The sequence below is a fragment of the Lissotriton vulgaris genome, chromosome 8 (assembly GCF_964263255.1).
Source record: "Lissotriton vulgaris chromosome 8, aLisVul1.2, whole genome shotgun sequence".
NCBI classification, from domain to species: Eukaryota; Metazoa; Chordata; class Amphibia; order Caudata; family Salamandridae; genus Lissotriton; species Lissotriton vulgaris.
Window position 1 is genome coordinate 138,359,111 of NC_141696.1, and position 562,246 is coordinate 138,921,356.

A 562,246-nucleotide genomic window follows, 5' to 3' on the forward strand; every position below is an offset into this window, starting at 1 on the left:
TGCTGGAATGTCCCTGTGGTCTACGTTACGTGGGAAGTACTAGACCACAGGTGTACAAGAGAATCCTCCAGTACTTGAGGGCTATTACTAACGGAGATACTGTGTATCCAGTAGCTCATCAATTCGAGGACAGACATAACAAGAACCCTGCATTGCTCAAGATACAGTTCCTCCACAGAGGAGAGGCGGTGACCGAGAGTCTCTATTACGTAAACTAGAAACCAGACATATTATCTTGTTAGATACTAACGGCCAGATTCATCAAGCCGAAAACGGCTCGCAAAGGGCCAGATTCTGAGAATCTGACCCTTTGCGAGCGCTATTTTTGCATTTGGGATTCATCATCCCAAATGCAAAAATCGCATTTTTAGAAATCGCATAATTGCGAATAATTGCATTTAAGGAATCTCAATTAGAGATTCCTTAAATGCAATTCAAGAAGCATTTAAAAATTGCGAAATCGCTATTTTTGGCCGCTATTTACCACGAAGTCTGACTTTGTGGTAAATAGCGAGAACTGAGAAAAATGCACTTTTGTGCATTTTTCTCTGTTGTATGTTACACACACACATGTCCTTTGGACATGTGTGTGCGCAACATCAGTCTACATTTTCATTTCACGGGTGCTACAGGGTGTCCTTTGGACACCCCTGGCACCCTTGAAATCGCATCCTTATTTGTGATTAGCAAATTGTTAATCGCAAATAAGGAATAACTCCCCATTCATTCCTATGGGCCTTTAGGCCCATAGAAATGAATGGGGAGTTATTCCTTATTTGAGATTAGCAATTTGCTAATCGCAAATAAGGAATGTGTAGGAATCGCAATTTATTTAGAGATTCCTACATGAATCCCGTTTTGCAAGTCCTTAATAGCGATTCCTTAATAATCGCTATTAAGGACTCGCAAATCGGGACAATGATGAATCTAGCTGTAAGAGCCCAAATGGTATGAATGCTAGTGAAGATTGTTTTAATTACCTGTAGTATTTCAATCCAACTTTAGAAACTGCCCGTCATACTGTATTTATATCTGTTTTAGTTGCCTCTGCATTTTTTAACCATTATGGTTTAGTTCTATGATGTCAGCACTTAGTCACTTTATATCTTGGGTTTTCACTCATAGCTTGCACTGATTTTAGCCAGTATTTATTTGCGTAATTTTGCACATTTGCGCATTGCACAGTATTATGACAAACCGGTATAGGCCCACTTGGGCTTGACTTCAAAGTGCTTTCCTGGATATTTAGGTGAACACTGAGATTTTGCATTTACCGGCGTAGATTTTGCACATGTATAGGTCCTAGTTACTTGAATATGTTAACGGGATTGCTTTCTTTTAGGATATTTATATTCCTTTGAGACATGTGCTTAACACATTAATTGTGTGTTACAGGGTAATGTCAGTAATGATGAGAAATATTTAAAATTTTAAACATATTTATTATTTATTTATATGTTTTATAAATGAATTTTATATTGCTGACACTTGTACATTTATTTACAAAACCTCATTTTGGCTGATTAACAAAACATACTTTTCAGTCTTTTCTCTGCGCAAATGCTATTGCTTACTATGCACATAATAGTATGTTTTTCATACCAATAATGCTGGCATTTCATCTTTATAAGGAGCACTCCGCCCCTTGAAACGTTGTCATGTGATCAAGGCCTCCTTAGGCTGAAATGTGTCATGGCGCACCAGTTCCTGGGTTTGCCTCGTTTCTTTTGAAAGCTATTCTTCTGAGACGTCTGTTCACCATATATATATATATATATATATATATATATATATATATATATATATATATATATATATATATATATATATATATATATATATATATATATATATATATATATATATATATATATATATATATATATTCAATAAAGCAACAAAGGTTAAACCTAAGTTATAGTTAGGAAAACTTTATTTATTTTTATGAATTCTATTTATACAAACGAAACTTAAAGCACACAAATGTTACAAATTCTAAAGCTATTGGTATGCCTTAAAACTGAACTCAATAGCTACACCACATTAGCTATAACTCGCCACTCTACCATGCACTGTGTTCTGACAAATGATGTGATTTGCGATGTCATAAGAGTTGTTATGATTGCTATTGTTTCAGATGTATAAGTGATGTATTATGAAAGGGTATAAGCAGGGCAAAGAGAAGGCGTGAGTTATAGTTAATGTAGTGTGGCTACTGAGTTCAGTACACTGTGTATGGAGGTGTCCAAGTTATAATATTTTGAAGATGGTGAGTAAATTCTAAATTTAACGTATAACTTTAGAAATTCTAATGTTTGTGTAGTTTAAGTTTGCTTAATATAGAAAGAACAAATAAAGTTAAAGTAATTTAAATGTTAACAGTGGCACATCATTTAGAAATGAAAGGTATAACTATAACTTTAGATTTTCTAATGTTTGGGTACTTTAAGTTTTGGTTTATATAGAAAGAATAAATAAAGTTTACCTAACTATTACTAAGGTACACTCTTTGGTATTTTCATTAAATCTCCATGTCTTTTTTGTTAACAAAAATGTGTTTCAAATCATAGAGTCCAGTATCGCTGACCAGAATGTCATTAATTGTAGCGTTGTACAGTGCAGTAGAGGAGAGTGTCGTACAGTGTAGTGTTGTACAGTGTAGTGTCAGAGTGGGTAGGCATAGAGTAAAGAGGATGTGAAGTGTCATGGAGTGGAGTGGCATGTCATAGAGTAGAGTGGTGTGGGACCGAGTGCAGTAGAATGGAGAGGCGTAGCGTAGAGTTAGGTAAACTGTCAAAATTGGAGTGATATGTCGTACTGTAGAGTACAGTTGTGTGTTTGTTGCAAAGTCTTGTAGAGTGAAGTAGGATATTGTTCCATGGAGTTTACAGCCATAGAGTGCAGTAGAGTATTGTTCAATGGAATGGATGACGGGGCCTAAAGTGGAGTAAAGTGTTGTACAGTGGAATTGCATTGAGTGGAGTACAGTGTCATAGGATCCGAGTCACAGAGGCAATCTGAGACAAAAGCCTAACTTTACTACTTTTGGTATTCACAGAGGTCATTTACAACTCGTTTCTTTCTTTATTTCTGCAGTTGGGGTGGAATCTCCACTCTCGGGACAGTATCTCTGCACCTGAGCCGGAATCTCCGCAGTCAGGCCTGAATCTCCCGCAGTCAGGGCAGATCCTCCACAGTCAGGGCGGAATCTCCAGCTCGGGCTGGATAGACATTGCCTTCAATCCTAAACACCTGTATAAGTGCTTTCTATCCCCCTGCTCCAGCTGAAACACTGCAGCCCAACAGCAAATACCAGCCCTGCAGCAAACATAAAAGCAGAGTTACTATACACAGCCTTTCAGATCTTTCAACATGTCGCTGAATGTGTTTGTTGCTCTACCCCTTGCCATGCGCCAAGAAGATTTGAGTAGGAGGGGGGAGTAGAGAGGATTTTCAGAAAAAGTATAAACCTATTTGGGATGTCCAGCCAAGATGTCTGGGCCAGATACTGTTTCGCCCCAGATGTCATCTTGAAGATGGTTTGTGAGTAGGAGTAGGAATTTGACTCTGCGACTTGTCTATCTCAAGATCCCTGCAGCTCTCCTTTTTTTTCCTACAGGGTCATTCCATAGGGTCTCCAGTGACTTTGTAGGTATCTCACAGGAAGGCCAGTCGTGATGCTTGCATCAGGTACTGAGCTGCATCAAAAGAAGGGTCACCCTCCATGTACAAATGCCCATACACTAGACAAGAGGACGAGGTTAGCTAGGGATTTCTACCTCATTTCCCGCTTCCCACATGTGCTGGGTGCAGTTGATTGTGCCCATGTGGCTCTTCAGCCACCTCATAGCATTGCACACATGTTCTGCAGCAGACACCAATGGCATTCCATCAATATGCAGAGTGTCTGTGATGCCAGAGGTAGATTCATTGATGTGCATGCAATGTTTCCAGGCAGTAACCATGATAGCTACATATTCTGCAGTTCACCTCATGCCCAGAGGATGACAGCTGGAGAATTTGGCAAAATATGGCTACTGGGTAAGTACCAAGCACAAAGCATGTGTGAGATGTTTAAATGTAATGTAAAAATGCTATCTCACATAAACAACCATTTTACAACAATATTCAGCATGTGCTGCTCATTGCCCAGATTAATGTTGTCCTTGTGTAGTGTTTGTCTTTGTCAAACCTTTCTCCAAATCCCCTTTACCCTCAATTCATCAAACCCCTAACCCTCTTCCCCCGGGATGTGTGATTTATTGAGGTGTGTCTTAATTTACATCATCAATGGAACGCACTTGGAGGACAGATGTGATGAAAAAACTCCAACTTACTGCAGGATCTACTAAGCAATAGCTTACACTGGCCCCATTTACCCACCAGCACATGAAAAGTGTCCCATATTTTAGATATTTGAACAGAGAACACCAGTCATCAGCATCATTCAAGCCTTGTGTTGCGTAATCGTAAACGCCTAGCCTCAGCTTTTTCACTTGTCCATTTTTTTATGACTTGAGGATTTTGTTAAGTTACTACTGGCTCCCCATTATTATCCAAATAATTTTTTGATATTTTATCCCTATCAGGAATTCTTGTTGTGCTATCAATGTGTAGTACTCTGGTATCAATTCTTTGTAAAGCTTTGATATAACCCACTAACGCAGTCTTTTTATTTATAAGTTGCCTAATATGGTTAATCATTCAGTTGATTAATCCTACAGTTGTAGCTCGCCTGGGGGAAACAGGAAGTGGGACCTCGCTTGTGAAGTTCTGATGCCTTCCCTGTTTTTGCTTTATATATATTCAGGTAAGACTATCATGGAATGAAGTCAACTTAGTAAATAAGTAACTAACTGCTACTATTGGATATCTAGGTTGTTTTAGACAATATAGTTCATGGCAGCCTTCCCCCTAATGGCCAAGATAGTAAACAGGCTATGTAAAAACTGAAGGGAGCAATGCAAAGTAAAAGTAAAGCAAACTACTTCAGGCACACATTTAGATATACTATAAATTCACCTTTATTTTTTCTACAAAGATACCCACCCTCTCCACCCAGACAACATACCCACCCCTCTCCACAAACAAACAGAACTGACCCGAGATCAATGTCCCAAATGTCCAAAGAAAATTGAACCCGGTCCCAACTCCCTTCTCACCCTTTCCATCCAGCCACAAGAAATCCCTCCTAGCAAAACAAAGACCTTTAAAAAAAGGGCTGGAGGAGAGCATTATGGATGTCCATCCAGAGCTCGTCCAGGCTTTCCTCCATTGTGGTCAGCTGACCCTCGATGGTGTCAAGCTGCTATAGGATGCTACACAGCAATGGCCTGTTGCCAGTGAGGGAGGGGGTGGTGCAGTTGGCTGGAGGAGGAGCCGGCATTGGGATGGCTGAGGGGCTCGAGGTTGAGGCAGACCGGCTGCACTGGGGCTGGCTGAGAGGCATTTGTTTCTTCCAGGACCACCAACCGCCGGTATTCTCTCTGGATACGCCCCAGCCTCTGTCACCACAGACGGCCAGCTATATCCTGCTTGTTTGGTCCTAAGGATGGACCAGCAGGAAAAGCTATATTGAGAAAAACAAAATGAAAAAAGACAAATTGTAAATAATGCTCTGTGCAAACAATTGTTTTAAACTAGAGGGTGACACAGTTGTAGTACATTGCTGGTACCCTAAAGCTGCTAATGGAATTCGATGTGATATGATTAGGATAGTCACAAGGCCAATTTAGGTCATACCCACACATGCCTTGCATAAAAAGCACTGACTGTGTGGCAGAAAAGTATTAAGGCAGAATAAAGAAGGATTAAAAAAACAGTAACACTTTGAGTGGAAAAATAAATTATCACTCATTAATGAGTACGGCATTATGCACTACACAGTACAAGTTGTGTGTGTTGGGCTAAAATAAAGGAGCCATGCTTATTGCTAGCCAGCACATCAGGTATTTTGCTACTGTCTGCAGCTGGGGTAGCTGTAGTTGATAATTATCTTTTTTTAATTCCAATGGCCTCGCTCTTCTCCAAATGCATTTCTCTTTCTACCCTGACTCCAAAGAGGCAGATGAATAATAAATAAGATGCTACGTCACACATCTCACGTATGTAATACGGATATTCATTTTATTCTGTCTGCCATAAGTAAACATTTGGGGATAATGATGGACTGCACTACAGGGAAAGTAACAGGCTATATAGATTGATTTTGGCATGCTCATCACAGTGTATTCCATTAAAAAATCTTGACATCAAATTGTGTGCTTACTCCTACTTTAATTACTAGCCTCGCCCACCACTACATATTATTTACAACAAATTAATTCACTGGGCATTAAGTAAGGAAAGGAAACATGACTTACTCTACTGCAGGGTAGGGTAGAGGGATAAGATGGGTAGGGTATAGGTTTTGATATAGATTCACTACACTAATCATCAATTTGTCATCTTTGACTTATTCAATCACTGTACTAGTCGACAGAAGTCGAAAGGGAAAAATCTGAACAGTTGTAAAATGACTCTGCTATAAGAAACCTAGAAATATATTCTGGAATCAATTCACTTCACATAGTAAGATCAAATTTGGCCCATGCCAAGTATGGATTTTCTACTTTCAGAACAAAATAAAGGAGTGAAGTACTAAGAGGTGACTGAGTGGGTGAAGGGAAACATACCTTTTGTGTTTGGTTTTCGATGCATTAAACAATTTGTAAGTTCTGCTTTAACTGAAGCAGAAGCACATTGCACAGCCAACACGACTGCAGTCATGTGATGTCATCAATTGAACCATACTGCACTGCAGTCATAGGTGGCAAAATGCCATGGGCGAGGTGGAGGGCGTGATGAATGATGGGTGGGATACATCTGGCTCACTCAAAAATACAGTGAGTCAGGGGGCATGGCTTGAACGCCAAGCGAAATGGACGCTCGTCGCTAGGGCTCTGCGATAACCCAGTCTTTTCCTGCCAGGAATCCAACACACAAATCTGCAGTCACCAATAAAAACACACTCGGAACCGTTGCAGGAGCGGAAGAAGGATGGGAGAGAAGGAAGGTGATGAATGTGGCCAGAGAAGAGAAGTTACGTGCTGCAGCCTAACGAGTCCTGAAAGCTGGGGACTCGCGTAATGACTGACGTCGGGTCGAGTCTCCGTTAGCATCCAACGCGTGTGCTGAGAGGCACGGCGGAGTGCAGCACTGGGTGGGGCACACAGCCGAGGGCACCGCCTCCCGTGACATCCGCAGCAGAAAGGGGCGTCAGAGCCAGAAACAGACATAGGGACATCAGCTGGAGGCCGCATATAGAACGGAGCCCGGAGCGGTAAGAGACGGGAGGAGAGCTGAGTCCAAGCACCACGTTGGAGGTGGCAAGAAGCTGTCGTGGCAAACAGTTATTGCACTGTTACATTTCCCAAAACGTCGGACATTGAATTGAAGGGGCTGCAGGCCATAATGAAAAGAAACTAGGTATTTGGCTAATGGCAGATAAATAAGGTGAAAGAAGTACTAGCCCAATAACAGACGGCGACTGCCAAGCACTAAGCAGTGTAAGACCATATAAGTCTCCCCCCACCTCGTAAGGTGGTTTACTCAAAGAGTCTTTAGAAGACGTCATGGATGCCATACCAGGCGTGCGTACATCATTAGAACATAGAATGGACTCCATCACTATTGAAGTGACACTGATGACAGCAGACCTTCAGAAAATGGGCGAGAAAGTCAAAGCCCTGGAGATGACTACTATCAAGCTCGATGGTGAAACCAAGCAAATGAGTCAGGAAATTAGAGAGCTTCAAGCCCAAAGCACAGAAGAAAAAAAAGTTGGAAGACTACGAGGGTCGATCGAGATGCAACAACGTCCGAATAATTGGAGTCCTTGCGAAGGCGGACGGTCCGGCGGCAGACCTCTTCGTCGAAGACCTCATCATAAATCACCTGCGACCGAAGAGCCTGTCCAAATCTTTCACGGTACAAAGAGCGCACAGAGTCCCAGGTGGGAGGCCAAGGCCAGTGGCCAGCCTGCGGCCTCTGTTGGCGCGCCTTTCACATTTAGAGATTGTGACACTATGCTACAAACGGCCTATTCGACTCCTCCTCTGTCAAGTTTGAGAAAAGTGAACTGTCCTACTTTCCGGACTTCACAGTAAATGTGCAACAACAGAGGAGATCATTTTTGAATGTCAAAAAAACAACTAAGGGAGAAAGGCCTCTGCTACTCTATGCTGTTCGAGGCAAACTCTGGGTTGAGGCGGAAGGCAAGACTTTGTTCTTTGAAACACCTGAAGAAGCGCTGGAGTGGGTAGAAGGATGGAGAGTGGCTGGGGATCACAGCCCCAAACGTGACAAAGACTATCCCTTTACAAGACACACATATCCAAGTGGCAGGACGATGAGGTCGACCAGTCAAGACAAATCTGGGGACTGAAATGGATGATCGGAGGTCAACGAAGGGTGGCGTTGTTGCCGAACCGAGTAAATGAAGAAAATTAAGAGACGAAATCAACGATGGCAAATTTTCAGCAACAAAAAAAAGAATTGGTGATGTATTCATATATGCAGGAAGAGGGTACTGGGGGAAGAGGTTTGATGTTTGATTATTATCAGTTTATTTGTAATTGTATGTCAAAACACATTTTCACGTTGTTCATTTTCACTGTGTAAGTACTAATGTGGTATTTCGTTTAGTTGACTATGTGTTCTTTTTGTGATCAAAGATATTAATTAAAAAAAATAATGAAATAAAAGGCAGAAATTACTGCTAAGGTAAACGTATTAGTTTGCGTTCATCTTACTTCATATGAATAAGTGTTGTGAAGTCACTAGAGGCATAGGTAATTTGTTTTCTTATTTACAATGTATTAAAAGGCATTCCCCTGAAGTGGTCCTGCTTGAAGAAACCCATTTAATTGGCAATACCTGTAAGACACTGGCTAGATGGGGTTACAACCTGGAAAACTGCTGATATCCTTAGTAAATGAAAATGACAGCACACAACATTTAGGGGCGGTCCAGGAGACCATGGCCACTCTCTCGTGAACTCAACAAATATACAAGGTCAATATTTTAATACTAGCTTACTTGGGTCTCCACTCTTCACGTTAGACAGTGAAGTACCAAACAAGTGTTATTCTTAGTCTTACTCTTACAGTACCACAAGATATATATAGGAGAGAGGCAAAGATTTCCAACAAAGCAGAAGATAACTTAGTGGACTAGAGACTAGAAACCAGAAAAGGTCTGCTATCAAAAAATAAAATCATATAATATGAGGAAAAAGAGTTAATGCAGGGATAACAGGATTGAAACAAAAAAGTAATCCCTTGTGCTTTGCACGAGTGGGTTCATATCCCGTCCTCGTCGCCATGGAAGGAAGACAGCAGGTAAGGGTGTCAGAGAAACTTTATTTCTCACCAGCAACACCAGCCTCAGGCAGCAACTCTCATCCTGGAACCCAACACTAACATTCCAATATACCCAAAGATTCTACCCTAAGCCCACAACAATCATAACAAAACATTAGGTAAATACTAAATAATATAGGACTTACTGGGGTTAGCAGAGCCCTTGTCAGTGGTGCAGGTGGTCGGTACCTCCTGACCAGCTTCTCCGGGACCTTCAACAATGTCCCTCTTCTTGCCGTTGGGTGCTGATGTAAGAAATGAAAAAGATAAAAAACAGATTAGTGTTTTAGTTCATCTCCACAAAATTATTATGACAGGCAAACGCAGTCACATAATTGTACTTCTTTAAAACAGGTCATCTATCGACTATCGTTGAGTTGCTCATACCAATCCTAAAGTCCCTGTTCCAAATTTCCTTAACAAGAACTACATTTGGAAGTAAGGCATTGCAGTGAATTATCTTTCATTCTATTCTCATTTTTCAATATCAAGTTCAACCCCCTTTATGCACCAACTCAATCTCTTTTTTTTTAGAATGCATAGATGCATACTACACATTGGTGTTAGCTTGAGACTGTACAAGCAACATAAACAAAATCACAGAGAAAATGCTAACTCACTATTATCACTGATTCACAATGGTGACAGGAGGACAGTCTGCAATGGCTTCTTAATTAATCAGCCAAAGCGAGCACCAATGATAGGTACGATAAGGTAGCGCTGCTGAACACCTGCATAGCAGAAACTAGAAACTGGAGGATTACATAATAATATTCCAACGTAAACTAAACATAACTTACCTCTGAGTGTAAGCAGCATGCTATTCAGACAAAAATGTTAGCATTGTATAATGCAAACACATCAAATAACTAATACTTACTGAGCCCCAGAATCTCAACTCATAGCAGGTCGAGCAGGTCCTGATCCCGGTCTAACATAGCTGCTGGACAGTGCGCCGAACTGGCTGGTACACCACACCCACTAGCACACCCTTCCCCAGCACAGTAGGCACTCCCGCACACCGTATCCACTGCTGGGCCTGCCGCCTGCTACTAACATGGAGGGGCTGCACACAAGAAATGAGTGCTGCCACCTCCTCACTAAAAATCGCCAGAAGCTGCACATCTGGGCAGCATCGCAGCCTGCATCGTAGCCGTCCACCCTCTGCCATGGAGCTGGGTGGGTGAGAAAGAAAATGGAAAGGAAAGAAGGAGAAGATAAGGGGAAATAAACAAAATACAGAAAGTCCCGAAAAAGAAGAAAAGGTTTCCCAAAACTGTAAACTGTACAAACATAAAGACTCCCACTAATATAAAAAATAAAAATTAGGGGTAGATATGTTTTAAAGTGTGAGGATTAAAGATATTAAAGAAGGATTAATATTTAGGCCCAGCACCCTAACAGAGAGCAGAAAAACAAGATGGCCGCGCTCACGCAGACTGTGTGGTGCGGTTTGCAAGTGATTTAGGACGCAGCGATGTACATGAGAACTGCATGGTGCCAATGTATGCGCGATTTGGAGCTCGAGAATGCACTCAGCATTCCCATTGTAATGCGAATGGGCACGCTGGCAAACTCTTTCCACAAGCGGAACCCCGCATAGGGTGGCGGAGGTTTTTTTTCACTTTGAGGAGTTCCCCGTAGCGCAACTCCGCAAACTCTGCCCGGGCCTAGTATGGAGTCATTGCTCTGAAAATGAGGTCCATCTTCATGATTTTGAAGGTTCCTCATAATGCTATGATTTCTCTAACTTCAGTCAGATATATTCAAATGCCATCAAGGTAAAAAGGGGCATATTAACAAGGAACAGGCCAAATTAACGCTAAGGGCGCTTAGAGTTAATTTTTTTAACGCCTGGTATCGCCGGATAATATCGCCTGGTTATCGCGTTATTAACAACGCTAACCACCTAGGCGATAAAATATCCAGCGATAGCAGCATTTTGGGTTTTTATCGCTGGTAATGCAGCGATAAAACTACAAGGATGGGGATATCCTTGTTGATAGCCCATGGTGGACTTAGCCATGTAATCCATCCTTCCATTGGATTACATGGTTAAGTCTGAAAATTAGCGGACATAAAAAAGCAGTGTTAACCGTGTTTAGCGCTGCTTTTTTGTCTCTAACAGGGTTAGTGTGAAGCTTGATAATAGGAGAAATGCCTCTTAGCAAAATTTTTCCTATTATTTTGCTCTGGAACGCCCACTTTGCATCTTATTAGAGATGCAAAGGGAAGTGTAGTGAAAAAGAGTGCTAACATGTGATTTTGCATGTTAGCACCCTGTTGTTGATTTATCTCCGCTTCTTTGGCTTTTAAAGCCAAAAAAGCAGAGATAAAGCCCTTGTTAATATGCCCCAAAGTTCTGCCACTGGAAATGTTGTGCAGGCATCAATGGCCACTAAAAGGTACTGTCAGGATCTCATAGATGAATGCCGATCAGGCCCCTCCCCTGGAACCTAAATGCAAGCAGTTAGTATGGAACAAATATGCATAAGACACTGGGGAAACATGGAAGAAAGAATAGGAAAGGAATGGATGCAGAAGTTGAACTCCAGACTTTGGAAGGTTCCAATATCCCCTCTGAGGTAAGGACACCACTAGTTAAGGCTGGTTGAGAGGCGTCACCCACACCATGAGTAAGGACACTCCAGCAGTAGACCCAAAGGAGATGAAACAACATGGAGCAGCAGGGATTCAGAAGCTGAAGATTGAGAAATTGCTGAAGACGTCAGGGAGAAAGTAAAGGGGAACCAAAGAGAGCATTCAAAAACAAAGAAGGAGGGGGGCTTGGCCTGCAGCTGATTGGAATGGCCGCACACTAGCTTGGCTCCGTAGCCCTCACCAGATATCCGGCATATATCCTGCTCTAAACTGAGAAACTACCAAACTGAGAGGTGGAGACCCCGGCCCCCAAGGGCGGGGTGTGTGAAGCGAAGTGATTTCCAGCTTGGAGCAGAATCGGAGCCTGAGAAACATTCAATGCTGGGAAGCGGAGGCAGGGGTAAAATGGCGGCGGCGAGCTGCGATGTCTGAAAATGTTCAGAGGTGAGGAGGGGAGAATCGACTGCCACGGGAGAATCCAAGTACAGCGCAAGAAAGGAAGAATCGGGGCGACACCCAGAATCCGGTGGCCCAGCGGACTATGACCCCTGATGCACAAGTGCGTGGAAGCAACCCAGCGGGCCGGTTCGGACACAGGAGAGCCGTAGCGGAGAATACGGCAGAGTAGGAACACAGGCACCAGAGGGGGAAAAGCGAGGCACTGAATAACGGCCGACTGGTGAGTGCGGGCTTGTACCATCAAGACTCCGGGCGGGGCCAGAGAAGAATTGGCCAGCTGCGGGAGGCCTGGGTGACATCTACAGCCTAGGGAGTGTGGCTGGCCCTAGGACTTAATGGCAGACAAAGGGCACAGAAGGCCTACAGGAAACAGCGGGGTCTAAGAACTCCGAGAGGTGAAGCACTCCCCCTAAGATACAAGAGACAATCAGAGTAATAAAGCCCACCGCCCCATAGCAGATCAATACGAGTCCCACTAGCCAGGCAGCTTATCCTCCTTAGCAAGCACACAGTGGCACGGAGGCAAAGGTGTCAGCCCAACTAAAGTTTAATTCACCCAGGAGTGAGCCGCTGCACTTGCACCCCTGCACGCAGAAGGAGAGCCATTAAGCCAGGCAAGCTGTTTGATCTGTCTGAACGAATTTGCCACACAGTAAACTATCTAAGTTTGCGTGGACTAACACAGGAGATGGCCAAGAAACCACTCACCAGGAAGTTCCAGAAAAGACAGAGTCCCCCCACACGCAACAAGACCTAACGCTTCAGGATATCATGGTGGCAATTACGGGAGTGCGCACCTCTCTCGAGTCCCGTCTTGATACAGTGAAAATATAGGTTTCTCTCACCAGAGGTGGAAGATGCTACAACAGAACTCCATAAAGACACCTCCCTGCTCAAACAACAGGTCCTACAATTGCAAGACAAGCAAACAAAAATGGAACTGCAACTTGACAACTATGAAGGCAGGGCGCGACGGAATAATGTGCGCATTATGGGGGTTCCGGAACACGCAGAAGGCTCTGCAATGGATTTGTTTGTAGAGGAGTCAATATTAAAACATTTGCAACCAAAGAGACTATCAAAATATTTTTCTATTGAACGGGGTCATCAAGTTCCAGGGGGAGGCCTAAGCCGGGAGCTCCTCCTCGACCGATAATAGCCAGAGTCTTCAATTTCAGAGATCGTGACGTTATACTTCAAGTGGTGCGTGCCAACCCGCCAATCAAGCTGTAAGACAGTGTGGTGTCCTTTTTTTCCAGACTTTACTATGAAAGTCCAAAATCAACGATGCAGTTTCCTAGCGGTCAAAAAAGCATTGCGAAACAAAGAGCTGAAATATGCTATTATTTTTCCAGCAAAGCTGTGAGTAGAAGCCAACGGTAAGGCCTGGTTCTTCTCCACACCTGAGGATGCATCGGACTGGATAGAAGGCTGGAGGCGAGTGAAGAAACCCCACAAGGAAAGACACGGGGACCACGGAATAATAAACCAGACCACCTTTATGGGTCGCAAAGTGACTCTGTCAGCAAAGAAACAGACTTGACAACTCGCAGCTGAATGCGGAAAGGCTCTGGACCGAGCAGTGGACTACGCAGACCACAGCTAAGTGACTCTGATGGGGGTTAGGCAATACCAGCAGAACACGGCAGGGTCCTGTCCATGAAGTTGTTGGGCTTTACTGACCCAAGTGGGTATTCCCAGCGTTGGGAGGACTGCTAACATTTGTACAATGGGCTACAACCGGAGGATGGGACGTGGGTCTCCCCACATAATATATGTCCCATATAAAAATAGTTGGATTTAGGTGGGGGGGCTAGGGGCCATAGACTAGGCTCCTTTAACTGGAGAGAGGGGCGACAGTGGGTAGTTCAAAATCCACTGGCAAGGGAGCAGGGTGGGTGGAGTTTGGGGATGGGTGGAGGGGGGTTATGTTTTGTTTATGTAATCCAATCACAAGGTTTGAAATATTTGAACTAGCTACAAGTAGCGTTTCTAACTGTGTCAGATATGTATCTATGCTGTTTTCAAGGAGTCATCGGCCTGAAAATCACTTGAAGGTTAAAGAAGCTATAGAGACAGCGTGTATGGAACTCTATGCACCTTTTCATCAGTCCTTGGGCTCCTTTGCCTCTTTTTTAATGAAACTATGGCAGGAGATTGGTAGAAACATCACTTTCTGTCTTAACCTGGAATGTCCACGGGATGGGGGATAAAATAAGAAGAGGTGTTGTGTTACAATACCTTAAAAGACAAGCCCCATATCTGGTCCTGCTACAGGAAACACATTTAGTGGGAAATAAGTGTAATGCCCTAACGCGTTGGGTTATAAATTCCTGGTCCACACAGGATACACATCGGGGTCTAGGGGAACAGGAATCCTAATAAAAAGTCTTGCACTCGGGGAGGGGCCAAGCTGGCGACCAAGATGGCCGCTTAGGCTCCCGGCTCCGTAGACCTCCTTATCCTGCCACAAGATCCTGCTATTTATCCTGCGCCTATGCAACGCCCCCGCATAGATGAGTCGAAACGACGCCTGATCGTGGGATCCAGAGTGATCCACCAGCTTCAAGGACGGAGAAACGTCGCCTTTAAGATTGAGGCCTACATCAGCTTTGGAGCCGGGGCTTCAAGTAAGGAACAACATCGGCCGTGGGAGTCCGGGAGGGACCGGTCAACCGGAATGGAGGTGGAGTTTTGCCCGATTCTAGCGGTGAACATCCAAACTGATTAACGGCAAAAGTGGAGCAATATAATAGCACGGCGGCTGCAATTGGTGTGCCATAAAGGACAGAGCCCAGAGTGTGAACGGCTCGGACCTTGTCTGAAACTCTGCCCGACGGATGCGGGCGTAACCTGGAAGGCGACCCTGAAGTTTCCCAGCAAATTGATGGGTTAATACGTGGGCCGTAACTATACAACAGAGCGGGGTCTACATTTACAGACATGGGGCACAGATCGCGAACGAGTTGAACGAAATGGCGCCCATTTATTTATTTATTTATTTATTATTTATTTATTTATTTATTAGAAAGTTTTGTATAGCGCGAACAAGACCCGTGGGTATCAGAGCGCTTAACATATAGGCGTATGCGACAGACAGTATATATCACTCAGTTATATAGGCATCGGAACGAATTACATATGAGGCGTGGACAAAGACATATATATCAAACAGTTCTACTGACAACACGTATGAGGTAGAAGATAGGAGGTAGGTAATAAATATAGACAGTGTTGGATATACTTCAATCACGAGAAGATGTGTAAGCAGCTATGAGGTAGATGATAGGAGGTAGATGATAAATAAGGTCGTAGGTGGATATATATCTATCTTAAGTAGAGTGTGTAAACAGGTATGATATTTAGTTCATTGTCATTTCGAGACTGATCACAATGCACAATTCAGACCCCCTCCTCCAAAGTGACCGGAAAAGACCAAATGGATGAATTGGGACGATATATCCTGTCTTAGGGGTGTCCGAAAGAGGAAGAAACTGTCACTATCGAGGGAGAAGAACTGGCGCTGGCCAGGGTTGAACCGGCGCTTGGAGCTGTCATGGCGGCTATCGGTGGTCTACATTCTTCCCTGGGCCGGAGAGCCCAAGCCCTGGAAAATAAACTGGTTGCTATTACGTTTGAACTGGGGCTAATGAGAACGGCCTTCATTTGATTAAATGAAAAAATGAGAGCCATGACACCCACAAAGGCCAAACCAATCAATGACGTAAACCCCACGAAACGGGAAGTGCAGGAGTTTCTGGACTACAAGCTGACCAATGTCCGATCACTGGGTGTCCCGGAAGAGTCAATGTGTCCGACATCAGCTCTGACTGTGGGAAAACTACTCTGTGCTATTCTTTTGACGGCTCAAGCTGGGACTCAAATGTGGTTCGACAATGCAGCCCTTTCTTCCTTCCCGGATTCTATACAACTGGACCGGAAACAATGCCAGGGGTTCCTGTCGGTGCGGAGGGAACTCAGAGACAATGGGATTGAATATGCTCAGTTGTTCCCGGCTCGCTTCAGTGTGCAACTGGACGAAAACCTTTGGTCCTTTGAATCTCTAGAGATGGCGGCAGCTCGGCTAGGAAGCATCCATGTGCCTGATTGGACGGGCCAAGGTTGAAAATGGTTGACTGTTTGATGACATTTGTTGACTTGGTGGCTGTGCGGGACTCACTTTACAATATTGGTAACGGGAGGCGAAGTAGGCGAACAATGATTCCCCTGATTTTAGATCGATTGATAATTTGCTAGTGAATCCGTAAATAAAGGGGAGGCTCAGATCTGGCGGGGGGGGAGAGGCCGGGAGCCTGAACAAAGGTCCTCCTCCACTTACTATTTTTAGTTATGTAGATTAGATGGGGTGACAGGCACACTGTTAGTTGGGGTAAGCTACATGCAGGGGTGCAGGGTGGGGGATGGGGAGTTACGTAGGTTGCGTTGTTTATTTTTCTTTTTTGTTCTCCTTTTTTGGCTTCTTTCAGGTGTAAATATCTGTGATTCATCCTGATTATGTCCCAGTATCAAGGGGCAATACAAGCTTTACTATCCTGATTTGTTCATTTTATGTGTAGATGTCTGACGTTTATCCTGCTTATGGTTTTAGTATCAAGGGGGCAATACAAGCTTCGTTATCCTGACTTTATGGGTGGGACCTGAGAGCTGCACGCTTAGGGTATATTGTGAATTTTATTTGTTTTGTATTGTCAACTGATTATAGGAGTTGGGGTCTCAGCATCTTGTCCTGCATATATATCCTGATCTTTCAATTGTTTGATTTAATGTTCGTAATTGACTGTATTGCACCTGATACGCCTTTATTATTTTTGTTTTTATATTAATAAAAATATTTTTTTTTTTAAGTCTTGCACTCACTCCGATACGTACATGGGCAGACCCCCAAGGTAGATTTGCTGTGTTGGAGGCAAGCTGGGAAAGTAAAGCGCTCAATGTAATTTCAGCATACCTTCCACCAGCGTTGGGTAAGGAGGCACTCACAGTCCTTAGGAAAATCATGGTAGACATGCTGAGTGGAACCCTTATCCTAGGTGGGGATTTTAAAATGACCTTCAATGACCATTTAGATAGACAACCGGTGTACCCCCAGGCGCGCCCCAGCACACACATGTCAGAGTTTGCCAAGGTCATGGGACTCACAGATGTATGGCGATACTTTCACCCAAACCTAACCCACTCTACCTACCATTCAAATGCCCACAAGAGTCTATCACGAATAGACTATTTTTTTGACACACATGGCTGACATTGGTAATCTACGTAACCCACATTGTCTGATAATTCTCTGGTGTGGGTGGAACTTACATCCTATAATCAGAGACAAAACAACACGATAGTAATCAACCCCTGGCTGCTTAAAATCTCAGATATAAAGGAGAGTTTATTAATGCATACAGAAAACTATTTTACTGAAAATGGAGGCTCAGTTGAATCGGCACAAATAGTATGGGAGGCCATTAAGGCGGTCTTGAAGGGGCAGGCATTAGCGCTCAAGGTGGGCTATAAGAACAAACAGCAGGAGCAACTGGTACAACTCGAGATCCAACTCCAGCAGCTCTAAATAAAACACACACAGTCACCTAGTGAAAATATGGCCCATCGCCTAGATGTTAAACAGGTAGAATATAGATCCCTGGCTAGTGAGCGGGTAAGGGCCCGAATGCTTGACGCACGGCACAGGCTTTATGAGCTGGGTGATAGAGCTTACAAAATGCTGGCATGGTTGGAAAAAAAGGAGCAAGCAGAGAGATGGGTGCCTAGACTGACACTCTGCAATAAGCAGCATATGTCAGATCCGCAAGCTGTTGCAGATGCATTTGTGGATCATTTACAAGCGCTCTATACCTCCTCGACTAAAGCCACGGCAGACGACTCCTGACAATTGCTAGCCGATATTCAATTGCCTACCCTGTCCACTGTAGACAGATAGGCATTAGAAGAGCATCTCTCGGATGATGAGATCTGCTTGGCAATAAATAGTATTCTGTCAGGAAAGGCAACTGGACCCAATGGTTTCCCCATTGAATTCCTTAAAACAACGGCTTCATACGTTCCGCCTCACCTGCGAAAAATGTATAATGAGAGTTACATAAAAGGAGTTCTACCGGAGGACCAAAGGCTGACTTCCATTGTGGTCATTTGTAAGGCAGGGAAGCCCGCTGAAAGCTGCGGATCTTACAGGCCGATATTGCTCATAAACATAGAAGCAAAAATCCTAGCGTACTCCGGGCAACTCGCCTGATCTCGAGTATCCCGTCATTGGTCCATGCAGATCGGTCAGGCATCGTGCCTGGCCAAAATACTGCATTAAACATCTGTTGCCTTCACAATGTCCTTGGCCACAAATAATTTATAGAAGAATATGCAGTGGTATTATCACTGGACGCAAAAATAGTGTTTCACTCTATAGAATGGCCGTATCTCTTTGAGGTGCTTTGAGGTGCTACAGGTCAAGTTGCTCTATACCGACTTAAAGGGCCAGGTCAGGGTTAACAACAGTCTGTTCAGAACATTCTCCTTGAAGAGAGGCACCAAACAGAGATGCCCCCTGTCTCCCCTGATTTTCTCTCTAATATTAGAACCACTGGTCTCATGGGTGAAGAGGGATCCACTGGTTAGAGTGTTGAACTGGGCAGAAGGACAAGAAGACAGAATATCTCTTTACGCAGATGATATCCTGCTGTATCTAGCGTCCCCTTATAAATCGGTGCACAGAATCCTAAATATTTTTACAAACTTCGGAAAATACTCCGGCTATTCGATAAACTGGACTAAATCAGTGATTTTTGCAATTCAAGGTTCGATACCAAAACTCCCTACAGGTTGTGAGGTGGAAATAACGACCATAGGATTCCGATACCTGGGAGTTTATATAACTCCAGACCCCCAGACCTTTTACGACAAAAACCTGTCTATCCTGCCGGAGAGACTTCGTAACAATGTCAAACACTGGAGGTCGCTTCCCCTCTCCTTACGGGGCGAGCTGCCCTTTTCAAGATGCTGGCGCTTCCCCGATTTTTATATCTTCTTCAAAACTGTCCACATAAGGACTCCGACTCCTACTTCAGGAACATAGAAGGTGAGGTTAGAATTCTGCTTTAGGATGGGAGAGCGCCCCATATAGCATTGCATAAATTGACCAAGGGTTTGTATGATGGAGGTATCTCACTCCTCGATATGCGACTATACTATTGGGCCTCACAATTAATAGGGGTGAATCCTTGGATATACCGCTCACCGATGGACCCAGCCTGTTGGATAAATATCAAATGGGCAAGGAGAGCTGCCTAGGAGACCTCTACTTGAAAGTCCAGAAAGATCCATACCTGGGCCCAAAAGCCCACCCAGTAGAGATATGTCGCCAAGCTAATAGACGTCTAGGATGGTCGGACCGACTGACTCAAGCCACTCCTCTATGGTCCACCCAAGAGCTAGGATCACTATGTCACCAACCGGGATTTGATAAGTGAGATACCATAGGCATCTCGACAATAGGCCACCTAGTGAAAAAAGGGAAAATAATAACATTCACAGAACTAAGGGATCAGTATGAATTAGCTCAGGGGGAATTGTTTCATTATTTACCGATCCGCCATGCCCTTAAGGCAACTATTTCAGATCTAGCAAGTATACCGGAGTCCTCCCCTCTAGAGGATAGATTGCTCTCGGAACCTATGTCAGAGAAAGGCGTATCGTTGACATATAAGAAATTATGCAATTACTTTCCGGTTCTGTTTCACACTCTTCAAGAGAGGTGGCAAGCAGAAATTGGGCAAATCGAAGATGATGATTGGCAAACAGCACTCATGTCCCTGAGAGAAGCAGCCATTCCTTTATGGCCCTGCTTGATTTAATTAAAAATCCTAAGCAGAACATACCTAACTGGGGTCACGCTAGCAGAAATAGGGAACAGACCAGATACGAGGTGTCTTTGCCACTGCTGTCTAGAGGCAACATTTTACCACATTATTTGGGAATGTCCCTGCATACAAATTCTATGGGAGAAAGCTACAAGACACATGCAGAGGGCACTAAGTAAAGAGATTAGCCTTATGCCACAATCAGGGCTTCTTAATATATGGGAGGCTACGGACCTATCGGAGGTGGAACAACAAATGACCACACTAGGATACACATTAGTAAAAATGGCAATTGCAATGAATTGTTGAGTGGGGGAGGAGCCATCACCGAAAAGCTGGGCGCAGGAATTAGACAAATGTATGAAAGCGGAAAAGGAAGTGTTCAAATCCAGGGGCTGTCCTAAGAAGTGGGATAAAAAATGGGGCAAATGGAGCATGTTTCAGGGAGTGCTGTGTACATCGCCCACTAAGGATATGGAAATGAGTCAAAATAATAGAGATGAGACAGGAGCATTGTTGATTTCTTTAAATGTATGAATGTGGTAAATGTGGTGAAATGCTTGCAATTGACAGATATGAGATGTACATGTTTTTTATTTCAAACCAATAAAAACATCTTTATAAAGAAAAGAACAAATAAAAAAAACAAAGAAGGAGCACATGGAGGAAAGCCAGGTGTGCAACGGTACTGAAAGAATGGAACCTAAGATGCCCAGTTGTCAAGCAAAGAGGGATTGGTGTTTACTTGTTCACATATTGTCTCTACCATTCTTGACGTACTACACCCCTGACATCTTGGATCTGGAAGAGATCATACTCCAAACCAGCAAAGACAGCATAAGGACAACAATCCTCTTACAATGCAATCTCTCAATACATTTTCCAGTGAGCAGTTTGATTCATAGTCTCCGGGTTTTTATTGTGCACTGCGTGGCATGCTAAATTCACATACACAAACAAATGTTACCACCTGAAGGGGAACTGTACATTTAGGCCTATGGAAAAATATCTACCCATACACTTTTTCAAGGCGGTTAGAGCGAAAAAACTTTTGTTGATAATGTTCAGAATCGGGTCGTAGTTGACTTGCAATCATAAACACACAAGCATCCACAGCTATTGTCAATGGTTGTTTCAGCCCCATTCGCAAACTGGGTGTACACTATAGTCACATCAATAACCGTCATATAATAGTTTGTGGTATCAGCGACCCAAGAGAGGGATGATCCAAACACTTCCTTTTAGTGGAGAAAGTAAAGAATTAAAATACCAACGGACACCCGGATAAGATCCACTCTGCAAACCGGTGGGAGTACATCCTCTACCTCGTTCTCCTCGCTGTAGCCTTGAAAAAGTCTATGGGTAGACGAAACATGTGTTGGCACATTGGCAGATTTCATGCTGGGTGTAATGCAAGAACAAAATCGCCAAGTTGAAGAATTGGACTGTTGTGGACCCTGCATATTTTATACAAAACAAATGCTGTTGGATTTCATCGACTGATATCATGTGTTAAGAGACATATATGGGACATTGGATACTTGAAATTCCTTTACTTATCCAGTACTCTGGGTGATCTTTAATACTTAAGGGTGTGCTCATTAGTGTTCTATGTTCTTAAGACGCCATTATAACACTTAATGTACTTATGTGCCATTGACTGTAAAACTGTTCTTTGAAGATTTCATTTGTGAAAGAAATGTACTACATATGCACTGGCACAACAGAAAGCAAGTGGTTGCATGTATTGGTGTTTGCAGCTTCCACTGCCATTTGCTGGCAGGCGGCTTCAGTTGACCTGGCTTCAACTTCCTTGGAGATAAGGCTTTGGCCCAGGCTCAAGTACACCTCCGCCAAGAGTAGGCGGCAGTAGGTCTCAACAGGAAGTTGGTAGCATTATCACATCTCAGGCAATGCTCCCGACTCTCTGTAATCAAAGAGCCATTTGTGATTTAGAGGGGGTGGATCAGGGGCCGTCCCCTGTGTCTCACCCTGCAGCAATTTCTGTTACTGCTAGTCAAAAGTCACCCTTGAAAAAAGCTGTCATGGTAAGTGTGGCACCTCTTACAGATTTCATCCTTGAAAGCCTGAATGTTGTGTTAAAAGTGAAGTGTGCTGCAGCACACAATACGCTACTGCGGCCAGTGGTGTGCAAGATCTTGCAGCTTCTGCAGCGAAGGGTAGCCCCAACCCTTCAGAAAGCCCCCATTCAGCCCAAGGCCAATGAATATCTGTGAGATATGGGAGCCACGAGGACCCAGACCTTCCAACTCACAGGGTGATACAGTGTAGCACGATATTGGCCCCCTTAACACTGTCAGCCAATTAGGAGCCATATCACATGGAGGCAGGGAAACGAGCAGAAAAACCCTGTGAACAGTGGATTTCCAGTTCATTTTCAGAGGCTTTGAAATGCTGACGTCCATTAAGGGCTGTGGAAACACTCCAGGGCATCCGCACCAGCTTCGGCAATCTCTTTTTGTCCTTTTCTGGGGGGAGAGGTGACTTGGGGAGGGCTGTGGGAAAAAGTGCCTCTTATATATTTCTTGGCATGAGGCCCCGCACTTCCAAGGCCACACCATCTCCCCACACAGTGAAAGTTTTGTTTTTGATGGCGGGCTTGGGGACCCTTCATCACAGTCTTTATGGGGACCCCATCATTTTGCATTATGCCATGGCCTCTTGCAAGTGAATGCACGCTAACAAAGGAGCGGGAGGCCTGGCCCCTTCCTGCTGCGGCACACCAGCCACCACCCACTGCCACCATGCTTCCCTCCTCTGTCCACCTTCTAGAATCTAGACAATTCTTCATATACATATTAGGAAGCGCTTTAAGTGCCTTATGCATCCATCATGGGCGCAGTACACCTGTTCCGGCATGGCCTCTTCCATTAATCCTGATAAAGGAAAGGTCACAGTGCAAGGTAGAGGGATGCATCTTCCCACAGCACCCTTTTCAGCACTCCCACAATATCCTGATGAGCCAGGAAAATGCAGCATAGGTGGGGCAGCTTCTTTAAGTGAAGAAATCAAATGTTCAGAGTGGTCTTCTTTTACAGCCTGTTCTCCAACCAGAAAAAAATCCACAGACCGATTAAACAACATGATTGACAGCCTGTTTAGCCAATGCAATCTGGGGCTTATCCAAGCAAATGGCACACAAGGGCTGATCTAAAACCCCTTCCTGTAGGTTATATGCGTAGGGGTTATTTATGAAGGCGTGTGTCAATTTTGCGCCGTCGTTGCGTCACTCTATTAGTGACGCTGTTGTGGCGTAAATAATGCTCCATGTTGCACCATATTTACGAAGTGACGCATCTAGGCAGATGCGTCACTTTGTAAACCCCTGTGCTACATTATACCTGTGCCAGGTATAATGTATGCAGGGTGTGCGTACCACCGCAAGAAAGGTTCATAGGGGTGGCGCAGTAAAATCAATGAGATTTCACTACGCCACTTTTAGGACGCCCACGCAACAAAACCTTATGCCTGCCTCATGCAGGCGTTAGGGTGATGTAGGCCCTTTCACATGGGGCTTGCCCCATGTGAAAGGAACATTGCTGGAGTTGTGTCACGCTTCTGACACAACTCCAGCAATGCACCACTTTTGCGCCAATAGATACGTCAGTAATACTGACGAATATGTCAGTTCTTGCAACATGATGTGTCATACAGAAAATATGACGCATCATTCGTGTCGCAAGGAGGGCGCACAGAGAAGTGTTGCATCGCTGCTTTCACTTAGCGATGCGACACTTCTCATAAATGAGGCACTTTGTGTCTGTTACTGGATATTGCTCCTTTTAATCAAACATAACGAAGGCAGAAATAAGACAGCTGGATGTGCCATATAAAGGTCAAAGTGTTCAACAACAAGATAGTACGCCCATATGGTGCACTTGTGTGAGAAATGAGAACCCTCTGTTACTGGATAAAACATTAAACCCTATACAGCCATCTTGAAAGGGTGTTGGGTCAAGGATCCATGTTTTTAGTTTAAACATTGCTGAAAACATCCACTTATGTCCCTATGACCACACACTTTTCTTCTGCTTTTAGTTATATCACATTTTACGTGTCATTAATATATGGTCATCAGTGATGTTTCATTACAATGTATTTGTATTTTCCTGTCAGCGTGGTTATGTATTTTATCCAACATGTTGATGGCTGAGGTTTGAATTTGCATTAGTCCTAAAAAGATAGTCCCTGCTTGGCAAATAATATGAGTCAAGACATGTGGGTAATTTTCCCCAGGTGTGAATAAAGTATAATTATCGAATGTCCTAATTAACTAGTGCATTTAGAACCCAAAGTGGAACTTAAAAGTTTCTCAAATGAAATGAATGTCAGTAAGTTCATTAACCTCTAATGAGTGGAGAGCACTGAGACCTAATTAGGCCTGCCCGCGCTTTGCTCTCTTTCTTCCCAGCACCTAATTGGAAAGATGATTGTTCACAAAGGCAAAACCACACAAGGCCTTGAACACAGAGGTGATTATTTTAATTGCCAGATGTTGACAATTTCTCAGCTCCTGCACAGCAGATTCCTCGTGTAATCAGGAGGGGCCTGTCGCGGATGGGCACAATAATTGCATCAGATGTGGAAGATGATGCAAACTCCTATCTTTTGAGAACTGCAGAACGTGGCATTAGATGTCAGTGACCAGCCCTTGGACTACTTTAGTGGCCATTATCTAGATAAGTCATGGGCTACCACTTACAAACAGTCCTGAGGATTTGCAAGTGTTCCTGCATATAGGAATCAAGGGGTCGACACACAAAGATTTCATATTCAGAAATCTTCACAAATCGTTGATGCCTTAAGCTTACTTCTGTTAACTATTTGTAGCTGAAAGTACTGCACAGTAAAGTAACACAAAATTACATCCACTTCCCCTATAGAATGATGGTATTTGGGGTGCCCGAATCTCCCATATCTCACAATTATTCATTGGCCATGGGATGATTGGGGGACCCCTGAAGCGTTGCCCCCCAACACACACACAAAATGGTTACAGGAGCATGCATTAAAACCCATGCTATTGTGGATTGCAATCACAGAAGGGGGAGGGGCACAGGGAGCACACAAGCTGGGGTACCATCACGCAAATCCCCCAGATGCATTGTGGTAAATGCAGTGCATGATAACACTCATTTGAGTTGAAAGTCTTTAGTTTTCAGCATTGCTGGTGCAGCCAGTGCTGCGTAGACGTGTTTCATGATATTTGTCCTACTACAGTAGAGGGTAACAAGTTAAAAATGGGATGCTGGCAAGAATGCTTACACTCTTCTCAAGTTTCTCTACCATCCCAGAGAACAGGTGCATCCCAGAGCGCTTCAGCCCAACAATTCAACAAGGAGCCAATCACAGAAGGGGAGGGAGTACACTGCCTGGCATGCACAGATTGTACAGTTTGAGTGTGCCATTGGCCTTCATCAGAGCAGTGAAAATGTAATGATGTAGGGGCCCCTCTACATCCCAATTATTACTGAATTTTACAACCCAATCCGGGGTAAAGTTGCCCATTTTCCCTGCTTGCACCACTGCCCATGGCACCTTTGCTAAGCTATTGATTCCTTTGCTATCCTGTGGTTGGCATGAGAAATGGCAAGGCTGCAGCTCATGGTGATTCCATTTCCGGTTTACATAAACTAAGCGCTATGGACCAGCCTATGGGCAGACAAGCCTCTACTATGAGGCATCTCAATTAGACATGCAAGGAAAAATCCCTGTCACCATAGCATCCAGAAATGGGAAGAAAGCTGCGTGTATCATTGTATCACAGTTTTTTGTTTTGTTTTCCTAAATACATATGAGATGGGGTTTCCTTTCAGGACAATTGTTTGTCGTCAGGCCTTTTCTAAACAAAAAAGGTGGCTGGAAATTCAGGAGATCTATTTACTGCAGCACAATGAAGGACTGATCATCACTAGATGATACAATGAAGGAGCTGACAGAAATGTATACCATCAGCTAACTATTTTAAACACACTATTCCTATAGAAACACAGGTTTAAGTAACACAACTTTTTATCTCTCCAAAACATTTTGAATTAATGGCATCAAGGCAATATATATCACACATAGGCCACCCCAAAGAGGTAGATATTGAATGAAAAGTAAAGCATAGCATGTGAAAACATTGGGGGATATTTACAAGGAAGTGGTGGAGCGCGGCGTTATCCTCCTTGGCATAACGCTGCGCTCCGACACTTCTGAAATGCAAGGCTGCACCATATTTAAAAGAATGTGGTTCAGCTCTGCGTTTCCCCCTGCGATGGCGCTAAGTTTAGCAATTTAGCGCCAAAACAGGCACCCTTGCACCGTAGTGCAAGGGTGTCTGCGTGCAGGGGAGGATTGTTCATGTGTAGGTGTCCCTTCCTGCACAAAAACAATCCTAAAAATGCCATTCTGTCACTTTCATGTGTGCTGCTTCATTTTTTAAAAGGTTTATTTATGTACAGGAATAGACACCTTCCTGTACATAAACATTTTGCTCTTTCCATGTATGCTACACAAAGCCGCACACATGGAAAAAGCAAAAACAAGGAGAAATAATGCATTCCGCCTCGCTTCGCCAACTTAAGAGCAGGATTTACCTGGTCTTAATTTTGGCACTTGCTCCTATGTTCGCCACCCTGGTACATAGAGGGCAGCATCAAAATGAATGGGTGTTGTGGTGAAACGCCCACTCCAACACCCACTGTCTACCCATTTCACGCTAACTATAGTGTGAAAGGGGCGTTTATATACAAGGAAGCCTTAAGCCACACTAGGTGGCTTAATGCTGCCTTGTCCATAAGGCGCAGCCCCTATCGCCACGACAATGTCGGTAAAAGTGATGTTGTGGTGGCGATAGGGGCTTGTACATATGCCCAATTGTTTAACATTCTGAGTATTATTAAATAAGGAAGGTGTCATGCACTATTTACTATAAACATTGAAATTATTACATTTAGTGATACACACTATTAATGAAAGGACAGCAACATAGAGTGATCCCAAGAAAGCCTCTATAAGGAAGGAACCTGAATACTTAGTTGACCTCAAAATTCAAGCACTTCAATTGTTGTAATGCCTTGCCTCTTTTCCTTGATTGAGGTACTACATGAATCATTTCAGCATTATAAGGTTCATGCGCATCACCTGCACATCATGCATTTATCTTTTGTTTGCAGTGGGGTGCACTGTGCAGCATAGAACCAGTAGCACACACACACATCTAAAGACTATTTCACATGTGAAAATCCCACTACGTAGGTGCAAGTAGAGAGAGGTAGGGAGTTCCCTACCTCCACATGCCATACTTGAGGATCGGTAGAAGTCTCCCAGGAAGATCTTAAAGAATGAATGAGTACATAAAGTATATGTTTGTTGAGGTTGAAGCAAGCTGTCCTGCCATACATGTCCTACAGGATCTATGTACAGCACCTTGAAGTGCAACTAATCACATATCAACTTTTAGGGCAGAGTGCTCTACAATTAACAAGCGTGCAGCCACATTTAGAATAATCTAGAGCTGCAACAGAAGGAACGCTAGGCAGCCCCAGTAAAGGGCATAGTCAGAGTCCAGTTTGGAGCTGTGAGAATATGGGTTGTTGATGGTCAAGCAACAGCCTCAATCCCTTGCAGGGTGAACCACAAAGAGTCACTAAATTAACCTGTGCTTAACCCTGAGTAGCTCGGCAGAAAAGCAGGGCTGACCTCTGAGGGTTGAAATCAGGCTACAGGGAGCAAAGCAGTCCTTCCAGGTTCAGCAGTATTCTGGCAGAGTTCACAGCAGGTCACAACGGAAGGCAATCCTCTGAGAGTCCTTCCTCAGGTCCAGTAGTGAACTGAAGAGTGGGTCTGAAGGTCCTATTTTTATAACCTGGTGCCCTTCTTCTGGAAGGTGGGGTAATTTTCTTGAAATTTTCTTTGAAGTCCATGGTATTCTTGTCTGCTCTGCCCTGGTCCAAGCTGGCTGGAGTGACAATAAAAGGTCATTAGGCCCCGTTGTATGAAGGCAGAGCACAGCCTATTCATTTGTAAGGGGGGATGTGCTCAGCTCACCCCCCATCCTTTCAGCAGATGGCCCATTGAGGCACACGTTATCCCTCTACTGTGTGACTATCTGGGAGGAATGCACAAAGTCTAGCAGTCAGCTACACCCAGTCATGTGACTCAAGACTGAGGGCGGGAATTACGAAAATTGAAATGAAAAATCCAACTTTACCACTAAAGAGGGTTTTTCTTGCAATTCCTAGATACCAAACATTACATATCAACCTGCTCCCAATTAGGAATTACAGCTCATTAAATGTAATAAAGATTCCCCAGTGCTATCCTATGGAAGGGGTAGGCCTCACTGTACTGAAAACGAATTTTGGAGTTATTCATAACCAGGACATGTAAAACTTAAAAGTGCATGCCCACCCTTTTAATTACACAGCACCCTGCCATATGGACTACCTAGGACCCACCTTGGGGGTGCTTATATGTAATAAAAGGGTAGTTTAAGGCTTGGCAATCTGGTTTAAAATGCCAAGATGACATGGCAGTAACAATGCATTCAGGTTGCAATGGCAGGCCTGGGATATGTTTTAGAGGGCTACTTAAGTGAGTGGCACAATGAGTGTTCCAGGCCCACTGGTAGCATTTAATTTACAGGCTCTCAGTATACGGTATATCATTCTACAAGGGACTTATACATAAATTAAATATGGCAATTAGGTGTATGTCTATCTAACCATCCTAAGGCCAAGAAAATTAGTTCACCAAAAAGTGAAGGGTTAAGGCAACAGTTTGGTGGTGAGCATGCAGAGAGGACCTTGTCCCGCAGTAGCTAACTGGAACAGTAACTTCTGAGGTTCTAATGTTGATTGACAGACATGTATGGAACAGTAACTATAGGTTGACCGCAAAAGGGTAGGAGAAAGGAAAACAAGGTAGTGGTGTTGGGAAGTGAGAAGGTGAATCAAGGAACCCAATGTCAATGTTGCCGAGAGCAGAAGGTCTGGTGTGCTCAATTTACATCACCAGGGGTCAAAGTTCAATCATTCAAGGATCAGAATAGGTGCCCCTTTCCTGAATCAGGAGGTCATCAAGGGTATGTCTGCTGCTCGCCTCAATGCTGGCAAGAAGGTCTTCGAATGATCAAACTTTGACCCCTGGTGATGTAAATTGAGCCAACCAGACCTTCTGCTCTTGGCGACATTGAGCCCTGCAGAATATATATGGAATTGGACCTGGGCAGCCATTTTTTGCTCCAGGTTGAGGTTGCATCACAGTCCTGATGAAGACTCACAGCAAAGGTTGAAAACTTCCCAGTGCATAGTCGAGTCGAAACGTCGACGCTCTCCCAATGATCAAGATCTGTACCTACATTCTAACCTTCCATACCATTTGAAATTGCATTATGTGCACAACGACATTTACAGAATCTTTGTAAATTGTATTTGGACAGGCTTGCAACAACTAGTCTTTGTTAACAGTATATGAAAAATATCTAATTGATTACCCTTTATTCTTTGATTCACCTTCTCACTTCCCAACACCACTACCTTGTTTTCCTTTCTCCTACCCTTTTGCGCGCAACCTATGGTTACTGTTCAAGTAATTTCTTGATTTGCTCAAAAATAAATATCTTGCTATTTATTACAGATATTTGTGCGCCTGTTTGATGTGTGGTCTATTTACTTGTTTTGATGCGTAAATTAGGGATTTTGTACATTCAGTATTTAGTGTTTTAGGTTATTTGCTAACCAAGTTGTAATGCTGAATGCAACATAAATTGTGAGAGTGACTTTTTCTGGTCAGGGACCAATGTTTTCATTCCCGTATTGTGCCTAGATCCGGCTTGACTGTAGGGGCTACCCCATTATCTATAATGATGGTCTTACAGTGTGTTTAGATCCAACCAATTGCTTACCTTCATAGTCACGCTCATTATTTTGTTTGCCTATATCTTCTTGTGTTTGTACCTCCACTCAAGCATGGCCTCTTAACCATCTTTTTGATTGGCTGACTTGTATCCATCCACTGTTCCCTTTTAGGACACAATTTTGTTTGCTTTGGTTGGACACTCCATGAGAATGTGTTTTCCACCTTTCTACATTGTGTGCTTCTCCCCCTGACAAATCCCCGCCTCCTTCACAATGTTGCTTTATTTTTCTCTTGTGCTGCTGCTCTGTCTCTCTTTTGCGTGCATTTATCCCACCAGCAAGACCCCTGCAGTCAGTGTTGCTTTCTTTCTCATGTACTACTTTTCCGCTTTCCCCAGCCCATTTCTATTTTTTCCAACTTTCCCCAGACTGTTTTCCCACCCACGTAGTCCAATGTTGCATGCACCTGAACACTTTTTTGGTAAATGAATTTGCTTTTGGAGCGCTCAGCAGCTGCCGTTTGCTGATGGGCCATTCGGCGCTGCAGAAAGCGCTTCCATGCTAAAAAACACAATTTTTAATTTTAACCGGTCCAAGTGATGTCCACTACCACAAACCATTGAAAAAGTCATTTAATAGATGAGACCTAATGCACATTTTTATTTATTAATCAACTATTAAAGTACAAGGATCAGATGGCTAAGATCTGCTCTCGAAGTGTACCCCCCTTGGAGAAACTTACTTTTGGAGGCAGCAGAATTTATTGTGGAGGAGTATGGTCACTTTAAGTTGTACACCAGGGAGAAAATTTAGCAACCCTCTGTGGACTACCTTTTGGTAAATCCATTGTGTTCCTCATAACTGGGCTTCTTTACTCCATCCTGTAGAGATATTGTAGATTATGATGTATGACTTGTGTTGTGCATATTGTGATTGTGCCCTACATGCCTGAGGGCCCGATTCAATAAAGTAAATTTAGGTCAAAAGTCTAAGTTTAGACCAAACGTCTATCTTTACTACTTTTCGGTATTCACAAAGGTAAGTTGCGATTAGTACCTTTATGATTGTAGATGTTCTCCACTCGGACGGAGGTTCTGCACTCGAAGTGGAATCTTTGCATTCGCAGTCCAGGTCAGGAAGCCCAATGCAAAACTTATGTATGGTACCCTGTACAGGGTACAGACCATCCTGGGAAACCTTCTAGGTATTTACAAGACTATTGGCCAGATGCATCAAAGTGTTTTGCCCATTCTGTGTCTATGGGAAAATGTGTTGATGCATATGGCCCTGTGTCACTAAGTAAGAGAAAGTCAACAGTTCATCTCAATGTTGTTTCATCTTACCTTAATATCTTATACGTCTCCATCGTATACCTGAGTTCAGTTCTTTCTCTCCTTCCCTAACTGGATTGTAAGTATTATTGTTGCATGCATATACGATATGTATTTACGGACACTTGTTATTTAATCAACCTCAAGATGCTTGTACAGTTTGCTTTAACATGATCCTTGTTCTCATGCACACATTTTGTTCCCCTATTGCCTCTCCCTACGCTCCAAATCTGTTTTAAAAGAAGGGGTGAGTGTGGTATTTTCCTATAAGGTTCCCTCTCCCTTCTCTGTCTAATGGTACACTCTGACTGAGGGTACTTTGGAATGTTGTGATGTGACAGTGGACAGGACGAGGAACTGACCACTGCTACTGACAGGTCCCTCTGGTTGTGGCACGGGTGTTTCCAATAAAGCCTACTTCTCTCCCAAAATGACTGTTGTGGTGTTTTAGGTCCCATCTCAGAAAAGGCTAAGATGAGTAGCAGATGTGTACACTTCTATTCCCATTTCGCTATATTCAAAGAAAGCAACAGCAGAAAGAGCAGCCATGTTTAATTGGGCCCCTGTGTGCTCTCATGTCATTAAACGCTATAGATGTTCATTTTGCTTGACTACCTTCAGCAACTTCCACTTCTAGATGTTTACAAACACCAGCTAATGAACCCCCTGGTGATATATTTTTATCTACACTTGGGTAAGACTGTGCTATGGGTCTTATCTGTTTGTGGCTCCACTTAATTACCAAGTTGGGACTAACACTTCAAGCTCAACCATGCACACAAAAAGATGAAATGTAATATTATTAACGCAACACTGAGGTCACAAGAAAAAGTACAGAGGGCAAAACCACAGAGGGGAGAAACATCACTGTGCGTGTTTAATTAAAAGCATGCAAGAGGGAATAGAGGTGATAGCTGGAAAAAAATCACTGTAACGAGGGACATCAGGGGATAGCTGGAGTAGTGAATTACATACTTTTTGAAAACCTTGAGTCAAGTGGAAGTCAGATGTTCAATGTTTTATTCAGCTGTATCATATATTCTTACCTCAATAATGACACTATCACCCCTTATTTCTTAATGTTTACAGTACTCAGTTTTCTACTGATATAAAATTAATTTCTTAATGTAGGTTTGAGGTGTATCAGAGGTTTGATATTGACAAAAGTTGTCCATAGAAGGGCATTTGTTTTAGAATTCACATTCACTTTTTTGGCTTTCTCTGAATAGTGCAGATTGAACACCGTACTCAATGAGAGTTTCCCATACGTCTGTGGCTGATGTGAACTATGTGTATGCTATGGGGTCAATGCTGTACATAAGGCTGGTTTTCAGCACCTAAGGGAGTTGTTTCTGTGGTAGTAGTAATCATGCCTAATCTTCTCCTGGGTTATCTTGTACTTACTGTCAGACCTCTGAAGCCATAGTAATAGTAATTTATGCAGCAATATGTGGGTAAACGAAGCTTGGATGCTGCCATTTGTGAGGCCATCAGTGATGTCAACAATGATGGCATTTTATATGTCATCAGTAACGTCATAAATGATGTCATAGATAATGGCATGAGTGATGTCATGTGTAAAGTTATAATCAGTGCATGGTCGGGGTGTATGCTATAGTTAGACTGAAAAAAGAGAGAGTTTTCCCTACTTAACCCAGAAAGGACCGGGAAATATCACAACCAAAAAAGAATTCCTTTCTGTGCAATACAGTTTGGAGCACTAATGTAACTCATAAACAATGACATTTATTTAGGTCAATTATATCCCCAGCTCACCATACATTGCATTCAAACCAAAACATAACATTTGATGTATCTGAATAATTTTTATTAAAAAAGTTATTTTCATATACTCAGTATAGACACTTTATCACAAGTAAAAATAAAATCATATCGTTTTTTTCAAAACAACATTATGCATATATTCACTAAACACAATACATGATTCCCAATACATAATAAAAATAACCAATTAAAAACAGTTTGTCGACGCGTTTCGGTGCTTCGTTGTTTGGAACACCTTCCTCAGGACTATTTTAAAACATCTTCTTTCTAAAAATAGATACATAACATCTGTTAGTTTACAGTGTATGGGGAAGTTTATGTTTTTACTCATGAGCTGTCGGGGGCAAAGATCTTAAGTTTATCTTACATTTATGGCAATTTTATTTTGCGGTACCAGTTTTAATCCGGGAGTTGTGGTGATAATAAAGACTCCCCTTCCACTCTGCTATATCGTCAGAGGATCTGTATATAAAATAACATCGTTTTAGAATTCAATAAACAGTAGTTAGAATAGAAAGTTTAGTAAACCGGGACATCTAACATTGTCGCTTACTTATAGTTTGCGCAGGGCCATCCGTGTCAATGAATGGACTCTTTCAAGCTTTATATTTGCTGCTTCCGATTTTTGATTTGGCCAATCCTAATCCTTTGTTCCTTATCGATTGGCACGTGGATCTTTCCTCTTTATTAATTGAGGTGATCAGCAACGTCTGGATAAACAGTATATGGTATCAATGGCGGTATTGTGTACTTTTTAAATACATATGTACATATAAGCCCTCGATCACATTTGTGGATATTATGTCTTACACAAATGCTTGTAATCATCATTGAAGAAATGGATAAATAGATTCCCTGCTCCTTCATAATCTCATATTTCATATTGAATAGAGTCCGTAGATGGATAGGCGGTAAATAGCATAGACCGTTTTTAAAGGTTGCATTTTTAAAAACAGTACTTTTAACGAACTAGTCCATACTAGTATACTACGTTTAAGGACAGTACTGTGCGCTGTCTGAAAGGCACACCCCTCTGGAATGGGTTGCTCAGACTACAAACGTATTGAAAGGCGGCTAAAGAAAAGGTCTAAACCAATAAGTAAACCCCCTTTCCATTATTGCGGTTCCAATACCTCTTGCCTCTCAGACTACAAACGTGTTTAAAACGGCAGCTAAAGAAAAGGGTCTAAACCAATAAATAATCCCCCTATGATTATTGCGGTTCGAGTACCTCTTACCTCTCATGGAAATGAACGCTCCGCCTGCCCGGTCTCCCTGGTTGCCCGTGTCAGAATAAATACTGCACTGAGCTTTCCCTTTTTATACCGAATACGGTTGTAATTAGTGAAAGATTATAGACACCTTTGTTCAATTAAGCCGTGTTAGATGCAGTATGGGCGCCATGGTTGTAGTTTTTTAAGGGATTTTTTCAATGCCATCCACAATGGAAAACAGACTGACCCGGACCCACTACTATAGTCGCAGGATTACTCAGTTTTAGCTTTCAAAATTTACTCTAGTGCCTTGTAGCTCCTATATACATGTGTATTTTAACTACAGTTACAGGTGATTTTTAGCAATCGTTTCGTAGTATGAATCGTGTTGCGATAAATTGTCCGCCATTTTGGTAGTTTTCAAATACACTTGCATGAAACGCTATTGATAAAGTTCTGGCCTCGATGTTAGTGATGTAAATATTTATACAAAACAGTAAAGCCAAAATAGCGGATAACGAACGCTCCCCCTATCATTGGTAGCCTGTTTCCGGTAGACTGTTTCAAATTGCCAAACATGTCGCAACTAGGGCTATATCATTATTATAGTTTTTGGGATGTAAATAATAAGACACCCTAATATTTCCTAGCTAGTAAATACAGGCACCCAAATTAACGGGAACGTTCGTTTATCCCACTAATTTTGATATTCAATCATATGAGACCTATTTACCAGTGATCACATTGAACTAAAAGCGAATTGCATTCTATTTAACAGATACATAAACAAATTGAGTTTTGAATTGAATTAGAGGATATTATCAGGTCTGTAATACATTCACATTTTAAGAACAAACCATAAGATAAAGGATCTCGTTCTCATGTTTTTTACATTTTTTACATATCCATGATTGACATATTTCACAATACCTTTGGTCTGGTTAACAAAATTGTTTTAAATAAACAGTAGTAATTTCAATGTCTCATTTTATAAGATTGGTGCATAGAGTAATCATATTAACCAGAATACATTTATTCTCTCAGTTTAGTATATTTAGTCTCTCAAGGAAACAACTGTAAGTCTATTTCACAGACCCCTTCGTTGCACATATTTATATATACACAGATCTTATTAAATGGTGTGTAAGTGTTGTCTGTACATATTCCAACATGATGTAAAATTAAACAGTACACAGAATAGCATCACTTTCCTCTATTTAACAATTTTCCAATCTAACAATATCAGGGTTATACGTCACATCCCCAAGTTAAGACACATCTATCTAATTATGGTTTCCTAATTTTTTCACTTATTCTAATAATTATTAAGGTATATCTAATGTATATATTTGCAGACAACTAGGTTCACCTGACCAGTCTTTCCCATTCTTTTCTACTGTTCAGGCCATGGGTATACGTTCTGAATTTTTGCATAAAAAATTGTTCTCTCTGTTTACGTCTCTTTTCAGTATCTCCTCCTCTCATGGATGTCTTTATTTTTTCCACTATGAACCATTTAAGTTCATCTTCTTTGTGGTTTTCTATTGCCCAATGTTCGACTAATGGAGCATTTTTCTTTTGATTTTTGAGGGCTGATCTATGTTCTGATAGACGTAATTGCACCTCTCGTCCAGTTTCCCCAATAAAACCCTTTTGACAGGGGCATATTAGTAGGTATATAACATTGGATGTTCTGCAGTTAACATGTTCATTCATCCAATGTGATATACCGTTCAGTTCAATCCTATCGGATTTGATGATAGATTTACAGTGGGAGCAAGTTCCACACGGCAAATTACCACGGATGGGTTTACCCTGATCAATACTGAGTTGACAACCTTTTTTGGGCTCTCTGTATGTTTGAACCAAACAGTTACGGATGGTTCTGTTCCTTCTGTATGAAAAAGTCGGTTTAGGTAAAGGTTTTTGTCCTTCTTTATTTAAAATTGACCAATTTTTGTTAATGAGGTTTTTGAGTTTAAAACTCATGCCATTGTAATCCGGCACCATTACAATATTGGTTTCAGATTGTTGCATTCTATTTTTAGGTTCAAATAGTGTTTCTCTATTCTGATATTTGGCTCTTTTGTAGCTCTCTCTTATTAATCTTTTTGGATAGCCCCTTTGGTGCAATTTAGCTTTCAAATTTTCGGCATGTTTCTCAAAGGTGGTCTTATCCGTACAATTGCGTCGGATTCTTATAAACTGACTGTAGGGGATACCATCCTTTTGGCTTTTTGGATGATAACTAGTGTGGTGGAGTAGTGTGTTTTGGTCTGAGGGCTTTACATACAATTCCACACATAACTTGCCTTCATATGCCATGATTTTAATATCCAAGAAGTCAACTACCACTTGACTCTTGTTGGCTGTGAATTTAAGGTTTAGATCTCCACAATTTAGCCAGTCCAAGAAAGCATTGAGGTCATTCTCGCTTCCTTCCCAGATAAAAAACACATTGTCTATAAATCTAGACCAGTGTTTGATGTTTTCATAGAAAGGGCTGTCCTCATTGTATATATGTTGCTCCTCAAACTTTCCAACATATAAACAGGCTAGGCTCGGAGCACATGTAGCTCCCATGCTTGTGCCTTTTATCTGACAAAAGAAATCCTTATTGAATAGAAAAATATTGTTCATAAAGACAATCTCAATACAATCAACAATGAAAGTATTCTGTGCCGTGAGATAACCTTCTTCATCGCACAGAATATTTCTCATCATATTTATAGTGTCTTGCTGGGGTATGTTAGTGTACAAGGACTCAATGTCCAAGCACACTAACTATTGGGTTTCATTGTTGAAATTAATACCTTCGACTTTAGAGATCATATCTGTAGTATCCTTTATATAAGATGGTAGTGTTTCGACTAGAGGGCGGATAAAGTGATCTACATATTTGCTGAGCGGCTCCGTAATAGAGTCTATTCCGGATACTATTGGCCGCATTGGCGGGTCCCTCATATCCTTATGGACTTTCGGTAGCCCATAACGGGCTGGTATTTTTGGATAATTATTAACCAAGAATTTTAATTCTTCTTCACATATGATGGAGTCCTCCTTTGCTAAGGAAACTATATCTCTTACTTTCTTTTTTAGATTGTTCCACTCTCCTATATTAGATTTCCTATAGTGAGATTTGTTGTCTAGAAGGGAATAAATCTTCTGATTATAGTCTTTAGTATTAAGGATCACAACACTTCCGCCTTTTGTCTCCAGGCTTTATTGTTATTTCCTCACAATCTGAGAGATTTTTAAGTGCTTCCCTTTCATTTATGGATAGATTATTGTTAGTCCAGATTTTTTCTGCTAATAGTTTTTCAAGTCCTATGGATATCACTTTTTCAAATGTATCGACCTCCTGACTAACCATTGTAATATCAGGAGTCCAGGTAGAGGGTGGTTTAAGACCAGATTTGTTCTCTTTTGGCCTATTTTCCCTATTCTCAAAGAATCTCTTTATTCTGATTTTACGAAAAAGGTTACGTACATCCTTTTCAATTGAGTACCTACAGATTACAGTACTAGGGGCAAAACCTAACCCTTTTTCTAAGATGGTCACCTCTTCTTTCGTTAATACTTTATCAGAAAGGTTTATTATTGGTGCTTTTTGAATATGATTATTTATTCCCAGTCCTTGTGACTGCGAGTCCTCATGTAGGGTCTCCTCATTATTCCCTCCTTTTGGCGGAAGCCCTGACGGCCCCTCCCCCACGTCCTGAAACCACGGGTCTGTCTTTTTTGTTGTTGACCTAAAAAAGCCTGGTACTCATGAAAATCTTCTGCGCTTTCTTCTCTAGATTCATTACGTTTAGTGTTTTCTGGTACTCTTTCGGCTTCAGAATCACTAGTGTTATAAGAAGTGTCTGAGAAGGTCACATTTTTCTTATAAAATTTATTTCTATTATATTTGTAGGGACGGTTATTATATTCACTGGGAACAGGTTGGTCATAGTAATCTTTCTGAAGATATGGGTACACCAATTCAAGTTTGAAATTAGCTATATCTTTTCTCAGTTTATTTGTTTTTTTATTTGTCATGTAATCTTGGTAGCCAGTAATATCTTCTTTTATTTCCGCTAGTTTTTTTATAGCATCATCCAAAGCTGTGGATTTGTTTAGTTCTTTCTCTAACTTCTCTATCTCCTCACGTTCGATTATTAGAAGTCCCTGTGCTGTGTCAATGATTAATAACATCCAGTCGCGACTGAGTCGGTTCGCGATTAATGTCCAATTATCTTTAAACTTGTCATCTTTCACAAATAACCCAGGTTCATTACTCCCGGATTAAAACTGGTACCGCAAAATAAAATTGCCATAAATGTAAGATAAACTTAAGATCTTTGCCCCCGACAGCTCATGAGTAAAAACATAAACTTCCCCATACATTGTAAACTAACAGATGTTATGTATCTATTTTTAGAAAGAAGATGTTTTAAAATAGTCCTGAGGAAGGTGTTCCAAACAACAAAGCACCGAAACGCGTCGACAAACTGTTTTTAATTGGTTATTTTTATTATGTATTGAGAATCATGTATTGTGTTTAGTGAATATATGCATAATGTTGTTTTGAAAAAAAACTATATGATATTATTTTTACTTATGATAAAGTGTCTATACTGAGTATATGAAAATAACTTTTTTAATAAAAATTATTGAGATACATCAAATGTTATGTTTTGGTTTGAATGCAATGTATAGTGAGCTGGGGCTATAATTGACCTAAATAAATGTCATTGTTTATGAGTTACATTAGTGCTCCAAACTGTATTACACAGAAAGGAATTCTTTTTTGGGTATGCTATAGTTAGCCCTGCTAACTATAACGGGTGAATTCCTGTGTTTTATTTTTGTACAAATCACTGACATATTCACCCAACTTACTATAATGTTACTTTAACCTTTGTTTTTTCAGTGGTTTTCTAAGTTTAATTTAAAAAAAACAAATTCTTTTATCACATCTAACCACTACGTTACTTTAACCTTTGGTTTATTCACTGAATTTTTGTTTGTTTTTTAAATGTAAAGTAATATTTAATTACAATATGTAAAATGCAACCCCCTTCATGGGTGGTCTTCACTACACTATATTTCACTAATATAGTTTACTACAGTATAGTTTTAATTTTTGATGTTTTTTGAATGGGTCTAAGTACTAGCGCAGTACTTTGTAAACATTTTTTTAAATATATAGAAAAAATAAGTACATTTCCCTACCTATTACCACTTTTTCTTTAAGTTGTAATAAGTAGAGAACAACAATAAAACCTACTACTTAACTATATCTAAGGTTCTAATCCCATAACAAAGCCAAAGTGTGGTAAAAACAAAATGGCTGTCTTTTACTTTTGAAAGGCAGTCTTTACAACCTCTGTATACTATGAAGCTACCGCAATGTACCGTAGCCCGGTATGTATTACTAGGGGCAAGATTTATCATTATATTGTGTTGCACTTGCATCACTCATGGTGTCGCAATGGCAGCACAATACTTATGTCCAATTTACCAACCTCTGCAAGCCCACCAAGCGTGGCCGTGCATGGAGTTTTGCTCATTTCTAGATTTACTAAGAATGGTAAACCTGGGAATTCTGCAAAATGCTACGCCTTCACAGGGGATTTGCAACAAGGGAAAATATCTCTATTTCTCCTCATTGTTTCCTCTTTCTAAGTTTGCTGCCTTCTTCAGCACACTTGCAATGAGGAAAATGCCTCTAAGGATTGTTTTGTGCAGGAAGGTGGTGCAATGGTGCCTGCATTGGTACTAGGCAGTCACAAGTGGGCCAGTGCAAAGGAGAGAACAGGAATGTGCATGTACTGATAGATATGGCAAACACCAGTCTTCTTCCTGTGACACAAAGCACTGGTGTCTTACTTGTATGACAATTTAATAATCTGCCTGTATGTGTTTTGCTACTAATAACTTTAACACTTCGTAACCATGTTTGATCTACTGTAAACAAAATTCCCTTTTCACCTCATATTCTACATTCCTGACAAATTTCATCTACACCCATTCAGCCATTTTCACAATATGTCTATTTAAACTAGACTTTACAACACAGCACGCCACTCCACTGTACGACACAACTCTCCAATCTATGACTCATCACTGTACTCTACGACATGCTACTCCACTCCACCACATTCCGCTCCACTGTATGACACCCCACGCCTCTCCACTCTATGACAAGCCACTCCACTCTAACACATGCCATTCTACTCTACGACATGCCACTCTGGTCTATAATACTCCCACCACTCCACTCTATTACACACCACTCCACTGTATTACACGCTACTCCACTCCACCACACTCCACACCACTGTACAGCATGCTTTCTAGTGAACACAACCCCATTTGCAACATCCCAGTTCACTCTACGCCACTTCACTCAATATGACCCTCCACTCAAAGACACTGTACCACATGCCACTCGCAGATACGCCACTCCACTCAACTGTGCCCTATGGTCCAGATGTACGACAATTCATTTTTGCAAGTCGCAAATTGTGTCAAATTTCAACTTAAAATTTGCAACTCGCAATAATGAATGTACAACAGTGTCTCAGACACTGTTTGCGATTCCCAATGGGGTAGCAAACTGCATGCCTCATTAATATTCATGAGGCTGTCGCAATTTGCAACCCCGTTGGGAATGGCTAGCACTCACAGGGATGGTGGCCTGCTGGGGTCAGCAGACCACCATGTCTGTGACTGCTTTTTGCATATAGCCATGTCTGAACTGGGGTGGCAGAGTGGGCTAAAGAACGGTGATGGATTAAACCCAGATCTTTTGACTGGGTGTGAGTGTTTGATTGATTCAGATGCTCAGTCCATCACCACCCCCTTTTGTACCGCTTTGTCCACCATAAGAGTGGCAGGGTATGCTCAGACGTGAGTCCCTTGCTCACTTTGCCACTGGATTCAAGCAAGCCGGGCTGAAGACGGCTGGAATGCCAGAAACCGGTCCTCGGAAGCTTGTTTCCGGTCCAGGGAAGACATGGCTTGGCAGTTCGGGCTGGACTGTTCCAATGAGGCACAGGGTCAGACTGATTTGCATATAGCCATGTCTGAACTGGGGTGGCAGAGTGGGCTAAAGAACGGTGATGGATTAAACCCAGATCTTTTGACTGGGTGTGACTCTTTGATTGATTCAGATGCTCAGTCCATCACCACCTCCTTTTGTACCGCTTATGGCCGCCATAAGTGTGGCAGGGTATGCTCAGACGTGAGTCCCTTGCTCACTTTGCCACTGGATTCAAGCAAGCCGGGCTGAAGACGGCTGGAATGCCAGAAACCAGTCCTCAGAAGCATGCTTCCGGTCCAGGGAAGACATGGCTTGGCAGTTCGGGCTGGACTGTTCCCATGAGGCACAGGGTCAGACTGATTTGCATATAGCCATGTCTGAACTGGGGTGGCAGAGTGGGCTAAAGAACGTGATGGATTAAACCCAGATCTTTTGACTGGGTGTGAGTGTTTGATTGATTCAGATGCTCAGTCCATCACCATCCCCTTTTGTACCGCTTTTGGCCGCCATAAGTGTGGCAGGGTATGCTCAGACGTGAGTCCCTTGCTCACTTTGCCACTGGATTCAAGCAAGCCGGGCTGAAGACGGCTGGAATGCCAGAAACCGGTCCTCGGAAGCTCTTTTCCGTTCCAGGGAAGACATGGCTTGGCAGTTCGGGCTGGACTGTTCCCATGAGGCACAAGGTCAGACTGATTTGCATATAGCCATGTCTGAACTGGGGTGGCAGAGTGGGCTAAAGAACGGTGATGGATTAAACCCAGATCTTTTGATTGGGTGTGAGTGTTTGATTCATTCAGATGCTCAGTCCATCACCACCCCCTTTTGTACCGCTTTTGGCCGCCATAAGTGTGGCAGGGTATGCTCAGACGTGAGTCCCTTGCTCACTTTGCCACTGGATTCAAGCAGGCCGGGCTGAAGACGGCTGGAATGCCAGAAACCGGTCCTCGGGAGCTTGTTTCCGGTCCAGGGAAGACATGGCTTGGCAGTTCGGGCTGGACTGTTCCCATGAGGCACAGGGTAAGACTGATTTGCATATAGCCATGTCTGAACAGGGGTGGCAGAGTGGGCTAAAGAACGGTGATGGATTAAACCCAGATCTTTTGACTGGGTGTGAGTGTTCGATTGATTCAGATGCTCAGTCCATCACCACCCCCTTTTGTACCGCTTTTGGCTGCCATAAGAGTGGCAGGGTATGCTCAGACGTGAGTCCCTTGCTCACTTTGCCACTGAATTCAAGCAAGCCGGGCTGAAGATGGCTGGAATGCCAACCGGTCCTCAGAAGCTTGTTTCCAGTCCAGGGAAGAGATGGCTTGGCAGTTCGGGCTGGACTGTTCCCATGAGGCACAGGGTCAGACTGATTTGCATATAGCCATGTCTGAACTGGGGTGGCAGAGTGGGCTAAAGAACGGTGATGGATTAAACCCAGATCTTTTGACTGGGTGTGAGTGTTTGATTGATTCAGATGCTCAGTCCATCACCACCCCCTTTTGTACCGCTTTTGACCACCATAAGTGTGGCAGGATATGCTCAGACGTGAGTCCCTTGCTCACTTTGCCACTGGATGCAAGCAAGCCGGGCTGAAGACGGCTGGAATGCCAGAAACATGTCCTCGGAAGCTTGTTTCCGGTCCAGGGAAGACATGGCTTGGCAGTTCAGGCTGTACTGTTCCCATGAGGCACAGGGTCAGACTGATTTGCATATAGCCATGTCTGAACTGGGGTGGCAGAGTGGGCTAAAGAACGGTGATGGATTGAACACAGATCTTTTGGCTGGGTGTGAGTGTTTGATTGATTCAGATGCTCAGTTCATCACCACACCCTTTTTTACCGCTTTTGGCCACCATAAGTGTGGCAGGGTATGCTCAGACGTGAGTCCCTTGCTCACTTTGCCACTGGATTCAAGCAAGCCGGGCTGAAGACGGCTGGAATACCAGAAACCAGTCCTCGGAAGCTTGTTTCCGGTCCAGGGAAGACATGGCTTGGCAGATCGGGCTGGACTGTTCCCATGAGGCACAGGGTCAGACTGATTTGCATATAGCCATGTCTGAACTGGGGTGGCAGAGTGGGCTAAAGAACGGTGATGGATTAAACCCAGATCTTTTGACTGGGTGTGAGTGTTTGATTGATTCAGATGCTCAGTCCATCACCACCCCCTTTTGTACAGCTTTTGACCGCCATAAGTGTGGCAGGGTATGCTCAGACATGAGTCCCTTACTCACTTTGCCACTGGATTCAAGCAAACCGGGCTGAAGACGGCTGGAATGCCAGAAACCGGTCCTCGGAAGCTTTTTTCCGGTTCAGGGAAGACATGGCTTGGCAGTTCGGGCTGGACTGTGCCCATGAGGCACAGGGTCAGACTGATTTGCATGTAGCCATGTCTGAACTGGGGTGGCAGAGTGGGCTAAAGAACGGTGATGGATTAAACCCAGATCTTTTGACTGGGTGTGAGTGTTTGATTGATTCAGATGCTCAGTCCATAACCACCTCCTTTTGTACCGCTTTTGGCCGCCATAAGTGTGGCAGGGTATGCTCAGACGTGAGTCCCTTGCTCACTTTGCCACTGGATTCAAGCAAGCCGGGCTGAAGACGGCTGGAATGCCAGAAACCGGTCCTCAGAAGCATGTTTCCGGTCCAGGGAAGACATGGCTTGGCAGTTCGGGCTGGACTGTTCTCATGAGGCACAGGGTCAGACTGATTTGCATATAGCCATGTCTGAACTGGGGTGGCAGAGTGGGCTAAAGAACGTGATGGATTAAACCCAGATCTTTTGACTGGGTGTGAGTGTTTGATTGATTCAGATGCTCAGTCCATCACCACCCCCTTTTGTACCGCTTTTGGCCGCCATAAGTGTGGCAGGGTATGCTCAGACGTGAGTCCCTTGCTCACTTTGCCACTGGATTCAAGCAAGCCGGGCTGAAGACGGCTGGAATGCCACAAACCGGTCCTCGGAAGCTTGTTTCCGGTCCAGGGAAGACATGGCTTGGCAATTCGGGCTGGACTATTCCCATGAGGCACAGGATCAGACTGATTTGCTTGTAGCCATGTCTAAACTGGGGTGGCAGAGTGGGCTAAAGAACGGTGATGGATTAAACCCAGATCTTTTGACTGGGTGTGAGTGTTTGATAGATTCAGATGCTCAGTCCATCACCACCCCCTTTTGTACTGCTTTTTGAATAAAGCATTAAAAAAATGTTTTAAATGCATCCCTGTTTACCTTAAATGAAAACGGGATGCTTTTAAAAAAAGAAAAATTAAACATTTCAGTTTCATGTTTTAAGGGCAGGCACTTGACCCTGGGACCACTGCCTGCTCTTAAAAATATTTATGCACCCATTTACAAAGGGTATGTGGTCGCAAAACAATCTTACATGGATGATGGACTCCCTATTAGGAAGGGATGCCCTGGGCACGTCCCTTCCTAATAGCGAGTTGCAAACTATATTTTGCAAGCCTTTAATAGGTTAGCGACTCGCAAAATATAGTTTGTACATGGGGCTGACATTTTGCTGTCTCAAACGGAGCAAATTCCTAATTGCGACCACAAAAAACTGTGATACATCTACCCCTAAGCCACTCCACTCTATTCCACTCCACTAGACAACACGCCACTCCACTGTATGCCATTCCACTCTATGCCACTCCACTTTATGCCACTGCTGACTATGCCACTCCACTCTAACGCTACTCCACTCTGCGCTATACTACTGTACACTTGTCCGGTCTACGCCACTCCACTGTAGGCCACTCCACTGTAGACCACTCCACTCTGTGCTTATCCACTGTATGCCACACAACTCTTTCTCACTCCACTCTGCTCCACTCCACTGCACACTATTCCAATCTACGCCACTTCACTCTATGACACTCCACTCTGTGCCCCTCCACTGTCACCCCACCACTGTATGCTATTTCACTGTAAGCAATCCACTCTATGCACTCCACTGTACCCCACTCCACTCTTTGCTAAGGCACTGAACCATTGAATATCAGACATTTGCCATTATAGGGAACATCTGTCCCAGGCTGATGGGTCTTTGCTCACTATTAGTGTGACAGTATTTAGCTTTTGTTTTTTTCTGTTAGGTCCTAATAGAGTAGCCTTTACATTTGCGAAATGAGGTCCTGCGCACAAGTTATTTGCCCCATCTTTCTTATCTTAGTGCATACTGACAGATGTGCACACTCATCATGCAAACATACTTGTCTGACCATGCCAATTTTGGTTGCATTTTGGAAACTTGTACTTTTGTGAAGTTAGGTCTTGCGCACATACTTCTAGTAATATTTTACTTTTATTGATGCACACAGATTTTTGTGCTTCTCAATCATGAGTGTATATTCTTTCATATCTTTGCATTATCATGTCAGTTCTCATTTAACAAATTATCTTTACTAATGTGTTGTTATTTGTAATTAATATTTTTCTTTGAGTGCTTTGCCTAGTTATTTTTGAATGAATATTCACACTTCTGTTCTTATTGTCATATGGATTTTCCTTTTATTGTGACCGTGTCCACATATTGACATAGTTCCTCAACAGGTTTGTCCTATGTCTATTCCAATTTTATTTTAAAATGTGTTGTAGACGCTCTTCATTTCACCAAGTGTTGCTAGATTGAGCTGTTTCCTGCACAAATGGCCGATATGTTTCCCATTTGTGTGAGGATAAAACACCCAGGGTGGGTTGAGTAGAGTTGGTCAACATTTGCCCATGTGTGCACAATATATGTAGAATCGGCGGCGCTGGCAGATGCTCTGCAATATCATGCAGGTGCCTTACGCTCTGCGTAGCCCACCGTTTCAAATCATGGCCATCATTCATTGATAGTGGGAACGCACTGCCTACGACGGCCCTACTTCATGCTGTTGGCCAGCTCCCAGAGAGAATGGAGCAACGATGTTATGAGGGGCAGGCCTATCATCATTTTTTAGGTCGAGCATTCAAGACCTCTTGTATATTCTTTGGTATATACTTATATATTAGTATATACTTATTTGTGTAATTACTTTGTGGGCTCTGGTGTCTGCTTCCGCTTAGGGACTTTTTTTCTGTTCAACTGCCTCTATTTAACTGTCTTAATAAAAAAGGACCCGTAGAGGTCAGTAAAATACCAGAATTGCTTTCTGCTGAGGGACTTTCTTTTTTAAATTTTTCTGGCAACTGCCTCTATTAAACATTCTTGAGAGAAAACGACCAGTAGAAGTCAGTAAAATACCAGAATCACTTTAGCATTCTCTAGATTCCAGTCCTTAAAAATTGTCTTCCACAAGCACCTGTAGACAATAATATTTTTTTCAAATCTTGTATTTTCAGTGATATGACCACCGAACGCCCTAATTTTATATTAAAAAGAGAGCTTTGGACTATACCATTTCCCGCTGAAAGGCAATATTTCTCTCCATGTGTTCCCAAACCTGGCGTGCCACACAGTTTGGTGCTTACTTTCCAACATGTTAAAGAACAGTAGATGCTTCAGCACTCAGGCTAATGTGCTGCATTGCTAAATATATGTAAGGTCCCAAAGGCGAGACTGATTGCATTGCAAATGCTTGTTTTTTTATCAATTGACATGTGCGACCGGAGTTCTGCGGACTTTGAGGGAGGAGGAGTGTCAAGGCAAGGGCTGAAAGGCCTTCCCGCAGCCATGGACATCATTTAGGGCCTTTATCATCAGTTTATGACCCCTGCCATGCTGCTCGCGACCTCTGGATTTATGACTAGCCAAATACGGCTAGTTAAAATTTCTGCAGTCCCAAAACAGCAAGTTGATTCCTTGTTTTTATGGATATATGTTAATTTTTTACATACTGCTAGAGACGTGCTCACGGTGAGGGTGGAGTCTATTGCTCACACTTTGAAGCCTGCTGTACCGCCTCAGAGGTGACTGCTTATCATGATTGGCGGAGGTGCATATTCTTTTCCACACAGCTTTGGGCCTTGCATCCTCCCAGAAAGACAGAAGCTATGAAGCGTACAGGCCTTTCCTGTCCTCATTAGCAAAGTTCTGTTACACAAAGGGAACTTACAATCGTAAAACCGACCTTAGGAGATTTCTTTGTTGTTTAGCCCACCAACCTGCTGCGTGAGTCAGCGGTACATGAGGGACAGTGCCAGTGACTGGAAAAGACCTGAGAGGCTAATTACAAATCATATGATCTATCTGTAAAACAGTTACTGATATTTAAGGTAAAAGGTGGGTTTGGATGCACGGGGACTGCAAGCAATATGCAGAGGGGGGCAAGAATCATTAGGAAAGTTTGACTTTAAAACCTGCGCATAACTTTCACTAATGTGCAATTATGAAAAACATTTACATAAATGTAGGAGTCAAATGAGTTTGCAATAGAAGTGAGGTATTGGGTGAAATTGGTTCAAGAAAATGTGTGTACTATAGGGACATACCTATGATTTTTATATTAAAACAAAAAATATTTTTTTTAAAGTGAGGAAAAAGATTTTTAATTGTTGAAATGTTGATTATTGTACATATGTATTTTTAGGCCCTGATGAAGTCCCTTCATTGGAATGAAACATGTTGGCTGGGACTGTCTAAAACATTGGAAAATTGGTTTGAAAATAAAGAATATTTGAAAAATCCAGCACTTGGAGTATCAATCCTTTGCAACACAAATAAGCTTTGATTATGACCGTCTGATCATAAGGGATTACAGCTTTAACCCCATAGATGTTTCCATAAATTGTGTGATAAGCTGCTGCCCTATCTTATAGTTAGTTTTCTACAAGTTAATTGGGTTTTGTTGGCAGTCAAAATTGTGGGAGTGTGCATAAAGGTAAGAGAATTTGGAATAATGACCAGTGCAGTCTTTGGAATCACTACTGCCATTCATGTGACTAACCCTCAGTTTTTCACACTGTTGCTTCACATTTACGCACTTGTTATGCATAAAAACTTCTTTTCAGGTTTGTCTGCTGCAATGTTTATTATTGCTGTTGTCTCATATTGTCAATGTAAAGGATTTTTGTTTGTTGAATATCTTCATGCAAGTGCATACAATGTAGGCTCTGCCAAGCAAGTTGTGTTGCGATTACTTTTATACAACAAGACCTTTCTTAATATGTGTATTATTGTGTGGTGTTAACCCTGCATCATTTTTTTGTATTCTTTTTTGGAACCACATTGCTGAAATAGCATTGACATTCCCATTCATGGACCTAAGGTGGGTTGTAATCTGCTATTGTAGAGTTAGTTCAAGAATGGCAGGTTTGGATCTGTGGTGACAGAACTACAAGTTGAAAAGTCGAAATGAGGACTGGTCTTGAAAATGAGTAGTTATTAACACAGGTGCCCAGTTACCATTCTCCCACTATCTGTATATTGAATAGAATTTTGAATCAGCCTTAAAATGGTTTTTGAAGACTGTTTTTGCATAATTTGAGAGTTACAACTTTGGGCTGATTTTTGGGCTGGCACTGATCTGCATTGGGCTAAATTTAGGCGTACACTTGAGCCGCTTTGGTCTTGGGAAGGGTCTCAAAATCTGGCAACTGCAGATCATGGAATCAGCGGTACGTGTTAGCTGTTAATGTTCAAGGTGTCGATTACACCAAATTTAGGCTTTTTTGTGTGCTTACTAGAATACTATTAATTTTGATTGCCTTTGCATATTGAAATTGAGCTACTCGGTTGTGGAGTAGTTCAGGTTACCGTCGACTTGTCATATTTAATGAGCATTTTCCCAGTCACACATCTGCTACTACTTGCTATAACTCTGTTTCGACTTTTAAATTGCTGACTTTAGTGTCTGTTTTATCCCTTACGGAGTCCCTGTGGCTTTACTTCATTTAATGTACGTTTCATCAGCTCATAATCTTTATCTGTTCTGGGCTTAAAAGGTTCAATATGGTGCTTGGCAATCCTTATTCGCTTAGTCAGATACTTAATACTGTGCCTTGGTTGCAATATCAATACATCCTGATATAGCAATGCAGTTGATGACTTCATCTTCCTTCTCTAATAAAGTTTCTCCTTTGTAAACAATGGGGTTAAGCAGGCTTTGGCGCATTATTGTATATATTTATTTTGTTTACTATTTCCTTTCCCTTATGTTCTGAGTTTAGACATTTGTGACTGTCATCACTATGACTCACACAATAGAATAAAGAGTATTCAGACTTTGTTTTGTATGAACCTGCATTATTCTCTATGTATTATTTTACTTACTTTTTTGTTATGTTTCTGTACAGACCTCTGTAAACTGCTCCTGACAGAGGGTGCAGTAGCCCCTAAATATATAGGGCTCATCACAAAACCTTTTTCTATGGCCAATGTTATTTGAATACTATGCAACTACATTCATACTTACACTAGCAAGTTGTCATGGCTATTTCCTCTTTTTTAGTTTTACATCATTGACTAAATGTGTTTATGTACTAAAATAGAGCACCTACTATGGTTCTTTTAGATATTTACACTTTTATTGCATCCTGAATAGTTTTCCCCATCTTATGTTATCATGACCAGAAGGTGATATACTGATTAATGTTTGTGTTTGCCTTATATTATCTGTCTGCACCAACTTGATAGGGTCAGACAGCACACAGATAACACTTATATTACTACATAAGGGGTTGTTCTTGGTCTACCCAACACACCTTTTGTTCTATTTATTATTGGTACTTGGTTTCTGCTACGCCAATACTTCGCTCTGCTCTTTTTAGCTCGAGCCAGCGAGACTGCTGTAGTAGAGTACGGGAGATAAACTGCGCCCACTCTCCTCCCATATTTTTAATTGGCATGGGTCATTGTCTTTAGTAAATGCTGCGTTTGGGTTTGTTAATTGGGTTGTTAGTCCCTCCTTAGTACGGCCTTGTCTTCATTTGTAGCCTCCCATGGCGACTGGCCCTTTTACTACAGTTGTTACACGGGACCTGTTATCTAGTCTGTTAGCACTATTCACTTTCTTGAGTTTCTCTTACTGCAGGCAGGACATGCACTGCTTCAGGTGAAACTGCTTGTGTTTGTTTAAGCAGCACTTCCGCCCCCGTAACACGGAGCCTTCTTTCAATCACTTTAACCCAGCATTATCTCATGTATATTTCATCCCCCCAGGTAAAATAGATTTAGAAATGATTAGTGAATTGTCATGTGAATTCCACGTAGGACATAATCCTGTGCTAATGGGCTGAAGCTGACAACTGCACATCTGTGTTACAAGTAAGGGTGGGAGCAAAATCCGTTCCGCTCGTGGATTTTGCGGATTTTCAGCAATTTCGTGATTCGCAAATCTTGCGAAATTGCCGAAAAATCCGCAAATCTGCTCCCGGGCAGATTTTCTTTGTTTTTTTCCAGTAGAGGTATCAACACGGTGGCATCTTCGTGGATAAATATGCAGGCAGGATTCATTCTGGCATGATTAAACCTCAACAAGAAGCACTTCCAGATATAAATAAAGCAGGTGCCCGAGTTGAATCTCAAATTCAGTCACGCATTATAATCAGCCCAAAAAACCAGTGAGCAAGGTCTTGGCTAGGCAGGAGTGCTTCCTCCCCATATCTACCGTCTACAATTAGATGTAATCATTGATGGTGGTCTTTGCATCAACGAGTTTCTCTAGCGCAATCCCTGTGTTCTTGCTGTGAACAGGAGGCTGCTTTCTCCTCATCTGGTGCTCTGATCGGTCTCTGCCCCTTTATGAAACAAGAGGCATGTGAACTCGCATAGAAGCCCCGGCCGTTTGGCCCCACTCCACACACACTAGGGTATGCAACGTCTTCCCGCCCTTTCCTCACTATCATGGACAGCTCACTCGAGTCACCTTGGCGCCTGTCGGCGCGGTGGCAAAGTTACAGACACACATGGTCACTGAAGACAACTCTTCTGGGCCTTTAAGCAGCTGTAGTGTAGCAAAACCACTATACATTTACCCAACGAGGTAGCACTTACTGATTACCCTGCAGAAAGTACTCCAGTTGAGTAGAGGTATGGCACAACACGTGGCATCATCGTGGATAAATATGCAGGCAGGATTCATTCTGGCACGATGCTCCTTTCACAAAAATTAAACCTCAACAGGAAGCACTTACAGATATAAATAAAGCAGGTACCCGAGTTGAAGCTCAAATTCAGTAACGCACTATAATCAGCCCAAACAACTAGTGAGCACGTTCGAGGCTAGGCAGGTGTGCTTACTCTCCATATCTACTGTCTACAATGAGATGTAATTCCTGATGAAGGTCTTTGCATCCATGAGTGTCTCTAGTGCAATCCCCTTGTACTTCCTGTGAACAGGAGGCTGCTTTCTCCTCATCTAGTGCTCTGATCGGTCTCTGACCCTTACAAGAGGCATGATAAGTCGCATGGAAGCCCCACCCATTTGGCCCCGCCCCATACACACTAGGGTATGCAACTTCTTCCCGCCCTTTCCTCACTATGATGAACAGCTCACTCGAGGGACCTCGGCGCCTTTTGGCGCGGTGGCAAAGTTACAAGCACACGTGGTCATGGTCACATTATGCAAATCCGCTAGTTGGTGCAAAAATCCGCGAACTCGCGGATTTGCATAATGTGACAATGCGATTTCGCGCGAATTTGCGGACCGCATATCCGCAAATTTCGCCCATGGTTAGTTACAAGTCATCTGTACTAAAGCCACCTGATGGGCTGTTTTCAAAAGCCTGTTTTATTAACAACACCACCACCACCAATTCCACCACCACCAACAATACCACCACCACCAATACCACCACCACCAATACCACCACTAATACTACTACAGCCCCCACCACCAATACCACCACCACCACCACCACCACCAATACCACTACCACCCATACTACCACCAATACCACCATCACCACCAATACCAACACCTCCACCACTACCAATACCACCACCACCAATACCACCACCACCAATACACCACCATCCATATTACCACCACCACCAATACCACCACCACCAATACCACCACCCCAATACCACCACCCCAATACCACCATCTATACCACCAATACCACCACCACGTCAAATACCACCACCACCACAATATAATCACTATCACCACCACATCACCACCACCAATACCACCACCAATACTATCACCAACCCCACCAATGCCACCACCACCAATGCCACTACCACCAACAACACCACCACCACCAATACCACCTATACCAATACCACCATCATCACTAATTCCACCACCACCATCAATACCATCACATCTACCACCACCAATACCACCACCAACACCACCACCAATACCACCACCACTAATACCACTACCACCAATACTACCACCACCAATCTAATACCACCACCAATACCACCACCACCGCCAATACCACCACCATCATCAATATCACCACCTCTACCACCAACAATACCACTGCCATCAATACCACCACCAATACCACCACCAACACTATCACCAATACGACCACCACCAATACCAACACCACCAATACCACCACCATAAATACCAACACCACCAATACCACCACCGATACCACCACTAATACCACCACCACAACCAATCTAATACCACCACCACCAATACCATCACCACCAGCACCAATACCACTACCACCACCAACACCAATACCACAACACCAATACCACCACCTCCACCAGTACCACCACTACCAATACACCACCAATACCACCACCAATATCACCACCACAACCATCAATACCACCACCTCTACCACCACCAATACCACTGCCACAAATATCACCACCAATACCACCACCAACACTACCACCAATACTATCACCAACACTACCAATACCACCACCACCAATACCCCCACCACCAATACCGCCACCACTAATCCAAAACCACCACCACCAATACCACAGCCAATACCAATGCCAATACTACCACCACCACCAATACCAATACCACGCCAATACCACCACCACCACTAATACCACCACAGCCAATTCCACCACTAATACCACCACCAATACCAGTACCACCACCAACACCAATACCTACACCAATACCACCACCGCCAATACCAATACCGTCACCAATACCAGTACCACCCAACCACCAATACCACCACCACAAATACCAAAACTACAACCAGCAATAACAACACCACCAATACCACCAATTCCACCACCACCACCAATACCACCAATACCAGCACTACCAATACCACCACCACCAATACCACCAATCCCAATACCAATACCACCACCTCAGTGCCTTCGCTCACTGGTATTAGCAGGCCCGGTCTCATCCTCTGATATTTACAATCTAACATGCGGTCGAGAAGGCACTTTATTGCAATGCAATAGGTCTCGCATTTACGAGAGTTTAAACTATTAGTATTGTAAATGACAATACCTTTTATTTATGTTTTAAAACCCAAAACATAAACAAAAGGCATTGCCATTTACAATGCCAATACCTCAAACTCACGTGAATGCGAGACCTATTGCATTGCAAATGTTTGTTTTGACAAACTTACCAAATCGGTTATGTCCCTTTTCTTCCTTTTTTTACTTGATTGCTTTTCTTCCATGGCTGTATTGGTTTTGCACACCTATTTTGTTTTTCCTTCACACTTTGGCAAAATAAAATTGCCCTAAATTTTTGTAAGGAGATTTTTGGTCACCAGATTGCCGAATGTATGTGAGCATTCAGATTCTGTATTTGAAAATGTATATATAATTTCTGAGGAAGTCTTTTTTAGACAAAACACGTGTTGGCTGTGTCATTCATTGAATGTTATACAAGAAAAACAGAATCCCTCCTATTGGCTATTTGTTTGTGTTTAACTGCTTAGTAATTTCCATTCTGCTATTTAATTGCCAGGATTCAGGGCTTGTATTATCACCTGTTTATAGGAATCGTCTGTTTTGTTTCCTGAGATAGAATGTTACAATTGCCATATATACTTAAATATATTTTAAAGCAGTATTTAGTGTATGTACATTTTGATACTCTTGCAAGTTATCAAACTCTTGACTATTTCCATTTGTGTATGTATGTTGAGTTTGCTTTTGTTGGTGTACTCCAGTGTAATATTAGAAATTTGATTATGTAAAGGTCCTCATGGTATTGCTACAACTGTATACCAGAAGCTATATGTCAGATTTCAGTGTATTTGCCTGAGGGCGAATTAGTAAAGTGTGCTACAGCAATGTCTTGCAGGAGGTGGCCAACCACCCTCCATCTATCTATTTGCTACCTGACACTGAGTAAGAAAAGAAAGCAATGTGTGCTGCCTTGTTTAACGGCAGACGAGTCATGCAATGCAGAAGCACTCTACCTAGATCTGCTTACATATGCACCTTTCACGTATGTTTATGAGCAAGTTTCACGCCTCTTGCATATTGCAATGCCAGCACTAAAAGTGTCCATCGTCAACTACACTGACCTCACTTGACTAATTTTCCCTTGCTCAATTAGGAGATGTCTTTGTACTGAAGGTATATTGTCCATGTCTCTATTTCAATTTTTTGTGTTGGTCTGGACGGCCACATATGATTGTATGACAATGTCAGCCTATTTTCTCAAACATCAAGTTGATTTATAACTTAAGCTATTACGTTTTCCTTCAACTCCCTAGATGACAGCTGACAAAGCGAAAGCCTTCGAATGGCGGAAGGCACACTACCACCACTTCGCAAAGGAATACCAGAAGATGAGAGTAGTATATGAAAGGGCCAGGGCATCAGGGACCTGGAAGACTGGAAGGCAGACCGACAACACACAATCCGGTGGGCCAAAACGTCTGCAGGATGTCCAGCAGCAGCTGGTCCAGACATAGGACACAGCAGCACCATCAACTGCCTCACAGCAGCCAACCACACGGACTAGGAGGCCCAGTGGTGCCAGAGGATCTTTGTTCAAATACCAGAATCTCAGAGAGTAACACAAAAAGTACAGGAGGATTTGTGGTATTGAACAGGAGAAGGACACTTTCCTGGAAAGAATGTTAACATTGCAGTAGGCCATGGAGAGAATTTCTGTGAAAATGTAACACTCTCCCTCTAGACAGTCCCTTACCCTGTTATTAATATGATGATCAATTTTGTTATAAGGCATAGTGTTAGGGTTAAGTATATGTGTAGGTTCAGAGTAGATAAGTGTAATGTAAATAGTTTTTTTTAATTAATCATGTTTGAGTGTGTTATTTAAGGTAGTATTTTTAAGTGGGTTGGGGCTGATGTTTAGTGTTTAACAAATAAATTACAAAAATGTAAAAAAAAAAAACAATTTTGTATTGTACATAGCTATGTGTCGTAAGGGAGTCAGAGGTTTATATTTAACTTGTCATGTGTGTATACTACTTAAGATATTTTGTGATGAGTTAAGATAGCTTAGGCTAGTGTTTGGTTAATGTAGCCTAGGTAGATGTAGTTAGTTTTAATATGATGTAGCAATTTACCTGGGGTCTATTAAGGTATATGCAGCTTTGTCAGAGGCCTATGGACAACTGTTAGTCTACCTCACATTTGAGTATTCTACTGGACATTTTATTTGCTTTAGACACTGTAGACGGGGCTCAGTTGGTGATTTTCTACACAACACAACACAGGTAGTCTCCTACAGTTGCATCATGTGTGTAAGTGATAGGGAGGGTATAGTCAGGATCATTTTGTCTCTACAGATTACTGCTCCCTGGCTGCACTGGAACACACACAGGGGCCTTGCACTCCCACACACGCCCTTGCACCATTGTACAAGGGGGTCCTTGTTGTTGACATTTTACTAATTGTGAATGCATTCACACGCTAGCCTGGCACGCCACATGATCCTACTTGCAGAGCCTGCACATGCTCAGCACCTGGATAACTTCTCGGTGAGAAATTAATCCTCTGGCAAACCAGATCACTTTACTTTGCATTACATTACCCTTTTGCATGCCTAGCCCCAAAACAAGCATACTTGCTTCAGGTGCAAGGGGGCCAGTATTGGCACTGACATATCTGCAAACTTTTCAAGGTCCATGCATGATGTGCTGCTCCAATACAGGTGTTGTAGTCCTGGCCAATCATGTTATGGATTACACTACAAGTCCCAGGATTCAGAGGGCATCATGGACTGGGACAACACATCAAATGTAGATCAGAGAAACCTGGCAAGGCTGGACCGAAATAAAGGTGACTGGGCAATAAAATAGAAGTTATGTGATGGAGGAGTTAAAGTGTGACACATTCCTTTCACTTGCACACAGCACAGTGCAGCCAAAGTGTCTTGCTGCGCTGCATGACAGTTTTACCCATATTGTCACTTGTTTTCACTTACCCTGTAGTTCTTCTTGGTCCTTGACCGCAGCACTGTCCTGTCTGGCAACTCCTGCCACCAGCTCTGTAGGGATGAGCGACACCACCTGCTCCTCCAATGGGTCCAACTCCTGAAAATCAGGTCCTCCTCCAGTGTCCCTGGCTTCCCTAAGCTTCCTGACAAGTCTGTATTTGGACTTGTGCTTCTGGTCGTGCCACCTCTTCTTGCACTCCTGCACTGTCCTTTTTTTCCCCCTACACTGTTGATTTTATCCACTATGTATTGCCGAATGGCTTCCTTCTTTCCTAATGGCAATTTTGAGGTGACTAAGAAACGGTGTGCAGTCTGTCATAATAAAATGTGGTTCTCCTCACTGAAATTGCTCTTTTTCTTCCCCTGGGCTGCTTTCTGGTCATCTTGGCTGGGGTTGGTGTTGTTGGTGTTGTTGACCTCCATTTTTCCCTGTTATTTTGGTGTTCAGAAGTACTGTAGATTTGTATGCGTCATTTTTAAAGCATCACCCCCACACAACACAAAGCTGATTTGCGGCACATAATGGTGTTTTACAACATGCAAATCAGCTTTGCGTCACGTGTGGACCAGTTGCGTTACAACACTTTGCATCATTCTTCTCAGCGCTGATTCAGACTTTTTGACACATCTTCGGTATTTGGGTGCGCTGTACCATAAATACGGCACCTCCATGTTGCAAGGAAGTGAAGTAGCACAAGTTTTTCTGATGCAATGCTGCTGCGATGCAGCGTTGCTTCGGTTCTCATAAATATACCCGAAGTTTAAAAGGTTTAATTTAGAAATTATCAAAGAAAATTGCATATTCTTCCAAAAAAGGCTCAGCTGCAGAATACAAAATCATAAAGAAACCCCTAATTAGTTTTAAAGACTAAGCTTCAAACTCATACGAGTACGGACAGCATCCTAAGTAAGTAAGACTCAGAATAATTGGACAATTTCAGGGGAAACATGAAAAGTCTCCCCTGATCCTTGAAAGCCAGAGGTTTGTATATGCAATGTATGCATATTAATTAATGAACAGCAAACTCATCATGGAATGATCATGGTTAGATCTCATTGGCAAATCAAAAATATTTACAAAAAAGGAAAGGCTTTTAACACTAACCCATTTCTTAAGATAAGAGAAATCTTCTGCTTGCTTTTTCAGCAACTGCACTCCAGAGATGTACAACTTAATATCAAACATTTTCTTAACAATAGCTCAGGGAATTGTGTTTTTCTTCACGTCTTCCTTGTATCTAGCAATGGAAATCCATTGAAATTATACTTTGGGTACTTAATGAAGGTTTAATTCACAACACATGCTTTCTAACTCTACAGTACATTGCTGTTACTCCCTGTGTTCGCGGTAACTATAAGGAGAGAAGACTTGCAGCGGGTTACTGAAAGGGAGGGGAGAACGAACAGGATCAACAAAACATCAAAAGCTGCATCCATTTTTAAAATAGTGGCATTTCACACGTATATGTGGCACAATTCTACTATTACGTTATTAATCACATTTCTAGATGAGCTATGTATATTGTTTTAATCACAAAATCATTAATTCATTGGTTACAGTCATCTGCATTTTTACAACTTTAAAACTAATAATTGTCACCCAAAATTGTACATCAGAAAAACCTTTAAAGTAGCATGACTGAAGTCCCTTGAATCAGGATGGAAATGAGCTGTGTAAAGCAGTGGGCCCATGAGCTGCACTAGTGAGCTGTCATGAGCCATCGCAGCTTAGCTCCGCCCCCCCCAAACTGTCAACTTGAGTGCCACCATGCCTCAAAGGGCATTGAAACGCAAAGGTCTGCTTTACGAAAGGCAACAGATCAGTCTGAACATATGTTTGTGTTCATAGCCTGAATAGGAATCAAATTGCCCTGGTGAAAATGTTCAAACCACTGCAAGAGGCTGTGTCTAGATAATGGCCATGGGGCATGATTGAGTCATAGCAGGCTATTCAGCTCTGGAAGCATCACCCCCCTTCTCCCCCCCCCATCCCCCACCCGGCGTACCGGGTGAAGGCCAGACCAATTATGCCAGTGCATCTCTGTTCATAAAGTTTAAATTAAACGGGTGCACTTTTTCTAGAATATGCATTAAATGACAATCTCAATGTAGTATTAAGTGTTATAAAAGTCTAAAACCATAATACTGGTTACAGCATCAGATCATTCTCAGTTAGCCGAGAGAGATTAGTTAAAGACTGAGGGCCATATTACCAAGGTGAAGTATCGCCGCTTTTTCGGCGAATTGAGCCGAGAAAGCGGCGATACTTCTAGCGCCCTATTAACAAGGGCATGATAACGCCTGCCTCCAGCCCAATTTGCATGTCAGTGAGAAACACCGTCAATGACATGCAAAGTTGGCGTTCCCACGCCCAACCACATGTAAAATGTGGTTGGAGGTGGTAACACCCTATTACCAAGGCAGGCGTTGGGAGAAGGAGACCTGCGATAAACTCGTTTATCGCAGGTCTCCCAACGCCTGCTCTGATCAGGTGTTAGGCATTGATAACATGGGGGTGTGTATCATAAAGCTGAATCCACCCCCCATATTATCAAGGCACACATTAGCGCGTGACAACATCGCTTGTTTTCACACGCTAATGTTCCCTATCGCCAGATTTAATATCGCCTACGTGTTGCGCGTTGATAATGACGCGCTAACACAGCGATAAAATCCGGCGATAGCCGGCAATAGGGAAATGTGCGATGTGCGTTTTTTAACGCACATCTTGGTAATATGGCCCACAATTTTTTAGCACAAAATAAGATTTGTGTCAGATAACATTGGAGATAATATAATGTGTGCTAAGGCTCATAAAGAGGCAAGACACCGTATGTCATGAATATACCGGTGGAGAGTGACACCAAGAATCTGCACTATGCTGTGAGTGAATGGGATGTGGGATGAACAGTTTGGACAAACTGAGATTGATCAGCCAGAAAGGACACAAGCCATTAAAGAAGGTTCACATGCTTCTCTGAGACATTTTAAGGGCAAAGTGGGCAGCTGCCCAGGATCTCCACAGTCCCAGAGACTCCCTGGAAACTTGAACTGATAAAGCTGAATTGAAAAGATCTTGAGAAAGTTCAGCTGTAGGAGGGAGAGATCAGGCAGTTTGTCACTTATCATTGCCAACAGTTGAGTGATTTTACTCTTTAGTCCAGGGCAGACATATAACAGTGTGTTTAGAGAACAATCGTGTTACGTAAGTCCATGAGAAAGTTCAGTATTCAAAAAAGTTCGCAGAAGAGTTGTTCTTTGTCCTTTTTCATTTATTTCACGTAGACAGTGATCAGCTTTAAAACAACCAGCTGGTTGTTTTAGAGCTGATACTGAACTTTCTCATGGACTTACGTAACAAGATTGTTCTCTAAACACACTGTTATATGTGTGCCCAGGACTAAAGAGTACAATTTTGTGGAGGTGTTCCTACACTCACTTAGGGATTACAGGGGTCCCCCCCTACCTGGTTAGCACCATATTTATTTGAACTTTTTCACACATACGCAAATATAGCAGAGCGCCACTACTTCCTACCTACTGAAAACCCTCCCTCTTGAGTGATTGTCTTCCTTACTGGTGTCATTCCTAACTCATTATCTCTGGATAAACTTTAAACAGAATAGGGAGCTAAAAAATAGCTGTGTCTAATCTCATGAGAACAGCTGAACAACATTGAGGGCCAGATGTACGTCCCTTACATTTTGCGACTCTCAAATTGAGTCACAAATTGCCTGCCACATTAATATTCATGAGGCAGGTGCTATTTAAGAACCTATTAGGAATGTCTAGCACTCTCAGGGATGGTGGCCTGCTGGGGTCAGCAGACCACCATGTCTGTGACTGTTTTTTAAATAAAGCTGTTTTTTTAATGGAGCTCATTTTCCTTAAAGAAAAATGGAATGTATTTAAAAAAGAAAAATGAAACTTTTCTGTTTCATGTTTTAAGAGTAGGAAATGGTCCCTGAGACCACAGCTGACTCTTAAAAAATATTTTCGCACACTCTCACAAAGAGGAAAGGGATACCCTGGGGGCCCATTCCTGTTTGCGAGTGGCCTACCACCTACTTGAAGCAAACTGGTAAACTGCGAGTTTTTTGCCACCACAAATGAGGTTAAAAATCAATCATACATTGCAGTTAGACTGACTATTAGGAAGGAACACCCTTGGCACACCCCTCACTAATAGTGAGTCGCCAACCATATTTTGCGAGTCTGTAATAGTTTACTGACTCGCAAAATAGGGTTTGTACATTGGGCAGACCAATTTTGCTGTGGAAAAACAGCTGAATTTCTGTTTGCGACCGCAAAAACATGTCGTACATCAGCCCCAAATGTGTTAATGGTTCTTGTATCCTGATAACAGTGTACAAAGCTAAGGAAAAGGTAAATGCTACCTTGTGACCTTGGAATGTTAAAGAGAAAATTGTGCAGTTGAAGCATTTTCTTAAGCACGCAGTTCAACTGACATTTCTGTGAACTGAGCTTCACTCAATTAGATTAGTAAACATGTATACCACAGAAGTAATTTGTGAGAGAGAGCAATCAACAATATGTAAAAAGAAATAAATATATAAATGATCACTCTCAGAACTTTGCAAGTTCCCACTTTCCTCTCTGCAACTCAGACCATCTTCCATCTCATCCACAGGCCTCCCAGGCTAAACAAGGATTTTGTTTTTGATTTGTCTGACCTCCTTGCCACCTCATCCATGCAACCCACCCCGTGTCTTTAGTTAATGCTACCTCCCAGAATACACAAGCTCAAAAAAATTATAGATATCCTCCATAACCTTATTGCCACATTCAATGTGATATAGCATGTCACCCAGCCAACACACTCCAAAGCCCACATCTTCAACCACGTCTTTTCAATATCACCAATAGTCCAATGTAAACTAACCATACTACTGGACTGGACAGACCACCTTGCTCTCCCTATTTCCCTGCTCAGCATTCTACCAACAAACCGAGGTCAACCTAAAAGAGAAGACCAATCCTTCGGATCTTTGAAAGACTTTTCCATTGACAATCTATTAGATTAACTAATCGTGCACCCTGGCACTCCACGTCTGAAGCCAATACCCATTCAAACAACATCAATGCTTCTATGTGAACATTCCGGCTCCAATGAGAATACACAAGATCAAGCCAAACACTTTACCACTGTAGTACTCAAAATGCCTCACTGACAATAAACATTCCATCCGCAGACAGTAAATACAGTGGAAGAAACACAGAACTCCCAATAACCTCATGATATTGAACTCCCTCCACACAACATGTAGACAGCGAATCACTCATCTAATGCAAAGCACTATACCAAATCCATAAATGAAGCCCCCAACAGAGGTAGAAAAATCCAGCACTGCATCAACCCCCGGCATTACCCACCTATGCAACACTCCACATACAAGTGATAAAAAGAAGATCCGACAGCAATGCCAAGCCTGCTTCTACTCCTACACCGACGCTATCCTGCAGAATCCCACAATGGTCATTCAAACCTTGTCTCCCACAAATTTTGCTGACATATTCAACTCCCTCAAAGCCACCTCCTACAAAGAAGATGTCTTACTCTGCTCATCAATTTCTCTCCCAGGAAGCCCTCTACCCCTAGGCACCATTGTCAATGCCCCCCTTACTCAAGGCTTCTTGCCGGAAGCCCTCAAAGCTGTACGGATTATCTCAGTCACAAAAACACCAACATTAGACCCTGATGTCTTCGCCAACTACCGGTCAATTGCTCACCTACCCTTCATTTGCACAATCATTAAAAAAGTAGCTTACGCTTAACTCCAAGGTCATATCAGTGCTAGCTTTCTCCTTCAGGACTACCAATCTGCTTTGAGATCATACACCACAGATGAAGATGACTCCTACCTTCTGATACTGCTTTCCTCTCAACTGTCCTTCAACACTGTGGAGCATCCAACCGTCATCCACACAATGGGTCCCCAATGGGACTCACTGACAATGTCCTTTATTGGTTCCCCTCATACCTTTCCAATCAACAGGACTTTGTTTACATGGGCGCCTCCAGGTTCCAAAGATCCCTTTCACCTTAAAAGTCCTTTACGGTTCCATATTGTCTCCTGTCATCTTCAATCTCAACATGGAGTCCTTTGGAACTCTTCTTACAGTTAACACCATCAAGATTAACCAATTTGCTGATGATACACTACTTAACTTGAATGTCTCCTCTGCTCCGGACATCCAATGCCTCAAACACTGGCTGAACCTCATCCAGGTCTGGATGTCGAATGCCTATGTGAAGCTCAACTCAACTCAGGCAGTATTCTTATTATTTATCAAGAAGAACAAACAAGAATAGTACAAACCTGACCCTGTGAATTAAGCCGTGATGACTTCCAACCCCAACTTTCACCAAATGTGAAGTCACTTGAATTCACCTTGGACAGCAACCTCAGCCTCATGGAACACATTGCCAAAAAACAGACACCTTGCTACTAGCTCTCTTTTCTAAAGTAAGTAAAACTGTTTCTTCCGAAAAGCATCTTCAGAACTTCTGTTCAAGTCCTTGCACCCTCATACCTAGATGGTGGTAACACCTTGCTCTACGAACTCCACCCTAGCATCCCTTAAGGGCATCCTACAAACCCCAGCATATCTCATCCACAACCGGAAAAAATATTACCACATCACCTCCATCCTGATGGAACTGCATTAGCTCCCATTGCCAGCCAACACCATCTTCAAAACCAGCTGCCTTATGTATAAAGCCTTTGTAACCAGCATTCCACTTATTGTAGAGGACTAGCTCACCATCTCTGGTGGCTGTCCTCATAACCGAAGCCAGGCCACTATCAGACTGGAGACTAAGGAGTGTAAAAAAGAATAACAAGTCATCAGGCCTTCTCCATCTATGCACTCAGGATCTGGAACAACATCTTTGTTTCCAAAAGGACTGCCCCAATGCTGCTCCGATTTAGGAAAGAGTTGAAGACATACCTTTGTAAAGAGCACTGCATCACAATGCAGTAACAATGCAATAGCCAGTTACCTCTCCTATCACTCGTTGACTGTATGCTAGCCTTTGACCTTATCAGTTGTGGAAGTGGAACCCCGAGTCCCAAATTTTAAGACACCCCAAAATTCAAAAACATCAAACTTTACCACAGGCTTCAGTGAAAAGGCACACTCCATATCAACAAGCTCAACATAGGTTTAGCACAGTAGCAAATAAGTAACTCAATAACTGCATTCTAGGTCAGGGAAAAGTTAATAGGTTTTATAACAAAATCTCAAAAATAAGTGGTACGGACAAATGGCATGAAGAATCAAATGCAGAGTGCATAGTCAGAAATATTCTAATTCCCAAATGAACAGCAAATTCATAAGAAAACGGGCAGCATCCCTAGCAGAATAGAAAAGTCTTCCAGCTCACCTCAAAAGCAAGAGGTTCTTACACATATATTTTGCACGGAAAATGAGAGAATACTGCAATCTCATTTGTGGCATGACTAAATGTATCTAAGATTCGACAAATCAGAACAGTACTACATCACATTAATGCTTATAACACTATCCCATTTCTAAGGCAGCTTCTAGCAGCTTCAGCATCACGTTGTGATGGGAAGTTCAGCTAAAAGGTAACATTTCTTAACAATGGACTATAGACCAGTAGAAGGGTGCTAAATCAGCAAAGGAACTATATACAGCAGAAGAACCCGTGAGCATTTTGCTACATTAGGAAAACAAGGAGAGTTCATTCACAATACATGCACACAGGAGCGGCAGCTGTGCAGACGTAGTGGCCGGGCGGGGGCTGGGAGGACGAAGGGGAGAGGGAGGGAGGAAAAAGGATATTAAATATTTAGAAATAAAAATAACTTATCTGCCACCCGACACTCTTCTCTGCATCCTCTCCTCGCTGTAGCAGAGGCTCCAAACCTCCCCTGGGGCCAATCCTGATGCTGCTTTCATGTTAGAAAGCAGCATAAGGATTGGCCTGGTCACTGGGACTTTGCACTCCCAGGGCAACTGGGAACCTCTGCCTGCTCTCTCTCCAAACCAGCAATGCAACTGGGTTCGGAAACAGCTTAGTGCGCATGTGGGTTTGGCTGGCCTGAGATGGCCAGCCAAACCCACATTCGCACTGATAGCGGTGCTGCCCACCACTCCCTCTCCTGACTGCATCACAATTGCCCCAACCCTAGGACATAGCAGGGAGAAGTTGAAAAATAAAACGATAATAAAGTTGTTTTATTATTGTTATATTTTTCAACTTTTAAGGGAGGAGGGGGGTGGCGCGGCACCAAAGTTATAGCGGAGTAGCCGCCACTGCATGCACATTAGGAAAGTTACAGCAGTGACGTAGTTCTGTCTTCCTTCTGCAGAGATCTGAAAGGAAAAATACAAACAGAGGAAGAGGCTTATGAGTGGTAGAAAGAGGAGTGAGGAGCAAAAATTATCCATAATATTGAAAATGGAGATTTTAGCAAAATTTGTGATAGCTAATATATGTTAACAAGCATACTTCTACATGATATTTTAAACTCGGTTCAAGTGCATGCATGTTATTTTTATAATACCATATTAGATCCATCATTAAATTTATTATTCAACAACATAATTTTTTTTCCCATTTATTTTTTCTGATTTCAAGGTATTTTTATTAATTTTTTACAAGGCAGGTACATTTGCAGTTTCGTTAAGGGTTCCAGATAAACGTAGCTGATATTGCAGAGACTACATGTTACTGCTTCGTACACGTCCAGCTGGTCCCTCCTGTGTGGACTAGCTGGAAAAATTAGAGACAGGATAGGTAGGGTACAAGAAGTGTTCACTTGCTTTGACCCGAGTCTGGGTTTGGGGGCCGTTCTCCTCCTGGACGATCCCAGGTGGACTCAGGGGGTTCATAGGAGTCCAGGAAAATGTCTAGCGACTTCCACATCCCCCTAGTGGCTGGCCTCCAGGGTGAGTTTTGCAGGGCAGTGCTATCTGCGCCTCTGAGGTATGTCACCCAGTTAAACCAGCATTTGTATGAAGTCTTAGCAGTATCCTTCAAGTTGGACCGGACCAATTTAACTGCTGCAGTTAATAGGAGGTCCAGAAGATCCCTGTCCTGCTGTGTAGGGAGTTGTGCGGTTATGAATGCGGTGGTGACGGAGGAGAATTCTGGGTTTAGGGCCCGATGTAGGTAGGGCTTTACCGATCGGTATCGGCCGAAAATACCGATTTTTGGCCCTTACCGATCGGTAAACAGCCATCGAGATGTAGGGAACCAAAAACAGAACGAATCGGATAGAAAACCGATTCGGAATGAGTACCGAATGGGAAAGAATCCGATACGTACATACCGAAAATCGGATATGTAACGAATCGGAAAAACACCGAATCGGTTACAAAGACCGAATCGGTCCATGTACCGATTCGTTAGTGACACCGAATCGGAAAATCACCGATTCGGTCCAAGAACCGATTCGTTAGTGACACCGAATCGGAAAATCACCGAATCGGTCCAAGTACCGAATCGTTAGTGACACCGAATCGGAAAATCACCGATTCGGTCCAAGAACCGATTCGTTAGTGACACCGATTCGGAAAATCACCGATTCGGTCCATGTACCGAATCGGAAAAAATACCGAATCGGACATGAGCCGAATCGGAAAACATGCCGATTCGTATGAATCTCCGATCGGGAAATTCCCCGATTCCGACAGTTGGGGAGATGTAGGGAGGCACAGAAACACCGAAATCGGCTCAAAATCGGTAGAATTCACTCGGTATTTACCATGGATTGCAATCAGGTGGTAACCAACTCCAACCCATATAAACAGTCCCAAAATGCATTGCAACTTGCAGGATGGCAGCTTTCTATGTCATTGCGAGGCGGCTACGGCTACAGCAGGAAGGACAGAGGGAATGGCTAAGAAATGAACAGGTCTACAGACAGAGGATAACCCTGTTCATGCTCACTGAGGCTGAGATCCTACAGAGATACAGGCTGGACTCTGACACCATACTTGAGCTCATCAGGGACCTTAAGCCATACTTGGACCACCACACCCCAAGGGCACACGCCATCCCTGCGCACGTCCAGGTGCTATGCAGCCTACACCTGGTAGCGTCTGGCAGCTATCAAAGTGGAGTAGCAGCAGCAGGAGGGGTGAGCCAGAGCAGCCTGTCAAGGTTCTTCCACATATTCCTTGACGCCATGATAGACAGGATGGACCAATACATCTCATTCCCTGCAACCCACGCAAAACTGCTACAAACCAAAGCTGACTTCTACCAGATGGCACAATTTCCCCAAATCATCGGTTGCATAGATGGCACGCATATTCCGATTTGCCCACCAGCGGACACCGAATACATATACCGCAATCGGAAATCTACACACACCATCAACGTGCAGGTGATCTGCAATGCCAAGTGCACCATCACAGACCTGGTAGCAAAATTTCCAGGAAGTACCCATGACTCCTATATATTCCAACAGAGCGGCATATATGCACGGCTGATGGCTGGCGATTTTGGAGAAGGATACCTCCTAGGTGAGCCACATCATCAGACCCCCATAACACATAGTAGGTAGGTGTAATACATGTATGCATGTGTCTAATGTGACCCCTTTCTCTTCCAGGCGACAGTGCATATGCCCTCCGCTCATTCATACTCACCCCCTACCTCAACCCCTCCACACCCAGCCAAAGGAGGTATAACCGGGCCCACATACGCACCAGGAATGTTGTTGAACGGACCTTTGGCATCTGGAAAAGTAGATTCAGATGCCTGCACAAGAGTGGAGGTGCAAGGCAGTATACCCCCATCACCTGCTGCAAGATCATAGCTGTATGTGCAATGTTACACAACCTTGCGGTCAAGAAGGGCACTGAGGTGGAGTTGTCTGACTACGAGGACTATGACGACGACGAAGCTGTGCCACTGACACAGCCAGCTGGGGTGTGTACGCCAAGTGATGGCAGATACAGACGTGAGGAGATCACTGAGAACTATTTCTGACTGAGTACAGATGCAAAGACAGCTAAATGTTGCTTGGAAAAAATAATTTTTAATAGTGATGCACCACAGTTACAGCACTGATGTGCATCAAAAAATGGAGATTGTAAACTCAAATAAAGTCCAGGGTTCTGGTTTGCTCATCCCCCCTTGCCAGGCTATTTTTTGGCCCGCTTGCCAGACCCACTGGGGTGTCCCTCGGCCCCCTCCGAATGCCCAGCAGCATCAGCGGATCGCCTGGTGCTCCTCCGTGGCTCTGATGCAGCGCTGGCCGGGCTGCTGCGGCTGCTGCTGTCTCCAGCATCACCCAGGTCCAGGGCAGGATTGGAGGCGGTGTTTGATATTATCATGGCCTCCATGGCCGTGGTAATCCTGGCCATCCCCCTAGTCAGCTCAGCTGTATGCTGACTGAGCTCAGATTCTTGATTGGAGCTGCGATGGCACAGTTGTGCGGTCGCCGCTGCAAGGCGGGCCATGGCCCGGTTGAGCACCCGGGCATCCCTCCTGCGCGCAACCTCATGCTCCTCCTGTCTGGCAGATGAGTGGGTGATGGCAGTGGTCAGCCTGCCTAACCCTGCTGCCACCTCCTTGTTGCTGTCCACAACAGCCTGGAAACCCTTCACCAACTCCCCCATCTGCATGTTGTGCTGCAGGAGCTGGCGTTGGCAGGCCATGGTGGATCTGGCCTGTTGGCGCTGGATTTTAACCATCTGTCCCTCCAGGCCCAGGAACACACTGCCCTCCCGTGCTGGTGCAGCAGTGGTGGTGGTGGTGGCACGGCGTCGGGCACTGCTGCTTCCGGCCTGCTGAGTGGGCTGGGGTGCCACTGGTGGGGGTGTGGTGCTGGCCGGTCCCTGAGCCCCTGCTCCCAGGACTGGTTGGACAGGTGGCAAGGCCACGATTGTGGCAGGAGCTGGTGTAGGCGGAATGGTCTGCCTTGTAGGGGAGTTGTCTGGTGAAAATTGCAAGGGGGGTGTGCTGGCCAGTACTGGGGAGTGCACTGCTTGGAAGTCAATGACTAGGACTCCCTCCATTCCTAGCCCTGGGGTGTCTCCTTCCTCATCCTCCTCCTCCTCCTGGCCAGCCTGGCTGGTGCTCGGCCCTGCGACTGCAGTGTTGGACGTTGCTGCTCCCTCTGCTGTCACAGTTGTGCCGCCTGATGGTGCCCCTAGGTACAAAGAAGCATTTGTAAACTGAGTGCCGATGTATTACAGTCAGTACAATTATGGCATTCCACATGTCCTTGCATCTCCTTACACCGTGTCACACTGTTTCCTGTCTTGTGATTCTGCACTGACATATTTGGCTAACTTCTGCTGACTACATGTACCATGATGCTTGTCTCTTGTATGTTGGTGACAGTACAGTGCTGGTGTTTGCCTATGCATTGTGTCTAATGGGGAGGTGTCTGGTAGGGTGTGTCATGATGCGCATGCTTCTTACCTGTAGCTGTGGCTCTCGCAGAGCTGTCCAGGGTCCCGATTCCTACGATGCTCTCCCTCTCGATGGTGCTGGAGACAATTTCCTCCAGCTCGGTGAGGGGTGGCGCCGGGTTGTTGCCTCCTCCAGTGAGTCCAGCCTGCCTTTGAATGTCAGCCAGCTTCCTCTTCGTGAGGCTGCGGAGGTCGTAAAACCTTTTCTTCAGTTCCTCAATGGACCTGGGGGTGACACCAGCAGCATTGACCTTCTGGGCGATGTCGGCCCACATTCTCCTCTTGGTGCTGTCTGGCACGTTGAGGGACAGCTTGCCAAACAGCTGGCGGTGCACCCTCACCACCTCCTCAACCAGCACCTGAAGTTCGGTGGTGGTGAACTTGGGCTTCCTCTTTTGGGAGGACTTCTGGCTTCCTGCCTGATCTGCCATCTTCTCCTGTTCAGTTTGCAACCTCCTTCTCCCACTGCTGCTAACTGTGTGTGTTGGGCTCAGGCAGGCTTTCCAGATATTTCCAGAAACTTCTTAATTAGCTGCACCTGCCAGGGTTGCCACTCCCTGTTTGGGTGGGGGAGGGGGAGCCACCTCATTGGCTGAATCGCCTATTGCCGATTCGGCTTTTACCGATTCGGCGAATACCGATTCGGTAAAATCCGATTCGGTATTATCCGATTCGGTAAAAGCCGAATCGGTTCTTTCAATGCATTCCTATGGGCTTTTTCGCCATGGGTCTATGATTGCCGAATCGGATTTTACCGAATCGGCTTTTACCGAATCGGTATTCGCCGAATCGGGAATATCCGATTCGGTGGTAGCCGATTCGGTGATTTCCGAATCGTTGTTGGCCGATTCGGTACTTTCCGATTCGGACCGAGCAGAATCGGAACGTACCGAATCTCATTACCGATGCCGACCGAATCGGTATTCATTCGGTTTTTTTCCCCTACATCTCGTTTTCCGATTTCAGAATACCGATTCGGCCCGCCTCGGTATTTTGAAATCGGAAAATCGCGTTTACCTACATCGGGCCCCTAGTGTACACCCCAGCACCCTTTTTATGAAATCAATCCCCAAAAAAATGTACATCTGAAAAACGCTGCTGCACAGAGCTCCACTGTCTTTTAGGCTAGGCTCTCCCTATACTAATATCATATACATACAGACATACATACATTGAATGTCCTTAGAAGGACTGTGTAACATTGTGGCATTACAATATTGTGTTAATGATTGTTAGACCTGACTTTGTCAGCGGGTTTATCCCCAGACTTTTTGATTTTTAGCCTCCTGTTTCTGACTTGTTTTTGTTGACTTTATGACTCAGTGCACTTTATCAGTGCGGATCAGTGTAAAAGTGCATATGCTCTCTATGTAAACTGTATTTATGGATTGACATTCCCATAATTGGCTTATTTGATTTACTACTAAGTCCCTAGAACAGTGCACTGTGTGTGCCCAGGGCCTGTAAATCCAATGCTGCTAGTCGGCCTGTTCGCGGTCTTCTGCAGCACTGTTCGAGCTACTGCACACAGTGAATGACGGTGCTCGGATCTTCCACTGAAAGCACTATTCTTCCTTTTCGAGGGATTGACCTCAGGCTTTCCTCCAGGGTGCGATAATTCCCTCCTGTGATTCCAGACCCCTTGTTCCCCCCCCCCCTTCCCTGTGTTGATAAAGACCCGCCGTGACCACCAACTGGGGCACTTAAGGGTCGAAACGTCGACGCATAACATTGGTCAAGAAACCTCCGGGAACAGGCGCAGTAACCATCTGTGTCCTTGGAGCACTCATTCAGAACTCTGACCGCCAAAATCAAAGACTTTTCATCCAAAACCCCCCCCAAACCCCCACTTACTCTTGTACAATACTGTATAGATTTGTAAATAAGTGTCACCTAATTTGTTTCACTATTCACTGTGTTCACCAACAGTCACTCTTCACATGTTTTTAACTGTTATTGAATTTGGATTGGAACGAAGAAATTCCAGTGCATTACAATGGTGATTTTTTCATACATAAAAACCTTGAACTAAATCTGTTCTCAGAGAGGTGTATTTGAATGTAATTGATTATCATTCTTCTCAATAATTTATGAGCTAAAACAGCCTGTACTTAAAGTAATTCGTTTAGCCACCCGACAGAACCACTTTTTGTTTAATCACACACACCCAGGTTCTGAGGGACACAGGGTTACCGCTTTTTGTTAAGCTAGTCGGCCTGCAGCACTGATTGTGGCACCCACCCAAGCAGACTTTCAAAAGGGGTCTCAGACCTGCCATTGCAGTGTCTGCGCGCAGGCTCTACTGCCATGTCGACTTTCCTCAACCTTTCCTTTTATTACATGTGAGTCACCCCTAAGTTAGGCCCAAGGTACCCCTGTTGGCAGGGTGCAGCTCCCCTGAACTTCCTTGCTGGGAGTTTTGACCTGCCAAGAGGTGCCTGTTCCTGTGTTGGGCCTCTAGATGTACTTCCTGCTGCTGAGAGCTGAGAAAATAGAAACAACCGAAGCAGCATGACACATCCGCACCCGTTTCTGATGCAACACCGCCGTGCCGGAAGAATTCCCACGCATCGCCATCATACAGCTGATGAAACCGACGCAGCGCCTGCCCACGGCTGGAAACATTGCTGCACACTGAGTCTTGTGCATCAATCTCCAAAGTCCTAGCTAGTAGCACCAACTATGATGCATGCCCTGCTGTGGAAATGCAAGAGCCAACCCATCGTGGAACCGTGGCTGTAGAGATCAACGCAGCGCCATTGCTGCTGAAGAATCACACTGGGGCACCAAGTCTACAACAACATCGGGCCGCAGTAAGAAACTGACGCATCACCTCCCCGCATAGTAAGAAACCAATGTATCACCTCCTCTTCATTAAGGAACTAACGCATCACCTCCCCTGCGTGGCAGTAGGGAACGGACTCATCACCTTCCCTGGAGCAAGAAACCGACGCATCACCTTACCTGCACCTGTTTATACTTATGATTTCGACACATCCAAGGTACTGTGTGTTAAAAGTGTCATCTCTATAGTTTGCAATGGACAGAACTGTTTTTGCCTTTTAAAAGTCCTATCTTGATAACTGTATGTTGATTTTTTGTTGTTTTGGTCTTGTTTGATTTAAAGATTACTTATTTTTTCGAAACTGGTGTGGTGTCCATTGGTAGTGTTTTTACTGTATTACTGTATGTGTGCACAAATGCTTTAATCTGCCTCTGAGAAAAGCCTGTCTGCTCATGCCAAGCTACCAAGGGGGTGAGTAGGGGTTGTCTAAGGGTGTAACTCCCTTGCCCTGACAAGAAGCAAGGGTCCATACTTGGACAAAGGCACACACCATCGCCAATGAGAGACCCCCATTTCGAACAAAGATGCTTTAGTAAAACTTCCAAAACAAGAGTTGGGGCAACTCAACTACTGACAGGAAGTTATCCCACTTAAATGGTCACTTTAGAATTTTTTCTCATTTTGAACTACCACCAATCTCACTCAGAATTTGTGTATGCTGTTACAAACAGATTTTTCCTAGTAATAGCTGAGCATTATTCTCTATTATTAGCACTATCAAAAAATCAACCCCAAAACCACTATACCCAACAAGTACAAATGTAATTTAGCTGGCATGATTTTAAGACATTACTTGATTGACATTACCTGATTGGTCAGGTCTAACTGAGTTAGTAAATTATTCCTTTTGGGGAACCTTCATCCAGTTCCTTGTAGTCCACTGAACTCTAGTGTTTTTTTGTCTGATAATTTACAATGGCTCGGATCCTGCATGGAAAAAGCAACGTATTTATGTAACAACCTACATAAATGCCTATCTAGTAACTGGTTTAAACCAGAGGGGTTTCGTCCGTTCTGGGAGCCTGGCAGGACGTCTAATACATTTTTTCAAACAAGGGGTACCAGGCCACCAATTTCAGTACTGCTAATTAATACTGCAGATTCGAAATACAACGAAAAAACCATTGTACTTTACTTTCATGTTTGTATTGATTCAACTTCATTTCATACAACTGTTCATTACTCTTGATGCATAGGAGGAATACACATTTCATTCAGTATATTGTGCGAATCAAAATTGTATGAAAAACATTTTACAAAAACATATTATAATCAAAAACAAAGACAAAACACTGTTGTATTTGCATCAATTAATTACACCAGTTCAAAATTTCAACAATTGCCTGCCAAAATTCAAATTCTATGTGGCACTATGACAGGCAGGCTGCGGGGAAAATTATTTTTTATAAAAGTTCGCTCTCGTGGTATGTTTCAATTATGACACCCTCACTAGAGTCCCATTCAATGTTGGTCCCTCGCAGACGATTAAAGACGTGCCGACGCGTTTCCAATCCCCTTCTGCATTGGGGGATTATCATCAGGGCTGTAGACCATGGTGTAATCCTGGTAATTAACAAAATAATATATAATGAGTAGGGCCCTTCTTTGCCTCTCCTTATCAAACTTTTAAATAAACCAACCCACTAAGTACATACCAAGAGTATCTTATAGCTTTTGATGGGGTTCTTTTAAAGGTCCATCTTCTGTCCCTAAACACAACCAAATTGATTTTATGTAAGTTTGAGTCTGGCGTTATGGGACAATCTTAACTACTATCTTTGTTTTTTATGACTTAGAGATGGAACCACTTACTGGAGTCTTCGTACATCTATTTCGATGACTCCCCACTTGTGTTCGTGTTTCCAGACACGGTCGGTTTAGGACGTTTTGAATTCACCCTGCAAACAAATAAATTGCCATTGTTTATACAGAACGAAGTTGCTTACTGTTTGAGTCTTAGGAAGAACTTTCCACGGCATTTCTCTTACTTGTATGAAAGGTTCCTCTTCTACCAGATGAATTGTATCCTCATCTAAATTTGGGGCAGCATCATTTCCTGTCGCAACCAAACAGAGGAAACTTTTTTTTTTTTAAACGCAGTGTAAATGGAAAGCTATTTGTTTAAATGTGCGCTTTCATCGTCCTTATTAATCTATCTGCTTCAGCCCATTATGTTATTACATTGCACGTTGTCGCGATGGAGTACTTGAACCACTGGGACATTTTTGTTCTGTATGGCAGTTTCACCGCCCGTCTACTTCACATTTCATAACGGTGTTTGCGGCGGGTTTCACTTACTTTGCAGCTGTGCTCTTCTGGCATAGATTCAGTCTTCTCTTACCAAACGTGTATCACTCGATGCTTGTGCTGTCTCTGCATTTATGCGTGTCATCATCATGCTCCTTGTCCCTTTGGATTGTGGGACTTGTGGTTCCAATGTTCAGGTTTGTGCTTGGTTCAACTCGCTTAGCTCATTCAATCCTCTTGTTGTACAATGGAAGTTTAGAATTAGATACGCTTCATTTTTAGCCATCATATTTTCTAAATTGGCTCCGCGTGGGGGCAATTTAATACCGGATGGTACAGTCCATTGAAAGTCTCTTTCTGAATGTTGTTGATCAACAAAATGTTGCACCATTGGGGCGGTCAGTACGTGATTTTTGATGCGCGATCTATGTTGTACGATTCGCTGGTTCACCTGTTGGGTCGTTTTGCCAATGTATATTTGATAACATGGGCATTTGATTGCATAAATGGTATTCCTACTTTTACAGTTAGTGAACTCCTTGTGTGTCCATATAATGCCGTCATGTATAAACTGATGGCCCATAATTGTCGTACCGCAGACAGAGCAGTTCCCACTTTTTCTGTGACCTTGAACGGGGGGTAACTTCCACTGTGTGCGCAAATCACTGACTGGCGTTGGTGTTCGTCCCAAGTCGGCTCTGATTATTTTTTTGCCCTATGTTTTTATTTTTACGCATGGCAAATAGAGGTTTTTCCATCTGGAGGTCCAATCCGGTTAAAAGGTGCCAATTTGATAGGATGATCTTCTTGTATTTATTGGTATGTGGACCAGACGTGGATAAACACACCAGTTTCTCCATAGGAGGTTTCACTCTTTTGATTAGCAGGGTGACTCGTGGTGTATACCAAGCTCTTTTGACAGCGTGTTTCAACAATTTTCGGGGCTAACCTCAAACTCTTAATTGGTCATTAAAGATGGATGCATTAACCATAAAATCTTCTTTGCGCGCACAATTGCGCCTTATTCTTAGTAGCTGTCCGTATGGTAAATTGTTTTTCAGATTTTTGGGATGGGAGCTCCGATAGTGTAAGATGGTATTTCTGTCAGTGGATTTCCGATGTAGTGTTGTAGTTAGTTTCTGATTCTCTTCAAATACTTCCACGTCAAGAAATGTCAATACTGATCGATGGTAAATTTGATATCTGGATGTCTTGCGTTTAACCATTCATGGAATTGTGTTAGTCGCTCTTCAGGGCCACTCCACACGCACCAGACGCACCAATTATGACACCCTCACTAGAGTCCCATTCAATGTTGGTCCCTCGCAGACGTCTGTGAATACCGAAAGTCCTAAAATTTGGATTTTTCTCAGTTTAAGAGTAAGAAAGTTAGGGCTCCTAACTTTAGGACTCCTAAATGCCTTCTGTGAATACCGAAAGTCTTAAAGTTAGGATTTTTCTCAGTTTAGGAATAGGACTCCTAACTTCTGTGAATACTGAAATGAGTAAGTGCCTTCTGTGAATACCAAAAGGAGAAAGTGCTTTCTGTGAATACCAAAATGGTAGTAAGTTTAGGATTTTGTCTTAAGTTAGTTCTGTGAATCGGGCCCCTTGTGTGGTAACATGTTAAGTGTTCTTTACAACTCTGTTTATGTGTATGATTTCTCTGATTTCTCTTTTATTTGATTATGGGACTGTCTTCGGCATGGTTGGGATGCTGAAGTGGGTGAAGGAAGGGATGTTTGTTAATTTTTTAACCAATAACTCTGAAGCTGATTGTATTTGTATTCAGATTGAACATGATACACACTCTACCCCTGCAACTTACTATTAGCCGAAACATTTGCCCAATGGTTTGAACCAGGTGTCAGGTAACCATCTTGAATTGAAATGTCGGGGGCTTAAAAATACGGCAGGTCCTTTCTTACCTAGCCAGACATCATATACACAAGACACGGAGTCAGCTGTTGGGTCCCGATGTGCGACTTATAAATTAGCATCATCCTATCCCTCATACTCCAGGGGGCCATGATCTTGATAAAAGAAGGGCTGCCCTTCACCGAAACACACTCTGTAGTGAATGAACAAGGCTGATATGCAATAGTGCAGGGCACTCTCTGGCTCCCCAGGCCTTTTAGTCAACACATATGTCCCTAATATAGATGACCCTGAATATTACTTGACAATCTGGCATCAAACTCCCCAAGCTGCCTTCCTCCTTTGTAGTACGAGGAGTCTCCCCTCCTGTTTCCTGCCTGCTCTAGCGCAGAGATCACCCTAAGACCCCCTACCGCCACCAGACTTCGCCGGTAGGACCGGATCAGACTACATGGACCAGCAGCCCAGGATGTGGGGCCAGCTGGAAGTCTCACTGTTGTGCCTCCCGGTGTAGGATAAAGGTAGCCTGCGACTCCCGCATCGCAGGACGTGAAATGGAGGCACCTGGGCAAAGCCCGGGCCAAGGGCGGGTTCATCCGCACTCATCAGAGTCCAGAGGAGACTGGGCCGGGCTACCCCTCTTTCACCTGACCCCCAATTGTATGTACTGTAACCCCCTGCCCTTGCCCCTCACTACCTGCTGCTCCCATGCTGCCTGCTGTCCCTGAGTTGCCTGTTGTTTCTGTCCCTGTATTCCTGCTGTCCCTTTGCTGCCTGCTATCCCAGTGCCACTTGTTGCCCCTGCCCCTGCGCTGCCTGTTGTCCCTGCGCTGCCTGATGCTTGTGTGCTGTGCTTCCCCTGCGCTGCAGGCTACCCCTGTACTACCTGCTGTCCATGCCCTTGCATGGCCTCATGCCCCTGCATTGGCTGCTGCTCCTGTACTGTCTCTTCTCCCTGTTTCAGGTATGGTTTTTATTGTTGACCGTTCAATTATTTAAAATCATTACAGTAAAAAAAAAAAAAAAAGCTAAAATTGAAGCCCATCTCCCCCATTTCTTGCCCACCCCTGCCGTCTCCCTCCCCGCCAAACTGCGAGTCTTTAGAGCCCTGTTTCCGACAGTCAGGTCCTCTGTTGCAAAGTCCCTTTTGCCGTCAACTCCGGGAACTTGATTGTACTTCGGTGGTTGTTCAATCGGGCTTTCTCTTCATTGCCCATAAATTGTTACTGAAGCACCTTGTTTGCCTGTTATCAGTCTCTGTGTTTTGCGTGCTTTTGGTAAAGGGCTTGCGTCTAAAGCCAGTCTGATATGGTGGGTAAATTTTGCCGCTCTTGCGAGGAAGTGGGTTATTGTTTCCGAGAAGCACCAATCTGATGCCTCCCTGCATGTTCTGATGCCAAGGTCTCTTAAGATGGGGCGGAGCATCCTTTGTCGCTCACTAGTTAATTTGGGGCAGCAACATAGTAAGTGGAGCCAGGATTCCTTTTGGTAATTGCATAGGTGGCAAGAGGTAGTACCATCTACACGTGCCCATTCTGGATTGAAGTCCGCAGTTCTTAGGGCCACTAATCTCATAAAAAGGATTTTCTTGCGGGCCTGGGCCCCTAGTGCTTCACTTAAGTATGGTTGAGCTTTCCCCATAATGCAAGATTCATTCAATGCCTTGATGAGAGTGTTATGGCGAAGTGTGATTAGATCCAGTTTGTACGATATAGAGCGGACCTGCCGTCTCATGATGTTTGACCAGGTCTTGTGTGGGATGTCTGTTAGGTGCAGGCTTTGTGGTTCAAAGTTGAGGGTCTCTATTGCTGTGCCCAGCTTGATGTACCAGGGGGAGTCCTCTTCTCTAAAGAGTGTTACCAGGTGATGTTTAAGAGAGTCATGGGGTGCTTTCAGGACTCTGATGTAATATTTAATTAGATCCCCCTGGAGTGCCAGTTCGGGTCCAGCCATAGCCTGATATTCCTTGCATACCTGGGTGTTTGCAGCACGATTTTATGGGCTTTGACCTGCGCTGCTGATATGAGTTTATCTAAATCTCCTGGGAATGCCAGATGACCATAGATGATGGCTGGGATTAGTTTTGCCTTGAGGAACTTCAGCATGGGCTCCGCTGTGGGGCTGGTCAAGCGTTGACTTAGGCGTCTCATAGATAGGATTACACTCTTGATTTTGGCAATTAGATGTTTTGCATGAGTTGCCGATTTTGCCCTCTCATGCAGCCAAACCCCAAGATAATTGTAGGCTGTGGTGCTGTCAATTTGGAGATCTCCCAAGTTCCAGTGTGCATGTTTTTTTGTGAGGAAATCTGCTGAATATCATTATCTTTGTTTTGCTCTGATTGACAGTCAAGTGATTTTCCTTATTATACTTCCCCAGCTCTTTTAATGCTCTTTGGAGGCCCACCCTTGTGTGATCCATCACTACAGTGTTGTCTGCGTACTGAAGAATTACCGTACCCAGTTTAGGTGGAACTAGACTTGCCTCTTTCAAAGCTCCCTGTATAGAGATTGAATAATAGGGGGGCCAGGACACAGCCCTGCTTCAGTCGTTGTTAGTTTCCACTCTTGTAGATAACTCTGTGGGGTTTATCTTGACTTGTACCCAGGTCCCCTCATAAAGGGATATAATGGCTTTCAGTAGCTTTGATGGAACTCCCCTGCCTGACACTTTCCCCCAGAGTTTGCCTCTGTCCACTCTATCAAAAGCTGTGCTATAGTGGATAAAGCAGCAAAACAGTGGTCTCCCTGTTGCTGCGCTGCCTGCTGTCCCTGCCCCTTAATTGCCTGCTGCCCCTGCGCTGCCTGTTGTCCCTGCACTGCTTGCTACCCCATATCCTATACTGCCTCCTGTCCCTGCATTGCCTGCTGTCCCTGCTTTGCCTGCTGTCCTTGCCCCTGCGTTTTGTATCTCTGCACTGCCTGCTTTCCCTGTACTGCCTGCTGTCCCTGCCCCTGCACTGCCTGCTGTCCCTGCCGGTACACTGCATGCTGCCCTACCCATGCAGTGCCTGCTGTCCCTGCGCTGCCTGCTATCCGTGTCTCTTCATAGTCTGCTGTCACTGCCCGTGTGCTACCTGCTGCCCCTGACTTGACTGCTGCTCCTGCACTGCCTGCTGCCCCTACGCTGCCTGCTGTCCCTCTCCCTGCACTGCCTGCAGTCCCTGCACTTGTACCATCTAACAGGACCATAATAATGGAGGCCGCTGCATGACCACGCAGCTGATGTGCCCAAAGGGTGCGCTGAAAACACAGCGCCAGTTGGACAATGCCCACCGCCAGGACTCCTGGCCCTCCTGCCACCTGACAATACACTCCCAAGGAACTCTTGGACCTGGACCCCAGACGCTGAAACAACAGCTGCGTCTCCTCCTCCCCAAGATCCACCAAAGGATCCTTCACCTGCTGACACTGCCACTTCTCCTGCAACACAACCTACGAAAGATCCTACTTTACTCCTGCCCACAAGATGAAGAACATCTTCCAACCACTTCACTATATCCTGCTCAACGCCCACTCACACTGCAAACACACCATGGAAATCTGGGACACCATTACTACCTTCTCCACACATGTTGCCTTCATCACAGAAACATAACTCGGACCCTACTTCAACCCCGACATCACCACTGCCACTCCCAAAGTGTACCAGATGAAACACTGTGACCGCGCAACAAACAAGGTGGAGGCATCGCCATCATCTTCAAGGAAACCTCCAGATGTACAATCACCAATGCCCACCCCACACCTCTCAAGGAACACCTCAACTTCCTACTACAAATCGACAAGGAAACCACAATAAAATGCATCCACGCGGCGTTCCACAAGGATCTTCACTCAGCCCCACCCTTTTCAACGTATACATGAGCCCCCTCGCAACCATCGCACGCCAACACAACTTCAACATCATCTCCTACGCGGACGACACTCAACTCATCCTATCACTCACCAATGACCCTCACACCGCCAAAACTAACCTACACGAAGGAATGTAAGAAGTTGCCGAATGGATGAAACATAGCCGTCTGAAACTGAACTCTGATAAAACAGAAGTCCTTATCTTAGGTACCTCCCCCTCTGCATGGGACGATTCTTGGTGGCCAGAAGCCCTTGGAAAAGCACCCATCCCGACAGACCACGCACGGAACCTGGGCGTCATCCTGGATTCCTCACTTTCGATGTACAAACAAGTCAACGCCGTCTCTTCATCCTGCTTCAACATTCTTCGCATGCTCAAAAAAACATTTCGTTGGATCCCCACCGAAACTAGGAAAACGGTCACCCACGCCCTGGTCACGAGCCGGCTGGACTACGGAAACACCCTCTACGCCGGCACTACCGCTAAACTCCAGAAAAAACTCCAACGAATCCAAAACGCCTCAGCCAGGCTCATATTAGACATCCCGCGTAAAGAACATATCTCTGGTCACCTGAAAAACCTCCACTGGCTACCCGTCAATAAGAGGATCACCTTCCGTCTCCTAACCCACGCACACAAAGCACTCTACGAAACCGGACCAGAATGCCTCAACACACGACTGTCCTTCTACTCCCCCTCCCGCCAGCTACGATCATCCAACTAAGCCCTTGCCACTGTACCCCGCATCAACAAAACCACCATGGGAGGTAGATCCTTCTCCTACCTGGCAGCTAAAACCTGGAACTCCCTTCCCACTCACCTTCGCCTTACTCAGAATCACCTAGCATTCAGAAAGCAACTTAAAACATGGATATTTGACAAGTAATTCCCCTCCCCTCCTCAAGCGCCTTGAGACCCTCTGGGTTTGTAGAGCGCTATATAAATTCTTTGACTTGACTTGACTTGACTCCTCTGCTAAGGTGGAGGAGCATCGCCCCACTGCTCTCAGGGCAGTGGAAAAGGAAAAAATACAATTATAACAATGTTGTTATTATTTTATTTTTGTTGCTGTGGGGCTGGGTTAGGGCGGGCGGGGGTGGTGGCACAGGGAGGAGGAGTGGTGGGCACACTCAAAGTGTGCATGAGTGTTTGGTTGGCCGTCTTGGCCCATACAAACAGTCATGTGCACTTTGCATGTGCCTCACCAAGCTGCATTACACAGCCTGGTGAGGAACATGCCCAGGCTCCTATTACTCGCCTGAGCGCTGAACCACTCAGACCATTGCAGCATTGTGATGGTCTTAGTGGAGCCTGCTTCTTCTGACACGGAGTCAGGAAGGTAAGAGAAGCGGAGACGGAGGAGACACAGTGAAAAAAGTAAGTGGTTTATTTTTTTTTGTTCAAGCTCACCTTTGCCCCTTTGCCCCGCCACCCATTCCCTACCAGCTGCCACTGATGAGCAACATTCTGCAACACAATCCCTAACCTCATCACACCCCTAGCAATCAACTCTGAGCACTACGTCCTACTCGGCGACCTCAACTTTAACCTTAACGACCCCAACTTCCTCACCCTCCTGGGGAACCTGACCAACATCGGCCTCACCCAAATGGTCACCGAACCCATGCACAAAGCCAGACACACACTCAACTCCATTTTCACCTCCACCAACAGAATCAAATTCAGCCATACCACAGAACTCACCTGGACAGACCACACCATCGTACACTTCTCCATCACCGACGCACAGCACACCATCATCAGGAGTCAGATATCCTCCCACTGTTGCTGGAGCAAGGTCACCAAAATTCAGTGGTCACAGGTCCTCACCACCCCAAGGCCTCAACAGACCTCAACCAGTAGGTGCAGAACTTTGTTGCCTGGATCACCAACAGAACCGCCCCACTGAAACCCACGAAATCCAACAAGATCCAAAAACATTCAATTATACACAAACTGGCGGTGAGGGTGGCAAACAAAGTGCGCACAGGTGTCTGTTCTGGGATACTTATTCTAAATGTTATGATCACGCTCTTATGTGGACCCACCACCCCTGGGCCAAAAACAATAATTACAATCTATACAAAAGGAGCGTGTGATTCATCCAAATAATGATAGTGTAGTGAAGGCAGGGCCCTGCTTGCACACATTGCTTATGTTAGCATAGGCTTATTAGAAGTTTAAACGCCATTTTACCTTTTTGTGGCTTTTACACACGACACTGCATGTAACTGTTGTTGTAAGTGAGACTGCTTGAAATTTCATCACATCAGAACAACTTGTTTTCAACATCCCTAGACTTACATCGCTTCCTTAGTCTGTACAGTGAGTGCAGAAGCCTCCAAGGTTATCTTGACAATGTTAGCTGTTATTCAGGCTGATCGGCCCACGCTCTAGACACAACATGCACACAGCTGCAGCTAATTGAAATTCTAGCGCCTTTAATATTGCACTGCATGCATGCTTAGAACACTTGGAAAAACTCTGTTTCCAGAGAGAGAGAACTTTTGCTGATCCTGATGAAATTCATCTCCACTGATCTTGGAGGTATGGGATTCCCCATTCAAGCCTAAGAGACCTTCTATTATTATATAAAACCTAGTTCCTAGCTAGGGAGGGTAGTACACAAGGCTTTATAGGACCTGTTTCCATTATCATTATAATATGATTTCTCCCTTTGTGTTTTATGGAATCGTAACAATGCTGATCGTATTATTTCTAATCATATGCCTGCTTATGTTAGCAAAAATAATGCATTTTAGAGCATGTCATTAAAATAAACATTCAAACTTTTCTGTGTCTCTATTTACTCACGTTGGGGACAGGTATGAAAATAATACGAAACAGTGTTCTTGATTCCCACAGTTCCTGATTGTATCCTAAGTCGCATGTTCTGGGTTGTCTGATCATTGGTGCCTTTGCTATAGGACGAAGAGTTAAAGAGACACTGATGCTAGTCGGTTAGGGGTTCTAGGTACTGAGATGAGTTTTTTGGTCCACCACAATTCACTGAGGTCCTGGGTCTCTGTGCACAGTTCTGTGTATGAGCAGTATCCCGCAACATGGCGCACCTAACAATGTGTTCTTATATTTGAGACAATCGAGTAGTGCTTGTAACAGTCCATGACACCCTCACTACTGTTTCCGGTTGACGGTGGTGATGGATTAACCTACCTATATGGTTTATGTATAGGTTTATTCAAGCTTGATTTTCAAAAAGGTTCTTAATTTGAGTTACAACCCATTTTGTGCTACGCTTCGTTTGCATTGTTTTTTCCCTTCTGTGTCCTCATGATTGGCGTTGATATCCCACCGCATAGTACGGTGGCTGTCCGCAATCATTTTCAGGCTTTTGCCGTCACCTTGAAAGGCTTGGCGGTTGTTTTTGTGGTGAGTGCTGAAGCGGCGTAACCGTTTGAATTTCTACTCATGGGTTACCGTTCCTGCGGCTAATGCGGGTACTGGTACTTTTCACGTTTATACTCCCACAGCCATGCCTCTAAACCACACCCCATATAGGACACTGGAGATTCCTATTACTGCCTGGCAGCATTGAGTTTGGTTTGATGGCGCCCTTACCCAATCGGTAACGGTGGTACGGTTAGGCCCTTTGTCAATTCCCGGGGCCACGTGGCCGGTTTTAGCCAGTTACACGCCGCACCCGCGTTACCTACAAGTTACTATAGATGAGTTGGGTATACTCTATGCTTCCCTCATGGGAGTGCATCCGGCTCAAGTGCAATACGTATCCAACAACGTCCAGGTGGGGTCACCTGGTGCTGCGGTGCAACCAGCTGGACCAGCCAGGATGAAAATTAATCCCATCATGGGTAATTCGGTTATGGGCAATCTGCCACAAGAAAAGGATGATATGCCTTTTTGGCTTGCGGAGAAATTTGACCAGCTGGAAGCAGTATTTTCTAATACGACTCCTGTTGAGAAACACAGAATTCTAATGATAAGTTTGCAGAAACACTTAATACTAGAGGTACCTGATTGTGAGACCTGGGGTAAGATATTTGCGACAGTCTATACTAAGTGCTTCAGCACTCCGTACATGGCTGTCCTACCCTCCGTCATCAATCATGTACAAGATGAACACCTTGCAGAGGTGGCTCTTGAATTGGGAATGAGACTCGTTGGAGTGTTTGAGGTGGTTTCCGATTTCGTCCTTGCTAATGTTAAGGGAGATGCGGTGAACTTCCAGGTGTCTAATGCTTTACGCTATGTCCCCGATGCCGATTAATCCCAGCAGTTACCGAAAATCATTGCGGAGGCTTATAAGACCTTTGGCCGCAATAGTCTGGGTGTTAAGCCTTTTGCTAAGACACCAGCAGAGAAGCAAACATAGGCGGCAAATTGTAATGAAGTTGAATACCCCAATTTTCCAAAGCAGAATTGGAATAAGAATAAGAAACAGGGGAAAAAAGCAACAGAAACAAGGGTCACGTCCTGCTTCGCCAATACCTGTGTCTACTGAGAGCACCTATGATTTGCGCGACCACGCTAATATTAAGTCACCTGATTTGTTTTCAGGTTCCTGATCAATGTTCTCGTCGCTCTTTGCAGGATACATCGGTCTCACCATCCAATGGGGGAGTCAGCAGCAGAGGTTGCTCAACAAAGCTGTGAGCAGCCCAGCAAGACGGAAGGTAAAGGCAAGCAAGACGACTTTCCACGTCAACGACCCCAGTTTCAGAAGAACAAGGTTGCCGCTTTAACAGCAGGGTTTGCCACGGATAATGAGAACACAGCTTCGGAGCCTGACGTGGGTGCTGACGCTGCTAGACAGCGCAGCGGAAATTACAGTAGTGTGGGAGCATTGTGTCCATTTCTGAAGGCGACAGCAACTAACACGTTCGTTGCTGTTGAGACAGCTAACACTAGAGTGGCCCCCCTGACAGACTTTATGACATAGTCATTTTAATTAAGGGTGACACACAGCGAACTACAAAAGTGATTTTTTAGGAAAATGTGACCTCTACCTATGACATTTTGTTGGCAGAGGACGACTAGCCCCCACCCTTTGTTCTGGCCGCTCCGAGAAGGTAGGAAGAAGAATTCCCCAGGCATGAGATACCATTGTGGTCTATGCCACAGCCTCAACCCCAATATCCCATGCGACGTGACGCAAAAGCTCCTGTGGTTGATCCTTGACCAATTGGAATATTAAGGTATGATTGAAACCTGTGTGTCTCTGATGAATAATCCTATTTTTACTGTGACTAAACTTGATGATTCGTACCGTTTGGTATTGGATTACCGGCACTTGAACTCTCATTGTCGGACCTGCGTGGTACAGAATTCTCACAGTTCAGCCCATGTGGATAGTCTCGTTCATAAACGGTTTACGACCACACTTGACATATCCAATGTTTTTCTTAGCCATAACCAGTCCTCTATTAGTAGTCAATGGACAGCTTTTACCTGTGGCGGTAAACAAAAACAGTTCAGAAGATTAGCCATGGGCTACAAAAACAGCCCAGGTGTCTTTGCCGCTTACATAGTCTCTCTTTTAGAGGGACTCGACCCTGATGCGTGCTCGTATGTGGATGATATTTATCTCACAGAGGACGAATTATGGCCGCATCTGTGTCGCGTCGACCGCATCATTTGTATGTTTGCGGACTTCGGTTACAAATTTAACTTTTCTAAATCACACATTGCTGAGTATACAGTGTTGTTCTTGGGCTATGACCTCAACAATGAAGGTAGAGGTTTGGCATCTCACTTCCTGGAGAAATGCGCACAATTGCGCGCTCCTACAACTCTGAAAAAGCTACAATCTTTACCAGGTTTTTTTAAATTTCAGGCGTACTTACATTCCCGATTATGCCCAGCATATCAAGCCTCTTTCTGCCTTGGCACAACCTACTTTCACCAAATCGTGCTTAGCTGCCTGAACATTCTGCAATATTGCAATCTTTTCAGTCTGATCTTCTTGAATCTAAATACTTACTGACTTGTGACAACCACACCAACCTGGTAATACCTTGTACACTTCAGCTGAAATGCGATTTTCTTCCATGGAAACAGTTTTGACTGCGGTGCAGATGTCGGTTCTAAAGGAACAAGCGCTGTTTCAGGGGAAACGCATGTTGGTTGTTACACCGTATCCTGCCCTGGAGGCAGTGACAAAGGCCAGTGTACCAAATTTAAGAGCTTTGCATCCCCGTTGGATACAGTGGGCCACATCCTTGACATCTCCGGATGTCACGTTCATTTTTTATTCCTCTTTGCAAACTCAGGAGAACTTGCAGCATGAATTTGTTCATCCGGCTCCTTTGTCCTTGCACCCGCTGGAGGATTTCCATTGTATCATTTACACTGGTACTACGGTGAATGGAGTCCAATGTTGTGCATACACAGACATTAGGGAACTGTACCGCCCAATTGGCAGAGCTACGCTGACCCTTGTGTGACTACTCTTATTGTAAGTGACTCTTAATACTGTGTTCAGTCCTACAATGAAAATGTATTTTTTTGGACTCAAAATGAATATCGTGATTCCAATGGTAGCACAATCAAACACAAAAGGCTATGGGTTCGAGTGGCAGAACTTAAAGAACAGCTGCTTCTCATCTTTGTAATTCATACTCTTGGTCACCAATGCCTGGGGGTGCACGCTGTTGGTAACAGTCTTGCTGATGAAGCAGCCAAGACCGCAGTTGCGACATATGTAGTAGCAGCAGTTACATGTTCCAAAAGTAAGATTGATGATGACATATTGGCAGCCATTGCTGCAACTGAGAAGGGAGGTAATTACCCTAGTGGTTTCCCTTCTAAATACTCTTATCATTTAAGCCCTGATAAAGTTCCCTATGTGAGAATTAACGAAGTTGGTGACAGGTTGATTCCCAACGCTTACCGCAGGCAGACTTTGATACCAGCGGCTCACGAGGGCATGGCCTCGGCACATGCTGGCGTGTCAGCTATTGTATCTCTCTTACAGCAGCGTTACTGGTGGCGTGGATTGTACAAACAGATGCTGGATTATGTACTTCATGGTGACATTTGCCAGCAGATTAAGCCTTCAAATGCTGCGCGCCCGCCCCAGACACAGTTGCAAATATCTAATAAACCACTTGGGTGTTTTTATTTAGATCACTGCGGTCCTTTCTCCTCAGATACTGCGTATAAGTACATCTTAGTTGCAGTGGATTCATGCACACGCTTTGTTTGGCTTTGGCCGCACAGGGGTATTGATGCCCGAACTGTCATAAGGGAATCGTGTGTCTTTGTGGAAATGTTTGCATGTGGTACCTTTCATTCGGACCAGGGTGCTATGATGTCTATGGGGGTGCAGGTCAAATTTTCCTCTCCATACAGGCCTGAGGGCAATAGTGTTGTGGAGTGGATGAACCGTGACCTAAAGCAATCCTTGACAGCTAGGGTTTTAGGTACTGGCAGGAACCGGCTGGCCCATCTCTATAGCGTTCAGCGTGCACCTAATAATCTCCCTAAAAGGTCTCTGGGTGGGCGGACCCCATACGAAAAGCTCTTTGGCATAAAAATGTTTGTTCTGGACCTTGAGGGTCTAGACCTGGCGGGGTGTGCCGCACCCTTTGACGTAGATGATCATTCTGCTGTATTACAGAATCTACAAAAGACCAGAAACAGTCTTGCAAAGGAACATTTGCTCTCCGTTTTTTGATGCTGCTCTTCAGATCTTGGTAGTTGGCTGGCTACCCTGAGTCGGTGACCTGGTCCGTTAGAAGTTGGAGAACAAGAAGGAGTTTGGCCCCTCATATTGTGCACCAGTTCCTGTGCTTGGAGTGCAGGATACAAGAACAGTCATTTTACCTCCACTTCCTGGTCGCAAGGAAAACAGGTACATATCTATTGACAATGTCAAACTACAACGAGTGGCCTATTCTTCTTAGTATGCCTCAAGCCGTCTCTTGTCCAGCAATGCTGGGAAATTCTGTTTTGGCTCCGGCGATTACCAACAGGCCTGACGTTGCCATCGAGCTGTCTGCAGTTACTAATCATTTATTGATTCTACCGGCTGGTGAGACCCTTGATGATACTGAGTATACTTACCCCACAGATATGTCGTTGCCTGGTGTACTCACAGATACTGTTATCAGTCACGTTTTTTATTTGACACTGACTTTACAACATCTAAGTCCCCATCAAATGTTTTTATTTTTGCTGTTTGGTTTAAAAGACATTTTTTGACCCCCCCCCTTTGGAATTATATTTGGCTGGTGCTTTTTTCAATTTTTCTATTCATGTCAGTTGGATTTGTAGTCATGTTTTTCCGTCTTATTAAAGAACATTATGTAAATGAAAGATCTACAATTCGGTTAATTGATGGACCTTTGGCACCTCACTCCTCATCACACAGAATGAAGAGGGACCAGACTTTGATTAACACCACAGCTTGGAATTTATTAGATGGGATTGTGTGGGATGCTGTTAAATTTCGGATACATGGCCCTACAGAGGTTATAAATGTCCCCAATGTACTTCGTGTTTCAATGGGGGGTGTTGTAAAACAAAACATACGCTCTGATGATTGGGATGTCCAAGCCATTGAGGCTCTGTTTTCTGATTTGAAATATTATGCTGCCTTTGATGCTGAGGATTTGTACTTAGACTCAGCTAATTATGCAGACTTATTTTGCTACCAACCCTATGGCAATAATGTTTTGCATAGAGCCAACACATTTAGAAATGTGGTAAATTACAAACAATGGGAACACTGTCCTGCTCCGGATGTATGTCAGTACAACGCGATCTTTTAGATCGCGGTACTTGACATCGCAGGTTTTACAACGCAAGTCGTTACAACGACTTGCGTTGGAGGGCGCGGATTTCGGAAATTTTTAATTTTATATTCCAACACCAGTCCCTGTAACAGTAGGGAAGGTGTTGGACTATAAAATTAAAACATTCCTTATCCCACAGCGCCATCCAGCGCAAGTCGTAGTAACGACTTGCGTTGTAACAGCTTCGGGGAAAAGGTTGTGCGGTGTAAACACCGCGTTGTAAACAACGTTCTCCTCCTGCTCCCGTTGAAGGCAGCTCGAAAACTCTTTTGAAAAAGTTTACTTATTTTACTGATTTTAATCAAACAAATCCTGATTCATTTTATTTCAAGATAACTGCTAAGTCCTCTTCCAAAGTTAGACTCTCACACACTAAATTATTGTATTCGAAGTCCTTTATCTGGACCAATCCAATCTGGCCAACTATCACCAGATCTCATTTCACCCTTGGCTGAATACGCTGATTGAGAAACAAATTAGTACCGCACTTGTTGATTATCTGGAATCCAACAACCTGCTACATGATTCTCAAACAGGCTTTCGTCCACAGCTTGGGACTAGCAGTAACGGAGGAGGCAAGGAGGTTATTGGACCAGGGAGGGACAGTGGCAATCATCCTCCTGGATCTCAGTGCCACTTTTGACACTGTTATCCATAACATCCGGTCTCACCGACTCAAAAACATGGGAGTGACAGGCACAGCAGTAATCTGGTTTCAGTCTTTCCTCAGTGACCGCTTCTTCCAAGTCTTTAAAGGAGATGTGGTGTCCTCCCTGTTGCCTCTTAGCTGTGGGGTTCCTTAGGGCTCCGCCCTGAGCCCTACCCTATTTAATATCTACCTGAGTCCTCTGGCGGAGATTGTCCATCCATTTGGCATTAAGATCATCACCTATGCAGACAACACTCAGCTCGTAGTAGCATTAAATCACTCCGAGGGGTCGTCTAGTACCCTAGGCCCTTGCCTAGAGGCGGTGGCTGAATGGATGGAAATCTCATGACTTAAGCTCAACAGGGACGATACGGAGATTATGTTCCTGGGCAACCCTCCTCCATCCATCTCTGCTCTCCTGTGGCCGGTATGTCTTGGCCCTGCCCCACCTCCAAAGGCACAGATCAAGAGCCTTGGCATGTGGCTTGACAGTTCCCTTCATTTTAACCACCAGGCCACCAAGCTCTCAGCCACCTGTTATGGCCTGATGAGAATGCTGCGGAAAATCATCTCCCTCTTTCCCTTCCAGGCAAGGAGGATTTTGGTACATGCCCTCATACTCTCCTGCCTTGATTATGGGAATGCCCTATACCTGGGAGCTCCCCAATTTACTGTTCATAACATGCAAATGATTCAGAACTGTACAGCCAGTCAACTTCTACAGATTACCCGGTGGAAATCTGCAAAACAAGCACTGAGGAGCCTTCACTGGCTCCCAATTTCAGCCCGGATACAGTTTAAAGCCATGAGCCTGGCTCACAGAGCCATTCGGAAGACTGGCCCGGTCATCACCCACTCCCTTGTTAGTCCCCATTTTCCCTCCAGAACCCTTCGCTCCAGCTCCTCATTTCTGGCCACTCCAAAGAAAATACGAAAAGCTAGATGGGGCGGATGCTCCTTTTTGTTTAACGCTGCAAAACTCTGGAATACTCTGCCTGTCACTTTACGGAAGGGAAAAAACCTGCTGGCCTTCCGTAAACTCTTAAAAACCCACCTCCTCAAGACATCGCTTTAACGTCATTGCTCTTTTGCTTGTTCTGTCTACAGCGCTGGGAGACCTCAGGGTAGCCATGCGCTATACAAGTACAATTTCATTCATTCATCCCCATTTTGAAAGTGCTCATTCTGTTACTACCTATTCAGTAGGCAAATTATGTCAGAACTGGCTAAAACATTCCACTTTAGCGTCAGTTAAGCTCCATTTCCCCAAATTTACCGACAATGTTGATTTGAATGATTTTGTTAAAGGCCCTTCAAAAGGCAATGTCAAAAACATGGGTATACGCTGTTTACAACAAAGTTTGGAAACTGTCTCAAATCGAAGCTACTTCTAGGTTAAGGGCTATTGATGAAGCTAATTTCGAAAAAAAGTGCTTGCAGTTGTTGACAATAGCATTAATACAATTTCTTTCCGAATTTATACATTGGATAATATTGTTTTATCTGTTGCTGAAATTGTGCTGGATGAAGTGTATGTTTTGTACCATGGTCAAAATCAATTACGTTCCATTATGCAGTTTGCGTGGACTTTGCAAACTTTAACAGCTAGTAAAGTTCCATGGGACTACATGAACACGTCATCTCTATTTTTAATGTTTAATTTTACTGAAAAACAACAATTTATGTCTATGAATGATGCTGCATATGGAGTAGTTTCTTTTCTGTAACTCCGGTTCTGTGGTAGGGGTATCTCTGTTATAGTCATAATCTAGTGAATAGTCCCGCCCATGTGCGTGGACCCCAGAGCAATCAAAAATAATCTCTTAAAGTGTCGAGAAAATGCAGAACTGCACAGACACTTAAGAGAGAATTTAAAGACATATAATGCAGCCTATAACAGGCTACACTGTCCAGTACTTCAGCTAGAAATTCCACCAAAAATCCACAAAACAGCAAAGCCTGTCCAGATTTCCCTTGCCTTCAGCAAAAAACCCTCTGGATGATAGAGAGGAAGACATGGACAGACAAGCCCCATAGGCTGCCATTATGTGGCTCAGAATAGGATACTGTGCCTTTAAGAGAACTTTCCAGAACTTCACAGTATCCCAGAATGCCCTGCAGGTCTCTCATACTTTCAGTTCTTTTTGAAGGCGTAACACGCCAGACCTGTAGCATTTCTCACATGAATATCACTCTCTCTCTCTCCACCGGGGAGGAGGGCGGGCGCTTATGACTATAACAGAGATACCCCTACTACAGAACTGGAGTTACAGAAAAGAAACTACTCCTTCTGTAGTAGGGGATGTTATGTTATGTTATGTTAAATTAAATGTATTAAGCGCACGTACGCCCGTAGGCTTCATGGCGCTGTGGAAGACTGGCAAAACATAACATGTAACAGAAAGAAACGGAGTTAACTAAGGGTAAGCTTGCTTAAAGAGCCAAGTTTTAAAAGCCTGTCTAAAGGCTAACAGATCTTCATGAAGCCTTAGCGTCAGTGGCAGAGAGTTCCACAGGGAGGAGGCCAAGAAGTGGAAAGATCCGCCTCCTTGGCGTTGTTTCCTGATCTGAGGCACCACTAACAAGTTCTTTTGACCAGAGCGGAGAGCACGAGAGGGGGTGTAACTAACAAGCAGGCTGCTAATAAATCCAGGGCCCTTGCCTTGTAGAGCCCTGAAGATAATGCATCCCGCTTTAAAAGCTGCTCTCTGCGCTACTGGCAGCCAGTGGAGACTGGCCAGTCCCGGTCTGATGGACTGCCACTTAGGAATCTTACAAATCAACCTGGCCGCTTGGTTCTGAACCAGTTGAAGTCTCTTGAGCTGCCCCACCGGAAGACCCACATACAAGCTATTGGAGTAGTCCAGACGGGACAGCACAAGAGCAATGATGACCTGAATCAGAGCAGGGTGGGTTAAAAGGTGGGCGATCTTCTTAATCTTACGAAGTTGGAAGAAACTTGCAGATACCACAGTCCCTACCTGACTTTTGAGCGAAAGATCTTGGTTGAAAGTGATTCCTAGGCTTTTAACTGTTTGGGACTTAGCTGGGGGGTTTCCCATTTCTGGAGGCCAAAAGTGTGGCCCCCAGTACAGTTCACTCTTCCCAGGCAGAATCAATTCAGTTTTGCCTGGGTTGAGTTTCAGATGATTTAGGCTCATCCATCTCTGAATGTGGACCATGGCCTCCCGAAATTCGGTGGCCGCGCCAGGGGAGTCCAAACAGAAGATCAGTTGCAGATCATCTGCATAATTGAAAATTAAGGCTCTAAACTTTTTTAATGAAAATAGCAGGGGTCGTAAGTACAAATTAAATAAAAGTGGGGACAGGGACGAGCCCTGAGGGACTCCGCATTCGTTTTTGATTTTGGGGGCTGTAAAGGTTCCTAATCTCACTGCCTGGGTGCGTTCCGAGATAAATGACTTCAGCCATCTAAGTGCCGAGCCTCTCAGGCCTGCCTGTTCGACACGGTCGACCAAGATGGTATGGTCGACCGTGTCGAATGCGGCCGACAGGTCAAGAAGTACCAGTGCTTGGTGAATGTCCTTGTCTGCATTGCATCTTAGTACATTCTGGACCGCCAGTGTCACCATCTCAGTAGAATGCCCCGGTCAAAACCCTGCTTGATTGGGCTCCAGGTATCCAGTGGTTTCAACGAAGCTAGAGAGACAGCTAGCGACGTGTGCCTCCAGAATTTTTGAAAGGAATGGCAACAGGGATATCGGGCGATAGTTAGATGGATCGTGAGGATCAAGACCGGGTTTTTTGATCAAGGGAATCAGTAGAGCATGTTTAAACCCTGCAGGTACCTTTCCCTGATCAAGTGAGTCATTAAGCAGAGAAAGGATCCCATGAGGGATGGAGTGCCCTATCTCTGGGAAAATGTGGGGTGGGCAGATGTCGTCGGGTGAGCCAGACTTGACCCGTGCCAGGAGAGTGGAAAAGGTTTTAGGGTCTATAGCAGGAAGGGTATCTAATGTAGTAGGGTTATTAAAAATATCATCCAAAGGAGACGATTTAGGAGAACTAGCAATGTTGCGTTTTATGGTTACAATTTTCTCTCTGAAGAATTCATTCAGAGAGTTACACAACTTCTGGGTGGGGGCTATTGAGGGAGCTGTCCTATCATCGTCACAGAGCTCATTGACTATGTTAAAAACATCTTTAGTTTTGTTGGAAGAGGTTAAAAAATTTTAGGAAAAGTAGTTGGTTTTGTGTTGGAGCAAGATTTTTTGGAACTCCTTTCTTGCGGTACAATACACTTTCCTGGCTTGAGGGGAGTAACTTTGTCTCCATTTCCGTTCCTTTTGTCGAACCCCCAGTTTAAGTTCTTTCAGTTCTTGGGAAAACCATTTGTGGGCTTCATTCCCTCTAATATTAGGGACCAGTACCAGGGGGGCTGAGAGGTCAGCTGCGTTGCATAGCCAATTAGACAGCGCTCTCTCGCCAGTGTCCAGGTCATTGTGCGGTGGTGGTACGGTTTTACTTAAAACATCAATGAATCCCGGAAGGTCCATAGATTTCCATTTGCGGAATTCTTTGCTCTTGCATGGTCTGGACTTGACATTTCCTCGTATTTCTAGTGTGAAGTAAATGATAAAATGATCCGACCATATACATGGATTGATTACAGGGTTGGGTAGAGATAAGTTATGCGTCCAGATCTGGTCCAGGCTGTGGCCTTTCTGGTGGGTAGGTGCATGAATGTGCTGGTTTAAATTGAGATCTGTAAGCAGGTCTTTTAGTTCAGCAGCTTGAGTCTCTGTGTATAGTCATAATCTAGTGAATAGAATGGCAAGCCCATCCCCACACCAAAGCGGCGGTGGAGAAAAGAAACCAACACCACTATTGTGCGAACAAATTCCGCAGCAAAGCCTGTCCAACCTGAACATCTGCTCTGGCATCAGCGTCCAGACAGTAGTGCTTAGCAAAGGTATGAACTGACTTCCAAGTGGCGGCCTTGCAAATTTCTGCAATCGGCACATTACGGAGCAATGCTGTCGTGGCAGCTTTGCCCCTGGTGGAATGAGCCTTAGGCTTACCCCCTAAGGTCTTATTAGCTTTCTGGTAACATAGTTGTATGCAGGACACAATCCACCTAGAAATGGACTGCTTAGAGGTCGCAAGACCCATCCTGACTGATCCGTAATTGATAAACAATTGGTCTCACCTACGAATATCTTTAGTCTTATCCAGATAAAATTTCAACACCCTCCGCACATCCAGGGAATGTAAGGACCTTTCCGCTGGAGATGAAGGGTTCTGAAAAAACGTAGGCAAAGTTATGGTTTGGTTGACATGAAAGTCAGAAATAACCTTGGGAAGAAATTTAGGGTGAGTACGCATAACAACCTTAGTAGCATGAAATACAGTATAAGGTTCATTACAACACAACGCCTGAATTTCACTCACCCTGCGGGCCGATGTAATGGCCACGAGGAACGCCGCCTTCCAGGACAGGTGCTGCAACGAAGCCTTATGAATGGGTTCAAAAGGCTCCTTCATCAAACTGGACAGCACCACATTAAATTCCCATGAAGGCGAAGGGAGCCTGACAGGAGGGAACACTTTCTTCAAGCCTTCCAAAAAGTCTTTGATCACAGGGATCTGAAAGAAGGAAGTCTGTGAAGGGCTTTTCCTGTAGGCAGTCAATGCAGCGAGATGAACCCTAATAGAGTGAACATTAAGGCCAGATCGCGCCAAATGTAGGAGGTAGGGAAGGATGACATCTTCCTTGCACGTCGTAGGAACACAGTTCCTGGATCCACACCAGATACAAAACCTCTTCCACTTGTAGGCGTAGGATGTCCGAGTGGAGGGCCTCTTAAACTCCTTCAGTATGTCCATGCAATCTTCTGGTAGATTCAAATGGCCATATTGCACTACCTCAGGAGCCATGCCTCCAAACTCAAGGATGAGAGGTTGGGGTGCACCATCTGCCCCCCGAACTTCGTGAGAAGGTCCGGCCTGCACGGCAACCGTATGTGTGGAAGGAGGGACCGGTGTAGGAGATCCGTGAACCACCACTGTCTGGGCCATTCCGGGGCAATCAGGATCATTCGTGCCCTGGACCTAGACAGCTTGATGAGCACCGCCGGAATCAGGGGGATGGGCGGAAAAGCGTAAACAAAGCTGTTCGACCAGTTGATCCAGAGTGCATTCCCCAGCGTCCCTTGCTGGTAGTACCTGGAGGCGAAGTCTCAGCATTTGCTGTTTTCGGCGGTGGCGAACAGATCTACGTCTGGAGTCCCCCACCTTGCGAAGACTTCTCCTAGTACGTCGTCGTTTATGACCCACTCGTGGTTTTCCTGAATCAGTCTGCTCAGTGCGTCCGCCTGAACATTCTGCACACCTGGTAGATGGGTAGCCGTTATCGTCAATCCTCTTGCCAGAAGCCAGTGCCAGATCGTCTGCGCCTCCTGAGACAGGGTGCGCGATCTCGACCCCCCCTGCTTGTTGAGGTAATACATCGTGGTCGTATTGTCCGTCTGTACAAGCAGAGAGTTGGTCCGGAAGGCCGAATGAAAGGCCTTCAGCGCCAAGTGAACAGCTCTGAGTTCCAGGAAATTGATGTGATACGTGGACTCCGTCGGAGACCACGTGCCTTGGATCTGTAAGTCTCCCGAATGCGCTCCCCAGCCCTGGAGAGAAGCATCCGTCACGATCGTCTGAGTAGGAATGTCCTTGTGGAAGGGAACCCCTCTGAGGAGATTTTCCGCTGAACACCACCACTTCAGAGACTGAAGAGCATGCAGAGACAGTTGTATCTTGTCGTCCCAAGATCCTCTCCTCTGGTCCCATTGATCCTCCAAGCACTCCTGCAGAGGTCTCATGTGTAGTCGTGCATGAGGAGTGAGGAAGATACAAGAGGCCATCGACCCCAGTAGAGAAGACACCGTCCTCACTGTTGTAGATGGAGCCGTCATAAGAGCCTGAGCCTTCCGAAGGATCGATCTCCGTCGCTCCTCCTAAGGAGACACGCTTGCTGACAGCGTATTGATGGTGGCCCCCAAGTATTGAATACATTGGACCGGGATCGGGACCGACTTGGACATGTTGATGTGCAACCCCAGCTTGTTCAAGAGAACGCACGTCTTCTGGAAGTCTGCTTGAGCTTCTGAGAAGGAGGAGGCCTTGATCAACCAATCGTCCAGGTATGGGTAGACAAACACCCTGTCTTTCCTCAGGTGTGCCGCTACCACTGCCATGCACTTCGAGAATGTCCTGGGTGCAGATTTCAGTCCGAAAGGCAGCACCGTGTATTGGTAATGATTGGAGCCGACTTGAAATCGCAGAAACTTCCTGTGTTTGTGTGCGATGGGCACGTGGAAGTACGCATCTTGTAGGTCTATGGCACAAAGCCAGTCCCCCTGTTGCAACTGAGGATAAATCTGATGCAACGACAGCATGCGAAACCTTTCTCTGCGAATCCACTTGTTTGCCTGTCGCAAGTCCAGAATGGGCCTGAACTTGTTCTTGTCCTTCTTGCGAACCAGAAAGAACCGGGAGTACAGACCTCTTCCTCTTTGAGACAGAGGTACGTCTTCTATCGCCCTTTTTCTCAACAGGATATCGGCCTCCGCCTGGAGCTCGCGCAGTTGATACTGCGAGCTGACCGGAGGGATCGCTGGAGGAGGGCTGATGAATCGAAGACTGTATCCATTGCAAACAATATTCAGCACCCACTTGTCCTGAGTAATTTTTCTCCACTCTGCCAGAAAAAATTGAACGCTTCCCCCCACCGGAGCGGGTAACGGATGACGGGGAAGTAACCGCTCAGGGTCGAGACCCGGCCGGGCCCTTGGTCACGGTAGAGGACTGCTGTCCACATCTACCCCTCTGACGTTTTTGGAAAGGTCTTCGGAACTGCTGCTGTTGTTGTTGCTGCTGTTGTCCCGAAGACTGTCCTCTTCCTTTCCCCTGTGAGCCGAACCGCCGTTGGAACTGGCGGTAGGGCTTCTTGTCTTTGAGCTTCTCCAAGCCCACCGCCGTCAGGGTTTCAGCCTCGGCCTTCATCCGGGCCATCTCGTCATCTGCGTGTTTACCGAAGAGCGTGTCCCCGGAAAACGGCAGGTTGGCCACTCGCTGTTGCGCCTCAGGCTTGAGAGACGTAAGCCTGAGCCAAGCATGGCGGCGCTGGTTGATATCGTGGCAGTAGCCATGTGCAGCTAACAAGGATATATCCGCTGCGGCACTGATGGCCTGGTTCGAGACCAGCATCCCATCCTTGACGATTTCCATGAAGTCCTCCCTCCTGTCACGCGGTACAAGGTCCGCGAACTGCTCCATGGAATCCCAAAGCGCACGGTCATACCGTCCTAGTAATGCCGAGTCACTGGAAGCCTTCATTGTCGTGGAAGAAGTCCCACATGCCTTCCTTCCCGCCGAATCAATCCAGCGGCTCTCCTTGTCCGGAGGCACGGTGGAGGACGGGGAGGTAGAATGTTGTTTTCTGGCAGCCGTCACTATCACTGAGTCGGGGACTGGGTCCATCCTCAGGAAGGCGGGGTCCGAGTCCGGTGCCCTGTATTTTTTCAAAAGTCTGGACGGGGCAGCCTTCACCACCGCCGGTGTAAGAAACAGTTCTTGTGCCGGTTCAACCAGTCCCGGGACCAAGGGCAACAGAGGGCGAGACAGGTGCTTCTTGTGCAAAGTCTCGAATATCACGGACGTCGTAGGTGTAGGAGCCGTCACCGTGATACCCAACTTCGCAGCCCCCCTCAGGAGAACCTCCTGGAATGTACCGATGTCATCGATAGGAGACACCCTAGTCTCTGGGGAATCGGGCAAAGTAGGGGAATAGGAGCGGGTCCTAGAAGACGTATCGGTCCTGGATCTATGTCTCCTATGGTGCCGTCTGGAACGGGTGGAGGACCTGTGCCTGCTCCTCGATCGTTCTCTCCATCTGGAGCGAGACTTCGATCTCTTGGGCCTCGGCCGGTACACCGGCTTCTCCGGGGTGGCCGACTTGGGCTTACGTGGTTCCTTAGATTTAGGAGTCTTCTTGGGAGGGGTCGGGAGCTCGGGCAACGAGACCGACCTCGGCGGAACCGGTGGAGGCTTGTCAGGCAGAGGAGGCAACGGAGGAGGGGTAGGAGTCCTCGGACGCGGGCCTCTAGGTAACGGAGGAGGAGGTGGAACAGACTTCTTTGGAGTATACACCTCCGAGTACACCGATCCCGGTGACCCACCATCCTTCCCGGGCTGAGGGGAGCCCCCCACAGCCCTAGGCCGCGTAGTACGATCCCTCGACGCCGCTGACCGGTGTTCAGGCGTCGACCGTCGGCCCCTCGACGTCGAGTGTCCCTTCGGCGTCGACCATCGCCTCCTCTTCGGCGTCGAACGGCTGCCGTGTCTCGAGGTCGACCCGGACCATCTTGACGACGATCCCCTGCGTCTTGACGGTGATCTCTTGCGCCTCGACGGCGACCGCCTCAACGTCGCCTTGGAGTGTCTCGACGTCCACCTCGAAGGCGACCTTCTTCGCCTCGACGGTGAACGCTTCCGTCTCGCCGGCGACTGCTTCCGCGTCGACGGCGGGCTCGACGACGAGGATCCCCTCGACGACGATGAAGCCTTGCGTCTTGACGGCGATCAACGGTATCACCTCGGCGGCGAGTGTCGTCGCCGGGCCTGTCGACGCCGAGAGCTCGACGTCGACGCCGAAGACAGCGACAATGACACTGTCTCTGTGTTCGACGGCGGCCTATGCAGGTCCCTCGACGTCGACGGGCGACGTTTCCTCGACCCAGAGCCCTGGGGAGACGGGGAGCCGGCCTTGGACTTCCCCCTCGACGTCTTGGTAGGTGCCACCGACCCAGACGGAGAATGGGGACGTGTGCTGGGCTTCCTGCCCCCGGGGAGCCCCCCAGGGGCCTCAGCATGGGCAGATGAAGCCCCTCCAGACCCACCTTGCGTCTTCTGTCTTCTTTCTTCTAGTCCCTGAAGCCTGATCTTCAGTCTGTCCTTCAGGGTCCTGCCAGTGAAACCTTGGCAGATCTCACACTCCTCAGGGATGTGGGAAGAGGGAAGGCAGAGGATACAGACCTCATGGGGGTCTGACTTGGCCTTCTTCCTGGAGCACTCCGGGCATTTGTCGAATAATGCAGGCATTATGGACGACCAAGGGGTGCAAGAAACCAAGAAGAAAGCTTGAAAGTACTTAAAAAGTACACAAAATCGAGTTTAGTGCAAAAAACACCAACAAAACCCTTGAAAAGGGAGAGCTCAATGCTCCAGGGTCCTGCTTGCAGGAGCCGGAAAAAAGAACTGAAAGTATGAGAGACCTGCAGGGCATTCTGGGATACTGTGAAGTTCTGGAAAGTTCTCTTAAAGGCACAGTATCCTATTCTGAGCCACATAATGGCAGCCTATGGGGCTTGTCTGCCCATGTCTTCCTCTCTATCATCCAGAGGGGTTTTTGCTGAAGGCAAGGGAAATCTGGACAGGCTTTGTTGTTTTGTGGATTTTTGGTGGAATTTCTAGCTGAAGTACTGGACAGTGTAGTCTGTTATAGGCTGCATTATATGTCTTTAAATTCTCTCTTAAGTGTCTGTGCAGTTCTGCATTTTCTCGACACTTTAAGAGATTATTTTTGATTGCTCCGGGGTCCACGCACATGGGCGGGACTATTCACTAGATTATGACTATACACAGAGATCCCCTACTACAGAATCACTTTTACATATTGAAAAATTGGAGCCTTTACCTTTTTCTGTTGCCGGGTCCAATTCAACAGTTTGGCTCATTCATGGGTTAATAACGCTGCCTTTTCCCCTGTTCAAATTCAGTTCATGCATGAAACACTATGCCATAGGCAGATATGAACCATTGGGTAGTGCATATCTCCATGATGTGTGGTCTCTGCCATTTACCTATAGGTGCCTGAGGGAGGGTAAAGAGGTTTACTTAAAAGGAGAAAAGTGCAATTCTGCACCTGACCATTCACTGGTTTGCAAGAACATACAATTGCATGGCTCGTGCAATTCGAACACCCTGAATTTAGCAAGCATTTTAAACGGAAATCCTGTCACGGCTATAACACCAACTTTCACGTTACTGGCTAACGGTAACTATTTGCTTTTAAATAATGAAGATTGCTGTGGTATGCTGGTAGGAATTCCGTATATTGTGACCGTCTCCCAATGTGTAGTCTGTTGTAAAAATGTGCTGTTCCCGCCTCCGCATGGGAAGCTTGATGTGTCCATCTGGCCTTCCATTCGGACCTTGAAAGCAGAGTTCAACAAGATGAGTCGAATAAGGGCTCTGTTGTCTCAAAAAGAAGTTGCCCTTACTTCTTCGCATGAAACATTTGTCCTTCACAAGGCTAACACTCGCGCCGAGGCAGAATCCCCGCAACAATAGCGTTCTAAGCAGTGCACTCATATATCGTCCATTCTCTGTATATCCAACCAAGTAAATCCCAAGGGAGTCTTGTTTAATTGGAAAGCCAATTCCGAATGTATTATTCATTTCAATTTTTCAACACAAAGGTACATTATCCAGCCAAAGTTTTTCGTCCTAAGCAGACGTCATCAGAGCTTCTAATATCTTGATAATCATATGACTTATATTACATGTTGTGCGCCCATCCTTCTTCTAGTATCAATCTTTGTTTATTGCAAATGTCAATTACATCCCATGCTTCCTTCTAGCGCATCTCCAAAACTGTCCTTCTTTCTAAACAAAGAAATATGAGCGCACTGCTTGGAACACTATCATTATTTGGATGAATCACACACTCCCTTTGAATAGATTGTAAGATCCCCAAACATGCCAGCTGGCACACCCCAGAACTCAGGACCACCAAGCACAATTGATACCAACTGGAGAAACAATGGCATGTCACCAAGAACCCTGCAGACAGAGGAGCTCAACAAAGAGCCCTCAGCATCTATTACCGGCACATTAAAAAAGCCAGAAAGCAGCCATCACTACCTGCATCGACTCCGAAGCCAACCACACAAAGGAACTCTTCAAAAATGTGAAAACATTCTCCAATGCAACAGCCATAGAAAACACCATCCACCCCTGCCAAGAACTCTGCGACACCCTCTCAGATTACTTCCACAGCAAACTCCAACCCGCCACCCTCGACCGGACGACCTCAATCAACCAGCGAATACTAGCCAAACCACCACCACCTGGTCATCGCTCACCGCCCTGACCACCTCAGCCATCATGTCTTTCCTCCACTCCAGGGCACCCACTGACTCCTGCCACCACCACCTCTACAACCTTACCACAAGCCCAATCAGCGTGCAACTCACCAGCATTCTCAACACCGCGATCTCCACAGCAACTTTCCAGAACAGATGGAAACATGTAGACTTCAGACCTCTCCTAAAGAAAGAATCCACTGACCTCAATGATCTAAAATATTACTGTCCAATCAACCTGCCCCCCTTCCCGGCTAAAGTTCTCAAGAAAGTTATCATCAGCAGCTCACTGAATTCCTGGAACAAAACCACCTACAGTACGCCTCTCAATCAGGATTCAATGCTGACCACAGCACTGAGATCGCACTGATTGCCACCCCAAATGACATCAGAACACTACTGGACTGTGGAGACACCATTGTCTTGATCCTCCTTGACCTCTCTGTTGTGTTCGACACAGTCTCCCACAACACCCTCATAAACAGACTCCACAACACAGGTATACAGCAAGACTCCCTCAAGTAGATCGCCTCCTTCCTCACAGGACGCACACAGAGCATCAGACTGCCTGCCTTCACCTCTGCACCCAAGGACATCATATGTGGGGTACCACAAAGATCATCCCTCAGCCCCACCCTGTTCAACATCTATATGACCCCTCTCACAGATGTCATCAGATCACATGGACCATACATAATCTCCTACGCAGATGACATTCAACTGATATCTCGCTCACTGAGCCTCAACTAATATAAAACAAGATTGCTCTGGGGTGGTTGGATATTGGTTACGACAAAACTAACTTCTGCAATGCTATGATGAATGTAGCCAAATTGATGGGAGACAACAGCCTTCAACTCAACTCACACAAAACTGAAGTACTGATCTTCAGGAAGAACACCTCTGCATAGGGTCACAGCTGGTAGGCTGCAGAACTCGGTCCCACACCGACCGACCACACATGCAACCTCAGCATCATCCTCAAAAACAAACTGACCATGAAACAACAAGTTAGCACAGTCACTCGACTCCATCCTCGACCCTTCCCAATCCGGATTCTGCAGCAACCACAGACCCGAGACTACCCTCCTTACCATCATAGATGACATCCGCACTCTCTTCGACCAGCACCACACTGTGGCCCTCATACGACTAGACCGCTCCACATCCTTTGACACTGTATCCCACCATACTCTCACCACCAGACTCTACAACACCGGCATATAGGGAACCGCCCTCAACTTGATCCGCTCCTTACTTGCCAGCTGATCACAAATAATCAGACTCTAGCCTTTCCTTTCCAAACCCACAGAAATCACATGCAGAGTACCCCAAGGATCATCACTCAGCCCCACGCTCTTCAACATCTACATAGTCCTCCTTGCTGTCACCATCAGACAGCATGGACTCAGCATAGTATCCTACGCCGATGACACCCAGCTCATCCTCTCCCTCACGAAGGAACCCCACACCACAAAAATCAGCTTCCAGGAAGGAATGAAGGATGTCGCATTCTGGATGAGCAGCAGCTGTCTGAGGCTCAACTCGGAGAAGACAGAAGTCCTCATCCTTGGATCCACCCCCTCAGCATGGGGGATCACCTGGTGGCCCACCACCCCGGCAACCTCCACACTCCCACGGACCATGCCCGGAACCTCTGCATCATACTCAACTCTTCCCTCACCATGATCCGACAGATCAACGTTGTCTTCTCCACTTGCTTCAACACCCTCCGCATCCTTCGCAAAACCTTCAAGTGGATCCCCCGAATCCAGAAAGACCATCACCCACGCACTCATAACAAGCAGACTCGACTACGGAAATGTCCTCTATGCTGGAATCAACAAATCCCTTCTCCACAAACTCCAGACCATTCAGAACACCACAGCCAGACGCCCCCTTGGTATCCCACGACAAGAACATATCACCCAGCATCTTGGAGACCTCAAATGGCACCCCATCAAGACGAGAGTAACCTTCAAGCTCCTCACTCACACCTACAAATCGCTCCACAACACTAGACCCCAATACCTCAACAAAAGAGTGTCCTTGCACGTGCCCAAGAGAGACCTCTGCTCCTCCATCTTTGCACTCGCCGAAACCCTGCGCATCCACAGAGCCAGAGTGGGTAGAAGAGCTTTCTCCTATCTCGCTGCAAACAAGAACTCTCTCTAGAACTCTCTCTAGAACAAGCTCCCACTCAACATCATACATTCCCCCACTCTGCAAACCTTCAGGAAGAGCCTCAAGCCCTGGTTATTCAATGGAGACACAGCAAGCAGATACCCCTAGGGGTGACAATGCTGCACTCGCCAACTGCTGCTTGATTGATTGATTGATTTAATTCACGCCCTCCCTCCGGCAAGAGTGACATAGGAGGACATCTCAACACATATTTAGACACTGCACTGGACTAGTCAGCTGTGGCGGACTGGATTGGCAAGCAGTCTGCTAAGATCGTCAGGGACGGTATGGCATAGTATGGTACGGTAGACATTTGGAGGCTCTGTCACCCGACATGCCGAGAAGGCACATACGACTCGTCTGTCCATGGCTCATGGTCCCACCTGGACTATTGGTTAGTCACTCGCGAGGTTAGCACCTGGGCAACAGATGTTTTACACCACCCCCAAGATCTTATCTGATCATGCACCTGTGAAGCTCCTGCTCTCGATGCCCACTCATACCCTTCCTCCAATTTATGTGGTGTTTTCAGGTAACATCTTGTAGGTAACAAGGACCCCCTGATGTGGATAAGACTCCTGGGTCAGGGACAACAATTTCTTGTGAGAGTAAATACCCAGGCAGGCTAGAAATACAAGAGCTGGCTGACTGTAGAAACAATATCAAAATAGCACAATTTATGTAATAAAATGATTTGAGCAATGGACTGAAATGATATCAAAAGGATATACTTTAATATAAATATATAAGATAGACGTATACATAAAAATAAATAAGTTACACAATAGACATATTATATCATGAAGTTCATTTGTTTGTTCTCAGAAAGACTTCACAGAATATAAAAACAGGAGTTCTTTTTCTTTCACAATATTCTCTGATTGTAGAGAATATGGCTGTGTATCGTGTCAACGCGTTTCGACAAACTCAGTTGTCTTCGTCAGGACAAAAACGGATGTTCAGCCAATTTTTCTAAAATGATTAAAAACCAGAACGATACAAAGTGGTTGTAGGGAGTAAGGCACCTTTCCTTCATAGAGTACGGAATCGGTATGTGATAGCTGTTTAGTCAGTGTTCACTGCCTCCATCTTACTACTACCTATCGCTACTCTTCGTCATTTCTTTTTAAAAAGACATGAGAGGGAGATCTCAAACGTTCAGATCCATTTCAGTCGTCGTCTAGCGATTTGCACAAAAAGATATTTATAGATGTGTCATTTGTCAAAACAGGCGCGATCCTAGACAGCTACTGATGGTGGTTTAAACGTGACTCATGAATGAAAGCCGTTGCGTGTTTTAAAAACGCTCGTGTTCCTTAGGCAGCGCGCTTCTGTTGTTTGTTTTGGTCGGAGAACGGCCCCTGGGTTATGGTTCTGTAGCGCTTCGATCTCCCTCAACTCCTCGATTCGGCAGGAATCATTCCTGCCGAAAAAGAACTCCTGTTTTTATATTCTGTGAAGTCTTTCTGAGAACAAACAAATGAACTTCATGATATAATATGTCTATTGTGTAACTTATTTATTTTTATGTATACGTCTATCTTATATATTTATATTAAAGTATATCCTTTTGATATCATTTCAGTCCATTGCTCAAATCATTTTATTACATAAATTGTGCTATTTTGATATTGTTTCTACAGTCAGCCAGCTCTTGTATTTCTAGCCTGCCTGGGTATTTACTCTCACAAAAAAAAGTGTTTTCAGGTAACAGCACTTCTGGGCCCTGTGTTCCAAGAAGGGATCGGATCTGCTATAACTGAGTACTTTGATAAAAATGTCAGCTCGTGAAGGATGTTGATATGTTATTGGGAAGCTTCTAAGGCCACAATTGGGAGGGGGGGTTGTGAATAAGCATGCAGGCTGGAGTGTTGCAAGCAATTTACGCCCAAATACTAAAACCTGAGAGTCAACTGCTGTCCCTAAAGAGCGAATACAAGGGGAACCTTTGTCCTGTCACTCTGGCTGCTATTCGTAATCACAAAACCACTTTTCATGAACTGGTCACCCAAGAATTGAACTTCTTAACCAAACGCCATAAAAGCTCGAACATATAGCGAGGGTGGTCGCAGGGTCAGAGTTTACCTACAAAATTGTGATCGCCAAAGAGACAAGTACATGTAGTAGAGATTACCACCCATGAAGGCGCTGGTCATTATGATACTCCCCCCATATTCACTGAGCTCATGAATTTTTATGCTCAACTGTACGGAACTCGCCCTTCCATTGCTGAACAAGGGAGCTAGCTCGATGATATATCACTGGCATGGCTGTCCTTAGGACAGCAGGAATTTTTGACACTACCTATTAACCCAAAAAAATTAAAGATTCCATATGTTAACTTCCAAATGGTAAGGCTCCAGGCCTGGATGGCCTAACTGTAGAATTCTAAAAGGAATTTTCAGATTTGCTGGTGAAACATGTACATGCCCTATATGAAGAGACATACCCTAAGCAGATACTACCCCCTCCCTAAGGGAAGCCCTAATTGTTACATTATTGAACCCGGACAAAGCCCTGGAACACTGTGAATCATACCAACTGCTGTCATTAATAAACATCCACACTCAGGTACTGCCGACTAGGCTGCAGCTATGGTTTCCTCGCTTGCTGTTGCCGCATCAATCGGGCTTCCTACTGGCCAGTTTCACCACACATATCTTGCGGACTATATTTGTGCTGTTTCATCGGCTAAATCTATCATTGAAGGTGGCAGCATTCCTACTGGATTTAGCCAAAGCTACATCGCATGTGACTATATGCTCCTGATTGTGGCCCGAATGGGGATACCTGTGAAATTCATACAATGAACACAATTACTGTATACTAAGCCAGTGGCTCGGGTCAAACTGTAACACATCTGAGGGGTTTCCAGTATATAGTGGCATTTCTCAATGATGCCCCTCAATCAATCAATCAATCAAAACATTTGTAAAGCGCGCTACTCACCAGTGAGGGTCTCAAGGCGCTAAGGGGTGTGGGGGGAGGCAGCTACTGGTCAAACAGCCATGTCTTCAGGCTTCTCCTGAAGATCAGCAAGTCCTGGGTCTTACGTAGATGGGCGGGGAGGGTATCCTTGTCACCATTATTATTTTCTATTGCTCTGGAGACCCTGGCTTGTGTGATCCAACTGCAGAATGCTGCTTGCCGTCATGGCCTACTGCTGTGAGGACCAGGTGAGGAGGCTCCCTCTTTTGATTCTGTCAGTCAAGACCATGTCTTCAAGGCCTGTGGGGGTGGGGGTATTTCCTGGGCCTCTCAGCTCTAGTTCATGGTTTAGAGGTGCATGGGAGAAGAGGCCAGTGGTGTAGTAATGGTACCCTGGGCTCTGATGTTAACAAATGATACCGGACAGTAAAACACAGATGTAATTTTTTAAAAGGCTTACCTACACGGAAGTTGTGTGCCCGCACTGATTTTAATGACCTTGTACCAGCACGAGGTGCTGATTTTTAGGAGGTGCCTGGCTCCTTAGGGGGGGCACCATATTTGAATGAGCTTGTCCCACCTTTTACTTAGTGCATGATTTCCTTACTCACTCTTTACGTTGTTTAAATGTAAGTTTCTAGTAGACTTGGTCACAGGGGAGCTTGTGACTAAGGTTAGGGGTTGCTGGATCCCAGTTTAACTTTTTATTCTCCATACTGATTTTTAACAATAGCGTTGTGATTCATCACAGCTGGGCTACGCCCGCGGACACGCCTATCTCATGAGGGGCTATTACAACAACAGGTCTATTAAGCACACCTTTGAATTTGCTGAAATCTGATAGGGACACCAGATAGACATGGTTTTTATTACTGAAACATGGACAGATGCCTCATCGGGTCTGGGTATGGTCAAAAGGAGGTGGACTGGCCATTATTTAGAAAAATAAATTTACAGTCTTATGTTCGCCAACAACCTCCCAGAGCTGTGAAGTACTATTCTTCAATATTGAACTCACAAAGAATCAATCTTTTAATGGGATACTGGTGTATTGTCCACTAGAAACATTCTCCCACGACATTAACATCCTATTAGAAACATGCAGCCATAAAAAAAGATGTTTCTTGCTTAGTTGACTTGAACTATCATTTGGAAAAAATCTCTGACAAAGATACAGAAGAATTGTTGGATACTATGTCCTGTTTTGGCCTACAGCAGATTGTGGCTGGACCACCTCACGAAGCTGGCCACACTCTCTATGGTATCTTTACCAATAACTCAAATTTAAAATGTATTGAGCTGCTCGATCTTACCTGGTCAGACCATAAAGCTGTAGTGTTTTCCATTTCTATACCCTCCAAAGGTTTTTTAATTAACACATGTATTGAAACTAAAACTACGCATCCCTGGCATAAACTAAACGAATCAGATCTTAGAGAGCAACCATTTGTATCACACTTACCAGTGACAGCTGACATCAATATGGCATCACCAGATTATGAACGACGGTTGCAAACTGCATTTAACTCCCTAGTACCGATTCTAATCGGTATCCATTCCCAGATACAAGAGGAAGAAACACGGTGGGCTTAAGTTCTCCTATCTGGCCCCCACTCTTTGGAATTCTCTCCCTCTGCCCCTCAGACTGTCCACTTTGTATCCCAAATTTAGATCTTCTCTCAAAACTTTTCTTTTCACCGAATCCTACCAATAAAACGTCCTCTGTTGCTTCTTCATCTGCTCTCTTCTTTCTGGCGCCAAGAAACCTAATGGTGTTAGCTGCGCCCTACAAATTTCTTTAACATAACATAACATAACATAAATGCAGAGAATCCAAGAGATCTACTCCATCAGCCCCTTGTTGTACCGAAAGTCTTCGAGCTGGCAAGCAGCTTTGTCAAAGACAAGAAAGGGTATGGAGGAAATACTATAGTATATTAGAAAATGAGAAATATAAAGAATGTCTAACAAAATACAAAACACTCATTACGAAGGCCAAATCAGACTATTTCACAAAACAAAATTGAATCAGCAAAGAGCTCTGCAAAAGAGCTTTTTCATACAGTTTTACCTGCAAAACAATGTTGGGAATATAATCAGGATTTTTGTAATTCGTTAGCCACTTTTTTTCAGAAAAAGGTTCAGGATATTTCAAATGGCTATACTGCTCATAATCCAAATAACCAGCAAAGCTCGATTTCTGAGGTCTCAATTGAGAAAGTCTCCCCAGAGTTTAGGGAATTCCAGACTCTAACAGTGGATCAAGTAGAACAGCGTGTTCGTACCATAAAATCTGGCTCTCCTGCTAATCGATGCCCACCATCTATAGTTAAGCCAATCCCAGACATTGCCGCTGAACAGCTCACTAAAATCATCAACAGTTTTTTGTATTTTTTTTTTAGAGTTTTCTATAGCGTGAACCAGACCCAAAGTAGGGTATCAGAGCGCTTTACATAAAGACCATGGTGTAAAACATATTAGTGAAAAATATTGTATACGAAAACATAGTATAAAAGTAGCAGCATATAGGAAAAGGGTCAGGGTGAATAGCAGCAGTGGGAATTGTTCTGAAACAATAAAAACAAGATCGAGTTCGTGTTGGTCTTCGTTTTGCGGTGTCAGTGACTCGAGCTTAGAGGAATTTAGGAGGTTGTATAGCTGGGGTCGTAATTGTGCAGATTTAAGGTAGGAATTTGCTCATCAGGAATAATTTTGCTTCCTTTTTGAAGAGAGGCGTAGAGGAGATTTTTGTGATGTATATGTTCCTAACGGGGGTGTTTCCAACCCTCTGGAAAAAGGCCTCAATCCTCCCAATCATAAAAATCTTTACACACACAAGATACCGCTAACTAACGCCCAGTATCTAGGTTTCCCTTTCTGGCCAAATTGGCCGAAAAAGCTATGAACAGTCAATTGACAATGTCTCTTCAGTCAAATATTCTCTTGGATGCGACACAATTTGGGTTTTGAAGTGGTCACAGTATGGAAACAGCTCTTATAGTGGCCACCGAAGAACTCAGATCCATACTGGACAAGCGTGGCAGAGCGGCCCTAGTCTTATTGGACCTATCTGCTGCCTTCGACACGGTTGATCATAACTGTTTGATCAATCAGTCAAGGCAACTAGAGATTAAGGATATAGCACTGGCCTTGTTTCATTCCAGCCGTCTTCAGCCCGGCTTGCTTGAATCCAGTGGTGTGGAGAGCATGGGACTCACGTCTGAGCATACACATCCCACTCGGGGTGACAAATGCAAAAACCACAGTTGATGGACAGAATGCAGAACAATATCATACATTCACCCCAGTACGGAGATCTGGGCATAAATTCATCGTTTTTTTGCACTCCACACCACCCCAGTTCAGACATGGCCATATGCAAATCAGTCTGACCCTGTGCCTCATGGGAACAGTCCAGCCCGAACTGCCAAGCCATGCCTTCCCTGGACCGGAAAAAAGCTTCCGAGGACCGGTTTCTGGCATTCCAGCCGTCTTCAGACCGGCTTGCTTGAATCCAGTGGTTTGGAGAGCATGGGACTCACGTCTGAGCATACCCATCCCACTCGGGGTGGCAAATGCAAAAACCACAGTTGATGGACAGAATGCAGAACAATGTCATACATTCACCCCAGTACAGATTTTTAACAATAGCGTTGTGATTCATCACAGCTGGGCTATGCCCCCGGACAGGCCTATCTCATGAGGGGCTATTACAACAACAGTTCTCTGTTAAGCACACCTTTGAATTTGCTAAAATCTGATATGGACACCAGATAGACATGGTGTTATTACTGAAACATTGACAGATGCCTCATCGGGTCTGGGTATGGTCAAAACCACTCCCCCTGGCTATATAAATACAGATCAGATAGTCTGCGTAGAAAAGGAGGTGGACTGGCCATTATTTAGAAAAATAAATTTACAGTCTTATGTTCGCCAACAACCTCACAGGGCTGTGAAGTTCTATTCTTCAATATTGAACTCACAAAGAATCAATATTTTAATGGGATACTGGTGTATTGTCCACTAGAAACAAAATTAACATTCTCCCACAACATTAACATCCTATTAGAAGCATGCAGCCATAAAAAAGTTTTTTCTTGCTTAGTTGACTTGAACTATCATTTGGAAAAAATCTCTGACAAAGATACAGAAGAATTGTTGGATACTATGTCCTGTTTTGGCCTACAGCAGATTTTGGTGGGACCACCTCACGAAGCTGACCACACTCTCTATGGTATCTTTACCAATAACTCAAATTTAACATTTATTGAGCTGCTCGATCTTACCTGGTCAGACCATAAAGCTGTAGTGTTTTCCATTTCTATACCCTCCAAAGGTTTTTTAATTAACACACATATTGAAACTAAAACTACGCATCCCTGGAATAAACTAAACGAATCAGATCTTAGAGAGCAACTATCTGTATCACACTTACCAGTGACAGCTTACACCAATATGACATCAACAGATTATGAACGATGGTTGCAAACTGCATTTAATTCCCCTAGTACTAATTAGGCCCAGAGAATCCAAGAGATCTACTCCATCAGCCCCTTGGTATACCGAAAGTCTTCGAGCTGGCAAGCGGCTTTGTCGAAGACAAGAAAGGGTATGGAGGAAATACTATAGTATATTAGAAAATGAGAAATATAAAGAATGTCTAACAAAATACAAAACACTCATTACGAAGGCCAAATCAGACTATTTCACAAAACAAAATTGAATCAGCAAAGAGCTCTGCAAAAGAGCTTTTTCATACAGTTTTACCTGCAAAACAATTTTGGGAATATAATCAGGATTTTTGTAATTCGTTAGCCACTTTTTTTCAGAAAAAGGTTCAGGATATTTCAAATGGCTATACTGCTCATAATCCAAATAACCAGCAAAGCTCGATTTCTGAGGTCTTAATTGAGAAAGTTTCCCCAGAGTTTAGGGAATTCCAGACTCTAACAGTGGATCAAGTAGAACAGCGTGTTCGTACCATAAAATCTGGCTCTCCTGCTAATCGATGCCCACCATCTATAGTTAAGCCAATCCCAGACATTGCCGCTGAATAGCTCACTAAAATCATCAACAGTTTTTTGTTTTTTTTTAGAGTTTTCTATAGCGTGAACCAGACCCAAAGTAGGGTATCAGAACGCTTTACATAAAGACCAAGGTGTAAAACATATTAGTGAAAAATAGTATATACGAAAACATAGTATAAAAGTAGCAGCATATAGGAAAAGGGTCAGGGTGAATAGCAGCAGTGGGAATTGTTCTGAAACAATAAAAACAAGATCGAGTTTGTGTTGGTCTTTGTTTCGCGGTGTCAGTGACTCGAGCGTAGAGGAATTTAGGAGGTTGTATAGCTGGGATCGTAATTGTGCAGATTTAAGGTAGGAATTTGCTCATCAGGAATAATTTTGCTTCCTTTTTGAAGAGAGGCGTAGAGGAGATTTTTGTGATGTATACGTTCCTAACGGGGGTGTTTCCAACCCTCTGGAAAAAGGCCTCAATCCTCCCAATCATAAAAAACTTTACACACACAAGATACCGCTAACTAACACCCAGTATCTAGGTTTCCCTTTATGGCCAAATTGGCCGAAAAAGCTATGAACAGTCAATTGACAATGTCTCTTCAGTCAAATATTCTCTTGGATGCGACACAATTTGGGTTTTGAAGTGGTCACAGTATGGAAACAGCTCTTATAGTGGCCACCGAAGAACTCAGATCCATACTGGACAAGGGTGGCAGAGCGGCCCTAGTCTTATTGGACCTATCTGCTGCCTTCGACACGGTTGATCATAACTGTTTGATCAATCAGTCAAGGCAACTAGGGATTAAGGATATAGCACTGGCCTTGTTTCATTCTTTTTTAACCACTAGATCATAATCTGTAGCTCTTGGTAATTTTCAATCTGAGCCATATGCATTGCCCTGTGGTGTGACTGAGGGCTTGTCCTTTCGTCCCACTCTTTTCAATGTATATATTACACTGTTGGCCATTTTAATCACATCCTTTGGGGTTTCATTGTTGTCTTACGTCGACAATACCCAAACAGTTGGATAATTTTCTAATACTGACTGCAAAATGAGTGATACCTTTCAAGACTGTATGCTTGCAGTTAGCAACTGGATGGACAACCACGGCCTCAAGTTAAATTCCTCCAAAGCAGAGGTGACGATATTTGGGCATGATACCTCCTTCTGGTCTCCATTGTGTTGGCCTCAAGAACTGGGTACTTTGCCAGCTCTCAAAAAAAAATTAAAAACCTACGAGTCATCTTGGATAATAGATTGACCTATAAGAATCAGGTCTCTGCAGTTATTTCTTCCTCCTACTTTGCTTTAAAAGTCATAAAAAAGATTTCCCATCTAATCCCCTTTCAGCTCCCGAAGACAGTAGTCATTGCATTGGTCCTCTCCCGTATTGACTACTGCAATGGCCTGTATCTAAACTAACCCTGGGTGAAGCACTACGCTACGCTCGCGGAGTTTGCGAAGTTTGCGTAACTTCGCACTACGCGAGCTGCACGTAGCACAGTGCGAACACGCGTAGTGCAGCATAGCGTAATGCAGCGCTCATTTTTTGCTTGTTCGCGGTCCTGAACGGCATGTTCGCGACCGCGAGCAAGCAAAATGACATCCCGGCGAGATTCTTAACGTGGGGAGGTCAGGTTTCTCATTGTGAGTGGTTGAGCATGCTCGCGACCGCTCTCAATGAGAAACTACCAGTTTGCGTTGAGAAAGCTGCCGCTCGAGTAATAATCTACTCGAGCAGCAGAAAACTACAGCTCGCACTGTGCAAGATGCGGTTTTCAATTATTGCACAGTGCCGGATGCTTGTCCGCACTGTGCAATCATTGAAAACACATCTTGCACAGTGCGAACATGCTACTACGCAGCTCGTGTAGTACTACGTGAAGTTCGCGTAGCGCGAAGTGCACTTCGCGTAGCTTGGCGTAGCGCTACTTCGCGAACTACGCCCACCCTTAATCTAAACCTACAAAAGGGCCGGTTTACCAAACAGTAAATATTGCAAAATTCAGCTGCCAAGATGCTGCTGGGTCTTCCTACATTTCATTCTGCTGCCCAGGCTCCTAAGGAACTTCACTAGCTTCCTGTTGAAAAACTTACCATCTTACAAGCACAATGTATAGCATTTAAGTCCTTGCACGCGTCAGGTCCTGACCTGCTAAAGAATCATTTTAAGTAGTACTCCCCTAGTGGAGAGCTTCACTCTAGCACCACTAGAAATCTGATGGTTCCCTCCCACAAGCTTGTTTCTTGGGGTCGGGGTAGCTTCATTAGAGGCACAGCCTTACATTGGAACACTCTTCCCTTTATTATTAAATCCACATCAACTCTTATGAAATTCAAGAAATCCTTAAAGACTTGGCTTTACAGAAGCTACTTAGGGCCCTCAGTGTTAAAAAAAAAGCTAGCGCCAAGACACCTCCGAGCATGTGAGCGCTTTACAAAACTTCAAATCAAATAATTTGGGTGCATTGGGTCGCTAACACCACTGAGCCCTGGCTCCACTGCACATGATGCTCTATTGATAGCTACACCCCTGAGAGAGGCACTGTGTCAATGGCTGTAGCTGCCAAGTTTCAGCATTGCAAATCCAGTGGACGGGCACCTCCTTCCCTGAGCACCCAACCATGTCACAGAAGGCCTTCTCTGACAGCACTGGAACATGGCTGCGAAGCCCATTGAAGAGAAGGGAGTATCATTGCAATGGTATCATGGGCCCTGGTGAAAGTTCCCTCCTCCACTGACTACCCAGTAAAAAACAGCCATCATTTGGGTAGATTGAGCACCTAATGATCCCAGGGCCTGGTACCACTGTACCTGTTGCAGTACAGATGGCTGTTTCAATGCCATGGACCCATGCACGCAGCAATGGTGCAGCAATGAGAGATAATAGTTATTGGGTCCACAGGAAGGGTCCCCTATCCTGGGCCTCACAGTCATGGTTTAGTGATGCACGTAATAAGGGGCAGGAGGCTTTCCTTGATCTGTGCAGCTCTGGAAGACTGTGGCTGGGAGGGACCTCAACCCATACGTTCGGCAGTCCTATACCAAAGCTATAGGCTAAGGGTAGGGGGCCCTACTCGGTTAGGCCTCCCAACTCTGGCCTAGCACTGTGAGGCATAGGGAAAGGGAGTCCTGCGTAGGGAATGCCACTTCCCTGTGCTTTGAAGCAATGGTATAGCACTACAAGCTCAGGTGAGGGGGTTTTCTCCCCTTGTCCCCACCATCACGATCCAGAGCTGCGAGGCCCGGTGTGGTGGAACAGGTGAGTTCCCCTGAGCTTCACATCTAAGGTCTATCAATTTGGTACCCAAAGGAGAGGGCCTTGCTGCGTTCTATATCCAAAAGACACACCATTGATGGAAGAATGATGGATTTAACCCAGATCTCTTGACTGGGGGTGAATGTTTTGATTTGTTCTGCATTCCGTCCATCAATTGTGTGCCTTTTGCTTCCTTGCTCTAAGTGAGCCGGGTATGCCCAGATGTGGGTCCTGGGCTCACTGTGCCACTGGATTCAAGCTATCCTGGCTGAAGAGGGGTGAAACCCCGAAACCGGTCCTAGGATGCTTGTTTCTGGTCCAGGGAGAACCTAGCTTAGCAGTTCAGGCTGGACTGCTCCCATGAGGCACAGGGTCAAGACTAATTTGCAAATGGCCAGGTCTAAACTGGGGTGGCATGGTGAGCAAAAGAATGATGGTTGTAACCCAGATCTCTTGACTGGGGTGAATGTTTTGATTTGCTCTGCATTCCGTCCATCAATTATGTGTCTTTTTGCTTCCTCGCCCTAAGTGCGCCGGGTATGCCCAGACTTGGGCCCGGCCTCACTGTGCCACTGGATTCAAGCTATCCTGTCTGAAGAGGGGTGAAACCCCTAAACCGGTCCTAGGATGCTTGTTTCCGGTCCAGGGAGGACCTGGCTTAGCAGTTCGGGCTGGACTGTTCCCATGAGGCACAGGGTCAAGACTGATTTGCATATGGCCAGGTCTAAACTGGGGTGGCATGGTGAGCAAAAGAATGATGGATTTCACCCAGATCTCTTGACTGGGGGTGAATGTTTTGATTTGTTCTGCATTCCGTTCATCAATTGTGTGTCTTTTGCTTCCTCACCCTCTATATCCAGCCATGGTATACTGCTACATGCCCCATGCTAGCAGGTCTACCAGCCCTAGGCCTTGGAGATATGACTCAGTACTGTGAGTACCAGGGAAGGCAACACCACTCCCCCCACTAACCCGGGTCTCACCACAGTGGTCTAGTAATGTCAGCCCCAAGTAGGGTGGCAACTGTCTATTATCATTTCAAAGGATGCTTTGTGCCTGTAGAGACCCATTGTGGGTGTGGAGACATCAGATGATGTTTGCTGGGGAGCAGGTGAACTATGAGGTGCATTCTAAAATATAAATCTCCCTCCTAGTAGTGGCAAATATCGGTATCTACCATGCATACTGTCCAATAACTATCCACTTCCACAGGTTATAATCTAGAGGGTACATTTTAGGCATGGAAATAGGATATTTCACATGTAATCTTAGCTCTACTACTTCTGCTAAATATGATGGAAATAAACACTGTATTGAAAAGATGGCCACGGCACACAACACAGTGACATTTCTCTGGCGGGGCAGCCCCTTGGTCTTGCTAATATAATCATTGCCTCCCCAGTTCTGGACTAGTTGAAGATGTGGAACAGGAAAGCACAGGGTCTCATTTACAAAATGTTGCCACAGGGAAGCACCACAAGCCTTCTTGTTGCACTGCCCTACGGCAATAGAAAAGGGCAGGAATGCACCATATCTGTCAGATATCGCGCATTCCTGTCCTTTTCCCCTGAGCTGGCAGACAATGGGCTGCCATACGCCAATGCAGGAACCCTTGTCCATGGTGTAAGGGTGCCTGCATTGCAGGGATGATTGATTTTGTGGGGGAAGCGACACCTTCCTACAGAAAAGCAATCACAAGAGGCTTTTTCCTTTTTCTATGTGTGGTACAGAATGCAGCACACATAGAAAAAGGAAAAACGTGCCTCCTTGTGCTTCCCCTACTTTTGTCACATTCCCAGGTTTACGAAATCTCATAAATCTGGTCATGTGTCAAAAGACTCGTTACAGTGATGTCCATGGCACGCCTCCCTATCGCAGGCTGAGATAATGCAGCGTCATTCGCTGAGTTGCCATCAGTCCATATCTACATGGCGAAGTAAAGCCATGCAGGGTGGCTTTACGTGGCTTTGTAGATACGGCCCTGCAGTGTGCGCCGCCGGGCCGTCACTAAAAGAGACATTCTGCCGGCACACAAGCACACAGGGCCTTGTAAATGAGGCCCACAGTTTTTATTTCATATTCCCATTTGGCCAGGTGAATGTATTCTTCTGCTCCCTTTTTGGTAAGAATGGGAGTATTTAGAATTAATGTAAAAGCAGCTAGGAAGTGTGTAGGTAGAAAGTGGACTTGCTATTACTTGGGGGATGGGAGAAGGTTCCAGTAGCATTTTATATTCATCTAAATGCAATAGAGTGGTAAAAGTGTAGCCTTTGCAACAAGTATTGCTTTTGCAGTCTTGGCTCTACTAATTTAGCAAACTGTTTGATCTTGGACAAATCATACTCTCTCTCTTTCCCTCTATCGACTGACTGATCTGCTATATGTCAGCACTTTGAAACAAACTAAATGGAAGAAGTAAGGGGCATATTAGCAAGGGTGTTATCGCCGCTTTAGCAGCACTTTTTGCTGATAAAGCAGTGATTTTTTTATCGCCCAATTACCAAGCTGTTGCTAACAGCAGTTAGCGACAGCTTTCAGGTGATATCGACTGGTTTGGGGCCCGCTTTGCATGTCAGCGATATTTATCGCGAATTAAATGTGAAGTGGGCGTACCCAAACTGGTAGCGACTGAAAGCAGTCGCTAACACAGCTATCGCCTATTAGCAATAACCGAGACGCGACAAAAAAACCAGCGATTAGCGCCAGGATTTTACACCTGGTAAAAACTTGACTTAGCCATAATAGTCAATGGGAGGTGGATTCTAGGGCTAAGTCCCCACGTGCCTATTAGCGAGATTTTCCTTAGCAATAGGATTTTTATCGCTGGAAATCTCACGTTATAGATGGGATTCACCGCTATCGCTGGATTTTTAATTACCGTGGAGATAAATGTTGGTAATTCTGCGTTATCTCCGTGATAAAATCCAGCGACAGGAGGAGATAAAAAAAATTGCGCTAAGCGTGGTTTGTGATAATTTTCGCAAGTTGTTGCTAATATGCTCCTAAATGCCATGCTGCCAAGATATGTCCCAGGCATGATTTAGATCACATTTTCAAGGATGTTTGCATCGCTTCGGCTGATCTCTGAAGCTGCATATTGCCGGAGCCCTCCTGAGCTGTAAAGTGTTCCAGGAAAAAAAAATCAAATGTAGGCAACTATGTTGTAGTGGAACCAAAATGCGGTGCAAAATGGCACCCCGTGGTAACCTTTTTGAGGGGCATCGGTACAGAGGCCTGGATTGCAAGGTAAACCTGCAAAATGGCGAGGGTTGGCCACAGCAGCAGGCCCTCGGGAGCGGTAACCATGTTGGTGGGCTGAGCGCGGAGAATGGGGAGCAGTAATTTTAACGATGGCTTGTTCCATTTCAACACGTTCAATCGCTTTGTTTACTTGCTGTTACTGGCCTAGATTAAGGCTGCTGTGGAAATCCTTATAATGTTACATGACAAATACGTGTTTAATTACGAGTTGACATTCAGAAGAATAACTTCCATATATTTTAAGTCGCTAGAGGGCACCAGAGCGATGGTGCACTTGGAAATTGTTCGATACGTGAGCAGTACAGAAGCTGTAATTGTGTACGGAGTCAAATGGACACAGATTCAGGTCACGAATCACAGCAATCGTAGTTACCGTGTTGCATAATGGGAACAACGCGGTGCAGAGCTTGTGCACCTTTTGGTTTTCAAATAGTCTGCCTAGCATTAAGGGTGCAAACTTTTGTGTCGTGTGCATTGTGCAACCTAGGTTTTGTACTGGAAGGGTGCCCTTTCAGCACAAAATACTATGCTAAGACAAACTTCAAAAGTAACTCTGAATGTTGTATGTATACCTGTTCTATAGCGTAGCACACATGCACAGTTTGAAAAGTCTGGAAACATTCAAACATTTCTCCAAATTGTGTCTGCCTCTAGGAGAATGCATTTTTAAAAGTATGTGCAAACGTTAGTAGATAGGGCTTTGCGTAAAAAACAATGGATGGCAGCAAGGAGACGGCCATAACCAGGCCATGGTACTCCCCCTTGACATAAAGTAGTACATAATAGCATCAAGGGCTACTTTGCTTTACTTGTAGACAACTTTTCAGCACAAAACATTTTGCGCTCGAAAGTAAATAATAAAGGGGTTATGAAGATGACGAACGGAGTGCCACTGCCAGCCGTGCGGTGGCGATCGGTCCATTACCAACCGCGGAGTGACCACCCGCCCGGTCATGATGGCGGGCGGATCCACACTGCGACCGTGGAGGACTGTCCGTCACGGCCCTGCCACAGGCAATCGGATCGGACCTAGCAGGCACCGTCCACCATATCATGATGCAGCCTTTGAGCCACATTTCCATGACGGTGATGCCGTCATGAAAAGGCTGGTAGAGGCTCTGTTTGGGGGTCCGCTGCAGGCCCCCCAAGTGTTGGAGGGTGTAGGTGCACGGGGGCGTACCCATGGTACCCCCCTACATTTCAGTGCACCAAGTGGCAGGCACCGTGTGGTGCCTGCCACGTAGTGCACTGAAATACAGAGGGGCAGATTTACAATAACTGGCGCATCCCCTGGGATGCACCAGTTATTGTGCGCCGCAGCTCCGCCACCCATGGTGCGCCGCATTTACAATGTGGCGCACCATGGGGCAAAAACGGCACAGATGCGTGACGCATCTGTGACGTAAAGGTGGTGCATTGCTGGAGTTGCGTCGCAAGCGCTTCGCAGCTCCAGCAAGGCTCGGGGGTGCCCTATCTGACCAATGCTGCGTCAAGCCTTACGCCTACTTCAAGCAGGCGCAGGGTTTTGACGCAGCATTGGCCTAAAAGTGACTGAGTGAAATCTTGTAGATTTCACTCAGCCACTTTTGCGAGGCGCACCTGCCCCGGAACGCCCACCCTGCGCCGGGACGCCCACATGTGGTGCAGGGCTTTACAACCTGACGCATCTGCCTAGATGCGTCTCGTTGTAAATGGGTCGCAGGGATGCGCCACTTTTACGCCGCCGTTGCGTGACGCAAACGTGGCGCAAGTCCAACATAAATCTGCCCCAGAGCCTGCATTTTTGACGTCGCAGCGGGCCGCAATGTTAAATATGCAGGATGCGACCATCATTGTGACAGTCGCATCCTGATTTGTGGTGCGGGACCGCCGCAAGTATGGCGGACGGTCCTGGTTTACATCCTAATGAGCCCCTAAATCAACATTTTACGCCTGTTTGTGTTACATATGGTGACTTTGCACCAGCACAAAGTATTGACAAATCTGCCCCTTGGACTCTTGGAAGGCAATGCAGAATTGTAAAACTGTCCAGCAGGAACTGTCAGCACCTTTTGCATCGTTTTGATGGCCCTGAGAGGGAGAGAAGGAGCAGTTGTAATGACCTTCATCCAAAATTTCCTATCTGATATAATGAAGAAATATCTAGTAAATTAGCTTAGAGTTTTAACTGTTCATGGCTGAGATGTGTGTGTAATCAACAGTCAAGTTTGAATCCTGGATAGGCCGACCCAGCGTTCATGCTTCCCAGGTCGATAACATGAGTAACAGTTTTGATTGAGTATTAATAACTGTATTTAAGAATATTTAATGTAAAGAGCTTTGCCAAATGGGCTATCTAAATAGCAGATTACTATCATGGTAGTTCCGTAAGAACCAGCCTGGCCTCTGTCCTCCCCGACTTCTATTCATGCTTTCAGTAGTTGGTGGCAGTGGTCTACAACATAAACCCCACGCTTGCGTAAAATACACTTTATCCACAACAACTCCAACCGGCGCTTGTTTTCTAAACAACATTTTTTAAAAGTTCAGTGAACTGCCATCAAAATCGACATCGCTGTCACTAAACGTTTTGTACTTTGAAGGGAACCGCTGTGAAGGTGCTTTCCTTCAGCGTACAGGCATGACCCCTGGGCCAGCAGCCCTCTCTCAGTATGGTTGATGGGAGTTCGTCAGGGTGGTCAAAATAATGTCTCCTGCCACCTTGGCACACTGTACTCCGTCAATCTCTAAATCGGTCCCAGACCATCTATGGGGGGCAGTATTAAATGTCACACAACTACTCATTACCTCCTCGTCCTGTCTTCCTCGCCACAGTAATAAACATACGAGCCTCCGGCTCCACACAGAACTCCAAGTAAAATAAAAGAGCAGCGCTCTAGTCTCCCCTCCCTCCTCCAATATGGCCCCAGAGGCTTCATCCAATCCTATAAAAGGATACATACCAACCAGCCCAGCCTGTTCTTTTTTTCTGCACTTCTCCGAGTGCTGTGTTTTTCCCTGCTGGTCAGGTGAGTGGGGCGGGGTTCCTGCGTTAGCAGTTCCCTGTGTCCTGTGGTATCTGGTTGGGGGAAGTTAGTTTTGCAGTGTGTGCTGACTACTGTTCGTGTTTATTGTGGTAATTTCATGTGCTTCGTTTTTAAAATGTTTTTGTCTCCCCCTTCTATTGCCTAGCTGCCTCGTGTCCTGCTTCAGCGGACTGGAGTGGCTTTCTATTCACGGCTGGTTTGTTTTTCGGGACGCCTTGTGTCCTGTTTGCCGTTTTTTTCTTGCCTTTCCCGACCGCGCGTCCTGCTGAGCGGACGTTGCGCGGCCGGGTGCGGGATCTCTTGGAGCCGGAGGCTTCTTTGTGTTTCCCTTACCTTCTGCCTCGCACCGGCGTGGTTTCCTGCCTCATGGTGTATCTGCGCGGCTGGAGACGCCTTAGCGGGTTGCCGCGCGGCGGTCTGTGCCTCAATTTTTTTCTCCCTCTCACATTTGGGGGCGCGCGGATCTTCCGGCTGCATTTCTAGCCTTCGGCTGGGTTCGAGGTGGGATTGGTTTGGTTGCTTAGCAACCTCGGGTCCTACTTTAACGGGCTGTTCAGTGGTTTGCCTGGGTTTGTGTTTTCTTCACTTACATGGCTGGCTGTCATGGATCTTTCGTCTGGTATTGGGGCTCCTGATTCTTTGGACGTGGCTTCCAGTTCTCGGGTGCAAGTTCCTTCCATGGAGGTTTTGCAGCAGATGATAAATTCTGCTGTTTCTGCTGCTTTGCGGGGTCATGTTCCTGTCCCTCCTCCTAATAAGGCGAGGGTTGATGGCGCTGCTGCTGATGCTGATTCAGTGTATGAGGAGGAGGTTGATGTCAGGGGTCGCTTTGTGCAAGGTGCCGACCTGAAGGAGGTGCTGGGTCACATTCGCGAAAACTTGGTGTTCCCTGCTTCTGTGGTGCCTCTGGAGGACGATCTGTTTTCGCAATAATCATCGTCCTGAGCCGGATTCTTTGCCTCTCCATTCCTCTGTCTTGAAGGTCCTGGAGTATGAATCGAAGGATGTGGACGAAGGTTCTTTTCCTCGTTTCTTGAGTCAGAGGTACCCTCTTCTGGATTTTGCGGTGAAGTTCCCTGCCTCCGTGTAGGTTGTCTCTTTGTTGGCGAGCATGTCTTCGCATGGGTCCGTTGTCTCGGAGGACTCTTCTCCTGCTGGCCCGGTTGCCCGCACGGTGGATGGTGCTGTGAAGCGCACTTTTGCGGCTGCAAATTTTTCTATCAGGGCTGCGGCCTATTCCTCTTACACTCTCCAGTCCTTGCTTAAGGATTTTCAGTCTCTGTCGGAGTTGTTGGACCAGGGGGAGGATGTTTCTTCTACCCTGGGGATGATGGAGCAGCAGGTTCGTCTGCTGTCGGATGTCTCCTTTGATTCGCTGGGGGCTGCTGCTTCAGCGGCCGGCTCCTCTGTGGCTGCGAGGCGTCAGTTGTGGCTCCGTTCCTGGAAGGCTGTTGCTGCACAGAAAAACTTGCTTATGAAGATCCGTTTTTCTGGGGTTATGCTTTTTGGTTCGTCTCTTGACGACATGGTGAAGAAGGCGGCGGAGGACCGTAAACTGCTTGCTCCTGACCTTCCTTGCCGGTTCCGTGCCTTTGGTTCTCAGCGGTCTTTTGGTGCCTCGAAGAGGGCTCGGGCTGGTCAGCCCTTTCGTGGACGGGGGCGTGGCCGGGGTGCTCCCTCCTTTGATTAGTCCCGGTTCTCCGGCGCTTCTGCCTCCGCCGCTCCTGCTTCCAAATCCTGACTGGGTCGCTCCTGGTGTAGGGCTGGTTGGGGGTCGACTCAGACTGTTTCGGGCCACTCCTTGTCCCAGAGATCCTGTGAAACGTTTGGCGCTTTTGGACGGCATTGCTTCCCTGGTGGTCAAGAAGGCGATCGTTCCTGTGCCCAGCGATCAGTTGGGAAAAGGGGTGTATTCGATACTTTTCCTGGTGTCCAAGCGCACAGGGATTCTTCGTCCGGTGATGGACCTGAGGTGGGTGAATACTTTCATCCCTCACCTACGGTTCTAGTTGGTTTCCCTTCCCTTGATCCTTCCTCTGTTCTCTCAGGGGGATTTCCTTGCATCGATCGACCTGAGGGATGCTTACCTTCATGTTCCTCTTCATCCGGTCTTTCAGAAGTTTTTCCGGTTTTGTGTGCAGGGTCGTCATTACCGTTTCCAGGTATTGCCTTTTGGGCTCTGCTCTGCTCCCCGGATTTTTACTATGATTCTGGCTCCTCTTATTGGACATTGGCATGGAGAGGGAGTTAGTGTTTTTCCTCATCTGGACGACATTCTAATTTCTGCTTCTTCTCTTCCTAAGGCGGAGTTGCATGTCCGGAAGTTGTGCCATGTCCTGACGCATCATGGGTTCCTCGTAAATGTGCCGAAGTCCTCCCTGGTTCCTGCACATGTATTGACTTTCATTGGGGCTCTGTTCGAGACTCGGTTGGGGATGGTGTTCCTGCCCCCTCCCCGTGTTTTGTCCCTGATGTCTACTGTTCGTTCCCTGTTGGTGGGGGTTTCTCATCCTGTGGGCCTGTGGTTCCGAGTTCAGGGTCTGCTGTCGGCTTCATTGTTGACGGTGCCGTGGGCGCACCTCCATATGTACCCGGTGGTGTCCCTCCTTTTGTCGCTTTGGGACCCCTGTTCCCTCGATATGGATGTTCTGGTTCCTATGTCGGAGGGGGTTCGGGTGGTCCGGAGTCAGTGGTTGGACGTAGGTCATCTGTCCATGGGCCGCCCTTTTCTGATTGTTCCCACCCGCGTGGTCACTACCGTTGACAGCCTGCTGGGATGGAGTGCTACTCTGGGGGTTTCGGCGACTCAAGGGATTTGGCCTGAGTCAGTTTTTGTCGTGTTCCTCCAACTACAAGGAGCTTCTGGGTCTGTTGGACTTCTCAGATCTTGTTCGGGGTCACCACGTGAAAATCCGGACGGACAATCTGGTGGTGATGTCTTATGTGCACCATCGAGGGGGGTGCAGGGTTCGCTCCCTCAGTTGCCTGGCTCGTCGGATTGGTTCTTGGGCGGAGGTGCATCTGATGTCCCTGTCTGCCGTCTACCTACCTGGTGCGGTGAACACTGTGGCGGATTGTCTGCGCCGGGTGTTTCCTTCCATGGGATCCTTGTCTCTCACGAGGTGGATGTTCAGGTGGTTGCGGAGGATGTTTGGTTGTCCGATTGTTGACCTGTTTGCCTCCCAGGACAATGCCCAGACACGTTGTTTTTGCACGATTGTGCCTTGCCGGGACGCCTGGAGGGTGGACGCCCTTTCGTTCCCTTGGCCGGTGGGTCTGCTGTATGCATTTCCCCCTGTTCCCCTTCTTCCGGCTGTGCTACAGACGATCAAGAGGGAGGGGTCGTTGGTGCTTCTGCTTGCACCTTGTTGGAAGCGTCACCCTTGGTTTCCCCTTCTGAGGGTATTGGCTGTGTCTCCGGGGTGGCCCTTGCCGTTCGTGCCGTATCCTCTGATGGGTCCTCTCCTTCCCCTGCCTGTGTTCCGTTCCCTGGGTCTGCGGGCCTGGCTCTTGAGAGGGAGTCTCTGATACGTGGCGGTTGTTCGGTGACTGTGGCTGGTGTCATTCAGCAGTCACGGAGGCCTTCTACGCTTAAGTCTTACGCCAAGCATTGGGATCATTTTGCTTCTTGGTGTGTTGATCGTGGGCTGACGTTGGATTCTTTGGATCCAGCTCGCATTCTGGACTTTCTGAACGATGGGTTTGTGTTGGGTTTGGCCATCTCGACCCTTCGGGCTCAGTGGGCCGCCATTCGGGCATTTCATGTCCTGCCTTTGGTTTCCATTTCTCCGTTGGTTGCTCGACTTTTTAAGTCTCTTTCTTTCCAGCGGCCACGTCCTATCATGTGTCCTCCTCCTTGGGACCTTCCTTTGGTTTGGCGTTCCTTGCAGTTGGCTCCGTTCAAGCCTTTGGAGTCTGTGGACCTGAAGTTTTTGACTCTCAAGGTGGTGTTTCTGGTGGTGTTTGCCTCTGCCAGGCGTGTGGGGGTGTTGGGTGCTTTCCTTCGTTCTGCCCCGTTTTTGTTGGTTTTGGCGGACCGTGTGGTCTTGCGCCCTCATACCACTTTTGTTCCTAAAGTGGATTCTTTTTTTCACCGGTCTGCCGAGGTGGTTCTTCCGGTTCTGTGTCCTGATGCCTCCTCGGCTGAGGAGTCCCTTTTGCACCTCTTAGATGTTCGGCGTGCCTTACTGATTTACATTTCTCGCACTTCTCCCTTTTGTAAGGTTGACTGCTTGTTTGTATATTATGGTTTGTCGCGTCTGGGTATGAAGCCCTCCCTGTCCACGATCAGTCGGTGGATTAAGGAAGCCGTTCTTTTGGCCTATGCTTCGGTGTCTGTGGTTCCATCTCTTCCTGTTCAGGGTCGTTCCACCAGGTCTGTTGCTGTATCCTGGGCTTCTTTCGAAGGGGTGGCTATGGAGGATGTTTGCAGGGCTGCTACGTGGTCTTCTCCGCATACCTTCATGTCCCATTACCGCCTCCAGATTGGGGGTGGGGGTTCTGTTTCGTTTGCCTCTTCTGTTTTGACTGCTGGGGTACCTTAAGAGGTTGTCCATTTTTTGGGTTGTTGTGCCTCTGTATATTTACTTATGTTTCACTGCACTGATGTGGTGGTCTGTTTTCCTTACATGAAGCTGATTGCTTTGGTATCGGCTCGTATGTTTATTACTGTGGCGAGGAAGACAGGACGAGGAGGTAATGCCCCGGTTACTTACCGGTAATCTTCATTACTCCGAGTCCATGTCTTCCTCGCCACAGTATAGTTTCCCTTCCCTCCCGGCCCTGGTGGTGGCTTCATGTGTGCGGCTTGGTTTTTCAGGCTGGGCTGGTTGGTATGTATCCTTTTATAGGATTGGATGAAGCCTCTGGGGCCATATTGGAGGAGGGAGGGGAGACTAGAGCGCTGCTCTTTTATTTTACTTGGAGTTCTGTGTGGAGCCGGAGGCTCGTATGTTTATTACTGTGGCGAGGAAGACATGGACTCGGAGTAATGAAGATTACCGGTAAGTAACCGGGGCATGCCTGAACAGGGACAAGGCTAGAGTTCAACTCGGCTCAGCCTCTCCGCTGTGCCAACCTCGCCATCTTTCTATTCAAAAAGCCCCCTCAACTCCCTGCAGCTCTAGCTGCTCTCGGGAAGTGGTGTAGCCTTTTCCTGTCCTAGTGCAAGTATTTCTTTTGAGAAGTAAAGGTTGTACAGATGCTATCCCTGCGTGGGCTTCAGAGTGGAAAGCGGGGCTACCATGATGCTTTCTATCGTGCGATCCTCAAACGCAGATTATGTACTCTCATCCAATAGGGGAAACATCTTTTGCCATGCAGTTACACCACGATCTGCCTTTACAACGCAGTCACTACCCCAACTGCCACGTTACCACTCGTTCCTTTACCACGCAGGTTGTTACTACAACTTGCTTTAGGGGCGCGTTGTTGGACTGGTGCTGGAGTTTAGTCCAACACCATCCCTACAGTTGTATGGATTGGACTTGGAATAGTAAATTATACTATTCCAAAGTACAGCGGACCCCTAACGCAAGTCGTTGTAACGACTTACATGGTAAAGGAACGCGTGGTAACATCGCAGTCCGGGTAGTGAAGGCATACTTGGTAAATGCATCCGAGGTTCCGTCATAGAACCATCCAATAGGCTTGTAAGTAAGATACCTACGTCAAGGTTTCCGTAATTTGCACGGTGAATGTCACTAGTTGAGGCAGCTGGGGCATATGTTGCGTTTCACAGTTTCCACAAGACATTTCTGCTTGAAACAAAGCGGATGCGAGGAAAGAGTACAGGGAAAAGAAATATACTCAGCAAGTTTGAATCTGTGCAAAGAGGAGTATGAGGTGATCCCAGATGGCCTTCAGGGATATGATTGCATGACCAGGGCATATAAATGGGTTAGTCAAGCATGGCTTACCAACACCAATTAGGGGCCATGTTCAAGATGTAGGTGCTTTATAGAGATATCTCTCCAGCCGCTCCAGCTAGTTTTGTTTCCTTACATGCCCCAACCTTCCCAGCTCTCCCCCTAAACTAAACAAGCATTGGCATAGCCAATAGGTCTCGCTTTTTGGACCGTATAAGTATTTAGTTATGCAGCAGAATATCCTTACTGCAACAACACCAACTGTTGCATGGCTAAACACTTATAAGGTCCCAAATGCGAGACCTATTGGCTATGCCAATGCTTGTTATTGGTTGAAAAGAGACTGACAATACTGCTAAAGTGATCTCTATGCCGGACCTAAAAAAACGTAACACAATAACGCGTTTTGTGCGCCCAAGTCCAAATTGAAACTTTTCAATACATAAGGAGAAAAGCGCGTGTGCTAGAGTTACCTACAAGAAGAAACAGAATGAAACTGGCTCTTCTAACCACTCTTTCAGTTTGAATTAATCAATTTTTATTCTTCAAACTAAGAATTACATCATATCATTTTATCAAACTTGTATAAATTATTTATCCTAACTAACACCAAAGAACCCTAACTAGAATCTATACCTATACAAAAAAAGGGGGGGAGAAAAATTTAAATTTCAATTGTTTCTTTCATTCAGCATACCTTTCAAAACATTCAAACTCTCACATACCTTTTCTTTCATACTCATGTAGCAACATGTGCCAGAAAAACTTTCACACGAAAAAGGACAAAAGAAACAGAAAATGACTAAGGAAACAACTAACAACCCTAAATGGGTACAGACAATGAATAAAGCGTAAATCAATATGCTCTCTCAGAGCCAACTTTATCCAAACAGTTAATAGTTTGAGCAATCGGCCATCTGAAAATACATTACAATTAGAGCATTTTTTAACCAAGTTTGTTTGATTGGCCTAGCAAAAGAAGGTGGTCAACGCGTTTCGAGTCCCTATAGAAAGGAACTCTCTTCAGGACCTCAACAGTTCTGCAGAAAAACAAGAAAAACTTTGTCTTACTATATTACATAGAAATCGAAACAACCACTCTCAAGCTAGTACGGCAGTTAAAGCCCTCTTACCTCACCAAGGGCCATATGTATCATAGTTCCGTTTTGCGAATTCCAAATAGAGAATTATAAGGAATCGCTATTTGGAATTCGCAAAACGGTATGTATGTACAAAATCGCTTTTTTATAGCGATTCCTTACCATTCCTAATTTGCGATTAGTAAATTGCTAATCACAAATTACCCATTCATTTCTATGGGCCAGGAGGCCCATAGGAATGAAGGGGCAATTTGCGATTAGCAATTTGCTAATCGCAAATTAGGAATTTTTTCAAGGGTGCAGGGGTGTCTCAAGAACACCCTGCTGCACCCCTGAAAAAGACATTTGGGGGCATATGGCGCACATACATGCCCTAAGGGCATGTATGGGCGTCATATGGCACCTTTGGTTTTTGGGAAAAAAGCATTATTAAAAGAATTTGCAATTTACCACCAACTAGAAGTTGGTGGTAATTTGCGATTCCTTAATGGCATTTTTTGCATTTTTTTTCTTTGATACATTGCATTTAAGGAATCGCAAAATTTGCGATTCCTTAAGTGCAATCGCAAAATAAGGAATAGCAAATTTTGCGATTCCTTATTTTGATGCAAAAATGTTTGATACATACCATTTAGGTAATTAGCATTCGCAAAGGCCGAAATTCGCAGAATTTCGGCCTTTGCGAATGCTAATTAGCTTGATACATATGGCCCTTAGCATTCAATTTGTTCCATCATGAAAGTTGGCACATACACTCTGGAATATAGAAATTTAAAATTATAAAAAACCTCACTGAAAGGCGTTAAGTGTGGACAACGGTGATTTTGTACATGTCAACATTCATTTTGCTTACTTGGGTTTCTCTTTCGTTTGATGGAGCCGCCCGAGGGGGCTCTGGGTAGTTGATTAGCCAATGTACAATCCAATGTAGTTCTTAAATGAGAGGCATGGCGTATATATGAAATTAGGGCGCTGGTGAGGTACACGCAGTTGCATATATTGGTGGTACCTGATCTTAACAATATATCATACCTGGGTGGTATCGTTCAAGAAAAACTCCTTATGTCGAGTCTTTGTGTAAATGGAGTTCTGCAAAACAAGAAGGGTACATTGGACATAGTATCCCTCTATACACAGATTCCAATACCAATATATGCAACTGCGTGTACCTCACCAGCGCCCCAATTTCATATATATGCCATGCCTCTCATTTCAGAACTACATTTCTAATCGACTGGGTAATAAACTACCCAGAGCCCCCTCGGGCGGCTCCATCAAACGAAAGAGAAACCCAAGTAAGCAAAACGAATGTTGACATGTACAAAATCACCGTTGTCCAAACTTAATGCCTTTCAGTGAGGTTTTTTATCATTTTAAATTTCCATCTTCCAGAGTGTATGTGCCAGCTTTCATGATGGAACAAATTGAATGCTAAGTGAGGTAAGAGAGCTTTAACTGCCGTACTAGCTTGAGAGTGGTTGTTTCGATTTCTATGTAATATAGTAAGACAAAGTTTTTCGTGTTTTTCTGAAGAACTGTTGAGGTCCTGAAGAGAGTTCCTTTCTATAGGGACTCGAAACGCGTTGACCACCTTCTTTTGCTAGGCCAATCAAACAAACTTGGTTAAAAAATGCTCTAATTGTAATGTATTTTCAGATGGCCTATTGCTCAAACTAGTAACTGTTCGGATAAAGTGGGCTCTGAGAGAGCATATTGATTTACGCTTTATTCATTGTCTGTACCCATTTAGGGTTGTTAGTTGTCTTTAGTCTTTTTCTGTTTCTTTTGTCCTTTTTTGTGTGAAAGATTTTCTGGCACATGTTGCTGCATGAGTATGAAAGAAAAGGTATGTGAGAGTTCGAATGTATGGAAAGGTATTCTGAATGAAAGAAACAATTGACATTCTAATTTTTCTCCCTCCCTTTTTTTGTATAGGTATAAATTCTAGTTAGGGTTCTTTGGTGTTAGTTAGGATAAATAATGTATACAAGTTTGATAAAATGATATGATGTAATTTTTTGTTTGAAGAATAAACATTGATTAATTCAAACTGAAAGAGTGGTTCGAAGAGCCAGTTTTATTCTGTTTCTTCTTGGATGAAATTGTTTCCAAAAAATTGCAGTACTGGCAATTGGTAGTTGTTTCATGATATATATGGCTTGGCGTAGCCAAACCTTGATTTTGTTCACTCTAGAGTTACCTACAAAGCAAGCATTGTTACGGGGAAATTCCGGATTACAACAAAACAGCCTCCTGTTTATCTTTCAAAAACTGCTTGAGCCACCCGCAGCATCTGCGAAGCAGCTTTTTAGAAACAAGCAGCTCAGGATTCTTTGACTTCTAATAAAACAGGTTTGTCAGACTTTCCTTTCCTTAAAGGTACTAACCATTCACACTGCCCTGCACCGTATAACTGGCCTAACTAGTTCTAATCGCAGGCAGGATTTAAGACTGCTCGAATCACAAAAAATCGTTCTCAGATTTTAAAAGTATATCTGCTCGGTTTCTTTTGTTTCTGGAAATGATTGCTATTTTCTTGTAATCCAGCCCCATGAGCTCATACTTCCTGGACAATCCGACACATTAGGAGTATCATTCTTTGAAGGGCACATGTCTGAGTAACTAAAATGGTCTATGGCCCCCAAAATAAAATTTCTTAGATCTGAGAAGATTGGTCAACAATCCTTGCATACAATGTAGCACTTTTTCATAAACATAATTCTAACTCGCCCCAAGAGCCGCATCTTTCAGGCGGAGAACGGCAAAGTAAACAAGCACAAGCACGGCAGGCTGCCGGCAGCAGGGGGAGGCGCGCCTCACGCGGCAGCAGGGGGGAGGAGGGGACTGCGCGATTCCCTTGCGAGAGCGATAATTGTTACCATATGGCGGCGCTCGCTCCCGCAAGTGAATCTACAGACGTGCACGCTTTACCATTGAAGGCAATGGCACGCATGCACGTTTTTGGCTGAAAAGCCACAGCGATAGCTAAAGGTCTATTTGCCTCTACAGCGCATGCGCGCTGCGTAGGCGAGACGTAAAAATAAGAAAATTACCTCATTCAAATGGGAACGCGTTTTAAATAAATCAAAAGGATAAAGAAATAATGCAGTTTGTATGTATAAAAGACGTGAAGGCCTTAAGCAAAAAGTCGTAATTCAGAGTAAGTGAAAAGCACTAGGCTGTCACTTTAGCGGAAGATTAGCTTGAAGAGCTGAAGCTGCACATTTCCAATCACTGACCTAGGTTAGAAATGTGGAAAGTTATACATTTAAGCTAACATGACTTGGAAGATATGAAAGATGTTAGATAGCACACTCCAAATTTAAAATACTAGAACAATTCTAGCCTGTGAAAATCACTTATTACGTCTGCCCCTATAATCTACGCTGGTCTGATCACAAGACTATTCCTTTCAAAATCATAAAAGCAGGAGAACCTAAAGCCAGTCTCAAGTCACACTCAAAAATGAAAAGACAAAAAAGAATCATACACCCCCTAAATTCCATTAATAAGAATGATCTCACAAAGCTCTTCGAAAATCACAATATTACAGCCAAAAACATATAAAACAGACAAAATGGCATCTTCTTAGAGCAAAAGCCTTGTGGATGAGAGTATACCAAACATAATGGGAGCAAACAAAATTGAAGCTGGCAAAACTTGGGTACTGACACGGAACAGGTGGAAAAAGGAGCTGGAAAATACATGATCAGGATAAAGAAGATCTAATAGTAGGTTAGCTTTATTTAAATAAAAATACAAAAACAAAAATCTCAAAAGCAAATTATACATTAATTGATAATGCACAAACCAAATCAAAGGTGCATCTAACCAATCAAAGTCCCCTTGTCTGGTTGCTCTAACCATGTTCACAGGATCCAACAGAAGTGATGCTCTTTTCTGCCTCTCACCAACGCCACTTGTGGCTACAAATACGGCTAGTGTTGGATGCAGGAATATAGGCATGAATATATGTGGTGTAGGAGTACTGGTGGTAGAAGCGGGGAAAAGGTGAACAAAATAAGATTGGAAACTAAGACACAGGCTTCACTGTTTCTGTCTTGTCACTTAAGCTGGTCAATGAGATCTGCTGAATGTCAAGGATCTGCACAAGACAAAGAGGAATCTTAGGTCTCTTGTCATCTGGAATGGAACGTGTAACTGTGATTATGTGTTGTGATTCTTTATTAGCAATTTTAAAAGATAACATTGTGGGAACATCATTATCGGCCAGACAGGTACAATGGCCACATTAGATATTACAGCAAAAAATTGAGTAGCGCGTGCCTCTTGGGAACTGAAGAAAGTATTCAAAAAGAAGGTGGTGGGGCGGGAGGAAGAGATAGAGGAGGGGGGAGATGTGCCTATTGCAGCGTATATGTATCGGCGGTAACATAGTATAGGGGGCCACTTCGTGTCTGGTCTCGTTGGGGCTGTGCCGGTTCCCAGGCACAGGGGGGATTATGCACAGAGTGTACAAATCAGTAGGGGGGGTAGCAGGTGATGTAAGAAAACGCCTCTGCCAGTTGTCGGCTGTGGTGCGTGGTACGTGGGAGGGAAGGTGCCCTACTTTAAAAAGTTACATTGCCAAGCCGAGGGTGAAGTAGAGGCATGGGGAGGGGAGGATGTTGTACTTTGTCTTGCCTGGGTTTACCTGTGGGGCAACAGTGCTGGGGGATTTGGGTGTAGAGGGGGAGAGGTGGGGGTGATGAGGATTATGGGGAAGGGCTCGCAAGGAAGGGCAGGAGTGGGGGGGGGTGAGCGGTACAGGGTGGGGGGGAGGTGGATAGGTAGAGGAGTGGGGGGCGGGAGGGGGCACATGTGTGGGGGAGTGGAGTAGAGTGGAGTAAGGCACTGCGTCGCATTGATGTTGTCATGTGGATGTCCGAGGCGGGCTGTCTGTCGTGGGACATCCATTGCTGATGCTCTCTGTGAGTAGGAAAGGCACCCACTCTTGGAGGAATAGGTCAGCTTGGTCCCCGAGGTTGTAGATGACTCATTTGTGGGAGGCCGTGTGGATCATGGCCACTAACCAAGCCTCCTGGGATGGTGAGGTCAGCAATCTCCATTGGCGCATGATGTTATGTTATGTTATTCATTTCTTGTAAAGCGCACGTTCACCGGGAGGTTTCATGGCGCTAGCTCTACCGTGTGCCGGGACCTTGCATAACTTACCTGTGGCAAGTGCTGTGTGGTAGAGTCGGCGTTGCGGCTTCAAATACTCTGGCGAGCGCCACAGGTCATGTAGAAGCATAGCAGCGGAAGTAAGCACCAGGCTCAAGGGCATAGTGATGCTCAGGGTCTTGCCCACGTAGGACCAAAAGGGCTGTACTGAGGGACATTCGCATATGATATGGGTCGTATCGCAAGCTGTGTTAGCACATCTCCAAGAGTTTGCATGCTGAAGAAGGCCTGCTCTGTGAAATTTCATCAGTGACCAGTGCCACTCGTGTAGGGTTTTAAACAGACAAAATTTCAGCCTTACCTCCCGGGCACCCCTATCCAGGTCATCCAAGAGCTCCGCTCACTCTTCCTCCTCATAGGAGACCGAGAGCCGGGCTTGCCATCTGGTGCAAAGGGCTTGTGATAGGGTTTGTGAGAAAAGATGGGAGGTGAGTACTCCGTATAGACCGCATGTAACTCCTTTGTGTGTTCCCCACGTGTGGAGGTACGGTATGACCAAGGGAGTGGCCCCAGACATTTCTGCAGACAGTGTTGGAGCTACATGTGTTTCCAGGACTGTGAGGTGGGAAGGCCAAATTTCTCTTGGAGTTGCGCAAATGTCATGAGGTCCCCTTCGTGGAGGAGCGAGCGTGGATACTCGCCGTCTCCCGTAAGGGGCACAACAGCGGCTGCCCAATGATGCACATGCCTGCATTCCCCCATGGGGGGCTTTCTCGTGGAATCCTAGGTGTGAGCCCAGCAGCTGATGCACCGTTGCCAGGCCTTGTGCATGGCCGATAGTACCGGGTTTTAGGAGTATTGGGGGCTTGCCCCATCCCATATAGAGCGGAGAGGCCTAACCCTGTAGATAGCAGGTGTCTCTCTATTTGCACCCATTGCTGTACATCAGGTGTATCTGCCAGCATGTATGCCATTTGAGAGAGCTGCAGTGCGAGGGCAAAGTGTTCTATTGATGGGAGGCTTAGTCCCCTGCAAGAACGGCAAACCTTCAGTTTTAGCCCGACAGGAAGGATATTATCCTTGAGACGATTAAGCGCAGTGTGACCAGAGGTACCTGTAGGGGAAGCATGCCCATGTAGGCATGCTTCCCCTACCGTACCCTGCCCCACATAGAGAGCCCCAGCGCCTCCCATTTTTCCAAGTCACATTAAATCTTAGTGAGAATGGGGTTTAGATTGTCCCCAACCATCCCCTTGTTCACCAAGACACCCAAGTATTTGAGGAGCAAGGCTTGCCAGTAGAAGGGGAATCTGTATATGGCCGCCTTTGTGGTTCCTTCTGAGATGGGCAGTGATTCACTTTTGTCCCAATTTATTTTGTAGCCGGATAATGATGAAAAGTCATTTATATTTGGAGCAGGGACGGTAGGGAGCGTGGTAGGTCCGTGAGAGTGAGCAGGATATCGTCCGCATAAACATAGAGTTTGGATTCTCCCAACGGAAGGGATATACCCACGACTTTGGCCAATTGACGTATGGTAGCTGCCAGGGGTTCCATAGCCAGGTGGAAAAGGAGTGAAGCAAGGGGACAACCCTGGCATGTCCCCCGACGAATTGGAAACAGGTCAGAGACAAAAGCCCTGCAGTTTACCTGGACGGTGGGGTTGTCATATAGCAGTTGTACTTTGGCTATTAATTGATCTCCCAGTCCCAATCGCGCCATTACTTTAAAAAGATAGTCCCACTCGATGCGGTCAAACACTTTCTCTGCATCGAGTGACAAAGCTAGTGCATTGGTGTGGAGGCTTTTGGAGTACTATAAAGTAAGTGTGAGGGTTTGCAGGGAGTTTCTGGAGAAACGGGCAGTTGCAAATCCTACTTGTGTGTGGTAGACCAGGGAGGGGAGGACTTTGTGGAGGCGGGTGGCCAGAATAAGGGCCAGAATACTTATATCACAGTTCAACAGGGATATGGGGCGATAGCTGCTGCACAGTGTGGGATCTTTCCCAGGCTTAGGTAGGACGACTATCACTGCTTTATTAGAGAGGGGACCTAAAGAGGACTTGTGCTCCACCTCTTGGAATGCCGCATGGAGAGTGTCGACCACCCCCATACCGGCCCATCTATTGAATTCAGCTGGGAAACTGTCCTCACTGTGGGCCTTGTGGTAGGGAAGGTTCACTATTGCTTGGGCTATCGCCTCCTTGCTGATCTTTCCCTCAAGAAGTTGTCTGCCCTTGTACGATAAGTGGGGGAGAGTCGCCTCGCGCTTTAGAAATGTAAAAAATAAATAAATAAATAAATAAAAGTGTTCAGTTTAGCTTCATTGACCTGCGCCCCAGGGGCGTAAAGAGTCTGGGAGAACTGAGCAAATTTGTTAACAATATCTTGGGGATGGGTGAGTGTTGTCCCACTGGCTGACTGTATTGCAGGTGTGGCCATGGAAGCTTCCCTTTGACGTAGCTGTGCCGCCAGTAGCCTTCCTGCCCTTACCCCATGCTTGTAGTGCCTTCCTTTCATCCTTTGTAAGGCATATTCTGCCTTTGAAGTGAAAAGGCTATTTATAGCCATGTAGCCCTGTTCTAAGGATTTACGGTGCTGCAGGGTCAGTTTATCTGTGTATAAGCGGGTATGGGATGCAATGTAATTTTCTAGTTCCTTCTGCCGAGACACTGTTTGCCTATTGGCATGTGCCACATCCTGCATGAGCTGGCCCCGGATTGTTGCTTTTGCTGCAGCCCAGAGGATCCTGCCTAGTCTACGGATCCCTGGTTAGTGGCGAGATACCCCTGGAGGTGCGCTCGCAGTTGAGATTTGCCATGTGGAGTGCGATGGCGCTGTATATTCATGCTCCATGGTTTGCGCCCTGGTCTGGCCAGCTCCGCCGACTGTGAGAGAAGAACCGGTGAGTGGTCGGAGAGTGCAGCTTCTAAAATGTGGGGTTCCCGGACTAGTTGCACCGTCTTCTGGGAGACCAGGCAATAGTCCAAACCGGAGAGCGTGCCGTGGGTCGGGGAGGTGAATGTATATTCTGCATCAGCCGGGTGGCAGAGTTGCCAGTGGTCCACTAGACCATTATCTGACAGTATGTCACCCATTAGAACTCTGTCTGTGGGATTGCCTCTGTCGAGGGGGCCCGTTCTGTCCAGAACTAGGTCCCTCTCCAGCTTCGAGTCCCCACCAATGAGGTAATGCAAGGTGTCTATTTCCACCAGGAGGCCGTTCAGTTGAAGAAGGAATGATTTTTTCGCTCCAGTTGGGGCATAGACTGATCCAACGCAGACAGAGACCTCCCTATGCGCAGTCTGCAAACGTGTATTGCCCATCTGGGTCTGTCCACGTCTTGGACACCATGGCTGGGAGAAATCTGCATACGAGGACAGCCACCCCACATTTCCTAGTGGGCATCGCGTCCTAGGTATCTCCCTTCCCTATGCTACTGTGAATCACCTTACCCAACCAGTCTCTGCGTAACTTCCCAGACTCCGGGGCATCAAGGTGTGTTTCCTGTAATAGCGGTATGTCCACCTTTTTTGATTGAAGGTAAGAGAGCACTTTTTCCTCTTTATGTAATCTGTAAGTCTGTGTACATTCCATGTTACCGCGCATAGGGGGTGGGCAGCGTCCATGGTGTGGAGACAAGGAGGAGTTGGTGGTGATGGGTGACCCTGAAGTTTGTGTTAAGTGCCCTCAGTGGTGTATAAGGTTCGTTGGAGGGCTACAGGGGTAGGTCCCACCTTTAGCATGTGCATGGGTGGTGGGGCACCCGGAGTGATGTGCAAGGGGGTGTGGGTTACAGGTAGAGAGGCTTGGATGCAGGAGTAAATAGAGGAGGGGAGATGGGGGGGTTGGGACAGGGGAATGAGAGGGGGAAGGGAGGAAGAAGGGGGGGAGGGAGCTTGAGGGAGAAGGAGTGGGCAAAGGAAAGGTAAGGGGGAAGGGTCATGGCACAAGGAGGAGGAGTTACAGTCCAGTGGTGCAGCCGGGGGGTGCCGGCAGTTGAAGTGTAGGCCTTGATGTATAGCCAGGAGGAATAGTGCGGCTTGTCGAGGAGTAGGGTATAGGGGGTATGGAGGGGTGAGGATGGGGATAGGGCCAGAAGTGAAAGACTAGTGGATGCTGGGTAGCAGCACTGGGGGTTCTAATCCTTCGACTGCGGGTCTAAGCTCACTAGGACACCTACAATCCATGATGACCTCCAGGTTTTCTTTCTCTGAAAGGAACCTAATGTGAGAGGATTTGTAGCACCTCCTCCAAAGACTTAAGCCACACTAAGCGGTAAGCATCCCTCCAACCATACTTCCTGAAACCCTGTCACTATACTGAAACAGTGCACAAACCTACTACCTACAAGAAATCCTCCACTCTCAGAAGCCAATGTAGTTATCAAAGTCTTAAATTGCTTCTCTCAGAATATCCAGAAAATAAGCACAGAAATGTAAACTGTACTGCCATCCTCTAGATATAACATCAGCAGAGGAAAGCTCTCACAAGCATGCCCAATTGAAGAGGCAGGTGTGGGTATGATATTGAACCCTAGGGCCTTTAAATATCATGTTCCACAGATGACCCACTGCCAGCAAAACGTCAAGAAATTGAACCTTCTCTGCAGTGCAATTCTTTATGAGATTAGTCAATGCTTTTTTGGACCAAGGAGGTTTACTCTCAACTCTAAAAACAGGCCACATCTCTCATTTTCAAAATGGTCTAGTCATGAATCTTGACAGCTTGATCAATTTTAGAGCAGTATCTAAAGTATTGGTACTAGAAAAAGAGGCAAATCCAAGTGCAGCCTTGTGCTTTCCTTCCAATCGGATTTTAGGTCTAAGAGTGGCAGTGAGATAGCCACCTGGTTGATGGGTTGAGCAATAGTGAAACCTAGATCTTTCAGTGGCATTTCTTACCATTGATAAACTGGACTGAATCGCTGCAAAAACTGTCCACCTTTCTTATCATTGACATACTTATCCCGCAATAAGTGCTTCTTAGTCAGCGCTGCAGAACAATATCCCCACAGCATTAGGTTTCTATTGGGAATTCATATAGCCCTATAGGAACAATCGGAGGCGTATGCAGTAATGTTTTTGATCTGGCCTAAACAGCTTTAGCTGTCTTATCAGTTTACAATTTGAAATTAGTCTCCCTCATTTATTGCTGTTTCAGAGTGTCATTCGCAATTTAATGGAATCCACAGAACAGCATACATAGAGTGGAAAACTGAGCCAGCCCCTTCACTCATTATCTTGTAGGCAATGTCAGCTACATTTTGTTAGAGACATTGTCCAGAAGTCGTGGCATGTCTCGCACTGTGAGGGATGGCTACTTGTCACCACTGATAGCCAAATACTTTGAGTATATATGTGAATTCACCACTAACACCTTACCTTCACCATCGCTATCATATCACTGCACCAAAATCAACACCATTTCTATCATCGACACCATTACTGGCATTACCATAACCATCATTACCAACAAACATCACCGTTACTACCATTACAATTATTGCTAACATTACTATGACTATAATTACCACCCCCATAGATACCTAAACCCCCTTTACTACCACAATTAGCACTGTAATTACCATCTATACCATGATCACATCATTATTATCACTACCACATTAACATCACCACAGTTACCCCCACCACTATTGTCCCCACTCCACATTTCCACCTTCATTACCACCACCATCAATACTAACAACCCAACAATTACCAACACCATTATAATCATCAACAACGCCACCACCATCATTACCAGCAAAACAGCAGTTGCCAACACATTACCAACCTCACCACCACATTACCACCACTACCATTGCACTGCTATTACCACCACCACAATTATTACCACATCACCATTACGTCACCATTGTCACCGTTACAAAACAACCACTACCGACTCAACATCAACATAGCCACCACCATCCTTACTGCAACTATTACAGTCATTAGCACGCCCATTATTACCACACCACTATTACTATGACAACAACCATTTGCACTACAAATTACCACTGTTAACACCACCACCATTAACATGATGACCTCCATTACAGCGGCATTACCTTCACCATCACCATCACCATTTCTACAACCACAACAATTAACACCACCATTACCACTAACACGCCATAATTAATTCCACCAGCAAAGCACCATCACCTATTACCACTAAAATTGACAGCACCACTATTACAAACACCACAAATATCACCTCCTCATAACCATTATCACCATATTTGCTACCTCAACCATTACTACACCACCTGCATTCTTACCACAGACATTATCACCACCACCATTACCTCACCAACACTATCACTACCACCACCACTGCATTGTCACCACCTTAATCACCACTGTTACCATCATCATTATCCCTATCACCATGGCTACTATCACCACCAGCACCTTAACTACACTTGCACCACCACTACTACCACTGGCACTACTTCTTCTGCCTCCATCAACAGCACTAGCTCCACTATCACCAACATCAACATCAACACCACTATAATGAATACTGCAATCACCCCCATCATCTCCACTACTATGACCACCACTATCACCAACATCACCATTGCTACCATCAGCCTCACCAAGATCGCCACCATGATCATCACTACTATCATTAGAGCTATCACCATCATCACCACTAACACTGCTACTGCTGTTATTATCTCAACTTCAACCACCACCAATATCAACACTACTACATTGCAATAATCGATCCGACCATTGCAACCATCACCACTTCTAACAGCTCTATAGCCACAATCCATTTTGTGTGTGAAAGAGTATGTTTGACAGTGTTGAGAGCATGTATTGAATGTGTGTTAACACTGATAAAGAAGGCCCAACCTATTGCCTTTGCCACTGTTTTTATTTTTTGCATATTGGTAGTAATATTTTGCCATTCCCATTAGGAATGTGAGCTATAACTACCCGAAGGTGAAGACAAAAACTTACACTTGACAAGGAACAGTTCGAATTCTGGTTACAGTTTAATAAACATGTTCAAATAGCAATATTTAACCTGGGTACTGGACAATGTAGAATGCTGACCATGTTTCTTTCTACTTGTATCATAGGACTGTGTGTGTGAACAGGAGCTGCGGTGCTCTAATTCATTCATATGTTCAGTGTTTGATCCACCTGTGTTTGGTAAGGACTGAACCTTTCAAGCCCAGTTCATTGCCCCACAAACAATACTCAGCTGCAAGTCTATGTGAGGAAGAGTTGAACTATCTTGAGAATACAAAGGTATAGGAACTGTGTGTGATCTATAGGTGTCCTTAATTCATCACAACCACCACCGAATGTACAGCCTGATTTGGGCTTTAGCGGATGCGAACTCTGTCACAAACATGACAGTTATCCGCCCAACTTGTTGGAAATACATTATATCCTAATGCACTTGCAATAAGGCAGACAGGATATCCATCAAGTTTGTGATGGAGTATGCATCCACCAAACTTTAAAGCAGGCCCTTAGAATCATATCTTGACATGGGTTTCCAACTGCCTGCCTGTATGAGTGCATGCACATAAGACAAAATGTAAGGGTTGTTGGCCTACTTTGCTTAGCTTCTTCTGGACTCTATTGATCTGAACCAGGTCTCCTGTACACTGGGTACAGAATTTGCATGAGGGTGGTGGGTATATCTGCCCACTCGAAACAAGGATGTATGATAGGTATCTATTGTTGTTATATTTAGGTCTGCATATATTATATCTTTCCAGGGTAGGGCACTTTGTAGCAGAGAATGGATTCTGGTCCCAATGTGAGGGACAGACAGTTCTGGGCAACTCCTGTGTGAATTCCAAGTCCATCCCATTTCTGAGTCAGACAAATCAAGAGAATGGACCTCAGATATTGATTCTTTGCAGTTAAGGTGTGACACTAGGGGGTACTCCTGAAGATTTCCAAAAACTCTGGAGATCGTCAGAATGGATAGACTGAGGGAGTAAGGGTTGAATCCTACTGAACCAAGCTCTTTGTTTGTTTAGTGGAGAAGTGTGGCTCACTGGTTAGAGCGGCAAACCCTGATGCAGAGATCTGACCCGGGACCAGGGTTCAATTCCCGTCGCGGCAGGGTCTTGGGCTCAATGTCTGCGGATCCGATAATTCTCGCCAGGGAGCCTACTCTAATCATGGGTCCCACTCTGCAACTCTGGGCAATAGCTTGCTTAATCTCCACACCGGCCCTAATCGCTAAGGAATATATGGCTTCACCTTGGGGTGCCCAGGAGTGGGCGCCTCACAGCAACAGGCCAGGATGGGTTCCTCAGCGGTACAGCCCGGGGACACACTGGATAGTGTAACCAGGTGCTTTATAAGCTCAGTTACTTACTTACTACTACTTACTAGAGAATTATCTGGAGATGTCATTGAGTGTCACATTCTTGGGTTCTGCCACAAAGCTACAGGATCGCATTTCTAACACCCTGTTGCAAGGACTTATTTCACTGCACCAACACATGTTAGAGATCCAGTTCGACTGCGACCCATAAACAACCCACTAAACATTACTAGCGGGGGGTGTTTCCTCGTCATGATTAGACTCTCCAGGTGAGTTCAGAGACGCTCTTTTGTAAATGAATAAAACACTCGAAATAGCACTAAGAAACACAGGATAAACTTTAAAATGTTTGTTTCTAAAACCCAAATCTAGAGCATAAAATATGAACAGTAACCTTACTGAATGAGGACATAAATGTAGTAATGCATGTCATGGCCAGCAAAAACAATATGAACATTCATAACATGGTTAGTAAGTTCCTAGCGTCCTAATGCCACTATGTGCTCTGCTAATATTTAGGAGAAGCATGAAAATAGCAAGCCTACAAATCGAGTTTCTTAAGATGGATCGCACAGCATACTTTTTTAGGTCGAGTATTCAAGACCTCTTGTATATACTTTAGTATATACTTATACGTGTATGTACTTTGTGGGCTCTGGATATCAGCCCTAGGACTTGTCTGCTTCCGCTTAGGGACTTTTTTTCTGTTCAACTGCCTCTATTTAACTGTCTTGATAGAAAACGGCTAGTAGAGGTCAGTAAAATACCGGAGTTGCTTTCTGTTGAGGGACTTTCTTTTTTTATTTTCTGGCAACTGCCTCTATTTAACTTTCTTGATAGAAAACGACCAGCAGAGGTCAGTAAAATAACAGAATCACTTTAGCATTCTCTAGATTCCTCTCCATAGGAATTGTCTTCCACGAGCACCCGTAGATAATAATGGGCCAGATGTAGGTAAGTATATTTTAACCGATTCATAAATACCGAATTTTACCGATTCAGTATTTATGAATCGGTAAAATAGGAGGGGGGAGATTTAGGAAGAATTGGTAATTGAATTACCGATTCTGTAAGAATCGGTATTTACCGAATCGGTAAATACCGATTCGGTAATGCCCATTGATTCCTATGGGCATTGAAGCCCATAGGAATCAATGGGCATTACCGATTCGGTAAATACCGAATGTTGCAAGGGTGCAGGGGGTGTCACTTTGACACCCTCTAGCACCCCGATTTCAGGCATGTGTGACTTGTGGCACACAGACATGCCCTAAGGGCATGTCTGTCTGTCACATGCCATAGGTGTGCATGCACACCTGGAATCGGTATTTTACCACCCAATTGGATTGGGTGGTAAAATACCGATTCGGTAAGGCCTGTGGGACTCAGAAGAGTCCCACCTACATCTCAACATTACCGAATCAGTATTTTTACTGATTCGGTATTTTACTGATTCGGTAAATTTACCGATTCGGTAAATTTACCGAATCGGTAAAATAGGGCCCCTACATGCCAAATACTGAATACCGGTCGGTAACAGCCAAAATCGGCCGTTACCGACCGGTATTTTGGCTCCTACATCTGGCCCATTATTTTTTTTAAATGTATTTTCAGTGAAATGACCACTGAACAGAGCTTTGGACTATACCATTTCCAGCTGAAAGTGTCAGACGAAGTCTTCCTCGGAATCTGATGCGATGATATAAGGGCCCACCTCTCGATACCTCCAGAATATTGAAGTGATCAAGCGGGGGGAAATGGGGAGTTGGGAAGGGAACAGCTGGGAGGGAGATCTGAAAAGGAAAAAGTTAGACACACACTAATACCTATTTACTTATATTTCAGTAAATTTTCCTTAATGCAAGCAGCAATCTAAGCATGGAGTTTTCATGTAAAACTAGATTCACTTCACAAAATTCTGTGGAATAATATCGCAATTAAACCTCTTGCAATTTGACCTTTTATACTAATTATTCTCCAAATGCTTGATATTTCTTTGCACATAAAACATCTGTACTTTTCTGATAATAACTCTCTCAGAAAAAATAGCACGATTTACATTATCTTCTGTAAATTGTTCACTGTTAGATAGTATCAAAACCTTTAAACTTGTTCACATAGCACGAAACTGTGTATTGCAAAACACTCTAATTTTGTCTTGTTATAGCTTCATAATCAAGTTACATGTAGAAAACATAAGCAAGAGATTTATCTTGTTTCTGTGCTAAAACAATAACTTTCTATTCGAAATATTATGTTGGGTTTACTTCATACCAAAAACATTGAAGATTTCTAATTCCTTAAATAACATGATATAAAAAACTGAAACAGCGTTTAAATCTTTCTTGCTCTTTAGATTCTGTAAATACAAAAAATAAAAACCTTTTTGTGCATTAAATCGCCTTCATACCTAAAGAGTACGACCTACTCTTAATTATAGGTTCATCTGCAAATTCTGGACCCCAAAGGAAGAAATTCCTCGAAGAAATCCGGTCCAAAACCACCTTCTCAAAGACTGCCGGAGAAGTTACCAACTCAAGAAGCTCCTCCGGAAAGGTCTGCTCCAGCGCGGCACACAGGAATCTGCATCAAAGGGTTAAACAGCATACCAAAACACAGAGCCTGCCTGGAATCAACCTCCTTCTCAGAAATCTCCAGAATAGTGAGCACAGATCCTTGGGTGTGGTCACGTACATCAACGTAACCACACCCACGTAATTTCCCCTGCTTGCGGCGTTGAAATGCGACAGCATGCCAAATTGCATGCATCTCGCGGTACGCGGTTGCCAAAGTGCACGAATCTCGCGTACCCTGCCAAACCTCACTCATCTCGCGTACCCTGCCAAACCTCACTCATCTCGCGGACCATAGGGAATCAATGGAATTTTTAGGGCAAAATACATTTCCAAAGTTTAGCCTGCCCTAGCCCTATAACAAAGCAACCACCAATGTCCAGCAGGGGAAGACCCATGAGTCTTTCCACATAAACGTTTGGGACATGGCCGTAGGCCAAATGGGGCGGGCCCTAGACCGCAAGCGCCCCTGAGCCTGACAGTATTCCCCCCTCCCTGGAGCGGTCTAGGGCCCGGCTTCGAGGGATGAAGGAGGTGGAAACGTCGCACCAAGCGAGAGGCATGAATGTTCTCTGCCGGTTCCCAAGAATCGTTCTCAGCTCCGTAACCTTTCCAGGAGACAAGATACCACAATCTGCTTCTCCTTAGTTTAGAATCCAGTATCTCCTTTACCTCGTATTCCCAGTTACCCTGAACCAAAACTGGCGCTGGCCTAGTTGCAACATTTTGTCTAGCTGGTTTCAAAAGGGATGTATGGAAAGCTGGATGGATTCTCAAAGTTTTTGGAAGTAACAATTTGTACGTTACTGGATTGACTTGACGAAGTACTGAATATGGTCCAATAAACTTAGGATGAAACATACTTTTTCTTTTGAAGGTTAAGTTCTTGGTAGACAACCAAACTTTATCCCCAGCAACATATCTTGGACCAGGTCTATGATGTTTATCATACTGCTGTTTGTACTTTTCCTTACTTTGTAGTAAACGTTGGTGAGTTTGTTGGTGAACAGTTTGCATATGTTGTATAGCATCCTGTACTGCAGGTGTATCACTTACATGTTTGGGCAATACTAAAGGAATTGTGTTTGGTAAATAGCCATAGAGAGCCTCAAATGGAGATGACCCAGTTGAAGAATGCGGTGATGTGTTATAAGCCATTTCTGCAATCCAAAGCAAATCATACCAAGATCTCTTGGAGTCTTCTACGTAACATCTTAAGTATTGCTTTAATGTCTGATTTAATCGTTCAGTTTGACCATCAGTTTGGGGATGGTAACTAGTAGACATATTAGATGTGATTTGTAGACTTTGACACCATTGCTGCCAGAATTTAGATGAAAACTGAGACCCTCGATCAGACAGTAACACTGAAGGCAAACCATGTAATCGCACAATGTTTGTTAGTAGTATTTGCGCTAATTGTGCTGCTGTTGGCAATTTTTTACAAGCAATGAAATGGGCATATTTTGTTAAACTGTCCACTACTACCAAAATTACTGAATGAAGATTCACTAGTGGTAAATTTGTGATGAAATCTAAAGAAACATGTTCCCATGGTTTGATTGGTGTTGGTAAGACTTGTAACAAACCTTTTGGTTTGCTATGATCAGTTTTAAATCTAGCGCATGTTTCACAGTTTTGAGCCATCAAAGAAACATCCTTTTTGAGAGTTGGCCACCAAAACAAGTTTTGAATCTTTTCTACAGTCTTTTTTGGACCTGGATGTCCTGCCATAGGATGGGAATGTAGCCAATTAAAGACCGTCTCATGTAATTCCTTGGTTGGAAGGTAGACTTGTTTTCCATGAAATGGTATTCCTTCTTTGATTGTTTGGTTTTTCTTCTTGTTATTCCATTTCTCCCATTGTGATGGAGGAAAATTCTCATGTATACTGTCTAAGAACTGATCAGCATTCAACAAACAGATCACTTTGTCCGGTTCTATTATTTCTTGTGGAGTTCCTTCACACTTATGTAATGTTGAGTCTTTCCTGGATAAAGCATCCGCCTTTTTGTTGTCCTGTCCAGGTCGATAGGTTACTATGAAATCATATTCTGCAAAGAACATCATCCATCTCATTTGTCGTGGAGTTAACATTCTGGCTGAACTCATGAATTGTAAGTTTCTGTGATCTGTATACACTGTTACTGTGAATTTTGCTCCCATAATATAATGTCTCCATTCCTTGAATGCTTCAAGTATTGCAAGCAACTCTTTCTCTGCAATTATGTAATTCTGTTCAGCTGCATTCAATTTACGAGACATATTAGCGACAGGATGCATTTGACCAGTTTCGTGATGTCTCTGAGATAAAATGGCTGCAATTGCAACATCTGAGGCATCCGCTTCGATTATAAAAGGTTCATTCACATCAGGATGCATCAAAATTGGGGCTTCAGTAAAAGCTTTTTTCAAACTTTGGAATGCTTCATTTGCTTCTGTAGTCCATTCGAACTTCACCTTTTTTCGTAACAGACGAGTTATGGGAGCTACGACTGCTGAAAAGTGATCGATAAATCGTCGATAGAAGTTTGCGAAGCCCAAAAAACATTGCACATCTCAAACAGATTTTGGGATTGGCCATTCTGCTACTGCCTTTATTTTTCTATCAGTCATTTTCATGCCCGTTGGTGTGAGCAGTACTCCAAGAAATTCGACCTCAAAGACATGAAAATCGCATTTGGATAACTTGCAATACAGATTGTGTGATTGTAATGCCTTTAAAACTTGTTTGACAAGACCTTCGTGCTTTTCTTCTGAATCGGAATAAATTAAGATATCATCTATATAGACAATAACAAATTAATCTAGAAATTTCTGTAGAACATCATTGAGGAAAAACTGGAAGGCTGCTGGCGCATTACAAAGACCAAACGGCATTACCAAATATTCGAACAGTCCATATCTAGTTTTAAATGCAGTTTTCCATTCGTCTCCTTGTCTGATTCTCACCAGATGGTATGCTCCCCTTAGATCAAGCTTGGTGTAAATTACTGCTGTTTTTACTTGATCTAAAAGAACTGGGATTAATGGTAAGAGATATTTGTTTTTTATGGTGATTTTGTTCAAAGCCCTATAGTCAATGCACGTTCTTAATTCACCGTTTGCTTTTGGAATAAAAAACAAAGGGGAGGCGGCTGGTGACTTTGAAGGACAAATGAACCCATTTTCAAGATATTGATCCAAGTATTCTCTCAAGTGTTGATTTTCTGTTTCAGAGAGTGCATAAATCCTACAGTTCGGTACACATGAACCCGGCATGAGATCGATTTGGCAATCATAGCTGCGATGAGGAGGAAGGACTGCTGCTTTCTCTTCACTGAATACCTCCTGAAACATTTTGTAACATTTGGGTAGAATTGTCTCTTTTTCTTCTGCAGTAGCAATTTGACTGATTGTTTTTGTGAGAGTTCCCATACAAGATGATTGACAAAAATCAGATTGGAATACAAGTTCTCTCTTTTGCCAGTCAATAATTGGATTATGTAGACAAAGCCATGGCATTCCTAAAATAAAGCCGTATTGAGGTGCTTGGATTACATCAAATTGAACCTCCTCTCTATGATATCTCTTTTTTGAGTCTTCACAACACATTATTACCTTTGAGGTTTGCATGGTGACTGGACCTCCGGACAAAACTTTTCCATCTACGGCTTGGACTATTTCAGGAGTGTCTTTTTTCTCACAGATGATACTCAATCGCTGGGCGTTTTTTAAATCGACAAAGTTTCCTGTGGCCCCAGAGTCAATTAAAACTTCCATTTGCCAGATTTTGTGAATCAGTTGTATTTGAACTGCTAATCGAAAATGTGCTTTGTAATTACTTACACAAGAGTTTATTGAAGGGTAAGCAATGGTTCCCAAGATATCCCCTTCTACCAATCCTGGGCATGTTAGTTTCCCGACTCAAAGTCTTTTGTTTCCAAAACTGACACTTTACCTGTGGTTGGAGTTTTATTCTTAGGTTTCAACATACAATCTTTCACAAAGTGTCCTTTGCGTCCACAATAGAGACACTGTCCATTTTTGCGTCTATTCTCTTTCTCGTCTTTTGACAATGGTTGTCTAAGGGTTCCGATTTCCATTGGTTCAGAGCTAGATTCAGAATGTGTGAACTGAGTTCTGGGTTTAGTTTCACTTTTCCAATTAGGTTTCTCTCCTCTTTTTTTATCACCCCTTCGTTCTGATAGTCTGTGATCCAATCTCAAAGTTAGATTAATTAAATCTGAACAAGTTGTTGGTTGTGGGTCAATTTGAGCTAACACATTTTTCAGATCGTCCTTCAACCCTTGATAGAAAAGTGCTGCTCTTTTTTCTTCAGGCCAAGCGGTTTCTGCGACCAATCTATTAAAATGTGACAAGTAGGCAATGAGATCTCGATTTCCTTGTCTTAATTTTAACAGTTCTCGATCTGCAGACAAAGTTACTGTTCGTCTGTCGAATACTTTCTCAAATTCTTCTACAAAGCGCCGCCAGTTATACAATAGAGCGCTATCTTGACGTACTAGCGGAACTGCCCAATTTGCAGCATCTCCAGACAGATAAGAAATTAGAAAAGCTATTCTGGATTGAGGGGTGGGAAATGCTGCAGGTCTACAAGAGAAATGCAATTCTATTTGTGTTAAAAAATATTTGAACCTTAGAAGGGTCTCCTGAAAAACGTTCTGGCGCAGACAGAGGAATTTGTGGTGGAACAGTTACTGATATATTTGTGGAAGCTCTAGTGTCTTGCGCCTCCTCAGGAAGGGGAGTGTTCAAAATCTGAATATTATCTACTTTATCAGACAACAATGCTGTAGCAGCCATAGTTTCATTTAAATCTGCCTGCATTTTAACTATTGCCGCAAGTAAATCATCCATGGTGGCCATTATGTCAACACAGTCAGATCGGGAGGAAAATAATTTGTGGGCTCACTATTCTGTCAGACGAAGTCTTCCTCGGAATCTGATGCGATGATATAAGGGCCCACCTCTCGATACCTCCAATTCTGATTGTAATTATTACACAGAATATTGAAGTGATCAAGCGGGGGGAAAAGGGGAGTTGGGAAGGGAACAGCTGGGAGGGAGATCTGAAAAGGAAAAAGTTAGACACACACTAATACCTATTTACTTATATTTCAGTAAATTTTCCTTAATGCAAGCAGCAATCTAAGCATGGATTTTTCATGTAAAACTAGATTCACTTCACAAAATTCTGTGGAATAATATCGCAATTAAACCTCTTGCAATTTGACCTTTTATACTAATTATTCTCCAAATGCTTGATATTTCTTTGCACATAAAACATCTGTACTTTTCTGATAATAACTCTCTCAGAAAAAATAGCACGATTTACATTATCTTCTGTAAATTGTTCACTGTTAGATAGTATCAAAACCTTTAAACTTGTTCACATAGCACAAAACTGTGTATTGCAAAACACTCTAATTTTGTCTTGTTATAGCTTCATAATCAAGTTACATGTAGAAAACATAAGCAAGAGATTTATCTTGTTTCTGTGCTAAAACAATAACTTTCTATTCGAAATATTATGTTGGGTTTACTTCATACCAAAAACATTGAAGATTTCTAATTCCTTAAATAACATGATATAAAAAACTGAAACAGCGTTTAAATCTTTCTTGCTCTTTAGATTCTGTAAATACAAAAAATAAAAACCTTTTTGTGCATTAAATCGCCTTCATACCTAAAGAGTACGGCCTACTCTTAATTATAGGTTCATCTGCAAACTCTGGACCCCAAAGGAAGAAATTCCTCGAAGAAATCCGGTCGAAAACCACCTTCTCAAAGACTGCCGGAGAAGTTACCAACTCAAGAAGCTCCTCCGGAAAGGTCTGCTCCAGCGCGGCACACACAAATCTGCATCAAAGGGTTAAACAGCATGCCAAAACACAGAGCCTGCCTGGAATCAACCTCCTTCTCAGAAATCTCCAGATCCTTGGGTGTGGTCACGTACATCAACGTAACCACACCCGCGTAATTTCCCCTGCTTGCGGCGTTGAAATGCAACAGCATGCCAAATTGCACGCATCTCGCGGTACGCGGTTGCCAAAGTGCACGCATCTCGCGTACCCTGCCAAACCTCACTCATCTCGCGTACCCTGCCAAACCTCACTCATCTCGCGGACCATAGGGAATCAATGGAATTTTTAGGGCAAAATACATTTCCAAAGTTTAGCCTGCCCTAGCCCTATAACAAAGCAACCACCAATGTTCAGCAGGGGAAGACCCATGAGTCTTTCCACATAAACGTTTGGGACATGGCCGTAGGCCAAATGGGGCGGGCCCTAGACCGCTAGCGCCCCTGGGCCTGACAGAAAGGCAATATTTCTCTCCATGTGTTTCCATACCTGGTGGTATTTAACACCTTGGCTGCTAGGTGTTTTCCCCTCCTGTGCTGGAAATTGCTATTTTACTTTTTTTATGACGAGCTCAGCTCGTCATCAGCACAGCTCAACTGTGCATCATGACGAGCTGAGCTCGTCATGAGCATCGAAAGGGTTAACAAAAGGGGTGACCCTGTGTCCCTCAGAACCTGGATAAGCTTATAGTTAAACAAGAATGTTTCTGTCGGGTAGAGCAAGCGTAGGTTAAAGATGCTATTAATGCAATCTGTAAAATATTTTAATTATCTTTTTAAGAAGTTTTCTGTAGCGCTGTCAAGACCCAGAGGTATCAAAGCGCTTTACAGTAGGAGAATGGCTTATAATCAACAGAAGCATGGCATAAGAACGTTATAACAACCAACGAGTGTCAACGTAAGAGCTGCGTAATTGTAATGCATAACTTCTTTGGCTTCAAGATTCTTTGGGGTCACATAGCTCTGTGGATGCTGACTGTTCCGTGTTATCCACAATGAAGGGAGCGGTTGAGGAACAGGGATTTGAGTTGAGTTTTGAATTCCACAAAGGACGGTATGGTTCTGATGTGCGGGGGGATGGAGTTCCAGATTTTGAGGGCGTTTCCCGTGAAAGAGCAGTCCGCTGTTCTTTTCTTTCTAGTTTTAGGTGGGATGAGTAGGAGGGAGTTAGAGCTTCTCAGATTCCTGGATTGGCCTGCTTTTTTGAGTTTTTTTGCCAGGTATTCAGGTTTGCCAGTATGGAGGGCTTTGTGGGTTAGGCAGGCCAATCTGAAGTTACTTCGCATTTCTACTGGGAGCCATTTGAGTTCTTTGAGTGCAGGGAGTGGGAGATATGATCAGATTTTTTGATGCTAGTGATCATTCTGGCTGCCGCATGTAATGTTGTTTTGACCGGTGCCAGGTGTGATTTAGGAATACCTATTAGGACTGCGTTCCCATAGCCCAGTCTTGACAGTAGCAGAGATTGTGTGGCCAGTTTGAGATCCTTGGTTGGAATGTAGGGTTTGATTTTGTTCAGAAGTCTAAGGTTAAGGAATGCACTTTTGGCCGAGTTCTTAATGTGTTTCCTCATATTAAGTTTTGAGTCTAAGGTGACGCCTAGGGATCACCTAGTCTGCTAGAGTAAGATTCCCTTTGAGCACATCAATAGCCTTTAGCCATTCGGTGATTTGTGGGTTGTCCTTTTTGTTTGAGATAAGGAGTGTCTCGGTCTTGTCTGGATTTAGTTTCAGGTGGTTGTTTGTCAGCCATTCTTGAACATCTTTAAGGACAACATTTAGTCTTTGGATGTCATTGAGAGAGGAAGTTTCCAGATAGATATGTGTATTATCCGCGTAGAGGTGGAAGCGGATGTTGGTATTTTTGAGTAATTTGGAGAGCGGTTCCATATAGATGTTAAAGAGTTGTGGAGAGAGCACCGATCCTTGGGGGACACCCTTGTTGACTTGCTGGGTTTCGGAGGTGAAGTTCTTGATTTTTATTTTTTGTGTGCGATTATGTATAAAGGAGGAAAACCACTTGAGATCTACCTCACCGAGACCAGCTCTTTCTTGAAGAGCCCTGATGAGGAGTTTGTGGTCCACCGTATCAAATGCTGCTGAGAGGTCAAGGAGAATGAGGAGGCAGCATTTGTCAGAGTCTAGTGATCCATGGATATCATCTATGATGTTCAGAATCGCGGTTTCTGTGCTGCAGCCTTTTCTGAAGCTAGACTGGTTGGGGTCTAAGAGGTTGATGTTGTCTAGATGTTGTGTTAGTTGATGAAGTACGCATCGTTCAAGTGTTTTTGAGAGCAAGGGGAGGTTAGATATAGGTTGGAAATTGTTCAGATCTGTCGAATCTAGACCGGGTTTTTTCAGCAAGGAGGTGACTTGCCCCATTTTGAGGCAATCAGGGACCACTCCATTTTTTAAGGAGCTATTTATGATTTTGCCCCATAGCAGTGCAAAGGCGTGTTTCATTTTCTTGATTAGTAGGGAAGGGATGGGGTCTGAGATATGTGCTGATGGTTTGGAGGTGGAGATCAACGAGATTATCTCTGTTTCTTGAACGGGGCGAAAGCTGAGCCAGGGGGTGAGAGGAGAGCCAAGAGAGAGGGCATGCGGTACAGCCATGATGCTCTTCTTGGGCTGTGATTTGTTGATGTCTAATGATAGTTCAATTCTTGCGATCTTGTCGTTGAAGAAGTGGGCGAAGTTATCGCACAATTTTTTGGACGCCTTTACAGATGAGGACACTGGCTTGGAGGTTTGTTGTCTAATGATGCTATTGAGCTCCTTTGGTCTGTTTTTGGCACTGTCCAGTGCCTTGCGGAAGAAGCTGGATTTCTTGTTTTTGATGTGGTAGTTGTACGTCCTATGGGCTGATTTCAGTTGATCGCGAAGGATGGCAGTCGGGTTGTTTCTCCACTTTCTTTCTTTGGCTCTTAAGTTTCTCCTTTCTGAGTTGAGGTCAGAGTTGAACCATGTTCTGTATGGAATGGCTCTGCTTCTTTTAAGCTTTAGTGGAGCTAGTTTGTCGAGTAGGGCCACTAGCTCGGAATTGTACCGGTCAGTGAGGTCATTGGTAGAGAGGTGGGCTTTGTTGTCCGGGAGAAGTGAGCTTATCTGATCTGCCAGGATATCCAGGGGTACTTGAGAGAGGTTTCTCATCCATTTGGGGGGGTCTTGTGGAGGTTGATGGGAGATAGTGGGGTGAATGATATGAAATAGGATCACATGGTGGTCTGACCAGTCGACGGGAAGTATGTGGTTGACCGTGATTGAGTTATTTTGCGCAATGATGGCATCCAATGTGGCTCCTTTGTAGTGTGTCTCCTCTGTACAGTATTGTATAAGGTTGTTGTCGCAGAGGAGACTGGCTAGCGATTGGATTAGCGGATTGTTTGTCTCATTCCATCGTAGGTTCAGATCACCAAGAATTAGATTACGAGTGCACCTTGCGCTATCAGGTCGGATAGATGTTCTCCAAATGTTCCGTTTCTACCTGGGGGGTGATAGAGCAGGTGACACGGTAAAGAATTGCTATCTTTGGTCTTAATGATGGAGGATAGACATTCAAATGAATCGTAGTCAAAAGAGGTGGTTTCCGAGATGACCAAACTATCCTTGTGCATGATAGCAACCCCTCCTCCTCGCTGATCTATCCTGTTTTTGGTGATAAGGGAGAAACCAGGTGGTACCAGCATGTCTAGGCAAGGCGGAGATATCTTATTCAGCCAGGTCTCCGTGAGGAACGCAATGTCAATGTCATGAGTGAGGATAGCCTCAGCTAGTTCCATTGCGTGAAGTGAGGCAGATCTGCAGTTGATTAGTAAGCAGTTGGTGAAAGCTCCTAATTGCTGGCAGTTCTTTCTTTGGTTGCCCTAGGTATGGCGGTAAGGACAGGGCGTCTCAGTGGTTTAGAGCAGGGAAGGCCTTTCCGGTGGCCTGTGATCACTTGGATTTTGGATTTAGGAGAGTCTGAGGAGGGAGTGTCGTATTGGGCGGCTAGCAAGGCTGCTTCATTGTCTGACATAGGTGCTTCTGTTCTGATGGGCCTTGAGGTCAGGTGTTTAGTATCCGATAGTGTAGGGGTATTGGTCCTAGGGGAGGATACTCCGGTTTTTGAGGCTTTTTGTGAATAAGATCCCAGGACCCTGGAGGGGGGACCGTGATGCTGTGTACCAAGGGTTTCTGCGTGCCCAGGGGGGCTGTTTGCGTTGACGGTGTGGAGAGTCCAAGCAGGGGATTTCAGGGGTCTGCGGGCTTTACCTAGGTTAGAAAGGATTTCGGTCAAACCCTGGGAGATTACGTCTATCTGGCTTTCAAGAGCCGCGATACGCTCTCTGACACACAGCAATAACAAAAGTTCTTTATCACTTAATGAATAAGACATAGAAAACGGAAAGACTTTGATGAGGTTGTTTATATCAGAATTACTTAATTCATTGATATATACATGTGGACTGTCAAGATCAGTGCATATAAGTGACAAGTGTGCATGGTGCTTAGGTGGTGAACATTATATACAGTGTAAGCATTTACATATATACAAGTGGTAGCGAAGGTAGACCAGATGATGATTTCAATCTAAAGATTCCTCTCTATCCTAGTATAGAATCCTGGTGATGCTGGACCTAGAAAAAGCGTCGACGTTTCGACACTATGGTGCCCCAATGAGTGGTTACAGCGGGTCTTCCTCAAGACAGGTGAGTGAGGGGGGGAGGGCGAGGTTTGTTGGATGACTGTCCTACTGGGGGCCGGGTGTCTCAGCCTGGAATAATGAGGCACAATGGCCAAGTATCTCAAAATGCTGGATGAATCATCAGTATATGTGAAGTAAGGGCCGAGGTCCCATCCTACTCCTGCTTACAGTCAGTTCTAGGTCCAGCATCACCAAGATTCTATACTAGGATAGAGAGGAATCTTTGGATTGAAATCATCATCTGGTCTACCTTCGCTACCACTTGTATATATGTAAATGCTTACACTGTATATAATGTTCACCACCTAAGCACCATGCACACTTGTCACTTATATGCACTGATCTTGACAGTCCACATGTATATATCAATGAATGAAGTAATTCTGATATAAACAACCTCATCAAAGTCTTTCAGTTTTCCATGTCTTACTCATTAAGTGCTAAAGACTTTGTGTTATTGCTGTGTGCCAGAGAGCTTATTTTACAGATTGCATTAATAGCATCTTTAACCTCCATACCTGGCGTGTGACGCAGTTTGGTGCTTACTTTCCCTCCATGTTAAAGAACAGTAGATGTTTCAGCACTCAGTCAATGTGCTGCATAGCTAAATACATGCAAGGTCCCAAAGGCGAGACCGATTGCGTTGCAAATGCTTGTTTCAGTAAGAATTCACTGTTTAACTGTTTTCTATCACAGACTTGCCATGCCAGGCCTATGGTCACTTCTCCTCACAGCTTTGGGGCCCTAAAGTAACCCAAGCTGGGTCTCATTTATAGCAGCTAACCAGTGTGACCTCCGGCCTGATAGTTCCATTGCGAAATCTCTCCAAACTATGGTCAAATACAGGGGCTTTTATAGCACCTTATTGCTGATTATTATCTCATGTTTATAAGTTTAGCTAGGCTAAAGTCCAATGTGACAAAATAAGTATGGCGATAAGTGTATCATCTCAATTCACTTGTAGACATTATAGCCTCTACTGTAAGCATCCATATTAACATGGCAGCAACCATAACATAAACAACACAATATGTCGGCCTAGATAGACTGTGGGCATGATGCTAATACTTCTGCTCATGTCGACACTTTACACTTTCTAATAGATAGAGATTAAAGAGTCAGCAGGCAAGCACATGATAACAATTGAACAGATCTAAACAGGCCTTGTCACAGTGGACAAGAAAGAGTCGATAAAAAGGGCTGCAATTGAGGGGGGGCTCAGGGGATCTTTCCTCTTTCCTGCAACTGAAACAATCTTAAGAGTGCTTGCATGGCAAGGAATCCATGGTGGCAACTTACTTTTTGTGTCTGTACTTAGATTTGGGTCTTGCAGAAGCCCAAGTTGAAACTGCATGGCTAGTGTCATCTAGAGTTTGGAATTGACTTGGTAAGTGGAATTTGGTTACACCCCTCTCCGAGGCCCCATGAGCCTTCCAGCTACAGGTTCCCCACTCCCTGAAAAGTGCAACAGCTCTCTAACCCCTGCAATGATTTCCAAGTGCTTCACTGAAATGCTGCAGGCTCCCTCTGAAGAGGGATAGTACAGCTTAAGAGAAATAAGGACCCTGTGGGCACAGCTGCCTCCCTGTGAGCTTCGGCCTTGATTACAATTTTAGTGGTAAAAACTGCCAAACCTGCATGTTCTGTAAATATTGATTCCATGGGGTGTGGTAAATAGAATGGGGCTTATTTATGAGCTTCTTGAGCCAGTTTTGCGCCACCATTGCGGCACTTTTAGTGACGCAGCGGTGGGGTAAATGATGCGCTATGTTGCACCATAGTTATGAAGTGGCGCATCTAGGCAGATGCGTCACGTCGTAAGCCCCTGTGCTACATTATACCTGCGTCAGGTATAATGTATGCAGGGTGGTCGTACCCCCACAAGAAAGGGTCGTAGGAGTGGCGCAGCGAAATCTATGAGATTTTTCTGCACCACTTCTAGGACGCCAATGCGTCACAGCCTTACGCCTGCCTCACGGCAGACGCAAGGGTGATGCAGGGCCTTTCACATGGAACATTGCTGTAGTTGCGTCTGGCTTCTGACACAACTCCAGCAATGTGCCGCTTTTTTGGGATGACAGATACGTCAGTTACACTGACGTATCTGTCCTTCCTTACGACATGATGCGTCATATTGTAAATATGACCCATCATTGGTGTCGCAAGGAGGGCGCACTGAGAAGTGGCGCATCTCTGCTTTCATGCAGCGATGCGCCACTTCTCGTAAATGAGGCCCATTGTACGTTAAATAACACCCATTAAATGGCACATTCATGAAACATCAGGAAGGGGGTGTTTTCGGACAATTAATTTTCCCGGGATGGGAAAATTAATCCCTAGAGAGCGGAAACAACCAGAGCAGCACATGGATGGGTATCACAACACCCCAAAGCACACCAACACTGCCTTTCTGTGTGGGAGTGTGCAAGCAATCATTTTGTGTGGCCAAAGTACCTTAAAACAAGACAAACTGAATCAATTCCCACCTTCTTATATCACTCAGTCATCACAAGCAGAAACCTGCCATACTCTTCCATGAGGGACTCCAGCTGAATAAGGAAGTACACGTTTACGGATCCTGAACTGGAGGTCCTGGCCAATGAGGTGGTAAGACACCATGACTGTCTAATGCCCCATCTCATGCCGAGGATCCCACTGGACACAAGAACATCTCTGTGGAAAGAGATAGTGTACAAGATCAATGTTGTATAAACATATCCATAAGATGTTGATAATGTTAAAAAAAAGATTCCAAACATTGAAATGCTAGTCAGATAAGCAGGTAGTGAAGCACAAACACTGCAGCAGTGCAAATGGTTCTCCACTGCAGCTCTACCTCAAGCTGCGGGAAGAAAACATTATGATCATGATCATACCTAGAATGTCTGGAGTGGAGGGCATTAATGCAAGTCCTGAGATCGAAGGAATCCAAGGTAAGAGAAATGAGAGTTGCAATGGCTGCACTTGAGTTTGTTAAAAAGTTGACTTAACTGAGATTCATCATTGTCTAGAGAGACTGGTGTCATTTGTTACACATACTCACATTGATCCATGTATGTGCTTCCAAAGGGGCTAACAACTTTCCAATGGTACTGCAGCATGTATTGAGATTGGATTACAATATCCATAATGAGGGTCGAACAAGGAACGCAAACCGGCCCTGGCAATTGAGTCGGAGCGGCCGCAGGAGGAGAGGTGGGCCAGGGTGTACGTGTGGAAAACACTGCAGCTGCGTTTGTTACAGCGGGCCGATATTGCAGCTATGCTTTAAAACCGGCCCCTACCCTGGCGACCTACTGGGGAACGGTGCCCGCTACGGCCAGTCCGGCCCTATCAATAATGCATTGTAATTTGAAGGGTTAAATTATCTTGTACTCTCTGTGCAACCAGGTACGTTGAGATTGATGTGTTAAGAAAGTATGAATAATGTTGGTGCGCCACTGGATCATGGCATTGTGGTTTGATACACTCAGGACAGCAGTTCAGTATACACTGGTCCGTATAATAAAACATTTGCACATTAATGGTGTGCTTCATTTTACATTTGCAGCACACTTGTTCCTGTCTACATGATGCCACTACTTGAACATGAGTGGAGTCAATTGACTCATCATATCTGGAAGTCAGATGTCATGGGGAACTGTATAAGCTGCCCAGTCACTCTCATAACAGCATACGTCACTTGTCACTTAAATAAGTATTTTGCTGAAAGGTGACAGAGAAATGCCATGCACAAATCCCACTGTCCATCGTTTGGTGCCCTTTGCAAAGAATTCTAGTGCAACTAGAATGTTCAGGAAGGGGGAATAGCAGTGGATTACTGTGTTGGGTTTCCAAGTATCCCTAATGATGCAAGCATGTTTTGTATGGTGCCCCAATCAAGCCTGTAGGACCTCTGGAGCTAAAGCTGACTCATGGTTTGGTGTTTCATCTTTCTTCTGTCAATCCTGGCTCTCATCCTGCGTTGCTGTGTCCTTTGAGGTCATGGCATGGGGTTTTGTTTCCACTTTTATACTGTATGGTTTATTGTAGCAGAATATCGATCTGGCATAGCATGAAATTCCTCACTGAGTGCAGGTGTGGGAGTAATTTTATTTTTACATCTTAAGCCGTTCATTTGCTGGGTTTTGTTCATTATTGTGTTCTTAGTTTTTTTATGTTGTTTTCGAACTTATCTTCCATTCCCAGTACTTTCAGAAACTTTTACCACCTGCTTTTGGGTGGACTTAGCTGTAATGCGTGTGTGCTTCCTGGTTCTTTCGGCAACCCTAAGTGAACCCAAAGAATTTATCAAGGGCTACCTCAAAAAGAGGAGATTTCAGCTGGCCTCTACAGAAGATAATGTGGTGTCCTGCAACTAGATATTACCACCTGGGTTCATTGCAGGTACTCACTTATCTATGATTCTTGTGGGCCTCATAGCACCTAGAGGCCATTTCTGGATATTCTAAGCACTAGTGCAATCCGTTTGTACCAGGAAGACTCTGAACCTGGTCTGTCTCTTGAGAAATAGGCTCTGCTCGCAATCTGAAGCATCAACCCTGGTAGATTGCCTTACCTTCAGGGACATTTTATTTTCCCTTTTGTCCTCTCACAGAGAGAGACTTCTCCACCTACGCAAAATGGTGAGGATAGAGCACCCCTAGTGACCTGTGAGGGAAGTGCATTGAAGGGTTATTTTCAATACAGTTTGCATAATGTTTGTATTGAAAGGATGTGTGTAGTAACATTGACTCTGGACTCTGTAGCAGAGGTGTAATGATATTTGCCTAGGGGGATTCTGCACTCTTAACATTTTCTTTAAAAGATTCAAGGTTATATTTACAAACACATTCTCGCTCCATAATTACAATCACAAGGTTATTTCCACATGTGCTACTGTACTACTTTTCTGTAATGTGGTAAACTATGCAGTGTCTGTCTCACTGCATTGTGAGGTTACTACATTGAGGCCTGCACCTTTCTTTCCAAGCCAGCGTGTGCCTCTCAAATAACTTTCTTTAACAATCACTTGGCCGGTAACTCTTGGCCAACTCTGTGGCAGCCTGGAGTTTATCTGTCCTAGAGGACGTAAACAATCCCCGCCATATCCAAATCATCATTTTACCACACAACAGTCAATGTACTTGTGAGTCTGGAGAGTATGTGTCTCTTTTATCAGTAGGTGTAATAATAAAATCATTTTAGAATGTTGACAAACTTGACGGGGTTCTCATCTGTTGGTCTTTTGATGAAATCGTGAAACGTGTGTTCCCCAAAGGGCCCCAACGGTTTTATGACCCATGGTTGATGTTCCCCGGCGGCGAGCCCATATTTGGAAACTAAAATAATTTTCTAACAGTCACCATTATCTTTTTGCACATGCAGGTGTTTTCTTTAAATGTGCAGGAAACTGAACAGTAAGGCGAGAAAATACCAATTTCCTTGGAAAGAGAAAATATTTGGCTTTAACACGTTTAACTTTTAACATTCTTTATGCCACATCTGTTATAATGTTGCAAAATGTTGCCCCCTCTGTATCATAAATATTTTATAGACCTGAGCTTTATGTCTGCTTGTAAAAGTCTTGCATATGTTATCTGCAAATCTTTAAGCAACAAGACACGTGGCTGAGCACGGTCACAGACCTTCTTTATTCTACGGTTCTGGGAGTTCCAGGGCAGTATGGAGTCGCTGGGCTCAAACTGTAACAACTGGAGTTGTTTACTTCTGGGGTCTAGAGGCCACCTTAATATTGACCCTCAAGCGGACATCAAGTAGCCACGTAGATCTAGATTGACAGGATAGCCTGGCTTGGACAGCTGCCCAAGGCTTACTCAGGAAGGTGGTGAAGGTTAAACACTAATGGGCACATGCATCATTGTAAGGTTTTGCGATTCCTTATTTGCGATTTTTAGGGAGTCGCAAATAAGGAATCGCAAAATGGGATGCATGATTTTATTCGCATAATATTTGCGATTCGGAAAAATCGCAATTTTTACCGAATCGCAAATATTATGCGAATTCCTAATTGCGATTTCGTAAATCCCATTGATTCCTATGAGTCAATGGGAAGGCATTTACGAATTGCGAATTTGAAAATGCGATTCGCAATTTGTTAATGCATTCAAAGGGTGCAGAGGGGGTCCGAAGGACCCCCCCTGCACCCCTGAAATTTATTTTAAAGTGCATGTTTCACACACACATGTCCTAAGGACATGTGTGTCTGTAACATGAAAGTTTAAAAATTGCATTTTTGAGCATTTTCATAACTTTTCGCAAATTACCACGAGGTTCAACCTCGTGGTAATTTGCACCCCCTAATTGCTAATTCGCAATTTGAAAAACAATCATGCATTGCTTTTAAGGAATCGCAAATTTGCGATTCCTTAAAAACAATCGCATTTTTGGAAATCGCTAAAAATAGCGAATTTCACAAAAATGTATGATGCATCCCAAAAACTTATTTAGGAATCGCAAACGGCCGAATTTACCGATTCGCACCGTTTGCACTTCCTAAATAGGTTGATGCATGTGGCCGTAAGAACTCAGAAAAGCATGTCATTAACTCTTAATAATATATGTCCTGTCAGTGATGCACATTTGGAAAAAGAAAAGCTCAAAGGCTAACAAGCATTTGCAAGAGTTTAAGCTATTGGCATTGTAAATGACAGTGCCTTTAATTTTTGACTGCGAATTCCGCCGGTGCGGGAGATTTATGGAGTGGGCGTCCGATGCACCCAACGGCTTAAAAATGTACAAATAAAAGGCATTCCTATTTACAATGCCAATAGCTCAAACTCTTACAAATGCGAGGCCTTTTGCATTCCAAATGCTTGCTCTAAAGGTGCCAGGACGCTAAGTGACAGCACATTAACAACAGGCAGTTGCCCCCGTGTTTACAGTGTCCACAGAAGCGACTGGGATGAAACAAACTGGGGGGTTCAAAGGGGCATGGCCGATATAATTAAGGGCGTGGCTTAAATCCTTTATGCTAAAAATCTATACACAGCATAATGTGCCACCCGACTGGTATTTCGCTGCTTCTGTTATTGCCTCCACATATATAATAAATCATGTAATATTACACCTTAAACAAGCCAGGACGATCGGCCTTGTCAAATGTTATCAGTTGCATAATATAAATATACTACATGCATACATACAACTGTGGCTTCATTGTTTATAATATTGAAAATGTTTTAATTCTTGCACGAGAGATTGTGGCGTAATGGCTAGAGCTGCCAACTTTGGAGCTGAGGAATCCAGGTTTGAGTCTCAGCGTTGGCTCAACATCCTATGCTTATGGGCAAATCACTTAATCACCTGTGCTTACCAATAAATAAAGGAATATGTCCTTGTTGGTGCTCATGTAAAGAACTTTGGGTTTTGCAATATAGACCTGCCAAAAAAAATAATGTACATAAAAAACAGTGAACAGCCTGGTTAGACAAGAGGGAACAGGCGAATGAATGGATAGCGCAGATTAGAAACAAAGTAGGAGAAGTCACATCAGACCCGCAACACATAGTGACCGCACTAGAGCAACATTACGAACGAGTTTATACATCCACGAATACTACCACGGTTCAGGAATCATTTGCGATCCTTAAAGACATCCGTATGCCAAGGCTCACGCCTCAAGAAGCAGAGAGTCTAGAAGCAGACATCCCGATAGACAAACTCAAGGCTGCTATCTCAAGATACAATCGGTTTAGGCCACTGGTCCTAATGGCATCCCAATAGAATTATATAAACTCACGGCAGACAAAATAGCCCCATATGTGCTAAAAATGTTTGAAACGAGTCACGACGTAGGACACTCTCAAGAGATCAACACTTGGCGACTATTGTGGCCATTCCTAAACCGGGCAAACCAACAGAGGAATGTGCATCGTATCGACCGATCTCTTTAATCAATGCAGAAGGAAAAATCTTAGCAAAAACGTTGGCGCTTAGGCTAACACCCCATCTCGTAAAACTGGTCCACCCGGAACAATCGGCATTCATGCCTGGCAGGAAAACAGCCCTGAATCTCAGGCGCTTGCATGGAGTACTGGGCCGAAAACACACAATACAGAAGGACGCTGCAGTCCTCTTTTTGTTTAGGTCATTTTGTGTGAATGTGTTTTGTATGACTGAATGGCCAAGTATGTATGAAGTGTGCAAATGTTTTTGTGTTATTTGCGTTATTAATGTATATATTGTATATAAAATTGTTTGTATTTCCATGCACTAAAAAATAGTGTCATAAAAAGTGAAGAAAACCAAAAAAGATTAAATTTTGTATGTTGCTATACTTTAAGCAAGTTGTTTGTGCTTGATTCAAAACAGCTACTTATGTGAATCGTTTAGTGGCAAAGTGAATTTCTCAGCATTGGTATTTGTTTTGTTATATTGTTCTGGTTTGACTCAGCCGTGCTGGTCAAGGCCCTTTTGTGTTTTTTGAAGCGTGACATCAAGCACTGGAAAGCACTGCCACTCACCCTACTGGGTAGAGCGTCTCTTTTTAAAATGATGGCCCGTCCCAGATTCCTATATGCCCTGCACAACACTATACAGTACCTACTATACACGGGTACTACTACACAAGATGGGGAGAATTCCTGACCCATGCTGCCTGCGCCTCTGCGGCGCCACAGGTACCTTTTATCACACCTTGTGGGAATGCACAAATCTCACAACATATTGGGAGGCGGTGATGGGAACCATCACAGAGGTCACAGAGAAACATGTCCCTCCTGAGCCTAAATGCTGCCTCCTCAATGTCTGGGGACCAACAGACCTTAAACGCGGAACGCCAAATGCCAACGACAGGCATGATGATAGCCAAGCTAAATATAGCGCAAAAATGGGGAGTAGGGAGTATACCGACTTTAACGACCTGGTGTAGATATATGGATGTTGTCATGGTAGCGGAGAAGGCCACATTTATCAACAGGAAATGCCCGAAGAAATGGGGAAGGGTGTGGGGCAAGTGGAACGCTATAGGGGAAACACCTGTACACCTCCGGAGTCAGATCGTGAATCAGACGAGGACATGTAATATAGCTAAAGTCATAAATGTGGAAAATCGATTGACTGTAGATGATTGACATCATGATTGTAAAATTGTACATGCAGATCACTGTTGTTTTAATAAAAAGTTTATAATAAAAAAAACTGTAAACTGCTGTAGAGGTAAGATTTTTTTCCCATTCTGAGTGTGAAGGCAAAAATGGAAAGCCCGATAGGGACCCGCCTCGGCACCTGCTTTTAAGAACTGTCGGCGCTGAGCAAGGCAGGACCCGGCCCACCTAAAGCCCTCGCTGATCTTCTGACGCATCTCCCAACCTTTAACAACTTCAGAATTAATGTGCAATCCTGAAAAGAAAAAAACCCAACAGAAAACAGAAACAAATTAAAACAATATTGAATGACCTGATGTGATGTGAACTTTATCTAAACTGAATATTATGCCTGGGGTTGGAGATCCTGCAGTCTGTATTTAGGGTGTTTCTGCGTGAACCTCTCTTTAGTAAGTGAAACTGTAGTCTTTGGATATTGAAAACTATGACTGACAAAGCCAACAGACTTAGCTTTAATGCACTTTCCCTTGTACGCACCATTGTCTGCTGGTGTTTTACAATATTTTTAAACAACAGAAGAGTGAAAAATAAGTAAAGGACAACCTCGAGATAGTGCACGGGGTATACAGAAAAGAAAGAAATAAACTAGTAAAAGTGGGACAATACAAAGTAATTTTAAGAACCCTCACTAACCAACCTAGTGGTGACATGCTTCATCACTGGGTTCCCACTGGAAAGACCTAATGTCTTTCCAGTGTGCTTCAACGCCTGTTTACAGCGGAGCTGGTTCTTGTGTGTGTTGAGGGTGTTTTATGAAGCCAAATTAAGCTAAGTGAGTGCAAAGAAATAGGGAAAAAAATTAAAAAGTGCAGATTCGTGACTTTCAACTATTTTATTAATAGTCCGATTTGCACTGGTTAAAAATAAGTGTGAATGGACCCATAGGTGTGGTCTCAGTTATGATAGACCCCTAGTCCATAGTGGTGAATTTGGTCAACATGTTTCTGCTTTTTGGGAGCCCGAGTCGCTCAGCTTTCATCAGGACCTTAAAATGTGATCCTCCGGTGGTGTACACGCCCTAAGGTGCACCCTGCCGTGAGGAGTTTGTGTGAAAAAAGAGAATTTTTTTATTTTTTTATAGAAAAAGTATGTTATACTTACGGCTGTAAAGCCGTTTTAGACCCAGGCAGCAATTTTGCTGGAGTCGTGTACCTGTAGGGAAAGAAAGTTTCAGTAATTAGGATGAAACCGTCCCCAGTAAATATGGTGCTGCACCAAACATTACTAGTATGTCCCATCACCCGAACAAAGAAAACACCTGTATGGTGAACTAATCATGGTAAATGTTTTCTAGCCGTGGTCACATTGTCTTAACAGGCACAAGGTACCAGTACAGCCTGTTAGAAATTCTATGGGCCACTGAGTCTCAAATTTCATGTGACGTCAGTATCATACCCAACTGGTAACAAAGTGGCATCAATGGGTCACTGTATTGTATGTGGCCTCAAAACTCATGGGACAGCAACATTCAGCCCAACCGTTTACAAAATGACAGAGTGGGAATGTTAAAACTGATAAAAAACAAGCTATCAGGTGCACTAGGATACTCTTTCACAAAAAACGGAGTATTTGAGGGCTCCGTAGTTTAAGAAGAGGTAAAATTAACAATAACAGAACAAATGGGAGACAAACAAGTCCCTCTTAGAACTCACAGGAGGCGCATCAATGAATGTCCTCATGGGCAAAAACGTGGCGTGGGGTGATCTTCACGCTGCAAACTGTGCAAACGGGATGCCAGACATAGGGGAGAAACAGATCAAAACGCTCCGATTATGAAATGCCCATTGCTCACGTGGTGTCTTAGTGGCATTAGGGCGTGAGCGTACAAGACTTCGTTTATTACTTACATTTCTGCAGGCGACTCCCCTCTAAGTACCTGTTCGTGCACCACCGCGGCCCGGACTGAACGCCGAGACGTCGGCGCTGTCGGTACTAGTTCTTCCTGGTAGTACCACGTGACCTCCCGGGATCACGTGGTCTATCACAACAGCGTCCTGGGTGTTTAAAGGGGACGTGTGTGTTATTATTCCTACGATGTTTATCTTGCGAGTCAGGACAGAATCGTGTAGCGAGACTTGTAAATTATTCCGAACATATTTAGAAGCTAGTTGGAAGTCAATCATAATCGGTGATCCTAATTAACAGGTGGATGCTACAGCGCGGGCAGGATGAATTATTCCTATACATAGAAAAGCGCTGCTTGTAACACCCATATGTCCGGATATGTATACCGTGCAATTCCATCTTCTGAGAGGAGAGGTTTGCATGGGTCAGGTTCTAGACCCCCCGTAAGTAAATCAAAAACACTAAGCTGGTCATGACCAAAATCTCAGACAGAACCATACAACCTAGTCTTGTGAATGGCAATTTCAATGTTGTTATAGGAATTTTGCAAGCATTGGTTTTATTCCTCATTCAGAGTGCATTTTCTCAAAATTCTAAAGGTTGCAAAAGGCTCCCAAAGGACATTATCACCAAGTATAACTGTAATGTGGCCTTGGAGTCCATCTATGTGGTGTGAAATATTAGGCTATTGAGATTATTAAAGAAGATCAGCAAAGATGAGACCCTTATACTACATATAGGTGTCACCTAAGGAGCCCATATATTGACTTTAAGAAGGGGTATATCAGCGTCGTAGTACAAGTCCCCAAGGAATGTCATCGTTGAGGCCTGAGCGGTGGCTGGACAGGCGATGAATCCACCGCTGTTCCTTCTCAAAAAGCATCTTCTCATCACCAGAAACTTGTTCCACGACAGTCCACCGCATGTCGTTAGGTGTATGATTTTTTTCTATGAAGTGAGCAGTCAACTTGGTAGTACTCCGTTTGTATGTGATTGCTTTCAATTAAAGCAATCTTTTTTAAAATGCAGCTTGTATTCCTTAAAGAAAAATGCGATGCATTTAAAAAATAAAATGAAAAGTTTTCCTATCATTTTTAAAGAGTACTGCCTGCTCTTAAAACATATTTGTTTCCCATTCTCAATTGGGAAATGGCCCTATTTGTGAATGGGTTACCACCAACTATGAGTTGGTGGTAAAGTGCAAACATTTTGCGACTGTAGTTTGATCGCACAACATTCATACATCCTATTCAGATTCGGAAGGGAAGCCCTAAACATGCCCCTTCCAAATACCGAACCGCAAACACAAATTGCGATTCAGTAACCTGTTACCGAATCGCAATTTGTACTTTATACATATTTAAAAGCATTTTTTGCAGTCAGAAAGTGCCAGATAAGGGCTGTTTCCAACCACAAAAATGCTTCTTGCATTTGGCCCATGATGCCTAATTTTCCCGGATCCAATAACCCATAAATGCCTTGAATATTTCCATTAAATTTAGAACATGCTTGAATGTTGCCCACTAAGCATGGGCGGAAAATCCGTTCCGCTCGCGGATTTTGCGGATTTTCGGTAAATTCGCAATCCGCGAGATTCGCGAATTTCCCGCAAAATCCGCAAATTCGCACGCAGCGGATGTTTTTTTCTTGGTGATACAATTTTGCGGCGTGCGGCGTTCACTTACCGTCATTCAGCGTTTGCCGAGTTGTTTTTCTCGATATTTTGCGAGTGCTGAGCCATTTTGGATCTTGCTGCGGAGTCCCGCGGGAGTTTGGCGACCGCGATTACGTCATCGCGGCTTGCCACCTTACACAGCGAGAGTTTGTCAACGCGAGTACGCCGTGATCACGTATCACGTGAGTTCGCAATTGCGAACACGTAGATGCGGCGGGCAGCAACAATCTCGCACTCGCGAAAATACAAAATTAGCAATTCTGCACAAGAAATCCACCAGCAAGCAGCATAAACCTTCTGAAAATGATGATTTTTATCAGAATAACTCCTCAGGTTGACATTTGCCTGCACTTTTTTTGCAAGGAGTCCATTTTGGGGAGGGGAGGGTGGGAGGAAGGAAGTGCCCCACAGTCTCCAACTTCCTGTTCCGGTCCAGCAGGCTCCTCCCAGTGCTTTGTCCATCTCCTGGTCACTTTTCATTTGGATCTGGAGCTGGAAGGATTACTTTTTGTGGATGCTGCTGGATATTTGGATTTGAGGCCTTTTTGACTTTCTTTGGATCACTTTTGGATTAGAAATTTCACAAGTGAGTTTGTTTGGGGCATTACAGTTGCTGCAACTACAATTTTGGAATTTTCGATTTTTGGGCTGTTGTTGGGGCCTTTTGCCCAGGGGTACTCAGTGGTGGGTGGACTGAGTCTTTCTGTGGGGTCTCTTTAATAAAAACATCATGGAGGGCCTGGATGGCTTGGGATTGTGCTGATTTTTCTGTGATTTTCGTTTTTTTGGGCTGTTGTTGTGGCCTTTTCACCAGGGGTAGTGAGTGGTGCATGGGTCTAGTCTTTCTGGGAGGTGTCTTGAATTTAAACATCATGGAGGGCCTGGATGGCATGGAATTGTGCTTATTTTTCTGTGATTTTCGTTTTTTTGGGCTGTTGTTGTGGCCTTTTCACCAGGGGTAGTGAGTGGTGCATGGGCCTAGTCTTTCTGTGGGGTGTCTTGAATTTAATCATGGAGGGCCTGGATGGCATGGGATTGTGCTGATTTTTCTGTGTTTTTCGATTTTTTGGCGTGTTCATGGGGACAGGCCATGTGGGTGGGGGCCATTTTGAGTGCTGCTACAGGCAGGCCCTGGCCATGTGCTGGGAGGCAGGGGGCCATTTTGAATACAGGCAGTGTTCTTAGGTCTGCAACCATTTTGCCTAGCTTTCAACCTTTATGCCCAGGGGTAGTGAGTGGTGCATGGGCCTAGTCTTTCTGTGGGGTGTCTTGAATTTAAACATCATGGAAGGCTTGGGATTGTGCTGATTTTTCTGTGATTTTCGATTTTTTGGGCTGTTGTGGCCTTTTCACCAGGGTTAGTGAGTGGTGCATGGGCCTAGTCTTTCTGTGGGGTGTCTTGAATATAAACATCATGGAGGGCCTAGATGGCATGGGATTGTGCTGATTTTTCTGTGTTTTTCGATTTTTTGGGGTGTTCATGGGGACAGGCCATGTGGGTGGGGGCCATTTTGAGTGCTGCTACAGGCAGGCCCTGGCCATGTGCTGGGAGGCAGGGGGCCATTTTGAATGCAGGCAGTGTTCTTAGGTCTGCAACCATTTTGCCTAGCTTTCAACCTTTATGCCCAGGTGTAGTGAGCGGTGCATGGGCCTAGTCTTTCTGTGGGGTGTCTTGAATTTAAACATCATGGAGGGCTTGGGATTGTGCAGATTTTTCTGTGATTTTCATTTTTTTGGGCTGTTGTTGTGGCCTTTTCACCAGGGGTAGGGAGTGGTGCATGGGCCTAGTCTTTCTGTGGGGTGTCTTGAATTTAAACATCATGGAGGGCCTTGATGGCATGGGATTGTGCTGATTTTTCTGTGTTTTTCGATTTTGTGGGGTGTTCATGGGGACAGGCCATGTGGGTGGGGGCCATTTTGAGTGCTGCTACAGGCAGGCCCTGGCCATGTGCTGGGAGGCAAGAAGCCATTTTGAATGCAGGCAGTGTTCTTAGGTCTGCAACCATTTTGCCTAGCTTTCAACCTTTATGCCCAGGGGTAGTGAGTGGTGCATTGGCCTAGTCTTTCTGTGGGGTGTCTTGAATTTAAACATCATGGAGGGCCTGGATGGCATGGGATTGTGCTGATTTTTCTGTTTTTCGATTTTTTGGGGTGTTCATGGGGACAGGCCATGTGGGTGGGGGCCATTTTGAGTGCTGCTACAGGCAGGCCCTGGCCATGTGCTGGGAGGCAGGGGGCCATTTTGAATGCAGGCAGTGTTCTTCGGTCTGCAACCATTTTGCCTAGCTTTCAACCTTTATGCCCAGGGGTAGTGAGTGGTGCATGGGCCTAGTCTTTCTGTGGGATATATTGAATTTAAACATCACGGAGGGCTTGGGATTGTGCTGATTTTTCTGTGATTTTCAATTTTTTGGGCTGTTGTTGTGGCCTTTTCACTAGGGGTAGTGAGTGGTGCATGGGCCTAGTCTTTCTGTGGGGTGTCTTGAATTTAAACATCATGGAGGGTTTGGATGGCATGGGATTGTGCTGATTTATCGATTTTTTGGGGTGTTCATGGGGACAGGCCATGTGGGTGGGGGCCATTTTGAGTGCTGCTACAGGCAGGCCCACGGCCATGTGCTGGGAGGCAGGGGGCCATTTTGAATGGAGGCAGTGTTCTTAGGTCTGCAACCATTTTGCCTAGCTTTCAACCTTTATGCCCAGGGGTAGTGAGTGGTGCATGGGTCTAGTCTTTCTGTGGGGTGTCTTGAATTTAAACATCATGGAGGGCTTGGGATTGTGCTGATTTTTCTGTGATTTTTGATTTTTTGGGCTGTTGTTGTGGCCTTTTCACCAGGGGTAGTGAATGGTGCATGGGCCTAGTCTTTCTGTGGGGTGTCTTGAATTTAAACATCATGGAGGGCTTGGGATTGTGCTGATTTTTCTGTGATTTTCGTTTTTTTGGGCTGTTGTTGTGGCCTTTTCACCAGGGGTAGTGAGTGGTGCATGGGCCTAGTCTTTCTGTGGGGTGTCTTGAATTTAAACATCATGGAGGGCATGGGATTGTGCTGATTTTTCTGTGTTTTTCGATTTTTTGTGGTGTATAACTGACCTGATGTTCCTCTGTCTTCCATTGCTTTTAGGTGCCCAAGGCTCAAGAGAACCACCAGTGCCAGGAAGAAGTCCTGCAGCGGTGTGTGTGTGCAGCATAACGTCACGCGACGTCACGTCTGGCCACAGACAACTCTGCAACTCGTGCAACTGCGGCCTGCTGTTCTGACCTCTGAAGAAGATGGCCCCCAAAAACGTTCCCCGTAGCTCCTCTAGCAAGAAAGTTGCCAGTAAGGAGCAGAAGAAGCAAGTTACCAAGGAGACTGGTGTGCCGCCCGCCACATTTTTTGGGAGTAAAAAAAAAGTACGCCTGCAGCAGCAGCGGGATCTGCTGGGGACCAAGCTGGGAGCAGCACCCCCGCTCCATTGGGCTCAGTGCCACCACCACCACCACGCCAACTTAAGTCCAAGCCCTTGAGTTCTGCAGAGGCACTTAATCTAGTTGTTCAATCACCATCGACCAGTGATGTTGGCTCATCGCAAGAAAGTAGCAGCAATGTCCCTCAATCAACACAGGTTGTTGTAACTCATCTGACGAGTGTTGAACAACCACAGCCGCAACAACAACCACATGTGCAAGTACAAGCCCAAGTACAAGTGGAAGGAGAGGCAGCGCAAGGAGATGCGCAAGCAGAGGTGCATGGAGGGTCACAAGTGCCCACAATAGTTGTTCCTCCCGAAGTAGGGGCACATCAGGAAATCGACAATCAAGGCGAGGTATCATTTGACGAAGCCACTCCTCCTGATGATCATTCATTATCTTCCACACCCCTAGCAAGGAAGAGATCAAGGGTGGTGTCTACATCTTCTTCAAGCACACCTCCTTCTGATGATATGGATCAAAATTGGGAACCAGCACCACTGCCGTCTGCGAGTGAGGCACACCATGATCTGACAAAGGTAGTTAAGCGTAAAAGGATGCGCGTCCAAAGTCTCATAGTTATGGAGTGTGATGAGGCTCACGACAACGACCCAGTCATCATAAATGTCACTGCAGCCCCAGCGGGCATGCCGCAAACAGACATTTTGACCCTAGCCCGAGAAGCTGCTGAGCGTGATGATGATGTTGTCGACGAGGAGGCAATGGAAACACCACAATCATTGGAGTTAACTAGTACACCAACACGTACCGCTTCCATATTTCTTCCTCACCAGAAGGGACCTCCATCCACCTCAACCTCAATTAGTGGTGGTGAAAGTGCACAACGTACTAAAGTTCGGCAATCCACATCCTCCACTTCATCTGGCATTAGCAGCATGACCACCACCACCAGTATCGCCGCCTCCTCCGGCCCCCACAGACATTTCAAGTCCCCAGTTTGGGACTTCTTTAGTGTTTGCCCAAAAAAGGAAAACTTCGCCATTTGTAGCATTTGTAAGCTTGCAGTTAGTCGTGGTAAGTTTGGTACCAACTATGGTACCGGAGGCCAGAGAGGTCATCTTAGGAGACAGCACGCTGTCCAATGGTTTGCGCACCTAAAGGAGATCAAGGAAGCCCGAATTGCAAGTCAAGAAAACGTTGATGTTTCATCTGATGATGACGAGGAGGAAGAAGACGTGTCAAACACTTCACTTACACCCAGTACCCCTGTCAGCAGCACACCCCATGTGAGCCACACTAAGAGTGTGGGAGAGAGTGAGACACCAATGCGAAAAAGTTCATCAGCGAGCGTAACTGGGTCAAAGAAGTCATCATCATCCCGTAAATGCTTGGTCCAGGGCAACATTAGAACCATGTTGTTTTCAGAAGCGCCATATGAACGCAACCACCCACTGACGCGTCTGTATAACACTAAGCTGGCTAAAATGCTAGCTCTGGACCTTCTCCCTTTTTCTTTTGTAGAAGGGATTAGCCTCAGAATTAGTGGCAGCGCTCTGCCCTAAATTAAAGGTTCCTAGCCGGTTCTATTTTGCCAGAGTTGCGGTTCCAGCACTACATGAAGATGTGCTGGAGGTGATTGGGGCAGCTTTGCAGAAGAGTGCTGTTCACACTATACATCTGACAACAGACATGTGGACCAGTGGCGCAGGCGCTGATTACATGTGCATCACTGCACACTGGGTCTCTTTTTCAGGGGTTAAAGCAAAGCTAAACGCAGGTGTTGACCCGGACCAAGTTTTTAAAGCTGCTCGGAAACATGCAACACTAGCCATGTGTTGGACAGGCCTCGTGAAGGGCTCGCTCCCTCCCCGCATGACAGAGCCTGGACACCGGTTCTCCCGGTGTCACCAGAAGAACAACCCAGACGACCCACAGAAGCAACCCGCAACCCGTCCCCTACGGGACGCCTGCTCCCGGACATCTCTGTGTCACTGGCCCGGGCCACCACCAGCACCATTGCCCGGCCCAGCCGCCATCTTGGACCCTGCACCACGAGGCCGCGTGGCCTCAGCTCGACCCCAACCCTGGGCCTGGCCAGGCCCCGACATCCCGGCACCACCATCCACCCAGGAGGTGAACGGACCACTTGGCAGGACAATGGGAGAGAGGAGTGTCGATGGCTCTCCCCCGCCAGGTGCCGATCGCCCCCAGCCTCCCCGGGCGCTGGCTCCACCCCCCTGCTGGGTGTCTGGACTCCCTCATCCCGGACCTCCCGACCTCCAGGAGCGAGGGTCCGGACATCAAAGGAGGCCAGACCTATAACTGGGGCAGCTCCAGAGCAGGAAGGCAGTTGTATCCTGGAGTCGAGAGACACCTTGAAGAACTCATCCTTGACGGACTGCTGGCGCTGCCGCAGCCCTGCCTTGTGAACCATCGTCCTGCCTGCCGGCGCTACCGCGGCCTTCTGCAACCTTCCTCCTTGTCCAAGGGACCTGCTGGCGCTGCCGCGGCCCTCTGCAACCTACATCGTCCCAGGGACCTGCCGGCGCTGCCGCGGCCCTCTGCAACCTACATCGTCCCAGGGACCTGCTGGCGCTGCCGCGGCCCTCTGCAACCTACATCGTCCCAGGGACCTGCTGGCGCTGCCGCGGCCCTCTGCAACCTACATCGTCCCAGGGACCTGCTGGCGCTGCCGCGGCCCTCTGCAACCTACATCGTCCAAGGGACCTGCTGGCGCTGCCGCGGCCCTCTACAAACTCCATCATCGTAGGGACCTGCTGGCGCTGCCGCGGCCCGACCTTCCAGAACTCCGAGCTCGAGGATTGTGAGCTATCCACCATTTCACCTCAATACCAGATCGGTATCAAGACTGTCCCGCTACCCCCTTTTCCTCCCAGAGACTAGAATTGAGAGGACCCTTGTGTCCCGATCTCACTGTACTGTGATACTTTGCTTTAAGAACTGCATATAAAGAGCGTTAACCTTATCCTTGTGTGGTGTTCATCTGTGGGGGGGAAGTTACTTGTCTGTACGATCGCTGGAGACGGCCCTCACTGGAGGCCTCTCCCCTTGTCCTCGGCCGACCCTCCGGGTCCCTGTCTAACATTGGTGGCCAGCGGCGCGATCCGAACCAACGCGTAATCGTACAGAAAGTAACTCACCCCACGACTCAACCACAATGACAACAAAAGAGAGCGGATCCGCAGAGAAATTCCAGATGGAGAAACTAGAAGATTACAACCATCGAGAGCTAAAGCAATTTTGCATGGAACTAGGCATTGCTACCACCGGGCTGAGCACGAAAGAGGACTTCAAACACGCCCTAGAATCTTGGGCAGAAACGGGTGCGGCTGCACCCCGGAACCAAAACCGCGAGGCACCAGAAACAAACACCACTCCGACGGAAGAAAGGAGAGCGGGTCTCTCCCTGGAAGAGATCCAAGAACGAGAGAAAAGCAGACTCCATGAATTGGAGTTGGCACGGCTCCGGTTGGACGGAGAGCTGAAACTGGCGGAACAAAAGATAAACTTAGAACACTTACGGCTCCGAGAGGAATGGGAAGAGAAACAAAGGCAGAGAGAACTCGAAGAGAAAAAACTGGCATACGAACACGAGCGCAAGCTAGCAGAGATAGAAATGCGGAAACAGAATAAAGATCTAGGGGTGCCCGAGCGCCCACACACCCCGGGCCCTACCGAACCAAAGGTCCACATCCCCAAGGATGTAGTCAGAGAGTATTTTCGGAACGACGACATACAGCAGTGGTTCAGGGCCTACGAGATCGCCATGACCTCCCACCGGATTGATCGAAGTGACTGGGGAGCCGGGCTATGGGGGAGGTTCGTCAATGAAGGCCGCGATGCCCTGCTACAGCTCCCGGACCATCAGATGACCTCCTATGACCACATGAAGGCCGCCCTCCTCACTCGATACGGACTCACGCCCGAGATGTACCGCCAGAGGTTCCGCGACTGCAAACGGATCCCGGGTACAACTTGGGTAGAGTATGTGAACTATTTCAGCCGAGCCTTCGAGGGGTGGATCAAGGGCAGCCACGTAACCACCTACGAACAACTCTTTAACCTCATGGTGTGGGAGCACCTCTCCAACAATTGCTTCATCGAGCTCAGGCAGCACCTTCTTGACAGTAAATTGACTGAACCTCGGCAGCTCGCCGCCGAAGCTGACCGATGGGAAAGCACTCGAGTGGCCCGGAGTGGGCCAAGTGAACAAAACAGAAACAACCAAGGTCTCCATCGCCCCCGAGGAGGAGGAGGAGGCCAGGGCCGGGGCTGAGATGCCGTCCCGGCAGCTCCCGCCAGCAACACCCCGCCCCCGGCCGGTCGGGGAAACCCCCCGATGCGCCCAGAGTTCCGAGCCAACGTTACTTGCCACCGGTGCCAGCGAATCGGACACTATGCCAGCGACCCGAGCTGCCCGAAGAACCAGACTCCAGTGCCCCGCCAGGTCGCTGCCGCCGCGCTAGGAGAAGAGCAACACTCCGAAGAGTATGAAGAGTACGAGCAGGAACAGCCCGAGTGGGAACCTGCCGCCATGACCCTGGCCTGCCTGGGGGAAAGAGACATGATTCCGCGGGCTCCCCTACCCGCCAACACCAGAAAATACAGCCAGTGGGAGAACATAAATGGGCGCAAGGCCGAAGCCCTGCGCGACACCGGGGCCAGTGTGACGGCAGTCCGCTGTCACCTGGTGACCCCAGAACAAATCCTGCCAAACGTTCTTTGCCCCGTCCGATCAGCCGACAATTCAGAGAGCCTGTGTCGGATGGCCTGCGTCCCCTTCGAATGGGGAGGAGTGTCCGGTATGCTAAAAGTGACTGTCCGCGATGATGCCCCAGTGGACTGCCTCCTGGGAAACGACCTCGAGAGTTCCCCGTGGGCGGCCGTTGAGAGAAGAGAGCACCTGGGGATGTTGGGCCTCCCGGACTGGGCGTGCGTAACCACCCGGTCCATGGCCGCCCGTGCCATCCCCAGACCCGAAGAACCCGAATGGCCAGCACCTCCTCCCCTGATCACCCCAGAGGAAGCCACCCTCAGCACTGATCCCCCAGAGCAAACCCAAGAAGGGCCCACTCCGCTCCAAGATCTTCGAGAACTGGCTCAGTGGCGTCAAGAGGGTGGACCCACCCAGGAACAATTCCGGTAGGAGCAGAAGACCTGTCCCTCCCTCGAGGGACTCCGACAGCAAGCACTCGCCCAGAGCGCGGGAGACACCGCCGGGGCCCACTGGATCTATTGGGACAATGACCTACTATACAGCGAGCAAAGAATTGCAGATTTGGGGGCCAGTCGGGTACTGGTAGTGCCCCTCCGCTTCAGAGACTTCCTCTTGAACTTGGCACACGACGTCCCCCTTGCTGGGCACTTGGGGCAAGACAAAACGTACAACCGCCTGGTAACCCACTTTTACTGGCCCAAAATGCGAAATGACGTCTCCAACCACTGCCGAGCATGCCCCACCTGCCAGGCCAGCGGGAAGAGCGGCCGAAAAATCAAAGCCCCCTTGCAACCATTCCCCGTCGTAACCACCCCGTTCGAACGGGTGGGAATAGACATTGTGGGGCCCCTGGACCCCCGAACAGCACAAGGGCATCGATTCATCCTGGTCCAGGTGGACCACGCCACCCGCTATCCTGAGGCCATCCCTCTTCGGACTGTAACAGCACCAGTGGTAGGCCGAGCCCTAATGGGGATCTTCTCCCGAGTAGGATTCCCCCGGGAAGTCGTCAGCGACAGAGGCACGAACTTTATCTCCAAATATATGAAATCTCTCTGGCAGCAGTGCGGGGTCACGTACCGGTTCACGACCCCCTATCACCCGCAAGGAAACGGACTGGTCGAACGGTTTAACCGCACACTCAAGGGGATGATCATGGGGCTGGAGGAACCCCTACGTCGCCAGTGGGATGTGCTACTCCCGTGCCTCCTCTTCGCCTACCGAGAAGTCCCCCAGAAATCCCTCGGTTTCAGCCCCTTCGAGCTCCTGTACGGACACCCTGTCCGGGGGCCCCTCAGCCTGGTCAAAGAAGAATGGGAAATGGCCCCCCAGAAGACCCCTCCGGACGTGTATAAGTACCTCCTGACCCTCCGCAACCAGACCCGGCGATTCAGGGAACTCGCTAAAGCAAATCTCGAGGCCAGTCAGGAGGACATGAAGAAATGGTACGATCAACATGCCTCCTCCATCGAGTTCGAGCCTGGTCAGCAAGTATGGGTAATGTCTCCCATCGAGCCTTGTGCCTTGCAGGACAAATGGACAGGACCCTTCAAGGTGGTCGAGCGTAAGGGCCCTGTCACCTATCTAATCGACATGGAGTCCCCCCGGAACCCCTTCCGGGTCCTTCACGCCAACAGACTCAAACCACACTTCGTCCGCTCGGAGCTCAGCCTACTGATGGCCACAGATAGTGGGGCAGAAGAAGATTCCGAGCCCCTCCCTGACCTACTGAGGACCCGGGAGAAAGATGGCTCGGTGGACGGGGTCCGACTCTCCGATGCCCTGACCCCGGAGCAGCGCCAAGACTGTCGGGCCCTCCTGCTGCAATTTGCAAGCCTGTTCTCCCTCACCCCCGGGGTCACCCCCTGGTGCCTTCACGATGTGGACACTGGGGACAGTCCCCCTATCCGACACCGGGCGTACCGAGTGCCAGATCGGGTGCGCGCCTGCATCCAAGATGAAGTCTCCAAAATGCTCACACTCGGAGTCATCGAGCCATCCGACAGCCCCTGGGCCAGCCCAGTCGTACTGGTCCCCAAAGCTGCTGCCCCGGGCACCACCCCCGAGCTCCGATTCTGCGTCGACTATCGGGGCCTGAACACTGTCACCCGAACCGACGCTCACCCCATTCCCCGAGCAGATGAACTGGTTGACCGCATGGGGGCTGCCCGCTACCTGAGCATCTTCGATCTGACAGCGGGCTACTGGCAGATCGGCCTCACCCCCAGAGCCCAAGAACGATCCGCCTTCTCTACCCCGGATGGTCACTACCATTTCAAAGTAATGCCATTCAGCATGAAAAACGCCCCCGCCACTTTTCAACGACTGGTGAACCAGGTATTGGCGGGCCTCGAAGAATTCAGCGCCGCCTACCTGGACGATATCGCTGTGTACAGCAGGCACTGGATAGACCACCTTCACCACCTCCGAGAAGTCCTGCACGCCCTCCGACAGGCCGGCCTCACCATCAAGGCCAGCAAGTGCCAAATTGGCCAGGGGTCCGTGACCTACCTCGGGCACCAAGTGGGGAGCGGTCTGGTGGCCCCTCTCCAGTTCAAGATCGCTGCCATCCAGTCCTGGCAACCACCCGTCACCCAAACCGAGGTCCGAGCCTTCTTGGGGCTCACCGGATACTACAGGCGGTTTGTGAAAGACTATGGCAGCATTGTGGGGCCCCTCACGGAACTCACATCCAAGAACCACCCCAAAACTGTCAACTGGACCCCGGACTGTCAAGCGGCCTTCGAGAAACTGAAGGCCGCCATGTGCACCGCCCCTGTGCTCCAGGCCCCCGACTACAGCCGTGAGTTCATCGTCCAGACGGATGCCTCAGACCATGGCATTGGGGCAGTCCTCTCCCAACTAAACCCCGAGGGGGTCGACCAGCCAGTGGCCTTCATCAGCCGACGCCTGCTGGCCCGAGAACAGCGCTGGAGCACCATCGAACGGGAGGCCTTTGCAGTAGTGTGGGCCCTCAAAAAGCTCCGGCCCTACCTCTTCGGTACCCACTTCCGGGTACAAACAGATCATCGACCCCTGCAATGGTTGATGCAGATGCGGGGGGAGAATCCCAAACTGTTGCGATGGTCCATCTCCCTGCAGGGGATGGACTTCACTGTGGAGCACCGTCCTGGCCAAGACCACGCCAACGCAGACGGCCTGTCACGCTTTTTCCGCCTCGACGAGGAAAGTCCCCAAGAGGATGGGTGACTCTCCCTGCCTTCAGCTGGGGGGGACGCATGTTGGACAGGCCTCGTGAAGGGCTCGCTCCCTCCCCGCATGACAGAGCCTGGACACCGGTTCTCCCGGTGTCACCAGAAGAACAACCCAGACGACCCACAGAAGCAACCCGCAACCCGTCCCCTACGGGACGCCTGCTCCCGGACATCTCTGTGTCACTGGCCCGGGCCACCACCAGCACCATTGCCCGGCCCAGCCGCCATCGTGGACCCTGCACTACGAGGCCGCGTGGCCTCAGCTCGACCCCAACCCTGGGCCTGGCCAGGCCTCGACATCCCGGCACCACCATCCACCCAGGAGGTGAACGGACCACTTGACAGTACAATGGGAGAGAGGAGTGTCGATGGCTCTCCCCCGCCAGGTGCCGATCGCCCCCAGCCTCCCCGGGCGCTGGCTCCACCCCCCTGCTGGGTGTCTGGACTCCCTCATCCCGGACCTCCCGACCTCCAGGAGCGAGGGTCCGGACATCAAAGGAGGCCAGACCTATAACTGGGGCAGCTCCAGAGCAGGAAGGCAGTTGTATCCTGGAGTCGAGAGACACCTTGAAGAACTCATCCTTGACGGACTGCTGGCGCTGCCGCAGCCCTGCCTTGTGAACCATCGTCCTGCCTGCCGGCGCTGCCGCGGCCTTCTGCAACCTTCCTCCTCGTCCAAGGGACCTGCTGGCGCTGCCGCGGCCCTCTGCAACCTACATCGTCCCAGGGACCTGCCGGCGCTGCTGCGGCCCTCTGCAACCTACATCGTCCCAGGGACCTGCTGGCGCTGCCGCGGCCCTCTGCAACCTACATCGTCCCAGGGACCTGCTGGCGCTGCCGCGGCCCTCTGCAACCTACATCGTCCCAGGGACCTGCTGGCGCTGCCGCGGCCCTCTGCAACCTACATCGTCCAAGGGACCTGCTGGCGCTGCCGCCGCCCTCTACAAACTCCATCATCGTAGGGACCTGCTGGCGCTGCCGCGGCCCGACCTTCCAGAACTCCGAGCTCGAGGATTGTGAGCTATCCACCATTTCACCTCAATACCAGATCGGTATCAAGACTGTCCCGCTACCCCCTTTTCCTCCCAGAGACTAGAATTGAGAGGACCCTCGTGTCCCGATCTCACTGTACCGTGATACTTTGCTTTAAGAACTGCATATAAAGAGCGTTAACCTTATCCTTGTGTGGTGTTCATCTGTGGGGGGGAAGTTACTTGTCTGTACGATCGCTGGAGACGGCCCTCACTGGAGGCCTCTCCCCTTGTCCTCGGCCGACCCTCCGGGTCCCTGTCTAACACCATGTTTGGCTTGGAGAAACGTCACACAGCAGAAAACATTTTGAATGAGTTTAACACAAAGGTCTTTCACTGGCTGTCCCCAAAAAAACGCCAGATTGGTTATGTTTCCACGGATAATGGCGCCAATGTAGTTAAGGCCATGGAGCTGGGTCCCTATTTCAGAGTGCCGTGTTTGGCGCACTGTATAAACCTGGTTGTTAAAAAATTCTTGAGTGATGAAGACAGTCCAGCGTGCAAGTTAGTGGCCACCTGCCGAAGAATGTGCAACCATTTCAGCCATTCTTTTAAGGCCCAGAAGCATCTGAGGAGCCTGCTACATGAACGTCGAATGCCAGTGAAAGCACTCATCCAGGAGGTGCCAACACGTTGGAACTCAACCTTCTACATGCTTGAGAGTCTGTATGAGCAGTATACGGTACTCGATCACTATTTCTTAACACTGGGTACAGCTCAGAAGGACCTGAGGATAGGTGCGGCGCAATGGGACCTAGTTAAAAGCCTGACAGACATGCTTCGTCCTTTTAAGGTCTTCACGCGTGCAGTCAGCAAGGAGGACTGTAATTTGGGAAAAGCTATCCCATTGTTGTGCATGCTGGAGCACCAACTGAAGGCGGTGTCTTCTGTGTTTCAAAAAGATGAAAAAAACCAAGACCCTTTTGTTTTGGCGGAGAAATTATTAGAGCGCCTACGTGGTGATGAACGTCTTAAAATGATCCACTCAGAACAGCATTACATTTGTGCTACTTTTCTGGATCCACGCTACAAAAAGGCACTGGCAGGCCGAGCATTCTTTCCTTTTGATGATGAAGATGTTACAAAGTACAAACGTTGGCTAGCCTTGTCAGCCAAGAGGTTTGAAAGAGAACGGCAGCACATTGAAGGAAAAGGCAGTACATCAGCATCAGCAGGCCATCCCCAGTCAAAACAATCCACTTCTGCACCTGTGGCTGTGGCACAAGTGACCTCTCAGCCGTTAAAGACACCGGCAACCGGATCATCTGCACCAGACACAACAGTAACATTGGATGCAGAAGAGGATTGGCTAACTCGGCTTGGGTTTGGTTCTCAAAAGGTCACAGCAAAAAGTAAGCAAAGTGGAGGAACCTTGGAGGACCTCGAGTTGATGGTGCAGGACTATCTGAATGACTCAACAGAGGTCTATGTTAATGCTGACCCATTGGCGTATTGGCATGGGAAAAAAGAATTGTGGCCACAGCTCTCCAACCTGGCTATAAACTACTTGTCTTGCCCACTCACAAGCGTGTCTTCTGAACGTGTTTTCAGTGCTGCTGGTGGCATTGTAACTTCCAAACGGAGCCGCCTCTCGCCCAAAAATGTGGAGAGGTTAACAATGATCAAGATGAATCAGCACCTCATACCACCAGATTACAAAGTACGAGAAAGCACGCCGCATGAAGACGAGGAGGAGGACAGCAACGTAGATGAGGGAATTTGTTCTCTGTTAGGTGACACTGACCTCACCCTGCCTGAATTCGCAGAGTATGATGACGAACTCTTATTCTTATTCCCTGACACCGAGCCCTGAAAATGAGACAATGAATCAATAACTTTCTTTTTCGTCCTTATTCACTTTTATTCCTGTGTGTCTGTCTTTCTTTGTTTTGCACAGTTAATTTAATTCAAACTTTAATCACCTAATCACAAAAACAAGCCCATCAGCAGAACTGTCTTCACTTGTTTGCTTATTGATTTGAAGGTGCCACAGTCTGCATTCCTCAGGTTCACAAGAACATGCTCCTCTATCCTCCTCCTCCAGACTCCTATTTCCCTCAAAGCAGAGGGCTGGATTACGCCCAATGAAGAAAGACTCAGCACTTGTGGGGGTGTTCTACTTCTTTGCGGGTGAGTTGACGGCTCTGGGGCCATTGCTGGGAAGCTCTAATACCGGATAAAAGTGGTTTGGACCAAATCGGAGGCGGAATTTTTTTTGCGTTTTTGCTGACCTGCTTGCCTTTGAGGTGCTCTTTGGGGGGGTTCCGGGTGTTTGTGGGTGAGTTTTGGGGTCTGGGAGCACTGCTGGCACAGTCTAATCTTGATTGCATTTGCTTTTCAGGAAATCCGTGATGGAAAACGGGAGTTATGACCTAGCTGCACAGCGCGTTTGGACCGAAGGCCGAGAAATATTGTAAGTATGAGATTTTCCTTTTTGGCTGTTTGGGGGTGTTGTGCTTTTTTGCGGGTGGGTTGGTGGGTCTTGGGGCATTCCTGGGAAGGTCTAATACCGGATAGAAGTGGTTTGGACAAAATCCATGCAGAATTTTTTTTTGCTATTTCTGACATTTTGCTCAATGTAGCGTTTTCGGGGGCCTGTTTGGGGGGCTTCCTGGTGTTTGTGGGTGGGTTTCGGGGTCTGAGAGCACTGCTGGCTATGGATACTTTAGATTGCAAGAGGTTTGGAGCAAATCCATGGTGGCAGAGGGGAGTTAGGGCCTAGCTGCAGAGCGCGCGCGGAGTGATTTTGGAAATTGCCAAGAAAATGACTGTCCCCATTTTTGTACTTTTGCTTTTTGGCTGTTTGGGGGTCTTCTACTAGTTTTCGCCTGGGTTGACGGCTCTGGGGCCATTGCTGGGAAGCTCTAATACCGGATAAAAGTGGTTTGGACCAAATCGGAGGCGGAATTTTTTTTGCGTTTTTGCTGACTTGCTTGCCTTTGAGGTGCTCTTTGGGGGAGTTACTGGTGTTTGTGGGTGAGTTTTGGGGTCTGGGAGCACTGCTGGGACAGTCTAATCCTGATTGCATTTGCTTTTCAGGAAATCCGTGGTGGAAAACGGGAGTTATTACCTAGCTGCACAGCGCGTTTGGATCGAAGGCCGAGAAATATTGTAAGTATGAGATTTTCCTTTTTGGCTGTTTGGGGGTGTTGTGCTTTTTTGCGGGTGGGTTGGCGGGTCTTGGGGCATTCCTGGGAAGGTCTAATACCGGATAGAAGTGGTTTGGACAAAATCCATAAGGAAAAGCCTTTTGGCACTTTTTGTAACTTAGGGTTCGTTAGGGTTAGACCTAGCAGCAGGATTGCATGTGTTTCGGGGTGTTCTAGATTTTTGCAACTGAGTTCTGGGGTCTTAGAGCACTCGTGGGAATGTGTAATTTTGGTTGCAAGTCATTTGAAGAAAATCCATGGTGGGAAAGGGGGGATTTGGCATAGTTAAAGAAAGCCTTTGCCACTATTCTTAACTTAGGGCTCCTTAGGGTTAGCAGTATTTCTATTGCATGTGTTTGGGTGGGGGGGTTTTCGAGTCTTGGAGCGATGCTGGCTATGGATACTTTTGCTTGCTTGCAAGTGGTTTGAATACAATCCATGGTGGGTAAGGGGGTATTTGGGCCTACTTTTACTTTCAAAGTACGTTTTGTCACCAGTTTTCTGCTAGGCCTCGTTTTTTGAGATCTGATTGGGGGTCTTCTACATTTTTGCGACTGGCTTTAGTAAGGGTCTGGGTGGGAGCACTGCTGGGAAGGTCTAATTTTGTTCTAAAACACAGTTTACAGTACACCTAGCTTGAGGGGCAAGATCCGCTAAATTAATTTGCCCATACTTATTTATCCTTCAAAAGGTGACTCAGACAGAGTACGCACTTTCAAAAATATTGTACTGTCTATTAGGAAACTCAAAGTGTGACTTTTTGCACTACACAGCGTACATACCTTATATTTAAAATATGATAGAGTCAGGCTTCACATTAGCGAGCCGCAATTCAGCATCCGCCAGGCAGGCAGTGGACAGGGTGTCTTCTGGTCACCAACATTGATGGACGAAGCGTCAGCTGGAATGGAGGAGTGCCGCTAATAAGAGGAATTGTTTGCTGCATGCAACTTACTTACCAAATTCAACAGGACAACTACAACAACATACAGATACAGTATCCATTGTTTTCTTCTATGAGTGTGACTGCGTTTCTTGGATCTCTCTCTGCTTCTAAATTGATCCCTACAGCCATTCTATAGGTTTTACTTCGGCTATTTTTTAAACCTAATTTAATGTAAGAAGTGTTTCTCTGAGTGCAGAGATAGGCAAGTGAAAACGCTGCAGCCCTGTACTGTCGCATTCTAGTACTACTTACTTTTCAGTAACAATGCATGCAGTAGTGCATGCATTTCCTTTATGCCACTTAAAAGATTTATGGTTAGCTTTGTACCCAAAGATTTCTTTATCTTCAATTATTGTTTGTCCATGCTGTGCTTTTTTTTTCTTCTCTCAACAAAACCTACCCAAAAAGAAACCCCCATTCCCATCCATTTTCCAAACCCTAACCCTCTTCCCCCGGGCTGTGTGGTTTTGATTGATGTGTGACTAAATGACATCAATAATTCCACACACTTGCTGGGGAGGATAAGGTCATAGCAACAGGCTGGTGAAGGAATCCGAGGATATATTCTAGACTTACTCAGCTTCAGTACTATTTCTTGTAGTAGTAGCCAATGTCAAAGAAATTCAACGCAAGTACTAGTTATACTTTCAATACTTTACCATTTGTTAGGCTACATTGTGGCACTGTTCTAGTGTACTGTCACCTGCTATATTCTCTATCGTACCTTTGTAATGCTACAGTAAGGACAAACCAGGTTTCATTTTCTTTTTTTCCATAGGCATGCAACTGCCACTGTGTCACACCACTAGTACCACCGCAATGAGGAGGACATTTCATCCGCCCAGGATTGCCAACCTTATTCGCCATTTCCCGTGGAGCCAGCCCTGGGCCTAGCCCTACTTTCAAACACAAATTACAGGTAAGATAAGCGTTTGGTGGGAGGTAGTATAATGGAGTATTAGGAGAGACGAGAGATTGACGGTAGTACTACTAAAGTCCTAGGACTCTTGAATTCACTTACTCTGTGAGAGGCACTTAGTGTTGAAAACATTTAGCCATTTACACTTAAAGGAAGAAAATGACACAGACTTAAGTTTCAGGAACACAAACTTTCTGTTAAACCCCCACCCACCAGACTCAAAAGCAGTAAAAAACAGGTATGCTCAGATAAAGTTTCAAAAAGTATATTTTTGTAGCCCTAACAAAATAATCTCCCACAAGACCCTCCCTAACCCCAACGATTGTCCTTCAAAAGTCCCAAAAACCACCCAACTCCCAATTCCCACCCCCCAAAAGTCTCTAAAAAAGGGGCAAGAAACACTACGGCAGGCTGCTGTTCACTTTTGCGGTCAGGGCATCATACTCCTTGCGGAGGGTGGCATGGTCGGAGCGGAGGCCCTCCACCAAGGTCTTGTACGTTAGGACCTCCTGCTCCAGGTAGGACACTCTGAGGGATAGGCGGTGCTGGCGTGCCTTGAAACGCCTGTGGGGGGCAGCTGCTGTCTTTGCTGCTCGGCGGTGGCGGTTGGCTTTGGTAGCCCGGCTCCGTACCACTGGAGCACTGCGCTGGCTGGCAGCCCGTGGGGGCACAGAGGAGGATGCAGCTGTCCCAGTGGATGTTGTACCGGTAGACTGCGTGTCCTCCTCCTCCAGGTCCACCAGCCTCCGATATTCGGCGACAGTGGCATCCAGCCTCCGTTGCCGGGCCATTCGAGCCAGCTCCTTCCTTGATGGTCTGTTTGATTTGGAAGGAGCTTCTTATGAAGAAAGAAAGACATAGTCTGTAACCAATGCTCCTTAAGATTAACACAAAATGATTGAGCAGAAAGTTGTGTCACAGTACAAGTAGCAAATTGAAAGCACAGTACATAACTATTAAGGACAGTATCTATCTAACCTCCCACTTCTTCATCCTTGCTCTAGCATTAGTGGGAGTTTAAGGAACAAATTCTACGAGCACTATGGACTTCCATTACAGTCGACTATGACAGTACACCAGTCTTATTCTTATTCTTCTCTCTTGTTTAGGAAAATTGGTACGTTATCTTATGCAAGCCGGCATAATGCCAGCGCAGTGAACTTGCACCTGAGAAAAACAGACGAACACCATGATGAGTGAGACAGACTTGCGTTACTGTACCGGTCCAGTACATGCAGGTGGTGAAGCTCTTACTTTTCTATTACGGGTGGCACTGAGAATACTCTGTTAAAAGGGCTACAGCTTACTTAATTTAGCTTTCACCCTACAGTACAAATGAGTACTAGAAAAGGAAAATGAAGAAGCTAAATAATCTGATTATCTATCACTTCACATGGGATGTATTTGATTACATATGGGATGACTTTAGGTGCTTTGCTTATTATTGAGTGAACAGTGATACGCCCACACATGAATGACTTACTACTACTAAACTAAAGTTATTAAGAGAGGTAGGGAGTGTCCACCGTAAGAACTGGATATATGCTGTGCTTGCAGTTGCAATACAAAATAGTGCTACTATTCATGGTAGTATTTGGACAAAATTACAACTTCTTTTCCTTGCCTTTCATACACTGGAACAGACGTGCGGGTGCGGTGTTACATGCTCTTCAAAGTAACACTTAGTTCATCCAGTGACCGTCTACTCTCTCTAGATACACATATGCTATCTAAGAGTATATACTATCTAAGAGTCAGATAGTACCATGATCCAGGCATTCATCCATTCAAAGTATATGCACACATACAGTTTCTGTTTCACCCACCCAGGCTGTTCTCCTTCCACCCATCCTTGCTTCATCATTCACCCAGCCATGCACCATACCATATTCTTTCCTTCCCAGCCACCTCGGGGACCAAGCAAACACATATCATTCTTCTTTGCCAGTCATCATTAAATTTCTCGTCCTTCCACACTTACTTACACCCTTCTTTCGCTTTTCGTTCATCCCATCCATCAAGTTCATCTCAGATCTGATTGGGATTCTTCTCGCCAAAAACTACTCAGCTAAGTCGAAGTACATTTAGAGGAGGCTACTACCTGGTTGATTTATAATACACCCGTGCAGATAGCGGGCGCAGGCTCCTTGCACTTGCTGGTGCGCCCCCTCCCCCTCCCAGAGCCCCAGATTGCACATCTGCAGTCTTCAATCTCAATAAGTAAGGAATATATAGCTTACCTCTGCCTGCCACCACCGTGTGAACTCTCACAGGCACACTGGTGTCGTCCGGCACTTGCACCGCATCCCCCCCAGAACTGTTCCCCTCATCCACCACCACACCTCCGCGCTGGCCCCGCCACCAGATGTTCCAACTACAAAGAACCTTTAAGAATGTTAGAATACACCACTCACTACTATATAATATTTGGTCTAGGAATAAAGAAATGTTAAAAAAAACAGCAAACAATGTAATAATTTGTGGCTGTCTACTCTAAAGTAAAAATGTCCCTTTTTCCAGGGAAGGCTGTTGTCTTGCTGCACTTTTTGGCACAACTGATGAATGCTTGCTTTTTATTTTTAACACGCACCACTTTTTCTCCTAACAGACAGAAGCTTGACTTCTAAGAACACGAGCAAGATCAAGTTCAAACCAGGTGAGAGCTCGGCTCGACCACAAGAAATGTGTCAAATTAATCGTCAGCACTAAGCACTTTTCCATTTTCAGTTAAACGTTTACTTTTATGACAAACTTGATTTAAAAAAAAACAGCAAACAATGTAATAATTTGTGGCTGTCTACTCTAAAGTAAAAATGTCCATTTTTCCAGGGAAGGCTGTTGTCTTGCTGCACTTTTTGGCACAACTGATGAATGCTTGCTTTTTATTTTTAACACGCACCACTTTTTCTCCTAACAGACAGAAGCTTGACTTCTAAGAACACGAGCAAGATCAAGTTCAAACCAGGTGAGAGCTCGGCTCGAACACAAGAAATGTGTCCAATTAATTGTCAGCACTAAGCACTTTTCCATTTTCAGTTAAACGTTTACTTTTATGACAAACTTGATTTTAATAAATGTGTTTACTTTTAATAAAGCTTTTAAACTTAAATAGACTCTGTGGTTTTTGGTCCTCCAGAATAGAGTGGCTGAGCTAAAGGTTTTGGAATTTTTGCAAGCATGAGTCCGTGCCTCTGACACTTCTTGACTCTGACTCCGTACTCTTGTCCTGCGTTGGATAATCTAATCATCATTGGGGATCAATCATCGGTGACTTTGGGAGCTAAATGACTCTGCCACACTATCTAGTCAGTAAGGAGATTGGGGGTTCAACTACAAAGTCTGTTATCACTGAGGTATGTGGAAAGTCTAACAGCGCCTATTATAATTGATAAGCTAAGCAATGCATTATTTAGTGTCCATAGTTCTGTTTCTGCAGATTTGTCCCTGCAACAGTAGTAGAATGGATTGTCCTCCTATCCAAACCAAAAGTAAAGTAGTATCTTATTCTTTCTTGGTGGTCATTCACCTTTTTATTGTTGGCAATTGTCAAAGCATAAACATTTAGAAGACTTGAAAAGACAGTATGGACAATCCCAGAGAACTGCACTCAGTGCATAGAGCTATTGCTGTCTAGAATGGGAGTACAATGGAATTGCCAAATGTGCAATCTTAGTTAGTTACACAGACAGACTAATAAGAATAATCTAGTAATACCACAGGGAGTCATAGTCGAGGCAGGATACGAATTTAGATCCAGTCTACAAGAAGATCAAACACGATTTAGAAAAAATCGAATGAGGAACGCTAGGAAAAAATAGGTACTCTATATTAAAATTAAAACTTACCAGGGCCAGCAAAGGAGCCCTCGCCTGCCCGATCCTGGCCTGCATCCTGGCGAACAGCAGCCTCCTCCTCCTGTGTCCTCTTGCCCCTGGGGGGAGCTGATGTACAACATGAAAGAAAGAAAGACCAGAAAACATGGATGAGATTTGTCAACCAAATCAAACATTTCAAAAGAACAATAACAAAATATTTTGGCGAAATACCAAATAGACAACTATTCCACGGGATATATTGACCGATCTCATGTGGTCTACTACGTTATTAGTATTGCTTGATTTGCGGACCGTCGACTTGGAAAGTTTTTATGTAACTCACTAAACAAAGTACTAAAAAGGTTTGCCTAGGACTGGCAGGCAGCAGTCCGCAGCACACGAAGTGACAGACAAAGTCCATCGTGATTGCAGATCAGCACAAACACTATAGTTTCCTACTACATTAACCAGTCATTAAAATACTCAAACTATCAATCCACCACCACTATTTCTTCTTATCGCCATGTGTATAAAGGAAGGACTGGACTTGAGTCTGTAGGGGCTGATTTAGAAGCCCCTTGCTGCTCTTTTGCTCCATTGTTGCCTGACTTTTGTGACGCAGCGGCAGAACAAAAGAGGCGCCATGGTGCGGCGTATATTAACAACGTGACGCATATGGGAGATGCAACACGTTGTAAAGCCCTGCGCCATCAGGGGGGCGTTCCGGCGCAAGGGAGGGCATTCCGGCGCAGGAACGCATCCTAAAAGTGGCTGAGGGAAATCTACAAGATTTCAATCAGTCACTTTGAGGACAATGATGCGTGACTTAAACCCTGCGCCTGCTTGAAGCAGATGTACGGCTTGACGCAGCATTGGGGAGATAGGGCACCCCAGAGCATTGCTGGAGCTGCGCCATCGTTGCGACGCAACTCCAGCAATGCGCCGCCTTTACGGCACAGATGCGTAACGCTTTGGTGACGTTTTGGGCCCATGGTGCGCCGCATTGTAAATACGGCGCACCATGGGTGGTGGGGGCGTGGCGCACAATTACTGGCGCATCCCTGCTACTTTGCAGGGATGCACCGGTAATTAAAAATCTAACCCTTAGTGTCTAGCATTACGCAGTTCTTTAAACTACACTCATGCATAATTTCACAGGCCAAGGAAATGAGCACAAAATCGAAAACAAATAAGCATAGTAGCAGCGCTACTGAGAAGGAGAGCAGTGCACCTGAAATGCACAGAAGATTTTGAAATATAATTTACCTACAATGTAATCAGCAGCATTATTGCTCTTGGTAAAAAACAAAAATTAGCAAGATAATAACACACAGAGCAGGAGAAAACATAGTAAAGAAATAGCTACTACTACTCACCAAGCCCGGGGATCTCAAGGCCGAGCAGGTCGAGCAGATCGCGTTCCCGGTCCAGGACATCCGTCCAGCGGTGGGTGGCCTGGTTGTAGGTGCGCCGGACCCGAGAGTGGTGGTACATGGCCCGGCACACCTTCTCCCACCGCTTCCGGCGCTCCTGGATCCCGTACCCACTAGCGATCTTGCCGCCTGCCATGATGGTCCTGGGGAGGCGGCGCTGAACATAAAAAATTAGTGCGGCCACCTCCTCTGGGCTGAAGATCTCCCGGGGTGCGACCTGCTCCCCCCTCAAACGCCCGCACGGGAGCCGGGCACGGGGTGCGGGACCCTTCCCCTTCTCGGGATGCTTCCCGGCTCCCTTCACCATGGTCTGGGCAGAAAGGAAGCTAAATAATAAAGAAAATGGAATAGGGAAGAGAAGAAAAGAAAAGAGTTTAAAAAAGTAGTTTAAAATTAACCAAAAGAAGCAGAAAACACAAAAATATAGAGCTAGAAAAATAGAGGGATAGATAATAAGTAAAATAGATTTAAAAAAAACTTCAAACAAGCAAAGGATGGCAGAGATACAGAGAGGATACAAAAAGCATGCCCAGAACCATAGCAATGAATGAGAAACAAGATGGCCGCGCCCGTTCACGACCGCGCGGGTAAGTTCACGCAAGATTTTCCTCGCCAACACACGCGAAATTGTACTAGCGAGCCGCACACTTTGCGAGATTACTCATCGCGCCCGGAAACGGAAATACGTCATGCAAACAAGATGGCCGCGCCCTTGAATGACAGCAAGGGTAACTTCGCGCCGTTGCGCTACAAGCGGCTCGCTAAAACGCACAAAACCTTGCGAACTAACACGCCGCAAAAAAACAAATCGCATATTCGCACGAATTTGCGGCTTCCGAATTCGATCTCGCGCAAGTTCGCGCCCCGCGAATCCCGCGAAATTGCAGAAAAACGAGTTTTGCAAAACTGAAAGCACTCAGCAGGTGCAAGAGTTCCAACTCATCATTAGTAACCATTCCCTGTAGTGCTTCCTGACTGGGGCCCCTCCAGAGTTCAGTTGCTAGTTGCAACAATTGTATGACCCTGCTCTGACCCTCACAGCAGGCTCATAGAATAGCTACAAGTAGGCCTCAAAGGTCCTGGAAAAAAAAATTGCACTGCAACAGAAAGCAAATTACTGATAAAGAAGCAGGTGCCAGACCAGGAATTTTAAAACAGTGACACATTAATAAACCAACCCCAAATTAATTCATGTCAGTTGAAGCAGGGCAGGTGTGCTTGCTTTTCCCCCCCATAATCTACAGTGATGATGAACCAGAGGGTGGCATTGATGTACCAGAGGGTGGCATGGGTAAAACAGAGGGTGGCAGTGGTGAAACAGAGGGTGCTGGGAACCTGTGATGATGAACCAGACGTAGAAACAACATTGTCGCGACCGTTGCGAGCCGACAAGTAAGTTCGCAATTGCGAACTGGTACCAAACCCTCGCGAACTTGCAGAAACCCTTGCGAACACAAAAAAAAAATCCGCTAATTCGCGAGAATTCGCGGATTTTGCGGATTGGGAGTTCGCAAATTTGCAAAATTCGCGAACGCCAGATTTGCAAAATTCGCCCATGCTTATTGCCCACTACTCCTATGGTAGAGTTTTATAACTCTAACACTATCTCAGCATACTAAGTTTGGCAGAAACTGTGTCTTCTTCTAAGTCCGGAAGAGCAGAGAGGACAGATTTACAGATCACTATGTTGCCTTGCTATGCACACTTTGGGGTCTTTTTTTACAATGGCGGGCAGATTGCTACCGCCGGACGTAGCGATCCGCCCGCCAAAAGTCCCCCGACATCGCGGCGGACGGAAAGACCGTCTGCCGCTTTTCTGCCAGTCGGATTGCTGGCCAGGCGGAAAAGGGACACAATATTGTGGCGCTGCTTTGCAGGCACCGCCATCAATATTATGATGCCTGCCTTTCCATGGCGGAGACTCCGCCATGGAAAGGCATGCGGAGATGGGCATTGGGGGCCCGTTGTGGGCCGCCGTTGTGGGCCCCCGGGGGCGTTGCTGGATGCACTGGGGGGCACCTATGGTACACTCCTTCTTTGACAGACACAAGGTGGCAGATCAGGATCTCTTACATCACTCTTAAATCATGGAACGTCCTCCCTCTGCACATCCTCCCTAATTAAATTACGCAAGAAGTTGAAGGCCTTGCTTTTCAATTGTTCTTCACAAATACATGTAACAAAACATACACATAACAAAACATGTGGGCAGAGATAAGAGATTACATTTACGTAACAGCTCTTAAAATTAAAAACACATCATAAGTACTTTGGGCTAGTGTCAATCTCCCAGAAATAGTTTACTCCTCTCTACAGTGAAGCCAGCTGTCCTCTGTTGCTTAATTAGTAGGCTGTTAGGCTTATTAGAAGTTCCAGTATGTGACTACTGTAGAACATAATGTATTCTGGTGCCACATTTTCTGGTGCATTGTCGGTGATAACTGACTTTGCAGTTGCATTAACCTTCATGGTTGAAAACATTAGTTGAGGGGCTTATTCATTTTTTTCTGCACAAGATCACCAGTTGCTTTAACAAGGAAGCTGAGATTCTGGTTTTTGGTTTGATTTTTAGAGTCATGTGAGGTGTATAGGAAATGGCATTGAACTCAGGAATATGATAGGCATGTTTATTATTAATTATATGGTGTTAGTAAGCCTAGACTACCCCAAAGGAGTATTCTATTTATAGGTAAACATTCATCCAATAATGCTCAAGAGAGACATATGAACTTACCAGTATATTCACAATAGTTGGTTCTTCTATACATTGATGCATTAACCCTCCTTTCTAATTGTAGGGCTCATACCAACTCCTGATGCTACTATAATAACCTTCATCAGTGCATTTTACTATGTGCACACTTCCATGCATTGCCACAAACAGCGAATCATCACTCTAGTACTTTGTGAAAGGAGGGATAGAACTGCTGTTCTGAGGAGAGAGAAATTAAACGACCCACCATTGAATACACGCGGCAGGTGTCTTTCCACTCTTTAGCAGGACAGAGAAAACAATGATGTAACACAAGTCTGTAACTATGCACTTAGGGTTCACCATGCAGAGCTCGCTGCTAGCTGACATGCAGGTATGTGGGAGAAGGAGTGTACTGTACCAAGTGCACAGTGTTTCTTTGGTCCTTCTTTTCATGCAAATATAATTCAATACAGGTATGTTTTTATCTGGCCTCTGCACTCCTATGGCAAGAAGAACATAGCTTGGGCCATGCCCTGTCCACAGTACATGCTTGTACTGTGACGATACGTGGCTTGGACCATGCCCTGTCCACACTGCATGCATGTCCTGTGACAATACATTTCATGGACCATGCACTGTCCACAGTGTATGCTTATCCTGTGACAATGCATGGCGTGAACCATGCCTTGGCCACAGTGCATGCTTATCCTTTGACAATAACTGGCTTTGACCATGTCCTGCTCACATAAATGCTTGTGCTGTGACAATGCATGGCTTGCCTCACCTTCCTACTTAAGGTCATCGAGAAGGCCATCAATGCCCAGCTCTCAGGGTTCATTGAGGAAAACCAAGTCATGGGTACATCTCAATCCAGCTTCCGAAGTAAACACAGCACAGAAAACCGCTCTCCTCACTGTCACCGATGACATCCGCTCCCTTCTCGACCATGGCGAAACCGCAGCCCTCATCCTACTGGACCTCTTGTTTGCCTTCGGTAGCGTCTCCCACCACACCCTAATCACGAGACTACATGACGCCGGCATCTGTAACAAGGCCCTGGACTGGATCCACTAATTTCTTACCAGCCGAACAGAGCGAGTCAGACTACCTCCATTCCTCTCAGAACCTACTGGGTAAACAGTCATAATATCTATTCCAAAATATAGAATGGACATAATATCGAAGTAAAAATATAGAATGGACAAAATATCGAATGGACACAATATAGTGGTTAAAAATATCGAATTTAAGGTAAGTAATATCGATTTTCAAAATATAGAAGTCAAAATATCGAAGTATATAATATAGGCATTAAATATATCGATTTTGTATGTTAGTATATGTGTGAAAAGTGTATATTAATTATTGTAATGTATGTTTAATGTATTTTAAGTAATGAATTTTATGTTATTTAATTTTTGCGTAATTTGATTCTGTAGCGGGTTGTGGGTTTATAGGGGAATAGGGTGGGAAGTAATTTAATTGTAATTAATTAAATATTTTTATTTATTTATTGGTATTCATTTTGAATGTATTGTTATTTTTTAATTGGTAATTAATTGTTATTCGTGCCAATTAATTTGTATTAATTGATTGATTGTTAATTATGTTAATTTTCTAAATTTATTTTCTGTAGCGGGTTGTGGGTTTATAGGGGAATAGGGTGGGAAGTAATTTAATTGTAATTAAGTAAATAATTGTTTTCATTTATTGGTATTGATTTTCAATTTATTGTTAATTAATTTTTAATTGGTAATCAATTTCTATTAATTGGCAATTAATTTTTAATAATTGGTAATTATTTTGTTTTAATTAAATATTTGATAATTATGATAATTGTATTAATGTATTAATGTATTAATGTATTTTCTGTAGTGGGATGTGGGTTTATAGGGGAATAGGGTGGGAAGTAATGTAATTGTAATTAATTACATATTAAAAATACTTTTTGTGTATTGATAATTAATTTACTGTTCATTTTTAATTGGTATTAATTTTTATTATTAATTAGTTTTTGTTATTGAAAATTAATTAGTTGTTCAATATTTATGAATAGGTTATTAATTTGTAATAACTAATATGTAGTTGTATTTCTAATTAATTATTACATAATATTACATTGGTTATTAATTTCAATTAATGTTTTATTGGTATTGATATTTAATTTATTTTTAATAATATATTAAATCATTACTTTCCCTACTGTTAAACTCACTGGAGTGGGAATAGTAATTTTCACCCTCCCGCTATCCAACGCTTTCCCTACTGTTGCACTATCTGGAGTGGGAATAGTAATTTTCACACTCCCGCTATCCAACGCTTTCCCTACTGTTGCACTCTCTGGAGTGGGAATAGTATTTTTTACCCCTACGCTATCCAACGCTTTCCCTACTGTTGCACTCTCTGGAGTGGGAATAGTAATTTTGACCCCTACGCTATCCAATGCTTTCCCTACTGTTGTACTCTCTGGAGTGGAAATAGTAATTTTTACCCTTCCAATATCCAACGCTTTCCCTACGGTTGCACTCTCTGGAGTGGGAATAGTAATTCTTACCCCTACGCTATCCAACGCTTTCCCTACTGTTGCACGCTCTGGAGTTGGAATAGTAATCTTTACCCTCCCGCTATCCAACGCTTTCCCTACTGTTGCACTCTCTGGAGTGGGAATAGTAATTTTTACCCTTATGCTATCCAACGCTTTCCCTACTGTTGCACTCTCTGGAGTGGGAATAGTAATTTTTACCCCTACGCTATCCAACGCTTTCCTACTGTTGCACTCTCTGGAGTGGGAATAGTATTTTTTACCCCTACACTATCCAACGCTTTCCCTACTGTTGCACTCACTGGAGTGGGAATAGTATTTTTTTACCCTCCCGCTATCCAACGCTTTCCCTACTGTTGCACTCTCTGGAGTGGGAATAGTCATTTTTACCCTTACGCTATCCAACGCTTTCCCTACTGTTGCACTCACTGGAGTGGGAATAGTATTTTTTACCCCTACGCTATCCAACGCTTTCCCTACTGTTGCACTCTCTGGAGTGGGAATAGTAATTTTTACCCCTACGCTATCCAACGCTTTCCCTACTGTTGCATTCTGGAGTGGGAATAGTATTTTTTACCCCTACGCTATCCAACGCTTTCCCTACTATTGCACTCACTGGAGTGGGAATAGTATTTTTTACCCCTACGCTATCCAACGCTTTCCCTACTGTTGCACTCACTGGAGTGGTAATATTAAATGTTACCCTCCTGCTATCCTACGGTAAAATATGGTACATTTTTTATTAATAACTTAAATTAATTATATCTTCATTTTAAGGTTATTTGAGTATTTTTAAGTATGTTTTAGTTAATTATATTTATTATTTCATTAATTTTAAATTACTTTTAAGACATTTAAAAAAATTCGATATTTTGACTGACTATATTTTTTACAGACTATATTTTGGATTCAATATTTTTGTACTTACCTGTTTGTAGATAGGAATTCGATATTTTGGCATTCTATATTTTGGTGACTATATTTTGGTAAGTCTATATTTTGTCATTCTATATTATGTCAGTGATCCAACCTACTGAGATCAGCTGCGGAGTTCCTCAAGGATCCTTTCTAAGCCCCAACATCTGCATGGCCCCTCTCGCTGCCATCCTCAGATATCACAGAAACACTATTAACTCCTAAGCAGACAACACGCTGCTGATCCTTTCCCTCACCAACTAACTTACAGCCGCCAGAACCGACTTCCAACAGTGGGATGAAGGCCATGGCCACCTTGATGAAAGATAGCTGCCTCAAGCTCAACTCATACAAGATGGAAGTACTCATCCTATGACCCGCCCCTTCCGTCCTGGGACAACTCTTGGTGGCCTGCCTCTATGGGAACGCCTCCCACCCCCATAAACCACGTACGCAAACTCAGCATCATACTGTACCCCTCATTCTCAATACACCGTCAGATCAATGCTGTATCCTCATCCTGTTTGCATTCGCTTCGCCTGCTCCAAAAGACATTCAGATGGATCCCACAGAATCCAGAAAGACGGTCACCCACACACTCATCCCCAGTAGACTAGACTACAGCAATGCTGCAGCTAGACTGGTCTTTGACATCCCCTGCCGCAGCCACATCACTCAACACCTCCGTCATCTCCACTGGCCAGTGGCAGCTCGCAGAGGTAACACTGTGGGTGGTGAGGTGGGGCGGGGTGAGGAAGGGGCTGGGTGGGGGGGTAGTGAAGTCCGACATACGACAGCAGATATTTATTTATTTACATTCACCTTTACCGTCGTATGTCAGACTCCACTACCCCTCGCCCAGCCCCACCCTTGCCCCGCCTCACCACCCCACAGCATAACCTCTGCGAGCCACCACTGCCATTGCCTCTTAGTCAATAAGATAATCACCTTCAAGCTCCTCACACATGTCTACAATGCTCTCCATGACACAGGCCCACAATATCTGAACCACAGCCTCTCTTTCCAGGCACCGGCCAGACAGCTTCGCTCTGCCCAACTTGCCCTGGCCACCATCCCATGGATCCACAAGACCAGACCAGAAGAAAATCCTTCTCCTACCTCGCTGGAACACCCTGCCCCTCCACTATAGGCAATCCCTGTCGCTGACCCAATTCAGGCAGGATCCCAAGACCTGGCTCTTCGACTGAACCGCCATGCCCAGACGGACCAGCAGCCTCACCTTCAGCACCTTTAGACCCTTACGGGTGAGTAGCCGTGCTCTATAAATTCCTGTTTGATTGATTGGGCCAAGCCCTGCCCATAGTGTATACTTATCCTGTGACAATGCATGGCTTAGACCACGTCCTGCCCACAGTACGATTGTACTGTGACGATCCATGACTTGGACAATGCCCTGCCCATGGTGCATGCTTATGTTGTGGCAATGCATGGCTCGGACCATGTCCTGTCCACAGTACCTGCTTACACTGTGATGATGCATGGCTTGGGCCATGCCCTGCCCACAGTGCATGCTTATCCTGTGACAATGCATGACTTGCACCATGCCCTGCCCATGGTGCATGCTTATGTTGTGACAATGCATGGCTCGGACCATGTCCTGCCCACAGTGCATGCTTGTACTGTGTTGATGCAGGGTTGGTGCTCATGCCCTGTCCACAGTGCATGCTTATCCTGTGACAATGCCTGGCTTAGACCATTCCCTGCCCACAGTACATGCTTGTACTGTGACCAGGCGCGCAACAACCATTGGGCTGAAAGGGCTTCAGCCCCCCCCGTCAGGTTCCGTGGGCTGGGCTGAGGCTGCCAGGCAGAAGTCAAGGTTCATCGAGGGTATTACTCGATCCGTCCTAAAGCCCTGGCGGTCACAGCTTTCCTCTGCGTTGATCCTATTTACCTCTTTCTTTCTTTTAGTAGACTCCCCCCCATGACCCTTTCATTCCTTAATGGCTGTATCTGCATGATAACAGCGGCGAGCCTGGCACAGTGAAAGGGTTTAAAGGTGTGAAGTAAAGTCAACCCACCCCCTCCCACACCCCCGTCCTGGAATGAACAGAGTATCCTGCAAACAACAAGGGATACACCCGCGTCACAACAGACTTTTGCAAAGATTGTAGGGGAGAGATGATTCTAAAGTGGGCATATGATATACATAGGGTTGCCACATTTTCAGATACAAATGGGGACGAGGCTGCTTAGTGAATAGCAATTTATGAACAAATCTGCAGTTAGTCTTTTTAGAAAAAGAAAAATTCACTCAGTTCTTAACTTTTTTGCTCAGGCAATTTCATTTTATTTTATAATGTCACCAAACTAAAATGACAGTGGGGCTTAAAATGATCACAGTATAGTGAGTGTTATAGAAAGTATAGTAGTCTTGAGGAGTTCGCAATGCACAATCGGATATTATAGACAAAAATAAGACATCACCTGGAGCACAGTAAATGTGAAGCTGCAATTATTGCATTGAACAACTGAATATCGAAGTCATAAAGTCAGGTCATCAAAAATGTTTGGAGACAAATATTGAACAGCGAAGAGGAAGACTGTTAGCGTTAATAATAATTTAGGAATTGTGTATGTTGCTTGGTAATAATTTTGATGTAATATATGCGGGGCAACTGAAATTCTGCAGCAGGGGAGAGCCAAATTATGCAGTAAGGTTAAGTACATTATGTGCATAATACTGCACATTTTGTGATGGCATTACTATATTAATTTGTAATTTTGACTCTTTTCAACACTGTCTAAACATTGGTTGCATCTCATTAATACCAGTTTAAAACCGAAATACAGAAATAAGCAACAGTTAGGTGACCAGTCACCATTTGCAAAGGTCCTTACACTGCGTTTTTAGTAACTTTTGAACGTTTAAGCGAAAACATTTTTTTTCTGTAAACATCTGCAGATTGTGAGGCAGATGATAGTTTATGTGGCAAATGTAGCTATTTTTCAACTATGCAAAAAACACCCCAGCCATACAGTTGCATACCTCTAGTGGCCCTGTATATGTACTTGTATTAACTGCTTGGACCTCGTAATTTAAACACTAATAACTATGGAGCATATTACCAACAACTAGCGATAATTTTTGTCTCTAACTTGTTTAGAGACAAAAATTATCGCCGCACATCGGCGATTTTTATCGCAGATAAACCTTGCTATTAACAAGGTTTATCGCAAATGCGATAAAAAATGGCCGAAATGCATGAATATCGCTGAATAGTCAGCGATATTCATGCATTATCGAGCAAATGCTCTTAGCCATGTTATCCACCTCCCATTGGATAACATGGCTAAGAACTGCTCAGGGCAGGTGTTAGCTTTTGGAGATATTCGCGCTTAGCGCGAATATCTCCAAAAGTTGGCAATAGGAGATAGCGATGTTAGGGACTGTTTCCAGTCGCTAACATCTTGGCACGCCCACTTTGCATGTCATTAGTGATAAATATCACTGACATGCAAAGCAAGGCCCAAGATGGTCGCTATCTCCTATTAGATGTCACTAACTGGTGTTAGCGACAGCTTGGTAATAGGGAGATAATTTTATCTCCGCTTTCTTGGCTTTTAAAGCCAAAAAAGCGGAGATAAACCCCCTTGATAATATGCCCCTATGAGCTTTTGTTGAGTTCCAAGGTTTTTTTTACCGGGCGTTACTTAAAAATACCTGCTGTTTGGTTAACAGACTGGCCAGGTGGCAATCCGAAGGGAAATTACAGCATTGAGGGAAACATGGATGAAAGTGGGGCAGAGCCACTGATCGAAAGTAACAGGCTATAGGAGTGAGGGAGGGAGCAGAGGGAAAAGTGAGTGTATGAGGGAAATAATCAGTGAGAAAAAGTAACGCTCAGCAAGAAAGAGGAAGGGTAGACATGCATGGAAGAAGGTAAGAGACAGGGGAGAGCTGACAGTTGAAGATTAAGGCATGGAGGTAAGGGGTGAACTGCAACTGCGGACACTGCTGACATATTAAACCTATAGTCTCACTATAAAGCATACTCATGCAGCCCTGGTCGAAAAGATTGACACTAGTGCTTGATGTAGGATTAACTCTGATCAGAACTGGCAGTTTTGGTATCAGAAGCCAAAGCAAAACTGACACGAGATCAGAGTGCTCGGGGAGCACGTTGACAACGTGCAAGACAGAATCTCATTCCTTGAATACTGGGCCAAAGATGCTGAAGGAAAAGTTACGGGACCAACATTCAGATAGGGGGTCTCACCGAACGAAAAAAGAGCTTTAGCACTGAATGTTTTTTGGAAGGGTTACAAAGTACAACACTTACAACCTATCACCTGACAATTCTTCTAAGTTGAGCAGGCACAGGCCCATATTATAACAACTGCCATCCAAAGGACCAGCCAGGGCTATAATGATGTCATCTGCTGCTACTACAGATTTTGATCGACTTTGTTCCACTTGCCACAACAGAGCTAAGTGTTGTACTACAGACAAAGCAGCATCATCTTGCAGTGTTCAAGGAGAGATGACCCCAGCACTGCCCAAAAGTGGGCAGCCATGGCAATTTTCTTCAAGTTCTGCTCCTTGAAGAGGACATGCAATGCGCTATAAGTGAGGCTGTCGGCATGATGTGCAGCATTTTTCACAGGGTGAAGGGTTAACTGTAATCATAGTCATGCTATGAAACAGACCATGCACATGATTTGAAAAAAGCCTGGCTTCCAGTTGACAGGTTGCGGTAGGCAAGCATGCCTAGGTAGGTGTATTGAGCCTCCTATATGAGACCTTTATTGTTATAGAATGAGCAACATTATGGTACATTAAACAATATGCAAGAGAGGTTTCTGCACTGTTTGCATCCTGAACAATTATTTCAAGGTGCCTTAAAATATAAGGATCTTGAAACAGGAGCCACAGTGAAGGAAAGCAATTGCCCAGGGTCACACAGTTTAGGCATTATAGATAGCCAGGTTCTTTGGGTCAGGGCCCCACACAAGCTCCAGGCTGGCCGGGATGGCCCATATACAATTGATGATACACAAGTACTGATTTTTGCAGATTACACTCCAATGGTGCAACAACAGAGGAGGACATATCTGGAAGTTAAGAAACAACTTCCTGAATTACACCTCAAGTACATGTTTTCATTCCAAACAGACCAGAAAGTCTTGTACAATGGGAAATTCGCATCTATACTGATACATCCGCAGTATGGAAATGGGCTGAAGCTCTGACAAACTCGGGAAGCCCTATTTATTGGTCATCCCAAAACTGATTGAAATCCCAACCGCAACGTAGGAGAAAAACACAAAAGGTTGACAGACCATCCGCTACTCTACACAAGCTGAGAGGGCTGCTGCAGCAGTGGAGGCACTCCATGAATCGCTGGGCTTGATTATCACCAGTGGCTTAGGAGACGGCACGTTGGTGTTTAGTGGCAACACAGATGACCCGGAAACGTTCCTGAATATGGGACTCGTGGCTGAGGCTCAGTACATATGCGCAATAATAAGGCCCACTGACTGCTCTTAGTTAACCTGGGCTGGGGTATATTGCCTGTTAGCATTTACTCATGGAAACTTTAGGTGGCAGCGCTGTGAGATGCAACTTTTTGGGGGGCTGTGAGGGATGCAAATGTGGACTATTGTAGGGAAAGTGGAGGTACATTAGGGAGCGTGCTGATGAATTATAAGTGTTAAAGCTAATGATTCGGGTAGTGTGTATCAGCATAGTAATTGGGGCACGAGTGCTGCTAGAGAGGAAAGTATGCAAGAGAGAGACTGCCATGCATACTCCTCTGAGGGATACTGGGGTTGATATTAAGAGCAATGATAGATTACTAGCATGTAGGGAAAGGTACAAGATGATCAAACATAGATTGAACCCCATTTGCTTTTAAGGAATTCACAGCCAAGCAACTCGGAGAGGGTGATAGATCAGGCTGGTTGTTAGCAAGCTTTCTTACCTCGGAGGTGCTTCAAAGTCCAGTGGCGATGCTGTGAGGAGATATCCCGGGGTGTGTACTATGCACCGACCAACTTCAATAAATTTTTTGTTAATTACTACATCTCCTTGGATGCGCTACCATGTGAGATATAGGGCACATTTACTGAAGATTTAAGGACATCAGGCTCTTCCCATTTCATCACAAGATCAAAGACTTGCTTTGGAGGCAGCGCTGGCTGAAACTACTCAAGCTATAGAAGTGATAACTAATGGCCAGAACCCATGGTCGGTTGGCCTGCCAAACAAATTTTACTTAACATACAAAAGACTGATGGCTCCTCAGCTCTTGGATGTCTATAACCAGGCTCAAACTTTACTCATGCTTTCGCAAATGACAGAGATTCTATTCATGATTCTGCAATTTGGCTGTGATAGTTTTGATAGGACTTTGAAGCAACCACTCTCTATGATGACTATACAGTATACAATCCTGGGGGAGGTGCGAGCGAATAGATTGTTGCCCTGTCTCTGTCTCATGATCAAAATGGCTTCATTTTGGACAGTTAAACTTGAACTCTAAGAGAGTGGTCTACTAGATGGCAGCCCTCCTAGATGTTTTCCACTTACCAGCAGTGGCATCCTTGCCCTTTTCAAATTAATACAATTACATTGCCTTCATCAAAACTATCTCACCCCAAGGAAGCTCAGAAAGATATGGAGATTAAAGATGAATCTTTCAGACATGAGGGTCTAAAGAGAGATTTGACCATCTGGCTTTAGGAGTGCTGGAACCTACAAGACTACTGGAAACATGACTCAAACAACAGCAAAAGTAGTGGGTGAAAGAATAGACAGTACTCGGAGGGTGAGCATGATGGTTTTGTTGCCTAGAGCCAAAAAAAGGAAGACTATACAGGTGTGCAGATTAGACCATAGTGGCAGCAACATGTAGCGTAGCTATGTCATGAAGAGCAACAATAGCACTTAATAAAAAAAACAATTTGAGGAAGACAAAGAAATGGGTGGAGGCAGAATGTACAACAGAGAGAAACTCAGTTATACACATACATGGAACAGATCGGGGGAAGCAATAATGTTGTAAACTGAAAGGCTTTCAGATTATAGGCCACCCTCAATGACCAGCACTCCCAACTGCATAACACACTATACCGATGTGTGGTTAACAATTAAATATAGACTGTATAAGAGGCAGAAGATAATTAAGGGATGGACACACACTACTCACTGGAAGAGCAGATACACCGTTGAGTTTGATAGACTTATGACCAGTGAGAGATCCAGTTTACTTGGGGTCCAAATCAGTATCCTATGGTATTGCATAGTTCTGATCACACATTAAAAACAGGTTAAAGCTGACCCCCAACACAGTTTTTTGTATTGTTTACTGAGGTATACATCTTATTGTCTGCACTTATAGAAGGATTGGCTATGCTACATAAAGAGTACATTTTAAAATAACAATGTATGTGCTTTAAGGTGATATTCATATGCACTGTAATAACATGATTGTTTTAAACTTCATAAAATGTTTATCAAAATACCAATTATTTGGAGCAATATAGCATTGAAGACACGCCCTGTAGTGTCTTACCTTTTTTCTATCTGAGAGGGCATAAAGAGTCCATATCCCCCTATTTTAGTCATGTTCAAGACCTCTCACTTGCAGAATCTCACAGGGCTTTTCTCTGAGCCCTACATTGTTTACTCTTTATCTTATTAAGTTCACTTTATTCATACAACCCTTTAGTTTCTCTGTGATGTCCTACACAGATGATATCATAGGATCATTTTCTTCGGCAATGACCTGGGATCTTCCAAAGAGAAATTATGATCTTGCTTTTTCGCAGTTGCCTCCTGGATCAAGTCAAATCAAAACTCAATAGTGTCAACACAGAGGGTTTCATCTTTAGGGAACCTTCACTGAATAGATATGGTCTTCACTTTGGTGGTGGTGATGGTGGAGCTGGATCCATCGCTCACTCGAGGTTGACTCAGTAAAAAATTCCATACCGCATCCTCATGTTATGCAAAACCATCTCTTCTTGCAATCATATGACTGCTTTAAATTCAACTATTTTCTCACAACTAGATAATGGAAGTCTATCTTGGGCTTCTTGCTTTCAAATCATTCAAAACCCTCCTGCATGCCTCATCTGAGGGCTGCCCCATTTCTTCACAATCTCTTCTCATTCACTGTTATACTGTCTATTGCCTTTGAACTTGAAACAATCCGCCTGATTCATCATGCTCCCGTTTTGCGAGGCCCTAATAGCGATTCATAGCGAATCGCTATTAAGGACTCGCAAAACGGGATTCATGTAGGAATATGCAAAAAAAATGTGATTCCTTACAATTCCTTATTTGCGATTAGCTAATTGCTAATCGCAAATAAGGAATAACTCCCCATTCATTCCTATGGGCCAAAAGGCCCATAGGAATGAATGGGGAGTATTCCTTATTTGCGATTAGCAATTAGCTAATCGCAAATAAGATTGCGATTTGAAGGGTGCCAGGGGTGTCCACAGGACACCCTGTAGCACCCCTCAAATGAAATTTCACACAGGTGTTGCACACACACATGACCAAAGGACATGTGTGTGCGCAATATGCAACTTAGAAAAATGCTTTTAAAAGCATTTTTCTAAGTTTTTGCTATTTACCGAGAGGTCTGACCTCTCGGTAAATAGCGGCCCGAAATTGCGAATTAGCAATTTAAAAATGGTTGATGAATTGCATTTAAGGAATCTCAAATAGAGATTCCTTAAATGTAATTCCTCGCAATTTAGCGAATTAGCAATTACCGATTTTTGCATTTGGGATGATGAATCCCAAATGCAAAAATAGCGCTCGCAAAAGGACCAGATTCTCAGAATCTGACCCTTTGCGAGCCGATTTCAGCTTGATGAATCAGGCTGAATGTGACTTCACAGTGTTGTTCCTAGATCTTGACGCTCTCCATAAAACAGGTTCTCTGCTTCTTAACCATTGTATTACTCTTTATATTCTTTCCAAAATCCTATGCTTTGCAGTTGCAGTAGTCAACTGCCTGCATTCCTAACATTAGGCAAGTACCTATTGGATGCTGATGCTGATCCTGTCTGGCATCAACTCATTGGAACTCTCTGGCTCCCAAGCTCCAGAGACTCCAGTCCTCTATAAAAAGTAAAATGTGCCTTTTCCATATTAGTGCAGTCTCCACCTCTCGTTCATTTACTGCTCAGCACCAGTTTGATTGGTTAGGGAAAAAGTGCACTTTACATATTATTTTCAATCATTCATTTCATTCAGTAGAACAATAACTATAGAAGTGTGCTTAAACTGCACTATTTGCCTCCGGGAGGCGGGACGATGGAGGAACCCAAATATCTTCTAAAAGTAATTTGAACTGCTAATGGGTTGAAGCCAATTCAATTGACCTCAGGTGTTTTACAGCGCATCATATGTCACTAATTGTTGGCAAAACAGTAATTATAAAAATAAATGTCATGTGAGAGTAGGCAAACTCATTAAATGTGTACTAAAATACAACATTTAATATTTATTCTACTAGAATTCCTTGAAGGAAAGTCCTAAACTTACTGCAAAACTTGTTAAATACTATTATTAATACATTAATGTTAGAGCCCAGCGTGCTTTGAATTGAGCTGTGCTGTATCGGCAAAAAAAACCCTATGCATTGAATTTGGCTCCGCCTCCAGCATTTGAAGTGTTAGCCCCCCCCGAAATTTGTGTCTAGTTGCGCCCCTGACTGTGACGATGCCCATTCCATGCACTCCCTATAAAATCAACTTGCATGTTGGTTCTGCAAGGCGGACATGGCATTAGTCTATCTCTTTCCCACATGCCCTTGTCATGTTTGGCCACTAATGCCATTATTGCCCATCATCAAATATGTACTTTGTGATATGAACTGTAAAGTTATTAGTGAAGATTTGAACTGTGCTTTAGGGGAGTTACAGTGGCTCAGCTAACCATAACTGGTCAGCCTGAGTTGTTTTAAGATCTATTTTGCAGCCATTACATGGAATTGGATTATTTTATGATCAACGTAACTGGCACCGTCTATGATCCCCTCGCGTCACTGGCGCACTGCACCGTCTCTACAAGGTCCTGGGATGAATTGATTTGGAACCCAGTATTGGCAAACTCCATAGCACAAGCTACTGAACCAGCTGCAACATATTCTGGTGTCCAACCTAAACCATGTGTACAATGGATGTCTCATCACAAAGTGCACAAAAGTCCTATCTGAGTGCACTGCGCGATCAAGGACTGGATGCTGAGGACATTGCTACTCTAGCCTCCCATGCGCAATATAAATGACCTTGAATCCCAGGGCATGGCCTGCAGCCTTGACTGACCCTTCTGCACAAAGAGCATCTCAAGCTGTAACCATTCTAAGATGAAGACCTGACACCACCACCACATGTAGAGTTAGACAACAAGAGACAATCCCACTGCCTGCCCAAAGACTGAGAAGAGCACAATAGATATATACTGTTTCAAGACAATGAATTAGTGGTTTTCACAGTGCCCCATAGCAGAGGGGAGAAAGGGAGGGGGGTGTGTGATAACGTGAGGAAATAGTGAACAAGAGAGGAAAATTCTTAGGTGACGATATAATCAACAGTTATAACTTATATGTCTATGTCACAATTTATGTACACAGAACAGGACCATTAAGTTCATACAATTACTTTCAAATAAAATCATACTCCGCAAAGTTCAATAGATGAAAGCAATGGGGTGTGGAGTCGATTAAATGGGCAATTGGTTGTCGACGTTTCGACCCTCATATGTGCAGATAGTGGTGATCTTGCTGCGGGGTCTTCTTCAGGACTGGAAGATGGGGACACATAACCTGTACGGTGTAGATATATATATTTTAATTAAAGAAGTTAATCCCTAGTTTAATCAATGACAGAAAGGCACATCAATCCATAGTAGGATCTATGGGGGTCAATTAAGATTAATAATTGCCAGAGTCATTCCCAAATTACTTGGAAAGCTACCATGCGCTAGAGCAGTCACAGCTATTCAATACATGATTCAAAGCCAGAGGGGTTAACGAGCTGTTGAAGTTTCAAAACCAGACGGGTCAACGAGCAGTTGAGGATAGGCCGGCCGGCATGGGTGGACAAGGTCATAAGTTTCTGAATTTGCAAGCGGATTACATATTAAATCCAGGAGGTGGAGACTGAAGTACCATTCTAATTCCAAATCGGACAAATCAAGGTTAACCAGTGCTATTAATAAAATCATCAACTGTTGAACTTACCACATGAGTGGTATAGACAGGACCCGATGTGGTGTTTAATTAGAGGTCGATATTGATGATCTAAGGGATTAAAATTTACAATTATGCGCGATAATATCGGGGTGGCTTGTTTCCTTCCCAGTATAAGAATTGGCTTGGTAGTTTGGTCTGCCCTGTTCCCATGATGCACTGGGCCAGGGTCATACTAATTTGCATATAGCCAAGTTCTGAGCTGGGATGGTGCAGTGAGCTAAAAAACGGTGATGGATCAGGCCCTGATCCTTGGACTGGGTAAGAGTGGTCTGCTTAATTCAGACACTCTGTTCATCACCACCCCCTTTTCAGAATCATTTTTGTCCACCATAAGCGTGGAAGGGTATACTCAGATGTGAGTCCCTAGCTCATTGCACCATCAGGATTCAAGCAAGCCGGGCCGAAGACGGCTGAAATGCCAGAAACCGTTCCCCGGTAGCTTGTTTCCTTCCTCCGAATCGCTATGGCGAGCTCGGGTTCCGGGTTTGGTGAAATCACCAAGGGAACAGGGTCACGTGATACAGACCCGTGTTAAACACAGTGGACGGACTGGTTGCATTGCTAGGTTACCGCATGTAAACAATGAACCCAGTAAAAAGACTATTTGAGCTGCCGTGTGGCGCTAGGCTCAGTAATATGACCTGAAACAACCGCTACATAGAATTGATTGCCTAATAAAGCCAGACAGTTGCGTCCATCAGTGGACTGCATGAATATTTAATTTAATTGTGTGGTCTGGTTGTAAATGCAACGTGACAAGCAAATCATTCGATTCGGAGCAGCGCTTGAGACGAGACGCACTCCGTGTGAAGGTAAGCGTCTTTCCGACTGCATGAACACTCGTCCACGAGCTGAAGCCGATTGAATTCTCGTGCTGGCTCTGTTCCTTAAGTTAACTCGATCCCCTTTCTCTAGATCCGGTAATGAGGACCCTCTCAATTAGACTGCAGTCCTAACGCGCATACCCGTCGGACGTGGTTCACGGCGACTGGGTGAGTGCTCTCTCTCAACTGCATCTTCAATTCCGATGTTTTTAAGTCCTTTTGCATTTCTTTGAACGCAACCCCTATTTATTATTATTTTCTCGATAGATTCCATATTATCGGGGGTATCTAGGACCACGATCTGCCCTCAAACTACTACACTCAACGTATATTTCACGTTACGGTGAGTCAGCTACTACTACATACATCTAAGACGCGCCTCCACCCCGATATTATCGCGCATAATTGTAAATTTTAATCCCTTAGATCATCAATATCGACCTCTAATTAAACACCACATCGGGCCCTGTCTATACCACTCATGTGGTAAGTTCAACAGTTGATGATTTTATTAATAGCACTGGTTAACCTTGATTTGTCCGATTTGGAATTAGAATGGTACTTCAGTCTCCACCTCCTGGATTTAATATGTAATCCGCTTGCAAATTCAGAAACTTATGACCTTGTCCACCCATGCCGGCCGGCCTATCCTCAACTGCTCGTTGACCCGTCTGGTTTTGAAACTTCAACAGCTCGATAACCCCTCTGGCTTTGAATCATGTATTGAATAGCTGTGACTGCTCTAGCGCATGGTAGCTTTCCAAGTAATTTGGGAATGACTCTGGCAATTATTAATCTTAATTGACCCCCATAGATCCTACTATGGATTGATGTGCCTTTCTGTCATTGATTAAACTAGGGATTAACTTCTTTAATTAAAATATATATATCTACACCGTACAGGTTATGTGTCCCCATCTTCCAGTCCTGAAGAAGACCCCGCAGCAAGATCACCACTATCTGCACATATGAGGGTCGAAACGTCGACAACCAATTGCCCATTTAATCGACTCCACACCCCATTGCTTTCATCTATTGAACTTTGCGGAGTATGATTTTATTTGAAAGTAATTGTATGAACTTAACGGTCCTGTTCTGTGTACATAAATTGTGACATAGACATATAAGTTATAACTGTTGATTATATCGTCACCTAAGAATTTTCCTCTCTTGTTCACTATTTCCTCACGTTATCACACACCCCCCTCCCTTTCTCCCCTCTGCTATGGGGCACTGTGAAAACCACTAATTCATTGTCTTGAAACAGTATATATCTATTGTGCTCTCCCATTGTGAATAAAACAATGTGGATCTAATTAATTTTTGTTTCATTGATTTGAGTGTACCACTGTGGTTATTTGTTCCTATGCTATTGGGACCCCTTCCTCTTACTCATTAGCTAACCCAGGTCCCCGTAACTTCAACTGGGTACAACCCCCCTATTAATACTCAAAGACTGAGAAGAGCAGCGCTCCCATAACAAACCACTCACAACCTGTCTCGAGCGGATGTGGCCTACTCAGAATCCCCTTCACACAACAGTAAGGAAGGTCAAGCTTTATATGCAAATACGAAGTGACACCCTTTTCCTAAAAGCATATTACCACAATAGTTAACATCACTCACCACCTGTAGGCAGGAGTGGCTCCTCCATTGGACCAGAGGAGCATCACCCCACTTAAGTGCCCCCCAAAACCCCAGAGATGAAAAATAAAATGGTAATGCATCACCAATTATTTTTCAGTAGCCCGTCCTGAACCGGGCGTGTTGGTGGGTGGGGCCTGCTGAGTGACAGCAGGGAGGAGTGATGGGCAGAGGGCTGCCTGTGCACTGTTTAAATGCGCACGTCTCTTTGGCCGGCCGACTTGCGACGACCAGCCAGACATGCACACTTTAAAATCTCTCAACCAAGCTGTCTTAAGACAGCTAGATTGAGGGCAAATGCAGTGCTCTAGTGGGCTGGGAGCACCGAGAGAGGCTGCTCCCACCAATCAGGGCGCTGCTGGTCAGCATGTGAGCAGACCAGGATTGTTCGAGGGAGTTTGATGGGACCTGAACTGCAGTCCCAGCAGAATAGGTCCGGCGAGAGAAGGACTTCGTCTGTCAAGGTCAAGTAAGTGTTTACTTTTTTAAATTGTGTTTGTCCTTGCACGCACCCACCCATTTAGCCGCCCCTCTCTAAGTCAATGCCAACCGTCACTGCAAGTAGGCCTGATTCACTTTCAAATAACTCAAGGGTTTCCAGGTTATAGGAGCTCAAAATAAAATAAAAACAATACAGCTTCAAAACCATAAGAAACTAAATGACAGATGACTAAGAGGAAAATATCCAAAGGGCATAATAAAACAACAACAAAATGGCACTGCAGCAGAAGCCCAGGTGTGAACTTATCAGAAGTGAAAAACCCACCAACAAGCATATAGTGGCCAGGCACAAAGTCACAGCATAAAGCCAATCTTATATTATCTCTGATTCGGAACACCATATTGGATAGTTAATTGAATTGAAATGAATTACTCTTTGATGTCTCAGTCTACTTAAGCACTTTGTACAATGATAACAATAAGACAGTAGAACTAGTTTATCCTCAATCAACCTGAAATATTGGTATAAAACAGATTTCTCATCAAAGGGCAAAGTACATTTAAAGCATACATTAAAATAGAAAAAAATAGCTACCAATTTTTAACATACTTGAAGTTACGCTCTGGGAGTTTTAGGGATTTCGTCCTATAACCAATGACTTTACCCGTGTGGACTTAAAACACAACAATGCTGTTGCATCTTTAATAGTTGTTGTCCCATTAACAATAAAAACTAGTTTCAAATATTCATTCCGCAGTTGAAGTATTTTGGACATATGCAAAGTGCATGTTCCATTGTATCCACACATGTTCATAGAGCCAGCATAGTATTTGGGTTATGTCTATTTCACTCCATGCTCCCTCAAATTGCAAGAGTGGACTACAAACAAACCAAAACCTCAAAAATTATTTTTTTATGTTAGAATTGATTTTGGAATCTAAGTAGCATTCTCTTTTCACAGTATAAGTGATTGGCACATGTTTTGTGTTTCTGTATTTAGATGATTGCTCCAGGTCAACCAAGAAATGATTCGCTTTAATTGTCTTCTTTATTAATAACTTGTCGTTTTGATTTCCCATCCTGGAAAGTGTAGTGATAGCTGATGACTCGTGAAATGTCAATATTCCTTTTAGTTCTCTGTTTACCAGAGAGAGGGCATTTCCACTACCATTACCCAATTTCTCCCAGACCAGTGTTTTTAAAGTAATCTTAATAACCGAAAAACAATCACCAGCCAAATTAGTAGTCAAAGCTGTTATTTGCCATAAGTAAAGAGATACCTAATTCTAGTCATATTAAATGATGAGATTTTGATGATTTTGAATTAAAGATATTCCAAATACTTCTTATAAATACCTTATCTGGCTTGGTATTGTTTGCTAGTTCAGAGCAAAAGCGCCATAAAACATTTTGGGCCATATGTAGGTCGGTCAGTAACGGCCGAAAATCGGTATTTTCGGCCGTTACTGACCGGTTTACAATATTTGGCATGTAGGGGGCAATATTTTACCGAATCTGTAAAATTACCGATTTGGTAATTTTACCGATTCGGTAAAAAAAACATCGGTAAATTTACCGATTTGAAGCCACCCATATGTAGGTGGGACTCTTCAGAGTCCCAGGAGCCTTAACAAATCGGTATTTTACCATCAAAACCAATTTGATGGTAAAATACCGATTCCGGTGTGCATGCATGTGTGCATGCACACCTATGTCATGTGACAGGCAGACCTGCCCTTAGGGCAGGTATGCCTGCCACATGGCACCTGTGCCTGTTTTGGGGGTGACAGAGGGTGTCAAAGTGACACCCCCTGCACCCTTGTGAATTCTTTAATTACCGATTCGGTAAATACCGAATCGGTAATGCCTAATCATTCCTATGGGCTTCAAAGCCCATAGGAATGAATGGGCATTACCGATCCGGTATTTACCGAATCGGTAATTAAAGAAGTGTTAAGGATTCGGTAACGAATCCAGATGTTGGGACCTACATACCATTTACCGATTTTGAAATACCGAATCGGTACAATTCGGTATTTTAAAATCGGTAAATGTTTTTTACCTACATCTGGCCCAAGATGAGTTGTTTTTGTTGTGATGGTGGTTATGGTTGCACCCAGTGCCACACCCGCTGTCTGTTTCTGTTAGAGAACTGTTTTATGGCTCTAATAATACTTTAAAATTTGACAGTGAAATGCTTTAGATGAGTGCTCTAATTCAGCCTATTATCTGTTTTAATGCCCAAATATGGGTAATGAAAAAAAGCTAGTGCAAAGATACAACCGTGTTTGCGTCTGTTACCGTCTTACGTTTTGGGGGTTAGACCTTTCCCATTCGATAATTTCACTTGAACCCAAGTGCCGGCGTGTAATTAAATTATGTGAGAGCTGCTACACAGCGAAGCACTCGGGCTCCCCCGTACAGCCGTGGTGACGCCGCGATTAACTCCAGGCGTATGCTAACAATTCACTCATCCCCGTAACGACAAAAGCGCTACTCGGACCCCTAAAAAAAGACCCAGCTGGAATTAATATTGAGTTCCGGTAGGACCCTCCCCTAACTGAATAAAATTGAGCGCTACTCGGAACACTTCGACCACTGCAGTTAAATAACACCCTCAGCTCAAATAGGACCTTTTCAAAGCAGTTTCTAATCAAGCACAATCTGGACCCCTTGAGAAATTATTAGTTAATAGAACGAAACCCTTTCTCTGGCAAATTAGTGAAATACCATTTAGCCTGTTCCAAAAATTATTTTCTGTCGGATACAACGACCCTGAGTTTCAGGAGGCTCATCAGTCCTGATGATGATCTAAACTTACATAGATCGAAACGTCGTCGACCTACCCAAGGAAATACACCCACTTCATTGTATATATCTCTGTGGTTTTAAGCCTTGTTGTTGTGTGACATTTCGTTTTTCACTTTGTTCACTTATGTCACGTTCTGCACCTTGTCACTCACTTGAGCACCTGAAAAGTACTATAATAATTGTAAAGAAAAAAAAAAAAGAAAGTAAATAAAAGATTCTATAAGAACCTACCTTTCTAGCTCCCTAGCGTTAATTAATTTGTTTAGGGTTTAGGGTTCCTGAGGCCGAGATTCAATTCGGCGCCTCAGTGCTGGTCGCGCTGGTCGCGCGCTCGTCTGCTCTTGGACTACTTTTAAAAATCCCCGTTTTTTGGATTTCTGTTATTTTTAATTCCTGCCTTCTCCCCTACTCTTATTTTGTTCTGGCCCTTACCTGCACAGTAATTTGTGGAAACACCACCGCTGTTTGGCGGGTCCGGGTTACCGGGAGGTTGTGGGTGTCAGCGCCATCATTGATTGGGGAAGAAGCGCGAGCGCCATCTTGGAGCGTCCAGGTCACCTGGGACGCCGAGACGACGCTATTTAGGGCGAGCTGGCCCTGAGGTGAGCCTGTTTAGGGTTCCTGAGGCCGAGATTCAATTCCGCGCCTCACTGCTGGTTGCGCTGGTCGCGCGCTCGTCTGCTCTTGGACTACTTTTAAAAATCCCCGTATTTTGGATTTCTGTTATTTTTAATTCCTGCCTTCTCCCCTACTCTTATTTTGTTCTGGCCCTTACCTGCACAGTAATTTGTGGAAACACCACCGCTGTTTGGCGGGTCCGGGTTACCGGGAGGTTGTGGGTGTCAGCGCCATCTTTGATTGGGGAAGAAGCGCGAGCGCCATCTTGGAGCGTCCAGGTCACCTGGGACGCCGAGACGACGCTATTTAGGGCGAGCTGGCCCTGAGGTGAGCCTGTATAGGGTTCCTGAGGCCGAGATTCAATTCGGCGCCTCACTGCTGGTCGCGCTGGTCGCGCGCTCGTCTGCTCTTGGACTACTTTTAAAAATCCCCGTTTTTTGGATTTCTGTTATTTTTAATTCCTGCCTTCTCCCCTACTCTTATTTTGTTCTGGCCCTTACCTGCACAGTAATTTGTGGAAACACCACCGCTGTTTGGCGGGTCCGGGTTACCGGGAGGTTGTGGGTGTCAGCGCCATCTTTGATTGGGGAAGAAGAGCAAGTGCCATCTTGGAGCGTCCAGGTCACCTGGGACGCCAAGACGACGTTATTTAATGCTCGCCTGTAAAGCGCAGCGGTGACGCGCAGCGGTCGCGCCCTCCCTGCGCCTGAGTCGTGCCAGAGTCCTGCCCGTCTGCGCTCGTCAGCGTCTCGGAGGCGTGCGAGGCGGGACTCTGGCCCTCGGCTCATCCATCAAGCAGGGGGGCTTCTTTGTCCCTGTGGCTGCTTTTTGCCATCGGTCGCCCCAGGATGATCACCTACAGCGCTGCAGCTCTGTCTGCTCTGCGTCCTCACCGGCTGGGCTGTAAATACCTTTTCCCCAGAGGCCGTCTTCTGGGTAAAGGCTGTCCCGCATGTGGCTGGCGTTCTTCGCCTTCGCCATCCCTGGCTCCATCAGCCCCCCCCTCGGCACTGTCAGTGCGCCCTATTGAACACCAGGTCCTTGCCCTGTCACTCCTCTGACATCTGGGATCTCCTTGCACACTCCAAATTATCATGTCTATTCTTAACTGAGACTTGGTTGGGGGCGGGTTCGGAACCGGACATTGCCTGCGCCCTTCTCTCCAACTATACCATCCTCAGGAAAGATAGAATTGGGGGCAGAGGAGGAGGCGTTGCCCTAATAGTGGACAAGGCCTTGGAGTGTTCTTCTTTCCCTGTGGATAATATCGCAGGATGTGAAGCCCTTGGCTTCACTCTTCATCTATCGGCCTCGCAGACTTGTACAGGGATTCTCATTTATAGACCACCTGGGCCCATTGGCTCTTTTTTTGAGGACCTGCAGTCGGCTTTGTCCGTACCCTGCATGCGTTCAGCGCACTGTATGCTGCTGGGAGACTTAAACCTGCACATGGACTCTACAACTGATGCCGAAGCGTCCAAACTGCGGGATATCACTGCACTGCTACGGCTTGCCCCTTTTATTGACAGTCCCACCCATGCTAAAGGCCACACGTTAGACTTAATTTTCTCTACGGTGCCTATCGAGGTGTCCCCGCCGCTCCCAGTCCTTTGGTCAGACCATTTTTTAATAAACTTTGTTATTTCACTCGAGTTCAGGACTAGTCAAAGAGCACAGAAGGATGTGTCTCGACAGTCCAGAGCGTTTCACTTAGTGACTGAAGACATGCTTTCTGACGCTCTAGGACGACATCCGGGTACTCTAACAGGGAACCTGGATACTGACCTAACTTTGGTTCAGAACTGGTTGCAAGCAAGATTTGAGGAGCTAGCCCCACTGAAGTCAGCTAGAACTGCCCCCTGCCATGACTCCGCTCCTTGGTTTACCTCCACACTACGAAAAAAGCGCCAAGAGTGTAAAAAGGCGGAAAGACTTTGGCGTCGTAAGTACGATCCTGTGGAGAAAATCAAGTACCGAGGTGTCATAAAACTGTACCATAAACAGATTGCTGAAGCCAAAAAGGAATATCTCGAGCATAGAATAGACCAAGCTGACAACATGAGTAGGGAACTGTTCAGAATTGTGAAAGAGTTTTTCGATCCAGCTGCAGGTGCCCTCCCACACTCTCATACTGAAAAGTGGATTAGGCAGCTTGCCGACTTTTTTGTCACTAAAATTATTAAGATTCAAGACTCCTTCCCTCCTGTAGACCCCCCCCACAGTTGCCGATGCCTCAGGTTGCAAATGGAGGTCGACACCATCTTTAGAGGTAGAGTCCGGGCACACGCTATCTGTCTTCCCCCAGCTGTCCTGTGAAACTTCCCTTGAGCTGCTATCCCGGCTTCAATCCGTATCACCTTTGGATGCCTGTCCAGCTAAGTGTCTGGCCAGGGTGGCTTCGGCTGTAAACAGCTTGCTGAATCCCTTGCTCAATTTGTCATTGAGCTCCGGGGTGGTACCTCGGGAATGGAAACACGCACTCATTCTGCCGCTGATCAAAAAACCTCTGCTAGATCCCTTGCAGCTGGCTAACTATAGACCGATCTCCCTCCTCCCTGCTCTGGCAAAGGTGGTTGAGAAACATGTTCAGCATACTCTTACCACCTTTATAGAGAATAACAACTTACTCCATGATTCTCAATCTGGTTTCCGTGCTAATTATAGCACGGAGAGGGCCCTCGTTGAGGTGTCCGACGCCATCAGGGAGACGCTCGATCAGGGGGGAAAGGCTATGTTAGTCATGCTGGACCTGTCGGCGGCTTTCGACACCGTCCCACACGCAGGTCTCCTTTCAAGACTCAGGGAGATAGGACTGTGGGGGACGGTGTTGGAATGGTTTCAATCCTTTCTAGCCGACCGTCGACAGGTGATCTGGGCTCCTCCCTTCTCCGCTGTAATGCCATCGCTAGAGGTAGGGGTGCCTCAAGGGTCCATTCTGAGCCCCACCATTTTTAACATCTATATGGCACCTCTAGCGAGGGTAGCGGAGGAGTTCGGGGCCCGGGTCATCTCATACGCTGATGACACCCAGCTCCTGTTTACCTGCAGGAAGGGAGAGGTCTTCGACGGCGACAGAATCAAAGGCTGTCTGAGTGCAGTCTTTGCGTGGTTTCAGCGGCACAGCCTGAAATGCAACTCGGATAAGTCTGAGCTGCTGTTTTTCGGCTGTGCCCCCGATCAGGGCTGGAAGTCGTGGTGGCCCCAGGACATGCTCCCTCCTGAGGAATCATCCTCCCAAGTGAAAAACCTTGGAGTGGTGTTTGATGACGCCCTCTCTTTTCGACCCCATGTTCTGGAGCTTTCTGGGAAATGCTTTGGCATCCTCAAGATGCTCAGGAAATTCCTCCCACTGCTCTCCCTGCAATATCGCAAGACCGTGGTCTAGGCGCTTGTGGGGTCTCGTTTAGACTACGCAAATGCGCTCTTCGCAGGCCTGCCAAAGTACCTTTTGTCCAAATTGCAAATTGTCCAGAATTCGGCGGCCAGAGCCATATTTGGCCTGTCAAGGAGAGCTAGTGCCTCATCGCTGCTAAATAGGTTGCACTGGCTACCTATTTCCAGCAGAATCAGGTTTAAAATCCTTACGCTGGCTTTCAAAGCCCTTCACTCTGTTGGCCCCAACTACCTTAGGAAGCGCACTGCTTTCTATGTTCCGCGGAGGATGCTGCGGTCAGCCGATTTGGCCACAATGGTTGTACCTGCTGTTAGAGGCGGCAGACCTGGAGCTTGAGTTCGGCCCTGGCCCAGGGTTCAATTCCCCGCCTCGGCGGGTCTTGGGCTCAAAATTCCACGGACTCGTTAATTCTCGCTCCGGTGCCTTCTCGACTCACGGGTTCACACTCTGCGACTCTGGGCAATAGCTTGCTTAATCTCCACAACGGCCCCTCGCGGTGGGATGCCTGGCTTTCACCTTGTGGATACCCTGCCAGGGTTATCTCACAGGGGAATACCAGGACGGGTTCCCTAAGCAAGCGCGGAGATGCCCCAGGGTAAGTCGTGCGCTATATAAGTTTCATTCATTTCATTCATTAAACGAGTCCGGATGGGAGGTCGGTCCTTCCAATATGTGGCAGCTCGTTTTTGGAATGAGCTCCCTCTCTCCCTCCGTAAAGCTAATAACCTCCTAGCTTTTAGGAAGGAGTTGAAGACCGTGCTTTTCTCCGCGTAATCAGTGTGACCGCTATGTTTCTGCCTTTCTGTTTCTGGGTTATCAGGCCTCTTTGCTAAAGCGCCGGGACACCCCTTGGGGTAGCCGTGCGCTCAAAAAGTACGGCTATAACATAACATAACATAATTATTCGCTTCACTTCTTTCAGGACCTTATCAGGGCACTCTTGAACCATTGTTCCTTTAAAAAGTAGACACTGTATGCTGGACATGGCATTGGAACATGCAACATACTCTGTCCACGGTTCATACTTATGTCACGACACACTATTACCTGTGGCAATACATCGCCTTGAACACGCCCTGCGCATTCTACATATCAGTGCATACTTGTTCTGTGAGTGGGCGTGGCATTTGGAAATGTTCTTTCCCATATAGCCTGATCCCACCAGGCACGAACACCCTGCCCCTATTTGGCTACAGATTGTTTTGTTTTTATTGGGGTGATTCATGACCTGACCCCTCCTTATGAATTAAAGAAGGTAGACCAGAGCAAAAATATCCCAACTCTCCAAAGGCAGGCTCAGATTCCAATTGTGACTCCCGAATCGGGTTCAAGATTAACATTTATTAATACATGTTTGACCCTAGACTTTTGAAGTAGTCTAAAAAACACTAAATACATCATGTTGTTGTATTACTTTTTTTTTATTTGTTTGTGGCTTTGTATTGTAGTTGTGTGCGGTTGTTTCAGTGAGTTGATCAGTCATATTGCTGTGTTGTACGATGGTGCTGTGTTGTTATATAGTACATTATTATGTTGTTGAATTGCTTTCTGTTCTTGTTATGTCTTTTGTGTTGTTATGTGTTGTATTGTAATGTGCAGTTGTTATACAGTAGTGTTCTTTAGCAATTGGCTTGTATAGTTAAATTGAAGTGTTATTTTGTTTTTGCTGCTTTATTGTGTTGTTTTGTGCTTTGTTGGTTTATGCTGTATTGGTGTGCTGCATCTAAGTTTTTTTGTTAGCTTGTGCTGTGTTTTTCAGTTACTTTTGAGTGCTGTCGTTTTATGCTCTTATTCGGTTGTAATTCAGTTCTGCTACATTTGGTATGTTATAATGGTAGAGTGACTAGCATTGCCATGTTGATTTTGTGTTGCTTCAGTGTATTGAATTCTTGTAATTTGCTGGTGTGTTCTTATTGTGTACTGCTCTGTTCCAAGTCCTCCCTAAAAAATCTCAGGACAGATTTGTACAATTCTCATGCAACACAGCGCAGCAGCCACAAATGTTGCGCTGAGTTGGGTGACAAGGAGAGAGCAGGAGAGCACAATATCGGCAGAGATAAAGCACTCCCTTCCCCTCTTCCTAGCGCATGTGCAGAATGTTTCTGCTGAGCGCCACTCGCACACCTCTGCACCATAGTGCAAGGGTGTGTGCATGAATCTAGCATAGGTGTTGTACTTCCAGTACGAAACACAAAGCCTACGCAGCTTTTAAAATGTTTCCTACTTGGAATGTCTGCCGTGCAGTGCAGCACACGTGCAAAGTCAGGAAAGGAACTAGAAATGAAAACGTTTCTCCTTTTAACGCCTGCTTCAAATGTCATTGATTTGTATGCAGAAACCGGTCTTAAATGTTTGTAAGATGAGGTTTTCCATCAAAAAGCACGGGTGGTTACATGGGAAGCCCCTTGTAACGCGCCTTGATGCCAAGTAACGGAAAGTAGCGCTTTGCAGTACTTTGCGTTACTGATAAACAATTTCCAGAGCAAATTTGGTTTTTCACTGGTAAGTAAATATAAAGACAATATTGTGTGCTAGTTTGCCTTACTTTTGTGACGCAAACACCGCGCAGAATGTTGGTTAATCTGGCCCCTCACACTTTAAGCTGTAATGCAATTTTTAAATACATCGTGACGGTTGTTTCAAGCCCAAAACTGAATAGATGAGCATAATTGAATGATGATAACGCTTCTTTTATCATTCAAGCGCCGACAGACGGCTCTATGTGGCGTGTGCTATGTATATAATCGTCAATAGAAGGAACACGGCATCTGGGGCAATGTGAGTGGTACCTGCTGGCGACGGCGCCTCTTTTCAGGGACTTCACTGTGTGCACTTTGTGCCAACGCTGGGCAGTTCTCCGGTTGCCAGCTCCCTGCTTGTGATATGTGTGAGCTGCGTGTGAACAACAAATATTTATCAGGCACACACGAGGCTGCTCTCGAGGCGGTGCTTGGGGGCTGAAAGCGCGCACAATGACTGACCAAAAAAAATGCTGGGTGGCCGGGAATGAATGACTCCTCTTTACTCGGACTGTCTTCCACCCACGGCAGCTCCCGCCTCCCCTGCCCCGGGACAGGCTGCAGCCTGAATCCGGGACTCCCTGACTGCCTGCCGGGGCGAGCCGCCTCCGGAGCCTCGGAGCCGGGAGCGGCTGGGCGAGGGGCCAGGAAGCGGCTGGGGGCACATCTGGTTCGCGTTGCAGCCAGAGGTTCCCCTGCCTCCCGTGCGCCGGTGGCGCGCGCTCCCTCCTCCACCGCGTGGCATCCCTCAGAGCAGCCAAACCCGGGACATTGGAAACCTGTCAGCTTTTGTTTTCATAGAATTAAAACTGCAGTGCAGCGGCGAGGAGGGAAGCGGAACACCGCACAGCATCCTGCGGCGAAGAGGTGATGAGTGGGACTTGTGCACATGCCCCCACATGCACAGGGAGTAGGGCTCTGGGCTAGGACGGTGGCGAGCTGGGGAGAAGCTGCTGGCTGTGGTGTGGGGTGTCTGTTACGGGCAGAGCTCCACGTGCAGGTGGTGGTGCTGGTTACGGTGCAGCTGCTTATTTTGGTTTTGCTGCTGTTTGTGCTTTTGCTGTTCCTGCTGCTAGGTGCTGGGTGAGGTTCTGCTTATCAGAGTGGCAGTGCTCCTGCCGGAAGAAGGGCTGTTTGTTTCTGGTGGTGAAACTGATTCATCTGGTGTTCTTGCAGGTGGTGCTGCTGGTTTTTGTGGTGAGTCTGCTGCTGGTGGTGGTGCTGGATACTAGTGGTGCTGCTGAGCAGGCTGGGAGTGCTGCTGTTTCTAGCGCTGCTTCTGCTGGTTGCAGGGTGTTCTTATTGTGCTGTTAATCTAGCTTCTGGTGCTGCTGGTTGTGGTGGTTGGTTCTTGCTGCTGGTGGTGCTGTTGATCAGGCTTGTAGTGCCGCTGGTGCTAACACTGCTGGTTTTGTCTGGGTTTTAATGTGCTGTTAATCTAGCTTGTAGTGCCGCTGGTGCTAGCGCTGCTGGTTGTGGCTGGGTTTTAATGGGCTGTTAATCTAGCTTCGGGTGATGCTGATTGTGGTGGTGGGTTCTTGCTGGTGGTGGTGCTGTTGATCAGGCTTGTAGTGCCGCTGCTGCTAGCGCTGCTGGTTGTGGCTGGGTTTTAATGTGCTGTTCATCTAGCTTGTGGTGCTGCTGGATGTGGTTTGGTGATCAGATTGGGAGTGCTGTTTATGGTGGAGCTTGTGGTGTTGTTGCTATTGCTGGTGCTGCTGCTGTAGTATTTTGACTGGTGGTGCTGGTAACGCTTGGTATTGATTACAATAGTATTGCAGCTGCTAGACCTTCTGGTGGTGCTACTGGTAGTGCTTGTTTTACTGATTGTGCTGCAGAGACTTTTTCTGCTGCTGGTAGTGGTGGTCCCCCTGCTGTCAGTGGTGGTACTTCTAGTGGAGCTGCAGCAGTGCTGAGGCTTGTGGTGGTGTCCCTGCTGGTTGTGTTGGTGGGTCTGGTACTGCTGCCTATGGTGGAGTTTTAGTGCTGCAGCAACCCCTTGCTGGTAGTGCTGCTGATAGTGGTTGTTTTACTGATTGTGCTGCTGGGGTTGGTTCTCCTGCTGTTGGTGCTGGTGCTTCTGGTGGAACTGCCCTGGTGCTGCTACTTGTGGTGGTGTCCCTGCTGGTTGTGTTGCTGGTGCTGCTGCTTCTGGTGTCGCTCCACTGGTGCTGCTGCTTGTGGTGGAGCTGCAGCAGTGCTGCTGCTTGTGGTGGTGCCCCTGCTGGTTGTGTTGCTGGTGCTGCTGCTTGTGGTGGAGCTGCACTGGTGCTGCTGCTTGTGGTGGAGCTGCAGCAGTGCTGCTGCTTGTGGTGGTGCCCCTGCTGGTTGTGCTTCTGGTGGAGCTGCAGTGCTGCTGCAATCCCTTGCTGGCAGTGCTGCTGGCATTGGGAGGCTGCTGCTGAGATGCTGCCACCACTGAGGACGCTCTGCTGGTGCCTGCTGTGCTTGGGTGGCCTGGCGGGGGTCTGGGGTGAGATGTACACCTCCATGGTGAACGTGCAGCAGGCCCTGGCGACGGAGGCCACACTCCTGCGGCATCTGCAGACCTACATCCGAGACGAGACCTCCAGACTCAACGACCTGAAGAGGTAATGGAACGAGCGACCCCACATGTGTGGGTAATGCCAGCTGCCTGGGGGCGCCCTATGCCTGGGGAAGAAGTGGGTGTTGTTACAGTGGAACAGGAGCTCAGTCGACTGATGGAAGTAGCTGGCATATGTTATCATAATTAGTAAAAAAAAAAAAAAAAGTAGGTGTCAGGAGGAGAGGGGGAAGGTACAAGACACTGTTTTGAACTCATGTTAGTTGAGGGCAGGCACATTATTGAATGATAATAGAAGATGAACCTGAGTGTCTGAAAATCAGGGTGATTATAGCAAATCTGGAAGATCAGAAGGGTTGTGCCCATTTGTTGATACATGTGCTCATTGTGTGAACAGAGAAGAAGTTGGCGTAACAAGAGAGCTAAACTAATCAGTCATTGAATGTGCTTTTTCATGACTTGTGCAGCTGCATTTCTATTTTTTAAACTGTATTTGTTGTATTGGACTAAGATCTTTGATGTCTTTCCACCTTTTTGTTTAGTTTTAATGGTGTATGATGAACGTGGTAAATTGTGTGGCTCTCCTACATGGGTTTTATAAATTGAATATAAACAGTAAATACATTTGAAAAAGACTGAAGTTCCTGTTGGAGACACGTATGTGTAATCCCTTCAAGCCGACGCAGCCTTTCATCCTTATAAGATCGATAACGCGAGTGCCACTGTTACCTGTGCCTCTACAGATTTCTGCTTCAAGTTTAATACAGTTCTGCGTGAAAATATCAACCTCGAAAGTGAAAATGGCAATTTTCTCACGTTTTATTTTAGTTTTTCTCTTTCGGGCGTGGGTGTGAGGGTGCTGTTTTTATCCCCATTCCGAGAGTGGGTAACTGCCCCTCACTTACAGTGGGCTCTTAGATGCAAATGCACTAAGGCTGTTTTTCTTGATTTGTGTTTGTAGTTCTGTCTACCCCATCTTCTCTTGCTTGCTTTTCTTTGTGCACACATCTTTTGATCCACAAGTTGATATAATCACAGGTTTTATTGGACACTTGACACCAAATTCCTGAACATTGCACAAGCACAGTGAAGTTTTGCTCCAACACTCAACACATCAACAGGCCAGAGTAAAAATATATGCACCTGACCACTGACCGGTGCAAAAATGAAAATTTTCGTGACCAATTACTAAAAAACAAATATTTGATGCGGCGACTGTGCATAAAAATAATTTTCACACCGGTGACTCATTGCAAATATTGCTTAGTGCAAACAGTACGAAAGTGCACTGCCCTAGTGCAAAGACAATGTAATCTGGTTCATTCAAGTTAGTTTATCAAGAAACTATTTATAGTAGCTCCAGTCAGTAGGATATATGTATAGAAATGCATGCAGGCAACGCCAACGGACAGATTCATTTCTGGCTCAACAGCAATCAAAACTACACGTCCACCCCCCTCCCCCCATACTACCTTGTGCTTGGAACACGTCCTCTACTGAATGAGGGAAAGACTCCTCTGCCTGAACTGAACCAAGACTGAGACGATAGTTTGAGAAATGGACCCCTAGCACCTCCCTCCCAACCTCCCTGTCTGTGTGCTCCTTACACCCACCCTCCCTTTTCTGTGTGCCCCACGGCCCCTCCTTCCCTCCCTTGTCTGTGTGCTCCTTACACACCCCTCCCTTTTCTGTGTGCCCCAATGCCCCTCTTTCCCTCCCTTGTCTGTGTGCTCCTTACACCCTCCCTCCCTTTTCTGTGTGCCCCACGGCCCCTCCTTCCCTCCCTTGTTTGTGTGCTCCTTACACCCTCCCTCCCTTTTCTGTGTGCCCAACGGCCCCTCCTTCCCTCCCTTGTCTGTGTGCTCCTTACACCCTCCCTCCCTTTTCTGTGTGCCCCAATGCCCCTCTTTCCCTCCCTTGTCTGTGTGCTCCTTACACCCTCCCTCCCTTTTCTGTGTGCCCCACGGCCCCTCCTTCCCTCCCTTGATGGTGTGCTCCTTACACCCTCCCTCCCTTTTCTGTGTGCCCCACGGCCCCTCCTTCCCTCCCTTGTCGGTGTGCTCCTTACACCCTCCCTCCCTTTTCTGTGTGCCCCACGGCCCCTCCTTCCCTCCCTTGTCTGTGTGCCCCTTACACCCTCCCTCCCTTTTCTGTGTGCCCCACGGCCCCTCCTTCCCTCCCTTGTCTGAGTGCTCCTTGCACCCTCCCTCCCTTTTCTGTGTGCCCCACGGCCCCTCCTTCCCTCCCTTGTCTGTGTGCCCCTTGCACCCTCCCTCCCTTTTCTGTGTGCCCCACGGCCCCTCCTTCCCTCCCTTGTCTGTGTGCCCCTTGCACCCTCCCTCCCTTTTCTGTGTGCCCCATGGCCCCTCCTTCCCTCCCTTGTCTGAGTGCTCCTTACACCCTCCCTCCCTTTTCTGTGTGCCCCACGGCCCCTCCTTCCCTCCCTTGTCTGTGTGCTCCTTACACCCTCCCTCCCTTTTCTGTGTGCTCCATACCCCCTCCCTCCCACCCTCCGTTGTCTCTGTGCCCCACAACCCTACCCCCCTCATCCAACCCTGTCTGGTTGTCTTTCTGCTTGTCCAGCCCCTCATGACTGCTCTCCATAGTACGAGTTGTAGCCTCCATTGCTCATGTTGCCGCCATCTGCCTGCCCTCTATTGCCTGTGTTGCCCCCACTCACCCTCCCTCCATTGTCCGTGTTGCCCCCTCCCCCAATAACTGATTAAAGTGACATGACACAGACCTTTTTGGCCTCATCATATCTCCTTTTCCCCAAAATCTCTGTTGTCCATGTTGTACCCCAAATGGCGATGCAGGGCGCGCAATGTAATTTGTTTTATTTATTTATTTATTTAACTCCTTTCAGCCGTATGCCAGAGTTTACTACCCCCCACCATGCCCCTCCCCCGCCACACCACCCCACAGCACTCCTTTGAGGAGCCACCACTCTTGAACAGTTTAATATAGTGCTGGCTAGACCCGGAGGTATCAGAGCACTTTACATGAGGTAAAACAGTGTTACATAATTACATCAGTTACTGGAGCGTAGCATAACATAGAAAAGAAATCATTGTTACATAATTACATGAGTTACTATAGCATAGCATAACATAGAAAAAAAGTCCTATGGGGCATAGACAATAGTGGGAGAATAGTAAAGGGGTAGGCATGCAGATCGGGTCAGGCAGACCGGCAAGAGGAAAAGTACTTCAGGGGACACCAAAAAGCCAGAGTGAACGAGTCAACAAACTGGTTGGGGGCCAGTAATCACAGCATCCAGTGCCGGACTCACTCCCTGTGTCAGATCACCTTGGCTATGGAACAGGTCCGAGGGAGGGGGTGAAAAGGGTGCCTCGCAGTGACCATACAAGATGAGAGGTGTGTAGGTGTCCCAATTGGGGGTCGACTTTAAGGCAATGGTCTGTCAGGCGGCACAAGGCGCAGACCAGGGATACGCATCGATCAGAATACTGGTACTCATTGTACGGCCCGCGGGCCGCCAGCGGCCCGGCAAGCCTTCCTTGGCGGCCCGCGGACCTTGCAGACATCCAACCTGTGTTTTTAAAGAAAACATTTTAATAGTGTTAGCAAACACTGACTCTGAGAGACTCTGCTCTGTGGGGGCGGGGATTCCAGTGATTGTCAGAGTGGAGATGCAGGGGTGCTAAGAGGTGAAATACATCAAAGCCTCATTAACATGTAAATGGTCTTTTAAAGACCTGTGAAGTACTGGGGTGCAGCCGTGTCCCCCGGGAAGCCCGCTGAGAGCTGGCACAGGGTGAGATAACAGAGGGTGACAAAGGGAGGGAGAGGGAGGGAGGAAGGGAGACAGAGGTTGACAGAGGGAGGGAGACAGAGGGTGACAGAGAGAGGGAGACAGAGAGAGGCAGTCAGGGGGAGATAGAGGGAGGGAGACAGTAGGAGAGGGAGGGAGACAGGGGGTGACAGAGGGAGGTAGACAGAGGGTGACAGAGGGAGGGAGGGAGACATAGGGTGACAGAGGGAGGGAGAGGAAGGGAGACACAGAGAGGAAAGCAGAGAGGGAGGGAGAGGGAGGAAGAGAGAGACAGGGAGGTAGACAGAGGGAGGGAGACAGAGAGAGGGAGACAGAGGGAGAGAGACAGAGGGAGGGAGAGACAGGGAGGGAGACAGAGGGAGGGAGACAGAATGATGGAGGGAAACATAGTGAGGGAGACAGACAGAGGGAGGGAGAGAGAGGGAGGGAGACAGAGAGAGAGAGAAAGGGAGGGAGACAAAGGGAGAGAGAGAGAGAGGGAGGAGACAGATGAAGAGAGAGAGAGTGTGGGAGATAGAGAGCGAGGGAGACAGGGAGGGAGGGAGGGAGAGGGAGGGAGACAGAAGGAGACGGAGGGAGGGAGAGAGACAGGGAGAGAGACAGGGAGGGAGACAGGGAGGGAGGCAGGGAGGGAGACAGAGGGAGAGAGACGGAGGGAGAGGGAGAGAGACAGGGAGGGAGACAGAGGAAGACACAGGGAGGGAGAGAGAGTGGGACACAGAGAGAGTGGGAGACAGAGAGAGTGGGAGACAGAGAGGGAGGGAGACATAGAGGGAGGGAGACAGAGGGAGGGAGACAGAGGAAGGGAGACAGAGACAGAGAGACATAGAGAGGGAGACAGAGAGAGGGAGACAGAGGAAGGGAGACAGAGAGAGGGAGGGACACAGAGAGATGGAGGGAGACAGAGGGAGGGCGACAGGGAGGGAGGCAGAGGCAGGGAGACAGGGAGGGAGACAGAGGGAGGGAGAGAGGGAGAGAGACAGGGAGGGAGACGGAGGGAGAGAGAGAGAGAGACAGCGACAGAGGGAGGGAGACAGGGAGAGAGAAGGAGGGAGAGAGAGAGACAGAGGGAAGGAGACAGAGGGAGGGAGACAGGGAGAGAGACGGAGGGAGAGAGAGAGAGAGACAGAGACAGAGGTAGGGAGACAGAGGGAGGGAGGCAGGGAGAGAGACAGAGACAGAGAGACAGAGAGAGAGAAAGAGAGAGATGTGTGTATGCCTGGTCTGGTGGCTCAGTGGATGAATGCGTCCGCTGCAGGGACCTGTGTTCAACCTTATGGTCACATTTGTTTTTTTAGCCCCGCCCCTCCCCCTCTGACCCAGCCCCCACCGGTGCGCCCCTCGGCCACAAACCACATTGTAAATTTGGGCCCCGAGAGAAAGTTTGTGAGTACCCATGGATCAGAAAATCTATCGAAGCCACCAAGATGGAGAACCCAGATCATGGACCCCAATAACTTTGTTACAAAATGGCGGTATTGTGGATAAACAAAAATACAATCAAAAAGCCACAAGGAAACCGACCCCATGGAGCAGGGCTTGATGGGGGAGGCTGCCACAGGATCCTTTGGGAGGAAGGATGGAGATCGTCTATCTCTCTCGGGTCATAGCCAACTAAACACTCTGGGCTATATTGGCAGCAGTGTCTACATTAAACATGGTGAGTTGTCAGGGGAAGTCAGTTTGGGTGCCCAGGCAGCAGCCCCAGAAGAGGGAGGCAGCTGCGGGATCAGGAGGGCGCGTTCACTCAGAAACACAAAGGAAAAATAAGTTTGGTGGCACAGGGTAGCAGCGTTGAGAAATTTTAATTGCTGCTTTGTTGGGGGAGCAAGACTTGTGCATCCCAGCTGCAGTTCCAGAAGGCATCGCGAAATGCCAAGCAACCGTGGTCGAAACCCGGAAGGCAGGTGACGGCCGGAAGGTAGGGTGACCAACTGGCATTGGTGCAAATTCAGGATGGTGAGTGTAAAAATTCAGGACAAAGGGCCAAAATTCAGCACACAAATTCAGGACAGGAGGTCAAAATTCAGGACAAAACTTCAGGACAAATGGATACGTTTTAAAGACCCATCAGAGGTCGCGCAATAGTATATAAGTAAGCCCAGCCACATCCAAACATATTCAACCATGTGCAAACCTATCCATCATGTATCTTTCCATCTATCATTTCACTCATTCATCCCTTCATCCATCCTTTCACTCATCCATCTATTATCCATCCATCCACCCTTTCACCCTATCCATCTGTACACTCATCCAACCACTCTTCTACCCATCCATCCATTCACTCATCCATCCAGCCTTTTACCCTTTCACCCATCTAGCCATCCTTTCACTTACTCATCCATCCACCTAGTCACTCATCCTTCCACCCATCCACCCTTTCAGTCATCCATCCATCCTCCCTTTCTCTCTCCATCGACCCTTTCACTTAGTAATCCTTCCTTCCTTCCATCCATCTATTTATCCACTCATGAATCCATCCATTGACCCTATCACTCATCCATCCTTTCTCTCATCCATTTATCCTTTCACTCCTTCACTCATCTATTCATCCTTTTGTCCATCTACCCACCCTTTCACACCACTCATCCATCCTTAAATCCACCCTTTCACTCATCCGTCCATCCATTCACCCTTGCACTTATCAATTCATCAATCCATCCATCATTTCACTCATCCATCCACCCACTCACTCACTCATCATCCACCTTTTCACTCATCCATCCTTTCACTCATCCATCCTCCCTTTTACCCATCCAGCTACCCTTCCACCAATACATCCAGCTATTTACCTTTTCTCTCTTCCCTCCGTCCACTCACTCATCAATCCATCCATCCTCTCTCATTATCCATCTATTCAATCTTTCATTCATCCATTCACCCTTTCACTAATTCATCCAGTCATCCACCCATCCCTTCACTTACTCACTCTCCCACCTTTTCATATTAATTTTGAGCTGAGACTTTCTGAGCAGAGGCCCATCAAGAACTTTACCCTCACTGCAGGAGCCATTCCAGGACTGGGACAGAAGCCACCCAGGGCAGAGACAGGATCCACCACACGGGGGGACAGGAGCTATCACAGGCGGGGGGGGGGGGCAGGAGCCACCACGGGGGGGACCGGAGCCATCACTGGGGGGGGTGCAGAAGCCATCAGAGGAGGAGGAACACGATCCATCAGGGTGGGCACAGGGGTGGGCATGCAGTATTCTAGTATCATCTTGGTCTCTTCCAGGGTGGGGTAGGGCTCCTCACCCCCTCCTGGACAAGACAACGAGAAGACAGGCTTTCCAAAATGTAAGTTTTGCCATCCCCCACTGTGATGTATAGTACATAAAGGAGGTACTCCAAGAGAACTGATTTAACTGATTGTCCTCCATACTTTGTTAATCAGTGTGGGTGAGATTGTGCCATTTCTTTATTTTATTACATTATAGACTGCATGTTTGAAGAACCGAGGTTTGCTTACAATTTAGTGACAGTAATTAAGCTCTGTGAAGAGAACCACGTGCTGCCTCGATGTGATCAGGGTTCTAGGATGTTTGGGGCCCTGGGCAGAAAGGGAATGTGTGAAGCCCCTCTAAATTGCAGAGACATGACGCATTCAGGGCAGTTTGCATCTGAATAGATGCCCCTGCTCCTGAAGCTGCAGCCCCCCTCTCAGTCACCTTCAAGCACCTCTTAATGGGTCATCAAGGGCTGAAGGTGTGAGGGTTGCCATCCCCCTGTGCCTCTCCATGCTGATGGGTATCTGAGCTTTGGTACAGCATCGGAGTCCAGAAGGGAGGTGGGTGGAAGCTGTGCCAGCTTTAGGGTGGTGCGACCGCGGCCTGGTTAAAATTACGGACAAATAGCGTCCGTTAAAGAGCGTCCGTTAAAGAATCCTTCACGGAAAACGGACAGACGGCCGAAATTACGGACTGTCTTTGAAATTTACGGACGGTTGGTCATCCTACCGGAGGGGCGGTCCCCAGCCCATCTCCTCAACAGCTACTTAGGCAGCTCAACCGGGCATCTGCTGTGTTGAAAGGGATCCGCAATCAGCATATTTTCGTTTTTCATTGTAGGCGCGGGAAGAAAGAGATGTAACGGGGAGGTGCCCGGGGGTAGGCGACGGCCAAGGGGGTGGTCCACAGCCAATCTCCTCTACAGCTACCTAGGCAGCTCCACTGGGCAACGGCCATGTTGCTAGGGCTCCGCTGTCGGAAGATTATCAAGGTTCCTCAGAAGTTACTGAAGTCGGCATTCCGATTCGATCGATGGAATTGGAGAATCAGTGGACCACAGTGCATAGATTCGAGGGGGTGTAGAAGGTCGAGGGGGGAGGTAGATTCCATGGGTTAGAGACAAAAAGGCAATCCCTAGCCAGGGAGCGACTGGCATGAGCTTCTCACCTGTCGGCCATCTTGGCAGGATCCAGCCCACTTAAAGCCCTGCTGTCCCCCAATGCCCTCTCTACTTTGGCGTTGCCTCCTGCCCTGCCCCCTCCCGCCAGCAAAAACAATAACAGTTTATTTTCTACTTTTAGCCATGCTGCACATACAGCATGGCTAAAAAGCATGATAAAACCAACAACTCTAGGGGGTGAGACCTATTAGCTTTGACAATGCCTATCGACAAAATGTCACTTCATTAATTTTCACTGTATCACGGCAGAGCAACCCTTGCAAAGCAGTTATGCAAGTTGGGGTCTGACTTGCAAAGGGGGAGTACAAGGTCCCAGGCTCACAGGGCTGCTGAAAAGAACATCAATTACTTGCCATCTGGCTGGGTAGGTAACTTGAGGCGGAGGTCATCTGGGTCAAAGGGCAAAGGTCCGTGTGTTGATAGTCCGCTTGTGGGCAGAATCAGGATAGAGAAACTGGCTAAGTTATCATCTTCAGGCAGCAAAAAACCGAGCAGCAAATTCGGTCTTCGACACTTGGCCAATCTGTTTGATCCTGGGCTAACAATGTTATCACCTGGTTTTCTTGCTTATACAAACGTGGGAGTGTCTAGAAACGGACTAACCCAGCTCCATAATTACACATAAAATCTGAACTGCAGAGAGGGGTCTGATAGTCTGGATATAGGATAACATGATGCCGATTTTCTATCTGTGCTTTTAAGGTAGAACGTGCTCATATAGCGATTCTTGCTAAATTATCCAAATGTACCTTTTAAAGGGGAATCTATTTATTTATTTATTTATTTATTATTTATTTATTTAATGTTTTGTATAGCGCGAACATGACCCGTAGGTATCAGAGCGCTTTACATTCCGAGGTAGGTAAACAATTAACATAGATAACCAGGAAACAATTGACACCACTAGTACGCAGTTTGAAAATGAGGAGATATGAGGTAGGTTCTAAACGGCTATAAGGAGGTGACATCACTATATCTAAATATCTTAACATGGGCGCTATATGAGGTAGGTCAAGGATTAATGTATATATTATATAATTTAAAGGTAACACACATGAAGTAGATACATTCTATGGCATTGCAAAGTTGCGTAAATATATATAAAAATTCTCCTTAATAAGAGGTAACACACGTGAGGTAGATAATTCTATGGCATTACATAATTGCGTAAATATATATATAAATTCCCGTTACTAAGAGGTAACAGTAAGGATACAGTTTGGACTCGGTAGTCACGTTTGTCCCGTATCATCGTTCATCCTATATCTTTGTTCATGTCGGCTGTTTTTCCTTATAATGATCTTGTTGCTCTACATCCGGGCAGCACATAGGTCAGATCTGTGCTCAGGCAACTGCACTATGCAAAGTATTTACTCATCATGAGGCTCTTCACTTCTCTCTTAAATGTTACTGAATTTTTAATCTTTCTGATGTTTGGAGGGAGTGAGTTCCATATTCTGGGGGCTGTTCCTGAGAACGCTCGGTCATAGGTTTAGGGAATCATTTGCGGGCACACTGGTACGGCATTTGCAAGCGCAGAGTCTGCACAATTTGTGCTGGTGCTCATGGGCACTGCCATCCCATATTGTAATGTAGCATAGCATTTACCACATTCAAAATGCGGTAACACCAGATCACTTTTAAATGGTAAATTGCGTTAAAAGTGTAATTATTCCATTAAAGCACATTTACTACCACTTTCTCTTATATATATCCAGCAATTTCTAAACGAGGACCTGTACATGTCGCAAACTATGCGGCTAAATATGAGGTGTGTTTCATTGTAGGGAGAGACGGGGAGGAAAAAGACACAAGTAAGGGCCAGAGACTGGAATACAGATGAGAGGACGAGAGAGAGGCTAGGGCTCGAGACAGAGAAAGAGCGCGAGAGAAGGTGAGAGAAGTATAGGTTCTTTTTTTTGTATTTCAATAAGTTTTATTGTTTTTACATACACATAATCGTACCCATAAAACATAAAACATACACTTCTAATGGAAAACTCGTTTGAGAGACAGCAAGAGAGGCCGATAGGAAATGAGAGAGAGTGAAAGAACAATAGAGAAAGAAAGAAACAAACAGGGAGGCAGAGAGCAATAAAGAGAAAGAGAGGGAGATATAGAGAAAAAAGAGAAAATGGATAATTATTGAGCTATAGGTAAAGAGTATGTGGTTGATGGGTGAGGTCAGGGACCACCTGCACAAAGCGCTAGTGTGTTAAGGATGAGATATGTGTAGCCGTGAGTTGTGACTGTAACTCCACCCTGCCCCCTGGCTCTTACCTCCTCCTATTGGCTGATTGTCCAAGAGGCATGTGAGATCATGAGATCACCCTATCCTTCGGGATCGCTGTCCTGTCTACTGCCAGAGACTATTATACATGGATAACCTTACATTTACGTAACCTGAAGGCCCTCTGGAATAAATTATGCGGTAGGGTTGACTCAATTATGCGGCAAGAAATGCTAAATTATGCGGTACAATGCAACACATTTTTTGATAGCAATACTTCATTATTTTATATTTTTTAGAATGGTAATATTGTCAGGGCAAATATTTCACCACATATTAGCGCCAGCTTTACAAACAAATACAGGCGTATTCGATTGAAAGAAGACCAGTTAATCTTTGGCAAGTTCCTCTCACTAAGAGCAAACACATGTTGATCGATTTGAGCTGGAAACATTTTTGTTGATATTAAAATCCACAGATTATGTAGCAGATCATGGATTATGTGGCACATGTGGAAAATCCATAACTCTGTGAAAACAGCTGCAGAATCGCACAATTTCGATGGCCCTGACAACCTGCCTCTTAAAGTAGGTTCTCAGGCACAGTACATGACTATGAACCACCTGGGCTCAGGATGAAAGGTAGAAATGAAGAAAGATGACATTTACATCTTTAGTAACATTATTGCACACACATTTATTTAAAATGTATGGCATTTACTCAATTTTTTGGCAAGTTGTGATAAAGTACACCGGTTTGCGGCATCGTTTCAAACATATTCACTGGTATGAACCTCCCAATACCCCTGTGGATGGTTAGGCTTTATTTGGGGTGCCAAAATAGCCCTCGAATATTTTCGCAGTGCATCTTCAGAACTGTAAAACCGATGGCCTTTCAGCCAAGTTAAAAAGTGGTGCCTATATTGAGCTTTTTTGTCTTTTGTAATCCCCGCAAGAGTATTTTGCAAAACCAGTCCCTCTTCCCCTCAAACTAGTTTGAGAGAGTAGAGTTTATACATTTCGCTCACGTGGTGTGATTTGGGTAGCTGCTTACACTGCTCTAGGATTTCATCAGCTGCCCCTGTCCACAAGTAGTAAAGTTCCAGGAGACCTTGGTTTCAATCCCGGCTCTCCCCGTCACTTCAAATTGTGTGCTTCAAGGCAAATCATTTGTTTGCATAGAACTTTTCACCCTAAGCGGGATGGGCATGCCCAGACGTGGGTCCCTTACTCACTGTGCCACTAGATTCAAGGTAGCCTGGCTGATGAAGGGTAATACCCAGAAACCGGTCCCAGGATGCTTGCTTCCGGTCCAGGGAGGACCAGGCTTGGAGGTTCGGTTTGCGTAAACTGATACAAGACAAGGCTCTTTCAGTTTCTGGCAGATAAGAGAAGTGAGGCATAGGGTAAAAAAAGACTCCCGAAAGAAGAGGCCCAACTACAACGAACCCAGTCCTGGGTTGCTTGTGCCCTGGTTCAGGGTCGACCTGGACTAAAACCTCTGGCTGGACTGTTCCTATCAGAGCAGGGTCAAGACTGATTTGCATGTGGCTGGGTCCAAACTGAGGTGGTATAGTGTGCAAAATACTGTTGGATTGGGACGCAGTCCATAGTAATTACCAGTGACTTACATGAATTCAAGCATTCCACATGTCACTTTTTTGTAAACTTCATTGCAAAGCCCTAAGCATGACGGGTATGCCCAGATGTGGGTCTTATACTCACTGTTCTACTGGAACTAAGCTACACCCAACGGAAGAGACCAAATTAGGGTGAAACTGATCTTGGGTCTTGTGTTCCAGTTCAGGGAGGACCTGACCCGTCAGTTCAGTCTGGGCTGTTCCTATTGGAGCAGGGTCAAGACTGATTTGCATACGGATATGTCCAAACTGAGGTGGAAAAATAACGATGGGCTGGGATGTGGTCCCCGAGTACTTACCAGTGGCTGAGATTAAATTAAGCATTCCAACCATCACTTTTTTGTACATCAGATAAGAGGATTGAACTATAGGGCAATAAAAGGAAGTGCCTAGGATTGCACAGGGAGGCCTAGATTCAATTAACTCCTGCATTCAGGGTTATAGCATCATTTGTAAGGCAGGCCCCTTTTACCTGGCCTAAGGCACTCTTAAGGTTGGGAAATGTCTTAGTAAATATTTGTGCCCACAGTAAATATAAACATTATTTCCTGTGAAGGATTAAGCTCACTGAGCAAGAAGCGATGCTAGTGCTGTTTGCTCTGCATGGAGAACGTTTGCACCAGTGCGAAAAACTGGGCAAACCTGCGTGCATCGTTTTTGCTGTAAGTGCAATGTGGAGCACTGGAGACAGATTTAGCTCCAGTCCATGATACACTAGTTTTTTTTTATCAGTGCAAAAATTGAGGATATGGACTTCGAAACCATATGTAAAACTGGAATTGCTTGTAAATAATTTTATAGGTTATGGAGATATTATCAAAGAAATACAAATGCATACATAAAACTTTTTTTGCAAAATAAGTATGCTTTATTTTTTACTTTTATGTTAGTAAGTGGAGCAAACTTGTTTTGCCTCCAAAAATCCTTTATATTTAAAACAAACATAAATTCAGTTCTCATTTCTGAGGTCCTCATTCTGAATTTAGCGCCAATCCTAAATGGGGTTTCCAAATAGAGTACATACTGCGCAACTTGCACTATTTCTTGACACGATTTTGAGAAGGTCATCCTTGGCGCACAAAATATAGGTAAATATTAAATTTTTTAGTTAATGCACCCCAGAACAGGGAAACATGTACGATTAATTTATTAACCCCAATTTCAAGGCTGAAAACACAGGGGGGGGCAATTACGATGTCAGTCGGAAAGCCTCCGACCGCTATTCAGAAGCTTTCTGACCGCAGTCGGAGGTTTTCCGACCGACATGATCGGTTTGAGGTCCGACCACCTAATTATGATGTCAGCGGTCAGAGAGTAAACCGGCAGGTCATTCCAACGCAGTTCCTACCGGCTCTCTGAGTCTTCCGGACTGTAAGACAGTATCCCATAATCCCCTATGGATGGCGTTTCCACCGTCGGTATTACGGCGCCAGTTTCCAACAGCTTTTCCATGCCGGCCTTTCTGACATGAAAAGGTTTTCGGAAAGCAACTTTGGGGGCCCCAAGCAGTACCCCCTTGCCTTTGCAGCACTTGGTTGGTGGACAGGGGGTACCTAGGGCACCACCCTGCAAATCCCTGCACTTTGTGGCAGGCACCATGGGGTGCCTGCCACAGGGTGCAGGGTTTTACACACACTTCCATTTCTTTATGGGAGCCTGTATTACGGCAGTTTTAAGGCTGTAGCACAAGCTCCCATAGAGAAATGGGAATATACGATCAAACAGTGTTCGGTTGCATTGAAGAGCCTTCTCCTACATCGTGGCCAAGACCTGGAACGAGCTCCCTATCAACATCAGACGCTCCCCTCCCTGAACACCTTCACCAGAGGTCGGTCAGTCCTGAGACCGCCACAGTGTCGGTCGGGGCAAACTCCTACCTACATCGTAATCGGCCCCAGAATGTCGTGAGAATTGCATTTCTGCTAAATACCTCAAACGGAGAAACTGCTATTTGGAGGTGCACAATTTGTGTCCAGGATAAAGTAATTCTCTGAATGAGGACCTTGCTATATAAACAAATAAATAACGCATTAAATCAACCTGCTCTAGAGCAAATACTGTTTGTTCCCTTTCCGTATCAGTCCAACAGCGCAAATGCTACAAATTACTTGGCATTTTTTGCACCACTGCAAAGTTTCTGGTTGGCGGCGGAGAAGGATGTAGGCATCATTATCAGCAAACACCTTGACTAATGTGTGACTACAGGAGTTGTCCTTTTCCAACCAGACCATAAAGTTAAAATGAACCCATACCAGGGTTCCCAGAGTGAAGACCAGTGGAGGTAAGAATAGCCTTTTTCCATGTATGAATTAACACAATAGTTTGTAGCAAGGGACCGTCTAAAAGTCCTGAAAAATATCCCTGCTCTGCTTTCAAGCACTGCTGTGGGTAGAAGCATGTTGGCTCTGTAGCGGATGAAATGGACTGTTTACCCATTATCATTCTACCTATTGTTTTTAACCATACATGAGGTATCTACTAACAAATATATTCCCTTTAGGTGGACCCCAAAATATTTTGGGAATTATCTTGATCCCACCTTTATCCAGCAAATATCTTTATCACTAACTCCCTCTCAAATGAGGTTGAGTCCGTCATGGTAGTATCATTTTACCAAGGTGGGATGAAATGGCCAATGAAAAGGCATGCTACAATACGTGGGCGAAGCATCCTTAACCAATAAGAATGTCTTAGTAGCAGGTCCCGGTGTTCAAACGTCATGAGCAAATAGATCATTTCCTAATTTTACAATGTACTTTTAGTGTTTGTATATTTTTTAGCACCACTGCAAACTGTCTGGGATGTGGCCCACAGAGGTCTTAATCTGACATCTTTTATCAGTAATAAACAATGTACAAGAAAGAAAGAGTACAATCTAAAAGAAGCAGAAAGTGAGGTTTAGAAGTTTTCTGCCAGCAATTATAGACACCTATTGGAATTGTATTTGCATTTATATAGCTCTTAGTATCCCTGGCGAAGAGTTGAAGCGTTTGTACAATGAGTAAGATACTACTCGGAACCGAAAGTTTGTGATTGATCTGGGGGTTATTGGTTATTGTTGATTATTGGGATCACTTGTGTGATCTCAAAGAAACCATTCCATACATTCAGTTTTTTGTGGTAGATTAAATAAATCTGAGTTAGGTGTGATCATTAGTAGGGGCTATGCAAGTTCATAAAATTGGTGGTCATGGGAGACAGGCTAGATAATATAAGATATTGTTAGGTTGCAGGGAAATGGTCTCAAAGAAGGAGATGTTGTGATCTATGAAATTTGCTGCTGACAATTTGCAGAAATGCAAAATAAAGAATAATGTAAACCGGCATTCGACTTAGAGTAGGCTATACTCAGAAAAGGGAGGCACGAAAAATATGGAAGAAAGGAGAGAGTCATTCAAATGAAATTAAGGAGAAGAAACAAGTGAATGTTTTAAGTCACAGCATATTTTCCAAGCAAGGTAGTAAGAGTATAGTGGGAGACAGCTAGGTTAGGATTTATTAAGCGCACAACTCACCCTGGGGCATCTCGGAGCCAAAACTAGCAATTATATCTGGAAGTGAGAGGAGTCGGGGAGTCTATTTACTGAAGAGAAAGGCTTTCAGCTGTTTCCTGAAGGAGCCATAATTTGAATTAGCACGTAGGGTCATCGGGAGTTGGCTCCAATATTTGGGAGCTAGAACGCTCGCCCGCCCGACCTCATCAGGCGAATTCTGGGGACTCTTAGTAGTTCGTGAGTAGAGGATCTCAGTCTCCTGCAGGGGCAGTATTTAGCAATTTTATTTTGCAGATACCGAGGGCCTATTTTCCTGAGAGCATTATGGGTAAGGCAACAGATTTTGAAAAAGGCTCTCTTTTTAACTGTGAGCCAGTGCAATTCTGTGAGTAATGGGGTAGAGTGAGTACCCGGCGGACGATTAAGAATCATTTGCGCTGCTGTGTTATGGACAGTTTGTAATTTTGATAAGAGGGTTGATCCCACTTCCGCCAGCAAGGCATTGCTGTAGTCTAAACGGCTCGTCACCATCACATGTACCAAGGTTCTGCGGTGGGCGGTGAGAATGAAAGGGAATATTTTCCGGAGAAGCCGAAGACTGTAGAAACATATGCCAGTAGTAGTAGTGATGTGCTCTTTCATAGACAGGGAGCAGTCAATTTTTATTCCCAGGTTCCTAACAGATGATTTGGGAATGGGGGCTGCCCCAGTGCAGGCCACCAGTCATCTGACCAGATAGCCTGTGCTTTTCCCATAAGCATGATCTCAGTCTTGCGTGGATTTAACTAGAAATAGTTCGTCGTCATCCAGACTGAGATCTGCTTTATGCCATTGGAAAAGTGAGTTTTTTCTAATTCTGGACAGTCCCCCATAGTGAACAAGAGCTGCGTGTCATCCGCGTATGAGATCTTTGATAAAGCATGCAATCTGAGGATTTAATTTGATTTTGATTTATAAAGCACACAAATACCCCAAGACGGGATGTCCTGACACTGAAGAACTGAGCTACAGCAGAATTATGAGGAGAATAAATGAGTTTTGACGGGTTTGTGGAATAAGGGAGCTTTTCTGCACAGATGGCCTGCAGAAGAGCATTCCATGCTTGCAAGGTGACCACGGAGAAAGAGTGGCCGTAAGTGTGAGCTTTCTTGAATTTGAGAATGTTGAGAAGAAGCTGATAACTGGAGCAGGGGAGGGGTGCCACATTTAAATCAGCTGCAACTTGTAACTAAGATATCTGGGCAGCCTTGGGGGTGAAATAGTGCAATAATCCAACTTAGGGATGATCAGTGCTTGAACCATATCTTTCCAAGAAGAGCTGTGGAGCAGTGAGGGCATTTTTCTGATAAAATTAAACATGATGAAGCAAGTTAAGAAGTGTTTATTAATATAAGCCTTAAAAGGAAGCTTATTGTCAAATGTTACCTCAAGGTGGTTCCAAGAGGTGGAAGAGGGGATTTGAGCAGTACAAAGGACCTTGGGTCACCAACTAAAGGACCAGATGGAGGAGATGCACCAATACAAGAACCTCCATATTGTCCACATTTCAACTAAGAGACATCAAAGACATCCAGTTGGGAACCATGCAAAGACGTTCCATGAATTGTTTTCAGAAGATTGAATCTCTGTCAAGGTGGAGAAATCTGCTGAGTGTCGTCGGCATGCACGTAAAAGCGTAGGCCAAAACAAAAGATAAAGGTAGCCAAGGCTGAAGTCACATAGATATTAAACAGTGTGGGGCTCAACATGGAGCGCAGAGGGACAACTCAGGGGATGGGTTTAAAGTCAAAATGGAAATGAGCCAGTGACACAGCTTGAGGGCATCTTTATAGAAAGAACAAGAGCCAGTTGATTCCAAAAGTGTCCATTTTGTTTAGTATGATATGAAATGCTGCAGAAAGATCTAACAGAATGAAAGTACCCAATTCACAGGAGTCTAAGATTAACTTGATGTCATTGGTTGCTTCAACCAGTGCAGTCTCAGAACTGAAATTAGGGTGGAAGCCAGACTGAAAGTTATTTAGCAGGTCATGGGTATTAATATACTCAGACAGATGTTGGATTACCCAGTTTACAGAAAGTTTAGCAGTCAGTCTGATACTTAGACAGAACCGAGGTGTCGAGCGAAGGCTTTTTTAGAAGGGGGGTGATAAGCCCTTCTTTCCAGTCAGCAGGTACTTTCTTGCAGCTCTCTTGGCCGCAGAGAGTTCTTATAAAGACCAAGGGGCAGTGGAATGTGTTCTGAAAGAGGTTCTAATTTTACAAGGAATGATAGAAGCAAATGATATTGTGACTCATGTGTTGTAGTGGTCAGAGAGGGAGTTTATATTCTAGGGAGAAATAGGAACTGTGCATTTGAGGGTTGAGGCAAGTTTGGATATATTGGGGCATAATTATAAAAAAAACATGCAGTGCAGCACAGCAAGCCGCCTTGCTGTGCTCCGCAGTGCTGCATGATAGGGAAAGGGTAGGAATATGCCATATTTAATATTATACAGTGCATTCCTGTCTTTTGCCTGTGCTGGCGCACAATGTGCTGCCTAGCGCCAATGCAGGCAATCTTGAACCATGGTGCAAGGGTGCTCGCGTTGTAAGCAAGATTGTTTTTGAGCAGGAAGGGACACCTTCCCGCACAAAAACAATTCCTTGAGGCATTTCTTCTTTCAATGGGTGCTGCAGAATGCAGTATGCTGTACACATAGAAAGAGGGAAAAACAAGGAGAAATAAGGATATTTATCCTTGTTACACCTTCCCTCGAAACACTTAGCATTTTCATTTATTTACACCTCTACCAATACTGGTTAATCTGGGAATGCACCAAAGTCCATGGGTGGATGCGTGGGGCACAACTATTAGCCAGTCAGTATCAAAGCTATTTGTTGAAAAGTTTCAAGCAATGAGATTGCAAAGCATTTGACAGATCTGAGAGATCTGCAGATCAATTCAAGCTTTAAAGTGAGTTTGTGATCGATAGTTAGGATCACAGCTAAAGACTCCAAGTCTTTCAAAGAATTGGATGTGAAACTAGACACCGTGAGTTGAGCCTTAAAAATGACTGTATCCTCTCGTCCAGGGTGGGAGCGTCGATTAAGTTGTTTTATATCATAGCAAGAGGGAACTTTGAGGGCAATGTCAAGAGTACAGTCCTCTTTTAACCATGTTTCAGTGATAAAAGTGGTCAAGATCATAGTCATGATGGCGGTTCCCCAACTCCAAGTTGTGCTTGGACAAAGAATGGGTGTTTAGTAGAATGTAATTAAAGTTAAGTGACCAGTCACTAGATGTAGGAATCTCTGCTCACTTTTTCTGACTTATTCTTTTTAATGTTAATGCATTAAGTATTTCTGACTTCTAAGTTTGAACTTTAGGCACCTGAAACGCAAAAAAAAAGACGTTCAGCTCTGCACAGAGTCATCATGATATAGCTCCAGGTAGATATTGAAACACACACTCATGAGGCAGCACAATTTGAAGCATTCTTCTGATCAAGTCTCACAGATGTCACCTTATTTTACTGTATGCAACTCTCTGTCCTAGTGAGTGGACTTTCTCTCTAAGTTAAGATGGTGTCAGTGTGTGTGTGTGTGTGTGTGTGTGTGTGTGTGTGTGTGTGTGTGTGTGTGTGTGTGTGTGTGTGTGTGTGTGTTTGGGACTTTGCGTGTGTGTGTCTGTCGTGCCATCCTAGTGCCCATGTCCCAGCTGTTGTACAGTGGGTGTGTCCCAGTGTTGGTGCTTTCCTCATCTGTGTGTATAGATTTTATATTGCAAGCTATAAACATCTCAACACAAACTGCATCACAATCAGTTCATTAATTTATCGTTATTGGTAATGACTTGCTGTGACTTTAAATGTCAGCCACGGACAGCGGTGCCTGGCTCTGTCCCTGATGACCAGGCATCAACATGAACTCGCTTTCACCCAATAGATGTGGTATGCCACAGCTTTGGAAACACACAGGTCTACTCCACCCTGGCTCATGCTACAGTTAGTCATCAAGTGCGATCTGCACATGCAAAATGAACAGAACTCCATATTCTAAACTGTAAATGGACTATTGAAAATTGCTCTTTTTGTATATTTAAGTAGCTCTTATGTGAACAAGGGCAAGTCAGACTAGAGAGCATCAACTGATACAAGTAAATTGTAAATTTGCTAACAATTTACACTGATAGTGAGGTTAACCAATGGATAACAAATTCCAGAGTCAATAACTTAAATTTCACCCCTTCAGCCATGTCATTTGGGAGTAAGTCAAAGACCACCAATCCTGCCCTGATATTACATCAACAACATTAAAGCCATCAAACAAAAATCTTACAGCAGAAGCCAAAAGGGTCATATTCAAATACTGGGCCATTGCCCACTATGGGCGAGGGCCTGCGGCCAGACTCCAGCTGCACATGGCCAAAGACCGTGTGCAGTAATGGATTAGCGACCCCTGCAGCATTTAAAAAAACATAAACATTTACTGAAAAAAACAAAGGTTACAGGCTTGTTATAGTTAGGAATTAGCATGTAAAAAAACCTTAGAAATTCATTAAAAAAACAAAGGTGACAGGGATTTTATAGTTAGGGTCAGAGTTTTCATACACAAAATCATAGAAATTCAGCTGTTATAGTGAGAGTTTTTTCAAGAACTATAACTCGTGCCCTAAGGTAACTATAACTCGTAGGGTAATAACAGTGACTTACCCTATATATTACATCCTTGATCTTCTATAACATCATTAATATAATCCCTGCAACATTTACAATAAAATTATTGATGCAAAAACTGTGTATGGCGGGAGCGCGAGTCATAGTTACCCTAGGGAATGAGTTATAGTTACTTGAAATAACTATAACTATAACAGCTATATTTCTATTGTTTTTGCATGAAAATTCAGAACCTAACTATAATGTTCCTGTAACCTTTAGTATTTTTGTGAATTTCTAAGGTTTTTTAAATGCTAATTCCTAACTACAATGTCCATGTATCTTTGTTTTTTCAGTGAATATATATATATAAATATATATCTGTATATAAATGTGTGTGTGTATATTCACTGAAAAAACCCAAAGGTTACACGGACGTTATAGTTAGGCTCAGATTTCACTAGCACAAAACCAGTGAAATTTAGCACTTATAGTTACTTGAGATAACTATAACTTACGCCCGCGCAATGCACTGTTTATGACTTCATATAATGCATCACTCATGATGTGGTCAGTGACATCACTGATGACATCTCAAATGATATCACTGATGACAACTTTTCTAATGGATGTTTATATTGTACTACGTTGATTTTGCCATTTGAGGTTATATTTTAAAAGTCCACATTCGCGAGATTTTCAGTCAGAATTGTGACTTTATTTGAGCAAGCAGTTTCAAAAGAACTCTTAGGACCAGATATACGACCCTTTAATTTAGCGCCTCACAATTTGCGACTCATTGCGAGTCGCAAACTACGAGGTGTTAAATGAAATGTACAACAGTGTTATTACACTGTTTTGTGATTCCCAATGGGGTTGCAAATTGCAACGCTCATTAATATTATTGAGCCTCTCGCAATTTGCGAGCCCATAGGGAATGCCGGCCCTCCCAGAGAGTCTGTTACCACACATTGGAGAGAGGACATATCATCGGGATCTCCCGCCATTTATCATCAAGAGCCAGCATCACCTGAGCTGACAATTATTAAAGAATACGGAGAACCGACTCTTCCAGTCCTCCGACGAAACCCATGCCAGAAGCGCCCTCGTGTGGTTCCTGCCTCGAGTCTCTCCATAGCTACATCGGCTTTGTTACAATTTTTGGATCTACAGACCAATTCCCATTCGTATTTTCCAGCTTACTTCACACTCTCAGCAGGGGTCCCGGACGGGAACCCTGTAAGTTCTTTTTTCACTTTAATTTTCACGGTGCCACACCTGCACGATCCTCAAGCCAGGCAAACGTCGTTACAGGTGCCCCCCATTGAACAGTCCTGATGAGACCTGATGCCTTAGCAAGGTCGAAACGTCGTCGACAAAGATAAAGAGACAGACCCTTTTGCAACAGTGATTTATCCATTTCAACTGCGGCACTTCAATCGTGTATACTTGTTACGTGGTCGTCTCTTTCTTTACAGCCAATGTACAAATGATACCTTATGTTGTCTAAAAATTATTCTTGTTTCACTTCAGAAGGTTTTTTTTTTTGTTTGTTTGTTTTTTGGTTTAATTCACTTGGGACAAGCCATCACGTTTTTTGATTACATATGTGTTTATAATGCATTCGAAACTGTGTATAAATTGTTTAGATATGATTATATAAATGTATTATACATTCTGACCGGGTATGTGCAATTTCTTTGCCTTGACATCCACCTCAATCACCATAATCTGAAGGACCGGGTTTTAGAACCCAGCGGCGTCAGGGAGAACGCCTGATACCTTCGAGCTCCCCTGTCTTGGCAAACAGAGACACGGGATACTTCTTGATGACGTCAAAGACCAAAGTTTATTGGCTGCAACCAGGAACAGAGATCTACGAAGCACACACGGGTGGTTCACGAGAGACTGCACAAATTCAATGAGCGGAGCATGGTCTTTTATGCCAAAAATCAAGCCTCAGGCAACATTTCAAATTAGCATTAGGTGCATACAAACTGACCAATGACAGTGTAACATTTTTAAAGTAGCGTATGACGACAATCTCAGACAATCCCATCTTCCGTTGTCCAGCCCACCAGAAATGACCAAGCAAATTCCAGGTTTCCTGTTCGATCAGGCCGGACAAACCCATCATAAAACCTTCAACCCAAATCAATGATTATGTCGTAAAGGAAAGGCAGAAACAGATTGGAAGTGAGATAGAAAGGTGGGAGCAGTGTACCATAAACTCGGGCACGTCCTGCTCTTTGATCTTTATCAGACCAGCTGCTGAACAAGGAACTGGCTCAGCGAGGTCGGCCTCGGGCAAGGAGTCAGTTCGGCCAGGTCACTCAAAAGTCAGCTAAGGCATACGTGTCTCAAGGACTCGTTCGGCCACAGTCATCGGGCCTATGTGAGGGCAACCATACAAAATGGCTGCCGTACACAAAATGGAACCCGGAGGTTCAAACTAAATCCTTGAATACGGAGTGTTCTCCTATATCGATTCATACAAAAACACTCAGACACGCTACACTCGCCATTTGCGGTCTGCTGACATCAAAATCGTCCGTGTCCGACGACCTTTATTGAACGGGTTCGGAACCGTCGAACCTCAATCGCAAACCACGGAACTACAAATCCCTATCGCCATTGTGCATTATCCATATCAGGAATTAGTTATAACTATCCCACAGGAGCCATTGTTTTTTGTTAAAAAACTCCCAGGGATGGTGGCCTGCTGGTGTCAGCTGACCACCATGTCTTTGACTGCTTTTTTAATAAAGCAGTTTTTTTAAATGCAGCCTGTTTCCTCAAACGAAAAGGGGATGAATTTAAAAAAGAAAAATGACTTTTCAGTTAAATTTTTTTAAGGGCAGGCAGTGGTCTCTGGGACTCCTGTGTGAGTAAGACTGCTGTGGGAGCGAACGTTCTGATTGGCTGCCAGCAACATGAGAAAAATTTTGCTTTTAGCCATTACAGGACTTGGGGACTTAGTCACTTGTCCTGAAGTAAAAATAAATATTTAATATAGGTGGCAGGGTAGGCCCCCAATACCGCGAGACTCTAGCAGGATTGGGGAAAAATGATGGCCAGGTGGCATTTATTAACTTTAAACCCCTGGGTGCCCAACCCTGGGGCTATACTCTTACAGAGGAGGAGGGCTGCATGCCCCCTCCCCGATTCATCAGTGGCCCTGATAAGCCCACCTACCGGTCAGGACATATTTTGTATGGAAATGGGGGATGCGAGGCCCCCTTCCCTGAGCCATCAGATGCCCCAATGAGCTTACCCGCCAGGGCTGTACATATTGTCCTTGGGGAGGGGGATATGCGGACCTCTCCCTGAATCAGCAGAGTCCCTGAGGAGCCCACTCGGGGTTGAAAACATTGTTTAACATTATAGCTAGTTTACTGTCAGTGGCAACATTAAAGTTTTGACCTGAAAGAACACAGAAATTCTACTTATGTCCCCGCCATACACTTCTTCTGACCTCACATATTGCATAACTCATGATATGGTCTATGACATCATTTATGGCATCACACATGGCATCACAAATCACATCATTGATGACATCACTGATGATTTCATCTGATGAGTGTGTTAGTTTGTTTTATAGTTTTCATAGTGATGGGTAACTACCATATTACTTTTCTACCTAATTCTTTTTAATGCTATGGACTGTTTTATGCCGAGAATGTATATAATGTTTACATTTAAGAACTCGCACTGACATTGTTTTATTGAACTACGAGTCTGTTTGCACTTTTTATTAAATGGTAGTCTGCACGAGACATGCAATTTCACAATGTTAAAAATGGTGGCAAAACTTTATCAAACTGTTAGTGAGCAAACCTGCAGGGCAGGCGAAACGTGTCTAGCATTTTCAGCTGACAAATGAAAGAACTTTTGCGCAAAGGCACGGCATCGGCCCTCCTGGCGTTAAGGGGAGTGTTTTGAATATTATCGGACCGCGCTTGGGAGGTCCACTTCGCCGACACGCTCTCTGTTTTGGAGGTGGCGGGTAAACCTAAGCAAACAGAGGAACAATATATATATATATATATATATATATATATATATATATATATATATATATATATATATATATAAATATCGACAATCTTTCTTGTCCATACAATCCAGAGGCAAGAACGCAGACCCAATGGTAGTGCAAATTTTGGGTTTATTCAAGGAACGCCTGCACCACCACCATAACACGTTTCAACCTCCTCTGAGGCCTTGATCACATGACACGAGGAACAATATATTTATATATATATATATATATATATATATATATATAATTGGGAGTCTCTAGTTGGCACAGGTAGGTAGGTACTTGTGACAAATAGGGACCCTTTCCTCTAGTCAGGGTAAAGGGGGTACACTCCTAAAGTAACCCCTGCGCACCCCCTTAGTAGCTTGGCACGAGCAGAACACCTACAGTAATCAAGTGACAACACTCCAAATGGACACCACACAGGTTGTATATTTATAAAAATAAGTATCTTTTATGTAGAGTTACCACAAGACCATAAACAACAAAAATAATCCACAATACTAATAGAAATCAAGAGTTCTTGTTAAAAAGGCTTAAATCGAAGTTCTGTGCGAGTTGGTAGCCCGGTCCGGCTACAGCGTTGCTGAAATAAAGTCTAACAAATCCAGCGGACCACGTCAGTCCGGGCCCACTCAAATGTCGACAGACTCAGTTACAGTACCTTTTAATTGAGGCATTTGTCGCGGTGCAGAAAAGAAAGCGTTGCAGGACGCGTTGTCCCTCGATGCGGTGAAGGCAGCGGCCCGATGACAGAGTCGGTGGGTCCAGGGCGTATGTTGCAGGGCGAGACAGTGCTTCGTTGCGGTGCTTGCAGCTTGCGGTGTGGCGACCGAGCTGGAGTACGGGATCTGGCATCGATCAGTCCGGACAGCGGTACGAGTCGGACGGTGCATCGCCAAGCATGCGAGGTGGTGCCCAACTCCGATGTGTTCACAGGACTCGAAGTCAGCAACAGTGACCGCGTTGGTCAGACCAGTACGAGTCGGTGTAGCGTGGCGTTGCATGTCGCGGTGTCCACAAGTCGTGGTGCAGGCAACGGCTTGGTGATGGCGTCAGGACGGAGTTGGTGAGCTAAGAGCTTGCGTTGTTCGATACGGACGTTGTTCGATGTGGTACCTACAGGACACCGTGCCGGTCGTCATAGTCGGTCACAGCTCCCTGCCTCTGTAGCCACTGAAACAGCCTTTCCAGCAGCAATCCACAAAGGCTGGTGAAGTCTACTGGTCCTGAGTCTTCGGTCAGGGGGCAAGCTCTCTTCCAAGCCCTTGGAGATCCTTCACAAGTTGAAAATAAAGTACACAAAATTCTTTCTCCTTTCTTTGGCAGTCAGGCAACCACTGCAGGCCAATCCTCCAAGCAGCACTTCAGCTTAGGGATAGTCACTCCTCAGTTTCTTCCTGTTCCTCTCCTCAGTAAAGGTTTCTTCTTGAAGTCCAAAAGTGATCTAATTTCTTGGGATCAGGGTTCTAATATTTATACCCCAAAATCCTTTGTCCTCTGAGCGCAGAGGGTCCTTTGCCCAGTCCAAACCAGTTCTGGAGCACTCTGTTTACACGACTCCTTCTTTCCTTTCACAGGTCAGGGCAGAAACATCAGACACCCCACAGGAGGTGGAGCTAGCATTGTGGAGGAAAGGCACAGCCCTGGAGCACTTTGTTGACATGATTCCTTCTCTTCTTTCACAGTGCAGGGCAGAGACATCAGACGCACCACAGGGGGTGGAGCCAGCAGTGTCGAAGGCAGGCACAGCCCTATTCAGGTCCCAGGTGCAACTCCTCTCACCTATCTAGATGCAGATCTCTCTATTCACCACTGGGCTGACTCATTCTGTCTCCTGGAATCCCCCAGCCCTGTCACTCACAAACTCCAGACAAGGAATACACAACTTAGCAGAGGCAGGCTTGGAAAGTTAGACAAGAAAATACCTACTTTCTAAAAGTGGTATTTTCAAACACAGAATGTTAAAACCAACTTCACTTAAAGGTGTATTTTATCATTCTGAGTTCAGGCATACAAAACTCGAATTTCTATCATGTTCCCTGAGTCAGTTAGGATTATAAAATGTAATAATCTAACTGCCCATTCTGGCCTATGGGGAACAGGTAGCCTTGCAATAGTGAAAAACGAAAATGGCTGTAATTCACTATTAGGACATGCCACACACACCAGGGCATGTACTACCTTATACTTACAATGCACCCTGCCCTTGGGCCTACCATAGGGGTGTCTGTTATTCTGAAAAGGGAAGGTTTAGGGACTGGCAAGTGGGTGCCCTTGTCCAGTCAGCATGGCAGTACCAGACTGCATGCAGGCTCTGCAATGGCAGGCCTTAGACACATTGCAAGGCTGCTTCTGTGGGTGGCACAGCCAGTGCTGCACGCCCACTAGCATAATTTGGTTCACAAGCCCTGGGCACTCCTGGTGAACTGTACTAGGGTCTGACAAGTAAACCAAATCAGCCAATCATGGAATCATGAATAATACATTAATTCACAATAGGGAGCACTTGCACTGTGGCACTCGACAGCAGCGACATAGTGCCCAAAGCATCTAACACCAGCAAAAAGACATGAGGCAACAGCAAAAATGGAAGGGAGACCCACGCCAATGGTGCCAGGTCTAAAATATATATATATTCACTGAAAAAACCATAGGTTTGACACCAGTTATAGTTAGCTGGAAATTTTACTGACATAAAACCATTGAAATTCCCACGTTATAGTTGGTTGGACTCACTATAACATGCGCGCCTGCAATGCACTGCTGATGACGTCACATATTACATCACTCATGACATGGCCAGTGACATCACTCATGACATCACTGATGACACCATCCAGTGAATGTGTGTCTTTCTGAAAAATAAATATGTTTTATATATGTATATGTAAAGGTCGATGGAAGAATAAATGTTTAAATAAGTGTCTAAAAGGATGTTTTTAAAAAAAAAAAATTGATTGGTTAACTGGCTTATTAAGTGTATCTTAGTGAATACATATATTAGCGAGTAATGTTTAAATATTTAAATATATGTATCAGTGTTTCTCTTTGTGTATAAGTGGCTGCATGGGTTGGTGAGTAGCTACATGTGTGTGTATATGGGTTATTAGATGTTTTTTTAGTATCAGTATGAGTGTCTGTATGGTTTGGTGGGGGTATTACTTAGCACATAGATGCATCAATGACTGACTCACTGTTTGTATGTGTTTTGAAGACAGCATATGTGCAGGACTGTATGGGTGGATGAGTGTGTATATGTGTGTGTTAGTAAGTGAATGACTGTCTCACTAGTGTCTTTATCAGTAACGACATATGTTTTAGTCTAGTATATGTGAGTATTGATGTATATAAGTGAGTATATGTTAGAGTGAGAGATTGTAAGAGTTCCTGTTTAAATAAGTATGTATTTCTATAAGTGATTGTTTAAGAGAGTAAGTATGTGTAAGTTTCCTTAGAAGTAAGGTGGTAGTGTGTGTATAGTTGTATATGCAAATAAATGGATGTTCAATAGTTTATTTGCATGTGTGAGTATGTGTGTGAGTAACTTTTGGATGACTGTCGGTGTGTAACAGGATGTATAGGTGTATCACTACATATGATGAGTGAGTATATGTATGAGTGACTATATAGAACTGTTGGTGAATGAGTGGATGTGTATATAGATGGTGGAATTACTGAATTGGTTGTTGTATATGGTATGGGTAACTCCATTTTTTTGTAAATGTTAGTTTCTATTTTTGAATATGTGTTTCAAGGGTTACATTACACTGAAAGGAGGTCTGTCACTCTGTCACAAGGATGGTGTCATCAGTGATGTCATGAGTGATGTCACTGACCATGTCATGAGTGATGTAATATGTGACGTCATCAGCAGTGCAGTGCAGGCGCGCAAGTTATAGTGAGTCCAACTAACTATAACGTGGGAATTTCAATGGTTTTATGTCAGTAAAATTTCCAGCTAACTATAACTGGTGTCAAACCTATGTTTTTTTCAGTGAATTTAATAGGTTTTTTAAATGCTAATTCCTAACTATAACTGGTGGGAAACCTATGGTTTTTTCAGTGAATTTCAAAGGTTTTTAAATGCTAATTCCTAACTATAACTGGTGTGAAACCTATGGTTTTTTCAGTGAATTTCATAGGTTTTTTAAATGCTAATTCCTAACTATATATAGGGCCTCAAGCCTATGTCTTTTTTCAGTGAATTTCAAAGGTTTTTTAATAGCAAATTTCTATAGCTATGAAATGTAATATTTTTTATGATGAATCCTATATTGTATATTTATGTAATACTATTTTTTTTATGTATATTGTTCATGTTTTTTTTTTACCTGGAGCGCTCCCGGTGCGCGTACTGGTGAGCGTCCCGTTAGCGCTATTGCCGCGAACGAAAACATCTTCGTGACGTATCGCGTAGCCGCGTCCGCGTGATACGCACGGCGTAAGCGCACCCGGAAGCACTCGAGCGCATACGATCGCGCTACGTAAGCGCCCCCCGGGCGCGCCCCGGAGCGCGTAGCGTAAGCGCGTCGGGTCATGTGACCTGAAAATAACACTTTTCATTGGTTCAGGACAGTTTTGGTTTCCAAATGATAAAGCCAGTGTCATGTGACCTGAAAATAACACTTTTCATTGGTTCAGGGCAGTTTTGTTTTCCAAAGATTAAAGCCCCCAACTTTTTTCCTCATTCTCACTTTTTACTTTGACTGAGGAAGACCTGTTTGCAGACCTATTTGTACCTATTTGTACTGAGAAATGGCTACAGTAGCAGCAGCAGCAGGAGCATCTCAACCACCACCACCACCACCACCACCACAAGGACCATCACAACACCACAGTGGTGGAGAAGAAGAAGAGGAGGAGGAAGAGGAGGAGGAGGAGAGGCGGTACCTGCCTGAAGATACTACCACCTATAAGCCAAAGGAGCACATTGTCTGGGAGTTTTTTTAAATCCCAAGGGGCCTCAAGAAAGTTAATGCGCCAAAGGTTACTTGTCTGATCTGTGGCACTGTACTTTCCAGGGGGAACCCTGCCAAAAAGTATTCTTTTGGCAACAACACCATGATTCGCCACATGCAACGCCGGCACCCAAACAACTATGCTGCGGCAGAGGTCAGAGAACTGACCAGAAACCCTCCCCAATCTTCACCCAGCACCTCCCAAAGTAAGCAACCCACTCCATCGGGTCCAGAGACAAGTGAGATGGTCCCAAACATCCAAACCCAGTTTGGAGATTTCAAAATTGTTTGCAAATTTTGTGGAAGGACAATTTGCTATGGAGAGCAAAGTATTAAACTGATTAACCACGCCCCTTTTTACACCTCTCTGTAACGCAGCCCCCGTGCCAACTAGCCCACCTGGAACCTCCAGTATGCGCCAGGGGGCTGCATTGCACAAAGGTGTAATGAGGCTATGCCCCTTTATACACCTCTCTGCAACACAGGCCACTGGCACGTTTGCAGAGGTGGACTAATTCCCCTTGCATACTGGGGGTCCCTGGGTCATATCTGCCCAAACACCGATATTCCGAACGATTGAAAATGACTTTTCTTGAGAAACATTCGGATTTGGATTATCAAGTCCTATACTTTGGAATTTTTGAAAGACTGACTTTGAGGATGCTATAAATTACTCAAATCTGCCCGAATTGTGTGGGTAAAATTGATACCTAGTCACTTTGAATAAGAATGTACTTACGTCTCGTCTAACATTTGGAAGAAATATCTAGTTATATGACAACATGATACCGACATAACTTGAAGGAAATAAGAACTCCCTGAAGAAGTTCTGTTGTACAGAACGAAACGTTTCGGCTGGCTGTGATACATAAACTTAAGGAAAATAAAAGCATTTGAATATACATCAAGATTCAACGCTTCAATAAGGACTCTAAGTGATATGATTTGATCGGACTTATTGTGCAAGTGGTGCTGTGCCAAACTTTGGAATATTCTCCACTACTCTCTACTACTTACTCTCTTCCTACTCCACTACTCTCAAATACTCACTCTCTACTATTCATTCTCTACTACTCTACTACTCTCTGCTACTCTCTCTACTACTCACTCCCTACTACTCACTATCTACTACTCTCTACTACTCACTCTCTACTACTCACTCTCTACTACTCTCTCTCTACCACTCACTCTTTACTACTCACTCTCTACTACTCTCTACTACTCACTCTCTACTTCTCACTCTCTACTACTCTCTACTACTCACTCTCTACTACTCTCTCTCTACTACTCACTCTCTGCTACTCACTCTACTACTCACTCTCTACTACTCTCTACTACTCACTCTCTACTACTCTCTCTCTACTAGTCTCTACTACTCACTCTACTACTCACTCGCTACTACTCTCTATTATTCTCTCTCTCTGCTACTCACTCTCTACTACTCTCTACTACTCACTCTCTACTACTCTTTACTACTCACTCTTTACTACTCTCTACTACTCACTCTCTACTGCTCTCTACTACTCTCTACTACTCACTCTCTACTACTCACTCTCTACTACTCTCTACTTCTCACTCTACTATTCACTCTACTACTCTCTACTACTCACTCTCTGCTACTCTATCTACTGCTCTCTACTACTCTCTACTACTCACTCTCTACTCTCTATTACTCACTCTCTACACTCTACCTCTCTCTACTTCTCTCTCTACTAGTCTCTACCTCTCTACTGCTACCTCTCTACCTCTACCTCTCTACCTCTACACCTCTACCTCTCTACCTCTCTCTACACGCACACATATACACATATATATATGCATATATATGCATATGCATTTATATATATGTATGTGTATGTATACATATATATATATACATACATATATAAACATATATAATCTGTATATCTATATAAATACAAATATAAATGCTTGCATACATATACATATATGCATACAGATGCATGTTATTTACATGAAAGTTCAAAAAACACTAATAAAAGCAAAGCTAAAAAGCCACCTCATTACAAACAGAATGGCTTTAACTTAAACGAGGGCGAGATCTATTGCATTTTCAATGCTTGTTTACTTTGGTTCCATCAAGAAGGCATTCAGATGTGTCACACATTTGCCATAAATTCTGAATGTTAGCACTCTAGTTGCTCATTAGATCACTGTAGTAAAGCTACTGCTCACCAGGGAAGTCTGCTGCTGGTATTCAAAGTGCATGTTTCAGTCTGCATGTCAGAATTTTTTTAATGAAATAGAAGAGGATTTGAGAAGTCACTCAAAATGTGCCCTAATTTTTCTTTCTGCAGCACTGTTAGCGCTCTAGTTGTTCTTTAGAACACTCTGGGACATTCTGTCATTGGGCTATACTTGGGCTACACCTGGGTGATATTTGGGCTACATTTGGGCTCTTTTGTCTCTGGTGGCCATCTTGGGAGACTGCATGTCAGAATGTTTTAATGAAATTGAAGAGGATTTGAGAAGTCACTCAAAATGTGCCCTAATTTTTCTTTCTGCAGCACTGTTAGCGCTCTAGTTGTTCTTTAGAACACTCTGGGACATTCTGTCATTGGGCTATAGTTGGGCTACACCTGGGTGATATTTGGGCTACATTTGGGCTCTATTGTCTCTGGTGGCCATCTTGGGAGACTGCATGTCAGAATGTTTTAATGAAATTGAAGAGGATTTGAGAAGTCACTCAAAATGTGCCCTAATTTTTCTTTCTGCAGCACTAATCATACTTTCTATGGCAAAATACACCCCCTCATTTTGTTCCTTTTTAAATTAAATGTTTTAAGAGTTACCACTTTATTCCCATCATGATGGCTTCAGGTGTGCTATACCTTTGTAATAAGTAGGACTGTTAGCGCTCTAGTTGTTCTTTAGAACACTCTAGGAGGCTGCAGTAGAACACAAAGGAATCAACTGACAGTCTCTGTCCTTGTTGGATGTACATGTTTTACTGAGAATATCAGACTTCATTCTCACATGACTGAGAAAGATAATGTGAATTTACAGAAAATATGCTTTCAGTTTAGCTTATAGATCCCCTTCCAAACCACTGTGGGAAAATCATGAGATATTAGTTTTCTTTCAAACATGATTCATGATATCACAGCAGAAGGCTTTTTCACATGGTAAAATCACCTTAGAACACACCACAATTCTTAAAATGACTTTTGGTACCATCAACAAATGATTTATAATGTAACTAAAGTCCTAAAACCCTCTATTAACTACAATGCTTTTTAATGAGGTGCTATCATGTATATTGGTCCCAAGATGGCTGCCAACACTTCTTGGATGAATTGCTGACAGCCAATCAGATCAGATGTGTTGTTTGGCTCCGCCCAGATATATATATTTTTTTGGAACCTAAATTACTCAAAATCCACTGGAGCACATATCTTAAGACATAGCAAAGGCACATCAGGCTACCAGTCCCTACAATTTTGCCAAGTTTTGTGGAAATCCATTCAGCCGTTCGGGCTAAAAGTGAGTCCAACCGCCCTATGGAAATTAACTTGGGGAAAACATGTTTTGGGACCCCCCTTTTATCTCGGCCCCGCTTGACGAATCCCCCCCCCCAAACTTTCAGGGAAGGAGCGGAGTGCAGCGAGGTAAATTTAAGGAAAATTACAGGCAGATTCCTCAACCGGCGCTAAAGTTATTCCCAATAGAATGTTGCGGATTTCCTATAGAAAACAATCCTAACTATAACTACCTACTGGCGACCGCCAGTAGGTAATATATATATATACTCCAACCTTGCCTTCACTTCTCTCTGCCACGCGAACAGATGAGCGTGGACCCAGTAATTTTGTGCAAGTATTTTATATTTAGCCAATGCCACCATTACGTGTTTTGGGCGATCCTGCCTTTCATCACATGACCATATATACATATAAAAGTCTTGCTCTTGTTGAACCCCAATTAAGTGGGGATGGCAGACTGAGATTTGCAACATAATAGGCACTGTCTGGCCTGCTCAGAGGTCTCGTTGTGAAAGATATGTTTTGGTTTAGTGATGGCTACCAAGATTTGTTGGGAACGCTTTTTCTGTTGTTTGTTGTCTGTGAAAGTAGATGTTGGCAGCCGAGGGATCCCCCGGCCTCGTTTTAAAATCACTGATCTCAGGTACAGTAAAAAAAGACATTATTCGATTCACAGTGCGCCGGATGCCAGGAGGTCCGCTTTCCACTGAACCTTAACAAAAAGATTGTTGATTTATCCGGCTGCACTGCTCCCAAGTGTGGAAAGCTCATCCCCGCCCTCTGACAGAGGAATGAGCCGGGGGCCTAGGCAGGCCGGTGGGGGGAGGGGCGCCCCAAATCATGTCCATAACCCAAAACGCAGACATTCAGCAAATTCTTGAAATTATGAGAAAAGGTGTCCAGTTTGGCAGAAACGTGGAAAAGACTGCTTGACAGACAGGTTGTTATTTCTTTCATGTTCAATTTTACTGACAAGGGACGTAAATGAGAAGGTATCGTTTGACGTCAAGGAACCTCAGTTACAAAAAAATAACAAAGTGCGCTGAGAACCGGGCAAATATTTGAAAACGAAGGAGTGACATGAATATTAGTTTGTGTTTCACGATGGATCTGTTTATAGTCACAGTTGAATTCACGCCCAGGTTGATTCTTAAATCGTGCCTGTGCAAATGATAAGTTGTAAGAATGAAACCAACGTTTTGGGTCTAGATGGGGATGCAGTGGGGAAAGCTACGTTCAACATGGAGAAAATAACCTAAACATTTAATGTTCAATTGCACAATCATATGGTATCTATGTATGCGTAATTATACACAATGTGTATTTAAATCTGTGAAATTGCCTCCATCATTAGGAATTCACAATAAAATGTCACTACTGCTGGCAAACTGCGGCTATCACACATTCCCAAGACTAGCCCTGGAATCATATGTACATTTTAAAGAGAAGTTGGAAGTTGTTCCAAATGCAAGAGTAACCTACGGGAGTATATTTATAACTTTCTCTGAGAATCAGGCAACAAAGTTTTCTGTGGTCCAAAAACATCTTTGCAGTGGGACAACTCACAACAAGGAGGCCAGATTCTTAACATGCTTGTTGTAGATTCTAGTTGATTCAACAGATTCATAGGCAGGGGCGTAGCTAGAGCTTGTGGCGCCCGGGGCTATCCCTCAGATTGCCGCCCCTGGGGGTTAGGGGGGGGCAAGGGCAAAAAGGCGAGCACTTAAAAGAGGTCCGAGAGACACGTAGTATTGCCGCTAATAGTTACCTCGATCATGCAAGTTACATGCACATACATGACACGGTACAGGGCTACACAGTTGAATATACTAGTGACCTGCAGTACAAAGGAGAAAACACAGAACGCATGATCTGTCTGGGGACTCAGAAAAAACGCATGTGACATCCATCTGAGAGCTGCGTGAACAAATACCTGGTAATCCCCTCAGAACAATAGAAACATGCATATACATGACACTGTTTGGGGATCCATCATCTACAGCTGACATTAAATGACCAAATATCATGGTCTCCCCAAGTAACGGTCTTCGTTTTAGCTTCTGTATCTATTAGTTAATAGAAAGCTTTTCAATTGCATGAAAAAAAACGAGTAAACACACTATATCTATGTATCTAACTATTGATCTGTCTATAGGCAAAGTGTAATCTATTATTTGTCAGCAATGTTCTGGATGGGAGGGGGAGTGATTTACATGAAGCAAAGCCTCAAGTGTGTCATGAGGACTATTCCCTAACTCAAAATTGGTAGTACATAACACGTTACCCTTTGCATACTTTATATATGGCTTGTTTAGTAGTTATAAACAAATACATTTATATATAATAACAAATTTAAGAGGAGATAATGGATTAAATCCATACAGCGAGATGCAAGCATGCTGAATATGCCTTGTGAGCATCAACAGAGATAGTATATTCTAAAGGCATAGTAGCATAGTAGCAAATAATCTCTGAAGAAGAAGAATGTTTTTTCCACATTAGATGGGTTGCTCTACGGCAATAACATAAAACCTGACATTTGTTCTGTGGTATAAAATGGGAGTGGGGGGGCATACATGTATTAGTATACATTCTAACCAGTAGCATATTTAATTTAGCCAATTTTCACTGTCAGAGCATAGATCTATATATTATTCCACTAACATAGATGCCCATAGATATGTAGCCAAATTCACTTTCTCTTTACTTATACACATACATATGTACACATCACAAGCGCAAATGCACATTAATATACTGCTATTGATTAGTATTTATATGAAATCTGTTGCCTATTGTGAATACGCTGTTAGGCAACCGTTCCTCGAAACTGTGTAACTCTTTGGTCCACACCAATCAGACACCCATGGACTATCTCAAGATCAGGAGATAGAATAAAACCTGGAGTCAAGAGGCCAATATCTGGAAGACAAACCCTATATAAACACCATTGGATATGTGCTGTATATAATACAACTCATTATATAACATAACGTTTATCTTATAGGACCAGCACTTTTCAGCAAACCCGCCTAAGCTCAACACAGGGAGTGACAGCACTGCTCAGAAGAGAAGTTCTTAGGGTGCAATGCCAGTCGGTTCATAAAACATAGCATGTTTATTTGTAAAGCACACGTTCACCCACATGGGCATATTGGCGCTGAATAACAGAGGTTTGTTGTTACCCAACTCAATAATACTCATTTTATCAACCTCAGAAGGATGAAAGGCTGAGTGCACCCGCCAAGATTTGAACCTGTGACTATGAAGTCAAACACAGGCCCCTAGAGTGGATGCATTAGTCCACTCAGTCACCAGACCCGGTTTATGAGCCATGTCCATGCAGGGCTGTGTGGTTGAAATGAAATGAGGTCTATGAAGAGGTGAGGAAAGTGTGCTTTATACTGGTGAACTTTATCAAAGTTGTTGCTCTGTGAAGTTTCCCTATTCGCTTTTGCCTGTGCAAAGTTTTTTGTAAATTCCAAAATAATTTGAAACGCAATTTGTGTTATAACTGTCTAACTAAACCCAGCCAAGCTAGGAAAGGCACGCAGCATTCCTCTCTGCAAGTTCACCCTTTGCTGAGGATTTCTTTCTATGGACAATAATGTATTATTCGGGGAAAGAACACAACTTTGTAAAGAGTACGTCTGACACAGAACTTTTTTGACTCGTCCTGAAAATGGTTTAAATCGTGACAGACAGTTGCAAAGTTTTCTATACGCCTTTGGGAAAGTTAAAACAAAAAGCAAGCTTTGCAACCCTGCACACCTCTTCTGGTTAAATGAAGGCCGGTAAACACACAGGCACTAAGAGCTGACACCACCGATTCTGCTCCATTTTCGAGTCTTGCAAAGAAGAAAGCCCCTTCCTGTCCCTGGGTAGGTCACCTGAATGAGTAAGTCCCTGCCTCCCAGCCTGGCGAGGTTGCAATTTAAACAGTAAATGGTTTTGGTCACAATCATGAAAGACTGCCATTTCAGGCCTGTTGTGCTGACTAGGAACTGACTCCCCACCTGTCACTTTCACCATCCTTCAACGCTCTCCTTCACCAAATGCCCACCTTTCTATGCGCTCTCACACGTCTCTCATACTCTTGTTATAGACAGCCACTTCAAGGGACAGCCCCTTTCTTGCACTTAGTTTACACTTGTTTTATTTGCGCATGCACAGGAGCTCAGGCCTCAGCACTAAAAGTAGCAGTCTAGCACGAAAATAGATGACTACCAGCTCTGTTGATCGGTACTCACCTTAGAGGGCCCGTCAACTCACGCAGATCCCTGAAACATTTCCGCCGCGATTGGAGGTAATTGAGCAGAATTAATAAGTTCGGCCAGGCCGGGGGCACCACCGCACGGTGCTGGTCTCTTCCTCAGACAGTAGTCACTCTTGGTGGGATGCCTCACCTCACTCGTCCCGTCGCGGCTTTGGCACGTTCACGCGCACTTTTAATTGCGCTTCTGCGCACCAATGCGCATGACAATGTGGGAACATGCCCCACCCTGAAGACACGCAGTTACGGAGTCACTTGCCCATGCGGCGCGCACCATATTTAATAAAGAGCCTTGCTCAGAGAGGCCCGCCGGGGGTCCAGCGGACATGTTCAACTTTTAATTATTTCAAACGCCGGGTGTGCAGCTGCCCCCGTCCCTCCATCCCCGGCACGTGCACAGTCTGGGCTGCTTTGCTGGTGCGGTGCCCACGGCCAGAGGCGCCAGCCCGCCAGCGCCTCGTTACATTGTTGAGCCACACTGCACAGGAGAATCCGAGTGCTTCTCACAGCCCTCGATTGCAGACACTGGAATGTAACAATATGTGTGATGTCAACGTGCTGGGAGAAAATGCCACATTGAACTTGTGGTCCTGTTTTAATTGCGCTGCAGGTTTATTTGGTTGTGCATGGTAAATTCTACGGTGCGCACTATTTAATTTATTAGAGGCTTGCTTGCTCAGCCTGTAGTGCCGCGCGGCCGCCGCCTCCTAAATGGTGCCGCCTGGGGCGGTCCGCCCCCCTCGCCCCCCCCTAGCTACGCGGGTGTTCATAGGGTCTGATTGCAAAAGCATTTAAGAGTGGGAGTGGTATTACAAGAGTACTCTTGGTGAATTATCCCGAAATGTCCAACTCCCTGTTAGTAAAAGATCAAAGAGGACACGCCTATTTCTGTTAGCACACTTACCTATCAATATTTTTTAATTGTACTCCCTTTTTAGATGTTTTGGGGTCAATTCAGGAGCATGAGTACTTCTTAACACGTTCTACAAGGCATTTGGGAATAAGCTCCTTGGTGCCCAAAGCTTGACTCGCCTTCTCCTTCATATCCCACTGTGAGCATGGTCAAACTGGTGAAGTAAATGGGAAACTCTTAAGAGAATGGCAGCCTTTTCACTAATTAGACTCAAAAAAGAAAAGCTCTGCCTTGCTCCTACAGCAGATCCATCAGGCAGTTCTACAACTACCATGTCCACCAGATTAGGCTTTGGGTCTGTCCATATGAATTATTGTCTCTCTTCGAGCAGCCTCTCTCAGCCACTGGCTTGGGAGTTTGTCAATCACATCTTGGCTCTGCCCGGTAGAGTATTTATCTCTCACATAATGCTATTGGTTATTTGAATGTATCCTTCTGCCTCTACTCAAGCGCTTGCACTGGACTGCAAAGCACTCAGGCCTCATTTAAGAGAGGCTTGCATCACGTTTGCACCACACAACAGGGTATATGCGTGACTCAAACCTCTAAGTCAGATTTTTAAGCCACGCAAAGCCACTTTGCGTTGCTTTGAGTGGCTTCAGATGTCTGGAGAATCGCAACACCGAACAAAACACTGCGTTGAGTTACTCTGCCCTGGGTAGGCCTTCCATGGGCATTGAGTGGGTGTTCCCACAAAACTTACACCCTCCCAAGGGGGGCGTAATGAGAAGAAATATCTAAATTTCTTTTTGTTTCTTCCTCTTTCTATGTGTGCTGCATTCTTAAGCACACATAGAAAGAGTATTATGTCTCTCAGGATTGGGTTTGTGCAGGAAGGTGCCCCTTCCTGCACAAAAACAATCCTGCGTACGACACAGGCACCCTTGCACCATTGCCCAAGGGTGCCTGCATTGGCATTAGACCGCCAAAAGAGCACCAACGCAAGGAAAAGAACAGGAATGCGCTGTATTGCCTTAAATACAGTGCATTTCCGTCCTTTCCTTGTCACGCAGCGCAGCAGGGTGGCGTGCTGCACTTTGTGACTTCCTCATTAATGAAGCACTGACTTTACAACAATAGCCCTCTCTGTCCCCTTCTGCGGGCTGCCTTCCTTGTGCCATGCTTTAATGTGTCACCACAGCATTTATTAACACATAAAGGGCCAAATGTAAGACAGATTTTTGCATGTGCAAATGGGTTTTAGACCCGTTTGCGCATGCAAAAAGCCTATGGCCTGTGTACAAAACCTATTTTGCGAGTTGGAAATTGATTTGCGACTCACAAAATAGGTTTTGCGACTCGCTATTAGGAATGGGCGTTCCAAGGGCATCCCTTCCTATTAGCGACTCGTGTCATGAACCTATGTATGACTGTTCTGCAACCGCAATTGCGGTTGCAAAACTTTCGCAGTTTACCACCCTTCACATAAGGGTGGTACACCATTCGCAAACGGTAATTGGTCACCAGGGGACCCCTTCCCTTTTGTGAATGCATGCAAAAATATTTTTTAGGGGAAGGCAGTGGACCCAGGGTTCACTGCCTGCTCTTAAAAAATTAAGCAAAAACGTTTCATTTTTCTTTTTTTAAATGCATCCCGTTTTCTTTTAAAGAAAATGGGCTGCATTTAAAACTTGCAATGCAATAGGTCTCGCATTAGTGAAACTTTGAGCTATTGGCATTGCAAATGCTAATGCTAATGTTTGTTTTTTGGTTAAAAAATATCCCAGCAGTAGCATAAGTAATAAAAAAAAATCCACTTAGCAAGGAAAGGGTGCAGTACTTCAGGCTGTTAACTAGTCTGTAGAGTTGTGAGTGAAGTCTCGTCATACAAATATTTACATTATTTGTTGAAGCATTTTAATAGAAATAACTTTCCATCTTGCATACTAAAGAACAAATACAATGTAAGGGACATATAACATAAAGTGACCACTGGGCCTGTTCTAAGGTAGACACAGGTTTCTGTCACAGATTAGGACTGACTGATATCTTAAATGGTTAAAGAGATGGAGCTGTGCTATTTTACCACCTTACACTGTGGTAAATGATTAAATGTTACAGGTCCTTTCATTGCATGTGCAGTTTTTGACTGGAAATGCAGCAGCATAGCACAATAGCATTAACAAAGCAGTATAACCACAGAATAAAAAAATTGCATGGCACATCACAACTGAACAAACGAAACATAACACAACAACCACAGTACAACACAACAAAGTCACATTGCAAAATGTAGCAAAAAAACACAGTAGCACAAAACAACAGAACACATCTCCACCACAACAAAATACTAGATAACAAATGTGCCTTAAATTTCCTGTTACACCTTGACCTTTCCACAATCCTGCTTTCTTAATACCATGATAAAAGGTGTTTAGAGAAAGCACTGGCAACGACATGAAATACTGCCAGTCAAAAATGTCTTGAGATCTGGACTGGCATTGTTCGAAACTGTGGGCGTGCATGTTACCAAAGGCGCCGTGTAACAATGGCACGATCAACGGGCCCCACTTATACGTTCTGTTCGTCTGTCTGTGCAATTTCCTGCATCTCTCTCTACAAAGACTTCGATGACGTGAACCCAAAGAAGAACTGAAACAATGCGACCCTGCTACGGTTCATTCAGTCCTGGGCTTGTAAGACCTCTTCTACTTTTACTTTCTCAGAGGCGCTGGCAGTTCGTTCATTTTGAGGTCTGTGTTTATACCACATATAACGGTTAGATCTCAAGGCACGCAATTATACGGAACTAGAAGCGGTCCTAAATAGAAACGGAGAGTAAAGTAGACCTAGGATTCTGTACTGTGTACCCTGAAAATGCTGTTTTACTTTATAATTTCATTTTATTGCATATCTACGTGGCATAATGAATTTAGGGGTGTGTGTGACGTCGCTAAGATGTTTTCCGTGTAATTAATTTTTATGGCAAAAGGTTGTGAAGTTCTGCGCAATTGGGCTTTCAAGTGAAATAGGGGAATTTTTCAAATCCCTTCTGCATTGCATGCTCTCCATTTTTATCGCACTTGTAACCTGCCCGACATTTCCCTAGCAAGTGTCAAGCCACCAGTGAGAACCAGTGGTGCGCGTGCACCACAGAGGAGCGGGGGGAGGGAGCGCGGCAGCGAGGCGAACGTGCGCTGCTGCGCGTGCTGGCCACCATCGGGAATGGGCGGAGCAAAGGCAGGACATGCGCCCGCCTTTGCCCAATTGCGTGCTGTTTTTTTTTTTAAAAGCACGTGTAAGCCATTGGCATCCGCGGAAAGCTGCTCACACGCACGAGCATGTGAGCAGCTTTCACAACCCCATACAAAAGGGCTCTTGCTGCGCGAATAGTGCTGCGCAGCGCAACGCAGGCACGAGCCCTAAAAAAACTGCTTTATTTAAAAGCAGTCCCAGACATGGAGGTCTGCTGAGCCCAGCAGGCCACCATCCCTGGAAGGGCCAGCCATTCCCAATGGGGTCAAACATTGCGACTGTCTCAATATTTATGTGGCATGCAATTTGCGCCCCCATTGGGAATCGCAAACAGTGCATCAGACGCTGTTGTACATTGGAAATTGCGACTCGCAAATTGCGACTCGCAATTTTGCGCAAATTAGGAGTCGCAATTTTCTATGGTTGTAGATCTGGACCTAAATTCAGACCTATTGGTTTTGCCAATGTTTGTTATTTTTGGTAGTTTATTAGCTTCCTTGCATGAGCTTAATATTTTACTTGTGTAATGTATGGTTTGAGGTCCAAGTATTTATCCCACCCAGGTCACAGTCCATTATTCTTGTCCACTCTACATCATGCTTCTGAAAAAGTGAGGTACACTCACACACTCAGCTAGGGAGACCCTTAACATAAACCCCATCAGAAGCACTATTTATATATCTTTCCCGGCCCGTAGAATCGGGCCAGTTAATTATCATTAGGACCAGTCACAAGATAGGGACTTTAAATAGGTTGTCCTGCTTACCACCTAGAAGCTGGATAATAGTATATCAACCCGCTATATCCTGTGCTTTAAACATACCAATAAGGATATAAGAGCAGGAAATATTAATGCTGAGGGCCTCATTTATTGTTTTTTGCCATAGGGCAGCGCTGCTGGCCTTGCTGCTGTGCTGCCCTACAGCAAAAGAAAAGGGCAGGAATGCACTGTATCTATTAAATACGGCGCATTCCTGTCCTTTTCCCCTGCACCGACGCACAATGGGCTGCCGTGCGCCAACCCAGGCACCTTTGCACCATGGTGCAAGGATGCCTGCGTTGCTTGATTATCATTTTTGTGCGGGAAGGAAAACCTTCCTGCTCAAAAGCAATCACAAGAGGCTTTTTCTCTTTCTATGTGTGCAGCAGAAGGTAGCGCACATAGAAAGAGGAAAAACAAGGAGAAATAAAGACATTTCTCCTCGTTGTGTCTCCCTTATGCCACCGCTGTGGAGGCGTACGTCTTTGGCGCTGCCTCAAACTTACGATTTGTCGTAAATCTGGGGCAGTGTCAAAAAGCCATGGATATTGCTGGGAACACCCCCAGCAACACCCATGGAATACCCCTTTTATGGAGTTTTGTGCGTAAAAGGGGCACATATATATAAGGCCATGAAAAGCCATGTAATGTGGCTTTACATGGCCTTAATAAATATGCCAGTGGCACATTGCTCCACTGGAACATCAAAAAAGTAATGTTCCGGTGGCGCAAAAGTGCCCGTAGGGCCTATTTAGAGAAATCAGGGAAACCAAGAAGAAATACCCCACAGAGGAAATGCTGTTATAGTTGGGCATCTCCTCCTGGTTTTGTATTTAGTCAAATAGATTTAAAGCAACATGTGGTAAAATTTATACTGTTATTGCCTTTGCATTTTTTCCCCTGAAGTTACCATTTGCTTTTTGCTGGTGGTATCAGAGCATGGATTTTCTGGTCTGTAATCCTATTTGCCTGTGTATATGTTTTTTTAAAACTTGCCAGAGGGCGCCCAAACATGGTGACCTTACCAGGTAATTTACTCCCTGCCTCTTTAGGGCCTACATAACAAAATATCAAATTCTCTTTTTACGCCACCTTTTCGCCAGAAAAAGTTTCTAAGTCCGAATTTAACTCAACTAGGACCTGCCTTGGCCTTGTATCCAACTCCATTGAGAACAACCTCAAACCTTACCCTAGGGCAGGGGTCTTGAAACTGTGGGGCGCGACCCCCAGGTGGGCCGTGGAGCGATGGAAAGGGTGTCACGCCCAGGGCCAGACTGGGAACCAAAACCGGCCCTGGCAAAGTGCTCGGCCGGCCCCCCCTTCCCACTCAGGGGGTTGGAGGTGCCGCCGAGCGCTTTGTTAGGGCCGGTTTTCAGCCGATTTTGTTGCAGGGCCGATTTTGCAGCTATTACAGCTGTAACAAAATCGCCCCCAGGGGCTCAAAACCGGCCCCACCCTTGCGGCGCACCGGGGGATTGCCCGGTGCCCGCTATGGCCAGTCCGGGCCTGGTCACGCCTTCCAGTCACTCTGCCCAGGGGCTTCAGCCCCCCTGCTCCCCGTCTGTGTCTCAGCCCAGGTCGCTGCAGTGCAGCTCGAGCTGCTGTGGGCTCGGCTGGGCAGTGTCTGGAGTCTTATCTCTAGCACACCTGAGTTTTTGACAGGTCGTTAAAGACCATTTGCATATTTACATGCCTTTATAAACAGGTTACCAAGACTTCGGTTTTTTTTCTGGTTCCTGTACCCCATGGGTCCCCGCTCTGCCTATTCCTTACATTTAAACAGTTCTATCAAGCGCAGCTATGAATGAAACTCCAGGAAGGGAAGAATGTCACAGTTCAACAACAAATGAAACTAGCTAAGAACAGAAAAAACATTCATACATCTTAAAAGGTTGTTTTTCTCTACACCAAGGGGCGGATTTACAAGCCACTTGCGCCACTTTTGCGTCACTTTTCCCATGTTTAAAGTGACTTAAAGTGGCGCACTGGGCTTGTAAATCTGCCCCAAAACGTTTTTCACTTTTGCCAATTTCTATTAAAAGAATAATTTATCTTATAAAAACATTATATAGAAGTCCCATTGCATCTCAGCACTCCAACTCGTGAGAATTTGGTCCTGTGGATGTGCTGGAGATGTAAAAAAATTAAAGCACTGAGGGGCAGATTTACAAGCACCTTACGCCACTTTTGCGCAGCCATTGCGTCACTTCTGTGACGCAGCGGCAGCGTAAAGCAAGCGCCATGCTGCGGGGGATTTACAAAGTGACACATCTAGGGAGCTATGTCACGTTGTAAAGCCCTGCACCACATGTAACCTGCGTCACGTTTCATGTGGGAATACCGCAGCTGGGTGGGCGTTTCGGTGCAGGAAGGCCTCGGAAAAGTGCCTGAGTGAAATCTACAAGATTTCACTCAGTCACATTTTCGACCCCACTGCGTCAAAACCTTGCACCTGCTTGAAGCAGGCGTAAGGTGTGACGCACTATGTGGAAGATAGGCCAGGTTGGCACAGTGCTGGAGTTGCGTCGCGCCCACAACACAACTCAGGCACTGCTCCAACCTGAAGCCGCCAGATGCGACACGCATCTGCCTATCCTTGCGCCATGGCATGCCGATTGTAAATGCGGCGCATCCGTTGTGGCGCAACAATGGCATTGCATGTCGCACGTTTCTTGACGCATTCCTGCTGATTTCCAGGGATGCGCCAGGTAACGTAAATCTGCCCTTAAATATGTAAGCTTAGGAAACCGTTTGTTAACCTGCGGCACTGGCAAAGCCTTGAATCCAGGCGTTTTGCCCACTCCTGCTCTGGGACCAAAACTTGTTGTGCTGCCTGGACCAGAGCTGGCATTTGATAAATATGTGTATTCTGCCAGCAGGTTTGGAATTTTTTGACATGAGGGGGTCCTTACACCTGAAAATGTTGACAGGGGGGTCTCGGCATCCAAAAGTTTGAAGACCTCTGCCCTAGGGTGACCAGGTGGGCGCAGTTGGCGCTTTGTGGTGCTAAAATGTCATTTAAATTTTAAAAATTCATACATCTGATTCTCCTTATTGGATTGTTTTCGTTTTGGTCTTGTCTTGTTCATTCAAATATTCTCCATTTTTATAAATTGGATTGGGATTTTTATTGTGTTGTGTTTTCAACTTTTTAACTGTTTGGTTCTTTTAAATGTTTTACACATCTTCCTAAATTAAGCCGGTGTTGTCTTTTCCATAGCTAGCATAGCTTTAAAGTACAGACACCTTTCCTGGACCTAACAAGAATTGTGACATTATAACCTGTGGTGGACAACCATCCACCACAATGAATCCCCTTCTGCATAGGCATTCACTCAAATGCTATAGCATAAAGGACCCAAAAAAGTCTGCAGCCCACTCTGTGAATTGGGAGGCGCTCAATGGGTGCAATAAATGCCTGTTGCATCTGCAGGTACTGAGAGGGAGGGGTCCCAGCGTAAGTGTAACAATGAACATATAATTTGTAAAAGAATTTAGAGAAACAATGAATGAATCTGCATTGTTTTTATTCACAATGGGGATAGGTATATTAAATATAATGTCAAATGATTACAGATTATAATCGGTTGTACAGTGGCCCAAGGGGAGGAGGAGGTGATTAGGTGAGGATAGTGCGGTAAGGGGAATTGTGACAGTAAAATCAACCAAGTATCAGAGATGCATTTGTATATGAGTTTCAATATACAAAACAAAAGACCATCGGTTCAAAGCATCAATCAACATACATCATACTTCACAAATTACATTTAATGAAAAAATATTGGCGTGAAGCTGACAAACAAGGAGCTATTGTCGACGTTTCGACCCTCAGTAGTTCGCAGGGATTAGTGGTACCCTTGCTGTGGGGTCTTCATCAGGACAGGGTGCGGGGCAGCCAACCTAATCAATATATATTAAAGAGAAATGTTTTAATGGTTGCTCAACTGGTCGTGAGACACAACACGGTTTAATTAAAGATCATACGCACACAGAAGAGCATACCATTCTAGTTAATGCTCATCTTGTAAATAACGGACAGGACTCAGACTCGGACAGCCCGTAACTGTAATTCATTGCTGTATCTAAGTCTATGACACGCTCTCCGTGTTCCTCTACAGATGCCACGGAGCGATCCTTTGTGCAACTTAAATACCATTCATTGTTTCTCTAAATTCTTTTACAAATTATATGTTCATTGTTACACTTACGCTGGGACCCCTCCCTCTCAGTACTTATAGAACCCAGGTCCCAGTGGCTATGTTTGGGTAAACCCCCCTACATATACACTGTTGCATCTGCAGGGCACCTTTGCAATAGGGATCCAGGAGCTTTAGCACTTCCTTCATTCTGACTTTTTATGTCCCCTTACACCAGCATAATGAGGAGGAGCTGCTGTGCGTGCACAACACATAGAGGTGGGGTGAGAAGTGATGAGCAACAAGTGAGACAACAAGACATACATTACACAGGTTCCAAATGAACACATTTACAAGTGAATACAAAGAGATCATAAGCAAAATGTGAGATTTCAGGGCTATTTTGAATGCTAGTAGAGCGCTGATAGGTCTTCGGGAGTTTCAAAATAGGGGTCCCAGCATGTCGGGGGAGCTGGAATTTCGACGAGACCCACAGTGGCTGAGGGGCTGTAAGAAGGGTAAGACTGGGGGATCTCAACCTACAAAGGGAGTGTATTGGGGCCAGTGTTAGTGATAGGACTGAAGGCTTTAAACAGGAAAATCTCTACTTAGTAGGGTTCTGATGGCTCTTGGTCACCCAGACAGAGTGGATGTGAAAGGTGGAGGGGGGGGGGCAGCGGTGTAGCATGGGTTGCCAGCACCCGGGGCAAGGCAAGTATTGTGCCCCCTAACCCGTGGACCGTTAGCACTTCCCGGTGCAAATTTTTAAAAGAAAAACAATTAGTGGACAATTTTTTGACTCTTTTAAAATGTTGTGGCCCCTATGAATTTTACACCCGGGGCACCCCCCCCCCCCCCCCCGTGCACTCCCCACGCTATGCCACTGGGTGAGAATAAGCAGGGCTGTCTGTCCAAATGAGAAACCTTTCAGCTGCTGACTAGAGGCGGATGACAGTAGATGCAGTGTCCAGATTACAGAAATGTGGGAGGAAACCCCCTGTGGGTCATAAATATTAGGACGGGATTGCTGGATGTCTTGCTGTGGGATATCGCAGCAGCACTTCCGTTGCTCAGGATGTGACTAGCAGCTGTTGCTGATTTCCTCAGCTCCAAGGACGCAGAGCAGGGGTGGATTGAATACTATAGAGAGGACCCTCTCCTGCCTGAACCTCTATGTCCTCTGACCCCTTTCCTTTCACCCCTCCTTGTCCTGACATGGATAGACAGCAGTGCAAGTGAGGGGCTGGGATGAGAGAGAAACACAAGGATCCCAAAACACGAAGCCCTGTATTTAAGCACTTTTCCAACTTTTTTTTATACTTTTTGCTGCTTTATAATAAAACCTAGGAACCCTCCTGGAAAATCTACCACAGTGTTCCCTTTGCTTTACCTGCGTTAGGTTTCATGTGGGCAACTGGCGCAGGGTGGGTGTTCCGTCGCAGGAACGCCTTGTAAAAGTGACATAGTGAAATCTACAAGATTTCACTGAGTCACTTTTATGACCATGCTACGTCAAAACCCTGCGCCTGCTTGAAGCAGGCGTTAGCGAGTGATGCAGCATGTCAGGAAAAGGGTACCCATGAGCATTGCTGGAGTCGTGTCGCGACTCCAGCAAAGCGCTGCCCTTACGCCACAGGATGCGACATGCATCACCCTATCCTTGCGCCACGGTGCGCCGCATTGTAAATGCAATGCATTCGTGGTGGCGCAGGGAGGGAATTGCTAGTCGCATCTTTCTGGCGCATCCCTGCTGATTTGAAGAGATGTGCCAGAACTCGTAAATCTGCCCCTGCAAGTTTGTGGGTGTTCACAGCATTTTCCATACAGCTCTCCATTAGCACCCCCTTCTCAGTCCCGGCCAGTAGATTACGACAGTGGCGTGGGCGCCTCGCAGGCAGATTGTCCACCGTTGTAAGTGCACCCTGTGCGTCGGAAGGATGAGGAGTTTCTAACTGCAAATGGCTGTTGTACACACAATGTATGCTTTAGTGTGCAAAGACCCTTGTCCACAGAGTCCAGTGTTCTGAAGCCTTCCCACTGACTTTTCTTGTGCAGGAATGCCTCGATGGCGTCACTGCAGCTCTTTGCTATGCCGAGAGGTCCATGCGCTTTGTTTACGTCATGAAAGAGCCCCACTCCGATTTATGCACGCACATACAAAAGGCGGTAAAAACAGAACGACATCAGGAAAATGACATTACTAAGCTGTTTATTCTGAAAAGGATGCATTATTAAAATGTTGTTCACATTATTTGCTTTATTAATGGCTGCCTGCAAGCGCTCCTTTCAAATACTTCAATTCTCCTTTCAACCACTTTAAGGAAAACGCAAATTCATGATGGCTGGATGTACCTCTGTGAAAACGGAACTGGATTAGCATATCAAGAAACTACAACAGGAATTCATTACATATTGAACTGGATTAAGGGCTTAAAGGAAAGCCGCAAATAAAATATACAACGCAAGGACTACGTCTACCATAATGCTACGGGGCCTGAAGGCACACACTTGCGATGTCGAATGTCGATGCTGCTGGGCCTGAGTAGGGCCCAAACCGTTTTGACGACTGTTTAAAAGGCAGCTGTTGATTTAACATATGTCTCCTTTAGAATTCTCAACCTCCCTACATCCAGGGCAGTCTTACCCGATTATGACCATTCTATTTTGTCGCTGATTTTAAGCCTAATTAGCCGACCTGCAGTAGGCTATTGAAACGATTATAGAAGATTGGTTTTTATTTTGAATAATATTCGTTAAAATGTGATTGTTTCCTGGTAAGTTACAGGTCTTTATTTTACCATGCAATATCAAGAATCTTTTTTTCCTCGGTACATAACCTGTACCAACCTTCCTACTCGTTGCACACTCATTTTTATCCCCATGTAAAAGGCACAAAACATTCCTGTACTGCCCTCCTGCAATCTATTCCAGAACTGGCTGTATTCCCTTTACAGTGATCACATATTTCTTGGCTACATTGCAGTTATTTTTTAATTTTATTTGACCACTTCCTGGCTAGCACGACTAAAATTAACATACATAAAACCGTCCGATGTATGCATACCATATGCATTTAATTATATACATACAGTTCATCTACTCAATATCATTTTAACACATTCGACGGGGCGTTTATTCTTATTGAAAAACAATTGTTGCATTTGTTGTTTAAATACAGAATTTTTCTCATTATCCACAGCCATTAAATGGTATAGAAAATCGAGTTCTCCTGACTATCTATCTCCCGCAAGACAGAACCACGGAGTTAGGTGTTGCTGTTCCATGGTCTGTCAATGAATCGTAATGTGCGAGAGTGAGTTTTTATTTATATTACCTCCCATGTTGGTATCAGAATACCATGTCCTGCACCAACCTCGTTCAGAAAGGCACGGATCGGACTTCAGAAAAGACTCCAGCGTGTCCAGAACGCCTCCGCACGACTCGTCCTAGACGTCCCCCGTCACAGCCACATCTCCGGCCACCTGAGAGACCTGAACTGGCTACCCGTCAGCAAGAGGATCAGGTTCAGGCTCCTCATCCACGCACACAAGGCCCTCCACGACCTGGGCCCCAAGTACCTCAACAACCGCCTGACCTTCTACGCACCCACCCGCCAACTACGATCGTCCAGCCTCGCCCTCGCCGCCGTACCTTGCATCCGCAAAGCCACCGCCGGGGGAAGATCCTTCTCCTACCTGGCAGCCAAGACATGGAACTCCCTCCCGACCCACCTCATACTGACCCAGGATCACCTCTCCTTCAGGAAGCTCCTCAAAACCTGGCTCTTCGAGCAGTAGCGCACTCCTCCCCCCCAGCGCCTTGAGACCCCTCCGGGTGAGTAGCGCGCTCTACAAATGCCCATGATTGATTGATTGATTAATTGATCTCAACGTTAATAGCATATGCAGATAGGAGGTGTCAATGCCTCCACACAATATGGCTGAAATCTTCTATATCTGTTGCTAAAAATGTAAGTAGCAACTACACACAAGCCGAACATGGTATGAAAATCAACTTCCCTAGGGCATCACAACCATCTTTCTAAATTGTGGTTTGGTGGAAGCAGGAGTAAGTAATTGTTTGCAGTTTTTCGGTCGCAAAGCCTGTGATTCACAGAATCACAGGGTTTGCAATTGCACAACACCTTTGTGTTTGAGATAGAACGTGTTCCCACCTCGCAGAAGGACTTGGTGACCAATTGAATATGTGTAAACTTTGGAAAGGAGGCTAGAAAATATTTTGCCATCTTTGGCGCTTTGGGCACCTCTCGATTGTTGAACCTTCCACTCCTCTAAGACCCCAGCGAGAGTGTTAGTAAAGTTCAAACTATGCAATGCACTCACTTTGTATTTAGACTGAGGTAAACATAGAGCTGCACAACAACAGAATGAGCATTGGTCTGCAAGAAATTGTTCTCTGAGCTCAGCTGAATTACAATTCTCCCTTGAGTATCTTTCAGTAAGCAACTAATACTGTAGGAAACCAGCACTTCAAATTGACTCATTCCTTGCATGTTCTGTTCTGCCATCACCCCCTGGGGGCGCTGTTGCATCTGTCACACCCCTTGTTCCAGGGCCACCACTGAAGGCTCCTTAAGTAAGATGGGAAGGACCCTTTAATCAAAGGAACTTAAAAAGCAGTGAGCATCAAGAACATTATGCAGGGATGACGTGATCGATACAGAATATTTACTAATGAGTTCTTTAAATGCAGTGGCTGGTCCTTGGACACAGGAAGAATTAAAAGTTCACTTTGAAGGAAAGTCATTGATGCCTTGGTCTCCTAGACATAGGGACGTCTTAACAGCATTATAGGCCCCGGGCAAAAAAGTGCATGGGTCCTGCCTATAAACCACTCACAGGAATATCAAGCATTTGCAATGCAATAGGTCTCGCATTAGGAAAGTTTGAGCTATTGGTATTGTAAATGACAATTTTTTTATTTATGTGTTGTTTTTGAAAATAGAAAAATTAATAGCTTTGTCATTTACAATGCCAATAGTTATAACTTTCGCAAATGTGATACCTATAGCATTTGTAATGCAATATGTGTTGTATTTACGTGACTTACATGTATTGATATTACAAATAACAATGGCTTTTATTTTTTTTAATAATTAATACTTAAATAAAAGTTATTGTAATTTATAATGACAATAGCTTAAACTTTTGTAAATAACATTTGTGAAGATTATGTTCAGTGTATTTTATTGTGACGAAAATCCAAGAACAGAAGTGAAATATTAACATCTTTTTGTTACATTTGCAATAAAGCTTGAAACATTGAGAGAACATATGTGAACCAGTTGTTGTTGAATGGTTTCACAGATTGATGCTGTGGTGGCACTGAGTAATGTTGTGATGGCGAACGAGTGATGCTGTGGCGTTCAGTGATGCTGTAGTAGTGCATAGTGATGTTGTGGTGCCCCTGAGTGATGCTGTGGTGGTGGTGAGTGATGCTGTATGCTGTGCTATGTTTTGATTTGCTATCCTATGTTTTGTTTTGCTATGCTATGTTTTGCTATCCTATGCTTTGATTTGTTATGCTATGCTATGCTGTGTTTTGTTATGCTATGCTATGTTATGTTTTGCTGTGCTATGCTATGTTTTGTGATGCTATGCTTTGTTATGCTATGTTTTGTTATGCTATGCTATGCTATGTTTTGTTGTGTTTTATTATGCTATGCTTTGTTTTGCTATGCTATGTTTTGTTATGCTATGCTATGCTATGTTGTGTTTGGTATGCTATGCTATGTTTTTCTATGCTATTATATGTTTTGTTTTGCTATGCTGTTTTGTTGTGTTTTGTTAAGCTATGCTATGTTTTGTTGTGTTTTGCTATGTTTTTTATGCTATGTGTTTTTGTGTTTTGTTATGCTATGCTTTGTTATGCTATGTTTTGTTATGCTATGTTTTGTTTTGCTATCCTATGCTTTGTTTTGTTATGCTATGCTATGTTTCGTTTTGCTGTCCTATGCTTTGTTTTGTTATGCTATGCTATGTTTTGTTGTGTTTTGCTATGCTGTGCTTTGTTATGCTATCCAATGTTTTGTTATGCTATGCTATGTTGTGTTGTGTTTTATTATGCTATGCTTTGTTTTGTTTTGCTATGTTTTGTTATGCTATGCTATGCTTTGTTATGCTATGTTTTGTTATGCTAAGCTTTGTTTTGTTATGCTATGCTATGTTGTGTTTTGTTATGCTATGCTATGTTTTGTTGTGTTTTGTTATGCTATGCTATGTTTTGCTATGCTTTGCTATGCTATGTTTTGTTATGTATGCTATGTTTTGTTGTGTTTTGTTATGCTATGCTTTGTTTTGTTGTATTTTGCTATGTTGTGGTATGCTATGTTTTGTTATGCTATGCTTTGTTTTGTTAAGTTATGCTATGTTTTGTTATGCTATGCTTTGTTTTGTTATGTTATGCTATGTTTTGTTATGTTATGCTATGTTTTGTGCTGCTATGTTTTGTTATGCTATGCTATGTTTTGTAATACTATGCTATGTTTTGTTAGGCTATGCTTTGTTATGTTATGCTATGCTTTGTTTTGTTATGCTATGTTTTGTTATGCTATGCTATGTTTTGTTCTGTTTTTTTATGCTATGCTATGCTTTGTTGTGTTTTGCTATGCTAGGTTTTGTTTTGTTATGCTATGTTTTGTTTTGCTATCCTATGCTTTGTTTTGTTATGCTATGCTATGTTTTGCTATCCTATGTTTTGTTATGCTATGCTATGGTTTGCTATCCTATGCTTTTTTTGTTATGTTATGCTATGCTGTGTTTTGTTATGCTATGTTTTGTTAAGCTATGCTGGTGAGGGTGTGTGAGGGTGTGTGAGGGTGAGTGAGGGTGAGTGAGGGTGAGTGAGGCTGAGGGTGTGTGAGGGTGAGGGTGTTTGAGGGTGAGGGTGTGTGAGGGTGAGAGGGTTGTGAGGGTGAGGGGTGTGAGGGTGTGTGAGGGTGTGTGAGGGTGGGGGTGAGGGGGTGTGAGGATGACGGTTTGAGGGTGAGGGGGTGTGAGGGTGAGGGTGTGAGGGTGAGGGGTGTGAGGGTGAGGGGGTGTGAGGGTGGGTGAGGGGGTGTGAGGGTGAGTGAGGGTGTGTGAGGGTGAGAGGGTTGTGAGGGTGAGGGGGTTTGAGGGTGAGGGTGTGTGAGGGTGAGGGGTGAGGAGAGTAAAGAGACGTGGAGAGGTTTTGGTGGGAAGCATGAGAACAGTAGTGACATGTGTATCATATTAGTACATATTTGATCAGGTCAATTTAGATAGGAAACGGAAGGTACAGGAGAGTGCTAACGTTATTGGATGGAATATTGGGTGTCAGGGTGAGGGTAAGGGTGAGGATGTGAGGGTGAGTGAGGGTGAGGGTGAGGGTGAGGGTGAGTGAGGGTGAGGGTGTGTGAGGGTGAGAGGGTTGTGAGGGTGAGTGAGGGTGAGGGTGTGTGAGGGTGAGTGAGGGTGAGTGAGGGTGAGTGTGAGTGAGGGTGAGGGTGAGGGTGTGTGAGGATGTGAGGGTTGTGAGGGTGAGGGGGTGTGAGGGTGAGGGTGTGAGGGTAAGTGAGGGTGAGTGAGGGTGAGTGAGGGTGTGATAGAGTGAGGGTAAGGGGGTGAGGGTGAGGGTGTGTGAGGGTGTGATGGTGAGTGAGGGTGTGTGAGGGTGAGAGAGTTTGTGGGTGAGGGTGTGTGAGGGTGTGTGGGGGTGAGGGGGGTGAGGAGAGTAAGACGTGGAGAGGTTTTTTTGGGAAGCATGAGAACAGTAGTGACATGTGTATCATATTAGTACATATTTGATCAGGTCAATTTAGATAGGAAACGGAAGGTACAGGAGAGTGCAAACGTTATTGGATGGAATATTGGGTGTGAAGATAGAGTGACATAGGCATTCATTCAACCATGTAGAAGTTATGTAGACAACATCAGAAGGAGGTATATGGACAGCAACAAAGTACATGACGGAAAAACCATATTGACATTACATTAAGGTTATAGTTCAAGTTCAAGTTCAAAAGACCTTTATTCGAATTTCATAAAATTCATAAAAGTACCACATTAAAAACAATTCAATTACATGACAAATACAAATTACAGAATTCATAACTATTAAAAATCTAATACAGTTCTCATAAGACTATTTTCAGGGGTTTTCCATCATTTTATGTACACGTGTTATAATTCTCAAAAAAGTGCTAGTGCGATAGATTAGTTCATCTGTGTCCAGGAAAAGTAACATTGAATAAGACTCCCTTAGCGAAAGAGGTCTTTGTTTTCTAAAATAAGGAGTTAAAAACCAATTGATATATTTTAAGTAAAATTTACAGAAGAATAGAAAGTGCAAATCATTCTGTTTACTGATACCATCAAACGGACATGGATTGTAATCTGTTGTGTGCTGATAGCCCAGGGGAAAGCCCAGCAGGAATTTTACTGAACCCGCCCTTAGCCGAAACAACAATGATCTCTCCCAGTTAGTCATGGGTAGGGTGAGGTATGCTACAAGTGTTCTCCTACTTAAATCATTCCTCATGTAACTCACAACAGTTGATTTAAGGAATTTCCCTTTCCATTCGTTCAGAGTTATAAAGTGCATACAGTGCTTGTTTGACCTCAATTTTATCTTTAGGTTCAATCCTACTTGGGTCGGAGAAAAGATCTTCCCTGTTCACGGTACTCAGTGTTTTTAGGACTCCCGCAAGCCAGGGGATCGACATGCCATGGTCACATTTAAGACAGTCTTTTATAATGTTTTGCGTTAAAATGGCTGAGTTATTCCTCCAGACCCTAATCCAGAAAAGAACTGGTCTAGATCTAATAAAATCACATACATAGGAGAGGTTTAGTTCCTCATGACAAATAAATTCGGAAGATGAGATTAGGGCACCCAGTATTTTCCTACAAAATCGACCTTCTACTCGCTGGATACTTGGATTTTTTCTCAATCCCCAGACCTCAGCCCCGTATATGGCTACTGGTAGGCACTGTAACCTAAAAAAAATTAAAATGGCTCTAGTGGCACCTATTTTCTTTGGGCGGGACAAACTCAAAATAGAATTGGTGGCTTTCGAGAACTTGCCCATGGCGTGGGCTGTATGCCCACTCCATGAGCCGTTGGCAGCGAAAACCAAACCTAAGTACGGGAATGTAGTTACAGATTCTAATTTGTCTGTCCCTATAAGTATAGTGTTTAGCTTTCGTTTCCCGGGTCCACATGGCATAATAAAAGGTTTTTTTAAATTGACGCGCAGGTCTAAGCCCTCCATGTATTGGACAAAACCTTTAACAAGTAGGCGAAGGGCATTTGGTGTTCTGCCCATAAGGACCGCATCGTCTGCGTATAATAAAACTGGCAATGGTTGCCTCTGGATTATTGGTACATTACTAGTCACTTGTTTTAGGGTTTTAGCTAAACCATTAATGTAGATAATAAACAACAAGGGTGCTAAAACGCACCCCTGTCTTACCCCTCTACCAATGTTGATGGGTCCAGAAACCTCTCCACCCATCCCAATCCTAACTTGTGCTTTGAGATCGGTGTGGAGGTACGCCAGGAAATTAACAAGAGCCTCGTCCAGTCCATAATTCAAGAGAATTGCCCATAGTTTAGATCTATTCACTAGATCAAAGGCGGATGAAAGATCCATGAACGCAAGGTAAATAGGGGACGATCGGGCAACGCTATACTTATCAATTATCAGTTTTAAGTTCAAGCATTGCTCAACCGTCCCCACCTTGCTCCTGAATCCCATCTGACAGGGGTCCAATAGACCCGTATCTTCAGTCCACTCTACCACCCTATTATAAATTACTCGCCCCAACATTTTTAAGGTGTTATCCAAGAGGGAAATCGGGCGGTAATTCACTGGATCCAACCTCTCGCCCTTTTTAAAAATTGGAACTATAGTACTAGTAGCCCAGGTAGTGGGCATGGGCACTGTTGGCAGACTATTAAAAACATTGAGAAGAATTGGTGCCCATAGATCTGGACTATGCTTAATTATATCTATGGGCAATCCATCGGGACCTGGAGCCTTGTTTCCAAGGCTCTCTTTGATAGCTACCTCCAGCTCATGGAGATCTATCTCTAAGCCGCAGAGCTGACCAGGGGTAAAGCTAGTTAATTCCTCAAAAGGAGCGGCATAAAGTTTGGAAAAAAGGGCCTCCCAAGAGCTGCTGGTTATGTTGAAGCTAATTGGGGTTAATTGTTTGCCCATTTCTCGCATTTTTATGACAGCTGACCAAAAGGGGCCGCTGCTTTTCAAATTTGCGCTCCCAACCAGCGACTTCCACTGTTCTGTCAATAATGCAGCCTTCCTTTCAGCTATTTTAAGTTTATAAAATTTCCTGGCTGCCTGTACCTCTATTAAGCGCCTTGGTTTGGTGGTTAATGCCCTGCGCAATTCCCTGTTTGCTAATGAACAGGCGGAATCAAACCACCTTGCTTCTTTCCCTTCTTTTGGTAGTGGAACTGACAAGGAGGTTTTTATGGCTAGACACAGTTTACCAAAATCATCGATTATCCTGTGACAGTTCCCATCCATTGTTAAACAAGAATTAATTAACTGGGGATATTCCCTATTTACACTTTCTAATATTGCCCCGCTGTCAACTCCCCTCCATTTTAGACGCAAGCCGTCACCCGTGGGTGTAATGTCTCTTGCGCCATTTAAGTTGGCGTATACCTGGCTAGGGCCTAATTTTAAAGTCACTGAGAGGGGGTTGTGATCACCAAACGATGTTTCTACCACTGTAGATTTTATTACGCGGTCTAATAAGTGGGGAGACATAAAGATAAAATCAATAGTGGAGGAGCAATCCCTGCCTCTGAACGTAGGGGCGTGAGGTATGCTAGGAGTGTGGCTTGTATCCATAGCATTGCTGAGAGTATACTCAGTTAGTATATTAGCTAATTCAATGCCCCTTCGTTCAGCTTGATCTAAGTGATTTCTATCCTCAGTCCTGCAGTTCTTTGGGATTTTCGCATTAAAGTACCCCCCAATTAAAATCCCTGTTTCCTCCCCAGTTTCTAAGCTGGTTTCAAGATTCCGTAAAGTCTAAGAGAGTGCTTCAAAGTTTTTGTTGGGTACAGAATAAAAGTCATTATTATAAAAATTGATTAAATAAATCCGGGTCTTTCGCTTGAACTCCAAAATCTGTATATTCGGGTTTCCTCTTGAGAAGTCTCTAATTGTGCCACCGGCCAGTATCTTGATGCCAATGAACAGGCCTCCCACTGCACGTCCTGAATCTGGCTTGGGTGCTGTCACGCTAAAGCAATGATAGCCCTCTATATATAAATTCTCAACAGCCCATGTCTCCTGAAACATGATAATGTCTTTACCATCCAATACCTGAACCCATTGCAGATTTGACAATCTTGGTTCTAACCCTGCTACATTCCAGCTAAGAATGGACAAGTCACAGTGGATTGTATGACTAATTGACTTGCTTCTAGCACTCATAACTGTACTCCGCTTAAGGTTAGTTGATATGGGAGATGCAACCTCTTGTGTAGTTACAGGTGTGGTAGTGTGGTGTTGCACTACTATTTCCTGGGTTGTGTTGATTAATGTTGGGGGTAGGTGTTCCTCACTATCATTGCTTTCATCTTGACATCCGATGTTACCTCCCCTTTTCCCCAGTCAGTCCTGATCTTCTAAATTTGAGAAGGCGTGTTCAAACCGGTTATAGGTTGGAATCTTATATAGGGGCCTCAACTCATTCTGAGTCAAATTCCGGTTTGAGTTCAAGCTTAAATAAGGCCTCTCACTATGGTTGTGCGGAGGCATAATGGGGAAGTTTTCTCTACCATTGCCCCGAAACTATGGAATAGTCTTCCTCCTGAACTGTCTAGCCAACCCTCTCTGTTGATTTTCCGGAAGCACTTGAAGACTTGGCTCTTTTGTCAGGCTTACTAAACCTACCTCCTGCCTTATCTGTCCTCTATTTATCTGCCTATATTTCTGTGTAGCTATGCGCCTTGATGCCCACCCGGGCTAAGTTTGCGCAATATAAGTCTTATTCCATCCATCCATCCAAGTATGGATGTGGCATTGGGTGCCCTGGGAATGGGGCCTGGTAGCTCTGAGCTGGGCCATTCATAGAGCTAAAATCTTGATTCAGTTGGTGAGATGGGAATAAATCCCTGATACCGAGATTTGGATCCTGATAACGCACAGCCGGGTTATTCATGGGGTTAGAGTTTGGGGCTAGGTGTCTATAAAAGTAACCCAGGGGAAGCAAGGTTGTATTAAATTCCCACGGTGAGGGCAATGGCGCATTGTCAAAGGTTTTTTGAGCCCATTGAGGGGACCTAAAGTTTATAACTATACAGTCCCCATCAAACTTTTTTCTCAGCGGGCCCACCCACCCGACTCTTTGTGTTTGAATAATCTCCCTTGCTCCTTCCATTGGGAAATTACAATTTATAGATAACCAATGGAGGATCCTATTTTTAAGAGTGATATGATTTTCCTCTTGGTCATTCTTTAATTTGGGCACATTGACTAAAACCAGCACGTACGCCCCACATACAGGCGGTAGGCTGATGCGTGTGGGAATCTTCCTCGTGTTGGTTGCCATGTTTAGTTCAGGTTGAACTGTGGGGCGGTTTTGGACATCGTTCTTAGTTTGTCGGGTTGGGACCCTTTTGCTTTTATCAGCATTATGATCCGTCCCTTCCAAACTAGCTATCTTAGTCGTGTTTGAATTAGGGGCATGTTTGGCTAGAGGTTGGCTTTTGCTTGTGTTCAAGTTCAAGTTCAGTAATTTGTATAGTGCACTACTCACCCAGAGGGTCTCAAGGCGCTTGAGTGAGGGTGGGTGCATCATTTATCGAATAGCCAGGTTTTTAGCTGCTTTCTGAAGGAGAGGTGGTTCTGTGTGAGGCGGAGGTGAGTGGGGCGAGAATTCCAGGTTTTGGCCGCTAAATAGGAGAAAGATCTTCCTCCCATAGTGGATCTATTGATGCGCGGGTTTGTGGCGAGGGCTTGATTGGATGAACGTAGTTGGCGGGTGGGTGTGTAGAAGGATAGTCATTTGTTGAGGCATTCGGGTCCTAGGACATAGAGGGCCTTGTGTGCGTGGGTGAGGAGACGGAACGTTATTCTTTTTTTTTTTTTTTTTTTTTTTTAGAGTTTTCTATAGCGCGAACTTGAACCGATTAGGTTATCAGAGCGCTTTACATAGCACCAGTTCCGTTACAAGTTATCACAGCAGTTTACATAGAATCAGTTACGTTGCACATTTCAGGATCTTGAACCGATTAGGTTATCAAAGCGCTTTACATAGGACAGCCTTCGATGTCCAGTGCCCTCCTCCGCCGTGTAGCGGGGGACCTCTTCCAGCCCTCCGAAGTCGTCGAGCTGTCGGGACTAGGCTCCTGGAATTTCAGCTGCCCCTTTACAACTAATTTGTTTGAGGTCATGCAAACACTAGTGATAAGGGTCAATTACGTACACATAGGAAGGGATATGACTGGCCAAACTCTAGAAGACGCATAGGGGTGGTATATGGTGTAAGGACTTCAGCGAATACCAAAGCTTAACATTATTGCAATCGGTCAAAGGTCTACTGCATACACTAATGATTAGAGTCATCTCTACACACATAGGGAGGGGATATGACTGGATAAACTCCAAGAGTCACATAGGCATGGTATATGGTGCTAGGTCTAAAGCAGATACCATTAACTAGAGTCACTACACAAGACAAAGCAGAGTTCCATAAGTGTGGATGCAGCCACAGCACAAAGGGAGGGTGGGAGGGATGCAAGGGCATGGAGAGAAGGGGAAGCACAACAGGGAGGAAACATTTGAGGGTCATCCACAGTGAGAAGGGCTGAGGCCAGGGGCATGGTAGGGGGCAAGAGCCCAGAGAAACTGTCCGAGAACAGCAGCAAAGTGTCGGTCAGAACAGAGCAAAAGTCAAGAAGTCCAGCGGAGAAGGTGGGAGCCCAGGTGAGGGATGACGCCGGAGGCCAGCCGCAGGCACGTCGCCATCCTGGAGAGCCTGCAGCCATCCGTCTCGGTGGGCGTGAGAGAGCGCAAGGTGGCGAAGGTGCAGGTGCGATCACGCGTTGTCCGTGAGGCGCTGCCACGGCAGCTGGTGGGCCGTGCGTGGATACAACCGCCCTGGAAGATGTGTGGCCTCCGGGAGACCCGAGCAGCCCATTCAGCACCGGAGCCATTGGTGCCATGCTGCAGGGGGGGAGGGGTGAGCGATCCAGGAGATCCAGCTCCTGCTGCAGGACCACGGGGCAAAACGGAAGTGGCAGAGGCCCCCAAAGCAACAGCGGGACGGGTGGCAGGCCCGACAGCCAGGAAGAGGGCCGCAGGAGAGGCAAGAGGCTGGGGGGAAGTTGGGGCGAGCCAGAAGAAGCGGCGATCGCCATCCGAGGGTCGCCGCCGGCCGCCATCTTGAAGTCAGGCAGGCGCTGGGAGGATTCCCTCGCTGGGGGACACCGCCGAGTTGGGGCTAGACGGAGCCAGGACCTGTTTTGTTGACGGGAAGCCAGTGGAGATCTTTCAGATGACCGGAAATGTGAGCTTGACGGGGGATGTCCAGTATGAGTCTGGCTGAGGCGTTTTGGATGCGTTGGAGTTTTTTCTGTAGTTTGGCTGTGGTTCCAGCGTAGAGGGTGTTTCCATAATCTAGTCGGCTAGTGACTAAGCGTGAGTGACGGTCTTTCTTGTTTCGGTGGGGATCCAGCGGAAGATTTTTTTGAGCATGCGTAGGATGTTGAAGCATGATGATGAGACGGCGTTGACTTGTCTGCTCATCGATAGGGAGGAGTCTAGGATGAAGCCCAGGTTACGTGCGTGATCTGTAGGTATGGGTGCTGTGCCCAGAGCCGGTGGACACCACAAGTCGTCCCCTGCTGAGGGGGATGATCCTAAGATGAGGACTTCTGTTTTGTCCGAGTTTAGTTTTAAACGACTGTTCTTCATCCATTCGGCTACTTCTTTCATTCCATCGTGTAGATTGGTTTTGGCGGTGTTAGGATCTTTGGTGAGGGAGAGGATCAGCTGGGTGTCGTCAGCGTAGGAAATGATGTTGAGGTTGTGTTGTCGCGCGATGGATGCGAGAGGACTCATGTACACATTGAAGAGGGTGGGACTGAGTGATGATCCTTGTGGTACGCCGCAGATGACTTCGGTTGCCTCTGATTTGAATGGGGGGAGGCGAACTCTCTGGGTTCTTCCGGCGAGGAACGAGATGATCCAGTCCAACGCTTTTCCTTGTATTCCGATGTTGCTGAGGCGTTGTATGAGGGATGCATTCATCCAGGTTTCTGTAAGGAAGGCGACGTCCGGTGATGTGGTGTCGAGTAGGTCTCAGAGTTCAGTGGCGTGTTTGTGGACCGAGCGGGTGTTCAGCAGGATGCACTTCAGGTGGTTAGGGTCGGAGCTGTGTTTGGAGGAGGAGGATTTGGTGTGGGTCCTGATGCAGGCGAACTTGCATGAGTGGCATGCGAATGGTCCGTGGGTGTGTCCTGGGGTAGCTACGCAGCATTGTGGGGTGCGTTCGGGGTTAAGGGCGAGCAGAGTAGCGGCGTCATACGTTAAGCGAGTGGGGTGGGTGCTAGGTGCGGGCATCGGTGGAGTAATTTTATTATGACCAACTGTGTTTGTGTTAGCTCCGTTATTTTTGACCTTGGTTCCACCTAATGGCCCCACATTGGGTTTGTTTATTATAGTCTGCCCTATGCCTAATTTTGTTACATGGTCATCCAGCACTCTCAACCTCTTATCCATGTTTAGGATTTGTTGATTAATTGGGCCTAAAAGGGTAGACAATAAGGTTTCCATCCTCCCCCAAAATCCTTCGTTCCCCATTGCTACACTGGCTTCTATGGCATGGGTATCTGTTCCGATAGATTGATCTTCCCCCTTATCCCTTTTCCGCTCTCCGGAGGCAGGAATCCTCCGACGTTACTTGCGCCCACCCTTGTTTCTCTATATTTTTGGTGAAAACTCAGTGTCTAGGTGCTTCAGTTTTCTTTTAGCTTTTTGTCCCCTGGTTCGCACAGGAATGCTGTCACTTTTGTCCCCCTCAGTGTTTGATATGTCAAGATCCGCACATGGATCATTGCCATCTAAATGTGCCTGATCGTTTGCCAGTGGTGATCAAGAATCTTGACTAATGTTCATATCAGGCCTGAGCATAGTGGGAGTTGATGATAACCTGCTACCTGGGGTAAATTGTGCTAGGGAGGCCGTGTCCACAATTATGCAGTTCTCATTAGAGTCTGTGCCTGGAAGCCCTGCATAGGATGCGGCAAGTAAAGAGTCCAGTGAGTTATCTTGGTTCAGAAGAGGGGGCAGTGTTAATGGGAGCGAGAAGCGCCTTTCAGTATTCTGAATCGCAGTTGCAACAACGTTGATGGTCTTCTGGAGCATTTTGTCAATGGCGGTCAAACTTGGCCGCGGTGTGGTGGAGTTTGGTACAGACAGTTTGTGCATGTCTTTTGGCCTAGGCACTGCCGGTGTCCTTTTCCCCATGATTGCGTTTATTCTTAATCAGTTATGTGACAAATGTTAAGCAGTAGAGAATGCTTTTATCACTGACCTGATGGCAATGCCGGAAGAAGATGGAAAAGATGGAAAAGGGCTGCCAAGGGGGGTGGCCCAGCCCGGCCTCTTCTGGCCTCTGAGGGCCTAAGAGGGCCCGCCCTTTGCCCAGGCTTAGCTGGCGCCGCCCGCGCGCGTCCGCGACGCGGAGGGAGCATCCGCTGTTTAAGCGCCTCCGGGCGCGTTGCAGGGCGGAAGTGGGCGGTGCGGTGGAGATTCTTGGGAGCTGTAGTGGCCGTTCTGCGATGAAGGAGATGGCGGCAGGGGAGACCAACCGCGTGTGCAGCCCAGAAAGCAGATGCGGCAGGTAAGGCTTGTGCTCCGTACTGTGCCCCCTTGAGTTCTGGCCCCCGCACCGCCGAGGGAGCGTCCACTGTTTAAGAGCCTCCGGGCGCGTTGCAGGGCGGTAGTGGGCGTTGCGGTGGAGATACCTGGGAGCTGTAGTCTCCCCCTGCAGCGGCCGTTCTGCGATGAAGGAGACGGCGGCAGGGGAGACCAACAGCGTGTGCAGCCCAGAAAGCAGATGCGGCAGGTAAGGCTTGTGCTCCGTACTGTGCCCCCTTGAGTTCTGGCCCCCCATTAAGGTTATACATTCATAGGTTGCATTTTGATAATATATATCCCCGAGATTTGTGTTGCGAGTGGTCACAAAGAAATTATTTAGGAGTGCGGCAGATTTCATGTAAGGTTCAAGAGGTTTTCCAAGCGAATGGGGTGGAAGGGGCGCGATGAAACATTTGTGCCCGAGCATGAGGAAAAAAGAGAGGGAAGCAATATGCGGAAGTAAGCACATTCAACAGTTGGTTACAATGAATCAATAAAAAAGTTGGTGACAAGAGATAGAAGTGTTGCAGAGAAAGAGCATCTCAGAAAAGATGCAGCATGTGGCATAACAAGCAGAAATTTAAACGGACGTAGCCATATATTTACAGTTTGATGTTTTACCGATGTAGGATCCAAAGGTGGGCGGGGTGGGCATCGAGGTGGGAGAAGGGGAAGAAGAGCGAGACTGATTTAGACGGGGATACGTGAAGACTATGCAAAGGAGGAAAGTGAGCACTAATCAAGCGTCCACGGTGCACTTGCGGGCAGAGAGATAGAGTCAATAAACTATCACAAAGGTTTATAACAACACATAAGTGCAGGTGTCATGCACGAGCCGGGATACGTAAACAATATGCCGTTTACGAAGAAGGAAAGGGAGCACTACTCAAGCATCCACAATGCACTTGCGGGCAGAGAGACAGTGTAATAAAACTATCACAAAGCTGAGTGGTAAATTGTTCGGGTAAGTGTTATGGGTGCATTTTTGTGAGCAACGGTTGTTATGTGGTATCTTAACGAGGAATTCCAAAAGGGTGCTGCTATAATAGGGTCGTGAGAAGGCAAGTCAAATATTGGGCTGGTAGGATTTTGTGCCGGGATGGTGGGCCCATTTGTGCAAGAATAACGGCTAGGTATGGGCATTGTATAATCAGCTTACTAAAAGGGATCGTGTGGAAGGTGAGGTTATTCTAAGAGGGAGTAATAGTTTAGTGCGGGCAGGGAGGATGTTACAGCTAGGTGTGCGCAGTAATCATGCAAACGGTGAGTTTGGTAATGTAAGCAATTAAAAACAAGCTCTCGGCATTGCTGTAGGGGCGGCGGGGGAGCAGTAGCGGGAGCGCATTCCTTTCAAGTCTGGATGCGGGGGGCGGGGGTGTGACGTGGCTTGCCTCGTGCACGCAGCTGTGTCTCACATGAGCTGTGTCTAATCCGCTGCTTTGGCAGACTTTTCGGACCTCTTACTAGAATCTCACCAGAGCAATGCGCAAGCACATTGGCTCAGCGAGACCTAAAAATGTTGAACAGAAAATTTGTGTTAAATTCTGATCTGCATGGGGCCCGTATGCTCGGTGTACCCGGGCAACTGCCCAGCGTGCCAAGCGTTAGGATGGCACTGCCTAGACCATTGGTTTGGCCCTCACCGAAACCCTGGGCACAATGCCCAAGCAAGACAGCTTCCTCTTTGCGAATCAGCTACATAACGAACTCAGTTGTCAGTCAGTGGCGGCCAGCATGGCTTGTAGGTGGCAGGACAGGGGAAGGTGTTGTGGGGGAATGGGAGTCGTGTGGAGGGAGTTGTGCGAGGGGGGGTTGGGGTGTGCAATTTAAAAAAAATATAAACTTACCTTGCCGCCGGTTCCCTCGTCTCTGCTCCTGCTCTCCTGATCTTGGAACAGGAAGCACAGCCAGACCCCATTGACCAATCACAATGCTGCAATGCAGCATTGTGATTGGTAAGCACCAGGATTCCCTGGCCAATGACAACACTGCAATGCAGCGTTGTGATAGGTGTGAGCGTCGTGACACGGCACTCAGCCAGGGCTGGAGGGTTGGGCATGTTCTCCATGCAGGCTATAATGCAGTCTGCATGTAGAAGAGCGAAAGTGTGCCTGACTGCTTTGGGCGGCCCGAGAGGGCCGATCAAACAGTCAATGGGCACTTAGGAGTGGGCAAACCACTCCCCCTCTGCCCTGTTTTGCTTTGGCGCTACTGTTGCTGACATTCATCTCTAGTATTGGTCTTTTCCTCAATCTGAGGTATTTTTGGGATCTGTGCAGTAGTTACTCCTATCCATTGAACTAGCATGAAATTAATTGCCATCCAACGTGATGATTAGAAGGCCAATACAGGACCTTCATCCTTGAAAACTAACATTTTTTTCATTGCACATTCAGTACTGTTTAGGTGACCTCTGCTGGATATAGTGCTTAGAAAACACCACACTTTTAGAAGCACCAAAATAAGACGAAATTGAGAGTTATGAGAGTAAAATCTTTTAAAAAACACAATTCTTCAGTATAAACCTCGGTCAAATAAGATGGCATACATTTTTTATGTTATTATGAATAATATAATAACAGGGGTGAAATCATTATTTCATTTCAGCTAAAAAAACACAGTGCTTAATTTGAGCCGGTGGTTGCAGGTGGGGCCCCCCAACACTCATTTTTGGAGACCAGCACTTATTTGTCCTCATCAGTCTTTGAGCATAGGAGAGGGCAAGACCCACAAGGGGGAAAGAAAGGCAAAGAAGTAGACATAAAAACCATGACAAAGGAAGAAAGCAGGAACCTGGAAGAGCATGATAAAGGGGCAGGGAGTGTCTGGTGGTGGATTAAAGAGGTATGATGAAGAATCACGACAATGCAGCCTTGGTATTCAGCACAGCAACTTTCAGTAGAGCCAGCCCTGTAAGCTTCTGAGCAAAACTTTGGGTGCTGGCACTTATTCTTTTAAAAATGAAGCAATGTGAATAACTAATGCATTGCTACTTACTTTTAAACTTTTCTTAACAAATGTTTTTTTTTGCTGTTGACCTGCCTCATTTAAAACGTTGTGAAGCCACATCAGTTTTAGGGTCCACCATTTTTTCATCTCACTTACAGCCCTGAGCTTGAATATGTAACACTGCAAATCAATATCTTCCTTTCTTTAATATTAACATATGACAGAAATAGATGTACGTGTTTGCTCCATCTACATCAAACATTGTTCAGCCAGTCCTGGATTGTTCCTTTATTTACAAATCATTATAAAAATGTTGATTAATTGAAGCAAATGAAAAACTAAAACTCCCAAAATGCACTGATTTGTTAAGCATGAGCCCAGAACCAACAACATAGTGCCCAGCAAACATGCAGCAAGGAAGCTAATAAATACATTATTTTGAGATTGGTCATTTGTAGTGCTTAACTTGTAAAAAACATAAGTGCTAGGGTCCTTCTCAGGAGGCCACTGCAACTTGCACCACCCAAGCCCGGTCTTGTGGTTTAGTGGACTAATGTGCTCACTGTAGGGGCCTGTGTTTGACCTCATGGCCACAGGTCCAAAACTTGCTGGGTCCTCTCATCCTTTCATCCTTCTGAGTTCGATAAAATGAGTACTGTTGGGTAACAATAAACATCTGTTATTCAGTGCCAAGATACCCTTTGTGGTGGATCTGCACTTTATAAATACACATGGTATATGTTAGTGCTTCTACCAGAGACAAAGACTACAAACACAACAACTATCACAATCCTGCAAGTGTGACAGTTAAGACTATCCCAGACCCCAAAGCTACAAGAATGGCTTTGGTGGAAGATATTAGTCATTTTTCATATATATTGAATTCATAAACAACTGATGTGTTGTGCTCATCTCTAAATTAGACAAACAGTGCCACCACTTCACAGACTGTCATAGGTGGCTGTGTTGACAATGAAGTGCCAGTGTCCAGCACCAGAAACCACAGTCTCAAATTAAGACCTGGTGATGTGAAATTAAATTCTGATTAACATGCAAGAAACTCAGACAACATCACATGAGCTCTTATACTAACAAAAACATACAATTGAAGTTTTGATATCTTATTTTCCTGTTTTCACACACATTGAATCATTTTTGCAGTTCTTTGTAATTCTATGTGTATGTGTTTTATATACTTCCTGATAATCCATTGTATGTCACTGTCACCATCACTGTAACTAGCAGAGGTTTAAAGCTAATGTTACTTTTAGCTAGTCACGCATATCTATGGACCACATAGTTACTCCAAGAAATCCCTGAATGAATGCGCTCTCTTTACAAACACAAATTGGGCCTTATTCACAAAGGTAATCTTAGACCTGCGGTCTAAGTTTAGACCTGAAATTTAAGGGCCTGATTGAAGAAGGTAAACTTAGACCTGAAGTCTAAGGACGTGATTCACAAAGGTAAACTAAGACCTGAAGTCTAAGGATGTGTTTCACAAAGGTAAACTTAGACCTGAAGTCTAAGGACATGATTCACAAAGGTAAACTTAGACCTGAAGTCTAAGGGCCTGATTTACAAAGGTAAACTTAGACCTGAAGTCTAAGGGCCTGATTTACAAAGGTAAACTTAGACCTGAAGTCTAAGGGCCTGATTTACAAAGGTAAACTTAGACCTGAAGTCTAAGGGCCTGATTTACAAAGGCAAACTTAGACCTGAAGTCTAAGGACATGATTCACAAAGGTAAACTTAGACCTGAAGTCTAAGGACCTGATTTACAAAGGTAAACTTAGACCTGAAGTCTAAGGGCCTGATTTACAAAGGTAAACTTAGACCTGAAGTCTAAGGGCCTGATTTACAAAGGTAAACTTAGATCTGAAGTCTAAGGACATGATTCACAAAGGTAAACTTAGACCTGAAGTCTAAGGACCTGATTTACAAAGGTAAACTTAGACCTGAAGTCTAAGGGCCTGATTTACAAAGGTAAACTTAGACCTGAAGTCTAAGGGCCTGATTTACAAAGGTAAACTTAGACCTGAAGTCTGAGTTTATACCTGAAGTCTAAAGGCCCGATTTACAAAGGTAAACTTAGACCTGAAGTCTGAGTTTAGGCCTGAAGTTTTAGGGCTCGATTCACAAATGTAAACTTAGACCTGAAGTCTAAGTATAGTCTTGAAGTCTAAGGGCCCGATTCACAAAGGTAAGCTTAGACATGAAGCCTAAGTTTACACCTGAAGTCTAAGTTTATACTTTTTTTAGACTTAAAGTCTAAACGCCCAATTCTCAAAGGTAAACCTAGATTTCAGGTCTAAGTTTACCTTTGTGAATTGGTCTCTTAGATTTCAGGTCATAAATTAGATTTCTGGTCTAAACTTAAACTTCAGGTCTAAGTTTACCTTTGTGAATCGGGCCCTTTGTGCCAGTGCCAGTGAGCCACTAATGAAAAAAGCACAATATTAGTCAGCATGTAAATGATGTAAAGGCAGTTCCTTAACACCTTCACTGCGGCAGCTCTTCCGCCGCAGTGCTAAGTGGGCGGGGTCACCGCGCGGCGGCCGCATGCTGGTGACGGAACCACTCCGTCAACAGCCGCGGTTGGGCTGTGCTCCTGACGGAGCGGTTCCGTCATGGCCCCGCCCGCTCAATAGAACGCCCAGCGCAGGCGCGGAATTCGCGCCGCGCAGGTGCGGCGGCAGGGCCATGACGGAACCGCTCCGTCATCAGCACAGCGCCACCGCAGCTGATGACAGAGCGGTTCCGTCATCAGCATCGAAAGAGTTAACCATAACAATAGCATACCTGTCACCCTTCACCAATTCTACAGACGAGCCAGCCCGTCACTTCTTGATAGACACTGCGTGCAATATTTTACCATGAATGGCAAAAATGTCGATAGCTTCAACTCTAAAAACAAGTAACTATGATTATTTTATTTCCTGTTGGTTTGGTAGGACAACACAGCTGTAATTGGGGACAACTAGCCCTTCACGTCTCTAGGCCCACGTGCCACTTCACCCCTTGTACTAATGACAGCTAAACATCTATATTTGCAGAAGTCCACCTCTTTCTATAGATAATTACATTATTTAGTAAAGGATTACCATGGCTCTTGTGTGATGCAAAGCTATGCATTGAGTACAGGCGATCAATTTTCATTCACAAAAGCTATTTTGCCCTAAAAGTTGACCCCCGTGCAGCGCCAAAAACACTATGTGCTAATCCTCTATTAGTTTTAGCAAAGTAGGTGTGTTTAGGGTGGAAAAGTACAATAACCATAGGCTAAAATAGCACAATCTGGTTTTATGCCAAATCCTAATACCCAGTGAAGTCAGGTGCAAACAAGGGGTCAAGAGATTTACCTATGTTTAATATGTTTGCTATGTGCTGAAGCACACTTCCTACTCGACTGACCCTGTGTGGTTGCCTACAAATAGGAATTTGTATTTAACAGTATACCTCCAGTACAAATACTAAACAAGACACCGCTGGCTCGCCTTTGTGCCAAGCTGCTAGATTAAGCATCACACAGATTAGCCATTATTTCTAAGTTAGTACAATTTTTATTGAAAGTGATACATAGGTTGATTTGACACATAATTTGTGTCTGTTTTTCATGCAGCATCTACACCTCATTTTGGGTATAGAAATAGTGGCTGGAAAAAATCTGTTAATTGAGAACTTAACCACAGTCAGAATAGGTAGAAACAGTAGACAGTAATTACCATTTCCACTTCAGCATACAATGTGACTCATGATCTCTCATCAAACCACAGAATGCCTGGTGGTGAAGGTCGCCATCTTGAATTGACTATCTGGCTTTCATCGTCCTCCAGAATGCCCGGTGAAATGTGATTCACTGAAATTGGACTATGAAAGCTGGAAGAGAAGGTGTTTATTGGTCATCATTAGTCATTCTCCGTATAACTCTTGTGCAGAGCATGCATGTCGTCTCAAGAATATAGAATTAGTCAATTCCATCCTCCTCATCAGAGTTCCATCCTGTGGAGGGAGATGGTTGCTCTGTGAGCTACAGCATACTATCTAGAGAGATAAGGCTGTATTCGTAATTGTAATTTGTCTTTTTCTGATCCTTATTCCCTCTTATATGAAAAAGACCTCCACAAATGCAGATTTTTTATGCTACTTCTTGTAAGTGTAGTTATCCTCTGCACACCAGACTCTAGTCACAGTGTGTGGTTGCAGGTCCACAAGACTTAAGTGGTTTTGTTGTAATTGGGATGGCTGCTGGTTCCACAGTTGGCTGGATACACAGAATCGTGTTTACAGTTTGGTGGATAGGATACTCTGTCAAAAACATGGCTGATTGCCTATCAACCTTATTATAAACACATTAAAGTCACTGGCACACTAAATACAGTGGGCAGAATATATACAATGTTTGACGTAGAACCCGTTCCGCCAACTCCAAATAAGGCCCACAGTTCTTTCCTAAGTTTTATCCTGGAGCATGAGATTGTCTAGTAGCACAGTTGTGGCTGGTATTAAGGGGCAAAGTGGGCATTGCCCCACTAACAGCACATAAAAGAAAAACCCACTGAGTTGCTTTAATGGAAGGCTCCATGGCTCTTAGTTTCAGGCTGGGCAAGACTTTACTCGCCCTGGAGGCACAAGGCAGTGTTGTGTCGTCAGGGTGGTGGGCGCAGCATTGTGCTATGCCAATGTATTTGCATCTTAATGGGCGTTAAGTCCTGTGGCCCAGGGCGGGTTGACGGGGTCCACACAGCGCCAGAGACAAGAGAGGCAGGCTTGATTAGGTGTAACCATAGGAACCCCATGCCACCCAATGCTGAATCCTTTTGTTTCAAGGAGGACGCGGACGGGATGGAGGAGGGGCCCACAGGGTATTAGGCAGATGGTACACGTGAGGGAAGGAGTAAGGGGTGCTGATCATATCATTCGTAACTCAGCAGGCTGCGCCTAGCTCCTGGCACCATCATTGCCTCGAGCAGCAGGATGGCAGACCTCTCAGGGCTGCCAAATGCCCACCCTTTTGGAGCTGCACCACGTCTCTGTGGATTGGACCCCGGCTGCAGCCCCAGCCCGCACGGCTCAATTGACCTGCATACTGTCTCATGGGAGAGCGGGACATCTGCATTAGGTAGGTAAACACACCCGCTTACGCATCACAGCATTAATGCTGTACATGGCATGTTGCCGCTGGTGAGGTTGAGATGGAGTTGCCATCCAAAGAGAGTCCAACAATGCTCCTGGCCTCCTTGCAGCCATGCCAAGACATTTCCCACTGCAATGAAGAGAGGCTGGTCAGATTATTCTAAACAGTTTGCACATTAATCGAATTTGATTAAAAAAAAAGTGTATTTACTGTTGTTTCCTCAAGCTTGTTAGAAATTGTGTTCAATATTCCACAAGCTACCCTTTCTTGCCTGCTATGTTCCTGGCCTAAAGTGTACTTGTCATGTGTTTACGGAGGATGCAGGATTGTGTCCCACTGTATTGATGTGTTTATACTTTTGGTTTTGACATTTTTGAATGATTAAATTAACTGTCCAGCTGGACACTCTTAATATAGCATTGTTTGGAGCCTACATTTATCCTGATGCCCTACTGTTCTTTTTAAGGACCATTGGTCTAATACTAAACTGTTACCCAAGGTCCTTATCTACCTTTCAGGTTCCCTTGTGTTTTTGAAAATATGGTCAGATTAGTCACAGCTGCTGGGAAGAGGAACACTGATGGTTCCTTGTTAGCCTCTCAGTGCATTCATTGATTGAAACCTTCACATTTCTGGTCTCAATGGACTTAATATGTGATTAAGTATATATACGGTTCTATGGATTCCTGTGTGTGCTTTATGTCTGTTTCTTTATGTATGAGTGCAGGGTGTGAACTCTGCCTGTTTGACTGTAGGGTGAGCACTGTGCCTATATGAGTGCAGGGTGAATGGTATGCTCTATTAGTGTAGGGTAAAGGATGTGCCTGTATGACTGCAGGGTGAGCACTCTGCCTCTATGACTGTAGGGTGAGGAGTGTGCTTATATGAGTGCACTGTGAGTGGTGTGCTGTATTAGTGCAGGGTGAAGGATGTGCCTGTATGAGTGCACAGTGAGTCGTATAAGTGCAGGGTGAGCACTCTACCCGTATGACTGCATGGTGACATGAGTGCCTCTATGAGTGCAGGGTAAGCACTGTGCCTGTATGAGTGCAGGGTGAGTGGTGTGCCTGTAAGAGTGCAGGGTGAGCGGTGTGCCTGTATGATTGCAGGGTGAGTTATAAGAGTTCATTCACTTGGTGACTGGGGTGCCTGTATGAGTGCAGGGTAAGCGCAGTGCCTGTATGACTTTAGGATGAGTTCTGTGCCTGTATGAGTGCAGGGTGAGCAAGTGCGCCTGTATGAGTGCAGGGTGAGCAAGTGCGCCTTTATGCCTTCAGGGTGAGTTGTGTGCCTGTAAGAGTGCAGGGTGAGCAGTGTGCCCATATGATTGCAGGGTGAGTTATGAGAGTTCATTCACTTGGTGACTGGTGTGCCTGTATGAGTGCAGGGTGAGCGGTGTGCCTGAATAAGTGCAATGTGAGTGTTGTGAATGTAAGAGTGCAGGGTGAGCGCTCTACCTGTATGACTGCAGGGTGACCGGTGTGCCTGTATGAGTGCAGGGTGAGAGGTGTGCCTGTATGAGTTCAGGGTGAGTGGTGTGCCTGTAAGAGTGCAGAGTGAGCGGTGTGCCTGTCTGAGTGCAGGGTGAGTGGTGTGCCTGTAAGAGTGCAGGGTGAGCGGCGTGCCCGTATGAGGGCAGGGTCAGGGGTGTACCTGTATGAGTGCAGGGTGAGTGGTGTGCCTGTAAGAGTGCAAGGTGAGCGGTGTGCCTGTAGGAGTGCAGGGTGAGAAGCGTGCCTGTAAGAGTGCAGGGTGAGTAACAAGAGTCCACTGTGTTAGTGGGGGTGTTGTTTAAGTTCAAGGTGAAGGGTGTGCCCATATGAGTGCACAATGAGCAGTGTGCCTGTATGAGTGCAGGGTGAGTGGTGTACCTGTATGAGTGCACAGTGAGCAGAATGCCTGTATCAGTGCAGGGTGGCAGGTGTGCCTGTTTGAGTGAAGGATAAGCACTTTCCCTGTATGAGTTCAGCCTGAGTAGTGTGGAGGCAAGAGTGCAGAATAAGCAGTGTGCCTGTATGAGTGCAGGGTGAGTTATGAGAGTTCATTCACCTGGTGACTGGTATGCCTGTATGAGTGCAGGGTGAGTGGTGCGCCTGTATCCGTGCAGAGTGAGTGGTGTGCCTGTTCGATTGCAGGGTGAGTGGTGTGCCTGTAAGAGTGTAGGGTGAGTAACAAGAATCCAATGTGTTAGTGGGGATGCTGTTTGAGTGCAGGGTGAAGGCTTTGCCTGTGTGACCAGTATGCATGCTTGAGTGTAGAAAAATCGAAACAATGTGTCTGTAACTGCAGGGTGAACGGGTTGATGTGTCTGTGACTGTAGGCAGAGTAATGTGTCTGCATGAGCGCAGGGAGTGCGACACGTTTTTGTTTGTGCATACTTTTGCATTAACACCTTTGGTGCTCATGAGAGCTCCCGGCCGTCATGAGTCATGGTAGGCGTGTGCTCATGGCGGCCGGGAGCCGTCAGAACGTTGCCGCTCCTCCCACGCGCTATTAATTCCCAGCCTGTGTGGGGGAATTAATCAGTGGTCGGAGTTCTGTCGGCTCCCGGCCGTCATGAGCACACGCCCACCGTGATTTATGACGACCAGTAGCCGTTATGAGCACTGCAGCGCCACACCCCCCATATCCCCCCTGCCCCCACCTCGGCGAAATTTACGCCGCGGCGAATGGGTTTAAAGAAAGTAGCAGACTTTCTTGAAAGATATACTGGAAATGCATAATTCATACCTATAATTTCTCACATTTCTTGCAAAGGGATAGCCCCGTCCCACACCCCTTGACCAATTTTTGATTCAAGCTCGCTCACACTTTAGATTTAACTCACAGCTTTCTGCTCACCACTTTCTAAATTCACCAGCCGCCACTGGTAGTAGTCATCTTGTGATAGAGCCCTAAGTTGCAAAATAGGTTCAGTGTCTTGAGAGAGAGGCACCAATGTCCCATTTCCTCTACCATCACCACCAGACCACATCAACTCCTAGCCCTCCAGTGCAAATTTCCATGCTGGATATAGTTTAACACTTTTTCCACTTGGGAGTGTGTGCTATACAGTGCAGCACACCTGCAAATTCAGAAAAATGTGGAGAAATAAAACATTTCTCTTTTTTAACACCAGCCTCATAGAAGCATTATTTTTTGCGTCAAAAACCATGAGTGGTTGCAGAAAACACCCATGTACCACCCATGGCATGTACCCTTGCCACAAAGCAATATAACCATTAAGTGTAATGGGGTACCCTATAAACCTCAGAACCTGGGTGGGCAATTAAACAAACAACACCGGTTCTGTCGGATCACAGTTCAATTGAACATAGTACTTAATACATGAATATAGCCATCTAACTCATGGAGGATATATGCAATAATGAACACACTGACCACAAACAAAAATTACTTCTTTAGTGTTCCATCTTAACAAACATTTGGTTTCTGCAATAAATCAGATATGCTGTCCAATATACATAGAATACATACACTGTGAATAAATAAAGGGTCTAGGTCATGACAAGTGACTCAGTGTTACAGAAGACAAAACATGAATACATAAAACAAAAAGCTTTTTCAAAAATATCCACTGTCAAGTACAATAGTCACAAGAAATTTGAATTGTTCCTTTTGTTCAATGGGACTTTGTGAAGATGGATATATGACATCGAACGTCGAAGTTTGTACCCTGGGGACGATGTATTGATTTATGCGCATCTAGAGCGGGTCTTCATCAGGACTGAAAAATGGATGGACACTAGCCTTGTTACTCGGTGTGTGATTTGTCTGGTCTTCTAATGCAGATGGTGCATGTCAGCCGACACACACCAGGGTAAATCACTGGCTCTTAATTTTCATTGATGGTTGTTCTGCACCGACTGGTGCAATGTGTTTAGGGGTCTGCGCCACTTAGGCGATTGCTCGAACGTGCAGCGAAGACGTGTGAATCCTTCGTTTCGTTTCTTTAGAATGGCATTCTAAAGAAACGAACTGAAGGATTCACACGTAATGACATTCTAAAGCAGGTGTCTCCAACCTTTTCTGTACTGAGAGCTACTTATGTTCAATAAAACACATTAACAGCTACTAATATTATTAGTGCAGTATAATTTCAATGTCTTTATATGTATATTAATTCTAGCAAGCAAAATCATTCTAATTAAATAAGCTGGGCTGCACAAAGGTGAGCTACTGAGAGTTAGCTCAAGAGCTACAGTAGCTCACGAGCTACTGTTGGAGACCCCTGTTCTAAAGAAACGAGCCGAAGGATTCATATGTCTTCGCTGCACGCTTGAGCAATGTAAAGCAGCCCCAGTGCTTCTTTGTGTTACTTTAGGCCTACTTTGCAGTGCAAATACAGTTTTGTGCTGAAAAGTAAAGAATGTTTTTGCCAACGTGCATCACCTTTTGATACAGAAAACCAGTTTAAAATGTTAGCAAATCTGCCCCGAGTCATAACTTAGATCTCCCAGTGCCCCCTTTATATGTTTGACCCAGGATCTTTAAGATGGAATGAGTGGTATAAATGTGATCTGCTTTCTCATACGTTTCCAAAGACCAAGCACCATCGAAGCCAATAAGGCTGGCGTAAATATACTTATGCAAGCAACCATGCATAAATGCGCACTTGTGCATGCTTGTTTTAGCAAGTGTTATAGAATTAAATCTTGTTTTACTTGGGGAAGAATTAATAAATGGAATGTATGTTCTTAGCCTTGCTGAAGCCTGTATATATCATAGTAAAGCAAATCTCCATACATGTCAACATTTTAGAAGAGGAATGTGGGGCATGTTTGTTTTCACCCCATTGACTTCTATTGAAACATATGCAATTTCAGGGGGAGACAGCTAAAATGAATGCATTTTGGCCTCCAAAATCGCGAGTCTTCTGTCTGTTTGTGTCTGAATCAGGTCTATTGGCATGTATGGTACTCCGATCACCAGAGCCAAAAACTGTTGCAGAAATAAATGTGGTCAGAGGTCACATGTTGGCAGAGCTGTCCCCCAGGGCCAGACTGGGAAACCAAATCAGCCAGGTAAATTGGTTGCACCAGCCCCCCCCCCCTTCTCCCCGGGGGGACGAGGGAAGCACTGCTGCTTTTGCTGATGGGGGCTGATATTGCAGTACCCCTGCAAAACCGGCCCTCAGTAACAAAACTGGACACCACCACTGCAAAACTGGCCTCCACCCTTCCAGCCTCCCGGGGAAATGCCATGTGCCCGCTACGCCCAGTCCGGCCCTGGATCAGCCCCCACTGTTTAGGATCTCTTCCCTTCAGAAGAGGCGTAACTCCCGGGACGCATATGCTGGCAGCGAGACAGATATGAAAAACAGGCTGATGGAACTGTAAAACCAATATTACAAAGCGCCGCCCCTGTAAAGCTTCCTGCAAGAAACTGATCTCTTGCAGAATTTAACTGCTAAAACAGGTCACATGCGAAGGAAAGTGTAATGTGAACATGTTGTGGATACGTACATGCCAGCCTACTAGAACAAGAAAGTGGGAGGTTTTGAGAAAAATTATGGGAATGGATTTTCCCCACTCATTTCTTTTGAAACTGAGGCGATTCCAGGCTTGAGGCAGCTAAAATAAACCTATTTTTGGCTTATTAAATCAGGAGTCTCCCAACTGAAAGGAGAGGACATTATTGACATTAGTGGGCGAGGTACGGTGTTGGGGGAGCATTACTGCAGCCGAGGTCCGTGCAGGTAACAGCGGTGGGGTGGTGAGGCCGCGTTGGGGGGGATTTCAAGGGACAATGCAGAAGGAAAATTAAATAAATAATTAATTTTCCCTTTACATCGTTCCTCGAAATTCTCCCCAACTCAGCCCCACCGCTGTTACCTGCACGGACCGCAGCTGCATTACTGACAAGCACAGTTATCGAATTTTCGAATATTACTATTTTTACATAATTTGGTTAAACCATCCGTCACAATGTTTTCAAGTTTTCCAGCTATGCAGATACCAGGTTTTGTCACTTGGCCTTGATTTCAGGGCATGTTGTATAATTGGGACTGGCTCAGCGGAGAGAAGCGCACGTTAGGGCGCTTGCCATACAGGCGCAGTATACAGCACCAGGTGAGTAGGCTCCGGGATTATATGGGCTCGGAGATTTCCAGAAGGGTCCCAAAGAGCGCTGTGAATGGGGTCCTGGAACAACTGTTGCCTGATGCCAGAGTCGACTCAGCTGTGTGAGACACGTGGCTGAGAAATGTAACGTCACGTGGCAGCCACGGTGCAGAGATAGTAATGCGTAAGTAACATTTAAGCATATGCTTCTGACTTTTGCGTATATCTGTACGTTTGTTCTTCACTGTACATAAAGTAGGGGTGGACGAGTGGAGCAACTCCGCTCGCTCACGGAACTCTGTAGAATTCCACAGAGTTTTTATGCAACTCCACGTAATTCCGCGTAGTGCAACTCCACAAGCTCCGCCCCCCATAATCAGTACCCACGGCCCATGATTACATTCCAATGGACAGCTGCACTACACCACAGCAGCAGCACTGCTGTGCCATGAAGAATCCAAAGATAGCTACCTGTTCTTCACTTTGATGGCTTTGCAAAGCTGCCTTGTTTATGAATATCCACCAGGACTCCTGCAGCGGTTCCAGAGGTGATTGCAGCAGACAGGTTTACTGTGAGTAGGGGTGTCACAACTATTAAGGGGGATAACTGGTTAGGAGGATCCACCATTGGCATGTTAGTACTAATGGGATACTTAATCAGGCACATGAGCAATACTTACTGTACAAAAACAATCACAAATTTTATCTGAAAAAATAAGCACCCTGACATAAATCAAAAATATCCTTGGTTTTACATTTTTTATGAGCATCAAAAAGCATGTGTACAACAAAAAAGGGTCAAGGCTGATTTGCATATGACTGGGTCCAAACTGGGGGTGACATGATGAGCAAAAGAACGATGGTTTATCCCAGATCTGTGACTGGGGGTGTGTTTGCTAAGTTCTCCCTAGGTTACCAGGGTATGCCCAGACGTGGGACCCTTGCTCACTTTGCCACTGGATTCAAGCAAGGCGGGCTGAAGACGACTGAAATGCCAGAAACCGATCCTCGGAAGCTTGTTTCCGGTCCAGGGAAGACATGGCTTGGCAGTTCGGGCTGGACTGTTCCCATGAGGCACAGGGTCAGACTGATTTGCATATAGCCATGTCTGAACTGGGGTGGCATAGTGGGCTAAAGAACGGTGATGGATTAAACCCAGATCTTTTGACTGGGTGTGAGTGTTTGATTGATTCAGATGCTCTGTCCATCACCACCCCCTTTTGTACCGCTTTTGGCTGCCATAAATGTGGCAGGGTATGCTCAGACGTGAGTCCCTTGCTCACTTTGCCACTGGATTCAAGCAAGCCGGGCTGGAGGCGGCTGGAATGCCAGAAACCGGTCCTCGGAAGCTTGTTTCCGGTCCAGGGAAGTCATGGCTTGGCAGTTTGGGCTGGACTGTTCCCATGAGGCACAGGGTCAGACTGATTTGCATATAGCCATGTCTGAACTGGGGTGGCATAGTGGGCTAAAGAACGGTGATGGATTAAACCCAGATCTTTTGACTGGGTGTGAGTGTTTGATTGATTCAGATGCTCTGTCCATCACCACCCCCTTTTGTACCGCTTTTGGCTGCCATAAATGTGGCAGGGTATGCTCAGACGTGAGTCCCTTGCTCACTTTGCCACTGGATTCAAGCAAGCAGGGCTGAAGACGACTGGAATGCCAGAAACCGGTCCTCGGAAGCTTGTTTCCGGTCCAGGGAAGACATGGCTTGGCAGTTCGAGCTGGACTGTTCCCATGAGGCACAGGGTCAGACTGATTTGCATATAGCCATGTCTGAACTGGGGTGGTAGAGTGGGCAAAGAACGGTGATGGATTAAACCCAGATCTTTTGACTGGGTGTGAGTGTTTGATTGATTCAGATGCTCTGTCCATCACCACCCCCTTTTGTACCGCTTTTGGCCACCATAAATGTGGCAGGGTATGCTCAGACGTGAGTCCCTTGCTCACTTTGCCACTGGATTCAAGCAAGCAGGGCTGAAGACGACTGGGATGCCAGAAACCGGTCCTCGGAAGCTTGTTTCCGGTCCAGGGAAGACATGGCTTGGCAGTTCGAGCTGGACTGTTCCCATGAGGCACAGGGTCAGACTGATTTGCATATAGCCATGTCTGAACTGGGGTGGTAGAGTGGGCAAAGAACGGTGATGGATTAAACCCAGATCTTTTGACTGGGTGTGAGTGTTTGATTGATTCAGATGCTCTGTCCATCACCACCCCCTTTTGTACCGCTTTTGGCCACCATAAATGTGGCAGGGTATGCTCAGACGTGAGTCCCTTGCTCACTTTGCCACTGGATTCAAGCAAGCTGGGCTGAAGACGGCTGGAATGCCAGAAACCGGTCTTTGGAAGCTTGTTTCCGGTCCAGGGAAGACATGGCTTGGCAGTTCGGGCTGGACTGTTCCCATGAGGCACAGGGTCAGACTGATTTGCATATAGCCATGTCTGAACTGGGGTGGCAGAGTGGGCTAAAGAACGGTGATGGATTAAACCCAGATCTTTTGACTGGGTGTGAGTGTTTGATTGATTCAGATGCTCCGTCCATCACCACCCCCTTTTGTACCGCTTTTGGCCGCCATAAGTGTGGCAGGGTATGCTCAGCCGTGAGTCCATTGCTCACTTTGCCACTGGATTCAAGCAAGCCGGGCTGAAGACGGCTGGAATGGCAGAAACCGGTCTTTGGAAGCTTGTGTCCGGTCCAGGAAGACATGGCTTGGCAGTTCGGGCTGGACTGTTCCCATGAGGCACAGGGTCAGACTGATTTGCATATAGCCATGTCTGAACTGGGGTGGCAGAGTCGGCTAAAGAACGGTGATGGATTCAGCCCAGATCTTTTGACTGGGTGTGAGTGTTTGATTGATTCAGATGCTCTGTCCATCACCACCCCCTTTTGTACCGCTTTTGGCCACCATAAGTGTGGCAGGGTATGCTCAGACGTAAGTCCCTTGCTCACTTTGCCACTGGATTCAAGCAAGCCAGGCTGAAGATGGATGGAATGCCAGAAACCGGTCCTCGGAAGCTTGTTTCCGGTCCAGGGAAGACATGGCTTGGCAGTTCGGGCTTGACTGTTCCCATGAGGCACAGGGTCAGACTGATTTGCATATAGCCATGTCTGAACTGGGGTGGCAGAGTGGGCTAAAGAACGGTGATGGATTAAACCCAGATCTTTTGACTGGGTGTGAGTGCTTGATTGATTCAAATGCTCCGTACATCACCACCCCCTTTCGCACCGCATTTTTAAAAGGTGCACCCGGCACAAAAGGAAAATGCGCCTCAGGTGTAATGCGGCCCCTAGTGTTTTTTTCGTTTACTTTCATTGCACACTTCATATATTTGCTCCTGCACTGTCCCATCACGCTTCCTTTACGTGCGCTCAGCTCCATTATTCTTCACTGTCACCATCTTCATCATACATGCAAATGTTCACTCATTTATGCATTCAGACATCGCTAATAAAATTTACATACACTCAGAAATAATAAATGAAGAGAGCATTTCAGTTATGAGCCAGACCAATTGGCTTTGCCAATACTTCTTCTAAGCTGGTTTGAAAATTCTTTTCTGTTTTTCGGCTTTAAAATTGTTGGTGATTAGATTTCTTTTCTCTTGACTATTGCCAGCTGCTTGTGCCATTGCTACCAGGGATTGATCAGAGATTCCCTGAGATCAGAGCTCTCCAGGGTGTGTTTATTAAGTTAGTAAGGGTTCCCCCTTCCTGCATTATTAATCCACCTTCTGACCCACAGCATATTCCTGCAGCTTATTTAAAGCTCCTGCGAGATGAAGAGTAGGGCTCAGCGGGGACCTTTGCCTGATATGAGTCTGCACACCTTATCCTATGAACTGTCTCATTGAACTGTATCATCTGAATGAATGGTGTACTGTGGCCACCCAAAGCAAAGCAAAAACAACGCGCTGTGTTGGATGGCTCCCTGCCAAGCTTAGCCTGGGCTTGGAGACCGGTGTTCCAAGCACAAGGTGATCTGTGAAGGTGAGCTTCCAAACTTCTGTGCTGCATCCTGGCTGGGAGGGGTGGGTGGGGGGGGGGGGGCATGTAATGATTCATTGAGGGTCCAAATAAGTCGAAAGGTTCAGAACCACTGGCATAGTGTGCAGTGGTCTAGGGTAGAATGGTGTGGTGTAGATTGCTTTGCCATACTAGAGTTCAGTGGCATAGAGTGGTGCACTGTAGAGGGGTGTCGTGTTAAGTGTAGTGGCATAGGGTGAAGTAGTATAGAGTACAGTAATGTAATGCATTGAAATAAAAAAAGTATACACATGTAAAGTTGGCATATTGAAAAAATGTTTTTCTATATTTGATTGTAGATTAAACACATATTTTAATATGTGAGCATTTGTTTGGTGTATACTGGTTTTTGTATGTTTGTGCATTATTTCGAAGATCAAATCATAGAAATTGCTTAGATCAGGTGTCCCTAGCTTCCAATAAGGACTCAGTGGGGGTCCCTGAATTCCTGTAATGATTAATTGAGGTCCCACATAAGTAACAAGGTTTAGAATCGCTGATGTAGAGTGCAGTGGCGTACAGTGCAGTGATCTAGATTAGAATGATGTGGCATAAATTGCAGTGTTGCAGTGGCATACATTGAGTGCAGTGGCATAGAGTGGTGCAGAGTAGAGTGGGCTAATGTTGAGTGCAGTGGCATAGAGGGAAGTGGCATAGAGTGCAGTGCCATAGAGTAGATTGTTGCAGAGTAGAGTAGAGTGGTGTAGAGCGTAGTGGCATAGAGTCTAGTGGTGAAGAGTAGATAACAGTGGCATAGTGTGCAGTGGGGAGAGTGCAGTTCTGTATAGTGCAGTGTTGCAGAGTAGAGTAGAGTGCAGTGGTGTAGACTGCAGTGGTGCACAGTAGAGTGGTGTAGAGTGCAGTGACATAAAGGGCAGTGGTGTAGAGTGCAGTAGCACAGAGTGCAGTGGCGTAGAGCAGAGGGCAGTGGTGAGAGGGCAGTGGAATAGAGTACAGTGGTGCAGAGTAGAGTAGAGTGCGGTGACATACAGTGCAATGGAGTAGAGTAGAGTGCTGTAGAGTAGAGTAAAGTGCAATGGCATTTAGTGCAGTAGAGTAAAGTGCAATGGAGTAGAGTGGTGCTGAGTGGCGTAGAGTAGTGTAGAGAAGAGTAGAGTGGTGTAGAGCAGTGGTTCTTATCTTGTGGTCCGTGGAACCCAAGACCTGCGTAAGGGGTCGGTGACTGTTTTATAAAAGCAAGTAATATTACATTTAATACATTGAAATTTTAAAAAGTAATACACGTAAAGAAGCATTTTTAAAATATTGAACACTTTTTTTTCTATATTGGATTGTACATGACACAAAGATTTCAATATTTGATCAATTTTTGGCGTATGCTTTGTTTTGTATGTTTGTGCATTATTTTGAAGTTCAAATATAAATTGCTTAGGACTTGGGGGTCTTCTGCTTCCAATATTGACTCAGTGGAGCAACCCGGATTCCAGTAATGATTCACTGGGGGTACACAGAAGTCCAAAGCTTAAGAACCACTGGCGTAGAGTGCAGTAGGTAGAGTGGAGTAGAGTGTTGTAGAGTGCAGTGATGTACAGTAGACTGGTGCAGAGTAGAGTGGAGTGGCATAGAGTACAGTGCTGAAGAGTACAAGGTAGGGGTGGGAGGGAAAAGAAGCAACATGGAAGGGGAACGGTTGGGGGGGAATATAAGCTCCATGGACAGGTATATTGGAGACAAACTGAAAACACAAGCACTCAAAGAAAAAAAGTAACTCCATACATGGGAGCAGTGGATGGACACAAGTAATTGGTCCATGCTCCAGGGGAGGATATGATGCCTGTATGCCAGGAAATGTGAGTGACCCTGAAGCTAACAAATGGTAAGCTTTGGGGGGCTGTAAGTAAACCACAAGTCTTGCAGAGACAGTACCAGTGCTGTTTAGGCAAAACCTAAAAAGGGATTTTCCACCTGCATATCAGTTTCCTGCACACACAAAACAGATTCAAACAACTTTTTCTACGAGTAGTTGTGCTTTACTCTGGTCTTAGGTGTGAATGACTCCTGTATTTCCAGGCCTCTTACATAAAGCATTTTCTGTGTGGAGGTGTACCCTGCTCCAAACGTACCCCCCAACCCCCTGCATTAAGTCAGAGTAAATCTCCAAAGTAGTCCAGAAAGGGGAGTTGCTGGACTATTCAAGATCTCGAGTTTTGCAGGAGCACACTTATGAGATTATTTTTCCTCATTCACATTTCATAAGCAAAACCCTGGTGAAGTGTTTGTGAGGAAAAGTGCCCAGTACGGCTGAAACTATGTACTGAAATTGGTGCGTAAACACTAGTTCCTATGGGTATTTTATATTTTGGAAGACTGTGGTAATACTGCATCCTTTAACTACCATACGCTGCGGTACTGGTAATTCTATGCGCAGTATGTGGATCCGGTTTAACCGCATTCATTGTAATGATGCCATTAGATTTGATTTACTCCTTCTTTTGCAGGACATGCTTACACAGGCTCCGGTTCACAAAATGTCTTTTTGCTGAAAGTAACTTGTGTAATTCCTGGAAGTTCCTGAATAGCTAACATCTAAATCTGAAGTCAGACCTATAATGTACTTCCTTACGCCCCCACACAGTACTCAGAGCCTCTGTATATTTGGAAGGAGGTTTATTCCATAAAGAATAAATGCTGCGTATACATAGAGCGCCGAGCGTCTGTCTCAGTAAGGCTCCGGTCGCTAACTGCCCACCGAGCGTTTCGCGCTCTTCTTTTCTCTCTCGTGCGCATGCGCGCCGGTTCCGCTCTCGTCTACAGCGTGGCGCGTCATCGCGTTCACGCTCGTAGACTAGAGCGCAACACCACATATCTCCCCCTTTTTATATATAAGAGGAATACACTCCCAGTCCATTCTCTAATGTCCACTCATATCAAAGTCTCTATATCTTGAAGGCAAAGTGACTGTTCGGCCCATGCGGGTGCACCTTACCGGCATGCTCTCTTCGGCTTCTCTCTCTCCACGAAACCTCTCTCTGTCTCTCTGGTCCTCTCTCTGCTCCTCACTGGCAGGGGTGTAGTCTCTGCTTGTTTACTCTGTGGTTTGTGTTTCTCCTTCTCCATCTTCTCCTCCGTCTTCAGAGAGTTCACTCATGCTTTCCCTTTTGGGGGGCATGTCTTCTTCGGCCCCAATGGGTATCTCCTCCTCCTCTGACTTGGGCCACGCTACAATCTTGTTGACTCGTGCCATGCGGTCTTGGGACCACACCTTGCCGTCGCTGAGGAGAGCAGCTCTGCCCCGCACTTCTTTGACTTGTAAGGGTTGGCTATACTTGCTCTCTCCTTTCTTTTGCAGTGTGGGAAGCTTGACCCTGACCCATTCTCCTTCTTCTAGCTCTGTTTCCTTAGTGTTGCGTCGTCTGTCGTAATGGGCTGCATATATCCTTTGGGCCTTCTCTAGGTTGTGCTGGACCACCGCCGGTGACCACTTGCTGGTTATGGTCTTTTCTCTCCACACCACGTTGTCCCTGGTGAACGGGAGTCGGCCTCTTAACACTTGTAAGGGGCTGTACCCCACCACCGTGGGGGTGATCCTGTGCGCCCAAAGCATGCTCTGTACTTCGGTTTCCCAGTCTTTTCCCTGCGAGATGGCCGCCTGTATGGAGCCCATTAGCACGCGGTTGAACCGCTCCACTTGGCCGTTACACGCCGGGTGGTAGATGGCCGTGTGTTTCGACTCAATCCCATTTCTCTTCATGAATCGTGCCCATTTGTCTGAGATAAATTGTGGTCCGTTGTCACTAAGTATTGTTTTGGGTATTCCTTCCCTTAAGAACAAAGACGTCAAGAACTTCAGCACCGTTTCAGTGTCCATAGATTCTTGTATATCGACTTCCGGCCATTTCGAATATTTGTCCACGACTACGCACAGGAATTTGTTTACTCCTCTATTGTCAAGCACGGGTCCAAGTAGGTCAATAGCTAGGTTTTCCCAAGGGTTTTGCGGGTTCTCGAACTTTCCTAACGCTGGTCTGAGAGGTCGGAGAATTTTGTCCGCTCCTTGGCATTGTTCACACTCTCTGACTTGCCTTTCTATTTGGACATCCATTCCGGGCCACCAATACATTAGCTTTACTCGCGCTTTGGTCTTTACAATGCCAAAATGTCCTTCATGCAGTTGTTTCAATAACTTAGGTATCAGGGATTCAGGTGGGACTACTCTTTCTCCTCTGTATAGAAAGATCCCTGAATCACTCAGGGACAGCTCTTCTCTCATTTCGTAGAACTTCCGTACTCCCACTGTGAGCCTCCTTTTGTCCGGCCATCCTGAAGTGAGGTGTTGTTTAACTTCCGATTTCTCCGCAACTTGTTCGTAGGCTGCTGCCCATTCTTGTGCGCTAATAGTCATTTCATTGTCTTCCATGCTTGCTACCATCTCCTCTTTGTCCGGAGCACTCTCCGGAGCCTCCTCCATGGCCGATGCCCTGCTGAGGTAATCAGCTACCCTGTTCTGAGTTCCTGGTAGGTATTCGACATCATACGTGTAGTCCAATAGCTTGAGTGTCATTTTTGCTATGCGTGGGGTCGCGGTGGCGTGACCAGAAGACGTCAGGACTTTGACCAGGGGTTTGTGATCCGTTTGGAGCTTGAACCTGGTGCCCCAGATGAACTGTCGGAACTTGCCCATTGCCCAGGTGACCGCCAACATCTCTTTTTCAATGATGCTGTATCTTTGTTCCGTCGGGGAGAGAGCTCGTGAAGCGAAACTGATGGTTTCTATAGATCCATTCTCCCTCTCCTGTGCTAACACTGCCCCTAAGCCTTTGTCGCTTGCATCTGTCGTCAAGATGGTGTTGCCTGAGGGGACGTAACCTTGCAAGGGGACCGCTTCACTGATGCAGTTCTTTACTGTTTCAAACTCGCTTTGTGCTTCCTTGTCCCACTCAAACTTCGCCTTGTCTCTGATGAGCTGTCGCATCCTGTATGTTTTGGTGGCAAAGTGTCTCACAAATTTACTATAGTACTCGGCCATTCCAAGGAATGACCGTACCTCTTCCTTGGTACTCGGGGCCTTGGCTTCTTTGATAGCGCTCACGTTCTGTTCCTTTGGAGATATACCATGTGTACCGATCTCGTGTCCCAGGTACGTGACTGAGGGCATCCCTATTTTGCATTTGCTCCATTCTGCCGTTAGGCCTTTGTCTTGTAACACTTCCAGGACTCTGGTTAGCTTGCTGTCATGATCTCCCTTGGTGGAACCCATTACCAGTATGTCATCCTGGAAATACTGTAGTCCTGGGATGTCCTTGAACAACCGATGCATCAACTTTTGAAAGACCGCCGCTGCTGATGCTAGACCAAAGGGCATGCGGCGGAATTGATAACACCCGAAGGGTGTGATGAAGGAGGTGTACTTTCTACTTGTCGGATGCAGGTCGATTTGGTGGTACGCTGACGTGAGATCAATGGTGGAGAAATGGTTGATACCTTTGGTTCTCGCAAGCATCTCCTCGATTCTAGGCAGGGGAAACTTCTCAACGATGAGGCATTTGTTGAGTTCGCGGAGGTCCACGCAGAGACGAACCTTCCCATTGGGTTTCTTGGCTACAACTAGGGGGGACAACCACTCCGAACTGTCCACAGGTTCTATGATGCCTTGTTTTTCCAGTCTCTGAAGTTCCTGTTGCACTGCTTCGCTGGTGGATATCAGGATGTTCCTGACTTTGTGAGTCACTGGTATTGCCCCCTCCTTGAGTACTATCTTGTGAACAAATTTGTCCAGTTTCCCTACTGTTCCTCCGAACATTTTGGGGTAGGCTGATTTCCATTCTTCTCCGTTGGTGATGGGCCATTCGTCCGTCAATAGGATTTGTTCTTTTCCCCCAGGATTCAGTACAATTCCTAGGTCTCCTGCATCTCTCCATCCGAGTACCGAAGGACCCTTCTCTGCTACGTACAATGTGCAGGTGGCTGATCTCCCTCTGAACTCGAACTTGAAGTCTTGACAGCCCACCATGGGAATGGCGTTCTCGGTGTATGAGATTGCACGGATGTCCGGTGGCCGCAGATCAGGCCCTACCACGGGTGCGAAATCTTCATCCCATATGGATCTTTGCACAATCGTCCAAGGGGAACCTGAGTCAACTGCTACATGTACTTTCACTCCTCCGATAAGCATGTCCGTGCGAGGCTTATCCCTGCGTTTACCTGCCACATCCAGTACTTGATCCTCTATACACAGTACCATTTCGCCTTCCTCCTGATCGTCTTCCTCGCTGATTTCAGACGTCGCTGATTCCACGCACTTGACCGTGGACTTCTTTCCCTTCTTGCGGCATACTTTTTCAAAATGGCCGACCAGGCCGCAGAACGCGCATCTGGCGCGAAACGCTGGACAACGTTTGTCCTGAGCTGAGTGCGCTGCGCTGCCGCATCTATAACATGAGAATTTGCTTTCTGCAGCAGGGCGCCCCGTTTGTTTCCCAGTCCATTTTGTTTCCCGCCTCTGTTCTCCATATGAACCTTTTTGTTTGTTGGCGGTTGAGGCCTCGTCGATCTTGTTAACCATTTGCTTCTGAGTGCTTTCTCGTTTGGCCGCATCTGCACAGCGTTTCGACATCTCCGCCTTTTTCACCATGGCTATGACCTCCTTGAGTGATGTTTCATTCTGTGCCCATAGTTTGTCCTGGACCGATCTGTTGGTGGTGTGCATAACTATCTGGTCTTTTATGTACTCGTCCTGCAGTGCTCCATATTGGCACGTGATGGCTAGGCGTCGCAGTGCGGCCACGTAGTCATCTATGGATTCACCAGCTTCTTGCTTCCTTTGCTGGAAATTGTAACGGTCTATGAAAACACACACTGCCGGGCGGTAGTGGCTGTCCAGGTCTTCTAGTGCATTTTTGAAGACATCTGTCTCTGTTGCACCCCGTTCCTTGGGCACGATGTTTGCGAACACCCTTACCCCTTCAGGGCCTAGGTTGTGGAGCAATAATCTCTTTTTCCTTGCTGGGGTGTATGCTTCTCCATTTTCATCCTCTAGTGCTTCTATGTAGTTCCTGAAGTACTCCCTCCAATCCTCCCATTTCATCTGGGGTTCCCCTGGTCTGGGTAGGAATGGGATGGGGGCCATCAGGGCTGAGGACTGGTTTGCCATCTTGGCTTCGCCCCTGGGAGCTTCTGCTTGGGCTCTGGGGTTGTTGGGCACACTGGACGCTCCTGCTCTCTCTGCAGTGTCTCCTTGACTTCTGGGACTGCCTGGAGTGTTATCCCCTATACCTTGCGTGGGGTTGGTGGCTTGTACCCCCTCCTCTGGCTTTAGGATGGTGCCTTTGGTTGCCAGCGTGCTGGGTTATAAGCTCCTTGTCCCTGGGACAGCACTGACCTGAGCCTTGCTTGTGGTGTGTCTCCTGCCGAGTGGTGAGGTTGCGCTGCTGCCACGCTCTATGCTTCTGCTTCTTGCTGCTTTGCTGCTCTGTACTCAGGGCCTGTAGATGTGCTGGTTCTTAGATCAGTGCCCGGTAGACTGTGCCTGGACGATGGGTGTATCCCACCCTCGTCGCCAATATAATGTACTTCCTTACGCCCCCACACAGTACTCAGAGCCTCTGTATATTTGGAAGGAGGTTTATTCCATAAAGAATAAATGCTGCGTATACATAGAGCGCCGAGCGTCTGTCTCAGTAAGGCTCCGGTCGCTAACTGCCCACCGAGCGTTTCGCGCTCTTCTTTTCTCTCTCGTGCGCATGCGCGCCGGTTCCGCTCTCGTCTACAGCGTGACGCGTCATCGCGTTCACGCTCGTAGACTAGAGCGCAACACCACAAGACCTACTTACAGAAAATACTTTGTGTATCAGACTTTGAAATTCAGGAGTAATTACAGGAGTAAGTCACAAAGAATGTGCGTAAAAACTTGGTGAGCCTAGAGTTGGGCTCCAGGTGTTTACACACACTTGAACGTGAACTAATGCAGCCCCAGACCCTGCGGGTGAAGCCGGAAGAGGAAGGCATCCTCGCGAGAATTTATGGGGACAGCTCTGGGGTCACGTGGCATTGATAGGCAACAGTGCGGGATTCTTTCCATGAGCAGCTGCTGTCAAAAAGCCTGAGGGCTTGTACTTGAAACCGGGAGTTTCCCAGGACAGGGAGGAGACATATTGGGACAGTTAAGAAAAGGTGCTCAGGGCCAGACCTGAACCTTTCATGGAGGTGCTGGAGGCAAGCATGGCCGCCGGCTTGGAAATCTAAAACCTGCAATTTCCCAAAAAAGGGGGGAGAGAAGCAGCTGGAGAAGCAGCAAAGGACTTATGTTCATTCATGGCGACAAGCGCCTCCTTTATTTCCTTGCAACCCCCCAATTACACCTGCAACACCGCGATTAAAGGGGACTTAGGGAGCCGGGTTTAATGTTTTAGGAGGATAAAGGTGTAAAGAGCGCGCGGCCGTTTCCAGCTGCACATGAGAGTGAAAAGGCACGTGTTAGGACAAGATACTGAAGTTAAAGGAAGTTTTAGTACCTGTGCCAAGTCGAAGAAGAGCATTCACTCTGAGTTATAGTTTAAAAAGTTCTAGAAAAAAGCAGAAACTCGTGTTTATTAAATAGCTTCACATACAGACAGGAGTGGTGTGCAGCTGCTGTAGGAGTGCTTCTTTAGGACTATCAGAAAACAAGCACTGGTGGAGACCACATGCCTGGCTTTAATGTCGCAAAACACGCAAACACAGCAATGCAATAAGGATGCTTGCGAACAATAGCACCTTAAAGACAGGCCTATACAGCCTGATTCATCAAAGACCCGTTTTGCGAGTCTTTAATAGCGATTCATAAGGAATCGCTATTACAGACTCGCAAAACGGGATTCATGTAGGAATCGCAAAATTAAATGCGATTCCTACACATTCCTTATTTGCGATTAGCAAATATCTAATCGCAAATAAGGAATAACTCTCCATTCATTCCTATGGGCCCAAAAGGCCCATAGGAATGAATGGGGAGCATTCCTTATTTGCGATTAGCAATTTGCTAATCGCAAATAAGATAGCGATTTGAAGGGTGCCTGGGGTGTCCAAAGGACACCCTGTAGCACCCCTTAAATGCACATTTCAACAGGTGTTGCGCACACACATGTCCAAAGGACATGTGTGTGTGTAACATGCAACTTAGAAAAATGCTTTTAAAAGCATTTTTCTACGTTTTCGCTATTTACCACGAGGTTTGACCTCCCGGTAAATAACGGCCCAAAATTGCGAATTCGCAATTTTTAAATGTTTCAAGAATAGCATTTAAGGAATCTCTAATAGAGAAGTGGCAAGGTCAAACTAAATTATCCTGCTGAGTCACAAAGTGTCAGAAAAACACCCATAGAGCCAGTACACAACCTTAAATTTAGTCGTAAATGTAACCTTTTTTGCACTTGCCATGAAATCACAAAGGGAGTTCTGGCAGCCGTAAATACTGTTATGAGTGCAAATCTCTACACCACAGGTAAGGAGAAATCTGCATTCATAAATATCACTCAAAGGATGAGAAGTGGGTGTTCCCTGGGGTGGATACCCTTGAAAGTTTGGGGTTGCACACTGTATGTACCTTTAGCACTTTGGAAAGGTATTGCGTAACTCCTCAAACCTGCCAAAATGCGAATGGGGAAAATTGTACGGTATTTACCATACCATGAGGATTTTGGTATGCAAAATCTGCATGTTATTCCCCACAAACTCACAATAGGTGGTATTTACTGCACACAATAAATAACGTACCTTGTTGTTTTGTTATTTATCATGTGCGATAAATAATTGTATTGTAATTGCATTTATATAGCGCTTACTACCCCTGACGAGGCGTCAAAGTGCTTTTTCGGCAGATAGAACGCTACTCCGGGACCCATAGAGGATTAGTGTTGAATTAGTATAGTGAAACATGCAAGTACATTTTATGTGGTGGATAGGTTAGTCATTTATTTGGATATGAAATGATAGCAGAAGGATCAAGGAGGACAAAGGTTTGTATTTATTTATCGCTTGTTGACGCACGCTATTCCGGAATGCTATAAAGGATTAGTGGTGAATTAATATGGTGAAATATGAGGTAATTTCAGTGGTAATCATAATCAGGGACATAGGGAATAGGACCCTTTTAACAAAAGTCACCTGACATTCCCAAAAGTACGCCTGGCGCTGCTTTTCAGATGTGGTTCTGGGAATATTTGTGAATAGCAACAAGACAAAAAGCTGAAAAGTGCACTTCAGCGGAGGTGTAAATCTCCAACAGTAGTTTTATTGTTTTTTGGGAATAGGTCTTCATGTTGTGGTAAATTTAAATTACCTATACTTAATTTATGCGGTAAAGTTCAATAAGAATAACTCAGTCAAAAATAAGAGGCAGAGTCCGTGGCATCTGAGTTTTATGAAGGTTTTATTCCTTAAAAAGGAATTGGTTCGAACCAGGTATCATGTTCCATCACCACAAGGGTTCAGGAAGGGAATGGACATGGACATGTACAATGATTTATTAACAGAACATCATATATATAGTCAATGCATTACAGTAGAGATTGATGCAGAAGGCGTAACAGCTGAGAGAAACGAGATAAGAACACATGTACGTAACAGAAGGCGTGCATGAGGGCGTGCACGGAGGTGTGTGCTAGATAACGTCACTTGAAACGTGTCACAGGTGGGTGGATCCATAGACGAATCCTGCAGTGTCAGCAGAAATACATGGCAGAGATGCGCGCGCAGCAGCATGACGTGTGATTGACGTGGAACTGGAGGGTGAAGGGGACTTGACATTTAGCCCTACATGAGGAGACAGAAGTCTGGGGTGTCAGAACAACCTAATCCCAAATCATATCTAATATCTTGTGTTTAAGGAACTGTACTATCTAGAAGGAAAGGTCTCTCGGGCAGAGGCTATTCTATACTGACTGCTAGTGCGTGCATATGCGACTACGTGTCTACGTGTAAAGCAAGGGGGCCATGGGCCTACCATGGTAACAGGAGCTATGAATTACTTGCATGGAAACAGAAAGGCCGGGCCCTTTGCTCTGCAGCTGGGAAGGATGTTTTCCTAAACTACTAGACAGGAATGTATTTTCGAGGAGCGGAGCAGATAACTTGAAGGCTGAATACAGTCTTGGCAGGCAGGCAGGCCGAGCCAGGCACCGCTCGCCGCACAGGGAGTAAGGCAGAGGTCAGGAAGCAGCAGACTGTAGTTTTCAGAAACAGAAGGCAGAAAGGGCTCGATGGCAGGAATCAGGGCCTAGCTCACCAGAGCTAGTAAAACATGAAAGTGCACCATGTAAAGACGTTGGCAAGGCACACTTAGGAACCGAATATCCGACCCATTCATGGTGGATCTGAAAGAGGACATGTTAACGTTGGACGCAAATGTATTTGCGTCTTCATAGCTGGTTGTGGAGGGAACATACATGTACTAGAAGCACGTACATGGAGCCGTTGGGGTCTACGATAGGGGACACAATTGACCATAAAATTCATATTACCTCATTCCCTCCTTGTCCCCTACGGACCCTTCATGATATATCAATCCTCATTAATCTATCAATCTGTTCATGTAACATCATTTGCTCTTCTTTCTTCTTACGGTGTTTTGAATGTGGACTTGAATGAGGAATACATGATGTGGCGCACAAGCCGCAAATCGCTCGCCCACATTGCAGACATAGGCAACAACTGAATACTATGAGAAGGGCAATACCTAGGAAGGATAGGACCTTCCATCCCCAGGCTGACAACACGCTCCAGAACCAACCGGACCAAGTCCAGGTGCCTGGATTCTGGTGTATCTGACTTGCAATCTTGTGAAGACGAGTTATGGCTCTATATACTGATGGCGCGTTTTCTGGAATGAAAACACAGCAGCTCGATCCGATGACTCTACAAGCTCCGCCCCTATCGGCCAGGATGACGTCAAGGACAAGACGATTTTGAAGAACAACAATCCGCATAGCAGACTGCTCCTCCGTTAAGTTACCTAGGGCGGAAGTAGTTTCATTCACTACTGCTTCGAGGGTTCTGGTTAATTTTCGTATCAGTTTACTATTAAAGACAGCACCTAAGTAGGGAAAGAAACCTTTATTGTAGTCTGTGTATTGTTCCCATGCCGTTTCAGTGTAGTCGACAATCGAGAGATCTCTCTGTGGTCTATTGTGTACTAGATGGGTGTCCCTATGATAATCAGGAGGGGCTAGGAAAACGGGTGGCAGAAGGAATGCAATGTAACAGGTGCCATCCCAATCTAGAGGTAAGCGTATATATGCGGTATGACCACAAATGAAGTAGGAATGACGGGAAGCTTTAAACGTAGACTTGCCCTTATCACTGAATTCGATCACAGTAGTACATTTACTATGACCCAGGTGTACTGAACCATTCTTTCTGACACATAATTCACCCTTGACTGGTAGTACGGACATAGCAGGCAAGACTGGTTCGGTTTCGGATTCAACACTCAGAATCATGAGGTTAAGTGTAAAGTTACCTAATCCATATACTTCATTTTCTAGATCAGTCCCTGTCCTTTTGGGAAGACCCTCCTTGTCAGGGAAACATACTTTATGCAGAACTGTGTTCAGATTTCCCCATACCCAGTTGCCCTGGTAAACTACGGAATCAGAATCTAAGGAATTAATTAAACTAAACCATGCACCACAGGAACCATTGTGTGTGAACGGGTACGGGAAGAGGGGCAGAACTCCCTTGTATTTCTTATAGGGAGGGAGTCGGCCACATATCCAACAATTGGTAGCATTGCTGGTCTGATGGGAATGATGTAACATACTAATGAATGTGTTGTTGCGCAGCGCAAGTTGGTAAGATAACTCATGCGGGGGCAGTTCACTGAAAGAGTGCTCGGCAGTGACATTGAAGGAAGAATGTGCACGCTTGAAAATAGGGTAATATATATGTAACAGTACACTTGCAGCAATAATCAGAAGACTCAGAAAAAACATAATCAATAGTGTCACAATACAGTGACTGCGCAGTGATTTACAATATTCACGTTTCTTGAGCTGTTTCTGTCTATCTCTCTGTTGGGGTCTAGGGGATACATGTCAGAAACTCGTCTAACCGATTCACCTAGGGGAGGACTTAAACAATTAAACTGTCTGACTTACTAGACCTCAATTTTAATTTATATTCTTGAGAAGAAGTTTTCTCGACCAGGGGGAGTTTTGAGTCAGTCTGTGGAGGAGGGCAGGGCTGGGAGTTTAGATCTGGCGGTAGTCCATGGTATTTTTTGATATGACTCGAGTGAAGCCAGCCCTTGCGGCCCTCGACTTTAATCGCTGTCCTTGTGGTTAAAAGTACTAGCTTCGGTGCTTGCCAACGGGGCTCCAGCGGACTTCTCCTGTCAAAGTTCCTTACGAAGACGAGGTCCCCCGGAACAACTTCATGCGGCTTCACCTCGGTGTTGTCGGGAAAGGCTGCAGCAACCTGTGAACGACATGATTGTAGTGCAGACATCAAAGAAGCAAGGTAATCTGTCAGCATGTTACAGTCAACATCAGTGATTTTGCGAGGCAGAGGCGTCCCCCACATATTCGGTGGCCTACCAAAGACCACCTCGTACGGGGATAGCCCTGTTCTGGAGTGTGCGACCATTCTCATGTAAAAGAGTGCAACTGGTAAAGCTACTATCCAGTCGACACCTTTCTCTCTACAGATTTTGGCAAGACGAATTTTCAGAGTCTGATTATGACGTTCCACGAGGCCTGCTGCCTCGGGATGTCGGACACAGTGGAACTTCCATTGATAGCCGAGCAGGAGAGATACCTGCTTCATAAGCTCGGACGAGAATGGCTGACCGTTATCGGAGTATACGATGCGGGGCAAACCATATCTGGGGAAGAATTCACGAACCAGATGCTTGGCAGTGGTCGGAGCAGTGTAATCTGGGACTGGATATGCTTCTGTCCAACGGGAGAGTGCACATACAACTACGAGGACATATTTGAATACTCGACAACGTTCCATCTGGATATAATCCATCTGGAGGACTTCAAAAGGGTGATCGGGAGGATGAAATCCACCTTGCTCTACGGGAATGCTTTTACCTGGGTTGAACTGACAACAGATCATGCAAGTACGCACTTTCTGTTTGGCTGCTGCTCGTAAATGTTTATTGAACCAGAGGTTTTGAATACTGTCTAACATGGCTTTTTCTCCTAAATGTGCAGGACTGTGTACTGTATTAATGATTACTTGGACCATAGAGTCAGGGAGAAACCATGTAGATTTTCCCTTCGTCATCCATCCCTGTTCTGTCTGGACCCCTCCTAGTTCAATCCATTTCTTGATTTCGTCTGGTGTAGCATGTGTCTGTATATCAATTACATCTAGGGCGGGATCCTTAACTGTCATGCAATGTGTCGGTGTCTGGACTATTGTCTTTGTCAGATCAGTTGCGTGAGTCTGAGTCTGGGCTGTATGCTTTGCTGTTCGGTCTGCCAGGTCGTTACCCTGGGAAATTGTATCTGTGACTTTTGTATGTGCTTTGCACTTCATGATGGATATCGCTGTAGGCAGATGTATGGCATCTAACAAAGTTTGAATGAGGGGACCGTGTTGAATTCTTGCTCCGTGAGAGGTCAAAAAACCTCTCTCTCGCCACAGGACACCGAAGTCGTGTACGACTCCGAATGCGTAACCTGAATCTGTGTATATGTTAACTCTCTTGTTCTTTGCTTGAATACAGGCTTGAGTCAGAGCGATGAGCTCTGCTGCTTGAGCTGACAAGGTGTCTATACAATTTGTTTCTATGACTTCAGTTTCTGTCGTGACTGCGTAGGCGGCCACTAATTCTCCTGTACTTGTTCTCATGCATGAACCATCCACATAAAGTGTCAGGTCTGGGTCTGGTAATGCGGTGTCTGTCAAGTCTTGTCTGGGTTTCGTCGTAATGGTAATGACTTCAATACAATCATGTGCCAATGGGTCTGTCTCACTTAATGGCAGAAGTGTAGCAGGGTTCAATGTGTTGCAACGTCTGATTTCTATGTGTGGCTGAAACAATGTCAATTCATAACCTGTCAGTCTTGCTATAGTCAAGTGCTGGGTCTGTGTTTGGTTTTAAAAGAACTTCCACGGAGTGTGGAACTTGTACTGTCAATTGATGTCCTAACACTATGGAATCACTTTGTCTGATTGCTAGAGCTGTTGCTGCTACAGATTTCAAGCACGCAGGCAGAGCCTGGGCTACTGGATCCAATGTACTAGAAAAATAAGCACACGGTTTGTGTGAACCTGCTTGATCCTGAGTGAGTACTGACAATGCGGTACCTTCACGTTGTGTGACAAAAAGTGTAAAAGGCTTGCTGTAACATGGTGTCGCTAAAACTGGTGCTTGACATAAGGCTTTCTTTAAGTCGTCAAAAGCTTGTGTATGTTCCTGAGTCCAAGGGAGGGCAGTCGATGTCGCTGCCTCCTGGGTTGTCAACTGTATGAGTGGTTTGGCTAGAAATGCATACTGAGGGATCCATTGTCTACAGTAAGAAGTGAGGCCTATAAAGGCTCGTACCTCCTTTTGTGTCTTGGGCTGTGACATGTTTACAATTAACTGAATGCGGTCAGGTGTTAGCTGTCTCCCCCCTTTGTACAGCAAGTGCCCAAGGTACACCACTTGCTGAACACAGAATTGCAGCTTCGAAGGGGACACCTTGTGTCCCTTGTCAGCCAGGAAATGCAAAACCGTCAGTGACGCTTGCTCACATTCAGATTCGCTGCGGGCGGTGATCAGTAGATCATCGACATACTGTAACAGGGCAGTGTTGTCAGGCATGTGTATACTGTCTAGTTGTCTTTTCAGTGCTTGGCTATAGATGCTGGGGCTTTCTGTGAATCCTTGAGGTGCGCGTGCAAATTTGAAGCTTCGACCATTTAAACAGAATCCGAAAAGATATTGGCTTTCTGGATCAATTGGGACACTAAAGAAGGCGTTCTTCAGATCAATTACAGTAAAGAACGTTGCCTCGGAATCAATGGCAGTCAATAGAGACGAGATATCTGGGACCACAGGGTACTGTGGTACGATGCATTTATTCAATTCGCGCAAATCGATAACTAATCGATAAACTGGGGGTGCATTTGGATCAGTACGTTTAAGAATTGGAATGATGGGGGTGTTACATAGATTCGAGTCGGTTTCTACAACCACTCCTTGTGCAATGAGCTCGTCAATGATTTTCAGTAAAGCCGCTACAGCATCTGGAGGTAACTTGTATTGTCGGATTCGTGGTAAGACTACTCCTGGCCTGAGTGTGACTCGATATGGTGTAATGTGCATACAACCTACATCAGTGGGGCCTTGTGCCCATAAATGTGCAGGAACATTCTGTAATCTGGGATCAATATCTCTCAACACATAGTGACCCTTAAAGTCACGTAAGAACAATCTTACTCCTTCCGGAGAACAGCAAATCACAGCTCCTAGAGCTTTCAGTGTCTTGATACCTAACAAGTTTTCTGGACATGATTTCGTTAATAACAAATCTGTAGTGCGAGACAACGGACCAACTAAAAGAGGTACTGGTTTTGATACTTCATTAACAATAGGTTTGCCTGAAAATCCAAGGGAAACATTCTGGGAGCCTGAGAGGGGTGCCCCTGGAACCTCTTCATGACTTATCGTTGTTCTGCTTGCCCCTGTATCAATCAAAAACTTTCTATCTTTCCCTAATACTTGGCTATGTACATAAGGACCCTCTTGATCTACAGGAACCTCAATAAGAGGCAAGCCAACTTCCCTCTCTAGGCTGTTTCATGTGTATCGCTGATAATCGGGATAATCTGTTTGTGCATACTGGTACATCTGTTGCGTTGCATGTTGTGTTGCGGCAATGGGTTGTGGCTGTGGTACTGCTACGGTCTGTACTGTCTGTTGTAAAGCTTGCATAGGCTGGATATTCGGTGATACTTGTTGTTGGGCCTGGTCCTGTCTAGGAGGACGCGGTCTTTCTTTAGTTTTACCTGTAGCTATATTGTGTTTCAAAACTGCACAATCGTTTATATAGTGACCTGGCTGTTTACAATAGTTGCATATCCCTTTAACAGGAACTGCTGAATTGTTGGACTGTGTCATGCCCTTTTTCTGACCGTCAGCTGGAACTGACTGAGCAACTAACATTTTCATTTTCGTGTCTTTCATACGTCTTTGTTCGTGATCATGTTCTTCTCTAATTCTGTTCTGGTGGTACTGTAACATTTGTAACATTTGTGAAGGCGTGTTTGCTTGCCATGTGCTCTCGACTTTCAGAACATGATTCTTAACTTGGGGCAGAGAATTTTGGACCAATTTGGATACAAAAAGATGTGGATATGACTCACTACTTGCTTTCAGGCCACTATTAATAACAAAACATTTCTCAAATCGGGAATAAAAATCACTAGTGTCTTCATCGGGTTTCTGTTTGCAGGCTGAGATTGCATCCCAGTCCTCCTTTTTCGTTGCTAACAAACGTGGCAAAACCTGTACTAACAATCCTGGTAATGCTTTAGTTTTGTCCCCAAGCCCTAGGCCTGGGGTTCTAGTATTTTCTTCGTCCTCTAATGCAGCCCAATCAATCTTTTGCTCTCCCACCTCCCATTCTTTTTCTTTGAGTTTCTCGTAAATACCGGCAGGCAATAATACTTTCAATATTTTCATGATGTCGGGATAGGTATAATCACCCATGAGTAACATGTCTTTTATTTCACTGTGGAAACCTGCAGGGTCTTTATCGTGACTAGGCACTAGTTTCTTCATTTCTAATAGTTCCATTTTAGTTATGGGCGTGTACACAAACACACGTCTAAAGGTATTATCATCATTCCTGACTGGATGCACTTCTCGCAAGGGATTCTGTCTGTCTATGTAATACATTGTTCTTTCTACGGGTGGAGCTGGAACAAACTGTGTATTCAGAAAAGCACTATACCTGTGTCGATGTTCTAGAATTACTTTAATTAAGTCGGTACCTAGACCTCTCCATCTATTCGAGAGTAGCTCTATTAAAATATCAGGTAGGGGACCTGGATCAGAATGTTGGCCTTTGAACAACGTAAGGAGATGCTGAATCATGTATATTCCAGCTAATTTCTGTTCATCAGGGGAAAGGTTCAAAAAGGTCTGCGCTAAGGCGTCATCACTATATTTATCAGAATTGTCAGCCCATTGTACTGCTGACCTGGCCAATTCTTGTTCATCCATGGAATCGAGTACATGGTACCCCATTCGTTCTTGAAGTATTTTATCGGTAGCCTGAAACATATGTTCAGGAGATTTCGGATTCGATATAGCAGAGAGAAAAAGTCTTTTGCTTTCTGGACGTATTCTTTTCTTAAGGTATTTTCCCTTACCTACATATGCTATTGTCCCTTTGTCTGACTGTTGCGAAAGTTCTGCTAGATCGTCTGTTTCCTCCTCCTCTTGCGAGGAAGTTGGATCGTCTAATTCAAGATCTTCGTCGGGTGCTCGCTGGGCATGTATTTCTATTATTTCTTTACGGACTTGTCTAACCATATGGTGTACTTGGTTTTCCTTATCATGTTTACCCTCCGACATATTCTGGCTCCATCTAATCAGTCTATCCATCTCACTTTGCGGAAAACCTGCCTGATCGTGTTCTCTTATTAAGCAATTAACCAAAAATCGCATTAACAAACCTTTAGTCTCAACTTTCTGACGTGACATGGCTTCAGCAACAGAATCCGGCCCTTCTCCTGTTCTAATAAAATCGTACAATTTGTCTAGATGTTCTGGCATTCCTGGTAGTAACATTAAATAGTCTGTAACGCGTCTCAAACGTAGGGACGCTAGTAACATGGGGCCTGACGTACCAGGCACTGGGTCATATCTGCAGTCTGTGAGCTCTCTTCTAAGTAGTTCGGCCGGAACGCCTTTCGGTGTCCGTGCCTTTGCTAAATCTCTCATCGTAATTCGGTGTATCTGTGGGGGTGTTTGATAACCTCCCGTAGCACCTCCTGAACCGGAGGCTTGAGCATAACCTGACTGTACTTGCAGTAGCTGGGTTGGGTCCTGGGCCGCGCCAGTCCCAAAAGGATTTGATGGATGCAGTTGTTGAATACCGGGGGGAACAACGGGAGCAGGTGCGGGCAACGGACCTGGAGGAATCTGCAGTTGCGGACCTGGGAGCTGAAGCTGTAGGGGTAGGGAGATGTCAGCAGGAGCAGGTGGTACGGGTACATGAGCAGGTGCAGAAGTATATGAGGGAGCTACATCGTCTAGATAGGAAGAAAGGAAAAGGTCTTTTGTGGTCTTGTGACGTACTTTAGTCGGAACCAATGGAGGGGGCAGATCCTTCGGTATTTCCGGAGTGGCCTTAGGTAAACCCTCGGCCAGAAGAGGATACATACCATTCATAAGAGTGTTTTGTTGTCGGTCTACTTGTTCTGCTTTTACTCGTATCCCCTCTTCAACTAATACGTTTTCTCGGGCTTTGTCTGAATCCTCTCTATGTTTTTCTGCTTTTCTGAGTGCTTTCTCTGTACGTCTGTGTGATTCTTTACTCCATAGTTCAATGGCATCTTTCTGTGACTGTCTGGCTTTCTTTTTCCATAATGCTTCTTCTACTCTCATGATGCACTCGGCATCCCATGTCCCAGTAGCGGGCCATCTCTGATTCTCTGCTAAATCTTTGGTGTAATCCACCCATAAGTCGAGATATAATACAGCATCTAAGCCGTGTTTGTGGTACATAAAATACCCTGGAGTGTCCCTGGGTGGAATGGGAACAGCTTCCTCGAGTATCCCTTTTCTAGTTCCTATCTGTCTTAGTTTAGAGAACAGCGGCATGTTTCAGCCGTGCTACTTGGTACTTGATACTTACTCGGACTTGGGCACAACTAATACAATAAACACGATAATGCAGATCGAACATTCACTCATACCACGACATTAAAACACATTTAAACATTTTGAAAACGAACAACAATAACTAGAATAAAACTAGCTACCTGCATACTCGATATACTGCTAAACAGTACAGATACACCGCTAAACAGTGCAGACCGGGTCTGTGTACCCAAACCCGTCTTGACCGGGCACAAACTAATGCACCCGTCTAGATGCGTCCCCAGCAACGGTACTCACCGGGAAGCACGGAACAGAAGGCCTCGGAAACTCGACACTGGACTGGACCGGACTGGACTCGACTCGACTCGTGACGTAGGTACTTCGGAACTTCGGAACTGGTGGGCCTCTGAATACCTCGGACTTTGCTCTCTCAGCTAGGCTCTGGTCGGGATCCTCCGCACTCCTCACCGCCTCGTCTGGGTGTCGATCGCAGCCTTAGTCACCTCCATTGGCCTGAGGGAGATACAGGAAATCCTGCGGGTACGCGTAGTTGTCCGTCCGGCTGTGGCAGGGGACCGGGCCTGCAACGCACCGCCGGCGCGTAAGGTGGGGGAGGGGTCCCTGTTCGGGCGCCAATTATGTGGTAAATTTAAATTACCTATACTTAATTTATGCGGTAAAGTTCAATAAGAATAACTCAGTCAAAAATAAGAGGCAGAGTCCGTGGCATCTGAGTTTTATGAAGGTTTTATTCCTTAAAAAGGAATTGGTTCGAACCAGGTATCATGTTCCATCACCACAAGGGTTCAGGAAGGGAATGGACATGGACATGTACAATGATTTATTAACAGAACATCATATATATAGTCAATGCATTACAGTAGAGATTGATGCAGAAGGCGTAACAGCTGAGAGAAACGAGATAAGAACACATGTACGTAACAGAAGGCGTGCATGAGGGCGTGCACGGAGGTGTGTGCTAGACAACGTCACTTGAAACGTGTCACAGGTGGGTGGATCCATAGACGAATCCTGCAGTGTCAGCAGAAATACATGGCAGAGATGCGCGCGCAGCAGCATGACGTGTGATTGACGTGGAACTGGAGGGTGAAGGGGACTTGACATTTAGCCCTACATGAGGAGACAGAAGTCTGGGGTGTCAGAACAACCTAATCCCAAATCATATCTAATATCTTGTGTTTAAGGAACTGTACTATCTAGAAGGAAAGGTCTCTCGGGCAGAGGCTATTCTATACTGACTGCTAGTGCGTGCATATGCGACTACGTGTCTACGTGTAAAGCAAGGGGGCCATGGGCCTACCATGGTAACAGGAGCTATGAATTACTTGCATGGAAACAGAAAGGCCGGGCCCTTTGCTCTGAAGCTGGGAAGGATGTTTTCCTAAACTACTAGACAGGAATGTATTTTCGAGGAGCGGAGCAGATAACTTGAAGGCTGAATACAGTCTTGGCAGGCAGGCAGGCCGAGCCAGGCACCGCTCGCCGCACAGGGAGTAAGGCAGAGGTCAGGAAGCAGCAGACTGTAGTTTTCAGAAACAGAAGGCAGAAAGGGCTCGATGGCAGGAATCAGGGCCTAACTCACCAGAGCTAGTAAAACATGAAAGTGCACCATGTAAAGACGTTGGCAAGGCACACTTAGGAACCGAATATCCGACCCATTCATGGTGGATCTGAAAGAGGACATGTTAACGTTGGACGCAAATGTATTTGCGTCTTCGTAGCTGGTTGTGGAGGGAACATACATCTACTAGAAGCACGTACATGGAGCCGTTGGGGTCTACGATAGAGGACACAATTGACCATAAAATTCATATTACCTCAATGTAAGAACACCAAACACGCCTGATTCGTTTAAAAGTTGGAAGTTGTCACCATTTATGCAGTGATGTTTAATGGAAGACCATACTCTATAGGATGGTAAAATAACATTAACAACAACAGCAACGTTTAGTCAATAAACCAAAGAGGTGTGATTTATGAAGGATCAGGAATAACTTGTGGTAGAGGATGTTTCACTTGTCTTGCCTGGTTTGTGTGTTGTTTCACATCCCAGTGACGGTGGCAATGGTCCCAGACACCCCTGAGCTCTCACATGATGAGTCTTGCAGACACTGTAAGTCCCTGAGGGAACTAACACCAAAGTTCAATCCCCATCAGCACTTGTACAATTGTTAGTACGTTCCTCCCACTCAAGGTGTTGTATCCCGGTACCCTCCAGCTTTCACGTGTTGGGTCACCCGGGCTATCTCAGAGTCTTAAAGGGCATTGTCTGACAGGTTTGTAACACTCAGCGGGGCAACATGTTGGTTCAGGAGTAAAAGTATCCGAACAGCATTCCTCACACCCCTCTCAGTACTGAGCCAAAATGTGAGAAGTAACAAGCCAGATGCTCTCGCCTTCGCTTCTCTTACATATGGCTTGTTGCTTTGATCTTTGGTGGTCAATGGTACTCATTTTTGGTGATCTGGACTTATTTTTGTATCATCGGACTTTGTCTCAGAGCAAGAGAGAGAAAGGCAGAAAAGGGAGAAAGACAAGAGAAGAGAAGGAAAACAGTGACAAATGGAGGAAGCAGGGATGCTTTAGAGTGCAAGAATGAGGTAAAGAGGCAAGGAGTGTGTGGTAATGGAAGAAAGAGTCATGAGGTGGAATCAAGACTAGGAAGCCTTGATATTCAGCAACCTCAGCATTCAGCAGCAGCTGTAGGGGGCTCATAAGAACCAAACATTGGCAAAGCCAATACATCTCGCCTAAGAGCCTTATTGGCAATAATTTTTAGCGATGCTGTGCAGCAGCCCGGCTGCTGTGCAGCATTGCTGAAAATAATGTAAAATGAGGCGATTTGTTTTCCTTCATTTTATTTACCAATCCAAGATGGGTTAGTAAAAGAAAAGTTGCTTGAAATGGGCCTTTTGATTTACCATTAATGCACTTTTCTGATATACGTCTCATGCACTTAAAAAAAATCCAAACAAACAGGGTAGTGGTGGAATAAGGCAACACAGAGGTAGGGAGGGTGGGAGAGAAGGATGTTGGCGATGAAGAGACAGACAAGCAAATGATAACAGAAGGAAGCACATAGGCAAAAAAGAGAAACACAAACCACATGAGGGAGACAGGTGGAAACCACATGCACTCTCAGAGTGCTTAACCAAAAATAAAAAAGTAGTCCCTGAAGAAAAGTCCACAGAAGCAGATGTATAAGAAGCAAGGAGATGATATTGACATTAAAGCCAACCATTGGTAAGCAATGGCGTGCTGTACGCCCACTGTAAGCTAACTCTATATTTTGCAACAAACAGTGTATATAATATACACATATATCAAATTAAGTGCTACTTAATTTGTGCCAGTCATCAGAGACTGGACCAGAAGCAAGAGATTGGACGAAACATACACATTTTATCTGTAAAGAAAACGCAGTGAGAGTCGCCTAGCGGACCCGACTGTTAAAGCATTATTAGGACCTAATTTAACCCCTTGTATGCTGATGACGGAACCGCTCCGTCATCAGCTGCGGTGGCGCTGTGCTGATGACGGATCGGTTCCGTCATGGCCCGCCTGCCGCTCATGCGCGGCGCGAATTTCGCGCCTGCGCTGAGCGTTCTATTGAGCGGACGGGGCCATGACGGAACCACTCCGTCATAAGCACAGCGCAACCGACGCTGGTGACGGAGCGGTTCCATCACCAGCATGCGCCTGCAGCTCTTCCGCCCCGCCCCCTTAGCACTGCGGTGGTATAGCCGCCGCAGTGAAGGGGTTAAACCTAGCAGTGCAATATTTCCACTTTACGCATGGAAATTGACATTTCTGATTCAAGGATTCTGGACCTGCAGAATTTCGATGGTCAAAACATATCTGCAAATGTAAATATACCGGTATGGCACAATGTTTATATTTTCCTATTTAGCTACAGGGCTTGATGTGAGGTCATTCCTGGGTAGGTTTACATTTGACAGTTGTGCAGTCCTCCAAAAATGTCACTGTGTTACATTTCCATATGCAGACATTTCCACTAAAGAACCATTCAGCATTTTGGACAGTTACATACTTAAGGTCTCCAGCAAAACTATTAGTCAATAAGAATTTTTTTTTTAATCTTCAATTTGCTTCAGACACAGGAATTGTCCCCTAAGAGATACTTTCCTAGTTTTTCCACCTTCCATTTTGTGCATCCACCACAGAGATATTAACGAGGCTTGACCGTGGAAAAGTACTTGCAAGTCCACCTACAATTCTTTAAAGCTCTATTTAAATACCAAATGACATCCTAGTCTCCAGCTCTACATATGTACTCACAGTGCAGTTGTTCACATGCAATATTCCAAGTTAAATCCAAGCTTGAAAGAGGAGATTGTCCAAAGAATCGCAATACTTACACCCTCATTATGAGTTGGCTGGGGTTGGGTGTGGGATTCTGGCCAGTACTCCCCCACCTAAATCTAAGCATCATGAGTTTAGTCCCCAAAAAGGAGAATAACTATACAAAACCAAAAATACTGCTTGGAAATGTGTATATATTTCCCTTAATTCCAAGGACTATTCTGCTAATATTTACCACCTGCTCTGAACTTCCAGTCACCATATTCATATGGAAGTGTGGAATGTGGAATATCCCCTATGGAAAGCAGAGAAGCATAGAATGGTCCTACATGTCTCTATGGATCGTAGCCAGGCCATGAATGTGTAACAGCCTCTAGCCAGAAGCCAACTGCCTGAATCAGTTTCCCTGGTTACACAGTAAACAAGCATTATTAATGCCAGTGGTTTTGGCTTTTGTATATGGAAAATACCTTTGTAAACTTGAGTAATGCATAGAAGAGGAAGCACATGAGAAAGCTGTGGATAGCTATTTCACACGCGCCCGAGGGCATCTTGCACTGAGACACAGATTGAATTTATTCTGCATCTGTGAGGAAACATGTACTGCTGTCAGCTCTCTCACAACTGTCCTATATGCAGGGCCACTGGAACTATGCAGCAAGGGAGAACATCATTTTGTTGCAGGGTTGACTAAATTATGCAGTGAGAAAAGGCAATTATGTGGCATAATGTGGCACATTTTGTAACAGTATTACTTTGTTCTTTCGTCATTTTTCCATATGTCAAGTCAAGTCAAGTCAAACCACTTTATTCGATTACTTAAAATCATAAAAGTATGCTATATGTTAACAGGACAAAGGTTTCCCTTCGTTACTACCTGTTTAACACCTAACTGCAACGAAAAGCAACAGAAAGGTGACTAGTTAACCTTTGCAAAGGGCCTTCCACTGTGCAGCAATATATATCATTGCATATTTTGTTCTTTTTGATCCATTTGAGCCAGCGACACCATTTTGTTTTGTTAAAATCAGTAGATTACACAGCAGATGATGGATTATGTGGCAAATGCAACAAAGCTATAGCAGAAAATGCTGCAGCTGCAAAATCGCATGATTCCAGTAGCGCTGTCTATGTATAATGAATGCTTGCACTGCTGCTGCTCATACTGTACCTGTGCTGTGTGTTAGTGAAGTTTGGTAACAACATTTTCACTACAGACATGGCAAAAAAAAGTATTGTACTATCAGGTGGAGCAGGGCAGGTTGCAAGATGGAGGGTATGATGATGAGGAAGCACAATATCAGAGTGCACGAGTAAGAACAGTATATCAGTGCTTGGTTTGTAAACAAAAACGAAGCCCTACGGAGGCTGAGCTTGAGGGAAGCAGGACTCATCTTCCTTAGTTTTTGATCAGCTGGAGCATCACATTGACGGGGCCCCCTTCCTACTTGACATAGCTGGCCATCTGTCGGCTCTACAATCAGCCTAGCCATGGAGCAGCATGCAGACTGTTCGGTAGTGTGAGCCACAGTTATTTTCTTTTTATTGTAGCTGGTGGAAATAGAATAAGAGCTGCCAATAATCTGAATGATAAAACATTACAATATTGGAACACCTTCCTGCACATAAACAATCATTCCCCTCAATACAGGCACGCTTGCGCTACGGTGCAAGGGTGACTGTGTTGGTGCTAGGCAGCTAAATTAGTGTCAGCACAGGAGGAAATACAACGCTGCACAGTATTCTAATAAATACGGTGCAGCCCTGCGTTTCGGAAGTGGCGGAGCGTGGCGTTAAGCCAAGGAGGCTAACGCCACACTACCCCACTTCATTGTAAATATGCCCCATTGTTGTTTAGAGTAATTTTCCTGATTCATGCCCTTATATAGGTATAAATCACCATATCCTTATAGAGGCATAGAAATCATAACCATATTTAGATATAGCTCATGCAGTCCAAATACGGCATGGCTACTTCCACTAGTTCCGAAAATCCACAACGATTTCTTGGAAAACTCACCTTCAGCAGTCAGGGACTTCCCCTTGTTTGAATATTGATTTGCCCAAGAACTCATGGAGTTTTCAAAGAACTGAGACTCTTTGATGACGTTATTATGTCCAACCTTACGTCAATCTCGGCACCTTCAAGGTATAAATATGCCCACACTTGCCCTAGCAAACACACGGTGGTTTGGAGCAGTTCGACTATCTACTTGCCCGACACAGCTCGCTACAGCAAGTGTCAAAGGAAGCCGACCCTCCAGTTAACGCACTGAGAGAGACGCTGTCTTTTCTCTTGCCGAGAAATCCAGCTCCAGTGTTTCCAAGCTCCCCTTGCGGGTGTTGGGAAATCGAGTCCTGAGAGAGAGATACCAGACCTCCTTCATTCTAAACCAAGGTAGAAAGCTGATTAGACCCTTAGAGAAATCTTGGATAGATTCTTGGCAAAGAATACTAAAACTAAGCTACACTTCACTTACTTCTTCCCTCGTACTAGGCTTAGGTTAGGTACACTGGGGTAGGCGTATTTTAGAAGCACCAATTGCGTACTTTTTAGTCATTGTTATTTATGTATGTTATTTTATACGGCTTAGAAACCATAACATGCTTTTACAGTATTATTTTATAATACTCTTCGTACTGTACGCATTATACTTTGCAGCCAGTATTACGATTGTAGCAGTTCATTTCTTCTGCATGAGAAAGAAAAATGTTCAATAAATACCTTTTTATTGAAAACTCTGTCTCTCTATTTTCTCTGCACCTCTGGTGAAATGAAGCATGCACGATTGACTGAGTGAAATATCTATTGTTTCCACAACTCTAGATATACGTTTTATCTTGGGAAACAAAGATGTCATGTTTATGCAGTTGTCAGAAACTAATCCCTTCTTGTTTATTCGAGAACATTTCTAGTGACCTCTGAGCTAGCTGGCACTCACAATTAAGTCTAATATATTCGATAGAGATCTAGTAGACCTAAGTCCTACGTCAATTCTATAGGATATATTATTCCAATGCGCAGAGCCTATTGGGAATATAGGAACTACACTACACCATGGTGTCATTGAAATGCAGTTTTGACATGCCACTTTTAGAAATTTGGCAGTTTCTTACTTAAACCATTTGGTGCCTTCTGCTTGGCTCTGGAATACACATCTGGGGTGGGTGACAGGTGGCTTCCGGCATTCCCTCTAGATAGACACACACAAAGGAACAGTAGGTGTGACTGAGAAGCCAATTGCATGTTGATGGGTAATCCTGAGGCAGGATGAGAGGGAGGAGCTGACACTCTGCACCTGAAAGGGCTAGGTCCTATCCACACACAAAAGGTTGCATACCCCTCTATAGTGAGTCTGGGACCAGGGCAGGAAAGGCAGGGCCGAGTGCACTTCAAAGCATTTCTTTGAAGTCTCACTACTTTAAAGGCTCAAATGAGTATAAGTACTGGACCTCTGACACCATGACTTCGGTACACTTCTGGATCTGAGGACATTCTACCAAAAAGAAGGAGTGTTGTGGTGCCAGGAGGGACTGCCACTTTTATGACTTGCTTTGCTATGGTGACCTGCTGCCTCCTGCCTGGGAGTGAGAAGAACTGGACCTGGCTCTCTACAATCTCCAAGAACTTAAGTGACTCCAAGGGCTTGCTGGCTTGCCTCCTGTTTTGAAGTCTCAGGGCCATCAAAGACTTCCTCCAACTTTGCTTCAGCTGCTCGATTCTGCCAACTGTGAGTCCTGCCCTGTCGAAACATGTCAATCCAGTACTTGGCCTTAAACCTGAGTTCTGCAGTTGTTTTTCATCAAAATCCCATGCATCGTCGACTTTGGCCAATGGGAACAGACATATTTCAGTCATCGCAGTGCTGCTTCAAGGACATGCCTGCACGGCTCGACAATGACGCGGGATCCGACTGCAAGGTTCGACGATGACGTATTGCCTTTATCATAAGGGGTTAGACAATGACACAAGACCCGACTACGAGGCTAATCAACAACGCCTCACATTCACCACATGGGGGCCCGACGACGATGCATCTACCCGATTGTGTGGCTTGGAACCAAAGCATCTTCTTGAAAGGTGTAGTCTTCAGTAGGACCTGTGTGGCTCCTGTACCTGGCCCGCGCTCCATCGCGGTTGACCAAAACATTTGGGCTTACCCTAGTCCAGTGCGACCTCAAGTAGCCCTTATGTGCTATTTGCTTCTAAGCACTATATTGCAGTTTAATCTTTAAAAAATCATATCTCAAGTTCTTCTAATTGGATCTTTGTTGTTTTGGTCTTGTTTTACTCATAGAAATATTCTTTTTTTCTAAACTGGTGTGGAGTCTTTCTGTGGTGTTTTCACTGTGTTATGTAATTAAAGTGTTGCACAAATACTTTACACATTGCCTCTTAAGCTAAGCCTGTGTGCTCTGTGCCAAGGTACCAGTGGTTGAGCACAGGTTAATTTTTGCTGTGTATCTGACCTAACCTGACTAGGTTTGTGGTTTCTGCTTGAACAGGGTGAATACTCTGCCAACCAGAAACCCAATTTCTAACAGAATGGTTTTGTTGTAGTTGGTGCTTGCTTGTTTGTAGTTAGTTGTAATTGTGGGTTTGGGGTTTCAGCACCAAATGGTCTCCAATTTCTGGTACTATATTGGTCCTGACATCCTCCAGCCTCTGGTGGCATTAGCCAAGCTGTTTTAATTGTACTGAAATTATATGTGGAATATACTTACTTATAGGTGTTTTCAGCCAGGCCTTTTCCTCCATTAGTCTGTTTGTTTATCATTTGCATTTTTCATCCACCTAATACAGCATGGAGCAATGAGTTAGCAAACATTTGCAATAGGCTAACTTCACAGTGAGTGACAGCATTCTGTCCTTCACATTGATCACATCCACACACAAAATTGCTCTCTCCTGTGCCATGAACTACTGTGGCAATGGTTGATTTATGAGACCCAAAAATATTTGTGTTTGTAAACAATTAATTTTTTTCCTTTTCATAAATTGAGGAGTGTGCAGCAGCTTCCCCAGCAATAAAGTTTTGCAAAAAATGGCAAGAAATCAATTATTGACACAGTCAAAAAGCTGTCAGCCAACGCCAAACCTATTGGCTTTGCCAGTGTTATCCCGACAGATTCAGCTGACAATAGAATCTTGTTTAATATTGCTCCAGAAAACTTTATTGTTTCGCAACCAATCAGCTCAATATGCACACCTATCACTGTATACGGATATACAAAATTCTCTGTAAAGAGTGCATTAAATTAATCTGGTGAACTAACTCGCACTAAGTAGCAGAAATGCATCCAAATTAATATTTGTTAGTCATTGATTTAGCTCCTGACTTTCTTTGCGATCTGTTTCAGACTGTTTCTTTGTTATAAAATGACAAGTTTAAAAAGCTGATTTGATTTTAAGAGTTGCTGTGGTGTACCACTATTGGGGAGTGCCGGAGCCCACTTTCATGTTTGACCTCAGTGTTTCTTCTCTTTTCATGAAGGTTTTATGAGAAAACCAACAGATTGCACCTAGGAGCAGAGACTCCTATCACCAACCCTGTGTTGGCCTACACCCTGATAAAGCGACTGCAGTCGGAGTGGATGAACGTGGTGCACAGTCGCGAGGCCAGCGAGAACACCGAAGGTACTGTGAAATGACTGGATGATCATGAAACTGCTTCGGTTGCAGACATGGCTTTCTTCCTGTAGATCTGAGTTCTCCAAAGTCAGTGCATCCCACATATTTGAAATAACTACATTTACCTAAATGGTTATATGCTACAAATCTGGCATGGATCCGGCCCACCAGGCCGTACTTTGGAGAACCCTGCCGTAGATCCTCAGAGCATCTTCTCAAAGCCCACGTGTCCCATCGCGTGATACCGTGAAGATCCATGGTTGGGATGGTGGTTATGGTATCAGAATGTCCCAATCTCAAAGTTTTGTTCCACCTTTGAGGAGATTTGTCAAAGGCTGTGTACCTTGATGTGCAGCAATGTGTGAAGTACATCTTTATCATTGCCCGCGGCACGTGAATGGCAAGATGTGGACCTGCGGATGCCTGTCCTTGGCATAGGATCTCCACGAAGTGGCAAGCACAAGGAGCCATATTTTGTAGTGCGGCCAGTAGCCTGTTATACAGAGGCTCCTGTGGCAATATCAGCAGTGTCTGTTCCTTTTTGGTACACCCTCAATATCTGTAGAAAATGATGATGAAGATGGTTGTTATGGCAACGCCCAAATTGCTCATGGGGGATATGGATCTTATTGAGTCTAACAGTTTCTCGCCAAGGTCCCTATTCTCTGGAGCTCACCTGGGACAACTATTAGATTTCGGTTTGCATTTCTGATGGGGTAAAAATTACAGGACATTTTGGAATGGGGTTAGTTTATTTAAGTCTCATATGTAGTTAATTCTCACGACTTAATAATTAATTGGGGTATAATGTACATAAGAATCTGTTTTAAATAATTTTAAAATAATGTCAGATGTGAATATATTTGTATCTATTAAGTCATGATAAATAGATACAGAAAAAAATACATCTCCTTTTTTGGAAATCAGAGGGTTTAATGGACTGATTATGAAATGTTTAGAATAAGCAGTCTTTCTTTAATATTGTACACCTACCTACATTATTACATACACAGCGCCTAACACCTTCATGTCTCTAGGCACTGGCTCTTCAATAATGTTTTACGAATTGATTGTAATCATTTATATATGTCTTTTGAGTGTGGGTTTGCTCTTTAGCTTGCAGTATAACAAAAATACATATTTAACAGTATTCCACAAACTATATTGCCCAGTAGAGTATTAGAAATCAATAACATTTGCAGCAAACTCAACAGATTCATCCTTGAGGCTTCTTCTTTCCATTGTCTTTCCCTGTTCAATAAAAGTTTGGAGTATTTTAAGGTCACGCTTAATCACTTGAAATAATTTCCATGATCTGTAAACGACCTACTGCAGTCCACACTCATGAGTACTTAGGTTGCACTAAAAATGTGAAAATAAATTGTCTCTTAATTTTTAAAAATGCACAGAAATGTTACAATTACATTATGAATAAGGGTGTGCAAAGACCTTTAAATCAAGCATATAAACGATGCACACAAATGAATTCATAAAAAAGTAAAAAACATAGATTACATTTCCACACATTACGAAGTGTTGATAATTGTGGGGGTTTATTTTGCAGCATTAGTGAAGGACTACAAGGATGTGGAAAAAGACCTACCCCAGTTTGAGGACCTTACAGGCGCCGCTAAGGCGCTGATGAGGCTGCAGGATGTCTACGCTTTGAATGTAAAGGGGCTGGTGAATGGACGGTTCCAACGAGACTCAAGCCCCACCCTGACCAACATCTACCGACCCACCCAGCCTTTCAACATGTCTGCCGATGATTGCTTCCATATTGGAAAGGTACGGCTAATCAAATGAGCTAAGTCATCTGTAGTTTGCATACAGGAATACACATGTGCATGCTTCCTAAATACATAGTCCTTACTTCTATATGAGGGGGAAGTTGAGTTGTGACGTCTCTAGACACCTGTAAGAACTTATTATTAATTAATTAATTAATTGTGGGTTTATATAGCGCTAGGATAGACTCCCGGAGGAGTATCTCCGCGCTTCGACCGCTGCGAAACCCTTCCTGGCTTCCCTGAGAGATGGTCCCTTAATGGGTATCTCCAGGGTGAGACCAGGCATCCCCGGCGGTCTGGTGGGGCCGTTAGTGCAGATGAGGCAAGCTTATGCCCAGAGTTGCCGAGTGTGATCGCTGATCAGAGTGGGCACCGAGGCGAGAGAATTATCGAGTCCGCTGACCCTGGTCCAGAAACCTGCCGCGTCGGGAATCGAACCCTGGTCCCGGGCCGTCCTCTGCTCTCGGGTCTGCCGCCTCTAACCAGTGAGCCACACTACTGCACATAGTAGTTGAGTTGTGGCCTCATAATGCCTTCTGCTTGAGCCAGCAGTCAAAGTAGAAGGCGGGTCACAGAACATAATTAAAGCTACGATTTAGACAATGACAGAAACCCGTTTTTTGCATGTTATTGGTCATTACAGGAGAGACAGAGTCTCTGCATTATTTCTACAGTCTGAGCTACAGCATTTTTAAATCTGACTTACATTAAACTGCTACTAATTTAGTCTTGCAAAGGCTTTTTGGTGTGTTAAATTTGACACTACAGCTTCTGTTTTTATTCTTCATCAGTGCCACCAAAAATCTCTTTCATTTGAAAGAGCAAGACGCCAAGGATTTTAGAGGTTTTTGGGAAGGGTGATGGCGTTACCACCATGTATTATAATGAATAAAATACCCTCTGCCACTCGTTCAAAGGACATTGCAAGTCACCGTGAGTTCCATGACCTCATGAAGGAACTCAGCTGTCAGCATTGTCCCTCTAGGGGCCAGATGTAGGTAAATGAGATTTACCGATTTTTAATTACCGAATTTTACCGATTCGGTAATTAAAAATCGGTAAATCTGAGGGGTGGATATGTAGGAACATCCAGATGTTCCTTTTACCGAATCGGTAAATATCTGTATTTACCGATTCGGTAAATACCGACCGGTAATGCCCCATTCATTCCTATGGGCTTTGAAGCCCATAAGAATGAATGGGGCATTACCGGTCGGTATTTACCGAATCGGTAAATACCGATTCTGACAAGGGTGCAGGGGGTGTCACTTTGACACCCTCTAGCACCCCCAAAAAAGGTTCGGGGGCCATGTGGCAGGCATACCTGCCCTAAGGGCAGGTCTGCCTGTCATATGGCACAGGTGTGCATGCACACATGTGCATGCACACCAGAATCGGTATTTTACCATCAAATAGTATTTGATGGTAAAATACCGATTCTGTAATGCTTGTGGGACTCTGAAGAGTCCCACCTACATATCAATTTTACCGAATCGGAAAAAATACCGATTCAGTATTTTACAGAATCGGTAAATTTACCGATCGGTAAATTTACCGATTCTGTAAAATACAGGGCCCTACATCTCAAATAGCATTTACCGGTCGGTAACGGCCGAATTCGGCCGTTACCGACCGGTAAATGCCTACCTACATCTGGCCCTAAGTGGTCACGAAATTCCTTGGTGTCTTGCATTATCCTTTTAATGTATGCCAGTGTACTTTATGCCATATACATAAAGATATAGCTTGGTAATTCTTAGTGCTACCTGTTTCACTATCTCCTGTCTTACTCTCTATAATATTTATGACAGAGGAACAAACAGTAAGATCGATTTTGAATGTATAATTTTATTATAAGATGGCTGTGTGGTATTTGTCATACACAAAGTAAATGATTTAGGGCCAGATGTAGGTGGCCGATAATAGCCATTTACCGATCGGTAACGGCCGAATTCGGCCGTTGCCGACCGGTAAATGGCCATTGACATGTAGGGGCCCTTAAATGTTGCATTTTCGGTAATTTTACCGAATCGGTAATTTTACCGATTCGGTAATATTACTGATTCGGTAATTTTACCGAAAATGCAAGATTGAAATGTGGGTAGCCAATTTTCCATTGGCACATGGCTTTCAGAATCGGTATTTTACCATGGAATACAAATCCATGGTAAAATACCGATTCCTGTGTACATGCACATCTGTGCATGTACACAAGTGCCATGTGACAGACAGACGTGCCCTTAGGGCATGTCTGTGTGCCACATTGCACACATGCCCGTTTTGGGGGTGCTAGAGGGTGTCAAAGTGACACCCCCTGAACCCTTGACAAATTCGGTATTTACCGATTCGGTAAATACCGAATCGGTATTTGAATTGAATCCTATGGACTTCAAGGCCCATAGGATTCAATAGCAAATACCGAATCGGTATTTACCGAATCGGTAAATACCGAATTTTTAAGGAATCAGTAAAATATCCAGATGTTGGTACCTACATCCCATTTACCGATTTTGAAATACCGAATCGGTAAAATTCGGAAATATTCGGTATTTCAAAATCGGTAAATGTGATTTACCTACATCTGGCCCATATTCCCATACCCATGCATAATGTTTCCACAACAATAGTTCCTGTATATTTGGCAATGTTAACTATGTCTATAGCAGAGGGTAAATAGCTTGAATTATATTGTGCATGTTATAAATCTTTTATTACTGCTCTTCGTAGCCCAAAAACTTACTGCAACAAGGATTTGACTCTTGATAGCACAGATCTGGATGCCGTAAGAAGTTCACAGGAAAAGTCAGTCTGGAAGAAAAAGGTTTGAGCATGTTCCGAACCAAAGAAGGGCTTATTAACGAGCCCCTTGTGCCACCAGTACGTTACTTTTTCCCATATTAAAAGTGATGGACCGTCAGCGCAAGGGGCTTTTACATAAGCCCCAGAATGTTCGGAAGTAGCAGGGATGGAATTACCGTGCCTGCATTACATGGAGGGTTCATGCCCCCTAGCTGCACCATGGCACACCATTAACTGAGTACATCTGGTACAAGTCAGGGCAGTGCTCTCTATTATGGTGAATTCCCAGTAAAAGCAGGAACTTGCACCTGCACTGGGAACAGTACATTAGTGAAAGGTCGAACGGCTATTTACATCTGCCACCCACTTTTTACTGAGAGGGCAGACTCACATTTACAGGGAGGCAAGAATCCAGCTGCAGGCAAGTGCAGTGAGTGAGTGACTGCACCCGCCTGTGTGGGGATGCCGGGGGCGTTCTGTGACCCTCATGCACCCCTCCCAGTGGTTGCCCACGTGAGGCATACGTGTGTGCCATTTTATGTGGCACTGAAAGCCTCCAAACAGCTGGTTTGCCTCTGTGTCCATGTCTGTAATATAGCACAGAGACAAAGTGGTTCCTCATTTACATTCAGCCACATGCACATACAAGTGAGAAATCACCCCTCGTGTTTGCCACACAATCTATATTATAAAAGGGCACAAACATCAGCATCCCCTTCTATAATACGAAAGTGGCCTGACGGTGCAATTAGCAGATGCAAATGCCTATTGTGGCCCCAGGGCACTTTTTGTAACATGGCTCTGGGTAGCTGGACTGAAAAACAGTGAAAATAAGACCTCAGGCTTTCTTCTTCTAAAATGTATGCTTGTACGGGAATCATTGACTACCTTGCTACCTCTGGGATAACCCCCCTACATAGGGACTCGGCGGAGAGATTGGATTCGGAGATATGAATTGAAGACATCATCTCGGCGATCACAAAACTAAAACGAAAAGTTGCGAAGTCTCAGGGGCCCGATGGCTTCTTGGCCATTTTTTATAAGACCTTCTGTAGGGAGCTGGCTCCTCTCCTGACCCGTCTTTTTAATTCTTTTCTAGATTCGGGGACGGTGACTCCGTCCAAAGCCTGGGAAGGACCCTGTGGTGTGCGGATCGTATTGGCCTATCTCGTTACTGAACATCGATGCTAAAGTCTTTGCGGGCGTGCTCGCGACAAGGCTAAGTCCTTTAATGGACAGGATTTTTGAACCCGACCAGGCAGGATTTGTCCCCACAAGGCAAGGGGGAGACAATACGAAGCGACTGCTACATCTCATGGACGTGGTTCACCGCTCGCGGACACAGGCCTTCCTGCTCTCAATAGACGCGGAGAAGGCCTTTGACCGTGTAGATTGGGAATACCTGTTTGCGGTACTAAGGACCTTCGGCGTGGGGGACAACTTCCTGAGGTGGATTCAATGTATTTATGCGGCTCCTCGGGCAGCGGTTCGGGTGAATGGCTGTCTGTCAGCACTGTTTCCTATTGAGAGGGGGGCACGACAGGGGTGCCCCCTCTCCCCGTTGCTTTTTGCGCTCTATATGGAGCCGTTTGCTCAGCGAGTCCGCTCGAATATGGACGTAAAATTTTAGGCTGACCTGCATAAGATCAGCCTTTATGCAGACGATGTTATCTTGGTGCTCGCCAACCCCTAATCCTCTCTGCGCAGCCTTTCGAAGGAACTGTCTGAGTTCCAAAAAGTAGCCGGCTTCAAAGTTAATTACTGCAAGTCACAAATTCTTAACCTATCCATTCAGAGACGGATGTCCGGGACTTGAAGCGGGACTTCGAGTTCCAATGGGCTTCATCTGATATCCCGTACTTGGGTATACGGTTGGCCCCTTCTATTGCCAAAACACTATTCCTGAACTATGCGCTGCTCGTGGAGCAGGTTAAGAAAGCTCTTGCGGATTGGTCCCGTCTCAACCTGGCCTGGTATGGACGGCTGGCGGCTCTAAAAATGACGGTGCTTCCCTACATACTGTACCTTTTTCAAATGTTGCCATTAAGTCGTATGCACGGTGTACTTCGGAAGCTGCAGGGGCTGCTCAACAGGTTCTTATGGAACAACAAATGGCCGCGGCAGGCCCTATCCGTGGCAATCACGCCAAAGGCGGCAGGTGTGCTGGGCTTTTCTTTGTTGACAGCCTACTTCCAGGCGACCGTTCTGCGATATATAGTCGAATGGAACAGGCCCATGTCCAGCAAACATTGGAACTTTATGGACCAGACGGTGGCAGGTTGTAATATCTGGAGAGAGCTTTGGCTGCTGCGCAAACATAGAGCCTGGGGCCTCTACTCCTCCCCGGTGACGTCTCCCACCCTTAAGACATGGGATCAATTGGCTCAACGCAAAGGGTGGACTTCGTTCCCCTCCCCGATGACCCCTATCGTGGAAAATCCGGACTTTCCACTGGGTCGCACGTCTGCGGTCTTCCATCGCTGGCGAGAGAAGGGCTGCAAGATGGTTGGTTCCCTTTTTAACTTAGATGGTCTGATCCTGTTCGCCAATCTGCGGAAAGAGTTCTTTCCACTGCCGGTCACTGACGCTTTTCATTATTCACAGGTGGCGCACTGGGTTACCCACCCAACTAATGTGGCCTCCATGTCCTGCCCTCTGACAGCGCTCGAAAAATGGTTGGTCTGCAAGAAATACGATCGGAAACTTATCTCAGAATTATATGCGATGATAGTACATCAGCCTAGGAGGCAGCATACGGCGCGCAAGTCAGATGGGAAACGGAACTGGGACGCCCTCTGACAAAAAAGGAGTGGGAGCACGTCTTCTATCGCGCACAGCACACAGCTGCTAGCATCGCGGGTGCCTAGTCAGCCTACAAAGTAGCGACGTATTGGTATTATACCCCAGCTCGCATTAAGGTGTGGGATCCTTCCAAGTCGGGCCTCTGCTGGCGGTGGTGCGGCCTAACGGGGACGCTAGCGCACTTGTTATGGCATTGCCCAAAATTGAAGAGGTACTGGGCCACAGTCTTAGACGAGTTAGATGCTGCGTTTCAGATTACATTCCCCCGGTCTCCCAAGTACACGCTGCTAGGGCTTCCTTACCCTAAAGTCATTCCCCTGTGCTCCCTGAGAGGTAGACAGATTGCGCTGGTGTTGTTGGCTGCGCAGCAGGTGCTCCTGGCGCGATGGAACTCTCCGGCTGAACCCGACCCCCAGGATTGGTTCCAACGGCTTTGGCACATTTTAGCGATGGAGCGGCTTTCAATGGGAATGGATGGGAAGGGGTCGGAATATGCTCAACTGTGGGGCCCATTCTTGCAGCTCTGATCGAAGGACCTCCGGGAAGTAACCTGCCCGAAATACCTGCATATTCTGCAACTCATTCCCTTGGAGTCACCAGTGTCCAAGACAGGGGGCTGACTGTTCTTTGGCTCCCCTGGTGATGGTAGAGGTGCCCTGAGATGAAGGAAGCTGATGCGGAGCGGAGGTGGGAGTGGGAGTGGGAGGGGAGATGTTTTACGGAAGGGGGAGGGGGAGGGGGGAGAGGGATTTGGCTTGTTTTGTTTCTTTGATAAATAGCAGACACTGCAGCACAGGTGGGGTGAAGACCCGGCTACGAAAACGTGGGGTCGCCCTCCTGGATGTAGACCCATACGCTGTGTAATTGCACTGAGTTTTCGCCCTGCCGGCAAGTTGATGTAGGCAGCTGGGCTGTGTATCATACCATGTTCCCGCTCAATAAAAATGATTGACTCTAAAATTTATGCTTGAGAAGTTTCTTTAATAGTAGCTGATTTGTCAGGTTCTGAAGGGCTGCATCATTCAGTGCTGTCATGAAGTGAATGGGGAGGGGTCCTGTCTGAGGGAGGTAATGTGCACCATGGGCCAAGGCTTAAATTTAATGTCATTCGGTTGGCAGGTGAGCTTCAGTCGCAGGATGAATCTTGTCACTTTAGTAAACACCACCAGTACTTTCCTATGTATACTTTCACTGACCCAGACGAATAGCGGTATGTTATGTAATATTGATTTTTTATGTTGATTTGTAGAGAGCGCTAATCGCCCATAAGGGTATCCAGGCACTATACCAGGAGAGAGGCGAGATGTATCTGCATGGTTTTTCAAACAGCCAGATCTTTGTTTCTTGCAGAACTCTAGAAGGGAGGAGGAGGAGGCGGAGGCTTGGATGTGCTGAGGGAGTACGTTCAAAGGTTTAAGTGAGAGGTAGGAGAGATTGTGCCCTCCTGCTGGGCTATTGCAAATGTGGTGGGGGGGGGGCGTGGGCAGTGGGAGTGGGCTGATTGTAAGTGTGTAGCTGGCTGGTGGCAGTGTATTTGGCTGTTCATGAATGCTTGTCCGGAGTTGTGCAAGGTTTTGTATGTGTATGTGTGTGAGGTTTAAGTGGCTGGGATTGGGATTGGGAAGCCAATGAAGCTCTCTGAAGTGAAGTGAGATGGGAAACATCCATTACTACATGGGCATTACAAGGCAGTGTCATTACCACGCAGTTACTTTGCTGTGCACACACATTTGCCACTTATGTATTTACAATGCAAGGTAAGTATATTTAAAGTAAGTGTGTGCATATATATATGGTCATGTGATCAAGGGTCGTGGAAGACCCGAAACGCATCATGGCTATGGTGCGGGGGCACTTTTGCACGAAATAAAATTTGCACCAGAAATTTCCTGGGTCCGCTGTCGTCCTTCTTCATGCTGTGAGGCTGACTTCCTGAGTAATATATATATATATATTACTTTTTGATGTATACCCCTTTAACAACAACAGGATATACTATCAGTCATGTGACCAACCTTGCTATTTAAAAATTACCTCCTTCCTCCTTCTCATGACATGTGATCAAGCCTCGGCTGAGGCGAAACGCGTCATGGCGACTAGTGGGCTGTTTATTCTCCACGAATAAATGCACTGACAACAAGAGCACGGAGTTTGTGGCTTTACTCGATCTTTCCGACTTTGCTGTGTGGCGTGGCGTGGCTGCGCTTTGCTGCGTTGCATCGGACTCAACGAAATATTGTGTGCCTTACAACTTCCGAGGCACTGAGTAAAGCCCCTCCTCGGCGAGTGGCAAGAAGCGGCAGGAAGTGATTGGTTTCGTGACCCGGAACCGGACTCAGCACTCTGGTTGGAGGAAGCCGCGAGAAGCCCCTGCGTAGGAAGCACACGCCGAATTTTGACCGAAGGAGTCCAGTGTCTGAACGTTACGGGGACACCTCGACATCCAGGTTAAGGTACGGCGGCGAAAATAACGCAGTGAGGAGTGTGCACGTTTTCAGTCGTAGGGAAGTTTCTCGTGTTGACTGAATCCGTTTGTTGTCAGTAGTTACCTTACGAGCCTAATTCACCATGTCAGCCGCCGTGTTAAGGAGTAGGGAGCAGGCTGCTGAACTTGTGTTTGTCACCCCGGCTGGGGGGGAAACAGCATCCACATCCATGGGGAATTCTGCGAGCGCTATGAATCCAACGGCGCGCGATTTGTTTCGCAAACTGGAGAAGCTAATGAAGAAAGAGACTTCCAAATGGTGGGAGAACAAGTCCCTATTGATGTATTTGGAAGTCGGTCGTGTACCTCGCGGCCTCCGCATCACCCTGGCCCCCAGCTATGAAGCTCCGGACCCTCGCATGCTCGAGGAATGGGCAGCGACAAACTTGGAATCCTCGGCAAAACTAATGAAAATCCTAATTAAGTATGCCGAAAGTGACCGGATGAAAATCCAAGACGAAATTGTAATGGTGGAGGCGGAACTGGAAAAATTGGGTGATGACGTGGCTAACACAAAAAGGATGAGAGAAGAAATGGAATCCCGGTTACAAAAGGAGGAGGAAATTATTAAAAAACGCAAAGCGTTTAAGTTTGAGAGGGACAGGTTGGACTACCTAAATGGGCGTATCTTCACCTTTGCACGAAGATTTGAAAAAGATGGCAACAATAAAAGTGCACTGGGGAATAATAAACGTGCCAACAACACTAAGGGCAATGTGAGCTCAGCTTCCTCAGTAAGTTTAAGTTTAACTGAAGGCAGTGAACTAGAAGGTGAAACACACAATGCGTAGCTGGGGTTTACAGCACTAACACCCGCACAGGAGGTGAGTCGCCTGTGCGGGGCCAGACGGGAAACCCTAAGACCAAGAGTTGCCTTTGCTTAACCAGGAAAAGCGCAAACAGAAAAAGAGCAGAGCGACGCAAACGCCACAAAGAAAAGTGGAACAACCAAGAAGAGAACACAACGGAAGTGGTCCAACAAGAAACGGGGGAACCAACAGGGAGCCCCTCAATAATCAATTTGACAAACATAACTTTAAGCCCTAAGGAAACGAAGATACTTAGCCTGGGGCTGTCATATTGTGCACCACAGACCTTTGACTACGCTGGCACACGTATGGCTATGTATAGGTTTGTGAGAAAACTCAAATTGACCAAATTCCATCGCTTGCGACCAAAACCTAACAAAGATGAGATCACCGTAACTTTGAGCCCTGATCTACTTACAGCCGGGGATGCTTCCTCCTTTGAGGAAATTTGGGAACTACAAGCTGAACAGAATGTATTGAATTCAGATACACCGCCCATGGCTGTCATCACCAGTACTAGTAGGGAGAAAGTGACAACACCTTTCAGCCCGAAGTCCACTTTTAACCCCATTTCGGCACACGATAATCTGGATACCTACCAGGATCTGATGGTGGAAGATCTCAAAAAACTCTATACAAACACAAATAAAAAGAGCCAAGCCATTGCACGACAAAACCAAAACTACAATTTATTGGTGAAAAAACTGAAATCTGAGGAAAATCTAATTGTGAAGCAAGCAGACAAGGTGGCAATATTGTCCTGTGGACAAGAGACAACTATGTAGCTGAGGCTGAAAAACAACTCAGCGACACTGCCTGCTACCGCAAAACCAATATTACAATTGTTAAAATGGCTTGGAATGATCTTAATGCCAAGCTGATGGGATGGCGTAGCTGCGGCTTGATTTCCATGGAGGAATTTAAGTTTCTCAAGAAAGAATTTCCGGTGATTCCGACGTTCTACCTTTTGCCCAAGATCCACAAGGACCCTCTTATGCCTCCAGGGAGACAGATTATATCGGCAATCGATAGTGCGACGGAAAACCTATCCAGGTACATTGATTTCTTTCTACAAGAATGGGTTAAGGGGCTGAACTCTTACATCAGAGACACGAGTGACTTCTTGAGTAAGCTATCTCAGCAGAGTTGGAATGAGAACTATTTACTGATGACACTGGACATTTGTTCGCTTTATACATCTATCAGGCATGTTGATGGCTTAAAAGCAACCCAAATCTTTTTGGATAAACGCCCCATACATAATGCACAGCACAACAAAATTTCTTTATGTTTGGGGGCCAAACCTATCAGCAATTAAGGGGGGTGGCCATGGGATCTTGCTTCTCCCCCAGTTTCGCATGCCTACACATGGGACTGTGGGAGGAGCAAATCCTGATGGGACAGCACAGACAATTAATGGAACAACATGCGATTCTGTACCTCAGATATATCGATGATTTGTTTTTTATCTGGAGGGGTTCCATGGACAGTGCTACTGATTTTGTTAACAAGCTGAATGTAAATGATTTAAATCTTCAGTTTACTTCGACAATCAGTAATGTCTCAGTTAATTTCCTGGATGTAGAGGTATATGTTGCGAACAACAAAATAGAAACTAAGCCGCACAGGAAAAGTACCGCTGGCAATACGGTACTGCATGCCTCTAGTAGTCACCCGCGCCATCTTATTCATAGCATCCCCTATGGGGAGATGTTAAGAATAAAACGTATCTGTAGCAATGAAGAAGAGTGCAGAACAGCTCAACTACAGTGTAAAATGTGTTTCTTAGAAAGAGGGTACAGCGCCAAAATGATAGATGATGCTATTTTGAAGACTGCAAAACTTGTAAGGGAACATCTATTAGAGAAATGTCCAGACTCTAACAATATAACTGAAATTCCACCAACAGAAAAGATTCAGTGTAGGGCTATAGTCACCTATAGTCAACAACATGCTGAGATTCGCAAAATATTCTCAAGGAATTGGAATCTTGTACAAGGAGATCAAGTAATTGGTGATCTAGTAAAGAGTCAACCAGAGATCACGTTCAGAAAATCTCCTTCCCTAGGCAGTGCCATTGTTAATAACACCCTAGACGTTCCGAAGAAATGGTGGGAACGCATTACAGGCTTTAAAAAGTGTCAGGTTTGCAAAGCCTGTAAGCACGCCATAAATAAAACCCATTACACAAGTCCCTTCCATGACAAGCCCATTAAGATCCGACAAAAGCTGGGATGCAAAACGGAGTTTGTGGTATATGTATTAGTCTGCCCTTGTGACCTACAATACGTGGGCAGTACCCGCCTCCCGGCACATAAACGCATCCTTCAGCATTTGAGGGCAATCTCTGGAAAGGACCAAGCTTATCCAGTAGCTCGGCATTTCGAGAAATGGCATAACAGCAACCCCGAAAAGCTGCAATATTATCTGGTGGACTCAGTCCTACCTTTGAGGAGGGGGAGAGACAGAGACAGCAAGTTGCGTCTACTGGAAACCCGCTATATCCTCGAATTAAACAGCAAACAGCCTGGGGGGCTGAATAGTACAGAGGATCTTTATACCTGTTTATAATAGGTTCCCTGTTTTTCCCACTGGATTTGATAAGAAATTGATGAAACAACTTAAACGTGTATGTTATGTTTAGCAGCCTGCATTTTTTAACTTATGAAACTTTATTGAGTAGTTTTTCGTTATAATTTTTGCACAATCACTTTATTCTAAGTTCATATTTAGCAACCCATAGGGAGGTATTTAGCGATTTATACATTTCCAATATTGGACTGATAATTAATAATCTGTGCATTTTTCACCCACTTGGGTATGATTTAACACACTATGTCGAACAATTGAGACTTTTTCTAACAATACTGTCTACCAGTCGGTAGTCCTAATACATTAATAAAGTGTCGATATGAATTGATAGAGTAGACACGGGACATATGAGGCAATTTTTGAAATGAATGTTTACAAGAATAATTGATGTAAATAGTTGCACATTTATTGTACATTATGTAAATATATGAAATTAGATGTATATATTTGTATACATAGATTTATATATTTTTCTATAAACTGGATTCGTTTTAGAAATTTTTGTTTAAAATGATGAAATTCGTCATCTATTTTGCCTCACGTTACATACTAAATTTTGTTACGTTGACTGACTGGTTTCATATTAATGTACAGTAGTGTTATGCACTTTAAATGTATGTATAGTTTTTGGGGTGTAAATAAGGGCACTGCGCCCGGCATTACTTTTTGATGTATACCCCTTTAACAACAACAGGATATACTATCAGTCATGTGACCAACCTTGCTATTTAAAAATTACCTCCTTCCTCCTTCTCATGACATGTGATCAAGCCTCGGCTGAGGCGAAACGTGTCATGGCGACTGGTGGGCTGTTTATTCTCCACGAATAAATGCACTGACAACAAGAGCACGGAGTTTGTGGCTTTACTCGATCTTTCCGACTTTGCTGTGTGGCGTGGCGTGGCTGCGCTTTGCTGCGTTGCATCGGACTCAACGAAATATATACATATATATATATATATATATATATATATATATATATATATTTTTTTTTTTTTTTATACATATATATATTTTCGCTCCAAGGTTGTCCACCCTCGAGCAGCACACAAGCAGCAGCTTGATTTATGTGTAGGTAAGGACAGGGATCTGCTTGTGGATGCCGCTCCACAATGGATCTGCCCGACGCGTTTCGAAGCTCCATATGCTTCTCTTCGCACCACACCACACTTTCCATAATACACGTTCTCATTTGAGCCTCCCATTGGTGGGTGTGTCAAATGGAAAATGGAGAAGTGGGTTAGCGGTTGCGCACGCCGCTTCCGTTAAAGTCCCTGAAGAGAAGCATATGGAGCTTCGAAACGCGTCGGGCAGATCCATTGTGAAGCAGCATCTACAAGCGGATCACCGTCCTCACCTACATATAAATCAAGCTGCTGCTCGTGTGCTGCTCGAGGGTGGACAACCTTGGAGGGACAATTTATATGCGGCCGTCCAGCCGCAGAGTATGCACCACCACGTTATTCTTGGGGGTCACGGCAGTGAAGCAGCAGCCGTACACGGGATCAACGATGGGCCCACTTGCGGGGTCCATACAGGACTTGATTGTGTGCTTTCCGCACCACACTTCCCAGAATATACAGTCTCATTTGAGCCTCCCATTGGTGGGTGTGTCATATGGAAAATGGAGAAGTGGGTTAGCAGTTGCGCACACCGCTTATGTTAAAGCCCCTGAAGAGAAGCATATGGAGCTTCGAAATGCGTCAGGCAGATCCATTACGGAGCGGCATCTACAAGCGGATCCCCGTCCTCACCTACACATAAATCAAGCTGCTGCTCGTGTGCTACTCAAAGGTGGACAACCTTGGAGCGACTATTTATACGCAGCCGTCCAGCCGCAGCGTATGCAACACCCCGTCATCCTTGGGGGTCACTGAAGTGAAACAGCAGCCGTACACGGGATCGAGGACGGGCCCACTTGCGGGGTCCATACAGGACTTGATTGTGTGTTTTCCGCACCACACTTCCCAGAATACACAGTCTCATTTGAGCCTCCCATTGGTGGGTGTGTCATATGGAAAATGGAGAAGTGGGTTAGCGGTTGCGCACCCCGCTTCCGTTACAGCCCCTGAAGAGAAGCATATGGAGCTTCGAAACGCGTTGGGCAGATCCATTACGGAGCGGCATCTACAAGCGGATCCCCGTCCTCACCTACACATAAATCAAGCTGCTGCTAGTGTGCTACTCAACGGTGGACAACCTTGGAGCGACAATATATATATATTAGTTTAGTTATAATTAAATAAATAGATATATATTATCCAGTGGTGGCCGACACTGGGTATTTACAGTTAGGTCAGCGTTTCCATCGGAAATGCATTTTTGTGTTGATAATAATTTTGGCACAGTTTGACGAATGTCCACAAAACTTTCCCAAAAAGTGCTCTTGTCTGCCTAGTTCATGTATGGAAAGTTTCGGGGTGATTCTTCAAGTGGGGGCCAAGAAAAAAGGGGGTCTCAAAACGTAAAAGGCGGGAGCCATGAAGCAAGAAGCCAAGTCCAAGAGGGCCTTGCCTGTTCAGAGCGCCAGTCACAGGTAAATGGGGGCCGGAACTAGGCGCCTTCCGATTACCAGGAATATATTTTTGCACGGAAAGATGCAGCAAGATCACTGAGACTCTGGGGTACAATACAATACAATAAGCAATAAAAATTCTAGTCAAGACTCAGACAATAGTATCATTGGATAACCCGCTAAGATTTGCCTTTTGTTCTTAAGTGAGGTTGGTATCATACACAACCCCTACATTACAGGTGTTTTTTGGCGATGTACCTGTGTACATTCTGAATGTGTTTGACCAGTCCATAGGTGCACCCCAGCACCTTGGTTTTAGAGCCATTGAGTGTGAACCAGTTCTCCTTTATCGAAGGTTGTATATTGAATCTCTAGTTGAGAGTCATCTTTGGCCACTTGAAGAAGCAGCCATTAAATTTGGTGACGTCATCCAGTAGCAGCATTCTGTACACAAGTTTAAAAGTACCAGACAAAGGGCAGAGCACAGAGGTACACCACACCGCAGCAGGGGAGGTTGCAGACACGTGACTCACCTTTATAATCCGGGGGCTGCTTCACAGAGTGTTTCTGAGCCATTTGCAGTCAATCCTGATAAGCCACATCATAAACATTCAGCACAAGCAAAATGCTCCATCCTGCCTCTTTAGTAAAGAGCACAAGCACCAGACAAACTGTTTTGAGGTCTTTTGAACTGTAATAGGCATAAACTTCTTCAATGAGTATTGGTCTAAAGTAGATTTTATTCTCAAATCACTGAATATTATTAAGGCCAACACGTGTTTTGCGACAACATGTCACTTCATCAGGGCCAAAAGCTAAATCCTCTATACTGATGTTAATAGGGATAATTAACCTAAAAGTTAAAGCGATGCAATAATAAATAAAATAATCTTCTTAAATTTCACGAATACTGTGGGTCCAGTGTGTGCTGATATTATATTTCCTTTATTCTACCCAAGTGTAATATTCATCCATTTCATTGGTGTGATAGCTGATGGCTATGTAAAGTCTGCGGGTCGGTGAACCTAATATTCCATGATTTGAGAATAAAATCTACTTTAGACCAATACTCATTGAAGAAGTTAATGCTTATTATAGTTCAAAAGACCTCAAAAGCAGGTCAGAGTTTTTTGTAATGCTTACAGGACAGGAGGGTTCAGTCCTGTCATTTCTTTTGGGGGTCAAGTGTCAAACCCATTAGAGAGCCTCTGTTGCTCCCCCTCTTACTTTGTACCAAGCACCAGACTGTTTATTGGCACTTGAGATCCCTAACAACATGGCATGGCGCCTGCAGAACAAGGTCAGAAACTAATCTGTAAGTGCTCTGCAGAAAAGTGCTCTAATAATTAATCTGAATGATGACGTCAGTGGCTGAGCACTGTGCCACCATCAATCCCTGTGTGGATAAGCATTAGGCATAACTTACTATTACATATCGCCCCCTGCTTGTTCCAAGTTTGCACAGAATTCTTATAGATAAGATAGCATTTCTCACTGCAGAGGATTTTTGTGAACCTAAAATATTTTTTTAATAACTCAATGACACCTCCCAATTTTTCCCTTCACCAGATGTTCCCTTAATGTATTGTATTTTCCCAATGTGATATGGCAACAAAATATTGTGGTCCGGAAAATGAAGCATAAATGCTGAATTGGGACGTCATTTACAAAAGGGCCTGCACCCCAGTGTGTCATTCTTTGACCTCATAACGGCTATGGAATGTCCAGCTCCGGTGCTGGACGTTCCATTGCAGCTATGAGGTTCGAACGTTCAATGGCCGACGGCAGCACTCCTGAGGTAGTGGTGCCGTCGGCCGCCGAACGTTCGAAGCACTTAAGAGGTTATTATGAAGCTCCGGTGGCCCAGGTCTCTTAGTCATATCTATGAGGCAACTCAAAGCCATCCTGTGCGGCTTTGCATGGCCTCTTAGATAAGAAGTAAGGCAACGCAGCGCAATGCGCTGCCCTGCTGTACTCTACATCAAGGAGGTGTTCCATGGGCATTGCAGTGGGGTTCACACGCAACACCCATGGATTTTGATGCTGCCCCAGATTTACAAAATCATGTAAACCTGGTACAGCATCAAAACCTGATGCTTCCCCAAAGCAGGCAAAACAAGGAGAACTGTTTTCATTTCTCGTCGTTTTACCTCTTTCCATGTGGGCTGTATTCTACAGCACACACAGAACGAAAGAAACGCCTCCCCTGATTATTTTTCTGCAGAAAGGTGTCCCTTTCTGCACAAAAACAATCATTCTGACAACCATGAAAGTACAGGAATGCACCATATCTTGTAAATAATGTGCATTCCCACCCTTTCGAATTGGAGACTTGCAGCGCTGCCCTACGCCAATTCTTTGTAAAACAGGCCCTTGGTTTTCGACACATCTAAATCTTTCCCTTCATGGGTGAGTAGTGCGCTCTACAAATGCTTGATTGATTGATTGATGAGAAGAAACATTAAATCCACTGCATTGACCTTACCACTACATGCATCAGAAGCTAAGACCAGCAGAGCATAACAGTGGAAAATATTTGCTAGACAACTTAGAGGTAAATATAATAATAAAATACTTACCATGACGAGCTGGTGGATGGCGCGGTGTGCTGGGAGAAATATTATTGCAGGTCGATATTATTGTCGAAAAGCCATGCCCTATGTACCCATAGTAAGGGAAGGGAGTAAGTAACATTATCAGTGGTAACGAAAGTGAGTAACAAATGTTTAGTGGCTAGTTATCCGTTTGTTTTTATAAGTGATGGCTCTTTGTGCAACTTTCCGTGTTTCCGTGTGGGTGGTACTGGCAGCAAATGGACTATGTCTTCATTTGTTGTGAATGATTTTGAGGAGTCTGTTTGCTTAATGAAGGTAGGGTAGCCTGAGATCGAGTTTGAGGTTATAATGCATATGTGAGATGGGGCAGCCCTAACATCGTTGTGCAGGTTCTCCCTGTGTCAGGGTGTAATGTGTCACTAGGTTTTGTTAGTCCTTGTGGAGGACGGTTGTTGGTAGTGGGGTCACTAAAAGTAATTATATGCTTATCTTCCAATGTGACGATATTGCAAGTCTCAGTGTAGCGACATACAACTAGGAAATTCAATTTTCTGTGTTTAATTTGTTGTATGTGCAAGGTACTTGGGGGCAGATTTACAAGCTCTTGCGACATTTTTACAACACCATTGCGTCACTTCTGTGACGCAGCGTCGTCGTAAACAATGCGCCACCATGCAACAGATTTACAATGTGACGCATCTAGTGAGATGCGTCACGTTGTAAAGCCCTGTGCTACATTATAACTGTGTCAGGTATAATGTATGGAGGGTGGGCTTTCCGTCTCAAGGAAACCCCGTAAAAGTGACGCAGTGAAATGTACAAAATTTCACGTAGTCACTTTTACTCCCCAGCAGCGTCAAAACCTTACGCCTGCTTGTAGCAGGCGTAAGGAGTGGCGCAGCACTATGGGTATGGGCCGCCACTGAGCAGTGCTGGAGTTGTGTCGCGCTTGCGACACAACTCCAGCACTGCATCACCTTTACGCTGAACATCTGTCTCTCCTTGGGCCACGGTGCGCTGCATTGTAAATGTGGCGAACAAGGAAACCAAAGGAAATGATGGACGGAGCGTTGACAATACAAGCACTGTATTGTGGCACATCCATGGTGGCGCAAGGGGTTCCTAACGTCACGCAAATTAACTGGCACATCCCTGCTGATCTGCAGGAATGCACCAGTTATTGTAAATCTGACCCTTGGTATATAACGATGTGTACATACTTGTGTGAGAGAGAAGTAGTGAGAGAGAGGGGGGAGAGAAGGAACGGACAATTACTCCAAGTCGTGTTATGGCAAGAGTAACTACAAGTAACGACGCATACATTGAAATGGCTCTTTTTGCCGTCATTGGCGACGAGAGCTCTTCGGCTGCTACACGTTCCTTCTGGAATGCAGTCTTGCAATTCATCAACAGAAGAATAAACGGTAATTGTAAGACTCCCTACTCTTGTCTCCCCTTCTTCCTTGTGTACTCGCCCTTGCCACATCATACGTACACTTTGGCAGTTTCTGATCTCCTCTCTGGGATCTTGGCTCTGGAAAGAGAGTTTCAACCAATTCTCTGCTTATTAAACCGACAAATTAAAATAAATGGGTCCTGGTCGCTCGCCAAAGGTTGACTGGGCCGCTGCTAAGAGTTCCTTTCTTATTACATCAGACTGAGTGAGGACAGTCCTCCCTCTGATGGGCTCAGCTTTCATTCCTTACAAAGGCTTTTGGCAGAATCATCCCTGCTAGCGGCACATCTTTCATCGCTTGTTCTTGTCTGTGTTGAAAGAACATACAATCGATGATAGCACTCTGAAACAGCGTAAAGTTCTCAGAAGCAGAGCCTGTGATCACGGAATCTCACTCTCCCTCCAAAGCAGCAGTGTAAGAGGACATACTGCACTGCGTAAACTTTGTACTGGTGCAAAACCCTAGCAAATTCATTTTGCACTATGTTTGCTGCTCGCTAAATAGGGAATGTCCTATTACTTACCAATAATATTCAATACTATTAGTCCTTGTCTTACTCATCCTATTACTAACCACATGAGGTTGCCTCAACCCACAGACAGGATTTAACTATCATAACCCAGCGAGAACAGTAAACAACAACATAAAGTAATACAAATAACTCAGGTTCTGGTGTATTTTTTTTTTTAAGTGTACGTTTATTGAAGAGAAGGAATTAAATATACAGAAGAAAAATTTCATATATATAAGAAGATATAACCTAATAAGATATATAATTTCCATCAATAACAATTTATGGGAAGGGAAAAAGGAGATGATAGACAGGGAGGGGGGAGGATTAGGGGGGGGGGGGAACAAGGGAAGCAAAAAACGGTAAGTATTACATCATCAAAAATCGGACATAATCCCTGAACTCTGAATTTATAAGCGTAGAAAAAACAGGATTAAGAAAAATGTATAAACTAACTGCGTTTGAAACAATACAGCAAAGTAGCAATCATGAGTATAAATATGAGAAAAGTAAAGAGACACAATTATATCAAGGAGGTTTCCGAACTTCATCGGAAATGTTAACTGGTGTAATGTTGGTGGATGCAACACAGGTAAGATATGAGGATGATGGGAGCCATAGAATATCACTTTTGATGGAAAGAGAAATAGGTGTGACATAATTAGTGTCCAGTCTATGGTGAAAGCAAACAGCATTCCACCATGCGTTGAAAATGACTTTATTTGCTTCCTTCCAGTTTAACGCCAAGAAACCGCTGGTGCATGTGCGCTGTATAAATAATTTTAAATAGAAATAGAAATAGAAATAGAAGTAATCAAATGTAAAGCTATTGCTAATAATAGATCAACTAAATTGGAGATGGAAGGTGAAGTAGGCCAGGCCGATGATTAAGAACCTAAGAAAATGTTAGTATGTGAGATAGGAATTTGGGTTTTAAAGATTTTGTTAATTTGAGACTAGACCAAGCCCCAGAAGTGAGAAATGGGAGGACATTCAAACAACATGTGCTTTAGGTCAGCTTCTACACAAGGACAAGACTAGCATACGGAAGATGAGTCAGAAGAAATAGATGCCAACTTTACAGGGGTAAATGAAATACGTTTATAAATGAAGTATAGGGTTTGAGAAGTGTTAGCAGCTCTGGATGTTTTGTGAATTTGTAGCCACATTTTATCCCAATAGGAGATAGGCAACATTCTACCAAGTCTTTTTCAAGCCAATTCAGCTTTCCCCTTGTCCCTAGTCGAATTAAGACATATATATTTATATAGAGAAGAACCTGATGGGGAGGTTCCGGTGTATTAATCCTCCTCTTCCTGTGTCCCGTAATGAGGGACTGGGAGCAGCACACATCCTGAAACACCAGCAACTCCAACCACTGATGTTGTCGGCCCAAAGAAGAGCAGGAAGGGAAGCCAACCAGGAATGTATTTATTTATTTGTTAAGTTTGTAATGCGCTCAGCTACCCAAAAAGGGTTTCCCGGCATAAGGAATGGCTTAAGGAAGGCTAGGGCTTAGAGTAAGGAAGATAGCTATTATGCCCTCATCTGCCTTCTTCATCCCAGTCCTGGCCACGGGAGGATGAACCACAGTCAATGACGACTTGACTACAGGAAAACACAGAAGGTAACAGGTTCAGCAGCCAGCCACTTTTAAAATGAAGTGAATGAATTAGCTTGATACAGATGCGAACATATTCAATCAAACACTGCCTAAAGAGCACCTCCCACAGTCAACCTCTAATGCCTCATAGAGGTGAGTGAAGATGTCCAAGTGCCTGCAGTGCAAATCTCCCACAGGGAACCCCCACTAACCCCCGCCCTTCAGAGTGAACCAACTCTGAACCAGGCGTGAAAGAGGCAAGAGACATTGGCAATGGGATCCAGTGCCAAGAAGGGCTTCGTCCCATTGCCAGCGAGTCCAAAAAAACAAACAGAGAATCAGCCTGCAATAAAGAGATGGTCGGGCAAGATAAAGGAAAAGAACCATGCCAACATCCAAAGAATGCTATCAGTCTAACTTAACCGAGGAAGAAGCAAAACAGGAAGGGTCAAGTTTGTGACCAATGGATAAACATTTTTGAAAGGAACTTCCGATCAAAAATGCAGTCCACTCTGTTAGAAAAATAGAAAGACAAGGATCTTCCCATTGCAAGGCCCCTAGTTTGCAAATCCAGCGACCAAGAGAAATTGCCACCTCAACTAACACCATGTCAGAAAGAAACTTGACATCAACCACCTCCAGTGGCTCTAATGTGTCTCTGCAAACCGTGAAGGTCCAGAGGCATTTTTTCTTAAAGCCCTGTCTACAGGTGGTTTGATTTGCTTCCTTTATTGTTATTCTTGCCCGACTGCTTTCGCTCTGTAAAAAGTTGCACTGTTTTTTCCTTTTGGTTCATGGTTACACATGGGGTTCCACCTGTCTCTTCTATGTCTCTTCTATGTTTAACATGTACATCCATCTGTGGAATGGCAGACTTATACAAATTACTCTGACAAGTGAACCCCACCTACTAGTGTATGTTGTTGGTTTGCAATCCTGGATGAAGTCCAGTGGCTTAGCCAGAATTGTGTTAAAAACTGAGCGGCTTCTATGTGCCAGGGCGGAGGGGTCTAGAGGGCACATAGTTAACAAATTTAATATTTAGGTGGCTGGGGCCAGATCTGTTTACAGCTTTGTGTGCCATACAGCATACTTCAAATGTAATCCTTTTCCTTATGGGTAACCAGTGTAATTTATGAAGCAAAGGGAGGGAGGCTGTTCTTGGGGGGGCGTTGGTTACCAACTGGGCCGCAGTGTTCTGGACAACCTGGAGTCTGTTTATGGCACTTTCATTTGCTGAGATCAACAGCGCGTTACAGTAATCCAAGCGGTTAAAGATCAGTGTCTGGATCAAAGTTTTTCTGGAAGAAATTGGCAGGAAAGGGAAGACTCTTCTGAGCATGCTGAGGCTATGGAAGCACACTCCAACTGTAGAAGAGACTTGGTCTCCCAGCGTAAGTTTATGGTCCAAACGGACTCCAAGGTTTTTTACAACCTGTTTTGGACATGGGGTGGGACCCAATTGCTCTGGCCACCAGCTAGGGGACCATTTCAGCGTGGCATCGCCAAATAACATTATCTCTGGCTTAGCAGTGTTGAGTTGGAGAAAATTGATTTTCATCCATTCCGCTATGGTCGTCATTCCTTCACCGAAGGTGCTTTGAATATTGGGGTTGGATTTGTCAAGTGAGAGGAGTAATTGGGTGTCATCCACGTATGATATGGGGATAAATCCCAGTCTCGCCAGGGGAGTGACGTAAATATTGAACAGTGTTGAGCTCAGGCATGATATCTGTAATACTCCCTTGGTCACCTTGGTGGTCTTAGAATTATATGGACCTAGGTTAACGGTTTGTGTTCTGTCAGACAAAAAGTTGGACAGCTATTTCAGTGCCATTCCTGAAATGCCTATGTCGCCCAATCTTCTGAGTAGACTCTGGTGGGAGTTGGTGTTGAATGCTGCGGAAAGGTCAAGCAGCACCAAATGCACCGCCTGACCTTTATCCAACAGCATCCTGATGTTATCCGTGACTGCTACCAGAGTGGATTCTGTGCTGAATCTAGGACAGAATCCGGATTGAGAGGACTCTAGGCAGTTAGTGGATTCGATAAAATTGGAAATGTATATTGATACGTTTTTCTAAGATTTTAGTGTGGAGGGGAAGGAGAGAGATGGGTCGGTAATTAGTTACGTCTTCTGTCGACATTTTGGGATTCTTTTTAGTCGGAAGTATCTGCACTGCTTTTCAATCTAGAGGGAGAACTCTTTCCCTCAGGGAGCTGTTTAGAATGGCGCATATGGGGTTGGCTAGTTGTTTGGACAGGGTGGCGACTATTTTCGCAGGTATGAGGTCAAATGAGGAACCTGATTTTGTGCACTTTAGAAGGGCTTCTGTACCTTCTGTTGTGAGTAGTGGGAGGTTCTCTAGCAAACGAGATATGGGTGAAATAGGCGGAAGTTCAAATACAAGATTAGTTTGAGGATTTATCATGGAGGTGATTTTATTATAGATCGTATCAATTATCTGAGTTAGATGGCTAGCAATGTTGTCGCACAACAATAGAGAGGGGGCTAGTGCCGTGTCGCAGGCCTTAGGATTTGTGAATGATTTTAGGATCTGATAGAGGCTTTTCTGAGAGCTCCCTGCTTGTTCGAGAGTGGTTGTGATGTGAATTTTTCTTGCATTTATAAAATTGCGGTGGTATTGAGTTGGAGCCTCCTTAAATATTTCTTTGTCTGATTGGTCATGTGAGCGTCGCCACCGGAGTTCGAGTTTCTTGCGTTAACCTTTTTCTAGCTGCGGGGACGCCGAGTACCACGGTACCTGGCATCTTTTTGTATACGTAGAGCATTGTTTCAGAGGAGCTAAGCTGTCTAGGGTAGCTAGAAGGCTGGCATTAAAGGAGGCTAGATGTTTTTCAACATTATATGATTCTGAGTGTTGAGGTGGGCAAAATGTAACTTCAAAGTGTGCAGGTGTAATTTTGTGCCATTGTATGTAGCTTTTGTTTAGAAAGTTTTTGGGCGCAGGCTGTTCTTTGGGGCTGTTAATGCGGAACTCGACCATAGAATGGTCCGACCATGTCAGGGGAAGAGAAGAAACGTAGGATATATCGGGAGAGTTAGTTAATATAATGTCCAAAGTATGTTCATCTTGGTGTGTTGGGGCTTGATTTATTATGGTAAGATTGAGTGCAGACAGTTCAGTCAAAGAGATGAAGCCTGTGGGTTATCTTGGATTTCACTATGTATATTGAAATGTCCAAGAAGTAGAAAACTGTGAGTTAGTCCCTGGACCGGAAACAAGAATCCTGGGACCGGTTTCTGGCTAATCAGCCGTCATCAGCCAGGCTAGCTTGAATCCAGTGGCAAAGTGAGCAAGGGACCCACGTCTGGGCATACCCTGCCAACTTAGGGTGAACAAAGCAATACCAAAGGGGATGATGGACGGAGTGTTTGAGAAAATCAAACACTCACCCCCAGTCAACTGATCTGGGTTTAATCCATCATCATTCTTTAGCTCACTCCACCACCCCAGTTCAGACATGGCCATATGCAAATCAGTCTGACCCTGTGCCTCATGGGAACAGTCCATCCCGAACTGCCAAGCCATGTTTGGTATCGCTTTGTTCGCCCTAAGTTGGCAGGATATGCCCAGAAGTGGGTCCCTTGCTCACTTTGCCACTGGATTCAAGTTAGCCTGGCTGATGACGGCTGATTAGCCAGAAACCGGCCCCAAGATGCTTGTTTCCGGTCCAGGGAAGACATGGCTTGGCAGTTCGGGCCTTCCTCACCAGAATAGTATTTTTTGCAATAATGTATTTGATTGCATTTTTAAAATGGTGGCAGAACTTAACTGCAATGTCTAAATAAGTTTAAACATATTTAAAAATTGCCAATTTAATAGAATAATTGTGCAAAATTCTGAAATGGGGCCCAGATTTGTTTTTCCACTGGAGGGGGTGCGGCACTAGAACATTTGAAAACCACTGCATTAGAGTAACTTGCTTCAGCCTACACGTATATTAGTAATTCAATAAAGTCCTCCTGAACGAGCCGTAAGTTTCCAAAAGAGCGTTACTACTTTATTTCAACAAACGTCATTCTTGTAGTCATCACTGTTACAGTAAAGGACAAGGTGTGGTCAATGGTCCTTTTTTCGCAAGCTTGTGCTGCTACAGCGCGGCTCCAGAAATGATTTCTAATCATTACTCACCATTTCCCTGAAACCTTTAAACACAAAAAACATGCACCAGTGGGGCCCATAACACTGCGCATTTACTCTGTTCACTTACACTTGGCTTCAAGGCTTCTGATGAATCGCAATGGAGAAATGCTGTAACATTTGGTGGAGCGTCTAAACCTAATTAACTATTTCTTATTTACACTTGCAATTTTTGTAAACATTCACCATGGTTTTCATTAAAACATTTTATTCAGACACACCACCATAATGGCAATGGATCTGCTAGAAAGAAAATTAGGCGTAGGAGGAAACAAAGACCAGCTTTTAATTCTTAATTTCTCTAATTTTATTCAAAAGCAAAACCTTTAGTATGTCCGACATTTAAGCATTTATTAATTCTTTATTCAGTAAATCTTAAATTTTATTTCAAAATGATCATTTTATTAAGAGCTCAGAAAAATCGCCTGTTATAGAATTCAGTTAAAGTTTAGCAAAGAACAGATAGTTCCAAATTCACTCTCACCTAACATCCCTAACTAACACCCTCATCTTATCCTTCAGTCCTGCAAAGCAAAAAATAGAGAAAAAATGACAAAGTCTTACACCCAGGAATCGGTCAGCAAACGGGCAGCATCTCTGATAGAAATTGGAAAGGCGACCCCAACCTTACAAAACCAGGGGTTTTTATACCTTACTTCTCAAGTTTAATCTACCTAAAATGTAACTTACACTACTTATTCAAACTCTTATTGGACAAATTCGGGATGGGTGAGCATCATCTCACCATTACAACATCATTTTCACAACGTGTCAGCGAAAAAAATGAAGGGTCTTTGTTTAGGACAGTCTTTGGCCTAGCTGTTTCCTCTAGTAGATACATCAGTGAGTTTTCACACGATCACAGCGTTTAAACATCCATGTTTGGCACCCATCCTAGGTTCCGGGCCACAGCAGCCTTGAACTTTCTCGAGCACAAGCAGTTCACTCTGACTTGCAGGTTTTTGACGCGCCTACGCTGTCCAGCTCTTGCTTACAGTTTACCCACGCAGCCATTTTCGTTTAGACCTCAGAGGCCACTTTTTGAAACTATCATAGAAACAAACACAAATTCATGTTAATTATAGAATTTTAAGCCCATTCTGTTTACCTCCCACCATACTAATGTTCCCATTAGTTATTACCTAGCAAATAAGCCACATATAAACGTTTTATACTTACATATTCGACCGTCTCTTTACACAAACGTGTACAAAAAGCACATTTAAATAGCATTTTACTAATATCTAAGCGGCACATTAGTTCACAACACAATAACATTACATATTAGCTAGTATTATTGCAACATGCAAGCAAAATTAGTATTCCCCGTGTATAATAATAAAAATAATGTATGCATCTTATTCTATGGTTGGTTAATTTCACAAAACATGCAATCAATAAATATTATCGTTATGGGACATTGACTTCAAGAGGGGTACACAAAATTTTGTGTTTGCCACCTCGCTCCATCAGTGCCACCTTTGGGTGTCTGTCCCATTGGTTGCCTTTAGCTGGTGCGAGATGCCAGATGTCCCACTTTTTGCTTCTCAGAGCTGCATCTCACTAATTCAGCCACATGTGAAGTGTCTGTGCTTGGAAGGGGGAAGCTGCAGCACCAGAGGCGTCCTGCACTAGGCAGCTTCAGTGACAAGGTCACCTTTGGAGATTCTGATAAGGAATGTGGATACCAGCAGTTAAACAACCTTGAATGCATGAATGAAACCAGGCTGCCTGCCAGCCTTGACGCCTTTCTCCGCCGCCGACGCCCCCCTAGCCCCCTGAGCGGCCCAGCCACAGCAGAGCCACCCGCTCACCAGTTTCCCGCCGCAGCTCGCCACAGGCCCCGCCCACCACCGGCCCATTGGCCGAGCCGCTCCCGCCGCCCAGCTGACCCGCCCTCCCGTCCCCCTTCTTAAGGGGACAGCAAGGAGTGCTCGGGAGTGACCGCTGCGCCTCTCATCAGGCCGGGTCACCCCCTTGCTCCTCCTGCCGCCTCCTGCTCCTGCCTGCCAGCCTTGACGCCTTTCTCCGCCGCCGACGCCCCCCTGGCCCCCTGAGCGGCCCAGCCACAGCAGAGCCGTCCGCTCGCCGGTTTCCCGCCGCAGCTCGCCACAGGCCCCGCCCACCATCGGCCCATTGGTCGAGCCGCTCCCGCCGCCCAGCTGACCCGCCCTCCCGTCCCCCTTCCTATGACGCCCACAGAGCGACCGCGCAGTGGACGCGCGCAGCGGGAGCGCCGACTGAGCGCCGAAGGTGCGCCAAAGGTAAGCCCGTCTGCACCCGTCCGCGCCTGGACCGTGCCCAGCGCCAGGACCCCTGGCCCCCGCAGACCCCAGCCCACCCGCCGGACGTACGACGCCGCCACCCTGATCGCACTCAACGCCGGCCGAATCCCAGGATGCTACCGAGCCACCCCGAGACGCACCCACGGACCCTTCTGCTGCAACTCCTGCAAGTTCACCTGCATCCGGACCTGCACTACTCCAGCACCAACCAAGACCAAGACGAGCAACAGCAGCAGCCACCTGAGATGCATCCTGCTCAACACCCGCTCCGTCCACAGACACGCCGTCGAGCTCTGGAACCTACTCGACACTACTTCACCAGACGTCGCCTTCCTCACGGAAACCTGGATGAAAGCCTCTTCAGCGCCCGACATCGCCATCGCCATCCCAGACGGCTGCAAGATCATCCGAAGGGACCGCATCAACCAGACCGGAGAAGGCATCGCCATCATCCACAGGAACACCATCCGCATCACGACCAACAACGACGACACCCTCGCACCCGCCGAGCACCTGCACTTCCAGGTCCACATCAACCCCAAGACCACCCTCAGAGGCACCCTCATCTACAGACCCCCGGGACAATGCACACAGTTCAGCGAAGACTTCGCCGACTTCATCAGCGCGCACGCCCTCCTCTCCGCTGACTACATCCTCCTCGGGGACCTCAACTTCCACCTGGAGAACAACAACGACCGCAACACCACCACCCTGCTGGACAACCTCGCAAACCTGGGACTCAAGCAGCTGGTCACCACCCCCACCCTCTACGCCAGACACACACTCGACCCCGTCTTCTCATCCAGCAAGGACATCGCCTTCAGCCACGCCACCGGACTCCACTGGACAGACCACAGCTGCGTCCACTTCAGCTTCAGAAGGACCACGTTCCACCACCACCAACAACAGGTTGCACGCAGAAGCTGGAACAAGATCACAGCCGACCAGCTCGCGACCTCCCTGAGCATGAACCCTCCCACCAGCGCAACGAACCCAAGCCAGGCGGTCACCAACCTCGCGAAGTGGATCAGCAACTGCGCAGACGACCTCGCCCCTCTGAAGACCCCACCTAGCAGACCCGGTAGCAAGAAAGCCCCATGGTTCACCGACTAACTCAAGAGCTCCAAGAAGAACTGCCGAGCCCTCAAGAGAACCTGGCGCAGAGACCCAACACCGGACAACATGACTGCCCTCAAGCTCGCCACCCGAAAACACCACCAACTCATCCACACCACCAAGAAAACTGCATTCAAGGAACGACCGGACAACAACGCACACAACAGCAAGGAACTCTTCAACATCGTTAAAGAGCTCTCCAACCCCAACGCCGGAAACAACGACATCACCCCTTCGCAAGACCTCTGCAACTCCCTCACCTCCTACTTCCACAACAAGATCGCGGACATACACAACAGCTTCAGCACTCAACCGACGCATGCCACGACCGAACCACCGCCCCCCACCACCACCCTCCGCACCTGGACCCCGATCAGCACCGAAGACACCGTCCGCACAATGAACTCCATCCACTCCGGATCTCCTACCGACCCCTGCCCTCACCACATCTTCAACAAAGCCGACGCTGTCATCGCACCCCACCTGCGGGACATCATCAACACCTCCTTCGACACCGCTACCTTCCCGGAGAGCTGGAAGCACGCCGAACTCAGCGCTCTACTAAAGAAGCCATCGGCCGACCCCACCGACCTCAAGAACTACCGCCCCATCTCGCTGCTCCCGTTTCCTGCAAAAGTCATCGAGAAGACCGTCAACAAGCAGCTGGCCGCCTTCCTCGAGACAAACGGATCCCTCGACCTCTCGCAGTCTGGCTTCCGGACCAACCACAGCACCGAGACCGCCCTGATCGCAGCCACCGATGACATCCGAGCACTGCTTGACAACGGAGAAACAGCAGCCCTCATCCTCCTAGACCTCTCCGCGGCCTTCGACACTGTCTGCCACCGTACACTAGTGCAGCGACTCAGCAACGTCGGAATCCAGGAGAAGGCACTGGAGTGGATCATCTCCTTCCTCGCCGGAAGGACACAGAGAGTCCGCCTCCCCCCGGTCAGATCTGAAGCCACCGAAGTCATCTGCGGCGTTCCTCAAGGCTCCTCGCTCAGTCCAACCCTCTTCAACGTCTACATGAGCCCCCTCGCAGACATCGCACGCCAGCATAACCTCAACATCATCTCCTACGCCGACGACACCCAGCTGATTCTCTCCCTCACCAACGACCCCGCCACCGCCAGAGCCAACCTTCACGAAGGGATGAAAGAGGTAGCCGAATGGATGAAGAACAGCCGCCTGAAACTGAACTCGGACAAGACGGAAGTCCTCATCCTGGGATCCTCACCCTCCGCCTGGGACGACTCCTGGTGGCCCCCCGCCCTAGGCAGCGCACCCAAACCAACAGACCACGCACGCAACCTGGGCTTCATCCTGGACTCCTCCCTCTCCATGACCAGACAAGTCAACGCCGTCTCCTCGTCGTGCTTCAACATCCTGCGCATGCTACGTAAGATATTCCGGTGGATCCCCACCGAGACCAGGAAGACGGTCACCCAGGCCCTCGTCACCAGCCGTCTGGACTACGGCAACTCCCTCTACGCCGGAACCACCGCTAAAAAACAACAAGAAGAGACTCCAGCGGATCCAGAATGCCTCAGCACGACTCATCCTGGACATCCCCCGTCGCAGCCACATCTCCGGACACCTGAGAGACTTGCACTGGCTCCTGGTCAACAAGAGAATCACCTTCCGACTCCTCACCCACGCACACAAAGCCCTACACAACCAAGGCCCAGGATACCTCAACAGCCGCCTCAACTTCTACGCTCCCAAACGCCAGCTTCGATTGACCGGCCACACCCTCGCCGCCGTCCCCCGCATCCGAAGAGCCACCACAGGGGGACGGTCCTTCTCCTACCTCGCCGCCAAGACATGGAACTCCCTCCCGACCGACCTCCGCCTGACCCAGGACCACCTCGCCTTCAGGAAGCAACTCAAGACCTGGCTGTTCGAGCAGTAGTGGACCCCCCTCCCCTAGCGCCTTGTGACCCTCTGGGTGAGTAGTGCGCTATATAAATGCTTTGATTGATTGATTGATTGATTGAGGCTGCATGCTGAGAATAGGTCCCTGGTGTTTACATCCTTCATTAAGCATCCTTAAAAGTACACACATTATGTCAGAGCAGGGAACATAGATACAGGGGGAGTATAAGCTGCCCAAGATCAAACAGTTTAATAAAGTGAGATAACCGAGATTGGAACACAGTCCTGCTTGTTTCACAGGCCGTTACTTCAACAACACATTACATTTGGGTGGATAAATTGTGCAATTTATGCATCCTTCCACGAAAAATATCAGTCCAGGCTTATTGCTAAGTCCTCACCCAACACATTTCCATATAATGGGGAAAAAGCAGAAATACATTGTGAGATGTTATCTTCAGTTCCTGGGGCAGTGTGTGCTAACTGGGCGGTGTCCGTCGTGAGTTCTGCTGTTTACCATTTGGGGTTCAGGTCTTAAGAGGATGGTTGGCAGAGTTATTCATTTTCTAAAACTGTCTCTCCAAAGGAACCAATATTGAGCAGCCAAGGCTTACTCCAGGAAGCTGGAACGGAAATATAGCAGGGCACAGTCATCAGACTAGATAAGGTCTACTGAAGTGATATATTTTTGAAGGGCCTGATTTAGAAGAGGGGATTATTGAATTAAACCCTAAAAATGTGTTCCATGACTTAGAATCGACCCTGCTTCCCAGCAAACATCTTCTGGTTTGTCCATCCACGCAAAGCGTCTTTCCCCCACACAAGGTGGGAACATGCACGTAAAGAGATAATAGAAAGTTGGCCACCCTTCGGCAAATTACCTCTTTTATCCTTTCTTTTGAGTACGATAAATGGAACAAATTTGAAGTAGTAGTTGTTGTAGTAATAGCAGTTACAGCAGCAGACACTGATTGTAATTCACATTTTCCTTAAGCTCTTTTTAATGTTTCTATCAAAATTTATGTAAACAAAGAAAATCCAAAGCACTTGTAAATGTGCACTCCTGGCATCCTGACCCACACCTCCTTTAGTTACTTATGTGCAAAAGCAAATTTTGATCGCCTTGTGGTAGCTACCGTTAAAAGTCAGAGAGGTCTTTGTTGCTGAAGCTAGCCTTGTTAGTGCTTACTATTAAATTGGCCTTTCCCTCATCACAAAATTGCAACCCAGCAGCCTCCCAGGCTCTGACATTCTCATATGTTTGCCATTATTTTCTGTTTGGTTCGCTTCATATTGAGTTTCCCAGCTGTGATTTTATTGTCGGCTCTATATTAAGTTATGTGGTTGTCTGACACAAAGCACACAGAATTGTAAAAAGATGTCAAGTCTCTACTAGTGTTTTCATAGACTAACAGTTTCAATGTACTGGAGGGATCTGCTTTCCCACTTTCTTCTCTATGACCCACTGCTGTTCATTTTTAATTAAATCTTGTTCTAATGCATCCTGTTTTTTTCCCCAAACAATGATGTTTCCGAATAAGTGACTGGGTGGCATGTATCATGTCTTAAACCATCTCATGTTGTATGTTTGATGAAGACAGGCTGTTGAGCAGCCTTCTGTTAAAACACAAACTTCTGCACAAAATGAAAAAGACAGACCATTTTTTGTGTGTGCTCTTTTTAGGGCTGGTGTTAGCCAACTCCTTTTGATTTCACTCAAATCAAACGTATATTATATTTACTGATATAGGCTTTCTGACAGCCCTCTTCATCCATTGGTCTGTTATTTTATCATTGATATTTTACTTCCACACACTACAGTATACAGCAAGGAGCAATGGATCAGCCCACCTAAGCCATTGGCTACCTTCACTGTGAGCAGCAGCATTCTTCCCTTTCACAAGGAGCACATCCGCACACAAAGTAGTTCCTTCTGTGAAAGTGATTACTGCAGCAATGTGTGCCTTTTTGAGATCAAAAAATAGTTTTACTTTTAGACAACATTTTTTAAATTATGAAGGCTGGGCAGCATCCCCAACAATACAGTTTTTCAAAAACCATTACAAAACAAAACAAGCATTGACAAAGCCAAAAGGCAGGCAGCCTGCATGAGGGTATTCACCTGTTACAACGCATTTTTTACAACGCACTACCACTACAACGCAGGCATTACAACGCATACCATTACAACGCATAGCGCTGGGGGGCGCTCTAGGATAAGAGGTAAGTTTAATTTACTATCCAACACCTTCCCTAGGATCCACGGGGACTGGAGTTAGAATAGTAAATTATACTTACCACTATCCAGCACCCCAAAGCGCTATGCGTTGTAGTGGTATGCGTTGTGAATACCGCGTTGTAATGGTATGCGGAGTAAAAGTATGCGTTGTAACGTCATACATCCCTGCATGAGACCTCCTGGATTTGCCAGTGCTTATGATGCTTGAATTGAGTGCACAATGAGTGTGGCAATGGCCTCAGAAATAAGCAAGAAATCTGATATCGTTTGTGTTCTTAAACTATTTAAAGATAATTTATACATTTATATATTCAATGCTATTATGCACAAACTAGGGAATGCATTGGTGCAAGCACTGCAGTCTTGTCGCCACTAACTGCTAAAGTGTCATCGCCTTCTAATCTACAGGGACAATTCGCACATGGGCACACAATTCAGTCATGTATAGATTTTGGTCACTGAAGTCAGGTTTCCAACACAAGCCCAAACATTGGCTAACTGTGATGAGTCTGTGTGTGGTTGTAGGTGTGTTCCCAAGGCATGGTGATTGTTGTCCTCCAAAGAGATGAAGAACTGCAAACATGAAGGCGCATGACCAGAGTAGCCAAGATGGCACATGCTCATTTCTAGAACACCAATCCAAAGCTAAGTCATCCTGTGTCTTTCTTTGTTTTAAAACGGATCTGGCACACCCTAGGGCTGGCACCTGCCTTTATTCACCCATACTGTCTGTGACCTCCCCAGTGTGCCCTTCCTTGCCCCATGGCACTGGAGGGAGCAGGCCAATATGAGCTGGAGGTTCACTGTTGCGGACTGTGACCACATGGATTGGTGGGACCCACAGTGACTGCTCCTCGTTTATCTGTGATATCCCCCCTTGTTTGAAGAGCACTGTCTGATCAGACTGAGACCGCACTGCTCAGCTTTGGGGAAAGGTTGCTGCCTCTGCAAGATGCGGTACAAAAGGGGGTGGTGATGGACGGAGCATCTGAATCAATCAAACACTCACACCCAGTCAAAAGATCTGGGTTTAATCCATCACCGTTCTTTAGCCCACTCTGCCACCCCAGTTCAGACATGGCCATATGCAAATCAGTCTGACCCTGTGCCTCATGGGAACAGTCCAGCCCGAACTGCCAAGCCATGTCTTCCCTGGACCTGAAACAAGCTTCCGAGGACCGGTTTCTGGCATTCCAGCCGTCTTCAGCCCGGCTTGCTTGAATCCAGTGGCAAAGTGAGCAAGGGACTCTCGTCTGAGCATACCCTGCCACACTTATGGCGGCCAAAAGCGGTACAAAAGGGGGCAGCAGTCATGGTGAGGACTGAGGGAGGTGCCTCTTCACTAGATATGGAGCTCTGCCACTGCCCCTCGCTGTACTGATCACATTCAACGCACATCCTGGATGTGGCAGCTTCTACCATCCCGAGGGGTTGTACATGTGGTAAGACTCCAAGAGCAAACCCAGCACCAACCATGGAGCCTCTCTGCTCCCTCATCATCACAGCTCACTTTTGGGTTGCAAGCTAGTGCCCCAACTGGACTACATCACCAATGATAACCTACCTAGTGGGGCATCAAACAGCAGCTAGTTGAGAGCCAAGAGGAAGGAGGTGGATAATGAGGGGTGGAGTTTAGACATTCAAGAATGCAATGGGAAATAAATCACGAGACAGGGCAACATGTGGACATATGAGAAAAAGAGCAACCCAGTAAAGTAAATAGCTCTGTGCCTAATGGTAGAAAATAAAGAAAAAAAATATAAAACTTGCAACGTGAAACTCATAAGCACTCTTAACCCTACACTCATTTCCTGAGTATCTGTTGGCCTTTCCAAGAGCACAGCGTAAACCCTTGAAGAAAAGGTGCACCACAAACTTAATCCCACTCAAACAAGTGAAGATTTGAAAGTGGAACGCCACCCATACCAATAACGCAACAAAAAGATAGGAAATTAACTCATGAATAGAAACAAGCATGGTAAGTGGAGGCCAAACAGGGCAAAAGTCTTATAACAACTAAAGCCTAGCATAGATAGGATACTACAAGGGAAGAAGATTAGCAGAAGAAGCAGAATGATAACTGTGATGAGGATCTCACCATTCACCACATAAACAAGCATTTGCAATGCAATAGGTCTCGCATTAGGAAAGTTTGAGCTATTGGTATTGTAAATCACAATTTTTTTATTTATGTGTTGGTTTTGAAAATAGCGAAATTAATACCTGTGTCATTTACAATGCCAATAGTTATAACTTTCGCAAATGTGACACCTATAGCATTTGTAATGCAATATATGTTGTATTTACGTGACTTACATATATTGATATTACAAATAACAATGGCTTTTAATTTGTTTTAATAATTAATACTTAAATAAAAGTTATTGTAATTTATAATGGCAATAGCTTAAACTTTTGTAAATAACTTTTGTGAAGATTATGTTCAGTGTACTTTATTGTGATGAAAATCAAAGAACAGAAGTTAAATATTAACATCTTTTTGTGACATTGTAATAAAGCTTGAAACATTGAGAGAACATATTTGAACCAGTTGTTAAATGGTTGAACAGATTGATGCTGTGGTGGGGCTGAGTGATGTTGTGGTGGCGGACGAGTTATGCTGTGGTGTTCAGTGATGCTGTGGTAGCGCATAGTGATGTTCTGGTGCCCCTGAGTGAATCTGTGGTGGTGCTGAGTGATGCTGTATGCTATGCTATGTTTTGTTTTGCTAACTTGTGTTTTGTTTTGTTATGCTATGCTATGTTTTGCTATCCTATGCTTTGATTTGTTATTCTATGCTATGCTGTGTTTTGTTATGCTATGCTATGTTTTGTTATGCTATGCTGTTTTGTTATGCTATGCTATGCTATGTTTTGCTATGCTATGCTTTGTTATGCTATGCTATGTTTTGTTATGCTATGCTATGTTTTGTTGTGTTTTTTATATTATGCTATGCTTTGTTTTGCTATACTATGTTTTGTTATGTTATGCTATGTTTTGTTGTGTTTAGTATTCTATGCTATGTTTTGCTATGCTATGATATGTTTTGTTTTGTTTTGCTCTGCTATTTTTTGTTGTGTGTTGTTAAGCTATGCTATGTTTTGTTGTGTTTTGCTATGTTTTTTATTCCACAACTCGGTTGTGGAATAGATCTATGATGACTTGGTTTGTGGTGGTGGTCACCTATTCCTATTACTGAAAAGTAAGATATGAAATGCTGACCCGCTCCCCCCTCCCACCCCCAATATGGCTAGACAGTCCGATCCTTCTTGTTGTTTATGTCTTCATAACGCCAACTGTATTTTATATAAGAGCAACTTGTTGAAACCGTGATGCATTATGGCACAAAGAAGTTAGGCTTTTTTTTAGCCAACAATGCAAGCTTCCTGTCTCTTCTAAAAAATTTAATAACAGTGTTTTGCTGATATTACAAAAACGTAAGTGGAGATTTAACTGGTACAAAGTTTAGTTTACACAGGTAAACTGCGCATTAACAGTCTTTGCAAGGAAACTGTCCTCGGCGGGAACCCTGCATCCTTTCTCCAGAAACCAAGATATGTATGCGTTAGTCTAATAAAGTTATCATCCATGTGTGTGAGCGAGGCGCGTGGGAATCCGTGCTGTATTACGGTTATCTTGCGAGACACAATGCAGTAAACGCCAGCATCAGAAACGTCAGTCACAGTTGTCAGTCAGTCACTCTGACCGTGATATCTGCCTGAAATTCAATCCTCTCCTCAGTGGGCTATCCCACGGCGGGGGGGACACAGAACCAGGCGCCCTCACCACAGTTCCGTCGAGTAAAACAACATCCCGTCACCGTGAACGGGCTGCACACTGCAGGCTGTTAGATAAGAGGAAATGCCGAGGTACAAAAAATGCTTTCTTTATGGCAAAGCTGCTGAGGAAATTGTGTGAAAAGGTAAAGCCCAGGCGCAGGGGCTGGTTTAAGGTGAACTCTGGTAATAAAGACCGTTAGCTTTGAAGTGAAAGCGTGATTCAGAAAATGAGTCATGTTGGCAATTAGATAGTGGTTGTCGAAGGCGCTGCTTTCATTTTGGGGCGGTGGGAAGTGGCCTCCGGAGGGGGCTCGCTAGTGTGGGTGTCGCTAAACTGCGCACGCTGAGGGGGAAATAATAGGGCACCCTACGAGGGAAGGAAGAGGGGGGTTGAGATTTTGGGCAGGAATGAGCTGGCTGTCCGTGCTGGTGGGTAGGGACATGGAGAAGCGAGCGCCTAGAAGCTAATATCAGAGAGGCTGGGGTGTTCAGCTCTATGAGCTAGGGAGCTGTAGGCCAGCTCTCGCGCTCACACTGCTCCTCCTGGTCTGCACAGCAGAGACCCTCCGCCCTAAACTTAGGGTCTGCTAGTCTGCAGGGGAAAAAGCAATACTGAAACAACATGGAAGGGGCTGGTATTAGTTCATGGGCTGAGAGTGTCAATAATATGTCTCCTGTGCTAAAGAGGCGGACACTGTACTTCTGCTTACTGTAATATGGAGAGGTCGCGGTCACAAAAACAAAGATTGCAATCCCGGGCGGAAGTCAGGCTGGCCGGGGGCGGGACGTCAAGACACACGGTGAGAGCCTCGCACGCACAGAAGGATGAGACCGCCGCCGCCTGCAACGAGCCCTCGCCTGGAGACGAGTACCGGTGAGTGGGGGCCTTTGCTGAGCTGCGAGGGCGGGGGGCATGTGTGTGTGCGTGGGGCGGCGGGGGGGCTCTGTATGTGTGTGAGCGTGCGTGCGTGCGTGTGTGTATGTGTCTTGGAGTCTGTGTGTATGCGTGCGTGTGTGTATGCGTGTGTGATGACTGCGGGGGGGGGAGAGAGTGTGTGCGAGCGAGTGTCTGTGTGTGTGTATGCGCATGCATGTGTGCATGTGTGGGAATGTGCACGGCGCGGGAATTGCTGTGAATGTGGACGGAGCCCACGTGCGCGTGCACGAGGTCAAATCCACAAGTTAAAGCGCGTGGCACCCTCTTGTCCTAATCCCCCCGAAGTCGATGACTGTAGTTGTCGAACTTGGACAGCATCCTACGGATGCTAGTCCAGCTCGACCTAAAAACAGGGGTCTGTGAAAGGCAGCACAGAGTGCCACAAAATAATGGGGATAGGAAGGTATGCTGTGGGTGTAGCAAGAATATCTCAATTGATATTTCCCCTAGCAATTGAATCATCCAGATGGCACAAGGAGTCATCTTTGAAAGGTAATGACTCAGTTTAAGGGAGCTTAAGCAGTTCCTCCAGAAGGAAGGTGGAGTCAGAGCCAAAGGATGTTGAGGGTGAGGATCAACTGGATTCATCTCCCCTGGGAAGGTACTACCTCTGTTTGGGAGACCTCAGAATGCACTTACCCCCCACAATTTCATGGTTCAGGACTATAACATTTCATCATATGATGGGAGTCCAAAGAGAATTCTTTGTGGGTCTTATACTCTGCCTTTCATCTAACAATTCTTTTGCAGCCTTAAGAATTTTTTTATAAAAAAAGAATTTTTACTCAAATATAATTTTAAGTTTTACTGGCTATAAAAAGTTCATAGCAAAGATTCATTGCTTGCAGTTTGTGTCCTTCCTCAAAGGACTTCCTTTGTATTTGCACTTGCTTAGTGTAATCAGAAAACACAATGATGTACTGGGATTCAGTGTGTACATAATCTAAGCCCTTGCATAACCTTCAGGATTTTGTGACAGCACTTGAACTTGAGAACACTGTCGGTCACTGGTATAGGCAGAGCTCTGGGAAAAGGCTTTTGTGTGAGGGACCGGTACATATGCTTCTTCACAAAGGACGAGGAGAGTTTCACAGTGAGGAAGACGTTCCGGGGTTAATGCCTAATGAAAAGGTTTGTCTTGGTCCTCCCAGCTTCCTTCAAGAATCCTATGAACCATAAATTGATGTGTCATGCCTGACTCTTTGCATCCTCCAGGTGATTTTCAAAGGACTTGGATGAGGCCTTCAGGTGGACCACAGTAGCCTGAGGGTACTTGGGCGTGTATTTAAGTTCAGAGAATCAGTCCTTGGCCTCTGTGACCCTTTCCAAGGTATTCCTGAAAACTTGATTGAAGAGAGGCACATTCATGCTCACTTCGCCAGTCTTGCCTCAAGTACAATCTGGGAAGCCTGGATCTCTTGAAGGATGATGTCAGTGTAGCAGGCAGAGCTAATCACAATGTCACTCTAAGCCTTCGCAAGGAGTCAGGGTGTGAGCCGGATATTGTCACACTAGCAGCACCATTCTTGGTGAACATATCAAGTTTCCCTTGGTGAAATGTTATCCAACTTGTGCTTGGCATGCTAGATTCTCCTAATGATGAAGATGGACACTGTCCAGATGAGGACTATTCGGGCAGAGATACTCTGGTTTCAACAAGGCTAGCAACAGACAGGCTTCACATTGCAGAGCAGGTGGGAGGCCAGCAGATAAGGACCCCTAATGTCATGGTTGTGGGGACTATCACTTAGTGCTGTTGTATGCCAGCTGGCTGTATGGCCATCGAGGGGGAAGGTAGAGTACAGGGAGTATCCACTAGCTCAGAGGATGTGAAGATGGAAGCAACAAGGCAGCTGAATTAGATGCCGCTAAACCTATTTACTTCTGGGGCTATCTACCTTCCAGTGCTGAGGGGATGCATTGTGGACTACTCAAATCGCAAGTGGTGGAAGAGATGATACATTGAGTTCAGGCACCTATCATTCACAAGGCAAATGGAGTTAATAGGGCAATGGTCCCCATAGGTAAAGCAATGGCAGGTTGGGATCAACTCCTGGTGCAGAAGTCTGCAGTACTGATCTATCCCAAAATCACTGAATCTCAACACAAGTTTCTCGCTTGGAGTGGCCTCTAGCAGGAAGAACATTAGTGAAATATGCATGGTAAGTAACACTCCAGGGAGGGACCAGGTCACCTCCTGGCCAACTGTCGCCAGAAGAAGAAAGTGTGCAGTGGCGGATGATCACCAAGAGTTGGGAGTGCCGACACAGTAACCACCAGGGTTTACAGTGGGGCACTTCAGATCTTCACAAGCCCTGCAACAGAGCTTAGAGCAGGGGCGACTGAGCCCTCTGATCCCAGTTGCCTGCTGCCGACAAGTTCATAGTAATGCAGCCCAGTTGGTTCATGAGGTTACACCCCAAAGGACAGAGCTGTGGGCTTCAAATCCAAGCTTAAAAAGAGTACGGGAGAAGTAATGCCTCTCCTACAGACATGTCTCTTCAAACCTGAATGTAATCAAAGACAGTCTAGTGCTCATGAACCATTGTTTGCTTTGGATGTATAATAAATCTTTCTGAGATGACATTTGACTGGCCATGCAGGCAATCAATGGTTTGGATCTCTGAACCATATCTACAACTGAGGGGATAAAGCAGATACATTTCTGTGAAGGTTATGTATTTGTGAAGATCCACCCTGCCATGTTGGAGAAAGAAACTTCAATAATGAAACTTCTCACTGACCACCATGTTGTGGCAAAGACATTTGCCACTTTTTCCTCAAGATTTTTGTAACTAACCAGCTGTCTCAAATTCAATTTACTTAGATTATCGTTTGGGTAATCTCCCTTTCTCTAAATTATCCCCGGTGAATTTAACTAGCTCAAATTGTGCTCTCTTCAAACATAATCAATGAAGCCACCCCCAAACCATTTCCTGGCAAAACATGTGGTCCCAATGACCTACAGCTAGAACTTTTCAGGTGGCTCTTTTTTGAGGTGGTACATTTACGCAATTTATATATAATCACCACCGAGGATCAGGTCCTGCATCCAGACTTCACAGAGGTGGTCATCATGGTCCTCCTGAAGCTGCGCAAACCTTATGAGTCTATGTCCCCCCCTACAAACCCATAACCCTATCCAACATGAAGGTTAAGATCCTTGACAATGTTCTCCCCAATCTCTTACTTCCATGTATTCAGTCTCAAGTCCACACCAATCAATGTGGATTCTCGGCTCAGGATAAAATTGGTGCTCCTACTTGTTAAATTTAAGAATGACTTTGACTCAGTGGCCTGGAACTATGTCTTTGCCATCCTCATGGGAATAGGTTGTGGGCCTTGGTTCTTATCTCATGTCCCTCCTCTATACACCTGGCCAATCACCAGCATATGTGTTAATGACATCCCGTACTCCCCATTTCCTATTAGAGAGGCACTTTTTGCCTGTGCTGTTGACCTCCTCACGTGACTATTGAGGACTGATAATGTAATTCAGGGGTGGCCAAGATTGAGGGTCATGTCTCGCCCAATGCTGGTAACCTGCTGGTATATGCATATGGCCCTCAAGCGTGGCATCTTCTGGGCTGCTTGGACCCGAATCGACTGGACCAAATCAGTTTTCTTCCTAGTCCATGGATCTATGAAGGCAGTGCTCTGGTGATCCCCTTATCAGAATTGAAACTAATAGTTTCACATACTTGGACATCCATATGTTAGCTCCGCCGCTCTCTGCTGGGCTGGGAATATCAACCTCTCATTGACTCATTCTGCTGAGGAACATATTCTCAATGCTGTGTTTAAGGTTTCTTGTGGGACGGAGATCTCCCAAGAGCCGCCGTGGCAAATGTTATTGGTGATAATCAAAAAGAGCTAGCTATACTAGTAATGCTCATGTAGTGCATGTCAGAAAAACATATTTGTTTTTATGAACGCCCTCACCCACCAACCTAGTTGGTGGCATGCTTCATGATCTGGCCCCACCCAAGGCGCTGAGTGTGCCTCGGGTGTGCTGTGATGTCTGTTTACAGCAGAGTGGATAGTGTCAAGTGAGTGTGCAGTGATGGTGTTGAGAGTGTATGTAAAAACTGTCCTAAGGGTCCCAGTATCCACAGGATAATATATTTGTGGGCCCTTGGCAGTATCAAAAGCAAGGCTAGTGGATGTGGTTGGAGTGACTTATGGTCTCCCACATCCAGTGTGGTCTACTAGTTTCAGCCAGGCCTCATGTTAAATCTGGCTTTCGTCAGTACCTATGCGTGAAAAATGAGTTAAAAAGGAGCTCTATACATTATACATGCGTTCCTAAATGACGCATTCGCTAACTTGTGATAGCTATAAGAGGAGGCTTTCCTCTAAGTTTGTACCTGTAAGAAAAAGTGGACAAAACAACATAAAGACACACACATATAAATGAGCACCATCTCAGACACGGTTATTTTAGTGACTTCATTACTTTGTGCCTAAGTGGTAGTCAATGAGCTAAGCTCAGGATCTAATGGAAAATGAACTAGGGTTTAGCAAAACCTTCATGTATGGAAATCTTCTTTCACACCCATATCTCCATACCTCATTCCCTTTTGCGGAGAATTCTGCAATTAAAGAAGGCAACGCTCACTGTAGATAGCTCTCTTCTTCTTCCCAAATCATGCAATTCACTTCCATTGAGGCTGCAAATGTCCTATCTCCTACTAAGCTTTTGAAAACAACTGTACACTTGCTTTTACTTTAACCATTGGCCCTTTTAGGGACATATGGTCTGTCTTTTTTGCTTTGCTCCTTTTTAGCACAAAGAGACCCTATTGGTGAATGAACTCTTTATAAAGACTCTTTAATTTTTGTTTATTGTAATTGTATTCACATAGCACTTACTACCCAGTATTAAACATTGAAGCGCTTCACTGCAAACAGCTGTCTGCTCTGGACCCCAAGGTCAGTGGTTAGTCCAGTATTAACATTTTTTGTTGTTTATTGGGATTCGTCTTGGGCGCTAAAGCAAAGCATTCCATGCATTCACTCCAGTTTTTTCTTTGGGGGAACAAGGGGCATATGAGTTCATGCAGCTGTTTGGTGGGGTTAGTAGATGAGCTAGAGGAGATTAGGTATTTCTATGTTGCAAGGGTATCATTTTCAAAAAAGGAGAGGCTGCAAAGGCAATTTGAAGAAATACATTAAAAGAGATTAAGCCATGTGATTTCGAGAAGGATGTGGGCAGAGAAAGGAGGCATGCAGATGATGTAAGCGAATATAAAGGAAGATTTTTGAGACAGCATGCAATTTTAGAGTGCGAGACTGTAGAAAGAAACAACATTATTTGCTTGTGAAGATAGTGCTGTGATCAGTAAATCTGATATGCAACTGCCTATCAACTACTGGGATACTACTTGAACAAGGAGGGGAGTAACAATTCCTTTGTTCAATGTATGTAATACATCCTGAATTTTTAAATTTCAAAAGTATAAATCACAAATTTTCTGTTAGAAATTGGTTCAACAATACTTTTTGGGAACCAAATGGGGATAGAAGAAACACACCACAAAGACAAAATAATTTTGTCAGAAAGGACGATTATCTATACTAATATAATAAAGAGAGAGCCCAAACCTTTGAGGCAGGTAATGTCAAGAACCACAGCACCAATCACAACACCCAATACAGCGTTGGAAAGGGCAGTTGCAGCAGAAGGACATTGGCTATGCAGACGCCCACCATATACATTTAAAAGGTAAACGAACCGTGCCAGCAAAGTAGTCCCAGGTGGGCGTGTCTGCGTTGTGCTGTGGGCGTGTGCTGGGGGCATGACATACGCTGGCGGCATGTGGTACCTTCCGCCCTTCATGCCATGTCTCATATCGTATGCTGTGGGCGTGTGCTGGGGGCGAGGGCTTGTGCGGGGCACGGGATTAAGGAAAAAAAAGAGAGCTTTGTGCCCAATATTTCATTGTTTTTTCTTCCCAGGTTCTGTACATTCCAGCTCCGGGTGTGCTTGCCCCGCGCTCCCAGTAACGTGCACCTGCTTTACTGTATGGAGGTCAGGGCCGGAATGAGCGCACACAGGGGCCATTGTGCAGAAAATGTAATTTCGCCTTAACTTCCGGTGACGCCTGAAGCGCACACTGGAGATTTTCCACTTCGGTTGCGCACAGGCCTCACGCCACACACATCCGGACACAAGGCCCGCCTCCACGGAAATAGCAAGAAAGGGACTACCCTTCCCCCGGGAATATGTGATGATATTCCGCAAACCAATATCCCGCATACCATCACTCCGCAATTTTTATAACGCAGGACTATTACTCCACAAAGACATCATTTCTAAACCTTTTACAACGCGTATGATTTTATCACGCAAGCCATTATAACGCAAATGCATGTGTGGTAGAGTCATATACATTGTAAAAGTACATTATTAAAACATCAAATATATGTTTGTATATATGTGTATTTATATATATATATATTGCCACCAATCCCGTCTTTTTGGAAAAAACGAGTCTGACACATGCTTGAGCTGCATTCAGGTCAGTTTTAATGTCACCATTTAGCACTTTTCAAAATTCACGAGGTCCTGTCTCCCAGCTACTGGCAGGCGCGTTTCAGCGGTATGCTTTCTTCAGTGCCGGTTGTTTGCTGGAAGGGTGAGTTGTGCTAAGACTCTCGTAGGCAGTTTAAATCGCCAGGTGAGTGACCCCATTGGACAGCAGATATTCACACAGAGAAAGGACTGGGACAGTTCCACACATAGTACTTTTCCCCTCTCTGGTTCCAAGGTCTCTCCAGTGCACGGATCGCGCTTTTACAGGGACAATACGCTTTAGAAACGTGAGCAAGATGCAATGTTCCTCTCAGGCATACGATTGTGCCCTGACTTCGTCAGCCCTCCAAGCGCCCTATTCCTTCATACAAAGCACAATCCATGGCGGAATTCTTCACCTGTGTGCAGCTCATCAACAGACAGACTGTTGCTCTTTCCCCAATACCTACACTTCCATCCAGGTTGGCGGGGCGCCGCATTTGTGCAGTCCGTGCACGAAAACCACAGAGTTGCCGGTCATATGCGGAGCTGCAGATCAAGAGGCTTGCCAGTATGCAGAGCCGACCTCCGTCATTAAACATTGCCACCAATATATATATATATATATACACACATTTTTTTAATTTATTTAAAACATTTATTCTTTTAAATTGTATTATTTATATTATTTTTATTTATTTTATTTTATTACCCTTTACACCCTAAAAACGAATCCCACCCTGCTCCCTTTAAATACCCCTGCATCCCATAATCATAACCCACCCTTACTCCTTAAAATACTCCAACACCCTTAAACACTAAACCATCTTAACCCTTTAAATATACCCTGTACACCAAAACCCAAACCTATCCCTAAACCCTAAAAATACCCATGTACCCCAAACCTAGCCCTGAACCCTATAAATACCCCTGTACCTCAAAACCCAAACCTACCCTGAACCCTAAAAATACCCCTGTACCCCAAAACCCAAACCTAGCCCTGAACCCTAAAAATACCCCTGTACGCCAAAACCCAAACCTACCCCTGAAGCGTAAAATACCCCTGTACCCCAAAACCCAAACCTAGCCCTGAACCCAAACCTACCCCTGAACCCTAAAAACACCCCTGTACCCCAAAACCCAAACCTAGCCCTGAACCCTAAAAATACCCCTGTACGCCAAAACCCAAACCTACCCCTGAAGCCTAAAATACCCCTGTACCCCAAAACCCAAACCTAGCCCTGAACCCTTAAAATACCCCTGTACCCCAAAACCCAAACCTACCCCTGAACCCTAAAAACACCCCTGTACCCCAAAACCCAAACCTAGCCCTGAACCCTAAAAATAACCCTGTACCCTAAAACCCAAACCTACCCCTGAACCCTAAAATACCCCTGTACCCCAAAACCCAAACCTAGCCATGAACCCTTAAAATACCCCTGTACCCCAAACTCCAAACCTAGCCCTGTACCCTTAAAATACCCCTGTGCCCCAAAACCCAAACCTACCCCTGAACCCTAAAAATACCCCTATACCCCAAAACCCAAACCTAGCCCTGAACCCTAAAAATACCCCTGTACCCCAAAACCCATACCTATCCCTAAACCCTATAACTACCCCTGTACCCCATAACCCAAAACTATATCTGAACACTTAAAATACCCAAACACTCCAAAACATATACCTCAGTACCCCAAAACATATACCCCTATACTTACCTTATCCAAACATTTTTTAAAAACATGCTTTTACCATTCATGCATTTACAATGAATTTCGTTGTAAATGTATGCTTGTTAAAAGCATATAAAATGTAATGCCATGCGTTATAATGGCATTGCAGAGTCATGGTACTTTCGTAATGAAAGTATGCGGAGTGATGGGATGCGGAAAGAAAGTTGCGGAATAATGGGTGTTTACCCTCCCCCCGGTAAGTACATTGATGGCACGGCGGCCCACATCTCCAGCAACATACTCATATTTTTTCACCACCCATTTGAAAAATGCGCAGGTGTCTCTCATTGATGGCCAACACCGACATACACTTTTAGACACACCTCTCGCCACAAGTTCTAGAATTGCGAACTTTAGAGCTGGGGAGCTACGTTCGAATCTCGGGATCAGCTCAACATCCTGTGATTCCAGGCAAACCGCTTTGTCTCCCCGTGCCTACCACAAATGAATGTGTTCTTCTCTAATGTAAATTGTGCTCATGCCATGTTGTCGAGTTCGCCCTATATAGGAAAAATAAAGTAGGGAAACTCGAGTTCACACACTACTGAACGCGCACTCTTAAGTGCATCAGCAGTGCACTGTGAATCGAAGCGTTTCACAGGCCTGTCACAGATAAGAAATGCTATCAAAACGAAATCCTACAAAACAATATACTACTGGCCGGCAGCAATTCATACCCGGACAATGTCGGGCGGGCTGCTAGTAATACATAAACGGCGATAAAGTGATTGAAGTGCAGGATAAGTGACTTGTGCTGATAAGTGAAAATAAAAAACAAGGATTCATTATTCAACAGGCTGTCAACATTTATTTCCATACCCCCCACACCTGATGAAGACCCGCTTCTCATGCATATTAAGACACGCTTCCACCCAGGGTTGAAACGTCGACGTTGCAGTCATAGTAGTCCATGTCATTTCCCTGACCTCAATATAAAGTTACACCTGGGTAGTGTAATCATGCATTAAGGAATGAACAGAACAAAACAACCGGTATTTTGATTGTTTTATGCTACCCATCTGTATAATATGTGTATAACACTTTTTGACTTCACTTATCACCACAAGTGATAAGTGAAGTGCCCAGGATTGTGTCTGTTGCGTCAATACGTTCACCCCCCCAACCAACAACCCAATTTCTCACATGGTTCTTGGCCATGGGCTGATTCATTACAGAGATTCTGGGAGACTTCCAGAGTCTGTAAAAGGCAAGGAGGACCGGGACAGAGTCACCCACTACTCAAACTGTGCTTCTGCATTAACTTGGGGTGGTAGGTCTACATGGCGTTTCTGGGGTAATAGTAAAAAAGAACCCTGCTCAGACTTCACTGGTCGTCTTTGCTTAGGGTACACTAAGGGTACACGTCTTCACTTAGGGTACACTACTGTGAGGTCCTTTGGTAGCTTCCATGCCTTCTATGACCCTCTGCATCTACTGTCAGTACGGATAGCAAAGACCTGTATTGAGCGCCCCAAACATTCTGTGAATCCTGATGGTGCTGATGGGAGCGGGTGTAATAGTGCAGCTGGTGCAGTAGCACCGGGGCCTATGGTGCAAGAGGCCCACTGCCCTCCAGTTAGGGATACCATTACCTCCCCAGTCATGGGGCAGTTTCCCAGATTGCACTAGGCCTCCGGGCATCCTTGCAACTTTACAGTTTTCCTCTACCTGAGGGTTTAGCAGAGGTGCACTTCTCTTTGGAGCCACGTTGGAAGAAGACTCCAGCAGTCAGGTCCGGCTCTGCCTAATGGTCTGCGCCCTGGGCGCGCGCCCAGCTCACATGTGCCAAAGTCCAGCCCTGGATCCAAGATATCTGCTCTTGGCTGAATCTTCCCAAACTATTTTTCAATCACTGTGAGGTTATTAATCGGCGTCTTGGATGGTTCTATGAACTGCAACAACCAGGTTTAAAAAAAAACACAAAAAAAACTTTTAAACTTTTTGATGCAACTTAACAAGGCATCTTAAGAAAGGGAAAATAAAGCTGTCTCATTTGTTGACAGTCCTAGAGGCAACAAGATCTTGTAGGTTGAGCGAAACAGTACGATCAATGCACGTTATGCAGAGCTGTATTGCTAAAGAACATTCTTAAGTCCCAAAGCCATTTATCAAACTATTTTCTTAGGGTCGTGCTGGGTTCAGATGGATGGGGCTTTTTAATGGACATCACATGGGAGACAGGAATGTCGAAAACAGATCCAAGAGAAATGTACTGACAGACGCCTCTGTTCGCCCAAATCAGGAAGCGATGCCCCACTGGAGACTCTCTGCTGCTTTAACTTTGCTGCCCAGGGTGCAAATAAACCCTCTAATCCCGGTATTCGTGTCACAACCTTCCTTTCATTCCACAGTCTCTCAAATATTGGAGATCGTTCCATATGTTATGGAGAGCAGCTCCGGACTTTTTTACGCAGCAGCACACATTGCAAAAGTTGTGCGAAAGTTTGAATCAGAGTTGAAGGGTGTATCACGACCACTTCCAGGTTGGTGACGAATCTGCATTTATGGAAGACAAAGTAAACTTCATCGACGAGCTCAGCTATGCCTTGAAACATCCCCTACTCTATTCTGCTTCCATCTCCCCTTCTGTCCAACCTTCAGCAGCCCAATAAAGCTGCTCATTGCTCTTCAACTCAGGCCAAAGCGGAAAGTGCTGCGTAAGTTGTCAGTGGTGCAGTGTTTCCCCTAAAAACACTTCCGTTTAGCATCCACAGCACCCAGGTGTATAGGGGCACGCCCCTTTATTTATTTATTTATTTGCATAGTTTTATATGGCGCTAGCTAGATCCGTAGGTATCAGAGCGCTTCATATACACAAAGGAAAAGAAAGATTGCATAACATCGCAGGACATGAGGATGCATACTGCTTTGTTGCTTTTGGTTGTCCTCTCGGTCACAAACTGATCGCTGAGCCCCGCCTCACTGATGCATGGGTTACCACCCTGGGGCAGCTCCCCAGAAATTGTCTCATCCCTTCCTGCACCCCATTAGGTATAACACCCCAGCTACGGTCAGAAGGAACAGGTCCATCCCTACCTCTCACACATGAATCACATACTGTAAATATTTACCCAGGAAGTTCAGGTCAATCATCCTGTGGACAGTCGCCCTGAAACCTTTGCTTCTACCAGACCTTGCCATCGCCATGTTGAGTTTCTTCCTTGACCTATCTACGGCCCAGTGCAACAAGACAACTGTATGCACTATCTGGGTAAGAGCTATCGACATAGAATATCTCAACACTAAGCTTGGCCAACGTGGTTAATGCCTTCGTCATACTCAATGGCAAACACTCCCTCACCAGCTCGGTATAGTAATTGCTGCGCAGGTGAATCACTTGAACATGCCCCTGTGAACCACCAGCCACAACACCATTGGGCTGACTTGTGCCAAGATCCGCCCTGGAATCCCCAATCTTGGCCTTGTTGTGTATGGTAGCCCCAGTCGCTTCTTCACTTGATAAAGAGAACTCTGCATTTTTCACTTGTAAGGTAAAAGTGCATAATGACACCCCCACAGACATTACCTTGGAGGTCTCTGGGCCTGAAAAGGTTAATTACCACAAATCCTTCCTGCCATATGTTCTGTAAATTTTCGATCGCCATTGCCCAATCTGCACAATTTTTTTCCCCGCCCCTCTTCCCGGGCTAATGTCAAAACAGTCATGATTCAGGATGTGAGTCCAATGAGCCTCTATCTTCCCCAACATCATCCAAAGGCTTCCTGATGATGGAACTGTTACTGTCACATGAGGGGCAGGACCATGGCCCCTCCAGACCTGGCTGATAGATAGGCCCCGCGAGCCACATTAGGCATCAAAATCCTTTCCTCCGACAGGCTAATGTAAAAAAAATGACTTTGTCAACTTTAAACTCGCCACCCTATAACCCATGGTAAAGGCAGCCTAATGCAGCCACAACTCGCCATCCAACCATGTAGAAGGGGAAACTAGCTGGCCAACACAAAAAGCAACAGAAAATAACAGTGCAAATGTTGCACGAAAAATTGTTTTCAAAGTGAAAGTGTACACGGTTGGAAGTACTCCAGTATTGAGACACTGTCAGTCTTCCTCAATCCTCACAGCTGGTTTCTGTGCTTGGCCCTTGATTCTCTATTGATTAACTATTGTGATAAGCCCAGCATACAAACTTCACTTCCCCAAGTAAATAACCCTGAACTTCCAAACCCCTTATTTCTTAATTTTACAATTGGCTAGCATATGCCCTGCCAACTCATTAAATGTGTCTGACCAACCCCCCTTATCTCCTGGTTGACATCTACAGAAAGTTCCATCCATTCAGTATGTCTCCCTTAGACCTCAGTGTTAGTTGTTTTTCGCCTGATTTTCTAATGACCTCAACAGTAATACCACCATTGAGCAGCAGCGCCAATGCACGGTTACCTGGCCACAATCTGGCTTCTATGCTAACCAATCTCCTGGCCCAGTTGTGAAAAGCCATGATAAAGTAGAAGTGTTCTAGCCGTATAACCTTTTATGGAATGATATTCCATTATTCGGGCCACTTGCAGGCATACAATGCATCGCTCAGTAGGGCGCCAAAACCCCTGCTCCCTGAGACAGTTATGAATAATATAAAAAAAGAAAAACCCAGATATTTAATAGATCTGCGGAGCATTGAGAGACGTTAATAGCCTATATAGCACTTACTCCTGATTTGAAACTATCAGCATAAAGGTATCCTAAAGCTGTTTTTTTCAGTCAAATTTCTGACGGATTGGTGATTCTTTTACCAAAGCCCTCTTCTGTTTTTCTTTGACCCTCTCACAGCATATTTGTGTCCTGATTCATTATCTGGTCTCATCTTGGTCCTAATAAACTATGAGCCCTTTTGATATTTATTCTAATGAGGTCTGTAAAGGCAGAGATAACAATATCTATAGGTAACCAGGGTATCCCATTATTGGCCCGCGTAAGTTATAAGTAGAAACACAAAATATGTGGGTGTTGAAGCACAGAGCAACATACTGTCACACCCTAATCACAAGTCAACATGTTTCAGGCGTTCGTGGTTATGACACTATGGGTCCGGGGCTTTTGTCAGGACTTCTGTGTAGATACCCTGTATTGTTGGTCTCTAGGTGTCGAGTCTGTGTCAGTCAATGTCATGGTAAATACAAACCACATTAATAAATTCACTAGGCCTACTTCCCTGTATTTCTTAATGGGGCACTTGTTAATGCCTGGTGTGTATAGAACATAGGTTTGTTATTCAGTGTAGCTACTATTGTACTTCTGTAAGAAAATGGGTCACTGGTTGGGGGGAGTGGAACCCTACTCAAGTAGCAACCAACCCTCTGGTAGCTAGGCACAAAAGTAGTCAGACTTAACTTTGAGGCAATCAGTAAAGTATTTATGCAGCACTTAAAACTATAATAAAGTGAAAACACAACACAACAAAAATCTCACAATAATTTAGGAAAACAGAGTAGAAATTAATAAATAATTTAAGACCCTAACGACAAAGATTCAATCCGAAAAACCAGAATTATGCAATTTTAAATATTTAAGTGAAAATAGCACCAAAAAGTACCAACTGTGGTTATCTGGACGCGCTAGACTGAGACAAAGTCGCAAGTTCAGGCTAACCACAATGGAGTATGGGTTGGGTACTAGGAGCGAGCCAGGCCTGCTGAACATAGTACTTAAATTCTGGTTGTGGAGTGATGCAAAGTCCTGCGTTGAGGATGCGCCACACAGCAGCATTTTCAAGGAGCTGCAAGACTTCAATGTAAGGTTCTGCATCCTTGTCGAGGATTCCATCGATGAGAGGCTGTGATGCGAAGTCCTGCATCAAAGATGGATTGCGCACCAGCTGGCTCCAAAGAAGTTATTGGGCATGCGATTCAGAGTCCTGCGTCATCGTCTAAGACACCGTCGACGAGGGGCTTGCGGTGCAAATTCCTTTGTCATGGATTCCTCGCAGAGAAACGGTTTCTAGGAGACTGCGGGCTACGATCTCCTACATTTGGGATGCATTGCACAGCAGTTCCAATGCATCGAGCTGTGTTAGTCCTGCTGGGACCACAGATGGACTGGCAGAGCACCTTCAAACCCACTTCAAAGCGTCCCGGAATGGGGAGGTACCACTTGGAAGGTCAGGACTCACAACTGGCAGAGTCTAGGTGCTGGTTTCAAGTCTGTTGGAGTCTGTTATACCCCTGAGGCTCTGATCAGGAGGTCAGCCAACTAGACCTTGGAGTCACTCTGGTGGTCCTGGGTTCAAGATGCAGGTCCAGCCCTTCTCATTCAGGCAGGAGGGCAGCACAGCAAGGCAGCAGAGTGGCAGTCCTTCTTTTAACAAGCCGCACAGCAATCCTAATTCTGAGTCTTTCACAGGTCCAGATGTGTACTGAAGAGGGTCCAATATTTATACCCTATGCCCACTTTGAAGTAGGAGAAGGTTCTAGTGGTTCCACCCCTAGAGGTGTTTGTAATTTCCTACCTCATGCCATGTTCCCAGATTGTATGGGGGCACAATAGACTAGAGTCAAAACCCTTGTGACTGTGCTTAGGCAGAAGCCTTTGTGATGTGCAAGCGTGGTAGGTGACAACTCCTCCCCCACATCAACTCAGAGATGGCCTATCCTGCCAACACCTATGGTCATTTGTCTGGCACTCTGGGAGCAATACATAAAGACCAGCTGCACCTAGTCATGCGATCCAGAGACAGGCTGTAGGCACCAAATGGTTAGGACAAACAAATGCCAACTTTCTAAAAGTGGTACAAAAGGGGGTGGTGATGGACGGAGCATCTGAATCAATCAAACACTTACACCCAGTCGAAAGATCTGGGTTTGATCCATCACCGTTCTTCAGCCCAGTCTGCCACCCCAGTTCAGACATGGCTATATGCAAATCAGTCTGACCCTGTGCCTCATGGGAACAGTCCAGCCTGAACTGCCAAGCCATGTCTTCCCTGGACCGGAAACAAGCTTCCGAGGACCGGTTTCGGGCATTCCAGCCGTCTTCAGCCCGGCTTGCTTGACTCCAGTGGCAAAGTGAGCAAGGGACTCACGTCTGAGCATACCCTGCCACACTTATGGCGGGCAAAAGCGATACAAAAGGGGGTGGTGATGGACGGAGCATCTGAATCAATCAAAGACTCACACCCAGTCAAAAGATCTGGGTTTGATCCATCACCGTTCTTTAGCCCACTCTGCCACCCCAGTTCAGACATGGCTATATGCAAATCAGTCTGACCCTGTGCCTCATGGGAACAGTCCAGCCCGAACTGCCAAGCCATGTCTTCCCTGGACCAGAAACATGCTTCCGAGGAACGGTTTCTGGCATTCCAGCCGTCTTCAGCCCGGCTTGCTTGAATCCAGTGGCAAAGTGAGCAAGGGACTCACGTCTGAGCATACCCTGCCACACTTATGGCGGGCAAAAGCGGTACAAAAGGGGGTGGTGATGGACGGAGCATCTGAACCAATCAGACACTCACACCCAGTCAAAAGATCTGGGTTTAATCCATCACCGTTCTTCAGCCCACTCTGCCACCCCAGTTCAGACATGGCTATATGCAAATCAGTCTGACCCTGTGCCTCATGGGAACAGTCCAGCCCGAACTGCCAAGCCATGTCTTCCCTGGACCGGAAACAAGCTTCCGAGGACCGGTTTCGGGCATTCCAGCCGTCTTCAGCCCGGCTTGCTTGACTCCAGTGGCAAAGTGAGCAAGGGACTCACGTCTGAGCATACCCTGCCACACTTATGGCGGGCAAAAGCGATACAAAAGGGGGTGGTGATGGACGGAGCATCTGAATCAATCAAAGACTCACACCCAGTCAAAAGATCTGGGTTTGATCCATCACCGTTCTTTAGCCCACTCTGCCACCCCAGTTCAGACATGGCTATATGCAAATCAGTCTGACCCTGTGCCTCATGGGAACAGTCCAGCCCGAACTGCCAAGCCATGTCTTCCCTGGACCAGAAACATGCTTCCGAGGAACGGTTTCTGGCATTCCAGCCGTCTTCAGCCCGGCTTGCTTGAATCCAGTGGCAAAGTGAGCAAGGGACTCACGTCTGAGCATACCCTGCCACACTTATGGCGGGCAAAAGCGGTACAAAAGGGGGTGGTGATGGACGGAGCATCTGAACCAATCAGACACTCACACCCAGTCAAAAGATCTGGGTTTAATCCATCACCGTTCTTTAGCCCACTCTGCCACCCCAGTTCAGACATGGCTATATGCAAATCAGTCTGACCCTGTGCCTCATGGGAACAGTCCAGCCCGACTGTTCCCATGAGGCACAGGGTCAGACTGATTTGCATATAGCCATGTCTGAACTGGGGTGGCAGAGTGGGCTAAAGAATGGTGATGGATTAAACCCAGATCTTTTGACTGGGTGTGAGTGTTTGATTGATTCAGATGCTCCGTCCATCACCACCCCCTTTTGTACAACTTTCTAAAAGTGGCATTTTCAGAATTGTGACTTAAAATCTGACTTTTAATTACAAGTCTTTGGACATCAAACTCTACCTATCTACCTGCTCCCAATTGAAAGTTATCACTTATTAAATGTAATAAGGAAACCTAATGTGAACCTATGGGAGCTGTAGACCTTACATTAGTAAGAAAAACGGATTTAAAATGTTTTCACTACCAGGAAATGTAAAACTTAAAAGTAAATGTCCAACTTGTTAAATATACTGCACCCTGCCCCATGGGCTATTTAGGGCATGCCCAAAAAGTGACTTCTGTGAATAAAAAGAAAGGTTTAGACCTGGCAAGAGGTTTATTTTTCCATGTTGATATGGCAGTTTAAAACTGCATACAGTGGCAGGCCTGAGACATGTTGTACGGGGCTACTTAGATGGGTGACACAATCAGTGCTGCAGGCCCACTAGCAGCATTTCATTTACAGTCTCTAGGTACATGAGCTACTACTTTACTAGGAACTTACAAGTAAAATACATGTGCTAATTTTGTAAAAGCCAATGATACCATGTTTAGGGGACAGAAAGCACAAGAACTGTAGCACTTTTAGCAGTGGTAAAGTGCACAGAGTCCCAAGGTCAACAAAAATCAAATCATCAAAAAATAGGAGGGGTGAAAGCAAATAAAAGTTGGGAGAAGACCACCCAAAGCCTGATAGGTCTCATAATGACTCTACCATTTCTGATGATTCGGAGTACTGTGGTAATGCAATCAAATATTTTGCCTCATGCAGGAGATTGGTTGTCAGGAAGCTTCTGGCACACGTCAATGATGCATGGTTTAATATAGGCCTTATAGTGCATTCCCTGCTTCTTCTCAGGGTCTATCTGTTTCAGACACCTGGGTGATGTTATCCATTTACCAAGTAGTGCAGAGGAGTTACCATATAGCATAGCGTGTTAAGAGTCTGGCATGCACACAGAAAAGAAATGTAATCAAGCTGAGCGCATCTGAAAGCTTTGCGCACAAACTCAATACACAGAAACCCCTAGGTTTCCACTTTCTGTGATGTCTGATTAGTATCTGCACCAGTTGGTTTGCAACTGATGGGGTGAATGAACAAAGTATTGTGGAAAAAATATTGTGATACAAAGATATTGTTTCAAAAATATTGTCAGCAGTGTGTAAGGTTAGAATGTTTTTTACTTATGTAATACCATATTTCGAAATATAGTTGTATATGATATTGTTTTCTTTAATAGAATTAATTAATATTAAAAATTGTTTTTAATTAATGTAACATATATTATTCATCATTTTATTTGTAGGTATTATTATTATGATAATAATCGTTTTTTTATTTTTCCAACATAGACTGTAATTTGCAATGTGTAATTTTGATTTGTTTAAATTTAATTAGTACTTTTTTATTGAGTAGAGTGTTGTTGGATTTGTAGGGGACTAGGGTGGGATGTTCGACACATTCTCTACTTTTGCCTATATTGGCGTTAGAATGGAAATCAGAATCATTCAAAGTCCAACACTTTACCTAGTGTGGTTGTTATGACTGTTATGAGTTTGCAATAGCTTTTTATTAATTTCATGTGTACATTATTTTAAATTGTTGCTTCTGTATTAATTTTGTTTTTAATTTAATTTGATATATGTTTTGTTATGTATACTTTTGTTTGTTAGTTAATTTTTTTAAATTATTGTTAATATTCTAAAGTATTTTACATATTTAATTATTGTTTACATAACTTTTAAAGTAAACATTTCAATTTACATTATTTATTTAAAATGATGTACTTGTAACTATATTATTATTTTGTACTTTTAATATTTTACATGAATTACATATACTGCAATATTTATATATATAAATGTATATATCCATATTCAAATATATGTATATCACATATAAACATATATATTTTGCTCTCCCTATCTTTTTGAATGAAATTACATTCCACAATACTTTTGAACCATTTTAGTAGTTCATATACCAAGTATTGACCTGGAATTCACAAGAAAACTAATTCTGGATTAGTGCTATTTTCTTAGAACAAAAATGCCCCTCATATTCAAGAAATAGCGTTAAATGCAACAGTCCATGAACACGGTCGCTAAATGTGTATTTGGGGTAGGATTTTCCCCCAACTTACTCCTGGTATTAAGCGCTTGTTCCAGTGCACCCTGACTTCCATAATGGACGCAAAGACACAAAGATACACTCTGTACTAGGAAAAGGGTGCTAAATGTAACTGAACATAAACAGCAGTGCGAGCAGCCGCTCATGCTTGCTAAATGTGCTCTTGGGGTATAATTTTCCCCCCAAAATTACTCTTAACTACACGTGGGGGTGTAATTGTGTTATTATCAGTAAATCTGTGTCAGAGAGTAACAGAATTACCAAAATTACTATGGCATGATTGAAATTCCACCCAGGCCTAGTCACAATATTTTTGTTCCCAATATTTTGTCGTGTAAGCCCTGCCAGAGGCTGCTGCAGTGGGGAGCAAACAACACAGCTGTGATGATCTAATATACAGTTTGATGTGTTTTTGCTACATTCAAAAAGAGCCCTTGTCCTCAAAATCCATATAGGACACTCGTTATCCATGATTAAGCTAGCCCTGCAAATTTAAGTTCAAGTTGTGAGTACGTCATTCCTACCCACTGAAGAATCTTGGTGAATCAGGCGCATTGAGGAGCATATGAATAGATAAATATCCCTGATGCTAAGGCTGATATTCCAATGAATGGATTGAAAGGATAAACATCCATGATATGCAAGGGGACTGTATGGGCAGAAGAAGGCTAAATAGTCAACAAAACCGGGCAAGGTAACAATTCCTGAAAGATCAGCTCACCGGCATGAGTAAAATATTATCTATTGGTGTGACATATAGGACTACGGTTCTCTTCAGAAATTGGAGCCCACGCTTTAATCAATCAATCAATCAAAGTATTTATATAGCGCACTACTCACCCAGAGGGTCTCAAGGCGCTAGGGGAGGGGGGTCCGCTACTGCTCGAACAGCCAGGTATTGAGTTGCTTCCTGAAGGCGAGGTGGTCCTGGGTCAGGCGGAGGTGGGTCGGGAGGGAGTTCCATGTCTTGGCGGCGAGGTAGGAGAAGGACCGTCCCCCTGTGGTGGCTCTTCGGATGCGGGGGACGGCGGCGAGGGCGTGGCCGGTCGATCGAAGCTGGCGTTTGGGAGCGTAGAAGTTGAGGCAGCTGTTGAGGTATCCTGGGCCTTGGTTGTGTAGGGCTTTGTGTGCGTGGGTGAGGAGTCGGAAGGTGATTCTCTTGTTGACCGGGAGCCAGTGCAGGTCTCTCAGGTGTCCGGAGATGTGGCTGCGACGGGGGATGTCCAGGATGAGTCGTGCTGAGGCGTTCTGGATCCGCTGGAGTCTCTTCTGGAGTTTGGCGGTGGTTCCGGCGTAGAGGGAGTTGCCGTAGTCCAGACGGCTGGTGACGAGGGCCTGGGTGACTGTCTTCCTGGTCTCGGTGGGGATCCACCGGAAGATCTTACGTAGCATGCGCAGGATGTTGAAGCACGACGAGGAGACGGCATTGACTTGTCTGGTCATGGAGAGGGAGGAGTCCAGGATGAAGCCCAGGTTGCGTGCGTGGTCTGTTGGTTTGGGTGCGCTGCCTAGGGCGGGGGACCACCAGGAGTCATCCCAGGCGGAGGGTGAGGATCCCAGGATGAGGAAGGCGAGGTGGTCCTGGGTCAGGCGGAGGTGGGTCGGGAGGGAGTTCCATGTCTTGGCGGAGAGGTAGGAGAAGGACCGTCCCCCTGTGGTGGCTCTTCGGATGCGGGGGACGGCGGCGAGGGCATGGCCGGTCGATCGAAGCTGGCGTTTGGGAGCGTAGAAGTTGAGGCGGCTGTTGAGGTATCCTGGGCCTTGGTTGTGTAGGGCTTTGTGTGCGTGGGTGAGGAGTCGGAAGGTGATTCTCTTGTTGACCGGGAGCCAGTGCAGGTCTCTCAGGTGTCGGAGATGTGGCTGCGACGGGGGATGTCCAGGATGAGTCGTGCTGAGGCGTTCTGGATCCGCTGGAGTCTCTTCTGGAGTTTGGCAGTGGTTCCGGCGTAGAGGGAGTTGCCGTAGTCCAGACGGCTGGTGACGAGGGCCTGGGTGACCGTCTTCCTGGTCTCGGTGGGGATCCACCGGAAGATCTTACGTAGCATGCACAGGATGTTGAAGCACAACGAGGAGACGGCGTTGACTTGTCTGGTCATGGAGAGGGAGGAGTCCAGGATGAAGCCCAGGTTGCGTGCGTGGTCTGTTGGTTTGGGTGCACTGCCTAGGGCGGGGGACCACCAGGAGTCGTCCCAGGCGGAGGGTGAGGATCCCAGGATGAGGACTTCCGTCTTGTCCGAGTTCAGTTTCAGGCGGCTGTTCTTCATCCATTCGGCTACCTCTTTCATCCCTTCGTGAAGGTTGGCTCTGGCGGTGGGGGGGTCGTTGGTGAGGGAGAGAATCAGCTGGGTGTCGTCGGCGTAGGAGATGATGTTGAGGTTGTGCTGGCGTGCGATGTCTGCGAGGGGGCTCATGTAGACGTTGAAGAGGGTTGGACTGAGCGAGGAGCCTTGAGGAACGCCGCAGATGACTTCGGTGACTTCAGATCTGAACGGGGAGTGGATAATCTCCTTCCTGTGTCCTTCCGGCGAGGAAGGAGATTATCCACTCCAGTGCCTTCTCATGGATTCCAACGTTGCTGAGTCGCTGCACTAGTGTACGGAGGTAGACAGTGTCGAAGGCCGCGGAGAGGTCTAGGAGGATGAGGGCTGCTGTTTCTCCGTTGTCAAGCAGTGCTCGGATGTCATCGGTGGCTGCGATCAGGGCGGTCTCGGTGCTGTGGTTGGCCCGGAAGCCAGACTGCGAGAGGTCGAGGGATCCGTTCGTCTCGAGGAAGGCGGCCAGATGCTTGTTGACGGTCTTCTCGATGACTTTTGCAGGAAACGGGAGCAGCGAGATGGGGCGGGAGTTCTTGAGGTCGGTGGGGTCGGCTGATGGCTTCTTTAGTAGAGCGCTGAGTTTGGTGTGCTTCCAGCTCTCCGGAAAGGTAGCGGTGTCGAAGGAGGTGTTGATGATGTCCCGCAGGTGGAGTGCAATGACGGCGTCGGCCTTGTTGAAGACGTGGTGAGGGCAGGGGTCGGTAGGAGATCCGGAGTGGATGGAGTTCATCGTGCGGACGGTGTCTTCGGTGCTGATCGGGGTCCAGGCACAGAGGGTGGTGGTGGGGGCGGTGGTTCGGTCGTGGCGTGCGTCGGTTGAGTGCTGAAGCTGTTGTGTATGTCCGCAATCTTGTTGTGGAAGTAGGAGGCGAGGGAGTTGCAGAGGTCTTGTGAAGGGGTGATGTTGTTGTTTCCGGCGTTGGGGTTGGAGAGCTCTTTAACGATGTTGAAGAGTTCCTTGCTGTTGTGTGCATTGTTGTCCAGTCATTCCTTGAATGCGGTTTTCTTGGTGGCGTGGATGAGTTGGTGGTGTTTTCGGGTGGCGAGCTTGAGGGCAGTCATGTTGTCCGGTGTTGGGTCTCTGCGCCAGGTTCTCTCGAGGGCTCGGCAGGTCTTCTTGGTGCTCTTGAGTTCGTCGGTGAACCATGGGGCTTTCTTGCTACCGGGTCTGCTAGGCGGGGTCTTCAGAGGGGCGAGGTCATCTGCGCAGTTGCTGATCCACTTCGCGAGGTTGGTGGCCGCCTGGCTTGGGTTCGTTGCGCTGGTGGGAGGGTTCATGCTCAGGGATGTCGCGAGCTGGTCGGCTGTGATCTTGTTCCAGCTTCTGCGTGCAACCTTTTGCTGGTGGTGGTGGATCGTGGTCCTTCTGAAGCTGAAGTGGACCCAGCTGTGGTCCGTCCAGTGGAGTCCGGTGGCGTGGCTGAAGGCGATGTCCTTGTTGGATGAGAAGACGGGGTCGAGTGTGTGTCCGGCGTAGTGGGTGGGGGTGGTGACCAGCTGCTTGAGTCCCAGGTTTGCGAGGCTGACCAGCAGGGTGGTGGTGTTGCGGTCGTTGTTGACTATAGCTCACACAGCACAAAGAAGCAGGTAGTTCGGATACAACATATTCATAACTATTTATTAGCGAAAGAGGACGATAGAGTTTACAGTCACACATGCATTAAGATGTTGCTGAGCACAGAGCTCACTGCAACACTTTCTCTCTCCATACCATTCCACGCTTTTTGTTAAGCACTACTTCAACACAGTAGACACTCTGTGCTCCACAATGCCTCCATGGTGACTGACAATTAACAGGACACCCATAACTCTTACAAGAGAGTAAGAATCCAGCTCAAAAACAGAGCCAACAGTGTGAATTGTACTTTATGTATTATAATGGCATGGACAGGGAACTCAACTGCAAATAGTAGCATAATATTCTCAAGGGAACTTTTAACCCAGTCATAGTTTAAATCACCTCTCTCGAAAAGCAGCTAGTAGGAATTGAGCTGTACAGTGCAAGCTATGCAAACACAATATATGAAAAAATAAAATGTATAGCATGCTTATTAGCTAATTATGTCCAGGTCTATGAGTGCCTATGGTAGTTCAAGAGGGTTCTGCCCCAGTGCACATATCTGCACGAAGATGTCCATGGTTACTGGTTCAAATATAGTCAGGCTCAAAGTCCATTCAATCAGTGCTGTGGAGTTGGATAATAATACCAATCCTTTTTAGGCGCCACAAAACAAATCAGTTTGCTGTACATCCTAAATAAATAGTTAAGATTGTTCTCTCTGGGAATTTGCAGATGCCTTGACAATGGATGGCGCTCTCCATTAGGGCAGGATTAACAGGTGATCTTGTGCCAGAGATGAGTTTTGTTAATGCAACTGTGATAGGATTTAATTTTCTTTTAACCAGTCTCATGGAAGGTGGTCTATATTTTGATGTCTTTCAGGTTGCATATGATATGGAGGATTTCTACCACTCAATAGCGTGGCTTGAGGAATCTGTGAGACTTTTCCGGGGGTCTTACGGCAGCTGGTTCACAGAAGATGAAGGGAGCTTGGAAGAAGCCTTGGACTATCTGGCATTCTCATACTTCCGGGTAAGACCCAGTGATGTTATTCTTTGGATTCCCCAAGGGGACACTTTGCTGGTGGGCACATTATTGATGCAATGGGTGTTTGCACTGCTCCGAGCCATTGTGACCTCTCTGTATGTGTCGCTTCTGCTAAGGAGTAAGATGCACATCAAATGTCCTTATATTATGCTTTCTTCCATACTCATGCAGGGAATACATGATGCATCATGGAGTGTGGTGGTCTCATGGAAACTATGTTCTACCATGCCAGTTATCTTAGGAACGCTATGCAGCTCTGGGGACTACATATTCAAACACATGCTAATCAATTGTGTTGCAGCAGTGTGTCAACGAACAAGCTTTAGAAACATTTAGAAGGAGTCTAGCAACGTATATGTTAGAATGCATGCATTAGTGTGATACTAAATATAATAACTACATACCAGTTATTTATTCTGCCGAAAAGGTAGAATCAAAAATATATATGACTTTTCGGCTTAAAGCAAGATAAACACTATTTAAAACAGATTATAGACAAACACAGTGAATATTTCCGAAAATATATATCATGCATCATTGTAAAGAATCACCCAGTAGTAAAAATTGTACCGATTGTGACGAATACTCAAAGGCCACGAATCAAGAAAAATATATCATAATTTGTTTTGGTTCAAAATGCATTCAGTTGAGCCTTCATCAGGACTATAAATAACATTATTTAGAGGGGGAGGGTTGTATACATAATTTGAATCTTGGGTCTAACAAGGAAGAAATTATTTTGTACTTGACTAGATCCAGGATGTTTCTTCCAAACATCTTTTTTCTATTTCTGCACAGTGCTACACAAAACAGTTTTAATATACCTCAGCATAACAATACACAACATACAACATAACATAATATCACCTGCTCAGGAAGCCAATCATATTGGGATTGGCAATACAGTAATCTGTCTAGAGAAATGCAGAGAATGACTCATGGTAAAAAACTGAACAAACTTAAATATAACCCAGCCATGCTCACAAATTGTACTACTCTCTGATTAGTAGACAACATGTAGCTGCCTACCTCATACAAAAAACACTTGTCAGCACCAGCTGGTCTTCTGCTCATGCTGCTTAAACAAAATGGATTCCCTTCAAAGTGTTGAGAACACACGTAGCATATTTGATCATTGGATGCCATGCCTTCCAGATCTACTAGATCTTGATGTAGCGTTTGGTACAATCGGCCACAAACCGACTGTCTAAATGTGTATGCTCCTAGGAATGATGCTAGTAATGTTCTACTTTATAGACCACAAAACTACAAGGGGGGAAGAGAGGGGGCAGGTATCTCTACCTCCCTGAATCTATGAGTATCACAGAGGGGTGTAGCTGAAGAAACGATTCTTAAATGCTTGCTGATCCATCTGTTTGCAAAAAAGAAAAACCCACTTAGGATTTTGGACTGGAACCCTCACCCATAATTAGTGGCATGCTTCATCATTGGGTACAAATGTAAGTCAAGTTCATGTTTGGATGGACTCTTACTCACTTTAGGAGGGGGATCCTAAATAAGAGTAAAATTATCTAGTGGGTCACCAAGAATCGAATTTATTAATGGTGGGTTTTTTTTTTGAGAACAAGCGATTAGCAAACATTTAAGAATCACTTCTTCACCTATACCCCTCTGTGGTACCTACTATCTCACCCATCAAAGAGAGCCCTGTGTCGGCCACTCTAAATGTACGATGAGCCCTGTCAAGGGCCCTTGAACGTCATTCATATTCACCCCATGATGATTTCACCACACTTCTCCCAATGAAAGACTGGGTTATAGTAGTAGTAGACTACTGTTGTATCCAAAAAGTACTATTGTCCTAAATGTTTTATGCACCATTTTTAAAGTGCTGAGGTGTCTGTTTGGGCCTGGGTTAAACATCAGGTGTAAGACCAAGACGACCAGAACGGTTTTATACCGACTCGAAATACCACGATCAATGTTAGATGACTTGTTCGCCTCATGGACGAGCTGGAGGGGGGGGTCGGGAACGAGTTGGTCCTCTCGGTAGACATAGAAAAGGCTTTCGACAGCCTAGAGTGGGACTACCTCTATGCAGTTATGGAACGATTCGGTCTGGGAGCAGGCTATATCCAATGGACGAAGCGATAGCCAGGGTGCGTGTTGGGTCGACGGTGTCCCTCCGCTATCCGGTAGAAAGGGGCACCCGGCAGGGTTGCTCCCTATCGCCGCTCCTATTTGCACTGGCTATCGAGCCACTAGCGGCTGAGGCCCGGACGGGGCGGCACTTCCTCGGGGTGCGAGCCCGAGACGGGCAGCAGTTCATCTCGCTTTATGCTGATGATTTACTGCTTTTTCTACATGACGGAGCTGCGGACCTGGAGGGCGCGGAGGCACTACTAGAGCGCTTCGGCGCGCTGTCGGGCCTGAGGGTTAATTGGCCCAAGACAAGTTTGTTCCCGCTGCTAGAGGGGGCTGCTCGGCCGCAACACCGGTCGGCATTGGCCTGGGAGCCTGCCTGTATTAAGTACTTAGGGGTCCATATTTACCATAAGGCGGAGGATTTGCTCGAGGGCAACCTAGGGCGGTGCATACGAGGACTGAAGGGCTGTATGGCCTTCTGGGCCACGTTGCCGCTCTCGGTAGCAGGCCGGATCTCCTTGTTGAAGATGGTCGCCCTGCCGAGATTATTATATTACTTTCGAACGCTCCCAGTCTGGATTCCTGGCTCCTTCTTTCGGCAGCTCCGATCTATGATTACGACGTTCCTTTGGGGAGCGGGACGGTGCAGGGTAGCGCTGGCAACGCTTTCCCGCCCGAAGGATGAAGGGGGACTGGCGGTGCCGGACTTTGAGCTTTATTATTTGGCGGCCCAACTGCAGGTCTTCACGCAGGAGGTGGCACGAGTATTCCGGGGCCCGGAAGACGAAAGGCTGCAGGGGACGCCCCGACATGTTTTGGCGTACATTACCCTCCAACAGCGGATAGATAGTCGGGACTTATCGTTGGAACAACGCACGTACCGTCAATGCTGGAATCGAGCGCAGAAGAGGGCAGGAATACGGCGGCCATATGCACCGGAGATCCCTCTGGGCATGCTGACAGCGCTGCCGCATGGCGGTGACTGGTCGCATCTACAGAGGTGGGAGGAGGCAGGGGTGCAGGTTATTGGGGACCTGTATGAAAATGGCATGCTACTCCCGTTCCAAGCACTGCTGGAGCGCTTTGACCTCCCGAGAGGGGGATTCTTGCTTCATACGGCAGTGAGCAGAGTAGTGCAGGACCATTGGGGCACGGGGCTAGAGGAACCCGCGACAGCAGCTGCATGGCAATATACTATGATGTCGGCGGGTACAATTAAGGCGGTGACGTGCCTCTACAGTAGAATGGTGAGAGAGAATTTCCCTCCTCTTACATCGCTGAAGGCCAAATGGGAGGTGGACCTGGGTAAAGACATACCTGACACGACGTGGGCGCAGCTAGTCCGTAGGGCTCGCAACAGCACGAGGAATGCTAGATTTCAACTTATCCACAATTATGTACTACATAGAGCGTACATGACCCCGGGGAGGATCAAGAGGTACTTCGGTGCGATAACGGCGGCCTGCCCCCGGTGCCCGGAAGAGGGGGTCGAGTTAGTGCATATGCTATGGGCGTGCCCGGCCCTGCAGGATTTTTGGCAGACCATAGGCGACGTGTTGAACGACATAACTGAAAGGTCCATAGACTTTGGTCCGGCGGAGTGTCTTTTACATTGGTTCCCTCATACCCCCAGAACCAAACTCACGAGCAAGTTTATTGACATGGGATTGATGGTGGCTAAAAGGGAGATCACTAGGAACTGGAAAGCGAGGGTGGGCCCGACTCCCAGGAGGTGGAGGCAGGAATTTCTGAAATGGGCTACCGCTGACAGCACGCACAGGTACCAGCTTGCACGCAGGACCCCTAGCCAGAGAGCTACTGAAACAGCGACCGCATGGGAAGTGATGGTACAGGCCCTTAGAGATAGCGAGGAGGACGAGGTGGAGGTGGAGGAGGCCCCCGGGGCGGGAAGGGTGGTAGGGGCTAACTGAAGTCCCAGAGGCTGCAGGTATACAGGGTCGGCAAAATAAGCACTTTATTAGAGGAGGAATGGTCGTTGCAAGGGCCTTAGACTGGTGGTGGGGGGAGGGGAGGAACAGAGGGGGGTTTAGGTTTTAGCGCAGGGGGTGGGAGTTGGGGTTTAGTGTGTTGGTTAGATGAGGCATAAAAGTAGTCATGCACATAATCCTGTAACTAGCTACTCCTATTTTTTTAATGGCAGGCATGGGGGAGCCACGAACTGATTGCCGCCCAACCCCCGGGTTGTGGGCACGAAGGCTGTGTATGGGACAACAGATCATAATGCGTAACTGCTCAAACTTACGGTGATGTATAATTGTGCATTGGCCTGCTCTTGCATGACTACAATAAAAATTAGGTGTAAGACCAAAAAATTTTAAATCTGCAGATGGTCCTCTGACTTACTTAACATTGTGAAGTATGTATTGAGGGGAAGGGTCCTCCATTGACAGTCTGCAGACAAGGTGCCACTTGTTGGTACATGAGGGAGAAATTCATGCCAGATTTTGAGGATAAACCCGGAGCATGTGTATGAATACCATTTACATTAATTGCAAGGAATTTATTGCATAGGGTTATCCCGCAAGTGAGGTTTGGATCTTGCCATTGTGGAACAAGAGTGAACACCTTGCTCTCAAGATGCTTTACACCTTTGTCCTTTCCTAATCCGAAACAGCCTGATGGTTGTGTAGACTTGGATGTAAAAGTCTAATATTTGACCTGAACAGCAAAGCTTCTCAGTTCGTGATCTTCACAGTCTGACTTTCAACCGCACATCTATAGCTTCATGCACTCAACACTTTTGAGTACATTAGCTGAGCCCATGTATTTGTTGGTGATGTTGAACCAGCAAAAACACAAGGATTCCCAGACCAAAGCAGCACCCATTGTATATCCTGATACATAGTCAAGAGTAGCTACTGCCCCTTTATACCATTTTAAGGGGTGGCTGACTATTGTGAGCAGCTGACTGCTGCTGTCCTTGGCCCGGTGACTCCTTAACCCCTTCACTGCGGCGGCTATTCTGCCGCAGTGCTAAGGGGGCGGGCGGAAGAGCGGCGGGCGCATGCTGGTGACGGAACCACTCCGTCACCAGCGTCGGTTGCGCTGTGCTTATGACGGAGCGGTTTCGTCATGGCCCCGCCCGCTCAATAGAACGCTCAGCGGAGGTGCGGAATTCGCGCCGCGTATGAGCGGCGGGCGGGCCATGACGGAACCGCTCCGTCATCAGCACAGCGCCACCGCAGCTGATGACGGAGCGGTTCCGTCATCAGCACACAAGGGGTTAAATGTACGGTTGGTTGTGGGAATACACCTTCACATTCCACCAGCCAGATGCATACCTTGCTGCAGTACTTGCACTCACAGGCCACTTTGTTAAGTGCAGGACATTATTAGCAATTTAGAAGCTTTGACCAGGAGAATTCCGTTCGCTCAGTCCAATGCACATGGTTTCTTTCTTTATTTTGTTAATTGTCACAAGATATTTCAACATTACATGAATCAGAGCTGTCGGAATTATGCAGTAATGGCGGTCCAAATTATGTGGCTAGGTTCACTGAATTATGTGTGCTGAAAATACAAATTATGCATCAATATGAATTTCTTTTCGAGCCATTTTAACAGACATTAAATGAGAACCCAACTGCATAGAAAATACAATGGTTAATAAAATATCGAAGTTATATGAATAAGTGATAGGGCCAGATGTACAAAGGTTTTTTGAAGTCTTAAAAGGTCCAATTCACAGAATTGTGCCGATTGCAAATTCAAAAAAGCATGTTTTAATATACAAAAGACAGATTGCGATTCAGTAACTTGTTACCAAATCGCAATATGGGTTTGCAATTCAGTATTTGGAACTGGTGTGTTTAGGGTTACCCTTCCAAATACCGATTCGCAGTGGTATGTATTATTGTTTTGTGACCAAATTACAGTTGCAAAACATTACATTTTTACTGCCACCTCAAAGAAGGTGGCAACTATTTGCGTATGGGAGGGGGTCCCCAAATGACCCCTTACCCTTTGATAATGTTCCCCAATTTTTTTTTCAGCAAGCAGTGGTCCCACCAACCACTGTCTACTCTTAAAAACTTTGCATCCAAGGGTGGCAGAGCCTTTTCTAGCACTGTCCCCCTGGCATGGAACCTTCTCCCAGCTGAACTCAGGAAAGAAACCAATCTCCTATTCTTTAAGAAAAATCTGAAAACCGTGCTATTCTTGGAGGCATGGGGGCCCCTGTGATCGGGTGGTCTGGTGTCCCACTGATGTTGTGTGTCAGCTGATAGTGCTTAGATACCCCTGGGTGATAAAGCGCTCTACAAGCTCATAATAGCATAACCTAACATAACATTTTAAAGTTTCACTTATTTTTTCAAACACTTCCCATTTTGATTTGAGAAAAATGGGCTGCATTTAAAAGAAAAAAGTTTGCTTTATTAAAAAGCAATTACAGACATGGTGGACAACAATCCCTGTGATTGGTGTGATTCCGATTGGGCCACAAATTGTAACCTACCTCATTAATATTTATTAGGTAGGTCAATTTCCGACCCCACTAGGAATTACTAATTAAAAAAATAACAGTTTAATACATTAAGAATAGCGATTACCAAATAGCTACTCGAAAAAAAATTGCGATTCGAAAATGACAATTTTTAATATTCGTGCATCTGGCCCTTAGCTCTTGTGAATAAAACGCGCAATTTCCTTTCATAATGTTCTTGGGTTGTCTAACAAAAAATTGAAAAGAAAAATATTGTGTGGACAGAATATTGTGTCAAAAATATCAAGGACCAATAAATCAATAAGGTAAGTGAAAATACACTAGCAAGACTGGCAAAATTCATCCATCAAATCAGGATTGCCATAAAAGCTGCTAACGAAAGCAACAAAACTCTGGAAAAGGGTACCTCAAATTTAGTGGAAGCAAGCTCAGTGGCCCTAAACATTCCCAGCCCGCCAGTTCATCAATGACAACGCTAACATCAGCGAGGGCCAAAAGGAATGAAAGAGGCGACGTCCATAATCCTGTATTGCTGTTCACCCAGCGAGGCTCAAAGGGGACTTCATGAACGCGCGTAAGGCCACACAGCACAGACTGTAGCTCCCGGGGAGGGACGATCATGTTGGCACAGGGGCGGGGCGCACAATTTTACGTATGATAAACAGATGTTTTTAGATCATGGTTTTAGCTTTATAGGCTGATTGTTTTACTGTAATGATTTTAATTAATGGAACAGTTAATAAATACAAATACAAAGTGAAAATATGTCAGTAAAGATAATTATTCTTAACTCAACTCCACATCTACATACCATGAAGATATACATATATATCGCCAAGGTAATTTTTTGTGGAGTTAAGTATAATAAAACTTTGCTTTCCCCTAAAAACTTACCTTCACAATATTTTGAAGGATATTTTGAAGGGCCTTCTCTGTTGAAAACAATACTAAAAGGATGAAAAAAGGCAGTAAAAAAGACAACAAAAAACACATATTGAAAAAAGAAATGCTTAGTTCAGTTTGACATACACAGTGCTTAATAAAGAACACATTGCTCTTTTATATACACCATTTCTGAAGTCAACGAAGGTACAACCACTTATTCCGTCTTCCAGGTGTTTCTAGTCAGTAGAGAAACATCTTCTGCACAGTCCTGAATTAAACTCTGTGGAGGCCTCGAGGCAGTCGAAATATCGGACCCCCTCCAACCCCTTTGTAAATTATCTCCTAATACTTCAGCCGCTAGATGGAGACGACCATCACATTACATTACTACGATGTTTGCACTGGATTTTTTTACAAACTGACAGCTGCCAGAACATGAGCTTTTAAGAGACATGCTGTTATGTGAATCTGATGCAGTGTTTCTGGTCTATGTACTTTAAGTTGTTAAAGGGTACATTACATTAATACAGCATTTTCTCTATACAGTCTTTAATGTGAAGTTTTCATTTTTTGAGTAGATTAATTTTTTGCTCTGTCTTTTGGAAACAATTTAAGAAAGCTTGATTGTAATTTTCTTTCAAGATCAAATCAATATTATTTTGATCCGTTGGCCCATAGGCTGGTGCCTGCTTTGCCTATTTGGTAACCCGGAACTGCTTCTGCACCAGGTGTTTCTACTTGTATGCTGTTGTTTGCTGGGCTGTGTCTCAACAGCACACTTTGGCCGTGTGCATATCCACGTTACCTGCCTGCCACCGGGTTTGGTGGCATGATTTCGAAGTTCTGCTTGGGGCACTCTGCCATCTTTCCATAATAAATCTACATGTAGTTAGAAAAGCCCCCCGTCGTCTTTTACGCCAACTTTACTGAAAACGTTGCACAAAAGAAATTGTTCTAATGCTACATCCTTGCCAATACTTTCTCATAGTCCTGCAGTCTTCCCTGGAGGATTGGGTAGGGAGCTGCAATGCCTCCCGCATCCCCCTTGGCAGGACTGAGCAGTATGGCTGCCAAGGGGCCGTCTGTAGTGGTGTTTTTCTGGCACTGCGGATGACAAGCACATGGGTTGCTCAGCATCATCCCTCAGACATGCCAAGTACAGACGTTCACACCAGTGTCCCCAGGGCTTTAAGTGGGATGAAAAAACTGGGGGGGGGGGTCTCTCAAAGGGGTGTGGCCTATGTAATTAAGAGCATGGATTAAAAACATGAACCTGTACTTAGCAGTGTGCCGGTATTTTGCTGTTTCTGTCATTGCATCCAGACTGGGAACAAAAACCGGCCCTGGCAAAGTGCTCGGCCGGCCCCCCCTCCCCACTGGAGGCTTAGCTAGGGCCGGTTTTCGGCCGATTTTGTTGCAGGGCCGATTTTGCCCTGTAACAAAATCGCCCCCCAGGGGCACAAAACCGTCCCCCACCCTTGCGGCGCACCGGGGGATTGCCCGGTGCCCGCTATGGCCAGTCCGGGCCTGATCCAGATATGTACTACGGAAAGTAACATTATACCTACAACAAGCCAACACTTTGGCTTTGCCAATGGTTGTCAGATAATTAAGAAACAACTAGGGCTTAGTGGTGTATACTATTGAGAATGCTTCCGTTCTGAAATGATGGGACTATGAAAGACCTACAACTAGTCTCATCGAGGTTACATCAAAGGCAGTGAAGGGTGGCACTGTTGCAGAGTTAGGATTTGTTTTTCATCTTCAGGGTGAGGGCAAAAATGGAGAGCCTGATAGGGACCCGTCTCAGCACCTGCTTTTAAGAGTTACTGATGCTGAGCACCGGCAGGACCCGGCCCACTAAAAGCCCTGAGGGTCCCAATACAGAGATCTACCCATTAGCCTCAAAATCACATTTATTGACCCCCTGATCTGAGCTCCAAACTTGGCAAGTGGTACCTTACCTCAGAAGTCACAGGACTCCAGGACAGATAGTACATTACTATAACATAGCTGGCAAGATTTCAGACCACTTGGGTGTTATGTTTCCATGTCTTAGGGTTGCTTAAGGGTGATATGTCGCTCTTTTATGAGCTATACTTTCAGTTACACTTTATCACGTGTACAACAAAACATGTATGTCCACGTAATGAGATACACTTCAGAATTTAATTCCAGTTGTCTTACAACAGCTGTACTGCGCTTGAAATGCTTATGCTCCTGTTGGGGGACATACGACCCAGTTTACACTGAATTTTTACAATGTTTATCATCAAGACCATGTGGTGCTCACAAGACCACGTGGTGCTCACAAGACCACGTGGTGCGCTAGTCTAAACTCTGATGCATTGTTGATAGAAATGCTTGTTACTCCATCACACAGAGAAGAATGAGAAAGAGGAGGGTGATGGGGAGAAGGAATAGGAGGATGAGGATGGACATAAGATGAGCCTTAAGGTATTGCCCCATATTATTGAGAAGGGAATGTTGATGGTGAGAAATATTGTGAGCAAAATATTTGAGGCCCAAATGGTGAGAATAACAAAGCAGAGATTTCCTATACATAACTCTACATCTATGTATTTTGTTGATATGTGTGTGTGTGTGTGTGCGCGCATGCATGCGTGGATGTGTGTGTGCGTGTGTGCGTGCACGTGCGCGCAGATGCGGAGTTAAGAATAGTAAACTATACTTCCTCTATATGCTCTTACCCCTCGATATTATGTCCTTCGGTATTCTTTTCATGATATTTTGATATCACTATATTACTATGCTCGGTAATCCTTAGTACAATCGAGCTTTAAGAAGGTTAGAACATAATTCAAGGCTCCTTGAAGGAAAAATAAGATATCTCCTAAAACAGATGCAACCTCTGAGACAGGAGGTAGAAACTAAAGGTGTTTTTTAGAAGCAGAGGGATAGCTAGGAGCCTCCTAAATGGAGTATTTAGGCTAGAGCGATAGGCTGAGGACCTCTAGGCCTATATTGATGTGATAGAAAACCCTGCTGCGCCTTGGAGACTATGAAGCATAGTTAATATCTGCCCTTTCCTGATATTTGATCTCCTTTTCTTTCCTAGACAGGAAATGTGTCTCATGCCTTACATCTTTCCAGGGAGTGCCTCCTTTATGGTAAGTGCTCAGAATGATTCACAACCTTACATTTCTGTATTAACACATCATTGTTTTATTTTAATACGTTTCCTTTACATAGAGGGTGTTTTCCATCAACCCCTGTGCTGCTACAATAAACACACCAGTCTATCTGCTTGTGGCTTCTTCAGGCTTTTCACAAAATTCTAAACCTGCCTGGCCTTAGATGATGCCTGATGTCCCAGCATCTTGATTCATAAGTGTTCTGCTAACATTTCTTACTTTTTCTCACTGTTCATGCCAATTATCACAAGCTGTAGGAAACATATTGGAAGACGTGTTATGTAAAAAGTTGGCTTAAGCAGCTTATGATTGGGCAGAGGTGAGACCAACTTCCATCTGCAAGGGAGAAGGTAGTGGCGAGAGAACAGGCCCTATCCAGAATAGGATAGCTCAGGGTATGAATGATGGGAGACAAGCTGGTGCCAGTACAAAAAGATAACAGTATCAGACAAGTACCCATAGCACCGAGTAGTCTAGTAGAAGAATGAACATATGCGTGCCATCCTTACCTGTTGAGTATGGACAACGTTTAGTCAAATAATTGACCTTAAACTCTCTGAAACCTCCTCTGCATGTGAATATTTTTCACTGACTACTTACACAGTGAATGCAACAACTCTCCTGGTCCTGATGATGGCCGGTGAAATTTAAAAAGTGTCAAAACGTCGCCTACATTAATATGGCTTCAAAGACATTTTACATTTTGGTGCAGAATATTACCTTATGAATCATATGAACTTTAACTGCATAGTGTCATAGGGTGTACTTATAGTCTTAGCACAGCGTGGTCACTTTTGTACACTTGGCACATGTCTATGTGTTATACAATATGTCTATGTCTTGAAAAATACTTTTTTCCATAAATAGATAATTCTCTTAATTCATTTGTGTACATGGTCCTGTTTTGCTACCTTTACATTTGCCGCTGAGACTGATATATTAATCGTATCACCTAATTAGCTTAATTTACTTCCACAGTGATACCTTGATGGGCTTTGCTGTGTCATAGTTACCCACGTCCAGCCTGGCATGGGGGTTGCTCCAGTGGTTTTTTACTATTACAATATTCATTGTGACATCACACGCAACATCTCAGATTACAAGTACACAATTGATGATGTCAGTGATAACATCAGCTATGACATCATTATGGAGGACATATGCAGCCTTTAAAGCTGCAGATCACTGTAACACCTGCAGACTTTAAAGCACATATTACCAAAGGAACTACCAATGTAATAGTGTGCATACATTTGGTTCCATGTTTTATTAATCTTTAAAAAGTGTGCAGGGGGCGTGGCCAAGATGGCGGGGTGAGCGGACGCTTCCGCTCCGGAGAAGTGTGGCTCAGGGGTTAGAGGCGGCAGACCCGGAACCTGAGATCGGCCCTGGACCAGGGTTCAATTCCCCGCCTCGACAGGGGCTTGGGCTCAATAATTCCACGGACTCGATAATTCTCGCTCCGGTGCCTACTCGACTCACGGGTCCACACTCTGCGACTCTGGGCAATAGCTTGCTTAATCTCCACAACGGCCCCTCGCGGCGGGATGCCTGGCTTTCACCTTGTGGATTCCCTGCCGGTGTTATCTCACAGGGGAATACCAGGACGGGTTCCCTAAGCAAGCGCTTAGATGCCTGCGATGTGGGTGGTTTGCGCTATATAAATACCTGTACATTTACATTTACCTCCCGTAGCTCCTCCGGCCCGACTAAGCTCGAGCCCCTTTCTTACGCTTTTCTCCCCCCGCTGATGCTCAGCGTGTGAGAGGAGTGAAGCGGAGCACCTGACGCGCACGTTGATGTCGCTTTGGCCCTAATCACCTCGGGGAAAGCACCCCAAAAGACCGATCATAGATCGAGGAACGACGGAGAGCCTGGGAGGCGGAGCGAATCGGAGTGCTGTCCAGGCGCCTCGGCTGGGCCTGGTGCTGAAACCTGAAGATCCGGAGGGAGTCTGACCCGTCACTCGACGGAGGATACAGGAGCCCTGCGGGCTGGGACCCGGCGGCACGGAGGACTTTGGACGTGTGCTTCGGCGCCTAGACTTGTGTCGGCGACACATCGCACTGTGTGGGCCCCGGTCCCGTGAACGAGGTACAGCGGACTCAATGCTGGGGTCGGACCATTTGGGCCCCTTTGTGTGACAGTATGAACCTGGCTGTGGACCTTCTCAGATTGCTGTGTTTCTAAGGGGCCCCGGTGGTGTCGCCGGGCTTGAAGTGCTGCCCTGCCCCGCCCCGCCGCCATTTTGTCCCCGAGGGATCGGTGTTGTCGGCCTCCACTGGAGTCCTTTGCTGGCGGTTGTCTGTGCCCACCACCACTGCCGAGCTAACTCTCTGTGGGACGTGCTGAAGGGAAGGCCCCCTACTATAGCTCTCAAGTGCCGTCCCGGCTGGGCGCCCACGGCTGGCGGTGCCCGGACTGATCCGCCATTTTGTCGCCTGTGACGCGGCGCCTCTGCTCATGGGGAGACCCCCCCATCGGGCGCTTACTAGAGACTGGGCATTCCTGAAGCGGCTGGACCTGTGCCCACTCATCGATTGCAGCGATTGCGATGACTGGAAGAGGCGGCTCGAAGAAGGGGGACCGCACCCTGCCGGACATGCTTGGCAGGGCCCAGCAACTGCGGGACAGAACACAGCCATCGCCGGGGTCTTCCCGGGCCTCGGCGGATGCGACTGGGGGAGAGCCACCGGTCACGAGGTCCTTTATGGAGGAACTGTTTAGCTCTCTCAAAGAGGACTTTCAGACGCTGAAGCGGGAAGTGGCCAGTGAGGTCCGTGAAGTGCGTAGTGAAGTGGAAGGCCTCGGCGAGCGAGTGGAGACGGTGGAGACGGCGGCCCAGCGCCGGGACGAAGAGATAGTCCATCTTCAGCAGGACGTTCTCCGCCTCCGGGAGCAGTGTGTTGAGCTCCAAGCCTACTCTGAGGACCTTGAGAACAGGTCACGGAGGAACAACATCCGGGTGCGGGGTGTGCCGTCCGCGGACGAAGGGACCGACTTGGTGGGCTATCTGCAAGGCCTGTTCCTGGAGATCCTGGGGGAAGCTGCGGACTTCCCTATTCGCATTGATAGGGCACACAGAGTTGGCCGACAGCGCCAGTCATCGGCTCCTCCACTGGACATTTTGGCTTTCCTGCCCGACTTCCCGATGAAGGAACGCATCATGACTGAGGCCCGCAGGAAACAACCCCTGACTTTCCGGGAGCGGCCTGTAGCGCTTTATCAAGACCTGTCCCCCATCACGCTGCAGAAGCGCAGGTCCTTCAGGATTGCCACTGACTTTCTGCGCGAACAAGAGACGCCGTACTCCTGGGGGCATCCCTTCCGCCTGATCTTCCGGTGGAATGGGGTGCTGCATCAGCTACGCTCCTTGCAAGACATTTGTGGGGTCCTGGGGCTTACGGCGGCGGAGGAGGATGGAGCTACACCGTCATGGAAGCGCTCAGAGAGACGGAGCCGACGGAGGTCGACTAGGAGACAGTCAGCGGCTAGTGCAGGGCGTCCTGATTCCCCTACTATCAGGGCGGACATGGCCGACGCTTTGAGGGCGGCAGCCAGGGACTCGGCCGGCTCCATCGGCGTGGCCATGACGGCCTAACACTCACTCCGGGGGGAGATGCTCTCAGCTTCTTCGATGCTGGGTTTGGGACGGGGGGGTCGGGAGGGAGCGGATGGAGGTGAGTGGCTGAACGTCCACTTTGCTTTTTTCTACGGACTTTCCCGTTTTGGGGCTTGACTGAGACAATGGGGTGTTTAAGTTTGTATTTGGCTAGTTGCCATGGGTGTGTTTTGGGAGGGTGTGAGGGTTGTTCTGGTGTTGGGGAAGTCCCGTCCGATGTTGTCCGTGCCCACGCTTGGCCTGTTTTGGCTTTTCCCGCGCAGCTGCCCCGCGCGCCCCGCCCGCGGATCCCTTGCCCACTGCACAGCGTTCCTGATCCCCGGGAGGAATGTCATCCCTAAAGGTAGTGACCCTTAATGTCAAGGGTCTGAATAACCCTGTGAAGCGCAGGGCGATCCCGTCTTTGCTGGAGGGGACGGAGGCGGACATATGCCTTTTGCAGGAGACCCACTTATTGTCCCGGGATTGCCATAGGCTGCGCTCTGCTAAGTTCCCTACCCAGTTCTTCTCTTCGGCAGCGAACAAGACCGCGGGGGTAGCCATTCTTCTAGCGCGCTCCTTCAGGGGGGAGGTTTTGTATAAGTATGCTGAACAGAAGGGGAGGCTTCTTGCATATCGCATGCGCTTAGGGGGAATAGCGTTCACGGTTGGCTCCGTTTATAGCCCAAATGACCACCAAGAACGCTTCTTGGATTCCGTGTTGGTGGACGTCACTGCCTCTCCCGACCGTCATGTCATCTTGGGGGGAGACCTTAATATTGTCTTCGATTCTGTGATGGACAGGTCGGCGCAGCGCTCTCCACAGACGGGGGAACTTTCCCAGGCTGTGAAGGCCCGGATTGCGGAAATGGACTTACATGACCTTTGGCGCTCCATGCACCCCACTGATAGGGACTACTCTTACTTTTCACACGCACACCGAACTTACTCACGGCTGGACTATCTCCTGGTGAGTGGACCGATGCGCGCTGCCGCCACAGCGGTGGACATCGGGGTCCTGACCCTGTCTGACCATGCACCAGTCGCTGGCGTTTTCAAGTGGCCGGCGGCCTCTCCCTCTCGGGGGGTATGGCGCCTTTGAGATACTCTTTTACACCAAAAGTCTGTAGTGAAACACATTGGGGAGGTCATACAGGATTATTTGTCTCACAATAGCAACACTGACACTTCCCAAGCGACACAGTGGGCGGCTTTGAAGGCGGTCCTTCGGGGGGAATTTATTTCCATCTCCTCAGCCGAAAATAGGGAGCGGCAACGGAAAAGGGACGAGCTGACCGTTCAGGTCCGGGAGCTTGAGCAGGTCCACCGCCGCACGGGGGCTCCAAGGGTGTGGAGGCAGTTGAAGGCCGCGAGGAAACTCCTGTCGGCACTGGATCTTGATAGGGCGGAGTATGCCGCCTTGCGCTTGAAGCATGCCTTCTACACAGGGGGGGACAAATGTGGTAAGCTCCTGGCACACCGGCTCCGGGTCGCGCAGCAGCGTAGCGTCATGAGGGAACTGGTGGGTCCGGACGGGGTAGTCGTTTCTGGTGACGCAGAGGTAGCGGAATCCTTTCGCAGCTTCTACGAGGCGCTGTATGCTGAGGAGCCCTCCCCGCCGCGAGACGCCGAAGACTATTTGGAGTCAGTGGCCCTTCCGGTGCTGGATCCTGCTCAGGCGAACCATCTGGAGCGGGATATCCATGTCGAGGAGGTAATTTCTGCCATAGCGCGGCTGAAGCATGGTAAGGCCCCGGGCCCAGATGGGTACACGTCTCTGTTTTATAAGACTTTTTGCACGGCGGTGGCCCCTGTCCTTGCTAGGCTATTTAATTCCTTCTCCGAACCGGGAGCCATCCCACCGGATCTCCTGAATGCGACGGTCTCGGTAATCCCCAAACCTGGGAAAGACCGGGCCTTATGCGGTTCGTATAGACCCATTTCGCTTTTAAATGTCGACCTCAAGCTGTATACGGGGATTTTAGCGTCCAGACTGGGCCCGCACCTCCCCGGACTGGTGGAGGCGGACCAGGCTGGCTTCGTACCCGGCAGACAGACGGTCGACAATACCAAGCGGGTGACGCATGTTCTGGAGAAGGCCTCGCGGATTCCGGGGGAGCGGATGCTGCTGTCAGTTGATGCGGAGAAGGCCTTCGACAGAGTTCATTGGCCGTATCTTGAGCTGGTTCTCAGGAAACTGGGAATCGGTGATAAGTTCCGCACCATGGTATTCAACTGTTATAAACATCCTTCAGCGTTGGTGCGGGTCAATGGGTGTAGCTCCAGTGGCTTTGCCATCGAACGCGGTACGAGGCAGGGCTGCCCCCTCTCGCCGCTTCTGTTTGCCCTCTACATGGAGCCGTTTGCTCAGAGGATTCGCAACAACCCGGATGCTATTGGGGTCAAGATGGGCCAGTATGTCCACACGGTTAGCCTTTATGCGGACGATGTCCTGCTGACCCTGGACGACCCTAGGAGGTCGTTACCTGCTTGCATCCAGGAGCTGGACACCTTTGCACATGTGGCCGGCTTCAAAATGAATATGAGCAAGTCGGTGGCATTGGATGTGTCCCTGGCGGCGGATACCAGGAGGGACCTTCAGCGACTCTTCCCCATGCAGTGGTCCTCGTCTACGGTGCCATACCTGGGGATTCTGCTGGCGCCCACATTGCCGGAGAGGGTTGCGGCCAATTACACTTCCCTCAGCAGGAAGATCAAGGAGGAGCTTGGCCGTTGGAGCAAGGGCCTACTGTCCTGGCTGGGACGAATTGCGGCGGTTAAGATGACGGTGCTGCCCCAGATACTGTATCTTTTTCGCGCCCTGCCCCTCCAGCCCCCGGTGGGCTGGATAAGACAGACGCAGGCTGACATCTCCCGCTTTGTCTGGCAAGGCCGCAAGCCGCGGATGAAGAGGGTCCTCTCCACGCTTGCCCCGGAGGCAGGGGGTCTTGGCATCCCGGATCTCCGTAAGTACTTTCAGGCGGCGCAGCTGTGATACCTAGTGGAGTGGAGCAGGTGGGAGTCCGACAAAGACTGGCTTTTTCAAGACCAGGCGGTGGCGGGCCGCACCCTACAAGAGGTTCCATTCTTGCGCCGCGCGCATCGCCCCTCTAACCTTTACGCTTCTTTTGTTACGCGGGTCCCCCTGAGGGTGTGGGATGCAGTTTGCGAGGTTCGAGACCTTACCACCTTCCCCTCGCCGTTCACACCCATAGTCGGTAACCCGGACTTACCCCAGGGATGGAGCCGGGAGCTTTTTCCCATTGGGTGAGTGCGGGCTGTAGAGTGCTCTTCCAAATCTACGGACCGGAAGGCGTGGTTCCTTTTCAGCAACTTTGGCAGGAATTCGGCCTGATGGAGCTGGATAGATTGCGCTATATGCAGGTTCGGCATTGGGCCCTCCAACCCCAGGTGCGTGACACCGCTGCTCGTCAAATTACACCGTATGAGAGGTGGTTGGTGACCCGGACCTCCGATGCTAAGCTGATTACCGATTTGTACAAGTACCTACAACCCCCGCCGTTTCACTATTATAACCCAGGGAGGGAGCGCTGGCACAGGGAATTGGGTAGGACACTCAGCCACAAGGAATGGGACAAAATTGCATATCGGGCGCGGCACTCTGCATATCATACGGGTCTTACGGAAACCTTCACTAAGGTGTCCACTTACTGGTACTACACCCCGGAGAGACTGTATGAAATGCATCGACACACTGACAAGGGGTGCTGGCGGGGCTGCGGGCAGGAGGGTACCCTCTCTCACATTCTTTGGGATTGCCCCGTGTTGACCGCTTACTGGAAGGAGGTTTTGGACGAGGTGGATAAACACTTTGAGATCGAGCTGCCGCGCTTCCCGGCGTATGTCTTGCTGGGCCTTCCCAATGACCTAATGTACCCACTGAAGTCCCGCAGGGGTAGACAGATCGCAATTGCGCTGGGGTCTGCGGTCCAGAACATCCTTATCCACTGGCGCACCTCCACTGTCCCCTCCATTACGGGTTGGTTGCATAGGCTCTGGCATGTGTTGGCCATGGAGAAGTTGTCGCTTACGGTGGCTGGGGAGACAGACCAATTTGAAGAGCTGTGGCAACCCTTCCTGGCGCTGCTGTCCACCGAGTTCCGGGAGCTCACCTGCCCGAGGTACCTTAGACTTCTTAGGCTGACGCCACCAGTGACCCCGGCGGACTAGATTGCATGGGGGGCGGGATCCTGGGGGTGGGGTGGGGGCTTTTTGGGCGGATAATCCTAGTACAGGGCCATCGGACGGGGGAGTTGGGGTATTGTTTCCTTTCTTTTTTCTTTTATATGGGGGACGGGGGGATTGGGTTGTGCCTTGTTGAGTTGCTAATAGTTCTCATTGCTCAGAATTGGGGTGTTGATATGCGCACAGGGGTTACGCAGATTGCATTTTTCGCCTTTCATTTGCTGTGCCTTTCCTCTTGACCAACGAACTGCTCCTTGCCAACGCTCCGGAGTTGCGCCTTTTTCTTCTACTGTGCTGTATGTAACCTTGACCTCCTATCCCTTTTCCCCATGTTTTTTGTCTCAATAAAAATGCTTTAAACCTAAAAAGTGTGCAGATTGCACCATTGTGCGTCAAAGTAGCTACTATTGAGCGGCAGTTAAAATATTAATGTTTAATAGGGCCAAAATCGAATAAGAGTAGCTGTGTATACACTTTTGTAGCTCCATGCATATTCTATGCTGTAGCAGTATACTCACATCTGGGGGATTTTAGTGAAAGGAATATTGTTAATATCTTTTGATAGAACCTTTTTCTTTATTTTATTTTACTGAAAATGAGCCTTTTTGTATTACTAGCTACTTTGGTTAAATGTGTTTTGTAACCCTTAATTGGAAATAAAGATAATGGTTTACTGTTCTAAAGTAATTTAAAAAATATTTGAGGCAAGGTACTCATCACAAAGTCTAGGCACTCTTCAGTAAACTCCACGTGTAATATAAAATCATGCTAAGTTTAGTACAAAAGTTGGTAACATATACCACAAAAATGTCTAACTTCAAACAACACCCACAAAACCTACATTAGAGTAGGACATGTAGTGAAATTGAAACTTCAGATACATTTATGGTTATATAACAAAAGGTCGCCCTGGAAATGATCGAAGTAATATGATGCCACATCATTCATTATTTTGAATGAAGGAACCCTGAAAGATAATACAGTTGACCATTTGCAAATGGTTTCTATTACATTGAATTATGACAAGACCTCCCGCACAGTACCCACTCCCCCTCACCCCCTCTCAAAAAAGAAAATACATTCTATTGGTTACTTTCAAATACCATTTGAAACCAAAATACATAATTAGACACTAAGCTATTTTCAGCAGCAATTCAGAAGATGTCCAAAAGCTCACATGCAAGTAACTGAATCCAGTAGAAACTAGTTGTAAGTGATCAAAAGTATTTTGCACTTGGGGATGTGAATTATACCTTAATTAAACTTGCAGAAAATGTCACTCATAATTTTGGAATGGTTACTGGCTAGGGAATTTAAATTGACCGCTTTATGATATTTCAGATAAAAATGTTCTTTTCTCTTTTGCATAAGATCCAGACAACAAAAGAATAGCTCGTAATGTCTTGAAGTATGAGAAGCTTCTTGCTGGGAGATCTCCAGAGGCTGAGAAGGAAGTGCTGCTGCAAAGGCCGAATGTGACCCATCTAAGGACAAGAGACGCCTATGAAGGGTTGTGCCAGACCTTAGGGTCCCAGGTACTGTTGCCTTCCCTTGGAGGGATGGGTTGCCTTCACTCAATGAGAATGCCGCTCTTCTTTGGGAATCAATATTTAGAAATAAATGTAAATGTACCTGCTCCTGGCAAATATACTAAGCAGATATTTATGCAGCGATAATCTCATCAAAGCGGCAAAGGCAGAGTGCAGGGCAGCGTCTAATCAGTTTGTCTCGATGAGATTATCGCTGCATAAATATCTGTCCTGAAATTCACTTTCTACATGTGGCAAGACTAACTCTGACTTCGTTCTGTATGCACATTATATCCTAAGGAAAGTGCACTGTATTCTGCCATTACTGCTCTGAGTAGATTACCGCCCTTTGGCTGTGTGAATATCTGTCCTGAAACGAATCTTTTGCATGTGGCAAGACCAAATACGACCTTATTCTATATCCACAGTATATTGGTTTCTGACTTGGAGTCAAGATTTTATTCACTACATTAATGACTAACAGATTACAATATCTCTATACAGATCATAATTGACAGCAGTCCTGAGGATGGTTTCTACAATTAACTCTTAGGAAACCGAAACGTCGACCGTACATCTTATCCCTGTCTTGTTTTATTCAATGTGATTTGGGATAGGTGTTGTTTTAGGTTCTGTAGCGTCACGTATTAATTCACTTATGTGTGTACCCACAGGCCTCATTTCTGTTTGTGTTCTTATCTGTATATGAAGCTGTTCATTCAAACAATCCTTTGATAAAACTATATTTTTCTAATACACCTTGTGTTTTTGTCTGTATGTTGTGTTTTGATAAAATTGAGTTTCTATATTGAATTGGAATCTTATGGTATCTGATTGGTTCCTAATAAGGATTATTAATTCATCCTTTTAAGTCAATTTAAGTTACCAAATACGTACAAAATAAATCCCCTTGAAGGCATCTTTACCTTTTTACTTTAATCACCCAAGCCCTCAAGGGTATTTTTGGGTCGCTCACCTCCTGTAAATCATTCTTGTGTATTACAGCAGCTGCAGTTTTATTTCATTTCCTAGGTAACCACCACATCGTACAACAAAAAGTTTATTCTAGAAAGTTGTGACCCCATTACATTGAGTCTTCTGGTAGGCTACTGTTACCAATATGATTTTGTTGAAAATACACCACTTGTGGAAACATTTAAAAACACTGATTTAGGCTTGGTGAAGTGACACATTGTTTCCTTCTTTGCTCCTTCCTTTGGCCTCCTAGATCTGGCTTTAATAAATAGACACTTAGTAGTTGTATCTGCTTAGATGTCAGTTGGCATTATAAATGTGTGACAACTTTAGCCAGTTCTACTTCATTTTCTCTCGAACACCACACAGCCTTCTGGATCTTGTAGTTTCACCTTTAAAATTGTAAGTATGGGTTTAAATACCCCAGCAGGCAATGTAGCACACTTAGCATGAGGCAATGAGGTGTGCATACCAAAGGATTGCACTTCATTTGGCATCATAATTTACATTTCACCTTTCTGAATGCTAAAATTGCTTGTTTGCTTTATTGTTTTCAGCCAAGACACCTTCAAAACGCAGGCCTGTGGTGTTCTCTAGAGACAAACAACAGCCCTTACCTGATGCTTCAGCCAGTGAAAAAGGAGATTGTCAGCCTGCAGCCTTATGTGGTTCTGTACCATGACTTCATCACCAACCAGGAAGCTGTGACGATTAAAGGCATTGCTGCTCCATGGGTAAGTTATGTATCTATTCTGTTCTCCAGATTGACAGACCCCTCAGGGGCACTGGAGAAGCCAATACTCCTGGTGGAGATTCATGTTGATGAGTTGCAAATACGTTCTATTAAGTCCAGTTGCAACATACGGGTTTTGTGAATATCAGACTGTAAATGCACAGTACAGAAACAAAAAATAACATCTTAGAAAAGGCTATAAGAAGTGAAACAATTAACAAAATGAAGATAACTTACTCAAAGGCAAAACACAGTAAGGTAGGAATAATCGGACGCCACAACACAGGTACAAAACCCCATCAAGTGTGAACACATAAAACAAAGATCAAGACCATTAGGGGTCCGCAAACAGGCTTGACCTATAAAACAAAAATATGAGTCATTGAAAAAGCTCTGTATAACAATATTAGAACACAATTCGATCAGAAAGACAAACAGAAAATACAACACATAAATGAATGTATATATTAAAAGATCCTCAGCCTTTCCTACTTTCACAATCTCTGCTCTCTGTCACTGAGTAAAATATTTTAATTTGACAGGATCTTCAGATGTAATTGTTTTATCTTAACAAGTACCTTTGAAATACAATGGATCTAGCAGTTATATATTTCAACTCCAGATTCAAGACAAGCTATACCTGTATGGTTAGACATACTCCTTGATGCATCCTGTGGAAAGTAAACCCTGTGCCCTGACCACAGTAATTTGCTTTTTAAACTCACCTGCAGACAGATCAGCCATGACATCAGTACATATTCAAATTATGATACCACTGGGGTTTGAACTGGCGGTGGAAGAGGGGGGATTTGGATCAATTCTTTATGCTCTCTGAATATTTGGTGGAGTAGTTCACTCACGTTGATCAATTTTAGGAAATCTTTTTTTCGGGAAGGAGATTAATTCTTCCCCTTCAAAATTCCCCAATATTCTGTACAGTTATAAATTGTTTTCTCTAATCCTATTTACAATCTATCCTTTTTAATGAGTCTAACTCCCTGGGCATATGTGTAACCTTTGCAGTGAAATCTTCAGTATTGCTGACTCGTTCATTATAGAAACTCTCTTTCCTCAATGAGAATGTCTTTCTTTGAGCCAATGTAAATTATTGTTCACTTTACCCCAAAAGATTTGAGGGTTTCATTTTATCCAGATCTCCACGCGGCAAAGAAGAAAGGCAATTTTGAAGGAGAAATGACATCAGTTTTCACTCACACACTATCCATTTTAGGAATTATACCTGGAGCATGCAAAGAGATATAGAGCCTGATTTAGAGATTGGGGGATGCGTTATTCCATCACAACGTGGGTGGATATCCCGTTCCCCGAAATATAAATCCTATTGTCTATAATAGGATTTATATTTCGTCGGACGGGGCATACATCACCGTTGTGATGGGGTAACTTGTCTGCCAAGATCTAAATCGGGCCTTTAAATCAGTAGCCGTATCAGCAATGTCCTCCATTTTGTCAGCAATAGAAGAGTCAATATTAATATCCCAAGAACCTTGAAGATCCTGTTTGAAAGACATTTTGCCAGGTGTTTTGTAGAAATATAACAAGAGTTTAGTAATGTTTTTATCGTTTTACGACCTGCCCATCACTCACTGCAGGAAGGCTTAGTAAAATGATGAGAAAGATGAAAATTGTCTTAGCTTGTTAGAATGTAGATCACCAAAAAGCTGTTTGTTAACCCCTTAAGTGCTGCTGACGGCCAATGGTCGTCAGCAGCGCTACCTCCCCAGTGCTGCGCACGACCATTGAACGTCCATTCAGCACTAGTTCTAATGGACAGCGCAGCACTGGGGAGGAATGTGTAATAGCAGCTATGAGGTTAATAAGTTACTTCATGTTAGACTTCACAGGTTATTAGAAAAGCTCAGCATAAATTGATATACCCTCTCTACATACAGTATTTATTCACAGAAAAAGCTAAAGGGTGAAGTGCTGTTATCGTTAAGCGACAACGTCAGTCATAACAATACAAAATTTAAACCCCAAAATGACACTGAAATTCACCAGGTAGACTTTGTTGACCTTACTATAGCCCGGCCAGGTGTTAGATGTCCACAAAGTCATGCCATTATTTGTGACTGAGTTGAAGATTAAAATGCTGAGGGTCGCCACAGTATTCAAATTGGAGTCCGCTAGTCCAAAGGCACTGAAGGAAGCCATCTTCAGAATTTTATAACAAAACTCTTTGCCAGAGATGTGGTATAAAGACCTCTTCCTCTTTCACACAAGTTCCGGTGCCAACCACCGCCATCCCAGCCATTGCACTCCTGAGGCAGAAAATCGACAAGATAACCAGACCCGCCAAAGAGGTCTAAAGCACGGAGGCCATTTTTGTTGGTATCCAGCCGTACCCTCCACAACTGCACACTTTTAGTAGGAGAATTTCCTTTCCACATTTTTTGTGCATGAACAATTTTTATCCGAATTTTGCAGCTTCAGACAAAGTTTTGCAAAGGTGAAAAACTTTGAAACTTCAAGTTAGATTGTTTACAACTTTCTCAAAACGTCACCAGAAAATTACAATGTCGCACATCCCTAAAAAGGAGGGTGGCTCCAGCAGTGAAGTAACAATTCCAGCCAAAAAACTGTGAAAACTATTGACCCAATCAACAGTTATTTGATGAAACTGAATATTTCTCCATAGCGATGTATTGCTTTTCCAAATAACTGAAAGGCCAGCACTTAGGTTCAATTGAAACCAGAAGAAACTGGTCACTTGAAATTTTGAAACGGTATGCTGCTGCTACTTTAAAAAGGCATTCTGGTGTGTGTTTGTGTTCACATTCTTATCTGTGCCAAGTTTGCCTGTTAATGTGTGAACAGGGGTAATATATTGGTGTATCTGGTCTTTGTAGTGAATTGATTTGTTTTTTCAGTGATGTGTTGTTTAATGATGACTGATATTTGATGATGGGAATGATCCCTCTCGGTTGGAATGTTGAAGGTATCTCTCTGTGTGTCACGGTCAGCCCATTCCAAAGGACTCAGTGGACAACTTGCCTTAGACTGTTTAAGTTCACATAAGTGTCCTTGCTCTCAAGTTTTAAGTAACAATATAGGTCCATGGGCACAAACAGCTGCATAGCAGTATTTTTGTTTTGCACTCAGAATTCCCTGGACTAGATACAGAAAGGTTTGTTGGTGAATTTTTTTCACTTATCTACATTTCATTGTCGCTTGTCACTTCCCTCTTCTGTTTTTGTTTGTTTGTGTGTCATCAGTTGCAAAGGTCGGTGGTCGCCACGGGGAAGCAGCAGTCGGAAGTGGAGTACCGGATCAGCAAGAGGTGAGTGCTATGTACTTGTATATGATAGTGGGATTAGACCTCTGATTGGTGTACTATAGGCAGGGTCACTAAAATTGTGCAATTCTGTAGCCACTGTGTTTTTTGCATAGTTATGGATTTGCCACACATGTCCATTGTCTGCTACATAATTACAGATGTTAATAGGTGTTAAACTGATATCCATGGGGTGAAATTTTGCCCAGACACTGTTAACAGATAAAAATTACAAAATAATTTAGCAATACTATCAATCAATCAATCAATCAATGCGCGCTACATACCCGTGAGGGTATCAAGGCGCTGGGAGGAGGGGGGCTGCTACTGATCGAAGAGCCAGGTCTTGAGAAGTCTTCTGAAGGCCAGCAGGTCCTGGGTCTGTCGTAGGCTGGTAGGGAGAGCGTTCCAGGTCTTGGCAGCGAGGTAGGAGAAGGATCTGCCGCCGGCGGTGGTTTTCCGGGTACGAGGAACTGTGGCGAGGGCGAGGGTGGCAGAGCGGAGGTTGCGGGTGGGGTTGTGGAAGCTGAGTCGGTTGTTGAGGTATGTTAGTCCGGTGTTGTGCAGCACTTTGTTTGCGTGGGTGAGGAGTTTGAAGGTGATTCTCTTGTTGACGGGGAGCCAGTGTAGGCCTCTCAGGTGGGGTGTGATGTGGCTGCATCAGGGACGTCTAGGATCAGTCGTGCTGAGGCATTCTGGATTCGTTGTTGTCGTTGGTTGTTGTTCCTGAGTAGAGGGCGTTCCAGTAGTCGAGTCTGCTGGTGATGAGGGCCTGGGTGACGGTTTTTCTCGTGTCAGGAGGGATCCATTTGAAGATCCTGCGGGGCATTCGGAGGGTGTTGAAGCAGGACGCAGAGACGGCGTTGACTTGCTTGGTCATGGAGAGGGTGGAGTCGAGGATGAACCCCAGGTTGCGTGCGTGGTCGGTGGGTTCCGGGGCTGTGCCTAGCGATGTGGGCCACCAGGAGTCATCCTAGGCTGATGGGGTGGGTCCGAAGATGAGGACCTCCATCTTGTCTGAATTCAGCTTGCTGTCCTTCAGCCAGTCGGCGACTGCCTTCATTCCTCTGTGGAGGTTGGCTTTGGCGGTGTAGGGGTCTTTGTGAGGGATATGATCAGCTAGGTGTCGTCGGCGTAGGAGATGATGTTGAGGTTGTGCTGTTGTGCGACGTGGGAGAGAGGTGCCATGTAGATGTTGAACAGCGTCGGGCTAAGGGAGGATCCCTGTGGGACGCCGCAGATGATCTCTGTGGTTTTTGAGCGGAAGGGTGGGAGGCGGATGCTCTAGGTTCTGCCGTAGAGGAAGGATGTGGTCCAGGCCAGGGCCTTCTCTTGAATTCCGGCGTCATGGAGGCGCGCTGATAGGGTGTGGTGGCAGACCGTGTCGAAGGCAGCTGACAGGTCCAGGAGGATGAGGGCGGCTGTTTCTCCTTTGTCCATCAGGATCCTGATGTTGTCGGTGGCGGCGATGAGGGCGGTCTTGGTGCATTGGTTGCTGCGGAAGCCGGATTGGGAAGGGTCCAAGATGTTGTTGTCTTCGAGGTAGCAGGTTAGCTGTTTGTTGACAATCTTCTCTGTCACTTTTGCCGGGAGCAGGGAGATGGGCCGGAAGTTCTTGAGGTCCTTGGGGTCCGCCTTGGGTTTCTTCAGGAGGGCGTTGATCTTGGCGTGCTTCCAGCTTTCCGGGAAGGATGCTGTCTCGAAGGAGATGTTGATTGTTTTCCGGAGGTGGGATGCGATGGTTGTGCTGGCTATGTTGAAAACGTGGTCAGGGCACGGGTCGGATGGGGATTCGGAGTGGATGGAGTTCATGGTTTTGATGGTGTCTTCGTTGCTGACGTTGGACCAGGCGGTCAGGTGACTGGTGTGGGTGGAGGTCGCGGGGATGGTGGTCTTGGTGGTGGGTGCGAGGTTGTCGCAGTTGAAGCAGACGTGGATGTCGGTCATCTTGTGGTGAAAGAAGGTGGCCAGGGAGTCACACAGGTCTTGTGATGGTGGAATGTCGTTGGTGTTGGAGCTGGGGTTGGAGAGTTCTTTGATGATGCTGAAGAGCTCTTTGGTGTTGTGTGCGTTGTTGTCTAGACAGTCCTTGAAGGCGGTCCTGATGAGTTGGTGGTGTCTGCGGGTGGCGTTCTTGTGGGCTGTGAGGATGTCTGGTGATCGGTCGCGGAGTCATTTCTTCTCCAGCTTCCGACAGGTGTGCTTAGAGGTCCGGAGGTCTTCGGTGAACCAGGCGGCTTTCTTGTTGGTGTGGTTGGTTGTGGAGATTTTGAGAGGGGCGAAGGTTTTGGCGCAGTCGTTGATCCGCTGTTTGAGGTTGGTAGCGGCGGAGTCGGGGTCGATGGGGTCAGTGAGTGGTCTCATGGCGAGGGTGGTGGTCAGTTGGTCCTTGGTGACCTTGCCCCAGCAGCGGCGTGGCAACTGTTGGGTGCGGTGGTGTGTGGTGGGTTTCCTGAAGGTGAAGTGGATGCATCTGTGGTCGGTCCAGTGGGGTACGGTGGTGTGGTTTAAGGAGACGTGGTGGCTTGCGGAGAAGATGGGGTCCAGCGTGTGTCCAGCGGCGTGGGTGGGTGTTGTCACGAGTCCAAGGTTGGCGAGATTGTTTATCTGGGCGGTGGGGTTGGCGTTGTTGTTGTTCTCGAGGCGGAAGTTCAGGTCCCTGAGGAGGATGTAGTCCATGGAGGCGAGGGCGTGGGTGCTGACGAGGTCGGCGATGGTGTCGCTGAACTGTGGTCGTGGTCCGGGTGGTCTGTAGATGAGTGTTCCTCTGAGGGTCGTGTTGGGGTCGGTGTGGATCTAGAAGTGCATGTGCTCGGCAGTGGTGGGGGTTTCGTCGGTGTTGGTCGAAACTCTGAGGGTGTCTTTGTGGACGATGGTGATTCCCCCTCCAACTCCGTTGGCACGGTCTCTGCCGGAGATCTTGTAGCCTTGTGGGATGGCTATAGCGATGTCTGGTGCTGAGGTGGCGTTCATCCAGATCTCCGTCAGGAAGGTGACGTCGGGGGCGATAGAGTCTAGGAGGTCCCAAAGTTCGATGGAGTGCTTGCGAGAGGAGCGGGTGTTGAGGAGGATGCATCTGAGGTGGTTGGGTTCTCTGGTTGGTGGTTTGACGGGCTGGATGCTGGTGAAGCTGCAGTTCCGGCAGGTGAAGGGCCCTTGGGTGTGCTTCAGGATGGCCTGGTAGCAGGGGTGGTCTCGTCCGGTGTTGAGTGCGTGGAGGGTGCTTGAGTCGTAGTGCAGTCTGGCGTTGCGGCGGGCGCGGGGTCCAGGGGTTCTGGCGCTGGGCGCGGTCCAGGCATGGACGGGCGCAGACGGGCTTGCCTTCGGCACGCCAGCGGCACCCACTGCGCGCGTCCGCTGCGCTTCCGCGCGTCGTCCTCCATGAGAGGCGAAGTCGGAGGGAGGGGCAGCTGGGAGGCGGGAGTGGGGTGGCCAATGGGCGAGGGGGACGGTACGGGATACAGAAGGCAAAGGGGGCGGGGCCTAAGGGGTGCAGCGGCGGGAAGCCGGGAGTGGTGGGGGTGCAGCCGGCAAGGGCGCTAAGGGCACCTATAATACCAACAGTGCTACCAAAAGAGGGAAATGACAAAGCAATGGAAGAAAAATACAGGAAATAAAATACAGTGAGGGCACAAGCAGTCACCCGGTCGCAGCCACAGGGGGACACCAGTGGCGAACTCTCGGCAGCGGCAGCAGGAGTCACGGGCGGCCAGGGGGAGCCGTGCGGCGAGGGGAGTGACCTGACCAGCGAGCAGGGTCAAGGGTCACCATAAACTGCCATAAACTACCATAAAATGTTCCCAGTTACACCATATTGTTTGCCTTTTCTTGACACACAGGCCGAAATGTATTTATTTTCGACCCAGATTTGATACAATGCTGCAATTGTTGTGCTGCTTCAAAGGTAGAAAGCAGAACAGTCACCACATCTACTAAGATATGGCACTGTTTCTCACACCCACTGCCGTTGGTGACTTTCAGCTGCCTTGAGCCACACACATATCCATGCACCAAAGTGCAAAGGTGTTTGTGTGAATTCTAGTATGCATTTTGCACTGTAAGAGTACCCTTACATTACAAAATACTATACTCAGATATAGATAAAAAGTTTTACGATTTAGGGCCTGATTCCGATGCGGTTAGGAAATCCTTCGGACCGAATCGGTTTGGAAATGGTTTCCGACCGACTCGGATCGGGAGAGTCCAACCAACCGAGTACGATGCATACGGATGCTTTCAGATATGATTTGGTTGGACTCCCATTGACTTCAATAGGAGCCTATGTTCTGACCGAATGCATAGGCTCCCATTGAAGAAAGGGGTGTCTGGGGAAAATCGGGCACCCCACTGTGCATGGCTGGTAAGGGGGGACCCATGAGTACCCCCACGGGCCCGAATGGGAAGGCTCTAGGTGCAGAGGTGCCCACTACGGGCCCCCAAAGTCTGACTTCGACAACCAGTTTGAGTTGGACGGCATGATTCGGAAAGACACTCTGAATCCAGCATCGTAATTGGTCGTTCGGAAACGCAGCCCATAAAGACGTACAATTCTGTTCCACGCGGCTCAGTCATTCCAAAATTCCGTTGGGTTCGGATAGGGATATTCCTAACGCCTAACTTGCATCGTACTTAGTCGGTCAGAAACCTTTCCGATTTGGTCGGAAAGACACATTCACGATCTGATTTGGACAGAGCAAATGACATTAGAAGGCCTTCTTAACCGCATCGGAATCGGGCCCAAAGTAGGCCAGCTCTGAAATACAGCACACATGCAAACTTAGAAAAGTTTTGAGAAAATTATTTTTGGGTAATGTCTACCTTTTTTATTAGATAGATATTTGCATCACCACCCATGGTACGACCCATTGGTACAAAGTAGTGCAAATTTGCGCCTAAAGCTGTTTTGCTTTACTTTTAAGCCATCTAGATCATGTGGATGCAGCAAATTAGTGCCCAAACTCCCTCCTCTTAGGTTTAGGGAAACCTCTGGAGACATTTTTGGCCAAACAATTGACTTCCTGCTTGAAGGAGTAACTCTCTCGATCAGTGGCAATTTGGATTCCATCTTCGGAGAGCTAAGGACACCGCTTGAATTATGAGCTCTTTGGGGATTTGGGCAATAGTGAGTCACGATGATGTCCTGGCAGGAGTGGTCTTGCTGCCTTTGGCACTGGAGAGCACACAACTCTTACCCGGAATCTCGTGAAAGTGTGACTGGATGTCACTGTCCTCCCTTGGTTTAACTTTTCTTGAGGACAGCTCGCAATCAGTCAATTAGCTGGGTCTGGTGTCCGTGGGCTGATGCATTCACTCCAAAAACCTGTTTGTCTTCACAACTACAGGTTTAAATCCCCAGTGGTCCACTCAGACTTTCATCCTTCCAAGGTCGATAAAATGAATACAAATGACCTGGGTAACCATAAAGAACTGTTGTTCAGTGCCAAGAGGTGAGCTTTAGAAATACTTGTGCTATGTCAAGTTGGCTCATTATACATTTACTAGCATGGTCACTAAATTAAGTGTCCGAGGAGGCCCCAACATAACCCTCCCTTCCTTTAGCCTCACCCTTTCACATTCTGTTGTACCCCAGCCTCATCTTACCCCTCGCCCTACCAGGATATTCTTCTTACCTGTCCTCTCCGCAGTGTTTTTTAGTCTCTGATATTTTTGTTCTCAGTTTTGGTAACGTGCAGTTAAAATACTGAGGAAAACGATGTCACCCTCAGGGCGGGGCGACCACAGAAGGGCTTCCCGTGAACACAAAATGAAGAGAGTGCACAGTGTGGTTAATTCAGTGCATTTAGAACACCGCCAGGCATGTTTAACCCCATTGATGCTGTCGTCGGCCGCTGAACGTTCGGAGCCCTACCTGGCTGGTGCTGCGAACGTTCAACGGCCGACGCAGCCCCACCCACTCTTCAGAACGCCTGCACTGCGCCGAAATAACGGATGTAGTTAAGGCGTTAAGCAGTACCCGCCTGGAAGAAATATCCTGGTCGTGTCCAAGCCCACTCAGGGAAGAAGTTCGAACAACTGTGTGGTATTTTCTCTTACACAAAGTTTCCTCCAGTCTGTCAAATTTAGGAAATTAAGGACTGATTTAAATGCTGGGGGAGAGAAAACTCTGTTGCAATGGCAAGAACGTTCTCTCCCTGCCAACATTATGGCCGTCCGCCTGATTTAGAATCCGGCGGACCATAGGTTTGACAACGGTGGAGACTACCCCGTCTCTGTCGTAGTCAAACCAACTGATGGCCCGACAAGGTAAGGGCTGTTGGAGGTCTGGCTATTTGTCTGCCCCCAAATTTATATGGGCGGACATACAGCAGATTTTCAATGCCTCTCAGGAAAAACCTGGCAGTAAGGGCCGTTAAAAAGGGCTCAATGTCATGAGAGGAAACTCCCATGGGGAGGGTTGCATTGCTCTTTTTTATTTTCCAAAAGAAAATACAGCTTTGTAAGTTTGCTGTATGATCTGTGATGCTTAGCCGTCCTCCAAACTTACAATGCATCGACAAGAACCGCTGCAACAGCAGTTGCTGCCAATGTCAGAAATGTCCACTGGGACAGCGGACATTTCAAAATTTGGCATATAGCACATTCTACAGGGCAACGATATAATCTAATCCATCGCCCTGGCGAGAAACGGGCCGCCCGACAGTATTAAAATCGGGCCTGTACTCTTAAAATTAAAAAAGAAATACTCCTCCAGTCCCAAAAGCCTTTTCAGAGTATTGCAACCTATTTAACCCTATTTACTGTGATGCTGGTTTCCTTTGCACCTCTGTTTAACTGGCTTTTCATTTCCAGCTCCTCGAAGTCTCATTAAGGCATGCAGTGGAATGTAAATCCTACACATTGTCCGACCCACATTGACCTACACTCACTTCTGCCCTGCCTTGGCCATTCTTTGCTCACCAACTCACCCATTCACTCACTCAGGGACACACACACCCACTCACAAGCATACTAATTGTACTTGCCCATCATCTACCCACTTACTATGACACTCAGTTGCTCACTCATTCATTCATTCACTCACCCCCTCATGCACCTAACGAACACACACACTCACTGACACCTATCCCCACACACGCCGGCTCACACACATACTAATTCTGCTCACCCATTCATTCATTCATCTTTCCATTCACTATAACAGTCCCTCACCCATCCACTCATGCATTCACCCACTCATGCACCTGACCAACACACTCACTCACTCAGCCACCCACACATGCCCACTCATTCACATACTAATTCTGCTTGCCCATTCCTTCTAATCATTCCCTCACCTGTCCATTCATGCACTCACCCACTCACTCACCTGACCAAAACACCCACTCACCCAGGCACGTACACACACTAACTCGCACAGTAATTCAGCATCGCTATTTATGTACCCACTCACTCTATGACCCAGACATTCACCCATCCACTCATGCACTTGACTAGCACACTCACCCAGCACCGCACATACCCACTAACTCACATACTAACTCTGCTTGCCCTTGCACTCATCTACTCACTCACTCACCCACCACTCATGCATTCACCTACTCACGCACCTGGCCAACACATCCACTCATTCTTCCACTCACTTAAAATCCCCCAAAACAGTGCCAGGAATCCTAAGTAATGTATTGATGAGGCTAAGTTTCATCGTTTTGGAGGAACAGAGATACAACGTTTCGTCAATGGTTTCATATTTTCTCTGGACAGTAGCGATGATTCAATATTATTAATAAACCACATTTTGCCTAAATCGATTGTCTGCAGTATTAGAACCCAACGTTTCACGTCTGAAACTAGAGTACAAACACACTCCCACCCGGACGCAGAAGCCTCAGTGCGTGGTGGTGACAGGGTTAAATGGCACGCAGCTGCATTATGACGGCACTCTCAGCTTTAAACCCGGCTTAACTCTGTCCAGACAGTTACTGGAGTGTGATATAAATTATTGTGTTTTTCCATGAATGTCTTCTCGGCCCACTCACCCAGAAGGAATACATTATGCATAAAAGCAGAGCGCGTGGCGTCTCTGCGAGGGCGCGCGCTGCTCGCCGCCCACAGCCTCTTACAGCCCCTCCTGCTGCTGGGCGCGAGACATTTTTGGGCAAAACTATCATCCGAGAGTGTCCACTGAAGAGCTGTTGACAGATGATTCCAAAGCACTTCTCACGACATAGCGGAAAAACAATTAATGTTTCGTGTTAAACTTCTGTATCTGGCATCGAAAATTATGAGCAAGTATTGAAAATCGTTTTTTACAATTTATAAAATATCAAGGTATTCACAGCAAATTGTGCAATTTACAAATAATATTTTGGGGATGAAGTTGTATTGGTTTGCCTATTTTTACATTTTTTGTCTTTCTTCGTTGTTTTTGAAGTTCTCTTACGGGGTCTGGCTTTTCAGTAGAACAGAGTACATGTTTTGATTGGGCAAAGGTTGGGTGCTTCCACGAAAGTAAGTGCTTACCCTCCACACAACAGTGAATATTTTGTTTGTTAAACAGCTGCCTAAGCTTGCAGCATTATTGCTTCCTTGAAATGTCAAGGCAGGTGGGCACACACACGGCACTGTAATGCTGTTAAAGTTTCTTAGATAAGTATGTATTTTACAGTGTTTATTTTTGTCTAGCAGCAGCAGAAATGTGAGGAGGGCAGTCATCTATTGCTAATTTCTAGACCCGGCACCACCCCTTCCATCATCAACTTTAGACTTGTTATGAGAGCAGTAGGGGATGCTCAGGTCTACAAATGAGGTTCACTCGTTTTTTCAAAGTTATTGCATATGTTCACCTTGTTTCTTGTTAGAAAAAAGTATTATTGCAAAAATATACGTGTGTCAGGAACCAGTAACTCTAAAGAGATCAGAATGAAGGTCACATCTAAGGGGTAGCACAGATCTGCACAGAGCAATTCTATTTGCACAGACTTGCGTTGCTTGTGCATAATGCATTGGTCACCTAAACACCATCGGCCACATGCATCAACCTATTTAGGAAGTGCAAACGGTGCGAATCGGTAAATTCGGCCGTTTGCGATTCCTAAATAGGTTTTTGGGATGCATCAAACATTTTTTGGCAAAATCGCTATTTTTAGTGAATTCCAAAAATGCGATTGCTTTTAAGGAATCGCAAATTTGCGATTCCTTAAAAGCAATGCATGATTACTTTTAAAATTGCGAATTCGCAATTAGGGGGTGCAAATTACCACGAGGGTGAACCTCGTGGTAATTTGCGAAAATGTATTAAAATGCTCAAAATTGCATTTTAAAACACTGTCATGTTACAGACACACATGTCCTTAGGACATGTGTGTGTGAAACATGCACTTCAAAATACATTTCAGGGGTGCAGGGGGGGGTCCTTTGGACCCCCCCCCTGGACCCATGGAATGCATTAACATTTTGCGAATCGCTAATTGAAATTCGCAAAATGTCAATGCCTTCCCATTGATTCCTATGGGCCAAATGGGAAATCGCAAATTAGAATTCGCATAATATTTGCGATTCGGTAAAAATTGCGAATTTTACCGAATCGTAAATATTATGCGATTTAAATCATGCATCCCATTTTGCGATTCCTTATTTGCGATTCCCTAAAAATCCCAAATAAGGAATCGCAAAACCGTACTTTGATGCATGTGGCCGCATATGGGTATACACCTGTTACAACGCATTTGTTACAACGCACTACCGTTACAACGCGACTTTTACAACGCATACCATTACAACGCATTGCGCTGGGGGGCGCTCTAGGATAGGGAATAAGTATAATTTACTATCCAACACCTTCCCTAGGGTCCACGGGGACTGGAGTTAGAATAGTAAATTATACTTACCACTATCCAGCACCTCAAAGCGCTATGCGTTGTAATGGTATGCGTTGTAATGGTCGCGTTGTAACGGTAGGTAGTTGTAATAGTATGCGTTGTAACATGGTACATCCCGCATATGTGGTAGCCGAGACCAATTGGTCAGAGTATAAATGGAAGCACACTCACCCACCACACCTCATTTAATTATATATTAGTGCATAGTGTGTTTGAGTGGATTATTCTGATTAATTTAATTAAACAATTCAAATGACCAATGTTTTAGTCCATCTAGAAAACTCCCCAGCAGCTGCAACCCTGGTGCATTGGGTTGCGAAAATCTCCTCTGAGAGTCCCATGTGTTTGCACTGCTTCACCTGCCCTATGCATCCGATCATAATGTTCTTGAGATAGCTCGTGACACATTAGGGAGGGGGTGTTAAAGGTAGGTCCAGGTGGGCAGGATTAGGGTCAGAGTTTCAGGTTGTAAATGAGTTCAGATTATAATCAGTGTATGTAAATGTATCTTACATTGATATCCTGATATATATGTCCTGGATACGGCCCACCTGGACCTATGTTGAATGCACCTGCACTACAGTAAAGCTGTCAGGATTGTCACTGAATGTCATTGCTCATGTTGAACCTACTTTTCACCTTGCTCCTTGCATGTTGTGTTTTTCAGTGCCTGGCTGAAAGACACTGTCCATCCAGTGATTGGCCAACTGGACCTGCGCATCACATCTGTGACGGGGTTGAACATCCGTCCACCATACGCCGAGTATCTACAAGTGGTGAATTATGGGATCGGCGGGCACTATGAGCCCCATTTTGACCATGCGACGGTAAGTAGCTGCCTGCGAACGAGCAAAACACTAAATGGTATCTTAAGATGCACTAAAACAATGGACAGAAAGACAGGGATTTTGTCCCTTCAAGGTTTCTTTATCTCAGTTTGCACAAGCTTTTTCCTGTGCTTGGCACCGGCACTTAATTCTCAATACCGAATGAATGACAGTCTACCACATGGTGACGCTGTCTGTCTAATTTTGAGATGAGCACAACAACAGTGTTTAATAATTTAATATCCTTTAAGAAGGAATAATTCCTTCCGTCCACACCATTCTTATAGATTTGGGGCCTGGAATAGTCTTAATTGTCACACTTGTAGGAGTGTGACGTTAGTAGTTCTGCTGGTACTGTCATTGGCGGTGTTGGTAAGGGCAGTGGGTGGTGCAAGCTGCAATGACCCTCTTGAGAAGGGCCCTAGCACCTAGGTTTTTTACAAATTAAAATGCTGCTTCATCTGCATTCCCCTCTGGACACAAGCCAATCAGGGATGGAGTTGGAGAAAGTCAGCAGATTCAGAGCTGGATGTTCCCTGGAATCCTCAGTCCATCAAGCGCTGCACGAAGCCTCGATGAAGTAGAGCACAAAGTTCTTATAGGCACATATATGATTTCAGCTACGGAACAATGGCATTGGGAACTGTGTCAGACACTGAAGGATTGGAAGATTTTATGAATGTATTTCCTCCTGTAAAACCTATGGCATTTGAGTCAATTTATTAAAACGTTGCACTGTATACCACGGTACCACTAAAAAGAATTCTCATAGAGGATTTTTTTTATTTACATAGTTTTATATAGCGCTGGCTAGACCGGGAGGTATCAGAGCGCTTTACATGAGGATCAGCGTGTTACAGGTTGCAAAGTTACATCAGTTACACGGAGCCAAGTATAAACAAAGAGAATAACAGTGATAACACAATAACAAGAGTTATTAGCGCATAGTATGCATAGCCAGGACACACGGGCTAATGGGGAATGGAAGGTAAAGAGGGAATGGTAAAAAGGGAAAAGGAATACAGAAAGTGTCAGACAGACCGGCAAGGCGAAAGTACGTCAGGGGGACAAAGCAGTTAAGTGAGAGACAGACAAACCGGCTGGGGACCAACAATCCAAAACAACCTGAGTAAAGGTGAAAGTATATGAAGAGCGGGGTGTGGGAGGCCAAAAGGGAGGGGGGGTAGACTAGAGGAAAGGTCAATTCAAGCAACACGGAGTAGTCCAGCAGGAATGAGGATCGGACGAAACCGCCAAGATGGAGGACTCACAGGAGCCAATAGCATTATCACAAAATGGCGGGAAATACAAAAGTCAATCCAAAAACCATAAAGGTAGCTGACTCAACGGTTCAACGCAGGGCTAGAAAAGGGAGGCAGCCATGGGATGATGGAGGGAGGAGGCTGGGCAGGGAAGGAAAAACACAACAGGGAGACGAAGAAATATGTCCAATGTCCTGCTGATATCCCTCCACAACTCCCTGAAAGTGAAGCAGTCACTCATTCAGTGGGATAGGTGCCTGATATTGAGGTCACTTCCAGTTCTGCCTCTAGCGCCCAGTCCAGCCCTACTAGACCTTGTAAAAAGATGAGAGGCGATGTGTTGGATGGAAGTCTGACTTGTAATATTCGATGCGCCACATTTATTCCTTCTTGTTTATTTGTTGCAGTCTGAACATGTTCATCTATTGTCCTTGCTAATAATGAACAATTTCTATCTCAATACAGTCATTGACAAGCCCGGTCTACAGAACAAATGCTGGGAACAGAGTCGCAACCTTTATGATTTACGTAAGTATGGTACATGGGCATTACTCCTTAGAGCAACGTAACATTGTTTGTTTTCGAGTTAGTGTTTCCAAATTAAATTATGTTCCTTCACTCACATTCATTCTGTTTAACCTGGTAACCCCTATTCTGCAAAATTATTACCCTTACCTTCTCTGTAGGAACTTCACCAGCTAATACTTAGAGGAATTTGTGCAAAGAAATACAGAATATTCTGAGTTTAACAGCTTCGGACAGAGTAAAATGTGCTGTACTACGGTGTTATCACCAGTGCATAATTTGAGCTGGTGGTTTCTGGTGCTTGGTACTGGTACTTAATTGTCAACACCTGCGCTTGTGACTGTCTGCCACAAGGGCGCGATGCCTGGCTAATTTAGAGGTGAGCACAAAAGTTAATTATTAATTCAGCATAAATTAAAAATGGCCATAACCTGCAGCCCAAGCCAATATTATAGCTTTGTGTCTTGACTAGTCCAAATTGTCACACTTGTAGGAGTGTGATGGTTATTAGTTGTATTTTTGCTATCATTTGTAGCAAGGCAGGTGCAATGTGTGTTGCAAGCTTCAGTGGCCTCCTGACGAGAGCCCTGGCACTTCTTCTTTAGCAAATTAAGCACTAGTTATCACTCATTGTGAGGTGTGAAACTCAGAATGGTGAGGTGATACCGCCCCTGAAAAATACCTCACCATGAGATATCAGTATTTACCTGTGGCAGAATTTTTTTTGAAAAACTTTATTGTGCAAAAAATAGCATTACAAGTATGGGCCTACAACCACAAGGGCCGGCCGCTAGAACATGTGAAGCAATTGTATAAACTCACAAAGCAGCGACCGCTCTCTAGTGGTCCAGCATAGTACAGGATACCTTTTTGGCAACACAGGATGTAGGCAGGATATAGATGGTTTTAATTTTTAGAAACAGAACAGAAAGGAAAACAAAAGAACAAAACTCAAGGCGAAAGGCATTCTAGACAATGTCGAGCTCCGATGGGGGGGACCTACAATACCGAATAACGAATCAGGAGGGCATGAAAGATAATCGGGGGGGAGGCAGTGGGGAAGTCAGACAATAGGAAAAAGGAGTAAATCGTTTCAGGAACCTCAGGATCAGGGGGAAAGTGGAATGTCCGGAGTGTCTTCAAAGGGGGGGGTGCAGATGTTCCCTCGGTAGGCGTTCCATTGACCCCAAATTTTACTCCACGCCCTAGGCTTGCCCTTAGCCAAATATACCGTCTTCTCTCTAAACATGCACCAGTCCATATTCTCCTTCCATACCGACACGGTGGGAGGCCAATATCTCTTTTTGCGATCATGTTCCCCAGTGCCGCCCACCGGGCCTGAGCAACGTTGTAATCATTCGGCTCCCACACATTCAACAAACATCTAGGAGCCTCAGGCAGCAGAGCGACCCCGGTAACACATTCCATGACCGCATGCACCCGCTGCCAATACGCCCCCACCTCCCGACACTCCCAGAGGATGTGGAGAAAGGTGGCACTCAGTCCACATCCGCGCTTACACAACCCATCCAAGGAAAAACCCATCGCAACCAAACGAGGACCCGTAACATACACACGATGAAGAATTTTGAGCTGGACGAGACGGAGACGTGCAGGAATGGCGACCTCTTTCGGGGAGGATAAGGCGGACTGCCAGTCCTCGTCATCTAACTCCAACCCGTCTCCAGTCCAGACCTCTCTGAGACGCACAAGGAGATCTGCCCGATTGTTAATTAGTTTCTTATAGATCAAGGAGATCGTACTATCGGGCAGATGACCGTCAAGTATACGGTCCTCGAGTGGGGAAGATTCAGGAACCGTAACACCAGCTGTGAAGACAGACAGCAAGGCGTGGTGAACCTGCACATATCTGAAGAATTCCCGATCCCCCAACTCGTACTCACTTTGAAGCATCGCGAAGGTCTTCACCGTGCCTTTCACCCAGAGATCACCCACTCTGCTAATACCAATCATATCCCAGTTCTCAAAACCCTTCGTTGTCCAGAGGCATCCCAATTGTTCAGAAGCATACAAAGGGGTCGCTCGCGTCAATCGATCATTCCATCCCATGGCCGCATTGGCATCTTTCCACACACGCACCGCAATCTTAGTGGGTCCCGTTAGGTTCCTCCCCGCCGTCCGAGAGTAGAGGGCTCTATTGAAGTTGCCACCGGGCAACTAATATTTGTCCATCTCGAAAGCAGGAGTCGGACCGGGTGCATACGTAGCATGGTTGATGGCGGACAACTGGGAGGCCCAGTAATACCTCCTGATGTCCGGGAGCACGATGCCCCCGTCATACCAGGGGAGAGTTAGTTTCGCAAGAGCGATGCGTGCACGACCGTCCCAAACGAGCCTCCTCTGCAATTCTTCCACTTCCCGAAAGTAGGCCACCGGAATAACGTCAAAAGAATTTTGAAGTGCGTAGAGAAATTGAGGCAGAGACATCATTTTAAAAAGTGCCGCTCGACCGAGTGGCGACAACGGCAATCTACGCCACTGAGCCACGTCCAACTTTAATCGTCGGAGAGGAGGAAGGAGATTATGCTCGTAGCGGGCAACTGGATCTAACGATATGTAGACTCCCAAGTACTTGAAGCCTGCTTGCGAGATTTGAAAGGGAAACCTATTCGGCAAGGGGGGAGGGCCGCCCGAGATGACATACACACACGATTTGGACCAATTAATAATCAAGCCGGAGTTCTTACCGAAAGAAGTGAGAACGCCGAACAGGACGTTAAGGGATTTACGAGGGGAGGTAAGGTACAGGAGGATATCGTCGGCGTACAACGAGACACGATCTTCAAAATCGGGGGTCCACTGAATGCCCTTTATCGACGGCTCCCCTCGAAGCCAGGCTGCGAGCGGTTCTAGAGCAAGAGCAAAGAGCAAGGGGGACAACGGGCATCCCTGCCTAGTACCCCTCCCGAGAGCAAAGGACTGAGACACTCTGCCATTAACGACGACCTGAGCCAACGGATCCGAGTATAAAAGTCTAACCCAACTGATAAATTCCGCGCTGAAACCAAACTTCGCCAGAGTGGCCCAAAGATATGGCCATTCAATCGTGTCAAAGGCCATCGTGGCGTCCAAGGAAGCCAAGATGGCCGGCTCCGGATGAGACTCCGCACTAGCGAGAACGCCGTGTAGGCGACGCAAATTAAGAGCACTGTTCCGGTGCGGAATGAAACCGGATTGATCCGGGTGGATCAGGTCACAAATTACAGTGAGTAAACGATTAGCGAGAACCTTGGCAAGAATCTTCGGCTCGGCATTCAATAGGGAAATAGGCCTATACGACGCACAGCGATCACGAGGCTTGCCCTCCTTAGGAATTACAACTATAGTAGCCAGACGCTGGTCACAAGGGAGGGTGCCAAGCTCACGTGACTCCCAGAACATTGCGCGAAAATAAGGCGCGACTTTGTCCGGGCGCAGTTTGTACAGTTCGATAGGCAAGCCATCAGGGCCCATAGCCTTGCCAGAACGGACGGAACGGATTGCGGTAGCAATCTCATCGACCGACAACGGGGCCTCCATGCGCTCTCGATCCTCCTCAGACAGACAGGGCAGTGCAATGTCCCTCAGCAGCAAACGAGAGTCATCTTCGTCTCTGTCGGACACCGGGGAGTAGACCACATGAAAATAATCGGCAAAACACTCTACAATCTCGCCAGGGTCAGTCACGCACACACCATCCGAAGTCTGAAACACAGGGACCACACGATTCGCTCTTTCCTTTTTATCAAGCCAGGCGATCAATTTACCCGCCTTATCCCCAACATCATACAATCTACCCTGCTGTACCCTGTACATTGTCTTGGCAGCATCTGTAACAAGGGATTTATAATCAAACTGCTTCAAACTAAGGGCGTGGAGTCTCTCCCGGGTGACGCCTAAGTCTAGATCAGCCTCCAACTCCAGTATTTCAGCCTCCAGACTCACAACCTCCTCAAATCTAGCCTTCTTGGTCTCAGCTATTAAAGATAGGGCCTGTCCACGAATGACAGTTTTGAAGGCTTCCCACAGGGACACAGAGGACAAAACGGACCCCTCATTTTCCAGGAAGTAGTGATCTAGGGACTTTATCAGGCTGCTATGGGTCTTGGGGTTGCGCAAGTACCATGGATTGATAGGGGCGATCCGCCCCGCAGCGTGTATCCCCATATCAAAACTAAGCCACAAAGGAGAATGATCTGAAATGCCTCGGGCCAAGTGTCTGATCTCCCTAACGTAGGAAGACTGGACAGCAGGCATAAGGATGTAATCAAGCCTGGATAGACTCCCATGAGCCCCGGAGTGAAAGGTGTATTGACATTGCGTCGGGTGCATTAACCTCCAGCAGTCCACCAGACCAAAGGTGTCTATGAACCCACCGAGCCAAGATTGGGAAGTGGGAAGATCCCTGGGAGGGTGGCGATCCAAACTGCCTGAAAGCACAGAATTAAAATCCCCGCCCATGAGGAGAAGACTGTCAGGGAGCTCCAGCATCATCCAGCCAACATCCGAGAAAGTGGAGGTCTGGAGACCTGGGGGAACGTATACAGTAACCAATGAAAGAGTCTTACCCTCCCACCTACCAGTGAGGGCGGCGTAGCGCCCTCTATCATCAAGGACAACATTATCAATCTCTATAGGGAGAGAAGACCGGATCAAAATACCAACCCCTCTGGAGCCAGTGGTGAACCCCGAGTGAGCAACCAATCGGAAACCCCACCTATTCATAGCTTGACACATATTTCCCACCAAAGGCGTCTCCTGCAAGAGTACCACATCAGGAGACAAACGACGCAAATATTGCAGTACAACACCCCGTTTTATACGATCCCCCAATCCATTGACGTTCCAAGATACCAACCTCAACCCACTACCCCCCATCCCCACAAGTGATGGATAAGTCACCCCACGAAGAGCAGGACACCTGAAGCAAAGAAAAAAACAATATGCCGCATTGAGAAGGAAAAGCACACATACAAACACCCCATCCCACCCCCCAACCAACACCCGTTACAACTCCCCCCTCCCTGCACCCCTGCAGTAGACTTAGAAGCCACCCCAAAATGCAGTGTGCCTGTCGCCCTAACAACCCCATGCTACAAAAAGACCCCGGAGGAGGAAAGAGGCCCGTCACTACCTGCCACCCAGATGTGGACAACAATGAAACATACTATAAAATGATAGAGCCCAGCTGAGAAATGTCCAATGTTCGGAGGTCAGGGACCGAAAAGTCACCTCTGTGTAGGCTCACCACCCTCGGCACCGCCAGGGTGCTCCGTCCGATCGCCTCGGTCAGGCAGGGAATCCAACCAGTCACTCACATTGTCCGGTCGATCGAAAAAGAAGGTCCGCTCCTCATACTCCACTCGAAGCCTAGTAGGGAAAAGCATCGCGTACTTTAGTCCCAGGTCCCGAAGACGTCGTTTTACCCCCTGAAAACCCATCCTTTGTCTCTGGACAAGTTGAGTGAAGTCCGGGAAAAAATTGACAGAGGAGTTCTCAAATTTTACCGGGCCGTGCACTCTCGATGCCTGCAGGATCGATTCCCGGTCTCTGAAGTGGAAAAGTTTTGCGATGATAGGCCGCGGAGGGGCGCCCGGCTTGGGCTTACCACCCGGAACACGATGTGCACGCTCCACTGCAAAAAACTTGCTGAGTCCAAAGAGGGAAAGATGGTTCAGGACGAGATCTTCGACCAGGAGATCCACTGAGTGAGTCTCGGGATTTTCTGGGACACCTATGACGCGAATGTTGTTGCGTGGCACCCTGTTCTCAAAATCCTCCAGCCGGTGGGACATCAAGTCATTGGCCGATTTCAGATTGCCAAGTTCTGTTTGGAGTTCCGACACATCGGCCGTGAGGCTGGAAGTCTTCAGGTCCAATGACTTCACTTTCTCATTGGTCTTGGACAGGTCGGCCCTGATCAAGGTGACATCAATGGCGACTGTGTCGATTTTACGAGCCAGAGCCTCATATTGCTGGCCTATGGTCTCCTTCATGTTGGAGATGGCGCCCATAATGTCCTGAAGGGACAGATCAACAAGGGCGGACGGGTGCTCTTTGGCGTCCTCTGGGGTACGACTGGGGAGTCCGGGGGATCCTTTGGACTGAGTGTATCGGTCCATAACGTTTGTCTGGACCGGTCTCCCACGAAGAGGTGTCTTTGTCTTCCGCTTATCAGCATCACCCCTGCCAGCCATGTTGGAAGATGCGCCCCGGAGGGGCCCGCGAGACCTGGTGAAAATGGCCGCCGGCAGGCCGGGCACCAACAGACCACAAAAGCTGGCTCGTACGGCCAAGACAAAGTCACAAAGTGATCCAAAAGGCTGTGATGTTAAAGCATTGCTTGCATTAAATGGAGGCTGGACTGGCCCCCAGCCGAGCGAAACGGACTCTCAATCAGACCGTGCCGGGATCCAGAAACGAAACCGAAAGTTGTGATAGGGCTACCAAGGAGACCCCACTGCCGTTGTTGTTCAACGTCGTCCCGGATCCACAAGTCGCCCAGCTCCCGGCTCGCCTCCAGGTGGGCCCAAAAAGGTCAGATCGATGTAGTTTCGATTGCCCAAGTCCGATTTAAATTCTGAAAAGAGTTATGGACTCAGTCGAGGTTCATCTCAAAGAATCCGTCCAAGAATTCAGGATATCATCAGGATAGATTGCGAAGGGTGGCGAGGGTCCGGGGAGCCCTGTGCTCACGCGACCATCTTGGATGCGCGCTAAGCTCCTCCTCGTCACCTGTGGCAGAATTAAAGCACTTAATTACAGGCATGAGAGACAGGATCTTCAAATGCAGGAATGAACCCCATTGAGGTTTGTGGTCTTGTGTGTGATGTTCCCCACTGCAAGCAGCAGTGGAGGAGTTAATTTCACCAGCGCAATCAAAGGAGCAGAACCATTGTGACCTAATGTTTAAAAGTCAAAACACACTATCATCATTTACCCAGTTATGGCTAAGATGCTGTCATAATATGCCTGATTTGTGTTCCCCTTCTCCCTCCTCACCTATCTAATGGGGCTTCACTTTCATGTCTAAAGGAAGGCAGTTGTCAGAGCCCTAGGTTCTGGTTCCACTGGTCAAAGGACAGTATTTAATAGAACAGAGGATGCTAGGCTACCTCCTACTTGATATGCTGATCACCTATTGTAGTTTGGATCTCATTTTGCAAAACAGGAACGTGTGGACAGTTTGGCCTCCAGGTATGAAATGTGCTTAATTTTTATGACTTTTCATTTTGTATTTTTCTTTGATGTTTCAGCTTAGTTCAGTAGAAGTCGGAGGATCCACAGCCTTCGTCTATGCTAACTTCAGCGTTCCGGTCATAAAGGTACGTTGCTGTTGTTCTTTGAGAAGGTCTCAATGTCCTGTATGAATTATCCCTGCAACATACATTCAACATGTTGAAAAAATGTCAGTGTATTGTTTTTTTGCAAAAACAATTGTTGTTGATGTTATATCATCAACAACAAAACAGGTTTTATAAACACAAGAGAGAACAATTAAGTTGGATGATAAGACAGGAAAGATAATTGTTTGTCTCAATTTAGCCTCACTTTTTGCCAAAACTGTTTCAATCAATCAATCAAGGATTTATAAAGTGCAGCAAATCACCTGTGAGGGTCTGAGAGCCCTGGAGCTGGTAACTGCTTCGTGAGATCTGTTCAATCAATGTAAATGTGGGGAAAACAAGGAGAAGGCACTAAAAAATTGGGGAAACAACAATGAGAAAACAGTGAAAATGAGGGGAAAGCAAGTAGAAGGCACTCAAAAACGGGGAAAAACAAGGAGAAAGCAGTGAGAACAATGGAAAAGCAAGTAGAAGGCACTCAAAAATAGGGGGAAAGCAGGGAGAAAGCAGTCAAAAAACAGGGCAAAAGCAAGGAGAAGAGAGGAGCAAGAGTGAGGCAGCAGGACCTGTGAAGTAGACGTATGATGGAAACTCTTGCTTTGTGACTTCAATGACGTGGAGAACACTGGTTCTAGTGTCTCCTATTGGCATACATTGCTTTTTTCAGTAGCATTCAAATGTTCAAACATGTTTTTTTATTTCTACTTAGATACCCGTTCCCAGACCAAGTATCTGAGCAAATAGTTTTGGCTTCAAATCCGACTTTTAGTTCTACTCTGATTGACTTCCTGTTTGCCATCATAAATCTAAAAGCTTTGGAGGTCTTAGTTAAAATACGGTCCCACAATCCTTGTCATGGGGGTTGTGTTGCCAGCTGCTCTAAGATATGAATGACAACCTGTGTTTTTATCATAGTAGAATTTGCTGAGGCTTAGAGGAGTATAATATAGCCAACCATTATAAAAGTATTCAATATAAAAAAGGTGTGAGGCCCATAGCACATTTTTTGCTCATACTTTAATTTAATCCCATTCGGGTACATCGACCTCTTCACCTAACTTTTCCTGCCATTTATATAAAATATTAAGATCACTTACAACGTTTGAGGAATGCAGTCATTTTGTGAAATGCGCTTCTGTGCAATTATTGAAGTATTTATAAACTACCATTTCAACTGAAATGTTAGTGATTGTCAATACCAAAGTCATTCATTATATCTACTGGGAGAGTTCACCGTTGACTCATTAATTAATTACCTGTCATTAACCCTGATTTCATACTTTTTCTTTGATACATCCCATCATACAAAGTTTCCAGAAAAGGCAGATTTTTGATTATTTTTTAAAAATTGGCAAATAATGCTATATCCACTTTGTTTTTAATGCATATACGAAACAGACTAATCTTTATTTAATGTTGTTATAGATTTACAAGGAAGGATTTCTATAAAATAAATATATATATATATATATATATATATATATATATATATATATATATATATATATATATATATATATATATATATATATATATATATATATATATATAAATAAATGGAATATCCCTACATTAGAGTGCAGATATCTCTGTGTATTTTGAGAAGTCAGTGTTGAATTAATGGCGTCAGCGGTGACGTCCCCATCTGCACCACCAGCGATCAGGAGCAAATAGGCAAAAACGCATCTCAGTGAGGTCACGACGAGTAAAGCCAGTCAACCTCAGAAGCCCAAATGAACATCGAAGGTGGATGGAGCAAAGGTTGAGAGAGTCATTGTATCGTATGTTAGCACCTCGTACTTGAGACCGGCCCGACTTTGTGTACATCAGAGTGCTTTGGAGCTGGGCTCTACAACGCAATGAGCTAAGTGGTGGAATGTGGGGGTATGCAACATTAGTTGGCTGTTTATTTTACCAAAGAGGCACGGACTGAAATTAAAACTGTCAGCAGTTAAAAAACAGAAGGGTGCCGATTTTGTTTTTAAAAGTGTAATTTTTTTGCACAATACGTACTCAACATTGCCTGGCTTCTCGTTGGGAATATTAAAAGGACATTAGTCAACTTACTGCCACATTGAAACGGGGAGCTAGCCCTTTAACATTACCACATGGTTAAAATTGATTGAACGCATGTGGACGTATAAAAAGCAATTTACAGTGCGCTTTTGCAGTTGTATTCACTGAAAAAAACAAAGGTTACAGGGACGTTATAGTTAGGCTCACATTATACAGGCAAAAAACCATAGAAATTCAACAGTTATAGTTACCTCAGCTAACTATAACTTACACCCCCGCAATGCACTGATTATGACCTCACATAATATATCACCCTTGACATAGTCAGTGACACCACTCAGGACATCACTGATTACATCTCAAATGACATCACTGATGACATCATCCATTGAGTGTGAGTGTTTCGTTTCATAAAGATTTTTTCATTTAAAGATTTATACTAAGCTACTACATTAGTATACATTCTGTACTACTAATGAGTGAAACTATTTCTAACATATGTTATCTGACTGGCTGTGTGACTCTGTATCAGTGTATGAGTGGGGGTGGGAGTGAGTGGGTGTATGAGTGGCTGCATGAGTCTGTGAGTGGGTGTCTGGGTGTCTGGACTGTGAGTGGGTGTGTGAGTGGAACTGTTGGTCTGTGAATGGGTGTGTGAGTGGTTTTCTAGGTGTATGAGTGGGTGTTTGAGTGGCTGTATTTGTGTGTGAGTGTGTGTGTGTGTATGAGTGGCTGTATGTGGGTGGAATGGGTGTCTCAGTGGCTGTATGAGTCTGTTAGTGGGTGTGTGAGTGGGTTCTGTGTCTCTGACTATGTGTGTGTTTGTCTATATGGTTCTGTGAGTGTGTATTAGTGGCTGTATGGGTGTGTGTGAGTGGATGTGTGAGTAGCTGTTTGGGTGATTGAATAGCTGTGTGACTAGCTATATGGATGAGTGAATGAGTTTGTGAGTGGTCGTATGGGTCAGTAAACTGGTGTGTGAATGGCTGTATTGGGTGAGTGTGAGCTGTGTGAGTAGCTATATGGGGCAGGGAGTGGCTGTGTGAGTGGGTATATTGGTGAGTGAATGACTGTGAGAGTGGCTAAATGGGTGAGGGACTGGATGTTTCAGTGGCTGTATGGATGAGTAAGCAGGTGTGCCTGTGGCTATATGGGTGAGTGCGTAAGTGTGTGAGTGGTTGTATGGGTAAGTGAGTGGATGTGTGAGTAACTATATGAGTTAATGAGAGTTGGTGTGTGAGTGGCTGTAAGGATGAGTGACTGGGTTTGTGAGTGGCTGTATGGGTGAGTGAGTGAATGTGTGGGTAGCTTTATGGTTTAATGAGAGTTGGTGTGTGAGTGGCTGTATGGGTGAGTGAGTGGGTATATGAGTGTCTGTATGGGTGAGTGAGTATGTGAGTGGTTTGCAGGTCTGTGAGTGGTCCTGTTGATGATGTCATCCGGGAGGTGATATAATTTGAGATGTCATGAGTGATGTCATGAGTGATGTCACTGATGATGTCATTAGTGATGTAATATGTGAGCTCATAAGCAGTGCACTGCAGGGCCGTAAGTTATAGTTAGCTCAGTGTGGGCTAATAATAAGCAGGAGTATGATGACTGATGGCTCAAATGGTATTTATTGATCAAGGCTGCACATATAACTTAAACAGCTAGTCACTGTTTATAATAGAACTCTCCTTCTTGTAGGTGGTTCACTATTTGTACAGTCTTATGAAGAATAAGGTACTGATTTCTGCTTCCGACAGAGATTAATTCAGATTGTCTGTTGTCTTGTCGTTCCGCTCAATGTCACCGGAAGCGTAGCAGAGGGACCCATGCAGCATTCAAAAAATAAATAAATAAATAAAAAAGAGCTTTGTTAGGAAAATATCCAGAACAGACCTGATGAGAGCTGGGAAGGGTAATGAGGGAGCAAAGCACACCACCGTCCGTCACCTGTGTGAAAAAGAAGGGCACTAGAGAGTCTTATGCTGTTTTAGAAACCTCCCTCCACCCGTTTTGCCGACTTTCCGCCCGGGGGACCTCTGCTGAACACACTCCCGAGGCGGGCACGTACCTGCCGCAGCCAGGCTCCTCCGGGAGCGTGGCTCACTTCTTCGCAGTGCCGGGTTAGGTCCGGCGCCTTCTTGAGCAGACCTGGTTCCCTCTCGCGGGTCGCTTCCTCAGCTCTGCCGTCGACGTGCGTTGCAGCTCCAAGGGCTGTAGCGGGAAAGCTGGCTGGCGGGTGCAGGTTCCTTTCCTGCCGGTCGGCTTCCTCTGCGTCTTCCTCCTCTGGCCTCATTTTCAATCTAGAGGCTTGGACGTCAGGGCCAATAGGGTGTAGAGTTCCGGGAGGGGGGTTGGGGTCAGGATCCTGCACATTCAGATCTTTAAAGACCCAGAGGACCTTGGAGGGCGGTTCAGACTGCAAAGAAAGGAGGGGTGAGATATAGCGTGGAAAATCATCACCTTCTTCCTCCCTCGTAGTGTTGGTAGCTGGCACCTCGTGACACATCCCCACCCCAGAATGTTCCCGCTCGGGGAACATAGGCACACGTGAAAGAAAGTCAGCGATACCCTTCTCAAGCCCCCTCCAATGGTGCACCTCAAACGAGAAAGGTTGTAGGGAGAGAAACCACTAGAGGACTGTGTCCTTTGTTGCGGCTCATCCATAGTAGGGGCGCATGGTCAGTGAATGGAATGAAATGGGAGCCTTCCAGGTAATATCGGAGTTTATCTACTGCCCACTTGATGGCTAAACACTCTTTTTCTATGATAAAGTATCTTTGTTCTCGGGGGAATAGCTTGCGGCTGATGAACAGCACGGGGTGATCAACGCCTTCTATGGAGGTTTGGGCAAGGACGGCTCCAATCCCCTGATTGGAGGCATCCATCTGGAGGAGAAAAGGTTTGGAGAAGTCTGGGGACCTAAGGACTGGGGTGGTGGTGATGGCTTTCTTCAAATCTTGAAACGCACGTAGGGCTACAGGGGAAGGGTGCGAGAGATCTTTGTTTTTCACCTGTTGTTTGAGAAGATCGGTCAGGGGAGTGTCTATGTCTGAGAAGCGGGGAATAAATCTCCTGTAATAACCCAATAGGGAGAGAAAGGCTCGGATCTCTTTCTTTGTGGAGGGAAAGGGGGTATCAATTATCGCCCTGATTTTATCACTCTGTGGCTCGATAACTCCATTTCCCAGGAGGTATCCAAGATATTTGACTCGTTGGTAACCAACACGGGATTTGTTTGCATTAACATGGAGGCCTGCTTGTTGAAGGGCCAAGAAAACCTTGCAACCGTCTTGTAGGTGTTTCTCCCAATTGGAGCTATATATAACTATGTCGTCAAGGTAGGCTGCTGAGTACTCTTGATTTTTTGAGAGGACTTTATTCATGAGCCTCTGAAAGGTAGCAGGTGCCCCATGGAGACCGAAGGGGAGGACCGCAAACTCGTAGTGACCGGTAGGGGTTGAAAATGCGGTCTTCTCCCGGTCTTCTCTCTTTAGTGGCATCTGCCAATCCCCCTTTGTGGGGTCCAAGGTGGGGATATATTCTGCATCTCCAAGCCTTTCGATAAGCTAGTCCACTCTCGGTAAAGGATATGCGTCAAATTTAGATATAGTATTGACAGCTCGGAAATCTATGCAAAAGCGCACAGAGCCGTCAGGCTTTGGCACGAGAACTATGAGGGGGACGACCACTCACTTTGGGAGGGTTGTATCACTCCCATTGTTATCATGTTGTCTACCTCTATATTAATAGTAGGCCTTCTTGCCGCTGGTATGCGGTAGGGACTTTGCCTGATGGTTTTACCCGGTGGAGTGGATATGGTATGTTCAACGAGACTGGTTTTTCTGGGATAATCGGAAAAGAGGGAGAAAAATGGTAGAAGAATCCCATGTAAGGCGTTTTTCTGATGGTCTGATAATGCTTTGTCTATATCCACCTGTCCCAGGGTGGTTTCCTGCTCTTTTGAGGTGTGTGTGACATGCATGTTTTGGGGTATTGGACCAAGCCACTTCTTTAGAAGATTATTATGATACATTTGGGATTTCTTAGGTGTTAACTGCACAAGGTAGGTAGGGAGTCCTATCTTTCTTATAATGCGAAAAGGTCCCTTGCATTTCGAGCTGACCTACATTATATTGGAGGGTAGCAGGCCCAGAACCCAGTCATCTACATTCAGTTGTCTCCACTTCTTCCCCTTATCATAGAAGAACTGTTGTTTTGTTTGAGCTTTTTGTTGGCGTCAGCAAACTCCCTTAGTTTATGGATTCGGGCGCGTAAGGCCGAGTTTTTCTTGTTCCCAAGCTTTTTTAGTGATCTCGAGGTGGTCTCGCGGATGCCTCCCGAAAAGAAGCTCAAACGCTAAGCAACCTAAACTGCGGTTGGCTACGAATAACAAAGAGGGCTAGGGGGAGAAGCATATCCCATTCTCGACCCTCAGTTGTAAGCATTTTTTTAGAGAGAGTTTCAGAGTGGCATTATACCTCTCACAAAGACCATTGGTCTGCGGATGGTATACTGAGGTCTTTATGTGTAAGATATCGTGGGTTTTAGAGACTTGGGACATTAAACATGAAACGAAGGGGGTCCCCTGGTCAGTAAGTACCTTTTTAGGAAACCCAACTCGTGAGTACAGCTTAAATAATTTGACACTTATGTTCGAATTTGTGGGTGATCTTAGGGGAAAAGCTTCAGGGTATCGGGTTGCATAGTCTACAATGACTAATGCATATGAATTGCCTTTTTTGTGCGAGGAAGGGGGCCTATGAGGTATGTATGTATGTATGTATGTATTTATTTCTTATATAGCGCAACCTTTCACCCTACAGGTATCTTGGCGCTCAGATTATTGCACAAGGCCCCCCTTGCAGTAGCATGGTCAGAGAGAAAGGGAAGGAGCTGGAACTTAACTGCCTCTAGGAAACAGCCAAGTTTTTAAGCTTTTCCTGAACGAGGTCAACGTGTTGGACTGTCTAATTCGAAGTGGTAGCTCATTCCAGAGTCGGGCTGCTGACGCACTGAAAGCCCAGCCTCCCATCCTAGATCGCTTAAATCTGAATGTCACCGCTAGGTTTAACGAGGAGGAGCGAAGCATCCTTTTCGGCTGGTACATTCCAACACGCTTAAAGGGTTTTCCCACGATCGGGAGGGGTTATAATGCGACAGCAGGTGCTTTATATGGGTTCTTATGCTGACATACCTCACACTCCTGACAATATTTGTTGACCTGTGAGTATATTCCTGGCCAGTAAAAGTTCTGTAGAACGATCTAAGTTGTTTTTTGTGTACAACCGTGTCCGGCTAATAGGTGTGTGTGCGCAAAGAATGAGATTTGTTCTCTAAAGTGTTGTGGTACTAATAACTGGGGGGAAGGTTTTTCGCTCTCTGTTCTATATAGAAGGCCATTAGAAATATGGAAGAGAGGATAGACTGGTGTTTGTCCTGCAGAGGTCGGTTTTGGCTGGGTCCATGCATGTTGTAGAGTGGGATAATTTTCTTGACTGTATCGGAAGCTATGATCAGTTAACCAGGGAGCTTTGGGTGAGGAGAGTGGTCTGGTTGGGAAGAAGGAAACTGGGATCTTGTAGATATTTTTTTAGCAGCTGTAAGAAACATGGGATTATCTAGACCCAGGATCAGATAGATCTTCAGGGAGTTTTGGTAATACGCCTAGCCTGGCCTGGAGTGTTTTCCCACCGGTAGAAGAACAGGGAGGTATACGACTGGGTAGTGTGGACGTCTCCATGAGCACACCCTATTGGGACATGCTCTTTGGCAGAAAGAGTAGAAGAGGGTATCAGGGATTCCCGGATGGAGGTGTGGCTAAGCACGCAATGGAAGCAGACGTGCCTGGGTAGAGCTCCGTGCTGAGCTCCCCTTACACAGACAATTTCCCCGTTAAATTTCCCTGCACACGGTCCCCGTCGACATCGAGGCTGTTGGCGACTGTTTCCCACACTTTGGCGAAGTTTGGAGCCGGGAGGCGGTCCCTGGTCGCTTCTGCGGGGGCGGGAAGCACGAACCCCTCCTGTGGACCCTCGGTGCCGGCATCTGCATCTACACGAGCCCGAGGCCGGGCACTGTGAGATGGGCCGGGCGTAATAGCCAGGCGGACACCGGACCCAGCGGACGCCAGAATTCTGCCCGTACTCCTCCTGCTGTCGGCGGAGATTGGCCGGGTGGAGATCCAGACTCCCTACTCGCCGTGACTCGATCGGGGAGCGACTGACCGCCTTGGGGGCGACTGACGGGAGCGGCCATCTTGGCAGGCTGGTCCCAACCGGGCCTGGGAGGGATTGGATCCGGGCACAGCGGGACAGCCCCGGCTGCGGCCGGGAACGACAAGACCCCCGAGGACCGCATCTGTGTCCCCTCCCTCCCCCTGGTGATGGCGAGCGGTTGCTATGAGGGGGGCCGAACCCCCTGGTCCCTGATTTCCAGTTGAACAACCGGTGCGGCCGTCTTAGTGGGACTTCCCTGCTCGGCGCGCGGATCGGCGCGGATTCAGGAACCTGCAACCCTGCCCGAGGCGGCCGCTGGAGGTGGCACTGTATGGACATTGCCCTCGCCGGCGCTGGTGGGCAGCGGAGTGCCCTGAGCCTCACGAACACAGTGATGAATTTTGTGGTATTGTGGACCTGACCCGGGGAGCCTAGTCCATCTGGCCCCCCTCCCTGTCGACGGAGCGCCCTGGCCGGAGGTCGAGTCCGGCTGGTACACGGAGGCATCTTCCTGCAGGTAACGGCGCTCGGACTTCCCTGTGCAGAGAGGCGGGCACGACCGGGGGGCAGCGTCCATGTAGAGAGAAGGCGCCTGTGGCTCTTTTTCAAGACATTTCTCCACCTCCTGGCCCTGGCTACATGTGCTGCTGCTTGTAGGCTGTGGTCCGCTTTTACTGGTGAGACACGCGGCGCGCTGACCAGTCCGGACCTATCTTTTGCCCTGCGTCTAAGGAGTGAGGGAGGTGTCACTGTTGACTAGACTGGAAACCTGAGCCAGCCCGCCCTACAACTGGAAACATTGCTCACCTTGGGGGGCCGGTGGTGGTCACCGAGACCGTTAAATGACTGCACGGCTGTCCAGTGCCCATTGCTGACATACGTCGGAAAGGCCGGGCCCGGCTGGGTGTCCGAACAATCGGGTGGGCTGTCCTGGTGCAAGCTAAGAGTGGTATCCATTATCTGTGCCAGGCCTACCCTTGTGGTGGATCGCCTGTCGCTCAGAGGACTTGAACTAAGGAAGGTGAAGTGATCTGAACATCTCATTGCGCCCACCTGGTGGCAGACTTCTCCCCTGCCGTGCAATACAGTTGCCGGTGTGCCTAGAGGGCGCTGTTGCTCTGTTGCTCCTTTTGGACAGTACTCACCTGTTGCTACTGGCACCGAAACATTCTCTACGTCACTGAGAGCCTTCTTTAAGAGCGGTTACACATAGACCTACACCGCATTGCTCATGTCTGGAGGGCCTAAGACGAGGGCCGGTACTGGTGGCGCACTGGTAAAGGGAAGGATGGCGAAACTGGCAGACCAGGATCAGACCGCCTCCAAGCTGGACACTATACTGGCGGCTATGAAGATCAATAGGGTAGCCATTGACCTCACGCACCTCCGAGCGGATCATAAGAAACTATCTGAGCGCACGGCTGCCCTTGAAGCTACCGTAGCCGATGTCACGCCCAAAGTAACACAAACGGACAAACATGTCCAGGATCTCCTCAACCGTGTAGAGTTCTTCGAAGACCGCGCTGAGGATGCGGAAGGGAGGGCGCGGAGGAACAACGTCCGTATCGTAGGACTGCCGGAAAGAATGGAGGGTAGAGAACCGGAAATACGAGTGGAGAAGTGGCTCATGGGCCTCCTTCCTGAGGGACCCCTTTCCCCACACTTTGTGGTGGAGCGAGCTCATACCAGCGAGACCCCCCCTGAGAGCTCCAACCCGAGGCCCCTGCTCATCCGAATATTGAATTACCGGGATCGTGATGCTGTGTTGCGAGAGACGAGGAAGCTGTCTGAGGTTAGGGTTGAGAACACAAAGATAATGCTCTTTCCTGATTATACGATACAGGTACAGCGCCAGCGACACTCCTTTCTGACAGTGAAACAGCGTCTCCGCAGCCTGGCACTGAAATATTCTTTGCTTTTCCCGGCGCGGCTGCGTGTGGTAGCCCACGAAAAAACTCATTTCTTTGATACCCCGGAAGCGGTGGAAGCCTGGCTAGACTCGGGCACAGATGTGGAGCCCGGCGCCATGCCTACCGGGTCAACTGTGCGATGCAACCGAGGTCCCCGATGTCGCCGTAAGCGGAGGCTTTCGCCTTTGGGAAGAACACGGTTGGAAATGGATATGGGCCCTCCGACCGAACTCATGCACAGCGAACAACAGGAGGCTCTGCAGAGATCAGCGGCTCGCAGGAAGAAGACCCGCTCCTGGTGACTATCCCCGTGACCTTCCCAGAGATGATGAGCGCATATATGGCCTGCCGGACTCGCAGGTTTCAGCGGACCTACCCGATGTCCAGCCTCAAACAGCAGACTTTATTCATTAAAGACCACCTGACCTGTTTGCCCCTTCTTGCTAAGAATTGAGCTCCTTTGTGCCACACAATGGTTTTTTTTTTCCTTGTCTCGGTCTTGCCCCACTGGAACCCTGCTGGGACTGCCCTGCCCCTGTGGGGGGTGCCGGGCTAGCCTGATGAGTGCTCCAGAGACATAGTGAGTACCAGCCAGAACTAGTCCGAGGGGCCATAATGGCCTGTGGGGGAAGACACCCTCTACCTGCATATGTGCTGGGTTCTTAACTTCGGAGCCGAGTGCTAAGCGACCTCCCCCTGAACTCACGTTTTTTAAGCTCTCTAGAGCGTTTGGACGATAACATGTTCTGCTGTCGACCTTTTGGTATTGTATTGTTGTTCTCAATGTTTTCAGGATTATTCGCTTTTATGTATTCTGTTTCTCTACTATTACTGCGTAATGGGTGCGTGTGGAGATTCGCTGCAGATTTCTATGCCTGTTTGGGTGGCTGTGCGATGCTGTGGGACGATGGAGGCGGGTGCGTAATGGTGATACTGAGATTGAGTGACAATTATGACTATGGTTAAATTCTGCACCTGGAACGTGCGGGGAATGCATACGCCATCACGCCGTTACCAGGTCTATTCCTATCTTAAGAGACAACACATCCAAATAGTGCTGTTACAGGAGACCCATCTGACCGCTGCGGAGGCACTGGCGATCCGCCGTAAATGGAGGGGGCAAATTTACACTACTGGCTATTCAGCTTATGCGCGGGGAGCACTGGTTTGGGTACGGCCAGGGGTTGCCTTTTTGCGCTTTCCCATTGCATGTTAGACACCGACGGCAGATATGTAGTACTACAGGGTTCCCTGGATGGGCAGCCCGTAGTACTGGCCTCCCTTTATGCCCCTAATACTGAACATTCCCATTTTTTTGAGCAACTGTTGACAGTACTCGCGCCATGGCACGGAATACCATTTCTGTTAGAGGGAGACTATAACTGTGTACTGGATGTTGCTCTGGATCGTTCGTTTCCCCCCTTGGCCAGTGCACCGGTGAGCGGGGCTATGAGAGCGCTCAAGGATTGGGCCGCACAGTGGGATCTACATGATGCTTGGAGAGTACGCAACCCTCTCATATTATTATTGTGAACACACTCTCCACGTTAGATTAGACAGATACATGCTGACCAGTGATCTGCTCCCCCAAGTGGTAGATTCCTGTTATCTAGGCTGCACCCACTCTGACCATAATCCCCACACTTTAGATTTCGCCTGGGAACGTCCACATCCACCGGTGCCAACTTGGCGCCTACAACCGGATCTTCTCCTAGACGCCCCGTTCAAAGGAGCACTTGAAACCTGTCTCCTGCAATATTTTGAGGAGAACTCTGACACCGCCTCCTCTCCGCAGCTGGAGTAGGACGCTTTCAAAGTGGTGGTCAGGGGCCACTGTCTGGGAACGCAGGCAGGGATGCGTAGGAAGATTGAGGGCGAGCTTGCTCGAGTTGAGTCTGTACTGCTAGATGGGGAGCGTGAGTCGATTGAAGGTGACGACACAGACTTGCTGGCAAACAGAGAACGACATAAGAAGTTATTAGACAGGCTGAAGCATCTGAACTACGTGGCACATTCAGCGCGCACACATGCTTCTGGGGACAAACCAGGCAAGCTGCTGTCTTGGCTAATCAGGCCGGAAACCCATACCACCCCGGTGATGTCCATAACTACGGCCCAGAATACCACAGTATACACACAACAAGCCATACACAATGCCTTCACAGCACACTATGAGGACCTCTACCGTTCTCGCATGCAGGTTACTGTCGAACAGATCTCAACATATTTATCTACCCTGCCCTTGCCGGTTGTTACCAATATGCAACGGGATGACTTTGTAGCTCCCCTGACATCGGAAGAGCTTAGAACGGCCATATTTTCTCTTTCAAATGGCAAATCCCTGGGTCCCGACGGACTACCCGCAGAGTTCTATAAGGCCTATTCCATTATATTGATTCTGGAACTATTGCGCATGTTTGCGGCGGCTGTTCATGATTCTGCCCTTCCTCCCACACTAAATGAAGCGAATCTCATATCGCTTTTGAAGCCAGGTAGGGACGGGACCAATCTGGGATCGTACCGCCCCCTAGCACTCCTCAACACGGACAATAAGCTCCTGGATTCTACACTGGCACAGAGGCTGGCACCGTTGGTGCCCACCCTTGTCCACATTGATCAAAACGGTTTTGTACCTGCGCGCAGCACATCCTATAATATCAGACGACTATTTTGTGTGCAAAGCCTGGCCCTGCACCGATGGTCTAACTCGGGATGCTTGTTGCTTGATCTGGAAAAAACATTCGACTCTGTAGAGTGGCCATACCTACTGTCGGTGCTGCGTAAATATGACTTGGGAGAGGGCTTCCTGCAATTGGTGGAGCTCCTATATCAAAGAACAGTAGTACGCGTCCGGACGGGCAGGCTCATCTCTGACCAGATCAGGGTACGCAGAGGCACTAGACAGGGGTGTCCCCTCTCCCCTCTCATATTCACCCTTATGATGGAACCATTGGCGGCTCGACCGCGTGCTTTAGGCGAAGATTGGGGAATACAGCTGGCAGAAGGGATACATGTAGTGTCACTATATGCGGACGATCTGCTGCTTTATATCCATGACTTGACTAACTTCCCGCAGGCACTCACTGACATTTTTCGTGAATTTGGCACTATGTCGGGACTTCAGGTCAACTGGACTAAATCGGGCGTCTATCCCTCTAATGCTGCCACACAAGAGCGTGATATTGTTGTTATGGGAGAACGGCTTGTGTGGTATCCCACCACATTTCGATATCTAGGGTTGTTTATCTATCGAGACCCGGCTGACGTGTTGGAGGGGAACCTAGTACGAGCGATCTCTTCACTCACTGCACAGGTGGCATTCTGGAGCTCTCTCCCACTAAATGTCCCGGCTCGTATCACCCTGACAAAAATGGTGGTATTGCCAAAATTACTGAACTTTTATGCCAATATGCTATGTTATGTTATGTTAGCAGGCATTTATTGAGCGCTCGTACACCCGTGGGTTTCATGGCGCTGAGTGAGGAAGGCCGGTGAAACAGAAGCGCTTAGCCAGCCGCTTGCACGAATAGCCAGGTTTTCAAGGATTTTCTGAAGCTGATAAGATCTTTACAGCTTCGGAGTGCCAGAGGCAGAGAGTTCCAGAATTTTGGGGCAAGATGAGAGAAGCTGCAACCACCCAGCCGTTTACGTCTAAAGGACGAGGTGGCGAGCAGAAGGTGGTGGGCAGAGCCAAGACAGTAGCTGGGGTTGTATTTAGTGAGCCGACTGCTGATAAATTTAGGGCAGTTGCCGTGCACGGCTTTAAAGGCCATGCAGCCAGTTTTGAAAGACACCCTATGGGTCAGCGGGAGCCAATGGAGTTGAGCAAGGCAAGGGCTGGCCGAGGACCACTTAGGGAGTTTAAATATCAGTCTGGCTGCTTGATTTTGGACCATTTGAAGCCTTTTTAGTAGACCAGCAGGAAGACCAAGGTAGATGGAGTTAGAAAAGTCCAGCCGTGAGAGTATCAGTGCTATTATCACCTGGATCAGGGCAGAGTGAGTAAGCAGATGAGCGATCTTCCTAATTTTTCGTAGCTGGTAGACACTGGAAGAGATCACAGCGCCCACCTGCCCGCGAAGCGAGAGGTCGGCCTCAATGATAATCCCCAAGCTTTTCACAGAGGAGGGCACTGGGGGAGCCCGAGTTCAGGTGGCCAAAATTGCAGGCCCCAGCTGATTAAACTATTTCCAGGCTGGACCAACTCGGTCTTGCCTGGGTTAAGTTTCAAATGATTGATGTCCATCCAACGCTGGATATGGAGTAAGGTGGCCTGAAACTCACTGTAAAATGTAAATGTAAATGTACATGTATTTATATAGCGCAAATCGCCCACACTGACAGCATTGGGGGAGCTAAGGGAAAAGATGATCTGAAGATCATCAGCATAGTTGAATAATGTGATGTTTCTAGTTTTGAGAGAGTGAATGAGAGGTCTGAGGTAGATATTGAAAAGCAATGGGGACAAAGGGGACCCCACAGGTAGAAGGAAGTTTGGGAGCAGTGAATTCTCCAAGCCTGACTGCCTGGGTGCGGCCTGTAAGGAAAGATTTGATCCATTCTAAAGCAGCTCCTCGCAAGCCGGCCTGCTCGACACGGTTGAGAAGGATGGTGTGGTCAACCGTGTCGAACGCGGCCGACAAGTCCAGGAGCACCAGCGCTTGATGTTCACCTCTGTCAGCATTAACCCTCATGGTATCTATGACCGCTAAGATCACAGCCTCCGTGGAGTGTGCTGGGCGAAAGCCCGCTTGATTTGGTTCTAAGAACTCTGACCGTTCAATGAAGTTGGACACACAGCTGGTCACATGAGCTTCCAAGACTTTAGCAAGCAAGGGTAAAAGAGAAATAGGACGGTAGTTAATAGGGTTACTGGGGTCCGCCTCAGGCTTCTTAAGGAGGGGTACAACTGTGGCGTTTTTGAAAGCGCTTGGGACCATACCTTGGGACTGAGACTCATTAAGAAAAGAAAGCACACTCTGGGGCAAGGTGGTAAATATATCTTTGGCGACAGACGGGGGCACCAGTCGTCGGGGGAGCCTGATTTGACACGGGTCAAGAGTGCTACTAAGGTTTTGAGACAGATCGGTTGGAGCGTATCTAGGGTAAATTAGTTCCTGGCAATGTCTTGTGGAGGTTCCCAATTAGAGGTGTTAGGAAGAGTGGCTTTAATGGCAGAGATTTTATTGCAAAATAAACGATTTAAAGAGTTACAAAGTTCTTGAGTGGGAGTCTGAGTCAACGAGGTTCTGGTATTGTTGCACAAATCGTTGACAATTTTAAAAATGATTTTAGAGTTGTTGGGGGCATTGAGTAATTTGGAGGAAAAGTAAGCTGCTTTAGTTGAAAGGATAGCAGTTTTGTACTCTCTACGAGAACTAACCAAAACTTCCCTGTCTTTAGTAGAGTAGGTGGATCTCCATTTCCTCTCAGTGTGGCGCAGTTCGAGTTTTTGTTGCTTAAGGTCCTGAGAAAACCACCTGTGTGCCTCCGAGCGGCGGGCACGAGCAAATTTCACTATGGGGGCATGAGTGTCACTTGCAGATAAAAGCCAGTTGGCAATTTTTCCCTCCATAGAGTTGACATCGCCACAGAAAGAGGGAACAGAGTTCTCCAAAGTTTCAATAAAGTCAGATCTATTTAAAGATTTCCACTTCCTAGATTCTCCACCCGCTAGCGTCGCAGCTTCTTTGCGGATAGAAGATGCGATGGTAAATTGAATCAGGTGATGATCTGACCAGATGCAGGGCTGGATGACTAGGGTGGGTATTGATATGTTATGGGTCCATATATGGTCCAAGATGTGACCCCCTTCGTGAGTGGGGGCGAGGACGTGTTGGGCAAGATTGAGGTTAGATAAGAGTTCAGACAACTCAACCGACTGCGGACCTCCAGAAGCATCATTGAACCAGTAGTTCATGTCCCCAACCAAGAGCACCTTATCGTGGTTAATCACCAACGTAGCCATTTGCTCACTAAGGCTCGTGGGAAAAGTGGGCGCTGCCTTGGGAGGGCAGTAAATCCCAGCACCAAGGATCCCGACTCCATGTTGAGTTGTAAAACCAGATTCTCAGTTTCGGCGAGTGCCAGAGGGGGTAAGGTTGTGAATTTGAGGGTTTTATTGATAATAGCAGCCACTTCTCCACCCGCCTTCCCAGGTGCCCGATTGGTCGTCAGTATGTAATAATCAGCCGGGAGGGCGGCTAAGATGTCGGGCAGAGAATCATGTGTGAGCCAAGTCTCGGTAAGAAGGAGGACATCTGGTTTCTCTGACATAAGTAGCAAAAAGATGTCTAACTGGTGTTTTACCAGAGATCGCGTGTTGAGGTAGTTGAGACGAATAAAAGTATCGGTACATTCAGTGCTAGGTATGGGAGCAAGAGAAGGAAAACGGGTGGCAGTAGAAGTATCGTGCTCCGTGTAAGGGATAGAAATACCAATAATTTTTATACGATCTGAAGTGGTGGGCGCTAAAAGAGGGCAAAGTTCCAGTATAGGCCTCAGTAATTTTAATGCCTCAGAGGAATAAGTAACAACTTGACCAGAGTCTATGGCCCCAGGGCCCGGTCGGGCGTGGACGGGCGAAGATGGGCTTGCCTTTGGCGTGCCTTTGGCGCGCCGCCGGCGCGTCCGCTGCGCGATCTGCCAGTATATGTCCCTGTTCGTATATTTCGCGAACTGGAGACTCTAAGCAGACGATTGATTTGGAACAAGAAGCGGCCCAGGATAGCGCTACACACCCTATATGCATCGTCAGAGGCTGGCGGGCTAGCTGTACCGAACCATGAATTATATTATTTAGCTGCACAATTGCAGTGGGTGGCCTACTGGCTGAGCAGGAAAAATTTGTCTGATACCGCCACAGATACAACGGTTTTGTCTGCTACTCAGGTACATGAGCTTTTTCATCCGCTCTCCAAGTCCCGTTGCCCTGCACAGATACACCTGGCGGTGGCGCGAAAATGTTATGTACACAGCTTAAAACTCACAAACAGCGCCAAGCCGTATGCACCTAATCTGCCATTGTTGGGGACGCCCTGGGGTGCCGGGACACTCACGGAAGCGGCGTTGAGCAGCTGGCTGCAGGCGGACCTAGACACACTGGGCGCCCTATACGAGGACGGCTCGTTACTCCCATTCGAGTCACTGGTTGCTGACGCAGGGATTCCAGCAGGCCAATTCCTTACACATGCAACGCTCACACGCATACTCACAGAAGCTTGGGGTGACCTTGTGGTGGAACCACCACCTCATTTGCTGATACAATACCTGCACGTGATGGGAAATGGGTCTCACTTGGTACACTGGCTAGCGCAGGCCTTACACATGCATACACAATACTCCTCCCAGCGCTTGCGAGATAAGTGGACTAGAGACAGGGGACGGGTCTGGACCGACAAAGAATAGGGTAAGGCACTAGCCGTAACGATGGACATCCCGCGCAACTCCCGATTTAAAATTATCCAATATTATATTATACATCGGGCATACCTTTCCCCAGATAAGATAACCCGCTATTTCGGGCTGACAACGGCGTCCTGTCCTCGGTGCGGATGAATAGATGCAGACTTTTTGCATATGCTATGGGCCTGCCCTTCTTTGCATGGCTACTGGACAGAGGTCTCAACTGCACTGGCGACAGGGGCGGGAGGTGGATTGCCACACATATGGGAAGCTTGTCTATTGGGCCTATACAAGAGGACAAAGCTGTCGAAAGTCCCAGCTAGATTCTGGGACCTTGGTCTCATAACATGCTTAAAGGCTCATTACCAAGCGCTGGAAAAATGGAGAACCCCCACAGGCCATACACTAGCGTAACTCATTTGATAACTGGGCGAGAGCAGAGAGCGTTGCTTTACATAGGGAGGAGACTGCAGGTCTTCGTAAATATCCTGTAGCCCAGGCCTGCGATGATATCCTGGCCGCCTTTCACCAGGTGTGTTTGCAGAGAGGCATTACTTAGGCGCACTTCCCCTTTACTCCCCAGACCCGGGGACAGCATTGAAACAAGAGACCCACTTAGACGGCACCCCCACACCTGCGCCCTTTCGAAGGCAACAGATAACCCTTCCGCACAGTCGCATGGTCACAGACACGCAATCTTGGATGTCACTGCATTAACAGCGTTTTCTCCTTTCCCCTCCCTTCCCTTCCCCCCCCCCCCCCCCCCACTCGCCCCTGCGGCAGCGGCCCGCGCTCACACTGAACTATTTACGCTGCGATCGGCAGAACACGCACCCTACACACACACGCATTTGCTTCCTGACCTGTTTTGATTTGCATCTTGTTCGGTTCCTGTTTTATTGAGTTTGGTTTGGATCTATCGTTCCCAGATTGGGATATTGAAAGTTGCATCAGTTATGACTCCCCCTGGGCTACATGTAGAGACCGCTAGCGCGGATTGCATTACGCCGCCGACACTTCAGGGTTCCCAGAGGCGGGAGTGCACTATTTGGTTGAGAAGCGGATGGCGCGATTTCATGAGCAGAGATATTTCACTGGGATAGCTGCGCCCTGGCACTGGGAAACACACTCATTGTCCGAACTGCATATGCCCTGGTGTATCTTTTACCCGAAACAGTACCTGTTAATAGTGACAAAAGCCAACACCACCTGGCTGGAGGCGTACCTACTGCTAGTATAGGCCTTGCCCAGAGCCTGTACTATATGGTTTCGGTGTGGTATGTCTCACTTAGCTTATTTATCTCATAGGGCGTGTGCGGTGCTACTGGCTGGGGTGCTGGACTGTTGTTGTGTATGGATACCCTAGCGAAAATTACTGGATGCATATGTCTTATTTCATTCTCCTTTTGTTTGGACCTGAGCAATATGTATAACAAATGGTACATGCACTAGACCGATTGCTGTTGTATTTTATCCTACTTGTCGCATCCATGCAACCTTATATCAAAAATGCAATAATAATAATAAAAATATTCAAACAAAAAAAATAAAAAAATCAGGGATTCCCGGATAACGGACTGTCGGCACCCTGAGTCAAGTAGGGCTCTTACGGATTTTCCATGTATTCGGACACTCACGTAAAAACAGGGGCCCATCTCTTCAGTATACAGGACAGAGCGGAATACAGCTCACAGCCATTGGTTCTTCAGCTGGCTTTTTGAGGGGACAAAACCGAGCAATATGGCCCCACTCCCCACACTCATAACATTGTGGTTCCTTGGATATTGCTGTTTCGGGTCGAGAGCGGGGTTGAGGTAATTCAGAGACAGATCTCTGGGGTCTTTTTTCGGTTTTCTGGGAGCACATACTTGTACGCTGTTTATCAGTGTCCATTAGAGGTCTGGACTAAGCCTGTGCAAAAGATGTAGCCATGTCTACTGCTTGGGTGGTCATCAGGTGGGAATGCTGTTTCAACCAGCGCTGTGTGGGGTATGGAAGTGACTCTAGGAATTGCTCCAGGTATATTGATTCCATGATTTCCTCCTTGGAGCGCTCCTGTGGTTTGAGCCACTTATCCGCAGCGGTTTTTAGTTTAAAGTGTAATGTCTTGGGGTTGTCCCCAGGCACCCCTTTTTCTTTCCTAAACCGGACCCGATATGCTTCGGGATCAACACCAAGATGGTCCAGGATTATCTCTTTCACCTCGGCGTATGGGGTGTTCCCTGTAGGGTTGGCCACGTGGTAGGCGGCTTGGGCCTCACCAGTTAACAAAGGAGCCAGGAAGAAAGGCCACTTAGCAGCGTGCCATTCGCAAGCACGTGCGGCGCGTTCGAAGTTAGTAAGGAACATGTCCGGATCCTCTCCTGGGAGGTACTTCTGCAGGGCGATATGGGGACTGTTTGTCTGCCCTCCGGTGCGATTCTGCATCTGGGTCGTGAGTTGTAGCTGGTCAACGGCGACCTACTGTATGCACACAACTTGGTGAGACATAGTTTCCTCGAACATTTCGCAGTCGGCCTGGGCCACTGTCATCTGCTTCTTGACAGCCCATTCCAACTTCTGCTGTCCTGATATCAGTTGCTGTAAGAGGTTTTCCATACTGCCTATGGAGCTATTTTGCCAGCATTCTCCACCATGTGTGGGCTAATAAGAAGCAGGAGTACGATGACTGATGGCTCAAATGGTCTTTATTGATCAATGCTGCACATATGACTTAAACAGCCAGTCACTGTTTATAATAGAACTCTCCTTCTTGTAGGTGGTTCACTATTTGTAGAGTCTTATGAAGAATAAGGTACTGATTTCCGCTTCCGACAGAGATTAATTCAGCTTGTCTTTTGTCTTGTTGTTCTGCTCAATATCACCGGGAGAGCAGTGGAGGGACCCATGCAGCATTCAAAAGAAAAATAAAGAAGAAAAAAAAAGATCTTTGTTAGGAAAATAGCCCGAACTGAACTGCGGGAGCAAAGCACACCACCCTCCATCACCCGTGCGAGATAGAAAGGCACAAGAGAGTCTTGTGCTGTTTTAGGAGCCTCCCTCCATCCGTTTTGCCGACTTCCCGACCGGGGGACCTCTGCTGAACACACTCCAGAGGCGGGCACGTACCTGCAGCACCCACGCTCCTCTGGGGAGCGTGGCTCACTTCTTCGCAGTGCCGGGTCAGGTCCGGCACCTTCTTGAGCGGAACTGGTTCCCTTCTCGCGGGCCGCGTCGTCAGCTCTGCCCTCGACGTGTGTTGTAGCGGGAAATCTGGCTGGCGGCCCCAGGTTCCTTTCCTGCCAGTTTGCTTGCTCGGCGTCTTCCTCCTCTGGCCTCGTTTTCAATCTGGAGGCTTGGACGTCAGGGCCAAGAGGGTGTAGAGTTCCGGGAGGGGGGTCGGGGTCAGGATCCTACACATTCAGATCTTTAAAGACCCAGAGGACCTTGGAGGGCGTTTCAGACTGCAAAGAAAGGAGGGGTGAGATACAGCGAGGAAAATCATCACCTTCTTCCTCCCTCTTAGTATTGGTAACTGGCACCTTGTGACACTCAGGTAACTATAACTGCTGAGTTTCTATTGTTTTGTGCGTGTAAAATGTGAGCCTAACTATAACATCCATGTAACCTTTGGTTTTTTCAGTGAATTTCTAAGTTTTTTATATTATGTTTCCTAACTATAATGTCTCTGTAATCTCTGTGTGTTTTAGTGAATTTCTAAGTTTTTTTTATTCTATATCCTAATTATAACAACCCAGTAAACCACTCGTCATTTCGAAAACCATTTGCCGCCACTGTGCCCAGACGCCTACCTGCTTCTTCTGCAAACAGCGCCCTCGGTAGAGTGCACTCCCGCCTCCCGCTGCTTGACTCCTTTGACATCCAGGAGTCCCGGCAGCCGAGTGGAGCGTGGGACGGGGGGAGGAATAAAAACTACAACCCCCAGCCTCCCGAGCGGCGCACTCCGCATCACCAGCGCGCCAGGAGGCGCTGAAATAGCGCGCCACCCCAGCTGTAACCGGGAAACCACTCGTCATTTCGAAAACCATTTGCCGCCACTGTGCCCAGACGCCTACCTGCTTCTTCTGCAAACAGCGCCCTCGGTAGAGTGCACTCCCGCCTCCCGCTGCTTGACTCCTTTGACATCCAGGAGTCCCGGCAGCCGAGTGGAGCGTGGGACGGGGGGAGGAATAAAAACTACAACCCCCAGCCTCCCGAGCGGCGCACTCCGCATCACCAGCGCGCCAGGAGGCGCTGAAATAGCGCGCCACCCCAGCTGTAACCGGGAAACCACTCGTCATTTCGAAAACCATTTGCCGCCACTGTGCCCAGACGCCTACCTGCTTCTTCTGCAAACAGCGCCCTCGGTAGAGTGCACTCCCGCCTCCCGCTGCTTGACTCCTTTGACATCCAGGAGTCCCGGCAGCCGAGTGGAGCGTGGGACGGGGGGAGGAATAAAAACTACAACCCCCAGCCTCCCGAGCGGCGCACTCCGCATCACCAGCGCGCCAGGAGGCGCTGAAATAGCGCGTCACCCCCGTCTCGCGGGACGCGAGCGGGACGCCGGGCGAAGCCCGGGCCAAGGGCGGGCCCGTTTAATCCCGTTCAAGCCCGGGTAAGACTGGACTGGGCTAATCCCTTGACATTTTATTTTATTTAACGTAGTGGTTCTACAGTAATATCAACATCTAGGTGTTGTTTCATTGTATTCATTTACTGTGCCCTTCCTGAATCTGTTACAATGTCACCCAGAATCACCAGAAATACCAAGCTCACACATGCTGCTCAGGTCAAAGGGCCAATTGACCAATTCATCGCCAAGGCGAACGATGCTTCCAACCAAGGAGTCCTCCTTTTAGAAAGGAGGGTCTCGCAGGACTTAGCGGCAGCAAGACGTTCCTCACTGGGACTACTTGCAACCGCCGTAACCCCTCAACGTACTCTCGTCTTTGGCACACTACAAGAGACCCCAACGGTCCCTGGCACTGTAGACTTGTCTGTGTCTATCGATCTATCCACAACTCAACTATCTCAAACCTCTGTATCCCATCTCCCCCCATCACTTGAGCGAACCCCGATCCTGTTTATAAACCCCCCAGATGAGGACACTCCATCCCCCTCCACGAGGGGCCAGAGAGAAGGTGCTATCCCGAAAAAAACCAAGGGAAAAAGAAAAGGAAATAAGAACTCCCCTCAAAATACTAGCAATACACGACAGGATCCTCTGACACAATCAGACAAAAATTCTTCCTCTTCGGCAGCTTTAAACCACTCGGCCATGCCTCAACAGCCGACTGATATTCCTGCCCCAGAAATCATAAACCTTTCACCTGATACCCATAACCTGATTCCGAGTGGCAATACGAGCACTAGGCAGGACGTAATCACTCATGATACCAATCTGCTAACTTCAATTGAGGCCCTAATAAAGCAACACCTTCAACCTTTCATGGTATCTCTAGCTAAAATCGAAAAATCTTTAGCCACACTAACTTCTGATCTTAAACCCAAGAAGAATTTACTTCCTATGCACCCACTTCCTGCAGCTCCAACCTGTAATCCAAAACCAAAAGCTGCTGGGGGAATAAATCTTCCACAAGCACACAAAGCACCCAAAGCGGTTAACGCTTCAACGGTGGTCCAACAAAAAATAGTGACCCAACAGAAATCGGCTAAAACAACACATGCTAATTCGCAGCAATTATTAGTCAATCCATCTGCAAACAAGCCTACTACCTCTGCTTCTTCTTCCCTTCCTGTTCCATCTGTACCAGAGGGCCAATCTACCAACCATCCACCCACCCCAATTCCAGCAAAGACACTAGCCCCTAAAAAGACGACTGTACCCAACAAGACACCTGCTACAAAGAACGCAGCATATAATCCCAAACGCAATGGTGCACGCCCAGCTTATCTTCCACCAGAAGCAACGCCCTACGTCATTATTATGACTGGGGTCCCAGAGTTACATACTAACTCCGATGAGCCCGGATGGTCCCTAAAAAACAAGGTGCTTCACTGGTTGTCACTGAATCGTCCACTTCCCCCCTACGCAAACAACAGAGTTGTATCAGTCCGTAGAGTTCCGTGGGTAGGGAAGGAGCCAAAATTGATCTCAGGGGACTGTATAATAATAAACTTTGAAGACCCTCAAACCGTGGAACTTATTTCCTCATGGGGGCCTCAAACTTCCCCTGAAGGAATTTCAACAAAAAGATTAGCTTTCTTCTACCCACCAGCCAAGTCCCTACTACCAGGACATGAATGGAACTGGACTCAGGTTGGCAACTGGAACAACAAAACGAACTGGTCAACATGGCAAGGACAAGGAGGTAGGGAAACTACGTCATTCCCGGATTGGAGGGGTGTTTCCACCTACAACAGGTTTGACTGCCTGGAGATGGTGGACTGACCATCAACAGTCCAGGGACTGGAAAATGTGATCACACCATTATCTGATTTACCATCCTCAACCCTAGCAAATCTCCCTCAATCCCGAAGTCCGCAGGCTAGAATGATGCTCTTACCTCCCACAGTAGACGCAATCGCAATAGATACAAACAATACTGAGGCGGAAGGTTCCCACCAACCAGTCCCGTCCCGGTGTACCATTAATGCAACCAACGCTACTAACCCCAATAATGGAGTTTCTTTATTTTCCCCCCTCAACAACGTCAATCGTGTATCCTTGGATTCACCTGCACAGATAAGAAGCCCTGTACCTATTAATGAAGCAGAGTCGTTCCAGCTAGTATCAATATTGTTCTGGAACGTGGCAGGTCTCCGAACTAAGATCTTATCTACTCCTTGGTTGGACTTTGTTACCACACACCAGATAATCTGTTTGCAAGAGACTTGGACAATTGATCCACTGCACATTCAGGGTTACCTAACGTTTCATACACCGGCCTGCCCATCAACTCATGGTAGACCGATGGGGGGCCTTGTTATATATATTTCAAACAAACTTGAAGTAAGAAAAACTTTTATAAAATGTGCTACACCGAATTACCAAATTCTTTTGATTATTTTTAAAAACGGTACATCATACTGCATAATTAATTTTTATAATAATCTATCTCCGATAGACTGTATGAAAACTGTGTCAGAAATTACCATGTCTATAAGCGAACAACGCGCTAAACATTCACCCACACTGTGTAATGTAATATGGGGTGGCGATTTCAATGTACAACTGTGCCCAAAATATAGGACAACTGATTGTGGCCTTTCTGACGAAAACGACTGCCCACTGACACATTTTAGTCACTCCCCGGTAGGAGAATCCATCAACGAAAGTTTAATGGTTTTAGAATTGTTGTATGCCAATGAACTTGTCTACCCCCAAGTGGAATTCAAACCCACTTTCCACGGTAGGGGCTGCTTTAGTATTATAGATTTTATTTTGTGTTCATATTCTTTAAAGGGTACGCTTTTTCAGTTTACTACAGGTACAGAAGTATCTGGCGATCATTTTTCCAACAGCATTGTACTGAAGTTATTTACTAATAATCATCAGCCCACACTGAAGAGTTTACTGACCCAAAATGCATTAAATATGGACAGAACCAATGGTTATTCGGTGAAATGGTCCCGGGTAGACCCCCAAACAACAACAACTAAAATTGTAACCAAAGCACTCCCCTGGATAAATTCCTGCCTTGATGAGGATTCTACCCCTGAGCAAATCATTTCCAGTTTTGGGGAAATCCTCAAAACTATCCAGAGTGAATTAGTCCGAACCCACAAATCAGGTACCCATCCAGGTCCAAAATGGTTCAACACGGCATGTCGAAAAGCACTAAATGCCCTAAAGAAAGAACTCCATAATCCAGTCAGAGACAAGGCCAAAATAGCTAAGCTAAGATCTGAATATAAGCAGGCCCAAATCAGATGTAAAAAAGAGATGAAGGAAAAACTATGGGCACAGCTACATGAGAGCTGTCAAACAAAGGACAGCTCTCAGTTCTGGCAAGTTGTAAAATCTCCTTTCCTGCTTGAGGCCAAATCCCATCAATACCTAGACGTAGCAGTGTCCGCGGACGAGTGGGTGACTCACTTTTCTAAGATCTTTAGTGATCTCCCCCCGGACAGTGCGGCACAATTCAATCAAGAATCTAGATCCCCAAGAAAAGGAGTGTACCCAATTGATCTATCCTTTACCCTGGGGGAGGTTATAAGCGCACTATCCTCCTCAAAAACTGGAAAGGCTCCTGGCCCGGACGGCGTCCCATTAGATATATTTGTCTCTAACATCGACCTATGGTCTCCAATTATCACCCAGCTAATGACAGCAGTTCTTAGCACTGGCCTCCTGGATTCTTGGTCTTCCTCCATACTTCTTCCTATTTTTAAAAAAGGGGATAGAAACGACCCTGCCTGCTACAGGCCCATCTCCCTCCTGGATTCATTGGGAAAAGTCGCGGGTCGCCTAATCCTTGACCGTTTGCAGGATTGGGCGGCGGAGAATAACATCATCACCGACCTCCAGTATGGATTCCGGGAGGGACTGGGCACTGTTGAACAGGCTCTAAATTTAGCACTTCTAATAGGAAAGTATGTGGGAGCCAAACGGGGAAACCTATACATGGTTTACGTCGACCTTAGTGCGGCGTTTGACTGTGTAATTCATGCCAAGCTATGGCCCATCTTGGAGAAAATGGGGGTTGACCCGCCGCTAATCAAATTCCTGCGCGAGCTTTATTCTGAAGCTTCGGCTCGTGTAAGGTTTGGAACAGGTGGCGAATTAACATCTTCCTTTCAAATAACACGTGGAGTTAGGCAGGGTTGCGTCCTGGCTCCCTTCTTGTTTAATTTATATACGAATGGTTTGGAAGCAGCCATGCTTGAAGGGAGCCAGGACCTACCTACCATTAACCATCGCCCTATCCCAGCATTGCTCTACGCTGATGACTCAGTTATCTTTGCTAGATCCCTGGTTCAATTACAGAAGCAACTAGACAAATACTGTAACTATATGCTTTCCCTGGGGTTAAAGGTAAATAAGACCAAGACCTTTGTTATGAAAACGGGGCCCAAGGTGACAAGCTCGAAGTATCTTACTATCGAGCATTCAAAATTAGAACGAGTCAGGGAATACCCTTATTTGGGTATATTAATAGATGACCAGTTAACATGGAAAAGGGCACTGGTAACTAGAAAACTGCTATACCAGCGTGCTACATCTGCCCTAATTTCATTTTCTAGAAAACTGGGTAAGCCATCTCCCCCCGCACTACTTAAAATCCATCAAGCTAAGTGCCAGAGCATTGCTACATACGGGGCTGGCGTATGGGGTTATGTAAATACGGCCGAACTCCAAAAAATTCAAAATGGCTTTGCAAAATATCTGTTGGCCCTTCCCCAGAGTGCCCCCACATACGGATGCCATACTGAGCTTGGGATTGACTACCTAGCTGATTACATCAAATGTCAACCAATGCTCCTATGGCATCGTATCTGGTCTAAGCCTGAATGTCACCTTACTCGGGCCCTGATCTCGGATTGCCTGGGGCTGTCCTCTTGGAAAAAGATCCCATGGTTGGCTTACGTTGTCAACTTTTTGGAAGATCTGGATCTTAATCAATACGTAACAGAGCCGTCATTAATCAGTGAGCTAAGTAGGAAAACCTTTAAGTGCCATTGTCTTAACCATCTTAGGGAACTTCGTTTGAGCGGCGAATTACCCAAGCAATCAAATGCCCACGTTATGATGGTACAAGTTTCTCCAGGCTTACAGCCTTACCTCACTTATTATTTGACAAACTACGAAAAATATCTTATAACCAGGTTTCGTTTTAATTTGTTTTTCCGATTGATAACCTTCCCAAACCCATTAAATTGGTCCCACAACTTAGAGAAATGCCCATGCGATAAGGTCTCATCCCAATCCACCATGCATGTAGCTTTTTTCTGTTACTATTACGCCTTACCCCGCAAACGCTGGGTTTTGCCCGTGTTGCGTCAGATGGGGTTGAGGACCTGTCGACCAGCGCTTCTTGCATTGCAACAGCCAAATTCACAACACGAGGCTAAAATACTGGCAATGTATTTGAAATCATGTATAATAATACGTAAAACAATAAGGAACGAGGATCTAACACATTGAAACATTGTGCTTGTAGTTGACTGAAAGTGTATTTTTCCCTTCTGTTATTTTTTCTGTAACGTTATAGGCTTTTTAAAAAAATTATACTGTAATATTGTCATAGCATTACTTGTTCCGCATTTATGTAAATATGTATTTTTAAATTTTGATGTACTTTTTATGGTTAACTAATCGTCTAACCGAATAAAAGAATTTGAACTGAACTGAACTGAACCCAGTAACCTTTGGGTTTTTTTCAGTGCATTTATAAGGTTTTTCAAATGTAATTTTTTGAACTATATCACTCCTGTAACCTTTGGTTGTTTCGTGTATTTCTATTTTTTTTATTTCAAAGTTTATTTATAGTACAAAGTTTACTAATATTTAATTTTTAAGTTGCACTATTTTTTTCTGTGGTTGCGTGTGTGTCTTAGTGGGTCTGTGAATGGGTGTGTGAGTGTCTCTGGGGGAGTCTGAGTGGGTGTGTGAGTGCCAGCATAGATTTGTGAGTGGGTTTTCAAGTGTCTGTGTGTGACTGTGAGGGGGTATGTGAGTGTCTCTGGGTCTGTGAGTTGGTCAGTAAATGTCTGAATGGTGCAGAATGTGATCACTACTGTTGTGCCTTGAATAAATGTTGCAGAATGTGATCACTACTATTGTGTCTGGACTAAATGATGCAGGGTGCAATCACTATACTGGTGTCTGAACTGAATGTTGCAGAATGTGATCACTACAGTGTGTCTGAACTAAACGTGCAGGGTTTGATCACTACACTGGTGTTTGGACTGAATGGTGCAAAATGTTATCATGACAGTTGTGCTGTGGACCGAATAGTACACGTATGATCTCTAGACTCGTGTGTGGACCAAATAGTGCACAGTGTGATTTCTGCAATGGTGCATGGTCTGAAGGATGATAAATATTCTCACTACACTGGTGTCTGGATTAAACACTGCAGAATGTGGATAGGGCAGGCCAAGGGATGACCCTGATCTTGACAGAGCACAGAGGCAGCTGCTGGGATTAAATGTGCCAAGCACTGTTTAAGTTTCACAGCTGCCCTGGCACACAACGTGCCATCAAGTGCCAAGTATTAGTCACAGCATCAAAATGGTAGCACCTCTAGCACGGCACTTGTGAAACATACCACTATCTAGCAAACAGCCAAAATCATCATAGGTACCATTCTGGGTCAGCCAGCTCGGCCTTTTATCCTTCTGTGGTTTAAGAAATGAGCACCATTGAAGGAGGCGACAGGGACCACTTACTGTAGCACCCAGAAATGTTTAGCAACTGCTGGAAACTTGAACATTTGGTAATCCTGACTGCCTCCTCTCATGTGCACCCTTGTCCCCTTCATCCAGGAGTAGCAGGTTTATGGGAGCTCAGGTGTAAACAATTTTGATGTTTTCTTTGATAATTTAATCTAAGACCCACATCAATGACAGTATGTAAATAAATTCAACAATTTTTGTTAATAGATTAATTTGATATAGTCACAATATGTGATCCAAACATGAAAAGTCAAAAGAACACGGGTGTATGTAAAAAGTTGTATTTTATACGTATTGTAAATCATAAATAGGGTACTGGAAGTATATCAACAGGAATACACGAAGTGCATATATCAGACATCAAACAACTTAATTGTAACCGTTGTGAACGCTTTTCTTCTATGCTATAGTTTGATAATGTAATTCCAGGAAGAAAGAGCGTAGGTCGACGTTTCGGTCTCTATAAATAAATTGACGAGACCATCTTCAGGACAGAAAGGATAAACAAGATGACCCCTGTACAGTATGTAGCGATTGTTTGTCCAATTAATGAGACAGGTATCGAACAGGCCCTTAAATGAATTTCCAGGCAGGACTGTCAGATAATTTAGAATGATTGCCGTCCTTGAAAGTTTTGATCACGAGGCAAAAATCTGCAATAGTTTAAAGCAGAATCGTCAAATTTTACCTGCTACATTCAAGCTGACAGAGTCCACGACTGTTCTCTGTACTAAAAAGGTGTTACGATTGCCGATTGAACTGTTGAAACCTGACGGACACGTTTAATTTCACTGCAGGTTCAAAGCTTTCGGCACAAAGTTAAGAAATTTGACGATTCTGCTTTAAACTACTGCAGATTTTTGCCTCGTGATCAAAACTTTCAAGGACAGCAATCATTCTAAATTATCTGACAGTCCTGCCTGGAAATTCGTTTAAGGGCCTGTTCGATACCTGTCTCATTAATTTGACAAACAATCGCTACATACTGTACAGGGGTCATCTTGTTTATCCTTTCGGACCTGAAGATGGTCTCGGCAATTTATTTATAGAGACCGAAATGTCGACCTACGCTCTTTCTTCCTGGAATTACATTATCAAACTATAACATAGAAGAAAAGCGTTCACAACGGTTACAATGAAGTTGTTTGATGTCTAATATATGCACTTCACGTATTCCTGTTGATATACTTCCAGAACCCTATTTATGATTTACAATATGTATAAAATACAACTTTTTACATACACCCGTGTTCTTTTGTCTTTTCATGTTTGGATCACATATTGTGACTATATCAAATTAATCTATTAACAAAAATTGTTGAATTTATTTACAGACTGTCATTGATGTGGGTCTTGGATTAAATTATCAAAGAAAACATCCAAATGTTATAATCAAAATTCCTTGAAGGTACTTCTACCCTTTCATTACTTTGCCCAAGCCCTCAAGGGTACATTGGGTTGCTCATTGTGTTATATATCAGGTGTAAACAAGCCCTCTTCTCCCCAAGGATTTTAGCAAAACAAGGTTAACCCCGTAGTAAGACCTGGGGTAAAGTATAATGTTTCTGGAAACAGTGGTCTTGGACGAGGCCTATTCGGTCCTCTAGCCGCCTGGACTGAAGAAATTTTGAGGGGCGTTAAATCAGTTTAAACATATTTCACATAGGGGTCCAGAGAGGACACAGTTACTTATTGTGCACGGACACAGGATATGGATAGGTTATGACAACAAATGTATTATCTTCATAAATTTGCTATATCATATATTTGCTTTGAAATATATTGTGCTCACAGAAACAATTCAAAGTGCGTGAAGTGAAGGTGTGTAGGTGACATATTAAAAATTACATCGCATTGTACAACAATATGATTTTTCAAAACTCCACAGTTAAATGAAACAGGTGATGGAGAGATCTGGAGTATTTGTGAATTAGTCGCAACTCTAGCTATACAAATTTGGATTTTCTTTCATATCTCCAAAACTACTGAATGGATTTATACCAAATAACAAAAAGTATGCTTTCTGGACCAAGAGCTACCTTTCTGCCAAATTTGGTGCAATTCCTTCCAGCGATTCGGGATGTAGTTGTGTCTAAAATCTAACATGGGAAACATGCTTTTTTTAACACACCGCCCTTTCTCTGCCCCCACTGGATGGACCACTTGAATACTTTCCACGCACAACTGGAATCACGGCACACTTTTTGGAGGAAATTTCGGGAAGATTCGTCAAACAGCGCCAAAGATACAGGCAAGTCATGCTTCAACAGGAAAAGCGTTGTTTGACTTGCCTATATCCTTAGTGTTGGTTGATGAATCTTCATGAAATTTTCTAAAAATAAATTGACGCTCACTTCAGCTGCTGTCTGGAAAGTTTCGGGGAGATCCGTCAAGCAGGGGCTGAGAAAAAGAAGGGGTCTCAAAACGCGTTTTCCCCATGGTAATTCACATAGAGATGTTTAACATGACTACATCCCAAACCACCAGACAGAATTACAGTAAATGTGGCAGAAAGCTAGCTGGTGGTTCAGAAAGAGGCCTATTTGTGATTTGGTGTAAATCCGTTCAGTAGTTTTAGAGATATTAACAGAAATCCAAATTTGTATGTAGGGGAGAGGATCCTCCGCGGAACCGACAGTCCAAGTGCTGGAATCTGATTGGATGCCGACATTTTATCTAGGAAGTGTTGGAAGCCATCTTGGGACTTGGCTTCGGCTAAGTCCCACCAAAAATGTCAAAAATAAAGAAAAGGGGGCAGGGTAGGAATACCCTCACCCCCCAGGTGTGGTGGTGGGTTCCACAGACACCTGCTGGGGTTAAAGCAGTTTATTTTCCAATGTTGCCACAAAATCACAGGTGGATCCACAAATGTGCTGCAAAAACCCCAGAAGAGTGGTCTTCTGTGCTTGTTTACACTATAGCCCCTGGGTGGGCCTAGTCCCGGGGGAATGCAGGCCTGAAAAAAAGAAAAAGGAGGGGGGCACACGGAGCCTCACTCCCAGAGTCTTATTAGCCCCGGGGACTACCACCTCCCAGGGGCTTTAATATTATAATGGAGGGGGGTCATGCAAACTCCCCTCCATGGACTTAAGGGAGCCCCGGGGACAACCACCTCCCTGGGACTTACTTTCTATGTTTAAATTAGTTTTATTGTTGCACATTTATTCAATGGAACATATTACTTCTGGGTATTACTGAGTCGGCATCAACATTTGGCCGGCTTCAGCTGTAATGCAATGTCTTATTGTAAAACATGAACCCAACTATCCCCCCTCCTAGCGAACACCTCCTGGGCTATATATGATCCCAGGGGTCGCCACCTCCCAAGGCTAATTAAAGGAGGGTGGCCACAAGAGCCACCTCCTGAAGCCATTAATGGCCTGGGGGACCGCCACCCCCAGGGCCGGCTCCTGCTATGTCTTAGGGGGCCCACTCCCAGGACATAGTAGTTTGCTCTCGCTTGTCAGGAAGCGAGAGCAAACATAACTCCGCTCCCAGCAAGTGGGAGCTGTCAAACCACTCCCACTAGCTGGTCATGATTGCTCCAGCACGCAGGGATCTGCATTTCTAGCAGCTCCCTGCATGCAGGAGCAATGCTGGCTCCTACAGGAGGTAGGGTGCCGGCTGGGCCCAAGAGGGCCTTGAGGCTAACCGCTGTCTCATAGCACACTGGGTGGGCTCCAGGACACTCATGGAGACATGGCCGGACCCAGGCCCCAAGAGATGGGATCCCTGGGGCCAAAATGAGCCCGGGGGGGGCCGGATGACCCCCTCTCCCAGTATTATTTTTTTAATTGGCCCCGAGAGATGGTGGTCGCTGGTACCTGGGGGATCCATGCAGCCCCCATGCTTTTTTTTCAATTTAGCCCTGGGGAGGTGGGATCCCTGGGGCATGGTAAAGCCCCAGGAGGGGGGTTCTGCACGAGCCTCCTCCATTGAAAAATAAAGCCCCGGGGAGGTGATGGTCCCCGGGGCTCAATAAGCCCAATGGATAGGGTCCACACGGACCCTGTCCAATATAATAAAGAAAGCCCTGGGGGGGCTGTCCCTGGGGCATAAAAGAGCCTAGGAGGGGGGCCATGTGCACTTCTATCCCTTTCCTTTTTTATGCCCGCATAGCCCCGAGACCTGGGGCAATAGTGTAAACAAACGCGCGGAACTCCGCTTGTTTTCTTTTTTCAATTTTGCTGCAAATTCTCAGATCCACCCACAATTTTGCTGCAAAATTGCAAACAAAATATGCTTTTAACCCCCAGTGGGGTCCCTGTAGGACACCACCACCAGACATAGGGAGTCAGGGTATGTCTACCCTGTCCCTTTATATCTTTTTAAAAATGTTTTTATAGGACCTCTAGGAGGAGAGCCTCGTGTGCCCCCTCCTTTTTTAGTGTACACCCACTGACGGACCCACTCATGCACCCACTAACAGACCCACCCATGCATCCACTGACAGACCTACTCACACACTCATGCACCCACTCACAGATCCATTCAGTCACTCATGCACATATTCACAGACACACTGAGAGACTCACACACACTCAAAGACCTACTCGGAGAATCACACACCAGCTCACAGACCCACTCACAGACTCACACACCCTCTCACAGATCAACTCAGACACTCATGCACCCACTCACAGTATACACACCCATACAGTCATTCACATACCCACTCAGACACTCATGTTCTTACTCACAGACCCACTAAGACTCACACAACCACTCACTCACACTCCCATTCAGACATTCACTCACTCTCCTGCTCAGAGACTCATCCATCCACTCACAGACCCTCTCAAACACTCATGCACCAACTCAGGCCCAATCAGACTCACACACTGTCTCACAGACCCACTCAGACACTCATGCACACACTTACAAACCCGCTCACTCACTCTCGCACCCAGTCATAGACCCACTCATACACTCACGCACCTACTCATGGATTCACACAGCCATGTACGTACCCATACAGTCATTCACACATCCATACAGCAACTTACACACCCACTCACCTAACTATACAGCCACTTACACACCTACTCTCAAAGGTTACAGTTTACAGTTATGAAATAAAAACAATGACATTCCTAAAAAAAATCAAAGGTTACAGGAACGTTATTGTTAGGAAATAGAAGTTTTAAAAATGTAGATATTCACAAAAAAAACAAAGGTTGCAAAGACTATTGTTAGGAAATTCAATACAAAAAACCTTACAAATTCACTGCAAAAAACAAAGGTTACAAGGATGTTAAAGGTAGGCTCAGTTTTCACTCATATAAAAGCAGTGAAATTCAATGGTTATAGTTACCTGAGCTACCTATAATATACACCTGCGCAGTGCACTGCTTATGACCTCACATATTACATCACTCATGACATGGTTAGTGACATCACTGATGACATCACTGATGGCATCTCAGATGACATCACTGATTACATCATCCACAGAAACACACACACACACTCACACCCTAGACACCTTTCACACATCCACACAACCAGTCACATACCCATTCATAGCCCCATACAAGTACTCACACACCCACTCACTCATCCATAGAGCCACTCACTCATACAGCCACTCACACAACTGCTCACTCATGCATATAGCACTCACACAGCCACACACTCACCCATACAGTTACTCACACACCCATGTATTCACCTATACAGCCACCTACACACCCACAGTCTCTCAACACAGCCACTTACCCATACAAGCACTCACACACCGGCACAGCCACTAATATATTCATTCCCACATCCATACAAGCACTCACACATCTGCTTAATCACCCATACAGCCATTCACACACACTCACTCTCCATTCCCGCCACTCACACATCAACTCACTTAACCAAACACCCGCTCACTCACCCATACAGTCACTTTCACACCCAGCCACTGACTCTTACAGCCATAAGACACCCACTAACTCACCCATATAGCCACTGACACACCCACTCACTCATGTATACAGCCACTCACTCACACAGCTACTCATACACCAACTTACACACCTACTTATACAGCTATATATATATAAAGAACTTGCGTTTCAAACACGGACACGGACCCGAAATTCCAATTTGTTTAGTTGTTTATTGCTGTGCCGCCATAACGTTTCGGCTCTAGTGAGCCTTGATCACATGAATATATATGTATATATATTACCTACTGGCGGTCGCCAGTAGGTAGTTATAGTTACGATTTTTTTCAATGTTAAATCTCAAAATTCTATTTGGAATAACTTTGGCGCCAGTTGACGAATCTGCCAGAAAATTTCCTCAAAATGGCCTCGCGGCGCCCCGGTCCTTCTCTGAAAGTTTGGGGGGGATTTGTCAAGCGGGGGCTGAGATAAAAGGGGGGTCCCAAAACGTGTTTTCCCCATGTTAATTTCCATAGGGCGGTCGACCTCACTTTTAGCCCGAACGGCTGAATGGATTTCCACCAAACTTGGCAAAATTGTAGGGACTGGTAGCCCGATGTGCCTTTGCTATGTCTCAAGATATGTGCTCCAGTGGATTTTGAGTAATTTAGGTTCAAAAAAATATATATATCTATGGCAGCGCCCCGGTACGCGCTCCGGGCGCGCCACGCGACTTGCGCACGGAAAGCTGATTGGCTCGCGGGTGTCTGTAAACATTCGAAACAGTCCGGAGCAGCCGCCATCTTGTGTCTCGGTAAAATCGAGACATAAGAGGTGGAAAAATCAAAGGGGGAAATGACCATAAGGGGGCAGGGATAGACCCCCCCTGACCCCTAGCTTTGATGTGGGGGCCATAAAAGGGCCCAGCGGGGTAAAAAAAAATTGTTTTTTGGGGATTTGCGCGGGGGGAGCGCCCGGTACGCGCACCGGGGAGCGTCCCATGGGGAAAAATGAATAATAGAGTTTTTAAACAATGTAGCCTTTTTTTATTATTGGAGGTAGTTCTAAAAAGAACTGTTTTTTTTCTTCTTTTTTGTTTTATATTTTTTTATTGTTTTTTTGAACATTTTGTACTTTTTTTGGGTTTTCTGAACAGTTTTATATTTTTGGGGGATTTTTCATGGGGAGAAACGAAAAAACAAGGAATTGAAAATGGCTCAACTGGAGCAACAACAAAAAAAGAAAAGAAATAATTAGGGTTTATTGGGGCATTTATGGTTGTCCCCAGCAAGGACGATGAGCTTTACGCTTTGTTCTCCGTAGGAGATTTTTTTTTTTTTTTTTTTTTTTTTTTTTTACATTTATAAAGCGCGAACGAAGGCCCTAAGGCATCTCGGCGCTAGATAACTGCGATGTTTAACCCATGGAGGCACTAAAATACAGAGGATAGTGGAGATCAAAGATTGAAAAGCCATGTTTTAAGGCTTTTACGGAAAGACCAGAGGGAGGAGCTGGTCTTAATTGAGTGGGGGAGTGTGTTCCACAGTTTCGGTGCAGCGACCAGGAATCGTCTGTCACCCCAGTTGACAGTTTTAGTTCGAGGGACCACCAGATCAGAGGAACTGGAGGAACGCAGTGTTCTAGACGGGCAGTAGTAGGTTAAGTTCTGAGTGAAGAACGCTGGTCCGGCATTGTGTAGGGCCTTGTATATTAGACATAATGCCTTAAACTTAATCCTCTTTTTCACCGGGAGCCAATGAAGTTGTCTTATGGTTGGTGAGACCGATTGGTATTTAGAGACGCGCCCTAGAAGCCTTGCAGCTGCATTCTGGATAGCCTGCATTTTAACTAGCACTCTCTCTTGAGCACCTAGAAACAAGGCGTTGCAGTAATCTAGGGTGGAGAGAACCAGGGCGCTCACCAAAGTTTTGGCAAGATGTTCGGGTAAAAAGGGCAGGATTTTCTTAATGAGCCGGAGTTTGTAAAAGGCGGAGGAGGAGATCTGGTTAGCATGAGGTAGGAAATTCAGATGATTGTCAAACATGACACCCAGGTTCCTGACCTTATCAACCGGGTTTGGAGGCTGGCCCATAGACGAAGGCCACCATGAAGAGGACCACTCCGGGGAAAGATTGCCGAAAACTACAACTTCTGATTTTTCAGAGTTTAGTTTCAGGCAATTGTCGGCCATCCAGCCGCTAATTGCCTGCATGCCCTGATTAAGCATATTGGCTTTTTGTGGCCCATCGTTCTTAACAGCTAGGACCAGTTGGGTGTCATCTGCGTAGGACGTCAGGCTCATCCCATGTGCCCTGATGACTTTGGCAAGGTCCGACACGTAAATGTTAAAGAGTGTCGGACTAAGGGATGAGCCCTGAGGAACTCCACAAGGCAATGACAAGGGAGAGGACTCGAAAGGTCCCACAGTGACAACCTGGGTCCTGTTAGCCAGGAAGGAGGCAATAAGATTTTTGGCGTTGCCTCGGATACCCATGCTCTCGACACGGTCGACTAGGGTGGCATGGTCGACCGTGTCGAAAGCCGCCGATAGGTCCAGTAGGATCAGGATGGCTGAGCCTCCTGCATCCCGGATAGATCTAATATCGTCCGCCGCTTTGACCAGGGCGGTCTCAGTTCCATGATATCGGCGAAAGCCGAACTGCGATTCATCCAGCTTTTTGTTCTCCTCGATAAAGAAGGAAAGTTGGGTGTTCATAAGTTTTTCCACTATTTTCGCCAATAAAGGCAAACTGGCAATAGGCCGGTAGCTTTTAAGTTCTTGTTTATCAAGGGTAGGTTTCTTAAGGAGTGGTTTTATAAGTGTTTTCTTTAAGGTGTCCGGGTAGGTACCTGTGGAAAACATGGAGTTGCAGATTTCTGTTATGGGCGAGAGAACTACATCCAACATGGGCCGTATAACCTTCAACGGACAAGGGTCCAAGGCCGACCCCGATTTAATGGAGGATATGGTGTTTAGTACCTGCAAGCAGGTGACCTCTCTAAACTGACTAAGAACTGGTCCTTCAGGCTGGGTAGAGGCCTCATGGGAGCTGGTAGCCGTATTAGCAAAGATTCGGTATATGTCGTCAACTTTGCTAAAGAAAAACTTGGACAAAGCGTCACAGAGAGCTTGAGACGGGGGAGGAGTTAGGTCAGCAGACGAACCTGCTAACTGTTTGGTAGTCTCATATAGACATTTGTTGGAATTATGTGCAGTTTCTATTTTATGACAATAGTACTTTTTCTTGGCGTCTATGATGAGATGTTTGTATGTGGCTACTGACTCTTTATACAGGACTTTTGATTCCTGAGAGTAGTCTTTCCGCCAGTGTCTCTCTCTGTTTCGGCACTGTTGCTTTTGTATGCGTAGTTCGTCCGTGTACCATGGGGCAGAGGGGATGGATCTGTTGCGAGACCGTTGCTTGACTTGAACCAGGTCATTGGCTGCTAAACTAACCCAGTTGTAAAATTGGGAAGTAGCGATATTAGGGTCGGTGGATAACAATGGGGTGGTGGCTGTGAGCAGATTTTTTAACCTGGATTCATCTATATCCTCCCATGCAAAATATGGTTGGCGGGAGATGCAGTTGGATTTATTAAACAAGGGGTCATGTATTTGTAACGATGTCAGGATAAGATGGTGGTCGGACCATGTTAGCGGCAATATTTGTGTGACTTTGAAGCCTGTGGCATTGGAAAAGATGCCGTCTAACATGTGACCTCCATCATGCGTGGGAGCATGAACCAGGGGAACAAGGCCAAATGTAGATAAATCGGCTAATAATGTAGCTGAATCAGGATTGTCCAGGACATCAAAATGGAAGTTAAAATCACCCAGAATGGTGAAAGGATTGTCTAATGCAGATACTTCCAAAATTGACCTGAAAGAGCCAATAAAGTCGTTTCTGGGTCCTGGGGGGCGGTAGAGGAGGATCCCTTTAAAAGTGTAAGATGGAGACAATTTAATAGCGAATTCAATGGCTTCACAGGAGGTAAGTGGAATAATAGTGAACCTTACTGTGAAGGTATCACGGGCAATAATGGCAATGCCACCTCCCTTTTTCTTAATTTGCCTATCAAGTCTGTGGGTGGTATATCCTGCCGGGACGGCTGTGACCAAGTCCGGATCGGAAGCTTGGCCCATCCATGTTTCAGTCATGAATAAAAGATCTATTTTGTGGTCGTGGATCAACTCATGAATGTCTTGGCTGTGCTTACAGAGCGAACGTACATTCGTGAGTGCTATGATGTGGGTTTTCATAGTATGAGAATTGCTATCCGTGGGTTTATGGCTAGAGGGGATCATATTATGACAGCCAGGGCAGTGGGTAGCTGGGCTGGTAGACATGGAGATCGGGTGGAGGATAGGGCAGGTTTGATTGATAGAGGGGCGAAGACGCTGAAGCTGAGCGGCAGAGTAATGAATGCGATGTGGCAGATTGAGAGAGCCAGGGGGGGTGGCCCTAGGCCCGGGCCAGGCGCGGACGGGCGCAGACGGGCTCGCCTTTGGCGCGCCTTCGGCGCGCCGCCGGCGCGCCCGCTGCGCCCGCCCGCTGCGCGGACGGGCAGGTCCCTTGTTTATATACATAGTGGTAAAGGCGGAGGAGGGTGGGAGGGGCGCCGAGCTCTCGGTCCAGCCTTCCCTTCCCAAGATGGCCCCTGAAGTTGTGCCTGGGGTTTCCCAGCACCTGGCTAAATCGGCGTGGTGCGAGTAAATAAGCCTCGGCGAAGTGGTATCGCCTCGAGGTTGGAGCAGAGTAAACAATGCCTAAAAACACACTGTTTAAAATATATTACAAGTTTTAAAAATTCACACACGATAATTCAATAAATCGGCTCGTGAAATGGGGCAGGGTGCAGGGAACACAAAATGCCTCCGGCTTTCCGCCTCAGAGGAATAGCATACACAGAATCACTGGGATCAAGAACGACTCGCCCTTAAATATCCAGGGAGGGCGGGAGGGGCGCCGAGCTCTCGGTCCAGCCTTCCCTTCCCAAGATGGCCCCTGAAGTTGTGCCTGGGGTTTCCCAGCACCTGGCTAAATCGGCGTGGTGCGAGTAAATAAGCCTCGGCGAAGTGGTATCGCCTCGAGGTTGGAGCAGAGTAAACAATGCCTAAAAACACACTGTTTAAAATATATTACAAGTTTTAAAAATTCACACACGATAATTCAATAAATCGGCTCGTGAAATGGGGCAGGGTGCAGGGAACACAAAATGCCTCCGGCTTTCCGCCTCAGAGGAATAGCATACACAGAATCACTGGGATCAAGAACGACTCACCCTTAAATATCCAGGGAGGGCGGGAGGGGCGCCGAGCTCTCGGTCCAGCCTTCCCTTCCCAAGATGGCCCCTGAAGTTGTGCCTGGGGTTTCCCAGCACCTGGCTAAATCGGCGTGGTGCGAGTAAATAAGCCTCGGCGAAGTGGTATCGCCTCGAGGTTGGAGCAGAGTAAACAATGCCTAAAAACACACTGTTTAAAATATATTACAAGTTTTAAAAATTCACACACGATAATTCAATAAATCGGCTCGTGAAATGGGGCAGGGTGCAGGGAACACAAAATGCCTCCGGCTTTCCGCCTCAGAGGAATAGCATACACAGAATCACTGGGATCAAGAACGACTCGCCCTTAAATATCCAGGGAGGGCGGGAGGGGCGCCGAGCTCTCGGTCCAGCCTTCCCTTCCCAAGATGGCCCCTGAAGTTGTGCCTGGGGTTTCCCAGCACCTAGCTAAATCGGCGTGGTGCGAGTAAATAAGCCTCGGCGAAGTGGTATCGCCTCGAGGTTGGAGCAGAGTAAACAATGCCTAAAAACACACTGTTTAAAATATATTACAAGTTTTAAAAATTCACACACGATAATTCAATAAATCGGCTCGTGAAATGGGGCAGGGTGCAGGGAACACAAAATGCCTCCGGCTTTCCGCCTCAGAGGAATAGCATACACAGAATCACTGGGATCAAGAACGACTCGCCCTTAAATATCCAGGGAGGGCGGGAGGGGCGCCGAGCTCTCGGTCCAGCCTTCCCTTCCCAAGATGGCCCCTGAAGTTGTGCCTGGGGTTTCCCAGCACCTGGCTAAATCGGCGTGGTGCGAGTAAATAAGCCTTGGCGAAGTGGTATCGCCTCGAGGTTGGAGCAGAGTAAACAATGCCTAAAAACACACTGTTTAAAATATATTACAAGTTTTAAAAATTCACACACGATAATTCAATAAATCGGCTCGTGAAATGGGGCAGGGTGCAGGGAACACAAAATGCCTCCGGCTTTCCGCCTCAGAGGAATAGCATACACAGAATCACTGGGATCAAGAACGACTCGCCCTTAAATATCCAGGGAGGGCGGGAGGGGCGCCGAGCTCTCGGTCCAGCCTTCCCTTCCCAAGATGGCCCCTGAAGTTGTGCCTGGGGTTTCCCAGCACCTGGCTAAATCGGCGTGGTGCGAGTAAATAAGCCTCGGCGAAGTGGTATCGCCTCGAGGTTGGAGCAGAGTAAACAATGCCTAAAAACACAGGAGATGGTCTTCCCACAATATTTACAGATAATTTTGAAATCTGCAAATCGTGGCTGAATGCACAGCATCGTCTCACTTTCCTCTGGTGCAGACGGAGTGGGTTGCTTCCTTTTTGAGGTGGTGCTTGCGGATTGGGGAGGGTTACTGGCCAGTTCCCTCATCTCTGCAGCAGAATAATTTATTGGATGCTTGCGCTGCATGTGGCGTATCATCGTGTTGTTTCCAAATGAATATTTCTTGTTCGGGTTTCCCCTGGAAAGTTCCACGCCACAGATTCTGCAAGTCACCTTTGCTGCATTTACTTTTTTCTTCCCCTGTGGGATAGAAAAAAACTCCCAAATAATGTGTGGTCTTGGCTGGTATGGGGTATTTTGTTCTTGAAGCTATCTTGAACTTCCCTCCTCCTCCTCCTCCTCCTCCTCCTCTTCCTCTTCTTGTTGACCACCAATGATATCTTGAGGTGGTCCTCTTGGTGGTTGTGGTGGTGGTGGTGGTGCAGATGCACCAGCTGCTGCTACTACTGAAGCCATTATATTGATCAAAAAGGTACAGAGAGGTACAAACAGGTCTTCCTAAGTCAAAGGACAAAGTCAGAATAAGGAAAAAAGGTGGGGTCTTTCATCCTTTTGAGAAAAAAAATGTATTGAACCAATGAAAAGTGTTATTTTTAGGTCACATGACCAGGGGCTTCATCATTATGAAACCAAAACTGTTATGTACCAATGAAAAGTGTTATTTTCAGGTCACATGACCCGACGCGCTTACGCTACGCGCCCCGGGGCGCGTCGCGTAAGCGCGTCGGACGCCTACGTTGCGAGATCGTATTCGCTCGAGTGCTTCCGGGTGCGTTTACGCCGTGCGTATCACGCGGTCGCGGCTACGCGATACGTCACGATCATGTTTTCGTTCGCGATATTGGTGCTTACGGGACGCTCACCGGTGCGCGCCCCGGGGCGCTTCATAAAACTACGCTTTCCGGGGCGCTCACCGGGGCGCGCACCGGGAGCGCTCCAAAGCAAAAAAATAAATTTTTTAAACAATATAAAAAAAAAAAATTGGGAAAAATTGGGAAAAATTGTAGTGACTGGTAGCCCGATGTGCCTTTGCTATGTCTCAAGATATATGCTCAAGTGGTTTTTACGAAAATTAACTTTGAAAAAAATATATATTGGGCTACATTGGGCTACATATATGTTAGAGCCCAAATGTAGCCCAAATGTAGCCCAATGTAGCCCAATGTAGCCCAAAGATGGCCACCAGAGACAAAAAAAGAAGACAAATGTAGCCCAAATATCAGCCAGATGTAGCCCAAATATAGCCCAATGACAGAATGTCACAGAGTGTTCTAAAGAACAACTAGAGCGGTAACAGTCTTACTTATAAACTGAGACTTATAGTTAGGGATTAACATTTAAAAAAACATTGAAATTCACTGAAAAAAACATAGGTTTCACACCAGTTAGAGTTAGGAATTAGCATTTAAAAAACCTATGAAATTCACTGAAAAAACCATAGGTTTCACACCAGTTATAGTTAGGAATTAGCATTTAAAAAAACCTATTAAATTCACTGAAAAAACCATAGGTTTCACACCAGTTATAGTTAGCTGGAAATGTTACTGACATAAAATCATTGAAATTCCACGTTATAGTTAGTTGGACTCACTATAACTTGCGCGTGTAATGCACTGCTGATGACGTCACATATTACATCACTCATGACATGGTCAGTGACATCACTCATATATATATATATATGTATTCCTCATTACCCAAGGTATAATGTTGTTAATCATGAAGGGAAAAATAACAGGGGAATAAATTTGGTAAAATGCACCCACGATTGCTCTTCTTGGGTTTTGCATACAAAATCTGACAAGTTTGATTTCTCTAGGTAAGCCCAGTTATAAGCGCATATAATTTGTGAAAATATGAATGTTTACCCGCAACCAAAAAAGTGGGAGAAGACTGATGGGTAGTCAGAACTGACCTTCTTTCTGACCTTCTTTCTGCCTGAATAGCAAGGATAAAATAGTCTGCTCACCCAAGAAATAGGAAATAGGAAAAAATGGCTGTTCACAATCCCAAATCTTCCAAACGTTTCCAAAATAATGTGTCTGATTACATCACCTGCATCACAGGTACTACAGTAGTTAGGTTGTATTTTGTCATGTTCTCGTCATACTATGTGAGAGTATCATGTCCCAAATTGTTTGCTCTCCATGTAGTCAAAAAAGAATTTTCTTCCCATTTCCATCCAAGAAGATTATTGATCAAACGAACGGCATACCTGTTCGAGACCAACTTGCAACTCAAGTTGAACACCTTTCCCTAGGTCATTTCAGACACTAGTTCTAGTCCTGGACTCTTGCGTGATAGCCTACTGCATCTGGCTCTTGTTTTGCATCTGTTGAAGTATTTCAACTAACAAGAGCACGCCTGGGATCAGTGATTTGTAGGTGAAACTTTCAGGATTGGAGACAGGGTCTGCAATGACCTATATTGAAGTGATACAAAAAGGGAAGATGGACGGAGCGCTTGAGCAAATCAAACACTCACCTCCAGTCAACTGATCTGGGTTTATTCCATCACCATTCTTTAGCTCACTCAGCCACCCCAGTTCAGACATGGCCATATGCAAATCAGTCTGACCCTGTGCCTCATGGGAACAGTCCAGCCCGAACTGCCAAGCCATGTCTTCCCTGGACCGGAAAGAAGCATCTGGGACCGGTTTTGGGTTCATAATCCTCATCAGCCAGGCTATCTTGAATCCAGTGGCCAAGTGAGCAAGGGACTCACGTCTGAGCATACCCTGCCAACTTAGGGCGAACAAAGCGATACAAAAAGGGATGATGGACGGAGCGCTTGAGCAAATCAAACACTCACCCCAAGTCAACTGATCTGGGTTTAATCCATCACCATTCTTTAGCTCACTCAGCCACCCCAAGATAGCCTGGCTGATGAGGATTATGAATCCGAAACCGGTCCCAGGATGCTGGTTTCCGGTCCAGGGAAGACATAGCTTGACAGGTCGGGCTGGACTGTTCCCATGAGGCACAGGGTCAGACTGATTTGCATATGGCCATGTCTGAACTGGGGTGGCTGAGTGAGCTAAAGAATGGTGATGGAATAAACCCAGATCAGTTGACTGGGGGTGAGTGTTTGATTTGCTCAAACGCTCCGTCCATTATCCCCTTTTGTATCGCTATATTGAGGTGGTCAACTTATTTGGAGCCATTCACAGATATAACATTGTGTATTTAACTCTACATCTAAAACCTCACTGAAAAGTATTGTGCACTTCTAGGATTTCCTTCCATGGCTCAAGGCTGGATCCTAACTGCAGGAGAGCTTTGTTGAAGCTGAGTTTGCCCAGAGACTCCATTGCCTTTGATTATGCTTGATCTTCATAGTGCCCGCTGCAGCTTCCTGCATCCTCCCTTTGTAGTCTCTGCTCCAGTGTTACTGCCACATGTCTGTGAGACTTTTTTTGTTGCTTCCAGAACGCTGCACTGTTTTGGTGGAACCTTCACCGCAATGGGGAAGGAGACGGGGATACGCTGCACGCCGGCTGCCCGGTGCTTATTGGAGACAAATGGGGTAAGATTAATTAACCACTATACGAATCTTCTCGACAATGGCAACACATTTCTGAACTAATGGTGCAGTATATAGCAAACATTCAAAACATGAAAGTTAATTCAAGGTAAATGTGGATGGGTGAGTTGGTGGGGATATTGCATTTTTCTTTGTGAAGAGTTTGATTTTGCCTAGATGGCAAATAAAGACTACAATACCTCTGACACATCTGCCTTCAAATGAGAAAACTAAACTATAATGTGACTCTCCCCTGCTTATTTGCTGTAACTATTTCTTGTGATAACTCCTGCACGCACCCACCGTTGTAAACGTACGAGTTGAATTACTAGTATTGTAACCCACTGTAGCCCTTGTCTCCTGCATGTTGTAAAGCGCTCTGATGCCTTTCGGCCATGTCCACGTTGTATAAAATGCCAAAAATAAAAACACGCTTTTAAGTTGGTAGAGCCAATAGCATCAAGCAAATAGCATTGGCAAAGTGAGACGATTATCTTTGCCAATGCTTGTTTATAATCAGGCCTTATCATTCTAATCCTGGATTCCTTGTTGTATCTCACTGGGTTATTATATTGGGCAAATTATCAAATTACCTCAAATCTCTGTTTCTCTATCTGCTAAAACAAAGAGTGCCAAGTGTCGTGAATGGGCTAAAGATGTATTACCAGTATGTACCACTGAACGTACTGAGGTAACTGGTATTGAGTTTAAATTAAGTTGCACCGAGGGCAGCTCGTTTTGGAGTGACAGTAGCACCGACGAGAAGTGCAAAATGAAGATTTGTACCCCAACCCACCACTGGACAAAATGTCACTGTGGAAATGGGCTTTTAATACAACTAGCATACTTTATTTACATGGCATGGTTAAATTGTGTTTAGTGTGGCAGATTTCGAGCACTTCATAATTTGAAGACATTCATAAACTATTGGTTTTAACATTTTTTTGTCCGCCTAAATCATGTAAACGGAACCATGCGGCAGGCAATTTTGCACAGGTTCCGGGCAGTTTTGCACCAAGCTTTCACCGGCATTTGCACAGATATGGTTTAGTCAGTTCCACTATGGTTTTCGGTCGATGCAAAGATCTCTACAAAAATGCCCGGCAACCAACCATGTAGTGCACGTGACCGTGCTTAGTGGAATACCTGCGTGCAAAGTTAACCTTTGCGCTCGCGCTGATTTTGCAGGGACGCCTGCGCCCGCGCTGTTGCGTCATAATGCATGAATGAACGATGACGCCTTTGTTCACATCTGTTCTCTTCACAGTGGCCAACAAGTGGATCCACGAGCGCGGGCAGGAGTTCCGCAGGCAGTGCAGCCCCAGCCCCGAAGACTGAGGCGCGTGGAGCGGCGGGAGGGAGACGAGCCCTCGGTGGAGCGCGCGGGGCCTGGAGGCCAGCCAGCACAGGACGGGGAGGAGGCCAGCCAGCAGAGGACGTGGAGGAGGCCGCTGGGAGGATGGGCTGAGACCCATCTGCACGGACTGCAAGAAGAGGCAAGGTCTGCTGGGCTACCCCGGCAGGAGTGTGTGAAAGGGGCAGCAGGTCCTGGCTGGACTAGGCCTGCACAGCAAGCGCACCTCGCTTCCTGTACGGGGACAGAGAAAAGGAACGCCACGTGTGTTGGTGCAGTGAAACAAAACAATGCCGCTTTTATTGGTGGCAAACAATTTGCAAAGGACAGCAATAAAACGGCTGCTGCTGGACAGCACGAGAAACGAATAAGCCCATTCACTGCCTAAATATTCATTTTAGCATTTTTAGGCCAAAGGGCCTAGAAGCATATTACAAATCGGTGGCAGAGGATGGGAGGGTCCAGGCAAGGATCATTGGGGTGTGGTATTTGAGCATGTCATGCCCAAGAGTTTCCCCCCAAATGTTTTTTTCTTGTGGTGGTAAATGTGCACACGGTGATTTTTATAAAAAAAAAAAACTTTGCGAAATATAACTTTCCCTTTCCTTCCTAAGGTCACCGTATGTATGTTTAAGCCTGCCAGCCCATGAATTATCCATAATGTTTCACTAGCGAACGGCGATGCCAAATTTGCCTAGTAGTAGGACACCAACAGGTATGAAACTGCAGGACTGACTCTTGTGCTGTTCCATTAAAACTGCATCTGAACAGCATTTAACCCTCTCAGATCTCGTCCTTGACACGTCTGTCGGGGGTAGACAAAGATGTCTATTATACACACTCCTCAAAGTATGCAATCTGTTTATAAAATCCTTCAACGTCTTCGCTACTATCTGCAATACGTGTGGGGTGAGCTGGGCATCTACATAGTACTGAACGGTAGTGCGCATGCGCACGTCCTGCTGTAGGAAAACATGGGCAGATGTCAAATGCAACGTGGAGTTGGCGAGGTGGTGCAAATCTAGGACTCTGCCGAAACTAGGGGGATTTAAAGAAACACTGCAGGAGTAGATCAGAGGGCAGTTTGATTGCCCTTGCCTTAAGATGACTCTGTCTTCAGCCCAGTGAATTGTCATCATGTGTTGTTTAGGGATTAACTGGGGAAGTTCACTTGCTCCTCGTAGACTCTACATTGAACAAACCCAGACCTGGACAAGATCTCAAGTAAGCAGGAGAACCACAGTAATGATGACGATGAACCTTCATTCCCAAACTCCAATCAGATTTGAAATCCAGAACTGAGGTCCCACCAATCAAATCCTTCCCCTACAGTATGCAAGTCTGACACTTCCACATATGCAAGTCATTTATTAATGACTCTCTATAGAGTTACCCAGATACCAGTACAACATTCAACTTAAATGATGGATCAAACGCCACCCTTGGCTGCCAATGTGAAATCAAGAGCCCTTCTGTTCTGCCATATCCAAGTTCTGTGTGCACTAATTGGGTAGCTATTATTTATTTATTTATTTTAAAGTTTTGTATAGTGCTAGCTGGACCCGAGGGTATCAGAGCCCTTCACAGCATGTCCAATTATGAGCATTATCGGCATAGACAAAATACGCAACTTACATACTTATGAGCATTAGAGACATATATATATAATACAGATCTTGTGGTGGAACAAGAGGATCGTGGCTGAGGAGTTTCCTGTGGAGAGGTTACCTTGCTGACAGTGCAAAGGGTGACTATCGATCCAGCCGAGGTCTGACAGGAAATCCTGGCTATTTTAGTTCTGAGACAACTGTTTTAGGCCACAACGAGGTTATGGTACGGTGTCAAACTATTTCCAGATTAACTTATGATCATCTCGTTATTATTATTTTATTATTATTATTAAAAGGCTCTTCATTAGCGCATGGCCACTCGGGAGCATCCCAGCGCTTAGGACTAACCAGAAGGAGATGAATTAAAGATGCAGGTCTGTATTATCTAGCTTTTTGGGAACAGGAAAGTTTTTAACTTTTTCCGAAAGGCGAGTAGGTTAGGCTCTTGACGAAGAGGTGGAGGAAGAGCATTCCATAACCCAGCCGCATTATGCGAAAAAAGACGGCCCCCTGTGCGGGCCCTGTTAATCCTGGGAGTTCTCAGCAGGTTTTGTTGGTTCGAACGAAGATTCCTAGTGGGTTTGTATGGCCTGATCATGTCATCTAAAATGGGGGGGCCATTCCCGTAGAGTGTTTTATGGACTGTGCAAAGTGACTTGAAGTGGATTCGCTCCTTTATGGGGAGCCAGTGCAAGGTGCAGAGCGCGGGCCTGGCTGAGGTACGATGGCTAGTGCCCGTGAGTAGCCTTGCTGCGGAATTCTGGACAACCTGAAGTTGCCGTATAACCGAAACAGGGGCTCCAAGATAGAGCGTGTTTCCATAGTCCAGCCTAGATAAAACAAGGGACTGGACTAAGGTTTTCTTAGCTGTTTCGGGTAGCTGAGGGAGGATTTTTCGAATTGTTTTCAGCAGTCCGAAGCAGGTGGCCACTGTCTTCCTTGCCTGGATCTTAAATGACAGCTCTGCATCCAACCAAAACCTGAGACTTTTTATCTCGGTCTTTGGAGTGGGTCCAGGGCCCATACAGGAGGGCCAGTGTTGTGTCAAGTTGTTGAATATGGCCTTTTTCCCTAGAAGCATCAGCTCCGTTTTTCCTCCATTCAATTTCAGGTGGGACAGGTCCATCCATTTCGCTACCGCCTCCAGGCAACAGCAAAGATTGGAAGGGAGGGACTCCACCTGATTAAGAGAAACAACTAGCTGGGTGTCGTCAGCGTAGCTTACTAGTTGGATTCCAAAGGGAGCTACTACTTCCGCCAGGGGCGCCATATAAACATTAAACAGTGTGGGGTTAACATCGAAAGCGCTCTAGGAAGAGGGCTTTGAGTAGTATCTTGAATTTTGGGAAAGAGGTGATCGTTCTGATGTGGGGGGGATGGAGTTCCAAATCTTAGGTGCATTTCCCGCAAAATATTTAGTTGCGGTTTTGTGTTTCAGAGATTTCAATGGAATGAGTAGTAGCGTGTTGGAACTCCTGAGATTCCTGGACTGGCTGGCCCTTTTGAGTTTGGTGGCCAGGTATTCTGGTTTGCCTGTGTGAAGGGTTTTATGTGTGAGGCATGCAGTTCGGAAGCTGGCTCGCTGTTCAATTGGGAGCCAATTAAGTTCCTTGAGTGCGGGAGACATGTGGTCGAATTTCTTAGTTCCTGTGACCATTCTTGCTGCGGCATTGAAGGTAGTTTTCAGGGGACCTAGGTGAGATTTTGCTGTCCCGGTCAAGGCTGCGATTCCAAAGTAAATTCTGGAGAGCACCAGTGCTTGGGTGGCCTGTTGAAGGTCTTTCGGGGGAAGAAAGGGTTTTATTTTGTATAAAAGTTTCAGATTGAGAAACACACTTTTGGCGGATCTTGGGATGTGTTTTTTTATGTCTAGTTTAGGGTCCAGGGTGATGCCTAGAGATTTCACTGAGTCTGTTGGCGTGAGGGCGCCATTGAGGGCGTCAATGGCTTTGATAATAGAGAAAGAAGGAGAGTCACCCTTAATCAACCACAAGGGAACAGGGTAAAGAATCAAGAAAAACAAATGGTTCCCTTGGTTATCCTAATCTTCATTAAACAGTGTAAGACTAGCCCTTACCCACTAGGATCTATTGTTATGGGCATGTAGAACTCACAACACTCTCTTCATTCATCCAACAGTTTAAGAAGCCCTTCACTAGAAGTGACACCACAAAAGCACTTACAATCTAAAAAGGTAGTTACGTAGCCAAAGAGAAAATTTTTCGTTGTTTTATTTATATATTTGTAAAAACAGAGCACAAGCTGTGCTGGAACTCAAGTACAACTGATTTTGACCACTTCGTTATACAACTATTCTCTTTTTTTTTTTGTCCTCATATATGCCACCAGATGTTATGACTCTAGATAGGATCTCTCCAATCCACCGGCACAAATCATTACTATGCGCCCTGGGATTTTATGCATAGCGGTTAAAGATCACCCAGAGGTAGGCTGTCTACTAGTCCAACTCCCATTTTCGGTATCGGTAAACCTTGCCCCATAGGAGGACCAGACCACAAACCCCTGGCATAATCATTGGACTTTTCATCGTTTATCTATCCGACCATTTTACCAACGGAGCCCATACCTTAGCCGCACCCTCTCCACTGCACAACAGATCTGATTTACTTATGGCCATGATGTTTCTTAGACAGTCAGCAAACCTTGGGGGGGGTCAAAGATTTCCATTCTCTACACATCTCCCTCCTTGCAATGACAATAACATAAAATATAAACTGAAAAATACTGTCTCTGATGTCATATTCGTGTGGCAGACCAAAAAGAATCAATCTTGGGCTGCAGGTTACTGGTCTCAACAATACATCCTCTAAAAAACTGCAAACCTGCTGCCAATAGTTTTTAATTTCTGGGCAGTCCGCAAAAATATGTAAGCCATCTGCTGCTAAAAGCTTACATCTTGGACAGTAGTAAGATTCTCCAGAGATTTTTGTCAATTTTGAAGGAGTCCAATAAACCCTGTGTGCTGTGTAGAGATGGTTCCTTCTAAGATTGGCAGGCTTTATTGTCTTTTGAGATATTATAAATGAATCTGTCCAAACCTCCAGCTTCCTTTCCGGGCTATCTGCCAGAAGGTCGCCCCAAAGTTTAGAGATTTCGCCCTCCTGCCGATCTTTTGCCCCAGATAGTAAAGTATACCAAGAAGAGACCTCCCCTTCCAGCCTTCCTGTCTGCTGGCTAGTTCCAGAAACCCACTTCCCTCTTCTTCCAGCTCCCAATGTTGGCTTCCCCACCAAGATGATAATTGATAATATTTGAACCTTGTAAGGGACCCTCCTGTTATATTGAATAGGGATGTCCAATCGAGGAGCCCTAAATTGTTGTTCAGGTCTCCCCATCTTACAAGATCTGCATCCCTCAAAGGGAACGATAAGCGATCTAATAAGCATTCAGGTGTTCCCGGGGAGTCCCAGATTGGGGCTAGGGAATTGTAATAGGGAATTCTCCATGTTTTACAGACTTCTTGCCACAACTTGAGTGCTGTAAGTAGGATTTTTAAACGAACTTTCTTGTAAAACTTCTGGGCACCAAATTTGAACAAAAAAAAATTCAAGGCTCTGGGGTAGGTCGGATAACATCGCCTGGAACAAACGGCCATGCGAGGATGAGTCCAAATTGTTAGCCAGGAGTCTGAAATTCTTTAACTGAAACGGGTAACAGTACAAAAGTAAATCAGGGAGGGCCAGGCTGCCTATTTTTAAACCCCTTCTCAACTTCCTCCAAGCAATTCTTGGTGACTTAGTAGCCCAGATAAAAGAGCCTATCTTTCCCTGGAGGCTGGAGATATCTTTGTTGTGGAAAGTCAATGGGATACTGTTAAATAAAAAAGTTACTTTAGGCAATACCGCCATTTTTATTAGATTGACTCTGCCATATATACTAAGAGGTAGACCAGCCCATCTGAGTAAAAGTTTACTTATTTCTTTAACCACTATTTGCCAGCTTGTTCTAGGGACACCAATTAGCTTTTGCGTAAGGTAAATACCCAAGTACCTGATCTTGCTTTTGGCCCCTGGTATAGGGACAGGACTGTTCCAACTCATTATATCTGTTTTGCTCTTATTAATGCTATATCCTGAGACTGCACCGTATTCCTCTGCTAATTGAAATAACTTTGGAATAGCCTCTAGTGGATTGATGGTATAAAGCAATAAGTCATCCGCATATAATACGGTCTTAAGCTCCAGACCTCCCATTTTAAAAGGAGTAATTGTTGGATCCAATCTCAGCAAAGAAACAAAGGGCTCAATATAGAGATCGAAAAGGAGAGGAGACAGGGGACAGCCCTTCTCGTCGCCCTTGAAATCATAAACCAATCGGTCAGGCAACCATTAATCAGTACTTTCACCCATGGGTTCCCATACAATTTTTTAACACCTTGGATAAAGGGAAGTGGAAAGCCAAACCTAACCTGAGTGTCCCAAAGGAACGGCCAATTAACCTGATCAAAGGCCTTCGCGGCATCAGTTGCCAAGATGGCCAACGGCAGTCCCCTTTCTTCTGCAAAATCTATTGCTCCAATAATCTGGAACGTCAGCTCGTTTAACTGCCGACCTGGCACAAAGCCCCTCTGGTCCGGGTGAATAATAGTTTTGATAACTTTCACTAATCTCCCAGCCAAAATTCCAGAAAATATTTTAAGGTCGGAACGTTGGGACAGGGTGTTGATATTGTTCCTGGTCCTATCAGATCTGGCTTTCCAAGACAAGAGTGCACCACATTTCTCCCCATACTCAAAATTCTTAAGTTTGCTGGCTTCCCACCTGTCGTGAATCAACTTATCTGTTTTGGCTTTGAAATTTAATTGTAGCTCCATCAGCTCCTTTTCGAATACCGGGATCTTATCTCTTTCTCCCAAAGCTGCCAGCTGTAATTCCTGTTCTTTCCTCTTAATAGAGTCCAGATCCTTAGCTTCTCTTTCTTTTAGATTTTTTCTTTTTTGTTTCATCTGGTATCCCAAAAAGCCTCTTATAAAAGCCTTGAATGACTCCTAAACAGTTTGTTCTGTGGTCAAACCCACATTGAATAAAAAGAACTCCACTATACTGCTCTTAATTTTGGCTCCAATGCTGCCCTCCAGTAATATAGTTCTATCAAGAGTCCATCTGCGTTCATACACAAGAGTCTTAAAGTTAATAGTTAGTTCTACAACCGAGTGGTCTGAGAGGCCCACTGGGGTATGGGAAACTGAAGTCAAAACAGACTTAAATATATGGTCTACCAGGAACAAATCTATTCTTGAGAATTGCCTATACTTTTTACTATAGAAAGAGTACTCTCTTAAGTCACCATTCTTGGCTCTCCAAGCATCCAGCAAGTTGAAGTCTCTTATTATATTCTTGAGGGCTGAAAGAGACCTCTTAGGCGGAACATACTTTACTCTGGAGGTACGATCCAGTTGACAATCAAAAACAAGATTGAAATCACCCCCAAGAATAACAGGTGCTATACCCAAGATTAATATCTTCTCAAGGTTTCGAAGAAAGATTTCATTATCTTCATTCGGGCCGTAATATACTGCAAATGTATAGGGTGACCTAGCAATCAGAAGGACCGCCACCAACCATCTCCCTAACTGGTCAGTGTCCCAGCTCTGTACCCTAATTCCCTTGTTTGCCCTAACCATTATTGCTAATCCCCTGGAGATTCCCTTCTGTCTAGAGCATAGCACATCCTGTACCCAAAGTCGTTTCCCAAAAACCTTCGTGCATGCTTCTGCCTCAAGATGAGTCTCCTGCAGCAAATATATACTGGCCTCTAAGTTCTTTAAAAATTCACACACCCTTTGCTGTTTCTTCAGACTTCCTATACCGTTAAGGTTCCAGGAGATGATTTTACTACTGGAGAGCAGATTAACAGCCATAGCCAAGTATTACCCACCCACCAACCCCCCGGATGACTGTAACATCTGAGTCAATATATATTGCATTTCTACGACCAATGAGGACTTTTTATTCTTTTTCCCCCTCCCCTCCCCAACCCACCCACTCCCTCCCCTGAGGAACCCTCCCTTCATCTCAGGCGTTGTCTAACCCCTATGGAGCTCCCCGCCTTCCAGCACCCTGTCTAACACTTCCCCTTCTAAATACTATATGTAATTTAGTGGGTTTTTTTGTGATATTTTGTACTAATGTTATATGTGCTGTTTTTTTTTCCCTTTAACAATAATTTTTCCCCACCTCTCTCTACATCAAGAAACCCCCCCCCTTTTTTTTTCCTTTTAGCTCAGTGCTGTACCACCTAACCATAGGCGAAGAGAACTCTTCATTATCCCTTGTATGCAGTGTTCATTTTCAAGTAAACAGTGAACAATGAGCTATGAACGATAAGCAGAGACTACACACAACCAAACCAAACTACTCCCTCATGCTCATTAACAACTCATCCACCTCTTCTGGCTGGTTACATGTGTGCATTTTGTTGTTCCACATGATTTTTAGCATGGCAGGGAACTTCATCTGCACTCGCGCCCCTAATGATCTAAGTTCAGGTATTCTTGAACCCAGCTCCCATTGTCTTTGGGCTGTTCGTCCTCCTATATCAGACCTGATTTGATACGGATTAGCCCGATAATGGAGTGAGGTGCTCGCCAGGGACCTGCTGAGTATCAACTCCTTAACACTGTACGTCTGGAAATATACCAGAATTTTCCTGGGTGCCTTACGGTCCGGGTGAAGTCTGAAAGGTTCTCTATGGACCCTCTGTATCTCTGCCTCTAAGTCTATGTCTAATCGATCTTTCAACACACCCTCCCTAAGGAGTCTACAGACAAAGGCCTTAATGTCCTCCACTTCCTCCCCTTCGGGTATCTTCAATATGCGAAGATTGTTCCGTCGTGTGTGAGTCTCCAGACGTTCCATGTCCATCATTATAGCCCGATTTTGCTTTTTTAAGGTGCAAAGATCAGCGGAGCTTTCAGCAGTAGTGACCGAGAGGGTAGAGACCTTATTTTCCAGTATGGTTGTCCGAGTCTATAGGCCTTCCAATTTGGCTTCCAAAAGATCGAACCTATCATGCAGTCTTTTTTGATTTGCCTCAGAGATTTCAAACTTCTAAAGTAAATCCCCCCGCAATGATTGAAATAAAAGCCCTATTTTATCAAGTTCGGGGGCAGGGGCAGGGGTAGGAGGTGTATCCGTTTCGGGTCTGGCATGAGGTTGAGAAGCTAAGATGCTTGCAGTGTCGAACAGGTTAAGTACTGAAAATGCTTTCGAAACTGTGTGCTCTCCTGATAGGGGGTGAGATGGCCTTGTGCCCTCTGTTGTCGAATTGATCGTAGAGTTTTTAAGTTCTGAGCCCTTTAAGGGGGTTTGGGGTGCTACTGTGGGAGCTTGATGAGTTGGTGCTCTCTCCGCCACACTAATACAACCACTTGTCAGTATGTCTGTACCCGGATGAGCCGGATCAGCTAGATCTTCTAGAACCTCATCAACTTGCGTTTCCGCAATGGGGGAGTACCTGTTCTCCAAGACCAGGGCGGATAAAGGAGAGGTCTGAGTTAGCTGTGAATCTGCTTCTGCTCCTACCCCTCCTACACAGAATTCATTTTCTCCATGACTTTGAAGTAACTTTTGAGAGAGGGTGTACTTTTTTGTGTCAGAGCCTGATGGGGCGCTTTATTACTGTCCCCTTTCTTAGCGCACCACTTCCTCTTGCTCTTATGTGGTGTAAGTGGTGTGGGTCTCACTTTTTCACCCAATTCCACTTGGTCAAAAACCCCCTGCTGCCTCAGTTCTTGTTTAGACCTCAGTTGATACCTGTTTCTTACCACCTCCCCCCTGTTTTTAACCAGCTTAATCTCAATGCGTTCCCTCTCTCCGGTCTCTGAGAACACAGCTACAAGGTTTGTACTTACTGGAGCTGTGGCAGTAGAGCCTCCGCCTACTCCTGCTGGGCTTACTTGACACTGGCTTAACAATACTGGTGCTCCTGTTGACAAGGCTGCCTCCATGCGAACACTTCCTTTAGCAGAGGCTAAGTATTTTATGGCGGAAAAATGCTCCCAGCACACAGGGCCTCTAAAGTGATGCAGAAGCGCTCCCCTTGAATAATGCCACACTTCTCATTTCCGATCGGCACACCCTGAAACCCAAGCCCCAGTTCCCAGACTTATCTCAACTGTTCTGCTTCCTCATTTTAGGGAAACCGGGGAAACTGTCACCAGTGACTCTGCCTCAGCTACCATCTCCGATACCGTTTACGATGCAGCAGCGTCTCTCCAGACGTGAGTCGGCTCCTCCCCGTCCTCCAAGTGCAGGCTCAATTCCACCATTCCCCCGGGTCCTAATGCCACCGCTGCCGCTGCTCGCCTCACACTCGCGGTATCGAAAGCGGGGAAAAAGCCAAAAAGAAGCTTATTTTATCCGCTTTATACAATTTCTATATCACCATACATTCCGCTCTCACCGTAGTGCTACTCGGCAGGGGAAAACATCCAAAACATCTCACATTCGGTGCCTCCACATGGGGAGCTCCGCGACAGCCGTTAACCTGCCACCGCCATGTTCCTCCTTCTGGCCTTTATGCAACTATTCTCATGTCACAATATATACTCGGATTTAATCAATTGATGCTGGAGCAATTGCTCCAGCATTAACGCGACTGAATACACGAAAAACGCGAGAACCCTGTAACTGGGATAATTGATTAAATCCGAGTATAGAGGAATAGGAGCTATCAGCCTTAAGCACATATTGAAAGTGAGAGGAGCCTATGCTGAATATATAATGGTACTACAGACATCTGTAAGTACCCGAGAGTGATTCATCACCTCTTTTAATCAATATTTAATGTGGAGTAATACACAGATAAATCAGTTGAGGAGACATCTCCTTCTGTTGAATGTTTTAATTGAACAGCTGATGTGAGCTGCCCATGTGACAAAACCGAATAGTGATGAGTGGCACATTTTAAATCATTCAAAAAGATTGTTTTTAATTGTCCTGAGGAAGGTGGTGCGCACAGCAGGTTCCACCGAAACGTGTAGACACATTTTTATTAACCTTTTATTTTGAATTTTTTTTATCATATGTTTCTCTTGTATATGGCTGAATATAAAATGCCGACTTGTTGAATGTATTATACTAAATTTGATGTAATCTGCTTTTGTGACATGAGAATAGTTGTATAACGAAGTGGTAAAAATCAGAAGTACTTGAGTTCTGGCACAGCTTGTCGTTCTCTCTGTTTTTACAAATATATAAATAAAACAACGAAAATATTTTTCTCTTTGGCTACGTAACTACCTTTTTAGATTGTAAGTGCTTTTGTGGTGTCACTTCTAGTGAAGGGCTTTTTAAACTGTTACATGATTGAAGAGAGTGTTGTGAATTCTACAAACCCATAACAATAGATCCTAGTTGGTAAGGGCTAGTACTACACTGTCAATGGCTTTGAGCCATACTACGATTTGGTGGTTCTCGTCTCTGTTGGAGATGAGGAGTTCTTCCATTTTCTCTTGATTAAGTTTAAGGTGGTTCATTGTGAGTCATTGTTGGACCTATTTGAGTGTGTCATTTAGTCTGTGAATGTCATCAATGGAGGAGGTTTTCAGATAAAGCTGTGTATCATCCGCATGTAGGTGGAAGGGGATGTTGGAATTCCTGAGTAGTGTGGAGAGGGGTTCCATGTAGATGTTGAAAAGTTGGGGGGAAGAGTACTGACCCTTGTGGAACACCACTGTTGACGGGAAGGGGGTTGGATTCAAAGTTTTAGATTTTAATTCTTTGCGAGCAGTTGTGTAGAAAAGAGGAGAACCAGTTTAGGACCGTCATTTCAATCCAGAACCATGGTAGCAGAATTAATTTCTTAGTTTGATACGCCACAAAACTTCCATAACTCAGTAGCAGGATGGCAATGTGCTGTGCATGCTCTCAAATCTGTTTTCAGTCTCCCACGCAGGGTGGGAGGGGGTATGGTGAAAAGTAGAATGTCAAGCACATGTTATTCAGGATAAAATAATCCAGAGCAGTCTTTGGGTAGCTATAAAAGGTCTTGGTTGCCGTACCACAGTCGCATAATAAATGCTAGTTTGATCAGACATGGCTGTGAGTTAACAGCACACTAGAAGAAAAAAATAGTTCTTGTGTTCTCAGCCTGGGTGAAACTGAGAAAGGAATTGAGCTATACATTTAAGAATGGAGATGTTACCCCTTCTGTGCCCCATGAAAATACTGCTCTTCCCTGTATCATGGACTACTCCCCTGGCAGCTGAAGCAACATGAATAGCAAAGGGTAAATCCTGCTGGTCAGACAAGGGCACAATCATCCTTCATGAGTAACATGGGGGTGAACTTGTTGGAGTCAGGAATAAAGTGTCAAGGTAGCTGTAAGTTAGCAGATAGATCCTTCCATTCAAAAGGAATCAAAGTCACAGACACGCACGTTCCACATGAGTCAGTGGGCACGTGGAGAAGAAGCAGCAAGATTCAGGTCCTTTTTCTGGTCCAGGATGTTGTCTTTATATATCAATCACTTGTTTTTGAATACAGCAATGGGCTCTGTGTAGTTGACTTCCTTTGGCTAACCTGCTGGAGCAGCCACACAATGAACCAACCAACAAGGCTTACAGTGAAAAGCTACAAAGTGAATGAGAAGGGCCCTATACCACAAAAGGGGTAGGGCACCAAGTAGGCAGTAGTCAGAATAGAATCCCCCTTTCGGAAAAAACTTAGTACCAAGCAATTGCTCACATCAAAACCAGTCAATGACCAAAACAAGACACCAACACCCTCATAAGACCAAGTATTCACAAGTGGGAATTTTTTTTAGTTAACAAAAATTTAGAATTAATCATCAACAGTAAATGGTCCCGTAATTTTACAAAAGATAAAAACAGCAATCAGAAGGTTAAAAACAATCAAACATTGTATACACATATTTCAAGCTAGGGAGAACCTGCAAGAAAGATACTTTCTTATCTACAATGAACGCAAAGACATTTGATCCAGATCATTCGTTTTCCATTAAATTGTTATACTTGATTTGTTATAATGACAAATGTCTCCACAATCTACAGTCTGCCTCCTTAAACTTGCGTTGATGCGTTTCGGTGGATGTCACTGATTAAAAGCCACCTTCTTCAGGACAAGAATTAATCTCCCATATAGAATTTTTCAATCTGTATTAGTGATGCAGAGCACATTCAGATATGTTGCAGGTAGGGAACCTTGCAAGATCTTGTCAAAGGACGGGAGTCTATCCCTAAGCCTGTGCTCTAGAACAAGCCAATCAATCTGTCAACCATCAATCCTAGTGCTTCTGGTACAGGGTTATGAACGATGTATAGATCTTTATATTTAGATTGAGCACAAACAGCCTGATTCATCAAGGTGAGTATTTGCTATTCCTTAATAGCGATTATTAAGGAATCGCTATTAAGGAATAGCAAAATGCTATTCATTAAGAAATCGCTAAATAAATTGCGATTTCTAATTATTCCTTAATTGCGATTAGCAAACTGCCAATCGCAAATAAGGAATATCTCCGCATTCATTCCTATGGGCCCAAAGGCCCGTAGGAATGAATGGGAAGACATTTCAATGTGCGAATCGCAATTAGCGATTCGCATATTGAAATTGCGATTTCAAGGGTGCAGGGGTGTCCAAAGGACACCCTGTAGCACCCCTGAAATGGATGCTACATTGGTGTTGCACACACACATGTCCCAAGGACATGTGTGTGTGTAACATGAAACTTAGAAAAATGCATTTAAATGCATTTTTCTATGTTTCCGCTATTTACCACGAGGTTTGACCTCGCGGTAAATAGCGGGAAATTTTTGCGAATTCGCAATTTAAAAATGTTTCAAGAATAGCATTTAAGGAATCTCTAATAGAGATTCCTTAACACCTTAGCTGCGTGTAAACATTTCTCCCCAGTGCTGCGCTGTCCATTAGAACTAGTGCTGAATGGACGTTCAATGGTCGTGCGCAGCACTGGGGAGGTAGCGCTGCTGACGACCATTGGCCGTCAGCAGCACTTAAGGGGTTAAATGCTATTCCTCGCAAATATGCGAATTCTTAAATAGCGATTTTTGCATTTGGGATGATGAATCCCAAATGCAAAAATACCGCTCGCAAAGGGCCAGATTCTCAGAATCTGGCCCTTTGCGACCGGATTTAACAATGATGAATTAGACTGAAAGCTTCTTAAATAAGTGTTCATCAGTCCGTACGTTATGCACCCGTTTTTTAATAGGCAAATCTTTGGTTACTGAAATTTGAGCGTTCTGGCCTAGTGCCCGGTAACGGCTCTGTGGTTCAAAAAGATTCTTTTCTGACTTACAGTGAAAAGGGCCAGCCAGACCCAGTGATGGACCAGGTAGCCTGAAGACTTCCCACTACCAGGGTTGCAGCCAGACCCTAGATGGTGGTAAGAGGAGGGACTGCCTCTTGCTGATATGTCAGAAGTGTGCCTGAGGAGGCATGAGCACCTCTGTTTAGAGGTTCCAGCCTCCTTGGGTTCAGTAGTCCACATACAGTGTGAAGTGTAGATCCAGGTGGGCAGTCCCATGCATTTACCAGCAGTGTTGGTAAAGAGCAGGTTCTGGTGTGAACCTCACCTCCTGAGACAGTATGTTGATTTCCGTTGGTGAAGCTTAACATTAAGCGCTGGGCCTTAGATCATGGCAAGACTTAGAGAACTGAATCTCAAGATTTCCATCTGGAGACCAATGACAATCAAGACAAGCTACAGACACCGCAGGAGTGGGCAGAAGAATCATAGATCTACCCGTAATTATTTCACATGATCTCAATTTAGTGTATTGGTTAGAAATGGCTCCCATCAACATTGGTACCTAGGATAATGCATCAGGCCCTTTAAGGTATTGTTTCTTCAGATATTGTGGACACATTATTTTTCAATGTTTTGCAAATATGTTTCTTAAATGTTCCTACACTTTTGCTACCAATACTTGAATAAAAATGCCCCCACTGCCTCCTGTGCAGTTTCAGCATTTCACAATAACAAACTGATGGCCAAATAAATCTTTCAAGTTGTCCAAGAAATCAGCACCCATTTCACCCTTGATGGTTTGCTGATAATTTTTAATTTTTTTCCTGTCTGTTTTGGAGGGTCAAACGTCATGTTTCTATTAAACAAAGGCGGTCCTCAATGAATGCAGCCTTGTCCCTGGGTGTTTGGTGTTGCCAGTTGACTTTAGTAACCTATCGATCTTGGTCTTCTCTAGGCAGTATAATCCACAACAGAGATGCAAGCCTGAAGCTACTAGTCTTCCTGGTACGGGTCAAAACAGCAAAGTGGGTGCTTGTCTTTTCTTCCTAAGCATCTGCGAAGTGTCTGCCTTAATCTCAGCTCATCCAGTGGGCTAAGAGGTCTAATCAAAAAAGGAGGTGATGAATTCCATTATTAGTGGGACCCCTGCCTGATCTATCTCCACTGCTTACACTAAGAGGGACCAGACCACTGACTAACTAAGCAGTGCAATGCATGGTGGGAAAGATTCAAAATGGTGACCGCTTCCAAAATAAGGTCACTTCAGCTCTGATGGGCTTGTCTCCAACCAATAAGTATTTCCCTTTCCTCTAAAACTATAAAGGGGCTTCCTGATGAGCACTGGAACAACGAGTCGTCAGCCCTCTGCTTGTTGTTAAGGCTAAAAGCATACCCTGACCAAATTAATAGGTAATTTCTGCTGGGAGCCCCTGAAATTCAAACGTGCCCCTAATTCAAGCACAATAAATAATTGTTAGGAATGTTCCTATTTTTCTATAGGATTTACATATCTCACAGGGATAGTACAGCAATTATCTCCACCAAGTCAGGCAGCTCAATAATACATTTAATTAATGTGAAGCAAACTTTAGCACGTCATGCCCAAGTGCATGAATAAATTAATTTAGGATAAAGCTTACCTTGAATTTTAATTCTAGGCACAGAAAATAGTACACAAAGAACTGTCTCTGGTCCTGGTACCATGTGACAATCAAAAGTTCCAATTTAACACATTCTAAATATGAAATACATAACATGAAAACTCCACAGATTACATACCTTACCAAAAAAAGAAAGGTGTCCTCTTTTAGTTCTGGGGGTGGATTGCTTCTCTAAAGAAAATTGTAAACTATGTTTCTCACACTTACCCTTGTAGCAAGATGAACACGTTACTTCCCTTCGGAAACGCATTATCTGGAGGAGACTATCTAGCCGCAGATTCCTTATCTTAGAATTATCCCCAGGTGTCGGACTGGTTCTCAATTTTTTACCGTGAGCAGTACCCCTGCACGCTGGTAGGTGGCATTGTTCAGCTCCGTGTGGCATCGCCACATCATCCGTGCTGGAAGTGACATGTGCGGTGCCTATAAAGGCACCACCACAGCATGCTAATGTCAGTTTCTTTTCGCGACATTCCTTGCCAGAATCGTGGAGCTACAAAGAACACGACCACTGGGGTGTGGAGCTGGGGCCCTGAAAAGGGAATAGCCCTGTACCTACAAATTCATTTGCAGAGTGGGGAGGACGGGGTGTTGGTTGGTTAGGAATCTGCAGCTAGATAGAGTCTCTACCTGATAAGGTGTTACCAAAGGTAAGTAACTTGTTCATCTGATAGAGAGTTCTGGCTGCAGATTCCTTACCTTAGAATAGATACCCAGGCAATACCTCCCTGTAGGAGGGTCTGCAAACTCAATTTAGACCCGAAAGTCCAGCAGGAGTGAACGGACAAAGTACCCGTCTTGATGGACCTGACTGTCCAGGCAGTAGTGCTTGGTGAATGTGTGCAACAAAGCCCACGTCGAAGCCTGGCAGATGTCCAGGACTGGAGCTCCGTGTGCTAATGCAGTGGTTGCAGCCTTTTCTCTGTTGGAATGAGCATGCAAGCCCTCTGGATGTTGCTTCTTGGATAATGCATAGCAGATCTTAATGCAGTGCACAATCCACCAGGAGGTAGTTCGTTTCTGCATGGCCTTCCCTTTCGTGGCTCCGGCATACCCCACAAAGAGCTGAGCGCCCACCTAGAATGGGTGTGTGTGATCAAGGTAGAATGATAACGCTCTTTTTGAGTCTAGCCTTTCATTAAAGGGGTGAGGGGCAGTGTTAAAGTTAGGCACAGTGAACGAGGAGATCACCTTCGGCATGAAGGATGCTCTAGTCCAAAAGACCAGTTTGTTTGGGATTAAAAGAGGTTGAGGTGACAGTGCCTGCAGTTCACTGACCCTCCTGGCAGATGTAATTGCCACCAGAAAGGCCATTTTGCTGGTGAGGTGCCAAAGAGGGCAGGTATGAAATGGCTCAAAGGGAGTGCACAATAGAAAGGTAAGAACCAAGTTAAGGTCCCATTGAGGCATAACAAAGGAAGGTGGGGGAAATGTGTTGCAGACCTTTTATTAACCTATTTTCAATAGGGGATTTGAAGAGGAAAGGCTTTTCAGGTAGTTGCAAAAATGCAAAGATAGCAGACAGAAAACAATTCATTGTGCCGAATGCAGAGCCCTCCCCAGCCAGAGTAAGAATAAACAAAATAATTTGGGAAAGGGATGCAGATAAAGGGTTAACCTCTTTGGCTGTACACCATGCCACAAACTTGTTCCAATGACCTGTGTATACCGTCTTGGTGGAGGGATGTTGAGCTGCCAAGATTACATTACCGACTCCGGGCAGAAAGCTGTCAACTGTCGCCTTTCAATCTCCACGCATGAAGGCAGAGCATTGACAGGTTCGGGTGGGGAACCCTCCGCTGCTGCTGCAACAGAAGTTCCTACTCAAGGGCCAGCCTGATCGCAGAAGCGATGGGCATGCTGAACAGCTGGGGATACCAGACTGCAGAGGCCATTCTGGAGCCGCAAGGATGAAATGGGCCCAGTCTTTCCTGATCTTCTTGAGAACTCTCGGCAGGAGTGGTATTGGAGGAAATGAGTAAAGGAGGCCAAAGCTCCACTCGAAATGAAAAGATTCTCTGAGCAGCACTGCTGACATTGCGCATTCTGTGTGGTGGCAAACATATCTAACCAAGGCTCTCCACACTGCTGAGCGAGACCTTGAACCACCTCCGGTTGGAGACGCCATTCTTAATCCACTAGGCATCTTAAGCTGAGTTAGTCTGCCCTGGCGTTCAGAGAGCCCGCCAAGTGTTGATCCACCAGGAAAATGCTGTGACGTTTCAGCCATGTCCAGAAGTGCAGAGCCTCCTGACGAAGAGACCATGGCTCCACCCAGCCCTGTCTGTTGCTTTACCACATTGAGGAGGTGTTGTCCACGAACACCTGCACTAGTCTTTCTTTTAAGAAGGGTACAAAGGTTTTCAATATCATTCGGATCACACAGAGCTCCCAACAGGTGGATGTCGAGTCAGGATTCTGCCAGAGACCAGAGTCCTTTGATCTCCACCTCTCCCAGATGACCACTCCATCTCAGGAGTAACGTACCTGCCACTACCGTCAGATTTAGTTAGGGAAGGGAGAGGAGTCTGCCGCTGACCCAATCGCGGTCTGTAAGCAAGCACTGCAGATCATTTGCAGTACCCTCTGAGATCTGGACCATGTCAGAGAGATTTCCCTGTTGCTGCGCCCTCTGGAACTTCAAGTACCACTGCAGCATCCGCATTTGCCAACAAGCATGCATCACTAGCAGGATGCAAGAGGCCATGAGACCAAGCAGCTTCAGACTCAGTTTCACTGAAACCCAGGATAGAGGCTGAAATATCCTTAACATAGCCTGAATATTCTGGAATTGCTGTTCAAGAGGATAAGCTAGAAACTGCACAGTGTACTGAACAGCTTTGGTGTACGAGAAGGGATCAAGCGTGACTTTGTCACGTTGATAGTGAACCCAGCAAGTGTTGAAGGTCCGCTGTAGTCTGGAGGTGGAAGACGACCGCCTGGGGCGAGCTTGCCTTCAACAGTCCGTCATTGCGATAGAAGAAGACGGGTACCCCTGATCTCCAAAGATGAGCTGCAACCACTTTGGTGAACACCCGAGGGGTGCTAGTAAGGCCAAAGGGGAGCACAGCAAAATGAAAGTGCTCGTGGTCTACCTTAAACCACAGGTAATGTCTGTGGGCTGGCAGGACAGGAATGCTGAAGAATGTGTCTTGCAAGTCCAACGCTACCATCTAGTCTTCAGGGCAGGCAGGTCTTGAGCGAGCATGAGCATTGTGAATGTCTCCTTTTTCAGGAAGAAATTGAGAGGGTTCATGTCTATGATAGAAACAAAGGCACTGTCCTTCTTGGGCACCAGAAAGTATCATGAATAACAACCACAACCTACTTCTGATGCCGGCACCCTCTCTATGGCTTCCTTAGCCAAGATAGCTGTCACTTCCTGGCGGAGTAATGAGATGGTGTCCTCAATCAGCCTGTTGCAAGCAGGTGGCCTGGGGGAGGGGTAGTCATAAAGGGGAGGGAGTAGCTCTTTGGACAATTTGGAGAAGCCAGCAGTCAGATGTTATCGACCTACATTGGGGCTGGTGATGGCATATCCTGCCTCCCACTGTATGCACATGATGGCCAGAGGGCAAACTAAAGAGGCTTGGAGGCTGCGGCTGCCTGAGAGCTGGTGGACTGGCTCGACATCTGACTACCTAACCCATGAAGTCTGTGGCTACTGCATCCTCGACCACGCAAGGGCTGGGAAGCCTCTAGGCCATGGTGGCTGAGGGGCTAGAGACGCGACTGGAAGCCCCATCAGTAGCCACGAAAGGAGCAAAAGGTGGACTGGGGTTGGCGAGGGGCCATGAAAAGATCCAAGGACCTGACTGCAGCCCTGCTGTCCTTTGTAGCATTCCAGCGCTGAGTCCAACCATCGAAGAGGATGCCCATAAGCGCGGCCTGGACATTCCCTGACAAGTCAGAAGTTCTCAACTAGGTGTGGCACCTAAGGGCCACCAACAATGAAACCACTCTGCCTAGTGAGTCACTTGTATCCAGCACACAGTGCATGGCGAACTGCCTCTCTCTCATCAGCAATAGCTTGGGAGAGTATTGCTTGGACCTCTTCGGAGACCATAGACAGCACCAGTGCAACTAAGTTTTAGAGCGACTGGGAATATCAGCCCCAAAGGTGTGTAGTGTTCACCAACCACAGTGTCAGGCTGGCGGAAGAAAACATCTATCCCAAGGTATCCAGAATCTTCGATTCCCTGTCCATTGGAGTGGTAGGGAATGCAAAAGGATTTACTCTGAAATTGGAGGCTTGGACCACCAAGCTCCATGAGGTGGGGAGCTTGGTGAGGAAATGGGGGTCCCCTGGGGTGGGGCAATGGTGGCGGTCAATTGCCCTTTTCACAGCAGCCCCTGCATAGAGCTTGGACCAGGCCCTGAGTACAACGTCTGTGAATGTTGCCTTAAATGGGAGAAGGGATTTGGATGGAGTGACTCTAGGCTGAAGCACCTTCATCAAGATGTTCATCCTGACAGCCAGAAAAGGTAGCTGAAGGTCAAGTACCTCACTGTTCTCCTCACCAGTTTAGCAAAGGAAGCTCCCTCCTCCATAGTCAAGGTAGGAGGAGAGACCAAGCCAGTATCTGGATCTGTGTCCAGTTCACTGACATCTGCCAAATCATCACACCAGGTGACCTCGGTGACATCTAAAGGCTGGTATTCATCATGGTCCAGTGGCCCCTCCCAATCACCCTCAAGTTCTAGCCTAAAGCACTACGGCACAGGCTGCAACCTGGGTGGAAAAGCTCCAGCCAGCGCCGGAGTCGGAAGACACCCATGCAGCTCCATGTCAGAATGGGGGATGACTATGGGACCAGCAGAGCCAGGGACGTCAGCAGTGGAGCTGGTGCTGGGGAAGGTTGAGATGGCATGACTAGCGCGGGTCCGGATCCATTCAAGGGATCCTAGTGGCACTCAAGGTCTTGGGGTGTATGAGACAACAATCGACACAGATCTTGGTGTTGTGGTCGTGCTCGAGACAGCAAAGGCTGACAAGGTGTAGGTAAGTCACTGACATCTGTCAGTCACAGGTGCCACAGGGCTTGAAACTAGCCTTCCTCATGAACATCCCCTGCCACACAAGAAGACAATGTCTCAAAACTCTTCCACAAAAGGGTTGAAAAATGAAAAATCAAAAAGTGACCGGGATAGCTCCCCCCAGATCTGCACTGACTGGCACGGAAAAAACAGAACTGACATCAGAACGCAAGGGTGGCACCTACATAGGTACTGCACACGTCACTTCTGGTGGGGACAACACCGACGACGCTATGTGGAGCCAAACAGTGCCACCTACCAGCATGCAGAGGTACTGGTCATGAAAAGATTTCCGGATCTAGTCTGATTCCTGCGGTTAATTCTAAGGTAAGGAAACTGTGGCTAGAAATCTCTATCAGATAACAAAATATAAAACAATCTTAGTTGTTGCATCTAATGTGTTTACAAAGCAGAGCCAAATATCCTGTTCCTGTTCAGAAAGACCTTGGCTGGGCAGTTTGGGGCCAATTGTTTCTTCTGGACAGGGCCAAGTTGGATTTACATAAGGTTGCACCCTTTTTGGAATGGCATAGGGATAAAAAAAACTATTGACTGGCAGGTGGCCTTCAGTAATGACTAGTGGCTGAGATTAATTCAGGCATTCAACCTATCACTTTTTTCCCCTCCTCAAATTGCTTTTTCATACCATATTACAAGTAAAGAAAGAGCTACACATCTGTACTGGTAGTGCCAACACTGTATTTCCCATGATCCCTCTGCACAGGAAATGACATCACTGGTTTCGAGCCAAAACCTTCTTTAAAAGAAGAAACCAAGCAAAAGGACCACAATTCCCATCATCCAACTACACAGAGAGCGCCATCACTGGATATGCCATCATCCATCAGCACAGAAGGTGACATCTTTGGTTTGCAGCCAAAACCGTCTTTAAAAGAAGAAGCCAAACAAGAGGAATTTATTTCCTAGCATCCATTTGTACATGAAGTGACATAAATGGATTTTCCATCGTCCATCTGCACAGGAAGTGACATCACTGGTTTGCCTCCAAAACCGTGTTTAAAAGAATGAGCCAAACAAGAGAAAATAATTTCCCATCATCCATCTGCACAGAAAGGGACATCACTGGATTTCCCACAAACTGTCTTCAAAAGAAGAAGTCAAACAAGCCCAACCACAGTAGAGAAACAGCACTAATCACAGCCACAGACAATATCCATATGATACTTAACAAGAGAGACATCACCGCCCTCATTCTTTTGTACCTTTCTGCCGAATTTGACACAGTTTCATAACCCATTCTCAGCAGGCGTAAGCATGAGGTTGGCATCCAAGGAACCGCTCTCTGCTGTATCTGCTCTTTCTAAAGGGATAGAACATAAGCCTGTCACCTTACTCCTCAGAAGCCTGCAAGTTCATCTGCAGATTGCCTTAAGGTTCATCACTCAGCCCCACCCTCTTCAACGCATAAGGGATCAGTCTGGAGAAACACCATCTGTGTACATGACATCAACATCCTTACCTGCGCGGATGACAGGCATCTCATACTCTCCTTCTCAGACATGACCCCCCAACACAAGAAACAAGTTCACTGCCTGCATAACCGAAGTTGCTACTTGGATGAAAGCGAACTGTCTCAAGTTCAACACCAACAAGACAGAAGTATTGATCATCAGTAAAAACTCCTTGTAATGGGACTCCAAATTGTGGCCGGCCGAACTCGAACCCATGCCAGCAACGTCAGAATCGTCATCGACAGCAAACTAGACATGATCGCACAAGTCAATGCAGTCACTACATCCCCTACTTCCACACTATGAATCGATGAGGAAGATCTTCAAATGGCTCCCAAGCAACACCAGAAAAATCCCCACTTATGCCTTAGTCACCAGCAAGTTGTACTACGGGAGCAACCTCTACACTGGGATCACCAAGCAACTCACCAGAACACTAAAAACCATCCAGAAAACAGCAGCCAGACTCATCCTCAACCTCCTACACAGAACTCATATCACACCACACCTCAGGGTGCTCCACTGGCTCCTTATACACAAACACACTCATTTAAAACTCCTTTCACACATGTATGGCACTATATAACCTTAACAGTGGCCTCTACTTCCACCAACCACTCACACACCTCCACTTCAAAGGACTTATACTCTCACACATTCCATGCATACACAGAACCAGGTCAGTAGGACGGCATTCTCTTACATTGCTCCTAAAGTATGGAACAACTTTACACTTCACCTCAGAGCATTTTCCTCATCCTCTGATCCTGGATTTTCATTTAACTGACCTACACCAGCCAGGGCTAGGCGCACACACCTGCTCAGCGCAAACGTAACCTCGCAGTGATAGTGTACTTTACAAATACACATAACATAACATTTGGCAAATAACATTTACTTTGGAATGAAAAAGAAACAAAATCAGGAACACAATCAAAAAGAAGCACGAAAAGAAGCTGATGAATTCATTATTTTTAGTTATGTCATTGCCAGTGGCGGCTCCTCCACTAAGGTGGAGGAGCGTCACCCCACTGCTTTTCAGCAGTGTAAAAAAGGAAAAATATAATGATAACAACACAATGTTATCATTCTATTTTTCCCTGCTGAGGCAGTTTTGCGGGTTGGGCTGGGCTGCTCTGCGCACAGAGCAGGGGTAAAAGTGGTGGGTGCTCTTTAAGTGCGCATAACAAGTTAGTCAGCCGTCTTGGGCTGGCCAAACAGTCATGCGCAATTATCATGCTCTCCATTAGGCTGTATTGCACTGCCTGGGTGAAGAACATGCACAGGCTTCCACTCCCTGTCTCAGCGCTGAACTAGTGCGCTCAGACCAATCACAACGCTGCAGACAGCAGCCTTGCGATTTGCTTTGGGGAGCCTGTATGCTTCCTGCTTCTGCTTGAGCCGGGCTCGTCGGGAAGAGACGCAGAGAGACGACGGAGGAGACACGGCCGTGAAGAGGTATGTGTACTTCTGTTTTTCCTCACCCACCCCTCCACTCTCAATGTGGGCCAGCAGCCACTAGGCGTGGCTTCTATATTGCCTTCTGTCACCAGGGTTAACTCAAATTGGTAATAGACCTTATTCAACAGTCCAATTTTCTAGAAAAATCAGACACTTACAGTACTTTTTAGATTAATTTAGTAAATTGCAAAGAAGATATCAATGGAGGAGAATATTGCCTTAAGCGGACTTTCCCACTTAAAGGCGAAGTAGGTGCATGAAATGAAACTTCACACATTAAATAAAAAAAATGAAGAAATATTGACAAAATGAATACTGCTGAAAATTATTTAAAATATAAAGTGTAAACATAAAATACATATATGACATATTTATGTTATCAAAACCATTTGCTTTCCTAATGACCCATTTTGTTATAAATATTGTTGGCTTTTTTAACCCTCTTACCATGAAGAGATCTACCTGTGAAACCTCCCTTCTTTTAACAACACCCTTACTGCCTCTATCTGATCCTTAAACTTATTTTTTCCAGTAACATGCAAAATCGCTTGTTCACAGTCTTCAACACCAGTAACCTTGCTTGTTTGCCTCTGCTCCCCGCCTGCCATATTCTGCTCAGCCTCCCCTCCACGTGGATGTGACCCTTTAGTATTATAAAATCATAAAGGTCACTTATTTTAAACAGTGAGTTATTGGGTGTCTCTTGTTTTTTAAATTGTTGAGGTTTCCTTTTTTAGATCACTTAGGCCATAAGTATCAAGATACCCATTTGCGATTCTCAAATAGCGATTTTTAAGAAATCGCTATTTGAGAATCGCAAATGGGTATGTATGTACAAAATCACATTTTTTTTGTGATTCCTCAAAATTCCCTAATTGCGATTAGCAAATTGCGAATCGCAATTAAGGAATACTTTCCCATTCATTTCTATGAGCCAGGAGGCCCATAGGAATGAATGGGAAGTTATTCTCAATTTGCGATTCGCAATTTGCTAACCGCAAATTGAGAATAATTTCAAGGGTGCAGGGGTGTCCAAAGGACACCCTGTTGCACCCCTGAAATATGCATGGATGCACATGTGGCGCACATACATGCCCTAAGGGCATGTATGTGCGTCACATGGCACTTTGAAAAATGCAATAATGTGCATTTTTCAAGGAATTCGCAACTTACCACCAACTAGAAGTTGGTGGTAATTTGCGATTCCTTAAGGGCATTTTCCTAATTTTTTTTGCTACATACATTGGATTTAAGGAATTGCAAAATTTGCTATTCCTTAAATGCAATTGCAAAATAAGGAATCGCAAATTTTGTGATTCCTTATTTTGCACCAGTTTTGCTTCATACATTCCATTTAGCAAATTCACATTCACAAAGGCCGAAATTCTGCGAATTTCGGCCTTTGCGATTGCGAATTTGCATGATGCATATGGCCCATAATTATTCCTAAATATGTGTCAATATTAGCATTTTCTTTTTTTGAATTACGTTTATTGAATTTACAGGCGCAACAGTGTTAGTACCTAAAAAGCATAGCTTAAAGCCAGACATTTTTTTTCAACAAATTAAGCTAACTCATTACTTGCACAGGCTACCCCCCTCCCCCATCATTCCCCTCCAACCCGGGGTCAAGTTGTAGTCTCTCTGCTGGCCCTTCATGTTAGTCTCTGGGCTTTGGCCCACCTCCTCGCGAGTGTGCAGCCTCCAGCGGTTCCTGGCGGTCCTTAGCATAACTTATCCTTCTTACGGACCTCCACGTTCTGTTATCCACCCCCTGGTGGTCTCGACTAGCACTCTTCTGTGCCCCAGATGTCCATATATTCCCAAGTTCCAGAGGGCGTCCCGTACCCCTTATATACCAATTTTTCCAGAGCTCTGCACCTCTGCATTTCCTTCTCCCAGTCTTGCACCCATGGCAGATCCTGGCTCACCCACTCTCTCATGATTTCCCTTTTTGGCCAGTAGGAATCCCAGATTGACCAGGATCTTTGTGTATGAAGTCACGTCCGAGGCCTCCCACATGACCAGCAGAACCAGTGTCACCTGCCCCTCTATAAATATGCCCACTGCGGCTTGATGCCTGGTCCGCACCCCTGTCCAGAATGGCTCTAGTCATGGGTTGTCCCATATTGTGTGGAGGAAGGACCCCTGTTGGCCGCTGGACCATAAGCACCGGTCATCTGCAGCCCTTCCTATTTTGTGTAGAAATGTTCTAGTATAGTAAATCCTGTGTGGTATTTTGATTTTGATCAGGTGGATGAGCGCCTGTATCGCTACTTCTCTGTGGAAATGTAGGGTGCCTCTCCCGTCAGCATCGTCCATGTCTCCTACATCTGTCCGCCATGGTGCCTTAAGTTTACTTAAGTCTCCCTGTGTGCTGGTCATGAGCGTACTGTATGTCAGGGAAATGGCATTGGAGGTTCTTAGTTCGTCCAGTAATCGTCGTTCCAGAGGGGAGTCCTCCACAGTCTCCTCTGTGGGAGGGTCTGAGCCTGCAGTGCGCGGCATGGCCGCAGGTAGTTAAACATCTGTTTGGTTGACATGCCATATTCCTTCCTCGGGTGTTCAAAGGGCATTATGCCGTTCGCATCCCATACATCCCCTTGGGTAGTCCAATTAGGTCCCATTTTCTGAACTGCTGTAGTGTGGTGACCAGGCCCAGTAGTCTTTAATGCCAGTCTCTTATCCATCCCATTTCTCTCAGTAATCTAAGCCAGATAGTGACCATAGAGACAGTCGCCGGTGGTGCATCGGTCGCCATTCTACCGCTATAGAGGGCGTGGGTGTAGCCCTTCGTGCCCAGCATCACTCGGTCCAGTATGAATGCTGGGTCATCCAGCGGGGCAAATGCCCATTCGTTTACTACATTGGCTTGAGCCACCTTGTAGTATTTCTGGACATTAGGGAGTGGTATGCCCCCTTCGAACACCAAGAGTCGGTGTGTGGAAAGCGCTACTCATTGCAAACCGTCCAACCATAGCAGGGATCGTAGTAGCCTATTGTTTATCTGGAGGAAGGTTCTTGGTATAATGCATGGGCTGGTATGTAGTGTGCACGTAAATCTGGGTAGCGCAATCATTTTAAATAGTGCGCCTGGCTCATCAGGGAGAGCTGAAGTGTTCTTCGGTGCTTTGAGGTCTGCCTCCAGAATATTGAGTTGGGGAGAGTACGTTTTCTCGTCGGTGACTATCCACAGTCCCAGGTATTTAAAGTAGTCACTCTCGCTCTTTAAGGTCATGGGAGAAGACGGCGGCAGTGGTTTCCTGCTGCCCATTGGGAACAGTGGAGATGTGTCCCAGTTGATACTTAATCCTGAGTATTTCCCATATATTTTTTATATCTCACCCACCCTTGCCCGGGAGAAATCCGGCTGTGTAAGGTAGAGCAAGATGTCATCCGCGTACAGCTTCTCCCACGTGGGTGTACATGTCCATCCCCAAAATGGTCCTGACGTCCCTTATTTGGAAGAACCAAAAAGGGTGGGGCATCTACTCCCATCCATTCTGCCTGTCCCTCTATTGCCAGCTCGAACAGCATCTGTGGCAGAGGGTGTAGGAAGCAGGCTCTGTAAGTGATATTATCACTATGTGGTAATACCATGCACAGAGTCCAGTCGTTCCCCAAAAGTGTACAGGGCTCATTGCAAAACCCAAAGTGCTCTTGTAGTGATAGTGTGGTCGAGCAGCCTTAGGTCTAACACAGAGAAGTATAAGTCATTTATTGCACACACATGATCAGTAATGGACACACAACTCAAGAAGAAGATCTAGACCAATTGTATAAAATTATACTTTGTATTTTAGTGCACGGTCTGCCCAGGCTTACTAATACTTTTAAAATGACCTACGGTAACTAATTTTTAACTGTGATTTTTTTTTAAAGAAAAGAGAGTATTCCCTCTTGTTTTTAAAAACTATTTTATTACCGACTGTGGCTTTTAGTAATGTTCTTAATTTTTCTCCCTGTGTATAATTATTGACCATAATGGCGACTGGATGCAAAATTGTACTAATGTAGTTAATTACTGTGATAATGATATATGTTTTTTTAACCTTTGTGATGCTTTTGTGGTCAATGTACCGAAATAAAGCTTTTCAAACGAAAAAACGAACTTTGTATTTTAAGACCAAGTCTTTATTGCTAAGGTAAGTACATTTCATGTAAACGTACCTTTCACGTTCAAAAATAGACAGTGAAATATTCAAATAGTTTCCTTTGTAGGGAATCAATTGAGGGATGTATCTAGTGAGTATACAACTTACAGTTCCAGTCTTTGGGTGGTCAGACCCACACGGAGTGCAGGGACGGTCCTGGGGGACTTGGGCACTCGTGCGGTGCGGATTTCAGTATCTTTGTCACAGCAGTCGATACCAGCAATAATCTGTTACCCTCGCAGTCGGAGGGGCGATGAGTGGGATAGGTTTGAACAGGCGGCCAACACAGTTTCTGTCACGGTCGCTTGCGGTTGATGGCTGTAGCTTGGATGGAGGTCCGCCATCATCGGATCATCTTGGACAGATCGCAGTCAGGGGGTGCAGGAGGTGAATGGCAGGGCCACTAGCAGTAGAGTACAGGCTCTCAGGCCCGGAGCTATGAGTAGCTCGGGTCATGGGGCGGAGAGTATCACTCAAGGACGTGGAGGTTGTCCTGTTGCATGGCATTCTTCAGGCAGAGTAGAATTGCGTCAACACAAGTGCTTGTCATCTACCACTGTGGTCTTTGGGAGATCTTCGGTATTCATATCGACACCAGTGTCAGTCCACAACTCTGGTGGTTCTTGTAGTTATTTTGCAGCAGGGAGGCGTGTCGACCATGGTCGGTCTTTCCTGTGGCGGCTCTTGGAGTTTGTTTCTTCTTGGACAGGACCGACGTCCACAGGAGATTGGAGTCTTTGTCGAAGGGTTTCAGAGATCCCTGGTTGCAAGACCGGTCGCAGGTTTGCAGAAGCTGGAGAGAGGCCGGTAGGGCTGGGGCCAAGGCAGTTGTCATCTTCTGGCTTCTCTGCAGGGTCATGTTCTTGCTTCTTAGTTCATCGTTGTTCTGAGAGTCAGGTCTGGGGAGCCCCCTAAATACTAAATTTAGGAGGCATTTTAGAGGAGTAACAGATAGGGCCAATGGGCACCTTACCTGAGGTTGCTACACCCTCTATTATGCCATCCTCCTCAAGAAGGCGGGGATTGAAAGGTATGCTTCACCTCACTTCCCCCCACCTTAGGGGTGCAGATGGCAGAGGTGGGCACACCTCCTAGCTTTTTGAATGTTCCCACCAGTTTTCCTGCCCAAAGTAGGGGGTTTAAGCTAGGGACTGGCATCTGCTGGTAGCAGCAGGGGCTGGGGGTCGCATTACAAAAAAGGAAGGCCATTGCAGCTTCCCTCTTCGAGCACTGACCCATCCTGGTGGAGGAGGCATGACACCTCTGCCCAGGATGCGCATTGTTTCTGGTCCCAGAGAGTAGGGGGTCTCTACCCAGGGGTCCAGAAACATGTCTGGTGGTGACTGGCTGCCTGCAGGAGGTTGGAGACAACACCAGGGCTGGTAGTGTTTCAGGGAGCTGCTCTGCGTACATGGTCCAATAAATCCCACACTGGCATCAGTGTGGATTTATTGAGAGGAGTGGTTTGGTACCAAACACTCCTATATTCAGTAAAGCCATCATGGCACTGTGGAACTCAAGTGGTCGAGTTCCTAGCCCATGTACTCTCTATGGCTTCACTGGCCCTTACAATATTGGGAATCGTGCCCAATATTGTAGGGGCACATGCACTCAGGCAGATATGCCCTCACCTGGAGTATAGTGCACACTGCCTTAGGGCTGTGAGGCCTGCTAGAGGGGTTTCTTACCTATACTGTCAGACAGTGCTCGCTGGCATGGCACCCAGGCAGGGTGCCATGTCGACTGTGTCTTTCTTTCCCTCACAGTGAAATGCAGGCTGCAAGGACAGTGGCATGGTCCCAGTGAGGGGGGACCTAAATGACCCTCTTTAGTTTCCAGGCCCTAGGTACCCAGGGTACCATTTACCAGGGAGTTACAGGGGGCAGGAGTACCAATTTGGGGTTTGTTTTAGGGAAGGAGCACTGGCCCAGGGGAGCTGTTTAGCAGGGACCCTGTGCACTACATTCGAAACCACATTAAAACCAGGCCAAAAGTGGGGGCTAACCATGCAAAAGAGGCACCTACTCACAGGGGGCATCCATGCCTGGTTCCCGCTGCATCGGGCACTCTTGGGATATGACTCCACTGACTTAAACGCATGCCCTCGAGTTTGTGTAGAGTAGCCATACACATTTCAAGAATGTAGGTCTGATACCCATTTTCCAGACGATTTCAAAGAGAAAATCCCATGCCAGTGAATTGAATGATTTGATCACACACTGGTATGCCACATCCAGTGGTTCTCCTAGGGGTTTCTCTGCCACCATGTTATTTTATAGGCATCGTAGTTTGAGCTTCGTGGACATCGGAAGCTGTTTTGGTCTCGGTGTATCAAGTCCAGTAATACTCTGTCCCTCGCGATTTGCCATGGCCTAGGCTAATTTTTTTTGTGTCGGAGTAAAGGAGCGAGATGGGCCGGTATGAGTCCCGGTGCTCTCTGGTTTTCCCTGCCTTGGGTATGAGTACTATTGTTGCCGTGTATAGGTCTCCGGGAAGTATTCTTTTCTGATGAGTCTCAGTGAACATGTTGTGTAGTGGAGGCACTATCTCACTGGCCATACTTTTTAGGAACTCCACGGATAGACTATATATGCCATTTGGGGTTATTATCATGGAAATGTCGTTTTTCTTTCTCACTCCCTGGATCTGAGTCGTGCTAAGATTTTGCCAGCCTTATTGCCTACTTTGTAAATGTGTTTCTATTATACGTAGGTTCGCGTAAGCCTCTCAAAGATCAATACCCGGTACTCCTCTTGAGATAGTCCCTCTCTAGTTACAGGAGTTCCCCCTCTATTTTGTTGCATTGGGCATTCCTTTTGTGTTTGTTCCTCACCTATTCTGATATTATCTCTCCTCGTATTATGGCCTTGTTGGACTACCAAAGCATGGATGTTATTGATGTCTTTGTAGTCATTTTTGGAGGCCTTCTGTAGGCAGTCTATCTCCATCAAGTTAGAGAAGTGGCATGTCGCGCTTCTCCCCTCCTCCTTGGTTTCCAGGTGTCTTGGCGGACACTTAGTGGTGAATGGTCAGAGATTCCTCACATATAGCGCGCAACCACCAAGTTGGGAGCCTCCTCTTATAGGGCACACCTTGGGTTCCAATGATAGGACTCCACTCGCTTTAGTTTCATACATTCATTTATTTCATCTTTAGAAAATAATTGTTGTGTTTTAATGTTGTTGTTTTCACTTCATTATAATACATTTGAATTCTTGCCTCTTTTTATACTTTGCTCCAATGCATTTCGGGTATAATTACTCTTCATCTGGGAGCTCTGAAAACATAAGGATATAGCATAGGTATGTAGCAACACAATGTCATATTATATATACAAGTCATTCTGTTATCCTATCGTGCTTTAGTTTCTAGTGAACCGTGTGTCTTAAATATATAAACAAACAACCCCGCTTGGCGTGTGAAAAAGTCGTACTGAGAGTAAAACCTTCACCCCATGTGTCGAAAGTAAGTGTGAAAACGCTTACGTGTAGGTTGCCATCTCGCGTATCTAATATCTGATCTGTAAAAAATGTACAACGTGTAAAGCACTGGTTGCATGTATGGTCTTAAACAAACAACGTAATACCCCAAACTAAAAAGGAATGTCACAAAAATGCTCCGCGGCATCCTGCCGACTTACTTGAGAATTCTCTTTCAAGATTTTCAATTTAGGATTCTACGAGTCGCCATCATCGCGGCTGATTCTGTCAATGGTAACGGAACACACCTTAAAATAAACATAAACGGCGGACCAAAAACCAAAATCGGTTGGTAAGCTAAATGAAGGACTAAACGTATAGGCGTCTTTCTGCCCCGTAGTCTATCAATAAAGTTAGACTTGTGAATAAAAAATTGACCCTTCAATTGAAAGATCGCGCAAAAAAGTGATTATTCCCAGCTAGGTGCAATTCCTACACAAAATTATGAAGCAAGTGCATCATGTCCCTGCTGGCTGAGTAACATAGTGGGCTGATTACATAATGGGTTAATTACAGATAGCAAGCATATTCCACCCGATCATTCAATCCGAACGGCTTCATCAAGTTAAGTTTATAAATCCAGGTATTTTCCCTTTGTAACATATATTTAGTGTTATCCCTTTCTTCTTTTTTCGTTACTGTCTCCAATACCACAAACTTTAGTTGGGAAATGTGGTGTTGATGTTCATTAAAATGTATTGCAATGGATGATTTGTCATTTTTTGTTCTTTTGTTGGACTTATGTTCATTGATTCGCGTCTTGATTTTCCTTTCAGTTTTGCCAACATATGCTTGGCCACATGGGCATTTGATCATATAGATAACATTCATAGTATCGCACGTGGCGTTAACTTTCAGTCTGAGGTCAAATCCTTTCATGGGATGGGTTATCACATTTCCCTTCATTACGTTGTTGCAATTACTGCAATTTGCACACGGGCGTGTGCCCTTATATTCCTGTGTTTCTGCTGTTTCCGTCATCAATATTTCTCTCATGTTCTTATTTCTTGTGTAGGCAAAAATAGGTGGATGATTAAAAATTGAGTTGAAGTCTGGTTCCATGGTGAGAATAGGCCAATGCCTAAGGATAATTCTTTTGAAATTAGAACTCAAAGTAGAGTACTTTGATACTAGCACCATTCGGGTGTCTTCCCGTTTCTCTGTTCTCTTTAATAGTTTCTTCCTTGGAACCTTCATCACTTGATCCTGAGTTTGTTTGATTAAGGTTTGGGAGTATCCTCTTTTAACGAATCTATTATCCATCTGTTTAATTCGTGCAATTGCTTGGTTTTTGTTAGATACAATTCATTTAGCTCGCACCATTTGTGAATATGGTAGGAACCTTTTTAGTGATGGTTGATGAAAACTTGAACAATGAAGGGTATTGTTCCTGTCGGTTTGTTTGTGGAACAAATCTGTTTCATTGCCAGTCGGTGTCAGTGTAATCTGTACATCCAAAAAGGTGATCTGTGTGTCTTGAATGTCCCATGTAAATTGGAAGCGTTCATCTTTCTCATTTAGTTTTTCTAGAGCTGTTTGTAACTTGTTTCTGGTGTTATTCCATAAGATAAATACTTAATCTATATAACGTACCATCATTACAATATTGTTCATCCATTCTGGGTCTGCATAAATATTGGCTTCCTCATATTGCTTCATATAGATGTTGGCATATGGGGGTGCCGCACAATTCCCCGTCGAGGTTCCCGATAGTTGTTGGTACCATGTTTGTTCATGTTCAAAATAACTGTGATACAGTGTATAAAGAACCAGTTCCATTAGGAATTTCTGCATGGCTGATTCAATGTTTGAGTTCAGTATCGCTGTTTCCATCACTTCTATACCTCCGACATGTGTGATAGAGGTGTATAACGCTCGCACATCCGCCGTGCATAATAGTAGCTCCTTAGTGTTGTTCAATTTTATAGACAATAGTTTTAACAGAAAATCTGTGGTATCTTTTATGTAACTGGTCATAGTTTTGACCATAGGCTGCAAATATTTGTCCAAGAATGTTCCTACTGTTTCATATAAGGATCCTCTAGTGGACACAATTGGTCTGAATGGGGGGTCTTCCACGCTCTTATGTATTTTTTAGGCATCAAGTATATAGTGGGGCTCTTTGGGTTGTCTTTAAGTAAGTACCTTCTCGTTCTGTCGTTAATGATGCCTTTGTCTACTGCTGTATTTACAATATCCATCAGCCTCTGTTTGAATATAGTAGTGGGATTGCCCTCGAGTCTCATGTATGTTTCTTTATCATTGATCTGTTCATGCATCTTCTTCTCATAAATCTCTTTATTAACAATTACCAAGGCTCCTCCCTTATCAGCTTTTATACACTTTTCAGGGTATCCAGATCTTTTTGTGTTACATTCCTTTGGTATTGTTTACGATAGTTCAGTTTCAACAAATCCTTTTTTACGAGGTTTTCAAACATGTCTATACTCTTATGGCTTATAGGTGCTTGATAGTTACTTTGTGGTCGTAGCCCCATAAGTTGATCCACTTTGGTTTCTGAGGACGGTGACAAAGTGTTATCAAAAAAAAATTCTTAGTCTCAATTTTCTAGTGAATTTGAAAGTGTTCACTTCCATTTCCAATTGGTGTTACTTGTCGGTATGAATGATGTTCCCTTTTCTAATAATTTCATCTCGTGTGGTAACAAGTTGTAATTTGATATGTTAATGACTAAGTGTTCTTTTTGTTCTTTTTCTGAACAGTGATGTTTCTGGTATTCTGACTTGGTGGCTCCTTCTCTATTTCTTTTGTTGTTGCCCCTCCTGGGTCTGGGCTTTCGTCTTGGCCATATTCTAAAAAAGGTTCTGTCGTGGTGGTAGTGTTTGATGAAGATTGAATTTGTCCTGGTTGTTCTGATTGTTTAGAAAAAGCGCATGGTATGTTGACATTCGTTTTTTTTTTTTAATCTGGTTGATGAGTCGCTTCCTGAGTATGATGTGTCTGTCTGTTGGCTATATGGTTTGTTACGTCTGCGTTGAGCATATACTTCCGCCCATGTGTACACCTCCCCAAGTTTGTAGTCCAAGGTGCCACACTTAAACTTTCGTATCTTCCTTTCATTAATCCCTTTTGAGTGTCTGTCTAATTGTGTTTTAATATCCTCCAATATTTTGGACCATATTTTGGACCATTCCTCAACGGTGACCATTTCATTTAATTCCTTTTTCATTTCTTTAATCTCGTTGTTAAGATCAAACAAAATTCCTGATAGTTCCTCCACTATAAGCAGAATAAGGTCCAGGCTACATTTATTTAAAATGGCATACCATTTTTCTTGGAACGCTTTAGACTTTTTACATAGAGAAGGTTTGAGTGCTATTCGTAGACCTCTGGGAATGCGTGAGGCTAGTGGTATTTAACCAATGTACTGGCATGGAGTTTCTGGTTTGTTTCTCTTTTAAGAAGGTAGAGTAATTGTTTGATGCATTGTTGGTTGTGCGCTATATGTTTAAATATTTCACGGATGCGAAGAGACGGACGCATCACTCTAAGGAGCACTCTAACTAAACCAAATTAAAATACCAGTTAACCCAGTAAAAGGAGTAAGTTTCAGTTACAACCATAGGCTGTGCACTCACCGCAAGTTGAACCAGAGATTCCCCACACCATGTATTCTGCCTCCGCGAATCTATGGATTCTTGTCTTCGGTGTGAAGAGGTAATCGATGCAGGAGTGGGTGTTATGAGCCCCTCAGTAATAGGACTACATCCCCATGAGCCATGTAGCATCCTTCAAATGTCCCCCATGCCTTGTACATGCGTAAAGGAGTGTAGCTTCCCATTCTAGTGCGGGTAGCCAGTCTGTCTGCGGTGTGGTCAAGTCCGGTGATTAATGTCATATTAAAGTCCCCTCCCAGTATAGTTAGTACATGGGGCAGTTCTGTGATCAGATTGTATAGCACGTGTGCATTTATGAGTGCTAACGTTTCACTCCATCATATTCTCTCAGTGTTGCATTGCAAAGGCCCAGGTCGTCTGTACACGTTCTGGTGACATGGAAGTGTGTTGCTTTCCTAATTAGGATCACAATGCCCCTCAAACCTGTGGTAAGGCCTGCGTGGCTTGCCACTGCATACTTTCCCGTCATATGTGTTTCTTGGAGGAAGCCAATATCCGCAGCAACACTTTCGTCACTAGGCCCCTATTAATTTTGCTGCCCAGCCTGATGACATTCCATGTCAGTAGGTTTAGTGTATGGGTCATCATATTTGGTGATTCTGGCCTCCTTTTTTCCCTTCAGTCAGTCCCCTGGGTCATGCTTTCCCCCTTTATTCTTCTGCATTGTGTCATGCATGTTAACTTATGAACCTGTGCACAACTTCCCGTCTATGGTATGTCCGTCGCCCCTACGTATTGAGTTTTTGCCACATCAGTGTCTATCTATTTCTCTGCATGATGTTCTGTTGCCATTTGGGGCTGTGGCCCACAAAGGAATGGGCCCCAGTGTGTTGGTTTCTCCAATGGCACTCATCTGGCAATCAGGTCAGTATCTTCTGTATTCCCTTGTCATAATATCTCATCCGCTATAAATGGAGTGACCCTGGGTGATGAATGTCTGTCCTCCTGGGCTCTAGGTTGTGAGCCCCCCTCGTCAGTCATTTCCTGCTCCTGTGTGAGGCCTTCCCAGAGGTTTGTGGTCTGAGGATCTGTCTCTGAATCATTACCACCACTTTTTCTCTTCCAGTTTGGCTTGGTCCTTGGTGGGAAACACAATGGTACATTTCTGGGGTCTGCGTCATCTCATTCTTTCATACCAGCGCTCGGTTGTGTGTGGCGTGGTCTCCTCTAGTAGTGGGTAATCACAGTTTTCCAACCAGTCCCATACCTCTGCAGCGGACAAGAAGAAATTTGCGGTGCCTTTGTCAGGTATTCTGAGCTTTGCCAGGAACATTAAGGCATATGGGAGAACCAGCTAGCACAGATTTTGCTTCACCCCATGAATGTCTCACGTTGCCCCTGTGCTGTGGTGGCAGAGTCAGGGTAGATATGTACATTGTTCCCGTCTACCCTCCGGGGGGCATGTGTCCTCGGTTTTTGTAGTATGGCTTCTCTGTCACAGAAGTAAAACAGTCTTGTCACTGTAGGTACTGGTGTGGCTCCTGGTTGTGGTGGTTTGCCCGGCACTCTGTGTACCCGTTCCACAGTGTACCAATATGATGCCTTCCTTTCCAGCACCACTGACAGTCCTCCAGGAATAACTCCATAATAGCGCCCTCTGGGGCATATTATCAAACAGGGCGTTAAACATTATCGGAGTTTTAGCTGCAGAAAACTGCCGCTAAAGCTGGAATAATGGGCTTGATAATACGCCATAGAGAATTCCCATAGAAGCCCAGGTTCACACCAGAACATGGGCTTCTATCGGAATTCACAAGGTGAGTGCGCTCAGACCAATCACAACGCTGCAGACAGCAGCCTTGCGATTTGCTTTGGGGAGCCTGTATGCTTCCTGCTTCTGCTTGAGCCGGGCTCGTCGGGAAGAGACGCAGAGAGACGACGGAGGAGACACGGCCGTGAAGAGGTATGTGTACTTCTGTTTTTCCTCACCCACCCCTCCACTCTCAATGTGGGCCAGCAGCCACTAGTCGTGGCTTCTATATTGCCTTCTGTCACCAGGGCTAACTCAAATTGGTAATAGACCTTATTCAACAGTCCAATTTTCTAGAAAAATCAGACACTTACAGTACTTTTTAGATTAATTTAGTAAATTGCAAAGATATCAATGGAGGAGAATATTGCCTTAAGCGGACTTTCCCACTTAAAGGCGAAGTAGGTGCATGAAATGAAACTTCACACATTAAATAAAAAAAATTAAGAAATATTGACAAAATGAATACTGCTGAAAATTATTTAAAATATAAAGTGTAAACATAAAATACATATATGACATATTTATGTTATCAAAACCATTTGCTTTCCTAATGACCCATTTTGTTATAAATATTGTTGGCTTTTTTAACCCTCCTACCATGAAGAGATCTACCTGTGAAACCTCCCTTCTTTTAACAACACCCTTACTGCCTCTATCTGATCCTTAAACTTATTTTTTCCAGTAACATGCAAAATCGCTTGTTCACAGTCTTCAACACCAGTAACCTTGCTTGTTTGCCTCTGCTCCCCGCCTGCCATATTCTGCTCAGCCTCCCCTCCACGTGGATGTGACCCTTTAGTATTATAAAATCATAAAGGTCACTTATTTTAAACAGTGAGTTATTGGGTGTCTCTTGTTTTTTAAATTGTTGAGGTTTCCTTTTTTAGATCACTTAGGCCATAAGTATCAAAATACCCATTTGCGATTCTCAAATAGCGATTTTTAAGAAATCGCTATTTGAGAATCGCAAATGGGTATGTATGTACAAAATCACATTTTTTTTGCGATTCCTCAAAATTCCCTAATTGCGATTAGCAAATTGCGAATCGCAATTAAGGAATACTTTCCCATTCATTTCTATGAGCCAGGAGGCCCATAGGAATGAATGGGAAGTTAGTCTCAATTTGCGATTCGCAATTTGCTAACCGCAAATTGAGAATAATTTCAAGGGTGCAGGGGTGTCCAAAGGACACCCTGTTGCACCCCTGAAATATGCATGGATGCACATGTGGCGCACATACATGCCCTAAGGGCATGTATGTGCGTCACATGGCACTTTGAAAAATGCAATAATGTGCATTTTTCAAGGAATTCGCAACTTACCACCAACTAGAAGTTGGTGGTAATTTGCGATTCCTTAAGGGCATTTTCCTAATTTTTTTTGCTACATACATTGGATTAAAGGAATTGCAAAATTTGCTATTCCTTAAATGCAATTGCAAAATAAGGAATCGCAAATTTTGTGATTCCTTATTTTGCACCAGTTTTGCTTCATACATTCCATTTAGCAAATTCACATTCACAAAGACCGAAATTCTGCGAATTTCGGCCTTTGCGATTGCGAATTTGCATGATGCATATGGCCCATAATTATTCCTAAATATGTGTCAATATTAGCATTTTCTTTTTTTGAATTACGTTTATTGAATTTACAGGCGCAACAGTGTTAGTAACTAAAAAGCATAGCTTAAAGCCAGACATTTTTTTCAACAAATTAAGCTAACTCATTACTTGCACAGGCTACTCCCCTCCCCCATCATTCCCCTCCAACCCGGGGTCAAGTTGTAGTCTCTCTGCTGGCCCTTCATGTTAGTCTCTGGGCTTTGGCCCACCTCCTCGCGAGTGTGCAGCCTCCAGCGGTTCCTGGCGGTCCTTAGCATAACTTATCCTTCTTACGGACCTCCACGTTCTGTTATCCACCCCCTGGTGGTCTCGACTAGCACTCTTCTGTGCCCCAGATGTCCATATATTCCCAAGTTCCAGAGGGCGTCCCGTACCCCTTATATACCAATTTTTCCAGAGCTCTGCACCTCTGCATTTCCTTCTCCCAGTCTTGCACCCATGGCAGATCCTGGCTCACCCACTCTCTCATGATTTCCCTTTTTGGCCAGTAGGAATCCCAGATTGACCAGGATCTTTGTGTATGAAGTCACGTCCGAGGCCTCCCACATGACCAGCAGAACCAGTGTCACCTGCCCCTCTATAAATATGCCCACTGCGGCTTGATGCCTGGTCCGCACCCCTGTCCAGAATGGCTCTAGTCATGGGTTGTCCCATATTGTGTGGAGGAAGGACCCCTGTTGGCCGCTGGACCATAAGCACCGGTCATCTGCAGCCCTTCCTATTTTGTGTAGAAATGTTCTAGTATAGTAAATCCTGTGTGGTATTTTGATTTTGATCAGGTGGATGAGCGCCTGTATCGCTACTTCTCTGTGGAAATGTAGGGTGCCTCTCCTGTCAGCATCGTCCATGTCTCCTACATCTGTCCGCCATGGTGCCCTAAGTTTACTTAAGTCTCCCTGTGTGCTGGTCATGAGCGTACTGTATGTCAGGGAAATGGCATTGGAGGTTCTTAGTTCGTCCAGTAATCGTTGTTCCAGAGGGGAGTCCTCCACAGTCTCCTCTGTGGGAGGGTCTGAGCCTGCAGTGCGCGACATGGCCGCAGGTAGTTAAACATCTGTTTGGTTGACATGCCATATTCCTTCCTCGGGTGTTCAAAGGGCATTATGCCGTTCGCATCCCATACATCCCCTTGGGTAGTCCAATTAGGTCCCATTTTCTGAACCGCTGTAGTGTGGTGACCAGGCCCAGTAGTCTTTAATGCCAGTCTCTTATCCATCCCATTTCTCTCAGTAATCTAAGCCAGATAGTGACCATAGAGACAGTCGCCGGTGGTGCATCGGTCGCCATTCTACCGCTATAGAGGGCGTGGGTGTAGCCCTTCGTGCCCAGCATCACTCGGTCCAGTATGAATGCTGGGTCATCCAGCGGGGCAAATGCCCATTCGTTTACTACATTGGCTTGAGCCACCTTGTAGTATTTCTGGACATTAGGGAGTGGTATGCCCCCTTCGAACACCAAGAGTCGGTGTGTGGAAAGCGCTACTCATTGCAAACCGTCCAACCATAGCAGGGATCGTAGTAGCCTATTGTTTATCTGGAGGAAGGTTCTTGGTATAATGCATGGGCTGGTATGTAGTGTGCACGTAAATCTGGGTAGCGCAATCATTTTAAATAGTGCGCCTGGCTCATCAGGGAGAGCTGAAGTGTTCTTCGGTGCTTTGAGGTCTGCCTCCAGAATATTGAGTTGGGGAGAGTACGTTTTCTCGTCGGTGACTATCCACAGTCCCAGGTATTTAAAGTAGTCACTCTCGCTCTTTAAGGTCATGGGAGAAGACGGTGGCAGTGGTTTCCTGCTGCCCATTGGGAACAGTGGAGATGTGTCCCAGTTGATACTTAATCCTGAGTATTTCCCATATATTTTTTATATCTCACCCACCCTTGCAAGGGAGAAATCCGGCTGTGTCGGGTAGAGCAAGATGTCATCCGCATACAGCTTCTCCCACGTGGGTGTACATGTCCATTCTCAAAATGGTCCTAACGTCCTTTATTTGGAAGAACCAAAAAGGGTGGGGCATCTACTCCCATCCATTCTGCATGTCCCTCTATTGCCAGCTCGAACAGCATCTGTGACAGAGGGTGTAGGAAGCAGGCTCTGTAAGTGATATTATCACTATGTGGTAATACCATGCACAGAGTCCAGGCGTTCCCCAAAAGTGTACAGGGCTCATTGCAAAACCCAAAGTGCTCTTGTAGTGGTAGTGTGGTCGAGCAGCCTTAGGCCTAACACAGAGAAGTATAAGTCATTTATTGCACACACATGATCAATAATGGACACACAACTCAAGAAGAAGATCTAGACCAATTGAATAAAATTATACTTTGTATTTTAGTACACGGTCTGCCCAGGCTTACTAATACTTTTAAAATGACCTACGGTAACTAATTTTTAACTGTGATTTTTTTTAAAGAAAAGAGAGTATTCCCTCTTGTTTTTAAAAACTATTTTATTACCGACTGTGGCTTTTAGTAATGTTCTTAATTTTTCTCCCTGTGTATAAGTATTGACCATACGCACCTGCACTTTATTCTGACTGTTTGCTCTATGGCGACTGGATGCAAAATTGTACTAATGTAGTTAATTACTGTGATAATGATATATGTTTTTTTAACCTTTGTGATGCTTTTATGGTCAATGTACCGAAATAAAGCTTTTCAAACGAAAAAACGAACTTTGTATTTTAAGACCAAGTCTTTATTGCTAAGGTAAGTACATTTCATGTAAACGTACCTTTCACGTTCAAAAATAGACAGTGAAATATTCAAATAGTTTCCTTTGGAGGGAATCAATTGAGGGATTTATCTAGTGAGTATACAACTTGCAGTTCCAGTCTTTGGGTGGTCAGACCCACACGGAGTGCAGGGACGGTCCTGGGGGACTTGGGCACTCGTGCGGTGCGGATTTCAGTATCTTTGTCACAGCAGTCGATACCAGCAATAATCTGTTACCCTCGCAGTCGGAGGGGCGATGAGTGGGAAAGGTTTCAACAGACGGCCAACGTAGTTTCTGTCACGGTCGCTTGCGGTTGATGGCTGTAGCTTGGATGGAGGTCTGCCATCATCGGATCATCTTGGAGAGATTGCAGTCAGTCAGGGGGTGCAGGAGGTGAATGGCAGGGCCACTAGCAGTAGGGTAAAGGCTCTCAGGCCGGGAGCTATGAGTAGCTCGGGTCATGGGGCCGAGAGTATCCATCAAGGAAGTGGAGGTCGTCCTGTTGCATGGCATTCTTCAGGCAGAATAGAAATGCGTCAACACAAGTGCTTGTCATCTACCACTGTGGTCATTGGGAGATCTTCGGTATTCATGTTGAAACCAGTGTCAGTCCACAACTCTGGTGGTTCTTGTAGTTATTTTGCAGCAGGGTGGCGCGTCGACCATGGTCGATCTTTCCTGTGGCGGCTCTTGGAGTTTGTTTCTTCTTGGACAGGACCGCCGTCCACAGGAGATTGGAGTCTTTGTCGAAGGGTTTCAGAGATCCCTGGCTGCAAGACCGGTCGCAGGTTTGCAGAAGCTGGAGAGAGGCCAGTAGGGCTGGGGCCAAGGCAGTTGTCATCTTCTGGCTTCTCTGCAGGGTAATGTTCTTGCTTCTTAGTTCATCGTTGTTCTGAGAATCAGGTCTGGGGGAGCCCCCTAAATACTAAATTTAGGAGGCATTTTAGAGGAGTAACAGGTAGGGCCAATTGGCACCTTACCTGAGGTGGCTACACCCTCTATTATGCCATCCTCCTAGGGGAGGTGGCATAGACCAAGTTCTGATTAGAGGGGCCCCCCATCCTCAAGAAGGCGGGGATTGAAAGGTATGCTTCACCTCACTTCCCCCCACCTTAGGGGTGGGGATGGCAGAGGTGGGCACACCTCCTAGCTTTTTGAATGTTCCCACCAGTTTTACTGCCCAAAGTAGGGGGTTTAAGCTAGGGACTGCCATCTGCTGCTAGCAGCAGGGGCTGGGGGTCGCATTACAAAAGCGGAATGCCATTGCAGCTTCCCTCTTCGAGCACTGACCCATCCTGGTGGAGGAGGCATGACACCTCTGCCCAGGATGTGCATTGTTTCTGGTCCCAGAGAGTAGGGTCTTTCTACCCAGGGGTCCAGAAACATGTCTGGTGGTGACTGGCTGCCTGCAGGAGGTTGGAGACCACACAAGGGCTGGTAGTGTTTCAGGGAACAGCTCTGCGGTCCCCTCTGGGTACATGGTCCAATAAATCCCACACTGGCATCAGTGTGGATTTATTGAGAGGAGTGGTTTGGTACCAAACACTCCTATATTCAGTAAAGCCGTCATGGCACTGTGGAACTCAAGTGGTCGAGTTCCTAGCCCATGTACTCTCTATGGCTTCACTGGCCCTTACAATATTGGGAATCGTGCCCAATATTGTAGGGGCACATGCACTCAAGCAGATATGCCCTCACCTGGAGTATAGTGCACACTGCTTTAGGGCTGTGAGGCCTGCTAGAGGGTTACTTACATATACTGTCAGGCAGTGCTAGCTGGCATGGCACCCAGGCAGGGTGCCATGTCGACTGTGTCATTTTCTCCCTCACAGGGGCATGCAGGCTGCAAGGGCAGTGGCATGGTCCCAGTGAAGGGGGACCTAAATGACCCTCTTTAGCTTCCAGGCCCTAGGTACCCAGGGTACCATTTACCAGGGACTTACAGGGGGCAGGAGTACCAATTTGGGGTTTGTTTTAGGGAAGGAGCACTGGCCCAGGGGAGCTGTTTAGCAGGGACCCTGTGCACTACATTTGAAACCACATTAAAACCAGGCAAAAAGTGGGGGCTAACCATGCAATAGAGGCACCTTCTCACAGGGGGCATCCATGCCTGGTTCCCGCTGCATCGGGAACTCTTGGGATATGACTCCACTGACTTAAACGCATGCCCTCGAGTTTGTGTAGAGTAGCCATACACATTTCAAGAATGTAGGCCTGATACCCATTTTCCAGACGATTTCAAAGAGAAAATCCCATGCCAGTGAATTGAATGATTTGATCACACACTGGTATGCCACAGCCAGTGGTTCTCCTAGGGTTTTCTCTGCCACCATGTTATTTTATAGGCATCGTAGTTTGCGCTTCGTGGACATCTGAAGCTGGTGTGGTCTTGGTGTATCAAGTCCAGTAATACTCTGCCCCTCGCGATTTGCCAAGGCCTTGGCTAATTGTTTTTTGTCAGAATAAAGGAGCGAGATGGGCCGGTATGAGTCCCGGTGCTCTCTGGTTTTCCCTGCCTTGGGTATGAGTACTATTGTTGCTGTGTCTAGGTCTCAGGGAAGTATTCTTTTCTGGTGAGCCTCAGTGAACATGTTGTGTAGTGGAGGCACTATCTCACTGACCATACTTTTTAGGAACTCCACCGATAGACTAGTATGTGCCATTTGGGGTTATTATCATGGGAATGTCATTTTTTCTTTCTCACTCCCTGGATCTGAGTCATGCTAAGATTTTGCCTGCCTTATCGCCTACTTTGTAAATGTGTTTCTATTATACGTAGGTTCGCGTAACCCTCTCAAAGATCAATACCCGGTACTCCTCTTGAGATAGTCCCTCTCTAGTTACAGGAGTTCCCCCTCTATTTTGTTGCATTGTGCATTCCTTTTCTGTTTGTTCCTCACCTACCCTGATATTATCTCTCCTCGTATTATGGCCTTGTTGGACTACTATAGCATGGATACCTCCCTTACTGTGCCATTGATGTCTTTGTAGTCATTTTTGGAGGCCTTCTGTAGGCGGTCTACCTCCATCATGTTAGAGAAGTGGCATGTCACGCTTCTCCCCTCCTCCTTGGTTTCCAGGTGTCTTGGCGGACACTTAGTGGTGAATGGTCAGAGATTCCCCACACCCTGTATTCTGCCTCCGTGAATCTATGGATTCTTGTCTTCGGTGTGAAGAGGTAATCGATGCAGGAGTGGGTGTTGTGAGCCCCTCAGTAATAGGACTACACCCCCATGAGCTATGCAGCATCCTTCAAATGTCCCCCATTCCTAGTACTTGCGTAAAGGAGTGTAGCTTCCCATTCTAGTGCGGGTAGCCAGTCTGTCTGCGGTGTGGTCAAGTCCAGTGATTAATGTCACATTAAAGTCCCCTCCCAGTATGGTTAGTGCATGGGGCAGTTCTGTGATCAGATTGTATAGCACGTATGCATTTATGAGTGCTAACGTTTCACTCCATCATATTCTCTCAGTGTTGCATTGCAAAGGCCCAGGTCGTCTGTACCCGTTCTGGTGACATGGAAGTGTGTTTCTTTCCTAATTAGGATCACAATGCCCCTGGAACCTGTGGTATAGCCTGCGTGGCTTGCACACTGCATACTTCCCCATCATGTGTGTTTCTTGGAGGAAGACAATATCCGCAGCAACACTTTCGTCACTAGGCCCCTATTCATTTTGCTGCCCAGCCTGATGACATTTCATGTCAGTAGGTTTAGTGTATAGGTCATCATATTTGGTGATTCTGGCCTCCTTTTTTCCCTTCAGTCAGTCCCCTGGGTCATGCTTTCCCCCCTTTATTCTTCTGCATTGTGTCATGCATGTTAACTTATGAACCTGTGCCCAACTTCCCATCTATGGTATGTCCGTCGCCCCTACGTATTGAGTTTCCGCCACATTAGTGTCTATCTATTGCTCTGCATGATGTTCTGTTGTCATTTGGGGCTGTAGCCCACAACGGAATGGGCCCCAGTGTGTCGGTTTCTCCAATGGCACTCATCTGGCAATCAGGTCAGTATCTTCTGTATTCCAGTGTCATATTATCACAGCCGCTGTAAATGGGGTGTCCCTGGGTGATGAATGTATGTCCGCCTGGGCGCCCGCTGAAAGTCCCCCTCATCAGTCATTTCCTGCTCCTGTGTGAGGCCTTCCCAGAGGTTTGTGGTCTGAGGATCGGTCTCTGAATCTCAACCACCACTTTTTCTCTTCCAGTATAGGTTGGTCCTTGGTGGGAGCCACAATGGTACATTTCTGGGGTCTGCGTCATCTCATTCATTCAGGCCAGCGCTCGGTTGTGTGTGGCTTTGTCTCCTCTAGTAGTGGGTAATCACGGCTTTCTAACCAGTCCCATACCTCTGCAGTGGCCCAGAAGAAATTTGCGGTGCCTTTGTCAGTTATTCTGAGCTTTGCCAGGAACATTAAGGCATATGGGAGAACGACCGGCACCGATTTTGCTTCACCCCATGAATGTCTCACGTTGCCCCTGTACTGTGGTGGTAGAGTCAGGGTAGATATGTACATTGTTCCCGTCTACCCTCCGGGGGCCATGTGTCCTTGGTTTTTGTAGTATGGCTTCTCTGTCACAGAAGTAAAACAGTCTTGCCACTGTAGGTACTGGTGTGGCTCCTGGTTGTGGTAGTTTCCCGGCACTCTGTGTACCCGTTCCACTGTGTACCAATGTGAGGCCTCCCCTTCCAGCACCACTGACAGTCCTCCAGGAATAACTCCACAATAGCGCCCTCTGGGGCATATTATCAAACATGGCGTTAAAAATTATCGCAGTTTTAGCGGCAGTTATGGGCTTGATAATACGCCGTGGGGAATTCCCATAGAAGCCCAGGTTCACACCAGAACATGGGCTTCTATTGGAATTCACAAGGGCATATTAGCAAGCCCATTATCTCCACTTCAGCTGCAGTTTTCTGCCGCTAAAACTGCGATAATTTTTAACGTCCTGCTTGATAATATGCCCCTCTGTTCTTTCTGGGAGACCGACCAGGTGAAAGTTGCTGCGTTGAGCCTTCCCTTCTGCGTTGTCCACATGTACCTTCAGAGAACTTACCTCCTTCTCCAGGACCTGTATGTGGGTGGCATGGTCATGGATGCCTGGCTGATTCTGTGCCAGCATTGATTCTGCCTCCATCAACCTCTCTGCCAGCTTTTTGTGGTCGGCCACACAGCGCCACATCCTGTACCACTGTTTCGATTTTTTTTCCAGGCCCAGCTTGGTGTCTTGTATGGCCCAGAGTATGATGGGCTTGTGTGCCCCCAAGTTGTGTTCCTATGGGGGAGTTTAATCGTTTTTGGTCGCACCATCTTGGGTCCCTTAGGTCTGGTGTTGGGTCAGAGCAATCCTCCACACTGGTCCCATGAGTGGTCAGGGCCGAGTCAGTTCGCAGGGGACCAATGTGTGCCTCGGTCCGGAGCCAGGGTTTGTGCTATTGCTTATTCTTGAAATCTCATCTCTCTGTTGGGTATGCCAAACGGGTGGGCCTCCACCCTTCTGAGACTGGCTCTGCCGCTGCATCCTGGGCACGGGCACCCTCGCTGACAGGTTTCCCCGTACTCTCTCATCCTAGCTGGGTCTCATCCCTCCACTTTACCTCTGCTAAGACGGTTGTCCATACCATATGCCGTGACCGGTTCTGTAACTCTTCACCGCTCTGTCTCCATGGTCTGCTCCTGTTTTCCCATGTGTCCTCACCCTGCGCCTCACCAGGCTTCAGTGGCACCCTCCTCACGATTGGGCCACATTTCTCGTCAGGCGGTGGTTTGGTGTCAGAGAGGAGCATTCAGGGCTGTGATTTGTGTGGTTCCCCACTCACGTGTCAGTCCACCTCGCCTCCTCAACCTTGACCCCAGCTGTTCCCCACCCGTCCTATTCTGCACCCCCATGGTCAGTAACATCCTCTCCCTATGCAGCCTTCCTCACTCCGTAATTGGGGGAGATGTCGATGAGTATGAAGTGACTGTGGCAATCTTTCTGACCCATGAGGTTTACCGCCACACTCGGTATGGCATGTGAGGCCTCTGGGACAGCAGGATATTGTCTGTCGCGGGCCGCCTGAGTATGGCAATCACACTGCTGTCTCCATGCGTCTCTGGCCGTGCCCCCCAATATATGCACTTTCATTGCTAGAAAATTTAGGCACATTTTATTGCTAGAAAACCAAAAAAGAACTCCATCCACCAAAAAACATTTTTGGGTGGATGGAGTTGTGGCAACTGGGTTTAGCGGTAGCAAAATGTATCCAGCAGGTACTGTGAAATGAAATTCTAAAAGTTAAATGAAAGATACAAATGAAGAAATAGAGACAATTGAACAACGATAACCAATTCCAAAATGCACCTGGAATTTAATAGCCATCATTTTAGCAGATGTTCAAAATTCATGGGCAAGCAAGCAAACCCACTGAAATTATTTGTAACCAGACAACTCGAATTTCCATGAGAGTGACACGAAGAAAATGTATTGGTTGTGTTAAGAACAGGAACCTTTCTCCTAATCACTAAAAGATTGGGGTTATTCACAAAGGTAATTTTTACTTGTGAGTAGTTTACACATGCAATTTACTCTTACATTTTTGCGTAACTTTAATACTTTTGGTTATTCAAATAATCTGAGAGCAAAGTTACTCAAAGGTGCAGACTTACACGTCTCTATCCTCTAAAACAAAGGGGTTGAGCCAAATGTATTAGTTTAAGTTACTACTGCCCAAAAAAAAGTTGTAAGTCCAGCCAACCTGGCCAACCACTGATACTGCAACACACTCCCCTAGGAAATACTGTGGGTAGGGACTTAAAATAAAATTCCACAGAAAATAATGTTAAATGAAATGTAATAGCATTAATTTATTATAATTACAATATTTTATATAAATAAATATAATTTAATTTTAAAAAGATATATACATAAAACATTACTTAATTATTAAATATTTAACAACCTTTTTTTAATTTATGAATGTGTTTTTTTAAATATAATTAAGTTATTTAATTATTTATATTAATCTCTTAATTATTCATGCATTTTTACTTTAGGTGGCAACATATGTTTTACTTTAAACTTCAGAAAAAAAATATTTAATTTAACTGAATATTAAATTAAATTTAACAAACAATAAAATACATTTACAATAATATTTAACAAACATATTTTTTAAGTAACATTATTTCCTATGGGAATTGTACCACTATTATTAGGTCTCGCACATTGGCAACGCAGTCGCCAGCGAGACCTATTGTTACCGTCTTGCTTGCCAAGTGATAGAGCCAGGGGCACGCGCCGATTGGGGTCTGTGTACGCGCCCGTGAACATGCGCATGTGCACATCTGAGGTTCCGTGAATTCTGAACCCGTTCAATAAAGGTCGTCCTATCGTGACGATTTTGGTATCAGCGGACCGCAAATGATGAGTGCGGTATGTACGAGTGTTTTTGTCATGATCGATTGATGGATACACTGTGTATTTAGGGATTTCGTTCGAACCCTCGGGTTCCATTTTGTGTGCGGCAGCCATTTTGTGTGGTTGCCCTCACATAGGCTGATGACTGTGGCCAAACAAGTCTTTGGGACACATGCACCTTAGCTAGAGTTTGTGCTGACTTCTGTTTGACCTGAGTGAACTGACACTGTTGCCTGGAGGCGCTAGGGGGCGCACGGCGGAATGGCTGGGTGACTGCACAGCTCCGCCGGACGACTCAAAAAACTTGGCTTGAGCTGTCTATCCCGGCCCCCATTGATGTCGGAACTCACAGTTTAGGGGTTGTGAACCCCTCTGGACCTGACAGCGACGAATGCGAGAGGCAATATAGCGCTCTGCCGCTATAAAACAGCGGCGAACACATGAGTGACCAGCGCGAGGTGCCATGATGGCGGCGGGCGCCGCGGTTATCTGCGGAGCCAGGGAACACGGGGAAACCCTTAGCCCCGGCGCCTAGACCTGAGGTGCGTTACTAATGCCACTCGATGAGAAACGGACTTCACGGGCGCTCAATTGCTGAGTGACCGTTGGATGTTGAGAGGCACTCGCGAGCGGCCCCTTTAAGGACACCTGGCCGATGCTTCACAAGATTGAGGAAATATAAATTCTGGTCAAGTTGTGTTCCCTAGCGTGTACCCCACCGTCTCCATGTACGAGTTAAAGTGCATGTAACTTCCCTCCTGTACCAGCTATGAAGATGCAAATACATTTGCGTCCAACGTTAACATGTCCTCTTTCAGACCCACCCTGAATGGGTTGAATGGTCCGTTCCTAAGTATGCCATGCCAACGTCTTTTTGTGGTGTACTTCTCCGTTTTTCAGCTCTAGCTGAGTAGGCCCTGAATTTCTGCCACCGAGCCTCTTTTCTGGCTTCTGACTCCAAGGGCCTCTGCCCAGGCTGCCTCTGTACGTGTGAACTCTGACTTACTTTCAGCGCGGCCCCTCGCGCTCAGCTCAGCCTGCTGCCTGCCAAGATTGACTATAACCTTCGAGTTATCTGTTCCGCTCCCCGAAAATACATTCCTGCCTGCTAGCTTCAGTAAACATCCCCCTCAGCTGCAGAGCCAAAGGGCCGGCCTGTCTCTGTGCAAGTAATTCAAGTAATTCATAGTTTCTGTTACCATGCTTCCATGGAAGGCCCCGTGCCCCCACGCTTCTCATGCAGACACTTAGGCGCTTATACACGCATCCACAGTTAGTATAGAATAGCTTCTGCCCTAGAGACCTTTCCGTCCAGATAACATGGTTCCTAAACATCAGATATCAGATCTGATAGAAGTACAAGTTGATCTGACATGCCAGACTTCTGTCTCTTTCCGTCAGTGTAAATGTCAAGTCCCCTGCACCCTCCGGTTTCACGTCCATCACACGTCATGCAGCTGCGCGCGCATCCAAGTTTCCAATTTCTGCTGACATTGCAACATTTCTGTTAGTTCCACCCCTTTTGTGACACCTACCTGTGACGTTTCTAGCACACACCTCCAGTTCACGCCTAGTCCACGCCTTCTGATTACGTACTAGTAACACGTGTATACTGTTATCTTGTCTTCTCTCAGCTGTTACGCCTACTATAACTGTTTCCTATGACATGAATTAAGTATATAAGCTATGTACTGTCAATAAAATGTAGCGCTCTATCCCTTCTGACACCCCTGTGGTGGTCAGAACATGATATCCTGGTCTTGACCATTCCTTTTTGAGGAATAAAACCCCTAAGAACTCTAACACCACGGACTCTGGTTCTTTCTTTCCGACTTGAGTTATTATTGATTAAATACTTACCTGCATAGAAATTAAGAGAGTAAATTAATTATTTACGTCATTTTGGCGCCCGAACAGGGACCCCTCCCCCACCTCACGCGCCGGTTGGTGCGTTGCAAGCTATGTCCCCTGCCATCCGTTAGATGGAAACTACGCGTACCGGCAGGATTTCCTGCATCTCCCTCTGACCCACGGAGGTGACGAAGACTGCGATCAGTACCCAGACGAGGCGGTGAGGAGTGCGGAGGATCCCGACCAGAGCCTAGCCGAAAGAAGCAAGGTCTGAGGTGTCAAGAGGCCCACCAGGTTTCCGAAGTTTTTTCCGAAGTTTTCCGAAGTTTTCCGAAGTGTCGAGTCAAGTCCAGTCGAGTTTTCCGAGGCCTTCTGTTTCCGTGCTTCCCGGTGAGTACCATTGCTGGGACGTATCTAGACGGGTTTGGGTACACAAGTCCGGTCTGCACTGTTTTTAGGCAGTGTATCTGTACTGTTTAGCAGTATATCTAGTATTCTGAATTTCTGAATTTCTGCACTGTTACAACAGTGTATCTGTACTGTTTAGCAGTACATCCAGTATAGGGGGTAGTCATCTATGTCTCAAATGTCTTTTCATGTGATTAATGTCGTGGTATGAATGTGACCGTTTTAATGTGCATTATTGTGGTTCTTGTAAAACTAGCCGTATCCAGTATTAAGTAGTAAGGATTGAGCATTCAGTAATAAGTAAGCAAAATGCCGTTTTTTAACAAGTTAAAGCAGATAGGAACTAGGAAAGGGATACTGGAGGAAGAAATTCCTATTCCCCCTAGGGACACTCCAGGTAACTTTATGTACCATAAGCATGGCATAGATGCCATATTATATCTCGATTTATGGACTGACTATACCAAACATCTAGACGAAAGACACAGATGGCCCGTTAACGGAACATGGGATGCCGAGTGCATCATGAAGGTAGAGGAAGCACTATGGAAAAAGAAAGCCAGACAATCTCAGAAAGACGCCATAGAATTTTGGCGTAAGGAATCACATAAACGTGCTGAAAGAGCATTACGTAGAGAAGATAGACTTAAAGAATCAGAGAAAGCCCAAGAAAACGAACTAGTTACCGAGGGGATCCGAGTAAAAACAGAACAAATAGACCGTGCACGAAACAATCTCGTAAACGGTATGTATCTCGCGGCCGAGGGTACACCTGAGGCCCTATCAGAAATACCGAAAAACTTACCGCCACCATTAGTTCCAACTAAAGTAATGCATAAGACTACTAAAGACATATTCCTAAATTCTTATCTAGAGGATGTAGCACCGGCTTACACCAATCTGCCTGTTCGTGCCTTGCCTACTGACAGGGACGGGGGTGGCACCCCGCCCCCAGATCATGTTCCGCCGGTACCGCGACAGACCTCTCCCGTTCCGCCAGCCCCGCCACTTCCCGCACCCAAAATTGACCTACCGAAACAACGTTTACCTGATCCTACTAAACGACAAATTCAAGTTCAGATACAGACTCCACAGGGAGATAATGCACAAGCCTCCGCTTCAGGAGGTGCGACCGCGGGTCTTCGGACCCCGCCATTAACACACAGATTCAATCTCAGGGATATGCAGAGTCCTCTCACGTTCAGGTCACCCCGCCTTGACGCATTAAAAGAAAACCTTTCAGTTTGCAGATACGATCCAGTACCCGGAAAAGACGATTTAATGATATTGGCATCACTACAGTTAAGATCTGCTACTGATATCTTGCTATGCTATGTAGGAATGAAGGACCGTCTAGATAGAATATATGAGTTTGTTCAGACAGGGAAAGACCCTGACAGTATTAAGGAGGCCATGGAGAAACAGAAAGTTGACATTCAAGCACAGATACTACGTTTTTTTATAAATTGCCTAATAAGAGAACGAGACAGGCCTGGAACAGATCAGAGTGAATTAGATGCACTGAACAAGTGGGGTCAAAATATAGCTGAAGGAAAACATGACAAGGGGACTTGCATAGCCAGTATGTGTAGAAAAATAAGAAAAGCAGTGATAGCAGTACACCAAAAAGAGAAAGAAAAAGCTTCCTCCGAGGAGGAAGAAGAACAGGAAGAACCAGTAAAGACTACAGATATTATAGCGTATGTAGGTAAGGGAACTTACCTTAGGAAGGGTATCCGTCCGGAAAACAAGAGAGTTTTTCTCTCTGCTTTAACAAATCCGAATTCTTCTGAACATCAGTTTCAGGAGACTGATAAAAGGCTTCGAGATCGAGTAGGGTATCACGTACTCAACTCTATGGATGAACAAGAACTAGCCCGATCAGCCATATTATGGGCCGAAAATCCAGACATATATAATGATGATACCTTAGCACAGACGTTTCTGAACCTTTCCCCAGACGAGCAGAAATTAGCAGGTGTATACATGATTCAGCACCTCCTCACGAAATACAGAAACCAACATTCTGATCCAGGTCCCTTACACGAAACATTAGAAGCACTACTTATGGATAGATGGAGAGGTTTCAGTACCAAGTTAATACAAATAATTCTAGAACAACGACATAAATATAACACTTTCGTAAGCTCTGAATATGTTCCCGCCCCGCCTCCAGAAAGGAAAATGTACCACATGCAATGCGGGAGTGGCATTGAAAGCCAGAACCCTTTACGAGAAGTACACCCAGTTATGGGTGAGGATCACCGTTTGAAACGCGTGTATGTTCACACTCCTCTGACTAAATTAGAGCTGTTAGAAATTAAGAAACTAGTCCCGTGTCTTGATAAAGATCCTGCAGGTTTTCACAGAGAGCTTAAAGACATGTTACTAATGGGGGATTACACGTATGAGGATATCATGAAAATGTTGAAGGTACTGTTGCCCACGGGCATCTACGAGAAATTAAAAGAAAAAGACTGGGAGGTGGGAGACACAAAGATTGCATGGGCAGAAATAGAAGACGAAGAAAATAAACGTGTCCCAGGGGTAGGCCTTGGGGACAAAACTAAAGCATTACCAGGTTTAATAGTACAGGTTCTGCCAAGATTATTGGCAAATAGAAAAGAAGACTGGGATGCAATCTCGTCCTGTAAACACAAACATGATGAAGATACTAGTGACTTCTATTCAAGATTCGAGAAATGTTTCATTATTAATAGTGGCCTCAAACCAAGTAGCGAGTCATATCCGCATCTTTTTGTATCAAAACTAGTCGAGAATTCCCTACCATTAGTTAAAAACCGAGTGTACAAAGTTGAAAGTACTTGGCAGGCAAATACGCCATCCCAGATGTTACAGATGCTCCAATATCATCAGAACAGAATTAGAGAAGAACAAGATCAGGAACAAAAACGCATGAAAGACACGAAGATGAAAATGTTAGTAGCTCAGACGGTCCCAGCCGACGGTCAAAGGAAGGGTGGGACCCAGACAAGTCACACTACAGCTCCCGTTAAAGGGACATGCAATTACTGTAAGCAGCCAGGTCATTACGTACATGAATGCCCAGTCCTGAAACATAACATAGCAACAGGTAAAACTAAAGAAAGACCGCATCCGCCTAGACATGACCATGGGCATCAACAGACCTCACAGAACGAACAGCCTATGCAGAACACACAGTCTATGCATGCTCCATCACACACAGCACAGACAGTAGCTGTACCACAGCCACAGCCCATTGCCGCGTCTCAGCAAGTTTCGCAACAGATGTACCAGTATGCCCAGTCCGCATACCCAGATTACCCCCGATATACATGAAACAGCCTAGAGAGGGAAGGTGGCTTGCCTCTTATTGAAATTCCTGTAGATCAAGAAGGTCCTTATGTACACAGTCACGTATTGGGAAAAGACAGAAAGTTTTTAATTGACACAGGGGCAAGTCGCACCACGATCAGCCATGATGAAGTCCCAGGGGCACCCCTCTCAGGCTCACAGAATGTTTCCCTTGGTTTTTCCGGACAGCCTATTGTAAATGAGGTATCGCAACCCGTTCCCCTGGCTGTGGGTCCATTATCACGTGTTACAGACTTGTTACTTACAAAATCATGTCCAGAAAATCTGTTAGGAATTAAAACATTGAAGGCTCTAGGAGCTATAATCTGCTGTTCCCCGGAGGGAGTTAGACTCTTTCTACGGGATTTCAAGGGTCATTATGTTTTGCGAGAATTCGATGTCAGATTGAAAAATGTACCAGATCACTTGTGGGCAAAAGGCCCAACTGATGTAGGTTGTATGCATATCACACCATACCGTGTTACACTCAAGACAGGAGTTGTACTACCCCGAATCAGACAATACAAGTTACCACCCGATGCTGTAGTGGCTTTACTGGAAATCATTGAAGAGCTTATAGCACAAGGAGTGGTCGTAGAGACCGACTCCAATATCTGTAATTCACCCATTATTCCGATTCTTAAACGTACTGACCCCAATGCACCGCCAGTATATCGGCTGGTGATTGATCTTCGAGAACTGAATAAATGCATTATTCCACAGTACCCTGTGGTTCCCGACATCTCATCCTTATTGACTGCTATTGACTCAGAAGCAACGTTCTTTACTGTAATTGACCTCAAGAACGCCTTCTTCAGCGTGCCTATTGATCCAGAGAGCCAATATCTCTTCGGATTCAGTTTAAATGGACGCAGTTTCAAATTTTCACGCGCACCTCAAGGATTCACAGAAAGCCCCAGCATCTACAGTCAAGCACTGAAAAGACAGCTAGATTGTATTCAAATGCCAGTTAACACCGCTTTACTGCAATACGTCGATGATCTGCTGATCACCGCACGAAGTGAGCCCGAATGTGAACAAGCATCACTGACAGTTTTACATTTTCTGGCCGACAAGGGACACAAGGTGTCTCCTTCGAAGCTACAGTTCTGTGTTCAGCAAGTTGTGTACTTGGGTCACTTGCTGTCCAAAGTGGGGAGACAGCTCACTCCCGATCGCATTCAGTTAATTGTGAATATGCCACAACCCCAGACACAAAAGGAAGTGCGGGCCTTCATAGGCCTCACCTCATACTGCAGACAATGGATTCCTCAATATGCATTTCTGGCCAAACCACTCATCCAGTTAACGACACAGGAGGCAGCGACTTCGACTGCCCTCCCTTGGACTCAGGAACACACACAAGCTTTTGAAGAATTAAAGAAAGCCTTATGCCAAGCACCAGTTTTAGCGACACCATGTTACAGCAAACCGTTTACACTTTTTGTTACAGAACGTGATGGTACAGCATTGTCTGTCCTCACTCAAGATCAAGCAGGTTCACATAAGCCTTGCGCTTATTTCTCAAGTACATTGGATTCAGTAGCCCAGGCACTCCCTGCGTGCTTGAAGTCAGTAGCAGCAACAGCGTTAGCCATCAGACAGAGCGATTCAATTGTTTTAGGCCATCAATTAACAGTACAAGTTCCACACTCTGTAGAGGTTCTGTTGAACAGAACCCAGACTCAGCACCTGACTATAGCACGACTGACAGGTTATGAATTAACGTTATTCCAGCCACACATAGAAATCAGGCGCTGCAGCATTCTGAACCCCGCAACACTGTTACCTACAATTATGACAGATCCAGCCCCGCATGATTGCATAGAAATCATTAATGCAGTAACAAAGCCACGACGAGACTTAACAGATGTCCCACTGACAAATCCAGACCTGACACTTTATGTGGACGGTTCATGCATGAGAACAAGTACAGGAGAATTAGTGGCCGCATATGCAGTGACCACTGAAACTGAAGTTAAAGAAACACATCGTATTGACACACTGTCTGCTCAAGCAGCAGAGCTCATCGCTCTGACGCGAGCTTGTATACTAGCCAAGAACAGAAATGTTAACATATACACTGATTCCCGTTATGCGTTCGGAGTCGTACACGACTTCGGCATGTTATGGCAAGAACGAGGTTTCCTGACCTCTCATGGTGCCAAGATACAACACGGTCCCCTCATTCAAGCACTGTTAGAAGCAATACATTTGCCCTCGGGCATATCAGTCATGAAGTGTAAAGCACATACTAAGGTCACAGATTCTGTTTCCCAGGGTAATGACCTGGCAGATCAGACAGCGAAACATACAGCATTGACTCACACAGCTGACATGACAAAGACAATAGTACCGACAAAGTGTATGGCAGTCAAGGATCCCGCTCTAGATGTAATTGATATTCAGGCACATGCTACCCCAGAAGAAATAAAGAGATGGATTGAACTAGGAGGGATCCAGACAGATCAAGGTTGGATGACGAAGGGAAAATCTACATGGTTTCTCCCTGACTCTATGGTTCAAGTCATGATTAATACAGCACATAGCCCAGCACATCTAGGAGAGAAAGCGATGTTAGACAGTTTACAAAATCTTTGGAACAATAAACACTTACGAGTAGCAGCAAAACAGAAAGTGCGTACTTGCATGATCTGTTGTCAGTTCAATCCAGGTAAAAGCGTCCCTGTAGAGCAAGGTGGATTTCATCCTCCCGATCACCCTTTTGAAGTCCTCCAGATGGATTATATCCAGATGAACAGTTGTCGAGGATTCAAGTATGTCCTTGTAGTTGTTTGTGCACTGTCCCGTTGGACCGAAGCCTACCCAGTCCCAGATTATACTGCTCCGACCACTGCCCGGCAGTTGGTTCGTGAATTCTTCCCACGATACGGTTTGCCTCGTGTCGTGTACTCAGATAACGGACAACCCTTCTCGTCCGAGCTAATGAAACAAGTTTCTTTACTGTTAGGATACCAGTGGAAATTTCATTGTGTCCGACATCCTGAAGCCGCAGGCCTTGTAGAAAGGCATAACCAGACACTAAAGATCCGCCTTGCAAAGATATGTCAGGAGAAAGGGGTCGACTGGATAGTCGCCCTGCCCGTGGCACTGTTCTACATGAGAATGGTCGCCCACTCGAGATCAGGGCTATCCCCGTACGAAGTGGTTTTTGGCAGACCACCGAATATGTGGGGGACGCCCATTCCTAAAAAGATCACTGATGTTGATTGTAATATGTTGACAGATTACCTTGCCTTCTTGATGTCTGCACTCCAATCATGTCGTTCACAGGTTGCCGCAGCCTTCCCTGACAACACTGATGTAAAGCCGCACGATGTCCGTCCTGGGGACCTAGTATTGGTGCGAAATTTTGATAGGAAGAGTCCACTGGAGCCCCGCTGGAAATCCCCGAAGACCGTCCTTCTCACCACGAGGACCGCCGTGAAGATCGAAGGGAGAAAGGGGTGGGTCCATACGAGTCATGTGAAAAAATTCCATGAACTGAAACCAGACCGAGACTCGTCCACCCCCACCAAAGACTGTGTTGAGCCAAAAGACTTTACAGTTACCGAACGAGAAAAAACTCCCCAAGAGGAGTACAAGTCGAAACTCCGATCTAGCAAGTCAGACAGTTTAATTGTTTAAGTCCTCCCCTAGGTGAATCGGTTAAATAGTTTCTGACATGTATCCCCTAGATCGAGATAGAGAGAGAGAGAGACGATTCAAAAAACGTGCATATTGTAAATCACTTCGTAGTCACTGTATAGTGACACTATTAATCATGTTTATTCTGAGTATCTTAGTTATTGTTGCTAGCATTCTGCTACCTATCTACTGGCCTATTTTCAAGCGTGAACAATCTGTCTACAATATATCTGCTGAACATTCTTTTAGCGAGTTACCTCCACACGAACTCTCTTACAGACTTGCGCTGCGCAACAACACATTCATTAGTATGTTACACCACTCCCATCAGACTAACAATGCTACAGACTGCTGGATATGTGGCCGACTCCCTCCCTACCAGAATTACAAGGGAGCCCTTCCCCTCTTTCCGTACCCGTTCACTCACAATGGCTCCTGTGGGGCATGGTTTAAAATAATTAATTCCTTAGATCCTGATATTGCTGTCTTCGATGGGGGCTGGGTTTGGGGAAACTTGAACTTAGTCCTGCTCGACGTCTGTTACCCTGATAAGGAGGGACTCCCCACTCGAATAGGAACTGATCTAGAAAATGAAGTATATGGATTAGGTAACTACACAATTAGCCTTATGATCCTTACTGTTGAATCCGAGGCTGCCCCAGGTCTGCCCCATATGCTAGTATTACCAGTCACTGGTGAATTATGTGTCCGAAAGAAAGGTTCAGTACACTTAGGTCATAGTAAATGCACTACTGTGGTCGAATTCAGTGATCATGGTAAATCGTCCTTTAAAGCTATCAGTCACTCTTATTTTGTTTGTGGTCATACCGCATACATACGCTTGCCTCCAGATTGGGATGGTACCTGTTATATTGCATTCCTTCTGCCACCTGTTTTCCTAGCCCCCCCTGATTACCATAGAAATACAAATCTAGTAAAGAATAGACCCAGAAGAGATATCCCACTTGTCGACTACACAGAAACGGCATGGGAACAGTACACTGATTTTAATAAAGGATTCTTTTTCTTTTTAGGACCTGTCCAAAACAGTAAATTAATACGTAGATTAACTAGAACACTTGAAGCTGTAGTACATGAAACTGCCTCCGCCTTAGGTAACCTAACAGAGGAGCAATCTGCTATGCGGGTTGTTGTCCTTCAAAATCGTCTTGTTATTGACGTCATCTTGGCAGATAGAGGTGGAGCCTGTAAGGTCATCGGGTCAAGTTGCTGCGTTTTCATCCCACAAAACGCGCCATCTGTATATCAAGCTATTACCCGTCTGCATAAAATTGCAAATCAGATACATCAGAATCCAGGCACCTGGACTTGGTCCGGTTGGTTCTGGACAACGTTAACTGCTTGGGGATGGAAGATCCTATCCTTCCTAGGTTTTGGCCTTGTCATAGTATTCAGCTGCTGCCTGTGCCTACAGTGTGGGCCGGCGATATGTGGACTGTGTGCCACATCGTGCATTGAACATTCCAGTTTTCTCTCAAATAGACAACGGAAGAGAGATGAACAAATTATGTTACAAGAACAAACTGATCAATTTATGATGATCGATATATCATGAAGGGTCCGTAGGGAACAAGGAGGGAATGAGGAAATATAAATTCTGGTCAAGTTGTGTTCCCTAGCGTGTACCCCACCGTCTCCATGTACGAGTTAAAGTGCATGTAACTTCCCTCCTGTACCAGCTATGAAGATGCAAATACATTTGCGTCCAACGTTAACATGTCCTCTTTCAGACCCACCCTGAATGGGTTGAATGGTCCATTCCTAAGTATGCCATGCCAACGTCTTTTTGTGGTGTACTTCTCCGTTTTTCAGCTCTAGCTGAGTAGGCCCTGAATTTCTGCCACCGAGCCTCTTTTCTGGCTTTCTGCCTCTGTACCCGTGAACTCTGACTTACTTTCAGCGCGGCCCCTCGCGCTCAGCTCAGCCTGCTGCCTGCCAAGATTGACTATAACCTTCGAGTTATCTGTTCCGCTCCCCGAAAATACATTCCTGCCTGCTAGCTTCAGTAAACATCCCCCTCAGCTGCAGAGCCAAAGGGCCGGCCTGTCTCTGTGCAAGTAATTCAAGTAATTCATAGTTTCTGTTACCATGCTTCCATGGAAGGCCCCGTGCCCCCACGCTTCTCATGCAGACACTTAGGCGCTTATACACGCATCCACAGTTAGTATAGAATAGCTTCTGCCCTAGAGACCTTTCCGTCCAGATAACATGGTTCCTAAACATCAGATATCAGATCTGATAGAAGTACAAGTTGATCTGACATGCCAGACTTCTGTCTCTTTCCGTCAGTGTAAATGTCAAGTCCCCTGCACCCTCCGGTTTCACGTCCATCACACGTCATGCAGCTGCGCGCGCATCCAAGTTTCCAATTTCTGCTGACATTGCAACATTTCTGTTAGTGCCACCCCTTTTGTGACACCTACCTGTGACGTTTCTAGCACACACCTCCAGTTCACGCCTAGTCCACGCCTTCTGATTACGTACTAGTAACACGTGTATACTGTTATCTTGTCTTCTCTCAGCTGTTACGCCTACTATAACTGTTTCCTATGACATGAATTAAGTATATAAGCTATGTACTGTCAATAAAATGTAGCGCTCTATCCCTTCTGACACCCCTGTGGTGGTCAGAACATGATATCCTGGTCTTGACCATTCCTTTTTGAGGAATAAAACCCCTAAGAACTCTAACACCACGGACTCTGGTTCTTTCTTTCCGACTTGAGTTATTATTGATTAAATACTTACCTGCATAGAAATTAAGAGAGTAAATTAATTATTTACGTCAAGATGGCGGCGCCCACGATCGCAACGCGGACTGTGGCTGTTTCACCCGGCGGCAGGCAAGCACCACGGCTGTAGTGGGACAGAGGTGAGGCGGAGCACGGAGGGGGGAGTGCCATCAAACTCATTGTGAGGAGGATCCTGCCTCTGTTTCCCAGCTCTGACAGTGCATGTGTGGCGGCAGCAGCTGTCAGTTTCAGACTCGATTATTGCAGCCCTCTGTGCTCTGACCCTTCGGCCCTCCAGTTTCATCCCCTGAGTGACGGAGTGCACTGTGCGTTGCGGTGGGGGCATCGCTGGCTTCCGCCCAATATGTGTGCTCCTGAGCGCAAGTGACTGTCCTGTATACCACTCGGCGGCGGGCATCGGCGATCCGGCTGGGCTGGGGAGTGCGGGCAGTTACAGCACCTTCCCACTGCGGCCCATTGATTCACGTGACTGCCAGGATCGGCGCAGCGCTGCTACTAGTCTATTCCCGGGAGGCGCCGTTTTCTGGACAGGATTTGTGCCGAGACAGGGGAGGATTACCAGAAAGCAAGGAAGGTCTGGGGCACGGCATGTTTCAGGTCCTCAACCGTGATCACACTGCGTGAAGGGCGTCAGCGCGATCCATCTGCTGACGACCAGGTGCACGAGGGTCAAACAGGCAGAACAGGCAGAACTGTCTTCAACAGGCACCCACCAGTGGGGAGTGACTCACGCATGCACTCGTGCGTCCTCGCCTGTGACTCTTGCTAGATAGGAGGCGAGGACATACAACAAAGGCAGCTGGGAGACTGCTATACTGGGGTGCCCCCCGAGATCGCGACCAGAGACACGACCACGGCGGCACCGGCCAGGACCACTAGAACCACGAGACGTATAGCGGTCAGTGGGCCTCCTGGATCATCCGAGATGGGGAAGCCGGATAAACACCAACAAAAAATCTCCTTTGAGAGCAGGAAGGCGCCAAAAAACTCGGAACAGGTGACGGAGGAGGGGGAAGCGCCGATTGTGGAGCCCACGTCCAATATGGAAAAGATATTGCTGTCAATACAAGCTAATGTACAGGATATCAACGGGAAACTGGATAGCCTGACGTGTCGGATGGATGGGATGTCAGACAAACTTGAGAAACATGACGAAAGGTTGGACACCGCCGAATCTAGAATATCGACAGTGGAGGATGAATCGCGTGCCACGACTAGCAAGTGTACCGGGACGGAGCGTGTCCTGGAGGTCATCAAAGCAAGGGAGGAGGATTTGGAAGCGCGCTCCAGACGCAATAATGTACGCATAGCAGGCCTGCCGGAATCTACCAACACGGGCAAGATGGAGGTCTACATAGAACAACTATGCCGGGACATTTTTGGGACTGAGGCACTGTCTCAAATTTTCATAGTGGAGAGAGCCCACAGATCCTTAGCGCCAAAGCCAAAACTGGGAGCGACACCAAGGCCGATTGTTGCAAGGATCCTCAATTATCGCGACAGAGACACCATCCTACGACTGGCGCGCGAGAAGGGGAAGATCGCACACCAAGGCAACACCTTGGAGTTCTACCCGGACCACACCATGGCGGTACAGCAGGCGAGGAAGGAATTCGCGTCCGTCAAGGCCAAACTCAGAGACTTAAAAGTGGGATACTCCATGCTATATCCAGCGCGGCTGCGAGTGACTTGGAATGACAAGGCAGTGGTGTTACCGACCCCAAGAGCAGCCCAAGAGTTCGTTAAAAAAGTGGTTCAGCAACACAAGCAGCAAGCGCGAGACGCTAGGCACACGGACTCGGACGAAGCAGAGAAAGAATGAGGGTGGTAAGCTGCACATTTATGGTAAGACTCCTTTTTACTATTCTCACAAGTGACCTCTTTGCATAGCCACGGGAGTCCCAGATCCATGGGCTCGTTGCTCACAGCCATTGACACTGGCCGGATTTTCGAATTTCAATTTGCATGGGGCTGTACGCACACCTGCATCAAGACATATATCAAAGCTCAGCATGCATGGATGACATGATGGCGCAGAATGCTTTGCCCATAGGCTCCTTTCAGAGCTCACTGAAAAGACACTAACGATTTTGATTATGCATAGCGCCAGGCAATAACTGATAGTGGCCATGGAACACACAGCCTGATGCCAAAGTACTGATAAGAGCCACTTTCTGTATTGAACTTGTGATCTATAAGTCCCATTAAGCTCGCACTGGTGTCCTGGAAAGTATGACTAAGCGCACGATCGCTCTCCTGAGCGGATGGCCATGGATGGGGGGGTCCACATTGCGTGCCTATAAAGCACTGTGTTGCGCCAGCAATTTGGTACGTCGGGTCCAATCCCCACATAGAGTGGTGAACTGTTACTAAGATGTTCATGTACATTGACCTACTACTGGGCTCCATGCTCACTCACCAGAATACCGGGATCTGGGGGTGGAACCGGGAGGAACAGACTCAATACACATGTATGAATCGCGAATGTATGAGTAGTCCGCACTCATTCAGTTGGGTGTAGAGTTGTGCCCCAGGCGGACCTCCGAAAGGGTGATCCCCAACAAAGTTGTTTCTATATATTCGACTGTTTTTTAGTGATTGTTTATGATGGGGCATTGGCTTCGGCAGAATTGGGATGCTGGAGTGGGTGGGGATGGGGGGGAGGGGAGAACCGCTGAAGTAGGGAGGGGTAGGGAAAGTTGGGGCACTGTTCATGTTATGAGACCAAAGCAGATTCTACATGTTTTTCTAATGGGGGATGTGGGGCGGTGGGCTGATCGGGATCATATGCCGGCATCTGAGATGACAATGTTTAGCGCTGTTTCTGATTGTGATTGGTTGACACTGATAGTCCATTGGTTTGCTGTATGGCCCGGGTGACTAGAGGCACCGGAAGAGCACAAGTCAACTTCCTCACGTGGAATGTTCGTGGCTTCACACAGCCGAAAAAAATACGACAAGTATTTGCCTATTTGAATAGATGGGAAATTGATATTGCTATGCTACAGGAGACACACATCGCGCCCAACACACACAAACACATAGGTAATCGCTGGTCCGAGTCATCATATATGGCCACCTACTCATCGTACTCCAGAGGGGTGATTACACTGGTTCGCAGGGGGTTGAATTTCACAGTACATCAAGTCATTAGCGACCCTGGGGGTAGATATGTAATAGTGACTGGCATCCTACGTGGTCATAGACTGACACTTCTGAATGTTTATGGCCCTAACCTGGAGGCTCCTGAATTTTTCCAGGAACTATGGGGTCATCTGAGGTCACTCGCAAATTCGCATATTTTATGTGGGGGGGAATGGAACGTGACCTTGGAGGAGGGGGTGGATCGTTCCGCACATTCTTCAGAACCTCACAAACACTCCAGGGCAAAACTACTGCACATGATAGCCGATTTGTCACTAACTGACGTTTGGAGACACAGATTCCCCGATGCCCCGGGAGCCACGCACATTACGGCGCTACACCACAGCTGGTCGCGGCTGGACTACTGGCTTGGTTCAGATAATATCACACTGTGGACACAGGACTTACAGGTCCTGCCGCGGTCATTGTCGGATCATAACCCTGTATTGTTAACTCTCACGATCCCTAACTATACCCCGCCTCCTTTCCATTGGCGATTTAATTCTCGTGCCCTAACCGATGTGATTTATGCAGACACCATACACAAAGCCATCAAAGAATACTTCCAATTCAATGAACCTGTTGTTGAGGATCCGGGTATATTGTGGGAGGCATTCAAGGCCACATTACGGGGTGTATGCATGACCACCACGATAGGCATCTTAAAAGACATACGCAGGCAAATCACTCGCTGCGAGAAGCGCATGAGGGAACTGGAGACGGCCTACGAGACGACTCAGGATATCACACTGTTGGGTGAGCTTCGTAACTTACACTCCGAACACCAAACGTTCATAGAAGACGAAATTAAATACCTGGACAAAAAACATATAGCCAGATCTTATGGGGAGGGGGGCAGACCAGGCAGTGTGCTAGCGGCCAAGATATGCGAGGGTAAGGGACACACAGCTATACTTCGCGTGAAGTCCGAAGGGGGCACGATACACACACACGCCACTGAAATATTGAAATGCTTTGCGAACACGTATGAGGATCTATATAAATCACGTCCAGTAGCAGAGAAAGATGAGATTTTTCGATATCTGGAAAATGTGGCAATAGGTTGGCTATCGGATGGGCAGAGGGAATTCTTGGCGTCCCCCATCACGGTAGAGGAGGTAACTGAGGTGATCGGAACTCTTCCAAATGGGAAGGCACCGGGCCCCGATGGTTACACCAACGAATTTTATAAACAGTATGTGGATACCCTTGCCCCCCACTTGGTGGGCATGTACGGCGCAGCTTTTGACAAAGCAGAACTACCCCCCACATTGCGTGAAGCGGTCATAATCGCTTTACTTAAACCTGCCAAAGATTCAGAATCGTGTGACTCTTATCGGCCGCTCTCTCTTATAAACACTGACTCCAAAATATTGGCGAAATTATTGGCGATACGGTTGAAGCCACTGATGACCAACCTGGTTCTACCGGACCAGGCCGGTTTTATTCCTACACGCTCCACTTCTCACAATACCAGATCGCTGTTTGCCCTGTCACATTACCTCCAACCATCTACTCGGGCGGTGGCAGTTATGCTGGATGCCGCCAAGGCTTTCGATTCTATTGAGTGGACCTACTTGATTGCTATTTTACAAAGAATGGGCTTCCCAAAACGCTTCGTCCAGTGGGTATCCCTAATTTACACCAATCCATGCGCACGGGTTCGTATCAATGGGTACGTATCGGACCTATTTCACATACAGCGTGGTACCAGATAAGGGTGCCCGCTGTCACCTTTACTGTTCGCCTTGGCTCTCGAACCTCTAGCCTGTATCATTCGTCAAAATTACAAGTCGTCGGCATTGCAGTTTCCGTCCAGACCATTACATATCTCTTTATACGCGGATGATATGCTGCTATACGTCCGTGACCCAAACACACATTTGAACCACATTTTGCGCGAGTATATCAAGTTTGGCGGTCATTCAGGGTTGGCCATAAACTGGTCCAAATCTTCCATTATTCCTCTAACGGACGCGACAACTCCTCAGGAAACTGACTACCCATTAGAGTGGCAATCAGAGCCGATACGATATTTGGGTGTGCTGTACCACAGGGACCCAGAGGTGGTTATACGGTCCAACTATGGAACAACCATTTCTAAATTGGAAGAAAAGATACACCGTTGGATACAACTACCACTATCCTTGGCGGATCGTATAGCGATAGTGAAAATGAACATACTACCTAAACTATTGTATCTTTTTACTAACATACCGATTACACCGCCCGGAGAAGTCTTCCGCCGTATAAAATCTCTTGTGTTAAAACTGGTCTGGGCTGGCAAGCAGGCACGGGTAGACCTCCAAACACTAACACTACCGTACATTAAGGGTGGGTTCGGGGTGCCGGACTTCCTCTTATATTATCTATGCGCTCAGGCACAATATGCTGCATACTGGTACCACAACATACCGTACCTCACACACACTGCTATAGAGGAGGGGGATGCGGCACCGATACCGCTCACAGCGATCATCTTGCATACTCGTCAGCCACTACATGCTCAAGATATTAACACTATTGACACGACCGTTAAAGCTTGGGGGAAACTGAGCCACCTGGCCCATAAGACACCTTTATATGCGCCGGCAATGCACTTACATTACCACCAGGCACTCTCGGTCACGGGTGAAAAAGTAGGCATGTCCCTCTTACAGCAAGTGGGCCTTGTGCGAATGGGTGATCTGTTTCAAGAGGGCAGGTTTGTAAACTTGGAAGACTTAACCTACATACACAACAAAACGCCTATGTTTGCCTTCACACATTACAGACTGAAGAGGGCAATGCATGGACACTTTCCAACATTCCCCTCCGAACCTGATAGTCTAGAAACGCTGCAGATGCTCATTACCACCCAAGACTTAACACACCTGGTGTCAAGACTGTACACCACAGCACAAGCAGAGACAACACACACCACTGACAGGGCCAAAGCTCGGTGGGACGCAGAGCTGATGGAACCGCTCTCTGAGAAGGAATGGCAGCAAACTTGCGCGCTGACGCAAATACTTACCCCAAATGGGAATCTAAGAATCATTCATTACAAATTTGTGCATCAGGCATACTACACACCAGCGCGTATGCACAGGTTTGGCCTGCAAGACAACGACCGATGCAAAAGATGTAATGACGAGGCAGGATTTATACATCTAGCGTGGTCCTGTCCCAAGATACGTGATTATTGGACGGAAGTGATAGCAAAGGTGTCCGTGATGACAGAAGCTGTGCTGGAATGTACTATACGCACATGCCTGCTTGGTATTGTACCACAGCTTAAAGCTACCCGGCGTAAGTTCTGTGTCATAGCTCTATTGCTGGCTAAGAGACTGATAGCTAAGTGCTGGCACAGCAAGCAAGTGCCCAAATTATCGGATTGGATGCGTGATATTACTAGCTGCAGGGACAAACTACAGACTTATGAGGAAGATCTGCCTGCGAATACTAGGCCTAAAGACTTTTGGTGCTACTTCACTGACTATGTGCTAACACTAAATGAAGATGTGACTTAATGTTTCATTAATTCGTATTCATGTACGGCACCGGTTCACCCCCACAGCCCTGTATGCCCCTGGCATTCCACGCTTCGCAATTTTCGTTATGATATATGGTTCAGCATGTAATGGTCTCCTATTGTCTGTTCTACTGTTTGTTTTTCGTTTACAGTTCTGCATCTACAAAATAAGAAAACTGTGAGACCTCAAACACTGCGTTGTTAGGCCGGACCGATCGATCATGCACTAAGAACTGTATGTATACATAAATGACAGGCTTTGTGTTTTACTTTGCAGCCGGCCCCAGGGTTGTAGGCTCTTAGCTGTGTACAACTAACGAGTGCTAATAAAGGTCTTCAAAAAAAAAAAAAAAAAAAAAAACTGACACTGTTGCCTAAGGCTAAACTTGCTAACCCAGTTCCTTGTTAGGCAGCTGGTCAGATAGAGATCAAAGAGCAGGACATTGCAATGTTTACGGCACACGCACACACCCTTCTATCTTGTTTCTCATCTGTTTCTGCTCCTTGCTTTATGGCTTAATTATTGATTTGGGTTGAGGTCTTTTATGATGGGTCCGTCCGGCCTGTTCGAGCAAGAATGTTGGTTTTGCCTTGTCACTTCTGGTGGGCTGGACAACTGAAAGTGGGTTTGTCATTATGTGATACCTTTGAAATGTCATTGGTCAGTTTGTAAATAATTGATGCTAGCCAGGAATGTGATTTTTGGCATAAAAGACGATGTCTCGCTCTATGAATTTGAGCAGTCTCCTGAGAACATACACTGTGTTGTACTTCTAGGACCTCTGTTACTGGCTGCAGCTAATAAATTTGATCTTTGACGTCACCAAGAAGTATCCCGTGTCTCTGTAACTCTAAGACAGGTGAATCCGAAGACTTTGGGCGTGTCCCCTGCGCCGCTGGGTTTAAATCCCGGTTCTTCAGTTTGCGCCCAACGCAGGGCGACTTCAGCGGTACCGGTCCAAGCCTGAAGATCGTGAGGAGCTTCGTGTGAAAATTCTGGAGGAAGGCCTACCACTTCATCGACCCCTGTATGTCGTTGTGGTCCGAAAGTCTTTGCTGCGAAGTTCCCCGCTTTCCGACGGCTACGAAGGACTGCTGCCCTGACTGTCGCCCTGTCTTGGAGCCCTTTGATGATTTGTAAAGCGAGACGATAGACGGGTCTTCTGGCGACGTCATCGATATTTCAGTTAAGTATGAGTGGAGCGTCTCCCAGTCCTTAGTTTGTTTTGGTATCCTTCGGGATCGCTTTGATTTGGTACCTGCAGGCCCCAAAGCTGAGGGACTCGTGTATTCTCGAGGCCATCGTATTCGATATTCCCTTGAAGTTTGAAGCTAGACTAGTGAGCGAAGATGCCTGGTCTTAGCAGACTTGGAAAGTTATTTTGTTGTGGTTGTAATAGGGATTCCCGATTGGAGGACTCGTGTCCAGTGCCTCCGATTGGAACTCCGACTTATGAGCTTGATTTAAAACATGGCGTGGGCCCTATCACGTATAATGATGTATGGATTAGGTATACTAGGAAGGATGGTGTCCTAAAATGGCCCCAATATGGTAGTTATGACACGGAGATTTTAGATAATTTAGAAGTTAGACTCTTCAAGAAGAAAGCCCGGCCGGCAATGTTTGACTCTTTCCGCCTATGGCGAAAGGAAGCCAAACAGAAAGAAATTAAATTAGCAAAGAAAAATAAAAGAGAGAAGGGTATTTCGATAATGCAAGCTGCTATACAGTTTAAAGATAACGAAGAAGAACAAGAAAGCGAACAGATGCTTAGGCAGCGTAAATTGGCGGTAGACAAGTGTTATTCAGTTTTGCCGCCTTAACAGCAAGAAGAGAAGAAAGATCTTGCGAAAGATTCTTTAATGTCGCATCTATTGAGTTCGCCACCCCCTTACGTGCAGAGTGCTACGGCACCTCCACAAGTTGTAGTTGCGCAGCCTCCGGTTGCTTTGCCTCCTGTTATTGTACTGCCGCCAGCTCCTCTTCAGTTGGCTCCTATTCCTTTGGCGCAGCCTTCTCAAGGGCCGCCGACTTTGCTACCTCCTTCGTCTGCTACTCCTACACCTATATTGTCTGTTCCTTCTGTTACTGCTTCGACTTCGGTTTCTTCTCATTCTGCTCCGTCTCCTGTTCTTTTGTCAACTTCTCCTTCTGCTCGACAGAGAATGACTGATGCTGTTGCTGGTCTTTTTTCTCCATTGTTGGGTTCATTGGGTATATCTCCTGTTGTAGAGCGTAAACAATTACGTAGTCAATCGCCTGGTCCTGATGATCTTTCAGAATTGCATCATTTAGCACGTAAATGGGTTACGTATCCTTGCACTATGACCTTGAGGGTGTTATGGATGTTTTCCTTCAATGGGAAGCACCGAAACAACAATACATTTTTGATATGATGTGTTCTTTCCTTCGTGAACAATGGGAAGATGGTGAAGTAGGACAGACTCTGCCTGAGTTGTACCGTATATTTTCTGAGTTTGCGAAAGGGACTGTTGTGGGTCTCGAGGTTGAGAAAGCAGTTGCGACATTGTTGTCGTTTAGGAGTGAGTCTCCTGCTAGGTCGTTGTTTGAGCCTGATTTGTCAGTTAGGAGAAAGGCAAGTCAATATCCGATGCGAGAGGTTCCCCCAGTTTGGCGACCTGGTGATGCCAATGCTGTCCCGATTATTCCGCCACACTTCCAGCGAGTTTGGGTACATGTTCCATGGAAGCGTACTGAAGTTTTAGCCCTTAAGCAGACTTTGCCTGATCCACGTAAAAATCCTGCAGGGTTTACGGAGCTATCTCAAACTGCGAGTTCATGTATTATGAATCTGGCTGATATAGATATGTTGTTTGGGAATGTTGTTCCACAGCCTATATGGGGAAAGATTTGTCATACAGATCATGCGCAGGAATTAGGGGATACATGGAATAATCTTAGAGCTGCAGATGATAGACAAGTAGGTGGTGCTAAACCCGAGGATGTGATTGCTGAACTCCCTGGTAGAATTATTGATTATATGAAGACTTTAATGCCTGCTATGCGTGTTAATTGGGACAAATTGTCTGCATGCAAGCAGAAGAAAGACGGAACTGTGTCCGACTTTTTCACTAGATTTGAAGAGACATTTGTAGACCACAGTGGTCAAGACATGAGTACAGAAGGTGGTCAACGGTTGTTCGTTGACAAGTTTGTGCATAATTTGCTTCCCGAGTTGTGCAATAAGTTGAAGGATTCTGAGAGTGCTTGGGCTGTTTCTACGTCAGCGCAGATTTTGGCTACTGCCCAGTACTATGAGAATAGAAATAAGGATGAGATAAAGAAAGCGGATAAAAAGACTAAGGAATTGAAGACTAAAGTTCTTCTACAGCAAGCTTATCCGCCTCATAATACTCAACACGATTATCAGCAACCTCAGCAATATCAGAGAAACTCACAAAGGTTTGAGTCTTCTCAACAGCGTTTTCCCGTAGGCCCTAATCAGTGTGCGTATTGCAAAGAAGAGGGTCACTTCAAGAATAGTTGTCCGGTTCTGTTGCAGCGCACGAATGGTGCTTCTGGTGTGAGAGGTCGAGGTGTTCAGCAAGCTCCTAGAGGTAGAGGACGTGGTGTGTTTTCTCAGAATGCGCGTTCTTTGCCTCCACAGAATTCTATGAATAGCTTTGATCAGCAGAATGGTGCGTCTGGTAGGACGGCTCAGTACTATGCGGACGACTACTATGTCGAAGGTGGGAATATGGATGGTAATGATTGCTAGGACAGCCATGGACAAAGAGAGGGAGTTGTTTCACTTCCAGTAGATCAGAATGGACCTTATGTTGAAGTGATTGCATCAGGTGTGTCAGAGCCTTTTCTGTTGGATACTGGTGCTGCGGAGAGTTCTATCATGCACTCTAAACTCACTGGCGCACCTTTGTCTGGCTTAACAAATGTTTCAGTAGGTTTTTCTGGCGCCCCGGTTAGCAACCCGATTTCTAGTCCTTTGTCTCTTTCTGTTGGACCTTGTGATTTTGAAGCACCCCTCATTTTGACGACAGGTTGTGGTGAGAACTTGTTGGGATTGGATTTGATGAAGAGACTGTATACGACGCTATATTGTTCTCCGTCAGGAGTACAGCTTACATTGGGTAAGAGAGTGATCTCTCCGATGTACTTATCTAAAGATCGTCTTCCACCTGAATTGTCTTCTCTCCCTGATTCTCTTTGGGCTACTGGTCCCAATGATGTGGGCCTCCTGGAGATCCCGCCATATGTTGTGGCATTGAAAGCGAATGCTAGATTTCCTCGTATTCCGCAATATCGAATTTCCAGTGATGGTGAAAGAGCACTTTTGGCGATCATTTATGATCTGATTGAGAAAGGTGTGATTGAAGAAACGAGAGGTAATGTGTGCAATAGTACTGTTTTGCCTGTTCTGAAAAGAACTGATTCTTCACAGCCTCCTGTATATAGGTTTGTGATCGATCTTCGCGAGGTGAATAAGATTGTTGTTCCGCAATTTCCTGTTGTATCTGATTAAACCGCTTTACTGACTTTGATTCCGGCTACAGCCACGTGGTTTTCGGTGATTGACTTGAAGAATGCTTTCTTCAGCATCCCGATTGCCGAGGAGAGTAGGGATATTTTTGGCTTCTATTTAGGAGGCCGAAGTTTCCGGTTTAAGCGCTCCTCAAGGCTATTGTGAGAGTCCATCCATCTATAGTCAGGTTTTGAAAACACAACTTGATTCGATTGTCTTACCTGATGGTGCTGCCCTTATTCAGTATGTTGACGATCTGTTAGTTGCGGCTGACAATGAAGAGATTTGTAAAGAGGCTACTTTGTCATTGTTGCGTCATTTGTCTGATTTCCATCATAAGGTTTCTCTTTCGAAGTTGCAATATTGTCGACAAGAAGTAACCTACTTAGGTCACCTCTTATCGAAGGAGGGAAGGAAATTGACCCCAGAAAGAATTCAAGCTATTGCGAAAATTAGTGTGCCAACCACACAGAGAGAAGTACGTGCTTTCTTGGGTATTACATTGTATTGTAGACAGTAGATCCCCAATTTTTCGTTGCTTGCAAAGCCTTTGATAGCTCTTACTGTTAAGGATACTCCAAATCCTATTCCTTGGACTGACGAATGTCAGAAGAGTTTTTCAGAATTACGCGATGCGTTGTGTTCGGCTCCTGTGTTGGGTACTCCCGACTACAGTAAGCCTTTTACATTGTATGTCCACGAGAGAGAGGGATGTGCGTTGTCAGTTTTGACTCAACAGTTTGGCGATAAGCAACGTCCATGTGCGTATTTCTCGTCGACTTTGGATCCGGTAGCTAGAGCGTTGCCGAGTTGTTTGAGAGCTACAGCTGCAGCGGCTGTCTCGATTCGACAGTCTGCTGGTTTAGTTATGGACAATACACTGATTGTGATGGTTCCACATGCAGTGGATACCTTATTGAATCGTACCAAGACACAGCACTTAACTAGTGCTCGGTTGTCAGGTTACGAATTGACCTTGTTAGCGAGTCATGTGCATATAAAGAGAAGCAACACGTTGAATCCAGCCACGTTGTTGTCGATTTCAACTGAGACAGACGATACCGAACAGCATGATTGTTTCCTTAGGACTGAGGAAGAAACGAAAGGGAGGATAGACCTTAGGGATACTCCTCTTCCAGAGTGTGATGGTACCTTATGGGTTGATGGTTCGTGCTTTAAGCTTCCGAATGGTGATACGACTGCGGCATATGCTGTTACGACTTTGCATACGATTGTTGAAGCTGCACGTATCCCACATAATTCAGCGCAAGCAGCAGAGTTGATTGCATTGACAAGAGCGTGTGTGTTGTCAAAAGGGAAACGAGTGACTGTGTATACCGATAGCCAGCATGCGTTTGGGGTGGCTCATAGTTTTGGACGTTTGTGGAGAGAGCGTGGGTTCCTGACTTCGCACGGAACCAAGATCCAGCATGGTCAGTTGGTGAATTAACTTCTTGAATCACTTACTTTGCCTTTGCAAGTAGCGATTGTGAAATGCAGTGCACATAAGAAAGTCACGGATGATGTTGGTCGTGGTAATGCGTTTGCAGATGAAGTCGCGAAAGAAACTGCGAGAGATGTGATGAGTCAAATGTATGTTGCGGGTCCGGCGAGATGGGTTCCAGATGGAAGTATGTGAGAAGATACGATTGAGAGTGTGAAATCCATCCAAGCTGAAGCTACAGAGAAAGAATTGAATGAATGGAGAGGGAGTAAGGGTAAATTGGATTCGAATGGTTGTTGGATTGATTTGTCAGAGCATCAGAGATGCTTGTTACCCGATGCGTATGTGCTTCCAGTGGTTACGATGGCGCATGGAATGGCTCATATCAGTGTGAAAGGGATTTGTAAGTTGTTGGCTCCGGTATGGCAAAATGCTGGAATTCCTAAGTGTGCAGAGAATTTGGTCAAGAATTGTATGGTGTGTTTGATGTACAATCCTGGTAAGGGAACTCCAACTCCAGCTGGTCATTTTGCTCCTCCATGGTATCCGTTTGAGGCTTTGCAGCTAGATTTCATCCACATGGAGAGGTGCAACAACCTGAAATATGTTTTAGTGGTTGTTTGCTCTTTTTCTAGATGGGTGGAAGCCTACCCTTTGAAAGACAATACTGCCTTATCCACAGCGAAAGCCCTTATGAAGGAATTTTTCCCTAGGTATGGTTTGCCGAGAATGGTCTGGAGTGACAATGGGAGCGAATTTGTGGGTCAAGTGATGAAGAGAGTGTGTGATGGGTTAGGAATCCGGCAGACGTTCCACGCTGCAAATCATCCCCAATCAGCTGGCTTAGTCGAATGCTATAACGGCACTCTTAAGCTAAAGCTAGCCAAGATTCAGGCAAGCTCTGGTCTACAATGGCCTGATGCTTTGCCGTTATCCCTTCTGTCCAGAAGAATGACTGTGCATTCGCGAATGGGTCTGATTCCTTATGAGGTTGTGTTTGGTCGCCCGGCAAATATTTGGGGAGTGCCGCGGCCGACAAAGTTTAGTGAGATAGAACACCCGGTATTGCTTGACTACCTTTATGAATGGACGGCTAAATTGCGTGTTTTGCACCAACAGGTTCATGACACCTTGCCACAAGCATCTGAAGATCCAGGACACGCTATCGAACCAGGATCCTGGGTCTTCGTGAGAAATTTCCAGCGGACCAAGAACGAGCAGCCCCGCAGGACAGGCCCCTACTTAGTCCTTTTGTCCACACGTTCCGCAGTGCGAGTGCGCGGTAAAAAGAACTGGATCCACGGCGTACATTGTAAGAGGGCCCCTTTGCCTCTGCCGTACGACCGGTGGGTCCAGAAAGGACTTTTTGACTCCCGAGACTGAAACCGTGCCTCATTTTCTGCCTTTTAGCGATGCCCGTTTGATTGGAACGAACTCTGAGCAAGAAAGTGACGATCTTCTTCAAGAAGCCGTGCCTCTGTCAGTTTGCTTGGACACTTCTGAACCTGAGCTTTTATTCCGTGAACAGACATTGCCTGGCAAAGAGCGTTATAATTTGCGACCGAGAGTCGCTGGACTAATAAAGAGATAAATTCTTTCTTTTTTGATTGTTTAAGATTAAGCTCTCCTCCGAGGAACTGTTTTGATTTTTGTTTTTCGAACCACCATCCGGGTTCAGCTGTAGGGTCGCGGTTGTCAAGTCTTTGAAGTGCAAGCCGAAGACGTTAGGTCAACGGTTCTGGTTGGTCTAAGGGTATTCCCTGGACTGACAGACGCATTCCCTAGCACGGAACACCCTACCACCGCGAGCAGCACGATTAGAGGATGGAGTTTTTCGAGATGGAGAGACCTGTTGAAAGAATGAGCTTCAAGAGCAAAATATGTACAGCAATAACCAGAAAACGTTTCTTAATATTATGTCTGTTTATGTTGCTTAGCTTAATGATGTTTTTTATTGGATATGTGACATTCTCTTTTCAAGTGACGTTCATGCCCACCACGCAACCTATGCCTCCTCCTACTGTTTCTTCGCATTCTTTTCACCCTCTGCCCGAACATGAGTCCATTAGGAGAATGGAATTCGCCAATAATTCCTTTGTTCAGCTTCTGCACCAACACCAGCTAGTAGTGAACACGACTAATTGTTGGGTGTGTGGCCTTATGCCCCATACTACTGATAAAGGTATTCCTTACCTGGTTCTGCCATTCAGCTACAATGGTTCTGTGTGGGCATACAGAACGATGTTAATCTATGCTCATGAAGTTAATCCCCTACGTTCTGTGAAGGATAATTTGAAGAATAGTGCTCTGGTCAAGGGTATAGTCGACATGATTAGAGGAATTCGTTCTTATGAGACTATCCCGAGAGATGAGACACTAACATATATTGGATGGAACGCTACTGGATATGGAGTTAGTCTGAGTGTTAACCAGCGAGCAAAAAGATCCTCTCCGATTTGGATTGTACCCCATCAGGGTCATTACTGTCTGCAAGGTAATGGCAAGAATCCGAGAGCTCAGTTAGGGAAGACTGTTTGTACTGAGACATATGTTTTTGCGTCCCAGACTTCCCCATCGTTTCTTGCAGCTAAGGGTACCTACTTCATTTGCCATGACAGAGCGTATACATGGTTGCCCCCTGATTTCTCGGGCACATGTTTTGTCTCGTTCCTGTTGCCTCCTACATTTACAGTTGTGTCAGATTACCACAAGATGAGAGTTGTTAGAGGTGTCTTCAGTAAGGAAGATACCGCAGGACAAGAATTGGGAGATTTCTTGAAGGGTTTTCTGCCGTTTTGGGGACCTATGGTGAACAGCAGGAACATACGACAATTGACGAGAGTGGTTGAGTCCACCATAGTCGAAACTGCCGGTGCCCTTAGTAACTTGACTGCTGAGCTCCAGTCGGACCGTCTTATGACTCTTCAGAACAGAGTTGCGTTAGATGTCATACTTGCAGATAGAGGAGGGGTTTGTAAATTGATTCAATCGAGCTGCTGCGTTTTCATTCCAGACAACGCTCCAACAGCGTACCAAGCCATTTCCAAGCTACATAAGATCTCCGAGTCTGTGCATATGGACGAAGGAGATTGGTCGTTGATGGGATGTTTTTGGGAATTGTTATCCACTTGGGGATGGAAGACTCTGATGATCATTGGGATGATATTAGCTATCCTTTTCCTGTTCTGTCTTTGCGTACAGTGTGCTCCTGCTATATGTGGCCTTTGTGCTACTTCGTGTTCGAGGAGACCTGTCCAGAGAGAGTTACTA

At 45.7% G+C, this 562,246-nt stretch overlaps 1 protein-coding gene across 1 annotated transcript; it reads left to right on the top strand.

Annotated features, from left to right (window-relative positions):
• The first annotated feature begins 221,139 nt into the window (after positions 1 to 221,139).
• P4HA3 (prolyl 4-hydroxylase subunit alpha 3) lies at positions 221,140 to 486,826 on the top strand. The gene is made up of 13 exons (XM_086933242.1): positions 221,140 to 222,358; positions 332,966 to 333,108; positions 334,667 to 334,890; positions 394,975 to 395,124; positions 405,675 to 405,726; positions 414,929 to 415,092; positions 416,619 to 416,795; positions 420,031 to 420,095; positions 430,596 to 430,755; positions 432,483 to 432,545; positions 439,799 to 439,867; positions 484,658 to 484,754; positions 486,019 to 486,826. Exons 1-13 carry the CDS (start codon positions 222,174 to 222,176, stop codon positions 486,087 to 486,089), a joined length of 1,620 nt encoding a protein of 539 aa, XP_086789368.1. The 5' UTR covers positions 221,140 to 222,173; the 3' UTR covers positions 486,090 to 486,826.
• Positions 486,827 to 562,246: the final 75,420 nt, after the last annotated feature.

What these genes read in the sequence shown, in the direction of transcription:
- P4HA3 (XM_086933242.1), top strand. Translation starts at nt 222,174, where the DNA reads ATGCTGCCACCACTGAGGACGCTCTGCTGGTGCCTGCTGTGCTTGGGT. An exon ending in TGGCATTCTCATACTTCCGG is followed by an intron (nt 395,125 to 405,674) that starts GTAAGACCCAGT and finishes TTTCTTTCCTAG; the next exon opens with ACAGGAAATGTGTCTCATGC. An exon ending in GAGTACCGGATCAGCAAGAG is followed by an intron (nt 420,096 to 430,595) that starts GTGAGTGCTATG and finishes TGTGTTTTTCAG; the next exon opens with TGCCTGGCTGAAAGACACTG.